The sequence below is a fragment of the Callospermophilus lateralis genome, chromosome 1, assembly GCF_048772815.1.
Source record: "Callospermophilus lateralis isolate mCalLat2 chromosome 1, mCalLat2.hap1, whole genome shotgun sequence".
Lineage (NCBI taxonomy): Eukaryota > Metazoa > Chordata > Mammalia > Rodentia > Sciuridae > Callospermophilus > Callospermophilus lateralis.
Window position 1 is genome coordinate 101,678,586 of NC_135305.1, and position 576,716 is coordinate 102,255,301.

At 42.7% G+C, this 576,716-nt stretch overlaps 1 protein-coding gene and 2 pseudogenes across 1 annotated transcript; 2 read left to right on the forward strand and 1 right to left on the reverse strand.

Moving 5' to 3' along the window:
• The first annotated feature begins 107,810 nt into the window (after positions 1–107,810).
• On the forward strand, positions 107,811–111,204 carry LOC143641940 (thyroid receptor-interacting protein 11 pseudogene; annotated as a pseudogene).
• An 87,704-nt stretch (positions 111,205–198,908) lies between these two features.
• Tns3 (tensin 3) lies at positions 198,909–464,778 on the reverse strand. Its single transcript, XM_076836877.2, has 31 exons — positions 464,726–464,778; positions 410,751–410,862; positions 396,547–396,584; positions 374,119–374,157; positions 342,263–342,315; positions 339,837–340,008; positions 337,460–337,510; positions 335,289–335,411; positions 331,137–331,201; positions 327,623–327,706; positions 323,521–323,633; positions 322,383–322,443; positions 321,545–321,620; positions 305,677–305,806; positions 305,341–305,406; positions 304,282–304,386; positions 276,445–277,701; positions 259,747–259,916; positions 258,595–258,709; positions 258,428–258,511; positions 227,488–227,659; positions 225,541–226,178; positions 224,843–224,929; positions 220,049–220,180; positions 215,339–215,434; positions 214,457–214,534; positions 212,912–212,989; positions 203,112–203,280; positions 201,609–201,677; positions 201,487–201,513; positions 198,909–200,038 (listed from the first exon to the last, which is right to left on the reverse strand). The coding sequence occupies exons 6-31, from the start codon at positions 339,984–339,986 to the stop codon at positions 199,894–199,896; spliced, it is 4,341 nt and encodes a 1,446-aa protein (XP_076692992.2). The 5' UTR covers positions 339,987–340,008; positions 342,263–342,315; positions 374,119–374,157; positions 396,547–396,584; positions 410,751–410,862; positions 464,726–464,778; the 3' UTR covers positions 198,909–199,893.
• A 68,415-nt stretch (positions 464,779–533,193) lies between these two features.
• LOC143641941 (thyroid receptor-interacting protein 11 pseudogene) lies at positions 533,194–537,225 on the forward strand (annotated as a pseudogene).
• Positions 537,226–576,716: the final 39,491 nt, after the last annotated feature.

Below are 576,716 nucleotides of genomic sequence, written 5' to 3' on the forward strand. Positions count from 1 at the left end.
ATAATATATAATATATATTATGTAAAATATATACACTATATACATAATATATAAATTTGTTTTTCCTAGGTCATCTGTAAAACAAGGAGACTCAATTACAAATAATTTTTCTTTTCAGACATGATTGAAATCAGTTCAAACCTCCTGTAAATGCTGGGAAAAAAGAACCATTGGACACCTCACCACTACCACAATGTAAGGGTTTTTATGTGGAAATAAAGCCCTGACAGCACTCATATCAGTCTTTGTTCATGCAGCAATTAACTGAAGTATACAATTGAGTTTACACTCCACATGCAAACTGTATCCAGGACACGAATAACAAAAGAACAAGAAGCAAACCATAAAGCTCCTGCAATGTTTAAGAATTACAGGAACTTCCTCAAAAAGAAACAAAAACATTGTGCTTTGTAAAACATCACCAAAGGTTGCACTAAGAGTTGTTTAGTTTGGTGAGAAAACGTGGTAATTTTTTAATTCTGAAGACATTGGCTCAAATCTCCAGTGTGATGGAGCTGTGAATGTCTAAGGAGGATGTTCTGATGCAGCCCACCTCTCTAAAACCACCAGAACCATGGGGTAAGGAGAACATGTGACACCTTTGTGCTAAAGCTTGCTGTGGGAGATCCATCCAAAAGCAGTCCTTACAAGTGGGCCAGAAGAATGTTGGTCATGCTATCTGCATCAATATCCATATGAACAGGAAGGCAGAAATGAAGGGTCTGAGGAGCAGGCATCCCCCAAAGCACCCTACTCTGTTCTTCCTTCTTCACCAAGGAAACATTTGCACCAAATCAGCTGCAGGTGTCCTTACAACTGATTTTAACAGCACCCCATTAGCAGACTATTCTCATCCATCAACTAGCATTTAGTTAAAGACTACTGGGAGGTATGCAGAGTGCATGTGCCCATAAACTGGTGCTCAAGTACTAATATGGCCTTCGAAAGGTCGCACAGCCCATGAAGCTGATGAGAAAAGGAATCTCAGATGCTATGGACTGAATGTTTGTACATGTTTAAATTCATATGCTCAGAAGGGTAGAGTCCTTATGAATGGGATTAAGGTCTTTGTTAAAGAACCCATAGAGCTCTCTTGGCTTTTTTCTGCCACCTGAGGGCACACCAAGAAGGCATCCTTCAGCAATCATAAAAGAGCCCTCAGCAGAACCCAGACACCCTGGCTTCCTGGTCTTGAACTTCCCACAGCCAGAGCTGTGAGAAATAAACTCTAATTGTTTAGAAGCCACCCAGCCTGCATTACTTTGTTAGAGTAGCCTAAAGCTACTTAGACACAAGATCATCAAATTCAAATCCTGTGTTATTACCAGGACATGCCAAGTATGATAATATCGATTTTAACCAAGTGAAGATATGTTTGAAGTCATTGACTGCGATACTTGGACAAGTTGCAAGAGAGCTGTGAAAGACTAGAATCCCCAGAAATTCATCTTATTTCAGTGTACTGGGGAGCCCTGACATCTGAATTGAATCATGCAGGTGACAGGGTACAAAGACAAGCAACTCTGGGAAGGATCACCCCTGCCAGCATCTCTACTGATCAGCACAGGAAAGCAACACATCCCTTTTTAATGTGCAGCTATGCCCACACACATGCACCCACACAGGCCTTCCTCAAAACCCAGATCCATGGTCAGCAATGATAGGAGTTGAGAAAACAATTCCCTTGCCTCCTTAGGTCCTGGCCACAACCAGTTGGAAGTGTTATGAAAAACTGTTTTAACCACAATGGTTCTCTGTGGCAATTAACAACTAGAACAATGAGAAGTAACACAGAAAAATACGGGGTCAGAACTTCTGACTTTGGGGGTGGAGGTAATGCTGGTGAAAGAGAGTTGCCAACCACATATCTGGGAAATGGGCCACCTGGTTTTGAAGCCTCAGACACAACAACTGCTTGGGAGGATGTAGACCAACCAAACGAAAATGGACCAGACTGTTCACAAGAAGGAGTCAGTGGCCAGGGCCACCAGGAGCTGCACTCATTTACAGCAAAATTAGGAAAACATTCTGCAAAGAGAGAGAAAGCTTGGAAGGAAACCTCATTGCAATCAAGAATGTTCTGTTCTTTGAGCTATTTCCTTATCAACTTGGAAGGAAAAATAATTAACATAAACAGTAGCCACTAGACTTGGCTAGAGGTAGGAGAAACTAGAGCACAGGATTTGCAGTCAAAAGATTTAAGTTCAAGCCCTAGTTTTCCTCCACTATTCTCTGTGAACAGGATAAATCAATGGGAACTCTCTAAGCCTTAGATTCCTCACCCATAACACTATAGAGCAGATAGTTGCATTGCAGGGCTACTAACAGACCCAAGTGCCCTATGGGTATAGAAATAAAGCCAGAGCTTCCTTATTATTCTTCCTAATTGTTTGATATTTGGCAATTAGGTGATTCTCAAAGACTAAGAGGAAAAAACAACCAAAACTGAAATAGTGTTCCAAGAAGAAATTTCTAGGTTCCAACATGATTTTAACCACAAAGAGTTCAAGACACTAAATTCATCTGATCTGCTAAAAAACATAAAAACCTCCCAGATTATTAAAAGATGAAAACACACCACATTTATTTCATCAAACAAATTTAACTCTGATAACAAAATATAATCATTATAGATTAGAAAAGGAAAACTGTAGAAACAGTCTCACAAAATAGTGACTTAGATACTAAATGAATGCCTAAATAAACAGAATTCACAAGTCAAGACTGAGGGAAGATGGCATTTGTCTTTGTTTTAAAGCAGTGGGTTTTATATTGTACACATTAAATTATTCTCACTAATACTAAGATTATGAGAGAGTGAGAAAACCCAGTGCCACATAATAATTCACTATTGTTGAGGAAATTGTCATTACAAAATGACATTAAATATAAATATTGTATGGGGAAAATTAATCTTAATTAATCTGTATACTTGATTATACATTGTGAAATTTGATGATACCAAAATTAAATAATTCTGGTCAGATTTGGCCAGAAAGTTAGGCAAAGGGAGGACTCATGTCTGTGGGTTTGAGATAAGTACTTTTCAAGGACTTCCTAAAGACTGGGAAGGGATTCCTTCTCATTATACATGCCTACATGCCTTGCAAGTCTTGCACATATGCAGACTTCTTAAACAAAATTTATGTTTGACATTCCATGAGATTGCAACAGTTCAGACAGAGGCCCTGAATGGAGCACTTGTCTAGCAACAGTAGGCACCTCCTCCAATGAGGTGACTCCACCAACTCAGGCCTTGAGTGTCCAAGAACCAAAGCTCTGTCTCCAAGTAGGTACATGAAAGTCTCTATTTGCCTGTAATATTTGTTCCTTATTTCAATCTTCCTGAATACAATTACTATAGCTTCTGTATTCCCCTTGCAATGCTATTCTATTCCTAAACGATTATTGTTATTCCTTGGAGAATCTTTATCTGATTGTCATTTAGATTGACAATAAATAAAATTCCAAAGATAAGAAGTAAAAATATTGTGGGACGGATCAGAATCAAGGAGATAGTAGCAAAGTAGGTAGTTTCTGCATCTCCCAGAATCCCCCATAAAACACATCTACAGAGATTAGGCAAAGCTAAAAACCCACAAATTATGTCTTCTTGTCTTCTCCACAATGTTTTAACTTCTTATCTTTAGATACTTATCTGTTAAAATCTAAATTACAATTGGAAAAAATCTCCAATGAACTACATCCCCAGAGCTCTGGTATGGGAACAGGAAAGGATATGTTCACAGCAGCAGAGGTCTGACCAAGAAAGCAGAGGACAGAAAACAACTCCTCTAGGGCCTGAGGAACAGAGACCCTATACAAGAGAACCCTATCGGTGGAGGCTGGAAACAAGCCCTCAAAAGCAATGGAAGGGTTGGGAGTTCCCATGCTCCATAACAAATCTGGGTAGGGCAGTTATGGTCCCTACCCATACGTCTTCCAAACTCACCAGAGATCTTCTTCAGGACAACATCAGGAGCACTAAGGAGACAGCTCAGGGAAGAAACCAAATGGAGCCTAGTAAGGTAAATGCAGGACAAGACAATGTGGATTAAACAGAAAAAGCCTGCCACTATTGATAGTGAAAATGGAAATAAGAGGGTGGCAGTGGCTGTAAGTTCTAGAAAGTCTCACAAAATAGGAACTCATAGGAGAGTACAGAGGGCAACTGGCTCTCTGATGGCCTTGTGGGACTCACTGAGAATAAGAGCAGGATGTTGGAAAGGTATAAGCTCTGACTATTTTTGATATTGTATATAGAAGGCATTATGGTTTGAATCTGGAATGTTCCCCAAAAGCTTTGTGTTGAAAACATGGTCCCAATGGAGCATAGTTCAGAAGTGGGGCTTCTGGACAGTGATTGGATCACGAGGGTTCTGACCTCATCAGTGGATTAATCCACTGATAGATGGATGGACTACTGGGAGATGAAACCTAGTTAGAGGAAGTAAGTCAATGGCATATGCCCTGGAAGGATTTCGATGGTCCCCAGCCCCTTTATTCCATCTCTTTGCTTCCTGGCTACTATATGCTAAACAGCATTCCTCTGCCACCCACTTCCACCATAATGTTCTGCCTCATTCAGACCCAGAGCAATGCAGTTGGCCTACTATGGACTGAATTCTCCTAAACTGTAAGCCAGAATAAATCTTTCCTCGCTACATATTTTGGTCATAGCAATGAAAATTTTAATAGAAAAACCAAATAGTCATCCCTAGATAAAACAATACTGAGGGAGCTCAGAACTAAAATACAAGGAACACTAAGAAAAACCTTCAGGGTGAAAAGAAATGACACCAGGAAAAGGAAGTCCAAATCCGCAGGAAGAGACAAAGAGCACCAGAAAATATACAGAGCCATCCAACAGATGGAGTACATGGGGATGTATTTTTCTTTTCCAAGGTGGCATAAAATAATTACCATAACACAGTATTATTGGGTTAAGGTCAACCATAGGCATTTTATATATTTATGGATTGTAATAGTAGAATATCAGAAGGGAAGAAATGGATGCAGGGAGAATTATCCCACCTCAGCACAGAGCTATCAGATGGGGACTCACCCAAGAGACAGAGGGAAAGCTGGTCCCTGCTATGGTTATCAGCACAACTCTAAGAGCAGCCAAGCCAGAGCAGCAGCAAGAACATAAGCCAAGCCAGAGCCTCTGAGCCGCAGTGACAACCACACTTCCCATGACTGGAAAGGGCAGGACTCAGAGATTCATTCCTCCCCCAACTTAGTTTTCTGTGGGCTCCTTGGTTGGCTCTAGGAACCCAATTAACACAAGAGCTGATTAACAAGAGAAAGACATATTTTTTTATTAAAATGTACCTATATAAGGAGATCATCACAAGAGAATGAAATCCAAAGACACAAGCAAAGCATGATGCATTTATACTTTCCAGACAAAGAATGATAAATGTGTGAATGGATGGCAGTATGTATGGGTCACAGTGGTTGGGGAAGGGGGTTAGAAACTCATGAAAGATAAGGGTAACTTCAGAGGTTGCTTATTCCAGTTACAAGTCTCTAATGATTAAGGCTATTTTTTAGCATTGGTATGTGAAGGACACCCATCCCAAAAGAATCTTCAGGGCTTTCTGCATGTAGGAAAAGACAGGCCAAATGGCCCTTTCCAATGTTACAGTTCTTCAAATGATTTCAGCTTGAAATAATCAACTTATCAATTTGGCATATTGTGAGTCAGCACACCCTTAACCCTTTCTAATGCATTCCCTTGCATCAGTCAGAAATATATGGCAGGTATTAAATAAGCATGGCTTGGAGAGGCTACCACTCTCATATTTATTGATAATCATGCCACATTTGAATTTAGATAGGTCTGCATATTTTAATTTTCTAAAATTTTAAACTACCCTGGATTTTCTCAAATACTAAAATAGATGTAATAGCTCATTATGAGAAGGACATTTTCTGGAGTATACTTTTAGTTTATTTATGATGTCACACATCATAAAGTGCATGAAACATACATATTTTTATTGAAAGAGAGATTTGATAATTTGGGGGTTTATTCTTTTAGTTCTGATTTACATAAAATCTAATAAAAATAATATACTCAAATTCTAGTTTGATAATTTGATGCTTAAACAATTTTTAAAATTTTTTAACCTCGTGGGAAAGGTATTTTTTTAGGGCTGCCCAAGCCATTCCCAGCATTCAGCTGTGGGCAAGGGCTGCTGTGATCCATAGCACACACAGATCAATAAGCACTTATTGTTACCTTGAGGTGTCTACTCTCAGCTACGCACTTATCTCCTCACATTTAAACTGAACATTTGATGAGAGAAGTCACAAGTTTTAAAAATGGGCAGAGACTCATAAACATTTTCTACCCTTTAATTGGAAATTTTAAAATCTGGATTTTCTTTTCTGTTCTAGAATTGTATGAACATGGAGATAAAGCCCATCTACCCTGAGACAGTTAACTCACCTCACTGAGGGGGACCCCTTATTGTGGGTCAGCAACAAAGGAGAAGTTGCCTCCAATCCCATCATGGAACTACCCACTGGAAGCAAATGCTGGATATTGGCCAGAGGTGGTGGGGAGGGGAGCACTGAAACAATGGCCTCCGGCCCAATAGGACCTTGTGACCAGGCTGCTGGGGGCACCTAAATTCTTGATTCCTCATCTATTGGGTGGACCTAGGTGGCTTCTGTGAAATTACTAGAGGACTTGTGCTCTGAAGAATTAGGTATGATTGTGGTTTGGTTTCTCCTGATGAAAAAACAAAACAAAACAAAAAATCCAGAGATGGATCCACCCAGAGGTTGGCTTCTTCAACGAGTCTGCTAGAAGAAAAAAAAATTGACTTTGTGAAAACTAGTCTTTAATTGTAATTTTTTAAAAAAAAACAATTGTCTGGCTTAATGTACTTTAATGGAAACATAAATTTGATTATGTGGGCAGAGCAATAATCAGCATAATAGTGCAAGTGTCATTCAAGTTCATTTTTAAGCATATTAACTCAGTTAATTTTTCAAGGCATAATCCTTGGTCACTCAGAAAAAGACTCAGATTGTAGCTAATGCCTTTTATGGCCATTTTACTTCTATTATAAATGGAGTCTCAGAGGATGGAAGCCAGGTCAGGTGGTGCATGAGCCTGGATGGATGACACACAGCCTAGTGAGGTGGCACACATTTTTAATCCCAGTGGTTATGGAGGCTGAGGCAGGAGGGTCGGAAGTTCCAAGCCAGCCTCAACAAAAGCGAGGCACTAAGGAACTCAGTAAGACTCTGTTCCTAAATAAAATACAAAATAGGGCTGGGGATGTGGCTCAGTGGTAGAGAGCTTCTGAGTTCAATCTCTGGTATCCCCCCAAAAAGAGGATGGAATGATTTCTCTTTTATAGTTTTTGAAACAAGTGTGAGCTTCTGAATAATTAGCTGTGTTCACATGGCTATTTCTGGGCCACTGACCACTGATATAACTGTTTTCTGTCTCATCATCTGCAAATGAGTATGCTATTAAACCTGCATCATAAGGTCATTCTAAGAATTAGTTTGGAAAGCTATTTGAGGAAGGTAAACCCAGGACTTGAACACTATAGGTAGTCACCAATTTTAGTCCTCATTCTTATCATTCTACCATTCCTAAAACTTATAGACACACAGAGATCAGATGTACCCTATTTTTCCCAGCATGGTAGGTAATGGGTTTGCTAATGGCCACCAGAAGACCACACTGTTTCCTAGACTGGATGATCAAGCCTCATGCAAAACACTACTGCCACAACTTTGGAAAAAGTTGAGAAAAGACCAAGGCAAATTTGTGTGACTAATCTTTGTTCAACTTAAAACTCCCAGCTAGTCTCCATGTGTTAAGATAAACTCTCTGAGGAGTCATCTGAAGGAAAAGCAAATATTTTGACCATTAAAAGACCATCCAAATAACAAATGTCAAAGGCCTATTTTGTGTTAGACAACTTCACTTATCTCAGGCTCACAGGCTATTTTTTATTTTCACTTTTATTTTTTTAGTTCTCAAGTTCATTTGCAAATGATTGTATCATAGGAACCTTGACAACAAAATAATGGTCTGCAAAGCGAACAGCCATAAGATGCAAAGTACTTTCCCTTAACTAGTAACAACTGATAGTTTAAAATTAAATGCAATGCCATTTTTTTTTTTTGTATTGGGGATTGAACCCAGGGGCACTTAACCACTAAGTCACATCTCAGGTCTTTTTTATTTTTTAATTTTGAGACAGGGTCTCACTAATTTACTTAGGGCCTCACTAAATTGCTGAGACTGGCTTCAAACCTGTGATATTCTTGCCTCAGCCTCCCAAGTAGCTGGGATCACAGACATGTGCCACCATACCCAGCTAATTGCAATGCTTCAAATGAGTCTTTCCTCAACTAAAGCAGCAGAGTAGGCTGTATGGGGATTGGGACAGTTTGGAATAAAAGAGGCCTAATTTAAGAGAAATATTTTTCAGGTTACTTGAAATAATCTTGAGCATTCATTCTCATTCCTCAGATCTATATTTTCACAGGGGTTTGGTTTCCATGTAAGTGGATTTGGAGATTTAAAACAGATGTTGATAGTATATAGCTTAATTATCTACTTAATCAGTTATTTAATAATGATATTGAGGATTTAATGTGTCAGAAATTACCCACATTAACTCATTCAACTAATAGTCAAGAATGTTTGAACATACTTTAGATATGAGACATTGCACTATTTTATTTCTCAACACACTCTTGTAAAATTAGTATGTGTTGTCCCATATCACAATTGAGGAGACTAAATCACACTGTGTCTGTCTACTGGCCACCATCACCCAGTTCAGGACTGGCATGCGCACTCAGGCTGCCTTGACTGTCAACATGAGAATACAGCATGCCACAGATGAGCATTTCCATCCACATTTCTCGTGTGTCTTACAAAATAGATGCTGATTTACATCACCTCATCTGCCTTGAGAGATTTACATTAAGTCTTCCCTGTATAAGATTTATCACTTCCTGATTGATTATACTACTTAGTTTTGATTTCCATTCTTAAACTAGAATTTTACCTTATTCTCAACTCACAAAAGATTTATTTTCTCTTCTTGTGCCCAGCAGCCATGGAGTCTGGTCCCATTTTTGTGATCCCATTTTTCCATTCAATTATTCTGGCTCTCCTGTCCATCTATCTAGAGCATCTGAGCATTACAGATTCTAATGGAAGTTTACAGTGATGGACAATAAGACAGAATGGAACAGCATAAAAATAAAGACAGAAATAGAGAAGGAGAGAGAGACATCAGAAGGGTAAGACAGAGAGAGAGAAAGAGGTGAATCTCTATTCCATACAGAACTAGATTTCCCACGGGCAACTATGTTGTGCAGATCTCTCCTATCATTTCATCACTGCCTATCTCAAAATTTATACTTATTTCTTTTGCAGGTCAGAATATAGGTAGATGACTTTGTTTGATTTTCTCCTTTAAACCAGATTCCATGGGCTTTGACTTTCATTTTCAAAATGGTTCATCAAAGCATTCTGATGAACATGTGAACATCTATTTTAAAGTAGAAATCTACTAAGGGCAGAAGCACCAATAATAAGTGGTATGTGAAGTATAATTTGAGTTGCTCTCACTCTAGTGATGTCGCTACTAATTACCTGAGAATCCAGTGTCTTGCCCAAGATCAAGAGCCAGGAAGAGGTAAAAGTAGAGGCTGAGCCACATTTTCCTACCCCAGCTCAACCTCCTGATGGTTCCTCCTCTACACTAGGATGGCCTAGCCAGAGTGTGTGATAAACTGAATGAATAGCACAAATCCACTAAATACATGCTAAGTGAAATCAAAAGTCAATGATAATAGCTAAGAACAATAAAACAACTAGGTGTAAATTTAACAAACAGGTACAGAATTTGTAGACTGAAAACCACAAAATGCTGATCAAATAAATTAAAGAAAACCTAAATGAATGGAGATTAGAAGACCAAACATAGTACAGAGGACAATGCTCCCCAAATCAATCTGTAATCTAAATGCAATGTCTATCAAAGTCTCTGCAAGTTTTTATAGACATAGAAATAAGGCTTATTTAAAAGGATGTGTGAAAAGACACAGAATCTATAACTAAAGCAATCTTAGCAAAAATTTATAAGATAGAAGAATCTTTCTTCCAAAGTAGTTACATAATCAAAACAGTATGGTATTTGATGGAAAGTAGACACATAGATCAATAGAACAAGATGTTCAACATCGTTAGCATTTTGGAAAATGAAAATCAACATCATAATGATACACTAGTCTACAACCAGTAGGATGGTTATAATTAAAAATATAGTTACTAATTAGTATTGGTTAGGATGTAGAGAAACTGGAGCTTGCAAACATTGCTGGTAGGAATGCATAATAGTGTAGCCCCTTCAGAAAAGTTTGAAAGTTTCTTAAATGTTAAGTTTAAGTTACCATATAGCCTAGCAATTATCCACACCCAAGAGAAATTAAAATACGTATGCACATAAAATGTGTATGCAAATGATCAGAGGAGCCTTTGTCATAATAGCTAAAAAGTGCAAGCTATCTGAATGTCCATTAACTGGTGAATGGATAAACAAAGTGGTGCATTCAAACAATGAAACATAATAGAATATATTACCATCAGAATGCAGATGAAGCTCAAATAAATTTTACTAGAACTCAGCCATGCAGTGTATGACTGCTTTTCCAAGAAATGACAAAAAGCAAATAGGGATTTATTGCAAATAAGAAAGGGATATTTTTCAGGTATTAGAAGCATTCTGAAACATGAGTGCTCACATTGTGTTTAGGGTTGCACAATTCTATAAATCACGAAAATCATTACATTGTACACTTAAAGTGGATGAATTGCCTTAATAAAGCTATTTCTTAGAAGCCAGTATTCTGCTCAAAAGTAATAAGGTTCCTTGAGGAAGGAGCACTGTTTCTAATGCTCATAAGGGCTAGATGAATCACCAGAGACTGAGGTTGAAAGAGTTGGTTAAGTACCAGATCATAGAAGGCCCTGTGGAACATGTTGAGCCATGGAGATTTGAGATAATCCATAATTTCGAGGCCAGGGATGGGCCTGATCAGAGATCTGAATTTAAAGCCTTATTTGGACATAAACATAAAGAATGAATTCAAATAGATTTTAAAAGCAAGCCCTTTGGAAATTTTTCTTGAATTATCAACAGAGCATCTAATACACACAAGCTCATATGTATACTTTCACTACACTAACATTTTCTTTGGTTTCTGAAAATGCACTAGATTTGAAGGCAAAAGACATACAACTGACTGAGTCTTATTTCTAACATCCCTAGCTATTCTCTAACCTTACTGTACAATGAAGATAAATCATGTATTTATGGAGAGAAGATCCTAAAATGTCGTGGCCTTCTTCAAAGCCTACAGTTTATGCAACTAGACCTCCACTATTACTCCCAGAATAAAATTAACTCTCCTTGGCATGCCAGACAACAGCTAAAATGCCTCCCAGCATGGAAATCATCTCCAAACACACCCAGTGTTCCTTGAATACCCTGTGCTGGACCTTCCCTGCATATGTCCTGTTCTTTCTGTCTTAAGCTCCTGTGCCTTTGAGCAAGTCCCTTCCTCTACTGAACTTGCCTTCTCCTCTTCTCTTGCTTATCTAACTCCTGCTGCTCAAAACTCAGCCCACCTCTCCTATTTGGGAGCCTCCCCAGACACTGGACCACTGGAGATATTTTTCTCTGTGTTGTAAACACATCCATCTCTCTAAAATGTAACATCTGCCCTGTGCACTGTGATAAGTGCTCATCAAGGAGAGAGACACTGAGTCTCCAGCTTGCAGCCTTGTCCAGCAAAGACGTGCTGAACAAGTGAAGCAATCATTCATATGAAAGGACTTTTAAAATTTACATCTTGAATGCATGGAAAAGTGATTATTTATTTAGGTACCAGAGATTGAACCGAGGGGGTGCTTAACCACTGAGCCACATCCTCAATCCTTCATTATATTTTATTTAGAGACAGGATCTCACTAAATTGGTTAGGACTTCGTTAAGTTTCTCAGGCTGGCTTTGAACTCATGATCCTCCTGCCTCAGCCTCCTGAGTTGCTGGGATTACAGGCATGCATCAGGGCACCAAGTAGAAGAGTAATTTTATGATGAGTTTATGTTGCTCACATAAGTAAGAAGTTTTTAGAATGCATTTAATTTTAGTTGCAATATAATTTTTCCTTCTGTTTGAGGACATGATTCAATTTTATTCTGGCATCCAAGTTTTTTTGGTTGTTGTTGTTGTTGGATTCCCCTCCACTGCCCAGAAAATATGCTTTCTTTATAACGAATTACAAATGGTATCTGGTGAGGGCAGACGAAAGAACAGAAAAACCGTGTCCAGCTGAAGCCTCTCTTGGTCCCTCATTGAGCACCGCCAATGCTGTAAAACTAAATAAACACTGCAAGAGTCAGACATTTGTCTGAGGAGGTTTGACCCACCCTGACCTCAGTGGAGCACCCTGCCATCTTGCTTATGTTCATGAAAATCTGTTTGGTCTGGGGCTCAAGCTGGATGGCTCCTGACTCCAGAGGATTGTGAGATTCATGAGACTAGGCGCTTCCAGAGTAGATGGGATGGCTCCCGTGTGGCTCGGCCTGGAGCCAGCTTCCTAGCCATCTTCTTGGAGATTCTACTTGACTCTGAAAACCCAAACTCAAATTAGTCACTGGCAAAGCCCCTGAAAAGGAAAATATTCACAAAGTTCAGCACTAATGTATTGGTTCGTTACAGTGTAAGACCAAGTACCCAACTATGTCTCTGTCTGGAACAGCCTTCCCCAGTGGACAAGTGCCCCATCTGTGGGCAAGAGCAACTCAGATGATACCCCCTAGGAAAATGGCACTTGCTACACTGTCTGGGTGACCAGGTGCTTTGAAATTCTGCTGGCTGGTGAACCAATGGGGCAATTCTATGTAAGAATGCTAGAGCATTCTATGCAAGAGCACTTCACAGACCACAAATAACTCTGTTATGTGTTGTGCATTTCCCTTCAGGGAGGCAGAAAGTATAAAATTTTTAAATATTGTGCAATGTGCATGTTTTAAGTTTAAAAAAAAAAAATGGAGTCAAGAGTGGCACCCAGGTTCAATCCCCAGCACCACACAATTTTTTTTTCAATGAAGCTGAGCTTTAGTTGATCCCATTTGTCTTTAAAAAGCTTGTGCTGATCTTGCTGTTCTCAATTCCTACTCTTCCCTGGGTCTTAGGTCTTTCTCTTCTATACAGGCTTACCACTGAAATAATTGTCTTAAAGATTGAGTTCCTGCAATCACACCAGATGCATTGAGAGCTCTCAGCCCAGGTTAGTATTTCCTATACCATAATGAGCATTGTGTTCTGCAACTCAGATCAATTAATATCAGCACAGACTCATAGTTGGCTCCTCTAGATCCTGAAGACAGTAAAAGCAATTCAATGTCTTCATTTTAAAAATCTGCATTAAGGAGGAGAAAAATCCAGGCTCTTTTTAAAATTTATTTACTCAGAGAAGGAGAAAGAGACTCTCATTTGATACACAGGCTTGGGCTTTGGGACAGGTAGGAAAAGGGATGACCATTTGAGGAAGCAGAGAGAGTGGAAGCTGCAAAGACAGATGACAGAGAGGGAGGAACAGGGAAGCAAAGCTTCCTGGGTTCACCAGGCCAAGGCACTTGCCTTAGGAGGCCATCTTCCCTCATCCAGTGGGTGGCTATAATCTCAAAGATCTATGTTTTCCATCTTCATCCAGCAGAACTGGATCATCACTGAGTTGTGAATTCAAGAAAATTGGTTGGAGCCAGCATTTTGCAATCAGGTGGAATAAACCAAATGGAAGTAATGAAGTGAGAGAAGAGAATATGGAGAGCATTGTAAGGAGAGGAAGTGAAGGGGAAACATCAGAGCACATTTCACGTAACAAAGACAGTCCCCTTCCAGGATGCTTTTATTTTAATTGCATGGGTAGCAACAGGAGTACAGGTTTGTGGGCTAAAATATATTTCTTATAAAAATACACATAGTGTTTTATGATTAAAGATATCCCTGGTTTATCATACATTGCAAACAATAATCTTCTTATGAGATGCAATATGTCCATCTTTTTGTGTGTATATATGGTGTTGTACTAGGGATAGAACCCAGGGGAACTCTACTTCTAAACTACACCCCCAGCCCTCTTTTGGTTTTGAGACATAGGTTCACTTAGTTCTGTCCCAAGAAAATTGATCCTAGGACATTCTGAAAATGTGCAGCCATTGCTGTATTTTGAATGCCTGTGTTCCCTCCCAAACCCCTATTGAAACTGGACCTCCAATGCAACAGTATTGGAAGGTGGTGCTCAGGAGATGTGGTTAGGCAAGATCTGATGAATGGACTAATACTATCATAGTAAGGCCTTGCCAGAATTGGCTAGCTCTCCTCTGCAGTGTGAGGACAAGCATCTGTCCTCTCTAGCAGTTCCCTCTGGTTGAGGTGCCATCTTAGCAGCAGAAACTGTGTCATCTCCAGACAACACACCTAGCACTATCCTGATCTTGTGCATATAGCCTCCAGAACTGCAATAAATTTATTTATCTCCCAAATAAATTACCCAGTCTGGTATACTCTTATTAAAACAAACAACTATTTTACTCCCCACCTAAAATATCATTATGGAAGAAAAGAATTTTTTTAAACTTTTTATTATTACTGGAGAAATTAAAAAATTCTTTGTCCAAACAGAACATTTACACACTCCTGGAAGTCAGTCAACACAGAGATCTACAGAGAAATAAACATAGGACAAACACAGACCAAGAGTCAAACAGGAATTGGTGTTGAGTATTCTACCCACAAAAGATTGAGACACAGATCCTGGGAGTGTGAGGACTATGGAGCAGTTTTAATATTTATGCATTTGGGAGCTTGCATTTAAGGCAGACAGCCCTTGTCACTCAAGTCAAGCACATTTATTCCCACACCACATTAGTGAGCATGGAAGCCAGGTAGGCACAGTGGTGCCCCATATAATTTGCATCCCAAATAGCCACACCCCAGAAGACAGATTATAATAGAAAACATTGACAGGCTTTCAAAAACAGAAATTAAAGTGTCCTTACAATGAAAATATTTCCTGGAAAACATAACAAAGAGGTAAATTCTGGAAAAGTCAGATCATTCATGGAGCCAATAAAGCTTAAGCCCAGGACCACCTAAATTGTGTGTATTCATTCCAAGGTCAGGGTCAAGGGCCTAGAAAAATAGCCACATTCTTATTTAACTTTGCATTATTTTTGTTATATATGATTTCTCAAGTTTTATAAACTTCAGGAACCACAAAACCTAAATTTATCCTAGATTTCCAGACCAAATATAAGCTATAAATCAAAAAGAAAAAATTCAGAGTACAATAGAATAATAAGCAAAGGGTATTAATAAACAATTTATAGAAAAGAAGTGCAAATAGGAAATAAGCACAAAATGTAGGCTCCATCTCATTTATAATTAGGAATAGTCAGATTAAAGTAAAATTATTTTCCTCCCAGATATGCAAAACTTTAAGTGTTCAATAACATTTATCCATGGTGTGAATGCATATCAGTTTACATGTTCAGTTAGGGTAGAAATTAACAATGCCTTTTGGAAAAATGAATTTGCAAGATCTATCAAAATACACATTACCTTCTACTCCATAACTTAGGTTCTAGGAATTTGTTCAACACATACATATTCTTTGTTCAGGTACTTAAAGGATGTTTGTTGTAACATTATGGAAGTCAAATTAGCAGCAACCTAAATGTTCATACATGCTCTCTTTTAAGAGGATTGTAAAGATTTAGACACCTTATTATCAAAAAAACTTCAAGTTAAAAATGTATTTTACATGCAAAATTGAAAAATCAAAAATAAAAATAAAAATAACCAGTTCCTATCTTTCATATTGGATCCCTCTGAAAAGAGTAGAGAGGACAAAATTATGAGAGTTTATAGAAGATTAAAAATTTTAATAGACCTTAGTCTTAATGTCATCCTGCATCGGAATTTCAGTTTCTTATAGGCTTTTGTTCAAAGTTAGCTCTCTGACTTTTATTCAGTCTCGCCATTTGGGTTCACAGCCCCCTTTGGCTGGTATGGTTTTCATTCTCCCCTTCCCTCCTGATACTTCCCCACAACCTGAACACTGGAACTGAGCATGACGGATGGTCCACTATTTAGCATACAATATGATTTACTTTTCAGTGCTTTTCCTCTGGTTGTTTGACTTACAATCTGTTCATATGCAATTCCACGAATTCCTTTATTTTCATGTAGATCTCATTCTCCTTGAGGTGGGTTTGTACCTTCACACGTACATTTCCACATACACACTCCATTTTATGAATATGAAAACTTTTATGAGTATGAAAACATTCCAACTACCCCATGAGACAGAAGCATTGTGAGATTAAACCCCATCTTTCTCACCTACTGAGTCATCTACTTCTCGGAATTACATTAAGTTAATGAATAGAAAGCTGTGAGCACAGACCTTGAAGTGGTTTCTGCACAAAAGCTGTGGTTGTTTCCACTGATATTTTTGTTATAATTTCCTACTTAGTACAGATAACAAGCGGGTGCTGAGAGGTGACATACGCAGTGGGAGTGGGGTAAGACTTGATTTCAAACCCTGACCCCCAATCCTTCCACTCTTTGTTGGGCACTGTCTTCAACAGGTCTGCCCCATCGTCACAGCTCCTATGTATTCTGCTTGCCTGCTGAGATGTCTTTTGGGTTCTATGCAATAATTCTTTGACGCATTCACACAAACTGTACAGAGCACCAGGTGACAGTTATTTTTACTTGGTCTTTAAAAACATATAAATATATTTATAATAAATATAAAGTGGAGGCTGAAAACTGACTATTTAAAGATTTCTCCATCTCAAGGGAGAAGGTAGAATTAAGGGATTAGATACTAGCAGTGCATGCAGAGACCCCAGCACCTGTGCTTGCAAGAGAAGCTGTGTATTTTCATCAAGTGAGAAGAAGGACAATGAGAACCCACTGCCTGAATTTTCTTTAATGAGAAATATTTTTCATTTGTCCTTCTGAATCCATAGATGGATGAGGGGGAAATGAATGCATCTGTATTTCAAATAAGCAAAGAAATGTGGACTATGGTTCCCCCAAAGTCTTGCAATTTCTACTCTTGAAAAAGGAATCAGAGCAATGTGCTGGGATGATCCTCTGGGGATCTCTCAGTGAGCTCATCCATTGGCTGCAGGTGAGACCCAGTGTGTCCTTCTGTCTATCAGAAAGCAATGCCTGTTCTGAGGGTCCAAGCTCTTCTGATATTAGGAGAATCCCACTTTTGGAACAAGAACCTGGGTGTAGCCTCACATTCCATTTGTTAATGCTATAATCCATATGGATTATTTTTCTCCCCAAAATTGATACATTGAAATCCTAACTGCCAAAGTAAGGGTAATTGGGGTTATGGCTTTTGGAAGGTAAACAGGCCATGGGGAATTCAACCTCACAAATGAGATTACTGTCCATATCCAAGAGATTCTGGGGAGCTCTTTCACCCCTCCACCATGAGAGGATGCAGCTGGGAGGCACTATCTGTGAGCCAAGAGTGGACGCTCACCAGCCACTGGATCTGTATGTACCTTGATCTTAGGCTTTCAGCCTCCAGAACTTTAAGAAATAAATTCTGTTATTCATAAGTCACTCAGTCTGTGGTATTTTATAGCATCTTGAATGGACTAAGACAGCTGTGAAGACAAAAATAAGTCAAAACATGACCAAATATTGGCATGACCTTTGCCATTTGAGTCCTGCAAATTTCATCTCATGGCTACACAAAACCATTGGTACATGATCAAAATGGTCAAACCAGAATATAAAGGAATGTGGAGACCCATAACAGCCTCACATCTGCCAGACACCTAACACAGCACTTTACAATGACTGTCCATTTAATCTTGTCATCTAACAATTTAAAAGTTTTAAATTCAAGAGTATAAATGAATACAAATTTTCTTTGAAATCATTTGTTTTACAAAAGAAGAAAGAATCACCTATAAAACTCAACAAAGAAACCTTTCCATTAAGAAAAGGCCATGAACATATTTGATTATAAGATCTTGGCTTCCCAGCTCCAGAAGGAACCTAAAGACTTCTCCAGCTCAAGATTGAACCTTTTTGTCTAACTCAAAGACCTGAAGGTTAGAACCAAAGTAGCTCTGGCTACATGACCCAAATCCACAGCTAGATCTTAGATGACCCAGATGGTAAACTAGAGCTAGATCCTAGTTTACCCATATGAGACCAAGACCAGAAGCTGACATCTGGCTTCTCCCAACTTCTGCCCCTTTGCCATGTTCTGGATGGGGCAGTGCCCCCTCCCTGTGTCACCCCTACTTCACCTAGCAGGTGTATGCAATCCAATACTTATGTTCAGGCTGAAATCATTCTGCAGCTCCCTCTGCCTCACTGATTTGCTTATGGAAGACATGAATCAGACCTTAGTCATGGTATCATGAGCATGTGGTGCATGTCTGGAACTTGGAGCTGCTCAGTGAGTGGGTATTGGAAGCATCAATGGATAAGAGAATGTTGCAATGAACTCTGCTGACCTCAGTGCCTCTGGGTATGCCCCTTGAGTTCTACCCAGAGACCACATGAGCTCAGGGGACATTCCCCAAAGCAGGAAGAGCAGAGAGAAACACAAATGCTGCTCCCCGCTTGGAGAAAAGCATGGAAAAAAAAAAAAGAAAGAAATATGTCTGGTGGTGGTCAGGAAAGGTGAAAACATGGTTAAGGCCAAGCAAAGAATGGATTGGGGTTGGGAGAGGGAAGCCAGGGACTCTGTGTGGTTGGGGTGGCCTGTCCGCATTAAACTTAATGTGGTAGTACCCCCGTATCAGGCCACTGATCTGCTCTACACATACTGCAGGGCACATAAAATGTCAATAAATCAGGGTTGAATCCAAATGTGGGGACACCAGGTAATGTTATTAGCCTCTTAGCAGGAGAGAGTCATTGCTAATTTTTTAAGCAGGAGAGGGGAACCAGCTAGCTCTCTGGCTGGCTAGGTGACTTGCTGAGACCTTCCAGAGCAATCCCAGGAACACTCCTGAATCCCAGTTCTCTCAGTACTCAGCTGGGACTTCACGCTCAGATGTTGCCATCTAGTGGCAAGAGGATACAAATTTCTCCCATTTCCCTAATATGCTTAAAGGATGATAATCTTAAAGAATTAGTTTATTAAGAAAACACATTTTAACAAACATTTTTTCTCTTTTAATAAGACACGATAAAACTGAATTTGCTTTTTGCCTCTTTATCCTACTAAATACATACAAATAGGTAAAATCTGCATCAAGCCCTCATGTTATTTGCCTTGAGATTGCTTATCTCCCCACAAAGCAACTCTCAGCACTCAATTAAACACTTTGATTAACTTAAAGTGGCTTTAGGTAGTAACAAGAGATACTTTTTGGATGAAGAAATGAAATTTAAAATTGTTATGCATCTCAACATTGCATCAAGAGGGAGTCACTTTGGAAGTCCTAGGAGGCTCATATTACTGAGTCTCAAATGGGGATGACATCCCCACCCATTGTGAGAACACAATGAACTGCACCACAGCCTGGGTGCAATTCCTGAATGCTTTGAGACACATTCACCTGGACAACCTGTTTTATGTCACCACCATGGTGTCTTCCCTCCAATATGAGGTCTACAGCCACTTACTTTACCAGGGAGCAAACTCCCCCATCAAGAGTCTGACATTCATGTCCCGTGCAGTGTCTAAGATATTTCACTTACGTGGCAAAAAATGGAATACTCCTGATGAAAATATCCTAAAGTCTTAGGATGTCCTGGTTTACATCCTTGTCTTTTCTCTGTTGAGATGGTCAGAGATCTACACCCTGAGAAATGATGCAGTTTGGGAGATTCAGTTAGGTTCTATGATTACAAAGTGCTAGTTGACAAAGATCCTGGGGCTTCCCAGGCACCTTCCTCTGAGAAGAATCTTTGTTCTTTCTGGATGAATGGTCAGTTCCCCTAAGATCTTTCCGGAGTTTGTATGTAGACTTACATACTACTCCTAATTTGCAGTCTATCCATTCTCTTTCTTCCAGCTGTGTTTAAAGTTCCTCCTAGCCCTTAACCGAATCTGATTTTTGAATGACTTTGAGACCCCTTTGGCCTGCAGTGCTATTTTCAATGGACACATAACAAATACCACTGTCTTCCCCATGGGTATCAGGTGAGGAAGACAGAAGTCAATGGGGCTGAGCCTCACTCACAGAAATACACAGGGATAGGGTGGGTCGTGGAGAAAATTCCCACAGCATAACAGGGTGCAATGTGCTGGTTTCCTCAGGAGAGTTAGGCACTCCTGGGCCCCAGAAAAAGGCAGAGCAGAGCTGTCTTCATTAACATCTTCACAGTTCCTCCCTGGTCTTGGTCCCCTTACCTCCATGGCTCCCACACCTATTTCTACAAGGCCCTCCCTGGGCTCCCCGATATACCATGGTTCTGGATGTTCCCTACACCTCCAGTCACAGGCTGCCCACTTCTATTTGTTCTCTTGACCCAAACCATGGTAGTTCCCCAGGGCTTCATTATCTCCCCTCTCCAACCATCTTTGTCCTCAGATACCGCCTTGCTGGTGTCAGATGTGATCAGATGTGATCCTCACACGTTCATTAAGGGCTGTCCTTGAGTTCTCTTGCTTTGGGTCTCAAGGCTCATGTTGTCTCATTGTTTTCCTTCAGCAGTGAGTCACAGCTCTGGGAGCCTCTCCCTTGGAAATGGCCTTGGAGATCCTCCCAATCACGCTTGCGCTGGGCTCTCCCCATGCTTCCACCCACCACCCGCCTCCTCCTCAGAGAACGTGGAAGGAAGCAATCCCATATCTTCCATGCTTGTCTGAATCTGTAGAGACACCGTTACACAAAGCAATGGCTCATATTAACCAAGTGCATTTGATGAAGGGGAAGAAATGAACCCGTGGCATGGATTAGATCAAAGACATTCACAAAACCCAGGTTTGGGCATTAGCCTCAGGCGTTCTCTGTGTCACCAGATCAAGGAATTAGACCTTCAGGTCTGAGTTTCCTCATCTGTGAAATGGGAAGAACAGTGCCTGCCTCACCAGGGGATGGTGAGGATCACATCTAATCCTAATGTAAAGGTCTGCACATTGTGCCTGGGATGGACCATGCAAAACATTTGCTTCCTATTACTCTAAATGCTTTGCACATCAGAACTCATCTCCCCAGCACTAAAGATTTACTTTAGGCTCTCCTGAGATTCCTAATTTTGTCTTTTGGCACAACACACATTTCAACACCCATTTTTTTCATTCTTTGCCTTCCTCTGCCTGCATGGCCTGGTGCTCACAGGCACAGGAGAGGAGAGACTTCTGCTTGGAGCCTGGTGATGGAAAGTGGCTAGTGAGGGTCTCCTTCTCTAGGGCCTGGGTGAGTGGCAGCCACAGCCCCTCTCTCCTTGACAAACCCAAGAGGAGACTCCAATTCTTTTGCACATGAGGGTTTGCTACTAACGTTTATAGTGAAACAAACTTGACAGCTACTCACTTCTACTTTGGCCTGGAGTTTTAGCTCTGGTCTTCTTAGGGGGCAACTAGAATCTCCTAGGGTTCAGCCACCTTGCCTATTCTGTGTTACTGGGGATGAATGGCAGAGCTTCTGCTGTGCCCACTACTCTGGGCTCACTGTGAACCACCTGGTTGAGTTGCCTGCTTGCTGACCTCTGAACACCTGTACTTATGCAGGAGCACACTGGTGAACTATGCTCATGGGTCATGAGTACCATGGCTGAGTCACAGTACTTGGCATGCCAGGGTGCCACTACTGTCCTGCTTAGCGTCTCTGTGATTGTCAGCAATGACCCTTCCCCAAACACACATATAAGTGGTTTCTGCTACCTGTAAAAAAGAGACCAAAGGCAGGTTCATCTCCCCCTCAGCAAGACCTCAGAAAGGCAATGGCAGGCATGTTTTATACATATGGCACTCAAGAAATGCCCACCAAGATGACTGGGAAAGAACACTCTCCCCATGTCATTACAACTGAGATTACAGGGCACTGAAGTTGGTGCTTTAGTTCCATGAACAGCCGCTCTTGTCCATGAGGTGCCAATTCTTATTTTTCTCCGTCAGTCGTGCAGTGGCAAACAGGGCCACCTGCTCCTTCCTCCGTGACTCACTTCTTGCTGGTGGAGATGTTTCCAGGCTCCTGCACTCTGTCTGAGCACTGTGACTCAAACAGCATGTTCTCTCCAGAACAATAAATGCATGTCCTCACTTCACCTACAGGGAGTCCAATCCACTGGCCTTTGGTCAGCCAAGAGAGGACAGCAGATCCTCCTGGAGAGAGGATCATCCATATCTCATCAGTTCTTATTGCTCTGTGGAGGGGGAGAGTCAAGTAGGGACAGCAGGTCAAGAGTGTGAGCAGACACTCACTGGGGAACTCTGCATTCACATAGTGGGTTCACACGTGGGAGTGGATTCTCGCTGGGGAATTCAGGGTATCTCAGCTTTACAGAGAAGACACCTAAGGCTTCACTGGGAATAATAATAATCATTTGTTTCATTTGAAGCTTTTGAGAGATATAAATTCACTAAATAGATTGATAAAGTAAGTGGTGAGAGACTACACTAGTTTAATGGTAACCACCAAGTGTTGCTCTTGAAATAATAATTCCTGCTGAAGATCTTCTCTCCGTTCACTCTGTGCTGCAGCAGCACCACTGGGGATAGGTCCAGGCACGTGCATTGGGATCCAGGCTCCTATAACATTCCTAAAAGCAATGCTGGAGGTGCTAGGAACATGTGTCCTAAAGGAGTAGTGGGTTCTGTCACTTTCCTCAGCTCATCTCTGCCCACCCCAGGTCAGGGATGTGACAGTACCTTAAACTATGGATCATTTTGAATTTTTCATGCTCTCTTTTTCCCCATGCAATCCCTTTTCTGCCTTATTGTATATACAGGCTAGGAAGTTTCTTGGAAAGATCCATAGTTTAAAATGAAAACATCTGATAAGAACTGTTGTTTGATGATTGCTTCTCAAAATGCTGAGTTGATAGAATGCAAAAAGCACATGTAGTTGAAAAAGACAATGATAGCAATAGAAAACCTAGTCACAGCCTGACATTTGAAAGTGACTGCATGTCGTACGTGCAAGTACGTGAAGTTGTACATTTTTATGATTGTCTGCTGTGTAAGTATATAGGAAGGAGGCTATGTGTTGGGCTGTGCAAATGTGCATAAAAGTATGTGAAGATGTCGTAAGTGTGAGTGTGCATGAATGTATGTGTGTAAGTATTATGAGAGTGCATTATGTGTATTTGTGAGCATGCATGAATGGGTGTGTGTATGTGTGTATATGCCTGAGTTTGATGACAGTGTGTGAGTACATATGTGTGCACATGCGAAAGGGTAAGTACATGTATGTGGTTGACATCTGTACAAATAAGTTCTATGAACAAATTATGAATATGAATACACATATATGAATAGGTGTACATGTGTGAGTGTAGGTGTGGGTAGAAGACAATGTATATATATTTGCATGATTGTCTCTATATTTTTGCTTGAGTTGTTTGTTAGTATGCACACACATTTTCATATCTGAGTAACTCCCAGAAAGTGAGATATAATTGGGGGGTATTTCTGTCATTTGTCAGACATATCAACTACTGTTGCTTGAGCATTTTTCTGAATATTATTTCATGTACCCTCTACCATATAAATCTATAAGACAAGATATGTCATTCAGCCTGAGACACCACAAAGTATCAATCTCTAAAGAAGGTCTAAAATATACTCAGACAGATATAGAAAATTACTTGGGGCAGTTTCATTCCAAAACATCACTAATTAACTAAATAGATAGTGAGCTAATTAGCCAAATTATCAAAAAGTTATTTATCCCTTTATTTCCATAAATGCACAAACATGGTTTGCTAGTCAGATCCTAGACCTAAGTATCCAAAACCACTTCCTAACTTGAATCATCTCAACTCCCCTCTCCTTTGGTTCTGCTTTCTTGGAAGGCAAGTGGGTCCCATTTTTTTTCAGGGAGAAAGTGATTATTTCTTTTTAAACCATCACAGGCCTGCCCCCTTCATTTCAAGACACCCCAAAGGGGCCCGGACACTAGAAGAGGTTTGAGCAAAGGGAACATGTTTATAAGGCACACATGTTAGTGAGGGCATAACAGTAGTTATGAGTGACCAGCCCTCACCATACCCTTCTGCAGACATAAAGGGAAACCACTGACCACAAGGAGAAAGAATTCAGTGGCCAAATTGTTGGGTGTTCCTTAGGACAAACTACTTCTTAGAATATCCGTAACATGGATGACTTCTCGTTTCTTTACCTTCAATTTAAACACAGAGCTCAGTAGTATTATGGAAAGCACCACATTGGGTCAAACCTGCTTGCTAAGAATTTCTATCACCTACTGGAATGTGATTACCCAGATGAGCCACAGTTGCTCTGGACTTTTATCTTTTATCTTCAAAATAAAGAGTCAGGAAGATCTGGCACCTTGTAGGGCTATCCTGTCCAGAATTATATAGATATGAACTCCATGATCTACTTCATAATACATTATGTTAGATAGACAAAACAGTCTACAAAAAAAAAAATTAAAGCAATTGCCAACAGAAGTTGAAATTTCAATGCTTTCAATGCACAATACATGTGCATTGAGATCAGGGCACCCAAGCAATGAAGGGGAGTTCAAACCACTACTCATGACCCCATTTCCATGGCTCAACGTAAAGAGGACAAGATGACGAGGACACCATGCTGGCATGAAACTGGGAGCATTAGGGTTTTGTGGGCATGGGACAAGGGGGACCAATGCAAGAAGCGTCTCAGAAGCTCTGATACTAAAAGGAGCATTTTACTGCTAGAGTCTCTCTGGAATGCAAGACTCATTTTTGGCACTCTGCAAAATGCTGACTTGTACCAGGAATTATTTATGTTCCCCTGGGGCTTTAATAAGAAAGAAAAGCAGATGCTGGAATGGTTGGTTATTGTATAGATCTTGGCAATGATATGGAATTTAATGACTAAATAAAGATGCCAATTGTTTCAAATGAGCATGACCCTCACTGATGCACTCCCATGCTTGCATCTGTGAACACACATAGACACACAGATGCACACACCTGTCAGGACTCCAAATGGAGGATTTCAAAGTAGACACAAATACCACATGTCCCAAGAAGCATTCAGCGTACACAATTTGATTGAATTTCTTTGCTTAAAACCAGCAATGCTTTGTGTTTCTTCATCTGAGCACTCTTGAGAAAAAGTTTATATGTATACCAAAAGTTGAATATAGTAGCTATTCAAATGCAAAATACCTAGAGCTGCAAATTTATTCTTTGTGCTCCAATTGGCCAAGTTGTCCCAGCCATGTTCTACAGCCTGATGATTTTATCTCAGAGTCCTTGGACACCACTTGTTTAAACAATTCTAGCTCCTACATGGGGAAGGAATGTGCAGAGAGCAAATCATAGTGAGTCAGAAACATCTAGTTCTGTCTGTGCTTCAGACATTTTAGGGAGAGGATTAAGAGAACATTTTAAATTTCGATTCTATTTTTCTGAATGTCTGCTCTCCATTTGTCTCCCATCAAAATGGACATTTCAAGGAAGCTATCTGTCACTAAAATCTGTTCGTTTTTTTCTGTGGTTATGAAGGCCAAAGACATTGAGCAAAAGACATTGAAGACAAGAAGATGAGAAATAAGAAGAAAGTGAGGCAATGCAATCCCCACCATCTTCCAAGTTAAGACTACTCTAGGCTCATAGGTTTTGAAAAGCATGCAAAACCCAGATGCTCATGTGAGGGAGCGTATGAGCTTCAGTGGACTGAGAGAACTCAGGGCCTCCTGCTGCACTTTCCCGCAGCAGAGCAGAGCCAGCAATAGCAGGCAGGGATGGACCTTTGCTCTGTCTCTTCCCCATCCAGGCTGAGTCACCTCATCTCTTAACCTCCAACCTCAAGATCTAGGAGATGGACATGCTAGGATTGTTTATGCCAAACCATTCCTTTGGTTCACATTAATGGTTTGCACAATCTGTTGTGAAGTGTGCAAGTATTCCAAAAAACAAGCCCCAGCCCCATTCCTTGCTAGAGTTTCTGAGCTCACTGGTCCCAGGTGGGGCAGGTTCTGACAGTTTCAGCAGCTCAGCAGTGGTCTCCCAGGTTATGCTGCTCCAGGAGGGTTGTACCCATCTCTGCAGACTGCAAGCCCCTGTAATCACCATTCACAGACACTTCCCTCTGGTCCATACCTATCACAGGCGCTCTCCTCTCTTTACCCCTCAGATTATCATGCAACTTCTCCTGCAGCTCTTTTAGACACCTCTTTATTCTCTCTCACTTGATGATACTGATGCTCATCCAGGGATGCAGCCACAGCTAGAATCCACTCCTGCCTCTCTGCTTCCTTCTGCCTTCATAGAATTTCTCACCAACACTGTCGATGGCTCCTTCTTGGTTTCTATCATTTACAACTGATTTCTATGGATGTGTTTTATGCTTCTGGGCCTTCCTCACTTTAGTTTCCATCTTTTTAGATCACCAGGGACCCTGCTAAGATAAACTCTAGAAACATCTAGGAAAATATCAATGGCTCCTTATTATGTGGTATTCGTTCTCCAGCCTCATCTCACATTGAAAATCTAGAAAATTTTTAAAAGTATTAATGTCAGTACCACTCAAAGATTAGGATGGGTGTGGCTAGGAAACTGTGGGCAGCAGTTCTATCTACCTGGGCTATTTCAACATGCAGAAAAGTGTGAGGACCCCCGTCTCCTGGGTTCACAGGGCTCTATAGTTTGCTTGCTACTTAGCCAGTATTCCAGACTTCCAACCAAGTTTCAGTTTTGGCCCAAACCACTCCTTGCTCATAGACATTAATTTAGATATTGACATGGACATAGGAGCAGACAGAGACATAGATGTAGATGTATATGCAGATATTGATACCAATATTCAGCTACTTATGATGTTGTTTTTAATAGGAAAAATCCTCACATAACCATAATGTACAAAAAGAGGACAAGTAAACCTATTGCCCTACCTCCAACTTGGCATTTCTATCCATCCTTCCTGATTAACTTCAGATACAAATCCTTCAGGGGTGGATGCTCTGAAATGCTTCTGGCAGAATTAGATACTTTTCCTCCCAAAATTTCTAGGACATATTTATGCAATTCTTACAGGACTTACCATGTTCTGCCAAAATTATTGGTTTGGCTCCTTCCCACAGAGACCATGAGCTCTCTGGAATAGGAACCAAGTCTTAGAAATTGTGTGCCCACGAGCATGACTAGAGTGTCTTACCGAGAGGAAGCCCAATAAGTGTTTGAGGCATAAATGAACAAATTAAAATTATCCATTTTACATGTGTCCATGAAAATGTATAAACACAGTAAAGAAAGACCAAAGATTTCAGTAAATAAGAGAGTAATTATGGAAAGGCAGAAACATAATGGAGCACTAAAGGTCATTTGATGCAAACCCTAAGCTTCCAAACACAGATTCAGGGAGTCTGAGGGGAATAGTGACTCTCTTGATATCACTGCCATCCTCTGAGCCCTGCCCTGCCCTTCCATCTCTTCCAGATTCCACAATTGCTCTGGGTTCCTCCCATTCACTGGGAGAAATGTTCCACTTAGGACCTGAGAGTTAAGCTCTTTTTATTGCATGGAACATGAGAAGGGATCAATACAGCAGCCATCTTCCAAGCTGCTGGGTGGTAGTTCTAGGTGGATAGAGTGAGAGGTGAGGGTGCTTCTGCTGAAGTCACAGGGCAAAAGGCCACTCCTTGTCCATTGTCATGATCCTCTGGTCACATGTCTCCATCCAAGAGGAGCAGCTCTGTTCAGGGAGGCAAATTATCTGAGAAAGAAAATACCACACTTAAATGGAAGAGAATTGCTCCATTTTCAGAGTCCTGCTAATTCCCCCAAAGAAGGCACAACACTTAGTTCCTACAACAAGAATGTTTTAAATCCAGCATAAAACTGTTGATTGAAATTGGGTCTTAGTAATCCAGATCTCTGTCAAAAGAAGTTCTTAGAGCAAAAATCAATTTTGAGGCCAATATGGTAATGTTTAAGTTGGAGGACTGCTCTAAGAACACGGTTTTTGCACCTTGGTTTCTTTGTTCTAGCATAGCATTTCTGACTTGGATATTTATGTATGTGCTAAAATGTAAGGACTAAACATTTCAAAGAACGATTAAATCAATTCCAGAAAGCCCATGCTGTTGCATTTAAAATGAGATCAAGTTTTCAACCTTGTTTCAAGCTGTTTATGGGATATTCATTGTTCTTCTCACTTCAATGTGCCATGGTCCCATTTATATTTTAAGATTATTTTAAATTGTTTCCTTCCCCCTCCCCAAGGCCTCACAAGCAAATCACCAAATTTTAAAATATGCTTTGTGTAAAATATGCTGACAAGCACAGCATAATTTGATGTAATAATTAAAGGACACAAGATTATTTATAGAACATGTAAGTACATATCAGGTTTCTTTGATAGGTGGCCAATAACTGGACTTTAAAAATTTACTTTATGGGAGTTCTTTTTTATAATTTAATAATCAGAGATTTATACTTAATTCACTTGACTAAATTAACAAAACATTCTAAAACAAGACAACTACAGCTGAGAAGGGTGTGGTAGTGGTACTTGGTACAGTGCTGAGTGGATAGCAGAGTAAATTGGCAGGAACCATCATGAAAACAACATGGCAGTAAGTATGAAGGATGCTGAGAAAGGCAAAATGTAGAAAATGTAAATGCTCAAAGACATTTTTATGGGCAGCATTATGTTTAATGGAGAGAAGCTACAAACTAATTGAAGGGCCATCAGCTAAAGGATTTATGGTAATTTGTCTAATTGTTAGTGATGATGAACATTTTTTCATATATTTGTTGATTGATTATATATCATCTTCTGAGAAGTGTCTCTTCAGGTCCTTGGCCCATTTGTTGATTGGGTTATTTGTGGTTTTTTGGTGCTTAGCTTTTTTGAGTTCTTTGTATACCCTAGAAATTAGTGCTAAATCTGATGTGTGAGGGGTAAAGGATTTACTCCCAAGGTTTTCTATTCACCTTCTTTTGCTGAGAAGAAACTTTTTAGTTTGAGTCCATCCCATTTATTGATTCTTGATTCTAATTCTTACACCACAGAAGTCTTATTAAGGAAGTTGGGGCATAATACCACATGATGGAGATTAGAGCCTACTTTTTCTTCTGTTAGACACAGAGTCTCTGGTTTTATTCCTAAGTCCATGATGTGTATAAAATGCACTTTGCATAATAATAATCATCACATTCCACCATCATTAATAACCACATGCCCCCTCACATCAATAACAATAACCACTAACATAAATTGAGTAAGCCAAGTATGGCCATATTGGATGTTAAGGGCACTTATTTTCTCTGCAGGCTTTCGTAATAGAAGTGGCTGACCCTGACAGACAGCTGCTGACCAAGGCAAGAGCTCATGCACAACCATTCATGTGGCCTCCTGGCAAGTGGACATTGCTGGGACACAGCAGGGATTGCATTGTTTACCTGGTATCACAGGTCAGGTGAGGGAAGATGAGGACTCAGTGCAGGTGGCAGCTTCCAGAGCTTCACCACAGGACCACTTCAGTTCTCAGAGCTCTCAAAGGAAGGATAACCTACTGTTCTGCCTGGTGTGTGTTTGCTTTTTCTTTTGCAGTACTGGAGATTGAACCAGGGATGTTCTCTCACTGAGCTACATCGGTAGCATTTTTCTTTTTCTTTTTTTTTTTTCTTTTTCTTTTTCTTTTTTTGATGTGAGAGGGAGACAGGATCTCAGTAGGTTGTAAAGGATGGCCTTCAAATTGCCATCCTCCAGCCTTGGCTTCACAAGTAGCTGGGAATTACAGATGTGCACCACTGTGCCTAGCTTCTTCCACTTGCCGTCTCTCTGATCTTTGCCCTCTCTCCTTGGGGAAGGGCCTCAGTCAGTAAATCAAATGGTGAGTCCACAGCAACCTCAGTCCATAATCACTGAGGAGAGCCTTATATTTTCCCAGCACCATTTATTGACAAGACTGTCCTTTGTTCACTCTATGTTCTTGGCACCTCTGTCAAGCATTGGCTGGCTAAAAGTGTGTAGATTTATTCCTGGGTTCCCTCTTCTGTCTCATTGGCCTTCATGTCTATTTTTATGTCAGTACCATGTGGTTTTGTTACTATAGCCTTGTAATATATTCTGAGGTCAAGAAATTAAGTTCCTTCCACTAGCTGGCATGTGCTCAGGTCAGGATGGGCTTTTCCCTCTGGTGCATTCTGAGCAGTCTCTGGTTCCTTTGCAGGGCCTCCCATGTGGGTAGACAGAGGGCAGCAAATAAAAACCTCCTCTCTCTTGCATCTACCCATAGCCAAGACCTAATATCCAGGGGGACAGGGGTGAAAGACTCTTGTCCTCCTGGGCTCCCCCTCTCACTCTCAGCTCTAATTGGAGGAAGGAGGGAAGAAGACCCCTGCAAAGCTCACCCCCTAAACACACTCAGAAGATAGGCCAGTTCCCTACCCCAAGCACTCTACAACCAAATACTGCTGCTCCTGTAGCCAAGATGAAGCCACATGGCCTCAGAGGTGAAAAGATACTGAGTAAAGGTCAGGTTCAAACCTGAGGTCCTCTGACACCAATGCCTTTGATACTGGCGTACTCTCTCAAGTAATTAATCTTACCTCCTGACATAACCAGTACAAACAGATTAACCCCCACTCCCAGTAGACAGGCCATTGATAAATTACTCATTTCAAAAGCAAGGAAGTTTTTTGTATGCTTAAAAGTTTTTCTGAAAACTGGATTAGATTAGATTCAACAACAATCTTTGATAAAAATTCATCCTTTCTTTACTGGAATCCACTGGCACCTCAGATCCCTCTATGTTAACTTCACCTTAGAGGTCTCAGAAGCTACTGGTTTTAGCATATACACCTGGAGATCCCTTGGAACACAGCCTCATTCGCAATTAAACTGAGGCTGTAGAGTTCATTCTGGCCCAAGCATTTAAATCTAAGTGCTTAATTCTTATCTGGGTTGCAAAATCCTACAATTATAAATCTCCAAACCAAATTGTGGTGAAATAAAATAAGCCCACATCTTTTTCAGCTTATGCTAACCATTCAATCACTTTTAAATGCTCCACTTAAAATGAACTTTTATTTCTACTTTTCTCAAAAGAAAACAATTGAAAGTGTCAGTTTGAAACATTGAACATAATTCAATGCAAGTGCCTATTTTATGAAGAATTATTTTCAAAGCTTCAAATAAAGAATGTACTATTTCCCACAGTTAATTATTTGAGAAAGTACATTTTGATAAAAAAAATAACTAGTGATTTGGGCAAGAGTTTAAAAATTATACTCTGTCATGTTTCCTTTTCATGAAAAATGACATTACTAACAGTTTATGACAGCAAATTTATGAATCTAACCAGAAAAATGTAATTCTGAATGTACTTCTATTATGCAGTTCTTTTTTCTGGAATATTCTTTCATCAACACAGGCACCAAGCACCTATTAGGTGGAAAGCAAATGAAAATTAACTAGGCATACTTTTAGACACCAGGAACTGAGTAGCTAGTTCATTCTTCTTAATGAAAATATAGGAGCCTCATTTTTCCAGAAGGTGTAGGATCCACTAAAGAGAAAATACTGTGTTTGAAATGGGGAAACATCCCAGACAAATGTGTGGGAAGATGGGTAAGCTGAGGCTGTTCAGGGGCCATTCAGAATATATGTTATTTCTACTAGGCATGGAGGGGCTGATGCCAGGGACAAGGTGTAATAGTGGTGGCTCTCAAGGATCATGGATCTCCTGAAGAGTGTGTGGAACTGAGTAACTACCCCTGCCTCCAGCTCCCCTGTGAGGATGCTGGACATCTCAACATGCCATGGACAGCAGGCAGCAGGCACACAGTTGTTCATTTGATTCCTGTCTAGTTGACCTCCTCTCTGTTCCCTAATTTTTCCCCCTAAGTCCACTTGATGGCCACTATCTGTTCACAGAGCCTACCCTTTCAAGTTTATTCACTCAAACGTGTTCTCATTCCAGGAAGACCCTATGCACTAGTGACCCTGCAGTATAAAACAAATTGCTGAAGATACTATGGCCTGACCTTCCACCTCCATGAGCTGAACAGAGGCTCTGATAGAAATCCTGGGACCCTGTGGTTCTTCCATACCTGTGAGACAGTGAGCTGCTCTGTGTTGAATGAGAACACTTCATGACTCAGTTGTTCAAAGACTGTCCAGATGAATACGAAAATTCTTAGAGAAGCTTCAGGCCACACAGGTTTTGAATCCCATGCTACTCTTAGGACCTGAAATACAGGCTATCTCCTTAGCATGTTAATTTCATAAAAATATTTTGAAAGAAAGTGTTTTTTCTTCTTTATTTAAGATAACATTTAAACAGAAAACAGCAACCATTGTAGACCATCACAGTACCCCAATAGGTCTTGTCCCAAAGACAGCCATCCTCCTGACTTCTAGCCTTCTCATTTTTGAACTTTGCACCAAATGAATTGATAGGCATTCTATTGCATTTGGCTTCCATTTTCAAAACTGAGGCTCAACTATATGAATACAACAGAAGATGAGTAGTAAATGACTTGTTTATAATTTTGGGCTATGATTAACAGCACTGCTACTCACATTCCATCCAAGTATTTTTATAAACATTATATATACATTTTGGTTACTTATACAAGGAGTGGAACTGGTGGCCCATAGGGTATAAAAATACCCTGATTAAGCAAAGATTTCCAAGCACTTTTCCAAACTATTTGCACCAATTTATACTCCTACCAGCCATGTGTGAGAGTTCCAGTTGTCTTTCAACTCTGTTAACACTTGGTGTTTTCATCTTTTCATTTTGATCACTCTGGTGGATGAGTGGAGGTATCAGACTGTGGTTTAATTATGAATCTCCCTGGTAATTTATAAAGGATTAATATCAATGTATATTGAACATTTGGATGTCCTCTTTGGAGAAACGCATACTTTATTATCTAGTTTTCTAAATATTTGTTTATATTCCTTATTCATTTGGATTTTTATATATTCTGGATGCAAATAATTTTTTATTCTTAGAGTAGCTGGCTTTTGGTGTACAGATGTCTTAATTTTAATGTACATATTTTTTCCATCTTTATTATTGGCACTTACTTATATGCCCTTATGGAGAAACCTCTCCTTGCCCAAAGGACATGAAAGTATTGTGCTATATTGTTTTCTAGAAGCCTTTTGGATTTGCTCTTCATATTTTAATCTCAGTCCACAGGGAATTTATTCATGTGTAAGATAGAAACAAAGTTTCATTCCTTATTTTTCATGTGGATATTGAATTAAACTTAATTTTTTAAGGGACTATTCTTTTCTCTGCTTCTGTAGAAGATCACTCTGTTATAAACAAACATATTTATAAAAACACACACACAAAAAGAATGCACCACAAGTGTTCTCCTGTGTATTTCCACACTTTTCATCTTGTTCCTTTGGTCTTTCTTGCAATGCTTTCAGAAGTGCAGCACTACCACAACTTTCACACTATCTTATAATCTTAAAATTACAATGGACTAGTCTTCTTAATGGAATAGTCCTCTTCTACTTACTTGACAATTCTGAATTCTTTGTGTTTATATTTAAAGTATAAAATCAATTTTTCAAATTTTAACCCAAGAAAATCTGCTGGAATATTGGCTTATCAGTTATTAGATAATTGCAAAATATTCCCATATTTTAATCTTCAAAATAAATTAATGAGTATAGAACATTTCTGTATTACTTAGTATATGTTAGTTAATTGCAATCCCATTTTATAGTTTTCTTTATAAAAGTATTTTTATCATTTATTAATGTACCTGGGAAAGTATATTTTTATGGAATTATGTAGATACAATTATGTTAGATATAACCCAAATTTTAATTTTTCTTTTTTGCTAGTGGTATATGGAAATGTAGTTGATGTTCCTGTAGTGATGTTTTACTTGGTATTATAGCATTAACTATATACTGACTATTGGAAAATAAATTAAATACAGAATCTTTAAACATCACAAAAGCTTGTAATACTGCATTAAGCTCTACCTTTTGAGCTGATTGTTTGGGTACTAAAAATGTAAAAGTTTGATCAGGTGTAATTATTGCGGCTGTACCATTATTTGACCCACCAGTGAATATATTTGGAGCATTCATGATAGGTGTTTTTCTTGTCATTTTTGGAAAAATTACAGGATGCAATGACCAAAAAGACAATAAAGGATTAGATGGTAAGTGGTTATCAAATGAAACATTAGATTTGCACATGATTATTGCCCAAGTATTTAACTCATTAGCTAACTCATCAATTTGATTCATAGGATATAGAGTAATAATTTTATTGGGAGAAATTCCAAACACTCCCTTTGCTACTTTTATTCATTTGAGTATTAATTGTCCTACAGCCTCAGGATACCTAGTAAGAATAGTGTTAGGAGAATAAGATAAATGTATACATAATAATGGACCTTCTTGCCAAAATACTCCTTTAGGAATATTTTTTTTTTGCTAGTACAATAAATAATAAAGGCAAACTTATATTAATTCTATCCAAATGCATATTTTCCATATATGTTTCAATGATTTTTAATGCCTTTCTTGCTTCAGGCATTAACATTCGGGATGAATTTGGATCTGATGGACCTTTTAGGATATCAAATAAAGGTCCCAACTCTCCTGTTGGTATACCTAGATAAGGCCTTATCCAATTTATGTCTCCTAATAACTTTTGAAAGTCGGTAAGTGATTTGAGTTGATCTACTCGTATTTGAATTTTTGGTGGATGGACCATGGTTGAGGATAACAGAACTCCTAAATAATTGGAAAATTTAATTGTACTTTATCTATTGCTATCTCTATATTTAATTTTTTAATAAGTTTGCAAGTGCGGCATAACATTCTAACCATGTGTTTTTATCTTTGTGTGCTAATAATACATCATCCATATAGTGAAATATTTGTAGTTCAGGATTTTGATTTCTAAGTGGCTGGATTATTTTGTTAACATAAATTTGACACATAGTTGGGCTGTTAGCCATCCCTTGAGGGAGTACTTTCCATTCATATCTCTAATCAGGACCTTCATGATTCAGTGCAGGGATAGTAAATGCAAAACGTGGACTATCCTCAGGATGAATTGGAATTTAAAAAAAACAATCTTTAATATCTATAACTAAAACATACCGGGTTTTTGGCAAAGTATACAATTGAGGAATCCCCGATTGAGCAGGTCCCATAATAACCATCTCATTATTAATGGCTCTTAAATCTTGCAATAATCTCCATTTACCAGATTTCTTTTTGATGACAAAAATAGGAGTATTATGGGGAGATACAGAAGGTTGTATATGTCCTTCCACTAATTGTTGTTTGACCAGGTCATGGGCTGCTTGTATCTTTTCTTTAGTCAGGGGCCACTGAGGAACCCATACTGGTCTTTCTGACTTCCAAGTAATTTTTATTGTCTCAGGGGCCCTTTCTGAAAATCCAACCCATGTCTGTCTGTTCCTTGATCTATTTGTATTGGTGCTGCTATACCTTGTTCTTGTTTTTATAATATTTTTCCTTTCCTAAAACCTTGTCTAGCCATAATAGTGGGTGCATTTTGATTGATGTTATTTGTTAATGTCAAACCTAATTGATCTAGTACATCTCGTCCCCATAAATTTACAGGGAGATGATCCAATACATATGGTTGTATAGTTCCTTCACATCCTTCAGGATCCTTCCAATCTAATACCATTGTACTTCTATGGGGATTAGTCGCCACTCCTAGGCCTCGAAGCGTTTGAGTGGCTTGTTGTAATGGCCAATGTTTTGGCCATTCTTGACGAGAGATGATGCTAAGGTCTGCACCTGTATCCATTAGCCCATTAAATTCATGTCCTTGAATATTTAGTTTTAGCATGGGGCGAGAATCTAAATTTAAAGAAAGCATAGCCCAATCTACACCTGTGGAGCCTAATCCCTTGGAACCTCTTTCTACAGTATGACTGGAAAATATATCATGTAGGCTGGGTATTATTAGTAACTGTACTATTCTATCTCTTGGTGAAATTACTGATATACCCTTTGGAGAACTGGCTATAATTTTTATTTCACCTTCATAATCAGGATCAATTACCCCAGGAATTATCATAAGTCCTTTTAGAGTAGAAGAACTGCGTCCCAATAATAAGCCTACTATTCCTTTGGGAAAAGGTCCTTTTACCCCTGTGGGAATGATTTGAACTCCCATCTCTGGAGTTAGTACTGCTTTGGCGGAGGCGCTGATGTCCAACCTTGCGCTCCCTCTGGTTTGTCTGATGAGGAATCTAATGGACAATGTGTCCTGGCACTACCCTCATGGGGTTGCTGGGTTCCTCCAGTGCTCCGTATATTTGTGGTTTGGGGCCCCGGAGCATTGGGCCTCCCTGTCCATTTTTTGGCAATGGAGCCCGATGCCTTTCTCCACAATATCGTGGATAAACACCTGGTCCTTGTTCATTTTTTGATAATGGAGTACCCTCTATGGTGGTTTGAGAATGGCATTCATTAGCCCAATGTCTCCCTCTACCGCATTGTGGGCAAATACCCGGTATTCTACTCCTTTGATACCTAGTTTTGTTAAACCCTCCTCCTATGGGGCAATTCCTTTTAAAATGTCCTGTTTGTTCACAATTGTAGCATGTTCTTGGCCTGGCATCTAAAACCTGTTGTACTGCAGCTGCCACAACTTGCCCTTGTTCATTAATGTCTCTACATAATTTAATATATGTGTTTAAATCTTCATGTTTCCATGGACTAATGACTTCTCTGCACCAACGATTCGCTTGCTCATAAGCCAGTTGTTTTATTAATGGCATTGCTTGTTCTGTATTCCCAAAAACTCTGGTAGCTGTTTGAATAAGCCTATCTACAAATTCAGCCTAAGGTTCATTAGCTCCTTGTATTACCTTAGATAATTGAGCTTGTAAACCTCCATGTCCTTGTAAAGTCTTCCATGCCCTAACTGTATCTATAGCAATTTGTATGTATACGCCAGGATCATATGCAATTTGTTGCTGCTGATCCTCATAAGGTCCCTTTCCTAACAACATATCTAGATTTCTCTGAGGATAATCAGTGCTGCATTTCGCCTAGCCGACTCCTTGCAAAATTCCTCATTGGCAACCTTCCATAACAGGTATTGTCCTCCATTTAGCACAGCTTTACACATATTAGCCCAATCTACTGGCATCATGTTCAAATTGGTAATGGATTCGACCATGCTTACAGTGAAGGGTGCTTGAGGACCATAGGTTGTTACAGCCTCTTTTAGCTGCTTCACTTTTTTGAAAGTTAAATCATGGTGAATTTGCTGCCCTCCTGCCTGCTCAAATACAGGGCATGTTAATATTTGAGATCCTGTCTCGGGATCCCAACTATCAACTGCGGGGGTTGGGAGCCTCCCAGCATATGGAGGTGGCACTGTTGGTTGGACACTTATGCCTTCTGGTGATAGAAAGGTGTTAGTAGCAGTCTCCTGTAGAGATGGTGCTGTTGGTTGGACACTTACACCCTCTGGTGATAGAAAGGTATTAGTAGCAGTCTCCTGTTGTAACTTTTCCCCGATTGCTTTTTCTGCTCTAAACTTTCTTCCTCTGTCTGACTAGTTCGAGAGACCTTCTCTTTTACTTGAATCTTTTCCTCTGTCTGACTAACTTGAGAGACCTTCTCTTTTACTTGAATCTTTTCCTCTGACTAACTTGAGAGACCTTCTCTTCTACTTGAATCAATATGTCTTCTCCTTCCTCTACCATTGTCTGAACTGAAGGCTTTGGACTAAGCAAACAAGATACAAACGTCCACAATGGCAATGTGCCAACTGGCAGAGTTCCTGGGCTGTTCTTTTCTATTCTTTTTAAATCTTCACCATGATGGTTCCATTGTGATATATTTAACAACTCCTCCTTAAAAAGCCATGGGCTACATTTTTGCATTGTATCAACGTATGCCCTGACTGTTCTTGATTTTACTGAGATGCCTCCTTCCTCTAACAATTTACTTAACACTCTTTCGGTTTGTTTTTTACTAATTTCTGATCCCGTATTTCTACTATAATACAACCCAACAAGATGACGCCAAACAAAACCGAGACAGAATGAAACAAAAATGGAACAACACAAAATCATTATAGCCTTTCTATCCTTCTGAAATGTCCAATCCGTCCTTTCTCCCTATCTGTTCCTCAGACGCAAATAGTTTTTCCTCAGATGTGAGCGGTTTTTCTTCCGTCTCACTCATCTCCAGGGACAGGCAACTTAAAACAAAAGCGAAACAAAACAAAAGAAGAATCTTAAAATGGCTACCCATCCTCTCGCCCTGCCCTCAGGGGCGAGCAGTTTACCTTATCACTTACCCTCAGTTGTTCCCCAAGCGGCCCACCAAATGCCGCAGTCTGGCTGGGCACAATTCAGGAGCCACTTGTCAAAAGAAACAAACTTTATTTTTAGAACACATACACCACACCACACAGCTCCTCAGGAAAAACCTTCAGAGCCCAACTGCCACCACTGGCTTCCCACAAGCCTCTCAACCTCCTCCACTCCTCCTGCTCTTGAGGCTGATTGGCTGGGTCGTGTGGGCGGAGCCAAAAAAAGTCCCCCAAAACAGCCCAATGAGCATCACCGCAGAGGAGCCAATCAGTTGGCAGCTAGTAGTTTGCTGGGGCCGCTGTGAGCCAATCATCAGCTGGCAGCTGGAAGTTTGCTGGCAGCTGGAAGTTTGCTGGCAGCTGGAAGTTTGCTGGCAGCTGGAAGTTTGCTGGGGCCCCTTCGGCTGTGGCTCTCAACAGATGTTCCTGTAGTGATGTTTTACTTGGTAATACAAAACTAATATTACTAAATGGACTTCATTCTAATAATTAAAGATTCTTCCAGATTTTTTAATATCCATAATGGTGTAATTTGGGAGTATAATTGTTTTCTTTTTTCCTTTTATGTCCATTCATTTATTACTTCTTTTATTTGCATTACTACAGGTTCTGGAATCTCTTATCAATCAGGGTTGGCCTTAGCTGTCAGCTTTGTCTTTCTCCCAATACCAAAGATGGTGGGCATTTCACCAGCAACTGTAATAGTTGCAATGAAAATGTTTCTTTTATCAAGTAAAGAAAGCTTCCTCCTTTTCCTACTTTCTAAGAGTTTTATCATAAATTGATGTTTATTTTTTTAAACTTTTTCCTCCATTGATTAAAAATGATAATAACCAATTCCTCCTATGTTAGCTAATGTGGTGAATCACTCATTGATTTTCCAATACAAAACCATCTTTCATTGTAGTAAATCAAACTGATGTGGGCATAATAACTACATCATCAGTTATCAATGTTCTTTTTTAAAATTTCAAATTACCTAATTTGACTCCATAATCTATTTCCAAATATCCAACCAGAACATAGCATTTTCCATCTTTTTTCTTTTTTAATTATGCTTTAATTAGTGAATTCCACATAATTCTGCACTTCATCAGAACATATTTATAGATGCATGCAATATAATTTGGTCCATTTCATTCCCCAGAATTTTCCCCTTCTCTCCCACCTCCCTTTCCCTGACCCTCTTCTTTTACTCTACTTATCTTTGTTCTACTGTTGCATTATACTTACATAAGAAATGATTGATAGTTAAGTGCTAAAGAGGTTACATAATATTATTGATGACATAAAGCCTGGGTAATTTTTACCATATTCATTAGCTATTACCATGAATATGACAAGTAACCTCTAGGTTACTTGCCTAAGTTTGAAATAATAAATGCGATATTACAGTTATTGCTTTCTGAAAAGAATCTATTCAAGGTTTAGAACATACATATTTAATTTTTTTAAAAAGCTCAATTTTATTATATTCTCAAGTTTGCTCCTTAAGTTTCTAGAGTGATAAACAGAAGATTGTCAAATGATTGGCTCTCACACAGACAGGCCTCGGAAAATCCCTAAAACCCCTTAACAGAAGCACACTGAATTTTTAACCCCAAACCCAAAGGAACAAAACAACTATGCAGTGTTTATACACACACAGTGACCCACTAACCAATTAATCAGTAAATCTGTTGTTCTTTTCTGTTTCATTAGAATAGAATGTAGATTGTGAAATGTCTTTGCTTTCCTACCTGCTTAAAAAAGAAATCTTCTTTGAAGCATAAGCATCTTAGCTCCCCCTCTATCCATCCACACCACATACTGATCCTAACTGCCTTTCTCATATTAAGTGATGCTTGGGATCACCTTCCCAACTCCTACCCACATTTGAGGGACTTCAAGATCCATACCCAGCCATGCTCGGGTTTCCTCATCTACTGTGATCTTCTTTGCCCTCATTATGAAATCAGTAACTTCCACACACACATCCTAGGATAGAAATTACAGTTGAAAATGTCAGGGGACATTCAGGTTGATGCAATCTTTCAGTTGCATGAGGGGGTGTGGTGCAGTTTGAGCTCACCCAGAAGGAGAAGGCTGAGCACTTGGTGGGGTGACAAGGACCCTCATACCAACTGCTGTCCCATACAAGTGAGACCAGCAAGGTTGCCCTTCTCCTTTACTAGGAAAAGAAAAATCCAGATTTATATATGAATCTGTTAGTTAATCAAGTTTGGCTCAATTAAAAGCAAAATAAGTTATAGGTTAGGGCTAGAGCACCTGCCTAGCATATGCAAGGCCCTGGGTTCAATCTCCAGCATTGGAAGAGAGAGAGAGAAAAGTAAAACAACAATAACAAAAACAGAAGAAGAAAACAACAGGAACAGCATGGTGTGGTCAAACTGCTCATGGGCTCTGATTCCCAATTCTCACCCTGGCACACCCTCTTCCCACTCAGGGCAACTCCCATCTATAGAAACTGAGGTCCGTTGTCCTTCTCACCCATCCTTCTTGCTCTTGATCTGTCTAGTCCAAGTCTCATCCAGACCTGAGACTTTCCCTAGGTCCATTCTGCCATACTTTCTGTCACCCAGTCATCATCTGGCCACCGTGGCCTTATGCTTGGTGATGTTCTTTTGGAGATGCCTTCTCTCATCAGTCACCCTGAACTATGCACCTGTCCAGCATACAGCAGCCTTCCAAGGAGTTTTACCCTGTCATATCCCTTAGAAGATGTTCTTTCAAGGAAAGATACATTTGTCTTGGTGTCTCCTGCGCCCAGGACCGTGTCTTGTAGAAGGAATATGCTGTGATCTCAATGTGTGTGTCCCTAGAAATAAACATGCTGAAATCCTAGGAGGTGGCAATTTTGGAGGTGATCAAGTCATGAGGGTAGAATGCTCAGAAATGGGATTAGTGCCTTTATAAGAGACCCCAGAAACCTCCTTTTACTCTTTCTACCATGTGAGGACATTTGAGAAAGTACCATCAATGAAGAAGAAAGCAGCCCTCATCAGGCACCAAATCTTCCAGTACCTTGAGCTTTGCCTTTCAGCTTACAGATTGTAAAAAAAAAAATAAATTTCTTTTATTCATAAAACAGGCCTCTTGAAAGGACCAAGAGAGAATGAGAATAAAGGCTTCTTCCAATCATTTTTAAATCGGGAGCTTTAAAATTAGAACAAGCTATTTTGCTAGAATTTTCTCCAACTCAGTGACTCCCTTTTTATCCTGCAGCAGTCAGTTTAGCCCTGTGGTCATAATCATCTGTACTTTAATATCTGGACATCTCCTAACCTTTTAACTGATGGCAAGTTGCCTAATCTCTAAACCTCAGATTTCTCATCTATAAAATGGGAGCAAAATGATACAATTCGGGGCTACTGTGAAGAACTTATGCTCCACTGGAGACCATAAACACAATACTTAGCACTCAGTCATTTTTCACTATTATTATTATTGTTGCTTTCACCCTATCCTTGAGCAGTTAACAGAATCATGCCCTCCCAGCCCATAGTCCCATACTAACAATTTTCAGCCTAATATTTTTTTCTTTTTCTTTTAGCTTAGGGAATGGACCTTGAATGAGCAGCATCAATGATACCAGCAAGAAATGTGTTCCTTGTGGTTCCGTTGCACAGTCAACCCTAGGGAAAATGCTGAGATAGTACTCTGCCTCTTGTAGGATCACAATCTGCTGGGGACCAATAGGCACACACACAGCCAGCCAGAGGATGCTGAGGGGTTTGCTGGACCATCCTTTCACTGGCTGCAAAGGAGAAATTGGAGAACCACTAGAAGGAGATCAGGATTTGTTCCCTCTGCTTACATCATAGAATGAGAAGAAACTCTTCATTTAGAGAGTATCAAAACCGAAGACAAGAGATTTCTCAGCTGCATGATTGTCTGCCCTTCCATGTTTGAGACATATTGGAGTAAATTCAAGCTGGTTGATCCCAGACTTCATGAGAATGGCCAGGAGTGGGATTCCAAGATGGGAGCAGGCAGAATTGGGGTAAAGCATGTCATCTCTAGAGTCACATGGTTTGAGTTTATAGTATTTTTTCACAGTTTTACTGAGGTGCGATTGATAAATAAAAATGGTATATATCAAAGGTTCACAATATTATGTTTTGATTGATGGACATGCTGTGATCAATCTAATTAGCATGTCCATTACATGGACATAGCGAAGGGTGGTAAAAACACTTAAGATGGACTCTCTTAGCAAATTTCAAGTACACCATACATTATTATTAACTATAGTCAACTTGCTGTATGTTAGATCCCAAGAACTCATTCTTCCTACACCTGAAAGTTTAAACTGTTTGACCAACACTCCCCTATTTCCCCCTATCCTAGTTTTCTAATTCCTGGCACCTCCCTCCTGTTTCTTTAAGTTCTTTTTTTTTTTTTTCACATATAAGTGATATCATTGGCTGCTTTTGTTTACATTTTCACGGGTAAACATCTAGGCATTAATTGCCCCTCTGCAAAATGGTGATAATTAGGATAATGCCCACTTGAAATATTGTTAAAATTAAGTCAAATAATATGAGCAGAATGTTCAGCACTGTGCCTGGCCTATAACAAGTTCTAGATAAGTAATATTTACTTTTTTTAGTAAAGATATATATAAATGCAAAATTATAGTAGTATCCTCTTATCCACAGGGGGTACATTCCAGGACATTCTGCAGATAGTTAAAACTTCAGTATTGAACCTTCTGTATATGCTATATTTTTTTATATATACATATCCATGATAAAGCAATTTATAATGTAGACACAGTAAGAGGTTAATAGCAATAACTAGTCATACATAGATCAATTATAACAAGGTACTGTAATAAATATTATTTAAAACTAAAAGTTTATTTATTGGGGGATTTTCCACTTAATATTTTCAGGCCATGGGTAAGGAGAACATGGAAAGCAAAAGAGCAAATGAGAGGGAATAACTTTAATTGGAGTTCAAGTGATTATGACCACAGGGCTGCACCAAGCCACTGATTTGAAGATGATTCTGGGGATGGTGGTATGTGAGGGTAAAATTTTGCTAAGTGAGAAATAAACAGCATTCCTGTGAGAACAGGTAGCAAGGGCAAAGATGCGGAAGCATGAACGAGCTGTTGTTCCCTCACCCATGAACTCTAACACAGTGAGCAGTTGCCTGCAGCCTTAAAGAGGGAGAGCTGTGGCTGTCTGCCTGGATTCACTGGTAAGTGGCTCCCAAGACTTATAGAGTTCTCTCTACATGCACCAAGACATTTTCCAGTCACACTATAGTGTGGTAAAGTCACTTCAGTTCCCACCAATGGAGCCAATGTCTCCTGCCCAGATTTCAGGTCTTGCTCTTCTCCAGGCTAAGCATGTGCTCAGTTGCCTCCCCAAGGGGCCCCTATCTGGCTCACTATCGTTTTGCTATGGCTTGACTCCAACAGGCCCCCAGCTGGCTCTGTTAGGGCCCATTCAGCTCACTGAAAACTCCTGGACACAGGCCAAAACTCTGAGAAAACATGACTTTATAATGACTTTGTTTTTGTTCTACCTGCTTTCAAACTTAGCACTCTAATCTTATTTTTCTATTTTTTTCTTTCCTTGTCATTATGATTTCATGACCCATACTTATTCAACCAATTTATCAATCTCACATCTGACTGGATGTGTTTTTCCTTTCTCAGAAGTTTTGTAATGAGTTGCTGGAAAGGGTGTATCGTTGGTGACTGGAGACTGTGGGCATGTGTGTTCACAGTCCCTCACTCAGGCCCCTGCTGGGGGAACATGGAGCCCAGGTACCCATTTCCCCAGAAATTCTGAGTACACAAGTTGAAGGTTTCTCTTGTCTAATGAGGCTGCAGCATATCAATATTCAGTCCATGCCCATACAGGGGCTAAGAAGTGGCAGGCTTGAGAACCAGAACACTGGCTTCTTTGGCAATGTCCTCCAAGTTTCTAATTCCTTCCTGCAGGTTTTCATCAAGGATAGAACCATTGTAGTCTACCAGCTATGCCAGACACACAGAAGCTCCTAGCAGCTATATCATTACTGCTCAACCCAAAGCTGCCTGCCTCAAGAGCAGCTTAACACCCTACCCAGGCCACTGGCAGGCATCTCTGACCTCTAACAGGATCCAAATGAGACAGATTATGCCTTGGCATAGGTTTGAATCCAGCATCCACCCATGTTTGGTTGTGAGCCCAAGAAAAATCTCATCTCTCTGCTTCCAATTTCTTCATTTGGCAAGGGAACATTTCTATGCTACAGGGTTTCTATAAAATACATATAAAAACATATACCCTGTAAGTGTTGCATTTCTATTTTTGCAAATTTTATCCAACTACTATATTCAATTAAAGTGTGATTTCTGTGGGAATCTTAGCTGGCTCCACCTGCTATAACAAAATTCTACAGATTGGGTGCTTAACATATAAACTTTCCTTCACTCCAAATCTAGAGGCTGAAAGCATAATCAGGGTTGTGACCCAATCAGTTCCTGATGAAAGTTCCCTTCCTGATTTGCAGATGCCCTCCTTACTGTGTCCTCACATGGTGGAAAAATATCTCCCACATCTCTCATACAGGGAACTAATCCCATCACAAGGGCTCCCAAAAAACATCACCCTGTGAGTAAGATCCAACATATGTACTTTGGGGGAAAAGAACATTTAGGTTATACTAGTTAGGGAGAAGAAAACTCAGAAGAATCCCAACTCCTGCAAATCTATTCTTGAAATTATTTTTTGCCAGTATTATTCAACCTCGTGACTTTTAAATTGTTTCTAAATGTCAAGAATCACAGGTAATGTGGCCTTGGATACTCTGCTGAGTGAGGCCAAGGAGCACAGGCCATCCATATAGCCAGCATGAGTATGACCAGGCCCCCTTACCCAGATGGTGAGTAAGGCCAGAGCAGCAACATGCAGGCAAGATTCTTCAGGGAACAAAAGAATGCATGCACTATGGACCATTGTGACCGAAATAAGGCCTGGGCTTATAAGACTGTGCTAAGCCACTGTCTGGCCAGCAGGTGCAGCCCCAGGAGAAGAGATCTTGTCATAGCCTCTGGTCTGGTGGCTGGCTGTGACTAAAGTCCTTTCAAATACCCTGTGACTGTCTACCTCCAGTGCCACTGACCTTTGTGCATCTATCATGACATGTAAACCAGGCACTTGTGCTCTGCTGTGCCTTGTGATAGCTCTTGGAGGAACAGAAGAGACTATTGAAGATGCCCTGATGGGGGTAAGCACATAGAAAAGAGTCCAGTGATCGCAGGGCCAGGTCAAAAAGGAAGCCAGCAACACACACTCTCCTGTATCCAGGAAGGTAGCATCCCACTCAGAAGCAAGGATGCTGAGGACTCAACTACAACATGGCTGTTCATGAATCCTACTGATGGCTGGGCAAAGCTGTAGACTTAAACCCAGACACCATTACACTCGTGCTTGAATCACCCAAGCCACATGAGGCTCTGTAACAGCATGTGCAAAGCATTCTTCATTTGGATTGTAAAAAACCACTCTGAACCTTAACAGGAAAACAATCATTCTCACACTTGACCCAAACATAATGGCTAACTGAAATCTGCAGTAGTGTTCAAGCTCTTGCATGAATATGTGAAAAGAAAGGCAGGGCAACAAGAAAATCGAATGACTGTGCTCTGCATGAAAAAAAATCACAAGCACATTGAATGGTTTTATATTTTATAAATGATCCTCTAATTGTTGACACTTTAGAAAGTCCCTCCTGATAGCAATGTTATTTGCAAGATGGGCAGGAACTTAACTTTCCCTGCTGTTCATCTCATCTGCAATGAATCACTTTTGTGAATCACATACCCGTATGTTCCTCAATTAATCAGCAGGCATTATTTGGTCTCAGAAGACACCTAGATCTTCTCTCCTGCACCCAGCTAGAATCTACCTATTATTGAAGTCATTGCTAAAGACTTGAATGAATCATATTTTACCTTTGAAAGACTGGTCAGTAGAAGCAAATTAAACAGGATTAGAACTCACTCCATGTAGGTAGCTAACACTTATTTTGTGCTGGGTAATATTGTAGAGCTGACTCTTTATTATTTTATCTTATTTTTAATATTTTATCTTGAAAATCATGAGCATTTTTCAAATTACCCATCAGATTGCTGCATTCATACTGCTACAGTTGAAAGACCAAGAATAATTCTACCAAAACAAATGTCTCTTGTAGATTTTTAGGGATGTAATTAATGCCTGAGAAGGCCTCCTAAAAATGAAATAATTTACTTGTGGCTCTTTCTTGCACTTTCATTTTGATTTTGGCCTGGGTCAATGTCAAAAATTATGGATGAACCAGGTACACAGAAGGTACTTAATAAATACCTGTAAACAAATAAGTAATGTAAAAATCATGGGGTGTAATTGCAGGCCATAGGTTATGGGTCCCATATTTTGACACTAACTAGCTCTGGAATGAACGAAGTAAGTTTAGGGGAAATCACTTCACTGAGTCAATGAGCACAGATGTGTGTCAAGGGCTGTAGACATGGTTAGACCACCCTCGAGTTCAGAGTGCCTCCTATGTGTCTAGCCCCTGCTATTCACTTTAAACATATTTCTAGGGTTATTCTAATACAGCTATAATTCCCAATAGAAATAGATATAGAGATAATGCTACAAGCTGTGCTCAATGAAAAAAAAAATGTGTTTAGAAATAAAATTTGACTACAAGGTACACCTTGTAGCAACCTCACCTGGAGATACAAATGTCAAACTAGAAAGAATTAAGACGTTTTTAGTTTTTAGCTAAGAAGTGGACAAACCAAAGCAATGGAATTGTTTTAATCAATGTTCACACACAGGTGCACACACGTGTGCACACACATACACACATACACACAGTCTTCTGCAGGGGAAGTTTAATTATCTCCATTCTATTCCCATTGCCAGTAGTCTATTAAAACTATTTAAAAAACTGTAAAAAATTTTTTCTAAGCATTCCCTAGCATTTTCTGCAGTAGAGAGTTTTTTCCTTCTCCTTGCCATCTACCAAAGAACAGATTTCTAATGTTCTTAACGGAATGAAAGAAAAAAACAGGTAGATGAAGTGATAGGTATGTTAATTCATTTGATTGAATCTTTCTACTACATAATTTTTAACAATTAAAAATTAAGTTTAAAAACCCCCAACTGATCCTATATACATGTATGATTACATGACTGGTGTGACTCTGCACCATGTACAGCCAGAGGAATGAGAAGTTGTGCTCTGTGTACAGTGTGTCAGAATGCATTTCACTATGATGTATAACAATTAGAACAATTTTTTTTTTAATCCCCCCATCTGGCACAGTGTGTGCCCCTATTGGTCCCCTCCCTTGTACTCTCATAGTACAGTTTCTGGTGCTCTCTATGGGGAATACGCATTGCTTTGTAGGAAGAGCTGAGTGGGCCTCAATGGGAAGATGGCCACTGTTCGGCTTTGTAGTCTTAGAACCCAGCCTGGGCCATGGAAAAAGCTTGTTGAATGCATGCAGTGAACGCAAGATGCTCTGTCCACACTTGCACTTCCCATGCCTGGTGATAGTGTGGGGTGATCAAGACATCAAAGGACTGCCTCTGAGGCCAGGGAAAATCTAATCCATTCATTGGAGCAAAGAAAATATTGACTGCCTGTTCTCCTATCTTCCCCTCTGTAAGGCTTTGTGGGAGAACAATGGTATAAAGGAGACACTTAAATGCATGGCCTTGAACAAGACAGAAAAGGGAGCTTTCTTAAGTCAGAAGCCTGTTAAGTACTGGCTGTTAGTCCTCAGGGGTGAGTTTCAGTTTCACTTAGTGTTCCATTCATGGAGCCCTCAGTAAGATTTACCAAGCACAATATGGGACAGGGGCTATGTCAAAGACTGAAGGGGAAGGATGACAAAAATACAGCTTATGATCAACATACCTACAAAATAATAGAAAAAAAATAGAGTAAAACATCCTGCTTTAGAGATGTGAGGATGACGGATGTGTGATGGGAACAATCGGGGCAGGAAAATGGGCAAGTGGGGGACAAAGGCACGTCTTACACATTGCATTGTTGAACTGAACTAATACATTGTTCTAACATTATCAGGTTTACATTATACTATTACCTAGAATGAAGTAAATTAATCCAAAGCTAAAGAAAAAAAAGGAAGCTCAAATTTATGACAGCCATTGATGTGTCAAACCACACTCAGCATTTCCATTCTACAAGTGACTCCTGCCTCCACTTGAGGCTGAAAGAACCCTGAGGCTTCTAGACCCTTCCCTTGACAATCCTGGATCACTCGTGGTGGCCATCCTGTGTGCTGGCTTAATGTGCTGACCGCCTCAAGCAGGGAAGAACGCACCCAGAACAGAACTGAAATGATACTGCCAGATCCACACCATGCTGGAGGAAGGCTTTCTCCTCATCTGAAACTCTTCTCCTAAAGTGCTTTTCTCAATGTTATGACTACTTTTTAATTTAAATCCTTACTCAGTTACCTCAGATGGTGATCCCAAATCCAACTGATGACACTGGATCATCTCTCCAGGAAGTCTGAGAGGAGAGCTTCCCAGCGTACCTTCTCAGGGAAACAGGCTGCTATGAGTATACCCTCTTCCGGGCTTTGATCCACTGACTCATGATGATTATGTTCAATGCAGAAATTACCTGTGAAGTAAAGAATAGAGAATGTCTCACATGTCATTGACACACAGCAGAAAGGAAGGTGGCAGGCGGGGAAAGATAGGTGTTGACAGACTGCAGGTTGAGGTCCAAAGAGATAGACCACACACTCCAGGGGCAAAGTAAGGGAGTCAGGTATGGATGACACCAAAAAAAGCATGAAGGAGCAACACTCATCCTCATGAGCAACAAACAAGAATCCCCAAGTTCTTCTAAGAGTAGAAGAGTTCACACCTTACATTCAGGACAGGAAGCCTGGGGGAGGCCACTGTGACAAGCACCTCAGGACCACAATGATAGCTCTGAAGACCCAGAAGATCATCTGGGAGCAGGGGTGGAGACTGACTTTCAAGCAGGGGAGGGTGAGTGGCAGCTGATTAGGCTCTGGAAAGCCATTCCCTGCCTCCCCAGCAGCTAACATTGTCATTTTATTTGTGAAGAAGATAGAGGAGTAATCAGAGGAGAATCTCTTGCATTCTGAATCCCCATCCTCTCGTTATTCCTCATGAACCCATCCTCCCTATAAATTTTAGAATCATCTCATCAATGTAAATGCAGAACACTAATACCAGTGATACTGATTCATAAATTTGGGGAGAGATTAACATATTGGTAAATATCTGGAATTTTTCCTTAGTATTTGATAACTATTGTCAAAAGTGACTTCTATTCACTCATTTTTAATCCTTTGTGATCAATATAAAAATGTAACTACTTTTATATTTATCTTCTTTGCAGCCACTTTTCTCAACACATTGATTTGGAACTCTCTCCTTCTTTAGACTCCACTTTGCCTCCTCTTCATCTTTAAACTCCACTAGAGAGGAGTCAATCAGACTGTACTCCTTTCATGCCTCACTGACATTTCTCTCTCCCTAATCATTCCACAAGCCCCAAGGTTATCCTCTTTGTCGAGTTTAGTGGCTTCACGTCAGCTCCTGCCTTCCTCACGATCTCTGATTGATCTGGTACAGTGGCTGGTCTCATCCCATTGTTCTAGGAATCTGTTCTCTGGCATTTGCCCCCTCTCTCTCTAACTGTTCCTCACCAGTCTCCACCATACTCCTGAAATCTGATTTTACTCAGGACCCATCCTCTTTCCTGTTCTTGGGCTCAACTCTACAGTGTACATCTTACTGAAAGACTTGGAGACTGCAATTGCTCTAACTGGTAGCTGTGCTATAACAATATTTTTACATTCAGCCAAAACCGTATATTACAGAGTATAAAGCGGAATTTAAAATTGAAGTCTTCAAGGAGACTTTTCACTTGAGGCAAACATTTAAATCTGTGACACAAACTCACACTTCAGTTCTCTTTTAGATATATTTTGGTAGAAAGTTTTGAGAAGCGGTATCCTAGAGAATCAAATCATCACTTCTCAAAATACAGTAGGAATGTACAGATTCAACACTCCACATCCACAGTCTTATTCCTTCAATTCCATCCTGCAATCAATAAGACCTGAGGCATATCCGACAGAGCCTGACTGTAGTTGTAAACCTCGAGGGGGAACCACAACTTAGCACAAACTGGGCTGCCTAGAATGTGGCATTTTTATGTATGAATGTGTAGATTTCTTTGCCTTCTAGCCAATTTTTGAAATCAAATGAAATACCAAATAGTAGGATCTTGCTATGATCTCCCACTGGACTAAAATAAGAATAAGAGCATCAAATAAATAGAATTGGAGAGGTACATTTCAATCAATTGTTTTAAGCTTATTTTTCCCATGGCTTAGCCATTGTGAATCGAGCTGCTATAAATACTGATGTTGCCACGTCACTACAGTATGCTGATTACAAGTCCTTTGGGACTTATTGAGTGGTGGAAAAACTAGGTCAAATGGTAGTTCCATTCCAAGTTTTCTGAGGAATCTCTGTACTGCTTTTCAGAGTGGTTGCACCAATTTGTAGTCTTTTTTCCCATACTAAATAGAATAAGTTATAAACCAGGTACATACAATACGTCAGACAGAATACATACTATTGTCATGTATACCTAAAAAGAACTAATAGAAGTTTTTAAAAAATAAGTTTATTTTTTTCTATTAGCATTGTAAATAATTTATTTAAACTGAGAATGCTTATAATGACAACCTGCTTTCTAATTAATAGCTCACATTAGAATAATATTCACCCTTGGAATCAATTTTTTTTCCTCCTGGATCACTACCAAAACATAAGTAATTGCAGTCCAAATGACAATTTGTTTATGATTTCTTCCTGAAGAAATAATACAATTCTCAGTAGCATCTCTTCCAGATGCAATATGTCAGCACTTCACCATTTTTTCTGAATGACATTGCTACATGTCCACTCAAATAAAAATCAAATCCCATCTGGGCTGATCGCTTGGTTAAAATAACAAGTTTCCTGATGGGTGTTTGTTTTATAATGGAATTTCATCCCAGAAATCCACAATCAGGAATATTGTATTTTAGGGCTTATATGTAGAGAAAAGCCCATTGACTTTTGATTTTGTTGTTATTTTGTTTATGTATTTGGTGTGGCAGAATTTACTGGACCACTTCTGTCATCCTTAGTATCTGGGCTAGCAATTTCAATTCCATTAGTCATGGATAAAGAGACTGTGAGATACATGGGAACCCATTAATTTAATTGCAATATAATCATATTCTATCAGTATTACCATTTTAACTTAACTTTTCCTCACTCAACAGTTTATTAGTGGTATTATTTTATTCTGAACAGATAGGGGTTTTTTTCCATTCAGTCTATGATAAAATCACAAACATTGACCAGCTCTAACTTCATTGTCTTTTTTTTTAATGTTGGAACTTTTAAACATTTTTTATTACATGTTTCCTTTTCAACATGAATTAAATGACATTTTAACAACTCTGAATCATAAATTATTGAATAAGCCTGAATAATATTTTGAACATTATTAAAATCAAACTTTTAATAAACCAAAAGTTAAACAAAAAGTTTCACTGTGAGTCTCCAAAAACTGAAATCCCACCCAGATTGGTACAAACTTCAGTACTGATAAACCTGAATTCACATAACTGAAAATGACTGGCTCCACTCCAGGACACATCTCCTCTATTTCGTTTTGGGTTTTCTGTTTTAAAAAAGCAAGCATTACATCTGACTTCAGAGTCAATTTTCATTTAGTATTTTAGGTTGAGGTTTGAAAAAATTAAGATTTTTTTTTTGCAAAAGCCCCTCACCACACACACACACACACACACACACACACACCAGAAATTTTGGTTTGATTTCATGTTGACCAGTCTGCAACCAGTCTAGGGACAACCTTCAATAATCTTCAATGATCCTAGTCTTTCCCCCACTCCATTTACATCAAAGAGCTATTCTCTCCCCCAACCCCTCATAAAATGAGATGAGCATTTCAGTTACTTCCAGCATTTCTCTATCAGTGTCAATATTGCTGTGGATTTTCTCATGCATCGTATTGGATACAAGACTTTCTCTTAAGTAGGTGTAGTTTCCTGTATGATGGGATGTGTACATGGCCAGCCCTAGGAAGTAACAAAATCCTGTCTTAGGGAATGCTCCGTAATGTACATATCTAACAGCAGTGCATAATAGCTCTTCCTGGCCCTTGATAAGGGGATGTATCCCAGCTTTTGCCAATCAAATAAATACAAAATGGTGTCATATTATGATTTTGACTTGCATTTCCTCTATCACCATTACTGTTGCTTTTTTCAGACATTAATTAGAAATAGTCACATTATCTTCTCTGGGCTTACTATTCACAGCTTTTCCCATTTTTTAATTGGGTGGCTTGTACTTTCCATAGTGATGTTCAGAAATTTTAAAAATCTCTTCTGAATACTAATTGCTTTCATTAATGTTTTTATTGAGAATATCTTCTCCAGATTTTAACTTGTATTTTCATAGTTAAGTAATATATATTTTCATTTTTAATATAATCATATTTTTAATTATGTATCAGATAGCCTACGTGTGTTTTATTTCAAAAGAATTTTGCTACACTAAGAACAATTTTCTTCTGATTTTTGTTAGCCTCTGTAAACAAGTCAAGATGGCGCCTGGCATTTTGCCAGAGGGAGTGGTTTATGAAGTAAGGCCATCCAGCCATTAAGTGTGGAGATTCCTTATTGGTTGACTGCTGTATCTAGTTTGTGTTAATTAGATAAGCTGTGTGGAATGTATAAATACCCCTCCTGTCCTACAATAAAGGGCTCCCACTCCTGCTGTATCAATGTACAGAAGTTGCTCGTCACTCCCCGGTTATTTTGCCCAGCCAGCCGGACGGTGGCAGATTTTAAGTTTTGCTTTTTTTAACTTTTGTCGGGGGGGGGGGCGGGGTAGCTATAAATTCACATGAAGTTGTCAAGCAGCTCCACATACCCCATACTGAGTTCCCTCCAGTTTAACATAGCTGTAACACAAAATCAAAACCAGGAAATTGACATTGATGAAACGCATGTGTGCAGTTCCATGTCATTGTATGCCACATGTGGATTCAAGTCAACTCAAAGCAAAAACTTTCCTACCACTCCAAGATCTTTCTTGAGTTCCTTTTACTTTCTGCTCTAAGCAGATTTCAAGATTTCTGTTTTCTTATGTTACTTCTTAACTGCCACAGCCATTGCACTTCACCCATCTCTCCCCACTCAGGCATCCATATGGAAAATATGAATTTATTCTCCACATTCGTGTGTTCTCTTACTTTGAGAATGTCACATAAATGAAGTCCTATGTGGCATCTTAAGATGGGCCTTTCCCACTCAGCCTCCTGACTTGGAGAGCCATTCATGCTGTTGTATGTGCCGTGCTTTGGATTGCTGGGTGGTGTGCTATGCTACGGGTGCAGCATGGTTTCTAAATGTTCACCTATTGCAGGATGCAGGGTTGTCTTTCATTTTGAGCAATCCTAATTAAAGCTGTTATGATCATTCATTTACATGTTTTTATATAAACAGAAGTTTTTATTTCTTTAAGACAAGTATGCCACAACATTAGGTTGAATGAAAAATATATGTTTCTGTTTTAAAGAAACCATAAAATGATTTTCCAGAGTGGCCCTAGGATTTTAAATAACATAAGAAATCCAGTTCTGCACATCCCCACTGGTGTTTGGAAATAACATTAGCAGTTTGAGTAAAGTATAGAAAACTTACCACTGTGCTCTTTCACCCTCCTTAAGTGCAATATAGTCATCTTACATATTTTCTCCATATACACTGAGAAAACTGCATCAGTGTTAAAATTTTTGCTTTGACTATCAAAAATAATTAGAAAAACTCTTTCTCTTTCTTGCATTCTTTCTTTCTCTCTAATGTCCCAACATTTCTTCTTTTATCATTTCCTAGTTTTAGCACCTCCTTTAGCCATTATTTTGGGGTCAGACTTTTGGCAACAGAATCTCTTGGTTTTCTTTCATCAGAAAATGTCATGATTTCCTTTTTATTCTCATTGGGTATTAAATGACAAGTCTTTCCTTCAGCAAATGAAAAATACTGTGTCACTTTCTTCTGACTTCCTGTTTTTGATAAGAAATTTGTTGACCTTTGCATGGTTTTTCACTTACAGGTAACCCCTCATTTGTATTTCCCTTGTTTTCAAAATTTTTTCTTTGTCCTTAGTTTTCATACTTTTCATATGATAGGCTGTGGAGAGAATTTCTTTTGAGGTTGTTCTATTTAAGGTTTACTGAAATTCTTAAACCTGTAGGCATACTTGCCAAAAAAAAAAAAACACTCAGGTTTTTTTCTTTTAAGAATTTTTTCTGTCCATTCTTTTTGTCCTTTTTCCAGGACTCTGATGACATGGACAATAGATCCTTTGTTAGGTCCTAAAAATCCCTGAGGCTTCCAAGTTCAATTTTACCATTCTCATATCTCTTTGTTTTGCAGACTGGGTAATTTCTAATTGTGTCTATCTGTCGAGTTTCTTTCTCAGTAACTTATTTCAATTTTAAAGTGCTCAATTGGTTCATCATTACATCTCTATTTCTTGGCTGACACAATTTTTGTTTTTTGAGAATTTTTCTACCTTTTACTTGTTTCAGGAGTATTCATAATAAGATTGTGAAGAATATTTATCATGCTTACTTTAAAATCTTAGTCCCATGATTCTAACCCCCTCATCATCCATTCATGGTCTTAGCATATATTTGGCTACTTACATCTGTCACATGGTACCTTATGCTCTTGTAGATCGTAGATCACATTTTCTTATCTATTTGCATGCCTTATACTTTTTATTGATTTCATACATTTCAAATTTTATATACTTGGAAATATGTTAAATATTTTGAGTTTAATATTTGTTTGCTGTGACCAGAACAGTATCCACACACCAGGGCTCACTATTACCATCTACTGAGACAAGACATTTTTGTGCACTCTGCCTAATTCCTGGTAAATCATGAGTCTTTCCACATTCTCTGATAGAAGAAATATTCTTCTTAGCCAACTGTGTCTACTAGCCATTATTTCTATTTTGAGAAAATTTAATAAAAGATTGTTTGAATTCATACCAATACTCCTCAAATTATTCCATTAATTAGAAAAGGAGAGACTCCTTCCAAACTCATTCTATGAGGCTAGTATCATCTTGATACCAAAACCAGGCAAAGACACATCAAGGAATGAAAACTTAAGAGCAATATCCCTGATGAACATAGGTGCAAAAATTCTCAGTAAAATTTTAGAAAATTGCATACAAAAACATATTTAAAAAATAGTGCACCATGATCAAGTGAGGTTCATTCCGAGAATTCAAGAATACACATAATAGACATAATTCATTTACATCAATAGATTTGAAGATAAGAATCATATGATTATATCAATTGAGGCATAGAAAGCATTTGACAAAATACAGCACCCTTTCATGTTCAAAACACTAGAAAATACTAGGGATAGTAGGAACATACCTCAACATTGTAAAAGCTATCTATGCTAAACACAAGGCCAACATCAACCTAACTATGAAAAATTGAAGCATTTCCCTTAAAACCTGGAACAAGACAGGGATGCCCTCTTTCACCACTTCAACATAATTCTTGAAACTCTAGCCATAGCAATTAAACAGATTAAATAAATTAAAGGGATATGAATAGGAAAAGAAGAACTCAAACTATCATTATTTGCCACCAACATGATTCTATATTTAGAGGATCCAAAACACTCCACCAGAAAACTTCAAGAATTAATAAATTTGGCAAAATAGCAGGATATAAAGTCAATACTCATTAATCAAATTCATTTCTATACATCAGTGATGAATACTCTGAAAGAGAAATTAGGGAAACTATCCCTTCATAATAGCCTCAAAAAATAATAAAACACTCAGGAATCAATTTTTTAAAAAGGTGTGAAAGACCACTACAATGAAAACTACATAACAGTGAAGAAAGAAATAGAAAAATAACTTAAAGATTAAAAGATCTCCCAACCTCTTGGATATGCAGAATTAATATTGTCAAAATGGCCATACTACCCAAAGCTCTATACAGATTCAATGTGATTCAAATTAAAATCCCAATGTTATCCCTTATAGAAATAGAAAAATAAATAATGAAATTCATTTGGAAAAATAAGAGACCCAGAATAGCCAAAGCAATCCATAGCAAGAAGAGTGAAGCAGGAGGCATCACAATACCTTTAATAAATTAAACTGGTGGCATTACTATTCCAGATCTTAGAGCTATAGTAACAAAAACAGCATGGGATTGGCACCAAAATAGACATGCAGACCAATGGTACAAAATAGAGGACACAGAGACAAATTCACATAAATACAGTTATCTTATGTTAGACAAAGGTGCCAAAAATATGCATTGAAGAAAAGTTAGCCTCTTCAAAAAATGTTGCTGGGAAAAGAGAAAAGTCATATGCAGCAAATGAAACTAAACCCCCTATCTCTCGACATGAATAAAACTCAAAGTGGATCAAGGACCTAGAAATTAGACCAGTGCCTAATAGAAGAAAAAGTAGTCCCAAATCTTCATCACATTGGATTAGGCACTGACTTCCTTATTAAGACTCTTAAAATGCAAGAAATAAGATAAGTAATCAATAAATGGAATGTATTCAAATTAAAATGCATCTTCTCTGCAAAAGAAGCAATGAGGTAAACAGAGGGTGTATATTTGGGGAGCAAATTTTTGCTACACACACATCAAATAGAGCATTAATCTCCAGCATATATAAAGAACTTAAAAAACTTAACACCAAAAAAAGAGATATAAATATATGAAAAATGTTCAACCATCTTTAGAAATTAGAGAAATTTAAATCAAAACTACCCTAAGATTTCATCTCACTCCAGTCAGAATGGCAGCTATCAAGAAAAAAAACAAACAACAATAAGTGTTGGTGAGGATGTGGAGGGAAAGGTACTCCCATACATTGCTGGTAGGATGGCAAATTGGTGCAACCAATCTGGAAAGCAATATGGAAATTCCTTAGAAAACTTGGAATGGAAACACATTTGATCCAACTATCCCACTCCTCAGTTTCCAAAGGAGTTAAAAACAGCATACTACAGTGACACAGTCATCTCAATGTTTATAGCAGCTCAATTCACAATAGTTAAACTGTGGAATCAACATACATGTACTTTAGTAGATGAATGGATAAAGAAATTACAGTATATATACACAATGGAATATTATTCAGCATTAAAAGAAGATTAAATTATGGCATTTGCAGGTAAATAGATGGAGTTGGAGAATATCACACTAAGTGAAGTAAGCCGATCCCAAAAAAACAAAGACGAATGTTCATTCTGATAAGTGGATGCTGGTCCATAATGGGGATCTATATGGGGAGAATGGAGGAACTTTTATTAGACCAAGGTGAGGGACAGAAGGGAAGGGCACATCTGGGTAGGAAAGATGGTGAAATAACACGAACACCATTACCCTAGGTACACATGTGGTGCAACTCTACATTGTGTACAACCAGAGAAATGAAAAGTCATGCTCCATTTGTGAACAATGAAATGAAAAGATTTCTGTATCATGTATAACTGATTAAAACTAATCAAAAATTTAAAAAGGAGTATTTATTTAATAGTATGAGGAACAATATCTTATTTTGATAAAAGTAATGACTAACATAGACCTTTCGGTCCAAACATTGTGTTATTGATATGCATAAAATATGCATATATGTGAAGAATTAGGCAAAATATTGTTGTTTTCAGAAATATTAGCATACCATTACCAGTCTTAACTAATGTTTTCATCAAGTGGTAAAAACATTAATTTCCTCCAACGTCACCAACGTGGACTCATTCACACCAAAGACAACCACACACATTGACTCCACACACAGTCTGCCTCCCTTGTCTGGGCACCATAGTTCCTGACCCTGGGTACCACTGCTGCTCCACAAGGTATGACCCTGCTCCACCAACCACAACTGCCCAGGATGCTGCCTGGTATTCTCAAAACACAGGTTTACAACAGGCCCTCGACCAATGCAGTTAGTTTAGATAGACTTTCTCTTTGCCGCGATAATAGAAACACTAGTTACAAAACCTTAAGCAAATGGAGAGGGTTTTTTTTTTTTCCTCAAGAGGGAAGCTAGAGCTGGAATTGATAAATCTGTTCAGTGATGTTAACAGCAATTCAGACACTTCCTATCTTTACACCTAAAATCATATCATCTTGGGTTTCTGTCCTCATACTTGTCAAGATGGCTGCAACACCTCCAAGAATCTTGATCATTTTAGTCAGAAAGAGAAATAAGGCAAGTACCAGCTCAGTCTGTTTCTGTATCAATTAAGATGGTCTAGGCAATGCTGCTTTAGCATACAGCTTTAAATCTTGGTGAGTTAGAACCACTGGGTTTATTTCTTCATCTGTTTTATGTCCATCTGAGTTTTGCAGAACTTCTATTTGGTCAACTGTCCCTCAAGGTCCAAGATGAAGGATCATCTCTCTAAAATCATATGGGTTGTCTCAGAAAACTGGAAGAAGACATGAGACTACTGTTTCAACCTTCAGAAGCTTTCACTTCCAAAATGACTTCCAATCAGCTCATATCACTTCCAGTCATACTGGATGAAGTAAATCATATGGCCACAATGCATTCCTAAGGAGAAAGACTCAAAAGTGAACTGTGTGTCTAGGATGAGAAGGAACTAAAATAACGTTGAGCATATCACTATTGACATATCACTAATGTGGAGCTCTAAAATCAAGAGTCTGTCAAAGATAAACAGTCTGCAATTGGTCATAATCATTCCAAACCCATCATGATTTACTGCCTATTAGCTGGGCACATTTCCATTTCTCAAAAAATCAAAGAGTGGGGGTGTTAGAAAATCAGTGTCTCCAAAATATGGAGACAGAGGGCTTGTTCTACCCTCTCTGAAACACCACCTGTGTTACAAGTGTCCCCAGTCATGCTTCTTGCTTCAAAAGCACTATGGATTTTTAAAAGGGTTTCTATTTTTTTTTTTTTCATATGTCATCCACCATTCCCTCCACATTACTCAGAACTGAGTGTCTATGGCTGATCCAGGGGACAGCTTCATTTGATAGTCTTGAACCCATCATTATCCACGCCTCTGAACATCAACATTCCTGCAAAATTGAGCTCATCTTAAAGGTGTCTTCCTTCCAGAATCTCCTAAGTTTCTTGAACAGTTACTCCTGGATTCAGAAAATAGAGTTCAAGCTTGATGAAGTTTAAAGAGCACCAACCTTAGAATATGAGCTCTGTTTTCACTATCTGCTAGCAGATAAACTGGTACAAATAATCTATCAGATCTTTATCTCTCTTACATAGAATTAAGATAATAATAACTATCATTTAGAAATGGCTGATGCATTACCAAAACAACATATAAACAGTATCTATCATTGTTCAAAAAGGAAAAACATTGACCAACTCAAGTGCCTGAATTTTATCCACAACATGGTCCCTCATTGTGCATCTTCATTTTTTACAGCAATTTGTTTCAGAATATATCAAATTGGATAATCTTTTAAGTATACATATTTTGCCCCTGAATTAGAAGAAATAGGCAAATAAAATTTGAAGTGACATTAACAGGAAAGCTTGTCAAGGAACATTTCAAAAATGGAATTTTAATATCTTTGTAAAAATTCTAGTCAAAATAAGCAATGGTGAGAATTAGTGTTTAAAAGCACCTAATGATTACATGTGGGAATAGAATGTTTTCTTAAGGAAACAATGCAAAGCCAAGTGAAATAAATAAATACAAGTTATCACAATCTCTGAGATTTTTTAAATTCTTCTTTTTTCCAAACCAAGTCTTGTTTATTTCCTTGGGAATGAGTCAAACATACAACATTGTGACTAGTAAAAAGATTTTAAAGTTTTTTTCTCATTGATAATGTGTTGAGTCATTACCTGTGGTAAATACCTCTGCAGTGTGAAGACTCCATAAAAGATCTAGAAAGATTAAGTTCTGACAAGGTTTCCATTGCTTATAATTAAAGCAAGAAATTTTTTCCTATTATTCCATTTCTTCTTAATTAACTCTATCATAGCTGGCTTAATTAGTCTCAATTTTATGACTCCAATATAACAAGGGGTTAGCCTGTACTTCCTAGTGGGGAAGTTAACTGCTATATTACGTATTTTATTTTTAAGGCTTTCCTAAAATTCAGGTTTAAAATTCATGAATGTCTCGTGTTAGGGATATTACTCCTATTTTGCAGATGAACAAACTGAAGGTCTCTTATCTCAACAGCATCACATGGCTCATAACAAGTATTTGGAAAGCTTAAATCTGTATCTAGGTATATGTCATTATTTCAACTCAGGATTCAAAAGATAATGATATCTGGGCTGGGATTGTGGCTCAGTGGTAGAGCACTTGCCTACCATGTGTGAGGCACTGGGTTCTCAACAGTGCATATAAATAAATAAGTAAATAAAATAAAGATTCATCACAACTAATAAAAATATTTTTAAAAAAATAATGATCTCCCTTATTATAAACAAGGTGTAAATCTATTTCATCTTTCACTGGGTGTTAAGTGTTGAATTATGATCCCCACCACAAAATTTACATGCTGAGTTCATAACCACCAATACCTCAGAATGTGACCTTATCTGGAGATAAGGTCTTCAAACAGGTAATCATGTTAAAAGATGTGGTCATTAGGATGTGCCTTTATCTAATATGACTAGATCCTTATAAAAAAAAGTGGGAGTTTAGGCACATACATATAGAAGATGTAAAGAGATGCAGAGAGAAGATGGCCATCTACAAACCAAGGAGAGAGGTCTCAGAAGAAACCAACCCTGCCAACACCTTGACCATGGAATTCGATCCTTCAGAACTCTGAGAGAATAATGGTGTGTTGTATAAGTCATGTAGGCTAAGTTGAATGTTGTATAAATTGAATGGCAGCCATAGAAATAAGACTCTGGATCATCAAGTTTAATGAAACATTTTGATATGCCTTTGTTGAAACCATTGATTAAAAAGTACTTTTTAGTTTGGATCCATCCCATTTATTGATTCTTGATTTTAATTTTTGTGCTATAGGAGTCTTATTAAGGAAGCAGGGCCTAATCCAACATGATGGAGATTTGAGCGTACTTTTTCCTTCTAATACGTGCAGTGTCTCTGGTTTAATTCCTAGGTTCTTGATCCACTTTGAGTTGAGTTTTGTGCATGTTGAGAAATAGGAATTTAGTTTCATTTTGCTGCATATGACTTTTCAGTTTTCCCAGCACCATTTATTGAAGAGGCTATATTTTCTTCAATGTATGTTTTCAGCACCTTTGCCTAATATAAGATAACCATATTTATGTGGGTTTGTCTCTGTGTCCCCTATTCTGTACCATTGGTCTACAAGTCTATTTTGGTGCCAATATCATGCAAAGCTTCTTCTAAACCAAAGAAATAATTAGTGAGGTGAATGGAAAGCCTACATTTGGGTAACAAATTCTTACCACATGCTTATTAGGCAGAGCACTAAACTCTAGAATATATAAAGAACTCAAAAATCTTAACAACAAAAGAAAAAAACCCAATCAATAAATGGGCCAAAGAACTGAAGAGACACTTCTCAGAAGATGCTATACTATCAATCAACAAATATATGAAAAAAATACTCATTATCTTTAGCAATTAGAGAAATGCAAATCAAAACTACTCTAAGATATCATCTCACTCCAGTCAGAATGGCAGCTATTATGAAGACAAACAACAATAAGTGTTGGTGAGGATGTGGGGGGAAAGGCACACTCATACATTACTGGTGGGACTGAAAATTGGTGCAGCCAATATGGAAAGCAGTATGGAGAATTCTTGGAAGACTGGAAATGGAACCACCATTTAACCCAGCTATCCCTCTCCTTGATCTATACCCAAAGGACTTAAAAACAGCAAACTACAGGGACACAGCCACATCAATTGATATTACAGCAGCACAATTCACAATAGCTAAACTGTGGAACCAACCTAGATGCCCTTCAATAGATGAATGGATAAAGAAAATGTGGTATATATACACAATGGAATATTATTCAGTATTAAAAGAGAATAAAATCATGGTATTTGCAGGTAAATGGATGGAGCTGGAGAATAATACTAAGTGAAGTTAGCCAATCCCCCCCCCCAAAAATGCCGAATGTTTCCTCTGATTTAAGGATTCTGATTCATAATGGGGTTGGGGTGTGGGGCATGGGAGGATTAGATGAACTCTAGATAGGGCAAAGGGGAGGGAGAAGATGAGAGGAGACATAGGAAAGATGGTGAAATGAGATGGACATCACTACCCTAAGTACATGAATGAAGACACAAATGGTATGACCCTACTTTGTATGCAACAAGAGATATAAAAAATCGTGCTCTATATGAGTAATATCATATATAACAAATTAAAATTTTAAAAATGTAAAAAAAAAAGTACTGCACACAACAGGACCCACATCCACTAGGCTGATGCAGACCTACAACTAGAAGTCCACATAGAATGGATCATTACTACCATCTAAGCTGGCTCCTGTTCTGGTTCACATATCTGGTATATTGCCACCTGCAGACTACCCTTTATTTGAAGAAAATAGCTTTTATGTACCATGTTCCTTCACTTCAGTGTAATTTCACGAAAGTTAATGGACTCATTTACTTCTAAATCTCAGGCAAATATGAGTTCAGGGTACAATAATTAGTAGAAATGCAACTTCCCTATAAAAGTTAACACTCGTGGTATGTTGTAGTTGAAAATCTTAAAGTATTACCTGATTTTAGACAGCAAAATTGGGAACCAGTGGGATGAAATGACATGTTTCTTTAGCTGATGGCAGAGGTAAGTCTGGCTCTCAAAATACCAAGTCACAGTTTCTTCCTATTTTCTATATGCATCTTTCTCAAAATAAGCATATTACCTTGCAATAAGGTTTAATTGACTTGTTATGAACTTGTTGGGTTTTGTATTTGTTTGGGCATGATAAGCTTCTCCTTTATTCCCATTTGCAAGTTTCTGTGAGTTATTTTTAAATCTGGATTGCAGTAATGGAAATTCCTTAGGAAATAACTCTTAAGAAAAACTGACTCTAATTGTTTCTATTTAGAATTCTATTGACAACACTAATCCCCATGATTGTGCTTAAAAATTCATGGTATAACAAAAGACACTCTATTTCACAGGAATATTAGTTTTGTCATTCTCTGTCATTTCCTTTCAGTGTTCATCTTATTTGGTGGTGTTCCCTGTTCTTCCTCACAAGAACAGCTGAAAAATATCATGAAATAATTTTATTTAAGAAAGTAGTTTTGCAATTCCAAGAATTGCCAAATGTCCTGAATCAGCATATTAAATGGACTTGGACAACAGTTCTTGAGTACCAGTATTTCTTGGTCCCCAGTTGATTGTCTTGAGTCAACAAGGGTGAATTAAATTTAAAAAGCAGGAAAAGGAGGGAAAAGGAATTGGTTTTTCAAGTAGAGGAAACAACAGAGCAATGGAATGGAGGAGGGAAGTTGCCCACAATGTAAATAACATCTAACAGCAGGGTAGATTGGATGCTCTCAGGAAAAGACTAAAAAAGGTCTAGTTCAAGTTTATCCCATATGATACAGGTGGTAAAGAGCCGGTCAAGTGTCTGAGTGGTATGATTAGCATTTTGTTTTTGAAAGATATTGGAACAGTTGAACTACTCAGTCAAGGAGGAAGTAAAGGAAGCCACAAAGATGAAACCAATTGCTTTCATAGTAATTCAATGAAAACAGATAACAGGTAGAAATAGGAAGGTAGTACAGAGGGAAAAAAAAGAAAACAAACAGCCAGAGACAAGTCAGAAGTAACATAAGTCAGAGTTTGTGAAAATATGAGGTTATAAGCGAGAAGGCCACAGGGAGGCGGAAGGATGCCTGCAAAATGTCAAAGAGTGGGGCTGCTATTGACTGAGATCATGGCCATGAAAAAAGCAAGACACTTCTAGGAGAGGTGATGAGCCCATTTTGAACTATTATTTTAAATGCCAGTGGCAATGTGATGGGGGCTGCTGATAGTTTCAACCTGGTACCCATAAGAGAATCGGGGTAACAAACATGTATTTGTCTGCTATGAGAAGACGACGGAAGTTAAAGTCAAGAGAGAGGCTGAAATGACCTAGCAGGGACATACAGTGTGGGAAGGGAGTAACCTAAAGCCAGAAATCTGAGAACAATGCCATTTAAGGGGTGTGTGGAAGAAAGAAAGGAAGAAGAAGGCCATCAGAGTTTCATATACTAAAAGAAGGAAAGTACTGTACACTCGAAGTAGGAAAATAATACAGGGAAGTCATATGGGAAAAAATGAGAATTAGAATAATCAGAAGGTCATTAGTTACCTTTGAGGAAGCATTTTCAGTTGCATGGAGTAGAAAAGTCAGATTCATTTGGCTTGAGGTCTCAGGAGGAAATCAGTTAGCAGTGACAACACATGGTAACTCTTTCTTTTGGGTTTGGTTAAGCATCCCCAAAGGTCCAGGTGTTAAAAGCTTCATCATCAGCCTGTAGTGCTACTGGGATATGGTTGAACCCTTAGGAGGTGTGGTTTAGTGAAAGGAAGTTAGGTCATAAGGGGGATGTACTTAAAGAGAATATTGGATATTGGGACTCTGGCCCTTCCTGTCTCTCTCTTTGCTTTCTTCCACTACAAAGTGAACAGGAATATTTTGCCATATGCTTTTGCCATGAAATACTGTGCTGCCACAAGCAACAGTGTCAAGCTACCATAGACTGAAATCTCAGAAATTGTGATCCAAATAAACCTTTTACCTTATCTAGTTGATTATCTCAGGTATTTTGTCTTAGTAATAGAGAGCTGGCTAACACACTCTTCTAGAAATTTAGTAAAAGTTGAGATAAAAGCAGGTTGAAAAGGAATGTATTCAGTGTAGGTATACCAAAGCAAAGGTAGAGGCCACATATATCAAAGTCAAATTTGGGAAACCTCTCTTATATTCATATAAACACATTCTTTTAAAAAACAATTCTTCAAAGACTTTCCACTACTAAAGGACTATTAAAATCCTCAGTTCTTTGGGTAATCAATGGCATTTTCCTTTCTTTTCTTTGTTTCACCCAGGGATATATCTTATTTGGTCATAGTGTGTGATCTTTTAATGTGAGGATGTTTTAACATTGGTTAGAAAATATTTTATTCTTTTCTTTTTTTCTATTATTTTATTTTCAGATGATAATTATTGTATATATTTATGGTGTACGATGTGATACTTAGATATATGTTTAATTAATGGTATTTTTAATATTCCGGTAATATTTTAGATTTATTATTACTTTACACAAGGTAATATTCTTCATGTCAGGATAATTCATTCTAGTGTCTCTGCTTGTTTCTTTGCCACCCTAAAACCATTCTATGAAAATTCACTTTTTGTTTTCTGGGTACTCCTGATAGAATCAGGAGATTTTTTTCTCCACAAACTGGCTGTATGTATTGAGAATATATAGCCAAGTGTAACCAACTCCAAACACCAGGTGTTTGTAGAAGTGCCTCAGGAGAGGAGTGAGCACCAAGGGCTAACACTGGCCAGCCAACGGGTTTAGCTCTTAGGGCAAATTTCCTCGCATAAATGATGAGGTGTTTTAGAGCTGTGGTCAAACTTTTTATATAAACTAGAGCTGAGACCACAAACTATTAAGTGCAACATGTCAGTTAATAGTTGTTTAATGTCCAATGCCAAGAAAATACTGCTCACAAACAGTGTCCTTGAAAAGAGAACCGTGATATTTACAATGCCAAAAGGACTTTTCTGACTCAGCCATGTGCAAAATAACTATGTATGTGCAGTTAGGTCAGCCAACATTGGCCCCATTTAAAATGCAAGTTTTGTCTTTCTTTACTTTTCCTACATAGAATTACTATTTTATTTAACAGATAAGTAGAGCTGTACAAAATATTAATGCTTTTTTGTTACTTTTCCTGATTAAGTTAAGAATAGCTTTTTGTATTTTACATTAATACATATTTTTCAGTTTTGAAATTACAGAATGCATTTTTATAGTGTAATAGACATTAAAACTACTCAAAATCCTACACTAAATAAATACACTTTGAATATTGTATAACAATATTGATACATAGGAAAAACATGTAAATATGTTAAACATATCCATAAAAATTGTTTAATAAATACATAATATTTTATTTTTGGATGTGCTGTGTATTATTTTAGTAATTTTCTATTGCTGGGTATTTAGGATGAATCCAATTTGTTACGATTTTCTACAATATTTAGGATGAGTTTACATATATAAATACATATATTTTGGTATATTTTGCCTAAATTTTCATAGCACACCTCTTATAAATGAGATTGCTCAAAGGGATTGGCAGTATTTCAAATCAGATAATCAATAGTATTTGTCAGTGCATTACTAATAAGATACAATTCTTGAATAGTATTTTCAATTTCAGAGTAGACACAATTTTCAATTACCTCGAAAACAAAACAGAAAAGAAAGTGAAAAATCATGACAAGATTATATGTATTCCTTTTTCTCATCTTCATCTAATTCGGTCACTGCCCGCTTGTCTTTAGCAATTTGGAGTTTGTTTTTGGAAGACTTTGATTTAAGCTTCTTTCTTTAATGGAATTGTTGTTTTACTTCATAAATTGCTAGGTCTGTGTACAAATCATAATGACAGAGCTAAGGCTTCTCTAAAGGAAGCCACCTGGTCATGCCTTGAGGCTGGCTCTGGTTCTATTTGCTAGTATGAGGATCAGTTATCAAAGAGAACCCATGACAAAGAGTCTCACTTCCATGTTAATACACTCTCAAGGGGTGAAGACAGAAACAAAAACTAAGGATGAATCTGTAAATTATGCACATTTTCCTTCTGCATTGGAAGGACAGAATCTGTGAATATATCATGTTGGCATCCTACTGTGTTCCTGGGACTTGATGTTAACTCAATTGGACCTCACTTCAGCCAGTCATTGCAAGAGCCCTGTCCTTTCAGGAGAGGCATATGCTATCCTTCCCCTTTGACCAACAAGGATGGAAGACACACAGGGCAGGGATGCTGTGAGGCTGATGGCCAAGAAGCAAACACATTTTCCTGTTAGGAAAGAATAGATCATTCTCCCAGGCTGGAAAAGACAAAATAAATAGATCAGAGGCAGCAAAGAGTTGCTTACCAGATACTGAAAACCCAGAAGGTTGAATTCCAGTCAATACTAGGATTGGAGACCAGATTACAAGACAGGGTATTAGGAAGGAAAAGATGTTGAGACTTTTTGCCCTGGCTATTTGTGTGACATATGCATAAAAATTACTTTATGCATGGTACACGTGGTGCCAGTCATCAACATATCAAATACTTTACTCAATAAGAGCCATGGTGAATTACTGTCTCTCTTCAGAATGTGATTTTCAAGTCTAGGTGTAATGAGGCTGAGATGATCTATGGTTTCTGCTTTCACACATCTGGTATTTTGGAGGTGTGGCAGGCAGGGGAGACAGGCCAAATCAGACAAGTTTATGTTTGTTTGTTTGTTTTAGTCAATAGGCCTATATATGGCTCCTCCTCTTCCTCTGCAATATTTTTTTTTGTCTCATCCATTCAGAGAGAGACAACTTAAATGGGCAATAACTTCAAACACATAGGTAGTGACAAATTAATAAATATGGGTGCTGCTGGAGTGGCATTCAAGTTTATCTTACTTCCCCATCATCTGTTAACTAAAATCTCTGACATTAGGGGGTAGATGACAGGCACCTTACAATGTGATACTCTTTCAGCAATATACTCTCCCACAGACACAAAAGACACACATACATACCCACCCAACCCTTCTATGAGAATACCACGAGACCTTTCACCCAGGCCTCTCCCACTGACATGTGCAGTTCAAGGGCAGAAACCACAAGTCAAGAGGCTGACAACTTTCCTAAAGTCATACACAGAATGGTTAATTGTTGCACAAGATTGAAAAGGAACAACCAAACAAATTACCCCAGCAGCATACAACAATAAGCACTTGATTTCACTTGGTTTAGCCAGGCAGCTTGACAGGTATGAGCTAGGCTCAGGGACTCATTCCATGTATCAATCACGGGTTGACTGGAGATCAGCTATGCAGCTTTGCTGCTTTGAGAAAACAGCTCACAAATGTCTGTGGACCTAGTTTGGATAGTCTATAAAGAGAAGCAAGAGAGAATAAAGAGTATTCAACATCCAGAAGAGTATATGGCCTCACTTTCTCACATTCCATTGTCCAAATTTAGGAAATGGAAAAATTGATTTTATCACTTGATGAAAGGGGCTCCACAGTCCCACTGCAAACAATTTGGATACTGGAAAAAATAGGAAACAGAAGACTCTTTCACAGTTAATCACTACTCTATGAAACATCCAGCCTGTGAGAGAAAAGGCATGTATTAGTCAGCTTCACATTTCTACTACAAAATACCTGAGGCAACTAATTAATAAAGAGAAGAGATTTATTTATCTCAAAATTTTGAGTATCCAAATTCATGAAGCCTGAATTGACTCAGTTGTTTATGGGTTGTTTATGGTGACACATCCTAGCAGGAGCATATGTAGAAGGAAAATGGTCATACAAAAAGCCAGAATTCAGAGAGTGAGAGACAGACATCAGGATCCAAAAATCCTCTTTGATGGTATTACCCCAAAGATCTAGGAACCTCCCACTAAGCCCCATCTACTAAAGGTTTTACTAATCCTAATAGCATCACCCTGAGGAACTTGCTTTTAATACTTGAGCCCTTAGGAACATCCAGCATCCAATTTAATAGCAAACCAGTTGTCTGTAATGCGGCCACATTAGATAAGCTAACACCCAGCCAGACTTCAGTCATGCATGAAATCTGCAAGGATAGAGAACCTCCCCGCTGAGCCAGTCTAGATCAGCAGAACTTGCAGATGTTCGAGAACCATGTAGGTCTCTAATACACACAGCAAGTGATTTGACTCAGTCTAGAAATCTAAATCTTTTGATCCCAATCAAATGTTTTGACCCTGAAGTCTGCTACCATTTGTAATATTTGTTGAATGAGTTAAGGAATGAAAGAATACATGAATCAACATGAATAATTTAAGGCCTAATTCTAAAGCTGTGTGTTATTTTAATTTGACATAATTTCTACTAGGATTAAGGCTTTATAGATCAGGGATCTCTTTATTTTCTGCCCTCAAACACTAGAAGAATGACAGTCACTCAGTACATGTTTGTAGTTTTGTTATAGGTTTCCAATTGTTATGAGTAAAATTCCTTCAAAATGCATTTTGTTTAATTCACTCAAGTTAAATTTCTCTCATTCGTAGATTGGAGTGGAGAAGCAAGGCACCAAGGCCTTCCTAACTCCCCAGCCCCACCAGAAACATAGCATTATTAAAGGTTACCCACAAAGGGCACATAATACCAAGTGAAGACAGACAGGAGCCAGACAGGTTGTATGACCTCATCAAAAAAAAAAAAAACTCTTTCAGCAAGAAAAAAAAATTAATTTAGAAGCTCAATCACAAATGACAATGGTGATTGTGAAAAAATATAGAAGTCGTTACTTCTGTAAAATAGATAATGAATTTTTCTTTACTAAGTGTTCCTGAAATTTAATTATTCAGAAGAGAGGAATCCAGAAAGACGGTTGAGGTATTTAGTATTTCTATACTTAGTATTTATTTAAAGCTTGTAAATATTTGATAAATGTCAAAATTCTCCTGGCACATGTATGATCATAAAAATTAACATCACATTACCCTTACAAATCTCTAGAGACTAGTAAGACTCTTCATCAGTCTTACTTATTGGTAAGGCTAAAAAAAAATCTATTTTTAGATGCCAAGAGTTTTATGAGATTCTGGTTTTGTGTATAGAAATAAAAATTGTTTTCAACCCACACCACAAAAATGTCCAATTTTTTATTTCCAAACACACATACATGTATACATATACATGCACACAAATTCTCGCATGAAAAATGGAGACAGAGTTAAAATATGCAAAATATATGGATCCAGTAAATAATGCAATACTTAAAGGAATGCTATCATTCCAACCTCATTTGATCTAGAATTGCAAATGAACATAAGTGTGTTAGTTAGCTTTCCATTATAGTAAGAAGTACCCAAGGTAAATCAGGGGGAAAAGGTTTATTTTGCCTAATAGATTTGGAGGGCTCAGTCCATGGCTAATTGGCTCTATTACTTTAGATCTACAGTGGCATATCATGGTGGGAACATTTGGCAGAGCAAAGCTATTCACCTCAGGGCCAGGAGTGAGAAGAGAGAGAAAGAGGAAGGGGCTAGGGTCCTACTCTTGCCTTGGAGGGCACACCCCCAATGACTAAATAACCAACCACTAAGCCCCACTCCTTAAAATTTCCACCACCTCCAATAATGCAAAGCTAGGAACCAAGCCTTTAACACAAGGGAATTTGTAGGCGATTCAAGATCTAAATTACAATAATAAATTTACAAAGTATAGTTTTATATTCATTAAAGGTCATATCTGATGAAAAGTAATGGTACATCCATAGGTCAATGATATAATTTTACAATTTCAGCATTTAAAGGATGTCCAAAGAGCTCCAAGGCAAAAACCACTGTACTTCACCATTTTATTAATGAACACTGAGACTAGCATTAGACCTAGCCCAAAGTGTTATAGCCCAGAGACAAGAGGCCTGATTCTCAAACTCATGATTCTAGCATGTCCTATTTTCTCCCAATGGATTTCATTCCAGAAAATGATAGGTGTTAAAACTAGAAATCCAATTGCAAATTGTTTAGCTAATAACCTTCATTTTTTAACTGAAATGAGAAATAACATGTCCAAAATGAAGATAGCCTGGTGAGGAATTTTTAGAGTATAAATTCAGGTGCCTTTGTGTTTTCTACTTTACCACATTCTTTTTTTGATTCCATAAATTCAGAGTATAATTTCTTTTGATATATTTTTAATTTATTAAAAATCCCTGATGTTCTGAGAAAAAAAAGAAGGAAAACTTCTTCAAGCTTAATAACAAAGCAATGAAAATGTGAAAATATAAATCTGAAACAATGGCATGACATTGACTTTGTGGTCCCCCAATCCCACCCTTCACATGTGAATTCCTATTAACAAATGCACATCACATTTAGATATAGACACTACATAGCAGCTCTTTAAAACAATTGAGAATATTCCAAATACCACATAACCCCATTCATATCCCAGGCAGCAGTAAAGTCCCTGGAACTCGCCAATTTTTATCTGTCTCCTAACAGCTCATTGGAAACAAAGGGAAATAGAGCAATTAAAAGGCTAATGTCCAATGGAACTTAAAACAGAGATGGAAAGAATTTTCCCTTCAGGAATTTAGAAATCCTCACTCAGATTTTGTAAAATGGTTAATTAACAATAAAACTCACAAGGTCAAAATGTAAAAATAACAGTATCCTCCCAAGAACACATATCATGTGATGTCTTGCTTAGTTGTTACCATCTAGACACAGTTGTACAGTCTGTTACTTGAAAACCCAGACATGCTCTTGAAACCTCAGGTTCAAGCACAGAGGCACTACATGGGTGGTAGCTCAATTCCTGGACATGGGTGCCATATCCATAGTAGCCCCTCTGTGTCTCCATGACAACAGGAGAGCTGCTCCCAAGGGAGTAATGCAGACCAGGGGTCACAAATACCGAGGTGAATCAGCTGTACCAGGCACCTGCTCTGTGATGTTTGGTTATTTATTTAAACCTCTCTCAGGACGAGAAGAACAAATAAACTAACCCCTGGGAAGCCCTTGTCTAAGTTAACATTTGTTAAAGTTTTAGTAAGTGTTATTTTTATCATGGTATGAAGATTCAAGGAAAGCGCCTGGGCCACTCTAGGTCCACAGAAATGGAATCCTTTATTATTTTAGCCGACTTTTTGCCAGTTGCTAGCCGTTTTTCTACCATATTACTTCACAACCCAGATCGAATGATTTCTCCCTGGTCTCCACTTACACTCCATCATTTTAATAGATGTTTAAACATTTCTCAGGACTCTGTGACACTCCATCTGTAACAATAGTTCACATGCACTTACTTCATCTCAGCAATGAAAATAATAAATTATTTTAAACTTTTCAAAAACATCATTACTTTTTCCATGCGTGACTACATAGGACCCTTCAATGTTCTTTGTTCTCATAATTGTAAGGCATGCTGGGCATTTTAATGTCCTAGTCATCTACATATCAAAATATTAGCCACTCTTTTAGAGTTGTAGCAATCCACTTGACAAAGATGAAGAATACTATTTTTTCATGTTAATAGAATTGTATTTTATTCCTGATATTTCCTTAAGAGGTCTTTAAGAACTCTTTTGACATTATAATTAGGTAATATATTTTTGACTCAGGGTGGAGTTTTGATAACCGAACACAGAACACCAAAGAGCCAGTATTTGGTTTTTAAATCTCAAAAGTCACCAAATACAGAAATACAGTCAATCTTCTGTATATGGATAATACATCCACAGATTCAACCAAAAATGGATCAGAAACATGTAGTTTTATAATGTATCTGCAGTGGAACATATGCAGATGTTTCTTCTTGTCATGATTCCCTAAACAATAAAGTAAAACAACTATTTATGTAATATTTTTTTTAAATCTACTCCTTTTTTGGGGGGGATGTCAATGGACCCTTATTTTATTTATTTATATGCAGTGTTGAGAATTGAACCTAGTATCTCACACATGCTAGGCAAGCACTCTAATACTGAGCCACAACCCCAACCCCTCATGTAATATTTTTATTGTATTGGTTATTATAAATAATCTAGAGATGATTTAAAGTATACAAGATGATGTGGGTAGGTTATATGCAAAGACAAATCACTTGACATCAAAGTCTTAATCATATACAGAATTTGATATTCATAGGCTCTCTCAGAACCATTCCCCTGAGGATACCCAGGAGCGACAGTATGTAATGACTCTTCTGTCCTCCATAATAGAAAAAAAAATTCCCAAAATCACTAAAGAAAGAAAAAAATGTGAGGAAGCACAGGAAACTTTTGTGACATTATTGAGCTAGGGGTTGAACCCATGTCCACCCCAAGGCAGGTCTAGGGCAAGAAAAGAACGTTCTGGACAAGCCCGAGGAATTGAGGGCAGAGTGACCTTCACATGCCTCTCTTACTGAAGCTCCAGGAGGAGGCAAAGCCCTGAGGGCTCCCTCTGCTCTAGACTGGCAAGAACCAGCAGGCTAGAACAGTCTGGGATAACTTCAAAGGATTTCTTATAGCCACAGATTGCCGACAAAGCATGACACAGATTTCTGTCTGTCCTAAAATAGCATGAGAATATAAAGAAGATTAGCCAGACACAGAAGTTCAAACTGGGAAAGAGAAAAGGGTCAGAACATGAACAGACATAACTGTGACTCTGTGTGCGAATGACTAAAAGAATAGGAAGAATGAAGGATACCTCCATAACCAGCCGTTTAGATGACAACTGTTTAAACCACTAGTTCTTAGACCTGGAGCATCCCAGGGGCTCAGGGGTTGCAGAAAACCTAAGTTATCAATCAGTAGATGTCAGAAATTAAGCGATACCAAATAGAAATTGTGTTCATGTACAAAAAAAAAAACAGTTACATTTTTTGCACAACTCAATTTATGAATTGTAATGCAAACATGCAATATAAGTAGATATAGTTCTGTAAGTACCAGAATATTAAGTAGCTCTCTTCATACCCAATGATTTCATCATTTGAGTTTATAGGCATGCATCTTTGAAGAGTCAAGGAAAGAAGTTAGGATAGTACATGTGGGGGCAGATTTGGGTTCAGGATTCTGCTCTAACACTCCTCTGAAGTTTTTTCATTTTGTATTTGATATCACCATGCAGAAGTAGTCCTCTCTGTCTTATCCTCTGTTGCCAGGGTTTTGTCAGACTTTAAAATACTAGGGACACGATTTGGCACCTCATCAACAGTGCTCTAGTAGCATAACAGTAGGTTACAACCTATGTACCTCAGTTCCACTTACCTACATAACCTGTTGGGCTTTCAACAACAACAAAACTGCAAATCTTGATAAAGTCAAGACTATAACACATTTGATGCGATATGGCAATCATTAGAACCAGACTCAAATAAGTCACAGATTTGGGAACTATCAGACAGGGAGTATAAAATAACTATGATTAATAGGGTGACAGTTCCCATGGAAAAGGACAATGTGCAATGGATGACTAATGGAAGCAGAGAGATGGAAACTCTATGAAAGGATGAAAAGAAATTATGGAAATAAACAGCATTAGAATAAATAAGGAATGCTTTGATGAGCTCATCAGAGGACTGGACATCATCAAGAATAAGCCTTCTTAAAAACAGCTCAATAGGACTCAGAAGATGGTGGAGGGGATCTAGGTGGCAATCATCGACTCCTCCACAGCCTAAAAAGAAACCAGTGGAAGAACAGCTGACCAGAGAGGTGGGTAACAAAAAAACACTCTAAAATTCAGTGTCAGATGGCTTGAGATTTAGAGGTACTTGGAATGTGGTGACTAGAGGAGAAAATATGGAAAGAATTCCTTGATCCCAAACCCTCCTGACCAGTGTGAGGTCAGGGGAGGGGTGGGTAACAAAGAGACAAAGAGAGAGTGGAAAAGTCTATAGCTTACTTTCCCAACAGTTGGAAGGAAAAGCAGACCAAGTTAAAATGGGACAGAAGCAGCAAAGATAGTTAAGAGGATCACACAGTTTAGCCCAAATGGTAGGCTGAAAGCTGTGTGAGGCAGGGCAGCCACTGTGTAGAGTCCAGAGCTAACCAGTCTCCCTAGAAGAAATTAAATCAATCCAGCTTCTCCCAACCTACATATAGTAACAAAGAAAACCTTGGGAAGACCTCTGGAATGCATTGTTTCAGTAATTCATCTAGAAGGAACTTCTAGAGATTGTTACTAGCTGAAAACCCTTTCCCTTCATCTTGGATAAGAGGAGTGGGGTGGAGCTGATCCAAGAGTAAATTACTCCCAAGGACTGCTAATTCCAACCCGGTGTTCCCCGTAACCTCTGCAGGATCTTAGCTAAAGATGGACCAACTGACATCCTACCCCCAGCACAGAGTCAGGTAAAATCCTGGTGATCTGAACCATCCAGGACAGAGACTTCTGTGCCACAGACCACCCACAGAGAACCTGCACCCGCAGGATCCACAGTTGTAGAAAGCCACCCAGAACTCAGGTAACACTGCTACAAAGAAGCCCCAGCAGAGTGGAGTGGGTGCTCAGTGATTAACAGCCACTGGCCATAGGAGCTCAAATGAAGGCAGGCCAACTGACACACTACCCTAGTCATGGGGATGGTACCCTGGTGATTTTTATCAGCCAGAGTGGAAGTTTCTGTGCCAGACTGCACACAGAAAGCCCATATTCACAGGCCCCATGGTTTCAGACAACCACCAAGTTCTATGCCACTATGAAGAAGTCCTGGAATGCCACAGTATTCAATGACAGCTCTGAGCCCTGCACCCTGTGCCCCTGCACCCAAAATATACAGCAGCAGATTCAGCATACTCCAAGGATGCAAATTCAGGACTCCAGGTTGACCAATAACCAATGACTGGTTAAAAAAAATATAGCAAAACCAGGAAAATAATTCCTGTGCCCTGGCACCTCTAATGGGGTACATAGCTGTGAGTCCCAGAGTTACCAGTTAACTTAAAATCGGGATAATCCCAAGCAGCCAAGCAGAAAACAGAATGGCAGTAGACCCCATAAAGGGATTTACAGAGGACCAGTCCAAACACCAACCACCACATAATTTGCCCACATATGAGCCCACCAACCTGCAACCTGTGCACTTCAGAGGGGGGCAGCATCCCTACAATACCCCCACAGACCACCCAGCACCACATATGTCTACCCTAGAACACCACATCTCACACGCTGGAAAATATAAACAGGGAGAGCCCACACTAGATTTAACAGCACTGCATACACAGAACTTTTCTTCAAGAGGCCACACAAAACTGTATCCCCTAACAGGGAGTACTCTGACCTCTCAGTAACAAATGATTAGGAATCATCTCTTCTGACTCACAAAAAAACTAGGTACCTGGATACCACAAAGATAAGAGGGGGCCTCCTAGAATTGAATTAGATGTGAGCTAGTGTGATCAGTACCTTCATATTCAGAGAAACTTAAGGTAAAGTCAAGGTGTGATGGGCATCTTCTTATACTCCCAAATCCTGAATAAATCCAACAAGAAATCTCCCTTCCTCAGCATGAATTATCACAAAGAGTTCTAATGTCAATTGTGATCAAACAGATATTATTTTCATTTTGAATTGATTGATGTCCCCTTATTGTTTGATATTTCAGCTCTGAACCCAACTGGTTGTATTTTTCTAATGTTTTATAGCATTAACTGGAATCATTCTTTCTGCCATTGCTTTCTTAGGTCAGATTTATACTTGCTTCTTGTAGCCTTTCTTTTCCCTCTTGCAGTACCTGATCCTACCCCCAAGTAGCGCCCATTTTTCCTCTTTTTATCTTACTTTTTTTTTTCTTTTTTCTCTTTGCTCATTTTTTTCTCTTCTTCCTATTTCAAACTCTGTATGGCATCATAGTAATTAATATCTTCAATAACTAATTTTTCATTCTATCAATAACATTACTACAATTTATATTTGGATTAGAGGAACTGTGGAGAATATTTTTGTAAGTATTTTTCTCCTAATCTTTATTACCGCATGGCTTTACTCTGAAGGTTGTTAATAAGGTTTAGTATCTTCTTGATAAGTGGAGATGAATACTAGACATAGCAGAGGACACACAATGAGTGAGAGTATCAATACTTGCATATTCACCCACCCTGGGACATTTAAGATAAAGCAGCTCATTAAATAGTCCCTAGGATAAAGTAAAACAGATAATCAAAAAAACAGAAGCATAGACATAAAAGCAACATTTAAAAGCAACGGAATAAATCACCCCAAACATCACATAATTCTCCAAAAATTAATCCCATTGACACCAAAGTGGAGGAAATGTCAGATAAGTAATTTAGGAATTTTACAGTTAAATGCTCAATGAACTAAAAAAAAAAAAAAAAAAAAAAAAAAAAAAAAAAAAGATGTAAGGAATGGACTAAGAGATAAAACACAGGAACGGAAATATTATGTTAATGGCCAGGCAGAGATTCTGAAAAAAGAACCACATATCCACATATCCTGGAAATAAAAAATTCAATAATCACATTAAAAATTCAGTTGAAATATTCACCAATAGATTAAACTATTTTGAAGACACATTCTCAGGGATAGAACACAAAGTATATAACCTTGAAATTAAAATCAACAATGGCCAGAATAATCAAGACATCTGGGATAATATTACAAGATCAAATATAAGAATCATTGGTATTGAAGACAACACTGAAATACAAACTAAAAGAATGCACAACCTCTTCAATGAAATAAAATCAGAAAAATTTTCCAAACCTTAGGAATGAGCTGAAAATCCAAATACAAAGATGTATTTAGAACCCCAAATAGGCAAGATTAAAAAAAAAAAAGACCTTCTCCAAGACACTTTATAGACACAAGGACAGAATTTTGAAAGACACAAATCAGTAAGTCACATTTAAAGGTAAGCCAATTAAACTTTCTGAAGATTTCTCATCCCAGAATCTAAAACCCATGAGATTTTGGAATAATATCTACCAAAACCTGAATGATAATTGAGGTTGGCCAGATTGTTATATTGAGCAAAACTATCCTTCAGATGAAGTAAAATCTTTCCACAAGAAGCATAAACTAAAATAATTCATAATAACTAAGCCAGCACTATAAAATGTGCTCAATGAATTATTTCATGTGAAAAATAAATAAATATCAGACTCATCATATGAATGAATCCCACCAGCAGAATAACTCATTGAAAGGAGAATCAAGTCTAAATTAAGCATTTGAAATAAATCAAAATGGAATGAAATAATAATCATCTCTCTATAATAACACTGATTGTAAATGAGCTATCTTTTCCAATGAAAAGATATATTTGCAGAATGAATTTAAAAATAAGGCCCAAACAAATATCATTTACAAGAAACCCAACTTACAAGCAAAGGCATCCATAGGTTGAAGATGAAAAGATTGAAAAAATATGTTATGCAAATGGAAATCAAAAGCAAGCAGGGAGTAGCTACTCTCATATCAAGCCAAAATTAATCAGAAGAGACAAAGAAGTTCACTTCATACTGTTTAACAAACTCAAAACAATATAATGAATATAAATATTAGGAACCTAAATGTTTGTGTACCTACATATATAAGACAAGCCCTACTCAGTGTAAAGAATCAAATAGACCCCAATATAATAATACTGGGTGACTTTTCACACCTCTCTCACAAATATATTGGTCATCCAGACATAAACTAACTAAAGACTCTTCAGAACTAGAAAATACTATTAATCAAATGTACTTAACAGTCATCTATAAAATATTTCATTCATCAACAACAGAATTCAATTTTATCTCAATGTATATGGAACCTACTCTAAAACAGACCATATTTAAGACACAAAGCAAGTGTTAGAAAATTACAAAAAAAATAGAGATAATTTCTTGAATCATATCAAATCATAATGGAATAAAATTAGAAATAAATAACAAGATAAAAAAGAAGCCATTTTAAAACCTGGAGTTTAAATAATATACTTTTCAATGAAGAATGGGTAATACAAAAAAATCAGAAGAGAAATAAAAAATTTCCCAGAAACAAATGGAGCAGGATACAACATATCAAAATCTCTGGGACACTATGAAGGTAGTTCTAAGTGGAAAGTTTATACCATTGAGTTCCTGCATAGAAAAAAAAAAAAAACAGAAACCAAATAAATAATAATATTAAATGTCAAGTCCCTAGAAAAGTAATTCCAAAATCAGTAGAAAGTATAAAATAATTAAGATCAGCAAAGTGATTAATGAAATTGAAAAAAAAAACTATATAAAGGATCAATGAAACAAACTTGTGGTTCTTCAAAAGGTAAGCAAGATTGATAAACACTTAGCCAAAAGAGAGAGAAGATCCAAATCAACAAACACTTCTGAAATCCAAAAAAAAATCATTAGAGGTTATATTTTGATACTTTATACTACAAAAACTAGAAAATCTTAGCCAAGCATGGTAGAGCATGCCTGTAATCCCAGCAATTTAGGAGGCTGAGCCAGTAGGATCACAATTTCAAAGCCAGCCTCAGCAAAAGCAAAGTGCTAAGCAACTCAGTGTGAACCTGTCTCTAAATAAAATACAAAATAGGGCTGGGGATGTGGCTCAGTGGTCAAGTGCCTGAGTTCAATCCTCAGAACCCCACCCCCCAAAGAAAAAAACTGAAAAACCTTGAAGTTATTTACAAATTTCTAGACATGTGACCTAACAAAATTGAATAATAAAGGTATTTTTTTAAACCTGAAAAAAAATCAAAGAGACAACTATCAAGCAATGAGATTTAAGCAGCAATTAAAGCCTTCCAACAAAGAAAAGTCAGGACCAGGTGGATTCTTAGCTGCATTTTAGCACACCTGTAAAGAACTAATGTCAATCTTCCTCAAATTATTCCACAAAGTATAAAAAAAGGAAATACTCTCAAATTTATTTTGTGAAGCCATTGGCACCCTGATACCACACCAGATAAGAACACATCAAGGATAGACAACTACAGACCATTATCCTTGATGATCATGAAAGCAAAAATCCTTAATAAAATATTAGCAAACATCATTCAAAAAAGCACATTAGGAAGAGAGTATGCCATGATTAAGTGGGTTTCATTCCAGAGATGCAAGGTTGGCTCAACATGCTAATCACATGATCATTTTGATAGATTCAGAAGAAAGCCCTTTAACAAAATCCAGCACCTCTAATGTTAAAAATGCTAGAGAAATTAAGAGTAGAAGGAATTTAGCTCAACATTATAAAGGTTATGTATGATAAACCCAAAGTTGACACCATACTAAACAAAGAAAAACTGAAAACAATTCCTCTAAAATAAGAAACAAGACGAGTGTCAATTTTAAGCACTTGTATCCAATATAGTTCTTGAAAATAATCATAGCAATGAAACAAGAGAAGAAAATTACCTGTTTCTAAATATAACCCAAATATTTAGAAGACTAGAAGACCCCCCCGGAAAAAAAGACTTTTAAAGCTGATAAGCAAATTCAGCAACAAATCAGGATACAGGAGCAATATGGAAAAATAAATAGCTTTCCTATACTCCAACACTAAATCTTTTAATAAAGAAATCAATAAAACTATCCCATTCACAATAAACTAAAAAAAAATATGATTAAATCTTACCAAAGAGATGAAAGACCTCTACAATAAAAACTATTTAACACTGAAGAAATAAATTGAAAAAGAACTTAGAAGGTGGAAAGTCTTCTCATGTTCTTGGATAACCAGAATTAACATTGTCAAAATAACCATAATATCAAAATTATTATACAGATTCAATGCATCCCCATCAAAATATCAATAATATTATTCACAGAACTAGAAACAATCCTAAAATTCATCTAGAAGAATAAAATACCCAGAATAGCCAAAGCAATCCTGAACAAACTGAGCATTACTGAACAAACTAGATCTCAAAATTGTACTACGAAGCTCAAGTGACAAAAATATGCTATTGTCATTAAAACAAATATGAAGAGCAATAGAATAGAACAGAAGACATAGATACAGTCATCTGATACTCAACAAAGATGCTAAAATCATTTGTAGGTAAAAATATAGCTTTGTAAACAAATGGTGCTGGGAAAACTAAACATCCATATTTAGAAGATTGAGATTATACTCCTATTTTCCACACTGCAAAAGCCAAGTCAATGCAAATCAAAGGCCTACGAATTAGACCAGGAATTTTGCAACTGCTAGAATAAAATATAGGTTTGACACCCAGCATATTGGCCCACCCACTCATTTCCTTAATAAGACTACTTAAACTCTAGAAATAAAACCAAGAATCATTAAGTGAGACATCATTTAACTAAAAGTTTCTGCACAACAAAGGAAACAAAAGCATAAATCAGGTCTAGAGAATGGAAGGAAATCTTTGCCAGCTACTCCTCTGACAGGGGATTAATATCCAGAATAGGTAAAGCACTCAAAAACATCAAAGAAATACAGATAACCCAATCAACAAATGAGAAAAAGAACTAAGCAAACATATCTCAAGAAAAAATACAAATATCCAATCATATGTGAAAAAAAGTTCAATATCCTTAGCAATTAAGGAAATGCAAATCAAAACTACACTAATATTTCATATTGCCTACATAAGAATGGCAATCATCAGGAATATAAATGAAAATAAATGCTGGCGTGGATGTAGGGGACAAGGCACACTTATATATTGTTGGTGGGACTGCAAATTATACAACCACTCTGAAAAGCAGTATGGAGCTTCCTCAAAAGACAAGGAATGAGCCCATCATGTGACCCAGCTCTTCCACTCCTTGGTTTTAATCCAAAAGAACTAAAATCAGCATTCTATAATGATAAGAAGGCATATCAATGTTTATAGCAGCACAATTCACAATAGCCAAATTATGGAACAAGCCCAGGTACCCATCAATAAATGAAATGACTAAGAAAATATTGTATTCATACTCAATGAAAGTTTTATTCACCCATAAAAAAATGAAGTCATGGCATTTGCTGGTAAATTGATGTAACGTGAAGAACATCATGGTAAGTGAGATAACTCAGACTAAAAAACTCTAGGGTTGAATGTTTTCTGTCATACATCAAAGTTGAGCAGAAAATAAAATGAGGGAAGGAATTCCATGAAAACAGAAGGGAGATCAGAGGAGTAGGGGAGGGATTTGAGGGCGAGAGAGGAGGGAGAGGAAAAGGGAAGAACCGAGAAATGAAATCGACCAAATTATACCAAGTATGTATATGAATATAGTTCCATGAATTCCACTTTTATCTATAAAGCACCAACTTAAGGAACAATAAGTAAAAAGAAGGAAGACCACTAGAGTAAAGGAAGGGGAGAGAAAATGCAATGGTTATTGTAATAATGCTATATATGATCATTGTGAAAACATGAAATATTAGATGGAAAAAAGATTGATATGCAAAACAAAATTACAGTAGATGTATAAAGTTGGCTTTATTGTGAATATTGTTTTCTCTATTTTCAATAATGACATACAATATTGTTCTGTTTTGTTGAGAATAAAAATGTTCACTACTTTGTACTAGGATGCTTAAGAAAATATTTTAGCAAACACAATAATTTTATAGATAGTTTCATCAGGAGACAAAGGGATGACTCAGTCCCTACAATTATATTAAAATGTCATGATAAGAGTTCAAAGCAAATTACTAATTTTTCACTTTGGGAACTACTTATGAAGCACATTTTTTTCTTTCACAACAACTTATAGATATTTACATTGTTAAGAGTCCAAGTGTTTTTCAACATGAAGAGGTTTAAAAATAAAAAAAAAAAACAAGTCTGTTCAGTTTTCAAGATAGTCTAAGAAGTGGCAAAGTAAAAAAACCCAAAATTAAGGCAAAGTGTAAAGGATGCTTGCTGGACTTAAAAATGTGGTAGTACCTTGAGGCTGGGGTTGTGGCTCAGTGATAGAGTTCTTGCCTAGCATGTGCAAGGTGCTGGGTTCTATCCTGAATACTACATAAAAATAAATTAAAAAGTGGTGGTACCTATTATGGTCTAGTTATTGTGTTCTTCAAAAGCTCATGTGTGAGACAATGCAAGAAGATTTGGAGGGGAAATGATTAGGTTATAAGAGCCTTAACCCAATCAGTGAATTAGTACCCTGATGAGGACTAACTGATTGGTAACTGATGGCAGGTGGGGTGTAGCCAGAGGAGGTAGGCATTGGGGGCATTACTTTGCAGTATATGTTTTGTGTCTAGCAAGTGGAGTCTGTCTCTCTGCTTCTTGGTGTGATTTCCTGAGCCACTTCGCTCCACACACACCTCTACTGTGATGTTCTACCTCTCCTTGAGCCCTGAGGAATGGAACTGGCCATCTAATGCACTGAAGCCTCTGAAACTGTGAGCCTCAGAATAAACTTTTCCTCCTCTAAAACTTTTCTTATCAGGTCTTTTAGTCACAGAAGCAAAAAAGCTGACTGAAACAGTACCTATGATGGCAATGTGCCAAGCTTTGAAGGCAGCTCTGGGTTCTACTTCCCACACAAATCATTTTTAAAATATTAAATGAGAGAATGCAAATAAATATGTTAATAAAAACACTTATTATTTATAATATTTATAGATGGTGGATATAAGTGTAGATGTAGATACACAAAAATAAATAAATATTATTACACACACAAAAGGAAGTTCAATAGAAACTTTAAAAAAAAACATTCAAGAATGCAGGACAACTACACAAGATACAATATTGCATAATTTAAATACCAGAAGTAAAACAAAACAAAAAGAATCAGAAGGAAATTTGAAGCAACAATGGCTGGGAATTTTCTAAAATCAGTGACTCAGATCAAACCATAGTTCCAGACAACAATGATCAGAATAAATTAAAAAGTCCAAATCTAAGCATATCATATTTAAACTGTAGAAAAACAAAGACAAAAAAAAGTCTTAAAGTCAACCAGAACAGGAGTAGGCAATGTCTTACCTACAGAGGAATAAGAATTTCATCAGACTTCTTTCAGAAACCAGCAAACAAGATGAGCATGAAATGAAATGTTTTAAATATTGAAAGAGAAAACAGCACCAACTTATAGAATTGTAGGTTACAGAAATTGTTCTTCAAAAATAAAGGAGAGATAAAGGCTTTCTTTGACAACAAAAACTGAGGGAATTCATTACAGTAGACCTTCCCAGAAAGAAATGTTCCAAGAGGAAAGGATAAAGAGTGGAGAGTAAAGAGTATATCTCATAGTTACATAAGAAAGAGAGAATGCCCAAAATTATACGGATGTGTGTGTGAGTGCTTTGGGAATTCTTAAATGTCTTCATTATAGATGAATATCCTCATTATCTATGGATGACACATCATTTCATATTATCAGTATTGTAAATTCTCTTTATTAATATAGAAATAAAACAATGACAAATGAGTTAGGAAAAAAGAAATGTTAGTCTTTCATGCAGAAAGATAATGGTACTGGCTAGAAACAAAGAAAGGAAGCACATCATACAAATTAGTGAAAATAAAACAAAATAATTTTCTTAATCTTAATTGATCTAAAAGATAACTAAGGGGCTGGGGCTGTTGCTCATTGGCAGAGAAACAGCCACTTAGTATGGGCGAGGCTTGGGGATCAACCCCAGACAGAACAAACAAACATACATACATACATACATACATAAAAATAATTTTGGAGTAATAGTAGTAACAACTTATCAGGTGATTATATTATATACAAAAACGAAATGGACCACAACAATGATATAAGAGGCAGGAGGGAGGAATTGAGGATTCTGTTATGTGGCACCTATATTCTGTGTGAAAGTCTACAGTGTCAATTGAAGGAGGACTTAGATTCATTGAAGATGAATATTGGTTAAACAAATGCTTCAAATTCTCTTTTAATTTCTTCTTTGACCCATTGATTGTTCCAGAGTATGATATTACTCTCCATGTATTTGAATTTTCCCAAGTTTCTCTGGTTGTTGGTTTCTAGTTTTTTTTTCCCAATGTGGGCAGTAAAGATATTTTATCTCAACATTTTTAATGTGTTCAGGCTTGCATTGTATCCTAATGTATTATCTATCCTCGAGAGTGTTCCATGTGCAGTTGGGAAAAATGTGCATTCTGCAGCTGTTGGATGGAATTTCTATAAATGTCCCTTAGGTCCATTTGGTCTGGCAGGCAGTTCATAGCTGATGCTTCTTTGTTGGTCTTGTGGATAATCTATCCACAGCAGAAAGCAGGGTGTTGAATATGCCTGCTATTATTGTCTTTCAGGCTGTCACCACCTCTACTTGACATAGTACTAGAAGTCCAGGCCAGAACAATTAGGCAAGAGAAAAAAATAAAAGGCATCCAAATTGGAAAAGAATAAGTCAAATTGTCTGTTTGCAAACAACATAATCATATATATAGAAAACTCAAACAATTCTATCAAGAAACCGTAAAAACTAATCAATGAATTCAGCAAAGTTGAAGGATACAAAATCAATACTCATAAATTCTATACATTAATAGAGAACTATCTGAAAAAGAAATGAAAAAAACAATCCCAGTTATAGCAGCTACAAAAATAAAATAAAATACTTGGAAGTAAATTTAACAAGAAGGAAAAAAATCTTTACAAGGAAAACTGTGTAACATTGATAAAAGAAAATGAAGTGGATACAAATAAGTAAAAAGATACACCATGTTCATGGATGAGAAGAATTAATATTGCCAAAGATACCATACCACCCAAAGGGATCTACAAATTCCATGCAATCTCTATCAAAACACCAATGACAGTCTTGAGAGTAGGGGGCGGGCGGTACCAGGGACTGAACTCAGGGGCACCCGGCCACTGAGCCACATCCCCAGATAAAATACAAAATAAAATTTTGTATTTTATTTAGAGACAGGGTCTCCCTGAGTTGCTTAGCAACTTGCTGTTGCTGAGGCTGGCTTTGAAATGGTAATCCTCCTGTCTCAGCCTCCCAAGCCACAGGGATTACAGGCATGCACCACTGTGACTGGTCCAATCACAGTCTTAACTGAGTAGAAAACCATCCCTACATTTTATACCCATGAAGAAGGATTAGCCCACTTAACAGCAGAAGAGAGATTAGAAGGAATGCTTTCTCAGTCTGTGAGCAGCCAGTATAACATGGCTGGAGTCGGGACGGAAGATTCAGTAAGAGATTATGAAGATGGCATGGAGGTGGAGACCACACCAACAGTTGCTGGACAGTTTGAGGATGCAGATGTTGATCACTGAAAATGATTTATGCTGCTTTAAACTTCTGCTTATAATTAGGAGTGAACTTGGTGCCTCTTCCACTTTGGAGTGGGGTTGATGAGTCTTTCCTTCTCCAAAACTCAACATTTGACCAGTTCTTTCTCAAGACAGACTATACTGAGACAGCAAGTTGTCACCAGCAGAAGGAACTATGAACTTTATTAACAAAGGTGAATTAATTCGTCCAAAGGGGTACTTGTAGTTTATCATTTACCCCAAAACTTTGTGTTAGGTACCCTATGAGTAAGCCTATAATTCCTGCCTTTGCTGTATGAATCATCTGTAAGGTAGCAGGTCTCTGGTAAACATGCTCAGGAGCCCGGAGAAGAAAAGGCAAATATCTCAGAGGGATCAGCCTTTGCTTTTCTCCACAGAGTCAAGAGTCTTTTACTGATTTGGGGGGCAAATTAATTAATTCAAGCCTCTGTAGTAGCCTCTGGGGAACTATCCCAGCTACAGATCCTGCCACTGACACGAGTGTTTCTGGCTAGCTTCTGCTCCTTCTGCCCTCTTTTACCAGTCTACCCTGTTATAGCCTCTTAGGTTATATCATTTAACTTCTACCCTCTTAGGTTAGTTTTCTGTAACAGAAAACTGTGAACTGAAATGACAGTCCTCCAAGTACTTCTAATGATAATTATTTTGTCTTTGTAGTGTCATAACAAATAAATCTACATTTGCTATTAAATAAGACTCAGATGAGCTACAATAAACATATAATATCAAATGTGTGACAAAGTTTCCTTGTCTCTGAACCAGAGTTTACAGAAACTGCAATTTCAAGATCTCACTGAGACAGATGAATGGCTAGCTATGACAGTAGGTAGGAGGACTTTCCTGCAGCCAGCTCCCAGAAATGACAGTCAGGATAAAGCAATGTATATGTCTTCTAGGGCTGCCATAATAAAGGATCACAAACTGGATGATTTCATCTATGGATATTAATTGGCTCACAGTTTTGGAGTCTGAAGTATGAAATCAAGGCAGGGTCACAGCTTTCTTAAGAGGCTAAGGAAGAATCCATTCCACATTTCACTCCTTGGCTGGTAGATGACCATCCTCTCTTGGCATCTTCTCCTAGTCTTTCCCTTTGCAAAAGGACAAAACACAGGGAATAGAGCCCACCCAAATGGCTTCATCTTAGTCTGATCATATTTTCAAATAAGGTCACATTCAGAGATACTGGGGAGTGGAATATTAGAATTTCAACATCTTTTGGGGGTAGACACAATTCAACTCAACATACAGTAGATGTCTGAAAGAAAAAAGAAGTCATATAGACCAAAAAGTTAATAGTGAAAAATCAGACAATTAAACATCAAAAAAGAAACTTGAAAAGCTTTACTTAAGTCAGCTCTGCCCTTGTTTTATACTTGTCAGAATCACAAGTCTGATATATTCTTAAGAGCCCATAAAATCCAGAAACCAGTGCTTTTGAATCAACCTATTACTTTGTATTTGACCTAGAAATAGTTAGGATCACTTTTAACTTTGTACAAAAAAATCTACTTGGTCAAGTGCACATACAATTAAGATAAGAAATTTGATATATTTCTTATAATCATAATCACTAAGATCCTGAAATTCTCATAAATTTTAGGCCTCTTTATATAAACCACTGAAAGCTCTTTCTTATTCTTCAGCATCTCTCTGCCATCCTGCTGCTGGGTAACATATCCCATCAGAATGTGCAGCAAAACATCCAGAAGGAAATTGCATGATGTACTGATGCAAGAGTGCCTCTGCATCACTTTAATCCATATACAGCTTCATAAATATGAACAGTTCTATTCATTCTACCTGGGTAGGACCCCCACTTAATCAGGGGAGCATTCTATGTGAGCTCAGGTGACTAGCATAGCTCCATGGGCCACGGTGCAGACATCTAGGTCCTAGAGAAAAGGACTATGGACAGATAGGTCCTGTCAACCAAGGCTTTGTCTCAACTCAACTCACTGTATCAGTTTATCAGTTGGGGTTCTCTGGAGAAGAAGAACCAATTGAATGTATATCTACGTGTGTGTGTGTGTGTGTGTGTGTGTGTGTGTGTGTACATATACGCAGTCATCCCTTGATATCCATGCGAGATTTATTTCAGGACCTTTCTTACACATCAAAATCCAGGATGCTCCAGACCATTATATAAAGTGATATAATGTTGCATATAACCTACACACATCATCCCTACGACTTTAAAACAACTATAGATCACTTATAATACTAATACAATGTAAATGTTATGTATTGCTGTATTCTTTAGGAAATAATGACAAATTAAAAAAGAAAAAGTGTGTTGGATGCAGTGAGGCACAGTTACTTGGGAAGCTGAGACAGAAAGATCACAGGTGCAAGGCCAACCTCAGCAATTTAGGAAGACCTTGTCTTTAAAGTAAAATTAAAGGACTGGAGATGTAGCTCAGCGACTGAGCCCTCACCTAGCATGTGCAAGACCTTGGGCTCAATCAACAGTATTGGATATAGGAAAAATTAGTCTGTAAATATTCAGTGCTGGCACAAATTATTCATTTTTCCAATACTTTTGATTTGCAGTTGGTTGAATCTGCATATACAGAACCTGAAGATACGCAGTGCCCACTGTAAATATATGTACACATAAATAAATTTATTATGAAAATTTGGCTCACATCATTACGGAGGCTTACAAGACCTGTGACCTTCAGTCTACAAAATAGAGACCCAAGAAAACCTCCAATGTAACCTGACCCAAATCCAAAAGCCTGAGTGCCAGATAAGCTGAGGGTGTGAATCTGTCTAAGGGCAGGAGAAAAAGAGGTAAGGGATATCAGCTCAGCAGTGAGGCAAGAAAATGGAGCAAATTTCTTTTTCTTCTGCCGTGTGTTCTACTTGGACCCTCAAGGGACTGGGTGAAGCCAGCAATATTGGGAATGGCATAACTTTATCGAGGCCACCAATTCAAATGCCAATCCCATCAAAAAACACCCTAAAAAAACACTTAGAGATAATGTGTAATCTAGGACACCCACGGCCATCTAAGGTGACACACGGAATTCACCATGACTCTTATCCAGAGCTCATTCCAGGCCCCTGAGGAAGCAGACGCCAATGAACAGACAGGGGGAGTCATTTCACTCTCACAGAGTTTTGACCAAGCAAATGAAGTCTTCTTTCTCATTTTCTTGTTCTTAGTTTTATCTTTCCTTGTAGGGCTTTTGGGGGAAGAAAAGAACCAAAGTCTTCATTCTTTGCTAGTATAGACTCAGCAGTCAACTAAGAGAGACAACCCATGAGGATGAGGACTAGCTGGTGGCCATGAAGGTCCTCTCGCTACAGGGTATCCAGAAAGGTGAGGGCCAAGGCACACTCTAAGCCATGGCTTCCTGAGTCCCTGTGCCCTGCCTCTGGGCTTGGAGATCATAGGATTATAGCTGTTCGTGTGCTAATAATTTGGTGTAGGTAAGGAAGCCATTTCAACAGCACACGAGAAAACCCAAACATGTGAAGACAAAGACAAAGTCATAAGGAGAGTGGCTGGAAGGCAGGTGAGCATGAAGATTCATCACAGAGAAAGATCATAGTAGGAAAGGCAGATACAGCCCTCTGCAGCTGCATCCTTGCAGGAGAAGCAAGAGCCCTGGAAGGAAAATCTGATGCTTTGAAGATGAACCATACTGGCTTGGGGACCTGTAGATTGGAGACCACCTCTATTGCTTTTTCTATTTCCTGCCTGAGAAACAGTGAATGGACAATTTAATGAGGAATGAATGCTAAGAGTGAGAGCATTGCTTGAATTTAGATCACTTTAGAGACCAGGAGTGATGTGAATGGCTGGGACACATGATGGAAGAAAGGCGTTCTACTGTGCGGGGAAGACAGCTGGTATTTCTTATGTGTATGTTGGAGTTGGGAACTGTGGGGCTTCTGCAGTTCCCTCTGGGATTTGGTCTGATCCCAATCTCAACCACCCCCCCACTCCCCACCACACATACACGTTGATAAGAGACAGAGTCTATTTCCCATTGTGAAAGCTGGACCAGCCAATGCAGCTCAGATGACATGGCAGGCCATGCACATTTCAGGTGATAGATAGCACGGGCAGGCAATTCTCTGGTCGGGGGCCCCTTGCTCTGCAGAGAACACAGGATGGGTAAACCCCAAGTATGAAGGAAACATGATGTGAACAGAACATGTTCCTCAGGTGAAATTCCCCTTATAAACTCCACCACACTGGGAGATCCATTTATCTGGCTACCACTGCACCAAGATAAGAAGAGTGATGGATAGTAAATGAGTGGGTAGAGAAAGAGAGGAGGGTGGGGACAAAGGGGTGGAAGAAGAGAAGGGAGAAGAGGGGAGAAGGGCAGCTCTAAGACATGTAGTTCTATCCATCCAGAAAGGAGCCCTATTCCCTGGGCTTCTCCTTTCTTCCAGCTATGTGAGCCAGCAAACATCTCCCCAAAGCCCCCTCCCCATTCCCAGATTTTTCATGGCAGCTAAGTGCAGATTTGGCATGTCAGCGCCAGATGTTCTCTGTTTTCTCTCTGGAAAGTGACCCAACCCCTTCCCCACCTGGTGAACCTAACACAGCTGTCACCATAACCAAAGACTGTTCTTCCTCAGAAAATGACAAGATAACAATCAGGATGAACAAAAGAAAGACACGTCTTAAAGAACCTTAGGTAAAATCTCCCTCTAGGTGACTTTCTGCAGACGCGGGTGTATGCTCTGAAACTTGGCAATGCAACAGAAAAACCAGAGGAGTTTGACCTCAATGAGTGTCACAGATATTTTGCAAAAACCAGGGAGAAGTCCCCAAATCTCAGTTGCCTGAGAGAAAGTGCTTGTGACACACATTCTACACAAAGAATAATATACAACTTTTTTTGTTAAATGAATTTTCTTGGACAAATCTCTTTACAAGACAGCAGTTTCCAAGCAGCAGGCAGGGATTCCTGGTCCGAGATGGCCATCTGCTGGAAGGAAATAGATGGAGGCTTCTGATTTTATTTTGTTTTGTTTTGAATTCTAAGGAGCAGATCTTGGGACAAGTAGGTTCTGATTACTGCCAAAGGATATAGTCTTGAAATTGATTGACAAGGTAATTGGCATTGCTAGCACAAACATAACGGATCAATCCGTGGGTGACTGCTTTCCCCTACCTTAGTCTTTGGAAGGATAAGTCCGCCTTACTTGACAGACTAGACAATTTAAGGCTCAGAGAAGACAAACCACAATCCAAAGTTCCCCAGCTAAGAAGTAGCTAACCTAGGAGTGAGTCTGTGAATTGTTGAATTCCCAATCACAATCTATCAATTGCCCCATACTAGATCAAAGGCAGTTCAAAGGTGTGGGGAGCTCAAAGGATCTTTCTTACCAAGGGAAAAAGTGAGCTCCCTGAAGTCTGGCTGTAAGAAAGAGAGGAGAAGGCAGGGAAAGGCAAAGGCTTGTGGGGAAACCTTCCCATCATTAACAGAGTGACTCAAGATGAATTCATAGCCCTCATGAGTACTCATAACAGCCAGGGCAGAGGAAAGATAGGGAAGACCACAGGTGGGGATATAGCACAAGAAAGAGGATACCTTGGTGCTGTGAAATAGAGCAGCCAGAGCACTGAAGCCCAGGATTAGCCATACAGTTTACCACATCTGTGATACAAATACTAACTTGTCTAAGAAGAAACCCAGAAAGTTAAACATGGAAGTCAGAGAGGTTCTTTCCCTGGTCTTTATGCTGAGATCACAGAATGACATAATCAGACAGGCTACCCAATGCCATGACGAGGACCATAATGCATACAACTGATTTGTCTTCTAGAATGTCTGCAATGTCTACCTGCATGTTAGGAGCATTCAAAGATGGAACTACAGGAAAAGAAAGCATATGTCCCTCCAGAGCTCTTTGATGATAGGATTTAATCTCAGCACAAAATGAACACTATGAACCTAACCAAAAGCAGGAAGCCTGCCATCTTCAGGAACTTTCTTTCTGGTATTTCTGTTAAGAGTGGAGCAGCTCCGAGTTGAACCTCTCACCTTTGCAAAGAAGCTAGGGGGCAACTGGTGCAGACATTCTATGTTTCCATATTAAGATGCCTTGGAGAATGCACGCATCCCTGTGGCCAGGCTACTTCCCCTTCTACTTAAAGCTGGAAGAATCTCAGTGAACAGTATTTCAGAAGTGTACTGTGTGAGAGGTTCCTGTAGTGTAGGAAAAAGAATGAAGAACCAAACCTCACTCTCTCCTTCATCAAATTAAAAGGATTGCCTACATCAGTGACTTCTAATTCTACCCTCCGTCCAGCTCCCACCTATGTCTCCACCCAGTTGATAATTCCCACTAAGAAGAAGAGCTGCTTTCCAAATGCAGTACATAGCTAAATGCATGGAGAGATTTTCTCTACAAATTACTGCCACATCTGGCCTGACAGTGTGTCCTCTTGTGCTCTCCTATCTGCACTCTTCCAAGGCCCTCTCCTTTGTACAGAAGATAAGGGAAGGGTCACCTGCCCTAAGAATAGCACACTGTGCCCCCACTCACTCCCTGAACTGCTTCCCAAATTTGGCATTTGCACTGATTCATGTGAGTCATTCCCAAATAACCCTATTTATAACTTTCAAACATTGGCACATGAGCTTCTTCCAGCTTGCCAGGTACTTTCTGAGAAAGAACATAGTAAGTATAGTTCTTGCTTGCTTGCTTCTCTTCCCCTCTCGCTTTTCTTCCCCCTCCCTCTTATGTTTCTCCCTCTTGCCCCACCTCTCTCTCTCTCTCTCCTTCAATATGTATATACATCAGCCCTTTTGCTGGAGACAAGGAACACAAAGACCAATGCAAATACCATCTTCAACTAAAGCCATTTCAAATCGGAAGAGAGACACTGTGCAGGTAGAGTTTGAGATGGTTTGGGGAAAGTATTTCATTATTGCTTTGTTCTAGTTCAACATCTTTAAGAACCTTACATTAATGAAATTGCCCTTACTGAATATACAGTCAGCAATAATATTCCAGTGCCCACCATACAGGTATCAGGATGCAATCCAAATAACTTTTTTTAATGTAAACAAGCCCTTAATTTAATTTCCATTGAGGCACACAAGCACACATGAGTATCACACTGTGGAAAGTGTCCAGGTGTAAACATGTCTCGTGGGACATCCTTCCCTTAGGTGGAGACCATAACCAGAGGACCATTAGAGAGGCAGAGAGGTAGGTGATAGCCCTAGAGTGACAGGCACAGCATCCTGGGGTCCTCAGAGTGGTGTGGGGTCCCTCTGTTGGGATGCATCAGGGACTGGGGATGGTAGCTGGGTGCTCCATGGCAGGTGTGGTGAGTTGACTTCCTGCTCAAGGTGAGGGAGGAAGTTTCTCCTCTTCTCCGGCATCTACTTTCAGGTGGATGTGGTGTGGGGAGCACTTACAGAGCTTAATTTTGATTCCAATCACAGAAGGTTGATATAGGGTGAGAGCAGAGAGCTCTCTCCATCATGCTGGTAGCTAAGGACACATGGGAGCTGGAGCATCTCGTGACTACCATCCTCCATCCGCACAGTAGCCATGGGCTTCTCTGGCTGCCTGAACACATGGAGCTTATGCCCAGGGGCACTTGCCCTGAATGTTCTCTGCCTTCCCTTTTGATCTTCAGCTGCCTTTCTCCCTGCTGGTGTCCTACTTCCTGGCTTTATCCTTCTTGTCAATCACTATCATAAATCATGTATTTACAATGGGTCATTGTCCCCACCAGAAAACTTCAGGATGCAAGAAACTTTCTATCCATCACTGTGTGCCCAGTCCTTAGAATGTTAATAAGCCATAAATATTTGTTGAAAACTTGGCTTTGATTTACAGTAGCTTTAGCCAGGCCTTCTTATAGGTCAGTTCTGTATCCTCAGATTCAACCAGTTGCAGACAAAGAATTTGGGGATTGCATCTGTAGCGAACATGTATAGATGTTTTCTTGTCATTATTCCCTAAACAATACTGTGTAACAACTATGTACATAACTTTTATGTTATATTAGGTAGTTTGAGACATTTAGAGATGATTTAAAGAATATGGGTGAGGGATAGCAGGAGGGAGGGACACAGAAAGGGTGGACAATGATTACTAAGTTGCAGCTAGGTAGGAACAGAAGTTCTAGTTTGCTGTTGCACAGTAGGGTGATTATAGATGGCAACTGTGTATGATATATCTCAAAAAGATACAAGAAAGAATTTTGAGTGTTTTTGCCATAAATGAGAATTATCAAGAAGATAGAAATGTTTAACTATTGACAGAAGGTCTACATATATCAAAACATCACTCCATTAGTAGATGCCATTTCTGAGTTTTTGCGTATCAGTTAAAAATAAATTTACTTCTAAAAAATAAAGTATAGGGGAGGAGGTACATATATTATATGCAAGTACTCCACCATTTTACAAGCAGATTTGAGCCTCTTCAGAGGGTACTGGAACATATCCTCTGTGGATACTGAGGAACAACTGTCCTGTCTTTCAAGTACCTATCACAGTGTCAGAGTTCACATACCTTAGCAGAAGCTCTCAGTACAATTTTGTAAAATAAGACCCTTCCCACCAACTCCTACCAAGCTGGAATATCAGCATTAAATGTTTGCAAATTCAGTAGAGATAACTTGATAAGAAAATAAGGTGCCCAGTCAGAGTGATCCCATGGCCCATCAGGTCAGCGAAGCAGGGAGGGTGGAGAAATGAATGAGCTTCAGGCATCAGGTAAGAAGGCTGCAGATGTTCATAGCTCAGTTCCTTTCCTGTTCAAAGGTCTGTGTTGCTAGGAATTCCCCCCACACCCTCACACACATACATACACTGCTTGTGCTTCAAGTTCATGCAATCTTAGTGCCCCATAGACCTCTCGCACCACTATTCACTGTTGGGAGGATTTTCTATGCAGAAATAAAAACTCATTTTCTTCCTAAAGAAAAATCACAACTCCTGAGGTTCCAGATTTCTCATAGACAGTTACTGGAAAACAGAAATCCCTAGAACAAGTCAGAATGGAGGTCATTCTTCAGAGACTAAACTTGAGCCAATACAAACAGTATGAAAAAACAGAAAGAACATGCACTGGGTCAGTCCATGTTCCCACCCCACCTCCCACTCCTACCCCTCCTCCTTTTTTACAGAATTGGACACAGACAATGGCAGCCACTCTGTCTCTCTCTTCAGTAATCCTCAAGGGGATCATTAGCAAGGGGAGAAATGTGAACGAGAACCACAGCCTAGTGCCACTTTGAACTATCAAGCTAGCAAAATAATAAAAAAATCTGATTGATGAAGATGTGGAGCAGTGGAGACCTCAATTAACTTCTGACTAGGGGGTAATTTGGTTCAGCCCCTTTGGGAATCAATTCAACAAAATCTAGTAACATTGATCATGTACAGATTCTACAACATGGTTATTCTACTTGATAAACACTCATACTGAGGGGGCTGCAGAGTGCGGGGAATAGAATTCTGCCCAATCAGAGTGAGATAAGGAAGGAAACAGTCCAACAGGGCTTCAGAATAAAACTAATAAACAGACAGTGGCATATGTGAAGTGTTACAGAGCAAGTGAACGCCACATATTAAGGAAGAAAACTAAGAAGAGAGCATCAATAACTCAAAAAATAAATGAATTACAGTTACATTCATAAAGATAAATCTCAAAAACATTATTGAGTGCAAAAAAAACAGAATGCACATAGTGTAATTTCACATAAAATTTAACTTATTAGGCTACATTAAGCAATATACTGTTTTTTGAAAGGTATACATATGAAATTCAAATATAAAGCAAAGAACTATAGTTACATGAAATCCAGCCCAGTGTAGGGTTGGAGTTGGGGAGGCAGGGACAACAAGAATGCCCTGGTGAGGCCCACACAGGATTATTAAGGATATTGCATAGGAAATTCTGTGGGGGCTATTATTGTTCATTATTAATATTATCAATGTTCTTTACAAAATATCTACATGTTTATATACTCTATTTAAAAGATATTTCACAATAAATTATAAATGAGTTAACTTATAAGTAGGTCAAAACCACAAACATAATAGGAGTCACTCATGTTGGGATGTGTCTGATGTAAGCATAACACATGTAGTATCTGCAAAACTCACCAATTAATTTTACTCTTGCACAAGAATAATATTAAGAACAAAGACTTGGGGCAGGGATAAAAGCATATCCACATCTAGACTCTAATCCCAATCTTGCCCTGTAATGCAAACACACACAGATTATTCCACATAGTAGCCTACTTCCCCTTTCTAATATGTGGTGTTGCATCAGCTTTCATCCTGTCTACACTCAGGTTTTCTGGCCTAAAACTTGGGGAAAGTTGGGTGACTGGTATGTGACCCTGGACTAAATGATAGGACTTTTAAATGGTTTTCTGTCGCTCATGTAAGTTGATTATAGCCACCACTAGCCTTTTTCATTTCATTGCAACAACTGGCTCCTCTGGGCCAGGTTCTGGGCAGAGACCTGCACAAAAAGAGGAAGAAGTCATGGGCAAAGCCCCCAGACAGGAAACCAGTGTTCCAGGTCTGGCTGGGAAGAGCATGGGGCACTGTGGTGGTCGGGGGGGGGGGGTCTCAGGGACAGGACCACAGGCACCTGGGTGGGGGATGGTCTCAGGAAAGCTGCCATTCAGGTGGGCTGTGGAACACTCCAGACTCACCCAGTGAAAGAAGACCCCTCATGACATGTTTACATCCATTTCTAAATGACATCCACTTAATACTTTTACTCGTGCTTGCTTTTTTTTTTTTTTCCATGAAGGAAAGAGCCCTTCTCAGGGATGGGAGGATCATGATCAGAACCCTGTGCTGTCACTGGTCTCTCTGTTACTGTTGGCTCTTTGCTCCAGATCCAGTTCTCACATGGGTCTGGGGCATGGGTCCTCAGAAGTCATGGATTACCTCCTCTAGGGCAATCACCTGCCTCATGTCTGAGATTGCTGCTAAATTTGTATGTACTGGGCCTTGATTGCAGATTTGTATTTCTGGAAGCTTCTCTTTGAGTGCAGACATCACTTGTGAAATGAGCAAGCCCTCAGAGTACATGTCACAGAAACAGACTCTCAAAGAAATCCAACAGAGGACAACGGGCATAGTCACTGCATCAGAGGTGATAGAAACCTAGAGTCAATTATGGGTGAGCTCAACTTTGTCTTCCCTTCTTTCCTGAGATCATTGTTCCTCACCCTGTGGTTTCTCACCTGAACCACACACAGAGACATGTCTCTCAGACCCTGCTTGCTGAAGGACTTGAGGCCCATTTTCAGAGACATGGTCTCTTGACAGCCTCCCCTGCAGGCACCCCCACCCCCAAACATAGATGTCATGAGCACACTTCCTGAGTAGATGCCAGACAAATGGGAGCACAAGGTCTGATCCCTCCCACTCCTGGAGCACTTCTCCAACACACAATGGGGCTGAGGTGGGCCAGCAGAGACCATGGAGTCCCCAGTGCTACCTCATAGTACTTCCTCTCCTTTTCCAATTATGAAGGTCCCTTTCCAGTAAACCATCTGTGTCTGATTCCTGAGGAACCACCTGCAATACATCCTTCAGCTTTACTCAACTTTGAATCTATCATATCCTGCCTCAAAGTAGAATCTGATGGACGTATTATCCCTGAGGTGTAAATTGTTGACATGTGTGCAGCAAGTCCTTGCTGTATTCTAATAGAGGAAACAGCCTCAAACCAAAGACTGCAAAATGTAACTGCAGATCTTCAAGCATTACAGTATCTATGAACATTTCCTGCATCATCCTCTGACAGCCCCCTGACCTTCTTCCCTTATTCCAGCTCCCAATGAGTCACTTCCTACCCTACACACCATCTCTAGAAGTGTTAGCTCTCTCCTCTCCACAGCTTTCCCATCTAGCAAATCTCAAGACCTTTTGCAAATATCACCTCCAAGCCTTCCCCTTTCCATAAAACCTTAGGATTTCCTCTACCTCTAAGTTTTCACTGGCCACTCACATCTCTACCTGTTCTATTAGACCCAGAACCCTTCTTAAGAAAGGGCACCACTAGAGGGTTTGGAACAGAGCTCAGTTAGCAGAGTGCTTGCCTAATATGTACAAGGCCCTGGGTTCAATCCCAGCAGCTCAAAAAAAAAAAAAAAAGAAAAGAAAAAAAGGGCACCCCAACCCATTTATCTCTGCATGCCCTGTATCTGGCACACAGAAGATGCTAAGAAAGGGTATGTTGAGTATGAGTAAATAAACACGTGAACGACATGACACAGCAACACTTTCAGCATCCTTCATAATTACTAAGTCCTCCTAATTATGATCTCCACTCTGGGTTTTAGAAACCCAACAAGATAATTGCAGAGGGAAATCTATGGACCCAATTTAGGGCACAGATGCCTATACTAAGTGTGTGACTTTCGGGGAACAAAGTCTGGCTTTAATCTGCAGTTATCCTCATCAGATAATAAGCTGGCCACATCCCAGGGCACCTCCCTACACTGTCTCCTGTGCCCCTGCAAAGACTTTCTGCCATTCTGCATAGTCCTGCTTTCTTCTTTATTTCACTCTCCTCAGGGGAATCAGACTCAGTAGGAAGAGCTTCAGCGGGTACTGCATTTGAGGTGGATGAGTTTCTTTCTTGAGAATATATCTTTTTATTTTATTTATTTATGTATATCTCAGCTCACTCCAAAAAAGAAAAGTAATCATTAAAAGCTCATAAAGAAATTGGCAGAACAAGCACAAAATTTAAACCAAAACATCTGCAAACTTATTATAAAATCCAGTCCTTTAAAATCCCTCAATCCTTCTTTGTCAAAAGCAAAAAACAACTGCTTACTCTAAGACTAGAGAATCATACATAAAAATTTCATGATCCCATAAAAATATCCATAAACTAGAGAGTGAGAGATGGGGAGAAGAAGGGGTATGACATTAGGGAGATGAAGGAAAGTAAAGAGAGAGAGAGAGAGAGAGAGAGAGAGAGAGAGAGAGAGAGACCTAGGGTCGATGGCATGGGGCTAGGCAAGGCAGAGAGATCATGTTATAAAATGAAAATCTGTCCAAACTCATTTTTTCACTCCATCAAAAACTGAATCTACGGGACTGGGGCCGTAGCTCAGTGGTAGAGCACCTGCCTTGCATGTGTGAGACCCTGGGTTCAATCCTTAACACCGCATAAAAATAAATAAATGTGTCCATCTACAACTAAAAAAATTTTAAAAAAACCAGAAAACTGAATCTAAGATGCAGAGCCTGGACACACAAAAAGGGGATACCAACAGGATAAATTGTATAAATTGTCCACTGGGTATAGCCCCACCAGAACTGTTTAGTCCCCATACACCTATCACTATGAATCCCACTCAGCCCAACAATTAAGTTTAAAGGGTTAGCAAGGATCTTAGCTCATTCCTAACCCCCAGAGCTTCTGTTCCTCCCTCCCTCCTAGTATCTGTTCCAAGATCTCAGCTCCATCTCTGAATCTCTTAGAGAAACTGGGTTCAAGCCCAGTCCTCAGGGAATACCCCATGTCCCAGTGGCTGGAACCTGGGCTACAACCATAAATGCTTACAGGGAGCACTTTTCATTTCTACTGGGAAATCTACCAATTCTTTGCCTTCAGCAGTGAGGTGTCTCTTATAAATTTTAGGATCCTGTGTCTAAATATATGATTTTTGTTATATTGGAAAGAACATTTGCTCTCATATTCTTTCCTGGTGTTTTATAGCTGTACATAATAGTGGGATTCATTGTTGCATATTCATACATGCACAAAATCTAACAATCTAGCTTGGCCAATATCATCCCCCAGTATTTCCCCTTTCCATTCCCTACTCCCCTTCCTCTACTCTGCTGATCTACCTTTGATTTTCATGAGATTCCCCTATCACTTTTCTTGTTTTTCTCTTTAGCTCCCACAAAAGACTTTCTGAGTTTGGCTTACTAAATTATGCCTTCTAAGTTATATCTGGCACTCAGAAGCAGCACAAAGGTTATTCTTCATATCATATGTTCCCATTTTCAGCCCAGAGTACAATTCCACTGTAGATGTAAGGACAAAGAAATTTAGTGCTACTAAAACAAAAATTCCTTAAATCACATCAGAACCAACTGCTATTCATTTTGGAAGGAAGGTTTCTCATTGACCTCACACAAAGTCATTTTTTGGAATTTGGTGCATGGCATGATGCTGCAGTGTGGACTCCACTGTCACCCAGGGAAATCGTACCCTCATGTGCTCAACCAAATAGCTCTTCTCCCTAAGTACTAGTCAGGGTTATTGTTGGTTGTACTGTCATTGTTATATTATCTTACCATTATCAAAAAGGATTAAATTGAATTGTGGAATCTTTGCATAGAATTCATTAGCAGGATTCTAAGTGGTTCTCCTTTACCTGCATTTGTATCCCCTCAATTTCTCTCAGAATTTGCTTTCTTTACAGAGATCCTTGAAGGGAATCCGGTGACTTACCAGGTTTGAAACAGAATCCCCTCACACTGACCCACCCTTTCAGCTTGTCTTGGCCTCCAGAACTATGAGCCACCTGCAGCTGTTCCACAGGGTTCCAGCTTGAGCAGGTAGACAACACCTGTTCCTGGGCCCTGGGTCACTCACACTTACCCCAGAATAACTGAAAATGCAGGATTACATTAGCCCTAAAAACCATGGGCTGAAGGGATTGTACTATGACAGGTGTAAGGTGCTGACCCCAGCACTACACAACCCCTGCAAACTTCTTCTCTCCTCGTAGTGGGGTCAGATAGTATAGGATAGAGAAGAGGGGAGGGGAGAGGAGAATATGAAGGAGAGGAGAGGAAAGGAGAGGACAGGGAAAGAAAGGGAGGACTAGAGGTCTCAGTTGGGTGGGTACAGGAGACGCATCCCCGGGCACCACCCCACTAGGTACATTGTATGCTCTGCCCACCAACTCCAGTGATGAAGCACAATGCCTCCTTCCAATATCTGACACATTTTCTCAAATGTATCCTTTATCATACAGAGAATCTACTAATCCCATCACTCTGGGCCCCACAGTGCTGCCCTCTGGTCCCAGATTCTAGGTGGGGTTTGTTTCTGACATCAGACACCTAGGATTCTCTCCTTCCTTCCTCACGGTCTGATCTAGTCTCCATCCCTCTCCATTCCCCTTCTTCTACTCAGTGAATTCTCACTCCCCCCCCCCACTGAATCTGACATTAGCATCCATAGTTTGCCTTTCCCCAATAGGGTAATCTGGCTGCATGAGCATCAGTGTAGGCAGCACAGAGAATGTGAGCCACATGCTGGTCACAAGGACACTCAAAGGGGAGGCACTGCTTAAAAGCCTCTCAGTGAGCAAATGGAGAGGAGGTGACCAAATGTAATCCTAATTCTGCAGCTCCTTGTGACCAAGGAAAGAACTGGACAGAAAGTACAGCACCCAGAGGTCTGCAGCAGACAGGGTGGCACGGATCAAAGTCCCAATCTTCATCCTTTCCCACATAAAGGGAGGTTGACCAGAAGGTCAGGGTACGAAGAAGTTCCCCAATCAGAGGCCAGGTGAATCCACAAGATGCCAAAGCACTCAGCATTCAGGATATTGCCTGAGGTCCATCCTAAGCCTGTGATGTGGGAGGGTCGTGAAGCAGGTCAGAGGTGAGAAGCTACTTGGTCCTTGGCTTTATCCTGCCTTATCTCAGAACCCATGCAGAGAATTAAATTATTTACCCCAAATTGCAACATGGTAGAGTGGGAAAAACAAAACAGAACACCAAAGTGTGAGTAAGTCAGTGGATTAGCCATGTCATTTCAGACAAGGCTAGGCCTTGAGGTCCTCATCAGGGAAACAGGTTGAGGAGAGCTCCTTTTCTTGGACTGCCACCCAGGCTAAATAACACACATATGCCAGATTCATAACATATGGCTTTGACTAGACAAATGATTCTAAATTACTTAAACTATTAAAATCCCACATCCTGAATGCACAAGAGACTATTAAGTTGTTCATTTTAAAGCAATTGGTTTTATGTTTTTTGAATTTCAGCCCAAGACATTTTTAAAATTCTAAAAAGCATCAAATCAAGACAATCATGTTATGTTCTTCATCCCTTTTCATTTATGGAGCACTCCAGTACACAGGGAACTCATCCAGAGGAACCACTGAAGAAGACCAGGATTGGAGAAAAGAGAGTGCAGGGGCTAGAGATCCAGCTGGCAGAGCCTCTGGTCACTTACTAGGGTTCTCTTTGTCATAGCTGGGCTTTCTGTAAGTCCTATGTTATTAATCCATTTTGCTCCAAGCTGTTCCATGGGAAGGGAAGGGAAGTACCATGTTTCAACACCCACCCAAAAAACTTAAAATAGCAGCAAACAGGCAGATAACGCCTAAGATTGCCACTGGACTTACTATGATTTGAATATCTCTTGCAAAAGTCCATGTATTGAAAACTTAATCCCAAACTCTTATGATAATGATATTTGGAATTGGGTATTTGAGAGGTCATTAGGGTTAGATGAGGTCATGAAAGAGTTCCTCATGATGGCATTGGTGGCTTTATCAGAAGAGAAAGAGGGAACTGAGCTAGCATACTTGCTCTGGCTTATCTAACAATGCCCGCTGCTATTTATAATGCAACAAGTAGCCCCATATGTACTGAACAGATGCCAACACCATGTCATTGGATCTCCCAGATTCCAAAATCAAAACACCTCTATTGTTGAAAAAGTAGGCCCAAATTTTCATCACTTTGAATTAGGCCCCGACTTCTTTAACACGAAGTCTATCTAAATTGCAAGAAATAATAAAATAAGTAAATAAATAAATAAATAAAATCAAGAATCAATAAATGGTATGATTCAACACAAAAAGCTTCTTCTCAGCAAAATAACCAATCCATGCAGTGAACAATGAGCCTACATTTGAGGAGCAAATTTTTGCCGCACGCCCATCAGATAGAGCACTAACCGCCATTGTATGTAAAGAACTCAAAAAACATCAAAAAAACAAACAACCCAATCAGTAAGTGGACTAAGGAGCTGAACAGACACTTCTCAGAAAAAGATTTATATTAAATCAACAAAATATATTAAAATGTTCAAAATTTTTAGTAATTAGAGAAATGCAAATCAAAACTACTCTAAGATTTCCTCTCACTACAGTCAGAATGATAGCTATTAAGAATTCAACTTAAATGTTCAACAATAAGAAAATGGTTGAATAAAGCACAGTTCATCCATGTACAGCAATGTATTTAGGTAAAAAGTTCCAATTCTATACAGAAAATTAAATTGATACATAACAAAATGTTTAAAAAAATGAGTTTAGTCAAATAACTCAATAAATGAGCAAAGGAGCTGAATAGACACTTCATAGAAGAAGAAATATGAATGGTCAACAAATACATGAAAAAAATATTCAATGACACAGCAATTAGAGAAATGCAAATAAAAACTATGCTAAGATTTCATCTCGCACCAGTCTGAATGGCAGTTTGTAGGGGGAAAGGTGCACTCATACATTGCTGGTGGGACTGCAAATTGGTGCAGCCAATCTGAAAAGCAATATGAAACTTCCTTAGAAAACTTGGACTGGAACCACCATTTGACCCAGCTATCCCACTCCTCAGTCTATACCCAAAGGACTTAAAGTCAGCATATATGGTAACGCAACCACATTAAGGTTTACAGCAACTCAATTCACAATTACTAAACTGTAGAACCAATCTAGATACTTTTCAATAGATGAATGGATAAAGAAACTGAGGTATATATATACAATTAAATATCACTGAGCATAAAAAGAGAATAAAATTATGGCAATTGCAGGTAAATGGATGGAATTGGAGAATATCATGCTAAGCAAAGTAAGCCAATCTGAAAAACCAAAGGCCAAATGTTCTCTCTGGTAAGTGGATGCTGATACATAATGGGGGGAGGGGGTAAGAATGGAGGAACTTTCACTGAGCCAAGGGGAGGGGAGAGGAGGGAAGGAAAGATGATGGAATGAGAGTAACACCATTACCCTAGGTACATGTGTGACTGCACATGTAATGCGACTCTACCTAATGTACAACCAGAAAAACAAATTTGTGCTCCATTTGTATACAATGAATCGAAAAGTTTTCAGCTCTCATGTATAACTGATTAGAACTAATAAAAAATAAAATGAAACAAACCTACCTCTCTTCTTTATAAATTGCCCAGTCTGTGGTCTTCAATCCTAGCAATAAAAACCAGAAAGACAGGGCTCCTGAGGGAAGCAGAGATCAGGAGCTCAGGGTTGAGCACCAGAGCCAGACACACTATCTCCCGTGGAGAGCTTGCTTCCCTCCAGACCCACGGAGAGAACAAGCCAAGGCAATTCCTCCTGATGGCTGTTGGAAAGCAGGTCACTGGGAGAGACTTCTGCTGGTACACTGTCCTCTGGCTAACAGGTTCTTCCCATCTTGTTCTTCCTCCCATCTTGTTCCTTTCATTCCTTTGTTATTAATAATCATATCTTACTTTTAAAACCCCACAGAATGTTATTCCAACAGATGCTGTCATGAAGCTGCAGTATGAAGAAATCCATGGCCTGACTCACTTGAGCACCTGAATAGGATCCAGGCTCCCCTGTCCAGGCTTCACCTACTTCCCCAGGGGACCCAGGAAAGGCCCTGTCCCAACAAGAAAGGGTATGTTTGGAGAACAACAACAGCAACAACTTGCTGCCCCTAGGTTTCAGCTCTGGATGGACCAGCTCTATATGCCAGGGCAGTGCCATGCCACTCCATGCCAGAGCACACACTACATGCTGCCTGTAACCACAGGATGCACAGGACAGAGCAGAGAGCATCAGTGTTCCACAGGCTTTCCCAAGTTAGCAGGTAAAGCAGACAGCCTGATATTTCAGAGAAAAGAGGAGGAAACCAACCTTTCCTGTATACATCTGCTTTTAAAATTATAGCTTAAAAGCTATGTTTAAAGTGAGTAAATAAATAAATAAGATTAGGACTTATTTATAAGAAAAAAGTTAGAAGTCCCAGTCTCATAAATAAGTCTAGGTCATATAAGTCCTAGTCTTATAAATAAGTCAAGTCTAGTCTTGTAGCAAGAACATCTCATTATACAAATCACAAAAGTACATTGGATTAACAAGGCATACATGTGGAAAAAGAGTCTGATCTTCAATATCATTCTCCCCAGCCTAGTAGTAATGAGCCCTTTCCCTGTTAATTGGTGATGTTTTGATTTGGGCATCTGCATTCACATTCTTGCCTTCAGTGTGGTTAAGATGAATAGTATCCAATACATTTCATAATTTATTTATAATCTATATATAATGATTGATACTATCTTTATGGAATAATTCTTTCTTAAAAAAGATCTTCTATTGATTGGGCTATTTGTTTTTTTAGTGCTTACCTTTTTGAGTTCTTTGTAAACCCTAGAGATTAGTGCTCTATCTGATGTGTGAGGGGTAAAAAATTGCTCCCAAGATGTAGGCTCTCTATTCACCTCACAGATTGTTTCTTTTGCTGAGAAGAAACTTTTTAGTTTAATTCCATCCCATTTATTCAATCTTGGTTTTAATTCTTGTGCTTTAGGGCTCTTATTCAGGAAGTTGGGGCCTAATCCCACATGATGAAGATTACAGCCTACTTTTTCTTCTATTAGACGCAGAGTCTCTGGTTTAAGTCCTAGGTCCTTGATCCACTTTGAGTTGAGTTTAGTGAATGGTGAGAGACAGGGGTTTAATTTCATTTTGTTGCGTATAGATTTCCAGTTTTCCTAGCACCATTTGTGGAATATTACTCAGCAATAAAAGACAATAAAATCATGGCATTTGCAGGTAAATGGATGGTGCTGGACAAAATAATGCTAAGTGAAGTTAGCCAATCCCAAAAAACAAATGCTGAATATTTCTCTAATATAAGGTGACTGATCATAATGAGGTAAGGATAGGGTGCATGGGAGAGTAGAGGAACTCTAGATAGGCCAGTATGGTGGGAGAGAAAGGGGAGGAAGCAGGGGGTTAGCAATGATGGTGAAATGTGATACACATCCTTATCCAAAGTACATGTATGAAGACATGAATTGGTGTGACCATACAAACAGAGATATAAAAAATTGTGCTCTATATGTGTAATAAGAATTGATTCTTATTACACTTGATTCCACTGTCATGTATTAAAAAAATAAAATCAATAATAAAAATCATCATTCTTAGTGTTGGGAAATAAACTCAGGACTGCATACCTAGTAGACAAGTGCTCTACCACTGAGATATACTCCCAACCCATTAAAAAAATCAGTTTTCGGGTTGGGGCTGGGGCTCAGTTGTACAGTGCTCACCAGGTAGACATGAGGCACTGCGTTTGATCTTCAGCAATGAATAAAAAAATAAAGGTATTATTTCCATCTAAATTATATATATATATGTGTGTGTGTGTGTGTGTGTGTGTGTGTGTGTATCAATTTTGACACCTTCCTCACATATCAAGTTATGGGAGCTCAACGTGTTAGGAAGGGGTGAAAACTGATTTGACAGCTGAAGAAGTTGAATATAACCTTCCTTTTGCTGTAAAGATATTAATTACCAACATAGAATAAAGTAAAAATTATAAGATGGTCCCTTCGTAGAAGACACCTTACTAGCATGTTTATCTTTCTTCCCATTCCTGTATGACGTTAATTTCATTTTCTTGACTTATGACATTAGCTAGGAACTCAGCAAGATGTTAAAAAGAAATAGTAGGAGAGGATACCCTTGACTGTTCGTGATCTTAGTGGGAAAGTTTCAAGTTTACTATGATTAAGAATGGGTAGGGGTGATATGGCCTCCAGTGCCCAGGTGCCAGCTGGAGAAAGTTGCTAACACTGGGCTAGAAGTCACCCAAGCCCAAGGGTGGAAAGTGGAGAGAAGGAGCCCAGGCACCGTGGAGGTGACTGGGCCACTGGTGGCTAGTCACTAGCACAAGCCCAGGCCAGGCCTCTGCATTTCTAGACAGAAAGCAACAGTTGCTATGAGCCCCACCTTGTGTGGAATTCTGAGTGTTTGGGTCATAATTGACCCCCCAGCATTCCAGGAGTTTCAGAACAGAGGTGGATAGAGACAGAGGTGGTTTTCAGAGGTGGATAGAGACAGAGGTGGTTTTCAGAGGTGGATAGAGACAGAGGTGGTTTTCAGAGGTGGATAGAGACAGAGGTGGTTTTCAGAGTGGGTCTGATGGCTCACTGAAATTGCAGAGATGTCATCCTGGTTTAGAGGCCTAGGTTCCAGCTTGGGCCACTCCTTGGGTCAGGTGGGGGACAGCTTGGCTTCCCTCACCGGCCATGTGTCCAATGTCACCGAGGACAAGATTCTCGATGATTTCGAGGATGTAGAAGCAGGTTTACCTAATTATTGGAGAAAGAACATTGAAGATAGCAAATGGATGATCAGATATGACAATGAAAGACTTAAAAACTATTGTACTGAGCTGGAAGAAAGGTATGCAGCATCCAAGCTACGGATCCAACATCAATCTGCAAATTACCGAAATGAACTGGCACAGAAAGAAGTCAAAATCAGGCAACTGAAAGCAAGACAGTTTGTACTAGAGGATGAGTTGCTGCAACTGAAGTCAGCTGCCCAACCACTGCATTCAGGAGCTGGTGGTGTACCATCAACCACTGCCCCGTCTTCATTTGGTCATGACATTAGTCATTGTTCATCTTTTCCCAATGATGACATGGACTTCAGTGACATCATTTCAGCACAACAAGAAATCAACAGACTGTCAATTGAAGTTTCAAGACTTGAATCCCAAGTTGGCCGTTGGAGCTCTATAGCTCAGGCACAGGCAACACATAATTCGGATCAAAGTGAAATCTGCCAACTACAAAGTACTATTAAGGTACTTGAACAAAACCGAAATCAAGAACTTGATAATCATCAAGTTGAAATTGCAGTTTTGCAGAATGTACACCAACAGAAACTGGCAGAGATGAGTCGCCGGTATCGAGAGGAACTAAATGACTCTGAAGAAAAAATTAAAACACTTGAAAATCAGTTACAGCAAGGTGATTTGGGAGTAAGAGTAACTGATGAGTCTAAAATCTGTGACTTGCAAAAAACGATTCAGGTTCTACAAACTGAAAAACTAGAGTCTTCAAGGAAGATCAAAGAACTTGAGGATCAACTAAAAGACATAAACAAACAATTATCTTTGGCACAAAATGACACAGAGGTCTTGAAGAGAGAAAAAGAGCAGCTCAGTGTGGAAAAGCAACAAATAATGGAACAGTGTGAAACCTTGAAGCTGGAATGTAGTGAATTGCAGCCTTCTGTGATGGAGCAGAAAGATGAGGAAATTGGGAATTTGCAGAAAATCAGTGAACAAATAAAAGCCCAGTTGCAGGAAGACACACACAACACTCCAGCAGACAATTCTCATACTTTTTAAAAAACAAAAGTTAAAAGTTCATATAGAAAACAGAAGTGAAAAACACGACCTGTATCACTGTGAAACTGAAAAAGGAGTGAAATCAATCCAAGAACGGGAACTTGAAATTCAACTTGTAAATGAAAAGAGTAGATCTTTAACCAACCAGACTGATCAGCTATCTGATGATGAAGTTGGTAAACTCACTCAAGCTATCCCACAACAAGCTCTTCAGGCTAAAACTTATTCAAGAAAACTTGATATGATTCCACCCCAGCTCTTGGCTGCGTCATCACATACCTCCCAGTCAGCAGAGGTCCAAGAGCTGAGACAGTCACTGCAAGAAAAAGAGGCCACCATTAGGATGCTCCAGGAAAATAACTACAGGTTGTCTGATGCAATTGCTGCTGCCACAGACAGAGAAAACAAAGAACATGAAGAAATGGATTCCGAAATTAAACAGCTCAAGGAAGAACAAGATGTGTTAAACACTTTACTGAACGAGAAAGACCTCTTCATCCAAGCCAAAAGTGAACAGTTTCTTTCTTCCAATGAAAAGCTCACTGACAAAGTGAATGAAAACGAGTTGTTGAGGCAAGCAATAACCAACCTAAAAGAGAGGATATTAAATTTAGAAATGGTCATTTCTGAACTCAAAGGGGAAAATGAAAAAATGATAGAAACATCCCAAGAAAAGGAAATGGAGTATCAAGCATTACAAGAGACCAACTTGAAGTTCTCTGTGATCCTGCTAGAACAAGAGTACGAGTGCCAGTCCATGAAGGAGCAAGCTCTTGCCTTTGAGCAGCTGTTACTAGAGAAAGAAGATGGCAAGGCTGGGGACTTCAGTCAGCTTTTAAAAGCACTTGAATCCATGCAGGAGAAGACCATCCTATTTCAGCAGGAGAGAGACCAAGTCACCTTGTCTCTAAAGCACCAACAGATGGCAAACCGGACCTTAGAGCAAGAGGTTCAACACTTACGTGACAAAGAATTACACTTAAAGCAGGAGGTACAAAGCCTGAGGAGCCATCTTCTAGAATCAGAAGATTCTTATACCCGGGAAATTTGGGCTGCGGAGAAGACAGAGAAAAACCTGAGAGAGAAAGTCACTCTATTGGAAGAAAAGCTGCTCTCCTCTTCTAATGCAAGTCATCAAGCCAGTGTGCAGGTAGAGTCCCTGCAGAAACAGGTGCGTTTCCTCTCCCAAGAGAGGGATGAGAACGCACTGCAGCTTTCGCTCTACCAGGAACAAGGAAAGCAGTATGCCATGTCACTCACTAACCTGCAAAAGGTTCTAGAGCGTTCCCAACAAGAAGAAAAAGCTATGTATTCCGCTGAATTAGAAAAGGAAAGACAACGTACCACCGAATGGAAGGAAAAGGCAGAAAATCTAGAAAGAGAGGCATTGTTATTACAGGAACGCTTGGATGAAGCCGAACGTGTGTTGGATTCAGCAACCAGACTTACACAACAGTTCCATCGAAAGGAAGAACAGATTGAACAAAGTGAGCTCCCACGAGAAATATTGGACGATGCCCAAAAGGAATGGATGAACTCGGAAAATGGCACAGAAGGAAAAGTGGACAAAGTCCTAATGAGAAACCTGTTCATTGGGCATTTCCAGACACCGAAAAATCAGCGTCCCAAAGTGTTAAGGTTAATGGGAAGCATCCTGGGCATTCAAAAGGAGGAAATGGAGCAGCTGTTGATTGAAGATGATGCTGGTGTTACTAAGTGGATGATGGGTTGGCTTGCAGGAGGATCCCAATGTATCCCCAACACATCTTTGTCACTAAAAGAGCAACCTGGGCTGAAGAGTTCTTTTTCAGAACTTTTTGTCCAATTTCTGAAAACAGAATCTCATTCATCCATTCCATCACCAAAACTTTCTGCTCGTGCCATGAAGTGTCTAGACTCCAGAGGAAGGAGAAAGGAATGTGCCAATGTACCAAGAAGTGTGACAGACGCAGCAGAATTCAGAGCTGGTAAAAGAGAGGCTGTGAATCCATTCTTGGCACCGCGTTCTGCGGCTGTGCCACTGATTAGCCTAGATGGACTTGGACCTGGTGGACCTGGGAATCTCCTTTTGAATCCCATCTCAGACTTCATGCCCACTTTTACACCATTGCCAGTGTCGCCATACAATAGCACCAGGGTTGTACTAAAGGACCTTTGAAAGCAATTCAAAGCGATTATCAAGCCAGAGATGAGTTAGCACTTTAAGGAATAAACACTTTGTTCTTTTAATAAAGTGGCCTTTTGGAAAAGAAGTTGTGTATTTGTAGGGACAAAGAAAAAAGTTCATACATAGAAGTACCAGGTATTTTGTCTCCCCCTCCCCATTTTTGGTGTGTGTGTTTGCTGTAGCACTGTTTTATTTTTCTTTGTTTACCTTAGTCCTCTTTTTCAAGTGATATTTTGTTCTGATGCTATCAGGTAATCAACAGCAATAATAACCATAGCTCCAACCCCTTTTTTAGGATTATATTTGTTACATTTAATTATATTAAGATAAAAATGATACATTTATATAACAGAACAGAAGAAAAATCCAACCCATTTGAAACTCATATGAAAAAGATACATACCTCAGAATTTGGGTTATCTGAAAACAAAATATGATGTAGAAAAGTTGTGAATTCTTTAGTTTATAAAAGAAAACACTGAATAACTACTAAAAGAAAATTACAGTGGGAGGGCCTGAACATGAAGTTTAGTGGATAAATTCTAAGATTCTTTTAATCCAAATACTATGACACCTATCCATTTTACTTCCTTCTATAAAAAAGTCACTTGACGTTCATTTTGTTTTCTAGATGTTAAATATGTCCAGAAGGAAGAGGACTTTTGTCAGTCAGACCCAAAGTATAATCACATGCATCCTTTTTAATTTGTAAGAATGTATCATTAAATATCTGGACTATTTACATAAATATCTGGGCCCTTCAGTAATGCTTATAAACACACTTTTTTAAAAGAGAGAGAGATGAGAGAGAGAGAATTTTTAAATATTTATTTATTTTAGTTCTCGGCGGAGACAACATCTTTGTTTGTATGTGGTGCTGAGGATCAAAACCGGGCCGCACGCATGCCAGGCAAGCACACTACCGCTTGAGCCACATCCACAGCCCCGTATAAACACATTTTTAAAAACATTTGATCAAGGAAAAAAAGTGGAGTATAGAAATAATGCACAGTTTTGAAAGATAAAAAAGTTAACAAAAGAGAAGTTAAATCCTTTCTTATTTTGGTAAATTAAGGTAAAAGATAAATCAAAAGTTTCTAGCTTAAGTCAGGTGATATGAGAGAAGTGAGAAAGCAGATTATGTAGCAAATGCTTCTCTGACACCTGTAATTTCTAAAACCATTAAGAACATTTTTATTAAAATTGATTCCAATAAAATTTAATATAAATTAAATTATTTAAAATAAATCACATTATAGTTTATTATGAATTAATTTCACTAATTTATTTTTTATTTAAATTATGAATTTAATTTATTTCATTAATTTAATTCATTTTATTAATTGATTTTATTTATTAAAATTAATGATTTATATTTAAAATTTTATTGAATTTTTTAAGATTAGTTTAAAAAATTAATTTAAATAAATTTTAATAGAAATCAAAGTATTTAATGTTTATATATAATTTAATATGAATTTTAATAAAATTAAATTAATTTTGATAAAATATTCTCAATTGTTTTAGAAATTGCAGGTGTTAGAGAACTATTTGCTATATAATCTACTCTTTTCTCTTCTTCGATTTCACCTAACTTAAGCTGGAAACTTTTGATTCATCTTTTATCTTAATTTACAAAAATAAAAGTGAAGACAAAATACCTAGTGGCTATATAGATCAGACAAGAAAGTGGGAAGACAGTAGAGTATATAAAACAAACACACATATATATCAAGAAAAATAAAAATGTTAAAATAGCAGAAATTGGTGGAAGAGAAAGAAAAAATAAAAAAAAAAATAAAATGTACAACACAACTCAAATATACTATTCAGACATCCCCGTCCTCAAAATCCTAATTCAGGCAATGCACTTGGCTTCACACATGTTGGGGATGTGAGGCAGGAGACAGGAGAGGGAGAAGGGGAAAAAAAGGGAAAAAAATCTTGAATGAGGACACAGGGCTTGTTTTGCTTGGCGATTGGTATCTTTCCTGCTTCTCTTCTCATCCGAAAGGTGGTGTCCTCTGTTGTTAGCTGGTATCTCCACCCTCAGGGTGGTGAAGGTAATTAGAGTGTGACTGTGCCGGGTTAGTGGCTGCTGGAGAGAAGGGGGAGTTAGAAACTGGGTACCTGGAAGATGATAATGAAGGTGACCCAAGATGGAGGCTCCTGGATTCAGCAGTGGGGTGTCGGGTTGGGTGGGGGGAGCCAGGAGATGATGTTGGAAGATGAGTTCAGTGACCAACTCTGTGGCTTGCAGTGTCTGCTGACTTTCTGTGAAGTACCTGGTTGCAGGCAGGCTACTGCACATAGGGGACTGTGTCCACTGCTGCAGAGGCCCAAAGGACTTAAAATCAGCATACTGTAGTAACACAGCCACATCAATGTTTACAGCAGCTCAATTCACAATAACTAAACTGTGGAGCCAACCTAGATGCCTTTCATTAGATAAATGGATAAAGAAAATGTGGTAAATGTACACCAGGGAATATTGCTCAGCATTAAAAGAGAATAAAATTATGGCAGTTGGACTAAATGAATGGAGTTGGAGAATATCATGTTCAGAAAAGTAAGCCAATCTGAAAAACCAAAGGCTGAGTGTTCCCTCTGATAAGTGGATGCTGATGAATAATGGGGAAGGGGTTGAAAATGGAGGAATTTTCATTGGGCCAAGGTGGGGGAGAGAAGGCAGGGGAAATGGGGCTAGGAAAGATGGTGAATGAGATGGGCATCATTACCTTATGTACAAGTATTACTGCACATGTGGCGTGACTCTACATCATGTACAACCAGAGAAACAAAGAGTTGTGCTCCATTTGTGTACAATGAATTGAAAAGCTTTCTGCTGTCTTGTATAACTGATTAGAACTAATAAAAAATAAACTAAAAAGAACACCTCTCTTCTTTATAAATTTCCCAGTCTGTGGTCTTCTATTGTAGCAATAAAAAACAGACAGTGCTCCTGGGGGAAGCAGAGATCAGGAACTCAGGGTGGAGCACCAGAGCCAGACACACTATCTCCCGTGGAGAGCTTACTTCCCTCCAGACCCACAGAGAGAACAAACCAAGGCAATTCCTCCTGATGGCTGTTGGAAAGCAGGTCACTGGGAGGAACTACTGCTAGTACACTGTCCTCTGGCTAACAAGTTCTTTACCTCCCATCTTGTTCCTTTCATTCCTTTGTTATTAATAATCAGATCTTGCTTTTCAAACCCCAAACCTAGCTCAGAATGTTATTCCAATAGAAGCTGCCATGAAGCTGCAGTATGAAGAAATGCATGACCTGACTCACTAGAGCAGTTGGGTAGAATCCAGGCTCCCCAGTCCAGGCTTCAGGTACTCCCCAGCAGGGGTCCAGGAAAGGCCCTAGCCTCAGCAAGGAAGGGTATGTTTGGAAAAATAAAAAATAAAAAATAACTTGCTGCCACTAGGTTTCAGTTCTGGATGGACCAGCTCTATATGCCAGGCCAGTGCCATGCCACCTCACACCAGAGCACACACTACATGCTGCCTGTAACCTCAGGATGCACAGGACAGAGCAGAGAGCATCAGCACTCCACAGGCTTTCCCAAGTTAGCAGGTAAAGCAGACAGCCTAATATTTCAGAGAAAAGAGGAGAAAAGCAACATTTCCTGTATACATCTGCTTTTAAAATTATAGCTTAAAAGCTATGCTTCAAGTGAGTAAGTAAATAAATAAGATTGGAACTTACTTAAAAAAATTAGAAATTCCAGTCTCATAAATAAGTCTAGGTCATATAAGTCCTAGTCTTATAAATAAGTCAAGTCTAGTCTTGTAGTAAGAATATCTCATTATACAAATCACAAAAGTACATTAGGTTAACAAGGCATACATGTGGATAAGGAGTCTCTGATCTTCAATATCATCCTTCCCAGCCCAGTAGTAATGAGCCCTGGAAATTAGTGATGGAAAAAAAAAAAAAAGAAGAAATTAGGGATGGCTTGATGCATTCACATTCTTGCCTTCAGTGTGGTTTAGATTAATAGTATCCAATACATTTCATAATTTATTTATAATCTATATATAATGGTTGATACTATCTTTATGAAATCATTCTTTCTTTAAAAAATATCTTGTTTGGTGTTGGGGATTAAACCCAGAATTGCATACCTGGTAGGCAAGTACTCTACACTGAGATACACTCCCAACCCATTAAAAAATTCAGTTTTGGGGTTGGGGCTGGGGCTCAGTGGTAGAGCGCTCACCTGGCACACATGAGGCACTGGGTTTGATCCTCAGCACCACATAAAAATAAAATAAAGGTATTGTGTGTGTATACACACACACACATCAACACACACATCAGTTTTGACATTTTCCTAATGCATCAAGTTATGTGAGATCAACATGTTAGGAAGGGGTCAAAACTGATTTCACATATTTGATTTAAAATAAATCATAATATAATATGAATTAATTTCATTAATTTAAATTATTTTATTAATCAATTTTGTTGATGAATTTTATTAATTTTATTTATAAATTTAATAAATAAATTTATACAAAATTTTTATTTATATTTAAAATTTTATTGAAAATAAAAAAATTAGTTAAAAAATTAGTTTAGTAAAATTAATTTTAAAAAATTTTAATATAAATCAAATTATTTAATACAATTATATAGTTCAATATGAATTTTAATAAAATTTAATTTTGATAAAATGTTCTCAATGGTTTTAGAAATTGCAGGTGTCAGAGAAGTATTTGCTATATAATCTATTTTTTTCTCTGATTTCACCCAAGTTGAGCTGGAAACTTTTGATTTATCCTTTATCTTAATTTACAAAAATAAAAAATGAAGACAAAATACCTAGTGGCTATTTAGATCAGCCTTGTCTTTCAATTTTAAATTTTCTCTGTTTCAACTTCTCATTTCTTTATTTGATTTTCAAGCTCCTTTAGGATAGGAACATGTGGTTTATCTTTTAAACCTCAAGCAATTTACAAATAGAAAAGAAAGTACTACTCATGGATTCTTTAAGTAGTGCACAAAGTAGACCTGAAGCAAATATGAATCATCTTTAGAAGAATTTGTATCAAAAGGCTGAAAACAAGAGTTCACACACCAGTCCCCTACAGCTCTGCCTATGTGGTTCTCTGTGATTTCATCATGAATACAGGTTGATGTGACGACCACCACAACAGCCACCAGACACACTTGCATCCTAAGGATCAGTGAAATCACTTCCTTGCACCAGCACCAGATGTTTAGAACTTAGAATTTTTTACCAGCCCTTTATTTAAAAAAATCCTGACTTGAAGCTTAAGTGTATGAGGATGTTCGTATTTATACTTTTAGGTTGTACATTGAAGAGCATTTTCCTGCAGATTTTGTCAATGTAGCTATGCCTTAGAAAGAGAAACCTTTTTTCATTTTATGCTATGCCATATTTCTTGAATGTTCTGCTCATGGTTTCATACACTTTATACTGTGTATAATTTTTCAAAATTATATATGTTGTTCATTGTCTGAGGTCCTGCCTTCCAAGTGGTCTAATCTGTTGGTGATGTTTTCAATTGAACTCTTAATTTGGTTTATTGTTTCTTTCATTTCAAGGATTTCTGTTTGTTTGTTCTATCTCCCTACTGAAGTAATCTTTTGCTTCTTATATTTGTTTATGTAGCTCTTTGTCAAAATGATCTTTTGCTGCTTGTATTTGGTCTTTTATATCATTCTTTAATTTGCAGAACATTTTAATTATGTACATCCTGAACTCTTTCTATCATATCTTCTGCTGTGCTGGCCATGTGTTGAGAGCCACAGCCGAAGGGGCCCCAGCAAACTTCCAGCTGCCAGCAAACTTCCAGACTGCCAGCTGATGATTGGCTCACAGCGGCCCCAGCAACATCTAGCTGATTGGCTCCTCTGCGGTGATGCTCATTGGAGATGCTCATTGAGCTGTTTCCCTGCCCTTTCAGACTACCAGCTGGTGATTGGCTCACAGCGGCCCCAGCAACATCTAGCAACATCTAGCTGATTGGCTCCTCTGCGGTGATGCTCATTGGGCTGTTTCCCTGCCATTTCAGACCACGGAGCTGCTCATTGGGGGACTTTTTGGCTCCGCTCATGCGACCCAGCCAGTCGGCCTCAAGAGCAGGAGGATTGTGGGAGGTGGAGAGGCTGGTGGGTGAGAGTGTGGCTTGTGGGAAGCCGGTGGTGGCAGTTGGGCTCTGAGGGTTTTTTCCTGAGGAGCTGTTTTGTTTGGCATGTGTGGTTCTAAAAATAAAGTTAGTTTCTTTTGACAAGTGGCTCCTGAATTGTGCCCAGCTAGACTGCGGCAGCCATGGATTCTAATAATATGGTGTCTTGATTTGTTTGGGGCACTTTCTTCCCTTGTCTTTCCATATTGCTGTTGTGTATTCCCTTCCAGCACTGTGGATCCTAGGTGTTATCATTTTTACCCTACAGGCTTACAGTGCCCCTGTAGGGATCACCTCTTTTGAGGTGAAGGGCAATGTTATCATATCCCAATATAAATCATATACACCCTAAAAACAAATTTTTGCTAATAAGATGTTTACATTTGGTCACAATTTACAGATATTGTGAATTCAATTATTATCTACAATATACCCACTAAGTTGGTAAAAGGGTTTACAGTTTCTGATGATAGACAAAGAAGTGGGGATGAGGAGTAAGATGATATGCTGAGGAGGTAGGAGGTGAGGCTATGGAGTTATTATATCTTAGGAAGTGTGAAAGAAAAATCTAAAGAGGAAGATTAGTAGCAGGGGAAAGGAGAGGATGTAAATTTGGGTAGACAAGTAAGTGGAAAGACAGTAGAGTACATAAAACAAACACACACATATATAGAAAAATAAAAAAAAATGTTAAAGTAGCAGAAATTGGTAAGAAAAAAGAAAAAGGAAAAAAATAAGAATAAAAAGGATGTACAACACAACTGTAATATACTATTCAGATGTCCCAGGCCTCAAAATTCTAATTCATGCAAAGTACTGGTTTTACATATGTTGGGGATGTGAGGGTAGGAGAGAGGAGAGGGAGAGGGGAAAAAAAATCTTGAAGGAAGACACAGGGCTTGTTTTGGTTTGAGATCAGTATCTTTCCTGCTTCCCTTCTCATCCAATAGGTGGAGTCATCTGTTGTTAGCTGGTATCTGTGCCCTCAGGATGGTGAAGGAAACCAGGGTGCCACTGTGCCAAGTTAGCAGCTGCTGGGGAGAAGGGGGAGTTAGAAACTGGGTACCTGGAAGATGGTGATGAAAGTGACCCAAGATGGATGCTCCTGCTTTCAGAGGTGAGGTTTTGGGTCAGGTGGGGGGAGCCAGGTGATGGTGTTGGATGATGAGTTTAGTAATGAGCTCTGTGGCTTGCAGTGTGGGCTGACTTCAGAGCCTGTGTGAAATTCCCGGGTGCAGGCAGGCTACTGCACATAGAGAGCTGTGTCCACTGCTGCTGAGTCCCAAGACAGCAGCAACAAGGGGAGCCCCACTTTGGTAGATGGGGGTACACAAGGAGGTAGTGGTCTGAGTTCCTACTCATGGGAAGCAGCTGGGTGTCCTCCATGGGAGCAACATCAATGTTTTCTGCTTGAGTGGATGGCAGAAATTTCTTCATGGGTGCTGCTGCCACCTCTGATGGTCTCCCTGTGGTACCCAGTAGTCCTGTGTGGGCAAGTAGTTGGGAGACCTACTCTGATGCTGAGGCCTGGACCCCTGGACAGGTGCAGGGGGCAGGAAGATTGCTTGTAGAGAAGCAGTACTCTCACTACTAGCATCCCTGGTCACAAAGCAACACAGAATGCTCCTTCCCTCTGGCCTGCCATCCTGGATCCAGAATTTGAAACATTTGTATAGCAAGAAAAGGTAAAAACAAGACTAGTCCAAATATATAAAGAGGTCTCGCACCAACTAGAGCATAATATGCCAATTTTGCTGTGATTAACTTTATATTTCTAATGTATTTGGGAGACTAGAAGTTTTGATTATGTATTGATGGTTAAAACTTGTTTTTCCAAAAAATTAACAGGTCAAACAGGGTCATCTCTCTTCTTAACTGACTTATTTATATTGTCATTCTTTGGTAGATTGTAAAGGAAGTTCCCATAGCACTTCATATGAGAAATGTTCAACTTCATTTTCATGAAATATAAAAAGAGGGAACACTTCCGAGGACAATATTACTGACTCCAAAACCAGACAAAGACACAGCAACAAAAGAAAACTTCAGACCAATATCTCTAATGTATATAGATGCAAAAATTCTCGATAAAATTATGACAAATCAAATACAAAATATATCAAAAAGATAGTACACCATTATAAAGCAGGGTTTATCTCAGGGATGAAAGCTTGTTTCAACATACAGAAATCAATAAATGTAATTCATTACATCAATAGACTTAAAGATAATAATCACAGGATCATCTCAATAGACACAGAGAAAGCATTTGTAAAAATGCACCCCTTCATGTTCAAAAAGCTAGAAAAACTATGGATATCAGGAACATACTTCAACATTGTAAAGACTATCTATGCTAAGCCCCAGGCCAACATCATTCTAAATGGAGAAAAATTGAAAGCATTCCTTCTAATAACTGGAACAAGACAGGGATTCCCTCTTTCACTACCTTTATTTAACATAGTTCTTGAAACTAACCATAGCAATTAGACAGATGAAAGAAATTAAAGGGATAAAGATAGGAAAAGAAGAACTCAAATTATCATTTTTTTTGCAGATGATATGATTATAAATAAACCTAGAAGACCTAAAACATTCCACCATAAATTTTCTGCAACTAATAAATGAATTCAGAAAAGTAGCTGGATATAAAATCAACACCATAAATAAAAGGCATTTCTGTACATCAGTGACAAATCCTCAGAAAGTGAAACTAGGAAAACCACCCCCTTTACAATAGCCTTAAAAAAAATACCTTGGGAATCAACTGAATGAAAGAGGTGAAAGACCTCTACAGTGAAAATTACAGTATGCCAAAGATTGAAAGAAGAGACTACCTTGGGAGGTCAAGCTAGGTAGCCCAGATACACCCACACAGGCCTGCATAAAACCCAGGCTCACAGTAGGCCCAGCTCCACCCCTCCATTGGCAAGCACCCACTGGAGCCCAGCCAGCCTCTGTCACAGGACCACCTCTTTAGACCAGCAGACTACTGCAGGAGCCCAGGCCTGGCCTATATCCACCCATGCCAGATCCAGAATAGGTCCAAGTTTGCCCCACCACACACCTGGGAGCCTAAACCTAACCAACTTCCATCTTGGGACACTGCAGTCATTTCTATAGCCTTCCCCATGCAGTAGCCCCTAGCTTTTTGACAAGAGACAGGGCCTAGAGTCAGCTGCATCTCAGAGCAGGCATCCCAAAGAGAATGTGGGGCCCACCCCTTCAGCCCCATTTCTGTAATACATTGCTTCCATCTTGGGGCACCTCAAGTTACCTTGGCTACTGCCACCACCACTTTTAAATGCAGTAGCATACACTGAGGGTCACCAGCAGGGTCTGGAAGCCCAACATCAAGATGAGGTACAGACAGTCTGCATGGGTACTACAAGAATATAGGGTAGAAACTGTAATATCTCAGATCCATGATGCAAGAAAGGAAGACACATAGACAACATAAAAAAATAAGGGAGGAAAGTGCCCCCAAACAAACCAGGATACTACTATAACAGAACCCATGGACAGCAAATTTGATGAAGTGTCAGAGAAGGAGTTCAGAGGGTTAATAATTAAAATTATCTGTAAATTGAAGAATGACCTAAGTGAGCAAATACAGGCAAAATTTGTTCACTCCAACCAAGAGTTAAGAGAGCAAATACAGGTAGCAAAAGATTACTTCAAGAAAGAGATAGAGACTCTGAAGAAAAAATCAGTCAGAAATCCTTGAAATGGAGGATACAATAATCCAAATAAAAAACTCAATATAAAGCATAACCAACAGACTAGATCACTTAGAAGAAAGAGCATCAGATAATGAAGTCAAAGTATATAATCTGGAAAATAAAGTTGATCACACAGTGAAGATAGTAAGAAACCATGAACAGAATATCCAAGAATTATGGGACAGCATCAAAAGACCAAATCTAAGAGTTATTGGGATAGAGGAAGACACAGAGTTTCAAACTAAAGGAATGCATAATCTCTCCTATGAGATAATATCAGAAAATTTCCCAAGCATGAAGAATGAATTGGAAAACCAAATACAAGAGGCTTACAGGACACCAAATGTACAAAATTACAACAGATCTACACCAAGGCACATTCTAATGAAAATGCCTAACATACAAAATAAGAATAGAATCTTAAAAGCCACAAGAGAGAGGAATCAGATCACTTATAGAGGGAGACCAATTTGCATCTCAGCAGATTTTTCAACCCAGACCGTCAAAGCCAGGAAATCATGGAACAACATATACCAAGCTCTGAAAGAAAATGGATGCCAACCAAGAATCTTATATCCAGCAAAACCAAGCTTTAGATTTGATGATGAAATAAAAACCTTCTATGATTAAAAAAAAAAGCTAAAAGAATTTACAACTAGAAAGCCTGCACTAAAGAACATCCTCAGCAAAATATTCCAAGAAGAAAAAATAAAAAACAAGGATAAAAATCAGTAGAGGGAGGTATAACACTAAAGGAAAATATAATCAGAGGAGAAACCAAGTCATGTTAAATACCAAAAATAAACAAAAATGGCTGGGAATACAAATCATGTCTCAATAATAACCCTGAATATTAATGGCCTAAAATCACCAATCAAAAAACACATAATATCAATTAAATTTAAAAAGCAAAAATATACTGCCTCCATGAGACTCATCTCAGAGGAAAAGACATCCACAGACTGAAGGTGAAGGTTTGGGAAAAATTATATCACTCACATGGACTGCGAAAGCCAGCAGGGAATTCCATCCTCATATCAAATAAAGTAGACTTCAAGCTAATGTCAATCAAAAAGGATAAAGAAGGATATGACAAACTTCTCAAGGGAACCATACACCAACAAGACTTAAATATTATAAATATATATGTCCCAAACACTGGAGCATCTACATTCATCAAACAAACTTCTTAAGTTGAAGTATCAAACACAACACAATAATTTTGAGTGATTTTAACACATCTCTTTCATCACAAGATCTTCCAAACAAAAAGCTAAGGTATGTTCCTGATATCCCTAGTTTTATAGAATTTAACAATACAAACAATAACATAGACTTAACTCACATATGTAGAATATTTCATACTTCATGAAACAATACACTTTCTTCTCACAGCGCATGGATCCTTCTCTACAATAGATTGTATATTACGCCACAAAGCAACTCTTAGCAAATATAAAAAAAAGAGTACTACCCTGTATTCTATCATATCATAATGGAATAAAATTAGAAATCCATGATAAAATAAGAAATTAAATCTACTCCAACACCTGGAGACTAAATAATATGCTACTGAATGAACAATGAGTTGCAGAAGACATCAAAGGGCAGATTTTAAAAATTTAGAGGTGAATGAGAACACAGATACAACATATTAAAATCTCTGGGACACTATGAAAGAAGTTCTAAGAGGAAAGTTCATTGCAGGGCATTTATTCCTTCAAAGAAGAAAAAGTCATAAATAAATGACTTAACATTACATCTCAAAGCCCTAAAAAAAGAAGAACAAATCAACACCAAAAGCAATAGAAGACAAGAATAATTAAAATCAGAGCTGAGATAAATTAAATTGAAACAAAAGAAACAATTTAAAAAATTGACAACAAAAAGTTGGTTCTTTGAAAAGAAATAAAATTGATAAACTGAAGGAGAGAGAAAACTCAAATTACTAACATCCATGATAAAAAAGGAAATATATAACAACAGACACTACAGAAATTCAGAAGATAATTAGAAATTATTTTGAAAATTTGTACTTCAATAAAATAGAAAATATTAAGGCCTTCACAAATTTCTAGAGGCATATGATATGACCAATCTAAATCAGGATGATAAACACAATTTAAACAGGTCTATTTCAAGCAAGGAAATAGAGGACGCCATCAGAAGCCTTCTAAACAAGAAAAGCCCAAGACCAGATGGATACACAGCTAAGTTCTACAAGACCTTTAAAGAAGAACTAACACCAATACCCCTCAAACTATTTCATGAAATAGGAAAAGAGGGAACACTTCCTGACACATTCAGTGAGGCCAATATCACCCTGATTCCAAAACCAGACAAAGACACATCAAAGAAAGAAAACTTCAGATCAATATCTCTAATGAATATAGATGCAAAAATTCTCAATAAAATTCTGGAAAATCAAATACAAATACAATAAAAAATACAGTGCACCAGGATCAAGTAGGATTCATTCTACTTGATCCAAGGGATGCAAGTTTGGTTCAACATATGGAAATCAATAAATGTAATTCATCACATCAATAGACTTAAAATTAAAAATCATATGATCATCTCAATGGATGCAGAGAAAGCACTTGACAAAATGTGCCCCCTCATGTTCAAAACGCTAGAAAATTAGGGATATCAGGAACATACCTCAACATTGCAAAGGCTATCTATGCTAAGCGCCAGACCAATATCATTCTAAACAGGGAAAAAATTGAAAGGATACCCTCTAATAACTGGAACAAGACAGGGATGCCCTCTTTCACCACTTCTATTTAACATAGTTCTTGAAGTTAGCCAGAGCAATTAGACGAATAAAATTAAAAGGATGCAGATAGGAAAAGAAGAACTCAAATTATCACTATTTGCAGATGATATGATTCTATATCTAGAAGACCCCAAACATTCCACCAGAAATCTTCTAGAACTAATAAATTAATTCAGAAAAGTAGCTGGATATAAAATCAACACCCTTAAATCAAAGGCACTTCTGTACATCAGTGACAAATCCTCAGAAAAAGAAACTAAGAAAATCACCCCCATTTACAATAGCCTAAAAAAAAAAAAAAACCTTGGGAATCAACTGAATGAAAGAGGAGAAAGACCTCTATAATGAAAACTACAGTAGGCTAAAGAAAATAAGAAGACCTTAGAAGATAGAAAGATCTATCTTGTTCTTGGATGGGAAGAATTAATAGTCAAAATGACCATACTACCAAAAGCACTATACAGATTCAATGCAATCCCAATCAAAATCCCAATGACATTCCTCATAGAAATAGAAAATACAGTCATGAAATTAATCTGGAAAAGAGACCCAGAATAGCCAAAGCAATCCTTAGCAACAAGAGTGAAGCTGGTGGCATTACTATTCCAGACCTTAAAATATACTACAGAGCAATAGTAACAAAAACAGCATGGTATTGGCACCAAACTAGACCTATAGACCAATGGTACAGTATAGATGACTCGGAGACTAACCCACATAATTGCAGTTATCTTATATTAGACAAAGGCACCAAAAATGTACATTGAAGAAAAGATAGCCTCTTCAACAAATGATGTTATGAAAACTAGAAATCCATATGTAATAAAATGAATTTAAACCTCTATCTCTAACCATGACAAAACTCAACTCAAAGTAGATCAAGGACCTAGGAATTAAACTAGAGACCTTGCGCCTAATGGAAGAAAAAGTAGGCCCAAATCTCTATCATGTAGGATTAGGTCCCAACTTCCTTAATAAGAGTCCTAAAGTGCAAGAATTAAAACCAAGAATCAACAAATGGGATGGATTCAAACTAAAAATCTTCTTCTCAGCAAAAGAAACAATAAATAAGGTGAATAGATATCCTCCAGAATGGAACCAAATCTTTTTATCACAAGCACATCAGATAGACTACTATCTGCAGGATACATAAAGCACTGAAAAACCTTAACACCAAAGAAACAAATAACCCAATCAATAAATGGGCCAAGGAACTGAACAGAAACTTCTCAAAAGAGAATATACAATCAATCAACAAATATATGGAAAAAGTGTTCAACATCTCTAGCAATTAGAAAAATGCAAATCAAAACTATTCTATGATACCATCTCACTCCATCAGAATGGCAGCTATCAAGAATACAAACAGCAATGAGTGTTGACATTGATATGGGGGGGAAAGGCACACTCATACACTGCTGGTGGGACTGCAAATTGGTACAGCCAATCTGGAAAGCAGTATAAAGATTCATTGAAAAACTTGGAATGGAGCCATCTATCCCACTCCTCAGTTTATACTCAAAGGACTTATAAACAGCATACTACAAGGATATCAATATTTTTAGTGGCACAATTCACAATAAATTGTGGAAATAACACAGATGCCTTCAGTAGATAAATGGATAGGGAAACTTTGTATACACACACACACACACACACACACACACACATAAAAACATACATACATGCACAATGAAACATTACTCAGCATTAAAAGAGAATAAAATCATAACATTTGCAGGTAAATGGACTAAGTTGGAGAATATAATGCTAAGTTAAGTAAGCCAATCCCCAAAAACCAAAGGCCGAATGTTTTCTTTGATATGAGAATAATGACTCATAATGGCGATGGCGGGAAGCATGGGAGGAGTGGAGGAACTTTAGATAGGGCAAAGGGAAAGGAGGGGAAGAGAGGGCAAGGGGGTAGGAATGATGGTGAAATGAATTAGACATTAGATATTAGAATTAGACATTATTACCCTAAGTACATGTATGAGACACAAATAATGCAAAAATAATTTGTGTACAATCAGTGACTTGAAAAATTGTGCTCTATATGTGTAATAAGAAATGAATTACATTCTGCCTTTATGTATAACAAATTACAATAAATAAATAATTTAATAAAGAAAAATAAATAAATAAATTTTTGAAAAAGAATGATGTAGGATTTTCGTAGATGTGCTTTCCAGGTTGAGAAAGTTACCTCTGTTCCTCATTTACTAATAAATTTTGGCAAATGTTTTTTCTGCATCTATTGATGTGATTGTACTGATGTTCATCTTTACCCTGTGGATGTGGTGGATTACACAGGTTGATTTTCAAAGGTTGAAACAGGCCTTATATACCTGGGATAAATCCCACTTGGCCTTGGTGTATTAGTCTGTTTATACATTGTTGGATTCAAATCACTCATATTTTCTTCAGGACTTTCACTGGTTCTTTTTAGTTATAAATAAAATTTGTTTTGATAAAATTATAAAAGCATGGAATGTATGTTGTTCTAATTCAGTCCCTCATACCTTCCCTTCACCTCCCATTGTCCCACCCACTGCTCCCTTTTCTCTGCTGATTTTTTCTGCTATTTTACATTTATTTTCATAAAAGATATTGGTCTATGTTTCTTGGCGTGTCTTCCCTTTGCTTCTGTCTTCTGAAAGAGATTATAGGGTATTAAGCATAATTTCTTAAATTTTGGGTAGTATTCACTAGTGTTGCCATCTCAGCTGGTACTTTCTCTTTTGGAATGTTATTAATTCAGTTTTTAATATTTTAACCTATTTGATTGACTATTTCCTTTTGTAGGAGTTTTCACAAATTTTATCTTTAAAGGAATTGGTCCATTTCATAAAGAGTATCAAGTTTGTGGGTAAAGATTTGTTCATAGTATTTCTTTTTATCTTTTTACTGTTCATGATATTTTTAGTGATGCCGCCTCCTTTATTCTGACTTTAGCAATGTCTATCCCCTCTATTTTTTCTTAGCATGACTAGAATCTTGTAAATTTTATGGATCATTTCAAAGAACCAGTTTTTGGTTTTGTTGATTTTTTCAATGTATTTTCTGTCTTCAATTTCTCTGATTTCTGTTCTAGTTTTTATTATTTCTTTTTGGAGGGAGGTTTAGTTTGGTCTTCTTTTTCTAGTCTTTTAGGAAGGAAGGTTAGATCTTTCTTCTTTTCTAATGCATGCATTCAATGTTATAAATTTCTATTTAAACACTGCTTTATGGCATCCCACAAATTAAATAAGTTGAGTTTTCATTTTCATTTAGCTCAAAATATCTTTTCACCTTTGAACTTCTTCTTTCTTGTAACTTGTGGTATTTAGAAATGCATTATTTAGTCTGCAAGAATCTTAAATGGTATTGTGTTTTAATTTCCAATTCTACTTGTTTATTGTTACATGTAGGAAATTGATGAACTTCTATATACTGACCTTGTATCTTGCCACCTTGCTGCAATTGTTTATTAATTCTAGGGATTTCTTTTTATCAATTATTTCAGATTTTATACAAATATGATCATATCATTGTCACCCAAAACCAATTTACTTCTTAGAAGCTCCTAAAACTATTCACACTGTATTGTGGTCAGATGTCATCAAGAGTCTCTTCCTCACTTATAAAGATAGGCATCACCCTAACCCTAACACAGCTAACCCCCAGTGGTTACTTAACGTAGAGCAAGTCAAGGATGAACACTGTGCAGCCTGCATGCCACCACAATCCTCTCTGCCCCTGCCACCAAATTAGATATCCCAAGTCAATCTCAGAACTTCAATCACCAAGAACAATAGGATCCTCAAGTCCTTCTCAGCACAGGGTTCCAGGCAGCACTATCATGATATTAAACAAATATTTTACCCTATGTTAAGATCCTATTCTCACCCAAATGGTTCTTTGGGGAAAAAAATTAAATGAGCTGTATCTTAGGAAGAGGTAACTTGGTTTTGAGTTATCAAGATGGAGAAACAGAGAACATTTTCATTGAATTTCAAGTTTTAGTGCAGAATGAATAAGGATAGAATGTGGACATTAATTACAATTAAGAGAAAAGCAAGAAAACACATAATAGGGAAAATGGTTAGAAAAAGGTAAGCTCAGAGGAGATATGGAAGTTATAGTTTGAATTGTATTCCCCCAAAAGATGTTGAAGTCTAATCTTCAGTATCTGCAAATATGACCCTTTTGGGAAATATGATCTTGTAGATAATTAAGTTAAAATAAGATCATTAAAGTGGACTGTGATCCAATATGGCAGGCATCCTATTTCAAAAGGGGAAATTTGGACACAGAGACATTCACAGAGGGAAGATGATGTAAAGACACAGGTGGGGAATGGGTAGAATCATAGCAACCTTTAAGCCAAGGAAGGTCTGAAGCTACCAGAAGCTGGAAGACTCTTCTCCTATTGATGTCAAAGGTGGCAGTACTGTCAAACCTTACTTTCAGATTTCTAGTTTTTAGAACTGTAAGATAATAACAAATTTTTGTTTTTCCAAATTACCCAGTTTTGTGGTATGTTGTTGCTGCAGCCCTAGGAAACTAATACAGAAGTTGATTTATAAGCCAGAGAATGCAAACTCACAGGTCAGCAGGATTCTGGCTGATTAAAATATAAATGATGAGAGTGTATTGAGAGGTGAATGGCCACAGAACTTCAGTCTCAGTCCTGAAGTAACAGAAGAGAGACAAAGAGTTCCTGTAGGGATGTGCATGGGCTAAAGAAAAGGTCACTATTCAGAGTCAGCCAGTGGTTGATACATGAGAAGCTCAAAAATTAATATTTATTTGTGATTTTTTTTTGCTAGAATATAGTATAAATTTAAAAATTGGAAACACCAGAACAACATGGCCCAAGCCAATAAAAGAACTACGTATGAGCTTGACAAAACTTATGGACTAGATTTTGTCTTATGGACAAAAGTGCTTTGTTTGGTTAGACCACTCAATTCAGGTCTCTTAGATGCAGCCAAACTTAATCCTAGCTGATATCATCTCTTTGTTGAAGTTCAGTCTTTAAAGTTAGAAACCATTATCCTACTGGCTGATTCATGTGGGAAAGAGATGGTGGGTTTTTTTGTTTTGTTTTGTTTTGTTTTTGTTTTTGCTTTAAATTAATTTTTATTGTAGGTTGTTCAAAACATTACATAGTTCTTGATATATCATATTTCACACTTTGATTCAAGTGGGATATGCACTCCCATTTTTACCCCATATACAGATTGCAGGATCACTTCACTTGCACAACCATTGATTTACATATTGCCATTTTGGTGTCTGTTGTATTCTGCTGCCTTTCCTATCCTCTACTATCCCCCCCTCCCCCCTCCCCTCCCCTCTTCTCTCTCTACCCCCTCTACTGTAATTCATTTCTCCCCCTTATATTTTTCCTCCTTTCCCCTCACTTCCTCTTGTATGTAATTTTGTATACCCCTGAGGGTCTCCTTCCATTTACATGCAATTTCCCTTCTCTCTCCCTTTCCCTCCCACCTCTCATCCCTGTTTAATGTTAATCTTCTTCTCATGCTCTTTGTCCCTACTCTGTTCTTAGCTACTCTCCTTATATCAAAGAAGACATTTGGCATTTGTTTTTAAAGGATTGGCTAGCTTCACTTAGCATAATCGGCTCTAATGCCATCCATTTCCCTCCAAATTCTATGATTTTGTCATTTCTTAATGCAGAGTAATACTCCATTGTGTATAAATGCCACATTTTTTTTATCCATTCGTCTATTGAAGGGCATCTAGGTTGGTTCCACAGTCTTGCTATTGTGAATTGTGCTGCTATGAACATGGATGTAGCAGTGTCCCTGTAGTGTGCTCTTTTTAGGTCTTTAGGGAATAGACCGAGTAGGGGAATAGCTGGATCAAATGGTGGTTCCATTCCGAGCTTTCCAAGAAATCTCCATAGTGCTTTCCAAATTGGCCGCACCAATTTGCAGTCCCACCAGCAATGTACAAGAGTACCCTCTTCCCCACATCCTCGCCAGCACTTGTTGCTGTTTGACTTCCTAATGGCTGCCAATCTTACTGGAGTGAGATGGTATCTTAGGGTGGTTTTGATTTGCATTTCTCTGACTGCTAGAGATGGTGAGCATTTTTTCATATACTTGTTGATTGATTGTATGTCCTCCTCTGAGAAATTTCTGTTCAGGTCCTTGGCCCATTTGTTGATTGGGTTATTCGTTATCTCATTGTCTAATTTTTTTAGTTCTTTGTGTATTCTGGATATTAGGGCTCTGTCTGAAGTGTGAGGAGTAAAGATTTGTTCCCAGGATGTAGGCTCCCTATTTACCTCTCTTATTGTTTCTTTTGCTGAGAAAAAACTTTTTAGTTTGAGTAAGTCCCATTTGTTGATTCTAGTTATTAACTGTTGTGCTATGGGTGTCCTATTGAGGAATTTGGAGCCCGACCCCACAGTATGTAGATCATAGCCAACTTTTTCTTCTATCAGATGCCATGTCTCTGATTTGATATCAAGTTCCTTGATCCACTTTGAGTTAACTTTTGTGCATGGCGAGAGAAAGGGATTCAGTTTCATTTTGTTGCAAATGGATTTCCAGTTTTCCCAACACCATTTATTGAAGATGCTATCCTTCTTCCATTGCATGCTTTTAGCCCCTTTATCGAATATAAGATAGTTGTAGTTTTGTGGATTGGTTTCTGTGTCCTCTATTCTGTACCATTGGTCCACCCGCCTGTTTTGGTACCAGTACCATGCTGTTTTTGTTACTATTGCTCTGTAGTATAGTTTGAAGTCTGGTATAGCTATACCGCCTGATTCACACTTCCTGCTTAGCATTGTTTTTGCTATTCTGGGTCTTTTATTTTTCCATATAAATTTCATGATTGCTTTCTCTATTTCTACAAGAAATGCCGTTGGGATTTTGATTGGCATTGCATTAAACCTATAGAGAACTTTTGGTAATATCGCCATTTTGATGATGTTAGTTCTACCTATCCATGAACAGGGTATATTTTTCCATCTTCTAAGATCTTCTTCTATTTCTCTCTTTAGGGTTCTGTGAGATCGGGCAATATTTTTAAGGAAAAGAGGTTGATCTTGTCTCATTTATGGAAGGTGAAGTGCAAAGGGGCTAATCTGATGATGTCGTCTGTTGGCAGAGTCCCAGAGAAGTGCAGGGCATCATGTAGCAAGAGAAAAGGAGTACATGTGTATATGTGTGTCTTCTGGGGTTCCTCTCTCTCTCTCTCTCTCTCTCTCTCTCTCTCTCTCTCTCTCTCCCTGCCTCCCTCCCTCCCTCCCTCTTTCTTTGTTTTCTTGGGTTTGCCTTTCTTTCAAAGACATGGAGTTAAAATATAGAGTCCTATTGTCAGGCAGGAGCCTGGGCAGATTGTAGCTCAGAGTTTGATTTCAACCACAAAGGCTACAGATTTTCCCTCAATGCTGCAGGAAGTTACCCATAGCTCCAGTGGTTTGTGGAGCTAAAACCAGAGGAAAACATTAGGAATTGGGGCCAAGACCTAGTGAAGTACATATGTGCCTGATCTTGTCCATGTGGCAAATATCAGCACTGAGAAAAGCCAAGAGACAGTAGGTGGGAATTTAAAACACCAATAAAAATGTGGATGACTTTGGCTTTAAGGATGGTAAATCAGCAAAATCAACAACCCATCTTCTGGTGGGGCTCTGGATGACATTCCAGTTGTAGTTGCCAGGTACCTGGAGATGGTCCATGACAGAGCAGCACTCAGAGGCCAGCAGCTGTCACTACCTCGTCAGCCTCAGCTCTACCAACCTGTGCTGTGAGGAGGACTCTCAAGAGTCTCCACTACTGGGTGCCACTGAGGGCATTTATATATTTATTTGCCCTTTTTCTGGACCTAACTATCCCCAGCTTCCAAAGAAAGGCTGTCCTTTCCATTATGTCCACTAGACTTTTTATTGGGTAGGGGCTGGGGCTTGACAAATTTCGCATTTCATTCAACCAAATAAAAAAAAAAAGTGAGAGAGAATCAAAACTGAAATGCTGCACCTACTTTGAAAGCTTTATTAAATCATGTTCACTAAGATTTGTCCCAGGCAGATAGAAGTTCATCTGCATGAGACCTGGCAAGGCAACAGCTCATGGCTGGTGTCTAAGGACAGGTACAGGTCAGTGTTGCTACACCAAAACCACTTTAGTACCATCAATGATCATGTCCATGCAGACTGAAGGTCTTAATTGGTAACACCTGCAACAGAGAGGAAGTCAATATACAGAAGAGGGAAGAGTGGAAAATGAGGGTTCTGAGATCATTTCTTCAGGGTCCATGTGGAAATACAGAATAAACACTTCATGGAGTACAGTGTAAAGAGATTAGCATCACCTAATATTTCCACACCACTCAGTCCTTCCAAATATGAACTTGCCAAGTCCTCATGTCCCCTGGCGTTTGCCCCAGAAATGAGACAATTTGTCTACTTTCTTTCACTTAGCATTTTTAGTATAGAATAAATAGAACTGAAAAGATAATAACAATGCAAAGGAAAAAACATTATTTTTACCCCATTCCTCTCCTCCTCTACTTCCTCCACCTTTTCCTCTTCTTCTCTTCCTCCTTTTCTCCCCATTCCTTCCTTCTCTCTCTGCCCCTCTCTTGTTTTAATTTTTATAGAGCTTTAATGCAGTGAACAAACTAATCTTAATGTAACTCAATAAATTTTCATATATAAAAATTTGTGTATAAATCCACCCAGTTTAAAATCTAGAACAGCACCCTTGAAAGTTTCCACAAGACTCTTCCAAGTTAATAGCCAAACTCCTCCTCCCTAAAGGTAACTATTTTTCTAACATCTAGCATCATTAATTAGTTTTTGTCTTTTGTGGACTTCATATCAATGGAATTATACAATTTGTACATTTTCTTCTGTTTTTTTAATCAACATAAAGACAATAAGATTCATCCTTACTTTGACTTTTATCTGTAACATATACCTCAGTGATGCTACCATTACTGATTCATTTGATAACAACTAGCATTATTTATAAATAATTTTTAGTAATTTTTCTTGTATATATACATAAGCATGAAATTCCCAGTTCCATCCAAGATAGCAACAAATTGGAAATAATACAAGAATCAGTTTCACTTCTCTGGGGGAATTGCAGAAATTAATGTTACTCTAAAATACTTGAAAGACAGAAAGACCAAAATATGTATCAGAACCTCATTTACTTCACCAATTAGACCTTCACAGAAATCATGGAGTTCTTGCAGAATGACTGCAAATTATTAAAAACTTAATCAAATGGTGACTCCGGTCAAAGCCACTATATAAGAAGTATTACAGCTCTCTGCTGGAACATGGTCTGTAAGATCTTGACCCTCTTTATTTTCCACTAAACAACACACAGTTCACTTTCAAAATGAGATGCAATACTGTGCACCATATTTCCAATCCTGAAAGGAAAGGCACCTAACTTTGAAGGGATTTGGGATTTCAGAGACCTTGTATCTTGCATTATAATATGAGGCATTGACCTATCAATTGACTCGACTAAATGGCCTTCAGTCTTGATCAGAAACCAGAAAGATAGAAGCATCTGTCACAAACTCAGTCTGCAGTGGAAAGTGTTCTCATGAGCCCTATGATCCAAAGATACCTGAAGTACTTATGGTTAAAAGAGACTAAGACCACCACCAATCAGCCCGACTTCATAAACAACTGCCAATCAGCCTGAGTTCATTGACACAGCAGGCTCCATGCAGCAATAGCAGAATAAACCTTCTCCTCGTGTTCAGACAAAACATTCACCCTTATTGACCTCAGCTTGTGCCATAAAATAGGTCTCAGCTCTTTTGAGTGGATTGAAACTTCATAGAATATTTTCCTTTGACTGCCAAGAAATTAAAATACAAATGAAAAACAAAGATTTTAAGAATCTTTATGCTGAAAATATTTGGAAATTGAAAGACAGACTTTTAAATAATCAAGGGTCACAGAAGCATCCATACAGTTAGTTTAAAAACATTTTCAATGAAGAGTTAATGAAAACATGATATCTAAAAATATCAGGAGTAGAACTAAAGCAGTGCTTGGTTTGAAATTTATAGCATTAAATTTATTGTGATAAGGAAAAAGATGGCTTCAAATTATTGATCTAAACTTCCAACTTAAGCAATTCAAAAAAGAACAAATTGAGTCCAAAGTTAACAGAGAAAGGAATTAATAAAGAGAATATCAATAATAAGTTACATAGAAAATAAACATGCATAAGAAGAAATCAATGAAACCAGAACTAGTTGCTAGAAAAAGATCAGTAAAATCAATAAGTCTCTAGCCATATAGATCACAAAGAAAATAAAGGACAGAATACACAAATTACCAACATAAGAAATGAAAAGTTGGACATTACCATAGATCCTAGAGTCATCAAAATGATAAGAAAATGTTACAAATGACTTTATAAAAATATATTTAACAACTTAGATGAAATTTAAACATTTCTTTGAAAGATAGATACAACAACCAAATATTAACCTAGAAAAACACATAAATTTAATAGCCCTAAATCTTTAAAAGAAATTAATGCTGCAATTTGAAGCTTTCCTAGGTAGAGAACTCTACGTCCATGTGGCTTCAGTGGTATGTTCTGCCAAATATTTAATGAAAGAATAATACTAATTTAACATACATTCTTCCATATCAGAGAAGGGAAGGAGCATTTCATCATTCATTTTTGAAACCAGCATTATTCTAATACCAATCTAATACCAATTGTGAAAATCAATCACTAGAAGCTAATTATACAGAGTAATAAAAGAAATTGTGAATCATCTCACTGGATGCACTGAAATCATTTGAAGACATTCAATACTCAAGCAATAGAGAAACTCCAAGTGATCTGGGAATAAAGGGAATTTTGATAAATTGAGAAATCTAACCTACTAAAAGCCTAGAAGTAAAATCATATTAAGTGAGAAGAACTATATTTGGGCCTTCACATCTGTGGATTCCACATTCATGGTTTGCCAACCAGGATTGGAAAATATTGAGGAAAAATTGCATCAGGAGAATCACAGCCTTTGGGATAGGAGTCCCCTGTTTCTCCTTTGCTAGCAAAGCAATAAACCTTCTTTTTCCTTTTTCTCAAAACCATGTCCTCATTATTGGATTGGCATCAGGAATAAAGACTGAGTTTTTTGCAACAAATTTGGTACCCTAGATGGGACCTGAGAGTAGCCACTGCTCCAGATTTCTTGGACAGGCCTGTCTCTCCAAAGAACCCCAAGTCTACCTTGCTAAGGATGCAAGGTGGCTGGTGAACTTGTTAAGAGCCAACTGCAGGAGAGTTGGGCAATAAATTAGTTTTCCTCCAATTCAACTGGAGGAGTTATTCTTGTGAGTAAAGGGAGAGACTGAGGGACCATCCCAGCAGCTGCTGAAGGTCCTTTTGCTTCAGGGGATTCCTGCCTTTTCTCCCTGAATGGTATAGGTTGCTCCATCATAGTCCACTTTGAGAAAAAGAAAATCAATCACTGAACTCCATAAAGTCGCAACCCCCTTGGCCATTTGGTAAGTCCCTCAGTGTGCATGCCGAGACCCATAATTCTACACAGCTGGTCCCTCTGAAGAGGGACAGATGTGATGCCACAGGTCTAGGAGTCATAGTTAAGTAGGACTCAAGAACCTAGGGATCCTTCTGATATGTTCTAGGTTCCCATCTGTTTGTGGGCTTGGGTTTGGAAATTCCCTCTGGTTGCCTGTGTTTTTGTTTGTATCTGTTATTGCCCCTTTAAAGATACAGTGAATATTGCATGGGTAGTCTCTTGGGGAAAATCTTGACGGGTCAATTTAAAGGTTTCCATCTGATAGCCATGATTTTGGGGCTCCTCTATGGTTTTCTCTCTCTCTCTCTGTGTTTCCTTTTTGTACAATCTTGCAATTGAAGTTTGTCTGTCAGAGGTAAAGCGAATTGAAGAGCCACTTATAGGTATAACACTGTCTAAGATAATATTTTACTGTAATGATCTGGCTTTTGAATAGTTTTGTGGATTATTATACAATCTTGCATTTGGAGTTGGTCTGCAAAGGTAAAATAAGTGGAAGAAATTTGTATATATAGGTCTGTTTTAAAGGTTCCCATCTGTTAGCCTTGGTTTTGGTGATCCTCTCTCATCTATGTGTTTTTTTGTTTGTTTGTTTTTGTTTGTTTCTTTGTTTTGTATCTGTTATTGGCCCTTTAAAACATGGGCCTTGTTCTTACTAATAGTCTCTTGAGCAGAGAGATCTTGGCTGAATGGGCCACCTATAGATATAAGCCTGTCTAAGAGAAAGATGGTTTACTGTAACACAATCTGCCCTTTGAATGTCTTTTTTTCTGAATTATTATACAATCTTGACATTGATATTGGTCTGTCAGGGGTAAAGTACATGAAAGAGATTCTGTATGTACAGACATTTATGCAATTGCATGATAAACAGTCTGAATTTTCAGGAACCTGACAAAAGGCACTCCCAGAACTCTTTCTCAGCCTGGCCCCAGGCAGCTGCAGATCAAGATCAAGTGGTCAAAAGCACTAGCCCAAAACTGGGAAGAAAAAAAAAGAAAGAAAGAAATTAAATCCCAGAAAAGCTATCTGGGCTGTAGGAAAATGGGAAAATGGCTAAAGAGAACCTGGCCTCTGCCCTGTCTTCTAGTCCCTTTTGAGTTTGGAGGATGCTGGCCATAAAGGATGTGGCAATAGATTCCACAATTGTCAGTCTATGGCCTACAGACAGGAATAGTCTCTCCTTTAAAGATCTTACAAGACACCCATTTGGCCAGGGGATATTCTTCACTGAGGCAGAGCAATTCTTGCTATAATAGTATCCCATCAAACTAAATGCCTGGGGAGACTGGTAGAATAAATAACTGAACCCAGAAAAGAAAAAAGACAGAAGCCAACACATGTTTTGTAGGAAGCCTCTGAAAAAGGATTTTCAGGGAAGCGGGCCCTCCCCATTGCATATCAATATGCCTAGTATAATAAAAAGTACAATGACAGTAGGGAACTCACTTAAAGTTGATGGCATCATGGTAATGATTAGGCACACAGGTCAGGCTCAAAAATATCCTGTTCTCCAACATCTTGGTTGCCTCCTGGGAGAGAAAAAAGTTAAGACACAGGGGTTTGTGTTTGTTGTAGTTGGACACAATACCTTTATTTTATCTATTGTTAAGCGGTTCTGAGTATCAAATCCAGGGCCTTGCATGTGCTAGGTGAGTGCTTTACCACTGAGCCACAGCCACAGCCCAAGACAAAGTTTTTGTATGTCCCAGATTGTCTAATCCCTCTCCTGGGATGAAATTTTTTGTGTAACTTAAATGCACAGGTGACATTCATAAGGATTATTTCAGAATATGAATTTAAGAAAGGGTTCAAAACTAGAACAAATAAAAGAAAGTTATAGGTATAGAAATATATTTCAGTACAGAAAATTAGAAAGTAAAAGAAATGTGTCTGAATGAGAAAGTATTTTGTCTGGTAATTTTCTTGGAAAAAAGTCCACAATAAAAGAGGACAAAATAAGGAGGTAAAATTATGAATGTTTAAATAAGTCACAATAGGCTTGCAGAAGGTAAATCTCAAAAAGTTTGTGTTTGTGATTAAATGGCTTTAAATAGCACAATCAAAATTATTTTAACTTTAATGTACTGGTATGAAGCAAGTCTGCTCTTATCTATCAAGATAACTTTCTTGTATTTGTTAGGTTTTATTACTTGGGAAAACTAAGCCTTAAAGGAATTAGAGTTTGTACCTGTTTTAAAGTCTTAAATCATTACTATGTAACTGGTTAAACATACAACTCTTACTTAGGTTACAACCTAATTAAAACAATATCGTTGACACCCTAAATATATGTGACTAGGTGTATGTACGCATCTGAGAACAATATCTAAGTTACCTAAGTGTTATGAAAAGGTTGTAAAAATGAAAGTTTATGTAAGTTACTGTAAGTAAAATAAGTGGCCTATTTTATACTTTATATCTGATGTAAAAGGGCCACACTGTCATTTGAAGCCCTGTATTTTATCTGTTTGCTTTGACTAAGTCAGTTTCTAATCATAAACACAGTTTCCTAAATGTATAAGAGGTTTAGACTATCCTTTGATTTTTCTTAACCCATGCAGACTTGTGATTATTGTAACTGTACACTCTGGATTCTAAATTGTACTTTAAAAGTTAAAACATAGTTAAATAGGGCTGGGGATGTGGCTCAAGCGGTAGTGCGCTCGCCTGGCATGCGTGCGGCCCGGGTTCGACCCTAAGCACCACAAACAAAGATGTTGTGCCCACCGATAACTAAAAAATAAATATTAAAAAATTCTCTCTCTCTCTCTCTCTCTCTCTCTCTCTCTCTCTCTCTCTCTCTCTCTCTCTCTTTAAAAAAAAAAAAAGTTAAATGTAAAGCTTAGGAGAGCACTTTGCCAAACTAAGATTACCTGTAGCAAACGTCTCAGATTTGTATAGCAATAACCAATTAGGTAGAATTTTTTTATGTCATTTGATGTTTTATAGTTGGACAAAGTAACCTATTATAAGTTATATATAAAATTTAGTGTTACTCTTTACATAGAAATTGGAATTTAAATGCATTTTTGAAAGCTTATAAGAGGATCCTGATCTATTTAAAGGTTAATTGTAAAACATGGAAGCATTTTGCCACTTTTTCCACAGAAAGAAAGGTAAAAACTCTCTTAGCCTTCCTTTGATTCATGTTTCAGATGGACTGTTGTATTGTGTTATTTGTAAAGAGCCTCAGCTTAACTGAGATAAGGCTCTGTCTCCCACCTCACTCCATATTAAAATGGCTTGAAAATAAGTTAGACTTCAGCTCATTTAAAGTTGTGTTCAAAAGATTGATTTTTGTTGTAAAGATTACTGTGATCTCAAACAGGGGATATAATACATATCTAAGTAAAGGTTCAAGATTACAAAAGGCATTTTTCTTAGTTTATAGCTATTACACAAACTGAACATGGTTTTGCTCTGTTCACTTCATTTTGTACTATCTTTGTAAACTTTATAACTGTTGCCTGTTATTGTTTTGCAGAGGTAATGCTTCAAAAACAAACAAACAAACAAACACCTGGTTTAATTTGGGATAATAATTCATTATCTACAGGACAGATAGTATATAATGCTTATTTCCAGTACTAAAACTAACCTTAATTAAATAAAAGGGGTAACTGTAAAATTATAGCTATTGAAGTTATAACCTGTTACTCTCTCTTTAAGACTAGTAAAACTGGCCTGCTGGGTTTAAAACCAAAAACTCAAGAGACCAAAGTTAAGGAAGTAAAAGGTCCAACCAAGGAGAAAGCAACCAACATTTTGGCCCTTGCCCTCTAAGATCAGCCAGGACCCAGAGAATGACAGGACCCTTCTCTGGACCCTGCAACTCTGGTAAGTCACCCAATCAGCTGATCAGGAAGATTGAGAGAACCCTGGAGAACAGAAAGCCAGCCAGTGCACATTCTGCAAAGAGAAGGGTCATTGTAAAGGGGAATGTCCCTGATGCTTCCAAGAGAAGCCATGTATGGCCAGCAGGACCCTGACCCATCCTGGCAGATGGCACCACTGGTAAAGAAGCTAAAGGAGCCAAGAGGAGCCAAGAGGATATGCACATGTCCCCAAGAGTGATCTCTGAGGAATCTCAGCTGCTTCTTAAGAGTAGATAGGAACAAAGTTAGTTTTGACCTACCTGGTTTTAAACACCTGGGAAGGAAGTATTGCCTGAGCAGAGTCCCATATGGACATTTAAAAGGAAGAACAATGTTTTGTTGTTGTTGTTGTTTAAATGTTAAGATGTACACTTGTGTCAGCCCTACCAAAAGTAAGTAAAGTCGGAGGCTATAAAAGAAGGATCCTTGTGTGGAAGTGCCTAATAATAATGATCACAAAGGACTCTAGAGCTGCAAGTATGTCCTGAATTAATTTGAGCCTGACCTACAAATAGACCTACAAATCTTCCTAACCTCCTACATTCATAAACTTGATCTGTTTTTCATTTATATGTTTATGAGTTCATGATTTTCTGAGACTGGTTGAAATACTAATTGCTTTTGTGCTAATTGCTTTCAAAAAAAAGTAATGCTTTGCTGTCCTGTTTATTGTTGGCTTAGCATGATCCCTGTCCTATGTGTGCCTTGTCCAGTCCCCTGACATCTGCCACTGTGGACCTCTGAACTGCTCTGTTGATGAAACCCTTAACTGTCCATGGCCCACCTGAAGGGAATAAGAACTTTGGGTCACTTCCCCCCAACTTTGCCCTCTTTAAGCAGGAAGCAGCTTGGAGATGTCATCACCTATTTTTCCATAGAAATGAAATGTAGAAATTGACAGTGGGTAAATGTAACTGTGGTCCACTTTATGCTTTGAATATAACCTTTGCTGCTCTGCCACTGCAAGTTACTTTTTAAATGGACATGTATCTTTCTCTTCCTCTCTCCCTGCTCCTCCCTAATCTCTCTAATTTCAGAGGAAACAGGATTACCTTTCTTCCCCATTTTAGTCAGATTTATCTGTCCTTGAGTACACAGCCACCATAGGATGGAAGTAATACAGATTTTGAGGATGGTACCAGAAGATCTCAGAATTGACTATCTCCCAAATTAACAAGTGAATTACAACTACAACAAAGAACACAGGGAATGTATCCTTTAAATCACCTCTTTAAAAGCCCCCTATCCTGCTGATGGGCAGAAACACAGGAGTCCCCTGTGTTTCTCCTTTGCTAGTAAAGTAATAAACTTTCTTTTTTCCTTTTTCTCAGAAAGAAAAAAAAAATGCATCCATAATGAACACACAAAGACATTTTTTCTTGTCAATATTTCCTGACAATACAGTATAGTAACTATTAACATAGCATTTGTATTGTATTACATATTCTAACTAATCTAGAGATAAATTAAAGCATACAGGATTATCCAATAGACTTAAAATCAGTTACTATAATGAATATCATGCATACCAATGCATGCATACCAATGTTTATAATAGCACAAATAGCAAAGCCATGGAACCAGCCTAGATAACCAAAATCAGATGAATTGATAAAGAAAATGTGTTATATATACACAGTGAAGTATTATTCAGCCATTAAAAAATAAAATTATTATTTTTTGCTAAATAGATAGAACTTCAGAACAACAGCTAAGTGAAATAATTCAGACTCAGAAAGTCAAGTGTCAATTTTTTTTATCATGCAGAAGTTAGAGGAAAACAAGGAAATTGTTTTAAAAAGGGGGGAAATTTCACAAAAAATGGCAGGGAAACAATAGAGTAGAGGAAGGGGCTCAAGAGGGAGAGAGAACAGGAGGGTATGGGGAAGCACTGAGGAACAAAATCTAGCAAATATTGTTTATTCATGTATGAATATACCACAATGAATCCCCTTTATATATAAACTTATAATACAATTATTAAAATAATAATAATGATAAAAAGGCCAGGAATGGTGACACAGGCCTATAATTTCAGAGGCTCAAGAGAGTGAGGCAGGAGAATCACAAGCTCAAATCCAGTCACAGCAACTTAGCAAGGCCCTAAACAACTTAGCGAGACCCTGTCTCAAAATTTAAAAAATTAAAAGAGCTAGGGATGTAACTCAGTGATTAAACAACCTGGGTTCAAGTCCTGGTCCTAAATAAATATAAATAAATAAATAAATAATAAAAGGGAGATGAGTAAAATACAGTAAGCAAATCTGGGGTTGAGAGGAAGGAAAAGAAAGGCAAGTTCTCAGGGAATAAGTTTGATCAAATTTATGTTATATGCATGTATGAGCATGGCATAATGAATCCCACCATTATGTACAATTATAAGGCACTAATAAAAAATAATATAAAATACAGCATACAGGAGTATGTGCAAAAGTTTTATGCAAATACTGTACCTTTTTTTATAAATGACTTGAGCATCTGCAGACTTTGATATCCTTGGTAGTCCTAGAACCAATCCCCAAAAACACTGAGGAAAGATTGTATTTCCCCCTTAAGATAGGGTACAAGCCACAGGCTTCCACTCTCAGCACTTTTATTCACATTATACAAAAAGACCAACTCATAACAAAGGAAAGAATAAGAGAAAGAGAGAACCTTGTGTGGTGGTGTACTACTGTAAGGAGTACAGGAGGATTGCAGGTTCAAAGCCAGACTCTGCAACTTAGCAAGGCCCTAAGCAACTTAGTCTAAAAAATAAATAAATAAATAAATAAAAGGGCAGGAATGTGGCTCAGTGATTAAGCACCCCTGGGTTCAATCTCCAACCTACCCCTCACCAAAAAAAAAAAAAAAAAAAGAGTGGGGGGAGACAGAGAAAGAGAGAATGACAGGTAAGGAAGGGAGAAAAAAAGAGAAAATAAGAAAAGGAATGAAATATGACATATAATGAAGTGAAAGAATTCTGGGAAAGTTTTAAATCATGACTACACAAAAACCCTAAAATACCTACAAAAATGCTGCTAGAACAGAAAATTATCAGGGTTAGTCAAATACTACAAGGTCAATATGCAAAAAACAAATGTATTTCTATAAGCCACTGGAAATTAAATTTATAAAGCAATATCATTAACAGTAGCACTAGAGAAGTATTCAACGATAAAGGTAAATTGCAAAAAATATGTGAAGGACCTGTATTCTGATAGCTACAAACATTGATGAAATTTTAAATAAATAAGCCTAGAATTTGTAAGACTATATTGTTAATGTCAGTTCTTCCAACTGGATCTATAAATTCAACACAAATCCAAGGACTGTCACAGAAGGCACATCTTTTAGAGATTACCAAGATGATTCTAAAATATGATAGGAAATGCTAAGAACTAGAGACTCAAAACAATATTTTTTTAAAAAAGCATAATTGGAGTAATTTTACTCTTTGACTATAAAATTAGATTAATCAAGAAAGTATGGCATTGGTCTAGGGCTAGATATTTAGCTCAATGAAACAGAGAAGAGCTCAGGAATGAACCCACACATATACAAAGTATTCATTTCAACAAAAGGACCAGGGCAATCCAATTGGGGAAGTTTTATGTTTTCAACAAAGAAAACCAGATCTACTGGATATCAATTTGGAGCAACAAACAAACCTAATTTCATATCATAAATAACAACACCATCCTAAAAAAAAATGCCTCCAAATAGATGAGAGACTATATATAACCCCTAAAAGAAAATACAGGGAAATCTTTACAATCTGCTTTGGGCAGTAATTTCTTAGATATAAACACAAAGCATAATCTATTAATGAACAAATTGATCACTTGAAGTCTATCAAAACTAAAACTTTATGCTTATCAAAAGACCATATTAATAAGCTAAAATCAAGTCATAAGGTACAAAATATTTCTGATAAAGAATTTTTCTTCCAAATAGAAAAAAAATATTTATTTATTAAGCATGGTTTAAAAGGGCAGGAGATCTGAATAGAAATTTCATGAAACAAAACATGCAAATGGCATTTAAGCACATAAATAGATGCCCAGTGTCATTACTCTTTAAGGAAATGCAAATTAAAAGAGAAAAAAATACACACCCACAGCACATCTAAAATTAATTTAAAAGACTGACAGGATAGATAAGAAGGGCTGGTGAGGATATGGGACCATTGAAATCTCAGCCATTTCTTTTAAGGATGCAGAACAGTAGAATTGCCATAGGAAATAGTTCTGTCTTTTTAAATAAAGTTAAACATTTGACCAGCACTTCAATTCTAGGCATTGTATCGGACAGAAATTTAAATATAATACAAAGATTTTTAGCTTAGCTCCTCTTAGGAGCTTTATCACAAAAGTCCAAATTTGGACCAACATGAACATCTAAAATTAGCCATTCCTCTTCACAGTGCTGATGAAGGCAAATTTTACAGCTCAATTGGAGCTTAAGAACATTTATGGAGAATGGCAAGAATAAAAGAGCAGTGGCGCTGGTCCAGGATTGTAATCAGCTGTAATACCCGGTGGTACCCTGTATTTGATGAGCCTTTAATGACTAAGAGAAGCCTTTAGGGTGAGAGACAAGTTTGACAAAGTGCTCCAGCCCAGGTGGTCCACCTTGAGAGCCAGAAGCAGCAGCATTGCCTCATACCAACAATTACCTGCATCTGTACGTCTGAGAAGGGTGCTGACCTGCAGCATCCTCAGGAGAAGAGAACAGCACTAATAAAATAGCCATGAAATTTCCAGATTCTCTGATCCCCAGGCATGCATTAGGCATTTTCTTAATTATTTGGTTGGATTTCATGACTATCTTGCAAAATAGTTGCTATTAAACTCACTGTGCAATCAAGGAAAACTGAGGCCAAGAAGAGGTTAAGATCACAGGGCTAGTAAATGACTGAAGTTATTAACTAGTCCCAATCAATGTCAGTCTCCAGGTGGAAGGCAGTAAGCCCTTCTGGTTCCCCCAAGAGATCTTCCAGAAACAAAGGGCTCTGAGGGATAGAGGTGCCATTTGCCGGGCAACAGCTTCTTCAGGATGACAAACCTCACATTTCTCTCCACAGGGAAATAATCAGAGAAGAGAATGAGTCTCTACACTGACATTCATAGTGGACTGGTGTCTAACCATGTTCTAGAAGGTCAGAGGAAAGGATCGTACCCTCCCTCAGCCACCTCCACCCACTGCCTGCAGAAACATGGCAACACAGGTTGGAAAGAGAGTGGTGCCTGCACCTCCCAGAGCTGTGTGTGGCTAGAGGAAAGACATCCAGGAGGTAGCTCTAGTTTCTGATCCCTGAACATGGTTAAAGGAACAGACTGGCAGTCAGGCCAGGATTTCAGCAACACTCAGCAGATAAGTCTCCCAGGTGCAGACATCTGGTAGGTAGGGAACTCCAAGAGGTTATGCCCAATCAGGCCCAGACAGAGTGCCTTCACTCCCTTCACTTCTTACTCTCTTCACCTGAGCAAGATGTATACCTGACTGACACTCACCAGTTTAAGAGCAATCAGAACCAGCAATCCATGACTCAGACAACCCGTATTTAACATCCCAATCAAATAAATTTATCATATCAACCACTTAATAAGCATATTACCAGGCATCCTATTAGGGCATTTAATCTTTAAAATCTTGAATCTTGAATCAAAGTTGGGTATTATTATTTTCCCCACTTTGTGGTTAAAACACTAAAGTTCATAGTAGTTAACTTGCTGAAGACCATATGAAACTTTATATCCCTTGACTAACCCTTAACTCCAAGATCTGATTTAAAACCTTTGAAGACAGAAAGCATGTCTAAAATGAAAGATAACAACCATGACTATCATTTTCATACAGCTTGCCAAAAATTTAAGAAAAGGAAATCTTCAAACCTAGACATCCTTGAATGCCACATGTTTCAGGAACCAGGCTACGCTTATCTGCATTCCTATTTTACTTGTCAAAGTCATTATGGAATAGAAAAGAGAAATAGACTATTAAACAACTACATGACTTGTGATCAATCCCAGAATGGAATATAACTCAATAGCTTGGAGAAAATAGAGTTAAGGAATCAATCTCTGAGAATAGCAAAGTACTTCAACTTTGGAGGTAAAATGCTCATTCAGCAAGCACAGTGAAAAATGCATTATGTATAGACAGAATTCTAAGACCAGATTACAGCATGAGAAAAGGTGTTGGTAGGAGGAGAAAGACAGAGATGATGATCAAAAAGGACAAGTAGAATGTGTCAGTAAAGGAGACAGTGTGTGGAAGAGTTGGGTTAGGGATCATTAGTGTTGGGAGTGATGAAAGAAAAAATAGACTGGGGGAAAGAAAGTACAAAACACCCTGAATGTCTTGCTAAGGAGTTTTTTCAACAAAGAAAAGGTGGAAAAGAGAAAAGGCAAGTAGAATTCTCAATTAGTAGTTAGTGGTATTGATTGCACACACCTCTCACATTACATCAAACTTGATTAGTCAGAAAAGGCTAGTTTGTGCTTAATAACAAATAAGCTGTAATATCTCTGTGGCTCAACAGAATAAAAAATTACTTATCCCTCCCATAAAATTGCAGAAGTGTCCTGGTGGCACTGTTGTGCAGCTGCTTCCAAGTTGTGACTCCAAAATCTAGGTGGCTTCCAAAAAATGGATATGGTATCGTAGCACAGCACCTCCATACCCATCATAGCACGTGAGGATGCTTCCCTGTGGCAGATAGTGCACACTGTCAAAGGATCACTCCATTCACCACCTGTGGCTGGAAGTAATCACACACTGTGGCTGGGGGAAACCACAATATTCTACACGCGTGCAAGGGGGTTGAACAGGAGAGAACACACACCAGCATGAAGCACAGAAGGGAGAATAAGTGTGCTTCAGGGATCTTTACCACAAACACAAAGGAGTTAAATTTCTATTTGGCTAAGTCACTAGTGACATAAGTATGCCATGGTGTCAAACATTTCCCTAACACTTCTTTCCTTATAATTCTAATTTGTGGTTTTGGTTTCCAAACAAATCCTGCTTTTTGCATATTTTGCAACTTAATTATTTGAATTACAGAGGGGCCTTTGTTGAGTGTTTACTTGGAAGAAAAGAGATATTTTAAAATAGTAATTATATTGATTTAGTACCCACACTGTTAAATTAAAAAACATATAATAAGTCCTAAAAAAATCTCGCCATGTGGCTGAGGACTGCAGAGTTCAGCCTTCTGGATTCTGGTTTCCATTGCCCAGAGAAACTCTATAATACAGATTATCTGACTCCTGGGTGTCTGCAGCCTCCACCTTTAACTCAGTCTGACATCACCCTGAGCAATGCTCACCTGGCACCACAGGTGGCTTGCAAATGTCCCTGTGGTCCTCTCTTCTTTGGTTTGTCTTTGTTCTCCCCCATCCAGTCCTCCTGAGAGCATTTGCTTGCTGCCTTGGAGTCTTGCCAGCAACCAAGGCTGCCCCTCCAGGTCTCCAGCTTAGGCTCACTTTCCCAAATTTTGAAAGGATATGCCGGTCCCCCAGGGCTATGCCTGATTTGGTCTCTTGATCCCAGAGTAAATACACCTGGAAGTCAGTTGTCCTACATCCCTCAACAGGCATGAGGTCAGGGTGAGGAATTTACCTTGACAATCAACACTACTGGGCAGTGGGAGAACAACAAGTTCATGTCTAGTAGCAAGGGCCTGTGCACACCTATTGTTATGATTCTAAGATCCTGTTCTGAGCTAGTTTTTGATTTGACATCCACCTAGGAGGTCTGGCAGGCAAGAAACCTAGGCAGGGTTATTGTCTCGAAGTCTAGAGGAAGAATTGCTTCTTCTCCAGGAAACTGCAGTCTGACTCCTGAGCATCTACAGTCTGCAGATGTAGTCACAAAATGGCATTGAAAGTGCTTTCTGCTTTGTGTGTCTTCCCCTGACAGTGGCTGCAACTACCTGAAATATCATCTCAGTCTTCACATGCCCAGGGGAAGCCTCAGAGTTAAGGGCTGAGCCCATGACCAGCTCTGACAGGCCATCCCAACTCAGGGACCCAGCCTAGGACACCATCCAGCTGCTGGCTTTCAATTTGGGGTTTTTTCTTTCAATTTGTTTGTTTTTGTTTCCTGATCTTTGGGGCTATATTTATTCTATCTTCAGAACACTCAAATCTTTGTAACTCTGCCATGTTTTATATATTCTGTGGTTCTGATTTGTGTTCTTTTTAATTGCTTTCCCTTTGCATTTTCTTTTAACACCGTCTTGCTGATCTTCAGGTTTATCATTTTTACTTTTGCCATTTTTTTTTACTATCACTTCATATTTATTAGCCTGCATTTGTCATGTTTTATGTTCATTTAGCTCCTTTTCAGTCCCAAGTATTTTTTTTTCTTCAGACCCCAAATTCTATTTCTTTCATGATCTGTTTCTTGGCCAATTTTTTATCTCACTAGATTTACTCATCTTTCCCTGCTTTGGGGGAGATGTTTATTTAGCTAATTCTTTCTAATTTGTTATTTTAACTCATCCTCCTTTTATTATTTATTTTAGTATTTCCATTTTGCTATTGTTTGGATCTTAAATAACCCCCAAAGGCACATGTGTTAAAAGCTTAGTCCCCAGTTTGGTGCTACTGGAAGAGGGTGGGAACTTTGAAGAGGTGGGCCCTTATAGGACATTTTAGGTCACTGGGGATGTTTTAGTCAGCTTTTTCAATGCTGTGACTAAAAGGACCCAACCAGAATAACTGTAGAGGAGGAAAAGTTTATCTAAGAGCTCATGATTTTGGAGATCTCAGGCGACAGAAGGCAGGCTCCATTCCCAAGGTGGGCTCAAGGTAAAGCTGAACATCATGGTGGAAGAGCGTGGTGGAGGGAAGCAGCTCACGTAAAGAAGCAGAGAGACTCCACTCTCCAGATAACAAAATATTTATATCCCAAGCCATGCCCCTAATTCCACCTCCTCCAGCCACACCCTATCACTTCGGTTACCATTCAGTTAATCCCTATCAGGGGATTAATTCACTATCCAGTTAAGACTTTCACAACCCAATCATTTCTCCTCCGAACCTTCTTGCATTGTCTCACACGTGAGCTTTTGGAGGACACCTCACATCCAAACCATAACAAGGGACATGTCCTTAAAGGGAAGTGTAGGATGCTAGTCTTCTCCTCTTTCTCTCCTGCACTTTCTGGCCACCAGGAGGTGAGCAGATTTGAGGGACCACGCATTTATGCCATGATGTGCTGTCTTGCCACAGGCTCTAAAGCAGTGGGTCTGTCTAATCCTGGACTGAAACTTCCCAAACCATAGCCAAAATAAACCTTTTCTCTTTTTAAGTTAATTAGCTCAAATATTTTGTTACATAATGGAAAGCTAACACACATTTTTTTCTATTCAATTTTAAAATTATTTTTGCTTTAATGATTTTTTTCACCATTTTTATTATTTTGTTGACTTTTTTTTTTTTTTGGCTATTTTTTCTATATGCCTGTCTGTCTCCTTCATGTAAAAGCTATGACTTGAGTTTGTAGATTATGTAGGCTAAGAACTTTGGCATATGAGATAAAATAAACTGTATTCTTTTTCTTCTATACTTTTTGACTTAGATTCTGGGTTTATTCTGTATATCACTCCTTAAATCATTGAGATACCGTTCTTTGGCCCTAGGCAAAGAACGGTTATGATGATTCCACCTAGAGAATAAAACATAACCCAAGAAGACTTGCTAAGGCAATGCTCCTCCTAGAGAGTCACTCAGGGAGACTTCACCACTATTCCAACACCTGCCCAGCCTCCTGCACTGAATTCTTCTTTGAAATTTCTCCAAACAATTCATGTGTGCAAAAGTTTGAGGACCACCAGTCTGAGGCATGCTAATCAAAGTCCTTTCTTTCTCCCAGCCCGCCTCTTTTCCTCCAGTCTATCCTTGTAAAAGACCCCCACCCTACATAGTACTGGATCCCTTAGGAGCTCTTCCAGAGGGGGTGCTTCTTTCTCCACATCATTCCATTTCTTGGCCAAGTGGAAAACAATGCGGAACAGGTATCTCGAGTCACGTCTGCCTATACCAGAAGGAGCAGGGCACCTGAGTACCCACCACCATTTCTCACACGCCAGGGTGGTCAGGCAGGAGCACTGCAGCTCCCACCATGGCAGGCATGAAGCCTGAGACTAGTCCTCTTTGGCCTCCAGTTATTCACTGTGAGCAACACCATGTGACTATATCCAGAGTGGGCAGCACCATGTGACCACATCCAGAGTGGGCAGCCTGGGCAAGCCAAGAAGGTCCCAGAACACACCTCAGTCCCTGAGTAGTTAGGGCCTGAAGAATGCCTGGAACTTCTGAGCAGATCCTGTCAAAGTGGCCAGTAACATGGCACATTTCTACAGCTGTCATGCACTTCCTGAGACTGGATCTAGATTGAGTACCTCACAGGGAGCTGAACAATACTTTAAAGTGAACCAAAATTTAACTATTTTATTAAAGGAAAGAGAAGATCAGACAATCTACCCAGGAGGAGACTTCTTTGACTCAACTTCTGAGTTGCATAAAGAAACATAAGGTGAGGATTAATGCCCAAATGCTGTCTCTCCCCATTCTCCGTCACAGTTGATCTCTCTCAATGATAACTGACAGCCCTATGTCACTGTGTTAATTTATAGGGTCTGCTGTAACAAATTACCACAGACTGTGTGGTTCAAACAACAGAAACTTATTCTTTCAATGACCCTGAAAGCTAGAGTTCAAGGTCAAGGTGTCTACAGAGCTGATTCCTCCTGAGGCCTCTCCCTGACTTGATAATGGGGTCTTCTCCCTGTGTTCCTCACATGGTCATCCCTCTGTATGTGTGTGTCTTATGTCTTAATCTCTTCTTATAAGGATATTTATATGGAATTAGGTCTCACCCAAATTAATTCAATTTTCTCTTTAAAGGCTCCATTTGCAAATACACTCTTTTTGAGGTCCTAGAGATTAGGACTGCAACATATGAATTCTGGGAGGGACATGATTCAGCCATAACAAATACCAAAGTCGTAAGATTCATTCTGTACCAACTCAATCTGGTTTTGATTCCTTAAGCACATTGAGCACCTTGCTGGGCGGGCACCATGCTAGGTCTGGGAGGCCCTTTAAGAGAAGCTCTAAAACCTCAGCTTTCTCCTCTGGTTTGTTTGTCCTAGTTCTTTGCCTCCTTCTTTGGCTCTGTTTTCTTAGCCAATTCCAAGCTGTTCAACTTTCTTGCAATACTGGCCTCATCCCTCCTTATTTCCTTTGGGATTATCTTTTAGAAATGTTTGTTTTCTGTTTTCATGTTTTCTCTTGTCTTCTGTTATAAAACTCCAAGTTGAGAACCGGAAGAGAAAAATGACCTCTAACCACAAACCCTAGCAGAAAAGCATCCATTAAACAGTTACCATATGACAGAGTGATCATTGCATGAAAAAACAGGCCATCAAAGCTTTTCAATTCACATTTCTCACCAGTGGACATGCATGAAAATAAAACAAAAATGACAAGCTCCCTTCTGCCAGATGAACAAATCACTCCTGCCTCAGGAAAATGCTGAGGAAAACCTTTGAGTGCATTAACTAAAATCCACATTTTTTTGTTTATTATTTTTAGAAATATGTGACAGTAGAGTTAATTTTGACCTATTATACATACATGGAGTGTAACTTATTCTAACTAGGATCCCATTCTTATGGTTGTACATGATGTGGAGTTTCACTGGTCATGTATTCATGTATGAACATAGGAAAGTCATGTCTGATTCATTCTACTGTCTCTCCAATTCCATACCCACTCACTTCTTTTCATTCCCCTTTGTCTAATATACTGAACTTCTATTCTTTCCTCCCCACACCTATTGTGTGCTATTGTGTGTCAGCATCCACAGCAGTCTTAAAGAGTAACACGGGTTAGCATAAGTTGTAGCCAGAAGTAGCACCTCAAACCCATTATCTTGTGACATTTTTGCATATGGTGTGTGGAAATTTATTTCCTCCAGCTTTTCCCTAAAGAAAGCAAGAGGCTAGAGTACTGCTGTCACATCAGGACCTCAGCATTGGAGCTTCTTTTTAAAAGTATCATATGACTGGACCTTAAGGGAAATGTCTTCCATTCTTGTCCCTTTGTCAACTCATCCCACTGTGGTTCTGCAGAACCACTGTGATTGCTATTCTTTTCAGTGCCTGTGCTGACCTGTGGATGTGGCCACAGGCTGCTCTGAAGGGTCTATAGCCCATGACAGAGGAGAAGGCTTGATCCAAGCAAGAGGTCAAGGGGTAAGAGAAGCAAATTCCCACATTCCAGAGGAAGGGCTCAATACACAGGGTCCATTCTGATGTATTTGTGGTCTATAGACTATCAAGAGTCCTAGCAATGGTGATTGCTCAATATTTCCCTGTTATTACCACCAGTTTCAAAAGAGACAGAAATGGCTGTGTGCCTCCAAGCTCTGGATTGGCCACCCCTTGAGCTTGCTCTTTAGGTCAGCCTCCTTCCTCCTTCCAGTTCTGTTCCTTGTTCCTTCAGGGTTGCCAATGCCCTGGCATGCCTGGTATCATGCCTAACAGCATGCCTGACCCAGTTAGGCATACAAGAGTGCTAGCCACTTAGGGAATCCTTAGGAGGTATCAATATATGTGTAAAGTCTTTCGGTCAATCATTTCATCCTCACAATCGACCTTTAAGATGTTGAGGTGTCTGTGACAAACAGAAGTGCACCTTGCTACAGTCAAAGAGTGAAAGTAGGGGCTGGGGATATAGCTAGATATAGATAGGTAGAGTGTCCGCCTTGCATGCACAAGGCCCTGGGTTCAATTCCCAGTACTGAAAAGAGAGAGAGAGAGAGAGAGAGAGAGAGAGAGAGAGAGAGAGAGAGAGAGAGAGAAGTAAGCTTCTGTGGGAAGTAGAGAAAGGCCAGAACCAGGCCTGTTGAGGCCTCCTGCTGGAGGCAGCAGGATCCACAGATAAGATCCTCTCCAGTCCTGGTTATAAAGCCAGGCAGGAGCAGCCTACCCATCCCTTCTTCCTGGGAGGCCTGGTTTGTTCACCTCTCCGAGCCTCGGTTTCCTGAACCATGTGTTCATAATGACCCATGCCTAGTGATGTCTCAGGGGAGACAGAGGCAAGAGATCAAAGTGAATGGGCAGTGTCCAGCATAGAGTCCTAGCAATGGTGATTGCTCAATATTTCCCTGTTATTACCACCAGTTTCAAAAGAGACAGAAATGGCTGTGTGCCTCCAAGCTCTGGATTGGCCATCCCTTGAGCTTGCTCTTTAGGTCAGCCTCCTTCCTCCTTCCAGTTCTGTTCCTTGTTCCTTCAGGGTTGCCAATGTCCTGGCATGCCTGGTATCATGCCTAACAGCACGCCTGACCCAGTTAGGCACACAGTTGCTAGGGTGTGTTTGAAAACTCCCATAGTTTTCAAACAGCCTGCCTGCATCTCACAGCTTACATCCAAGCTTGGCACCAGCTCTCCAACTCCTTCCATGACAGTGTGATGCTCTGATAAGGCTGCTCCTCTGTTCTCCTTGCCACAAACCCACCTCTCCACCCTGACACCCATGCAGCAATTTGACCATAGGCAGCTGCAACCTATCACATTATTTGAAGCAAGAAAGAAGCCTGCCCCAAACCACTGATTTCTAGGAACCGCAGTCTTGATTCCAGGAATCATATTTGTGGTGAACCATGACAATACCCTATCGCAGAAGCTGCACGCCTTTGCAAAGGCTCCAGCTGGGAGGGCAGTGCCAAGGCTTCTACATGCTGTCCCTAATCAGTTCCAGCCCCTTCCAGCATTTTAGCAAATTATTTTTAGGGTGAGTCTCAAACTAGCTGTCTCTGGAAGAAATACTCCATCTCTAAATTTGGCTCTGCCTGCAGCACAAGCCTGGAATTGGGGACAAGAACTGAATTGAGATGCCCCAGCCTCAGCTTCTTCTAGGAACCACCTTAAGATTGTCCAGAATGACGAAGTGGGTCTACATCTGTCCATGTTGTGATTATTTTTATAGGAAAGAGGGTGCTGCCAGCTCTCATAGATGGGGTTTTCTTAGAATCACAATGCAAAGCAATTGACTGAGTCTTTGTGAAAGCAATTTAAATGTGTACAATATCATGCAAATTAAAAAAAATTAAGTTAATGAGAGAGGGGACTCAGACTCTTCTTTTGTTCTACTAGAATTTAATAGAATAATGGGTAGAATAAAATATATGTGCATATGTATATGAATCATCATATATATGAACTTACATATATTCTATTATCATAGTATTGCCTATATTGTGACATATCCTATGTGACAAAGAATCCATTAGAAGAGAAATAGGGCACCAAACAAAGCATGTTAAGAAAGTGACTTGGGATTTGAAACACAAAGAATAGCTTCTTACATCATTACTTCCAAAATAAATTTAATAAGTTCAAGAACTCAATCTAGAATTTTCTATAGAAATTACTATTTTATGATGGGTGAAGGGGATGCTAGTTATAAAAGAATAAAATATTTTAAAATGGGAACAAAATGATAAATTGGATGTCCCAAGAATTTTAAACAGTTTATATATTGTATATAAAATACCAAAAACAAATTTTAAAAATTACTACTTATGTATCAAAAAAGGCACTAATTAATCTCAAACAAAATTCATTGCACCCTAATACCCAAAAGAAACAGATGTCTGCATCCACACTTGGATTAGACATGAACAGTCAACAAAGAAAGAAAACAAAGGACAATAAAAAAAATGAGGAAATTCTACCACGGCTGTTTCCTCTATATACACCCTCCTTGCTCTATCGAATTTCTGCTCAATTTCAAGGACTTTATGATAGTTCTCTTCTCCATGAAGATCTAGACCCACAGTTTCATATACACAACCACCATTTAGTCTTAGGCAATTTTAAATACAGATTTACCACCAATGTATTAGCTGATGCTCTGTAGGCACAGGGTTTCAACAGCCAATCAGAGAGCTGTGAATCCTGCTTCATGGAGCATGCCTGTGATTAAAATGAATGCATGGGTCTGTAGGCTGAATCCTTCAAGGACCTGAGTTAAATAACATTCATATTCATATGCCTAGCACCTAAAACGTACCTGAGATGTCATTGATAGTAATTTTATGAGGAATTAATTCTCAGCTAGACCACTGAAAGAACAATCAAGCCTTGCTGTCGGAGAAAAATGCCCATCTATTGAGGAACAGCTCTGCATATTTATAGAGCCGGGGGTGGTTTGATAGTTGGCATGGGGTGCTTTCTGATTGGTGGGTAAGGATCAGGTGAGCCAGCAGGGCTAGTCTGATTGGTAGGTAAGGATCATGTGAGCCAGCAGGGCTCACCATTGGATGGCAGGAGCATGTGAGCCAGCAGGGCTCACCATTGGACGGCAGGATCATGTGAGCCAGCAGGGCTCACATTGGATGGCAGGATCATGTGAGCCAGCAGGGCTCACCATTGGATACCAGGATCATGTGAGCCATCATTGGATGACTCTTCTTGGGGGAAGGGAAGTTAGTCTTTGGAGCCAGGGTGACTCCCAACAACCACTCTCCTCAAAATGTGTTTCTAAACAGAAAAATTAACTGAGACTTACATGAAAGTTTGTTATAGCCTATTAATAACAGCAAAATAATGACAATAAACTAAAGTTACATAGTAGTTGACAAAGATAGGCCAGCAATGATCCATATCCCATTGCATTTATCTTTGTATAATAAAAAGTATGTTGAATAAGTTGACCAGTCCCGTGTAACCAGGAGAGTGAGGCTGAAGTGATCTATGTGACTTCTGAGGCTAAGTCAGGAGGGAAATGGACCCTCGGGCTCAGTGGTCAACATCTGATTATCCTGAGACCTCTATTTTGGGAGGTATTCTGAACAGACATATTAAAGGTTAAAAAGTGAGTGCATGGTTTGGATGGGATTTGTCCCCAAGAGTTCATATGATGGGAGTGTGGACTCCAGTGTGGCGGTACTGAGAGGTGAGTTTAGTGGGAGGTTGTTTGGTCATTGGGGGCACTGTCCTTGGAAGTGAGGAGGTTAGTTCTCATGGGACCCTGAATTAGTTTTCATGAAAGCAAATTATTAAAACTGACTCCCTCCCCTCACTCTTATCTTCCTAAAGTTCTCAGCCACAGGTATTATTATAGTAACAGAAAATGGACTAATTCAGATAAGAAATGATGCCTGTTTCTTGGCTACTCAAGCCACTTCCACTGAGATGCTAAACCTGAGAGTAGATATCCTTGAGCTAGATATATCCTTGAGATATCCTTGAGCACCAAGTAGAGATATCCTTGAGCACCAAGACCAGGTGAACTTTTGGATGGTGCCAGTCTCACCTATCACCTGAGTGACCACCTGAGACACCACATGTGAGAACCAATCTAGAGGATGCAATCATCCACAAAATTCTGTCATAATATTTTTTTCTGTTAAGTCACTACACTTTGGGTAGTTCACTATGTGGCAATAGATAATCAGAACCACATCCATCCATGAAGTTGCAGAGCATGGCATCCCTTAAGTAATAGTGCAAGTTTTCAAATGCATAGAAAATGCTTATGGTATATTATTAAGCTAAGTGTGCAGAATATGACTTTCCAATTCAATATGGTCTCAACATATAAAGAAACTAGCAAAAAATTGAAGGATATTTGCTATTAACAATAATTTGTCTTAAATTAATTAAATTTGAATTATGCTCTTCTTCATTTTATATTTTGTGTCTTTTATCTTTCCACAACTAGTGTACAAGAAATAAAACAAGCAAACAAAAGCTCTGTCTCCAATATGGAACCAGCAATGCAAAGAAATGCTCCTGTCTATGTATTTCTGTCCTAAATGATAAAGAAATGCATTGCTATCTTTCTAAAAATTGTATGGGAGACAAGTCTTCCCTTTGTCTATTTTAATGAGCAACATGTTGTGTTGATACAAATTTTTTATTGTTTTAAATATTTATGTTCGGTTTCTTCTTTTTTATTCTATGCGAATCAGATTAGAGATTTTTTCCCCATACAAATCAGAGAAGAACTTGGCCCAATCTTAACTTCTGAGTCTTTCCTTAAAACACATCCATCTTCTTTCCCTTGACACTCTTTTTTTCCACAGGCAATATCATTCATATATCATAAGATCCAACCTTTTAAGTCTACAACCTGGTGATTTTTGTGTATTCACAAAATTGTACAACAAGCATTACCATCTAGTTCTGAAAGATTTTATCCGTCCCAAACAAAACTAGCCCTGAGCAGGCACTTTAAATTATCTAGCTCTTCCCTGAGAACCAGTCTAACTGTTCTCTGTATGGATTTGCCTAATCCAAATGTTTCATATAAGCGGAATCAGGCAACATGCAGCCTTTTCTGTCTGGTTTCTTTCACTCAACATAGTGTTTTCAGGGTCCATCTCTGTTGGAGCATGTGTCAGTATTCCATCTCTTTCCATGGTTCAGCAATATTCCATTTTAAGGATATACCACTTTTTAATCCATTCGTCCTTGTTTTAACTTTGGGCTGCTATCAATAATGCTGCTAAAAACATTCATGAATAAGATTTGGTGTGAATATTTTTCTTCAATTCTCTTTCATCCATACCTAGGCTTAGAATTGCTGGATCATATAGTTACAGTACACTTAGCTGTTTGAGGAACTGGACAGACAATTTTCAAAAGCAACTGCACCATTTCCCACTCCACTAGCTCTAGGGTCCGATGAGAGTCTTCTGCCATAGTCATTCTAAGGGGTGTGAAGTGGTATCTCCTTGTGGTTTAGACTGGCATCTCTTTAATGATGTTCAGTAGTTGTTCATGTGTTAATTAGCATGAGTCTTTTCAAATCCTTTGCCCATTGTTAAATTGAGCAATTTGTCTTTTTGCTACTTTTGTTGAGTTGTAAAAAAATCTGTAAATATTCTGGATACTTCACTCTAAGATGCATGATTACAAATATTTTCTCTCATTTTATGTGCTATCTTTTTACCTTCTTGTCAGTATCCTTTAACATGCAAATGTTTTTAATCCAGATGAAACCCAGTGATTTATTTGGGGTGGAGGTGGGGGGGAGTTGCTGTTTGTGCTTCAACATCATAAATAGGAAACCATTCCCTAATCCAAGGTCACTAAGACTCATTCCTCTGTTTTCGTGTAAGAGTTTAAGAATTTTACAGCTTTACTTTTTTGTTATTATTGTTCCAGGGATTTAACGGGGGGGGGAGGGTGCGGGGGCATTTAACCACAAAGCCACATCCCCAAAGAGGGCTGGGGATGTGGCTTTGTGGTTAAGTGCCCCCCAGTTAAATCCCTGGAACAACAATAACAAAAAAGTAAAATAAATTTATTTATTTATTTATTATAATTTGGGGGGGCAGGGTGTCTTAGAGCCTTGCTAAGTTGCTGAGGCTGGCTTTGAATTTGTGATCCTCCTGACTCAGCCTCCCTCCCGTGCCACTGGGATTATAGGCATGCACCACCATGCCCAGCCAGCTTTACTCTTATAGTTAGGTCTGTGGTTCATTTTTTTTTTAGTTAGTTATTATGAGAGGTTAAAGACCAATTAATATTTTGCATGTGGTATCAAGTTGTTCCAGCAGCATTTGTTAAAAATACTATTTTTTTCTCTATTGTTAAAAATCCTTGTTAAAAATCCATTGCATAGGTTTTTGTTGTTGTTGTTGTTGTTGGTTGGTTGGTTGGTTTTGTTTTTGATTTTTAACTCTACTTTCTTTCTGGGTCCACACATTTTCTCTAATGACAATAAATGATATTGATCCCTATACATTTATAGGAAGTTTTGAAATTGGGAAGTGGGAGTCCTCCAAATTAGTTCTTCCTTTTCAAAATTATTTTTGACTGTTTTGAGTTCCTTTAGATTTCTATATAAATTTTAGAATCATCTTATCCATTTCTGCTGGAAATAAAAAAGATACCTGGGATTTTAACAAGAATTTTGTTAAATCTATAGATCAATTTGGAAAATTTCACCATTTCAAAACTATTAAAATTTCTAGTCCATGAACACAGCTATCTTTCCATCATTAAAACTTTTTTAATGTTTTGTGGTGTTCAGTGGACAAGATTTGCAATTATTTGTTAGATTTACTAATAACTAGTCTATTTCTTTTTTACTCTTCAAAATGAAATATTCTTCTTTTTGACTCTGGATCATGCATTGATGATGTATTTTTGTATATTTATTCCTTATCCCACAACCTTGCTGAACTCACTTACTAGCTCTCATAACTGTTTTGTGCCTGTCTTCAGATTTTCTATGTACAAGATCATGTCTTCTGAAAACAGATATCATTTTTCTTCTTTGTTTCCAAGCTGGATGCCTTCAGTTTCTTCATATTTTATGAGCTGAGTTTCATTTGATTGAAGCCAGAAGAGCATTTTCCAACTTCCAAGATTTGGAATAAAGGCCATATTCCCCTTGTAGAAACTAGAATAAGCCAGTAACCTTGTATGTCCAGTTTGTCTCTGAGGAAAATAAAGCTAGTTCTTAAGTCATGGTGCCTCCCACCCCCATCCCACCAAGACTGCTGCCCAGTTGACCTCAAGTGGACAATTGGGCCTCTAAGTCAGTCATTGACCCTATAAACTAGCTTTACTCTTCACATTTCATATTTAAAGTGGAGTCTCTGTCCTGCACCTCAGCAGTTGCCTTGCATTAGCCCCTGAAGCAGGTGGTTACAGAATGAAACATTGGCCCTGTATAGGGTGGTCTTTTACTGTGTTCAGGTTTCCCAGAGTCACAGATACTTTGGATCACATCAGAACTCAGACTTGAACATAAACTCCTCCACTCTGCTGCTTTCTCTTCACTGGGCCTTCTTCTGGGGACAGAAAACTCAGCCTTGTCAGGAGCATCCCAGGAATAGAGAGCAGACAGGAAGAGTCAAAAGACAAACTCCAAAGTTTAAGAAATGTTTCAAGATGATACACAATCAATCAACAAATATATGAAAAAGTGCTCAACATCTCTAGCAATTAGAGAAATGCAAATCAAAACTACTCTAAGATTTTATCTCACTCCAGTCAGAATAGCAGCTATTAAGAATACAAACAATAATAAGTGTTGGCAAGGATGTGGGGAAAAGGCACACTCATACACTGCTGGTGGGACTGCAAATTGGTGCAGCCAATCTGGAAAGCAGTCTGAAGATTCCTTGGAAAACTGGGAATGGAATCACCATTTGACTCAGCTATCCCATTCCTCAGCCTATACCCAAAAGACGTAAAAACAGCATACTACAGCGACACAGCCACATGGATGTTTATAGCAGCACGATTCTTATGAGCTAAACTGTGGAGACAACCTAGATGCCCTTCAGTAGATGAATGGATAAAGAAACTGATATATATATATACACACACACACACAAAATGGAATATTATTCAGCATTAAAAGGCAATAAAATCATGGCATTTGCAAGTAAATGGATGGAGATGGAAAATATAATGCTAAGTGAAGTTAGCCAATCCAAAAAAAAAAAAATGATTTAAGGTTGCTGATTCACAATGTTGTTGGGGGAGGCATTGGAGGATTAGATGAACTCTAGATAGGGCAAGAAGGGAGAGAGGGCATGGGGGTAGAAAAGATGGTGGAATGAGATGGACATCATTACTCTAAGTACATGTATGAAAACATGAATGGTTCGACTCTACTTTGTGTACAACCAGAGATATGAAAAATTGTGCTCTATATATGTAATATGAATTGTAATGCATTCTGCTGTCATATGTAACAAAGCTTTTTTTAAATGAATAAAAAAAAGAAATGTTTCAATGAGAAGAGTATAGAGGAAAGGACTGGGGAGGATCCAAATATTGCGGATTATCTATTTAGAGCAAGATAATTTTTTTTCACTTTATCTCACTTAATTACTACACAGGAGATATCCTTCACATGCAAAGCAACTGATATTGATGATTTTAAAATAACTGTCTCAAAATCATAGATAGAGATTTAAAATAAATACATTCCCATATCCACCAGACTTGAGGGTCCCAGCTTCTGTTTATTGTGCCACAAGTAGCAACTTTCCCAAGATAATGATAACCAATGCATTTCAAGGCATTAATTAGCAAATGTCATGAAACATAGAGCCTGGTAAATTTTTATTGTTTTGTTCATTGAAATGTCCCTATTAGGGGTCACCCCTAATCAAATCAAGATACCCAGGTAACTGAGAACTGAGCCACCCCTTTCAGCAGCCTGCCTACAAGCCTGCTCTGTGTGAACTCAGAACAAACCACTGTAAGGACAAATCCTAGCTCTGCCTCTGATCAGCTGTGCAAATCTGAGCAAATCACTTCCCCACACTCTGCCTTCCCCTTTGCAAAATGAGCCTAGTAAGACCTACTTGGTTTGCTGGGAGAATAACCCACATCTCCAAGAGCTCCTCTCTGGGAAAATTAAACAAGACTCCATCAGCAGTATGATCTATACGTCCCTAACTACTCACAAAATGTCCCACCTCCTCCAGGTACACAATGTACAACCTTCCTAGCAGAGGAGATCCCAGAATTCATCCTTACAGACTCATCAGCCACTAAGCACCATGTGCATTTCTTCCTCCCTCTGTAAGAACCTTTGAATGGAATTCACTGCAGTCCCCAAAACGTAGAATCCTCCCAGCACATCACAGACTGAATCTGGGCTCTCTCCTGCCCTGTTACCCTGTTCTACTGGGCACCCCTGCATCCCTGGGGCATCTCCATGGGTTGCAGGGCCTAGCCGCAGCTCTCTCCATGCACCTTCCCCCACACCAGGCTACCTGTGGGCATGTGGTCACATGAGCCCAGCACTCTTTCTCCTCAGTCTTTGCATCCCCAGCATCCTAACATGGCCCTCAAGACCTGAGATGGGGAACAAATTCTAATGACTGACACCGAGTTCTGCTTAGGCAGCACACTGATCCCCAGGCCAATTCAAGCTGCAGACAGCCATCTCTTTCCATTGATACTGTTCCCATGCTGAGATAGAGAGAGGTGGAAGGAGATAAGATTGTGCCCTTATTCTGAAAACCCCTTCGTGGCAGTCCCATGGCCACCCTGAGCCCAGGATAAATGGGGCAGAGAATTAGCATGGCCACAGGGCCCAGAGTCCTCCCCAACAGTACATAGCCATTGCTCAACAGTCATGGCAATAAATAACCCAACCACTACCATCCCCCACTGGCACCCTTCTTCCTGGTGACAGAGGCTTACATTCCAGGCAGGGACACAAGGCGCCACAGGGAGAGTATCTCCAGAGAGACTGCTAGAGAGGGTGTTTCCAGGGTCCTGAGGCCGGGGGTGACTCATCGCCTACTGGCCACACTGCAGAAAGATAAAACAGGCCCTCAGAGGCCAGCTGTCACCAGCTGGAACTGAGTCTCCAGAAAGCCAGAGTTGGGCAGGACAGCCTCCTAGGGTTACAGCATCTACTGGCCTGCATTAGAACAGAGAGACCAAGGGGCATTTGATGAACCAAAGCGTGATATGTGTTTTTATTCTTTTCTCTTCCACCCTTCTCTTTACCTTGCATCGGGTTTATAACCAAAGTCATGGGCGGGGGGGGGGGGGGGGGAGAAGTTGGTTTAAAGTTAACAAAGGTATAACTACTAATAGGAAGCACATGGTTATAAACGTGTAATAAATAATAAATAAAGCAAACAAATTATAAACAGAACATTCCTGCATTTTTGTAAAGCATATAAGACCTATGGAATATTATTCACCCTTAAAAAGAAAGGGAAATATGACCCATGCTACAACATGGATGAACTTACACGAGTAGTGATCGTTCTCCTCTCCTCTGGAGTGTGTGAGAGTGCCCTCTCCCGACTAGAGTCAAAGTGCAGAGAATCCTGTGCCCTGCTGCTGCTCTCTCTCTGCTGAGGGAACACTTTTGGACACCCACACTCTCACAGCAAAACTTATGTGAAACTTTGGTTTAAACATTTTTGTAAACATTTTCCTCCTCCCCCTCCTCCTCCCCCTCTTATTGGGCTGGGGCAAATAATAAAGTACTCATATTCTATCATAGATGACAAGTGTTTGCCCCGTGCCATATCTCCTCCTTTTCACCTGCAGCAGACTTTGCTAATCAATCACAGACTGATTCCTGTAGGCCCACTGAGGACACTAGCCTGATCTTGTTTATGTTCTGTGGTTCGGGGAACCTGCCAAGAGGTAAAATTCCTACTTGGGTTTGCAGTTCAAACCTTCTAGGCTCTAAGGGCAGAGTTCCCTGAGGCATAGCCACGACCGCAATCTTCTATTCAACTCTTAACGTTTAAGTGAAATAGAACTCTCTTCAACCAATACATACAGTAGCTATAATCCTACAAAAATGGTGTCTTCTTTAGTTTATCATTTTGATGATAAGTCTCCCACTTGTCTATGTCACCATAATCATTATTCCAAATTGCTACTTCTTAGTATGGATAGCAGGAGGTAATTAAGACAGAAATAGCATCAAGATTGCCCAATGTTAAAGTACAAAATACCTAAAAATTTGAATAAAATTGTTAGAAAACCAGACTGATCTTGACTCATCTATAAACAACCTTTGTAAATTTCTACAAAATATTTCACCTTTCAATCTAGTTCCAATATCTTGTTCTTCTGTTAATTTACTCTGATGGGTCAAAATAACACATTTATTCTCTGGATAAAGCTCCAAGTAGGGGCACAATGAACAAGTGGTACAAAGAACAAAACCATAAAGAAAATAAGAAATTACTAAAAAGCCATACTCTTGAGTGATGATGGAATTGCAGTAATGAAAAAAATCACAGGTCAACTAATAAAATCAGAGGACATCTGGGAAGGTGGGGAGAGAAGGAAAGAAAAAGGAGAAATAGTGGAGAATGATATTGGCCAAGTTGGCACTGTAACAACAACAAATATCCTAGTATGTACAACTATAATGCACCAATAAAAAATATAGAAAAATAAATAAAAATCAGAGGTCAGCTGCACCAAGGAGAAGTCAAGAAAGGATCAGTATGGATATTTGATGGATAAGCTTGTCTCTGAGTCCAAAGAACAAAGCAAGAGCTATCAGGGGAGTTGGTGAGTTTATTTTTCCACAAACCAAGTGATTACTGTAGCCTGAGGTGTTGAAATTCCATGAGAAGATTTGCTAGTAGTATTTCCCTCCAAAATAACAAGTGCCAGAACTCTTGAGAAAGAGAGAAATCTGAACAGATTCCCAGCCTATTCTAAACATTTGTATTACCTTAGGTTAATTAGATCAATTTCTAGGTACAACATTCTTCCATGACCATTCAGATATCATGCCACATAAAATGAATAAATAAAATAAAGGTATTTTCTGCCATAATGTGATAGACAAAAATTCCCCTGTGAAGCTTTCTATCATACCTTTAGTCATAATTATGTCCAGAAGTCAATGACCCAAAGACAAGAACTCAGTGTACTATTACAACAGTGGGTCTGCTCACAAGAAATAAACAAGGCTAGCAGGTGCCTTGAAGAAATGGAACTAGATATGTATTTTTACTCCCATACAATAGGCCAAGGAAATGGTGCTTGCTGCTTCACACACATTAATATAATGTTCATGGTAGCCAAACTACCATGATATGGTATGGCAAGAAGCAGAGGCTCAGAAGACAGCCTGTTGGTGTTCTCCTGGTCGGATGCCAGTTTTGACACCTGACCTTGCTGAACATGTGCCTTTGGCTTCCAGGAGACCTGGACATACTTAGGAAAAATCAGCTCTACGAAATCAATCTCCCTCTCTCTCTCTCTCTCTCTCTCTCTCTCTCTCTCTCTTTGTTTTGTTTTGTTTTTAGTTGTAGATGGAGACAATACCTTTATTTTATTTATTCATTTTATGTGGTGCTAAGGATTGAACCCAGTGCCTCACACGTTTGAGGTGAGCGCTCTACCACTGAGCCATAACATAAACCCAGCCCTCTACAGCATCTCTTACCTTTTCCAAGTAATGATGGTGACACTAATTTTCATTCCCACTATCTGTGTAAAAGGTGTTAGAAAACAAAAGTAAGCACATTGCAATTTTAAAGATTGTATTTTAGCAGAGATTCATGAATTCGACAGCCCCAGCCCACATGAAGTTCAGGGTGTGAGGCCCCATTGAGGGGGTATGGTGGAGAGGAGGAGGTGGTTATTTTAAGGTCAACACAGAAACAAAACAAAGAAAATATTTGGTGAAGGTGGAACAGTAGCCTTATTGGATCATTCCAGTGGAATTTCCCAACATGGAAGTTAGTTGGCAGTTTCTGATTGGGTAAGCTTGAGTTTTGTTTTACAAAACTATTTACATGGATTTAGGTTTTGGTTTCCTTACTTAAGAATCTAGTACAATGGCCTCTCGATTATTTTACTAAGGGATCCAACTCTTCACATTCTTTCCAACATTTGTCTTCTTGAAGAAAAATAGCCATTTTAGCAAGTGTGAGGTAATATCTCGTTGTATTTTTGCCTATAGTTAACAATATGTTATTTTATGTTTTAAAATATGTTAAGAGGATAGATCCTATGGTAAGTGCTCTTAACAACAAAAAACAAAACAAAAAAAAAACTACACATCCATCCATAAAAGAACACAAGTAAATTTTTAAAAGTAATAAACATATGTAGTGACTTGATTGTGAAAATGGTGTTATGGTGTGTATACACACACACACACACACACAAACACACACACAAAGTCTAGACTTAACAAGGTGTGTACATTAAATGTGTACAACTGTGTTTGTGTGTGTGTTATTTCTCAATAAGGCAATAAAAGAAAGAGAAAAAACTATTACTTTTAAAAAGAGAAGGTTAGCTATCTTCATCATTTATTTGTCATTTTGACTTAATTTGTTAAATGAGAGCATTGACAAAAATTAGTGATTTGGAATCAAAAATTTAGGAAGGATATATGTAATAATAATAGAATAGTCAATGATATTACACCAATATTTTCTCTGTGATGATGAAAACTTCACCTACAAATGATGTTAGTTGTCTGAAGCAGCAATTAGAGGGAGAAAATGAGGGAGAGTCAGGATTTTGCATCCTGCACTAAGGAACTGAGATTTTACCTTGATGTGGGGAGACACAGTTAAAGGTTTGCAACTGTGAGGTAATACCTCATTGTATTTTTGCCTATAGTTAACAATATGTTATTTTATGTTTTAAAATATGTTAATAGGATAGCTCTTATGTTAAGTATAATGTAGTCTGTCCAGAAATGGAAAATACATATGAAAATGAACCAAAGAGTAAATTTTCTTACGGTTATAAGCATTATCAACTAGCCTCTTCTTGATGACTCTACTAAAACCATATCATATGCTTTTTTTGGGGGGTGGGGGGTGGTACTGGGGATCTAACTCCAGGGCATTTTACCACTGAACTACATCTCCATCACCCCCCCACCTTTTAAAATTTGTTCTAATTAGTTATACATGACAGTAGAATACATTTTGACACATGGTACACAAATGGAGCACAACTCCTCATCCTCTGGCTGTACATGGTGCAGAGTCACACCAGTAGTGTAGTCATACATGTATATAGGGTAATAATGTCTGCCTCATTCCATCATCCTTCCCATACCCATAGCCCCTCCCCTCCCCTCACTTCCCTCTGCACAATCCAAAGTTCCTTCATTCTTCCCTACCCCACCCCCCATTATGGATCGGCATCCGCTTATCAGAGAAAACATTCAGCCCTTGGTTTTTTGGAATTGGCTTACTTCACTTAGCATGATATTCTCTAGTTTCAACAATTCACCTACAAATGCCATAATTTCATTCTTCTTTAAGGCTGAGTCATATTCCATTGTGTATAATTGTGTATATATACCACATTTTCTTTATCAATTCATCTGTGGGAGGGCATCTAGGTTGGTTCCATAGTTTAACTATTGTGAGTTGAGCTACTAGAAACACTGATGTGGCTGCATCAAGGTAGTATGCTGATTTTAAGTCCTTTGGGTATAGACGAGGAGGACTGGGATAGCTAGGTCAAAATGGTAGTTCCATTCCAAGTTTTCCGAGGAACCTCCATACTGCTTTCCAGAGTGGTTGCACCAAGTTGCAGTGCCACCAGCAATGTATGAGTGTGCCTTTCCCCCCACGTCCTAGTCAACATTTATTATTACTTGTACTCTTGATAACTGCCATTCTGACTGGAGTGAGATAAAATCTTAGATTAGTTTTCATTTGCATTTCTTTAATTAGTAGAGAAGATGAACATTTTTTAATAAGTTTGTTGATTGATTGTATTTTTTTTCTTCTATGAAGTATCTGTTCAGTTTCTTAGCCCATTTATTGATTGGGTTATTTGAGTTTTGGGTGTTAAATTTTTTGAGTTCTTTATATATCCTGGAGATTAGTAGTCTATCTGAGGTGTGTATGGTGAAGATTTTCTCCCATTCTATAGGCTCTCTCTTCAAGTAATTGTTTCCTTTGCTGAGAAGAAACTTTAGTTTGATTCCATCCCATTTATTGATTCTTAATTTTACTTCTGCACTTTAGGAGCCTTCTTAAGGAAGTCAGGACCTAAGCAGACATGATGAAAACATGGGCACAGCCTTTTTTTATTTTTTATTTTGAGATGGGGTCTCACTAAGTTGTTGAGGGGCTCATTAAGTGGCTGAGGCTGACTTTGAATTCACGATCCTCCCGTCTCAGCTGAGATTATAGGGGTATGCCACCATGCCTGGCACATCATATGCTTTTATAACATAGTTTGCATATCTTTTTAATATGACAAAAAGGCATGTGTACTGTTCAGACAAAAGAGGCAGAACATTAGTACAGACCATATTGAGAAGCAGCAGAATTGGAGGTTTTGGTTTCTGGCTCCAAAAAGAGACACAAAGTACATTTGAGGCTATCTCTTCACTGATTATAGTGAAAATTCTGGGCAAAATACAGAAAGCAACTCCCTGAAGGATCTATAAAGTAAATAACAGCAGATTGATTCCAAATGTGAGTCAAAACCCCAAGTTGACCAGTACAGCAATGATTTTCCTCCTAGATTGTTTTCCTCCTTCACCTCTTATCCTTGACTGAAGGGTAGACACAACAAAATTCTGGGTAACGAATGCAATTCATAAAAACTCCAGAAGAAGATCATTCGTATGACTAAAAAATATGATGAGAAGCTCCAACAAGTGAAGAGCATGGGAACTATCCTTTCCTTCCTTTCTTTTTTTTTTTTTTCTTTTTCTCTCTGTTCTGGGTCTTGCTCTGTGTCTGTCTCTCCGTCTCTGTCTCCCTCTTTGTCTTTCTCTGTTCCAAGGACAGTCAAGTTGTGGATCTGCTTTGTCTTAGTGGCAGAAATACCAAAATCACCAAAAACTCTGATAAAAATTCCATCTCTCTAGATAGAGGAACCGAGAAAAGTTTCCTAGTGTTCAAAAAGTTATGTAGGATCCTCATTTCTACACTCCTTTATTTCTCCATTAGAGATTGAGTCTAGTTGGACAGAACTTGAGAAGCAAAGTTGTATTGAACATTTAGTTCACAATAGCAGAATACTCTTTCCAGGAGGTCTCAGAATATTCACCATCACAGAACTTATCCAGCCCCACAAGACAGGCGTCAACAAATGTGGTACACTTGAATCACTGGAACTGGGTTTCTTAATAAAAATGGAATTAAGCTAGAAATCAAAAACAAAAGAACTCTGGGAAAATCCCCAAATCTGTAGAAATTAAATGACACACTTCTAAATAATGCAGTGGTCAAAACAAAAGTCTCCAGGGAAATTAGAAAAGATTTTGAATTGAATGAAAATGAAAATACTACATATAAATATCTGCTCTATACAACTAAAGAATTGCTTAGAGGGAGATTTATAGTAATAGATGCTTATATTAAAAAATAAGAATGGGGGCCAGGGTTGTGGCTCAGTGGTTCATTGCTTGCCTAGCATGTGTGAGGCACTAAGTTTAATCCCTGGCACTACATTTAAAAAAATAATGATAATGAAATAAAGGTATTGTAAAAAAAATTTATTAATTTTTAAAAAATAAACTCACAGCAATAATTTGAACTTCTTCCAAAAGAATCTAGTAAAGGAAAACCAAAATAATCTCAAATCAAGGAAGGAAACAACAAAATAAGAGCAGTAATCAATGAAATTAGAAGCAGCCGGTTGATACAGAAAACTGTATAGGACAAAAACTGGTTCTTTCAAAGATCAATAAAATGTACAAAGAGCAATAAGAAAAATCAGCTCTTTGCCTATGCATCTAGCAAATCTATCTAGATGATATGAAAGAGCAACTTTTTGAAAAACACAAACTACCAAAACCTACTCAAGACGAAATAACCTAAGCAACCCTTTGTTAATTGAAGTAATTAATTTTTTAAAGAAATTCCCATTCAAAAATTCTAAGGACTCCATAAAATTAAATACTATTAGATAAACTGGCTTACAAAAATTTCAGGACACAAGATCAATATGTAAGTCAACTTTATTTACATACTAGTAATGAATAATCTAAAAATGAAATTAAGAAAATAATTTGATTTGTACTAGCACCCAAAAGAATAATAAACTTAGGAACAAAACCTACCACTATACATTGAAAACAACAAAACACTGAGAGAAATTAAAATCTAAATAAGTTACTCTATGTTTATGATAAGACCCAATATTAGGTCTAAAGGTAACAGTTCTCCCTAACATGATCTACAAATTGAATACAATTTCTGTCAAATTCTCAGAAGGTTCTTCTGTAGCAATTGGCAAATTGAGTCCAAAGGAGTACAAAACACAAAGATTCTAGAAAAGTGAGACATTCCTGAATGCCTGAGAGGTCATTCCCAATCATACCTGCATTAAATATATGCATGACAGTCAGATAACACTATCTCCTTCTTAAGATGCTCACTTAAAACTAACAGAATGTGTCTAGTTACATTCAGCTTATTTTTGTCAGTTTTTGACACAATAAGGAATTCAAGAGCAAACATACAGAAGCTCCTACCACGTGCCACCTCAGCGTTTGGAAACCCAGGCTTTAACATGCTGTGCATCTGCTACTCGTGACAATCCTACCCACAAAACAAAGCAAAGCAAAGTAAAGTTAGAAAGATTTTGAGAACTGGGTCCCTCTTGGATTAGAAACAGAAAAGACCAAGGACAAAAAAAAAAAAAAAAAATCAGAGCCAGCACAGGAGGCTCAAGACTTAACCTCAAAGGCCAAGGTGGTGTCAAAACCAGAGCTTCAGGTTACAATGGAATGGAAACAGTATCTAGAACTGGGGACCCAAGCAACCTCACCACTGGGTGTAACCCACCCTCCAGAGAACACTAAGACCCGAAATCTTACTATTTTGTGTCCAGTGCATGGTACAAAAGTGGAAGCTTAAATGGATGGTCCTAGAGGAGTCACCATCCATATTGACCTGCACTGGTCATTCACTAAGGTTCTAAGACAAATGCACAGAAAAGATTTATTTTCTTTTAAACTAGGCAAAGAAGCATGTCTACACACACACACCAAGCACACATACAAGATACACACACACATCATACACACCACATACACCAAGCACACACATAAACATGTAAACATGTGTACGTGGTAAGATTTAGAGAGTTTGGCCTCAGGGTGAACCAGGTATTGAAGGCCCACCCACCACTTGCTTTCAGAGCTGCAGCTGGAGTGTGTTGGAGCCAGGCTTGTGTATTTTTCTCTGTGCCTCCCCAAAAAACATGTCCTGGAGAGGAATGGAGTTGGTTCTTCCTAAGCTGATTTATGCACATGGTAGATAAGATTTCAGTTTTTCTTTCTTACTTATGAAACCCGGCCATCAATTGACTATTTCTCCAGATCCCCACCCCATGGGGTCACTGCCCTTGGCACTGAAGTGAAAAGGGCTCCATGCCCTGTATCCATGTATCCAAGCAGGGACATGCTTGGAGATGCTCTGAGGACACACATTTCCTCCAGCGACCTCTGCTGTCTTCCCTGCCAGCCCATATCCCCACCCAGCTCTTTGTTCTTGGATGCCCACAACAGCTACCAACCACCACTTCTTGAGGGTGGAGGAGGTCTCCTTCCTTAGGTCCCGTAGGAAGACAACTTCAAGCTGAAATCATATGGGCTGTGACAGTCCTCCAGGCCGCCTTTTCTGCAGGTCCACCCACTCAGCCCCTGCATCTCTTTCTCTTGTCATCATTGCATTTCCACAAAACCCTTCACAGCCCCCGTCACCCCTGCTCATTGTCTTCTGCAGAACAAAATGGTTCTCCAGCCTCACCAAGGCTCATGCTAGGCTTCATCCTACTGTCAACTTTTGGGCAAATCCCTCAAACTTCCTAAGCCTCATTTTCTAACACATAATCCAACACATAATCCATGCTCACCTTTGCCCACTAAATTCCATTTACTTATATTAGAAAAAAGGAGTGTCTTAATTCTTCTAAAGGTTAAGAACTCAAAAAGAGATCTCATATACGTGCCTTGCATTGCATATTGTGTGAACTGGGGATAAAGTAGACAACTCAAAGGAGGTGAGAGTCTTAGAGAAGAAAAAAAAAGTAGAAATTATGGTGCAAAAGAGAGGACTGCCTGCATGGAGGTATGGGAATCATAACACAGTGCTGGAGGACTGCTAGGAATTCAGTAGGATGCTATTGCCCTAGGATGATGTGCAAGGGACAAACCCTGAGACACCTATGTCCTAAGCTGAGTGGGGATCCTCTAACATGATGAAGGCCCTGGTGGGCTGTGAGCAGGATACCATCTGCATTCTGACTGCAGATATGTCTCACCCCAACCACTCTGACCTCTGCTGCCTTCTGCCCTTGGCTCAGGCTATTCCCATGAGCAGATCCCTGACATGCCTCCCATGGCCAGGGACAGTCTTTCAATGTTCAGGGAATTGGCAGGTGCCCGATGCCTCCCACCTAGGTTACCCCCAGATGGAGTCATACCCCACAGCAAGGCTACGTAGACCTCAGAAGGCTTTTTGTCCATGGCAAGTGCTAACTTGCCCAGAATCCTTTAGTGATGCCATAGACCCCTATCCCATCGCCCACCCCCGCTTTCTCTCTTTATGATGAATTATTTCTCTGGGACTCTTTTTATTCTTTCTTTCTAAATTCATTCCTGTGTCACTCAGGAGTTTTACTATGCAGTAAATAGCAGAAAATCTAAGCTATGGAAGCTCAAGCAAGTGAGGGGTCAAGCAAGTCTGGAAGTCAATGGCAAAAAGGAGAGTACTTCCCCTCCTGCCATAGCGTCCTCAGTGTGCACAGGAATCCTTATGTGTGCCAGATGGTCAGGGTACCTCCAGGCCTCTGGCCCTCCTTCCAGGAAGGAAGAGAGGTAGACAGGCGAAGGCCAAGGGGGAGCTAGCCCCGTGAGCCCACCATTAAGTTCCCCTGGATCCACCTGCCAGCCTTGTTCTTGCATCCTAAGGGCCAGAACTAAGTCCTGCCTCCGAAAGCTGGGACACAGGACTGCAGCCCTCCAACCTTTGAAGATGGAGGAAAGGCAGGAGGGGGTGGGATAGTTCTAGGTAGGCCATCTGGGTTGACAGTGTGCTTCTGTCACAACCCAGGTCAAAGTTTCCCATTTCCCATGTCACCTGGAGTCTAAAATACCTGTCAGATGTGTTGCTGGCTCCCCTCCCCAACAGCATGCAGTTGCCCCAGGTAGAATAGACCAGAATGGGGAGTCAGAATGCGTCACAGCCAAGAGACAGATTCCAAAGCCAGATGCAGACCCAGCCGCCCTGTGATCTGTGACTGCTGACCACAGCCACCTTGACAGCAAAAATAGGGTACAGCTTCCCCTGGATTGTCACAGAACTTAATGAGTGGTCTTGGGCATAACACCTAGCAACCAATATTCCTCTCTCTATAAAACTCTATTATAGAAATTCTCTAATTTGAATTCAATAATTTGACCAAAATGACTATAGGGTTAGCTGTGTGGTTGTATTTTTTGTATTTATCCATCAGTCCCTTTTAAAAATGATACAGAGTATCATATCCTCTTATCTATCCTCTCCAGATGTTTTCCTTTGTTTGGTTTCTGTTATTCTGAAATTGTTACTACCATTGACCTTTTTTCTTTTTTGTTGTTGTTGGTTTTTGGAAAATACTTATTTAAAAAAATAAAGTAAGGAAAGTCTAGGAAAATTACATGTGTCCCAAGCTAAGATGCTCTGTTATTTCCAAATTTGTTATTTGTAAATGCGTTTTTTTTTTCCTTCCCTAAGATTTTCTCAAGGGGTTATAGTGTTCCAGATCTTTCCAGCATTTGGAATAGAAGTGAGTTGCACACTTAACATTCTTCTTTAATTATGAAGTTGAAATAAACACTAGTAGATGCCAGATACAATTGTTGACAGGGACAAAAGTGCACAGCCAATGAGGAAAGGAGTGTCCATCTTTCTGTGACTGCTGACCACATGAAATAAAAATGATGGATCATCGGTGTTATCACCCTTTGAAAGAAGGACAAGAGAGAGAGTTTCCATTTTGGCCATTTCTTTGTTTACAGAAAGAAGGAAAGGTGGGAGAGGCCCGGTTCCCGCAGGCACAGGCACACTCAGGATTTTGCAACCTCTTTGCAAAGCTGTGTGAGACCAGGGCCTCTGCTCTCAACTGACGGGCCCTGAGGAGTAGGGTCATGGCACGGCCCAAAGGGCCAGGGCTGAGCTTCTGTGGCTGAGCTCTGGAATGACTCTGGGCTGGCTTTCAGGCACTGCCTGGCATAAGCACAACAGAGGGTCAGGCTTCAGAAGGCTCCCACATGCCTGCTTCACCCCGCCAGGAGCTGCTTGTTCTGCTTGTTCTCAGCCATCAGTCGGCTGTGTCTCCCATCACAGTGCTTGGGGCTAAGCTCCACAGATAGCATTCCTGGTCTTTCTCCTTTCCCAACTACTCTGCTTCTTACCTCAGCACTCAGGGCTGCTCTGCTGATGTGGTTTCCTCTTCCTTCTCAGTGGAGGATGCTGGTCTCCCTTTCATCTGCCCCTAAGGTCAGCTGGAACCCTGCCCCCTCCTCCATCCCAGCCAGTGCCATATTGCTTAGTGTTATCTACACAATTGTAACACGAGAATTAATTAGTGGGAAGCTTAAATCCTGTTGTGACTGTGTCTGGAGATGGGCCTTTTAAAAAGTAGATGAAGTTAAATGCTATCCCAAGAATGGGGCCTAATCAGATAGGATTGGTGGCCCTATAAGAAGAGACACTGGGTGTGTAAGAAGAGATGCTAGGGTGCACCTCCACAAAAAAGACCTTGTGAGGACACAGGAAGAAAACACTGTTTATAAACCAAGGAGCAAGGCCTCAAGAGAAATCTAACCTGCGGACACCTTCATGTTGGACTTCCAGACTCCAGAACTGTGAGACAGTAAGTGGTTTGTTTAAGGCACCCAGGCTGTGGTGTTCTGTTATACAGACACAGCAGACTTTACAACTGCCTGCCTCTGCCTTCCAATGCGGCAGCTTCTCACATCACAAAGAGTCATCATCTCACATCATCAGTACAGCATCTCAGCAAACTTATGACTGGTAGCAATAGTCACAATAAAACAGCAGCAACAGCTTCCTTGTTTTCTTTATTTTTATCCAGCATAAAAAAAAAAAAGAAAAAAAACCCAGAATCATCCTGATCTGTAATAATCATCCTGATCTCTAATAATTCCCGCCCAATTCCCCTGGACTCATCTAGAAGTCTTTGTTCCATGTAGCATAAGACAAAATACAGATTTTGTATTTTACAACCAATGGGTTGTGGGTTATTACAAAGGTTCTAAAACACTAATGATGTGAATAGCACACTGCCTGCCATCCAGTAAGTGCTCAGAAAATCCCACTGCTTGCCCTGTAAGAAAGCACAGCCCACCACCCCATTCCAGAGATGTCTCCAGCAAGATGAGACACACCTCAGCTTGGTCCTTTGGTCAACAAATATCAGTGAGGACCCAGTATGAACAAGCCCTGTGCGAGCTTAAGGAAACCCAGCAAGGGACAATACCAGCTCTCAAGAGTTGACATTCCTGTGGTGAAAACAGACAAGAACCCCATAAACAAATGGGTATGATTAGGATACTAGGAAAATAAACACCAGGAAAAAAGATGAAGCAGGGTTCAGGATGGAGTGCTGTTAGACACATTTATTCCAACAGCCCCATAATACCTGCCACATGCCAGGGAATCATGGGGGGAAAGGCAGGGGTTGGCATACATGTGGTCAAACTAATCAGCCTCTCTCACAGGAGGGTCATGGGAACAGATGGGGAATTCCTGTTTGCTGGCCAGGGTCCTGAGACTCACCTTGGTATTCATAAACTTTGATTAGACAGACTACATTATTTAGTTTGACTTTATTTACCTTTCTTCTTTCTTCTTCCAAATTAAATCTTTGTACTCTAGTGTCCCTGAAACTCTGCTCTGACAATATTCAGGATGGAATGTTCTAGAGAAACAGAGACATGGAAGAAACACTGGTTTCCTCATGAGTTGCTCAAAAGCAGAGGAACTCAGTCTCCAATAAAAAGTTCTTCACATCCCAGCAAACACTTCCCTTTTACCTCTTATTTGTTTGTTTGTTTATTTAGGGTATGGAACTAACTTAAAAGAGAATGTCTCTTGCTATTGCCAGGAGAAAGAAAAACTAGAAGCATTTCAAATATACTATTACTTCATTTAATTTCAAAGCCATGTGACTCTTTATGGGGACGCACCCAGGTTCCAGTCTTCACTCAGATATTGAGCAGGCAGTCCTCAAGAAGTAATCAGATGCATTCTTTCTGAATATCGTTTTCTTTTTCCAAATGTATGTGCATAAATGGCTGTCACTGTGAGTGAGGGATTGTGATATTTCCTAGTAAATCTCCTTGTTCCTAAACATCACTCATCCTTTGTCTTCTCAGGGCCACAGGATTTATGCTCTTAATGGGATTTCACAACAGGCCTCTCCTTCCCTCTCCCTCCCTCCCTCCCTCTCTCTCTCTCTCTCTCCCTCCTTCCCTTCTTCCCTCCCTCTATTTTCATTAAAGCTTTTCACTTCCAATTAATACAGGGAAATACATACAGAGAAATTGGCCACCATCTGGAACCTTCAAGTTTTCATGATGCTTTCTCCTGGTTCGACTCCTGAGCATTGCCTGAAGTACTCTACATATTTATTTTCAGACAGCAAAAGTCCTCAAAAGACATACCCTAAATAGATAACAATGGTGACCACTAGAAAAACAAATGTGAATGGGCAGTGGACTGCACAGGTGTTTTATGATGAGAAGATACTGAAAACAGGAGGAAAGCTGTTGGTTCTGAGCTTTCTAGAGGCCAATACAAAATACTTTGAATCAGTTATATGGACATCAGGAGTGACTGCCCTGGTCTTTATGGGTCAACTGATCTAGGGGACTTAGAAGATTACTCATGGGTTTTTGTCTTGACACATGAGGCCATTTACCCATGTTCTCACATTCCCCTTGAGACCACTGGCCCCGCCTTCAATTCAGGACTTCGTGAAGACTTGAAGCTGATCAATCCAATAATTTCCTCTGACCACAGATTGGTCAAAACTATTGGAATCAGCAAGAAGTAGAAGATTTTGTGTTCCTGGGGGTAGGTTTCATTCTGGGGGAGCTGGAAGCTTACAGAATGCTGGGCCTACTCGGCTGCAGCCATCTTACTTCAGGTAAAGGCCACAGGGACAGGCCAGTGCAGAGAACTGAGAGGGTAGCAGTGATCAGTTCCAGATCAAACCATGCAAAAAGCAAAAAGGACTTTTTTTGATGATCCTCTAGTTTTTCTTTCTTACTTACTTTTCTCTCCCCCCCACACACACACTTTCTTTTATTTTGTATCAAACCCATTCAAGTTGGGGTATCTGCCAGTAAGCCTTTGCAAGAGGGCGGGGGAACTTGTAGTATTGCCCAAACTAATCCACCACCCACTCTGTGCAAGCACAGTCTAACCCTTTGCCCACTGCCACACGGACAGAGCAGGCTCTCAGCCCTGGGTGGAAGCTCTCACCCTGTGACCTGCTGTAGCCAATGGAATGTGAGAAGATGGCAAAACACACAGGGTCACTGTCAGAGGTATTTACCAAGATACTCTGGTGCTTTTTTATCTTTCTGCTCAGAGAACAAGTGTCCCAGAACAGAAAGGCCCTATTCCCCCAACCTACAAATGAAGAAGTGTGGAGACACCATCCCTGCTGCCCTGCAGTGGGCGGGCCACCCTTGGTAGGAAATGCACCTCTGCTGAGCAGCAGTACAAGCTGACTGGCTTCTGTCACATCGACTAATGACAGCTGACAATACAGAGCCCACCTGGCCGAGGGATTGGGCCCTTGTCCTTCATAGAATAAGTCCACATGGGTGTCTCTCACAGTGCATAGAAAGCAAGTCTGCCTGAGCTTTTTCTTGGAGACTTCCCCTGTCTTGGCAGGAACACTTTCAGAACTGAGTTCACTGGCTACATTAGTAATCGACACTTTCCAGAAACAGGTCATAAAATACAAATAGTCAAAACTGGTCAAACATTTTCCCTCATTCTTTCCAACTCAACATTTTCATCTGCCATCTTAAAATGTGGACTGACTCAAGAAAATATCCCAGACTGGTAGCTTTTGAGAAATGTCTGCTTTCTGAGGAAGAGAAGAGAGGCCAAGAAACAAGAAAAAGCCTGCTCCTAAAGCTTGAGGATAGGAAAGATAGAAGACATCTCTTTTGATGGCTCTTGTCCTAATGACAAGTCTTCAGAGAATTGTCAAGTAATAAAAGCCCACTACGCTGAACAGAATTGGTTCACTAGCATAAATATGGTGTATGGATAAAAACAGAGAAGCAATTTGTCCTAAAAGGGGATTGAATACCCCTCAGAACCCTGGGAAGAGCTGTAGGTGATCTGCTCAGAGACTTGGGGTCCTTGCATGACATGCAGTGCCCACCCCATCAGAGGCCTGGAGTTGCCACACACATCTTCACTCAGAGCACCCCTATGCATAGCCAACCAAGCAGGAGCACTTCTCCAATTAATTACCCCAAACTTCTCCTTCGATAGAGGAGAAAAGACTAGGGGAGGGGAGTAGGAGAGGTTGTCTGTGTCATAGTCAAAGTGGAGCTGAACCTCAAGAGCCCTGCCTCTCAATGTGGCAGCTTCTGGCAACTTTCTTTTAAGATTGTCATTAACATCATCCCCACCCACCCCATGCCCCAGAAACTAATGGTTCACTCACAGTGAGGCACTGCTCTTGTCCCCACCATGCAGGTAGGAATGCCATGGTAGGAGCAGGTCAACCACCTGCCTCTGCCCCTCCTCATAACTGCCTGTCACTCCATGTCAATTTAACTATTCCAATTAAAATTCCTTCAGTGTAAGCTCAGCTCTTGAAATAGCCTCTTGGCAACCTCTGGGTCTTTCACCATAGCAACCCAGAGCCCACCCTGGGGCAGCCTGTGGTCTTGAGAGCTTCCTGGGAGGCAAGAGGCTGAGTGCCTCCTGGTTTTTCTGAGAAGAAAAGGAAGGACAACCACCTTAGTCACCAAAGGGATGGCAGGCTTGACAGGCATCAGTTGGGCAGAGCCCACTGCACATGTGATCATTCTAAGACAAAGGGTAGAGGAGGCAGAGACCAGGGTTGGACCTGCTCTGACAGAGCTGCCCTTACTCCTCCTCTTCTCTCTGGGACTCAGCTTCAAGGAGCCAGGGACTCAGGTCCTTTCTCTCTCACACAAATCCCTTCCTCTCTTGATAATCCAGGATTTCTAGAATTTGCCCTCACTCCTGGGTTGGTGCCCCAGTTCTCAAAGTCCCTGCACCCATTCCCAGTGTCCCCAACACTCCTTGAACACTTTTCCCAACAATTCTGATCACAATGGCAGGCGGCCAGCTTCTTGCCATGATCACATGTGAAGTGGGCTCTGCCCAACAGCTGCCTGTCATTACAACAGCTCCCTGGGGTCTTGCAGGTTTCCTGAGTACTGCCCTCTCCAGACTGGGGCCACTGGCACCATTTCTTTGATACTATAAATATTACCTTATTTCAGAAACAAGAACGGTCCCCATGTGTATAAGAGAAAAGAAGAGAAAACACTGGCGTAGGTAGAACCAGAGCCTCCCTGCCCTTGGGGAGGGCGGATGCCCCAGCATTGCCCCTCTGGGTCAGTTAGTTTTCATAGCTGTGACCAAAATACTCAACAACAACAAATCAGAGGTGTACAAGTTTATTTTGGTTCATGGTTTCAGAGGTTTAGTCCATGGTCAGCCAACTCCATTACTCTGGCCAGAGGTGAAGCAGAGCATCATGGTGGAAAGGCATGGCAGAAGAGCACTGCTGTATGCATGGTGGCCAGGAAGCAGAGAGAGAAGCAGGAGGACAAAATATTATCCACAAGGCCACCGCCAGTGACCTGCCTCCTCCAGCCATGCCCCACCTACCTGCAGTTTCAAAACTGTTGTCCTTTCAAATGATAATCCATCAAATGAATTAATCCACTGATTAGTTACAGCTCTCATCATCTAATCATTTCATTTCTGAACATTCCTTCATTAAAACAAGAGCTTTTAGGGGACATTTCATATCCAAACCATATCATCTTTCAAGGCCAGGGAAAAAAAAGCCTCTCTCCTCAGAACCAATCTCTAGCCAGCCAGGAAGGTATTATCAAGGTTGTTAGTAGTAAAGTGAGTTTCGATTATGATTACTGTTATCAGTTGACATTAGCAGATTCTCCTTCCCCTCTATGTAAGGGGTTTGAGGAAGGGCAGGATCTTGCCTACCACTACATGGTCAGCCAGGTGCCAAGTAATTCCCTGGTACCTGTCTTCCAAGACAGTCTCTAGTTTTAGTAACACTCAATACAATTTCATTGGAAGGTGACAATAATAACTGCCCTTATTCTGATCTTACTCTCCAGACCAGTTCTCCTTAGAGCATCAAAGGGTGTTGGAACAGGTAGGTGCCCATACCTGATCCATGGCCATTTCACCCAAGGTTCTTCCAAAGAGCTCTATGATTCTCAACAAGAATATAACACAAAAATGTTTTTAAATGATATAAATCATTTGGAAAATCAAAGTGCTCATCATTACAGAAGCCATCATCATTTTTATGTACACATTCCCTTCCCTTCTTCATTATCAAAGATAAGACCAGGGATCAACAAGGATTTATTTAATAATGCTAACACTTTGTGGGTAGATCTTTTATCATAGCAATCTTGGACTTAATACCAAGGAAAAAGAAAGTAAGAAACTTGCCCAGAGTAATATAGATGGGGATGTGGTGATGGAGCAAGCGGGCAACCAGAGTCAAGGTGACCATTGAGTCCCATGATGACTGTTATGGTTTGCATGTGAGGTGTCTCCCAAAAGCTCACATGTGAGATGGTGCAAGAAGGTTCAGAGGAGAAATGATTGGGTTGTAAGAGTCTCAACCCAGTCAGTGATTTAATCCCCTAATAGGGATTAACTGAGTGGTAACTGAAGGGGTGGGGTGTGGCTGCATGAGGTGGGAATTGGGGCATGGCTTTGGGCATAGTGAGAGGAGTCTCTCTCTGCTTCCTGATAATGATATGAGCTGCTTCCCTCTGCCACACTCTTCCACCATGATGTTTAGCCTCTCCTTGAGCCCCAAGGAACGGAGCCAGCCTTCTGTAGACTAAGACCTCAGAAACCATGAGCTCTTAAATAAACTTTTTCTCCTCTCCACTCGTTCTGGTTGGGCCCTTTTAATCACAGTAATGTAAAAGCTTGACTAAAACAATCATGTTGACATTAGCGGATTCTCCACTCACGTCTTGTCTGTCTTTATGCCACATGTGCTGTGTTCACTGTGCCCTGGTTTACCCCCAGAACTCATCCCAATCTGGTGAGGCAGGGCACCCACACACAAGTTACATGAAGCCAATTTGTTATAGAAGCCTGGGATTCCATAGGAGCTCATCTGCCAGGGCTCAGGAAAGTTGCCTGGGGTGAAAGGGGTCTCTTCTGTGTGTTTTTTATTTGCACCAGTGCTGAGGATCCTGGAAGCAGCCCACCCTAGGTTTTACACCCCAGGGGCAATATGACATGCTGAGCTACAGCACTGAAGGGCATCCTGTTCCTAGGGGACTAGAACTAGACTGGGGGCTCTTCCTTCCCATTCCCCTCTTATCTTAGGATGTTACACTCACAAGAAGGACTTACTAGTTATTCTTGAGAACTACCAGTGAGAAAGGGGGAGACACAGGGTTGGTCCAAGGCCACCTAGAAACCTGTCCTACATGTATGTCCCTGTTTTCCTCCTCCAGCAATTCAGCCTCTTCAGGTGGGCTAAGTACCTGTGCAAATTAAAACTACAGTGAAACACGGCCACGAACTAATTAAAACAGCTAACTTCCAGATGCTAGTAAAGAATAAGGAGAAACAGGAATCCTCACACATTGCTGGGAGGAATAAAATGCCACAGCCAGTTTGGAACAGAGCTGGGCAACTTCTTAAAAAGCTAAATACCACAAGACAGAGTGATGCAGGCCTATAATCCCAGTAGCCCAGGAGGCTGAGGCAGGAGTATCACAAGTTCAAAGCCAGCCTCAGTAATCTAGCAAGGTCCTAAGCATCTTAGCAAAACTCTGTCTCAAAGTAAAAAATAAAAGGGGCTGGGGAAGTTGCTCAGTGGTTAAGTGCACCTGGGTTCAATCTTGGTACCAAAACAAAATAAAAGTTAAATAACCACTTCTCACACCCTGAAAGTCCACTGCTAGAAAGGTACCCAAGAAGAATGAAAACATAAGTCCACAGAAAGACTTGTATGTGAATGTTCATAGTCACATTATTCATAAGAACTGAAAACTGGAAAAAAATCCAAGTGCCCATTGACTTATGAGAACATAAAACAAAAGAATGCATATACATACAATGGAATACTACTCAGCAATAAGAATGAAGGCAAAGCCAGGTGGCTCATGCCTGTAAGCCCAATGGCTCAGGAGGCTGACGCAACAGGATCACAAGTTCAAAGCCAACCTCAGTAACTCAGGGAGGCCCTAAGCAACTTAGAGAGACACTGTCTCAAACTTTAAAAACAAAATAAAAAGAACACTGAAGAGGACAAAAATGTGGCCACTTTGTGACCCCCTAAGTTGCTGTTTTGATAGGTCTTTACTTGTCACAGGGGAATAGTCTCAGGTGTCCTGAGAAATGGTGGAGCAATACCGGGGATCACTGGGCCAGGTGTCTCAGCACAGCGGGCTCTGGGGAGCTCAGCAGGATGACTCAAGACAAGCTATTCCTCTTAGTAAAAGTCCCTGTGGGAAAGTGTCAGACCAACTGTGAACACATGCAGTAGCTGTCCACTTGGATAAACAGGGTCCCCTCTCCAGTTGAGCCATCCTGAGTTTTGCTCACCTCCTGAGGAAGGAAGAGATCTCTAGGAAGGACCAGAGCCAGGTCAAAAGGTCGGGTCAGAAAGGATCATGTGTCTTCTGGGCAGTGTGGTCTCCTGTCATGAAAGGGTGAGTCCTCCTAGGAGAGAGCAGGCTGGCCAGCAGTCCTTGCTCCCGCCCTGCTACTTGCTTTCATGCACAACAACACTCTACATTCAGCAGATGGGCACACAGCACACACCCGTGAAGCCACCTGACCAGGACTGGCGGAGAGAAAGAATTACATCTCCTGATTCTCTGCTACAAAGCGAGTCCTCTCCAATGTTCCAATAACTTAATTGCTTACTACTTTTACCCTTTCGTATGTATTTTAAAGTCACCCCACTCTCTGGAATCGGTTTTCTTACTCCTCTTCAAAAGGGGTGGCGATCAGAGCGCCGCCAAAAGCCAAAAAATGTGAACCGGTTCACTAGCCCCTTTCTGGGGAAAAGGGCCCAGCGCCACAGCCTCGCCCCCCTCCCGCGCTGCTATCGTTCTTGGGATTGCAAGGTGGAGACAAGTCGTGCATATAAGTGAGTTCAAAAGAAGCCCTAGAGCTTGCACCCGCACTGAGGTTGTGCTGTGGAGATGCCCATGCTGTCCCGCCACGTGGGGAGCATGTGAGCATGGTGCTCCAGCGATGACCCGGTGATCTGGTGGCGTGGGCACAAGGTGGGCCTTTTGCCTATTCTTCCTCCCCGGATCCGGGTCCTTTCCAGGATCCCCCATCCCCACTCCGCGACTCCCCAGCAGACTTGCTGCCAAAGTCGCCCACGCTAGGGGTACATACCTGGCCAGGACGCCAAGCTGCAGACCACTTGTTGGAGCAGGGCCCTAGCGAACGGATGCAACGACTCTTGCTCAACGGTTGGGAGCTCAGTCCAGCGAAAGGAAAGGACGCGCGCGCCCCCTGCCGGTCATGCCGGGGAGCTACGGTCGCTGCCGTGGCGCACGCCAGGCGAGGCTGCGGGAATTCTTCCTACAGACCTCTGCCTAAGTGCAGGCGTGTTTTCTTTGAACTCGTTTTAGCATAATGACCGATCTCCAAAGTATAAGGGGGAAAAAAAGCAAAAATCATCCTAACACGACGACCATTTTTTTTTTAATTTCCCCAGCAGACCTTCTGTCAGTTGTATTTGTTTTTCCAGATAAGGACAATAAAAACAAGTCAGTAGTCCAAGGTTCTCTCCAATTTTTTTTGGAAAAGGCCAGATAGGAAAGTGATCAGAGGCACTGTGATGGGCTAAAGCAGTGCCAACCCCAGTAGCTGCCAAGAATTAGGAGCTTCCAGTTCCGTTCTCAAGGGCATTGCTCACTTTATTTTCTTTGAATCAAGGTTAAGTGTGACTTCAGATTCCCCACTTTCTGGCTTTGGTAGGTACAGGCTCTCTTAACAGCTTCTGCCACCTCCCCACCCCAGCCCTGCAGAGCTCCTTGGGGTCTGCCAGTGTCCCTCCATCCCAGGCTCTGCTTGAGCCCTGCTGTGTTGCTTGAGGATCCAGGAAGCCCCTGAAGATCAGCAGTCCCCAGTGCTCTGGGCCCACAGCTTGTCACTAATCTATTGGAGTTCAAAGGTGATAAGGAAGATCCCAGACACACCTACGGGCACACTGCTCTTGTGCTGCAGATCCACCAGCCCAGAATCACCAGGTCCAAGTGAAGTAAGGAGTGGAGAAACGCCCCAAGATGCAGCTTGTAGGAAATTCTCCTAATTTTTATATGGCCTTGGCATCCATTTTGAATGGAGGTTTGAGTCTTTCATACCAGAAGGAAGGCTCCGTCACCCTGGACACAGCTACCTATTCTCTGCTTCCCCCTACTTCCTCAACGTGTTTGCTCCAGATATCTGCTTTATTCAGCCACCTCCTTGTGATCACCTTTCTATGGGACAACTACAAAGACTACCTGACTCATCCCAATCACCCCACAGACCTGATGGACTGTGCAGATAGACTACAGTGACATCATTAATCCCGCCTGCTTACTCTAATATCTCTCTCTCTCTCTCTCTCTCTCTCTCTCTCTCTCTCTCTCTCTTGCTCCTCTCTTGCTGGTTGAGTACCTGTGTCCTGGACTGCTGCTCCCTCTTCCTATTGGCCCTTCCAAGCATGCTGCCCTCTTCTGTCTGGATCACACTGATTCTGTTATGTCATGTATTTGTTGTGCTGTCTCCTCTGTGTACCATCCGAACAGTGTGGTGCGCCAGACCTAACCTGTTCCTGGACAGGGCTCTGCTAGGAAGTGGCCACCTTGATAAGAGTAAGACAAACACAGTTTAGAGAAGGGCCCCAAGGGCATCTGCCAGTATGCACAAGGTTCCTTAGGCCTTAAAAGTTCTGCAAGAGAAAAGAAATACCCCCATGAAAGGTGCTCTATAAACATCCACAAACAATCGCTGGAGTCCCATCAGGGCAGGGCTGGCATTTATAGCCTCTCTCTTTTGCAAGAGACATCCAGACCAAACCAGAGAAAATCACACCTCAGGGCAGCCATGCTCCCGGCTCCAGGACCAGGGCTTCCACAAAGCCAGCAGGTGGGCCTGCAGACAGCTGTGCTCTCAGCCCCATAGGATGGGAAGCACAGAAGTCCTCTCCCAGAGACAGAGAACAAAGCACAAGTAACCTCCTGTTGCCTTCCACATTCTTATCCTGATAAATGATGGTATTTGTGCAAAAAGCATACTCCATCTTGTCCCCTGCCTGGGACATATGTCTCTTTCTCTTCCCTGGGTGAGGATGCACCATAAGTATGATGCCCGGATGGTGTTTTCCTGGGTCCCCAAGGTAGATGTCTGAGCTGGGGATCTGTGAGTGTGCTGCCTTCCCCCTTTCTAAAGTTCCGTCCCCCGGCTGTATGTCCTTTAATCTCAAAGGATCCGGTGTCAACCTCATATAAGTAATCTGCTTTCTGGAGGCACCAGCCAACAGGAATGGTGAGGCAAAGGAAGGGCTGAGAAGTTCACAGCTAGAAGTGGGATGATGGGGAAGGTAGGAGGAAACGAAAGGAACAGTAGATTCTTCCCAGGTTGTGGATAGAGGAGATTAGACAAGACAGCAGGACACGATGGAATATTTCTCAGCCATAAGGAACTATCAGATGGTGGCATTTGCCAGTAAATGATGAAACTGGAGACTATCATGCTAAGTGAAATAAGCCAGTCCCCCCAAAACCAAAGGCCGAATGTTCTCTCTGATATGTAGATGCTAACCCACAACAGGGGAGGGGAAGAATAGAAGTTCATTGCCTTAGATGAAGGAGAATGAAAGGAGGGGAGGGGAGATGGGAATCGGAAAGCCAGTAGAATGAGTCGGATGTAACTTTCCTGTCCTTATGTATGAATAAATGACCAGTGTAACTCCACGTCGTGTACAACCACAATAATGAGATCTTAATTGGAACAAGTTTTACTGGTTCTGTGTATGTATAATATGTCAAAATACACTCTACTGTCAAATATGTCTAGAAAGAACAAACAAATTTTTATAAAAGAAATTATTTTTTAAAAAAGACAGCTGGAAACGAAGGAAGGATTGGCAGGTGGGCTGGGAGACCTCAGGTGGGCTAGAAGGGGAGGGAAGACCAGGTGGTGTGAGGGCAGAAGGGCTGCAGCCTTGCAGGCTTTCTGGAAAAAGGAATGCCTTTTCTCTGAGCCCCTGGGGGTCCTTGGAATGACATTGTTGAGCTGCAGATTGATGAAGTGTTCAGGAACAGGAATATTTTCATGCCATTAACAGAGTCATCCTACTTGGAGGAATTTATATCAAAGTACAGCAAGAGAGAAGAGCTTCTCTGGTTAAGACCCTGGTGGGAGGTGTGTTCAAGTGGGAGAGGCCTCAAGAGGAAAAGAAAATGTAGGGGGGCAAGGAGGGCCCCTGCAGCCCTGGGGAACAGCACACAGGGTCCACAGCCCCCTCATTCTCCATTCGGGACTGAGTTTCAGCTCTGCCGACAGTTGCCTGTCGGAGTTTCCTATATTTTCTCAACTCTGCAGGTGAGCTCTACCTTGTCATATCCATCTCTATGGGGACTTTTGAGGACTTTATCAAATGACATCTGGCACAGAGTAAATGCACAATCGGGGTTACATATAAATATTACTTGATAACTTATTTGGTCTCTATTCGGAAAACAACCCTACTATTATATACTTATTTTTTAACTTACTAGGCTTCTCCCTGCCTGGCTTGGAGCTTACGTCCACCTATGAGCTCACATTCCTGTCTGTCAAGTTGGATTTCTTAATATGACTGAAATTCAAAGGTGACACTCAGGTCTTTTGCGAACTGACTGCCTAACTCAGAGCCATCCCCTGATATGTCTGAGTATCTTCATTTCTAAAGTCTTCTCCTGCCTCTCAGTTCTCCTTTTCCCCTCATTCTTAGTTATCTTCAAGCACACTTTGCCTCTGAGGCTGCCCAGGTGATCCCACATCACAGATGAAGGGATGGAGACATTGGTCATATTCTTTTATTTTCTTCTTGTCATCCATTGCATATTCTTTTATTTTCTTCTTGTCTTCTTCTTCCTTCTTCCTTCTTCTTCAAATTAACAGCAGCTAGAAGAATGTTTGATGGATGAAGTTCATTTCCAGGTTGATGCACAAACTTAAGTCTCTGAAATGGCATGCCTTGTTTTAGAAATACCAAGGTGCTGCCAGGAATCAAATGTGCTGGAAAGTGGGTGGGCAAGGCCAATCTTTACTCCCGCCGTAAGAGTGAGCTACAGAACCTGGTGTTTTAGTCAACTTTTTTGCTGCTGTGACTAAAAGATCTGAACAGAACAATTTTGAGGGAGGAAATACTTCTTTGAGGGCTCACAGTTTCAGAAGTCTCAGTCCATAGAAGGCCATTCCTCAGAGCTCCAAGTGAGGCAGAACATCATGGCAAAGTGTATGGCAGAGGAAAGCAGCTCACATGATGATCATAAAGCAAAGAGAGAGGTCTCCACTTGCCTGATACAAATATGCCCCCAAAGTCACACCCCCAATACCTCCTCCAGCCACCTCCTCCCTACCATTTAGTTACTCAATTAATTCCTATCAGGGGATTAATTCACTGATTGAGTTAAGACTCTCACAACCCAATCATTTCTCCTCTGAACCATCTTGCATTGTCTCAGATGTGAGCTTTTGGGGGACACCTCACATCCAAACCATAACACCTGGCTAGGTAGTTGGGCAGTCTGCCTGCTTGTATTCCTAACACAGTGCTGCCCTTCTCCTCCAGAGTGGAGCTTGGGTTACGATCTACACAATTGGCTAATTTTAAAATTGTGGCAGGCAAAGGGAACGGCTATAATTAAAATGGCTACAATTGGATGCAGTTAAGGCTATATTCTGAAAACGGACCATCAGACTTTCTATTTCTCACACTTGGGACCACAGTCCCTTCTGTGCTGTCACCCAGATGCCCAGGCAATCGCCAAAATGCTGATAGGCTATCTCCATCGCCAAGATGTCTTGCACTCATTTTTAGTCTTGAGATTCTCTTTTCACTTACCTAAGAACTTTATTAAGCTATGGGGCATATAACCCACAAGTCATCATCTGAAATGCAAGATTCTAGGGTTTTAACATACCTGCCCCAATTCACCATTACTTCAATTTTAGACATTTTCATCATCCCATAAGGGAAGTATATTTTGTTTTATTTCCTAGCAGCTCCTGTGTGTGCTGTCAGGGAGATCACAGAGGCCCGGGCCACTTAGGGGTGGGAGCTGTCTCAGCCCCAGCAGTGAGGGCTTCATCTTGACACTCTCCACCAAAGCCAGCACAGCAAACCTACCCTTGCTGGGGGAGGTTTGCAGCACCATGTCCAAGGTGAATATTATTACAGAGGATAACTAGTCAATTTGGGAAATGGGTCTCAATTTTTCAGAGTATGAAATGCTGGACATTTACAAATACCATGTTTCTATAATAAGGATTGAAAATTCCTATCTCTTACTATTTTTTTAAATTTTTTTTTTTTTTTAGTTGTAGATGTGTCCATATACATGTGGTGCTGAGGACTGAACCCAGTGCTTCACACGTGTGAGGCAAGTGCTCTACCACTGAGTTGCGACCCCATCCCCCCCATCTCTTAGTATTTTTAAAAAGATAATTAGACCTAGATATTATTAAGGAATGATTCCTTGTCAGACACTATTCTAATGATGATCTTGGAGTGTTATGCTTTCTGATAAATGGGAAAACTGAGGCCTGGAGAAGTTGTCAGAGTCCTAGAGTTAATTCAGGGTACAGCCTGGTCTGGAAGTCAAGAAAAGTGGTTCCAGAATGCACCCTCCTAACCACTGAGACAACTTCATCTATTTGCCCTTTCACAAATTGTCGGTTCAAGGTAGCAATTCATGTGCACAGTGCTTGTCTTTGGTGTAATGAAAGTTGGTGAAGCAGCCCTGCTGTAGGGAGCCAGGATGACCACCAGGGGGCAGGACCGCCTCACAGTGTTTTCACTCACCACCTCCATTTAGTACAACTCCGGCCACGCTGAGGACACAAATCCAACCTCACTGCCAAAATGGAAGGCAACAGGCAAAAGGAGGGAACCTCTTTGCCTAAAAGGCTCATGGGTGTCTCTGTGTGTTGGGGGAGAGTGCATGAAGACATGTCCATGCCACAGTGAGGACACAGATTCTGCAAACACGCAGGCTGAGTTCTCACAGAGTTCCCTGCTGGTTGACCCAGTGCCCTGAGACAGAAAGAGATTAAACCAAAAATTAAAAAATAAAAAGCAGTGTATGTGTGAGTTGGGGATTGGTGACAGTCATTAAACCATTAAACAAATTTTTGATTGCTTTCCATGTCTGTCTCTCGACTGTGGCCAAGGGACTAAACTTTTTTGATGCTGAGGTTCATGATCTGTAAGTAGGGGTGGTCCAACTGTCAAGTGAGCCTGTTGGCAGGCTTTACCCTCCCTTCAGAGAAACCCTCAGCTGCTCCCAACTGTTCACGTTCGGGCAGTTCAGGTCACCTGAACTTCTCAAGCCCTTAAATGTAGGAGTAGCTATTGTGACTCCTAAAAGTTAATCATAAGCCAGTTTCTGTGTGCCAGAGCGAGGTTGTTTGCAGACTTATCTACCTCTGGTACATAGAGTAACTCGTGTCAACTTATACAACATGTAATTTCATTTATCCAGGCCCAAATATTTCAACCTATGCCTACTCAGGTTTGTGCCCAGGCTGGAGGTTCCTGGGGTTCACCTTAGTAGAGGACAGCTTGGACATAAGCCATAGCTAATGTGATAGGGCATGCATTGCATTTGGCAAACAGTAGGCAGTCAACTAATGTTTGCTCAAGGTGGTATCAGAATGCAGAAGACTAAGTATGGTCTGTGAAACCATGAAGTGTCTCTCTGGGGAGGAGACACTTTTCCAGTGTCCACCCTACAGTGACTCAGGTATGCAACAGTATTCTCTCTGTTCTTTGCCAACAAAGTCAGCTTTGATTGACACTCCTTCCCTTCCTGTCTTCTTTGTTGTCAACACAAATTGGACAAATAGCTGCACTGCAGTGCAGAACCAGTCCCTGCAAAGAGAGAGCCCAAGGCTGCCCTTGTAGTATAACTGACAGGCAAGGGCAGGTGTTAACTGTCCAGTTTCCCTAAACCAGAACCTGGTCTCCTGATATGTCACTCTCAAGAACAATTCCACTGAAAAGTGGTTGGCTGGAAGTCTACTAGCCTTTGAGGACATAATGATGGAACGTTAACTTTCTTTTTTCTTTAAATAAGCTTGGAAATTAGACAGGCATAGGAAAAAAATGCACAAATTGTATGCGAAAAACTCAGTTAATTTTCACAGATTGAACACATACAAAAGAAGAAATGGGAAAACATCAGTGCTTCCCAAGTATCTCTCCTTTTTCCTCCCCAAAGACCACCACTCTTCCCTCCACAGCTGTAGGTTAGTTTTGCCTGGTTGTGATATTTATGTAAATAAAATTATATAGCAAGTAGTCTTTTTGTTTGACTTTTTTGGCCTATGGTTTTGATTTAGTTTCATGTGTTGTTTCTTGCCCAACACATGATAGTGCCTAAGTCACCAGTTCTCAGCAACTCCTTGTAAAGTAGCACTCAGTGTTTCTGAGACTCATTAAAAGGTGCTTGCATGTGCTTACAGATATTAAGGCCATTTGAGACACTAGACAGCATCAAAGGACTACAGTTGTATATTGTGAACTGGGTAAATTGATGCACAGGGTAGGGGAAGACAAGGAACCTCACTGCTCCCCAACCCTAACCAAGCCACATCTTGTTATTGATTTGAGACCTTTTCTCAATCTAGTATAAACATTTTAGTGCTATCAGTTTCCCTCTCATTGCTGCTTTAGCTGTAACCCATGGATGTTGATTTGTGTCATTTCCTATAGAATTCATTATCTATATGTATTTTTAAAATAGTCCTTGAAACTTCTCTTTTAGACCATGGATTATTTTGAAGAATATTGTTTCATTTCCATGTGTTTAGAAATTTTCTTGACATTCTTGTTGTTGATTTCAAGTTTGATTCCATTATAATCAAAGAACATGCTCTGTATGATATGAACTATTTTTAAATTGTGGAGATTTGTTCTATGGCTCAAAGTATAATCTATTTGGATGAATTTTCCACAGATGCTTGAAAAAGATGCATGATTCTGCTTTTATGTATCAATTAAAATCTGTTGGTTGCCGGGAGTGATGGTACATGCCTGTAATCCCAGAGGCTTGGAAGTCTGAGGCAGGAGAATTGCAAATTCTAGATAGCCTTAGCAATTTAGCAAGGACCTCAGCAACTTAGTGAGACCTTGTCTCAAAATAAAAAATACAAAAGGGTTGGGGATATGGCTCAGTGATTAAGCACTTGGGGTTTAATCCCCAGTACCAAAATCATTACCACCACCACCACCACCACCACCACCACCATCATCATCATCATCACTATCTGTTGGTTGTTTTTGTTTTTGTTATATCCTTTCTGACTTTCCCCTTAGTAGTTTGTCTTATTCTGCTTGGGATGCTACAGCAAAAATATCAGAGACTAAGTGGCTTATAAAAAACAAAACAAAACCATTTTTCCCTACAGTTCTTGATTCCAGAAAATCCAATATCAAGGTGACAGCTTATTTGGTGTCTGAAAAAGGCCCATTCTTCAGAGACTTCAGCTTCTAGCTGCACCCTCACATTGTGGAAGGAGCAAACGGGTTTCTTGTAAGGGCACTAATCCCTGTCTTGAGGATCTCACTTTCATGACCTAATGACTTTCCAAAGACCCAGCCTCTTAATATCATCGCATTAGTTTTAGGTTTTAACATCTTAATTTTAGAGGGACACAAACATTCAAACCAGGACATTCTATCCTTGGCTCCCCCAAATCATGTGCTTCTCACCTGCAAAAATACATTCATTTCATCCCAATAGCTCAGAGTTAATTCCCTGTAACACTAACTCGAAAGTCTAGAGTCTCATCTGAATCAGAAATGGATGAGACTCAAATGGGCTTTATATCCTTGGGCCAACTGCTTCCCAACTGTGAACCTGTGAAATCAAACAAACGACATGCTTTCAAAACACAGCAGTGGGATAGACACAGGATAGACACTCCCTTTCTCAAGGAGAGAAACAGGAAAGGAGAAAGGGCTAACAAATCCCAAGTCCAAAACCTAACAGGGAAAGCAATATTGCACTTTATTTCTTGAGAATAACCTTCTTTGACTTGATATCCCCACTTATGGACACAGAGGGCAAAGATTGAGCACCCAGGGCCTTGGGCAGCCCTGGCCCTGTGGCTTTGCTGAGTACAGCCATGTGGTATCTTTCATGGGTTGGAGTCTGACTACTGAGGCTCTCCCCAGCTGGAGTTCCAGCCTAGAATCACTAGGGTCACCACCCTCACAGCTCCACAAAGCATCAACCAAGTGGAGGCCCCATGGTGGCTCCATCCCTGTGGCAAGTCTCTGCCTAGGTGCCTCAGCTGAGAAGCACAGCAACAGGAGGTGAAGAGCAGAGACTGGAGGCTGGGCTATGAGGGTGATATCCCCTTGGAACCCAAGACCTCTCTTTTGACATGGTTCTGTTCTCAGGCATGGAAACCCAGCTTATGATGGGAAGGGGCAGCACTGATATCTCCAGAATGCCTTCAGGTTATTCATCCACTGCCTTGGTGAGCAACACCTGGCGCTTCTGCTGATCCATAATAACCTTATGAAATGATCACTTGACCACACCATTGGTGCTCACTCCTAAACACCATCTCTCATTTTTCTGCATATAGTTCTGCTTCCCTTTGATTTAAAGATTCCATCTTTAAATTATTTCTCTTTTTTTTCTTTAATTTTACTATAAGCAATCATGAGAAGCCATGCTACTCCTTCAACATTTGCTTAAATATTTCCTCAGCCTAAGATCCAATTTCATCCCTCTCAAGTTCCAGCTGCCACAAAGTACCAGGACATAAGCCCAATTCAGGCTAGCTCTTTGCTGTCTTGTAAAAAGGGTTGCCATTCCTCCAATTTGAATACGTTTCTCATTTCCATCTGGGACCTCATCAGAATGGCCTTGCGTCTCTTTTCCCAATCACTTCGGTATTGTCTAAGACTAAGGCTTCTTCTAGGGTCATCCTCTCCTCTGTGCCTTCCTCAGAATCATCTAAACTAGTCTGTGAACAGAAATAGGCTTTTGCTTACGGACGCTTCAAATTTTTGAAGCCTCTGTACCTTATCCAGTTCCGAAGCCACTTCCACTTTTTAAATCATTTTATATTAAATACTCCCAATGTGTCATGGAATGGATGGCTTATGTAAAAAGGAAAACATAATGGCAACATCTTTCTCACAGTTCTGGAGACTGAGATGTCTAAGATCAAGGCACCAGGAGATTATCTGCTGAGGTCCCATTACTCATACTGGTGCCTTCTAGCTATTTCCTCACATTGTGAAAAGCGAAAAGATGCTTGTTTGGGCTTCTTTTCTAAGGGCACTAATCCCAGTCATTAGGGCTCCATCCTTATGACCTAACGGCTTCCCAAATCCCTCACCTCTTAACACCATCAGATTGTAGAGTATGTTCAACACATGAATTTTGGGGGAGCACAAACATTCAAGCCATAGCATCCTTCTGTCAGTTGGGGAGAGAAGAATCTGAACTCCCCAACTATAATGTGGATTTGTCTATTTCTCCTTTTAACTCTATCAGATTTTAATTTATTTGTTAAGGCTCTGTTGTTGGGTGAGCACACATTCAGGACCTTTATGTCTTTCTGGTGGATTGAGCTTTATTTCATTGTATAATATCACACATTGACTCTGACTCTAGTAATTCCTTGCTCTAACGTCTAGTTATCTAGTATAAATAACTTCTGCTTTTTTGATTAATGGTCACATATGTGTTGTTGCTTTTATTTTCAGCCTACCTGTTTCAATGAATTTAAATTTTCTTGAAAAATGCATATAAGTGGGTCACTTATACCCACTCTGCCAGTCTTAATTCATTGATGTAGTTTGACCATTTAGGGTAATTATTGATATCTTAGTGCTAAAGTCTGTCATTTTTAAATTTTTGTTTCATTCTTATTTTTCTGTTTCTAATCTTTCATATTACTGGAGTAGACAAGAACATTTAGAATTTTTGAGGACCCCATCTTGATTTATATAGTGCAATGAATATATCTTTTGTTACGTGATTTGTCACTGTCTATTGGTGTCAACATTTTATTACTTGGGTTGACATGTGGAAATTTCAATTCCATTTAGGTTCCTTTATCCTTCCCACTAGCAAATATCATTGTCTTGAGTATCAGATGATGTCGTTTCCTCTTTCAGTCATCAAATATAGATCTCAAAACCTGTGAGGAAAGGAGAAGTCCATTGTTGTATTATTCAGCTTTTCTTCACTGTGGCCAAAATACCTGAGAAGAACAATTTAGAGGAGGAAAAGTTTATTTTGAGCTCATGGTTTCAAAGGTTCAGTCCTTAGTTGGTCAACTCCATGGATCTGGGCTTGAGGTGAGGAAGAACATCATGGAGGAAGTGTAGGGTGGAGGGAAGTTATTCAGCTTCTGAAAACCAGGGGGAAAAGAACAAGGAACCAGAGATAACATATAATCCCCAAGGGCAAACCCCCATGACCTTCCTCCTCCAGTTATTCCCCATCTTCCTACAGTGACCACCCAGTAATCCATTCAAATGGATTAGTCCACTCATCAGGTTACAGGTCTCATAATCTAATCACTTCACTTCTGAACACCCCTTCATTGTCTATCACATGGGCTTTCTGAGGGGCACCTCTTATCCAAGCCACAGTGATTGTATTCCCATCAGCTCAGCATTGTTCTTTCTTCTGTCCTGATGCTTCAGGGTCCTCTCTCTCTCTCTCTCTCTCTCTCTCTCTCTAAACCATATAATTTGTCTTAAGAACATTATTGTCAATCTAAATGTAGGTTTGATAGCAATTCCTTCTTTTTATTTCTTCATCTGAGAATGTATTTTCACATTTTTAAAAAAAAACATTTATTTTTTAGTTGTAATTGGACACAATACCTTTTTTAAAAAAAAATTATTTTTATGTGGATCTGAGATTTGAACCCAGGGCCTCGCACATGCTAGGCAAATGCTCTACTGCTGAGCCACAACCCCAGCCCATATTTCCCCATTATTGATAGTTTCAGTAAGTACAGAATTCACAGTTAATGTTTCTTTTCTTTCAGTCTTTTAAAAACTTCAGGCCAGCTGCATGCAGCGACACATGCCTGTAATCCCAGGAATTTAGGAGGTTGAGGCAGAAAGAGTGCAAGTTCAAGATCAGCCTCAGCAACTTAGCAAGACCCTGTTTTGATATAAAACAAAAGAGCTGTAGATGTAGCTCAGTGGTAAGTGCCTCCGAGTTTAATCTCCAGTAGAGAAAAAAAGGAAAAGATAAAAAGAAAGGCCTTTCTGCAGTGTGACAGGAGAAACCCATTGCCATTCAAGATGGTGTGCTCCAATATGTGATCCATCATTTCTCTCTGGCTGCTTTCAAGACTTATTCTTTGTACTCTGTTTTCAGAAGTTCAATTTTAGTTCTTGTGGTGGATTTTTGTTTGTTTGTTTGTTTGTTGTTGATCTTGTTTGGCATTTACTTGACCTCTTGAGTCTATAGATGTGTCTTTGCCAAATTTAGAATATGTTTAGCTATTATTTCCTCAAATGCTTTTTAGCAGCTTTCTTTTCTTTTCTCCTCTGGCACTCCAAAAATATGAATGTTGGCTCTTTTGTTACCATCCTACAGGTCCCTGTGGCTACTCATTTTTTGAAAGTCAATTTTTTCTGTTGTACAAATTGAGTGGACTCTATTCAGTTCACTGATCCTATACTCTGTTACTGAACACATCCAGTTAGATTTTTAATTTCTATTATTATATTTATTAGTTCTGTAATTTCCATTCTGTTCTTCATAGCTTCTACATTTTCCTTGTGATTTTCTTTTTTTTTTTAATTTCAAGAGAATTTGTATCTATTTGTTGACACATTTTTATGATAACTATTTTAAAGTCCTTGCCAGTTAATTTCAGAATCAGATTTGTCTTGATCTTGGTATCAATTGTCTATAATTCATGCTGTAGATTTCTTCTTTTTTTTTTTTTTTTTTGATAATGGGTAATTTTCAATGGCATCCTAGACATTTTACCTATTTCATAAGGAGACGCTCAGTCGTACTTAAATCTTTTAGTTTTAGAAAGTGGTTGTCCTAGTTATGTTTAGCCTGCTTTGTATGATATGGTCCCAGTGACAGTTCAATCATGGGAGCTTCTCAGAGCTGTGGATGTACTCAGTTAATCTGGTATCCTTTGGGCTCTCAGCTGGGGCTGCCTGCAGGACAGGAAGGGTGTCAGTGGGGTAGGGGAGTTTCAGATACACAGCTTGGAAGAGGTTTCCGTGGCACAGAATTTGTTGTGGGGAGTCTCCTGCCTGTCCTCTCCTGGTGGGGTCAAGTGCTTGCTGTGATAGGCTCTCCCTCGGCTTCCCTCAGCTACCTTGGAGTCTGTGGAATGGAATTGGAGCCTTAGATCTATGAGTAAGATCAGTTGTTCTGGTGGGATCCCATTTGCTGCCCTCTCCCCATTTCAGTCAACTTGGTTGGTGACAGACTTTTGGTGACGACATTTTTCCCTGTCTATTGCCCCTGTTTATGTGTCACACTATAGCCTCTGGTTTCTCAGAAATTTTAATGTCATTTGTGATTCATCCATTTTTCTTGTCAGACCAATTTCTGTGTCATGAAATGTCCCTTTCTAGTACTTGCCCAGACCCCTGCTCTGGTTAATGTGATTCCCCCAAGGCCACTGGGCATCTCATCCTACATCCTCAGAGGCCACACAAACCTCTAGGATGGGGCACAGAAGCCATGACCAAGGTGCAGATCCAACATTCCCTAGCAGGAGGATCCATAGTAAGCATTATGCAACAGAACGATGATGAGGCTTGGGTCCAGGTACCCATCACATAACAGGTGGTCAGAGACGAACCCATTACTCCCCCTGCATGTGGCAGTGCCCTGTCCTGCTGAGGCCTCATAACTGCTGGGTCCGATAGTCCCCTGTGTGGACTTAGGGATTTGTGTGTGCCCTATGAGTCTGGCCTTTGTGATGAATATTGACTGTTTTTAGAAATCACATTCTGTAGATTCCCAAATCCATGCCCTACCCACCTCATGCCTTGCAAGGACGCTGCTCCAAATCTAGGCAGTTACTGGCTTTAGGGACCCATCAGGAGCCTCCTGTTGGGCAAAATTTAACCTGCCACTGTTTTCTGTCCCTTCTGCTCTGGGACCATTTCAAGCCCACCTTCCTGATCCAAGTGCAGTGACAATGAAATGATCTCCTGTGTCTCATCACAATGAAGAGTCAAATTCTTCTGAGCTAAAAATGAAGATAGGGAATATGGAGCTGGAAAGAGTGGCAGCCAATTGAAATCATTACCTGTCCATGACCAAACTGAGCCCAACACATCTGCTACTGGGCAGAGCTGCGTGGCTGTCCCGTGGCACAGAGAGAAAGGGTAGCCACAGAGGGCAGAGAGCTAGCAGGACTGATAATGACCCTCTCTCCCCAGAGAGGGAGAAGCCTCCATAGGATTGGAGAGGGGAGAACCCTGCAGGAAGTCTTGAGGTCTGGGCTGTATCTACCTCTTTCAACTTTCAGTATTCAGACACTAAGTAAGCACTGTCAGGGGACTGTCCACTCCAAGGCATACTCCTGCAACACACACAAGTGTGTGTGAGGAACTTATAGCAACATCAGCACATATCAGTACCTATCATCAACACTGCATGTTGTAATTAATTTCTTTGATCTTTAAAAATAATATTTGAAGGTATTTGGGCAGTGATCTTAAAATATATTTTTGAAAACAAAACATAAGTGCACTTATAATTAAATCCATCAATCCACAAAGACACAGGCACACACATGCCGAGACAGACCGCCCCCACATATATCATATATACACACACTCATGTACATACGCATGCACACACATACACACAACACACACTGTGGGGCACACAAAATGCCTGTCTCACAAAGGCTTACCAAGTTCATAATTTTTATTATACTCTGAATAGAGATGATATTTAAAGAGCAGAGAAAATGACTATACAAAGGATTTATAGAACATTTTTACATACTGGATATATATTTTTTTACAATATCAGAAAAGTAAAAATACGCGCTAACAGGTAAGGTGGATAGGAGACGTTACAAGGTCTTTGACACTGAGGATAAATGCAGTGTGACTTTTAACACGGTTATAGCTTAACACTGGAGGAATACAATACCATGTTTAATGAGTAGGTTAAAGATCCTGGTTATCCTAAGTATTGGGCATCGCTATTGTGAACCCACCGCACTTACTCCCAAGACCGTATGCCTGTGCCCAACTGCAGCCCCAGGAACAAAATGACCGGAGAATACTCCTTGTCTAGTGTTTCTGGGTGCACGGTACAGCCTATGAGAACGGGGACTCGTTTCATTGTTTAACACATATGAGGAAGAAAGAAACCTGTTGCACCATCTCATAGGAGACTGGAAACTGGCTTCGTGTGGTTCCTCCAAGGGAGCTCTTTGCTTGAAGCAAATTCCTTGATGCCCTTGAGCACATTTACCTTGAGTGAAAAGCACACCTGGTCAGGCAGTTCAAAAAGAAAATTTGCAAGGTTTCTTAAATGTGCTCCAGGAGGACCTTCGCAGGAGGCCCCAGTATCTTTGTAATTCACCCACAAGTTATGCTTCTGAATAGCGCACAATGTCCTGCTCTGATTTCTGATCGCCCTCTGTCCTTTTTGGTCACACTTGGGAATAAACCACCACAGGATATGGAACTTCTTTGGGACAGCACAAACCTTAGCTCCCCGGATTCCTGCAGTGGATGCAAAGCCGAAACATTGGAACTCTCCACTGAAGACACTGGAGCCTCCAGGTAACATTGGCACATCATCTCTAATAGCCACGTTAGTGTGCATCTGGAAAGGAGGTCTCTGAAGACCAAGGCAAACATTTGGCACAGAAAAGAGGCACTTGTGTGTGGTGCATCGATAGGAGCTAAAAGTGGAGGGGTCTACTTGTGCTCGCTCTCTCTCTCTCTCTCTCTCTCTCACACACACACACACACACACACACACACACACACACAATGATGCCCATCATGATTCAGGTGGTTCCAACTCTGCGTGTAGCTACGTCATCCTCTACCCATCGCTTTAAAACAGAGAATCCACCATTCACATTTCCAAACCCCAGTTTAACAACTGTAGCCTGTGGTATCTGTGTGGCCTACCAGCTAGGACTGAACTTTTAAAAGCAAAAGAACGGGAATTTCAGAATGTGACACAATGCAAACGACTGGAGTGTCCGCAGGACACACCGGATTCTGAGGAAGGCAGATGGAGGCTCTGTCTCCAAGTGGCCTAGCTCCTCTCTTGCTTTGGGGAAGTGCCAGGGTCATCGGCATTCTCCAAACCTCTGGTTGCTGACTGCCCTGGAATACACATCTAAGCATGGATTAGGTGGCTAAGAGGATGCAGCTAAGTGGCATCCAAAACAGCCTCTAGGCACTAGCATTCATGCTTTCCCTCCTTTCTGTCCCCACATGCCATGGCACATAGGAATCCACCAAGAATCCAAAGGTGCTGCCAGGAGCAGTATCCTAAGAGTTGACAACAGTGAAGCCCAGGCCTGAAGGTGACCCCCTATCAAGCCCACATAGGGAATGTTGAGATTGACCCCAATGTTTCCCACCACCCACCCCACCCCCACCCTGGACTTTCCCCATCAAAAAGGAGCTCATCCTCCATCAGAAGACACATCCCCCAGGAAGCACAGGTGAAGGCTGCGTGAGGCAAAACAACCTTTTGGCAGCACCACATGTGGGGGACTTCAGGGCATCACCCTAAGTCCACAGCTCACCTACTTCAGGGGCCAGGGGCCTGTGGTGTGTGTCTTACAGGAGGATGAGTCTCTTAAAAGTCACAGCTTGGCCGGCTGCAGCATTTGACACTGGTACAGTATAGCAATGGCAAACTGATATATAAATAATTTGGCATAAGTAAAATATAAATTACATAGAAATGGCATTTTCGTTTCTGTTTTCTCATTTCTCCCTTCAGGGTCCTCCCCGGCCTGCTCGCCATATGTAAGCGAGAGTGTAGAGTCGTCACCACGACATGGGTGGGGTCTGACATCCCCTGCTTCTCCACAATGCCAAAAGGTCCTCACCGCCCCATCCTCACAGCCCGCACCTCCTTCACGTCCCCGCCGTTTCCGGAAGGGTCTGACCTACGCGAACCTTCGTCAAACATTCATCCCCTCCTGGATTTTGTCAACATCTCTGTGGTGGGAAGACCAAGGTGAGGGAGACCACTGGCCTTGGGCATTCATGGGCAGGGGTGCTTCTGCCGATGGCGAGGTGCTGTGATCACTCAGCTTCCTGCCAAGAGAGCTGGGTGTTTCTCATTCTCACAGATGCTGGTGTGCTGGGAACCTTCTGGACCCTCAGTAGGCACGCCCTGTGCCCATTTCTTTCCACCCAAAAAGTACCCGGCTACAGAGATGTGTAGGACGAGAAGTTACTCTCAGAGAAGGCCAATGCGTGGCGACGTTGTTTGTTCTTGTTTGGTAAAGTTGGCAGATCTCTTTCCCCTCCTGGGCCTAAAATGCCACGATTATCAGTTTGGTATAAATTGGGAGTCCCACCTGACCCCACTGCTGTCTTGAAGGTTGTGAGAGGCATCCAGTGGGTCTGGGTTAGGAGGGACTCTCAGATCTTCTTTGGGGAGCCAATCATGACCTTTGACACAAAGTTGACGATGGCGCTGGCGGGTTGCTCAGGGTCGTGCTCGGCAAACAGGTGGCATACATTGTCTGTGGCACTGCCCTGCTTCCGGGCCACAAAGCCAAAGACTCTGCAAAAGGAAAGTCCAAGTGAGAACAGCCCTCTGGCCTCCTGCAGAGGACAAGCAAGCTGATAAGCCTCCACTTTCTCTGGCTACTAGTGGCAACGTAAGGAAAAGCTACCATATGTTTGGCACTGGCCAGGTGCCTGTCCACACACTTTCACCTGTAAAACTTATGGACCTGCAGGTAAAATGAAGGAGTTCTGCTCTAAAAGGAGGAGCTGGAGTTGACCAAAGGGGAGTGACAGCCCCTTGCCCTAAATCAAAGATGAGTCTCAACTTATTCCACAGTGACTTCCCCATTCAAGGCTGGAATCCTCCAGGCAATGTCCAGGCAGATTCCTGAGCTTCAGTTGAACATGCAGGACTGGAGACCCCAAGAGGAGGAGCAGGGCCTCAGGGACTCCTGAGATGATGCCAGCTGCCCCCAGGCCTTTCCCTGACTTGGACTCCCCCACCCCGGCCCTGGCTCAGGTCAGAGGGGAAATATTCCAAGAACTCTTCTGAGGCCTCACAAGCCCGCAAAACCGGGTTGCAAACTATGCCCAGTTCGGGAAGCTGTTTAAAAAGAACACACATCTAATTATTTTTCTAAGAATTGAAGCCATTATCTTAATAGGCTTTTAGGAGTCCTAAACTTAACACAATAACAACCATTCTCCAAATCTAAATCTCTGGCAAAGATCTTTCTTCTCTTTCTTGGAAAAATGAAGGACTTTTTGTTTCCACTTAGCAGTTTCCATACCGCAGAAGGGACTGGCCAAGGACACTCAAGTAACCCCGATGGAGTCAAAAATTCCAAGCAGATGAAAGCCCCATGCTAACCTGCCAGTCCGAGGGCAGAGTTTGCCCAGAATACACTCCCTCTAGGGGGTTGGAAAAGGCCCAAATCACTGATCAGCTCCCTAGACTAATGAGGAACCTGAAATAGGAATCTGAGGGAAGGAGGACCATGATCAGACAATTGTGGTCATTCAATTTAGACTACACAGAGGAAGCCAACCTGGGAGTTGCTGTTACATCTCTGAGTGGGAGGTTAGGATGTGGTCCCTCTGAGGTAATGCTGGGCTTGGAATAAGCCCCTGCCCAACAATAGGGAGATGAAGACTCCTCCCTTGCCTTTGGTATGCTGAGCATAAAGCTCTGCCTTCTAGCTCAGAGGACCTCAGCTCTACTCTGCAACACTCCTGCCCTCAAATGGCTGAAGAGCCTGAGCAATGCATATGGCTGCACATATCCCAGGACAGTCAGCCGGTGGCGCAGGGCAGTGAACAGCACCCAGCCTTTCCTCCATAAGGACCACACTTTTCCTTTCTTCCTGTTTCTTTTCTTTTTAAAGCAAATGATCCCATTGACACGACTCTGTTATTTTCTCATAAGGAATCCTCTTTGGAAAGTGGAACAGAATTCAACAACTACAAAAACAGAAAGAATGGAAGAAAATGCTGGCAACTTACTTGGAAGAAGGGCCATCTTTGATCCACCTTATGCATTAAAGAGAAAAGAATTGCATTAATTTTTAAAATTAAATGGTGAAATGAAGTACACATCTTGCTTAATAAAAATGCAAATATCTTACTTCCTGTCTTGTGGGTCCAAGGCACAGAAAATCACCGTGTTCACGGGGTAATGCCTCCGGAAGAAGAGCCTGTGGACATGTGGGAGAGAGAGAACCGATCCCATTACTGGGGTTTAGGGTGATGGGTGTTGTGCTGGGTAGACTTTCCCATTTGCCCATATGTGAACACCACAGAGAGGTAAACCTACTGATAGACTTGTTATTTGGAAAGAGGAATGAAGTACATGCACATTAGCAATCAACAGAGGATATTAAGTTGAGCAGAATGATTTCCAGAAGTAGCCAACAGCAGTACCATGTAAGGTGAAACTGTCAGCTGATGGAAATGGGGATCTAATCAAGGAGTCTTAAGGAACTAGAGGGGTGTGAGATAGACACAGGAAATCACCTTGGGTCTCACCAGCCTCTTCTGATTGTGGGCAGACCATAACTATCTCAAAGCATCGGTCTCCTCATTGGTAAAGAGGGAAGGCATGGTGAGAGCAGTCCACACCCAATATGGTAAGAGATCTTAGAGCACTGGCTCATCCCTCAAGGGCTGAGTCCTGCAGGGTACCTGCCCAGTGCTATTTTTTATTTGAGTGGCTCAATTCTGAGGTAGGTTCTTTGATATGGGAAGAAATTTTTCCATCTTCAATTTCCCAAGAAGTTTGGGCAGCTGAAGAAATCATCCAGCTTGAGGGATAGGTCCTGGAGCAGGCACTACAGGGGGTGGGGGCCTGCCAGGACAGCATCATAGGCAGAGGGCTTGAGCTGGTCTACACGGTGTCCTGTGGGTACATGTGTCTGTTGAAAGGGGCCCTGCCACCTCATTGTGTTCTTGGTTGATAACCTGCCTTCCTATTCGGTCACACAATGCTGATTTCTTAACTAACACCTTGTTAATTGTATCTGAAATATTGTTGATCCTGAGGTCAAAGGCTCCTTGGGTAAGAGACCTCAAGGAGGGTCAGTGGGAGGACCAGCCTGTGACTACTCCCTGCTGGTCCTGGAGAAGTAAACATGTGCTCCAGTGTTAACTAGCAACAGCAACAACCTGGACCAGAGTCCTTTCAACTCCACCAAAGCAAACAATATGTATCAAGACCATACTCTCATCTGAAACCAGATGACCACCAGAATCAGGGGATTCTCATCATAGCCTCAGAGTATCTTTAAAGCAATGCAGTAAAAAAAAAAAAAAAATTGTTGTATTTGCAAATGTTTCATAGGTAATATTCATAGCACCAAATATCTTTCTTCTTTAATTTTACTAAGTTTACGCAACTTTCAGGTACTAATGATTTATGTGAGGTTCCTGAGACTTATTTAATGACCTATTTAAAGATAGGCAATAGCCTGGGGAGAGGTTGGATTACCAATAACCTCAAGGAACACTAGGTTTTATCTGGATGACCATTCACACCAGAAAAGAGCAAGGGGGGAGGTGGGGGAGGTTACATTCCCAGCTGGGATCAGCAGCCCTGTCCCTAGACATTCCCATTCTCCCCCAGCAGTACTCACTTCCTCTGATTGTCCGTCAGGGTGATGCCCTGGGCAGACACTTTGAAGTGCACTACCGTGGACACTGGGGGTGGCTCCTGAACCAGGGTCATGCTCAGGGCCTTCTGGACTGCCTGATGGCCAGTGAGGGACTCCATCTCCACGGAGTTCAAGTACCACACGTTGCAGGCTGCAAGACACCAAAGGCACGCAGGTTAGTGGTGACTATAGGGTGATATATCTACTTACACACTGGTGGTTGCTGACATGTAGAGGTTGAATTTATGATCAACTTGCACATGTGATCTGTGCTGGGTCCATTTAAAAGCAAATGTCCTTTACTCCAATTCTGAAGGAGTAGACAGTGAACCACACAAAGATGCACTTACCTCAGTGCCAACATGGAGATTGAACAAGTTACCAGAGCACAGCCCAGCTTTGCCACCCTCCGTCAGAGGGAGGAATGCTCCATTCACCCTGTTGCAGATTTAAACTTGGTGTCTAGGGGGCCTTGAAGTACCTTCTCTGGCCTCAGTGGGGATTTGGATAGCAGATTGGACACCAAAGCCCAGCACAGTCAGAGAAAAGGGAGCCCAGAGGTCCTCCAGGTAGCATAGTGAGGAGACCATGTATTATGGAATCCAAATAACTGTTCTGCCCCAGATTGTTGAAAGGGTATTCAAAAGGGGCTGCTGAGAGAATGGATGATTTGCCACGCGCTTAGAGTACAGCTTCACCTGTGTCCCAACATTCTACACTGCTAGGGAAGGGCTTGGGGTCTTCTCTGTGGCCATCTCCCCTCAGGCGAAGAAAAATGACTAGATATAAATACGCCTTTGACAACTCTGGCACTCCCTGTTGGCTTATATCCCTGTGGCTGGAGCAAAAGCTAACAAGGGACTTTGGAATGTGGATGAAATCAGAGTCAAAGGGGCAATGTTCAGACTTTGTCTGAAGCTCTCTTACCTCAGGAAAAACCAGGGACTCCTGTGGCCAAAGATGATTGGCCTGTTAAGTTATCATCACCGTGAAGAGGGGGGTGCTAAAGAATTGACGTCCGCTTCCTCAGCTTTCTCTTGCTTTCCCTTCTGCATATGCCCAATTACACTTCTGCCTTCCACCATGAGTTGAAATAGCACGAGGCCCTCACCAGAGGTTCAGGAAATGCTGCCTCCATGATCTTAGACTTTCAGCCTCCAGAACCATGAGCCAAACTAAATCTCTTTCCTTTGTAAACTACCCAGTTTCAACATTCCTGAATATCTTCTATTACTGCAATAGAAAACGGACGGAGATAGAGCAGAACTGCCCTGGCTCATCTTCCTCCTTGCTGTATGCTAGCTTCTGATTGGAGAACAGGGGTGAGTAAGTTCCAGTTCAAAGGCCTCCACAGAATTTCATTGTACAGAAAAAATAAAATGCTCCTCCCTGATCCAAACCAATGCATCGGCTGACATGAATGGTCAGCATTCAGTTGAGCTGCTGCCTCTTGGCCAGGTATTCAGTGAGCAGCTCTGCCCTCTTTCTGCCTTGGAATGAATGAGCAGGGGCCATGCCTGTTGGCAGGTGCACTGATACACAGGACCACAAGGGAGCCAGGGAGAGTGGCAGTCACTGAAGATGCCCTGGGGGTCAAAGCACAGGCCACATGTCAGCTGCTCACCTGTCCCTTCTCTCTAAGGCACCAGCCATAAGTCATAGCTCATTTGTAAAGTTTTAGACATACAGAGAATTTGGAAAACTGTACTTCAGTGAGCACACATAGTTACCACGACAGGGAAGGAAAACAGGGACTGGGATTTACATCAACAAGCTAATCTGAAAAATGAAGCCCCTTCCTTTATCCAAGAGTGGTGAGAGTTTGAAGTGGGTCCAGAAAGAAGCCTCAGACCCTTGAAAGGCCTTGTCTTGAGGAAGGCAGCAGATACCAGAGGACCACCCTCAACCCCAGGAAGCAAACTGTCTCAAAGACTGAGACAAGTGACTCTTACTGTTTTTAAACAAGACTAGGGCTGGGGGTGTAGCTCAGTGGTAGGGGGCTTGGCCAACATGCATGAAGCCCTATGTTTATTCCTAGCATCTCAAACAAAACAAAAACAATAGGACTTCCTGAATTTATACTTAATATGGGGGTTTTGACTGGGATATTAATTTTCTTCTATAAAAAGTTAACTTTGCTTTTACTCTTAATCACCCCTGTAATTATTGAAATGGCACTGTCCCAATAGCAAAATTTTAAAAAGATGTTTCAATTGTTTTCACTCTTTTGAGCTCAACCTAACACCTAATGTTAACAGGAACCCGCACACAGCCCTAAGAGGAAGAGTCTATCCTTATCTCCAATTCATAGATAAGGAAATTGAGGAACAGAGACAGTAAGAAGCATGGGCAGTCTCCCAGGCCCTATGAGCAGGTCACTGTGATCGTGCTGTGACACAATCTTCATGGCGGACCCCAGTGTTTACTGAGAACCTGTTAGGTACCAGGCATTGGATAGGGACCTGCACTAAGGAATTTCATATAATACTCCTGAGGATTACTGGGCATTTACGCTGTGAGGCCCCTGGTGGTGCAGAATTCTTGGATCAGGCCCCAGGATAATCCTTGTCTTTATCATGATGACAGATGCATTCTTTCGGGAGGCCATTGTCACATCTGTACAGAGATGCTGAGAGGCAGGTAGAAATTCGTCATTCCCCTGTCTGGCTGAATTCAGCTCAAAGATTTCCATGGCAAACAGTGCTCTTTTCCATGATTTCTACCCCATCCAGCTGGCCAGCACTGCCACTTGTTGCAATGGATTAAAAATCTATGTCTCTAAAAATTCCACATTTTGAATGCTAACTCTCAAGATGATTTGGGGAAGTAGGACCTTTGGGGGGTGATTAGGTCCTGAGGGTACAGCTTATGAAAGAGACCTCAGAGAGGTTTCTGGTTCTCTTTCCATCATCTGAGGACACAGTGAGGCTTTTGGTAAGCCAGGAAAAGCATTCACCAGCACCCACATGCTGGCCCTCTGATCCTGGATGTCCACATTCTAGAACCATGAGAAACACATTTCCACTGCGTATAAGCCACCCAGTCTGTGGTACTTTGATAAAGCAGCCTGAGCTGACCAGTACACTCATCTTACAGTATCTAGGCAAGAAGACATTCTAGGGGAACTACAAGCCTCAGTGGTTTGCCTCAGTCCTCTTGAGAAAGACAGCACATTGGCAAAAGTCCTTAAAATTATAATTGCCTCTGCTTTGTGCTTACAAAGTTCTGATGAATCAGGTGCATTTGTGAAGTGCTGGTGCACCCTGGACACAGGCTATATTTCACAGCTCATTTGTAAAGTATGAGACATATAGAGAATTTGGAAACCTCTACTTCATACTGTAGATGACAATTTGACAATATTATCAGGAGAATCCACAAAGCGACAAGGAACCTAGAGGTCCTACTTCTGAAAAGATTCAGAAAGGAAATATCCATTACCCACATGAAACAACTAACCTATAGGGGAAGAGGTTTGTGCCACACATTCATTGCAGAGAGAGAAACTGTAAACAGATTACATACAAAAATAAGAGGAGGTTTAAATTAGTCTCCTCAATGAAATACTAAGCAACCAGCAAATGGTAATCATGAAAATTATATAGCAACTTGGAAAAACAGTTAGCAGGTAATTGGAAAAACAGAATAAAAACTATCTTTACTATGATTAGAAAAATAAAATGAAAAGCATATGTGCTATGAACAGAAGCTGGAAAGAAGCCTGGGAAATTGAGAACAGATTTTTAGGAGAGTGAATATTCTACCTTTAATTGTTATCATGCTGATCACGCAGCTATAAAAGAGAAAAGAAAGGGTCTAGAGAGCAAGAGAAAGAATTTTAAATCTAACTATTATGAAAATTCCAGAGTTGGCACAACCAGAATTAAGTTCACATGGAATCACGGGCTACCACTACTGAGATCTGTGCTCTCCTGTAGGCACCACAGAGAGCTTTTGAGTAGGTGTGGTCCAACAGACTGAAGTCTAGTGGGAATGTGGCATTTGGGGAATATGGCTTCTGAAGGAAGGAAGGAGCCACATAGTCATTCCTCAAAGCAGAGAAAGAAACATTGCCACTTTTCAATGTTCATTTAGGGAGGCAGTTCTACTAAGGACATGCCAGGGTGCCAATACCAGCTCTCCCAAAGCCCTGACTCTCTCTAGCAGATAATAGATGGCTTGCAGGGTCAGAGCTGCGCTCCTCCTACCATGCTTACACCAGAACCATCCAAGTCCACTTGACAAGTACTCTTGGTGAGGGGGTCAAGATTTGGCATGACTGTGCCTCATTGTGTTTCAAGATATGTTAAATAGGAAAGTGTCCTACAGACCCACAGCGGGGAGCTATGCAAATTGCTAGATTATTCTGGGAAAGCAACTTTATAACATGGAAAAACATCTCAGGTCCACAAATTATAACCCCATAGTATCATTTCTGGGAATTTTCTTAAGGCAACAAACCAGAATTCAGAAAAGGGGAAAAAAAAAAAAAGAAAAGAAAAGAAAAAGAAAGCAGAATTAAAGTCTTCTTAGTGTTGTTATTTATAATATTGAAAAATTAGTCTAAATGGACAACCATAAAGAGTTGAATCACATGATGGACCATTACATAGCCATTAAAAAATGAGTCTAGTGCTATGTTTGTAAAAACCATGAGTAAGTTCATTATGCAAAGAGTTGGAAGGATTATAAAAGAATTGTACATGTGGCACAATCCCAAGTAGGAGGGGAGATAATATGGACAAATTTGGTTAGCGTTAAGAATGGTCTCTGGTTGGGAGAATACTAACCAGATCTATTTTCCCAATGTTCAGCAGCCGTATGGGGTCACAGGTCTATGAGAAATTCACGTTACCCTTCACATTTATGTATATACCTCTTTTTAACTTCAAGAACACACAGAACACATAGGACTTTTACAAAGAAATTATACTTACACGATGCAAAGTTAAAAAACATAACCACGATATTTACAGGAAATCTATCAGAAGTCTGGTAAAAGCTCCTTTCTTTTCAGGATAATCCTAGATTCCTCTCCTCAACAAGAAACAATTAAGAGCTGAGGCTTAAAACACAATCAGACATTGTTTTGAGATTGGAACAAAGTCATGATGGCCTTGTATCAAATAAAAAGGGATTAAACTGAATGAGACTAAAAGTTTATTCCCATTATTGTGACTCTGCCAATATGTTTGAGTCTTGGTTTGCTCAATCAATGAAGAACGCAGACACGAGAGTCTTAAAGGACTTTTTAGGTCCAGGAGACAGGATCCTGAGTGAATTGAATGACAAATGAAATTCAGAAGCAAAACCCACTTGCAGTGATCAGAGATTGAAATGGTTCCACAATCTTTTTTTTTTTTTGTACCAGGGATTGAACCCAGGGGTGCTTAACCACTGAACCACTTCCATAGCCCTTTTTGAGACAAGGTCTTGCTGAATTGCTCAGAGCCTTGCTAAATTGCTGAGGCTGGCTTTGAACTTGTGATACTCCTGCCTCAACCTCTGAAGCCACTAGGATTATATGCCTGAGACACCAATCACTGGCCTAGTTCCACAATCTGGACACAATGGCTGTTTTGGACTTTTTCTAAACAACCACAGCTACTCCTCCAGGCAAAGATGGAACCTCCCAGAGGTTCAATGTGCAATCTTGATTCTTTGTCACAGCAGCTGCATGGAAATTCAGAGCTATCCAAGTGCTAGAGAAATCAGAGATTTTTAAAGGGACTCAAAGCAGTCATTAATTTAAGCCTCATATATAATGCTTAATTCAGATTATTAGGTCAGACAAGAAAATTCCAAATGAAGTCTTAACTCTAAGAACACCCACCCTTTAAATAAAATAACAAGATCAAAGTTATTGGTATGTATTACATGTTATTTAAAAAAAAATGAGAACGTGTATTTAAAAATGGTATGAGAGAAAGTTTTGATCTCTAAAAATAAGTTACTATAGTAATTTATTATTATTAGTTAATTGACCCATCCAGATAACAAGGAACTCAAGGAGAAAACTGAAATGCTGTTCGTGATGAGAAAATATTAAACAAAAAGAGCTGAATGCAGAGATAAAGCTGCTTTGGTGCTAACTAGGTGGGACCAAAAGACCAGAGCTGCGTCCCTCAAGATATAGAGGAGCTTGGAGACAGAAGCAAGATGCCCAGGCTGACTCCACTTCTCAGGAGCTCAGGCCACTACTTTAGGTGCTCTGTCAGTGATATGGGATGAGATGGCTCCAGCCACACAGGCCCCGTGAGGGAGGCACTTAACTAGCTGGGCCAGAGCAAATGCTCTGGGACTGTGGCCATGGCCTTTCTTCGATATTTTTCTTGGTATATGAATTGCAGTAATTACATATTTGTAAATATATTTTAAAAAGATGGATCTGAGTGAACAAATCAATCAGAATGGATCTGATTCCACAGGCCTATCTTCTAGGTGAGGTGTGTGGGTGAACCTGTATTGGGGAGGCCGTCAGCAAATTCCCATATCATGGTCACCAGAGATATGAGACTGTGCTCACACTCTAACAGAAGGAAGTTATAAGCCTTGGAGGGCTCCAGGAATCACCTAAAACAAACTTGGGGGCTCTGAGCTCCTTTTCAGTGCCTTCCACAGCCTCCCAGCTGAGCCATGCTACAAGGGGTATCCACTCTCACAAAGGAGAGGATCAGGCTGGTGGCCTAGGCCAGAAGAATAGCTTCCAAGGCATTCCTCAACTTCTATTCATTTGTTCTTTGCAATCCCCTTGTGGGCACAGATTACTGTTACCACTTAACAGACGTAAACCTCGGTTCTACACAGCTAAGTGATTTATCAGAGATCAATACTTGAGCTCAGGAAATAGCACAGTTAACACTCTTCATTTTGGAAATTCAAGTTATAGCACACTTACTAGCTCCTGTCACATTTGTTTAAGTTACGGATAAGTTATCCTTTCAGGAGACAGTATGAACTTACCTTTCTTTTAAGGACACTAAGAACATTCCACTTAAAGCCAAAGTAATTTCACTTTGGCTGGGCAATATGCACAATAATATAAAATTTTCTAGGAAAAAACTAGATAGAATGGTACAACATGTACAGAGAAAAGAACAAGAAAAATACCCTCATATTTCATATATCTTCATTGTGGAGTTATAATAGCTATAAATTATTATATAGGAATGTGTCACAAAATTGAAATATTTCTAGTCCAAACTTTCACCAGAATCACAAATTTCTTCTCCAACATTTCTGACAGTAAAATGAAAGACAGTATGAAACACTTCCAATGGGGAGCAAGCAGTTTTGAAGTGAGCAGGACCCAACGTCCTCCTCTAGCTGTGTTCATCCTTCACTTCTGTGGAATTATGATTGCCAAACGTTGTCTGGTTTGTTCAAAGATATCAAAGAACGAAATCATGGAGATATAATGTAATTTTAAGCATAGGCACTCACAACACTGTCAAGATGCCAGTTCTTCCAAATTTTGTGTAGATACAATGCAATCCTTATCTAAATCCCAAGCAAGTTATTTTGTGAATATTAACAAACTGGTTCTAAAGATTGTATGGAAAGACAAAAGATCCAGAATAACAAACACAATATTGACGGAAAGTTGGAGGACTGATACAACCTAACTTCAAAACTTCTAATAAAACTGTAGTAATCAAGATAGTAAGGTATTGTGGGAAAAAAGACAAAAAATCAATGGAACAAGGGCTGGGATTGTGGCTCAAGTGGCAGCGCACTCGCCTGGCATGCGTGCGGCCTGGGTTCGATCCTCAGTACCACATACAAACAAAGATGTTGTGTCTGCCGAAAACTAAAAATAAATAAATATTTTTAAAAAATTCTCTCTCTCTCTCTCTCTCTTAAAAAAAAATCAATGGAACAAAATATAAAGCCCAGAAATAGATCCATATAAAGATAATCAACTAATCTTTGACAAAGAGCAGAGACAACACAATGAAAATAGCCTTTTCAACAAATAGTGTGAGAACAATTGAAGATCCAATTCCAAACCCCGCTACCCCCCAAAAACTGTACCTAGATGTAGACTTTTCACAAAAATTAACTGAAAATAGATCAGAGACCCAAATAAAAAATATAAAATTATAAAAGTCCTAGAAGATAACAGAAAAAAAATCTAGATGAACTTGATTAACTTGGGTTTGATGATGACATTTTAGATATGACATTAAAAACTAAATTTTATTAAGATTAAGACTTTTTTGCTCTGCAAGAGATGCTGTCTAAAGAATTTTTTAAAAAAGCCACAGATTGAGAGGAAATATGTGGATAACACAAATCTGATTAAGGATTGTTATCTAAAACATACAATGAACTCAAAATTCAATAATAATTAAAAAAAAAAACAATTAAAAAATGAACCAAAAGAAAACTAAGAGATACTACACCAAAGAAAATATGTAGATTACAAAAGAGCAAGTGAAAAAATGCTCTACAACATCTGGGAAGTATAGGTTTAAATGAGATATAATAACCATGATCCTGAACACTGACACCACCAAGGGTGGTGAGGACGTGGAATGAGAACCCTCATTCTTTGCTGGTGTGAATACAATATATGCTGAAAGACAGTTTTGCAGTTTCTTGCAAAATTGAACATATTCTTGTCATATGATCCAGCAATCATACTCCTTGGTATTTACTCAAAGAAGATGGAAACTTATATTTACATAAAACCCCGAATGTAGATGATTATTAAAGATTTATTCATAATTGGCAAAACTTGGAAGCAACCCAGATGTTCTTCAGTAGGAAAACAGAGACATAAACTGTGGTACATCCAAACAACGAAACATTACTCCATGCTAAAAATAAATAAGCTATCAAACCATGAAAAAATATGGAAGAAACTTAAATGCATATTACTAAGTGAAAGAAGCCAATTTGAAAAGGCTACATACTATATGATTCCAATTATAAGACATTCTGGAAGAGGCAAAATTATGGAGACAGGATAATAATTAATGGTTGCTGGGGATGAGAGGGAAGGGAGGGATAAAGAGGTAGAGCAGAGTGGAATTTTAGGGAGGTGATAATATGTATGTATGTAATCTGTACATATGATGGATACATGCCATACCCATGTTCCCAAATCCATATAAGGCAGAACATCAAGGAGGAACTCTAATGTAAACTGTAGTTTAGTTACTAATGTATTGATATTCATCAATTTTAACAACTGCACTACTCTGTTGGGGAGGCTGGTAACGTGGGAGGATGTGCATCTACATGAGATAGTTCTGTACTCTCCATGCAATTTTGCTGTGAATCTGTAACTGCCCTAAAAAGTAAAACTATTAATAAAAAATGCTTTAACAAAGTGGCCTGGTCTGTGGAGGGCTGGCTCTGGGTGGTGTCTCCCACCAGACACATGGAAGCCTGGGTCCAACTGTTGACTCACGTCGAGTAATTGTTGAGTCACATCTCTGGAACATTTTTATATTTGCAGCTGGCAAAGCAGGTTACCCACATCCTGTCTTACTACATTTTCCCTTAAACTAAAATACAGGACTTGACATTTATTCTACTGAATTTGGTCTTGTTTAGAGGCAGAACAATATTTCTAGCCTGTGATGCCTGGCCCTGTCTCTGACAGCCGTTCCCCACCCAGCTCTGTGCAACGATCTATAAAAGGAAACTTCCCTCACAGCCCACAGAGAAGAAGGAAACCTGAATAATGAGAGGGAAAGGGAAGTTCTGCAACTAAACTCCTTTTCCGCCCAACAACCAGACGACACATGGAAATTGAAGCTACATTCACTAACCTGCTCCCTGCTTCAACAGCTCAGCGGCTGAGTTGGCTGCTGTCTGGGGAGAATTTTCTGCTATTTCCTCCAAAGGATCTGCAGGAAAGGGTGAGAAAACATAGAAATGAGTGCCGCTCCCCCAACAAAGAGTCCTCAGGACCAAGTCAGACAATTTGGTGACAGAATTCCCGACAGTGACACGCAATGGTCTCCCAGAGCCAGAGCTGAGCGTTTCTGTTGAGGACCATGATCCAGCCCACAGAAGTAATATCACATTCCAAACAAAGTCAGGGAAGACATGGCCCAACAAAACTTGCTTCTAATCTCTGACACAATTTATATGAAAAATTAAATTTCAAAAGCTAAGTCACATCTTTATGTGAAAGTTTATGAGACTGCTTAAGAAAGCTGGGAAATACAATCAAATCAGCTTGTTATTCTATGGGTGTTATTTGTCAAAAAATTTTTATTATGGATATTTTCAAATATCCATAATAATGTTTGATGATAATGTTTGATGATAAAGGTGATGAATGTTTCATTCATCACCTGGATTCAACAATATCAACATTTTGCCTATTCTTTTTTTTTTGTTAGCAGAGATTGAATTCAGGGGCACCTAACCACTGAGCCACACCCCTAGCCCTATTTTGTATTTTATTTAGAGACAGGGTCTCAGTGAGTTGCTTAGCTCCTTGCAGTTGCTAAGGCTGGCTTTGAACTCGTCTCCCCAAGTTGCTGGGATTCCAGGCATGCACTACCTAGCCCAGCCACATTTTGCCCATTCTGTAGCTTCTTTAAAATTAAATGTAAATGGCCTTGAAGGTCCCTTAATCTGAGGTTTTTGTTTGTTTGTTTTTGTTTTAGCTTCAGCCTTTACTGCATGGAAATCTTTAATGAAATCCATGATGTACAGATATCTGTGTGTTTCCAGCTGCAGTGGGGCCTCCTCTTTTCTCCCTGATTTGAACCCTTAGTTCCTCTACTGGATTTATACACAGAACCCATGTCAGAAAAAGAAGTGTAACTCAGCATTAAAAGAGAATAACATCAGGGCATTTGCAGGTAAATGGATGGAGTTGGAGAATATAATGCTAAGTGAGGTAAGCCAATCCCTAAAAGCCAAAGGCCGAATGTTTTCTCTGATATGCAGACACTGATTCATAATGGGAGTTACAGGGGATCATGGGAGAAATGGAGAAACTTAAATAGGGCAAAGGGGAGGGAGCGGGAGGGAGAGGGAATGTGGATAGGAAAGATGGTAGAAAGAGATGGACACCATTACCCTAAGTACATGAAGACATGAATGGAGTGACTCTACTTTGTGTACAATCAGTGACTTGAAAAATTGTGCTCTATATATGTACTATGAATTGCAATGCATTCTGCTGTCATGTATAACAAATTAAAATAAATACATTTAAAATAAAAAAAAAAAAATTAAAAAAAAAAAGTAGTCAAAATTTTCTCAATGGATCTCCTCAGATCTCTGGAAGTGGTGTGCCTTGACCATTGCAGTTGAACCTACTCAGAGCCAGTCCAGCAGTGAGGCCCCAACCATACCTCTCTCTGGAATGAGCAACTTGCAGGGCAAGGCCAAAGGCGTGATGGAATGCTGACACACCAAAGCAGTCAGACTCCCTGTGGAAAGGACAGAAGCAAACCATGGTCAACAACCTCTCAGCCCATTGTGTGCTCAGCCATCCTACTAGATGAAATAAAATTGCTGCAAAGCCTGAGCCTTGCGGTCTTCACAACTAACACATTCCATTATATTGGGAAACTTCGAAGAAGCAAAAAGTTCAACAAGTCAGCTAAGAGGTAAGTAAAGGGAATTGCAGTGGATTCCTAGAACAGACACATCATTGCCAAAGCATAAATAATACATCATACAGTAGGCTGGATCTGAAATGAGATCAAGGTAAATGCAACTTGTACCACATACACCATCCCTACACAGTGCCCCTAAAAGGGCCAGGATAATGTCAAGGCCTTAATTCTTCTCTGTGCCTCCTACAGCTGGCTTCTGCAGCCTTTCCAGCAATACTGTGAGGTTGCAGAGGCCTATTAAGATATAGGTAAGAAAGGATGCTCTGCCGAAACCCCATGTGCTTCTTAGTGCTCCTGGGATGGGATCACACTGGGGTCCAACCCATCAGGACTTATCTTTGTGCAGAACAGGACTATACTTTGTTGACATCTATAACTTCTAGTATTAGCCCAGTGTTTTTTGTTTACTTGCTTTTGGCAAAGTGTTTAAGAATGCATTGTACATTCAGATTATCTTAAAGACAGTATTTCAGATCAGAGGATTCTCAGAAACTGGGGAGTGAAATATGAATGAACCACCACAAAAACGACTGTCTGAAATCTCAGGTTAGCCAGCAGAGGAGAATCAGGCCCCCAGTATTCAGAACATAGAGAGCAATCTCTCAAGGGACTCACCAAAATATGGTTCATTGGAACATCCTTTCAACCGCACTCCCTTTGGGGTACACTCGATCAAAAAATGCCGAACAAGTTCATTGGACAAATCTCCACCTGTGGCAAGAAATTTTGAAAAATGAATCGACTCAAGTGGTACATGCATCCCAATGTTTATAGCAGCACAATCCACAATAGCCAAATTATGGAAGCAACTAGGTACCTATCACAGACAAATGGATAAAGAACATGTGGTCTACATATACAATGGAGTTTAACTCAGCCATAAAGAAGAATGACATCACATCATTTGGTGGTAAATGGGATAGAAACAAAGAACGTGATGCAAAAGTGAATAAGCCAGATTCAAAATCAAGGGTTGAATGTTTTCTCTCATATATGGAAGCTAGAGAGCAATAAGGAATTAAAACAGGGAATTGCTGAATGTGGTGGTGCATGCTTGTAATCCCAGTGACTCAGGAGGCTTAGGCAGGAGGATTGCAAAGCCACTTTCAGCAACTTAGCCAGGTCCTAAGCAACTTAGTGAGATCCTATCTCCAAATAAAAATGAAAAGAACTGGGCTCAGTAGTTAAGCACCCCTGAGTTCAACCACCTAAATAAATGAATAAATAAAATGGTGAATCTCACAAAAATAGAAAGGAGAACAATAGAATAGAAGAAGTGGAGAGAATGGGAGGGAAAAGGGATAGGAAAGGGGAGAAACTGCAGAATGAAATAGACCAAATTTTGTTATGTACATGTACATATGAATATATCACAATAAATTCTATTTTTACGTACAACTGTAATCCACCAATTAAAAAAGCAATAAATAAATGAAAGGAAGGCAGGTAGAGAAAGGGGGTCAGGGAAGAGAGGTAGGGAGACAAAGGAGAAGTACTAACAAGGAAATGGGGCAAATTTCACTATAAGCATCTATGAATATATCAAAATAAACCCCACTGTATGTATAGCCATAATGTACTGATAAAAACAAAAACTGAAGAATTTTAAAAACTGGGAGCATGGTAAGATTTGAAACATAATTTGAAATTTGAGACATAAATGCAAGAAACTGTACCTGAGAAGGCCCCTTCTAAATAGAAGTCTAGCTACTACACTGGGGGTTCACCAAGAATCCTTTAAGAATGGTAGCTGGGTGGTGGGATGAGCCAGGCAGATGGAGAGAACCCCCACAGTGATGATATAATGGGCAGAGGGGCTTTGGGAGGCCCCTCAAACACACTCCAAGAATTCCCAGCTACCCCCACCCTCCCCACCAAAAAAATCAGAAATCTCAAACACTAGTGAATCTAAGCATTTCAGATGACGGATACTTGACCTGTAGTAGGCTTCTAAATGACGCCTACTAAGTGACAAATATTAATTACAGTGTCAGCATTTTGCACAGGCAGTAAAGCTTTACAGTAAAGGAAATGATGAGATTTCATGAAAAGCTGCATTGAATAAAATGAGGAAAAAGGACATGTGGCCATTGTGGGAGGAGAATGCCTCATGACGCTGACTACCATGAATTTGAGTGGGTCTGGATGCCACTTGTGGGAATGAGCCCAGTGGAAATCCTCCTGGCCAGGCACTCTGCACAGCAGGGCCCTGAATGGCTGCAGCTGTCCCATCTCAGGGTGGTCAGAGGAGGTGGTGACTCACTGTGGCTCTTTATGAGTCTGGTAAACCCTGGCCTGTGAAACTCAAATGTCAAATCCAGGGTCTGAGTGAAAATACAGCAGCCGGATAAAATTTCAGTGACAAATTCTGGTGTTCCTGATGTCTGCTATTCTCATATCCTCTATTTCATTGCCTATATTTTCAGACTGAGTCCAGAGTCTGCCTGAGACTGGACGTATGCCTGGAGGTCAGAAAAGTTATATACCACCATCTGTATTTCCAAAAACGATAATGTAAATATAGATTTGCTTTAAAATGTTCAACAGGAACCAAGGAGCCAGGCAGAATCCCAGAGCTGCTGTCCATTAGTGCCTGTTCCATCATATTGACCTCCCCTCTCTACCCACTCACCAGATGTTCTTATCCTGAGACTTATTCCTGCCATAATCATCACCCACCAAATTTCCAAATATGGCCTGCCAATACTCAACCATCAGGGCTAATTCACCTCTTCAGCTACAAAAATCTGCATTTCCACTCCATAGTAGCATTGTTTGAACTTCTTGTGCTGGAATTCTGGATGCTCTATGATTTGATTTTCCAAGGCTTAGCTGTTCTCCCCATCCTGTGCAGGTCACCTCCTTGACTTCAAGATCCCATCAGTACCTACAGTTTGAGGTCTATGCTCTGACTGAGCCCCATGTGCCCTCCAACCTGATTCCCCACCCTTTCATTCACATGCCACCTTCCTTTGCCAAGAGGAATCCATCTTGGCTTCCTGGAAACATCTCTACCATGCCAGAGGTTGGCCCTTCCACAACCAAATCTTCATGTCTTTCAAGGTGTAACTCCAAGGCCATTTTCTCCAGGGATCTTTAAGCAGATGTTTTATCCAAGGATCTGGATAAATATTCTCAGGTACAGTCATAGAGCATGAGGAACCCAGGCAACTGTCTCATTTTCCTTAAACACAAGGAGTTACAACATCTGTGCTTTTCCACTTCTGCTATAGTTTAGATCTAGAACATTCTCCAAAGGTCCATGTATTAAAGGCTTGTTCCCCAGATTGGGAGGTGGTGGGGCCAAATGGTAGTTAGGTCATGGATATAGCCCTTGCAGGGGACAGTGAGGGCCTGGTTCCTTCTTCTTTTTTTTTTTTTTAAATCATGTCCCAGCCATTAAGTGGACTAAAACCTCTGGAACCATAAGTCAAAATAAATCTTCTCTCTTTGTAAGTCAGTTATCTCTGTTATTTGGTTACAGAAAAGGAATAACACACCTTCTAATGACTTGATGATGTTCCCCTAGTTCACAAATCCCAGGGAGGATAAAAGAATCTATTTCCTTTCCTTGGAATTGGTGACAGGGTAGTAAAGAAAGACGAATACAGATAGGAGTAAAAAAGATAGGATGAGGAAAAGAAAACAAAGAATAAACCAATAACCAATAATCCACCAATAATGGAATGAACAGATTATAATATATTCATAAGAGGGGGAAAAGATACAAACAGCGAAAGAGAACAACAGTTGTAAGCTATCTTTAAAATATGACAAGGGAATCCTATGCTGAATCAAAACAAGAACAAAAGAATTGATATTGTATTATGTTTTTCACTTTATAATAAAAATAGGCAATCCTATAATGTTTAGAAATTCTTATTTTGGCAGTTAATGTAAACACATTTTAACATTACATTTTACTTAGTAGTTTACTGTCTGCAGTGGTATTGACATAGTAATTAGAATAGTGTTAGTGTGTATGGGGTATAGAGCCGGAGAGTGAGTGTACTCATAACTATTAGCAGCTAAGGCTCTGGATGTGGAGGGCCATACAAATGTAGAATGGAGGAGGTGAGAAACAGCTTTGTGAAACTATACTTGAATCAGCAGCATCTGGATGAGCTCATGAAGCCTTCAAAAGAGCATACTCCACAGCTCCATTCATTGGAAAAAGGCAATGATACGCTGATCTTGAAGAGGATATATCATGATCAGATCCTGGTTCCTAGGTACCATACCCGAGTACATAGCATCAGGGATGCAGAGAAATGGCTGAGGCAGGGGACGTCCAAAGCAAACCAAAACCATCATTACTGTTTCAGAAGCTGGGACTGCTCCCAGACATAGCAAAAGGTTACAGAGGCAGCCTGAAGGGCATCATGGAGTTAAGTCTGGGATCACAGAATTCCTAAAAACAGTGGGGGTGGTAGATTCTAACAGAGGACAAAGAGGGACACAGGGAGCTTCCTGGCAGGTTCTTGATCTTGGGCTGTGGTTAAATGCATATTTACTTTAGAATCATGTTTGACTATACATGTAGACATTATAAACTTATCTAGGTTGGTTGTATTTCAAGACAAAAAGCAGGAAAAAAAAAAAGGACATCAATGAAAAGCAAACAAGTAGAATGTTACCTTATCCTTAAACATAACTCAGATCCTACTGTGGCCTTACAGAATGTGTTGGAACAACAGCAGTAGAAAGGCATAGTCCTTTCCTTAAGAAGGGATAATCAAAGGACCCTAGATAGGTACCAGTATAACTATTAATCTAAATTAAATTAATCTAAAAATACTCTACCGGGTATAGATATAAGAACAGTGCATCAGGCTGGAGATGTGGCTCAGTGGTACAGCAATTGCCTAGCATATGTGAGACCTGAGGTTTGATTCCTACCACCACACATACACTAAAAGAAGAGACCATATAATATACTACTTTTAATATAAGAAAAGAAAACACAAATTTGCCTGCATTTGGATATACAAATCAGTAAGAAGACACATAAGGATATATTACCAAGGGAGGAGAGGGATGGTGAAGTGGACAGGGTTGAAATGGAAACCTTAGTAGATGCCTTGTTCTATTTTTCTGATTTCTAAATAGTGGAATGGATTACCTATTCAAAACATTAAAAAGTGAACATATAAATAATGTTCCTTCTCAAACAAGGTTAAGTACTTAGGAAAACGTCCCTGAAAAAATATATACTAAGCAAACCTGTGAGTAGTGTTGCAAGTCATCTACCATCTTATTTGCATCAAAAGGAACCAACAGACATTCTGCATCTTAGTTGAAGAAATCAACTCCAGGGGAACTCACCTTTCTTGTTCATCTGCAAGACTGAAGGAGGCGGTGTGGCAACCTTCATGGCCAGGCCATAGGCCCCTCGAAATGAGTGACTGTCTCTAACAATGAATGATCCTGGCTCTTTGTCCTTTAACATGGTAATAGCTAGAGGAAGAGGAAGAGAAAGTCATGAACAACTGAAGAGCGGACAAATATTGATGCCCACTAATGACCTTGGGGATGACCCCTGATGTGTCTGAATAGTTTTTTCACTCCAAAACTCACATTGAAGTTTGATTCCCACTGTAATAAACAGAAGAATGCTCTCTCAGGAAGTGGGTTAATTCTCAGATATTGGAGCATATAACTCATACTAATGTCATAGCCTTGGACTTTGCAGCCTGCAGAACCATGAGTCAAAATAAACCTTTACTCTTCAGAAACTGCCCACTTTTGTTATAGCAGCAGAAAGTGGACTGAGGCAGTCCTTTTCTCTCATCTCCTTTTACAAACTGGATTAGGGAGAACCCAGCCAGGGTCCATCAGTGTGGATAGAGGAAAACCACAGATGCAACAAATTTCCATCCTGTTGTCCATGCTGCTGATCAGGGAAAAGACGGAGAGGAGAACACGGGTTGTCTCACAGCACATGCCTGCCACTGCTGTCAGAGCCAGCCCAGCACAGCCACCTGATACAAGTGTGGCCCTTGAGGGCATGGAACCTGGGGGTGGGAAAGGAAAAGCCTCCAGTCTCCATGTCCCAGTGCATTTTTTCTCATAATATAGTTCATCCATTTGAGGATTGAATATGTATTTTTTTTTCAAAACAGGGAGAATAACCATTTACAAAAACTTTTTTTTTTCCTGTTTCCATTTTGATATGCCTCTCCAGAACTTGTTTTTGTTACTAAAGCAATGATTTTACTGCCTGGTGGTAAGTGGTCATTACAACCTGTGGACTTTAGATTTCCCACTAAATCCCCAGAAGCCAGGGACACATATACACAAAGGGCCCTGTCGTCATGCACCAGGGAAGGGGAGCTAAAGCATAATTTTGCACTCATTAATTTTGAGACAAAAATAGGCTATGGGGCTGCCTATTAGACAAATGCTCAACTGTACAGGGTCAAGTGAGCATGGACTGAAACTTTGGAAATTGTGAAATAAAACAAACCTTTCCTCCTTGTAGGTTGATTATCTCAGGTATTTTGTCACAGTAATAGAAAGCTGATTTATAAAAGGGCTCAGCATGCTAAAGTTGGGAAAACAAGCGCATCCATATAGAACATAGCAAACAAGTGCTCTGCTCTCCACTGGCATCACATCCCCCATGTGGAGGCAAGGAGGTAAGTCACTTCCTACCTTCTCATACCCTCTCCCTGCAACAACTAATTTCACAGACAAGAGAAACAATGGTCTGAGAAAGTACAACTGGAACAATTATACTTCTTTAGATTTTACTTTATGATCCCTTTTTCCTCCTGAGGCATTTTTATGTTCAACTTAGAAAACCCCAAGACAGTTTCTTATAATAGTAACTTTTGACAAATTCCACCCCACAGAGGCTGCTTGTTTTGATTTTTTCTTCTGCATCTCCCTGAAATATCATTGTCACTTTCTTAGAAAAGGTACATTCCCACAGATAATACTTCAGAATTGAGTTGGAAAAATCACCATCTAGTGCATATATTAGCTGTTTTGAGATGCGGTTTACCCAAAAGTTTTTTTTTTTTTTTTTGGCTGATTGGTGATTGAATCCAAGGATACTCCGTCATTAAGCTATATCCCCCAACCCTTTCAATTTTTATTTTGAGAGAGGGCCTCATAAGTTAGCCAACATGTGATCCTCTAGCCTTAGCCTCTGGAGTCACTGAGATTACAGGTGTGCACCACTGCACTCAGCCCACCCAAAGATTCTTCTTTTCGTTTTTTTTTTTTTTTTTCCTGGTACCAGGGGCACTCAACCAATGAGCCATGTCCCCAGCCCTTTTTTACACATTATTAGAGACAGGGTCTCACTGAGTTGCTAAGTGCCTCACTGTTGCTGAGGCTGGCTTTGAACTCATGATCCTCCTTCCTCAGCCTCCCAAGCTGCTGGGATTACAGGCGTGCTCCACTGTGCCCAGCTCAAAGCTTCTTAAATGTGTGCCAAAGGTCAGGCAAATGATAATGTGCTTGTTTCAATGTTGAATGTCCTCCAGAGGTCCCTGTGGTGAAGGCTTGGTCCTCAGGATGGTGATACTGAGAAGTGATAGAAACTCTGGGAGGTGGAGCGCAGTGGGAGATCATTGAGGGCATGTCCACAAAGGGGATTGTGGACCTCCTTGTTTTTGCTTTCTGGCTCGTGATGCAAGCAATTTTGCTCCACTGTGTGCTCCCATCCTGTGTGATGTGCTGTCCTTGCCAGAGACCCAAGGCAATGGGACAACCTAATGTTGGACAAGAGTCTCCAGAACCAAGAGACAAAACAAATCTTTTTTCTTACAAATTAACTGCCTCAGGATTTTGTTATAGTGATTGATAGAAATCTGATCATGCAGATGATAATACCCCTATCATTTACTGTGAATCCATTGGGTGTCAGCCCCAGTGGTTCCTTCCCCTCAGCACCTCTCTCAGCAACCCTAGGAGCAGGACCTGTCATTTCCACCTTCCCAAGGAACCAGATGGTATGTTCTAGCCCTAGTCTCTCTTTTCCTGAATCCTGTTGCTTCAGTGACATAGCACATTGTGGGGGTGGGGGCGCGTCTAGCCGGCGCTCCATCATGTCTAGAGGACTGTGCCAATGGGGGATGATCTATGCAGAATCCTCTAGGACAGTGGACTCACAGACACCTCTCAGTCTGTTCAGCTGGATGAGGTGTGGATACATCAGAGGCCACAATCATCAAAGAGGAGTGGTGGCAATAAGAACACAGATCTGGCCACCAGAGCCCTAAGACTCTGGTGGGCAGCTTCTCACAAAACAAAAAGTTGAAGGAAATAAAAGTATTCCCAGATCATGGGCTCCCCCCTCCCATTTCCATTTAAAATAACAATAGCTTCATTGAACTCATGAGAAAAAAAATCACATTCTTAGAATTTCTATCATCTACATAATCAAAGAGCAGAATTTCAATGGGAGAATTGGACAGTGCTATTTTTCAGTCACTTCAGTTTTTTTTTTTAAGACATAATTATCAAGAGGGAGCATGATGATTTTCTTCTGAATTTGAAAAAAAAAGGGCATAGAGTAGCCAAATGGGCTTTGTGCCAACTATGGGAACCTCTCTACTTCTCACTGCTTTAAGTCACCCATTCTCTTTTGCAGTTCAGCATTCACCAGGCAGTCCCTGAGATCCATTCTGCTTTCTAGGGATCCTGACCCATCTCCTAGCTGCATGAGGCATGGCTCTGCCTTGTGCACAACAACCCCTCTGAAGAATGCTCCAGGCTCCATGGGCTTCACCTGCTGACAAAATGATTTCCAGGAATGAGGGCAGCAGCTCTCCATGGGCAGAGAGCAGTGGTGCTGAGGGGACTTGTGAAATCTGCTGAAAGAATGGACACTCATCACCCAAGGGGCTTCCAAGATGAGATATGGATTAGATTTTAAATGCTTCCCAAAAGCTTGTTGGAGGCTTAGTCCCCAGATGAAGGTGCTACTGGGAGGTGGTGGAACCTTTAGCATGTGGATCCTGGTTGGAGAAGTAGGTCATTGGGGACATGCCCTTGAAGGGGATCTTGAGACCCTGGCCCCTTCCTCTCTCTCTTTCTGCTTCCTGGCCCCATGAGGTGAGCAGCTTTACTCCACCATATGCTCCTCACCATGATGTTCTGTTTCATCACAGGTATAAAAGCAATGGAGCCAGCTGACCATGGCTTGAAACCTCTGAAAGGGCCAAAATAAATCTTTTCTCCTTTTAAGTTGTTTATCTCTGGTATTTTTTGTCTCAGCAATTCAAAGCTGACTAACACATGCTTCCAGGAGGGACAGTCACAGGAATGGCTTGCTAGCCTCCTGTTGGAAAATCTACTCATATTCTGGTAAACAGGAACACGTTCTGAGCATGGTCTTACACCTATAAACCAAGTGACTCTTGAGGCTGAAGCAGGAGGATCACCAGTTCAAGGGCAGCTTTGGCAACTTAGTGAGACCTTGTCCCAAATAAAAATTAAGGAGGGCTGGTGATATAGCTCAGTGGTAGAATGTTCCTGGATTCAATTCTCCAGTACAAATAAACAAACAAATAAATAAATAAAATTACAGAAACTCAGTTGAAATTATTAAATATCTTAATAATTTCATGATAAGTATTTTGAAAGCTATCTTAATGCAGAACCAAGCAGATGCATGCTCTATCTGGTTAGCATGTGAGGCATCTGGCCAAGTCTATGACATCCTGACTTGGACCAACACAGGTGTTCAGGAATACACAGGGCTCCTGACGACACAGAGCAAGGCAGTTAAACAGGTACACCTTTCCCTCCATCCCGACCCTTGTCTTCTGTAACTCAGGACCTCACTCTTCAGTAGAGACATGGGCTGGCAGCATTGGAAAGCTGCTAATTGGTAGAAGCAGCCAGAAATTATACTCTGCATGTTGGAATGCTGAGAGCTGGTGCCCATCCTTCCCCAACTCCCTCATTAGAACCAAATTTTTCCTATAAAACTTAAAGGTCATGGGATTTCCCCAGAGGCATGTAATAAAGTGTGGCCTTGCTCTGACTCTATCCATGCCTCAGCCCTGGTACTTAGACATTGCTATGATATGATCCTCCCTCGCACAAGTAACCTGGGCACTAAGGAGGAATGATGTCCCAGGAAGCCCCCCTCTCCCCACATACCTTGTTCTCTTGAAATATCTGCCTTGTACCAGAATTTGGAAGTGTCTTGAACAAACTTCACGATCACAAGTTTATCCCCTGGACTATCTATAAAGCAAAATTTTAGAAAAAATGACTACAAAGAACATTTTTTTATTGTACCTTCTTGTCTACGATGTTTCTACAAATCTGAATCCTATGCCTAGGGAAGAAGGAGGATGGGAATGTTCTAAGGGGGAGGAACTACATTTGAAATTAGTAAGTTGCAGGAGATAGCTACTGTTTTATAAGATAGAACATCACAACATGATACTTTGGGATTTTGAAATGCATGTTTAAAATACATAGAAAAGTAGGTTGCAAACAGCAAGGTCAGTGTTATTTATAATTATGCACCTGAAAAATTTCATAGTTAAATTATGAATCAATTTAATTTAAAAAAGAGAAAGTAATCTTCAAAGAGTAATGTCTGTGAGTAACAGGGAAAATAGAACTGCTATAATAGTCTGTCCTTTCTACTTCTGGGATGAACCTAAGGTGGATAAATGCAGAAGCCTAGAAAAATTAATGAGAAGCACCATGTCTCTGTCTGGCTTTGGGTCAGGAAGATGGATGGGATCCTTAACAGCTCTGGGCTTTTCCTGCAGGACACTGACATTAGAGATGCACATAAATTCCAGGCCCTTCCTTAGTGCACATACAGAGATGAAAATGCATACCTGGCAAAGGTGAGGCCCCTTCTGAAGGCTTGGAAAAGTCCGGAAGGACATTTGGGAAGGGGATGCTGATAGTGCTCCCACTATGTGGGCTGGAAAAACCACTGGAGGAAGGGGAAACGGAGCCCAAAGAACGATCCCCTTCTGAGGCCCGTTTCTTCTCAGGGAGGGGTGGCTGCCCAGGCAGGGTCACTCCTGAGCCCTGCAGGCCTGGACTATGGTGGTTGTTGTGTCCAGGTGCCACTGTAAGAAAATTGTGGGACAGGAAGCCATTGTCGGCAGCCCCTGCTGTTGTCAGCGGGGGGCCAGGGGCCGGAGATGCTCCATGGGAATTGGCCAGCAAAGCTCCTGGGTCCTCTTCAGGTGGAAGGCCACTTCCTACTGGATTGGTGCTGAAACCCAGGAAGGCCTGGCTGCTTGTGGGGACCAGAGAGTCCTGTGGCTCCACCATGGACAGCTCATGGCCATGGAAAGAGGCCTGGAGCTCGGACGATGGGAAGCAGGACAGGCCTGCGGAGTCCTTTCCGGGGCTGGTGAACTCGTTGGTGCCGAGGGGACTTCCAGAGGGCCGGCTGCTCCCCAGGAGAGAGAGTGTGGATTTGGGGCTGCTCTCCACCCACGGGCGTTCTGCACAAGGCTGGCTGTTCAAAAGATAAATCAGCCACAAGGGAATATTAGGAATATTGAAGCATCTCAAAATCAGTAGAAAAACGGTCAGTAGATGTGAGGAGGGCAGGGCTGGGGAAACAAATGTCAAGGCTCAGGATACAAAGTAGCACCCCTTATACTTGTTTCAGTTACCCAGGGTCAGCCTTTGTCTAAAAATGTTAAAAGGAAAATTCTAAAAGTTAACAATTGTGTTTAAAAATAAAGTTTTAAACTCTGAGTGCCATTCAGAGCAGCATGTTCCCATTATGTAGGCTCAACCTTGGCTTGAAAATATTAAATAAAAGATTCCAGAAATAAATAATGGATAAGTTTTAAATTCTGAGTGCCATCTGGAGAAATGTGAGGAAATCTTGCATAGTCTTCCATCCTATCTAGGAAATGAATCATCCCTTTTGTTTCATGTATTTGTACTGTATATGCTACCTTCCCGTTAGTCACTTAGTAGCTAACTTGGTTGTACAATTGACTGATACTGTATCATGGTTTCTTAGGTTCAAGAAACTCTTATTTTACTTAATAATGTCCCCAAAGGGCAAGGGTAGTAATACTGGAAATTCAGATATGCCAAGAAGAAGCTGTAAAATGCTTCCTTCATTTGAAAAGGTTAAAGTTTATCAATGATATATAAGTGTACAAAAAAAAAAAATAGTACATATAGAATTTGGTCCTATCCATGGTTTCAGGCATCCCCACTGAGGATCCTAGAACATATTCCCTACAGATAAGAAGGGTCAATTGTATCAGACATTATGATATATTTAGGAATACATAAAAGCAACTAAAAACATAACCCACATAATTTACACATATTTAAATTAGCAAACGCTGGGTATAGGATCTGCCTGCACTAGAAAATTCTTAGAGAGGAACCTCTTCAGTTTAATGAGAAAGGAGGTTGAACAAAGGAAGATAAATAGGGAGCTATGCTCATACAATAAACACAATTGAATATACTTCTACCGTGGGCAACAGGAGCAGTCCCACTTATAGATTTCCTCAAGGCCACTGGCTTTATAAAGCAGAAAGAGGACATTTTTTTTTATTTGTCTGTAGCCCTTTCGTTTCTTTCTGTTCTTGCAATACCCCTGTGACTGAGTTTCCCATACTTCCTAAGTGTACCTTCCCACATACCAGTATACAGACCATGTCCACAACATCCCCTGGGTAGGGGCACCCTCTGGGGCCCCAGGTCCAGCCTCCACAACCCCCTCTCCACCCTCAGGTCAGTACTCCGGGCTGCATAGGGTGTTTGTGCCAAGTTTTATAGGTTCGTTTTCCTACCTGTCTCTCCTCTGGCCAGGACCGTTGCTTGAAATGGTGCAGGAAGATGCAAAGGCCTGCTGAAAGCTGGGCGTCGCAGGCACATCGGCCCGCAGCATCGTGGGTTTGGGTCCAATGGGGCTCTCTGACATCCCCACGGTGTGGCCGAGAATCTCAGGACAGCCTCGTGGTTCTGCGGAGAGAAAACGGAAAGTGAAAGGGGTTGTAATCTCATCCCATTTGTGTGTTCTCTAAGGTGTTAATTTCTGAATCTTTCTGTTGCTCATAGTCCTGTTGAGCCATAATGTCACACACAGGCTGAAGAAGTTGGTTCCGTGTCACTCCGTGCAGGTTTGCCATTACCTATCGCTGTTTCCAAAAGAGAAGATGGCTAACTCAGCCCCACATACACTGTCCACCTCCCTACCTGAGCTGGTGTCAGCATCCTTGCAGTCACATGGTAGGAACACAGGGCCAATGGGCTGGTTTCCAGGACCCAGCACCATATGACCACTAATGGGCTGTACTCTTAACATTCAGTCTAGGATGCCTAGGGTCCAGCTTTTCTCTGCAAATCAACAGGACCCTTCTCTACAGCAAGACCCATTCTCCATAAGCCCAAGCCCTAAAACACCAAGACAGTCAGGCATCCTTAAACTTCCTTTGCTCCCTGACCCCCAAGTTGGTGACTCAGTTGCAGTGACAATCCACTATGAGAAAACAAACTTGAGCTGCAATCACACTATTCTGGGGAGATTAAAATGAAGGTTCAGAGCTATTGAGGCAGCCGGGACTGGGAGGGCCAACGCCTAGTAACCAAGATAAAAAAAATGGCTACTGAGAAACTAAACCAATAAGCAAGGATTTGAGTAGTCAAGTCACAGAATTAGTAGTGTGAGGTATATCTATGGAGGGGGACACTTGCAAATACAGTGAGATTTTGAGGTGAGATTGGTGAAGGGCTATGACCCAGGAACAAGAGTACCAGGGACAGAGCAGCCTTAATTGGATCTGGTCAGACTGATTGAAAAGTCACATCCTCTCTGGGGCACACAACCCCCTCCAGCCTGCCCTTCCTCCCTCTTGCTGTGATTTTTTTTTTTTTTTTTTACATGCTGTGAAATATTTAAATACAAATTTAGCCATGCCACTAAATGAAACAAGGAAAAAGAACAACAACCAGAAAAAACCCACCACTGACACAAAAATTGGAGTTTAGTTAGACTAGCACAGACTGTAGGATAGCTAAGTGTTCAAGAAAACAGAAGACAGAGCAATTTGCGTTTTACAAAAAGAACAAATCCATAAAAACAATCAAATGGAAACCCTAGAACTTAACAGGGGGAATGAAATGAGCATGCAGACAGAGCTTTGATCAGCCGACTAGCCACTGCAGAGGAAGTGATGGGTGGACTTGGCTAGGGGAGAAAATTATGTGTAGCAAGAAGCCCTGAGAGGGAGGAGGATGAGGAATACAGAGAAGAGCGTAAAAACACGGGAAAACAATGGAAACTTCTAACCTACGTGAAACCGGTGTCCAAGAAGGGATGGAAACATTGGATGAAAACAAGCGACACTGGAAAAGATATTTAAAGAGAATTTCCCAAGATAAACTAAATATATGGAACCATAAGGGGGAAAAAAACGATGACACTCAAGCAGAAGTGAACACTTAAAAGTACAACTTCTGAAAATTACAGACAAAACCTTAAACACAGTGATTTGTCCACTTTGGAGGAAAAGACAGGACACCAATTTTAGTGTTAATTTTTTTTTTTTTTTAAGCACTGAAGTTTTCCATTACAGGAAACTGTAGTGCTAATGTCCTATTTGTTTAAACTCCTCAATAAGACACTCCAGGGATGCACCATCTCCCGCCTCAAATGTAAATATCTCATGATCACACCAGGGCCAGGCCTAGCAAATGCTGTTCATGCAATCAGCTTATGACCATGTCTCCTGCTGGGATTTATCTGCAAATTCCTGGAGCAGACAGAGCCAGTTTACAACTGTGTGACTGCCCCTGCCCTAGGATGACCCATAGTAAATACTTAAATGTAAATGTTCAGTAAATTAATTAATTAACTGGATGGCCTTCCAAACTCTTTCCTTATTTCCTTAGATTGAAAAACAAAGATGTATATGGTTTTAAACCATCCCTTTGCACCCTTCGCTTCTCTTCCTGGTAATAAAATAACTTCATTTAAGTTTGACTTTTTATTTCCCATATAAGACATTTGCTGAGTATTCATTATCTACCAACATGGTCTAGGTTGCAGGAAACAGAAAAGAGAAACCAGAGCAAGATAGTAAGCACCCGTAGGTCCTGCCCTTGAGATGTGTGTGAGGAAGAGACCTCTATGGGAGGAGCAACCTGTGGGGTTCAGAGAGACCTTCTAGGAACACTTGCTGGGGGAGCCTGCAAAGCTTCCTGGAGGAAGCAGTATTTGATAGAAGCCAGGAAGGATGGGTGGGATTATGATGAACCAAAGTGGTAACACAAGCTTGATGAGCACTATCATTAGCTCCTGGGGCAGGAGCCACACCCCCGCCCCTGTATTCCCAGCACTACACTGGCACCCATGGATGCTCTGAATGAATGGATTAGTCGGCAAAGCCTTAGAGGTCAGAGGAAAAAATTCAGAGGATAATGTGGAAATCCTGCCCCACGGCCTGCCTCAGAGGAGTGGATGGATAGAGGGATGGATCCCACTCCAAACAGCAGCATAAAACTTTAGAATCAGAAAAACTCCTTATCAAGTCGAATGCACCTGCCTTGGATCTTCCATGAGCAAGTGTGGAAGGGAACAGCATGAAGCACCTTTGGCCATAATTGATGTTGCTCTTAGGGGTCCACATGCAGCACAGGGGCAACCCCTGGTGCTGTAATGTCCCTGTTTGCTGAGTCCCAGTGGCATGAGGATCTGGGGAATGTATGCCAAGATTCAGAAGTCCCAAACACCCTCACATGGCGCCAGAGACTTTCACCAAATGAGGGAAGGCCAGAGGAAAATAAACACCCACTGTGTTCCTGTTATCCCAGTGCTTGTCCCAGAAAACAGCAAGCACAGCACTTCCCATGAAAGTGGCTTTGTTTATAGTTCTATTAGCACCAACTCTGGGGGCACTGTGGCTGTGTGGTTCCCTCTTGTTATATGGTCTCCTGCTCAAGGACAGGACTTAAACCTTCATGTGAAAAAAGGAGCTGTCCAAGCACCAGGTCCCATGTTTATGTCAAGCCCTCACCTTGGCAATTAGTCTAAATAAATAGTCTATTTACTAGCTGGATCTCCGCATTCACAGCTAAGTGGGATGTGGCTACTTTTTCAGATCAACAGAGCTACTACCTAGTTTAATAACTCAGACTGCAGACAGCAAAGGGGACATTAGTGGCAGTTCTACTTTACTCGGCACCTGCATCGTGCATGCACATTGCTGGCATGAGGTCTCCACTTGCCTTTTGCTTGCAGGATCCCACCTCTGCTCCACAGGTGAGGAGAGTGAGGCACAGAATTGGAATTCAGAGAACATGAAAGAGTTAGTACCCTAAAAATCTCACCCCAAGAATCGATAAAGGCCTCAATTAAGTGAGCAGACACAGACTGCAAACCCTTTCTGCAGATGCTAACCTTACTCCCTAGAAATTCACAAACTTTAAGAGCAGGCATTATTGTCACTGTTATGTGTCTGTGTTTATGTTTGTAGGGCTGAGGCTGGAACCCAGTTTCTTGTGCATGACAGACAGGAGCTCTGCCACTGAGCTACACTGCAGCCATGTTGCTGCTATTGTTTGTTTAACCTGTACATGTGAGGTTCACGGTTAAACTGCAGGTGAAATGTCAAAAATGGGAATGGTGAGTGGACTGAGCTCCTTATTCTGAGGGTATCAGGCCTCCCCAGCTTTGCCCTAAAGGAGCCTGGGAATGACCCAGGACAGGAATGGAAGTGATAAAGAACAGACGTGACCTCCACCATCTGGGATGGGACATTTATGGAGGCATTAACTCTATGCCACCTTTGGAGTGGGAAGGACAGCTAGGGCTCTCCTCTACCATGAGCCATCTGCAGCCCATGTCTCTGCTTCAGAGAAGGGGACATAAGGATACCACAGTGAGTACAATGATTCCATAAAGCAATGACTCAGAGGGTCCGTGGGGCAGGCAAACTCCTTCCTTCCAAATGCCCTTTCCTTTTGTCTTGCCGTCCTCCCTGCTGAGTTTCCACAGGATGGGAAGGACCCGTGTCAATACAGAAAACCATTCAGACTCATTCCTGTGCAGCCAGGGCCCTGCTCTACCAATAAGATCGTGGGCCCTGAACAGATGCCCCTTTTAGTTCCCGAGTTCTCTCTGGCATGGAATCATTTCCGTTCTTAAGTCTCCTAATATTCTCATATTTTCCCTCTGCTGCTCAAAGCAATAGGAGGAGGCATTACATTGTCAGTGTTTGGAAACCGAGCCTCTTATCACTTTTTGGTTTTGCCCCAAACCAGCTACCCAGCTGGTGGAGTGGGATGGGGTGCCTGGCAGAGGCTACTGCTGCCTGGCAGCCCTTTGAGTCCTGCCGGAACTTAGCGGGGGCACGTGCCTGGCCTCCTGGGACCTCAGGAATGTCTGCACTCTGTCTCCTCTCTGCTCCCACTTCCTCTACCCAGAACAAGGGTGAGAGAGGGTCACTGGCTTTTTTCCAAATGGTCTATTTTTATGCTTTCTTTCAAGATGCTGCTGGAGGATCTGTGGGAAGTTGGACCCCACTCATTCTCCACTGGCTGCTACTGACATGATCCATAAGTTAACAGGAAGTGTAGAGACCCAGAAGCTTGCAAGCAGGGCTGCTGGCTCACTCTCCTGCAAGCCTGGAGCCTGGAGAGGGAACTGCCAGATATTAAAAATCCACGAGAGATCCAAACATCAAAGGTCATCCCTGGGCTCTGACTCTTGCCTTGGAAACTATAAATTTCCAAACAAAAATCAGGACACAGGATGTCAGAGAAAAACTAACATTTTTCCTGCCTTCTTGATTTTATAAGAATGCTTCACAAACATATGAAAGTTATTCACTCATACCTTAACTATTTAATGTCAACCAATTGACCCATGATCAACCAATATCAACCAACTGACCGTACAGCATCTTTAACGAAAAACAAAATAAATATAGATCATATTATAATCTCTTATTCTGAGGAAGAAAATTCAGCTTAGTTGTTTAACTACCTAAAATGTCAGTCTCAATCCCTGGTCCATATATACACAGGCATGTTCCAATCAATTTTAATCAGTGAGCAAGAGTGGGGCGCACACCTATAATTCCAGTGGCTCAGAAGACTGAGGCAGGAGAATTGTGAGTTCAATGCCAACCTCAGCAAAAACAAGGCACTAAGCAACTCAGTGAGACCCTGTCTCTAAAAAATAAAAATAAAAATACAAAATAGGGCTGGGGATGTGACTCAGTGTTCGAGTATCCCTGAGTTCAATCCCTGGTACAAAAAAAAAAAAAAAAAAAAAAAAGTGAGTGAGAATATCTCCTGTCAGCTATCTATCTATATCTATCTACCTCTTTTCCTCCTGGTCATGCATGAGGATTATTATGCAGTGAAACAAGAAGCGCCCTTTTGAGAATGAAACATTAACCAATTTCTTGTCTCCTTTTCATCATATTTCTAGGAGTAGAATTTGGACTACTGGGAGGAAAGCTATAGTCTCCAAGTCCTAATTCAGGCTCCCCTACCCGAGTCAGAGTGTGATGAGCACATTCTCAACCTCTAGATCTTCATCTAAGATTCCCATCTGTGGGACACCATGTCCTACTGAAATCAAATCAAATTATTCATAGGGTCAACTTAGCTCAGAATTTTAAAATTTAATTAAAAAAAATAAAAACTTTGTATGAGAGATTTGGCAATAACAGTGTTTCTAAAAAGGGTGTCCTTAGCTTATAATTCTTTGTTATTTGTCTACAAATAGCAAGCCATTTAACCTTCTTGAAAGCAAAAGAGAAATGGGCAGGCAGCCAGATATAATGAGAATTAATTAGAGAAAATGCTGAGAACCTGAAAAAACAGTGCACATGTTTTTTGATGTGAAAAAGTTTTACATTTTAAACTCTATTGATGCTCTACAGAGAGGGGTAGCCTCCAAACAGATGAACACATACTTTCTTGGTATTAAACTATTTCTTTTGTCACTCCTGAGGTCAAAATCACATAAATTGGCTCTGTCCTCTTGAAGCAAGCAAGGTTCTCAATACCCCAGCAGGGCCAGGGGCCCCAGCGTCATTAGAGTTGGAATTCCCATCTGCCAACAGCCAGGTCACCCTTCTGTAAGTTCTCATCCCCAGTGAAATTATTCTCTTCAAAAAAAAAAAAAAAAAAAAAAAAAAAAATTCACGACACTGTCTTCTTTTAACTAGTAACATAAAAGCAACCAAAAAACGCAGATTAAAATAGTTTTTCACAAACAGGGCCCTGTTTTCTCTTATTCTTTGAAGATGTCCTATATTCAGAGGTTTTGATTGTAACAAACTGGAAAGAAAAAACATTCCCCATTTACTTGGTGCTGTGTAGAGAATTCTAATGTTGAAACAGTGTTGAAAACAGGTTTTTTTTTTTTCCCTTCTTCTTCTCCTTCTCTTCACAGTGAGTGTTTCTAAAACAGTTTTTGCACTTAGGATGCACAGAGGACAGTTTTTCCAAGTGACTAATGAATCCCCTTCCTTAGCAACTTAACAAGACATGAGCATCATAAAAACCGTGCTTCGATTTTTATTCTCAGGAAAACAAAGACTTCCTTCCTGCTACACTCTAAGGAAAGCTAACATTGCAGTGGAGAAACTGAGGCTACCTAGAGACCACACAGAGCCCAAGGATGGAGCCAACACTGAGAAATCAGGGGTGAGGATGTGGGGAAAAAAGAAGAACCACCTGCCTGATAACAGAGCTCTAATAAAAACAAACTTGAGGCCAGAGACATCCACAATGCTAAGCTTTACTTCCACTATATATTTTTTTTAAATCACAATAAAACATATATAACACAAAATTTACCACCTTAATCATTTTTAAGTACACCATTCAGTGGCATTAAGTGCACTCACTGGTTGTTCAACCATCGCCACCATCAATCTCCAGAATGCTTTCATTTTGCAAAACTTTATCTTCATTAGACAACTTCCATTCCCATCTCCTCCCAGCCCCTGGCAACCTCCACTCTATTTTTCTGTCTTCACAAATTCTACTGCACTAGGGATCTCATATAAGTGAAATCATACAGGGTTTGTCCTTTGGTGACTGGATTATTTCACTTAGCAAAATGTCCCCAGGATTTGACTATGTGATAGCCTATTGTTAAAATACCCTTCCATTCAAAGGCTGAATAACATTCCACTGTGTGACTATTTCATATTCTGCTGTCAATCAATTAAGTGTCCATGGACACCTGGGTAGCTTCCACTTTTAACTATTGTATTTAGTTTTTCACTTTCATATTCTTTTAGTCATTTTGAGTTGAGACTGGTGACTTGCAACAGAAAGCGGTTTCAGTGATGCAAGAGGCTGTCCCTGTGTTGCTTCCATCTAGAAGGAATGGGGGTAGACTAGCATAAATCAGCAGAGGGCGGTCAGGCTCTTGGTGAGGTTGGCAGAGTGGCACCAGGGGTATGAAAGGAAGCCTCAGAACTCCTTGGGGAAGCCTTCCTTATGCGAGGAAAAACAACAACAAAAAGCAAAACAAATAGGGGGTGGGGGGCTACTTCAAAACCACAGGGAAAATTTGCCTGAGTCCCTATGGGAACCCTGGCTGAGTGGAGGCTGGCATAAGGAGCACAGCAGCATCTATGTAGGAATGAATATTAGGCTACCAGCTGGAGCCTGTGCTGGTGGACAGGCTGTACCCACAATATCCTAGTTCAAGTATCCCATCCCCAGCAAAATTCCAGTCACATAACCGAATATGCCCCAAGGGCTGGAAGTTTCAGTGCTTTTTGTCTTCAAGCAGAATTCCCAAAGAACCCAGCTTTCTTTTAGAAGCAGTACATGTATCACATGCTGAACTCCGCCAGAGTTCTTCTAAGGAAAGATCATTTCAGTGTGGTGCCAGATCACTTTATGCATGAAATCTCAAGAAATCTGGATCTAGCTTTTTCCCCTATAATGCCTCTACCAGGAGGTCTGAATCATGTCCAAACTGACCGTGCAGGGAAATAGCTCACCTGTAACCTCAGAAGTCTCTGACCATGACTAGGGAATCTTAACTGCTGTGGAAGACTTCAATGGACACGGGTCTAAGGAAGACAACCTTAAAGGACCCGCCTTCTCCCAGAATCTAGAGCACTTGGGGGATCTGCATCCATTACACTCCCAGCTCATAAAGTACCTGGGCCGAAGGTGACTAACAGATATCTTATAGCATTTCAGATACAGAAGACAGCAGCTTTCATAAGCCAGGTCCCTACCAGGCAATGATAACGTTGCCCAGTGCTTCTGAAGCTCGGTGAGCAATATGGATGCATATCATGACTCTTTTGTTAGGTAAATACTCCAAAACTCTGCTTCAGCTAAATCTAGTTAGGCATATTCTCATGGTGGTACACAGAATTGCTGATGAGTTTCATCTGGGTTTTCTTTTCTTTTTCCTTTAAATTTTTTTTTTTTTTAAATATGCAGTGCTGAGAATCAAACCCAGTGCCTCACCCATGCTAGGCAAGCAATCTACCCCTGAGCTACAACCCCAAACCTCAGCAGGGTTTTCCCACATGAGGAGAGACTCAGAATGTTTTATCTTTTTTCCAAAAAAATTCTTAAGTTATCAATATATTACTAACAGTCACTATCTGTATGGTACTTAAAGGGCTTATAAAGATGGACTTTTAAAGATGCATACCATCATCCATTTGCACTGACGAAGCTGATGTTCAGTGCCTCTCCTCATCTACCCCTCTGACCCTGGAGCAGAATTTGAACACAATTCTTGAGTTTCCCAATTTTGACTCTAGCAAGACCTGGCTCCTTGTCACTATGTACAGAGTGCCAAGGTTTAGAGAGCTGGCAGTCCAGGTATAGGTGTTTTAGTCTACTCAGGCTGCCATAGCAAACACAGCAGACTGGGTGCTTAAACAACACACATTTATTTCTCACAGTCTTGGAGGGTGGAAGTCCAGGATCAAGGGGTAGGCAGGGTTGGTTTCTCCCAAGGTCTCTCTGCTTCATACTCTCTCTGAGTCTTTATGTATTCGTCTTTCTGTGTATCTCCTAATCTCTTCATATGAAGACACCAGTCATACTGGATTGGAGCTCACCCCAAGTGACTTGATTAAACTTAGTTAACTCTATAAACACCCCATCTCCAAATATGGCTAGGGCCTTAACATCTGAATTGGGGAGAAGGTGTGTGGCCACAATTTACCCCCTATCATGAGTATGATTTGAGGAATTATACCTTCTGTCAATGGCAGGGTAATGACAATGGCCTATTCTAGGGTCATAGGAGGATTAATGAAGTTAGAATGAAGCATGCTTACAGTGTAACCAGACCCCAGTGACTTCCCCAATGTCAATCATCAGCAATAAGAAGGAGGGCTGGCATGATGTGTGAGTTGAAACTTGGCTCCTGAGAAGACCACCCAGGGCTTCTAAAAGTGTCCCTTACAACATTTGGCTTGAGAATGGCAATCCTAACCAGAAGAATGAGTCCTGCCAGAAGCCCACAGGACCCCAAGCCGACCAGAGGAGTGAAGAAGCCTGAGCCCATGAGGCCATTCTTCTCACCCGACTTTTCACTTCCAGCCCTGTGGCTTGGGGACCAAGCTGGAGAGGTCCCAAGCAGGTGAATTTTAACTTTCCAAATCACGGATGCTTTTTTTTTTTTTTTTTTTTTCCATCAAGGTTTTTAATTCCTCCTGTATCTACCACTACCAGGCAGGCTACCCATGCCGACTGATGCAAGGGTGTCAACTTCAACTCCTTGATTTTTTGTGGTGCTGTTTCTCTTTCGGCTGGCTTGATTTTTCTCGTGGGTAGCGCCTGGTCAACGCTATGCAGGCACACCCAGCTTCCCCAACAAGCAGTATGCCACTGGCTTTGTGGTGGAGGACATGCAGCGCCAGCCTGTTCAGTCCAGTCCAAACCTCATGAATAGCAAGGCCACCAGGACTGCTGGAATGCTACAAGGCTGCTCAGCATTTGGCCTTTCAGAAAAGCTTCCAGCATATTAAAATTGCTCCAAATGTAACAAATGATGTTCTGATAAATAAGATAATTGACAGCAATCAACAGTTTCTGCCATAGCATTTCTGCAACAACTAAAGCTCTCAGCACTCCCACCCCCCAGAAGGACTCCTGTCCCCTGGGAATGGGGTTTAAGAGATGACTACTGTGCTCTGAGGAGAAGAAGAAAACAATCTTAGGTGCCAAAACACCTTCTCTTCAAATAGACCAAACTGAACTGCTTTTACTGAGCACTGTCCTCTTTCCAAAAGGGCCAGTTCAGTTAAAGTTTGCGGCAGAGCATAAATCACCCTAAGACACCCCAAGCACTGTCTATCCAGCAGTTCAGGGTATGTGACCCCCAACGAAGCTCCCTGCTACAACCTCCACCCGCATTCACCCAGCGCTTTCTGAACCTCTCAGGTCTCCTGGGAAGAGGCATATCACTGCATTTTACAGACCAGATTACAGCATAAGGATGTATTCTGGATCATCCAACAACCCTCAGAACTGGTTCCTCTAGCCCAAGACCAGAGTGTGCATATATTATGCAGCCTCAATGCACAGAATGTAACAGAGGAAACAGCAAAAACACAAACACACTGGGGAAGCATGTGAGATTGGGAAAAAACAGACAAAAATCAGATATGAAATGGAAATTAAATCCACCCCTCTCCAGGAATGGAATACTATGCAGAAGAGGGGGGAAAGGAGGGGAGGGGGGGCGCGGTTTGTTAAAGTCCAGTGGTGACAAACATAAAACTGAGGATTGTGGCTAAATATTCTAAATAAGTTGGTGAAAATATTTACTGTTGAGTCAAGTGTCCAAGCCAGAAGCACTGAAGAGCCCACATCATCAATAAAGCCCTCCCCAAGGCGGGCATGGGTCTGAGCCTTCTGCTCCCTTATGCCACCAATGCAGCTACAGACCCAGCACTGCCTAGCACATGGCCAGCCACTGGGATGTGTGGATGCCCCAGAGCTGAGGCTGTCTTTGTTCAATCATATTACCAGGCCTCTAGGGCTCGCCACCCTGTCCCCAGCTTGCCCAAGTGCTACTCAGTCCCCACTAGATGTACAGCCTGTCTAGGCACAGCCTCTAGGGTCTCTCTCAGCCTTCTCTCCCCAGATCTGAGTTGACCTATTGTCACAGAGTCACACCTCTGAAATCTGTGCATACCTTCTCAACAAAGGTACATCATGGTTTGCCTGGTGGCACTGTTATCAGTAGCTCAGTGACCCAAAACCAGGTAGGCCAGAAAGAGGAGGCACAGCATTATTCAATTACTCAAAGAAGAAACTTCTATAGTGAGCAAAAATACTCTTCATGGAGGAAGGTAAGTAAAGATATTTGGAGATGAAGGAAAACTATGAGAGTTCGTTGTCTGCAAACCTATCCTATATAGCTAAAGGGAATTTTCTAAACAGAAAGAAAATCATAAGGTTTGAAACTTCCAAAGGGCAAGAAGAACCTCAGACTGGGTAAAAATGAACATAAAAAGTACAATAATCAATCCCTCTTTCTCATGTGTTTCCTAAATCACATCTGATGGTTAGAACAAAAAAAAGTAGGCCACCACTGCATGTGGTACTTGATGTAAATATACAAAATACTTGAAAAGAACTGTATTTTAAAAGTGGGGAGGGATTGAAATAAGATTTCTATACTTTAAGTGGTAAAATGTTGGTACCAGTAGACAATGATAAGTTATCTCTGTTCGAAAGTAGCCACTAAAAAAACTTCTAAGAAGAGACAGATTCAAAACCATTATTTGCAAATCGATACAGAGTCCCCCGAGTTTTCAGAAACCCACAGCAAGACAAGAAAAGAGAAACAGGAGAGGAACTGAAAACAAACAGAAAAACATGTGTGTCCATATTTTCCACTAAAAATTGTACTTGACATTTAAGTCCTTGATCCATCTGGAATAGATGTTTTGTGTGTAGTATAAAGAGAATCCATTTTACTTTTCTGAGAGAGGAACTTTACAATTCTATTTATGGGGTGTTCCCGCTTTCCCCTGCTGATTATCACTGAGGTTCCTATCACATGCAGATCTGTTTTATATTTTTATCTGCTTTGTCAGTTGCTATAATCTGAATCCTAAGTGTCCCCCAAATGTCCAGTGTTACAGGCTTTGCGCTCTGTGTGAAGTTATTGAGAGGTGGTGGAATGTTTAAGGGGTAGGCCCTAGTGGGAGGTCTTGAGGTCATGGGGAACATGTCTTTGAAGAGAACTGTGGGATTCTAGCTCTTTTTTCTTTCTTTCTTTTTTTTTTTTTTAAAGAGAGAGAGAGAGAGAGAGGACAGAGAATTTTAATACTTATTTTTTAGTTTTCGGCGGACACAACATCTTTGTTTGTATGTGGTGCTGAGGATTGAACCCAGGCCGCACGCATGCCAGGCAAGCGCGCTACTGCTTGAGCCACATCCCCAGCCCCCTCTAGCTCTTTTTCCTTTGTCTCTGTTGCTCTCCTCATTCCCTCACATACTCCTGCTATGATGTGAGGCCTTGCATAGGTCCAAAAGCAATGGATTCGTCAGTTATGAAGTGGAAACCCCAAAACTGTGAGCCAAAAGGAACCTTTGGTAAGTTTTCTATCTCAGGTGTTATAGTGATGGAAAGGTGACCTGACACATTGGTCAATTCATCTATTTTGCACCAGGCCATACTTCCTGAATTCTCTAGCTTCTGGCATCTGGCAATTGTATCTTGGCTACTCAGGACCTTCACTATATACATTTTGAATACATTTGTCAAGTTCCACTCACATTCACATAGCTATTGATGTTTTTATTGAATTAAATGTGTAGATAAAATTGAGAATGTCAGTATCTTAAAGACAGTCTTTCATTCCCCAACATGGCCTTTCTTTTCATAACTTTTTAAATGTGCTTCATGAATAAGCTCTGAAATTTTTCTCTGCTAAGAAGAAGAAAAAAAAAAAAAACAATGCTTAAATAATCTGTGAGTAACTTCATTGCTTTAATTTTCCTTTAACTGACACTAGGGTATTCCTCCTGACTTATTTCCTTCAGCCTAAGGGTAGCATTAGTTATACTCTGAGACCTTGGTAATGAGAAAAAGTTGATCAGGCAGCAGAACTGATGAGGCCCCTGGGAAAACAGTACATCTTCCTTTAACAGTCTACTCGGAGGAAGTGGTCAGCAAGCTGAGTGACTTTGATCTGCTCCCACTGAGTGACACACAGGAGCAGATCCATGACCCACATTTCCCACGACCAGATTTAGTCTTTGGTGGAGATCCTTCTTCCTCTTACTCTCTCACTGCACCTGGTCACCTAAAGAAGTTGATGACCCTGATCCTCAGGTCAGCTAGGCACTCATTCCTCTCTCCCACTCCAGATTTATAAAATCCCGTTTTAAGTTTAGTTTACCTAAGATGGAGCAGGTATCCATCTTTTCCATCCAGCTAGCTGTCCACTACACCTGAGGCTAATCAAGAATCATATATTTACCCTACAAACATCATCACTCAAAGCCACAAGTCATGCTGCTCCTTAGGGCAAACTGGAGGCTGACTTGGTTTTCTCAGTTATATCCTGGCAAAATAACAGTGGGCCATGGAACAGGAAGACACAGAAAGGGTGTGGTCTGTGATGGGGACCTTTTGGTCCCTCAATTCTCACTTTAAACAACCTTGAAATCACAAGTCAATCTCGGGGCGGGGGTTCTGATGCAAAGCAAGTGGGTGTGATGGATGTTCTCATCTGACCATAGGACAAAGATCTGGCCCCAACTTGACATCTGACAGCTGTATGACCATCTTCCACAGGACCCTCCCTCCGCACTCACCACCCCCTGTCATGATTCCAACTCAGCTGGGCAGCTTTATGCCTTTGGACGTTTATGTTTAACTATTATTATTATTATTATCATTTTAAATACTGGGAGGGGAAATTAAGGGGCATGATAATGAAGAGACCAAGATGTCCTCACTGTGTCAATTGCTGACCTAGAATCAAGATCAATCATTGATCCCAAATTCCACTGGTCTCACTTTTACGTTTTAGGACAAAGCTGTAGTGGCTACCAGTGAAGTCAGAATTAGACAGGCAGTCAGCATAGATAGGTAAATCGAGTCAGGTAGGATCAAGGAGGGCAATTTTGATTGAGCCAGGGAAGTTGGAGATAGTCCACCTGAAAGAGCCCTTCCTCACACTTCAGAGCCCTTCCTCCACACTTATCAAGAACCTGCCCCAGCTCCAACCTGTTGCTAAGGTAAACTGTCCCAGGAATTGTTCCTCCCTACAGGGAGCTATAAAGTTGTTAATTAATGTGTCCTAGGCCCCACCATCCTGCCCTTCCCCCTTCAGACCACCTGTTTCCCACCTTTTGGCCATCCCCGCCCCCCCCCCCGCCCCGCCCAAGCATTTCTTAGGCCCAGTCAGGTACACAGGAAAAAGAAAGATTAGGGGAAGAGGGCAGGAGAACAAAGGAAGCCTAAGACTTATAAAAAGGGCAGAACACCTCACTTCTTGGGATACCAGCTATGGCCCCTTCTCCCTCCTGGGAAAAGTCTGTTACCCCTTTTTAAATAAGCCCTGCTTTATATGCTTGCCTTGGCGGCGTGTTTCTCTAATGTTCAAACTTCAGCATTTGAGGGAGCAGAACTTATCACCAGTAACCATTGGTGTCACCAGCACAGCTCCGAATGCTGCCAGCTTTCAAATAACACATTTCTCAGAATGACCGAGAAATCCTGGATATATCACACATGTCAATATTTCTAAGGGTTGCCTTTTGCTGAGTGCAGCTTAGCCATCTGCAGTCATTATCTCATTTAACCCTCCTAAATACATTTCACATGCAAATTATTGATCCTATCTCATGGATGAGGAAACAGATTCTGAAAGGTGAGGTTAAGAAAGCTGATCAAAGGAAGCCAACAAGACAACCCTGCCTCCCATCAGCAAGGTCTCAAATTCAGCAGCCTTAATTTAATAAAATTACTCCTCCCCTACTTATCGCCACCCCCAGCACAGGAGTTACCTCTTTTCCTGGAAATGCAATATGATACTTAGAGAGGACAAGGAACCTGTTGCACAGGTTTGCCCTGAGTATGTGATTTACAGCCCTGTCACTGTGGTTCCCACTTAAATGCCCCAACATAACACAGAAGAGGGCTTGCAGGATCCTCACCCACCACCCTAGTCACAGGCAGTAGAACAGAGAGCATAAATTCTCTGTCGACACAGATGCACCAAGATTCTTTCCATCTCACCTGGAGACTCAGAAAAGTATTTCCCTCCTAAACAGACACGTTTTAATATACTGACATACTATGGAATTCATGGAAAATTACAACTGTACATAAATTGCATTAAAAGGGCAGGAAGCCTTTGAAAAGACATACATCCTCTTCCATTTGATTTCAGGAGTTTCTCACCCCTGGAAGGGACAACACAAAGACTTCCAGCCAGGAAGAACGGGTGGACCCTGACCCGCCAGGGCTTGTCTCAGACCTACTGCTGAGTTTTTCTCACAGGGCAGAGTTCTGGGTTTTTCTCTCTTAATTTTCTCCATCCTGCTGGCTGAAATATACACACAGGCTGAAATACACACACAGCGCTGTGTCAGCCCACAGGACCAGCTGAATCCACAAACCAGCCACGCAAGAAGACAGAACAGATGCCCAGGAGGCTACACAGGTCCCACCCACCCTGTCCCTGCCACTCAGAGAGCCTGGAGACTTCTGGACCTCAGTCCCTGGAGGGAAGAGAGCAGTGAAGGAAACAGAAGACCTTCAGGCAGGAGGTTCTGTTAACAAGATCTGAACTGGTTCCTTCAATGAATGCACGTTTTGTTTCAAAGGCATAGATTTGTTTAGAAATATTGGTTTTGATCGCGCCAACCATAGTAAGGACAACAGTAAATCTCATTTTAAACCCCAGCATCTGTTCCTAATGCTGTAGCAGAAACAACTGCTTCTCTGAAGAAGCTGTGCTCCAATCTCTGATCTTCCAGGAGCCAGCCTCCTGGGTCTCTGACGGTGCCTGCCAGGGGCAGCCCCAATTGAATCCCTCAGGCGCTGGGGGGTGGACAGTGACAGCCCTGGAATGAGGCAGGCTCACTTATCTGCTTCCGCAGAAGAATGTGCCTTGCTGGGAAGCAGTCCCGCTCCGGAAAAGCTGCACATCTGTAAACCAGGCTTTTGTTCACTGAAGTGAATCTCAGCAAAGACAAAAGCACCCTTTCCCCTAGAAGGAAAAACCCTACCGGCTGAAGGGCTGGGGCATTTTGTCCCAAAGCCCTGAGGACTTGAGAGCTGTCATCAAGTGTTTCGGGGACCACAGGAACAGATAGTTCTCTTCCCAAGCCCTATCCAGGCTTCCTGACCTCTTGCTTTCGGCATCCTACCTTATCCTCCTCCCCACCCCTCCCCCATACCCCAGGTCAGGTTTCAGCAACTGGAGGTGGCCAGAGGTGCAGGAGCACTGGAGAGGACCCAGGCGCAGGGGCTGAACAGGAACTAGCCACCCAAAAGTTCCACTGTCGGGCTTACCTGGGCACCTGGGGGCCAGGTCAGTCCATGGAAGGGCCTGAAGACATGGGCTTTATTGCAGGCACTCTGTAGAATCTGTCCCCAGCGGCCCTATGTGGTGAGTGTCTTCCACAGTCCCAGCCCCAGCAGCGTCCTCCACCCACCCAGGCAGGGCGCTGTGTTCCGGCCTGTCCCGGGGGAGTCAGGGAGGGAGGCGGGGCAGCCACCTCCAAAGAGGCCCATTCAGAGGGCGGCAGGAGAGCTGGTCCGAGGAAAGAATCCCGGGATTGTTGGGCTGCCGCGGGCTGTAGCGGGCGGCCTGCCCAGTCAGTGCCTCCAGACGTGGCCCCGCCTCGCTCCATGGCTGCAGTTTGCTTCCTTTCCACTTCTTTTCCCTCTCTTTCCTCCTCCCCTCTTTAAACTCCTGCGATTTCCCATCACAGCTTCATGGCTGGCTCAGACCCCGCTGTCATCCAAGGGACAAGCAACAGAACTCACCAGCCACACCCCAATACCTGCCCCTCCTGGGTCAGCTGGACTCCACAGCAGCCCCGGAGCCAAGAGGGCATGGACGCCTTGGAATCTTAGGCAGAAAGGACCACGCTGATCCCACTCCCCTGGATGGGGCGATCTGCCCCTCACCATGCCCTTCACTTCATCCCTGCCCAAGAAAGCCCAGTGACAGCCCACCCGTCACTGTCACTGCCTGCTCAGGTTTTCCTCCTGGCCACACCCGAGTCCCCTTCACCTGGCTGGTGGCCTATCCCACCAATAGGTTGTTGGCAATATCTATATCCTATAACCTTTTCTTCTTCCTCCTCTGCTCATGTGCTGTCCTCTAATCTAAAAGGATAAGGCAATTGATGACCCCTAAACCAATTGATGACCTCCTACACATTCTTCAAAACCCATTACAAATGATCCTATAACAGTGGTCCAGTTCAGTTTTTGAATATAGCTCTGGGCCTTATTTTTTAAAGGGATCTGTTTTCCTCTTCTCCCTCTCCCCCTCCCTAAACTGGGGGCGGGGGAACAAGATTACCTTGAGTTATCAGTGCTCCACTGCAAGGATTTGTCTGCCAGAGGAAGTGGGACAAATTAACAAGTGAATCCTAACACACCATCAGGGGGCCCTGGGAACCCCTGTCAGCTCACACCTGGAAGGTAAAGGCCTCAGGGACTGAAGTCCCCTGTGCTTCTCCTTTGCTAGCAAAGCAATGGAACTTCTTTTTCCTTGTTCTCAAAACCTTGTCCTCATTATTGAATTGGCATTGAGGACAGGACTGAGCTTTCGGTTAAGATTCCACATTTTTACAGAGTTTGGGACACTTTCTGTCAGTCAAGTGGAAGTGAGTGCTCTGTTCCATGAGACCTGAAATTTGACTGTAACTAGACCACCTAGCCCAACACAGGGGCCCTTGGAAACATGGCAGGTTATACAGAGTTGGACCATGAGGCCAGCCCAGAGTGGCTTCTTGTATTTTGTGGGTCTGGCAAAGTCCCACTCACTCCTCCAATGCTAGAACAGATATCAGTTCTGCTAGAAGGCTCTCCCTGGGAGAGAAGGTCCTGTGTCCCTCCTGGGATGCCTCCTTTCCTGCGCACTGGTAGGCGCTGCCCTCAGACTATCATCCTGGAGTTTCACACACAAGCAAACACACATTCACACACACAGCATGCTTCCAGAGTAGTCTGCAGAATGGGCCCAGCTTGTGTAGGCACACTCACCAACCTGGTGGATGTGAACTGGTAAACGTCTCCCACTAGAAGATATGGCTCACCCAGGGCCTTTGGGCACATGTCCTAGAGTATGGGCAGGACCCTCCTTCCAAAGGTCTGAGTAGGCACTTCCTCCAAGTTGTTTATGTATCAGAAGGGCAGCTACTCCTGCAAAGGAGGCTGTTGGAAATGCCTGACCACAGAAGGAGCAGGATCAGTTCAGGCAGAAGAACCAGTTTTTTCCGTGGCCCCTCTCTCCAGCACAAAGGAAGGTGGCTCAGGGACAAGGCCATGGTGTTCCAGGTCCAGGAAGAGTGGCTATAATGGGGATGGCACTCCCAAGGGCAGGTCCTGTTCCTTCTGTGGATGCCACAAGCTGGATGGATCCTATCCAACCCACTGGGATGGGTAGAAAAGGAGGCTGGGCACATTGTGTCTGCCTGTGCCAAAGTGATGATCTGGACAATTCCAAGTAGACTTCGACAGACATTTAAAAACTTCCTGGGGATCTGCTGAACACTCCCCACCACCTCCCCCTGCCTTCTTTCTCTCCTTGGCTATAGCACCAGGGACTAGGGTTATTTCAAGGTTCATTTCCAGGAGGCAGCCATTCTGTTGGTGACTGACACTGGGGGTGGGGTGCGGGTAACCCAGAAACTCTGCTACCAACCTCAAGAGATCTATATGTTCCACACCTCTGCTTTGCACCAGCCAGAAAGCTCATGGAAAGGTAGCAAAATCCTGAGATCCAGTACAAATCAGCCTACTAGGGAAAGATAGCAGTCTCACAATTGGCAAGTGCAGCTGCACCCTTACAAACAAGGGTGCCAGTATAAGGCCACCCAACCATCTGGGTCCCTTCTTTCACAAGCTTCAGGCTCAGGCCTCTTGCAGGGCTGATGAACTCAGCTCCCTAGAATGGAAAGGTCATCTTCCTCATTCCATTCAGTCTTTAGAAAAATTAACTCACTAGCCCATTGCAGTGGCTCATGCCTATAACCCCAGTGGTTCAGGAGGCTGAGATAGGAGGCTTGCAAGTTCACAGCAACTTAGCAAGACTCTTCCTCAAAATAAAATATAAAACTGGCTGGGGATACAGCTCAGTCGTTAAGCACCTCTGGTTTCAATTCATAGTATCCTGCCCTCAACAAAATAGAAAGGAAAATATTACTAATTTTATCCAGGACATTCTCTGTGCTAGATGCTGGGATGCAATCACGATTCTGCATAGAAATGTTTTTTCCAAACAAAGAAATTCTCATTTGCATTTGCCTGCCTTTGGATTTTTGCAAACTTACTCATTTTTCCCTTTCTTACATATGCATATACGTACAAGTGCATGGTTCTTCAGAAGTGTTTATAAAGTGACAATGCCTAACTCTAGGTATAATTATGAGCACATGTATATGTGACCATCCATGTGCTGTGTAACATGCTATATATGTATGTACTTGACTCCTCCAAATCCTCAGGTTCCAAGCCAAACAAGTATGTATGGATAAAAAATATTTTTTAATTGCATCTATGATGAACTTACAGAGACTTTTTTCTAGTCATTATTCCTAAGCAATATAGTATAAATATTTACATAATACTTACATTGTATTAGATATTAGAAGACTAGGGATGATTTAAAATATATGGTAGGGACGTGGCGCTTTCATAATCTCAGGGACTCAGGAGGCAAAGGAAAGAAGATCAAAAGTTTGAAGCCAGCCTGGGCAACTAAGCAAGATATTGTCTAAAAAAAAAAAAAAAAAAAAACAGGGCTGGGGATATAGCCAGTGGTAGAGCATCCTTGGGATCAATCCCTAGAACAATCCCTTTCAAAAGAAAGAAAAGAAAAAAGATATGGGAGGGTATATATAGGTTCTATGCAGATGCCACACCATTTTATAGAAGAGACCAGAGTATCCACAGATGTTGATCCACAGGGGGTCCTGGGAACTAATCCCCATAAATACAGAAGGACAACTGCAAACTAAAAGATGACAGGAGTTAAAAAGTGCTTCTTTACCTAATTGGAATGGTCAGGCCAATGTGTCCCTCTTTTGAGAAGGAATCCTAATCTGGGGACACTAGGTATTTCTATTAATACCTGGAGGGCTCTAACCCAGTAGGTCCTGCCCAGTAATAAATAGTGAGGGACAAACTAAAATGTTAAAATCTGCAGATCTCTCAACAACTCCAGTCACACACCCCTTCTTCGTCCCCACTCCTCCAAGTGTGTCGGGTCCAGTGGGGCGTTTTGAGAGGATGATGGTAACAGGTTTCAGAGAAAACTCCAGGGCATTTTACTGGCAGCTGGCCAACAATGTCACAGGGGACAGAGTTGGGAGAGGTGCATGTGAGAGCAGGGCCTGGGGACGGGGTCATGAGACATGCAAGTGGCACACAAACAGGTCCTATGCCCGGGCCAGCTTCACACCCATTTGTATCCAAGCCACCCCTGTGTTATCCTATCTGGAGCACTGCCCTGTAGAGCTCAGAGCTGGGGGAGACAGGCACAGGCCCCAGATTTGGCTGGGTGTTCAATGGATTCTGAGTTCTACACTGGCCACAGGCTATCTCAGAAGGGGCATGCCCTGTATATGATGTGCCCCAGGCTCAGGATATAAACCCACTCATCCAGTCCAGGGACAGAACATAATGTTGATACACAATGGGGCTCTGGAAATGCTTCAACAAAGAAACGCATTTTGACTTAAAAAACAAATTCCCAAGACATATTTCTGGTGCACTATCATACTGAGGCTGAAATTTTCTCACTTCTGAGAGTGTTCCCCCAATACCATGCATAGTACACACATTCTTATTTTGCTTAAGTTTAAAAGATGTTTGAAGAAGATATGCAACTAATGCAAGATCACAGACACAGAGCCAGCTGTAGCCCAGGAGCATTCGGTAGGGCTGGGAAATATGATAAGTGCAAAAATTCGGTTGGCAGTATATCATAATAACTTTTATAGGCTGATGTTCAAGAATAGTCCACTGGAATTGGGTAATGAAGTGAGATGAGAAATAAAATTAGAAAAACAAAGATTCCTCTAAGCCAAAAGCAAGCAAATAAATACACAATTGGCATGGTCAAAAAGTCTTGCATCTCATGTGGGGATCTTCCAAACTGGACTGCTCTATGATGGGTGTTAGCGAAGGATGCCAACTCCTTGGGTTTTTCTGAACATGTTTTCTTTTCAACAGACTCCTAAAGGCACATTCACAGGCTGCCACTTTATTCTGACTCCATGAACCCGTCCCTGATGTTTGCTTTTAAATATATTTAGAAGCAGTCTGCTTTTCTTTTTTCATGTTCTTCATCTGGGCTGGGGAGTGGTGCAACATTTGCTAATTCACATGCCTGTTACTTGAGGGTCATCACTCAACAGGATGCATGCTTTAGCACCAAAGGGAAAGCAGACTCTATCACAGGCATGTAAACAGACACTGCATTCCTCTGCTTATTTACAAATCGTATATGTAAATAATCATGTGCATTCAAAACAATCAAGGGTCTCCATAAAAAATACATGGGGTCCACGTTCAGTACATGCTTTATCCCCATTATAAACATTCTTATTAAAAGTTCATAAAGATTCAAAAGAAAAGAGAGACGGGAACAGAAAGAAAAGGGAAAGATTAGTGGAAGCATTCTGTCATCTGTCAATCTTTAAAAGATGATAACCCTTTTTTAAACAAAGTAAAGAATTGCTTGGAAATACTCTATCTTCCTCTATCTTTTCTCCTTCCATTTCACTCACTGTGTCTCTGTCTCTATCCCTATCTCTCAAGATATTCTTGGATCCTCTTTTTCTTCCTCTTTCTGGCAAACATTGTCCATTTTTTGCCCTTTGAAACCTACTGAAAGCCAAGGAGTTCAAACAGCACTAACGGAAACCATGTCCCCTCTCTTGAGCCAGTTCTGAAATCCTTCCATGTTCTCTGTCAACCCAAGAACATGCAAACGAACTGAAGCACCTCCTCCAAGCCCTCTCAAAGCCTCTGATCCACAGTTGAGAAGAGACAACATGATTAGAAACCAGATCCCAAAATGACCCAACTCTACTCTCCAGAACACAAAATAAAATTAACAAAACATAAAAGGTACTATCTTGACGTAGTCAAACATTAACTGTTAATCACTTTCGCGGAAGGCAAGTCCTCAAAAGCATTTAAAATAGCACTTGTAAAACTGTTATGTGACAAGAATGTTCCAGAATTATACAGGAGTAACAGTGTACAACATTATGAGTGTACTAAATGCCAATTAGTTGTTCACTTTAAAGTGGCTAATTTTATCTCATCTTAAAAACAAAACAAAACTACAACAACAACAACAAAAACCCACAAACTATTTTTGGAATAGTTTGGAAGCTGAGATATATCAAAAACTAACATGTCTTTCATGAAATATTTTATTATGGTTTTGTTTCTTTTCATTTATTTGAAAATATAATAGCTAATTTTCAGATAAGAAACAATAATAATTTACATCTTATAGTTCAAAATTTCCTCAATTTTACCTATGCAAAGACAGATTAAATGAGTCCTTTACTCAAATTCTTACAAATGTTTTCATTTTCAAGAAAAACATTTGCTTTGGGGGCTCTCATCTGCAACTTCAAGGAATTTAGGGATATTGTCCCCCAGCACACGTTTCTGGAGTACACTGGCTGGGCTGGTAATGTGTTCAAAAGACAGGTACACTGAAGGCTCATGCTGGAGGGTCCCAGGTGGAAGACCTGGTAGATCCCTGCCCTTGAGAAGCCCAAACTGTCCCTCACAGGACCCTGGACATACAGCCCCAGATACCTTCCCACTGCCACCCCCAGTACCTGTCCCCCAACTTTTTAAATCACAACACACTCCCAGAAGAATTAAGTCCCATCTGAATTCCCATTGAAATATTAATTACGTGAGTCAGTACTTAAATACCCATCACTTTCCTGGAGTGGGTGCAGTCATTTAAAGATGAGCACTTGAGGCAGAGCCAGTGTATAAGGGCCCTGTGCCTGGAAAGAGCAGGTTTCCCTGGCTCTCACCCACCGAGGGAGGGGGCTCGAGAGTGCTTCTCTGTCACCAACTCATGTTCTCTTCTATGGTCTGAATGTGCCCCTCAAAGTTTGTGTGTTGGAAATAATCCTGATACAATAGTGTTGAGGAGTAGGTCCTTTAAGATGTGTTTAGGCCATGGGGCTCTGACCTCATGAATGGATGAGCACTGTTTTCTCAGGAGTGAGTTCCTGATAAAAGGTAGAACTCAACATCTTCCATCTCCCCTCTCTTTTTCTCTGTCTCTCTCTCCCTCCCTCCATTTGATGCCTTCTGTCATATCATGACCCAATGAGCAGTTCCTCACCAGAAGTGGCTCCTCCATCTAGGACTTCCCAGATTCTAGAACTGCAAGCCAAATAAATTTCTGTTTATAATTACCCAGTCTGTAATATTATTATAGCAGCAGAACATAGACTTAAACATACACTGTGCTACTGTCTACACTATGACCATCAATGGTTTTCCACAGCTTATGACATCACCTTTCCTTTTGCTGCTTATGTTATTATGATTGTATGCAAAATGTTTCCTGAACCTCCGTCAGGTCTGAACAGGTACCTGGGCTGCATGTTCTGGTCAGCTCTCCACAGGAACCAGGTTTAGTAGGAATTGCTTACTCTTTTATACAGAAAATGATACCAAACCTCAGAGAGGGCCCGAGACCTGACTGAAATCATTCTGTTAAGAAGTATCAGAGCCAAGATGTGCATGTATCTGGAATTTGACCAGGAAGAGATGACCATCAGGACAGGAATCACCAGACACCATCTTGTCTGCACTTCCCTGGCTTCCCTGTCTGCTGGGGGGCAGTGTGGCGTGTTGTGATGACAGGGCCTAGAGATGGGACTCAAATTCTGATGAGGACAATCTGTCAAAGTGCAATGTCATTTAGATCTTCAACACCAGTTATAACCTAACAGGAAAAAAAAAAAATGGTGGTACAATTAATTTCTACTGTTCTGGGTAACAGAGAAGCTTGAGGCAATGAGAAAGTTAATTTGCAGCACTTGCCAAATACTGTGGTGAAAATACACCTGCACTGGCAGACCTCAAGCCGCTCAGGAGATGTCGACTGGCTCACAAAGTCCCTAGCATTCTAAAATTGGCTCTCTGCCCAGCAGGTGCTGGCAGGCCCTGGCTTGGGCACTCTTCCCCCTTACTTACTCTTTTTCATATTATTCAATAAAGCTTCTTTAATTCACCTAGCTATTAATAAATCTAGAGGATGCTTCAGTTGCTTTCTGTTCACTTACTAAGATGCAGGAGGGAATTTTATGTAGACAGCATTATGGTAACTGCATATGAACTAACAAGGAGTCAGAACATAATTCACACCATAACGATAATAGCAACCAAATCAACCACCATGCCTAAATCCATTTCATTAAGGCAGTTGGTTGCACCAAATAAATATTCAATACTCAGACTTCTTCTCATCTATTATGAAACCACTTTGGTCTACCCTCTGTAACTTGACTGCCCATTCACACCACCATTCTGCCTCCTGGAGGCTTGGTGCTGACCTCACATTTATGGCCACCCCACCACTGCCTTCTGGGGCCTGCAAAAAAGCACCGATCTGGCCAAACTTCCTCAGGTTTGGGTCCCACCACCACTCCCCTGCAGGTCCCTCCAGATCACCAGCATATCCTGGGCTGTACCTGCCATAGAGCTGCACCAGCATGTCCTGGGCTCTGCACCCGCTACCTCACCATCCCAAACACTCTCTCCACCTGCCTTGAATTCCTACTTAACCTCCTAATAAGCAGACAGTGAAGATCCACTGACCTAGTCTTCCAGTTTCCTCCCTGGAGCCCGGGCCCTGTGCGGGCATCCTGGGATCCCTCTGCGGCTGCTCTGCTGGCTACACTTCTACAGGGCAGGGCTGGGCCTCTCCGGGCTCCTGCTGGCCCAGCGGAGCACCAGGGAATGAGAGTGCTCAGTATACAGGTGTGGACAATTGTGAGGTGTATCTAACACAAAGTATTTTTTTTTTCACATTTTAACTTTTTAATTATAGAAAATTCCAAATAAAACTGAAGTAGGCAAAATGGCCCAGCCTCCTGGTGGCCTTGACCCAGCTTTCACTATTGGCAGCTCACTGCCAGTTCTGTCAACGACACTCACCCGACATGTTTTAATTAAACTTTTTAAATTTTGAAATCACTGTGGATTCACAGGCAGCTGTAAGCCATTACACAGGGATACTCTGTACCCTTAATCCAGACCCCCCCCCCCCACAACACTAGCAACCTGTAAAATTACACTTGGATGATAATGTTGAGCTAGTGGAGTCACAGAATGTTCCAGCACCACAAGGATACCTCCTGCCACCCTTTCAGTTACTCCCATTTTCCCTCCTCCCCTGCCCTGCTTAACCCTTACTAAAAGAATTAATCTGTTCTCCATTTCTATAATTTGGCTATGGGAAAAAAATGCAATATAAATGAGATCATTCAGTGCATCAGCTTTTGGTATGGGATCTTCTCAATCAGCCTTGTTCTCTGGAGAGCCATCCAGGTAGATGTGTGTATCAGTAATTCCTTTTGTCTGCTGAGCAGTATTCCATAGTAGTGATGTACTACCATCTGTTTAATCACTCACTTATTGAAGAACTTCTAGATTGTTTCCCCACTTGGGCTTTTTAAATAAAGCTACTATAAATATTTGTGAACAGGTTTTTTAAAACATTATTTTAGTTGTAGATGGACACAATCCGTTTATTTTATTTTTATGTGGTGCTGAGGATCGAACCCAGTGACCTCTAAATGTGAGGCAAGCACTCTACCACTGAGCCACAACTCCAAACTTCCTCAGGTGAACAGGCTTTTATGTGAACATAAATCTATTTCTCTGGGATAAATGTCCAGGAATGCAATCACTTGGGTCATATGATAGGTGCCTATTTAGTTTTTGTTTTTTATTAAGAAACTGCCCAACTGTTCTCCAAATTGATTGCATGGTTTAGCATTCCCACCAGCAGTATCTGAAGGATTGTTTCTCTACATCCTCATGAGCAATTGCTGTTGTCACTATTTTTATTTTAGCTGTTTAGAGAGGCGTGTAGAGAGGACTCATTGTGGCTTTAATTTTCATTCCTCACCCAGTGTGGTTGTGGTGATACATGCCTATAATCCCAGCTGATCAGGAGGCTGAGGCAGGAAGATCGAAAGTTTAAGGCCAGCCTCAACAATTTAGTGAGGACCTAAGCAACTCAACAAGATCCTGTCTCAAAACATAAAAAGGGCTGGTGATGTGCCTCAGTGATTAAGCACCCCTCGATTCAATCCCCAGTGCAAAAAAAAAAAAAAAAAAAGAAAAAAAATTGTATTCCTCTAATTGATAAAGACACAGAGCATCTTTTCATGTGCTCAATTGCCGCCTATGCATCTTCTTTGGTGATGTGTCTTTTTATGTCTCTTGTCCACTTGTTTTTTTTTTTTTTTAATTCCGCCCCCCTCCCCGAGACCCCCCCTTTTTTTTCTCTTGTCCACTTGTATTGTTTATTTTTTTTTTCCTTTTGAGTGGTGAGAGCTCTTTATGTATTTTAGATGTTATTCCTTTCTTAGATGATTTTAAAATATTTCCTCCCAGTCTATACTTTGTCTTTTTATGCTCTTCAAAGCCTCTTACCATAGCACAAGTTTTCAATTCTGATGAAGTCTAGTTTATCAGTTCTTCTTTTTATGGCTCATGCTTTTGATGTCAAGTCTCTCTCTCTCTCTCTCTCTCTCTCTCTCTCTCTCTCTCTCTAATCTAACCCTGGATCCCAAAGGTTTTCTCTTACTTTTTTCTAAAAATGTTATAGTTTTACTTTTTTGGATTTAAGTCAAAGATCCTTTTCAAGTTAATTTCAGCATAAACTGACATCCACTTGAGGTTCAATACTTCATCTGAGGGTGTTCAATTGCCCTGGCACCTTTGTTGGAAGGTCGCCTCTGCTCTAACAACTTGCCTTTGCTCCTCTGTCGAAATCAGGTGGGCATACTTGGTGTAGATCTATCTGTGGGTTCTCCATCCTGTTCCACTGATCTATGTGTCTGTGCCTTCACCAACACGAGTCTTGACCACAATAGCATCTAAGCCTTCAAATTAGGAAAGTCCGTTAATTCTTCAAAATTGTTTTGGCTACTCTAGTTCCTATCAATTTTTTTCTTTCTCTCACTTATTTTCTCTATTGTTTCTCCTTTCAGTGTTATTCATTTCTGCTTGCTTTGAATATCTCCTTCCTTGAGTTTACTCTGCTCTGCTTTTTCTAGGCATTGGAAATAAGAGTTTCAGCTATTCATTTCAGATTCTCTTTTGCAATGTATATAGGTACTACTATAAATTTTCCTCCCTGCACTGCTTTGGCTATATCCCATAAATTTTGATGTTTTACTTTTGTTTTTTTATTCAATTCAACATGTTTTTGTATATTCCCTTGAGACTTCCTTCCTCTTTGACCCATGGAATATTCATAAGGATATTACTTCACTTCTACATATTTTTTAAAAATGTGTTTGAATTGCTCTAATGTATGCCCCATCTCAAAATATTTATTTTTTTCACAAATGTTAATCAAACCAATAACTTAAAATGTATATTTTAGGATTCAGTCAGGTAACTAATCAATATATATTTTCCCTTTTTATATTGGGTTGTGTCTGTAATATTTGCAGCACTTTTATCATTTTAAATATTCTCTTTCCTAATTTTGGATTTATAATTTTTGTTCATTTTTATAAAAACAAAAATTATTTAAAAAATATTAAAATGTTAAAAAAAAGATTTTCATATTACTTCCTTTCCTGATTTCTGGTTTAATTCCATTATGGTTAAAGAATATGCTCTGCATGATTTTAATCCAGTCTATAGTCTACTCTGGGTCACTTACCCAACATTCCTGGCTTACCTTTCAGGTTTTTTTTCTTTTTAATATTTGGTTTATATGTTGGCTGGGATTTTCAGCTGTACTTAATAGAAAGAATAGGAAAAAGTAAGTCTAATTTGCCCTGCCAGGAAGCACAGCCTCTCATCAATGATATTTTTAAAACAAAATCACATGCTGCCTAGTAACATTTCAGTTAATAGTGAACTGCAAATACAATGGTGACTCTAGGATTATATTGACTAGCAATGTCATAGCCATCTTGGTTTGTGTGATACACTCTATGATGTTCACACAACAACTAAATTTCCTAAGACACATTCCTCAGAAGATTTCCTCACCATTAATTAAGACTGGAACTTCGTTTATACGCACATCACTGTTTAGCTGTAAATGATACATGACCAGGCGGTACTATAGACATAGAGAGGATATTACATGAGGACCACACAGTGGTTAGAATGGTAGGGATTAGAACAGAGGAGGAGGTTCATAGCGTTCACCAAGTATTTGAGTCATAGTCATCCATGACTAAGATCTGCCATGTGCTCTTTCAGTCATGACATCTGTCAGTGGCTGACTCACTGGTCAAGCTGACTGGTCTGGATTCAGGCTTTACCACTACCTAGTTACATGGCTCAGACAATTTCCTCAACTCCTTTGGTCAGTTTCCTTATCTGTAAAGTGGGGATAACATGAAGAGTAACCTTATACCATTTACAAATTAAAGCAAACCATCCTATAAAAAACAGAGGGTAAGTCCTGTACTTAATCCTTTTCAGTGGAGTCCAATGACTCTGTCTGACTTTGCAGAGTAGGTGATATTCTCAGGCAAGCTCAGGGGCTCAAGGACCAAAGCATCCATTAAGCCAAAGTTATGGGTCTCTGTACTTCTTGGGAACTAATATGAAGTCAACCTTTCCTGGAAACTTTTGAGTAAAAAATTCAGAAGATTCATTACTCTTATGGTGTCTGCTTCTATATTTAAAAAGCAAAGCCCACTTCTTCCCAGTGAATATTTGCATAGATGCATGGGCTGCGCTGAAATCCACACATGGTGTGCAGGGCCCCATCCTGCTCACATGAGGAGAAACGCTGCCCATCTTTAGGCAGACACAATCAAGTTGGCATATATCTGTCAGCTCCGAGGCACTTTCCTGTTTCCTAGGCCTTTCTTGAGTTTAGTGGAGACTCAAAATTCTCTTAATGCTCAAAGAATGATTCCGGAAGATCATGAGCTGCTAGTGAAATTGAAAGTTTTTTCTAATATCTTCTTTCCTCAAGTTCATGACTCACTTTCCACTGCTAGTCATCTGTGCATTTTGAATGAATCTGGTCTTGATGCTGCAGGAAATAATTCAAGCCAGAGAGCTGTGGGTTCTAGTTCAAATTCACTATATAAGTTCAATTTAGGAATCAAGTGTGGTTGACTCAATGAGAAGGAAGGGACTATGTAGGGTGGAAGAGAATGCTCCTCTCTTCACATCTACCTAAATTATAAACATAAAAAAGGATACATGTGTGGTCTTATATGTGTAAGTCCAATGCGCGAATGCATATTTAAATACCTACCCCCACTCATCTGGGTATAATGCACATATAAAGAAGCAGAAATGTAGCAATGCTGTGAACACTTTTTCTTAAATTAAATTTCAGTCATGCCTGCTGAGATAGTTTAATTGCTATATACTGTGGATAACAGAAGCATTGCCCTTTCATTAAATTAAGCAGAGACTTGGTTTCTTCTGGACAAAGAGGGAAAGGAGAACCAGCTATCATTGCTGCAGCTGCTCCTGGTTATGGGGCTAGAATTAAATTTAATTTAATTGTCCTCATTCCCAAACAATATGTCCAATAACCATGAAAAAGGCCCCTGGATTACCCTCACCAAGGTAGAAAAGCAGCTGCATAAACAATCTAAAGTCACAGAGAGAGGGGCAACTTTTAAATGTTCATGAAACTCCAGGTAACATCCTCTCTCTTCCTGCCCGACTTTGCCCCATCCTGGGCTCCCAAAGTACCTGGTTAACATCCGCCTAAGAGGAGTGCTGAGTAGGCACCCTTAATGCCTGTCCCACAGATGGTCCCTCCATGGGCCAGCAGTGCAGATGAACACAACACAGAATACTGAAGGTCAACCAGGGAGACCCTGGAGAAAGGACCAAAAGCAGCCATGAAAGGTGTGCATAGACAGGAAGCAGGGGCAACAGCATCTAGAGATTTCCATGCAGGAGAATGCAGGCAGAGACCTTCCTCTTTGCTAGGACCAACTTTCTCAAGAAAGGAGGACGGGCATTCTGGCTTCTTCTTTCCAAATCCATGCTGGCCAGTAAAGCTAGTACTCATTAAGATTAAAGCACCCATGCTAAACTGCCAATAGACCCACCTGACCGTGCTTCATTGGAGGATGGGAGTATTGAACAGGAGCACTCCTGCAGGATGCCAGGAAGCAATCTGATGTCGTATTGTTGCCATACCCAAGAGCGCATTTTTTTTTGATTTGACCTCAATGGCAATAGCTCTACCTAAGAGTTGTCTTTCGAGAAATGGCACTTGTGAACGTGGTACTATAGCTGCCTCATTCTCCAATAGCCAAAGCAGGGAGAATTCTTACCACGTCCTCCTTTGTGCAGACTGGCCGGGCTGCTCGTCTGAGGCTCAGGCGGGCTGAATGGAGGGTAGCGTGGAGGTGTTTTCACTGGAAAAGAGAGCGCAGCAGGGGCATGTCACTCTCCTCCTTGTGGTGACAAGTTGTACACAGCTAATGTGCTTCTTTCTTACCATATGGTGTTTCTGGAGACACAGGAAATGCTGGGGTCGAACATACGGACTCCTTGGTATTTAAAATCCTACCGTCGATCATGTCGAGGTCTGGGGGATATGCAGTGATCATCGTCTGAAATTGGCATGGGAAGGAGAATATAAGAATGGGGAGTCAGGGGAAAGTCCTCTGCACACAGGTGCAGCCCTCCAGGATGGTTGGTGGATCCAAGTCCTCATCTGAGAGAGGGGACAGGAGAAGGAAACCAGCATCCCCCCTGCAGCCATAGAAATGGGGAAAAGCATTCATGTTTAATAGAACAGTCAAGTATCCTAGGGTCCATTGTATTAATACAGTATTATACAGCCTATTGAAGAAGTTGATAGAGTCTGCAACAGCAAGGGGAAATGTGCATTGTGGCACTGACTGAAAGTTAATCCTTAACTAGGGTACATCCATAGATAAGTAAAACTACACAACAAGCTAAACACACAGCACAGAAAAACGGCTGGGAAGAAATATTCCAACTATCAAAATGGGTTTTGTTTGTGAATTAAGACTACAAATGACCTTTTCTTCCTGAATATTCTGTGGGTTTCAACTTTTTCCAATTTGAGAAGAAATAAAGAGGGTCATCATTTGGGTTGGCTGACCTGACCTACTCTGATTCTGATCAGAAGCCTTAACTATACCTTCCAGAAGAGATAGGAGATGCTCCTGTTGGTGGACTCTCTTGGAGACATAATCCTAAAGGTTCTAGATGGAACATTCGGGGCCCTGTGTGGCCGCCCAGAAGTCTGCTGTGCTGTCCACCCATGGAGTCCAGCCAAGGCCATGACTGTCCTATCTCCAGCTCTCTCAACCCATCTACGGGCTTCATACCTGGGGCCACTCTACACATCAGAATGCAGAGGCTCAGGTGACCTGTGTGAGGCAGCCTGCACGTAGTCATCTCTGGGTGTATAAGGATCCCCACCCAAGCTGTCACACCTGTGCACTCAATCAAACCACCTGCCTTGAAGCTGAGGAATGGTGACTGTGAAACAGGAGAGACAGTGGGTACAAGAGGTTTATGTAGCTGTGTTCAGGGGCTAAGCACAGCTGTTGTCCTGAGCCCTAGGACAGAAAGTCAGTAGGAAGAAACTGAGTAGGAAAGGGGGCCCAACACACACCTCTTTGATATCTGCTGGAGAGGGAAACGGCTCCAGGCTTGAGGCTGAGTCCATGCCGGCCTTTCCCCATCCACACTTGGAGAAGGACAGCTGGCTTCCAGCATCATTATCATACTGTCCAAGGCTCAGTTTCCGGAGTCTTCCGCCCAGGGGATCATCACTAGAGGGGCCTGTAAGGAGAGAGCAAGTGGGCTGTAGGGGACTTCTGTCATATTGAAGCACAGAGACCCTTGATTAAAACCTGATCTTAAAATTTTCTTTGCTGTTTAGCAGTGCTAGGCGCAGACACCAGGGCTGATGCAGACAGATTGAAAACCCAGGGGCACCCTAAGACTCTCAGGGTGAGCCAGGCAGCAGCCCCTGAAGCACATAGCTCACAGAAGCCAGTATACTCTTTCCAGAAGAGCTTGCGAGGCGGGAAACACTAAGGCTAACCCTGCAGTGCCGGGATAGACACAGCTGAGCTCAGAGGGAGCCTGCCAGATGTCTCCCTGGGTGCCCCAGACCAAGAGCTCTGATGACCACACATCTGTGGTGACTCCAGGCAGAGGATGGCCCTACCATGGTCGTTTGAATCATCACAATGAGAAATTCTGGAGGGGAGTATACCCTAACCATAGCACCAACAATAAATGTTCTAATGCTTTCTAAATGTTCAGACCAGAAGTACTACAGACATTTATTCCACAGATGCCCATGGTCCTTGCTCTTGATTAAATCTGATTCTGCTTATGTTGGGGGGAAAATAGGATGGGGCTAGAATTTGTTGCTTTAAAAAAATATCTCTTCCTGGGGATTCTTTTAATTGGGCAGCTGGGGAAACCTTCTGCAAGCTGTGAAAATAGTAATGTTTCACATTATCATAGGGTCTCAAAATTCACAGCCAACTAAGAATCCTCTAGAGTTCAGATTTGAGCTAAGAATACAAAGTGCATTTTTAAGTTAGCTGTAGGACCCCCTTTCCTATGGGTAAAAGGAGCAGTGCATGCTCTTTTTTCCTCCCTCAAACTGCATGAGGATGAAAAAAAGTGAAATGCTGTACCTGTAAATCCTATTCCCATGACAGTCCCTGGATTGGGAGCATGGTAGCCCTGGTCCTCATTTTCTGGCCCTCCACAGGACACAAAATTACAGGCCAGGAAGGATAGTACACTTGACTATGGATTTGACCCTCAACATGCATCTGTGGCAGTTCAAAGAGGGCTATGGGGAAAGGCCGGCATAAGGGAGGCTGGCCCCGGGACCTGACATGGCACTCAGTTCAGTCACAGGAGGGTACCCCTAAAGCAATCAAGGGATTGATGGTAGCCATGGGCATTAGTGATAGAAAGGAAGTGCTAGGGCCACAGACAAGTGACTGATCCTGATCCTCTCCCAGGGAAAGGAAGCCACGTCACTGACCCAAAGCTTCTATGCAGATGACACAGAGTAGTAATGGGAAACAGTTCCATCCAACACATCCTACCTGCAGCCTGCGCTGGGGACTCAGACACACTTTTCTGGCATCTACAGTCTACTCACAGCCTAGAAACTCAGAGTTCACAAGGCTCTGAGCCTCCCAGAGCAGCAATGCTTCTGTTTAACTTGCAAGATAAGCTCGGTATTCTATCACACACGGACGGCAATGTACGTCACTGCATAAAGCTCATGGGAAGTTGTGCCAGGTGAGGCCAGTTGTTCCCTTTCACCTGGGGAAGGCAGCCTGGGAGCTTAATGGCCCTGACCTCCACCCTTCTGGCCTGACATCTGAAGACAATCTGCCCTAGAAACCAAGGCCCCATTTGAGCAGTTCAAAACCAGCCAGCATGGCCTCTAGGTGCATTCCAAAGGCCCTCCTCTGTCAGGTACGTCCAGGTGGAAACAGTGCTCAAGAAGGAATGGGCAGCTCTAAACCATGAACCTCAAGGTGGGAGGCTAGGACTTTTTTTTTTTTTTTTTTGTAAAGAACTATCTTAAAGTTTCCTTTGACAATTTTGCTTCTGAGCAGCTGGGGACTTGGGTCTGTGTATCAGCCAAGATGGAACTGAAAGTGGCTTCTGTACTGGGCTATTCCACCTCCCTTAGACAAGTCTCTGAAATAAGCTTTCATGAGCTGACCCAGGAATGGCCCTGCTCAACACAGATTTGCAATCGCTTCTCTTATTTCCTCTCTCTAGGCACAGATTAAGATAACAAATAGAATTGTCTTCATTCAAAAATATCTCCAGGACAAAGTTCTTACTCTAAAACTCCAATTCCAGTGCCTATGCTAAAATGTGGGAGATGGACTCTGGTTAAAAACTGAGTTACACATTGCTTCCCTCAGGTATTTCTCAATATCTTGCTGCTATGACATTCAAAAAGGGGGAAGATAGTCCACATTTGTGGGAAGGTCGCAACAGGACAACTCCACGTCTGCTGCCAGAAAGGGGTTTCACAAATGCAAAAGGAAGAAAGGGATCGGGCTGGGGATATAGCTCAGTTGGTAGAGTGCTTGCCTTGCATGCACAAGGCTCTGGGTTCAAAAGGCTCTGGGTTCAATCCCCAGCACCATAAGGAAAAAAAAAAAAAAAGAAAGTAAAAGGAGGAAGAGATCAAGGACCCTCTAGAGTACCAGCACAGGGTTTGTGTGCAAGGACTGCAGTGAGCAGGTCTCCAGGCTGTAGGCACACAAGACCCTCAAGCCCCAGTCTCTGGGGTAACTCACATCTCACCTTCCACCTGGACTAGAATCTCCTGAAATGGGATGGTGGAAAGGCCAGGAAGAATGAGGCACTGTGAGACAGAGTTTATGATACAGTAACAAGGCCTCTGCCCCAGGGGTTCCAATGGAAAGAAACCCAAAGGGAAGGTGAAGTGTATCCAGCAACACCTCACTCACACACTTCTACTCATGGACCCTCACACTCTCTCACACACCTGCTCCATCCACTGACACAGACCTGGGCTATGTGGGCTGTGCACACTTGTGGTCCCAGACATTTGAGGGTCAGGTTCTCAGTTCTCAACATGAGAAGGAGAGGATTGCAAACCCCCCACCCTGACTTCTGCAGACCTGCACTTCTGGCACTACAAGTTCTTCCCAGCTGAGGGCTGCCTGTCTACAAGGTGCCAGGTTCCCTACTGGACCAGGAGCTTCATTTTACAGGAGCGGGTTCCTGGCTAGCTCCAGGGACTAGCAAGACAGATGTGGCCCAGGGCTTCCTGTTTACACTGAAAGATGCCTTCATTCCTTAAGTCTTCTGGGCTGACTGTACCCTCACTAGGATCTGAGTGACCCCACAGCAGTGGGCATGGACTAGACCCTGGGTGTGTACAGGGGCCCACATGTGACATCAATAGAAGGGTGGGAGGAGAGCCCTCCCACAGCAGGTGCACATGTCTGATTTCAGGGCACTGCTGATTGAACCTGAGCCAAGCTCTCTCTCTCACATAGCCACAGCATAGCCTTCCATTCCCAGGTAGGGCAGAGGTGAGAACAATCAGAGTGTTACCACCTCATGCTCTGGTACCTAGGGGGCTCTGTGGAGGGCTCTGCTACCTCTGATAACCTGCCTAGCAGGTTCACCTGTCGACAAAAGGTCTATGTAAATAGCAAGTGTTTTATCTCTGGACTGTTGCCTCCTTTGAAGGGTTCTCAGTTTCACCACTTCTTTCTTTCTTTTCTTTTTTTTTCCTGTAATGGGAATTGAACCCAGGGACTCTTTACCACTGAACTACATCCCCCAATCCCCCAACTCCCCCTGCCTTGCCTTTTCATTTTTTTAAAGACAGGCTACGTTAAAAGTTGCCAAGGCAGGCCTTGAACTTGCAATCCTTCTAACTCAGCCTCCTGAGTCAGTGGGATCAAAGTGTGGGACACCATGCCTGGATTCTCAGTTTCATTTTTGAGGACAGATAAAGGAGTAAAACACCTGTTCCAGGTAGGTGTAAACAAGGATCTAATCATACTCAGCTCCAAAATTCATTTATGCTGAGATGCCCTGAGGCCTTGATGTGTTTGTTAAATTGTGAATCTAGAGAGGAATGAGGAGGTGGAAGTTGAACTGGTGACCCTGTGTCCCAGCTTAAGAGCCTGGGCTGAGAGGTGCTTAGTCCTCAGCTGTACCTAGAAGAGCCCACGGTGGTTGGCCAAACACACTCTTCCTGCCCTACCCTCTCTTGCATAGTGGCTGTGTGTGTGTGTGTGTGTGTGTGTGTGTGGTGCTGGGGATTGAACCCAGGGCCTCGTGCATGATAGGCAAGCACTCTACAAACTGAGCTATAACCCCAGCCCCCGTAATGACTTCTTTATAGGTTTAAATACTACCTTCTTTCTGATTGTAAAATTAATGTACGTCATTGCAGACAATTTGGAAAATACATAAAAATACTTGGAAGCAGATCAAGCTCCTTGGAACCGCGGAGTCTGGCGGAACAGTCCTGCATCTCCAGAAGACACACAACTTGTTCATTTCTTTTTCTACTCTGAGGCTCGGCTCATGAGTGTTCCCAGAGAAAGTCATTCAATCGTTTCAGTCTATAAATCACACCTTCTCATTAACATGAAATCACTCACATGTGAAGTGGACAACATCTTCCTGTCCCCACCTCAGCCTCACTTTTACTACTACCCACTGCCCCTCTGCTCGCCTGCCCTCTTAAGGGCTGCCCTAAGTCTGGAGGGACCACCAGAGGCTACTCCACCACATCTTCTCTGGCCTTGAGCTCCTAGCAAGTAACTTTCCCTTCATTGCTAACTGTATATTACATGCTCCAAAAATGAGCTCAGGGCTTCTGATAGAACTGACTGTGACCTTGGAAGACTGGCATTTGAGCAATGAGATACTTAATGAGTTGATGATAGAATAATTGAAAACTACTCTCTGAACTATGCCAGAACATCCACGCCATGACTGGTCACAACTAATTTCTCCTTTTCGGTTAAGAAATCAAATCTAGGGAAAGAAAAGTTTTAATGAGAGTAGGGAGTGCTGGATGCTCTATAGTGTGGCTGTCACCTCCAGGAACTGGGTAGACAAGGGGTTGAACAGAGCTGAACCTGCTCAAGGGAGCCTCTGCAAGGTTTCCCCTCTCTGAAAGTTCCCCTTTGAAGAACAACCAAGAAAAATAGGGGCAAAACCCAAGCTCCAGAACAGAGACCTTTACAGGCCAAGGACCTCCTCCAGAACCCTGGGCCTCCTCCAGAACCCTGGGTTGGCAAACCTGCACCTGCCGGGCCCACCTGGCTCCCTTCCACCTTGCCTGCCTGGGACCCAGGTGCTGCAGAGAACTGCACCTGCCTTCCTGCTGGTTCTCAGCCAGGGAAAATGAAACCTAACCCTTCTCTGGTGGTTACAAAGGTCTTAAGTGCTTGCTATAGATACTAGAGGCCATTTTGGACCCCACTGAACACAGACCATGGTGACCAGTAACTTCATCCACAGGGGTTATTCCAGCGACTCTCCATGTTCCTGGGGTCCACAGAGAGGGAGGGGCAGGCAGCAGCTCTGTGCGTACGGAAAGGTTTGTCCTCCCTTGTCTCACTTGCATGCTCTATTATCAGCTATGGTTGTATGACTGAATGCCACCCACCGCCCTGGCCAGTCCCTCTCTGAGCATTCAGCAGTCCTCATACAGGACTCATTTCCTCCAGACACCAGACACTACACACTCAGGATCCACCCAACCACAAGCTATTCAACAGGACACATGTCCCCAGGAGTGCCCCTTCATTGCCACTCCCAAAGACAAGTATACTTCCTCACGTGAGTGGTTTCATTGTAATTTATGGGTGGGGCAGGGGTCAAGGCAGAGCATGGCCCAGCCAGGAGCCATGCAGGTGTCACTGCAGACCCTGCCAAGCCATGAGCTGAGACTATGATGGGGCACAGAAAGACCAGGAGCCTTGGAGATAAGGCAAGGCTGTGACTTAGGTCACGTGTGGGGGGAAAGCAGTATAGATAGTGCAGGAGCAAGACAAAGACAGCTTTGGCCCCAGACCTGTCCAAACTATGGGGCACCTCAACCAGGGCCACTATGACAGTTTTCCCAATAAGGAGATAAAGCCTCAGGTTCCCTGTCTGGGAACATTGGCAGGCCTGGTAGGAAGGAGCTGCATCACCTTCAGAGCCCTAGAGTTGGAGATTCAGGTCAGGATGGTCAGGTACTATGCTAATCACTTATATGCAGGACTGAATTCAGCTTAATCTGGGAGCCTGCACTGTCACTGATTTCTCACTAATTGTGATAAATATGGGAAACATGGGAGGGGGCATTCTCAGATCTTAGCTAGAAAATTACATTTTAAGAAGAAACACCCCACAAAGCTCCAGAAAATTCTACAACTAAATGCAGTGAGCTTCCCAAATGTGTGAGCTCATCAAGTGTACAACACCCACCTCAGAGATCACTCAGGAGCACCTGTTTTCTTTGAACTCTACTATGCACGTGTTCCTGTGGACATATGACCTTTCTGAGCACACAGCAGATCCTGGGCCCTCAGACTCTACACTGGGAGGTGGCAAGGGGGAAGGACAGGAGGGAGGAGGGCTAAGTGCCTAGGAGCTGACACCCCCCCGTGGCCCTTTCTGACACTTCACATCACCGATTCCCCTACACTGCCCAGTCACCTTGTCCCCTCAATGTTGAGGAAAGAGAGCCACCATGCACAGTGGGAGGCAGTTCATGGGGGATATTGACCACTCACTGTCCTCTACATTCTACAACAGGGGTCACAAATTCTGGTCCTATCAGACCATTGGAGGGGATTGCACTGGCCTCCACAAGACACGGGTCGGATCCCCAGGTGACTGGGACACATGCCTGAGTTGAAAACCACAGATATAACACTGGGGTTCTCAGAGGCAGCTGTTCATGATTGTCACAGTAAGATCCCGCAGCTCAGGCCTCACCCCTTCCCTAGGAAGTCAGGGCCTCCAGAGTTAGGATGTCATGGTCAGCATTTTATAAAATTCCCCGGGTGTTTCCAACTGGTAACCAAACCACAGAAGGTCTCCGTGGATTCACACTAGAGTTATTAGGGAGCCTTTAAAATAGTTCTGACACCCAGGCGATCTGCCTGGCCAATTCACTCTGCCTCTCTCTGGAGGCAGAGGCAGGCTTCCTCTGACATTTTTGGCATCTGCATTCTTCAAGCTCCCTGGTTGATTCTGGCTTCTTGCTTGCAGCCAGGGAAGCAAATCCCTGCTCTAAAGAATGAATGGAATCTACTGTTTTAGCAAAGCTTCAGTATATAAAACACCATTAAAACACTAGAGGTTAAATGTCCTTATCATGGGCAGGCACACGCAAGCACACACAAAGAAGTATTTAAGGAGATGGATATGTTAATTTGCTCCACCTCAGTGATCATTTCATCATGTGTGGTTATGTGTATCAAAACATCATGTTGAAGATGTTATATATATACAATAACAAATTAATTCACAAATAAGGGGAAAAAAGATGGAAACTTATGGCATCCTAAAACATGGCCTGTTTTAAAATATGACCTTTGTTTTCTCTCTGGGCCACTGAAAGGTAAAGTTTGGTAAGCTGTTGATTGATCTTTATAGGATCAAATAAGAACCAAGTCTGGCATCACACAGGCATACACAGTGGATTTCGGAAACTTCCATGCATTTCTAGAAGTGAAAACCAAGAAAGACCAAAGGCTACTTTCTGGCTAGTTGGAGGCCTCCTGATTTCAGCTCCTTCAAAGAAACATATGCATCTTTTAGAAAGTGAAGGAGAAAGGACTGGTATAACAAGGAAAGTTCAAACACTGTTCTTAAATGCTCCCAGAAGTGGCTCCAAGAATTCTGTTCTTGCAAATCAAAACAGGAATTGGTCATCAGCCCCCTTCACTTTACAGGGCGTATTCTTTAAGAGTAGGGTGGCATGCAGTTCTTCACAGTGTAACCAGCTAGAAAATTACTGGCCTGAGTGATAAATGAGGTATTAAGACAGTGAAAAGAGCTTTCCCCATGCAGGGCTACCTCCCTCTGCCAAGATCCTTCTGGATTTCTAACCCTGGTGGGGGGTGGGGGGGGGGCTCCCACAAAGGTACAACAAGGTGGGGAGGAAGGCAATTCTATTTTTTTTTTTTTTTTAAGATTTTGAAATTGAAGATGCTTTCCATTGGGAAACACGGACATGCTTGGTTGGATAGCATCATTTTTTTCTAAAAATAAATATTTAAAAAGGAAATTATATCTCCAAACCCAGGAAGCATACCCAAATCCCACCAGCAATGCTCCCATGTTTAATAAGACACATGTAACTCAGAGTACAGGTGTAAAGAGCTGCACCCCTAACCTGAAGACCCTACCAACAGGGTTTTAGTACTGGGCTTCAATTACTTTCTGTTCAATTGAATCTGTTCGCTTTTTAAATTACCTTCCCTACTACCTACCTGAATTTCATGGTCTGTCTCTATGACTCTCCTTAGGAGGGGACCCAAGGGCTGGTTTCAGGGCACAGGAGTGGGGTTGGGGGCTGCACTGGAGGTAGAGGACGCCATAGGTCCCAGCGGTTCACTGAGTGAGGATCAGCGGCTCATGTGACTTCTGGGAGGCCATGGGAGAAATGGTTCCCAGTTCTCTACCCACATGAGCAGCTGGGAATGCAAGGAGAGGGAGGGCACACCCTTCAGCCAAGGCCTTGGTGTGAGGCGATATATCAAGCCATGATGCAGAGAACATGTGGCATGATCAGAAATGAGACCGTGCTACCCTGTCACCAAGCCTATGGAGTTGGCACAATCTCTTCATCGTGATGGAGAGAGGATTTCATCACCGATATCATGGGATTCAATAAACTGGCAGGTCTCCCTGAGTGAAGGAGGCAATCCTAGGGCAAGGGCCCCATACAGGATCAAACAGACCAGCACGTTTCTACTACACAGAAACGTGGAGCTTTTGGAGACCAGCTGTCCACAGGGGAGGCCTGGCATGTTCCAAAGGGACTTGTAAACATCTGAGAAGCAGCTCCTCAACAAGTTCATCACCAGTTGCACCATGTGCCAGCAACTTCATTCCCAGAAATATGAACCAAAGAACTACAAACAGGTGTTCAAAAAAGTAGTGGTGTGCCTGTGTTCACAGCACCACTGTTCCCAATAGCCAAAAGGAGCATATAACCCAAATGCCATTAACAGATGAAGGGGTAAACTGTGGTCTATCTGTTATCATGGAAATTTTTTCAGCCATGAACAAGAATGAATCTCTGATAGACACAGATGAGCCTTGAAAACATCATACCACATAAAAGAAGCCACAAAGCAGGGTCACACAGCCTTCAACTGAATTTATATGAGAAGTCCAGAACTGGTCAGTCCAGAGACAGAAAATGGATTAGTGGTGGCCAGGGTTTGTGGGTGAGGTGGTGCAGATAGGGCAGGTTTGCTACTGGCTAAAAGGTCTCCATTAGGGCTGGGGATTTAGCTCAGTTGGTAGAGTGCCTGCCTCAAATGTACAAGGCCCTGGGTTCAATCCCCAGTACCACACACAAAAAAAGAAGAAGTCTTAAGGGCTGGGGATGTGGCTCAAATGGTAGCGTGCTCGCCTGGCATGTGTTTGGCCCGGGTTCGATCCTCAGCACCACATACAAAAAACAAAGATGTTGTGTCCACCGAAAACTAAAAAATAAATTTAAAAATTCTCTCTCTCTCTCTCAAAAAAAAATTCTTTTTTTTTTTTTTTAAACAAGGTCTCCATTTTGGGGGACGGATATGTTCTGGAACTCTATAGTGGTGATGGTCATACAATAATGTGGATGTGCTTAATGGGTATTTTGGCATAATAAAAAATACAAAATAAAATAAATCTGAGGAGTGATTTTCAGTTTAAAAAGCATATTATTTTATTTAAATTACATTTTTTTTTTTGCAGTTTTAGATGGACAGCATGCCTTTATTTTACTTATTTTTGTATGTGGTGCTAAGGATCAAATCCAGTTCCTCACACATACCAGGCAAATGCTCTGCCACTGAGCCGCAGCCCTAGCCCTACGCCTATTTAAATTACTTTTTCATTTTTCCTTTAACAATAGTGTTGGGGTGTCAGATTTATTTTTTAATGTGAGTCAAAGTAGTTTATATTAACTATGATTTTCATTTCAGAAGAGTAAAGATGACTTTATAAAATATTTGATATAGAAACAGAATTTGGGGTCTGACAGGTTAAGAGGCCACTGCTGTTGCCAACCTGGAAGCCATGTCCTGTAAGCTCCATATGCCTCTCCTATACTTCGATGCCTTGGCCCTGCCCATTCAGGGATTTCCTCACAGTACTTGTCTAGGTAACAGCATACAGCACCCAAATCTGCCTGCTTTGCAGGAGGTCTCCTTAGGGTAAAGAGAAATAATTAACTCTCAATATCATACTTGTTTATGCAAGAAAAAAAAAAGTACTGTCATTCCTGCACATATATGGGTTTCACCATGGACTCAATCAACTTCTGTTGGAAATATCTGAAAATGTAGACTTTTTTTTATCATCATTCCTTCAGCAATACAGAATGACAACAATGCACACAATATGAGACATTAAAAACAATCTCAAGGTCATTAAAAGTATAAAGGAAGACTGAGTAGGTTCCATGCAAATACTACATCATGTTACAAGGGACTGAGCCTCTCTGCAGGGGTCCTGGAAGCCATCCCCTGTGGATACTTAGATATGACTGCCATTGCAACACTGGTTTCTCAGCACCAGGGGTGTATTTCTCATTCTAAAACATTTTTCAGATTGGCAATGCGCAGAGCTCTCTGTAGTGCAGTCAAATTACTCCATTATTGAATATGCACTCACACATGTATAGCCTATCAATATTCACAGTTCTAAAATGCTAAGTTCAAAGATCAGGGAGGACAGTGGCCAGTCCTAACCTCCGGGCAGGGAACTCTTAATATTTTCAGGCACATAAACATGCCATTCTCAAAGCTCATTAGTAAAAAAAACAAAAGAAGGAGGGAAAAAAAAAAAAAAAAAGCCTCTTTTACCATGCTAACAAATACTGAGCAAGGGTCCTTCATAGAAATAGGCCAATGACCTTGGCTGTGGCTTATTCAACCAGATGAATGTACCCAGTGACACTCATCAGAAGATGAGCAGGCAAGATCCTAGGATGTTGAGAGCCACAGCCAAAGGGGCCCCAGCAAACTTCCAGCTGCCAGCAAACTTCCAGACTGCCGGCTGATGATTGGCTCACAGCGGCCCCAGCAACATCTAGCTGATTGGCTCCTCTTCGGTGATGCTCATTGGGCTGTTTCCCTGCCCTTTCAGACCACGGAGCTGTTCATTGGGGGACTTTTTTGGCTCCGCCCATGCGACCCAGCCAATTGGCCTTAAGAGCAGGAGGATTGTGGGAGGAAGAGGCTGGGTTGGGGTGTGTGGCTTGTGGGACGCTGGTGGTGGCAGTTGGGCTCTGAGGGTTTTTTCCTGAGGAGCTGTTTTGTTTGGCGTGTGTAGTTCTAAAAATAAAGTTAGTTTCTTTTGACAAGTGGCTCCTGAATTGTGCCCAGCCAGTCTGCGGCACTAGTCCTACCCTGTTCAGGACCCTGTGGCTTGCCCTCTAGGAAGAGCCACACTCTTGGACACCAAGCTGGGTTTTGTGGCAGGGTCTGTCTGTCTCTCCGACCTCATTCCCTGCCATTGTCACCTGGTAATGGAGGTTCAGCAATGAGCGTCCCCAACCCACTACACCGTCCATTCTACACTGCATTGCCTCTGCCTCTCCTCCAGCATCTGCCTGGCCTGGATCCCCTTCACTCAGCTAGGCTTGTAAGAGTCCCTTGGTGTGCCCCCACACCTTCCCTGACTTGCTCAGTAGAGGCAGTGATATCCCAGTGTTAGTGCTGCAGGACTGTGTGTCTGTGTCCTCTTCCACGTGTCTGTTGGCCTCTCATTCCTGCCATCAAAGCTTGCAAGGTAGGCACGTGGCACCACTTGCTGAGCTCTGAGAGCTCCTCCAGGGCTCACATGTGGTGCCTTTGGTTGGACTTTAATCATAACCAAATCAGTAATTAGAACCTGGCACCTTTCGTTACTCTAAACTGTCTTCCATATAAATAGGGCATCTGATTTGTGCTGATGCTAATGAAGCAGACGCCCTTGTCTGAGGAATGTTGAAAACACCAACAGGAAGGCCCAGGCGTATCTGCAAGAACAAATGCCTGCCAGGTTCCTGTCAGCGGAGGGCTGAGGTTGATGTAAGATGAATAAAATATTTTGACAACATGAAGCCAGAAGCCCCTAAGGTATGGGGGGAAAAAAAAAAACAGCTGGCTTTTGCCATCCGTGGAATCGTAAATTTCACAGGCTGAGTCACAGCTCTTGCTACTCAGGTATCATCAATTGAAATCTCCCCACTTGAAGGATGTGATCCAAGAAACCCACCCACGTGCAAGCTGGAGTGAGGCTGGGAGCCTGGTGGGCTGGGTGGGAGGATGGGCATGACAGCAGCATCCAGGGGGCTTCTCACTGAAGCACAGCCAGGGTGAGGGAGTCGCCCTGGCTGGCAGTTGGTCACCTAGAGACAGTAAAATGCTGCCAAATCCAACTCCCTGCACTTTTCAAATATTGCACTCAGTAGCGGACAGTGCCAGGCCTGTCACCAAGGTTGACACCCCACCTCTGCATGGCCCGTCTTTTGTCCTGTGGGCAGAGATGGGTACCCTACATGGTCCCAAGATAAATTTCATATCAATGCCTACATAGCAGAACAACTTGGGTCCCAGGGCAGGGGGTGGGGGTGAACTGCCACCTGCTCCATGGCATTCTATTTACAAACATTTATCAAACTCTTACTACATGCCAGGAAGCAATGATTTAAGTCATGGGCACTGCCCCTGAGATGATACCTGGCTGGTGAAAAAAATGTGAGTGTAGCAGAATAAGGGCACCACCACAGGATACAGAGCCAGGCATACGGGAGCTCTGTTACAAGACCTGGTGGGTGAGAAGGTGCCTGGAACAGAAAGGCACTCAGGGTGGAAGCCCTTACTACCATCACCACCACCATCATTGTGTTAGTCAGCTTTGGGTCACTATAACAAATACCAGGCATGTCAACTTATAAAGACAAAAGGGTTATTTTGGCCCACAGTTTTAGCTCATGAGCAGTGGCCCTCGTTTTAGTCTTGTGGCAAGGCAGTACCTCATAGTAGGAAAGTGTAGCAGAGCAAAACCAGCACCTCGAGGCTGGACAGGGAAAAAAAGAGGAAGAAGAAGAGACAAGGACCCACTCTACCCTTCAAGGGCACAACCCCAAGGACCTACAGACTTCCCGCTAGGCTCCCTCCTTAAAGATTTCACTACCTCCCAGTAGCATCTTTCTGGGAGCAAGTTCTTATTACAAGAACCTTTGGGGACTCTTAAGATCCAAATTATTGCAATCATCCTTACCATATTCAAAATCATTACCTGCCCCCATCATCACCACATTAGCAGCGATCATCACCATCACTATAATCACCATCCCTATCACCATATCACCACCACTACAACCAGGAACAGTAGCCATAGCAGTACATCATTGCAGTGCCAGTATGAAAGAGACATATTCAGTTTTCACATCTTATTTCATCTCAGAAATAACCAGACCCCTGGTGGGACTGCTACTTCCTGCGGAGCTGGTGTAATGTCAAGTTGCATGGTTCTGCAGGACGTGCAATAGTCCATAGGAGCACTGGGCAATGCTGTTCTCAACTCCTGACCACAACTAGAGGTCTTTCTTGTTTTCAGGACACTATCTGAGAGAGTGAAGGATTTTACTCACTTCAGGATGCTGAGTCTCTGTGTCAAGCCTTTATCTATGGCCAGAATTAAGACAGCTGTATGGTAGCTGGCATCCAGAGCTAAGAGAGAAGGCCTGCCATTGAGGAGGGGCACATGGAAAAGATGGAGAATTTTGCAGTTTTCACTGTGTGCATGAGCCTCAATGGCTGTGGTCAGGAGCTGCTGCACTGTCAATGGGACTTGGTCTCATAGCCAATGATGTGGGAATGACGGATTGTACCATCCTGGGCACATTATGATTCCTTTTACTATTGCTGGGCCCTTCCGATTCAACATACTGGAACTGAGAGACATGTATTGGGACCCCAGCAAGGCAGTCTTTGCTTTCCTCCTGACAGAGGAAAATGGCCCCTGGACACTTTCAAAGTGCAGGTTTTTCAGCATCCCAACCTTCTGAAGAAGTTCCAGGGTCTCAGAATCTGCTGGTTAACCACCATACTTTAATGAGTTTCCCTGATAGTATCTAGGGATTTTTGCTTTCTGTTGGTCATCAATCTAGCCTTTTGCAATTTAAGAAATGCAAGTGAAGGTACTGAAATTTCAACATCAAGAGGGTTCAAGTGTTCTCCCTACCTGCCAGGGAGGAAAGGAACATTCCCTTCCCCACCCATTTGGGCTGGAAACAGATATATAAACATTCTATCAAGAAGAGATGTATTTAACTGAGATCCAAAAGCCAGTAGCACAGGTTGTTTGGAGGTCACCTGTACCTTCCAGGCCTCTTTATATAAGTCACAGGCTTGCTCCATCTCCCAGCTAAGTGCTTACCTAAAAGAGGAAGCTTGTGCTGGAAGAGGGAGCTGGCTGGAGGAAAAGCATGGTGGCTCTGCCCAGGTCCTAGTGCTGAGTAGCACTTCAGTGCCCATGATCCCTGCTTAGGAACAAGCAGCACATTTGCAACGAGTTTCCTACAAGAAGGTCATTTTCAAATTTCAAGAAGATCTCAATGATTTGTATCCAGTTTGCATATATCTGATCTTCTGAAATCTCTACAATTCTAAAGATCAAAAAAAAAAAAAAAAAAAATCGGGCAATGGCCCAAGATGCCTGTTGAACATGAATAAATTAACAGATATTTTAAATCTTCATGATCACTCACCCAAGCACTGAATTTTACTGGTCAATTGAAATATCAGTCCTTTAATTTCAAAATTGAAATTATTTTTAAAATAAAATAAAAATCCTCAGTTACCAAGGATTTGAAATTAAAATTATAATGCCAGGTATTAAAGTATCAAGTGCATCAAGAAATTTAAAAACAGCCAATGTAAGGGAGCAAGATAGGACTTGGCCTTCTCAATCCCAGGCTTTATACCTGTTTCATTACAACAGGAACAGGAATCTCAAAGGACTGAATTCAGTCCAATGGAAAATAGTAACCTGAAGATACTATTGTATGGGTCCCTGGGCATAAATGACTCTTCCTCACACATACTCAGATGCCTGCAGCCTCTTCCAAATTTCAGGAGAAATTTTAATTCCAGAGAAAAGACTCATAATTTTAATTTTTCCAAGTAGTTTTTAAAGAAGGCCTATTGAGATAAATAACATGCCATTGTGCAGGTTTTGTTCCCACTAAAACCTTTTTTCAAACCCAGAACTTCTTGAATGCATTGGATTAAGTGAGCCAGTACATCTAAGTGTTTAGATCTGGACAGAATCCTTGGTCACTGCTACTACTGCTGTTGTGGTGGCTGTGGTTGTTATATGGATGTATTGTAGAGTCTGACAACCTAATTGAGGGAGGCTCTTCCAGCTCAGTGAGGTGATGTACATGGTATGAGTTACTCAGATCAGCCCACTCTTTGCTCACTGGTGATCCCAGTACACCAGAGGTGATGTGAATTGGCATTCTTCCCACCTTCCATCACCAAACACTGGGGTAGGACCTCCTTTTCATAGACAGTGTAACACCCTCCATCCCTTACCACGGAAGTCACAGGGTCAGCTGGCAGCCCTACTCATCACGGAGGCTGGAGTCTTGTCTGCAAAGCATGCATTCCTGCCTTGAGTGACCCAGACCTGAGTCAGGCTGCAATCCTCACTTGTCTGCTTCCAAAGAAGGAACAGACTCTGGGTCCATCCCACCTGTGCACACCTGAGAGGACCATGAAGCCAACTGACACTGTAGCCAATGTGAAAGTAACTCAGGGGTGGATCCCTCTAACCAGGGTCTGTGGGAAGATGAAAAGGGCCACTACACCAAGATGCCAGACTAAGGCTCAACCTCCAGACACACCTCTCCATCACTTCATTCCCCAACCTTCAGATTCACTGATGTGCCTGGCACTCTTCCAGAACAATCCAGGTTACTATCAAATGTTCCCCATGTTAGAGAGGGACTTGAAGGCCAAACGGGCCCATGGAGTTGGCTACACTCACCTTAGCCTTGGAGGAGGCTCAACAGAAAGAGAAGCCCAGGGATGGACCTGTAATTCATGGATGGGATAAGTATCCTTCCTCCATTAACCTACTGACATTCTTGGAGTGACAAAGGCTTTACTATTAAGCACATAGTACAGACATGGAAACCAAGGCTTGGAGAAGGCATATACTGGCACACAGCCGAGTAGGAGGCAGAGGGGAATCTGCTTCAGGCGGCCTGGCTGCCAACATTCTCCCCACTAGCTGGCTGCAGCTCTAGCAGACATAACCAGAGTGAAACGAAGGCCCAGACAGCCCTCTTCAGCCAGCTGGGCCCGATTCCCGCCCTGCACTAGCTCTAATGGCAGGTTTTGTGCCCTGTTCTTCCCACCCTTCAAATGTGTGACCAAGGGCCTATGGTGGCACAGTACTATTTTGATCTGAGGTCACCATCCTATACGACAATAGAATCTGTGAGAGGCATATTCCCCACTGTGAGAGTTTCGATCAAAGCTAACCACCCAGTCGGCTCCTTTCTCATCAAGTGTCAATATGCCATGGAGTGCTGGCTTACCTTGTCGCCCGGGGTTCCTGCTGGGGCCCTCGGCTGAGTCAGACAGCCTGCTGCTCACCCGGAGCCCACCTCCCATGCCATCTGGACACACGGGGCCATTGGCCAGGCTGTTGAGGGTGTTAATGTGAGTTGGATAAGGCTCAAAGGTGGGATCCAGCTCCAAGATCAGCCTGTTGAGTTGTTCAATGGACTGGTCTATGTCCAGGGTGGGAGAGCCTGGGGAGGGGCCCACGTTCAGGTCCTGGCTGGTTCCGTTCATGACCTTATCTTCTGGAAACCTGGGCTGGAACACTTTGCTGGGACAGGGTTGCTGTGTGTCAGGGGGATTCGGTCCATTGCCAATGCCTCTCTGGACAGCCACTCTGCTACTGGTTCCACGAGTTGGGGTGATAGGAAGCCGTGGCTGTGTCTGGGTGAGGCCAGAACTGTCTGCTGTGCCCTGACTGCCTAGCCTGGCCTCCCCATCGGGGGAAAAGCTGTACTGATGAGCGGCCACCATCTGTTGCTGACGAACCCAGGTCTGGGTGGAGTAGCTGCTCGGCCCAAAAGCCTGCGTAGGGGTGGGCACAGAGGGTTTCCTCAGCGGAGGCTGTGGCTGCTTAGGCTCTCGGCTTCCAAACGTCCGTTCCCGCTCATAGAGGGCATCCACACCAAGGCCCAGGTCAGGAGCAAGGGTGCCGTGCGGATCTTCACCAACATTGCTACCAAAGCCATCAGACAGGAGGGAGTTCTGGCTGCTCTTGTGGCAGGTGAAGGGACCCAGGTGGGCCGACTGCGGCCCTTCAGAGGAGGAGAGGGTGCCCAGGCTGTCTACACTGTGCAGGTCATGGTGGGGCATCTCATCATCCAGAATATCTGTTTCCCGGTCCTTCAGGGTAGCATCTCCATTCACATGGACTTGAGCAGGCACCACATGGCGTGTCCCGCTGTATTTGCTGCGAGCATCAGTCATGTCCTTAAGGGAGCCCCGGGAATCTTCCAAGCCAAAACCGCTGAGCAGTTGGTCCAACTCAGCCTTCTCCTGGGGACTCAGTCCCCTCCGAACTCCCGGGGCTGAGCGCTCCTCGGTCTTATCGGTCCTGGCCGAGGCAGTGGAATGGCCTGAGTCACTGCTGACTGACAAGGTGTGGTCACTGTGGTCTGGGCTGCTGGCAGTTGGCACAGTCTGGGGGCTGCCAGGGATGCCAGGATCTGAGGAGCTCTTCTTCCTTACCTTGGCATAGAGGCTGCCATCAACGGGGCCCTGAGTGTGCAGAACTGCAGAGGAAAGCAAGAGATAGGCTGTAAGTCGGGGAGGAGGGAAGCGCAGCCACTCACAGTGGGTCCAGGCGCTTGTCTAGACAGATAAATGAATTCACAATACACAACAGGCACAATAACCAGGGACCAACACTCAGCTGTGGTCCCCAAATCCACATATCCTCCAAAGAGTGAATGCTAATGGACCTTCAGATGCTAGAATCACTTTCACCTTTCTATGCAAAAAGAACTGTCCTTCCTTGAAGCTAAGGGAAACCTCATCCTCTGAATCATTTTGCCTAAAGGGCTCATGGTTAATGTCTTTGTAATTTGGAAAGTGAAGTCCACTCAGCTCATAAGTCCCCAAGAACTGACTGTGCATCTAAGACAGGAGAACTTCTATCCATAATCTACTAGCTAAGTGGTAAGTAACAAACTCATTAAATCGATAAATGGAATACGTCGTCAACAAACCTGCTGTCCTCCCAACATATCAGAATCTGCTAAAATCTAAACATACAACCCAATGGAAAGGGAAAGTCCAGGAAAGGATCCTGAGCCTTCATTTTTAGCGAAACATCTTTGGGCCACATAGGTGCCTGATGACTGTGTCATAGATGTCATTCCACACACTGACCCCCATCCATGGAATGTCAGGAAAACAGAAATCAGGCCTGCGGTTCATGCTGGAAGAGCTGAACCCGCTGCTGCTGTTATTAATCAGAGAATTGGCAGCGGCATTCAGAGATTCCCAAGCCACAGTCTGCTGACTGGCAGCCATTCATCGCCTTAGCCACACATGGTGTGTCACAGCAAGAGCCTCCTAAAATAAGCTGGAGTTTGTAGTCAGCACATCTCACCCCGCAGGGCCTCCCCCACCCTCCTTCAGTTTCTCAACTGTGAAATTGCAGGCATTCCACAACAGGGGAGCTACAGATGGCTGGAAACCCAAGCTGCCTGGGCACCTAGAATTTGAGACTTGAACCACCACTGCCTGGCAGCAACTGAGTATGACCCTTCAGCCACTCTGAGGGACTGCCTTGAGCATGTGCCTCACAGCCCTCAGGTTCCAGGTTGGAAACATGGCCAAGGTCAGTGATGGCTGGCTGGAAAGACATGGCAGGGTCTGGAGAGGTATTGGGATACCATGCCGAGAGCTCACAAAACCCCAAGATCACACAGCCCCTGAGAACACACACAGCCCTGGGCTTCCTTCTTCTGGCACCCAAGGGACAATGTGCAGAGATGAAGGTTATAACATGGAAACACCGGGGTATAGTCTAGTTTGGAAGACCCAATCCTCATCTTAGAGTAGAGCTTGGGGGAGGGAGAATCTGGGGTCAAAAATGATACACAAAATGCTGTAAATGAGCAAAGATTTGAAGATAGAGCAATTGTTGACATGAGCACATCCTGGATTGGGCCATGGGATTAATTCAATATAGGGCGTTAATGGCAGATGCTGTTGACTGAGCCCTGTTACGTACTTTCTATCGTGCACTTTCTCCAAGTCTCACAGTATGACCCAACATAATAAAGTATGAACTTTATTTCATAATAAAGTATGAACTTTATTTCTTATTTTTCTAGAATGAACATGAACTAAGGCTTGAAGATAATAAATAACTTTCCCAAGATCAAGCAGCTGTCAGGAGGCAGAGGGGGACCTAGAACCCAGGCTCTGAAGCCTGAGGGCCCCTGCAGTCCCTACCTGTGGGCCTACCTGTAGGAAGAGTACCAGAAGGGCACACACCTGAGACTCTGGGTGGCCCTACCCATGAGGAGTCACATGGCCCTGCCCAGGGACCAGCAAGTGACCTTGGCAGAGCCTGAAACACCTGCTGCACCCAGCTCTATGCAAACCAGACAAAGAGACGCCTGGAAAGAGGCCCAAAATAGAAGGCATGTGCAAATGTCACCTCCACAGGTTCAAATGTGCATAGTTAATCTATTTATTGAATCATAAGATTGTGTAGTGAATGGCCCCTGAAGAAAGGCCTGGCCCCAGACAGACCTAGGTTCAAGCCCTGGCTCCCCCAAGACGGCCCCTCAGGGTTTTACCAACCAGGGTGTTCACCTGACCTTCAACTTCCCAGCAGTAAATGGGGGGAGGGGTAGATGTTCCCTGAAGGCTGACCTGGGAAGAAAATGACAGTGCACACCACTGAGCATCTTTATAGCTCAGAGTAAACACCAGCTTAATTTGGTTTCAGTCCAGGGTGCTCTGTTGCTAGGAAAACTCAACAACAGACGACCTGGTAAATGGGTTCTTCCTCCCAGTCCAGTATGAGGTGGAAAAGAGGAGAGAACATTGAGAAGTGATTTCTGGTCTATAAGAACCTCAGAGACTCCACACTGGATGCTTGTTGGACTAGTCAGTTCCCTGGACCAGAAAGGCAACCAGAGCACAGACCCACTGGGCCACACAGCCGTAGGAACCAGTCTGCTCACTACAGGAACAGATTTCATGCTGCTGAGATTTTGCGTTTATGACTTCCATAAATTCATAAATATGACTTCTCCCTAACACCGAATTAACTAGCACGATGTTTTGTTGATTTTTTCTTAAAGGAACTCAAGAATAAGTTGTAAAAATTTCTTCTAATTTAAAATGGGATGCAGCCAAAAAATGCCTGTTAATCATTCTGAGGTAGGATCAGTTGGCTAATCACTTACTAAGAATAGTGCATAAATAAGGACCTATAAAATGTAAAAAGCAGGATATTCTCTTGGCTGGGAGGTCATGAATAATCCTATGTATTTTCTAGCAGTAGAAACCTTAAAATGATAATAGTAAAATGACCATTTCCATCCACTGGCTACGTATTAGATCCATGCCAAACACAGTTGAGCCTTTAGGAAAAACTGGGTTTCATCCATCTGACAGCCCAGGCGGAATATTGGAGTCTTCCCAGAGGCAGGCAGCCATTGGACAGAGTGGAGCCATGGAGCCCCATGCAGGGACAAAGACCACACTGGGCTTTCATAAACTTCTTACTCCACACATAGATAACTTTCAACATCAGAAAATGGCCAACAAATGTTAAATCTTCAGGACAAGAAAATGAAGCAAAGTGATTCAATCCCAAGACTGGACCTGCCCATGCCTCTGAATCACTTTGTAGGAGCACAGATCTTCCTAAAGGGAGGGACTTCCAAGAGGCCATCCCAGAGCTTCACAGACACAGACCTGCACCCTAAAGTCTCAGGGGGAAGGACAAAGAAGGGGCCCAAGCATTTATTATTCCCGTCCCATTCTCTGTAAAGGGCTACTGCTTTGCAAAGGAAGGACCTGAACTTCTCTTTTGGACAAAGGAAACACTTAAGTTCATACTTCGAGATAGAGTCCCAATTCGTCATTACTCTGTGTATGTTGCTGACATGACATTTAGAATGTCTGAGCCTCTGGTTCTTCACTGATAAAAATGGAATAATTATTTCTATCTTTCAGTGATGTTGTAAGAACTAAAGAATATGTATCTACAAAGTTTCCAGCTCATAGGACCCTAAGAAGGGTACCCCTAATTACAACTGGACATTCTTCCCACAGTGGACAAGGCTCTGTCCTTTCCCGGGACTCATGCCCTCACAGCCAGCCCTGCTGCTCCCAGACCACTGAGGCACAAACCTGCCTCAGAGCCTGTGCTCTCCCCACTTGCCACTCTCTGCCTCCAGGGCTCCTCCACATGCTCAGCATGCCCTTCCCTGCCATCCTCTCTTCCTGGGATTTTACCTGCGACACAAATCTTCACCCACTCTTAACGCACGTATCCTGCATATTGTGTGCTGTCCTTCTCACTCACAGGTTTGAACAGAGGCTCCCTTAGGCAGGGTTTCCTTTGTTTTGCTCCCTCTGGGATTCAGCATGAGAGAACAGCCCTGGCGCCCAGTGGACATTGAGTAATTGAGAAACTAAATGTTCCGGCTTGTTCTCACATGACAAAACCTAGGAAGGTGTTTTGGAAATGAACTCAGCTGCCTTTGCAGGCAAATAATAATAATAATAATAATAATAACAACAACAACAACAACAACAACAACAACAAAACCCTCCAAACATACAATAGTAAGAGTCTGAAGGTAGAGGTTCCCTCAGCCCTTGGTCACCTGCAGCCCCAGGTCCTGCTCTCTCTGGGCCTCCAAACACCCACTTCTAGGCAGCAAAGCCAGTCTGGCCGTCCTTGGGAGTCTGGATGGGGACTGGCCGTGGTTCCTCACTCACCTGGCTGGTCTTCAAATGACCCAGAACAAAAGTGGAAAAGTACAAAGTTCCAAAATTTTAAAGAAAACAAAAAAGTTGTGCGCCGGTGGAGTAGGAAGCAGGATGCAGAGATCCCAGGGATGCGTGAATGCTATCTGACCAGTGTGCTCACAACCGAGGCATGAAGGTAAACAAGCTGGAGTCCTGGCAAACAGCAGGTACACAACCGAAGGTCACACACAGTTTGCCATTTCCAGCCCCCTGCCACCTCTGAGGTGGCCATTCCTTGTACAGACCTACACATGTCCAAGAGCCAGGACCGGGGACATGTTTCTCATCTCATCTACAAATGTCCATCTTCCTGCTTGAGTTTAGGGCTGCCATGCTGTGGGCCCCTCATCTAAATATTCTGGCTGTTGTTTTGCTTTCTAAGACCAGATGCAAAAACTACAGATAAGGGCAATACAAAGAGAACAGAAAGGAAATGTAACTGGGGGAGTGAGGGCAGGGTCCTCGCATGGCTGACTACATCCCTCCACGAAAATCTAACAGGAGTCCAGACCCCACTGCTAGAAGCCTCTTGACATCCTGGTTAATCACAGAAGGACACCTGTCTTTCCCCCATGGCAGAGGGCTCCTCAAAACATAGCTCTAGTATGGAAAAGTGACACAGAAAGTCATTTGCTATATCAAGACCAAAAAAATGAAGCGGTCAATCAAATATACCCACCTGTGTCCCTGGGCTGGGGTTCCTACCTCATGGCTTTAAGAGACAGGGACAGTGAGCCCTACCCTTCCCCACTGTACCCCTTGGGTGAGGGTAGTGCTTTGAGGTTCCCCTCTGCCTCTGCACACTAGAGTGCCACCTAAGCTGTCAGGGCTAGGTGGGAAGTTCCAGGGTATAAAGTCACTCATCTGAGCCTTGTGTCTTTTCCTATCAGTCATCCCTCAGTATTGGTGAGGAGTGGTGCCCAGATCCTTAGACACTCAAGTACCTTATGCACATGGCTTAGTATTTATATACAGTCTACGCATATCTCCCCATTGCTGGTAAATCATTTCTACAATGCTTATAGTACCTAATACAATATAAACACTAAGAAAATGCTTGTTAAACTCTACTGTTAATGGGCACGGTACAGCACACCTGTAATCCCAGTGGCTTGGGAGGCTGAGGCAGGAAGTTCAAAGCCAGACTCAGCAAAAGCAAGGCACTAAGCAATTCACTGAGAAAAAAAGGGGGGGGGGGGCTCCGGATGTGGCTCAATGGTCAAGTGCCCCTGAATTCAATCCCCAGTATACTCCCCACCAAAAAAAAATCTACTTTTTAAGGAGTAATGACAAGAAAACGGGTCTGTATATATTCAATTCAGATGTAATTTAGTTTTAGAATACTTTTGTTTTTTTCAGTGCTGGAGATTGAACCCAGGGCCTTGTGCATTCAAGGTAAGCACTCTACCAACGGAGCTAAAACCGTATCCCCCTATTTTTAGAATATTTTGATCCTCAGGTGGTTGAACCTGAGGACAGGGGAGCCAGCCATATTTAAAGTCAGGTTGTAAATTGTTGCTGTGGCTCAAGGGGAATATGGGCCAGTCAGAGCCCACTCTCGTGCAGGAGATGGAGAACCTGCTCCGAGAGCCAGGGAAGGGGCTTGTCTAAGAACCTACAGACAGAAGCAGATAAGAACCCTAACATGCCCCTGTTCTGGGTAAACCCTCCCATTCAGTGCCCCCTCTCCCTGTGTGCTGCTGCCACTCTAAACCAACCAGGACAAGGGCCTCCATCTCAAAGGTGGCTCATATACTGCCTGATAATAATTCCCCTGCAGCTAGGATCTTGTTAAAAATCAAACAAACATACATTTGGCACTGAAAGACCTTCATGGCACACCAGTGAGATTTAAACTGTGGAAAAGAACCAGGAGGAAGGAAAAGCAGCAAGGACATCTTGTCTTATTAGAGAACAACTCTTGAAGCCACAGAGGTTCCCACCAGCTCTGCCTGTGGGACACCACTCCCCACCCACCCTCCCTGAAAAAAGTGGCTTTCTGTAAGGGTAGGTGGTACTCACACAATATTTCAAAAGTAACCAAAAAATAGCAAAAGATGAAAACATCTCTTCCTCTCCTGGCTGGAGACAGACTCATTGGCATCCATTCACAGGTGTGTTGAGAATCAGCTATCCAAAGAGAGGGCTGCACCCACACCCCATGGGAACAGACTATTTCTCTAGAAGTGGCTATCGACGGTCCCGTCTCCAGGTTGCCTTCAAATGACTCATTCAGGGCCACCTAGCTGAGTCAACTCAACACAGTCAAACAGTGTGATAAGCAGAGGCAGCCACAGGTTCCCACAGCAAGACCCTAACAGCCACAGCCTTCCTAGGAAGAGCACTGAGGAGGAAGGGGCGACTTCACTCTTAAGAACCATCAGCAGCCGGTGGGGGCTGTGGCTCAGCAGTAGTGCACTTGCCTGGCATGGGTGAGGCACTGGGTTCATTTTTCAGCATCGCATATAAATAAATAAAATAAAGGTTTACCAACAACTGAAAAAATAAAAAAGGACCATCAGCAGACAGCCTCATGGATGGTCTCCAAAGACTCCACCTAGTGAGGGCAGCCAAGCTCAAAGGCTCCAACTGTGGGACACGTGAGGGTGACATTCTGGGGAGGAAGGGTTGGGTTGCGGATAGGCACGATCAAAGAAGGCTGCAGTGGGGTACAGGCAGGGATGGCTTGAGCCACGCAAGGCGCCTGTCTTGATTGAGGTGAGAGCAACAATGCAGAATGGCTGTCAAATTTAGGCAACTGTCACAAAAGAGAATGAACACACAACATACCTCAATGATAACAATCATCATGAGATCAAGACAGACACCAGGTTCCTAATGAGATGCCCCCCAACCCCCACCCCATGGCTCCCTCAGTACTCTCCCCCGCCCTTTTGCCCTTCCTCCTCCCTGTTTTCTCCTTCCTCCTTCTCCCATCTTCTTCTTCTTCCTACATTCCTGAGATGATAGAAACACTCTTCTTCTTGGGTTTGCTGACCTGGTCCCTGGTGCCTCTCTTATGGCAGAGTGTGTTACACATTTGCACTGGAGTGATTTTTGTGCACATCTTCATTTTCTTCTAGACTTTCTGGCATACTCTATCTAGACTTGAATTCCGGCTTGATCATAGCTGTGTGAACTAGGGTGTAATGCTCAACCTTTCTGTGCCTCATTCTCCTTGTCTGAAGACAAGTAACCTGGAGATAGCTCCTGGGACCACTGTGGGTTCAAGGAGACCGATGCCGAGGGCAGGGCATGCTTCAGCACTGCACTGAGCCCTTTCTCCCTGGTATGTTGGAGTGGAGAATTCCCAGAACTCATTTACGATTTATGTTGGTGTCTACTCTGGGCCCAGCGCTGGGGGAAGCAGAGTGCTCCATGCATGTACAAGTCATGAGTCCAAGTAGCTCAGTGGAAGAATTCCTTCCAAACATAAATCTATGTTCAGTTTGTTAGTAGAAGATGCATCTTTTTTCTCATTTATCAAAAAGCTCCATAAGTCATCATTTTACATGATGCAAATTGTCCCAGGCATCCATTTTTCTAACTGTCTACACACAGCATGGTTTTGTGGCTGAGCTGTTGGGCTCAAGCCCTTACCGCTGTAAACTATGTCCAAATTGTACACGTTTCTGAGACTTTCCTCAGCGACTGATAACACCATAGATAAAAGCACAGTTATAGGCTGGCAAGGCAGTCACTGAGTTCATAGTGCTTTCTGCCTACAGACCCATCTGTGGCTCACAGCAAGCCTAGAGAGGCTCTTCTGCTGACCCTGAGAAGCCATGGGGCTGGGAGGCAGAGAGACTGGCCCTGCTCCCTAGGGGGAGGCACAGGAGGCTCAGCAGATCCCATAGTGGACACCCTGGGATCCCATTGCTGTCATCTGACCTCATCTGAGTAGTTAGGGACTGTTTCTTCTGGACTTGCTGGATCAACTGACAGCTGAGCTGCAATACCTGCAAGGGACCTGCTAACTATATGACCTGTGGGTGTGAAACCGCAGGCTGTGGCAGATCCACAGGCAATGTCAGTGCTGGTGATACAGGTCCAGGTTTCAGTCCCTGGACATGGAAAAGTCCTTAACCAAGCCAAGATGGCTGAAAACTAAGCTAGGGCCCAGACTACAAACAGGGTTAAATTAGAAGGGAGTTACTTCTGGAGGTTAACGAGGCTTCTGGAATCCATGGCCGAGTGGGGAAATGTGAGTACCTCAGGTCATATCCCAAAGGTATCCACTCCCTCCAAGCCTGAGGGGGGCTGCAGGTACCAAAGACTTGCCCTTTACCATCAGAAGATGTTTGTGCCAAGTTGGTTCCCTTTTCACGGGTGTTTGGTGTTGCCTAGCTGATTTCACATGCATAAATTGCTCACACATGTAAAAAACTGCTCTTTTTCCACGTGAACATTTATAATTAGAGCATTTACAAACTCACACTGAAACAAGATTAGCTTTTCTTTTATTGTAATAGGATTCCGCCCCCCTGTGTTAACTAAAGATTTTCTGAGTTTGTACTGAATTATCTTTCACTCCAGATAAAGTCAAGAGCTAAGAAAGGATGCCCATGCTTGGGCCTTCAAGAATATTACCTTTAATCTACACAGTAAGAGACTCTATGGCTTCGATATATTATAGGGTGGGGTGAAATGTGTCCCTTTCCTCTAATCCTTTTTTAGTCATTAAGATGGTAATAAACTTCTGCTCTGTAGAAGGCAACCTCTATTTCTCTCCCTACCTTTTTTCTCTTCAGAAGTAATTCCCCTTTCAGACATCATCTTCTTGGTGCAGCAGCCCGACTGTCCTGAGCCCCTGTGAACTTCAAGGCAGGGAGGCCAGGACAGGGAGGATGCCTGCCGCTGAGGGCAGCAGCATACCAGGCCGAGATATCCAGAAGGGCACTAGAGACTCCCTCACTGGCCAGCACTTCTGGCCAGCACTTCTGAGCTCAGCGCTCATGCTTGCTAAAAGCCAGGCAGTCTGTAAATTCTTGAGAAATGTAGAGCAGCGGGGAAAAATAATGAAAGGAAAAATTGGAACAGGGCCCTCCACGCAGACACGCCCGTCCAGCCACAAGCAGCCTCCCAGGGAGGGAACGCGCCCCATGCCCCACTTCAGCCAGGAGTGGCTCAGGAGCCTGTGGATTCCAGGCACTCTGGTCTCCTGGGTGAGGCTTTGGAATGTGGCGATAAAGGAGGACTAGGGCTCTCGATGGGGCTATGACAGGCAGGTTCCAAAGAAGGCCCAGATGCCCCCAGCGGCACACACATCAGGGAGGGCCCAAGGAGGCTGTACAGGGCAGATCTCTCATATCCAACACCAGACAAGGGCTGACCATGGAGCTGGCACCTGTCCTGGCAGCTTCTGACTCCTCAGCCCAGCTCCCTGTGCACACTTTTAAATGGGAAACACTTTCTGACCTACCTGAGAGAAAAACAGGAGGTCCATTCAACCTTATGAAGGATTACCTGAGCCAGCCAGTTAGGGAGTCAACCAGAAAATCAAACATGCCACATCAGGCCACCACTGAACTCTCCCCAAAAAGAAGCAGGTAAGTTACACTATTCTAGATTGCAAATAAAGACATTCCTAGACTAGTCCTGAAGGGCATGCAGGGTTAATGCTTCTGTTCTGCTTATTATTACACTCCAGGATGCACCCCCATCTTCTCCGGTCAGCACCATCTCTTGGCAAACTGGCAAGTCTCAGAGAGCACGCGGCTCAGTTTCAGGCATCTAGAGCCTTGCAGAAGGCACACACACATGTGGGCGTGAGCACACACGTGCATACACACACACATACACACACACACACACACACACACACACACACACACAGAGGCTGCTTACCTTCCTCTAAACACCCTATGGCTCTGTCAGTCTGTGACTGTCAGCTGCAGTTTTCCTCCAGGAAAGCTCTGCAGCAGCATCCCGGAGTGGGGGTGCCCCGCCTCCCTCCCAGGGCCCCCCTGGCCTCCCACTTCAGCCAGTGTAGAAGGTAAAAAAATCTAGTTGGCTATGCAGGGACTTGGATTCTGCCAAAAAGACCAGTGCAATGTAAACACAAGGGTGGGGTTGGTGCAATCAGGTTTAGTGAAATTTGAACTGTGGAGGCGGAGGAGGCGGGGAAAAGGACTCCTCCAAAGAGTCCCTCAGACTTCTGCAATCACTCCAGAAACTTCTGAAGGGACATCCAGAGCCAGCACTAACCACTGTTTCAGCCTCTATTTAATTTCTCCAAAACGCCCAGTAGGAAAATATTTGCAAACATCCTCCATCTCCTGGGAGATGTTTCCATCTTTCACGCTCGATGTGGTGGAGACTGTGTTGTCAGTGTTAATTGCACACAGTGTATTTTTTGTGGTGTCTGTAGCAGATCCTTTTCATCTCAGGTCTCATGACGTTCAACTTAGGTGAGCCTCAGTCGATGGCTCACTCCTCATCTGGCTGAACTTCGGTCACAGCACCACCACACGCTCTTACTCTTTAAGTGAACACACTACTACACAAGCAAAGGCCACCCGGGATGCCTTCAGATTTCCACAGCACAATGAGAAACCCTATAAAAGTCACCACTCAATCAGCCCACAGGGGAGACAGGACACGCCTGGGCCGTAAGTGCAGGCAGAAGGTAACACTCACCTTCCATAAATCACGTGGTTAAACCGCCACAGAGGCACACATTTCTGACAAGACAAACTTGGCTCACCCTTGGGAGAAAGGATCTCTTTTATTATACGACATAATGCACTTCTTGTGCAAGAAGTTCTTTTAAATTTGGCATTCTGTAAAAGGTATTGACTAACCCACCTTCCTATCAAAGGAAGCAATTTATTGTCCCGTATCTACAAACATCACAGTCACCGCAATAAAGGCAGCGACCAACTTATCAGATCATATTTTCCCTTCAAAGAATACACATCAAAAGAAAAGAGATCAGGAACAGATATTTAAATAACCTGATGGTTAAGGACTGAAATGAATGTCTACACCTCTCCTGAGCATCTGAGGTCTTGCCAAGTTGGACCCGACTCTATGTCCAGCTATGACTGGGGAACCTAGCCTTCTACAGTCCACACATCTCCAATGCTGACCTTGCATCAAAAAAGTGTGCAATAAAAACAACTAAGGTATTAATAATGAGTAAAAGAACAAAAATAGCTTTACATTGACAAGTGACTTTTTTTTTTCATTTCTAACAGAAAGAAATTCCAGAATTAGTTATGTTTTCAGAAGGAATATTTCCTTTAATGTTGCTCTGGGTTGCATTTATTTAGGGTTTGAGGTTTGTCTTTGTGTGTGTGTGGGGGGGGGGGGGCCCGCGGGTAAATTTTCTTCATGTTGATAATAGCTTTATAAATGAGCTGCTATAAGTCTTCATGAATTATATGGCAGCTAGCACCACTTAGGCTTCAGATCTTGCTGTTTATGTTGCTGGTGGCCACTGAGCTGGCATGTCAAAATGCTCTCCTTTTCCATATGTTCCCCACCAGTGGGTTTTTGATTACATGGGGCCTGCTCAGACTGTTAGCATTAACTTCTCATGAAACAACACAGTCTTTGAGACCTTGTTAAAATTTGGCCAGAAGGCAGTTCTGTGGCTCAGAGAAGTTTTGAGAGACCCTAAACTTTTTAACCCTGAAAAGTTCCAATTTCTTATGCATGGGATAATATTTCTAATGAAGATATACTGAATTGAGTTTCCTAATAAGCTCCCAAATAAGCTGCCCACGTGGGGCTTGAAGAACATGTGGTATTATTTTGGATGGTAAAAGATGTGGAAATTTCAAAAAGTAGTAGAATTGGGCACTGTCATCTCAGTGACTCAGGAGACTGAGGCAAGAAGATCACAAATTCAAGGCTAGCTCAGCAACTCAGTGAGACCCTGTCTCAAAATTAAAAATCAAAAGGAGTAGAGACGTAGCTCGGTGGTAAAGAAAAAAAAAAAATTAAACAAAGTAGGAAAGCTCAAAGGTTTGAGAATAGCCTAAGGTCAACACACGTAAAACAATGTTTGAAGCAATATTAGTCATATTAACCCAAAAGTAGCAATAACCGAAATGCCCATCAGCAATAGATACATGAATAATCACAATTTGTTCCAACCACAAAAAGGAAGGAAGTACAACCTCTGTGAACCTTGAAATCTTAAACCAAGTTCAAGAAACGCATCACAAACCACCAGGCACTGCATTGATTCCATTTATAAGAAATGTCCAGAATAGGAAAACCCTTAGGCAAAGAAAGTAGATTAATGGTTGCCAGGGTCTGGGCAAGGGAGGAATAGGAAGTGACTGCTAATGGCACAGGGCTTCGTTCTGGGGTGATGGAAATGATCAGAAACTAGATACTGGTGACTTTGCACAACCTTGTAAATGTGCAAAATATCACTAAAATAATTTAAATGGTGAATTTATGTTACATGGATTTGATCTTAATAAAAAAGTAAATCACAAGGAAGATTATCCTAAGGCTAAGAGCCACATGGTAGCAAGGGCACATTTAGAAAACAATGATAATCAGTCTCAGGGGAGACATAGCCACAGCTCTAACTCTGAAGTAGACAGGGGATTTCTGCACAGAACCTAGGGCACACAACATCCAAAGAGGGAGAAGGCACTCTCAGTTGAGCACTGGCAACAGAACTGAGCTGGTGCTCAGATGTTGCAGGGGTGACCGATGTTGCAGTCAGATCACCTTTGTATGCAGGGTTCCAAGTGAAAAGAAAACTGCCCACTGTAAAGATCATTGTGTAGCTTCCTTAGACTGCATGCAGAGGGGTTGTGCAAGGACTCCTGGAAAGTCCTTCTTCAAGAGAATGGGGAAAAAAAAATAGAAGTGGTTTCTAAATTATTATATCTTCTGGGAGACAGTTCTGATTTTAACACACATTACTACTCACTTTGAAAACACTGAGGTCCTTCTGGTCTCCTGACTCTCCAATTTCCTCACTGTCCCTCTGCACGCTCCTCTCTGAACTTTTTCTCTACTGGCTCATCCTCCCAAGTTGACAACCCTCCTGACTGAGCCCCAGGATCCTGCTCTAATGTCAGGCCCACTCCCACCTACTTGGCCATACCCAGGTCTCCCAGGGGCCTTGGCACCCCCACAGCTGCCCTGCATTGGAATACATCTACCCAGAACTCAGTTCTCCCTGGAAACTTGTGTCTTCCCTCAGCCCTGGTGGTCAGCATTCCCCATTCCCACCTGTCCCCAGATCTACCAACAGCTTTGACCCAGGCTCACCATTATAAGCATTTCTATGGCTTCTCCAGAGAAAACCAACATCTGATTGGATTCCTGGCCTTAATCCTTCAGACTGCAGAGGACTTTCTTCAGTTTGACTTTAACATTTCTTATGACATATTCTTGACTTGCTACCGTACTTCAAAAGCCTTGAGCTCTTCTGACATGATAGCTGGCCTCTACCATCCCACAGGGCCACTAGAGCTCTGAGTGTTTCCAGCTTTTCTCCGTGTACACCTCAGCAAAGATAAGATCAGAACTGATGCATGTTTTACTTCAGCATCAAGTTCACACCAAGTGCAACACGGATCCACTGTGCTTCCTTCCATGACCCATCTATACCCATGGGGCATGGCTGCCTTCCTCTTCCAATGTGGCCACCATTAAAATCATAAGAAGCCCTAACTTGTCAGGTCTGAAGCATCCCTGGACATACCACACTATCTACCCAGCAATCCCAACTGTCATCAGAGAGATCATGGCCTGTAATTCCTTCCAGTTCTCCCTCCCCTTCTGTATCCACACTCCTGCACCAGACACCAAGTCCATCTGCCCTGATGCATCCATCTGACCAATCCCTGCCCATGCTAACCTGCATGTACTAGGGGGAGAAGCACAGTTGGTTGGCCAGGCCCATTCTAAGGATGTACCAAGTCATTTTTCTCCCTAGGGTGTGGTCAGGATTAACTATTAACACAAATCATGCTCAAAACTGAGGCTCATCACCAGCACCCAACAATTGTGAGCTCTGATGACAGCAGCCAGTAGCTACTGTCCTGTTCTGGCTTTGGCACAGAGCTATGAGCATCTATCCCATCCAGCGCTGTATCTATAGCACCCAGCATTCTCAATGCTCAGTGAGAAGGAAGGAGGGAGGAGGACCGTGCCCCAGGGGCCTGGAGAGACCACCCCCAAACAACCTCTGGTTTTCTCTCATGCATTCCCCAGAAGGTGGCCACTCTGACTTTGCTCCCCAAGGTGACCTGCCCAAGTCCTCTGACTTGTGATTAAAGAGAGAATGAGCAGGGCGTGGTGGTGCATGCCTGTAATCCCAGCAGCTAGGGAGGTTGAGACAGGAGGATCCTGAGTTGAAAGCCAGCCTCAGCAACAGCAAGGCACTAAGCAACTCAGTAAGACGCTGTCTCCAAATAAAATACAAGAGGGCTGTGGATGTGGCTCAGTGGTTAAGTGCCCCTGAGTTCAATTCTTGGTACCCCCCCCCAAAAAAAAATAGAGAAAGAGAGAGAGAGAAAGAGAGAGAGAGAGAGAGAGAGAGAATGACATTACACATGTACAACAATGAAGAATGGACCCCAATATTGAGAAAAGAAGATTTTCTCATAGCCTCTGGCCCCCCACTTAGTAAAGAAAATGACCTACATTGGCCATAACCTTTGCACATAACTCTTGGTGCTAACTCATTTTGCCTCATCTCAGTCAAGATCCCAACAGTATCTCACACTCAGTGTCCATTACTAGTCCAGTGGCTAAGGATGGATATTGAAATCTAAGCAAAGTCCCCATAGTCAACCCCAAATATTAATATTGCCCAAACCATTGGTTAACTGCATTGAAAATAAATCCCAGGTAATAATTAATTCACTGCTCATTGAATTTTTTTTAAAAAAAACTGTATTGAGTTTCAACAGTGTGATTTTCCACAAAATGTTACCTCCATGAATCCTGAATTTCAGTTTTCCATAAGGAAGTTCCCAAAACCAAGTATCACAGGGGACACCGTCTCTATGAAAATCTTGGTTATAGAAAGCTTCTTTCCACATACCAGGAGCCCCTGTCCCCTGGCTCCTGGTATGTGGCAGAAGCTTCCTACAAACAAGTGTCCACTCTATCTGGAGTCCAGCAAACAAGCAGGACATGCATGGGGTTTCTCAGGGGTTTCCCAGGATACCCTTCTCTATACTTGAGACCTACTTTCCCATCCCTCGCAACCAACAGCTTTTCCTATGCTTCTCGTCCATCACTGGGGTTCTCATCATTTAAATCTCAGCTCCCAAATCCAGCCAGAGCAACTGCTTGTCTCCATCACCAGGTGCTCACCCTCTTCTGTCCCTGACATCAGCATCCTCTCCCTGATAAGGCCTAATCACACCCCTCACCCCTGGAGTCCTAATTGGCTCATGAACACTCATGCCAGGCCTCATCCACCAAGAACAATATTCTAGAATACTGCATGACAGAGTAGCACACCAGAAGAGTCTGTAACTTTTCTCTGCCCAACATGCATCTTCCACCCAGTACAGTAGCCACAGGGAAAAAGGCCCACAGTGGACAGATATAGCTTTTATCCACACGGGGAACCAAAGTTGTTCCCCTTCATACAATAAACTAAGTAGGTCTAAAGATCCTTTGAAGTTCACTTCTCTTACATGATGCCACACACTGCCATTAAAATGACCCTGATCTTCAAGAAATAGCTGACTGCTTTACAAAAAGTGCTCTATAATCTGTGCTGAATAAATTAAATAATTCAAGTGAGGAACACACTCACTGTCTGCCTTACCCTGGGCCTTCTGCTCTCATGCCCTATTCTTCATGACATCTCAGAGAACATTAATGGAATGAAACTATCCTTGGACCTATGGGGAGTATGTAAGACTATATGGACCTGTGTATGTTTAACATCAGAGGTTTTGTGAAAACTTAAACACAATTTTTAACTTCCCATGGTTCCAGGAACAACCACATGGGGCAGTGGTTTCTAATTTTCAGCTAAACTTGATCTTCAAACAAGGCTTTATGTGCAGTCTGATGTGAAGATGGGGATAGTGGCTGGCTGGGGAGGGTTTCAGATGGGGAGAGAATAGGGCTGTTCCTTGAGCACCTACAGAAATAAGAGTTTGAAAGCTACTGACCCTCCAAAATATCATGAAGCCAAGAAAGTACCACCATAAATATCAGGAGAACCATTTCCTTAAAGGAACATGCATGTAGATGGCGTCTCCTTGGTCTAGACAGCCTGCATGGGCTGGAGTGGCAGGGCTGAGTGTGCGCCTCTGGGTATGGGATGCCTGTCCCTGAAGAGACAAAGGGTGCAAGTCAAAGAGATTATCCCACTGATCCTTTTTAATACAAACACTTCCCTTTGCCCTTAATGCAACTTCCCCTCCACTTAGGGGCCCTGACTCCTCTCTACTTTGCAGCACTTTCTAAAAAGAGGAGTATATGATACAGTTACATATGCATGATTTGAAAGGCCTGGTGGCTCACACCTGTAATCCCAGCATCTCCAGAGACAGAGGCAGATGGATCACAAGTTAAAAGCCAGCCTCAATAACTTGGGGAGGCCCTAAGCAATTTGGTAAGAACCTGTCTCAAAATAAAAAGGGCTGGGGATATGGATAAGCACTCCTGGATTCAATCCCCAATACCTAAATAAATAAATAGCCTTCACAGGCATTTTTTTAAGCCTGAAAAAGATAGTACTCGCCTGGCACGTGTGAGGCACTGGGTTCGATCCTCAGCACCACATAAAGATAAAATAAAGATATTGTGTCCACCTAAAAGCTAAAAAATAATAAAATATTTTTTAAAAAAGAAAAGACAGAAATAGCAAGCATGGAGTCTTCCATGCTTCCAGCCAAAGGTGGATATGAGGCTGCTCCAGGGTGTTGGGGGACACACCAGCTTATTAGGCACATGAGGAAAACAGGCCCCAATTTTCTATAATCCCAGCCCCTTCCTTTGTCATGCTTTAGGTTCCTTTTATCAAATATTTAGAGTTGGACTTGGCAAAATGAGAAATGTACTTGCAGACTCTGCAAAGGGGAAATGAAATTGCAACCTTGCCTCTTTCTGGAAATGAAGAGAGAGGCTCTCCCCACAGAAGACACAGACAGAATCTCAGCAGGTGCGGCATAGTGTCCTCATGTAGCCATCTCCTATCAATCCATGCCAGAACAGAGAGCGAGCACACTCAGAAGAGGGCCTTGGCTAACGGGCATCAGATAAAGCTTTAAAGAAGAGGGCAAACACAAACCCTCACACTACTAGGATTGTCACATGCAGTCTGCAGTTCAAATGGAATGTGATCAGGGACCCAGAGGCACAGAGCGGTGGGATCCACTTCCAAGTTCATATTTCAGCAAACCCACCAGCAGAAAAACTAAGCTGCTAGTTCCCCAGGGTGTATATTAGAGTCCAAAGATCTGCAGCTCTGGGGGAAGGAACGTAGGGCAGAAGTGTGAGTCACCGAGCATTGTTGGTTAAGTGGGTGCAGTCATCAAAGAGCGCTAGAGATACTGATCATAAATCCACAGAAGAAAGTGAGAGAAGAATAAAGATGCATGGCTTACTGGACTCAAAGACACAGACACCACAGTGATATAGACAAAGCACATACCTGCCAGTCCCTGCTACACACACAGGAAACACTATGCAGGGATCCTAGTTGGGGCACCTGAGAGGGTCCTGGGATGATGGGGTTTGTGCATGGGCTGGGGGCCAAGTGTCAAAGTAGCACCTCATTCACACAGGTGAAACTACATGACTCCAGGAGTCATCACTGGGGAATGCAACTAACTGAATGCAACCGGTACAGGATGACATATTTTTTCAGGATATTTTTCTTCCACTTAGGTTGGAAAAGTAACAGACCCTTAATAAAATGCCAGCTCAGAGCCTGGCACCACTCCTTTGTCCCAATATCAGATTCACTCCCTGACTGGTCCCGTCCATTTTAAAAAGTAACACTCCCAGGACTAGATTATGGTTCTCGATGTAAAGGCTGTATGGCACAGAAGGAGCCACAACCCTCACTCCTACCTGCCTGACCACATGATGCCTCATATCCCCGATCAGGTGATATTCAGCAGGACTCAGTGCTTGAGTCACTGGATAACTGCTAAAGGATCTTTCGTACTAAGAGGCCAGAGGCTTACATCCTTGATTTACCGTCAAAAGAGGAGAAGAAAGGAAGGGAGTTTTCTGAGACCCAGAGCTCCCATCTGGTCCTTCATCACTGGTCCTAGCCAAAGGTCCCTCATGAGGGCTGCTTTTCCTCTCATGCCTAAGCAAATAACACTTAGAAAAGGTTGGCTGGGGGTGTAAAAATTGTCAGAATCCAAATGGAATCACTTTTGAAAATCCTAACAAAAATAAATAAAGCTGGGAGGTTATGAACTCATGCATGATTCTGATAGCAAAGATGACAAAATAAATAAAAACTGCCAGCTACAACCTTATACAGAGGTCAGTACTATTTTCTACAAAAAGTCCTTTTTGTAAGAACATCTGCCCAGCAACTGTCAGTTATCAATCATTACAGCCAAGTATTTTGGCCTCAAAATATTTCACGTGATCCACCTCATTTTTAGTTTCCAAAATTTTCCCTTCCTCTCTGAATATACTCATTGTTTACTACGGCACACTTATTCTTGTTGCAATTCTATATTCTTTGGACAGTCTCTCTGATTGTTATTTAGGTCAACAGGGGAAAGATCCAAAGAAATTTTCCTCTGTGTGATACAGTCAAACATTCACAAGTGGCCAAATACCACATAAAGAAGACATATACTCTGCTCATGCAGGTAGCAGTATCTCATCTTACCAGTGAGGACCAAGGTATGGACGAGAGGAACTGTGTGATCCCAAGCAGGTTAAGAGAGTCAGAGTGTGAGGTGCATCTGTCACAGATTCCAGCAGCCCCTTCCTCCCAGTGAGTTGTCAATACTTGTTTTGCTTTTGAAAAGTCTAAAAACAATTTCTGGGAACAACAGCTTTCAAATCCACTTTCAAAATGGCAACTTGGTTGCAACTTGACAGGACACGTCCATGGCCAACTCTGCACACACTGTGGCCAGTGCTTCTTGATCTAACTTGTTCTAATCAGCCATTATTGAGAGTTTGGCAGAGAGTCCTAGGGGAAGGTGCAGTTCAGGACTTTACCTTATTGTGAAGGGTGTGGGGAAACCTGAATCCCCGTAGACTGTCTGCTCCAGCAGCTGCTGTGGGATCTCTGAAACAATTGTGGTTGTCTGGGAAGCCAAGTCTGATCCCTAGGAATGTTCATAAAGGTATCCACTTAAAGTGGCAGAGCCCAAACCTTGGGCTGCTTGGGACCCTCACTTTGCTCACCTTGCACTGGCAAGAGGTTTAGCTAGAAAGTCCTGCATCAAGGCAAGAAACCAAGGGCAAGGAAGCAGCCCAGAAAACCTCATGTCCAACCCTCAGCCATTCCTGAAGTTTCCTTGACCTTTGCCCTTCCTCTGGATCTGTGCAAAGCTTTAATCATCCAACTCCCAAGTATCTGAAGCTGTCACTTCACCCCAGAGCTGCTCCAAGTTCAGATCTGGCTTGGTTCTCAGCTGGAGCATTCCAGAAATCCTTTCACTACCTTCCCTGCTCTTCAGACTCTTGATGCCTGCAGGACATCCTCTGGTTCTGTGATAGCCTCTGGATCATCCAGCCCTATGGCTGCTGGGCACCTCACTGCCAGGAGACGGGCTCAACACCATGACACTTCCTGATCAACCATGAATCCTGCATTCCATTACACAAGCACTGCAGCTTCCTTGAACACATGTCTAGCTCCAGTTAGATCTGAAGCACTCCTTCTGGGTAAAGATGCCTGCTTACTCCTGTCCTGCCCTTGGCTAGGCATGCCCCCTTTTGCATTCTGTCTATGCTTCCTGTCTGCCAAGATCATCTTTGTGAATTTTACCAAATTGTATAGGTAGAGTAGATGTTCTTCCACTCTTAATTCATGACATTTGCTAATAACAGCTTTGATGCATCCTATGGGGAATGCTGATGGATATACAATGTACAGTCAGCCTTCCATATCTCCGTTTCTTCATCCATAAATTCAACCAGTTATGGATCAAAATGCTTTTCTAAAAATATTCTATATTGAACATTTAGACATTTTTCTTGACATTATTTCTAGACAATACTGCACAATAATTACATACTTAATATTTATATTGCATTAGGTATCATAAGAAATCTAGAGATGATTTAAAGTATATGGGAGTACAAGAATAGGGTATATGCAAACACTGCCATTTGATAATAAGGGACTTAAGCATTTGCACAGTTTGATATCCTGGGGTCTTCTAAAAGGAATTCCTAAGGGAAACTGAAGAAAGGCTATATATAACATGTTTTCATGTTGATACATAAAAAAGACAAAATGCACATACGATAATAAAAATCTCAGAGTTGGAGGAGATGTCTTTAGGATCACCTAATTAAAGAAGGTTATTTTCCATTTTGCAGATGTGGAAACTGAATGAGCACATGGCTATTCTTTTTTCCTTTTTGGTACTGGGGGTTGAATCCAGAGGTGTTTTACCACTGAGTTACATCCCTAGCCATTTTATTTTTTGAGACAGGGTCTCACTAAGTTGTTTAGGGCTTCACTAAGTTGCTGAGGCTGTCTTTGAACTTGTGGTCCTTCTGGCTCAGCTTCCCGAATGGCTGGTATCACACTATGTACCACCACACCCAGGTGAGCATGTGGCTCTTCTGAACAAGCAGAGAAGTTCCATATGGAAGTGTGGACAGTGGCACCAATGCCAAAGATATGCCTCATGAGAGATGAGACATTCTACAGGGGTCTATCAACAAAAGGTGCTGAGAACTTTGCAGAGAGCCAGGCTGAACCCAGTGTTAAGGTGTGAAAAAGAAAAAGAAAGAAAAGACCAGACCACATAAGAAGAGAGACAGAAACATGTGGACAGTGACCCCAAACAGCATGTCCCACATATAGGGACAGAGTGGGGCATGGGGCTTCATCACTCTGCGCCATAGAGGTGGGGGACACACGAGGGGGGCGGGGAGATCAGGATTCATCTTGTCCACTGTTTGCCTGTTGGCAACATTCCAAGTTCAGTGAGATGAGCAGCTGTGTGGCATTTCCTCAGCCTGTGACAGCAAATCTGACTCTAACACAGTAGCCATATCCTGCCAAGATAGGAAACCCCATTCTCTGTGTGACAAGGTGTGACATCTAGTGACACCCAGCACACTCACAGTTCCAAATGAGGAAAGGCACTATCAGAGCTCTGCTGCGTGTGATCTCACACACAAGACAATCCACTATGCGATGGCACCTGTCATCACCAACAGCAGGGAACCTGGAGGCTGCAAACCCCTCTCCCCCCCCATAGCTCCTCGCTTTCCATTTCTCTTGGGATAGCTCCCTTCATATCCAAAGTGGGCTCACAGGTTCCTCTTGAGGATCAAATAAGACAACAGTGCTGGGCTGCCACACTGTGAGCCCTGAGATGTTCTCCCCGCATTTACGGGAGGCGAGAGCCCTGGGAAATGCTGACTTGGCACCATGACTTACAAAAAGAGCAGGCCACTGCCCACCAAGACTACAGACTCGCGAAGACAGGAGTGACCACGACCACGTGTGCTCTCCATAGTGAAGACAGAACGTCTGTGATCACTTGCCCACACTGAAACAGATCCGAGGCTCGCTCCTTTCTTAGTGTAAAGGGCAGAGCATTCGGCTGACATAAAAGGCAGTGCTTTCCTAACAAGGGCCTCCTTCGAAGGCATCTGCAGAGGGCCCCATTCCAAGGCGGCAAGGCTTTCTGGAGATAAATGCTGCTTAAATCAACATTTTCTATTTTTTTTTTAAACCAGCAGGGGCTAGAGGAAGGGGTGTGGGTAGAAAAGAGTGCTATAATACATCATTTTACAGCTAAACGAAAACGTTTTAGAGGCTGCCAAACCTTCTTTTACTCTTCAAAGCTCCAGACAGCTCTGAGAACTAATGCTGCACAGGTTTTAGGCTCTGGCAAGCAATGCAGTTGACTCTGTTTTCTGCCTGCCAGGGCTGGAGCTTTGTCCAGGTGCCCCAATCTGGGACCTCACCTGTGAAATGAGACCGAGAAGGCCACCTCCATACATGAGAGGTGCTGTGGCAGGCTGGAGAGCTGGGGATAAGGAGGACAACTCAAATCTTCCATCTTTCCAGAGAAAGCTTTCTGGAGGACAACTTTGCAGGAAGACCCAAAGCTGGAAACCCCACACCTCGGAGTTCTGCAGAGCTTTGGTGGCAGGGCTATTGTGGTAGCCTAGGCTTTGAGTTAACAATGAAAGCACAAACCCCACAGCAATAAGATCAGATGCCCTGTGCCAACCCCTCTAATAAAACACAATACAGTCCATGAGTAGGGCAGAGGGAAAATGTTAAAAGATGCCCATACATGCTCAGGAAACTGGGTTAAGAAAAAATTCAGGTTAGTCAGGTGTTGTGGTGCATATCTATAATCCCAGAGACTCCAGAGGCTAAGGCAGGAGGATGGCAAGTTCAAAGCCAATCTAGGCAAGTTAGCAAGACCTTATCTCAAAATTAAAAACAGAAAAAGGTCTGGCAATGTAGCTCAGTGGTAGAGTCCCCCTGGATTCAATCCCCAGTATCTAAAAAATAAAATAAAATAAATTCAGGTTATGAAACACCCTGGGGTTGGTCTGTTGGTGAAACATTTGCAGAACATTTAGAAATCATGCTTCAAGTACACTGGACAAATGCTGCATCTGTCCTTCTTTCTTTTCAATTGTCTGAATTTTCAAAAAATACTAATAACAAGCACAAATTGATTTAAGAAAAGCTTATAACTCACTCCATCCAATTCCTCCCCACTCCTGATTTCCTGAAGCATAGCCAAAAAAACTGACACCTCAGTTCCAAGGGTTCAGAGTCCCAGGACAATAATTGGGAACCCTGAGAATGAGCAGTAGAAGTACCAAGAGAGACAGGATGGGTGAGCAAGGCTAGCACTGACCCAGGAGAACCCACAAGACTGAGAGGCTTAGCAATCTCATATAACATGTTCGTCAGCAGCCCTCTGGACCACAGTCATGTGCCACATAACACTGTCCTGGTCACTAGTGGACCACATATGTCAGTGGTTCCATAAGATTATGTCACTTAGTCATACTGTAGCCATCTGGGTTTGTATAAGTACACTCTATGACATTTTATATATATATATATATGTATGTATATATGGAGGACAACACAAGTCTTCCGTCTTGGAAACTGCCTAAGGACGCATTTCTCAGAACACCTTAAGTGATGCGACAGGGTATGCTCACACCTCAAAGTTAGTTCACAGACTGAAACAGGATCCAGGCAAGAGGTGGTTCCCTTGGAAGAGACGGGAAGATGTTTCCTCTGGTCCTGAGTGTCTAGTATGGAACTCTGCTCTCTCAGCTTCTCTGAATCCTTTAGTTAGTTATAACAGGAAGTCCTTTGTAATTGACATATCTGCTATCATTTCCATCTGGAATGTCTCCCAAAGGCCCATGTGGTGAAGAGAGTACAACTATTGGGAGGTGGTGAAACTCTGGGAGGTGGGGCCTAGTGGAAGGAAGTTAGGTCACTGGGTGTTTCCTTCAAGGGGATGTTGGTACCGTAGCCCCTTCCTCTCTCCCTCTTTGCTTCCTGGCTACCTCTTATTAAGTGAGCAGTCTCCTCCACCATATGCTCCCTGATGTGATGAGATTCTGCCTCCCCACAAGCTAGGAGACAATAGGTCCAAGCAACTATGGACTGAAACTTTGGAAACAGTGAACTACAATAAACCTTTGCTCATTATAAACTGTTAAAAAGCCGAACACCAATCTTCAACCAAAAAAAAAAGAAAAAAGAAGAAAAAAAAAAAAAAGCCGAACACCACAGGATTTATGCACACATGTGTGTGTGCACATGTGCATTTCTGTACATTTTCTGTAGACTCTCACATAACCCCTGAGGGGCGATGAACACACAGCTGTTTTCTTTATCCACATAATACCAGTGTGGATCCTTCACTACTTCTGCATTATGTGGCCCTGGGGCCCCGTTAGTTCCAAGGTGGCTAAAGGGACAGGGGCTGGGTGCCTGTGGAGTAGCAAACCTGGAGCTCTCCTGAGCAGCAGACCCGGCTCATGCTGGGCCCAGGTGGGCCACAGCACACACTGGACTTCTCACCACTCTCCTCTTAGAACATGAGCACAGAGATCATCTACCCGGGACCTACAACGTCAGAAGCCCCCATCTCATGGTCACTGCCCCTCCACGCTCAAACAGCCCTCAGCAACAAGGGAACTCTCATGTTGAGAGTCCCACATGCACAACTCCTGCAGGAAGATCCTGGCCATGTCCTGCATTTTGGTGGACTTCCCACACCACAGATTCATAGCCTCATCGTGTGGCCTGCTGGCCAGTTGTGATGCAGTACTCAGACCCACCCTTCTGGGCCCGGTTTAGGATTCAGCTAAACTCAGTGTCACTGACTAGTTCTCCAAATTGTCCCTTCCTCTTCTTATCTTGGGCTATTTACTCACTTCTTCAGTAGCCACCTTATGTTCTCCCCTCCAATACAAGAGAGCACAGTGCAATCGACAGACAGGAGTTATGCTTCATGTTAACAGAGACCACTGGAAAAGAGCTCCGCTGTCAAAAATTTGATAATCCAAGTCAGGCGCGGCGGGGACCTCCTGTAATCCCAGAGGCTGGGGAGGCAGAGGCAGGAGGATCACAAGTTCAAAACTAGCCTCAGCAATTTAGCAAGGCCTGAAGCAACTTAGTAAGATCCTGTCTCAAAATAAAATGTAAAAAGGGCTGGGGATGTGGCTCAGGGATTAAGCACCTCTGGATTCAATCCCTGACACCAAAAAAAAAAAAAAAAAAAATTGATAATCCAGTTTGGGAAAAGGTGATAGAGATCTGCCTAATAGCCTTTATGATTCCTGAATACACTATGGATCTTTTTTCCAAAAGTTTTTAGGTGTAATTGTTTTAATATGTTTGTATCTTAAAGAACTGGGTTTTGAATCATTTGCACCAGTAAAGAACTTTCTATATACTTTATATTGAAAGGGTGGCCTCTTCTACAACATCTGCCTGCTGAACCTTCAAACTTCACCTGAGTTTTAATGCCCTCAGAATTTGCACTCCATCTCTGGTTACCTCCTTCGGCCCAGGGGTATTTGGCATTGTAATAATTACTTTTGTTGAAATGTCACTCAACACAGTACAGGAAGGGCACACATTTGCCCAGCACAAGCAAAGTAGAGTCCTGTGATGCCCAGGGACACATGATAGGTGCCCCAGGTACTGGGCAGAGATCCCACCTTCCTGAGTCACTGGAAGTTAAGTGATGCAGAAGGGTACAACATTGGTGCTATTGCCAACACTGGCTTTTAAATACTGTACATCTGGATACAACTAATTTGACCAAAAGAAAAAAAAAAGAAAAGAAGAAGAAGAAGTAATGTCCTCCCCCAAAACAGGACTGATTCTCAGTCAGTGGCTGAGACAGATGAAAGACCAGAATGACCAAAGGAGCCCTGAGTCTTCTCCTTTGAAATCCACCCCCACTTGCTTCTTTCGGTCACCCCAGCAGGCAGCTGTCCTTTCATTCCTATCCTGCTTCATGGGTTAGTTGTGACTCACATTATATGTTCCATGGATGAATAGAGAACAATGTAGGTGAGACAGACTTATAACAATTGACATTACAATGATACAGCCATGGACACCTGTATAACAAGCAAACAGAAATAAACTCCAAAGGTCTGTCACCCGCAGGGCCACACGACAGGAGGACAACTGTTTGTGACCATTGCTTGGCATTCCCCGCACTCAGGAAGGGAGAGAAGACAGAAACAAACACACACACACACACACACACACACACACACACAAACATCAGGCAAGGAGGCGCACAGTGACCACCATTACCTAATTTCACCAAACCTGATCCTCATGAACACTGAACACAGTGGCGCACACCTGTAATCCCAGCCACTCAGGAGTCTGAGGCAGGGGCATCATGAGTTCAAGCCCAGCCTCAGACACTTAGCGAGGTGCTAAGCAACTCAGGAGACCCTGTTTCTAAATAAAATACAAAATAAAAGAACTGGGGATGTGGCTCCATAGTTAAGCACAGCTGGGTTCAATCCCTGATACTGGGGGAGTCGGGGGAACTGCATCACACACAAGGCAGGGCTTCTGGGTTTCTGGAAATATGGGGAGATTTTCATCTTCTGAGCAGACAGCAAAGTTTTTCTGAGTTAACTGTAGGGAGGCTGTCTTCTCTGAGCCTCCCTCTCAGCCATACAGGGGCGCTAACAGCACGCACCTTCTCCATCTGCACTCAGGTTCTCGTAGGAGTCCCAGCGGATCAATGGGTCTGCCGTGTTGTAGTCCACAATCACCCCATGGTCATTGTGCAGATGCTCACAGCCTGTAGGGGCACAGCAGGACGTTAGTCCCAACAAAGCCCAGTACTTCTGTCATCCGCCTGACCCTGAGGGATGAGGGTAGCTGAGCTGCTGGATTTGAGCATGAAAGTGAAGCTCTGTGTTCACTGTCCCTCTCCACCATGCATGGCACTAATCAGAGATGCAGGCACAATTGTTGACAAACTGAATAACAGCTAAAACCTCTCAGTGGAAAGGCAAGGTGAACATCGGTCATTCGTATACTGTGCCAGACTCTGGGCTCTGAGGACCACTTTGCAAAAAGAAAGCCCCTGGTGGGGACACAGGGGTGCCTTTGGGTGGTATTCAGTCTCAGAAAGGATGACTTTGAGGCTTTTGGCTCCTAAGTCCGTATTCCTGCCTTTAATCATTCTAAGAATGCCAAGAGGAATTTTAACACACAAGCCTTGCATTTAAAGCTCCTGTCTAAATCTGTGACAGTGAGCCTAGAAAAAGGTGACTGTTTTCCAAGTTGTTAAAAGGGAATTAAAACTTTTATGCAAGTGGAATTTTCAATTATCACTTGATGATAGAAGGACTGCTTTTTAAAAATGTTTTTATGAAATAGGAGAAATTGTTTTGCACTTAGATATTTGCAGTCTACCATACTTAATACTTAAAATTCTCTTCTAAAATGTTCATTGTTTGTTGAAGACAAAAGTAAATATTTAGCATAATTTCCCAGGAAATGGAGGGTGGATCCTCAGGAACACCAGTGAGCTCTAGAGAGTTCCTGCCCTCCTTGGTGAAGGAGTTTTGGGCAAGTCATGTCACTTCTGACCGAAGTAGGCTTTAGCTCTCTGAACTGCCTCCTCCCCACTGTCCAGTATCCTACTTTTTTGCAGAGGTGGGAGGCCAAGACAGTCACCCCAGGGTACCAACAACCACCCCAGTCAGCGTCAACCTCCAGCTGCCCAAGCATCTTGCCAGCTACCCACCTTGGATCTTCTCAGGTGTGGCCGAGAAGACTAACTCAATCTTCCCATAGTCTGGAAAACGGTCATCTGAAAAAACACATTTGGAGCTGATGAGCTACAAAAGCAGAGGATGGTAATCTTCTTGTATTCCAACCAGAGCTGCAATGGAAACACCTCACGGTACACAGCATCCCAGTTTCCCTGAATTCTTTTCTACCGCAGATCAATAACAATTAAATTTCGCCGGCAGGCTGAATTTGGGGAGAGGATTAGGAGGACGCATGCCCACATGAGCAGGGCAAGCTGCTCCATTCCCTGTGACCTCCATATGCTCTGAGGTCACCAGCTCCATCTCACCTTTGCAGGCACTGTCCAGATCCTCTTTTCCAAACACCAGTCCGTAGCCCTGCACAGCCCCAGTGTGAAATTGCAGGCGGAAAATGACATCCCGGGTGGCCGAACGATACTTCTTGTGGTAGCATTTCACCTGGTTACAGAGGGGAAGAAATAACAGGTGACTACTGAGCATAAGAGCATGGAATTAGCTTGCATTGGCGTGCATGGTATGGGCCCCTCTGAACTGTTGTGGCAGAGAGTCCACATCCACATGGGCTGGAACTCTGACCCTGGACAAGAGTGTTGGAAGATGCCATGGTAGCATCTTTCCTTGCTGCTGCTACAATGATAAATCCTCAGGACGCCTCCCAGGATCCTTGTGCTGTTTCAAAGGAATCAAAATTCTGAAACACCAGGGTCTTCAGTCCTCAGGTGGGCCACGCCCAAATAGTTGCAGAGCACAAGAATGTGTCATCTGAAGAATAAAATTTGATGGCCTCTTTCTCCTCAATTTTAACAATTGATTGTGATAAAGTTTTTCTTTCATCTAAACTCTCTCTATGTTTTGAATTAAGGCTTTTTTTGTTTTCACCAAGGGGAAGCGGCTGGTCATTACAGAGCAGGGAGGAGCGATAGGGAGAGAGAAAGAGAAATCAAGAGAAAGAGGAGAGATGGCAGAGATGGACAGAGAAATAGATATATACAGAAAACAATAGAGAGAAAGAGAAAACATGTGGCATTTAGTTTCCTGTGCCTGAATGTCTGGATGGCCTATAAGTAATCATTTTAGGAGAAACCTTCACAATTACCCTGTTATGATCCGAACTCAGGATGTAATGCCCAGCCATAGATTTTGTGATTTACTAGGTCCCTTGGGTGCTAATTAAGCCCCCTGGGTGGCATGCCAATAAACAGAGTGGAGGCATTATTGGGAGATGGTGAAGACAGCCCTCAGCAACATGAACCATCTTTATACCAGGGGCCTTGCCACATTAGGCCACATGCTGTGGGGAGATGGCAGGGATGCTTCACTCAAAATGACAGGGGCAAGACTACCTTGCCAGGGTCCCCAGGGCATTCAGGGTGGACCAGGCTCTCAAATCACAGAGTGCTCAGAGAAGGCACATCATCCCAAGGGAAGTTGAGAGTGGGAGAGGGTTGGCCACCAGGGCAGCCACTTTTCCTAAAAGAGACTTTTTCTGGGAAACAATGGCTTTAAAATAGGACATGCTTCACAAACACAAATGACAAGCAATACAGAAATGTGATTATGAACAGTGACACAGGAGAATGTGCAGGTAACATTCCATCATCCTGTCACCAGGGAAACCATCCCAGAAAAGCTAAAGGAAAGGAAGCCCAAGGAGTGCCCAGGGTGCTGGGAAGCATGACCCCTTGGACAGACACAGAAGTTGTTTACCATTCTACTATCTACAAGGAAACAGTACGATAAATAAATGGGGGAAAAAATGTAAATAAGACCTTGGGGGATGTTCCCTGTTGACAAATACAAGCTGAGCATTTTTTGCATGGTGAGGTGCCGCCAGGGATGTTGTAAATCTGGGTGATGCAGACAGAGACCTGGCTGGAGGAGTTTGCAGCCAGCAAACAAGAATTGGGAAGGAATGTGAAGACTTTAACTGGCTTTTCAGCCAAGGCATGCTGGCCTCGAATCTTCCTCCTGGTCTGGGAATCTCTGACTCCTCAACAAGGCTCAATCAAAGACCATTTTGTAGTAATCCTTCCAGAATATTCTGGGAGCATCTTCACCCTTCCTCTGAGCACTCACACCCCACACTCACCACAATGATTTCCCACCAAATGATTTAGGCCTGGAGTAAGAGAGAGCTTCTCCCAGCCAGACCGGGTCCTATCCACAACCAACTGGTCTCTAAGGATGACAGCTTCTCTCTCTCTTTATGTCCATTTATTGCCTTGGAAGTAGGGAGTGATCAGGGGATACCACGGCAGAAAAAGGAAAAAGAGCCCCAATTCAAGCAGGTCTTGCTCTCAAATTTTATAAATAATTAGAAGAAGAAAGATTTGAGAAACAACAAGATCCAAGGAAGCAAACAGTGAGTAAGGGGAGGACACCCAGTCCATTCAGGCATGGAGTCACCTAGAATAGGTGGCCTGTGGGTGAAGCCAGGTGACTATAGGCCCAGGGTGGTCTCCAGGCATAGCTGTGTATGGGGACTATCCATGTGACCCAGCTTGTTTCTCAGGAGGTATTGTCTACTCTTCCACCTGCTCGGAATTACAGGCAAACTCATTCTATAGCCACCACCTGAGTCTGCATAACCTGTCCCAACCCTGAGCCTCCTGGGAGCCCACCTCTTGGTCCTGCCCACCCTCTCCAGAGCCTAGGATGCCTGCAGTTCCCACTCCTGCTCATCACAGGCAGCTACACACAAACACTGTGACTCATCAAACAGGAATCCCAGATCCCTCCACATGCCAGGAAGGGAGGAAATGCCAGGCACAGGTTTCACCCCAGCATTCTGAGTCTCCTATTTGAAGATTCTAAATTACCACAGTACACTGTCTCAAATACTCGTGGGCAAAACAAGGAGAACATGATCTATCCCTAGGCACAAATGCTGCCCAGGACTCCCGGGAGTCCCACCTAAAGGGTTCTATAGGTATTTGGGGCAATGCCCCCCATCTTACATAATCCCTGCTTCACACTAAACTTCTTCTCATCCATCAGGGGAGGCAACAGCACCCCCTCCTGTCCTCCTGACCAACTCAGGAACTTGGGAAAGACAGAAACTGCATTATTTTCCCTATCCAGGGAAAATTTCCCCAGATACTGGTTCCTAGTGGCCATCACCAGCAAAACAGGTCAGACCCGGGAATGAAACATCCCAAAAGCTAAGACACCACCTCAATGGTCTCTCCAAGATTACCTCCAGAGGGACCAGTACTTATGCATTACTAATGTCAATAAATAATTGTAGCATCCGTGGCCAGAGATCAGAACTGTATTCATAACACTTAACAGAAAGAACAACACTGCGTTTGACATAGGTCCCAAAGACCTCCCTTTAAGATATAAGGTAGTGCAAGCACTTTATAAAAGACTGGAATGTGGGGCTGAGGTCTGAAATTTCCCCCTTCAGCCCTCTGGCTTTAGTAGTTTTATCAACCTGGATCTCTCCAGAATGTTTCTAGAATATGTTCATACTCTGCCTTTGTATTTTAGAATACCTACGTTTAGAACAACAATTACAGTCATGATTTCATGGTATGGGAAAATAAAATAAGAAACAGCCAACAATGTATCAAGTGACATGCAGCATCTGTCAACATGCTGTCACAGACAGACCCACATGAGCAGCATGTGGGTGCTAATACTGACAGGACAACTTGCTGGGGAGCCCTTCAAAACTTGGGCATGTTGCAGGCTTTGTGGACTTTATATTATCTGGCTGTCAAATGGATATTGTAACATTGGCTTATTTTGTTATACAGATTAAGTGGGCACTACACAAATATAATCTATAATTCCAAGTATCTGTGACATCAATTACATTTATATGTACAGTCAGCCAGGTCTCTATCTGTGAGTTCCACACTTGCAGATTCAACCAACCACAGACAGAAAATATTTGAGGAAAAATATACATCTGTATTGAAAATATTAAGGTTATCCCTTGTCATTAAATATTATCCCTTGTCATTAATCCCTAAATGACCCAATAGAACAACTATTTACATACAATTTACCTTGTATTGGGTATTATAAGTAATCTAGAGATGCTTTAAAGTATACTCAAGTACTGAATCATTTTGTATGGGACTTGAGCATCCTCAGAGTTTGGTATTCACATGAGTCCTGGAACGGGTCCTCTGTAGATACAAAAGTGGTGCTATATGTATAACTTAAAGGGAATAAGTTTCTGAAAAGAGGTTCTTGGTACTCAAAAATGCCATATGAGTAGTTATCTACAAGAGAATTTCTCCTTGCAAATTACCCTCCTATTGCCTGACAATGCAATTTGGAAATCTTAGCCTAATCTCATTTTCTAACAGGTAAAAGATATGCCTGTGCCCAGCCAGGTGCGATGGTGCACACCTGTAATCCCAGTAGCTCAGGAGGCTGAGGCAGGAGGATCACAAGTTCAAAGCCAGCCTCAGCAATTTAGTGAGGCCCTAAGCAACTCAGTGAGACCCTGTCTTAAAATTAAAAAAAAAAAAAAATAGGACTGGGGATGTGACTCAGTGGTTAAATGTCCCTGGGTTCAATCCCTGGCACAGCATGCACACACACACATAAAAAGCCTATCCCCTAACTGAAGGTTACCACAATGATAATTAGGCACCAAGCCCTGCTTTGACCTGTCTGCCCTGAGAGTATAGCAAATCTAAAGGCAGCATGTGGAATTCTCATGCAGGGAAGGAATCAATCAGTCAAGTGTTGTTCACAGACAGCCAATAGGTTTGCTTCCTCTTAAGCTTCTACCTCCCCCCCCCCCTTAGCCACTGTGGAGGGGCAGTGCCTATTCAGATCCAACTTCCCTTATATCTTCTAAGTAAAAAAAAGCAGGACCCTGAAAGCATTCCCACCAGAAATGAAAGTCACACTCTTGTCCAACTCTGCTGGTGGAATTGCCTTAGGGAGATTTGAGGAGTCTGTATCCTCAGGGAATACGCTATAACTACAGATTTGAATGTCAAAGATAGATAAACCATCAATCAATCACCTACACCAGGAAGGCCAACAGGAACTGTGGTCTCCCTTGGAGCTGAAAATGCTTTTAAATGGCTACAATATTCTAATTCTTGACCTCCACACAATGAAAGGTGAGTGGATACTGGCTGTGAATGAAAACCCAGCTGAGTCATGGTGTTGAACTGACAGCATAGATAAAGAGCTGGCCCAGGGCTAGAAGAGTCCTGGTGTAATGAAGTAGAAAGAATATCACAAAATACAACAGCTATGAACACAACAACCGAGTTCTCCCCTGGGTAAGTCTCAGAGAGATGCTTCCAACTTCCCTGCTGTAAGAAACACAAACAGAGGTGCTATGTGTTTCTGCAGCCTCTTGAGGAGGCCTCACCTGTGTTTACAAGCCTGGTCACTGGAGCAAGGTCATGAGGTCAGCAACCATGACGACAAAATACAAGTGGCCTTCGGTTTGCCTAGTCAGGGGCAGCAAGATGGAGCATGACGGACAGAAAAGTGCTTACAAGCCCTGGACCTGCACATTGAAGCCCGGAGGGGGCAAGCTGAATCAGGCCCATGGCTCCCTGCCAGGTTCCTGCTTGGCTTCTGCCTGTGTGAATTCCTGAACAGGTTACATAATGATGGAGCTGCCCTCACCAACGCGCTGCCTCCTACCTGACAACAGCGTATTTACTGAGCCTCTTGAGGTCCTGCCTTTTTGGAGTAGTGCACTGGAAAATCTGACCTTGAAAGAAAAGTACGCTGCAGAAAGAGAGGGATCAGGGGTGCAGCTGAGAAGGGCCATGGGGATAGCAGGCCATGTGGAAGCCAAGGCGGATGAGAGATCAGTGTCAATTCACTATCACCAAGAATGGCACCATCCACTGATTACTGAAGTCAAAGGAGTAACTCACTTTTCGAACAAGTCTCAATGCAGAATTCTTCATGAAGAAAGATAAACCATCAATCAATCACCTACACCAGGAAGATAAATTTATCTGAACACAATTTGATTTGACAAATTTGATTCACTGAAAGAGAATAAGATGGCTTTTGGAAGGAGGAGGGCAAAGGATGGTGAGCCAGCCTAGCAAGAGACTTTCCATCTTCTACTGCACAGAGGCCACTTAAGAAAATACCCAGAAAGAGAGAGATGGTGCCTTCAGCTGGTAAATCTATCTAGACAGGCATTTTCTGCTCCTCAGGGCCCTTTCTAAGTCATATTATTGCCAAATTCTTCTAGAGAAATGAAACCACCTGTGCACTTGAACCTTACATAGAAAAGGCCCTGAAAATCATCTCCCCACTCAAAACTCAGAGGGATGACCATGCAGAGATAGGAGAAGTGCAACCTTAAGGTGTGACTTCAGGTTTTGACTGCAGGTGAACACAGCCATAGGAGGACAAAGTGAAGGATAGGGAAAGCGAAAGCAGGAGGGCTGCTGTGTTTTATGTGGCCATTTGGGTTCACTTAAAGATGGGGAAAGGCTGGGGAGGAGGAATTGGGGACTGCATTTAAAAACCTCAGAACACCAGACCCGATTCAGCAATGGGAAAGGGGAGACTCCTGACACTCTCCAGGGAGCCCTGCCAACAAGGGACACGACACAGCACCGTTTCTTCGCTGTGTTGGCCCCGCAGATGGTTTTTACATGAAACAAAAAGCACTGGGATTTTTAAGCTTCAGCACAACACAGACTCCGTAGACTATGATCTGAGTATGGCTGTGACACTCAGGCTTCTCCCCTCGAGCCAACTGCCACTGCCTGATCTGCCTTGAAGTCATGCCCCATAGGACTCTAAAGAGTCTTTTCCACCCCAATTTGACTTCAGCTCTTAGGTCTCTGCAAAAACCATTTCTAATTGTGCTAGTTATCTTTATGTCTTCTTAATGAACACTAGAATCTAACTCTTGGGAGTAAGTTCTGTGTGTGGCTTACTTCCACATCTACCTTATCACGTTATGTAGGCCACAAGCTATGGGTACTTGGTCACCAGTGAATGCTGGTGACAAACTATAGCCAAAGATGCAGGGTGACCAATTGCACTTGATTCTACTACTTATCTTACTAAGCATTCTAGAATAGGCTTAGTGAACGAAAAGAGGCATTGTGGGCTGAGCTGTATCCTTCCAAATTCACAGGTTGAAGGTCTCAGGACCTCAGAGTGTGACCGTATTTGGAGACAGTGTTCTGCTAAAGGTAAGTGTTCTGCTTAAGGTGGGCCCTAATGAATTACAACTGGTGTCCTTAAAGGAAGAAATTAGGACTCAAACACAGAGTTATGACCATTCAGAAATAGTGAGAAGACAGCATTTGCAAGCCAAGCAGAGAGGTCTGAGAAGAAACCAAACCAGCCCAGTCTTTGACCTTGGATATCCAGGTTCCAGAAGTGTGACAAAATTAATTCCTGTCGCCTAAACCATTCAGTCTGTGGCCCTTTGTTAGTGCAACGCCAGAAAAATACAATAAATATACAATTTGCTTCTTAGAGATAGACAACTTACAAACCTCTCAGCTAACCACTTCTGTGGATGGTGTAAGGAAAAATTACTCTCTGTGATGGAAAATTACCCTTCTTAACTGTCACCCATATCTTTCACCTCCCATCTGATAACACAGCAGAAACAAGTGCAGAGTGTACAAAAAGGAACCATAAACACAGGAAGCATAAATCAAATCATAAAACAAGCCTAAAAATATTCCATGTGAGGAATGAAAAGAGATGCAGGAAGGAAATTATCTTATCAAAAGTTATCTCCTGTGAAAAGCCCAAGAACCTCCTGTTTTGCCAGCATTTCTTCTGGCAACAAATCACGCATGGACGAAGTGCCCCCATGGCATGAAACATTCACTTCTAGAGAGCTCCCAGCTGAACTTTGCACCTGAACTCCAGCCTTCCTCTCCCCAGGTCTCCAGGCTCCTCTGACTTCTGTTTCAACAGATACATTGGAGAGGCTGCTCCTCTGCCAATCATACCCATGTCGACCCTGGAGTGGCCATATCCAATCACAGGGAAGGCCAGCAGCTTCCAGGGAACGAGGCTTACTAGCTTAATGGTTTTCAGAGAACCTGGCTCAGCTGACTTGCTGGGGGTATGACCCTACCCAGTGAGCCTCTGCTCCAGCCAAAGGTTCCTAGTATATACATGAGAACTGGGGTATAAGGTGGGAATGACAATGGGCAGGGCATAGCCCTGGCTTCTGACCACGCTTAGTAATCGCAAGCTGCTACCCTTTTGCTTGTACTTCTCAGACATCACCTGAGTGTCCATTTGTCCTCTGAGGGGCACAATGACGGAATAGAGAGTTCAAAAGTGAGAAGTGAATTGGAGTTTAGAGTCCTCTGTAGAGCCATCATAGAGGTGATGGGGAGGCAGGCTCACTGAGTCATCAAATCTGCATAGCAGATAAGATATGGGGCCATGAGGTTGTGGGAGGGGAAAACAAAAGATGTCAAAGATGAAGCTCAAGTTTATTTTATTTCCCCCCTTTTTTTATTGGTTGTTCAAAACATTACAAAGCTCTTGACATATCATATTTCATACATTAGATTCAAGTGGGTTATGAAGCTCAAGTTTAGAGTGCAGAGGTGGGGGTGGGTGGGGAGTCCCAGCAGAGCTTAGAGTTGGAAAGATGGAGTTGGCAAAGGGCATCCTGGGCAGCTGGTGGATCCTAGTAGGCTAGAACCACAATAATCTGACTTGCAAGTAAGTAAGGGCAGGTGAGAGACAACAAGGGATAAGGAGAGCAGGAGGGGCAGCAGCATGGAGAACACCAGGTCAGGGGCAGCTGTGCAGAAGCTGGGGAAGGCTCCTCAAGGCCTCAGGCTAAAAGACAGGGAAAGAGAACAGGCTCCCAGGGAGAACAGGGCTCACGGGAGGAGCACCACAAACCAGGCAGAGGATGATGCCACCATGGCCACCACCAGTGGACAGAGAGACAGGGCACTACCACTGAGCAGAGCAACAGATAAAGAACAGGATGTCTGGGCACTGTTTTTTCCTGAGACCTGGTAGGAAAGAAAGGAAAACCAGGACAAAGTAGGAGGTAAAGGCACCAATGAAAGGCCAGCAGAGGAAGCCATAGTGAGGCATAGAAGAGAATCAGGAAAGTCTGAGACAAGGCAGGAAAGGGGGTGGAGAGGTGATAGCCTCTGTGCAGATTCAGTGTTTGTGTCCCCCTAAAACCTACTCAAAGTGGATTAAAGACCTCAGAATGAGATCAGGAACACTGAAACTACTAGGAGAAAACCTAAGGCAACACTCCCACACATTGGTATAGGGCAGCAACTTCCAAAAAGACTCGTAGAGCTCAAGAAGTCCAACCAAGAATCAATAAGTGGGACGAGATCAAATTAAAACACCTCTGCACAGCAAAGGAAACAAGAGTGGGAAGAAAGACTTCTATAGAATGGGAGAGAAATTTTGCCAGCTACTATTCCAACAAGGAATTGATATCCAGGATATATTTTCAAAAGTTTAAAAAAAAAAAACCAAAAACTTAACACCAAAAAAGTAAACCAATCAATAAATGGACAAAAGATCTACATGAATACTTTTCAAAATAAAAAGTGCAGATGGACAGCATATATATAAAAACAACGCCCAACATCATTAGCAATCAGGGAAATGCAAAACAAAACTTACACAAAGATTTCATCTCATTCCAGGTAGAAAGAACCCAAATAACAATAGTTGCTGGTGAGGATGGGCAGAGAAAAGATACATTTATGTCTTATGGATAGCACTTTTTACAAAACTTTAGAAAACAGTATGGAGATTTCTCAAAAGACTAGAAATGGATTCACCATATGACCCAGCTATTTATTCCACTTCTTAGAATTTACCCTAAAGATTTAAAAACAGCATACCATAGTGTTACATTCATAACAGTATTTATTTATAATAGTGCAATTCACAATAGCCAAGTTATAGTACCAGGTAGATGTCCCTCAACAGACAAATGGATAAAGGAAATGTGATATATATTCACAATGGAGTTCTACATAGCCATAAAGAATAATTAAATTAGCCTGGCACAGTGAGACACGCCTGTGATCCCAGAGCTTGGGGGGCTAGGAGGATCACAAGTACAAAGCTAGCCTCAGCAACTTAGTGAGACCCTATCTTTAAATTTAAAAATATAAAATAAATAAATAAATAAATAGATGGTTGGGAGTGTGGCTCAGTGGTTAAATGTCCCTGGGTTCAATCCCTGGCACCAAAAAAGAAAGAAAGAAAAAAGAAATTAAGTCATTTACTATAAGAGGTTGTGAGGGGGGATGTGGCTCAAGCGGTAGGGCGCTCGCCTGGCATGCGTGCGGCCCGGGTTTGATCCTCAGCACCACATACAAACAAAGATGTTGTGTCCGCCGAGAACTAAAAAAATAAATAAATATTGACATTCTCTCTCTCTCTCTCTCTGTCTTTCTCACTCTCTCTTAAAAAAAAAAAAGAGAGGTTGTGAGGGAAATGGGAAAATAAACAAGGAGAGAAATGAATTACAGTAGATGGGGTAGAGAGAGAAGATGGGAGGGGAGGGGAGGGGGGATAGTAGAGGATAGGAAAGGCAGCAGAATACAACAGTTACTAATAGGGCATTATGTAAAATTGTGGATGTGTAACCGATGTGATTCTGCAATCTGTATTTGGGGTAAAAAATGGGAGTTCATAACCCACTTGAATCTAATGTATGAAATATGATATATCAAGAGCTTTGTAAGGTTTTGAACAACCAATAAAAAAAAAAAGTCTTTTACTGGTAAATGGATAGAAACTGGAGAATGCTATGGTAAGTTAATTAAGCTAGACTCAAAGTTTTCTTTCATGTGCAGAAGTTAGAGAGAGGGAGGAAAAGGGGAAAAAAAGGTAAGGAATAATCAAAAAAGGCAAGGAGATTTCATGAAAATAGAACAATAGAGTAGAGGAAGGAGACTGAGAAGATGGGAGGAGGGAAGGGCATAGAGAAGTACTGGGGCATGAACTCTACCAAATAATGCTATATCCATGTACATTACGTACCATAATGAAATATATATATATATATGTATGTATGTATATATATATATATATATATATATATATATAGAGAGAGAGAGAGAGAGAGAGAGATACATATAGATATATATAAAATTACGTATATAATAATCCACTTACATCATTACAACACTAATTAAAATAATGGTAATAGAAGGGAGATCAGTAGAGCAAGCAGATCAGGGGAGGGAGAAGAGGAGGAAAAGGGAAGGTGCTGGGAAATGAGACTGATCAAATTGGTGTGTGCATAAATGAAAATGATATAATGAATCCTTCTTTTGTGTATATTATAAGGCACTAATAAAAAATTTAAATCTACGTGATGACATCTTCACACCCAAAGTGATAGTATTGGGAGGTGGGGGTTTGGGGAGGTGATTAGTGAAGAGATTGGGTCCCTCAGGAATGGCATTAGTAGCCCTAGAGAAGGGACCTCACAGAGCTACTTCACTCCTTTCACCACATGAGGCACAGGGAAAGGAGTTATCTATGAATCAGAAAAGGGGTCCTCACGGGACATTGAGTCTGCAGCACCTTAACCTTGGATTTCCCATTACTACAGGTCACCCAGTCTGTGGTGATCTAAAAAAAGTAACCCAAGCAGAACAAGCTGGCCTGGAGGACCACCAAGAAGAGAGGGTGGGCCCCTTACTCAGAAACACCCAACACCAGCAAGGATCTTTTGTCCTGATAAAATGTCCATCCAAGATTCACGTTCAAGTTCAAGTATGAGGTTGTTCCAGAAGATGCCCAGGCTAGATGGTGGGTCTGGTTCTCACCTTCACAACTACTCTAACCTGGGCTCAGGGGAGGCTTACACCTGGCCCTCTCCCCACCAAGGCTGTCCCTCTGAGTGCCTCACAGTCAGTGGAACTCCCCAGAACAGGCCCAACTCACTCCTAGGATTACCTGGGAACACTCTACCACCACCACCATTACCCGCCTTCTGCTCCCTGAAATGCACCACATTTGACTATTCCAGTTCCCAAACGTCAACGTTGTTCTCAGTAGTGCCACGTCCTCATGGGGGCCTAGGGCTGTCCCACTACCCTGCACCTTGGCATGAAGTCTGCACCTCTCCCTTCTGAGAACCCACTTGTGGGACATGGCACACAGAGCTTTGGGGACTCCTCACCCCAGGCCAGGACCACACAAGCCCCAAGTGTTATGAAGAGTGGAAATGACCTTTCCATGATGCTCCAGCCATGCTCACATCTGACTGACATTTCCTGCTGACTCAGCGCCTTGCTCACTGCAGGCCTCAGCCTCTCTCTGCTGACCAAGAACTTCTCTAGAGGCTGATTAACGAATGCTAGCTGGCCTGGCCCTCCTGACCACAGCCTGAGCTTCAGAGGGTCTCTGCTACACACCCAGTGGACTCACAAATTTTACTCTAATTTTTGCAACAATTTCAAATAATCACTGCTTTCAAAGTAGTGGCAGACTGACTCTTTAGTTGTTGGATAACAAACCACTTAGGAACAAATAGCTATGAGCCACTGACACAAGAACAGAGCTGCCTTTCTCTGACTTCTGGGTGCCCAGCAGGCATCATTTTTCATCCAAAGGTCACCCAGCAACACCAACACACAGGACGGAACTTTCCTGAGCTAGAGCAACACCTAGCTCCCTCAGCTCCCTGGGCACCCAGGAGCTCTACCAGGATGGGGCACATCTACCAAGCCCTGGCACATCCACCAGAGAACGCCTCCCACCCACCCAGGTTCCTCCCCTCCTCTGCCCCGCCCACTTTGTTCCTGGATCCGCCTCACTAATCAAGTGCCAAAGGCTGCCTCCACCCATAGCCTCCACCTCCCTAGACAGGCTCCTTGTAGCCTGCTCAAAGCCACGTTCCAGTGGCCACAGCCAGGCACACGTGACATTTACTGAGACCTCATGCTTGGGTTGCAGTGCCCACTACAGGGAGGGACAGGGCTGGAATGCAGTTCCGTGGGAAGAGGTTCATGGTGAAGAAGCAGAGGGAAAAGTCAGTGCCCATCCACTCATAAAGTCAAGCCATGGTCTCTCTGGTTGTGACAATGGCTTGTGATGTTTCAGCCTCATGTGGCACGGTCTTCACCCTCTGTCATACGCTGTCCTGGAAGACTTATGTGGGTTCACACATTTCATCCGCACAAACCTAAGTGTGCTCCTCCACTGAGCAGAGGTCCATGTTTCCCAAAAGAGAACTATGCAAGAATTCCTGTCCAAGATGTTTAATTTCCTCACAAACACAGATGTCCTAGCAAAGGCATGAGACTCCTCCGGACACCTTGAGGCCAAGATGTTGTGTCCTCTGTTGGTAACACCCTTCCAGCCCAGCACAGGTCATATCCAGCTGAGTCCTCACCCAAACTGCTCTGCCTCAACCTACAGTGGCCCCCGACCTGGGCTACAGAGCAGCTGCAGGTCCTCTTCAAGGAAAAACAAACAAACCAACCCATGTCTTCACCAGGATCCTCCAGGACAAAGTCACTGTGCTCCTCCCTTCCTTCCTGTGCCTAGGGTTAAGCCCATAGACTCGGAAAGAGGACAAAATGTTCCAAAAAAGACTATTGGGTAAAAAAAAAAAAAAAAAAAAAAAACAGAGAGCAAAAGAGAAAATGCAAGTGAAGAAAGTCAAGAGAATGAGAGTAAAGAAAAGGAAGAGAAGAGAGAGCGGAAGGAGGATGGGGAAGAAGGGAAGGACAGGGAAAGGGGATTGGCAGTTGGCATGGCAATTAGACTAGTCTGCCCACAGGTCTCAGAAGACTTGCAGCCACCAGCTCAGAAGCATCTGAAGAGAAGCCTTGCCCTTGTTCTAGGGAGTGGGAAGGGGCGGAGAGCCATACATCCCCTAGCCTGAGGGTCACCCTCCATATCATAGCTTTTGGTCACCTCCCCTGGGTCACCCTAAAGGGACATGGCTTTAACAACGAATCCCTGCAGACAGGGAGCTGCCCCCTGGAAAAGCCAACTCCAGTCCCCCCACAAACCTGTATGGCAGACAGGATATGATGACAGGCAGATGCCAATCCTACCCCACCAGCCTCTCCTGTCCTCTCCTTTAAAGCTAAAATACTGGACCCAATTCCAGAGCTAGAGACAGGTTAGAGCCACAGCTGGGTAAAGCCTGATTAGTGCTGACACAAAGCTGTCCTCCATTAAGGCTCATACTCCTATAATCCCAGCTACGTGGGAGGCTGAGGGAGGAGGATCAGAACTTTAAGTCTAGTTGGAGTAACTCAGATGGTCTCAAATAGAAAGGGCTATGGTTGTAGTTCAGCGGTGGAGTTCCCCTAGGTCCAATCCCAAATACTGAAATAAGTAAATAAATAAATAGCTCGGCCCTTTATTTATATAATATATACATATATATATATATATATAAGTTTTCGGCGGACACAACAACTTTGTTTGTATGTGGTGCTGAGGATTGAACCCGGGCCGCACGCATGTCAGGCGAGCGCGCTACCACTTGAACCACATCCCCAGCCCCAATAGCTCGGCCCTTTTGCCCAACGATCGCAGGTGTCCTAAAGCCAGGGCCAGCATTGCACGCCTGGACAGAAGACATGAAGCAGCACATGGTGGGGAGAATCTCTCTCCCCTCCTTGCCCTGCCCCTCTCTACTAACCCCAGGGAAGCAGGGAGGCTGCACTGCACTCCAACTACAGGCTTTGCAAGCCCAGGGCCCTTCTCCTTGGGGCAGCAGAAGAGAGTGGCTGAAAAATGAGCTTGTGAAAACAGAGTAATCACCTACACCCTCAGCTTTCCCCCCTGTGAAATGGGAAGTGCAGTTCTTTCATGAGATTGTCATGGGGATGGAAGGTGATTTTGTGCAGTGCTCAGCACAATGCTGAGCAAAGTTAGGGCTCGGCCACATGGCCGCACTCCTTACTGACCCTTATACCCTCTCAGGTACCTTCTCCATCTGTAGAATTCCACCCTCTGAAGCAGCACAGACTGAAGCTGTGGGACTCAGAGGGCATGCGAAAGGTGTGACTATATCCCCAGGGTCTCTACCCTCATTATCCTTATGGATTTTTTCCCCCAGAGCTGAGGATCAAGCTAGGGTCTTGAGCATGCTAGGCACATGCTCCACTACTGAACTATACCTCCTGTCCTTCTTTTTGTGAAAATCTGGGGTGGGCAAGGTGGGGACTTTCCCCCATCCATTAAGAAAGAGTTTTAAAATACAAACTTCTGGAGGAAATTAATGAGGATCTTCAAAGACTTTGGTTGAGCCTTTTATATATACTGCAAAGTGAACACCTGAGTCACCTAACCTTTATCAAAGCAGGTCTGCCAAGGCCATGTAAAGATCGTATCTAAATTATTCTCTGCATCCTGGCAGCTATACATATGCCTTAAAGGTTGTCTCTATTCTAGACAAAATCTTTACTAAAATTATCTCACCTGTATAAATGCCTTTGTATTCAAGATAGATAAAAGACAGCGGAGTAGAGTGGCACACATTTAAATTCCAGAGTTTGGGGAGAATGAGGCACCAAAATGGCAAGTTTCAGGGAAGCCTCAGTAACTTAGTGAGGCTTTAAGCAACTTAGTGAGGCCCTAAACAACTTAGCAAGACCCTGTCTCAAAACAAAAACTAAAAAATTTCTGGGGATGTGACTCAGAGGTTAAGTACCCCTGGATTCAAAAAAAAAAAAGAGAGAGAGAGAGAGAGAAAATACACACACACACACACACACACACACACACACAATAACAATTAGTCTCCTCCCAAAATGAACACACCCAAGAAACAAAATTATCTGAAGAAATCAGTGTTTTGATCCTTAACCAAGCTATAATAACACCAGTACTCTGGCTCTTAATGCTAAACACATATTTTATTTCTGTCGCTACACCCTAGGAGGGCTATGATCATGTTAAGATTACAAATTATGGTCAGGAAAAGGGGATGTCCCGAGTTCAGTCACCGTATCACACTTCATTTTCAAGTTTATATATACAAAATGGCTCTACAATCAAGGACACTAAAGAACAAAAATTCGTTCTCTCCCTTTAATTAAAATACTTTTACTCAAAAAACTAACCAAATGCATTAAGATAAAGGCTACTTTTCTACCTTCCTACAGATTTTTTGGAGGGAGGGTTTCAAAACAGGGTCTGTTACTGTTTTACGATGAAATCTTTTCTGCCTTTCGGGTCATTATTACGGAAACAGCGGGCACTCACCATGATGTCCCCTTTCAGCAGCTGGGCGGGCTCTATGACAATGCAGATTCTGCTGGGGTTTTCTGAACCAACATTGCTTTGGGATAAACAAGAAGGTACATCATTATGCAATCTCATGATTTTGTGGACATAATACATGTTGAGAAAAGAACGTGTACATAAAATGTTCCCATTAACACAGAATCTAATTTCTGAGCATCCACTCTATAAAAATGTGTCCAAAAGGCTTAAGAAAATCCCTAGGCCTTGGAGAGCCCTTACAGCAACATCAGGGTCAGTGACTTACCCAAAGGCACTGAGACCCTACCCCAGGGGCCCAATTATAGAGAAGACCAAGGAGTCCCGGAGAGGTGCAGTTGGATGCAGCTTCAACAAGCTACAGGTGAAATTTTCAAAGTGCCATCAATGTGCGTAGCATCCAGTGTGAACCCAGAAATGGGACTAAATAAATAAATAAGGTGCTGTGTCCAACTACAACTAAAAATTAAATATTAAAAAAGAAAAACTGGTGCATATAAAAAATGCAAAGGAGAGAGAAAGAAAAATCATAAGGGAACCTTGTCCTGGGAATCTTTCCAATATGTCCACTTCCAAACAGCAATGGCCCTCTCTCCACTGGAGACTCCAGTGTTCACCCCCTTGATGGAGCCAACTTAAGTGGCAGAAACAGGACACCTGTGTATGTCGGGCCACAGGCTGTCCCAGGGCTTTCCCTTCTGCATGCTCCTTGGGCTCCTTGGAATTTCTCACCTCATTGCCTACACCCTCTTCCCATGAGAAAGGTAGCCAGGCTCTACCACGATCCCCAGGATGCCACAGGACAAGCTCCAGCACTTACTAGATCCCTGATGTATACACAGGCTGCATGGCTTGGTAGAGCTTCAGAAAGGGCCGGCACACTGAAAGAAAGACACACCCCAGGTAAAAATGGGATCAGAGTCTAGCCAAAAAAGAGAGGCAGGTGCAGAGAGATCAGAGACTGCATAGACTGCCAGAGAGACTAGGGAAACAGCTCCCAGAGTTGCCCACATTCAGTGAGCATAAGAAGTCTCCCGCCCCTGCAGGAAATAGCAGGCCTCACCTGAAGCCCAAACTTGGTCCTATGAGCCGCAGAAAGAGAGCTTGACCTTTATCCAGACGCCTACTAGGGCTCAAAATCCACTTTCTGCTCAGTAGGTCCACTCTGGTCCTGATGACCAGGGGGACAGGAAAGCATAGATATACTTTAAAATGGAAGAAACGAAGTCAGGTGCAGTGGCACACACCTATAATCCCAGCTACTCAGAGGCTGAGACAGGAGGAGTACAGGTTTGAGACCACCCTGAACAACTTAATGAGATCCAATCTCAAAAGAAAATTCAAAAGGGCTGGGCATGTAACTCAGTGGTAGAACCATCGCCTAGATGCCCTAGATTTATCCTGAGCACTGCAAAAGGATGAAACTGCAACTATCTAAATCACATAAGGGAGAAGCAGACCGGATTCTGACACCAGCCATGTGCTGTGAGCACTTACATGGGACTGGGGAGGGGACAAGGTCTTGACCACCCACAGGCTATGGGTACCTGCATGGGACTAGGGACCAGGGCAAAAGGTCCTGATGCCAACCCTGTGCTAGGTGCTCTCTCTTGAAATCACTTTAAAGAGGAGGGAAAAGATGGGATCCTGAAGCAGCTGGGAAATCTCTTTCATGCTGATTTCCCTCACCGCTGTGTGAGCCTGAGACCAAGTGTACAGTGACCCACAGGACTGCTGGCCTAGGATGACACAGCATTCCAGATTCCTTGTACACAGGCACAGGAGTATTAGTTCCCTGTCCCTCTCCTAACCAACTGTTTCAAACAGTCTCCCAACAGAGTCCACACAACAGAGCTGCTTCTACAACTAGGAAGCTGAGGGAGAGATTCAGGATGTCGCAGAATCAGGGAGGGGGCTTGTTACCAAATCACGGGCTCCATGCCATGGCAATCTCTCACCTCCTCCAGTGTCGAAGTTAGGGGTGCCGTGCAGGATGACGAAATGCAGGAACAAGGGTGAGGCATTCATCTTCACTGATCCTGAGAGTAGCCCGCTGAGAAACTGCACGTACCTGCAAAGAAAAGCGGCTGAGACCCCACAGCAGCACTCTCAGCACTGCACAAGTCTCAGCAGGGCCAGGAGAGAGGAGGAAACTGTCTCCTGAGACAATCAGGAGGTCCTGTCCTGCTGCACAACTCAAAGTGGTCATCTGCTGAAGCCTCAGAGGGTCACAGCCCTGGCGGCGGCTCCATTCACCATGCTAAGAACTGCCCACATGGCCTCTCACTAAATAGCGAGGACAAAGAGGCACAAGCATCTCCCATGCCTGGACACCCACACCTGGGAAGCCCCCTCAACCATTCCCCAAACCCCGTCCGAGGTCAGGCCAGCATCTGGGGCCACATGATGCAGGCCCAGCAACTCATTTCCCCCAGGACTTTCTGCTCCCACTCAGGAGGCCTGAGGAAGAGTCAAGGTTCACTCTCACTTGTACACGGCACCTCCCACACCAACAGTAAGAGGTTCTTTGACCTCAGAAGTCCCTGAGCTACTCTTCCCCAAGAGTCTCCTCTTAGGTCCTCTCTTAGTGGCCCGGCTCCAAGGTAAAGACCACTTGGGACAATCATGGGCCTGGAAGATGTGACTTTTCCTGTCTAAATTCTAGGCTCAGCCCTGTGCACTCAGAGGGAAGTTTCTATACTAGGCGCGTGTGATCCACAGGGTCTTCATGAGACACGACAAGGCAGCAATGACCAGGACATGTGTTGGACCCTCCTCCAGCTCTGAGGTTCCCTCGGCCTTGGGCCTCCCTCCCTGTGCCCTGCCTGACACTCCCTGGTTCCCTGTGTACCTGGTAGCCCAGAGCTGCCCCTGCCCAGAGTTCCCCAACAGCAGTTCTAATGATGCACCTCATGCTATTTGAGGGTGGATAAATGAGGCACATTTGGCATCCAACAAACTGTCAGTTAAGGTGGGAGTCTTTCAGTGGCTGTCGGACTATAAGATCAGTAGTACATCTATCATTTGTCCCCTACTTTCTCTGTTCATCTAGTTTTAATCACCTAAATTTTATATCCTGAGTCACCCTCTAGCACTGGGTGGCCCTGAGCACAAGGGACAGCTCTTCCCCAGGCCCTTCTGTGAGAGCCCCAGCCCAATGTATACAGTCCATGGGCTCCTGGCTATGGGTGTGGGCAGTTCTGCAATAACCACTCAGGTAAGCTGGTCCTTTACAGGCTGGACCTGCTTGGGCCTATTGTGCACCCAGACCTCAGAATAAAATCGGTACTTGTTTCACAATTTCATGGAAATGTGGAACATTCTGCAGCACCCAAGGGCTCCTGTTACCAACAGTGTGAGAAGCTGACTTTAGCTGAAGTCAGAGATGTCACCACTTTCTGCAGGGGACAAACAGCTGTCCTCCAGGAAGCTGAGATCGCTCCTTGCTCAGAAGCCATTAGCTCCTGTCCCACACTATGGGCAACGCCTCCATTTCTACCCAACTGGGGTTATCGCTCATGTGCAAAAGAGCACAAAAAGTTTCTTCCTTCAGATGAGTAAGGTCAAGGTACAGCAGCAGAATACTGCTTCTCCACAAGCTCCCAAAGAAGGACACAGAGTCCAAGACCACAGGCCCACTGTTGACCATGGGGGAAAAGAAAGAAAACCACTTGCATCTGCCCCAGGACTCTGTCTCTGAAGCAGAGAGCCTGCCCTGCCTGAAATTGGCTCTCAACAGTCACCAGCTCTCCATCTCTATCTATGAAGGGTCACTCAGCTCACAGCTTCACCAATCCAAAAAGTAATCACAGTCAGCCTTCTATAAGTTCTATAGAAGTTCTATATCCACGAGTTCCACCAAACTTAAATCAAAAACATTGGTAGGGAAAGAAATGCATCTGTATTGAACTTGGACAGGTTTTTGTTTTGTTTTGTTTTTTCATTATTCCCTAAAATATACAGGGTCAACCACCATTTACATAAACTCATTTACATTTATAAGTCATCTAGATGTGATTTCAAGTAGACAGGAAGATGCATGTAAGTTTCATGTAAATACAAGATCTTTCTGTATAAGGAACTTGAGTATCTGCAAATTTTAGAATCCATGAAGTTTCTGGAACCAATTCCCTGACGATACCAAGGGATAACTATACTAATAATTTGAAGATTCTGAGGGGTTCCTTATCTCTCTGCCAATGACTTCTTTAGAAGTTGCTGTTGAGATTTTGGAGCTTGTCGGCCACAAATCCTAAGCTTATTATTCAATCTCAGAAGTGGTTATTCTGAACTTGAATTTGAATTGATTTCTTGGCCTTGGTCCTAAAATAGCCCACAAGGAACCCCTGTCCACAGGGTGTCTGTAGGACAACGAAGTCTCCCTGCTCCCATAAAGGCTGTCATTGCACATTCTTTGGTCTCAAACATCCCTCCAGATTTCTCTTACACATGCATTCAGTTGTTCACCAACTCAATAATTATTTGGTGAGCATCTTCTAATGCAGGCACTGAGCAAGATACCAGAGAAAGATGGAAAATTAGGGGCAGTCCCCTGATCTTGGGTGCAAGGCATTAGGCTTGGAATGCAAAGTTGAACATCACATTTCATCAATTACAGATGCACAGCAGGCAGATGCACCAAAGCTGTGGGCATGTTAAAGCAAGAAGTATTCCCCTTCGCCACACTCTTTTAATGTTATTAAAAAGTTGCTGGTTCAGTAAGTAATAAGAACAAAAAGGAGACAATAAGGCGGCCATGCCTCCCTGGTGTGTGCTAGACATCTTTTTGCATGGCTCACATCTTGTTAACACCCTATCTTCTGCGCAAGAGGTCATATAGATTCCCATTTTGGGAACTGCTCAGTGGAAAAATAATGCTTCATGGTTCAAAATAGAACAAGGGCTACTTAACTATAATACTAATAATATACCAGGTTTTATACCACAATTTGCATTCCTTGAGGGGCCTGTTGTTCAGACACAGCCAGGTTCCAACCCATAGTCCCACATGTAGCCCACATTCCTCCAACATGCCCCAGTCTGAGCAGAGACAGACCCAGGCCTTTGGAGACACCCACAACAAAAGGAGAAGGCGCCTCTGGCAGTCCCTGAAATTGCTCTCCATATCTCCTGACACAGCCCTTGGCTTCACCAGAGAAAACAGATGTGGAGGATCACGACTGACTTACAAAAGGTCGAGATACAACGATCCTGTCTCCAAGATAGAAAACAATTTTCAACTGCCTTGCTAATTCTTGGACAAATTGCCTACTATTTGCCTTAAAGTAAAACTGTAATGGAGATATGTGCTGGGCTCCACGGGTTGCCATCTGCCAAGGAAGTACATCTGGAAGAGGAAGATGGTGCTTCTCACTGCACACCCCACCCTGCTCAAGTTCCTGTTGACCTTAGCCAGGAGGCAAGCATCAAAGGAGAAAGTCCTGCTCCACCATGGCCATTCCCCAGCATTTCCAGGAGCCATGCTGAGAAGGACAGATGGGGGTGGTGGGCAATGTCAAAGAGAAATCCTCCCTGGCTTCAGGGAGCTGGTGAACAGGAGTTGGCACATGGTTGCTCAACCTTTGGCCTTTTTCCTATCAGTAAAATTCCACTAACATTCAATTATGTTCACTTACTTCCCTTTGTCTATGGTTGCATTTGTCTTAGAACAATGATGATAGAGACCACGCAGCCTGGAAAGCATGAAGCATCTACCCTTTAGCCTGTTCACTGATCTCCCGTCTAGCAGGCAGAAACAAGTTCCAACATGATCATGGAAATTAGAACTCACTGGCTGCAGAACAGGAAGACCCCTACTGTGAGTGAGGAGAAGGGGGTACTGAGTCTACCTCTCTCAAAGTGAACTGCAGGGTAGGGGCTCTCACCAGACCCAGAGGGTAGCTCATTTCCTCATGTCTGCCAGATCAAGCCCTTTCCTCATGTTCTTCTGCACAATTCAAGGGCACTGTTGAGGGGCAGATTAGAAGTCCTCTGCTTGCATTTGTCTAAAGGTAAAATCCTATTCATCTTTTCCCTCTGGGCTCCAGGATGGATACGTACCGTTTCTGGGAAGGCTGCATTAAAGCCGAAACTTTATCATCATAAAACTTCTTCATTGCAAATCTGTCGAGGGCCTGGTCAGCACTGGGGAAGAAGAGAGGGAGACAGAATTAACTAGGTGGAACTGCCAGTCACCATGAGGCTGAGTGGCCTGAGACAGACATCCTGTGCCTGTTCAGGGCAACCACCTCCCACCGGGGGCTTTGTGCTTTTACTCCACCTGTGCACACTCGTGCCAAGCTTTTCTTCTTAGACTTCATTTCCCTGCAGGAATATATTCAGCTCAAAGTGGGAACCACACCTGCAAGGTTTGAACTCCTACCTGAAATACAGGTACCTTATCTAAGGGTGTGAGGCCTAGACGTGCCGTACACTCAGCTCAGCAGGAGAAGAACTGGCTAAGGCTCCTCAGCAAGCAGGTGGCTGACCCAGCCTCAGGACCACAAAGATACAAGGAGCAGGCCCAGAACATGTCAGAGCATACCCCTGTGAAGTTCCAAGAGGCAAGTGTGGGACACTCAGTTCAAAGTCACTTCTCAGAACAGGCTTGAGGAGGGTTGGGGACGAGGCAGCCCAGGATGGGCTGGGAAGGAGTCTGAGGCCTCAGGGTTGCTTAAGGACATTTCTGAAGTGACTGCTGCAGGAGGGAAACTGCTTTCCAGCAACATGTCTGACATTCAACTCCAGCTCCAAAATGCCCACAAGGAGTATTCACAGAACCTTCTGGAAACCTCACAGCAGGGCACTCCTGGGTTTTCTGAAGAGACTTCATGATAAATCACGGAATATGATTGATTGAGACTTAACAGGTGAGCTAAAGGCTTCCTTGAAAATCTGACAAAAGTAAGGGCCTTCTCCTGAGAAAAATGTATATGTATCCCTCCAGGAAAAAAAAAAAAATGATATATTCAGAAATTGTGGACAACTTAAAAACCCAGAAAATATACGCAGTGAGATAGGCAGAAGTACAAAGGAAAAATATTCAAAGTCAATGTTAATGTGATTGACTCCCATTGAACGTTGTAGAATGAAGGGCTTGCGGCTTGTATTCATCTGAACAAGGGGCTTGGCTGGTGGGGTTTTCCCAAAACAGAAGGGCCTAATTAAGCATTGAATATTTTACACAGAGTAAATTTATCATTTAAGTTGAAACATGGAATTATATACCCACTTACTGACTATTGAGCACATTTTTGTTTAATTAAATGTTGAGAATACATTTTGGTCAGTGTGTATGTGGGGAGGAGGGTTGTTTTTTGTTTTTTGGTTTTTGTTTGGTACTAGGGTTTGAACCAGGGGGACTTAACCACCAAGCCACATCTCCAGCCCTTTTTTATATTTTATTAGAGACAGGACCTCGCTGAATTGCTTAAGGCCTTGCTAAGTTGCTGAGGGTGGCTTTGAACTCACAATCCTCCCGCCTCAGTCTCCCAAGTCACTGGGATTATAAGCGTGCACCACCACCGCCGGCGTGGCTGGTGTTTCTGTTCAATATTAATCGTATTATTACTTTTAATAATATCATTTCTGGCTTTCTTTTGAACTCATATTTTTATAGTGCTAATATGAGTGTTCTTTGTGTCTTAAAGTTTCTTTCTTTTATTATGTTTCTGTTTTGTGCTATTTGCAGTTTGTGATAAAGCCTTAAACTGGTATGCTCCTCTGATTAGTTCTAATACATTACCTAAGGGAGAACACTGCAGGAATGATACAAAATGTATAACATGAGGGTTTTCATGGCAAGCCCTTGAGGAGAGAATAAGTGGAAGCAACTTAAATTCTAAAGTAAAACATCATATAACTGGGACAGGCAAAACCAGCAAACACTTAAACACAGAAAATTATCTACAGAACAGAGTACTAGACAGCTGCTCAAACAATACTGGGGCAGGTATTCAGGAAACAGTGTAATATAGAAAAACAGTGACAGAAAGTGCTGTGGTGTCACACCACTTAAATGGAAAGCACTTAATCCTGTTACTCCTCCTAAAAACAGCAGCATGAATGATAGCTCACACCTGAGTGTCGGTGCTGTTCCAAGCACCTTGCAAGCAGTGACACATGGAATCCTCACAACACTCGGGAGATTCAGCTGTAACTCCCTGTCCCCGTGAAAATACTGAGGCTCAGAAAGGCTCCCATGGACTCTCTGGAGAAGGCAGGGTTTTTAAGCAGAGACCCAGGAATGTGCTTTAAACAAGGAAAGCTTCCTCTCCATGCTTCCCCCAAGGGCAAGCACCCTCCACAGCATGCAGAACTTCAGTTCAGACAGAACTGCACTGTGGGGCAGAAAGGCTCAGGGTGGTCTCTGTCTAGAACCAGCAGGCTAAATTTGGTCTCTGACCAAATACCTCTGGCTTAACTGAGGGGTCGATACGACACAGGAATCTCAATGTGTCTGGCACACGCACAAATGCTTATTCTCACCCAGAGGGGCTCTTATTTTCACTCAGGGGTTGGGTTTCCTCCCTGGCAGGCACCAGCTCCCCAATTTGTTTCCAGAGAAAACATTCTGAAAGTCAAATTTCACTCCTTCTCACTAGCAAGGAAAAGGTTCATTGGCTTCTATGAGTAGTCTTGTATTTCCTCAGCCTGGAGTAGCTCAGGCTTCACAAGGTAGCCATTGAGAAGCAGGGTTGGTACAAACACAAAACCCACAAGGAATGATATTTTCTTTTTCTTCTTCTTCTTTTTTTTTTTTTTTGCAGTGCTGGGGATCAAAACCCAGGGGCTTGCACATGCATATGCTCTACCAGTGAACTACACCCCCAACCCAAGAATGATACTGTCCAAACTGAATTTTAGAATACAAGGAGATCCTGGCATTTGAAAGCCCATCAGGGTACATAAACCACGGATGACCAATGCCTGAGACTAGATCAAAGCTGAGATCCTTGTGACCATATAGTGTCTATTACTTCTAGCAGAGGGGACCCTGGTGGCTCCTTTAAAGTACCCACAATTACTATCTCACCTGCTGGCCCAAACCAGCTTCCCACTCAGTTTGGACAAGTTGCCCCATGTCTCTGAGCCTCCGTTTCTTCATCTGTGCAATGAGAATAGCAATAACTGCCTCACGGGTTAGTTGGGAGGAGTCAGGAAGAATAGTAAAACATTCAGTGTCCTTCCCAGAGGCCAAGTGCATGTAAAAAAAAAAATGGTGGTTGTCACCATCACTATTTATAAGGTATGACCTAATCTAGCAAGAATTCTGCTCTTACTTTTAATTGCAATAATATTACCTCTTGTTTTTATTAGTAAATGACTAGGCTCATTCAGTTTTCATGCCTCCATGAAAGTCCTTGGCATCCCTCATACACACCCTCAAATAGGAAAACGTCTTTTTCATTTTGTAGTGTGAATCCTTCTCTGGAAGCTGGGTTTTACACACAGATCACTATGGTACTGCGGACAGGAAATATGTCCAGGGTAACTCCATTAAAAGATCACCATCCACCCTTCATAGTCTCAGTGTCCAACACCCCATGATGATGAGCCCTTGTCTCCATCCTACCTGGCCGAGACGTTGGTGAAGTGCATGTAGGATGATATGACCACTCCGATGCGCCCTTTCCCGCCCTGCAGGAAACAAAAGATGAACAAATGTTCTCTGGAAACCCACAGCTTTCAGAAATGCAATTTGACAGAACGCTCGCTCACCAGAGTTCTCTGTCAGAACAGAATGACAGAGAGCTTGCTTTAGAGGGTAGGCCAGCTTTGTTCCCTCTGCCTCCCTGTTAGGAGTAAGCCGCACTCAAGCACAGCCTCCAGAGTAGGGTACCTGCAGGCAGGGGGCCCACAGCCAGAGCAGGTGTCAATCAAGGTGTCTGCAGAAGCCCTGCAGGGCAAGACTTAGCCAGCAACAGACATTTCACCACCTCCCAATTAGCCTGGACAAAACTGTGCCAGGAACTGCAGAAATTAGCATGACTTAATTATCCTGGTGAAACAGGAGTAAATGCCCGCTCACAGGCTGACAGCAACCAGGGCTGCACACAGGGCAAGACTGCAGATTCACCACCCTGGTGCCTGATACCACCCAAGCTCCCGGGCACCCCTACTTGGCCTTCCTCGTTACAGACAGAGGGACCCCTGTGCCAAGAAGTTGCTGTGATGGGAAAGGGACCCCTCAAATCATAACCACAGACAGACGCAGCCCAGTGCACAAGTCAGCATGACCAACAGCAGCAGAAGGGGAAGCCATGAGACAAGACAAACTCACCCACACACTGCACCTTCAAAAACACACCACCATAACCTACTTGCTAACAGCAGTTGGCAAATCACAGCTGGCCAGCTCTGCCCAGCATCTCTTTCCCTACAAGCTATGAGCTAAGCGTCCTTACATTTTTACACCAATGAAGAAAAAGTAAAAAAAAAAAAAAAAAAAAAAAGAGATTCTGAGGCATGCGAAAATTATATGATGTTAGAACATCAGTGTCTACCACTGAGTCTGAGGGGGACACAGCATGCATATTCTTTAAAGAACCCTCCACCTACACTGCAGCATCAGGATTGAGGAATTGCAGGAAGACCAGGCAGCCTACAAAGCCTAAAATACATACTACCTGGATCTTTTAAGAAGTTTGCAGAGCCATTTGGTATGCAGCTCCCTAACTCTGTCCTCAAAAAGGAAAGAAAAATCCAAGTCAAACTTGCGATCAAGCAACAATCACATGCAAATGTCACCAGGATGATTCTTCTCTCTGTTCTGTGAAAGTTAAGGGCATTTCTGATAGATACTCAAAGCAGGAATTTAACAAATTCTTTGTTATTGAATCCTAGCATATAGAGTCATTAACTGTAAAGCTACTAACATGTTTCTTACATAAAATTACGTTTGAGGGCAGAAATTCATCTACAAGAAACAACATCTCAGCCAAAAGCAGGCACACAAGTTGTGACCATTACTGCTGATATCTTCTATCAGTCATTTTTGTGGGACTAATTATGGACACATAAAGTATATACTAAGAGATCTCAGGGAAGAGAGACAGCAACATATTAACTGTGAGGACTTCAATATCCCCACTTTCAATAATGGACAGATCATCCAGATGGAAAACCAATAACCAAATCAACCTGTGAAACATATAGAACAACAAACATGCAGATTGCACCATCTTCTCAAGAGAATGCAAAATATTTTCCAAGATAGAAGGCATGTTAGTTCACAAAACAAGTCTTAACAGATTTACAAAGACCGAAATCATATCAAATATCTGTTCTGACCACCATGGTATGAAACTTTAAATAAGTAACAGGAGGAATCTTGGAAAATTCACAAATATGTAGAAGTTAAACAACATACTCCTGAAAAACTATTGGGTCAAAGAAGAAGTTAAAATATCTTGAGTCAAACAAAAATGGAAGAAGCACACATACTAAAATTTATGGGACACAGCAAAAGCAGTTTCAAGAGGAAGTTTAGAGCAATAAACTACCTCAAAACAAAAAAAGGTTTCAAACAGCCTAACATTATATGTCAGGAAATTAGGAAAATAAGAACTTAGCCCAAAGTTGATAGAAGGAAGGAACTAACAAAAATCTAAGCAGAACAAAAGAAGACTCAGAAAGCAATAGAAAACAGCAGCAAAACTAAGAGTTGGATATTTGAAATGACAAACAAAATTAGCAAACATTTAGATTAACTAAGATTAATAAAGACCTAAATAAATAGAAATGAAGGAAAGAGGAACATATCACAACCAACAGCACAGAAATATAAAGGATCACAAGAGACTACAATGGATGATCCTATACTTACAATGAGATGGATAAACTAGAAGAAAAGCCTAGAAGCATACAACCTCTAAGACCAACTCATGAACTAACAAAAATTCTGAACAAAACTATAATAAACAGGGAGATTAAGACAAAAATAAAAAGCCTCCCATCAAAGATAAGCTCAGGGCCAGATGGTTTCATGGAAGAATTCTATTGAACATTTAAAGAAATAATCCCAACCCTAAAAATCGTCCAAAAAACTGAACATTTCCAAATTCATTTTCCTGGGCCAGGATTACTCTGATATGAAACCTTTCCTTGAAAAAGCCATATAACAAATATTTTAGGCTTCATGGACTTCATGGTCTTGGTGAAGATCCTCAAATCTCAACCACCATGTGGGTGGAAATAGCTATGATAAGCGTAAAGAAACGGGGGTTGGGCTGGGGATGTGGCTCAAGCGGTAGCGCTCTCGCCTGGCATGCGTGCGGCCCGGGTTCAATCCTCAGCACCACATACAAACAAAGATGTTGTGTCCGCTGAAAACTAAAAAAAAAAAATCAAATAAATATTTAAAAATTCTCTCTCTCTCTCTCTCTTAAAAAAAAGAAAGAAAGAAAGAAAGAAAGAAAGATAGAAAGAAAGAAACGGGGGTAGCCAAACTCCACAAATGAAATCTGAACTTCATACAACTGTCACCTAAAAACACCTCTTAACTCACAGGTGGTAGAAAAACCAGGTGGCAGTCAGAATCAGCTCATGGCGTTGGTTTTGTTTTATTTTCTGGCCATGCTGGGGATCAAATCCGGGGCTGCATGCACGCCTTGCAAGCACTCTATCACCAGGCTACATTCCCAACCTCCAGCTTTTAGTGTAGGCAACAATCTCTTGGATTTGAACAAATTTGGCCCGATCGCAATAAAAGTCACAGAATTCTTGACTGCAGGAATTTGCTGTGGGTATTCTTCATCACGGACGCCAAACCTGAGGGTGTGATGTGAATAAAATCTCCCCAAAGAAGCCCGGCCTACCTGCTCAATCCACAATCAGGGGGCAGCTGAGAGGGGGATGTGGCAGCCTGACCCCTCACTCAGCTCCTACCCAGGCTGAGACAGGCCCAGCTATGTGAGCCATTCCTGGCATGTGTGGAAGGACACAGATTCTGCAAAGCCGGCGGATTCCAGCCAATGTCAGCAATTCCACCCCCGCAGCTACGATGATGATGAACTTTGGTTAACGTGGACATCAGCAATTTCAAATTAAAAGAGGGCTTATCTCTCATGGCCCATTTTTGGAGTGATTCAGAAATGGTTTATATGACAACAGAGTAGTGCAAAGCAACAGTGCATCACTGTGGAAAATCTTCAGTGTGTGCCTGATAAAGACCACTAACAGAACTTTGAATTGCTTATGAAGAGGACACACTTTGGAGATGTCTTGTGGTAATTTCTTCCCTGAGGATCCATGTGTTTTAACTACAAACTTATTTCAAATTCATTAAAAAAACTGAAGTCATCAACTGAAATGAAATGGAGGGCTAAGGGTACTGTATTTTTTAAACCCAGCAACACCAAAGACCCCAATCCTATGAAATCCAAAGCCAAACTCTGCAGGTTTAGTAATTCTTTCTTTCTTCCTTCCTTCTTCTTTCTTCCGCCTTCCTCTTCTTCCTCCCTTCCTTCTTTCCTCCTCTTCCTCTTCCTCTTCCTCTTCCTCTTCCCTTCCCCTCCCCCTCCCCCTTCCTTCCCCCTCCCCCTCCCCCTGGACAAGTAAGAAGACCTAATGGCAAAGTCATGCAGAGCCTGTCCTACCAGCTGGAAGTTAGTTATGGAAACATGGCTCAGCTACTTCTTGTGATCAGCACTGATCTCCTTAGGGTTTCTCCAACCACTGAAGCCCAGCTGGCCCCCAAAAGTATGTGGGAGATGGGGACACTCACCCTGCAGTGGATGACAACCACATGCTGGGGGTCACTGTTCAGCCAGGACTCCTGTGCCTTGCATATGGTACATATCTTGTCGAGGGGTGGTGCATGCAGCTCTGGCCAGCCCACATCCATGATCTGCAAAGAGAAAAAGTTGCCTTAGTTTCCAACTCCTGAAGCCTTCTGAGGTCATCTCATAATCACTTCTTTCATCTATTAACATAATTCATTCGAGAATGAATAACAATGCTGCACAGTCCTTTTTAAAAAAGCAATGAGCATCATGGCCAGGTTCCTTTCCTGGAAAGAAGACAATGCATTGTCACCCACAGGCTTCTGCCAGGGGTTGATCTGCTCTTTTGCACCAAGGTGACAATTCTAGAAAGGCCTTTTGGAGGCACTAATGGTGCAGGGTTCTGTAGGGAGAGACTAAGGATCTCCAAGATCTAAAAGCAGGAGTCCCTGGTCCAAGCCACTGCTAAAATTCTTCCCTCAGATTAAAAACCAGAGTCAGGGGTGCACGGAGCATCACGGGGACAAAGGCCTATCCTATAGTCTTGGGACACAACAAACTCCCCCAAAGGCAGGAATGTGCCCATGAAAGAAAAATAAAGTCACCAATCCAGTAACTGTGCACAAGAGTTGAAGCTCTGAGCAAAGGACACACACTCCAAACCTAAAGCTCAAGGTGGCCACATGGTGGTGTTGCATTTCCTTGTATTTCCTTTTTTAAGAAGGAAGAAAGGCAGGGCTCCTAGGCTAAAAGTAAGTAGAATAGTTTGCAATGAATTGGATACTTCAGAAAACTGCCAAAGCAGGAAAGTCACACACCCCAGCCAACCGTTCAGACATGACCACTATGACATTTTGATGAATTCCTTGGTCTCTACTATGTATACTTAGCACATTTAAGATACTATCCTACATAGATCTATATTTCACTTTTTGTTAACTTTTATTTAAATAAGTATGTATCATGTTACTTTCAGCTAAGGATCCCTCTGAAAATGCTTAGGGCCTAAATGTTTCAGATTTCAGAGTTTTCCAAATTTTAGATTACTTGAATACACATTAGCAGTTGAGTATCCCTAATCCCAAACCCAAAATCTGAAATGCTCTGAAACCTGAAACTCTGGGGCACTAAGACAATGCTCAAAAAGTGTTAGATTTTGGAATATTCAGATATGGGGTTTGGGAATTAGAGAATGCTTTGGCTGTATTTTTTTTTTTTTATTCTAGTAACTGTAAAATATTCCAATATATAATGTATATGCTTATACCTGTATGTATGTATATATAATACACTTGAACTTATACTTATATAGTCTTAATTTTTTTCCCTGAATCCTTGCTATTGAAAGAAATCGTTCATGGCTGTGACTTTAAAGAGGTGGAAAGGGGGCAGGGGGAAGATAGCAGAGAAACACCTTTGTGGTGATGGAAATATTCTGCATCCTGACTGTGGTAATTACACAAACCTACACACATGTGAAGGTGGCAGAAAAGTGTGTGTGCACATGGACACACACACACAAGTATGTGAAAAACTAATGAAATGTGTTAGCGGTCTGGGCACTAAACCAATGTCACTTTCCTGGCACTGATACTTTCCTTCAGGTTGATAATCTTTGTCCAAAATGCATAGAGCTAGTTGTGTTTTAGATTTGTTTATTTTTTCAGATTTTAGGAAGCCTGAATGTGTAAAATAAGATACATTTATGTTTCATAGACACCTTAGCAATATAGTCCAAATACAATTTTATACCATTATTTTAACAATTACAATTATTTTCAATAATTTTGCATGTGGAAAAAAAAAAAAAAGCTTCCTGAGGTTTCCACAGACAGCATCAGGCCAGAGCTCAGAAAGTTAGACCGTGAAGCTCTTTGGATATCAGATTTTCAGAGTGAGGATGCTCAATCTGTATTAGTTTCGCAAGATGCCATCACTGGGTGAGGGGTACACAGGACCTCTCTGTATTGTTGTTACTACTTCCTAATAACCTATAATTATTTCAAACTAAAACTAACAATTTCAATTAAAAACTAACCAACAGGTGTGAATAAGACCCAATACCTCTCATCAAGTCCCATTCCATGAAAAGCAACAAATTACTTTTGCACCAGCAGAACAAGCATTACTTGGCATTTTACAAAACTCAGAATAGAAAGTATAAAGTTCATACCTTTGGGTTAAGCTTTGTAAGGTCATATCTCTTTTCTGAAAGGTTTAATACCTGCAAAGGAAAAGCTTTTAGATGAATCATCAATTCCAGAGACAAAAGCAGAAAACACAAGTGCACTTTACACAGTGCCTTTGAAGTATCAAAGATTGTCAAAAATTGAAAAGTACAGATGTGTATGTTGTCACGAACAAAACACAAAATAAGCAAGATAAGCACAGCATACCTGAATCCTTCTAAATCCCTACCTAAATCCTTTGGTTTACTTAAACTAGCACTAAAACAGGCAATTTACCATGTTATTTTTTTAAAAAATTCTAATAGCCACAAAATACTTTAATAAATAGAACATATACCAATATCTACATATAGACAGATATATAGCACAGCTCTCCTGCTCTTGCTCTGGACTGCAGCCTTGCTCAGGAGACAGGAGGCACTGTGGGGAGGGCAGTCTCTCCTCTGCATTATGGGGCTGACCCAGGCATGAGAAGCACTGAGCTCTGGACCGGCCATGAGACTCCACGAAAAGTGCACTGAAAAATCAGAGCTATTTGTGGAATCTTGCTAAATACTCAAGTAAAGCAAAATGGTAAAAAAGAATATTCCAGCAGAGAGGGGCCTCAATAGTAACTAAACACTCCTTTCACTTTGGAGATGAGGTCTGAGGGAAGCAGAGAGGAGGGGCCTGTCCAGGTCAACCCTCCCATATGGTAGGGGTCATCTTTGCAGTGATGTAGTGTGCATGGTTCATTCTTAACCCCCTCTTCAGGTAACTCCTGGTTCTACTCAGTATTGGTTCCATCTCAGTCCTGTGAGAATCATCAGGGACATAGCTTCCCCTCCTTGGGAGGCCCATAACGTTACAGCATGATGAGACATATCACTATGGACGCCCTTCATAAATGATTTGTTGAGTTCAGGAACTATTTTGTTTTAAAATCTAATCATCAGGTGAATATGGATAACGAGATGAACCCTGCCCTCTGGACCTTAACTTAGCGTCTGCAAAATACCTAATACCTGTGATACACACATGTGAATCTTCAAGTTCTTCAAAAAGGTATTTATCTCATTGCAAGTAAGAGACACCCCCCGCCCCCGGCCAGTCTCCTTGGGGAGCTCTGCCCTGAAAAGTCTCACACAGTGACAAGGGAAGAATGGATCCCAAACTCAGCCAACAGCCATCCAGGGCCTGGGCTTTTACATCTTCTATTTGGGGAGGGGAGGACTTTCTATGCTGGGGAGGAAGGAGAAACCACGGAAGAAAGGGCTTGAGCTAGCATGATCAATCTGGGTTGCAGCTTACCAAGGAGGAAGCCAAGGCGCTACAGAGACCACCTCTGTGATAACAGAAGCAGCCTGGAAAGGAGGAAGTCCTGACATGAGGTGCAGCCACCTTGGGGACTTGGATGCCCCTTCCTTGCCCCTTCCCTGTCCCTGTCTGAGCAGGTCATAGCTAGGACAGAATTCAGGGGAGAAAGGCTGGGGTGGGGAGGTGGGTATTAGAGAATCAAGTAGCTAGAAGAGATCCAGCCCATTCCTAGAGAGGAGATAGTTCTAGAAGCCGTGGGAAGGTGAGCCAGGCTGCTCTGAGTGGACAGAAGCAACGTCCTCTCTGTAGCATAGATTCACCTCTTTAGCCCAAGCCTAGTCACAGAGGAGAAAACTGATAAGGGTGATCATAACCCGTTGCTGGCTACAGTAAGATTAGCTTTACAGTAAGTAGATAAGGCGGCAAGTTAAGAGAAGGTGCTCGCGGGCTGTAATTTAATCCCAATAGCGATTCCAACAGCAGAAGGAAGAGAGAGTCCACGTGGGCTAGCAACCCTGGGAACAGATAACAAGGGGCCATCAGAAGGAAGAAGATGGCTGAGAAGCTGTTCTTCCCAAATCTGGGCTCCCTCCACCAATATCAGGCATGGGTTTTGAAATCAAGTCATCTGTTAGCCCCAGGAAAGATCTTTTGTGAACACCTGCCCTAACGCCTTCCTAGTACACTGGAGGAGAGCCACAAACAGCATTGCTTTTTGATATCAGGGATTGCTCATGGAACTAGCCGGAGAGGGCTGGCTGAGGGATGTCCTGTGGCACTGGGGAGCCGAATCACTAATGAGACAGCACCCTCAGTGTGGGACAGAGGTGGCGGCTGTCTGTTTAAGAGCCCATGACTGCTGCCTGTGTGGGAGATAACACTTCCCCAAAGCAAGCCACAGATGGGCAAAGTACAGGACCACGCTGCTGCACTGGCTGTGTGAGTCGGGCCCTGAGCCTGGTCCTCTGTCAAAAATGGGGGCACCTGTGAGCACCCGCTCCTCACATAGTGCCCACTCCTTCCTCCAACAACACACCATGGACACAGAAAACCCTGCCTGCTTACCAGGTAGTTGTCCCCATGCTTGGACTTGAGCATACGCGTGACCTCCTGCAGGTTGAGCAGATAAGACTCTTCGGAGCAGCCAGCAGGGAAGGACACGGCAATGATGCGCTCTGTGATGTAGGTAAGGTCCAGCTCATGACCATCCTCCATGGTGGGGCTTAGGGCTGCAAGCCTGTTGGGAGAGAAGAAGGAATAGTAAGCAAATGGAAAAAGGGAAAGAGGACCAACTCTCACCCTCTCGCGTTTCTGCACGAGAACTGGAATAGCAGGCTATCCTGGGAATCTGACTATGTTACATCTCTGACACGTTTCTCCACTCACAGGAGCATACGGGTTCTAAAATTCCCTTCAGGGCATGACTGAGTTGATAATTCCCTGCAGGGCATGACTGGGTTGATGCAAGGTATTATCAGGAAATAAGCAGAGAAGTTCAGAGCAATAGCACAGGGGCTTGTGGAGAAAGCAAACTGGGCAATAGTTGTGGGGACAGGCACCCGTGGAGCTTGGACAGACTGGGTCCTTGGAGAGAGAGAGCCTCAAACCTCCTGTGAGACATCAGGGCCAGCACAAGGCAGCTAGAGGAAGAGCATTTCAGACAGCAAGGATGGTATAGGCAGCAGCCGGGGCTGTCAACAGCAGTAAGCAGCCCCTATCTGCCTGTAGCCTCCCAGAAGACATATGGCCAGAGAAGAGGCTAGTGAGGTGGATGGGCTAGATCATGGAGGTTGTGATGAGCCAGGGAGGGGAGGGACCAGGCCGGATCATCGTGAGAGAAGATCCAAGGAGGAGTTTTAGTAGTCACATAATCAAAGTGTTTTCCTCTATTACATAGAAGTTCCTTGGCTTCTATTAGACAGGTTATCTGTTCTATTTAGGCTCTGCTAGGACCCAGGGGGTTACCTGTGTGCAGAGTACAGGTGGCTAAGACAGGTGTCCAGGTATGATGAAAACAAGTGGAGGAAAGAGGTGCACAGAAATAGCAAAGTAATGTCCAGCAAGCTGGACTTGAGGATATGGGCAGGGTTGGCTGTGTAAGGACCCAGGAGCCCAAGATGACTCTAGAGACAAGGACTTCCTGATGCACAGCTTCACCATAATCCCACAGGTCCCCAGGGAGGCCCTGAGTCCCTCACTCATGAAGGGCCCCTAATGACATTAGGACTAAGGGTGGTGCCCAGGAGAGGTGGCACTGGGTCAAACCCAAGAAGTGACCCTAGGATATGAAACCAGAGTAGGGTCACAGTGTGTCATGGGAAATGTGTTCTGTTCATGGAGAGGTTCCCACCAGTATCACATTGTTACTGCTGCTGTTATTTCTTTCCCACTCCTGCTACATGTCTCTGTTTCTCCCCTCCCCTCTTCTTTCTGAAAAATTCAAAAACAAAAAACTTGTTTGGCAAGCCTTCACAGATCACCCAACTTTATAATTATCAACACAGGGCAGGCCTGGCAAGGGCCAGCCACTGCCTGACAATACCCCAGGGGCGTCTTCCACCACTTATTGTCCTGTAGCAGTCTCAGATATTAATTTCCCTTAAAAATCCTGTAGTAACAATTGCTAAGAGACAAGAGCACTCCTTCATTAAAATGAAATGCCATTATCACACCTAAAAAAAGATAGCATAACATCAAATATCCAAAATCATGAATTTGTTCTTTATAACTGATGTGTGCAAATTGGTACCCAAACACTTCTCAAGAGCTTTTTAGTTTTCTCTACCTTATTCATCAGATATAGATGCTAAATGTCTGGATTATTTTTAAGAATCAAATCTGATTTTCTTGAACTCTGATTTTTGAAACAAACAAACAAACAAACAAACAAAAATGATGTGCTCCTGGGGCCATCAGGATTTACAGAGAGGGATTTTTCCTAAGGCTTTGTGGATCACTGGCCAGTGGTAGCCTTGGGGCACCTACTTGAAAAGAGCTGTCCTTCATGAAGTGCATTCTAATCAACTCTGGAACCCTCCATAGGAGTTAAACTATGTGCAGTCAGGTTACAGCAATCACATTCTCTAATGGAAAACAATCATAGTCCAAGAGTAAGCCTGAGACCCCAAGCTACTAGGGAGGCTAAAGCAGGAGGATGGCGAGTTCAAGGCTACCCTGGGCCAGCCTGTCTCAAAATAAAAAAAATAAAAGGACTGAAAATGTTGCTGAGTGGTAGAGCACTTCTGAGTGAACCCTTAATACTGGAAAGGAAAAGAAAGACGATCTTGATATTTCCACAATCCAGGCTCCTCAGACCAGAGATCACATTCAGAAAACAGGCATAAAACCTGATGTGTATCACCTTGATTATTATTTTTTAAAAAACTGAAAAAGAAATTAAGACTACTACAGAATAACATCAAGTCCAAGTCTCCCCTCTGAAGATAAATCCACCCCCAGAGACACAGGAAGGTTACCCAGGGGTCACTCACCGCAAAGGCTTATCACAGCACAGAGAAGACGACGGAGTGGAGCTCCCCGGAGCCTGCAAATAACAAGACATGAATCATTTTGATGTTTCCTTCCCCACCAGCCCACATGGCACTTACACCACTGAGAAGGGACAATGACAGCTGTCCCACAGTTTAATCATCAATGGTAAGTCAAACATTGACACTATTGCCTTAGCACCTGCAGGAAAAGGTCACCATCCTATTAGAGTTTTTCAGGCCACACAGTGACGTGATTCCATGAACTGGCAGCGGCACAGGGGTTGCACAGGGGGACAGAGACTACCCTCCAGCCAGGGCAGGTCAGGCAGAAACCGGTTTTGCTCTCCTGGGCAGGAGGTGACCAATCAACTGCAGCCATTTCTACTATTAGCAATGTTGTTTACTTCAAAGAATCAATTAATGAAGGACTTTTGGGAGCTCTGGATTACATTTACTCTTTTTTAATGCGCCCATCCTACAGAGAGAAAAGCTGCAGGTTATGGTCACTGTACAATTTCCAGCATGCATGAGCAAGGGGTATGTTATACACTGAGGTCAGGAGTGATTGCCAGCAACTTAATGAGTAAATCCAGCATTTTAGAAGTCAGGAGACTGGGGCTCAGAGAAGTAGAGGTCACATCAAAGATTATACAAGTAGATGAAGAAGAGCAGACACTGCGCATAGCTCTGGAATACCCTTCCTGTCACAAGCCAGGTGACAATTCAGTAAGGGAGCACAGGGCCTGTCTCACAGGAACAGGCTTTTAATCACCTCTCTGTATCCCACTGACACTGGTCAAGAGATACCTCAGACACCCCTAACTTACACCCGGTACTCCTCAGTCAGTGTAGTGAGCAGACAGAAAGTGAATCCTCCTGGAATCATCCAACCCAAAGTTAAACCAGCTCCAAAACCAGAGATGATCACTTCAGCCTCCCAGACAGAAGCAAGAACCAGCACACATTCTGCTGTACACCAAGACACAGGGGAGCCTTCCTATATCCTCATCACCGGAGCTCCTTCTCCCTGGGTGAGCCCAGGCCACACCTCTCCTTGTTCCCTCCCTTTTGAAGTAAGGACAGTATTAGGACCAGCCTCACAGGGCTGTCCCAGAGATTACTGAGATCATTCGCATCAAGGCTTGGAATTCTGCTTGCCACCAGATGACCCCACGGGTCAAACCTGGCCCAGCAGGTTCTTGAGCCTACATGCCCTGCCACCCTGACGTCAGAGTCCACCCTCCCCTGTGCCCAAAAAGCCATGGGAAGCTCAAGGCAGGTTCTGCTGATCCTACTGAATCCCTGACCTAAAACCTCTCAGGGCTCAGCCTAAACAAAGTCAAACAAGATTTTTTTTTTTTCCTATGAGAACAGCAAAAACAGAAATTTTGAAAAAGGTTTTTATAAGCACTGGTGAAATGCAAACTGACTAATTTTGTAAGTCACTGACAGTGTGTATAAAAGGCATTTAGAATATAAAAAGCATTTGGAAGCATGTGATCCATTAATGCAAGAAACAGATCATAAGGAAAGGACTGGTACTGACAAGGGTGTCCACTGCACCAGCATTCATATGGCTGCAAAAGGCAGAGAGTCAGCTAAGAGTTGAGCATTATGTCTAGATTAAATGAGTAAAAGAGGCCCAAGAGGAAACTGCAGCTCTGTAGAAGATGATGGATGTGCTGACATGTCTGAGAAACATGACAGCAAAAGGGGCTGCCGAAGCTGAGGATGGCCCATCAGCAAAGAAAGAAGAGCACAGATGGGGTCACTATTGATAAATCCATCATGCAAATGGAAAATGTCTAGGTTGAAAATGCATTGAATCCACCTAGCCCTGCATACATCCTGGTTTAGCGACACAGCAAAATCAGATTTGATTCTTAAAAATAATCCAGACATTTAGCATCTATATCAGATAATGTCAGTCATATCCCCCTCATGACCACATGTCTGACTGGGAGCCCGTGTGGCTGCCAATGTCCAGCATTCTCGAGAGATGGTCAGACAACCTATAGCTAGCCCAGAAGATCCAAATTAAAAATGCAAATTAGAAAGTGCTGGGCCTGGTGGCGCACACCTGTAATCCCACGAGCTCAGGAGGCTAAGGCAGGAGGATCATAAGTTCAAAGCCAGCCTCAGTAAAAATAAGGCACTAAGCAACTCAGTGAGACCCTGTTTCTAAATAAAATACAAAATAGGGTTGGGGATGTGGTTCAGTAGTCAAATACCCCTGAGTTCGATCCCAGGTATCCCCCCCTAAAAAAATGTGAAGTAAGGTTACTGATAAATGTATTTCACTTCAACAAAAAAAAAAAAAAAAAAAAAAAAGCATAAAGTCCAACCAGTACAGCCATTACTAAGTCCAACCATCGTAAGTCGGGACTGTGGGCATATGATTCACACACATATACACTCACACTTACAGGCACATGTGGACACATGGCCAGAATGCAGACTAATTCTGAAATGTACCATGACATCACTTCCTTCTTATTTTTCTTCTACATGCATTCTTCCTTTTCTACTAGGAGCACAGATTATGAGTCAAATGGAGAGAGAAAGCCACCATGCCTATAGCCAGCCTTGTGGCAGTCCCAGCTCGCAGCAAGGCATCCAGTCCTCTAGCTCACCATCAAGGTGCTGCTTCATGCCCTCTGTCCCAAATTAGATGACTCCTGGGCAAGGAAGTTAATAAAGGGTACTGTCGAAATGTCTTGGAACTGGAAAGTTCTCACCCACATTCAAACTCTGTGCTGGCTGAGAGGATACAGGGGCTTGAAGAGGGCCCTTGCCTGAAGCTGTAGTCCAGCCACACCACCTGGATGTGCCACCCCAGAGCAGCTTGCCCTCACTGCCCCAACCCCTTCCTCTCAGCTCCACCCACAAGACAGTTTCCCAAGGTGATATCACCTCCCTTGGACTCAGCACTAATCCTAGTCAATCACCCAAATCACTGGCACAGTCAGGGATTTTGTCATTTTGCAACCAAGGGACTACAATCATTGCCCTGTTGGAGAATGGGTGACCTCCAGACTCTACAGTTACTACACAACAAAATGAATGAGTTAATGAAGGAATGACAGAAAGGATGAATAAATACCTGGGACCCTGGCTCTGGAGCTGCACTGTATCTGGGCTGGAGCCACCACCCTAACCATCAGTTTCCTCATCTGTAAAATGGGCAGATGTGAGAGCTCAGGTAATACACATATAACTGATGATGAGAGCTCAGCAATTAGTAAGAAGACACTGAATTTTAGCTAAAACAAACTGGGTTTTAGCACAGGGCCCCTACTGAGTGTAGTGAAATGTATTCAGTTCCCAAGAAGGCAAGATAATGACATACCAGGAGTCTGTCTAATTTAATGTATAGTAAGACTAAATTTAAAACTCCTAAGATGCAATCATAATATAACCAATCCCCCCACACACAAAAATTCTTAACCAAAGGGTTCTGCTTACATCAAAATAAAGTTCCATATGTCAAAGTTTCTAAAGGCCTCAAGCAGAAAATGGCCTGGGTTTGAACTACCAAGGTCCTAGATCACAGATGAGCTTGTCGCAATGTGACCATAGGCTCTACGCCTGCTCAGGCACACACCCAAAATACAGTCACTAATCTAGCAAGGCCATATCAAAACCCAATGTTATGTTTCAAATACGGTTTGTCCCCACCAACTTTCACATTAAAATTCAGTCCTCATTGTGGGGTATAAAGAGGTGGGACCAAGCAGGACCTTCAGGAGATGATTAAAGCTCAGCCTTCATGAATGGATTACTTCACTCATGGATTAATGAATCAAGTGGCTATCTGGAAAGCGGATCTGCTCTTACAGGCAATTTGGCAGTGTCCTGGATGTGACGCCTCCTCTCACCATGTGACACTCTGAACTGTCTCAGGACTCTGCAGAGAGTTCCTGATAGCAAGAGGACCCTTTCAAGAGGCAGCCCCTTGACCTTGGACCTCCAGAAGCTTCAGCTGAACAAACCTATGACCCTTTATAAATTACCTAGTCTGTGGTATTCAGTTCTAGGACAGAAAACAAACGAAGACACCCACTATCTCTTCAAGTATTTTTTAGTTTCAGAGCTTAATTTTGAATAATACTGTTGTGTAACATCAACAGACATTACAATAACTCATTGGCCAAATTGCTTAATATACAGAGAAGATTTGTGACTATTAAATACTGGCACCAGCATGACAGCGTATGGAGGTTGCCATCCTCCCTTACACAGAGCCCTGGAGGTGGATCAAAGGGCGAAGGGTCTGAGGATGTCCCTGAGGGAACCTAAGGCTAGTTCCTCAGTTGCAGAATGAGAGGAGCCATCAGACAGGGGCAAAGACTGTTCTGTTCCAATATCCTCTGAGAGCCAGGCACAGTGGTGCACACCTCTAATCCCAGTGACCCTGGAGGCTGAGGCAGGAGGACAACAAGTTCAAAGCCAGATTCAACAACTTAGCAAGGCACTTAGCAACTCAGTGAGACCCTCTCTCTAAATAAAATACAAATAAAAGGGGGCTGGGATGTGACTCAGTAGTTAAGCACCCCCTGAGTTCAATCTCTGGTACCAAAAAAAAAAAAAAAACAATCCAATATCCACTGAGAATGACTATGCTCAAAACCTGAAAACATGCACATTGCAACCACTGCCATATATATATATAAAATCAAGAATTATATAATAGCAAAGGTTGAGGCCAACAGGAGGAAACTTAACTGTGTGCCACCACTGGAGACCCTATATCTTGAGTCAGCACAAAGTCAGGAAGAGCATCAAATTACACAAGGGTCACCTAAGCAAAGCGTTTCACAATAAAAGCTCCACACAAGGTGCATATACCCACCTCCTGCCCAGGACAACACCTAGAGGAACACCTTTCCCAACTTCTACAGGGGGGACGGGGGAGGAGCAGGAACTCAGCCTACCCCCTATACAGCCTACTTCTGAAGCGAGCCCCTGTGCTCCTGAGGACCATCCCTCCAAGGTCACAGAGAACTGGATACTAACACACACCCCAGCCCCAGACTGCTATGTGCCAGCCACATGTCTTCCACCTAGAAGGAACAGGAACAAGCCCAGGCCTGGCCACTGGCAAGACCAGTGTGTATTCAGCAACTACCAGATCCCAGCCCAAGCCCTGTGACACCCTCACCCCAGAGGGTCTACTACCTGCCCTACCTTGTCTGCCCCATGTCAGATAAGCATCAGTGAGGGAAAGAGGCCGTTCCTAGGGGGATCTAGTCTAGTGCTGTGCCAAAGAATAGAAGAAATGGTGCTAATCCAGCATCTGAGATCTGATTTGCTGGAATCCGTCTGAATCACCCACAGGTTATGGTGGGAACTGAGTGCAGGCTGATCCTACAGCAGGCCTCCCATAACACCTTGGGCTAGAACCCCCCTCAGATGCTCAGGAGGCTCTGACTTCAACTAAGATGAGAAGAGACAAACCCAATGGGAAGGGTGGCCAGCAGTTTATCAAACACCCTGCTAGTCAGTGACACAGGGTGACACAAGGCTATGCTGTCACGGAGCATTACCTACACTTGAACCCCATTTTGGTTTGGATATGAGGTGTTTCCCAAAAGCTCCTGTTAATGTAGGAGTGTTCAGAGATGAAATAATCGTATTATGAGGACCATAACCCAAACTGAACTAATCTACTTGATGGATTAATAATTTGAATGGACTCACTGGGTACTGACTATAAGTAGGTGGGTGAGGCCATAGGAAGTCACTGGGGCATGCCGTTGACATTTATATTTTGTCCCTGGTGCTTTGCCTTCTCTCTCTGATACCCATCTGCCCTAAGCTGAGCTGTTTCCCTCCACCACACACTTCCGCCATGATGTTCTGCCTTACCTCATTCCCAGATCAATGCAGTTAGCAACCATGAACCAAAACCATGAGCCCAAATAAACATTTTCCCCTCTAAGTTGCTCATGTCAGGCACTTTGGTTATAGCAACAAAAAGCTAACTAACACACCCACTGTTCATCCACCACAGTACATTTAATGCCTTTAGGATGAAAGGGACACTAACCTGCAGAAAATTTACTAAAGAAACATCTTGGCTCCTAAGAAACTTCTACAAGATGTTTAGAAAAATCTCTACTAGTGGACACCAGTCCTGCAAGTTTGTGTGGCCAACCCATTTTCTATTGATGTTTAGCAAAGACTGTTGCCCGCTTCCATCCTTGGAAGGCTTCCTGAGATGCTGTTCTTTAGGAACCTACCAGCACTGACAGCAACGACGGCCAAGCCCTTCCTCAGCAGAGTTCCCATGAGGCAGAGGCACAGGTGTCCCCCATGTGAGGGTAAAAAACTCAGGAAGCAAAGCCTCCTGCCAGTGGCGGCCAGCCTACACCTGTGTCCCGGCTGGCTTGTGCTTATCAGGCCTTCAATTTCTACAGGTGCTGGAAGAAAAGAAGGGAGGAGGAATGGGGAGAGCCAGAATCCCTGGCTAAGGTGAACTTGAGAACAGCAACCTGGCCAAGACCGCCCAGTTCCAGGCTTCACTGCCCTTCACAGGAGCCTCCCCAGCAGGGCCTAGGCACCCATCCCAGTCACATGACCAAGCAGCCCAGCGGGTGCAGGAAGTCACCAACCTCCCTGCTCATCACTCTCTCCTCCTGATAAAATGACAGCTTTGGATCAAGCATGGGGGGGCCATTCTAGCCCGGGAACCCACAAGTCCATTAGGTGCAAAGAGGAGGGAGAATTAGGTGATTAACTCAAAGGGACTCTCTGTAATTATTAATTTAAACATAAATTTTGAAGTTAATAATTTCTTCACTAAGGATATTATTGTTTGTTACTTGAAACAAATGAAGCAATAGCAATTTGCATCTAGAAACCTAGGAGGCCATCTCTATCTAAAAGGAGGATAATGAGCCCCATCAGCATGAGATTCTGTGTCAACACACATCATGACAGTAAGAGGGACAGAATCCTGTGCACACTTTGCACATTATAACACAGGGTGGGGGACACAGGCTGAACAGCATGAAAGCAAAGACCCCCTTTGTTGGGAGAAACCAGACTGACCTCATGGCCAAGGACAAGGGCACCATATCAGACGGTCAGGCCCAATTTCAGGCTCCATCTCTGCCATAATGGGACATTATCATCATTTTCCTTCCAGAGCTTAGCTCATGTCCCTACCTCACCTTGGGTTAGGAATCCACGCAGGGCTTGGTGTAAAGCCTGCTATTCACAGTGATCCCCTGTCCTGTGGTGGGATGTCCCATGGAGCACCACTCCTGTGTTGTCCTTCAGTACATCATCCTGAAGTCCCCCATCCAGCAGCACACCATTGCCAAGACCAGCAGGTGGGCTCTCAGTGAGCCTGAGTGCAGTATCTCTATGAGAACCATGCTTCCCATCACAAACCGTGTCTTCCGTCTCAGGAGGGCAGACCCCATGAGAAGGAATGCCTGGCGTTCAGATGTCTCTGCACCTTTGGGTGCAGACCTTTGGCTACTTGGAGAACCAAGAACATCCATGGCAAGGAGGAAGGAGATGGTAAGGGCCCAGGGGTCTGGTGGGGGAGCACTACTAGGAGTGAGAAAGGCATCATAAATTCTCAGAAGACTATTGCCAACGAATGTTTTCAGAACACAGCTTCTCTCTTGGCCAGAGACCATCAACACCATGCTGGTCATCAGCTAGCCATGAGCAAGCACATACACTCTCAGAAATATCCAGCAGCGTCCACTGCACACACAGACATGGGGGGATGTAAAGGGAAGGTCACCACTCACTCTGCAACAAAACCACCCATAAAGTCACAAGATCCCACAGAGACTTCCCAATCCTCCATGGTGGATGGGGCTCCAGCTCATTCCATGAACCTTCCTAGAAGCAAGATCTGGAAGCCTCCTGCACATCCCTACTCCTGAGAGGCAGGTTAGTTCTGAAACAAACTTGCCATCCAGGACAGCCTGCCCAACTCTGGCAGGCACAGGGTTTTGTTTTCACCCACATCATTTTTGACTATTTTGACAAAGTTTCTAAAAGCTCACAGGACAGAAGCAGAATCCAGCATGCGGCTCATTGGAGTATGATCATGCATCCTAACATCTGTCAGCTGTGGAATCTTGGACCAGGGCACTTAGGAGCCTCAATGAGTCTATCTGTGGAATGGGGCAATGATGTCTCCATTGTGAGGACATTCATGGAATGAAGACAAAATGTCCAGAACCACCTGATGCTAATGAAGGCACTTGTCGCTTTCCTCTAGCTCTGCGCTGTATGTTACTGTGATGCGCCCACACTGAAATGTGCAGTCTCCCTTTCCCAGGAAGGTCACCGCTCAGTGTTAAGCAGATGCAAGCGAAGAATGAAGAGCTGAGCATCTCCGCCATGTGGCCTAGAAACCACAAGCTTAAAGAGAGGAGTTCCAGGATACGGGGGCTGGAGGAATCCACAACCATACCATCGGGAAGCATAAAGCACTCCCTTATCACACAGCACAAAGTGCCCAATGTAACACAGTATGGGCCATGTCCCCAGAACCCTGACTCATTCAAACATCCTACATTGAATCTAGACCTAGACCCGTTCCTGTAACAGGATACCCAGTATCATTAGCATACACTTTCACTTTTTAAGGGACAAGGTATAGTAAACACGTCACAAGAGACCATCACCATCAAATTTTACTGTAAAGCACAAAAAATAATATAGGCTAACAACTACCAACATTTCATGGAAAAGGTACCTCTCCGGGGGGGGGGGGGGCCTTTTATCCATGGTTTCTTTTCTGTTATTTCCATTACCTGTAGACAACCATGGTCTGAAAATATTAGATGGAAATTCCAGATACAAACAATTAGTTTTAAACTGCATTGAGTACTATGCTAAAATTTCATGCTGTCATGGCTAGGTCATGAATCATCCTTTGTCCAGCATATCCACATAGTGTGTGCTACACACTCACTAGCCATTTCAATTACGAGATCACCTACAAAGTTATCATGGAGTTCATATACAAGTAATCTGTACATAATACCCCAGTGCTATGTTAACAAAGCCTGTGTCAATCCCCTCACCTCATCTCACTGTGTAGACATTGCACAAAGAAGGGTGAGCACAGTACGGAAAGTGATTTTGAAAGAGAGGCCACATCACATAATTTTTATTACAGTATGTTATTATAACTGTTCTGTTTTACTATCATTGCTAATTCTTACTATGTCTACTTTAGTCTTTATTATAGGTATACACATAGAGTAAAACACATATGTGGGACTTGGTACTACCTGAAATTTCAAGTACCCACTAGAGGTCTAGGGACATATCCCCTGAGGATACAGGGGAAGTTGCTATATGACCTTGAGATCAAGATGCTGTTATCACACCTAAGGCTACCAGTGCCCAGATCAACAAGAGTTGTCAGTCTTGTCTCCCTGGATGTTCAGGGTTTCCAATAATCATCTCTGAGCACCATATTCCTTGTTTCTTATAGGCTTCTGTGAAAAGTAATGCTTAAAAAAACCTCTTTAACACAAGAATGATACAGTAGTAAGTCCTGATGACTGCAAATATCAAGTAGAGCCTAGAGAAGTCTGATACAGGTACTGAGAGCAGGCCTGAACCCACAACAGGTGAATGCTGGGCTGGGCTCCCACCTGCGTTGCTCATCCATGCCCACCCTCTGACACCTCACTAAACCCTGGAAGACTGTCCAACCCTGGAGGTTGTCAGTGCACGACTACCCAGGGATGGCCCAGAACACATAGCCATGATTAGTCTTCCAGCTCCCGATGACTCAGATCATCACAGTTTCCGCCCCCCCCCCCCCCCAGAGACCAAACATGACATAGATCCGGAGTCCTAGGGACCAGGACCACCTGGCAGAACAAGTGATAAAAATCCTATTACATGAAGCTGCAGGGCCAGGGTTTGTATCTGTGCCCCACCACAAATGAGCTGTGTGAGTTTGGGCAGGTTCCTCACCTTCCCTGACTCAGAGGCACCCTGCTATGAGGGGGGAAAGGTCAGGCCTCAGGGGAGGCCATGGGCTGCTTGCTCCTGCAGATGGGACAGCAGGTGCACATAGACTCAGGGACCTGGATGGGTGCAACACTGCAGGTGGAAGGCAGACTGGGGGGCAGCAAGCAAAACCCTGTGTGGTACAGATACCACAGCACAGCGTTCCAAATGGTGCATCCTTCACAGGCGCCCCACTGCCACAGGATGAAGGGTGGCCTGGCCCAGGAGACCCTTAGTGATCTGACGTCCTATCACAGTGTGCCTCAGTTATTCCCTGTCCTGCCTCGTCACTCTGCTCCCTTATGTGAAATCTCTTGCACCCACAGCACAAAGCACAGGTTGTTCTGGGTCCACATATCCAAGTTCCACTGGTAACTGCAATGACTCCTTGAGGATACGCAATAAATAAAACTGACAGTTTACGTAGGAAGACATGGCCCAGCGAAGATGATAAAGTTCAGTATCTGTTTGAGCAGAGCAGAAGCACAAGGGTAGGGTATAGCCATGCAGGGCTGCAAACTGGGGGGTTTCTCCATGGACTGAGCTAAGCTCCGCATCCTGTGCCTATATGGACCCTGGCTATCAAAACCTATTCTTGCTCATACTTACTCTCGTCATCCCCAAGACGATTAGTGGTCCTCTTAGCATCCCACCTCTCTAGGAGAAGCATGGAACAGAGGTCTCAATCCCTCATCCAGGAGGCTGCCCACAGGGTGTCACTCACCCAGGGCCACTGAGGCTTCAGAGGAGCCAACACCCATGAAGCAGGGCAGACAAAACATAGCACCCAGCTGCTGGCCTCCCCTCATCCCTGCAAGCTTTTAGGGAAGAGCAGGGAAAGAAAGCCCTTTTGTGCTTGCCATGCTAGGAGCCTGGGCAAGGCCTGAACATGGGAGGAATGCCAGCTCCCCCAGCGTCGCCAGGCCTGTGTGCTGCCCCAGCAGCCTGATCAGCACTGACAGCCTGCACTGTACACAGCTCCATGAAAAGGAATCATAGCAGTGGCCAAAACCACAAGGAAGCAGAACTTCACGGCTCGGTGATGAGACACACAGATCCCAGCACTGGGGGTGGGGACAACGACACAGACCTGGCTGAGACACCTCTGCACATTCTGCTTTATTTCCCAAAGCAAATGGAGAAAAAATAAAATAGAAGCGATCAGCCACACTTGGATGAAAAACAACAGCATCATGTGTCTGTCTGTCTACTTATTCCTTCACTCCTCAGCACACAGGTCACAGGGGACATGCACACATGCTTTGCGATCTTAATGCCCTGGATGGAAGCCAATTCCACTCCTTGACTAGCTATCTAACCTTGGGCATGTATGCACCCTCTCTGTAACTCAGTTTCCTCATTTGGGAAAGGAGAGAACAACAATATTACTGGAAGGATTCAATAAGTTAACACATATAAAAGGCTTCAAAGATAAGCGCTAAATAAATATTAGCCACTAATCCAAACATTTTATTTGTGTGCTAGGCAGGATTGGGCTCCTGAAATGAATTTCCCCCACAAACTATTATGAGGTCTAGTGTAGACTCAATAGTCACCACGGTGTAGCTGTGACTCCAGCCCTGCTTTTAACAGAGGGAGGAATAAAGCTCAGAGAGGGTAAGTGATTTTTCAGAAGTCACACAGTCAGTAAGGCCCTTTATCCCCTTTCCAAAATGAGAAAAGTGAGAGAGAGAGAGAGAGAGAGAGAGAGAGAGAGAGAGAATTATCAGAATTACCAGATTTGATTTTTTTTTTCTTAAACTCAAGCACTGATTACAGAAATTGTGAAATTAAAATATCCCCAACTCAAGTTGGAAAATTAAAATAACATCATTTCACCACTGAGCTCAACTATGAGAAACAACATCTAGCCCAGAAGAGATGATGTCTATGAGTATTTGTAACCCGAGATTTGCAGAATCCTGCCACCCCGTTGAGGAGGTCTAACTGGTTTAGAACCATATGGAATGAGGGAGCCAAGGCCGATAGACAAGGAGAGGGAGAGACAAGCTCTGGACTCGGAGGTGACAGAGAAGTGAGCCTTTACAATCAAATCTGAAGTTCCCCTTTGCTATTCTCACAAAATAAACTTCCCAGTCAGGGCGGCAAGGGCAGTCCTCAAAGGCGCAGCAGACCACCCTTACCTCTTGGCAGGCAGGAACTCACTGTGCCCAGCAGGGGCTATGTGGCCAGGGCTGCTGCTCCTTCCAGAAGCAGCTCTTCCTATTGCATGGCTCCTTCTGCTGCGTTCAGTCAAAGTCTAAGCCTCCTCTTCCAGCTAATGTCCCAGCTCTGGGCACAAGGGAGGCAGCTGGAGAGGCCTGGCAAGTGGGAGAGCCCTCCAAGTGTGGAGGTTCCGAGACGGCAGCCAGGAGCAGCAGACAGGTGCGCCCAGCCCCAAGGTGAGTACGCATGCTTGCTCACAGGCAAGGACGATGGCAGCCGGAGGCTGTAGGCCAAACTGCCAAGGGCTGGTGGAACAAGGGCAGTGCTATCCAAGCAGAGCTGTCTGACCAGGAAGCTGAGCAGGCTGCATCCTTTTGGGGACCAGCCCAGACCCAGGCTCCAGGTAGCCCACCTTCCACAGGTGCAGATACACAGGCATGGCAGGGATTTTTTAGCCCCAGGAATTAAAAACCCCACAAGTTCTTGGGAAAGCAGGTGCTCACCCCTAAAACTCAGAGCCCAACTGGTGCTTGGCATCTACCTGCCTCCCTCCCCCTCTCCTTCCTTCCCTCCTGTTCTCTGCTTCTTTTTTAGTTCATTTTTGTTCCACTCATTCCAAGCAGAATTTGATGTGACTTATCAAGGAATTCAATATAATCAATAGAAAAAAACAAACCGACAAATGAATGCACAAAACCAGGGTCAAAGACAACGATGGGGCGGGGGGAGGAGAAAGGGCTATGTCATAAAAGCTCTTTGGCTAAGGGAACTAGGCGCTCAACCGGTTCTGTGTTTCCTGGAGGCCAAAACAAAAAGGGAGATTGTGGCTGGACTACACTCTGCACGGATCTTGATGACAGCGGGGACTTTAAAGGGCACCCAACCTCCCTGGGGCTGGGTTTAATCTATCACTTAGCACTCCGGGCTGAGAGGAAGGGCAGCAAACGGGTGGCAGCCAGCCCAGAACACCAGCCTGTCTCGGTCCTCGGCTGTCAGAAGTGCCCATTGCAGCTGTTTAAACCCGACTTGATCATGACACGGTCAGTCTTGTCCCTGAAACTGACAGGGAGACGCGAGTGTGTTCATTTTATAACCACGCCTTATATGCACCTGTGTTCTTTTATTTTTCTTAATCATTTCATGACATAGAAAGAGGACAGAGAGAGATGGGAAGGCCACCATTCAGTTCCCCTGTGCCCCCTTACTGGGCACCACAGTCAGTGCCTGCTCCACAGGAAGTCACATGTGGTCTCCTTCTAGGCCAGATGCAAAGGGACCCCACCCAGAGATAAGGACTAATGGAGTGCCCCATCTGCCCACCTTGAGGCGGGAAGCACAGAGGGCAGTGGGGGTTGGGAGCCTAAATAGGACCATCTGTCCCGATTTAAATGACCATCCACACTCATCAGACTGGGGGACACCAAGAAGACTTTCAATTCTTCCAAGCATCAGTTTTCACTTCTTTGAAATGAGCTGATTCTGTTGCCTTCACAGGAACCCAGCAGAGATGAGATGATGCCAGCCAAGTACCAAGACCTAGGCTCCACAGTTGTCACCAGCCCCACCCACTGTCACCAGCCCAGCTCATGGAATAAGGTGGTTATCTTTGGTCTGAGCCTAACTCCTGCAGTTTATAGATGAGGCACAATGATGTGGCTGTATTCCACAGGGTGGCAGCCAGAGTGGCCGTGTGGCCCTGAGGACTTCATGATGAGAGAGAACACACAGGTCTTGGAGACCTGGAACTCTCACAAACACCATCAAGAACCTGGTACAGAATTATAATAGGATAGGAGGAATAAGTTTCAGCATTCCATAGCACAAGAAGGTGATTATAGTCATTAATAATGTATCTTTCAAAATAACTGGATTATAGAACTTTGAATGTTTTTACCCCAAAGAAATGATAATGTATGAGGTGACACATGTGCTAATTACCTTGATTTCGTCTTTATACATAATATATATGTATGGAAACATCCATGCTGAATCCCCTAAATATGCAAAATTATTATGTGTCAATTAGAAAAGAAAGAGCCCAAAGGAGAGTCCCCCACTGCAGGTGGTGACCAGCCAGGGGTAGCCAGCCAGGAGGTTAGTCACCCACACTGAAGAATACAGCGGGGCAGGAGAGGAACCACTTTCTTTAGAAGGCAGAGAACACTTGTAATGGGGCGGAGATCTGAATGCTCTCCCCTGTGGGAGGGAGTCAGCAGCCTGTGCTAAGCCCATTCTCAAGTGTCCTCTCATCCCAGTAGAGGCCCTGCAAAGAGCCTGGAGGCCAATCCTACAGGCACAGCACAGGCAGGCCTCAGGGGAACTGCCCCTCCCCCCTATCCAGGGTAGGCAAACACAGGATCTTATCTGTATAAAGTTGGGGGCCAATGGGAGCTGTGAAGCCACCAAGAAGGTTGGAGACCCACAGATGTCAGCAAACCTGGCCAGAAAGGTTGACCCCCCAGCTGCAGCTGGCCTGTCCCTAAGCGCAGCAGTCACAGGACCTTGGGAGGTCTAATGAACCCCTGAATGGCCCGCCCAACCGGACAAAGGGGGCTGCCCAGGGAATACTGAGACCATTACACATCTCAGGCCAGGCCCACACCTTCCCCTGTCCCAAGAAGGGTAAAGTTGGTCCTTTACTTTAGAACCAAAAGTGAATGAATTCCACTGCTGCAGACAGCGCAGCCTTTACTTAGACCAGCCTAGAATAATCCGACTCAGAGAGGTGACCCAGAAAAGGTAAAGGAGAGAGGTCTTGGAGTACCATGCACACCTAAACACAGCAAAATAGCGTCAGCATACCCCATATGTAACATAGAGACTTAAACAAAAATCACAAGGATAATTTTACTCAATTCCCTACTGAAACATTCAGGTCAAGGTCACTTAGTTAGTCAGCAGAAACCTCATCCATCCAGGATAGGTCCCTGGGCCCAAGGCCAGCTGTCCCTCCCCACTGTGCCCATACCTGTGGACAGAAAGTCACCTTCAGTGCTGCCAAAGGGCAACTTCACCATCTAAGTATCAAACATGTTCAAAACAGTGTGGTTTAAAACAATGACAACCGTGTCCTCCACTCAGGGGCTTCAGCGTGGGTGTGAATGAGGGGTGGCAGGCCCAGGCTTAGAACAGTGGAACCTCTTGAAATTGACGACATTTCCCCCCCCCCACCCCTTTTTCTACGTTCAGAGAGGCCAGCTGCTGAGTACAAACTGGATCTGAGAACAGTAAGAAAAAAATCAGCCTGCATTGTGGGGAGTAATGGAAGGGGAGGGGGGGCAACTGGAGTTGTCTGCAGGTGAGCAGGAGACAATCACAGACACAGCCTTCTGCAGGGGGAACACGCGGCCAAACTGTCCCTTCCCGTGGGTGCCTGCTCACTGCTTGAGAGTCAGGAACCCTCTCTAATCCCCCCACCTGCCACAGCTGCAGTCTAGGATCCCATCTGGTACTGGGTGGTCCATCTTTAAGAAACTACAGGAGCTTTTAAAAATAAATGCTCCTTTTTTTCTTTCTTATGATAAGTCATAAAAAATTTCAGAAAATTTTTATTTAGTTATTTTTTGGTACTGGGGAGTATTGAACCTAGGGGTGCTCAGCTACATCCCCAGTCTTTTAAAAAAAAAAAAAAAAACAGGGTCTCTGTATGTTGCTGAGGCTGGCCTCGAACTTATTATCCTTCTGCCTCATGCTCCTGAATTGCTGGGACTACAGGTGGGCACCATCACATTCAGAAAACAGACACCTACAAAAAGACTCAGATGAGTCCAGTCTTACGCTCTCTCTCACAACCCAACATAATCCACATTAGACACACAGGATGGATCCCCCTTACTTTATTCCATGTTCATATAATTTTATTTTCTTCTACAATGTAATTAAAAAAAAATTAGTTGTAGATGGACACAATACCTTTATTTATTTATATATGGTGCTGAGGATCGAACCCAGTGCCTCACATGTGCAAGGAAAGCACTCTACCACTGAGCCATAACCGCAGCCCTTCTACAATGTAATTTTTAACAGTGTGTTGTGTCCAATTAACCAATTGGGGACCCCCCCCCATTTCTAAACCTGACCTTGTCTCCAATTTCTCACTTTTATGAATGTTGCTATGAGGAGTATTTTAAAATTTTCCAATATCTTTGTAGTTGTCCCAGGGAAACACTTGGAGGTGCAATTTGCTTTGAGCTCACATCACCAGGAGCTCCTGCAGAAAGTCTTGTGACTTCCATAACCAGATACATCACCTCGAGGCACAGGAAATATCCAAAAGGTGGAGGGCTCATGATCCCCTTTTCTACGTGAGCATATTTGACACCCTTTCCCCAAAAGAAACTGTCTGGCCAAAGTTAAAGGGACATGGAAGTGTCTGGGAGGTTCGAAATCAACATCCCAAAAAATGAGGTGGCAAGAAGAAGGCAGCGACCAACCCTCTCTGCACACGACATTCCCATCTTCTCCCTGGGTCAGTGCTCAGAAACAAGGTGGACTCGGCCACCAGAATGCACTAAAGTGCACTTTCCATCACTCTGCACCTCTGTGTTCCCAGCACATAGCGGACATGGCACCAGAGGCAAATACTTATAACATGAATGGATTAATGAGAGAGGGACAGGTCAGTGGGGGAAACTAACCATCTATTCCATTAGTTAGTATTTTCCATGATCAAGACCACAATTCCAAGATTATAACTTATTATTCTCCAAATCACAGACCAGCAGCACACATACCTGGAGGCCATGACCACTTGCCACCACCTGTTAAGAGCTGAAATGCATTCTTTAGACCTCCAAAACTTGAAGCCCTCATCTCCAGAATCTCAGACTGAGACTGTATTTGGAGATGGGGTTCTTTAACAAGGTGATTAGTGTTTAAATGGGGTAGTTGGGGTGAACCCTGATCTAATATAACAGATGTCAATATAAAGATGAAATTAGAACACAGACACACACAGAAGGATGACTGTGTGAAGACAAGGCAGGGACCATGCCATCTACAAGCAAAGGAGAGATGGCCTCGAAAGACACCAACCCCATCCACACCTTGATCTTGGATGTCCAGCCATCGGGACTATAAGAAATAAATGTCATTTGTTTCAGTCACCTCCTCATGGTACTATTATGGTTTCCTCACTCTGACGCCATCTTTAAGGTCCGAGATGTGTGGTGATCATTTGGAGAGCAATTAAACAACAAGAAGCATCTCCAGCTTCCCTAAATAACCAGAGGGGGCCTGGACACAGCACCACCATCCCTGTCCATTCCCTTGCCCTACTCTCTTCTTGCAGGAAGCAGGGCTGAGACTATGTGCAGCTGAACCTGAGCAAGGAGGTGGCAGAAATGTCCTCTAATCTCACCTCAAAGGTCACCTTCTCCTTTTGGAATGTACATTATTAAAAAAAAAAAAGGCCTGGCAAAAAGCAACCTTGCAAGTGAAACTGATTGATATAATTAGAAAAAACTGATAAAATATTGAAGAGGGAAGAGAAATAGCAATGAAAATAAGGCATCCAGCTGCTTTGAACTCTTCTAGTAAATTCCAATCACTTGGATGGGGATCTACTCTGATCTAGAGGCGTAACACCCAGTTTTATGAAAAAATTCAGGTGTCAGAGAATCTACAGATGCCTGTAGGGGGTAAATACAAGACTGTGAGTGTAGAATTAAACATAAGACACCTTCAAAGGCAGACATGTAAAATGGGGAAATAGAAGGTGAGAGTCCAGGCTGCAGAATTCATGAAAGCCACATCTCTACCCAAGACTTTTTGGCTTAGTAAGTGGAATAAAACTCTAAATTGCCCTCCATGTTACCAAATAATTGAGGTCACACCCCAGTGGCCTTTCTAGGCCTCCCATCAATCACTAGCAAGCTAACCACCCCATTCATTCTGTGATACAATACACTAAAGTCCAAACTCTGTTTCCTGTTAGCTTAGTGCTCATTAAAGTCAGGAGTGAAAACAGAGAATCTGTGAGTTCCCAGGTTTTCTGCTGATGCTGCTGGGACTGGACTACATCTAAGATCCACTGACTCAAAAAGGTCTGTGCCTTGCTGTGGTTTGTACTAAAGACCTTGTTACCACATGACTCTGACTCTTTCTCCCTTATAGCATCCCTGGCCATCATCCTCCTCAGTATCCCAGTCATCCCGGGGATGACCATTGCGGTAACACTGCCAGCTTCTATTTGAAGAGCACCAATGTCCATTTTTAAAATGTCTTAATTTTCCAAAATTCTTCATTCTATACAGTCAAAATCAGCTCTCCCTGAATAACTACACCTTGGCCTCATTCCTTTCCATGAGAAAGTCATCTCAAGGTGAATCCCTCTGTTCAACCAGGTGTAGAATTTTCCCAAGGAAAACAGTTAAGACTTAACCTGGCTCCTGTGAAACAACCCTTTATTCAGAATGATTTTTTTAAAGGCTCTATGAGGTAAATGTTGCCACTTTAGAAAATAGAAAAATTTGAATCCCATAGTAGGAGATCCCAGCAGGTTTTTAGAGCCAGACTTCATCACAAAGATATATTGTTAACAGTGCTACTGAGATGTGTGTATTTTCAGAGGTCAACAGTCAAATGGTACACTGGCTTAAGTGTTGAGCTGTCAGGAAATGAAAGAGAATTGTGCAAGAGAGGGAAAGGGCAGTGTTCAGGAAGCACTGGTGTGCATTTATGGAACAACAGAGCAAGTGTTCCCTGGTACCCTGCAGGCTGGTCACCAGTCCACCTAAAACTCTGGGCCTGTGCACATCATTTTCATCCTGTACTATAGCCTTGGAAAGCAGATACCAGGACCAGGAGCCCAGGCACCATCCACAGGGACCCCACTACCCCAATGAACCACATCTGTCAACCTCCCTGGGACATCCTAAAGCTAATACCACACATCACATCACTCAATTCACAAATATCTCAGTATATACATAGGCAAGATATATAGAGATAAGTATATATACATAAGGACCCTAAAAAATACCTGTATTGTGACAATAATTCCTTAATATCATGAAAGATTTTTCAGGGTCCAAATTTCTCCATCATATATTTTTTGGTTTTACTTTCAGTGCCTTTAAAAAAAAAATGAATCCAAATAAAGCCTTACAATGTTTATCTAATTTGTCTCTTCAGTTCCTTTACAATATAGATTCTTTCTCCTCTTTTTGCAAATTCATTCGTAAAACAGCAGGCTCATTTATTCTCATTACAATTTCCCCTGCTCCGGATTCTGCTGACCCCTCTGGTATTTCAATATCACAGACTGCTCTGGCCCCTGATTTCTTGTCAGTTGCATATGGCTCTGAGGTTTGCTCTGATTCTGGATTGATTTGGGGCAAGGTTTGGACAGCGGGCATCATGCTCTTCCCTGGAGGAGGCATATGCCCTCCCTACTGTGACAGTGGAATATATCAGGATCAGGGCTGAGACCCCAGTGGCTCAGTTATGAGGGCTTTGAAAAGGTCAATTTTTTAACTCTATCACTTTTTCAACATATATATAGCTAGAATTCCTCTTTCAGTAAAACTTTCCCTCTTCCTTCATTTGAAAACACTGAGGTAAAGTTTGTGAAAGAAAGAAAGGTTAGCCGGGATGTGGCCTCACAGAAGGGCACTTGCTGGCATGACAGGGCACTTGTCTAGCACGACAAAAACTGTGGGGATGGGAACACAAATGCTTGGCTCTTTCTCTTTATTCACCAGTTTTTAGAATGAGTTGTTTCCCCAGCATCCCCCCAAAGTAGCTCAGGAATGTTGTTATTATTTTACATAGTACTTTTGCAAGCGTGCTATATAGATCAAAATTTCACCCCAGACCAGAATCACAAAGCTGACAGTAGATACGACCAGAACCCAGGCCCTCCCTGTCTATTGGAAGCTGATCCTGCTACCATAAACCTGCTCTCCAGGCCCAGTTCATTCTGGAATGACAGGCCACAGCTGACCCTCATGCCCAAGGCCCAGGGGAAAACCAAGATAAGGAGTGTCATGGTCACCACGTTGATAAACAGAGTTAACCAAGTGCAGAAAATACTTCAGTAAACTGGAAAGTACCCATGTAGTTAAACATGAAACTCCTTATTCCCTCTGTGTAATTGAGCCACCAAACATGGCATGATTTCCAGTAAATGAAACCTCTTTTCTTTTTTTACAAAAAGCATTACCTAATACTGGAGGGGAAGTACATATTCTAAACAAATCTGCCACAAGTGCACTAGGAGAATTCCACTGTGACAGCGGCTGGCCGTGAAGACAGAGAGCCCACAGCTCCTGACTTCCAGCATGGAGGGTGCCCTGCGGCTGGCAGGGAAACACCCAACTCAGGATAGCGGTGGCAATGCCAACACAGATGGAGTGACCTCCTAGACAGCTCAAAGGTACTCTCAGCAACTCCAGGAAGCTGCCACAGGCACCTGCTTCTCTTAACAGAGGCTTTTTTGAATATGGGAGACCATGGATCAGTCACCCACACCCACATGTGGTGCCAATAAATGCCTCCCCCTACCCAGGGTTTGTAATGCTATACTGTCACATGCTACCGTCTCTCCAAACAATAGCTTCAGCACCTTAAAACGAATAATAGTAAAAATTAAAAAGCATTTGATTTTCCCCTTCAGTAGTTGCCTGCTATCTCCCCAAAGATCACAGGAGACCACTGCCTTCAAGAGCCCCTACTAAATTAAAATGTGTGATTGCTACAATCTGTGCAAAAAAAAAAAAAAAAAAAAACACTCATCAGGTTGCCCCAGTGCATTCACCCAGTTGGTGGGTCCCTCAGAAAAAGGCTACTTGCAGTGATCAGAGAAAGGCTACCTGCAGTGATCTGCAGAAGGCCATCAATATTTAAGTAGAAGTGACTTTGAACTGACCTCCAGTCACACAAAGGGAGTAGGTAAATGTGGGCCTAGGGGTCAAGGGCTGGCAGCACCAACTCTCACTGTAGAATTAGAGTCTCAGGGCCCAAAGAAGGGCTCCAACCCTAAACCCACAGGCATACTTAGTAACCAGGGCAGTAGGAATCCAGCACCAAGTGAGCACCACACACCTGGTGGCACAGACAAGTCACCGCAGGTGTGACGGGGCCTGCAGCCCAGGACAGGTTTTTAATCATTAGCTAAGGCTTTGTGCTCCTTAAATGTAAGCCGACACCACCCCAGGGTTAACACACAGGCTGGTGTAGATGTCTCACAATTCCCCCACCTGCAGAGGTGGGACAATAGCTTCAGGGCAGAATCCTACCCCTCAGGCTTTCAAATACCAGTTACAAAGGCAGCGGGCCCACCACCCACGTGTGGGAGGCTCAGCACTGTTGAGTGTGCTTTCTCTAATTTGTTGAGGGTTTCCCCTTGTTTCTTGGCGTGTCAATGAACTGAGACCTAAAGGCGTCCAGCAGGCCATGGATGACAGGCTTCTGAAGGAAATGCACAGGCTTATGGGAAACCTCACCGGCCTGCCTTTCCCAGAAATCCAGGCAGCTCCCACCCTCCAAGTTGGAAACAGCCAAAGACGGGATGTTGTTTTAGGTGTGGGAAGGGATGGTGAAATCAAAGAAAAGTATGGATCAAAGTTTAGCCTGTGGTTAAAAGGGGCGGGGATGGAGAGCCATGGACATTCCCAAAGATCTGGGCCTGCTGGGCCAAGATAGCCTGGGGGTGGTGAGATGCTTCAGGGAATAGCTGAAAACAGGGGCTGGTGGGGAAAGGTCTGGGCACCTTCCTGGAACTGTCTGTGAAAATGGGCCTGGCTCTGAGCAGCAGGTTGTCCTGGGTCCAGCTCATTCATGGAGTCCTGGAAGGAACAAGCTTCCCTTTCCATCCTTGGGCTCACGCTGACTTAGACCCTGGGACCCTCAGGCTAGGAAGGCTCTGTTTTCCTGCAAAAGTCCTGGGGCAATGGACTTCATAGCCCTGCCCAATAACCAAAGGCTCCTCTTTCAAACCATTTCTACAGACACCCTTTGCTATTTTCTCTGCTCGTTCTGAAGATGTGTTCCATGCAAATAATTGGGACAGTTCACAGAAGGGCCACCCAGACCTTTCTCTGACTCCGCGGTGGCCATTGCTGGTTCCTATTCAGGCCACCTCACTGCCCTGCAGTTGGAGCAGCTTCCTCTTTACTCCATGGGCCAAGAAGAAGTTCTAGAAATGAATGGGGAACGATGAAGCAGCAAGACAGAAGTGAAGGGGGCTATCAACCCTGCAGACTTCCTAGGGCCGCTGTACCGCACACTGGGCAGCTTCAAGGCATTTATTCTCTCACAGATCTGAGGCCTGGAAATCTGAAATCAAGGTGTGGGCGGGGCTGTGCTCCCTCTGAGGGCTGCAGGGAGAATCCTTCCTACCTTTTCCACCCTCTCATGGCTGTTGCAATCCTTGGAGTTCTCTGGCTTAGAGATACACAGCTCTGACCTCTGCCTCTCTCATCATATGGCCTTGTCCCCATGCATCTCCATGCATCCTCTCCTCTTTTTATAAGGACATGAATCATTGGCTTTTGGCCCATCCTATTTCAGAATGACCTCACCTCCATAATTATTGCAAATAAGGTCATATTCTGAGGTTTTACTGTGTTGTTGTTGTTGTTGCTGCTGCTGCTATTGCTGCTATTGTTGTTTTAAATTTCTGGGTGTCACTTGACTTTTGCCAAAGCCATAGATGTGGAATCTGGTTCTCCTGAAATAATGGAATGGGGTGAGTTTCAGGGCAACATGACTGTACCTCCCACATCACAAAGGATGTGTCCTCTGGGGCCAAGAAGGAGAGGCTCTGGCTATTTGTTTCCAAACCTGCCTTTTGCTGCACATAGTTTCTTTACCTGAAAAACCAGGTGTGAGTTTAACTGAAAAATGCACCTATGGGCTTGCCCCTCTTCACCAATGCACACTTTGCATCATCCACCAGATGAGTCACATGTGCCATGAAATAAAGAAGAAAAACCTTCGAGGGGGTGACATGCAGAATTAAGAAGATAAGAATCTGATTATGGCTTTAAACTCCCACCCCTCAAGCTCTCCATGCAATACCTTAATGTTGACTCAGTCAAAGGACTCTGGGACCCGAGTGGGAGATAGGAAATAGGGAATTGGGAAATAAACTGACGATGTGTCTACATCAGACCAGTCCCAGGAGTGGGGCCTGTTCCAGGCCATCCTCAAGGGGCTGCTGGTGGTGTCCAAACTAATGGCTGCAAGTGATCTTGGGAACAGAGATCCCTGCCCACCTCTCAGGTCATATGCACCTCATTCTTCTTCTCCCCATTCCTCTCCCACAGTGAATCCTGCCCACCCTGTCAGCCTGCACTTGCTCTTAGGAGAAAGAACCAACTGGCACCAGCATCCACACCTTCCCTGGGATGAGGCTGGGAGATGAGACAGAGACCCAAGGCTGCATAGGACACAACAGCCAGGACTGAGGGCCTGAGGCTCACGCCCAAGCAAGGATGGGTGCTCCCCAGGGTCTTGAGTTAGACCAGTGACTGGCCTCCCCTCTGCCCACCTCATGTGTGTCACCACCTCCTAGATCTAATCTGGCTTCCCTTGTCAATGCCAGCCTGCTTGGTGTCCCTGGATCCTCCCTTCCCTCTTGTCCCCTTTGAACAAGGATCTTCTGTGGTGCCTTTCAACACCTCAGTACTGTGTGTGCAGACTATCTGCAACAGCACTCTGGAATAACTGAGTGTCAAGGTGTAATCACTGTGGGTTTTTTGTTTTTGTTTTTCTGTTGTTGTTTTTCACATTTCTGGGACTCACTTGACTTTTGCCAAAGGCACAGATATGAAATCTGGCTATCCTTACAAAAATGGAATGGCTGGACTTTGACCCAATGGAACTCTGAGCCTTCCCTCTCTGCTTCCTGAAGATCATGAAGGTTAAAGAACAAGGCCTGTTGTTGGGCTGATACAATGCGACTTCAAAATGCTTGCATGAAGACTCCTAATGAGACATACAGAATCTGACATGGGCAGTGGTGAACCCTGATACACAGGTGGGCATATGTGGGTGATTTTCAAAAAACAGTGATAACTGCATAGCTACGATTTTGCTGTGGTATGTACCTCAGTGGCTTTGTGTTTCTGAAATTTACCACTGGAAATGTTGTGGAAAGGTACTACAGGTAGAAAATAATCACTGCCCAATCCATTGCCTGGATTTATAGGCTATGAAGACCAGAAATTCAAGCATGAGACTTCCATGAAGTCTTTTGTGATAAAAATCTAAGAGACCACTACAGACAGAGACCATCAGAAGACACCTATATAGCCCATGAACTCAAGGTTACCTGAATGACAGTCCTGGATTACTGGACTCTCAGCACCTATTCATAAAGCATCCAACCCCATATTTGACAAATGAAAAGCTTGAAATTTGCTGCTGCTTAATTTGCAATGAAATAAAAAGGGTACCATTAAAGTAAGTTCTTTTCATTCACCAGAAGTTTCTATTTATCCACTTGGTAGGCATTCCTTCTGAAAATAACTTAGATGCTTTGTGAGACTCTGTCGTGGACCATCAGTGGAAGAAGCAAGAATGAAACGTGTCATAGATTTCCTAAACAGTCACAATTTGTCTTTGTGTTGATCTCATTACTCAGGACAGCTTGCTCTGGGTGGTTTTAAGAGTTAAACAAACTTATTGAAAAAGGTGCCAATGTACATCCACATAACACACACACTGCATGCACACACATGCAACACAGACACAAACACACACACACACATGCATACACACAACAGTATCAGGGGACGGTTGGCAAAAGCCAGTTTGAAAACTCTAGGCTTAGACAATGTAACCTGACTCCTGATGTCACCTTTGATGGAAACAGTCCATTGGCTTCACTTTAATTAAACAAAGGGAACCAAAGCTGTTATGACTCAGAAGCTATTCTGATATGACCTCTCCACCAGCATGAGAAACCAGCAAAAGCACTCAACGTGTGTGCCAGCAGCTGGATGGGGTTCTCTGCACCTGTTCTTGAGCTGTTGCAGCTGGCACTGTCCTGCCCACCTCCCACACATAGCCACTAGAAGGCCACCGGAAGGCTGGAACACGAACCAGGCCTTCTTCAAGGACAGTGGCCACTCTATAAACAGTGCAGACATCCTCAGGGCTGGCTGTGCCAAGGCCACTCCCTGGATACTGGGGGTAGCCTAGGAGTCTGGCATGAAACCAGATCAGACACATGGACTCCATGGTCTCCTAACAAAAGCCATGCCTACACCTCAAGAGTGTCAGGATTCCTGTATGGATAGGAACCAGCTCCCTTGGGTGACGTGTGGAAAGGTAAAGGTAAGATGGACAGAAGCAAAATAGTCTGCCATTGGAACTTCAACAAAAAGCTATTACCACTGTTTATACAATAGTTAGGTAGCTGTCAGAGGAAACCACTCTGGAAAACAGCACCTACCAAGCAGAGAAGCACATATGCCATATACTCTTGTTCCAACCCCAGGCCTTGAGTTCCTTGTCCTCAGTCTCCAATCAAGGGATCACAGGATCCAAGGCATCGAGAGTATCTTTCCTCATGTCCTTACCCTCAGGAAGCAGAGGACGTCCCCTGCAGCTCATCAGACTGGTTCTGCCCCATCAGATGGCAAGAGTACAAGATCAAAACACAAAACAAACAGCCAGGCCTGCAGAACTAAAAGGACTTCATTGTCCTCTCAAATCCAAGAAACAGCAAGTCAGGCTTTCCCCATTCATCACGTATTTCCTGAGCAGTGCTGAGAATTTTAATACTTCATTTCATTCCAATCTCACAGTGATCCCAGAGGAAGGTGGTGGGAATCCCATTTTACAGAAGGGGAACATGGAGCCCACAAAACAAAAGGAGTCAGATCAAGGTCATGGAGCTCTCTGGTATTCACAGCCTGGATGGTTCCAGACTTGACTTCAGTTCCATGCTCATTCCTAAGAACTAGTACACTCTGTGCTTGCGTGTACATGTGAGCAAGTAGTGTACATGCACATGGAGATCTACAGAACAGCTGGAGCACAGGACTTGACTCAGTCCTAAAGAGCAGGACCACCTCTCCCATCACTGAGGATCTTATTACAACACATGGTTACACTGTAACAGCTTGTCTGAAACAACTGTCTCTACAACAATCATTGCACTGTGTCCGTGAACAGACAGGAACATTTGCCCTATGTCTTAGCTCAAGACACGTCCATCAACTTAGTCAACACCCTCCATAATTTCCCACATATTTTCTCTGCAGTTTCTGCTTTTTCCCCCTCCTTTCAGATAAGATACCTGTCACTAATTGTGGCTTTCTTTTCACATTGGCTCCCAGGAAACTCAGCCTGTCTGCATGTTTCATCAGCTATGTTAACATTTACAAAGGGAGATTGCCCCCAGCCTCTAGTCTTAACCGCAATGACTGACCTTTTTTTAGCACATGCATTACTCTAACCTCACGTCCCATTATTATAAACCACAGCAATAAACAGAAGAAGATTCCGCTTTGGAGAAGTAATAGGAAAACCAACATCACAGGCAAACAGCCGCTGGATCAATACACGATGGCTATAGGAAAGGTCTCTTCCCTCCTCGTGTCGGAAACACCACCAGGTGGTCATAAAGGCCCCACAGACAAATACGACTCACTCACAGGCATAACGTCATCAAGGTGACAGATGCTCCTACAGTTGATCATGGGTTGTCACGGGCAGTCATTAAGTCTGGCTGGCATGGGCCATCACCACCTTCTCTCTGCTGAGACCAGTGAATTATGCCAGAGAGTTTCAAAACAATCATGCCCCAACTCCACGCTACCACAGGAATTCTGGCAGACCTACCAGCTTGCAATGTTAAAACGTGCTGGGATGAAGCTATGCTGCAACCTCCTGGGAGGGCTCCCGGCCCCCAGGTTACATCTGCAGAGCAGAGGCGGGTGGCAAAGGAGCCAAGTGGAGGAAGTGCCACTGGTATGGGACAGAGTGGGGCAGCCAGGTCTAGGGCAGGATATAAGCAAATGCAGGGACATTCGCACCCCAGGGAACAGAGGGTGACCTCAGAGCTGACTACTGACAGCCACAGCTACATATGGAGCATCCAAAAATCAAGCAGATCATCTGTTCCCAAAGCCGGAAGGCTGCCTGAGTCATGAAGTCCAAGGACAGGAGTCACCATGATTCCCGACAGCATGTGAGGTAAGAGGAGGAGGCAGAGAACCAGAGAGACCCTGTAGGAACCCCCCTATGCATCAGTTCAAGCAGCGCCAAGACCCAGGACAATGTGACAAGGCTCAAAGGGCACACCAAAACCTCCATCTGTCATGTTCATCCATGTGCAATGCAGCCTGCCCCAAATCCTGAGCCCAAAACAGTGGTATTAAATAACTACTAATTTCCTCTCAAGTTCTACTAACAACATGTGCGGGGTTTTTTTGTGTGTGTGTTTTTTTTTCCCTACCACAATTTATCCTTGATTTAACAAATGTGGCATATCAAAAAATTAGAAGCACTAGTAATGAATGTATCCCTTCTCTGGAAAGGTAGAAAGTCCACAGACACAAGCAGACGAAGAAGCCAAGGTCAGGCCTGCAAGGGCCTCTCAGCACCTGGGTGACCTTGGAGAGTTTCTTCACATTTTTTGAGCCCCAGGGGGTAGCCTAACCACTCAGCAGGTGTTTGATGAATGGTTAACAAAGAGAAAATAAAAACTGCTCTCATGTAACCTGGTCAGGACCAAATGGTCCAGGGGATTCCCAAGGCCTGCCCGAATGTGGGTGTTATCTGAAGGTCTGTCATTGTGCCAGTCCAAAGCACTGGGAACCCCTGTGCCAGAAGGTTCCTGGCCCAAGCAGGGGCAGGAGAGAAAAAAGGATTGGATGCTTTTTGCCCTGAGAAATATACAGGTCCAAATCCTCCCCACAAGTTCCACTGGACAGAGGAGGATCAATTTATACCACTTCACCTAGCACAAGGAGACCGAAGGGATGAGAGCTGGGCTGCTGCGGCCATATCCACCCTTCCATTTATCCCTCCACAGGCATGAGGAAGACAGCACAACCCTGCTTACAGGGAAAAGTTCCACACTGGATAAAGATAAGGGTCTCTGAGCTCAGACTGCCATGCATAGAGGCAGCTGAGGAGGGGCAGTACACAGCCAAGGCCACACCTGACCAGCACACCCACATAAGAGCCCTGCACCAGCTCCAGCTCACAGCTGTGATTCTCACAGTTGAGCTGCACTGACCTTCCCAAGGGTTTGTTTAAACACAGATCACTGGGCTCCAGCCCATGGTTCCTGATTCAGCAGGACTGGCTGGCCTGGGAATATGCATTTCTAACAGGTTCTAGGCAATGCTGAGGCTGCTGGCCCAGGGCCACACTTAGAGAACTGCTGGTCAAAGCAGTTTAGAAAAGGTCACAGAGAGCTAGGAGCACAGACTGGACTCATGCATGGTCCTCTCAGGGAAACACACACACACACACACACACACACACACACACAACGTCACATGCACAAAATGACAATTTGCAGCAATATTCCTATAAGATGATAACAGAGCTGGAAAATTCCTGTCACTTGCTGACACTGCAGCTGTTCTAATGCAGTGGCGCAACACATTGCCCACATGTTTGTGGTGATGCTGGTGTAAAAAACCTACTGTGCTGCCAGTTGTACAAGAGTAGAGCAATATACAATTTAATAGTACAAAATATTTGATAATGATAAGACATGATTATATTACTGGTTTATGTGGTTACTATACTGTATCTTTTATCCTTATTTTAGAGTGCACTCCTACTTATAAAAAGATTAACTGTAAAATAGCCTCAGGCAGATCCTCCAGGAGGGATTCCAGAAGGCAGCATTGCTGTCATAGGAGATGACAGCTTCAGGAGTGTTCCTGCCTCAGAAGATCTTCCAACGGAAGATCTGTGATGATCCTGACCCCGAGCAGTCTCAGGCTTATGTGTGTGTTGTGTCTTAGTTTTTAACCAAAAAAGTTGGAAGCATTAAAAACAATGAACAATAGGCTCCACCATATAGCTTAGGTGTGTAGTAGGCTATACCACCCAGGTTTATTTAGGTTCATTTTATGATGTTAGACAAAAATCACCTAATAATGAAAGCACTTCTTAGAACCTGTCTCCATCATGATGATGTAATATACATACATTTATGTACACATAAAAATCATATGCATAATGAGCACACATGTAACACTGAATACACATATAACAAGTACATACACAATACACTTATATTTGTATTCTTGACAATGACACACATACACACATATACATAATAATGACAAGTATAACAAATTCATGCAAAATGCAAATTTATGCATTCACATACATGCAGAAATGACATGTACCATACACACTCTCACATGCATACAACTACATGCATAATACGCATGCCTATATATCATGTGTATAACAATTACTACATAATACACATTTATATATCTATTACAAACACATCACCAATAAAAATGTGGAAAAAACACAAATAAAATACACATTTTGCATTCATATACATGTAACAATTACATTCACAGTACACACATATCTATGCAGTCATATAAGAAGTGCATATATAATACCCATTCATATATAAATGACAATTACACAAACATACACACCTATACCTATAACAACTACATGTCAAATGTACTTCTATCTACACATTCATGTACATAATTAGATGCATGATACACACAACTGCACAATCATATACCTACATTACACAAAAACCTTATACATACCTATATACCCACAACAAATGCATATTTAATACACACATTCACATACATGTAACAAGTACCTATATAATTCCCATTTATATATATATGTACATATGTGTATAACACAAGTACATGAATAACACACATCTTCATATTCAAACACATATAACAATGCATACCTAATACACACACAATCACACACAGAGCTGTACAGGAGTGGGCCAGGCTGGAAAACGAGCCAGCTGTCTTAGTGACCACACTCATTGAAAGCAAATCACATCCTATTGTAGTGCGAAGCTGTGTCCAGAAGATTGAGAGGATCCTCTCCAAACACTGGGGACTCCGAGGAACCCAGTGACAGTCCCCCAGCGCCAAGTTGGACACCCTCGCAGAGACCCTTTGGACCTGGTGCACAGATGTGACATTCCAGCAGGACAGGTGTCTACGACTGACCAATAAATCTGATGACAGGAAAGCCTCTGTGCACAGGGCAGAACCACAGAGGACAGGACGCTGGGGAAAATGGGCTTCAGCAAGGTCTCGGAGTGGCACACAGCCCCTCACCCCCCTCAATCACAGAGACAAATTGCAGCCTATCAAAGCCAAGAGTACACAAAGACACACCCCAGGACCTGGCTATGAGCGCCACAAAATAGTGAAGGGGAGGAAGTGGCTGGTCAGCTCGGGGCAGCACCAAGGCCAGCAGGGCAAACTGGACAGAAGTCCGTGCCGTCCCTGAGGGCCTCAGCTCTTGATGTTTCCACCGAGGTGTCTGGCATAGTTTGTAGGTTTTTAGATTTTCGGGAGACCTGTGTTGTTTTTATCTTCCTTTGACCTTTAATGCACATTTTGCTCCCCCACAAGTACAGAGACCCACAGCATGTGAGAGTATTAAAGGGAGCACAATAACAACATGTGGCATGCCTGACCACCATGAATCCCTTTTCCCTGCCCTTTGGCATCAGCTAGGTTAGGGAGCACCCTAACCTCTCTAGGTAAAGAAAGAGACAGGCTCAGTGGTGGTGCCAGGCTCTGAATTCAAAGGCTCTGATTCACCAGGCTGTGGCACCACCCTCCCTTCAGCCAAACCCTCAGAGAACAGTTTACAACCAGCCTCCTGTCTGGAGGCCTCTGAACTCAGCCCACAGAGACAGTAAGGCAGAAGGGCAGGCAAAATCCCCAGAGGAACCCAATGGATGCTGAATGTGGCAAAATCGGGGCTAAGGACAAGATGCCCATCCAGTTTGGGAGCTAAATGCAGCACACCTGACAGGTACCTGGAGGAGGTGGCAAGTGCAGGTATCTCCTTTCCTCCTGGTGAGGCAGGGCAGGGCAGGGCAGGGCGGTACACTCTCCCCAGCAGCAAAAGGCTGCTTACATTGGCCTCCCCAGAATCATTTCCGATTTGTAATAAGAGGTAGTCTGTGTTCTACCTTCCTGAGACCCACAGGTGTCCAAGAAGCTAATAAGTCACTAGAAACAAGTTTTAACCCCTTCATCTCCAATGGGTGGAGGCAAAGAAAACACCCAAGGAAATATGAAATTCTAAGGAGTTTCATTTAAAGAACAAGTGGAAATTCATGTTTACCAAACAACAAGCCGAAGAGAAAGTGTTATCCTGTGTTTACCTTGAACCTGATAAAATCATGGCAGGTGTCAGACCTGAATGTCCACAAATGCTTGCATCACGGTTTCCACATAGACACCCTGTGAGACAGCTACTGTCACTGTCCCCATTTTTATCACCAAGACAGCCAAGGAAACTCAGATTCAGGGAAATCAAGACCTGAAGATACCTATTATTGATCTTAAGAGAAGTTCCCACAAAAAAGCACATGGATTCTCTCCTCTTAAGGAAAACAAATGGGAAGAATAAGAAGGTCAAATGTCCCTATAGAGATCCTGGCAGAAAAACTCCCCCAAGGGGCACAGTTTCAACAGTCTACCTGAGGACAAAATGTCCTCAACACAATGCAAAAGACTTACCTGTTCCAGGTGAACTTGCACACAGCAGGGAATCACCACCTTAAAGGGAGAAGAAACAAATAAGCAAATGGATTTTCAGAAAATACTTGGCCTAATGGCCACAGGAGGTGCCCAAAGGCTTACACTATCTCTAACTGCTTTCCTAGTCACCAAGTTGTAGCATTTTAAGACACTGAGGGCCTAAACTTAACAGAATCCAGTGTTTTGCTAACTTTGGGAAAGTTCACGTCCTTTCTGAGAATTTGGAAAAGATTATAGAGCCTTCCTCCAAGAAAAATACATATTGCTTACACAGACAGAATTTCACCTACAATTTATATATATATTAGTTAGTTGTAGTTGGACACAATACCTTTATTTTTTAATTTATTTTTTGTGGTGCTGAGGATCGAACCCAAGACTTCGCATGTGCTAGGCAAGCACTCTACCACTGAGCCACAACCCCAGCCCTCACCTTCAATTTCAAAGAACTGGTGGACTCTCAGAACAGAAACTTCTGAGCCATCCAAGCCCTTCCTCACTGGGAATCATGGAAAGCTAACCCCCAAAAAGGTGGAGGGCTCTGCAGGGTGGTCTGCAAGCTGCCCACACTCCTCACACCCACACAGGGGCATGCTTTCTCTATAAAATGGACCGACTCTTCTAGAGCTGCTTCTAGAACTCAAAATAGAGTCTAAATGTGACAAAGTTAGTGTGGATACTCCAGTCAGTACATGAGACGGTGGAAAGGAATTTCCTTTCACTACCACAGTTCTCCAAAGAAGAGACAGCTTATAAAGAAAGACACATATGTAGCCGGGCATGGTGGCGCACACCTGTAATCCCAGCATCTCAGAAGGCTAAGACAGGAGGATTGCAAGTTCAAAGCCAGCCTCAGTAAAAAGTGAGGCGCTAAGCAACTCAGTGAGACCCTGTCTCTAAATAAAATACAAAATAGGGCTGGGGATGTGGCTCAGTGGCCGAGTGCCCCTGAGTTCAATCTCTGGTACCCTGATCCCCAAAAAGACACATACAAGGCAAAGTAATACAATCAAAGCTAAAACCCAAGCAGGAGAGATAAAAACATCAGAAACAACTGACCCTGTGGAGATAAAGAGCTCATTTTTAGGGTTTGCCTTCAGTAGCCTCTCCGTTCTGACACTTACTAGCTATGGGACATTGACCTGAAACCCCTCTGAGCCTCAGTTCTTTTATCTGAAAACTATAGGTAGTAACAGTTCCTTCTTTATGGGGTAGTTGTGAAGATTAAAAGATATAGTGTTTGAGATGCTCAGAACAACAGCTGGCACAGAGCAGGGTCTCTGCTTACAGGAAAGTAAGAGTACAAAGAGTCATGTGTAGGCTAGGGTTCAAACTTGCTTTTTGCTTCTCTGAGAGGCTGACCAGGATCCTAGTACCTGCAAACAGCATTTCACTCCCCATGAGCTGCCTCTCTCCTCAGCACTCTCCCGGCACTCCCACCTCCAGACCCCTGGCATGCTTCCATTCTCAAAAGAATTTTCTGGAAATGTGGGAAGGAAGGAGAAACCCAGGCATCTGACTAATTGTCCTTGCAGTTTGGAGTGGGTGGCAGTGTGACCTTGGTTCTTACTGTGGTAACTATTTATAGCTTTTTTGCTTATCTTACTCAGTAAGTTCCTCAAGGAATATGTGACACACGGTCATTCATTTGTCTGGGGCCTCTCATTACTCCACCAAGATTCTGACTCATTCCTGCTGGGGCCAGGGGTATTCTCTCATGGCACCCATCCTTCCCTTTTAACTGGCAGTTCCTTCTGTACACACACACAGCAGCTGGCAAACAGGGACATATCCTTTTCATTTGTTTGATATATATAAAAGCTTGAGAAAATTTACAGGGTGATGGTGGCACTGAACAAGGAGATCCCATGGTTAACAGAGCACTGGGATTCATGTCACCCCAAGCAGAGTACATTCTCAATGCACACATGCATCCTTGTGCCTCACTACATGTGTGACACGCTGACAAGAAATGTGCAATCGGAGCCCCTGCCTTTAAGAAGTCATTGTCTATATTCCACTCTAGGCAAGATTAATCAGCGATCAAAAGAAAGGAGCTATCAAGGCATGAAAAGAACAGAAAGGCATTAGGTGGTATTACTGTGTTTAAGAAGTCAATCTGAAAAGTTCATATGTTATACGATTCCAACTACATGACATTCTGGGAAAGACTAAACCATGGAGACAGTAAAAGAATCAGTGAATGTCACAAGTTGGGAAAAGGAGGAATGAATACGTGGAACACAAATTTTTAGGCGGTGAAACTATTCTGCATGGTACTGTGATGGGGGATGCATGCCATTAACTTTCATGCGGACCCACAGAATGAAGAGTACCCAAAGTGAACCCCAGCATAAACTATGGACTTAGGTTAATAAATAACATTTCAATATTGGCCCATCAAGTGTAATACGTGTATCACAGGATGTAATATGTTTATATGAGGGAGATGAGGACCTGTGTTCAATTTTTCTAAAAGTCTAAAACTGTCCTAAAAAGTAGAGTCTATTAACTTTTAAATTAATTGTTTGGAAGCATGTTTGTTGCAAGAAAAAAAGAAAAGCTCCAAACAATATCAGAAACTTGAATTTAAAAAAAAAAAAAAAAACAGCCACTCAAGAATTCAGTCCAGAAATCAAGTGCGTTTGTGCATCCCCCTAGGGCAAGATGGAATGCAGTAACACTGCCCACCTGGCCTGGCCCCAAGTGCCCTCCAGCAACTGAGAGATAAGCTCTGTGAGCAAGGGCTGCTCAAGTTCCACCTTGCCTGGGACCATGTGTGATCAAGTAAAAACTTCAGGATTCATTCCTTCAGAATGGCTAAAACCAGATTCCAGGACAGGAAATATAGATACAGATGCTGGATATAGATGCTATTTCCATATATTATTTCTCTTGCCTTAGAATAAGGAGGGCAGCTGACCACAATGAGAACCATATATCAAGGCTACCAAGTCCAAGGTGTTCACATCTTACTTTAGATCAGCCTGCACAGTCTGAACATTAAAAAACACATTGAACAGCTCTGAAGCATTTGCAAGGTGGACCTTGGATGCCACCTCAGTACTTCAACCTGCCTAGAAAAGAAGAAGCACACATCTTCTCTGGATAAGGCTGCATAGCAACCACTGGAACCCACAAAACTCTGGGGCTCATCACCAACCATTGCACTTGGCTCTCTGACCTTCAGACCTCCAGTCCACTTCTGCACCAGGGAGAAGGAGCTTCCAATGATGGAGAGTCAGGTGACTGAGGAGGGCGATCACCCAGAGTCAGATCAGGATAGCACAGCACGTCATTGCCTGCTCTTCCATCTTCCATTCTAGCTCTGACCAAATGCCCTGGTTCTCTCACTCTTTTGCTTTGACAGAGGAAGCACTGTAAGCCTGGATCATCTCTAGGTTGGCTGACCTTGCTCAGCATGAAGCTGATATGTCTTTAGCAGGTAAGTTCTTAGAAAGCCCAGCCTGGCCAATGGACGGTCCTGACAACTGAGCAGCACGGGCCAGCACTACAGGACTCGGCAAAAGACTGACACTATCATGTTCACAGCAACCATTCTGTAAAGCTTGCACCCGGGCAGGGTCCACTGAGCTGCACCTGACGCATGGCTCGATCCCCATGTGCAGGCTCAAATCAGTCCCATAAACATGTGACCAGAGGGCCAAGTGCTGTGTCTTCAGGTCATTCTCCTGAGTCCTCACGACAGCCCAGAAATCTTATCCTATGTGTGAGAAGCTCAGTCACAGAGAAAGCTGCTGTGTGCAGGTCCTCACAGAGGAGATGCTGGCTGGTCCCAAGCACCTCATGCTGCTGACAGGAACTAAAACCCTCACTACAGGATTGACAAGAGGTGACAAGATTGGGATGGGGCTGGGACTATAGCAGCTCCCATGGAAGCTAGAGGAAATCCCAGGAGAGGGCCATGGGCTTTGGAGCATGAGCCGTGAGCCACTGGTTGCAGGCTGCAGCACCCCAGGACTTATCCCTCCCTTGATAGCGGTCCCTCTGAGAGGCCGGTGTGACAGCCACTTTATGGCCTTCTCTCAGTTCTGTTTGAAGCCTAATCTACTGTTACCAGGGACGACCACAAACAAACAAGGTGTGCCCTGCCCACACCTGGCTACGTGGGCGCCTGAGCTGGCTGGTGTTGATAACCTCGTCTCAAAGCCAGCAGTTCAACAGGATGGAAGCAGGGGGTGGCAAGGGCTTCCACCCAGTCTTGACCGTGTCACTGGGACCATGTGGTTGAGTGTAAGTGTGCATACATGGGCATGTGAATGAGTTTGAATGTGACCATGTATATTTAAAAATATGGGGCCTGTGGGTGTTCCTCAGAGGTATAATGCTTGCCAAGCATGAGTGAGGGCCTGGGCTTGATCCCAGCACCACAATAAAAACAACAACAAAAAAAAACTTTTAAATAGCAGGGTGTGGTGGCACATGCCTACAATTCCAGCTACTCAGGAGACTGAGGCAGGAGGATCAGTAGGTTGGAGATCAGCCTCAACAACTTAGCAAGATCTTGTTTCAAAATAAAACATAGAAATGTCTAGGGATGTCGCTCAATGGTACAGCATCCCAGGTTCAATCCCCAGTACCACAAAAAAATAGGGGAGGAAAAAAAGGACAAGAGCCTGTGTGACAGTTTATTTCTGAGTTTTGACAGTGCTGGAAGTTTCTAAGTGTGTGTACATATCCGAGTTTGTGTGTGGGAATATGTGTGCACACCCTGTGGGAATGTGTGTGTACATTTGAAATTGTTCATGTTTGTGTGTGTGTGTGTGTCTGTCTGAGTCTCTATGTGTATCTATCTGTGAGTGTCCATGTGTATCTCTAAGGGTGTGTGTACACATACCCAACCAAAGTTCAGTCTCGCTGAATTCAATCACGGAGGTTAATTACTGCTTTGGCTAACAGGTGCTTCTCACCAGAGAAGGCACTTTCACCCAGGCCGCTGCCTCTCTCACTTAAGGCACCAGGCAGAAGCCCAGGCTTCAGTGCAGATCCAACTCAGAGAGACTGGGATCCACTGCAACTACCTGTCCCACTGCCCCCTGCTACCCCTTGGAGATCAAGGCCCTGAGTGAGAGAAAGAAGACTTCAGTTCAACACACGCTTTGCCATGTTCTCCCTCTGATTCATACAACGAAGCTTATGAACTCAGTTTTGGGGGTTGCTTCCTATTATATTTTCTTTTGGACAGAGTCAAATAGAGAGTGATAATTTTCTGCCAGTTTCTCTAAAAACACGTAGCCTTACCTATTATTTTATAAATAGAATAAAGGTAAATGTGAGTTTAACCTTTTGTGAATCACCAAAAATTCTGATCGTGTGAGGTCACATGAATGAGCTCCGAGAGCCCCAGGAAACGGAGCGAGAACTGAGAGGCCACTCTCACTGCCAGCACACCTTCACTGGGTCACCCAATACCATGGGGAGCCTGGGCAGTTTTGCTCTCTTTACTATCCATTTTTCCTTCCTGTTCTCCAGGTAATTCTGTCCTAGGAGAATTCTCCTCACACTGGAGTCAAGCAGGCCTGGGTGAATCTTGTTCATGCCAGGATTCTGGAACTGTGAAAGAGTTCAGCAGCACCAACCAAGTCATGAAAGTGCTTTGGGTCAGTGCACCCACATACAGAAAGCCACCATTCAGGTACAAAACAAGTGCAAAAGGGGTATAGAAAGCAGGGTAGAGCCACCAGCCAGCCTCAGCCTCGAAAATGGGGAGAACAATTTGCTAAGTCAAGCAAAGAGGCACCACTTCAGCACAAGTTCTATCATTATATAAATGACTTTAATTATAATAATGGAACTATAAACAAGCTGCATGGGGCTGCGGTTGTAGCTCAGTGGTAAAGCACTTGCCTAGCATGTGTGAGGCCCTGGGTTCAATCCTCAGCACCACATAAAAATAAATAAATAAAACAAAGGTGTTGTGTCCATTTATAACTAAAAAATATAAATAAAAATATTTTAAAAAATAATCAAGCTGCATAAAATTGGAAGCGAAGTTTATTTCTTCTTTATCTTTATGAAGAAACTTCACCCTAAAGCCAGGACGGCACACTTTCTTTCCCAAACCATAAAGAGGTCAGAGGTCACCTGTTTCCCTGACCTGAAAGACACCCCTATAGACACCGAGGGTTGGCTGGCCACTGGAACCTCCATGTAATTCAGGCTGGGTCACCTCTCATGGCTCTATAAAGGGCAGCACTCTGGGTGGAGGGAGGGCAGAGGCCTTTTTGAAGGAATGTTTATTATTTTACATATTTCACTTCATTTGTTATATATGATCAATAAAACAGCAAGATGTTTTTATACTCCCATCACATAGAAGATTGAGAAAAAATAAACAGCTCAATCTTTTTTTTTTATTTTAAAGAGAGAGAGAGAGAGAGAGAGAGAATTTTTTAATATTTATTTTTTAGTTTTTCAGTGGACACAACATCATTGTTTGTACGTGGTGCTGAGGATCGAACCCGGGCCACACGCATGCCAGGCGAGCGTGCTACCGCTTGAGCCACATCCCCAGCCCAATCATATTTTTTGTTTGTTTGTTTTTAAATATTTATTTATTTTTTTTAGTTATGGTAGACACAATATTTTATTTTTATGTGGTGCTGAGGATCCAACCCAGTGCCTCACACATGCTAGGTGAGTGCTCTACCTCTGAGCCACAACCCCAGCCCTGGCTCAGTTGTTTTTATTACCATTATTATTATTGGTTATGAATGATGTAGAATAATAAGAAGAAAATTGTCCCCTCCCCTAATGGTGACAACTCTAAGAGAGGGGGACATTTGCCCCACTGTGGACGTAACAGCAGCAAAACACCCAACTAGCCGCTTAAACAACAGGAATTTATTTCCTCACAGGATTAGAGGCTGAAAGTGGGAGATCAGGTATTGACAGGGTTGGTCTCTTTCCTTGGCTTGTAGAATACATCTTCTCCCTGTGTCCTCATAGGGTCATTCTTCGATTCGCGTCTGTGTCCTAAACTCTTCTTATAAGGATACCGGTCATATGGGATTAAAACCTACCCTAATGACTTCCTCCTAACTGATACGGTCACATCCTGAAGGGCTAGGACTCTAACCTGAATTTGAGGGGACACAATTCAGCCCCCAACAACAAAGGTCTAAGGGATCAGTGGCAACCTAAAAGGTTGGTTCACATGGAATATTTGCAGAACACTATGGGCCCACCAGGGCTGCCGACAACATGCAATGGCTTCCTCATCCCATGCCTCCTCAGTCAAAGCTGCTGAAATGTGCCTAGGCTGGGAAGAGATTTGGGGAGTGCCCCAGGTCAGGCTTTCACCAGGAGCCTGCAGATAACAAGGGATCTATACAAAGGATAGGCACACAATGTAGGCATTAGGGACTTTATTAACTCTATTTGCTTCCTTCAAGGGCTCTTCCTAACTTGGTGTTTTGTGTCCTCTTTGTCCTCTTGACCCTGGAAGCCCTAATTAGGTTCACATTCCTCAGGAAGCTCTGTTACCCTGTGTGTAAGTGTTAAAGCCCAACTGAGCCTGCTCTAATCCCTGGGAGAAAACAGGAGCCTAAAAAAGCAATTCACCCTCTTCCGCCTACCTGCCTGTCAGGAAGCAAGGAACATGGATGAGAAAGAGGGAAAATTGTTGGAATCATGTCTTAATGTTTTTCCTTAAAGGTAACAAACAGCCATCAAGCCTTTGGCACAGTATAAGAAAGACTATCCCCAGCATTCAGTTCCCAGATTCCCTCTTGGGGCCTCAATTTCCCCTTCCAATCCAGCTGTACAATTCCAATAATTTGGGGAGGGGGAAAGAAAGGAGTTGTGCACCTATCCTACACACAGGGCAAGCTGCATCTGTCAGAACCCTCTGCTTCTCTCACTTACTCAGGCTGTGGTTACCCTTAGCCAACTGAGGGAGGCTGCCCACGAGGGAACCCTGGGCCTGCCTTGCTCCAAGCCCATAGCACATGGCTCATAGGGAATATAATAGAATGAGAACATAAAATGAGTGCTCTGTGTCCATTATGTTATCAATATTCATCCCAGATCAGAAATAGAATATGAGTCCATTGTTGGAGACAGGTCCTGGGAACTCTCTAAGGAGCTGGCAAGTATACCCTGGGACCCGCTACTGTACATACTCTACTCAAGCTTGGGCCAGGATTGCATGACAGGATCTTTTGCTCAGTAACCAGCATGTGATCTTGTGGCCAAGTCTGTCTCAAAGATCAGGGCCCGGCAGGGAAGCCAGACACACTCTCAGCACACAGCTCAGGAAGCCTAGGCCCACAGAGCAGGGAGTTAAGACCTTTAGTCATTAGGCAAGACCATAGCCAGGGTCTATAACGGCTCAAGCCAACCCTTATCAGATTCCTGCATTTTAAAAGAGAAACAAAGATTACATATGATGACGGATAAAATGCGAATGGCTTGCTACATAATCAGAAGAAAACATCATAAATCCAACTTACTTGCAGAAAGATTAAGAAGTGATACTTAGCTTTAGTCTTTTAAGTCTTCTTTGCTGGGAGCAGTGGAGCACATCTATAATCCCAGCTATTCCAGAGGCTGAGGCAGGAAGATCACAAGTTTTTGAGGCCAGCCTGGGCAATTTATCAAGACTCTGTCTCAAAAAAAAATTTAAAGGGCTACAGATTTGGCTCAGGCATAGACAACTTGCCTAACGTGCAAAACTCTTGGTATGTTCAATCCCCAATACCACAAAAAAAAAAAATAAAGTGGTAGGGTTTTTCTGTTTTCTTTTGGTTTTTAGCTCATTTAAAATGTCAAGATTTTCAGGCATGGTAGTATATACCCGTAATCCCAACAACTCTGGAGGATGAGGCAGGAGGATTGTAAATTCAAAGCCAACTTCAGCAACTTAGTGAGGTCCTAAGCAACTTAGCAAGACCCTACCCTATCTCAAAATAAAAAATAAAAAGGGCAGAGGAAGTGGCTCAGTGGTTAAGCACTCCTGGGTTCAATTCCTGGTACTAAAAATAAAATAAAATAAATGCCAAGGATCAAATATAACTGGATTAAAACGACTAGATCCATTTTCACAAGGAAAAGGCAATGTCAAAACTCACTGTCCCTCCTTATCAGCTATATCCTAATAGACCTAAAATATGTCACATGCAATTTGCAATTACTTATAAAATACATCATGACATTGGTAAGTAACTTACATTTCAACTAATTTGAAAAGATTGATGATTAACTCTACACCTTATTAACTCTGAATCCTATTTCCAACCTTCCTAAGATTTCAGTAGATTGTGTTTTCAATAATGGTGGCACCATACAGGGTCTCTGCATAGTAATTGCCAGTTCCTATCAAGAGGTAGAGTCCACCCCATTCTCTTGATTCTGGGCTTGTCCTAGATTTGTCTTGTGACCTGTTAGAATCAATGGAATAAGGCAGAACTTCTGAAGCTGGGCCTCACAGGGCTGTGGCTGCCACCTTTGCCTCAAGAATCCACTCTTGGACCCAATTACCATGCTGAAAGGAAACCAGGGTGGCCACATGGAAAGGAATACAAGGGGAGCAAAGACATCCACCAATCCAGTGCCAACCAATAGAAACAGGCATGAGCACATTTGTGACCTTACCTAGAGGTCAACCTTGAGCCTCCCTCCACTCTCCCTCTGCCAGGGCCCCTCTCTGTCACTCACAGCAGGATGATGCATGCACATGCCTCAGCTCTTTTAGCACCTTTCAATAAGGTAATTTTTGAAACCTCCCTGGTTGTAGCACACACGCTCACATCCTACATGATAGCAAGTGTTGGCAGGACATCTCTGCAGATAGGAGACAGGGATGTGGACGTTCTCCCTTGGGCCTTTCGCAGGCCCAGATGTGACCCCTCCTGCAGAGAAGGACTAAATAAACAATCATGGTGCTCAGGGTGAGCCAATCAAGAGGAAGACAAGAATGGGCTGCCTTCCAGTTCCAGGACAAAGGAAGCATGTGCAGTTGTTCTTCCTTAAAGAGAAGTGCACAGAAATGCCATGACCCCCACCCTGTGACTTTTCTAATACCGTCATTCTTCTCACAAAGAAAAGGTCCAGTGAGACAGCAACTTTAAAATACAGCCTTGTTTTCAGAGGCCTTGAAAGTGAATGGTTTGCATGACATCTACTGCCATGTACACTTCCAGCTTCATGTCAAAAAGGTCATGCAGCTCCCAAGCAGGACAGAGTGGCCCCCCAGTCCACAGGTGGTTCAATAAGCTGATGCTGCCATCTCCTGCTTCCCCAGAGGCCATGCAGGATCTGAGATTCCACCTGAATCCAGTAATAGCCTCCTCTGATCAGCCCTAATTTCCACTGGCCTTTTGCTAATGATAGTACAGAGAAAATGCACATCCCCAGGGAGGGGACTGCAGGATCTCATAAATAAAATGGTGCTTTCAGAGGGAAGGTGACCTTCTTACCATCAATGCTCAGTGGTTACTAGCAAAGGAACAGCAAAATGAATGAGCTAGAGACTGGCGTGGTAGTAGTGCATGCCTGCAATTCCAGCTATTCTGGAGGCTGAAGCAGGAGGATCAAGAGTTTGAGGCTAGCTTAGGCAACACAGTGAGATCTGTTTCAAAATAAAATTTTTAAAAAGGGCCTGGGATGTGGCTCCGTGGTAGAGCACTTGTCTAGCAGGCGTGAGGCCCTGGATTTGATCCCAGGATTGCCAAAAAATAAAAAATAAAAAGAGTAAGCTGCTCCTTCTCCAAACTCTTTTCAGGTCAGTGGTCACAACCTCCTAGTTATTCATTCATTCGTGAACTCATTCGCTCACAATGACTAATGGAACACCACACCTCAAGGCACAGGAAGATGAAGAAGAAGAAATAGTTGTCTTTAAGAATTCAGTTTAATGAAGAAGAAGAAAAGATACCAAAATACAGGTTATTCAAGAAGAAAATGGAAAATTCTGTATAAGGAACTAATGAAAGAAATTTCCCTCAGAGACACTTGATCAGAAGTATCTAAGAATAATAAGATGAATAATTTTGTCTCTACCAACTGTCCTTTGCTCCAGGGAAGGTCAATCAGAAAGGAAAAAAATTAGAAAACTTAATAGATCACAATTTTTCATCAACTTTCAAAAAATATTTTGATTTAAGCATTAGGCTACCTATTGCTAACTAGCTAATTCTGAATGTCCTTATGAACATATTCCATAAGACTCACCATCTGAAGCTAAACCTCCACTCAGATTCACACCACCCTTCTAATGGCACCACCCACTCTCTATTCAGGATCCCAAACTATTTACCTAAGGATTACCCACAAGCCCTGCCTCTGCCCATTCTGATTGGCAGGCCAGTCCTAACAGGTCCACTTTTTAAACACCCATGAAGCTACTTCTTCCACCCATCCAAGGAAATATCACTTAGCTCAGTCCATCCTTGACTCTCCCTGAGCAGAGCTAAGATTTCTAAGGAGCATCTTAAGGACCAGTCAAAGCCTCTTCCCCCACCAATTGCTTTTTAAATGTAAAAGAAATCTCCCAAAAGACAAAAGGTTTTAGATCAAGATTCTGAAATCAGAATTTCTAAGGGCACAATGTTTTATTCATTCAGACCTTCTATTACGGCCTCCTTCCCCCTCCCCCCCAAAAAAAGACTGCTATGTGTTTATTTTTCTACAGACCCTCCTGAGCAGGAGAAAGTTTCCAGTATTGGAGGGCTAACAGCCCAGACCCTCCCCCCACAGGACTCCATCCAGAAGGGTTCCATCAAGAACAGAGAGAAAAGCCTGCCCATTTCGGAAAGTTCTGGGGAAATCAGCAGTTGCGTTATACACAGATATGCAGTGCACGAAAGGGCAAGATTCAAAATGCCAGAAAACACACAAAAGTGAATTCTGCCAGCTGCTCCTGGGAGGCGGCTATTTCTCCTGAGCTATTTCTGTGCTCAGCAGAAAATGGGGGTGGACACTTCCTGAATCCCTGCCTAAAATTAACAGCTTTACAGAAAGTGGGATGGAGGGTGGTAAGGCTTGGTGAAATACAAATTGTATTTCATTAGTTAAAACTGGAAAGTGAGTACTTGGATGCTTAGTTATGTGTTTTGGCCCTGCTGCTCAAAAGATGGCTCAAGAAGGAAGAAACGGGTCTCTGAGAGGAGAGCTAGCCTCCAGACACTACCAGGCAAGGATAAAGCCATCAGCTTGATCAGAAACACTCTTCTCTGCACTGAACATGAACTGGTTTCAAGAGACTGAGATGAGATGCAGACACAGACACAAGACACAGACAAACAACCCCAGGCACACACAAGGACACCAGAGACCACAATGTAGAACATCCGCAGTCAGGAATTCAATGCTCACCCCATGGACCCAGCGAGCATGGCTGTCCAGAAATTCACCTGTTAACAACACAGGAGGCAGTGCATGGGGAAGAGCTGCCACAGGTAAAGTGAGTGTCTGGAAGTCTGGGAGCCCTGAGGTCAAGACCAGCAGAGGCCTCCTCCTATCCATGAGAATGTCCTACCCAGACAGGGACGATGAAGGATCAGCATTAGATTCTCGGAGCATCTCTTCCTGCATGAACTCAGTGCTCTGAAGACACAGAGGGAAGGGAAGTGGAAGGTGACGTTGGGGGCAAGATCCCATGGGGAGTCTCTGCTTAGACACAGAATGCAGCCTTATCCCCAGGATGGCCAAGGACATGCCTAAGATGTGCTTCCATGAAGATCACACTGCTGGACACCAGAACAGACGATATCAACACTGGAAAGCAGAGGATGAAATCTAACTGGTTGTTTAAAGCTGCAGCACTCCCCACAATGTCCAAAACATCGAAGCAGAATGAGCATCTCCGTGGCCTCCTGACTGCACGTATCCCAGCTGAGCCAGGACTGGGAGCTGGGGGAAGCAGGAAGGACAGAATCCTCAACTGGAGACAAGGCAAATGCAGCTGAGCGTAGCATGACAAATGAACTTGTAACTTGCAGAGAGAACAGAGGGGTCGGGGAAGAGAAGGAGCATGAGGCGCCTTGGGAGTGAGGACAAGGCTCTGGGATTCAGGGACAGGAAAGACACTTGTGAATCTGGAGAAGTAGGTGCCAGCAGAACTATGGGGAAGGCACTGATTGATAGATTCTAAAATTCAAAACGTGAATAGTGGTCCAAAAAAAAGAGGCAGTAAGGAAACAAAGTATGTCCCAGAAAAAGAGGTGACCAGAGCATTAGCTCAAAAGGGGGAATGCAGAGTGAGGGCTTTTCCAAAAAGAAGACAGGGGCTCCCACAGATGGCCATCAACAGCAGAAGAAAGAGAGACTAGGGCCAAGCATGTGGAAGGAGAGATACTGCTCTGTGACCAGAGGTGATGGGAAAGGATGTGGAGCCGAATGTGACATTTCCAAACTGATAACATCACATTCATAGCATGGAAGGAGCCACAGGGGTTTATTTTCACCAGGGAAACCAGCCACAATACACATCAGGCTGCTGCAACCCTGGCAAGTATAATTCACCTGCACACCACTGGCCAGGATGTGCTTGAGAAAGAAGCAGGTACTATCACTGCAACACTCCCAGTAAAAGAGGAGCGAGGAGGGGTGGAGAAGTCCATGCACACATAGCACCCATGGCACAGAACATAACACACAATCCTCTGTAGAGAGGCAGGGGGATCTGCAGGAAATCACAGCAGGAACCACAGACCACGCAAGTGGAGGCACGCAAAGTACTGCTACTCACTGGGCACAGTCACCCTAGCTGCAGCATCAGTGGATCAGGACCTAGGAGGTCCTCCTGAGCAAGCTAGGGCTGAGTAGAGTGGGTATAAAGGCAGGATGCTGGGGGAAGGCAAGGAGAAGGTCAGAGGCCATAGAGGTGGCCAGATAAAGGACGTAGAGCCAGCCAATTAGGCAGTCACAGAGCGACTAGGAGGGATTTCACAAAGCAGCCAGGTACAAGGTCTTGGAGCCACCCTGGTGGGAGGCCCAAGTTGCCAAAGCCAAGGTGGCATTGACACCTCTGGTGCCACTGTAAAGATACCATGAACCCTTTGTTCTGCCAGGAGCCAGAGGAACCCCTTTCAGGTTGGGCTAGGCTGAGTCAGAGGCACGGACACAGTTGGATTAGATGAGATTTGCTTGAAAGACCCCATTCTCTCAAAAAGAATTGAGCATTACACCATCCTTTCCTGTCCTTTAACAGTTAATAAATAAAATGCATACTGACTAATGCCAGTGATTGGCAACATTTTATGAAACAGTCTCTCAGAATTCCCTAGAACTACAAAAATAATGGTCCCTAGAAACTGAAACTGTGACTCAAGATCAATGAAGCAAAGTAAAGTCCTCAAAAAGAGACAGAGTTCCTTGCAAAACCCCCCAGGTCCTGTGCTTCCAGAGCAGCTGAATTCTGGCTTTCTTCAGAAGTCCCCCAGGTAGGGGCTTCATCCAGAGGAAGACACCAAGCCTCAGGTCACAAGGCTAAAAAAACAAGGCAGTCAGAATTCAGACCCATGTCTGTTATCTACTCCCCCTCTTTTACAGTTCCTCAAAATTTTAGGGGCTGCTTCTGATAACTACACCTCCCAACTGCTCTATCTGATCCCACCAAAGCAAACACTCACACATCTGTTATTCTCATTGTCAGGATGGCATTTGTTTCGATTTTTCAAGGCCTCGAATCTCCAGTGTCCTTACTCTCTCATCACAACCTAGCTGCGAAGGTCAGAATACATCTACTCCCCTTACTGAGCCCCTGCAGGCTGACATCCCATCAACGCGTTATGGCGGGGGCAAAGGTAGAAGACTTCAGCCAACAAATACACTTGCTGGAATTATTGTTCAAGCAATGTGAGTCTGCAAGGAATCTTCTTCCCCAGGTGAGAATTTGTCTGCAGTCACAGGGATCAAGGGCAAAAGTAAGTCCCCAAGTAATTCAAGCTCAAACAAAACACACTTGCAGCTACATCCTGTGCTCACTGATGGCTTCCCATCCTCCTATGTGACCCATCACAGTGCCATAACAAGGCACCCTCACTTTACAAACAGAGTCTTTGAGGCACATGCGTCTGGCCTGAGACACATGCAAACACTGGGGCCCACCTTCACCACCTGCCACAACTTCTGGACTCCTGCCTATTAAACAGATCATTGCTGACAAATAGGTTACTGCCATACCACCCAATGAAGTGGCAAATAGGTGTGGATTCATTTCAGGGATGTGTGGAGGCCTCCTTTATTTGCTGTAACCCAATACAGAAGGACAACTGACAATTTAGAGAAAACAAGCAGACAGATTTTTAAACTACAGTATTTATTTAAGACAAATGCGTTATCTCAAAAGAATATTTGCATTATACAGTCATGCATCGCTTCACCACCGGGATATGTATCATCAAGTGGTTTCATCATTGTGTGAAAACCAAAGAGTGTGCTCACACAACTGAGGCGGCTACAACCTCACTTGGTGGCATAATCTCAAGGGACCACCATCATGGAAGTGGTCCTTTATTGACCAAAATGACGTTATGTGGTGCATGACTGTAATTCCCTTTTGTTGGGGCAGGGCTGGTAAATCCTGCACAAATACAGCTTAAACTTAAGCCACACTAAAGAGCAAATCTGTCATCATCAGGTGAAACTGATACTCTTAACCAGTCAAGTCAACATGGTCCTGCCAGTCTGGCCACATGTCACAACTGGCTTCAAAACCTTCGGTCTCTCCCATGATGATGAATGCAGTGGCTTCTGCAGTACCAGCTTCTGCAGTACCACCAAAGATCCCACACCAAGACTGTGCAAGAAGCAGTCCCTGATGGAGCAAGGCCCAGAGCAGCCGGTGGCTGGTGTCACTGGGTGCCTGTGCTTCTTTAGCTAACAGGGGTGCAGTCCTGCTGGTCACCTCATAGTCCAAGGAAACTCCCAATGTCCACAGTCAATGCTGCTCTAGGAGACTCAGATGACTTTGCACTTAAAAACATTAATTCTTAGTCAAAGGATAATTGCTTATGTGTATATAAAAAGCAACACTCCTGAGTGAACCCAGAGCACAGGAGAAGGCTTCCTGTGGTGGGAATTCCCACATGGAAGAATAGTCCCCATTAGGAACTCAGCCAGAGGTATAAACATACCTTTAATGAAGTAAAATGGGTAGAATGAAGAAAAACCAAAGCTCAGTCAGGCAGCCTACCCAGAAAGGAATCTTATGGGAAGAGGAACAAAAGTGCCTCCCAAAAGAACATTTAAAGGTGCTTAATGGTTCTTCTGACACCAGCAAAAACTTCCAAAGATTTGGAATAAGAGCAATGTCTATCAATAAGTAAATGGATAAACAAGCAGTGGTTCCTTCAGAAAACTGAATATTATTAAGTGCTAAAAAAATAAGCTATTTAAAAAAGAAATGAGATCATTTAAGGAAAGTTAAATGCATATTACTAAGTGAAAGAATCCAATCTGAAAAGATTCCATGCTGTTGTATGATTTCACCTACATTCTGGAAAAGGCCAAATAATGGAAACACTAAAAAGATCAGTGATTGCCAGAGGCTGGGGTCAAGAAGGAGTGATTAGGCAGAGCACAGAGGGTTTTTAGCTCAAACTGTTCTATATGATACACTAAGGTGGATACATTTTATTGTGCATTTGTCCAAACTCACAGGAAAACAACACCCAGAGTAACTCTTAAGTAAACTCCCAGCTTTGGATAATAATGTGTCAATATAGGTTCATCAATTGTAACAAATGGGGATGTTGGGACTTGGGAGAGGCTATGCACAGAGAAGAACACAAGAGCTCTCTGTACTTTCCCCTGAAGTTGGCTCTTAACCTGCAATTGCTCTAACATAACCTCAATTAATTTTAAAAACAATCTTAAAAGTCAGCTGCCAAACATTAAAACATATAAGCACACAAACACACACTTTTGGCAAAGGTGGAGGTCACCATCGTCTGGCAGAACTAGATTCGCACTTGGTCCTAAGGGCTGCAACCAGAAGCTCCCATGGACAGTGAGCTGCCTCTGGCCCAGCTCAGTGTCCTGCTTAGAGCAGGAAATGTTTGTTGAATTGATAGCTTAAAAATTAACCACCTCCACCTGTGCCACACAGTGGGGAGCCAGGAGGGTGTGGAGGCCAGGTAAACATTTGCTGAGGTGGCAGCATGGTCTGTCCTAGGGCCACGTGCTCTGGCAGGGCCCTCCCTGCCCCTCAGGGGGAAGAACAACTCTTCAGTCCTGGCTGTCACCTTCAAGATGGTCCAGAAAAGGACCTTTCAGAAGACTATGTGTGAGAAGATGACAAACACATCTCTAATGCTCAGCACACAGCTGCCACCTCTCAGCTGGCCTCGATGACTTATGTCTCCAAGCACACATTACAAGCCAATCACAGGACGAACATCGGGCGCAAACCTCCTGTTCCCCTAAAGCATCATGCTGAATTGATTGCCCATCCCACCTTCAGATGAACAGGCTGAGCCTCAGGGAGATTATGACACCCAAAGTCACAAAAGGCATAATGGGGGCTGGGAAAGTGATAAATACAAACAACACAAGAGCTCTGTGCTCATGGAAAAATAGCCTTGCTATATTTATGAAAAATGTTCTCAGTCCCTCCTTTTTCATTATCAAGTCAGTAAAACTGGATCTTTTGTTCCTAGGGAAAGATTCGGGAGCCCTATAAACAAAGCCTACCACTTAACTCCCTTTGGGGATGGCAAGATGCACATGTTGATCTGAAATGGCGCATCCCTGAGTGCCCAGTTGGCTGCTTCACAATTGCATGTGGCTCTCCAGCCTGATGCAGTGGGCTAAGAGATGGCAGCCCCAAACAAGGCCTACCTCCAGATCCTCAGTACGTAGCACTGAGCAAAACAGAGCCTGGCAAGTGGCATTCTATAGACTGAAGCTCTGGGACCTAGGGATGGTGGATCTAGACACATATAACCAGGTAGAGAAGAGCCAGAAGTTCAACACTCAGCAAAGCAACAGCTCACCCCAGCCTCCTTCTTGTACATACCTCAGAACTCCCAGGTGAAAGGAACATGAGACTCAGAAACACACAGCACAGAACAAGGAACACTTGATAAAGAGCTAAGGAAGAGGAGTGAGATGTCTTTGCCCAGGGTCTCTGGAGAAGGCTGAGCATCTCAGAAATGGCGTCACCAATATAAAATGCACAAAGTCAGGCAGCAAAAGCTGAGGCTGGGCCAGGTAGCCGAGGCCCCTTTGAGCCCAGATGGCTGGAGGCTGGGCCTAATTCCTGAACTAAAGCAGGTGCTGGGTTCAAGGACCTCACACTGTTCTGTGTACACTCTCCAGCTCTGTGAACTCTTGTGTACAGCCTCCTGTGAGGGTCCTAAATTGACAAAGCAGTGATCTAAAGGTCTGTATAAGCTCTGATGATTTAGGATTACACTTAATCCCCGAAACCAAGTGCACCTCTAAGGAGCAGAAGAGTCACGGTGTGGGAGATAGAAGCCAATGCCCCAGACATTCATAGGGTGCAAAGATGGGATCTCCATGTCATGTCCACAGAAAACCATCCTCTTCACATCATGGGGACAGCCCCCAGCACCTCTTCCGCCTTCTCTCTTACCAACATCTGCCTTCCTAAAATTGCTGTATCTCTCCTACTTCCTTTATTACTCGTGCAAATGAGTCAACTGACAGCAAGAAAAAAATAAAGTCATGAGACTCAAATAATTCAAGTGGCTCAAATGAACAAGTACTGCATCTCAGGAAGAAAAACCTTTGAGATTCAAATGATCAAGTGATTTTACGTAGATGAGTTGACGTCTCTAGAATTTATATAGCTAATGTTATCATGATCAACAACTAACTATTTTGTGTGTATTATAGGGAAGTATTATTCACCTATTTTACACCTAAAGAAACTGAGGATCAGGGCCTATTCTAGTGCACTGGGGTTGCTTTCACAAGATACCATAGACTGGGCACTTGAACAACAGGAATTTACTGCTTACTGTTGCAGACTCTGGGACATCCATGATCAAGAAGTCTGCAGATTTGGTGTCAGGTGAGGACCTGCTTTCAAGTTCATAGATGGCACATTCTCAATGTGTGTCACGTGGGAGAAAGGGCAAGAACTCTGCAGCCTCTTTTATAAGGGAACTAATTCCATTCATGAGGGCTCCACCCACCTAATCACCTCCAGAGGCCCCACCTCTTCATACCACCACTTTGGGGATTGGGTTTCAGCATAAGAATGGGAGGGACATAGACATTCGGAAACTGATTTCAGCCAAAAGTTCTGTAAGGGATGTAAGTTCCCGTCTCTGCCTCCACCTGCTCACTGAACCTTATGTCCTGACCTGAGGGACACACTTTCCCTTGGCTCAGGAAGTGAGGAACCTCAACCGTTCTAAGAGTTCCAGCTAGGGCTCAAGTCTCCCTGCTGAGCCTCCCACTCATGACTTGGTCACCACCTCTGCAGGACAATCTATGTCCTCAGTGCTAGTGGGGCACCAAAGGCCTGTACTAGAGCCGGTGACAGTGGCAATGATGGCACATATCAATGACCATGACAGTCAGTTCCACCACACACCAACCACACATTCCAGGGAATATGCTAACCCTGAGCCTCAGGACCACTCAAGGCAGGCAGAAGTATAGAGCACACACCCTCACCCCATCAGTAAGAGGTCAGACCCAAGCCCACATTCTCATCCAAAACTTCACAATCTCCCAAAATATCTGAGGACAATCTGAGTTCAAGAAGCCTGCACCACAATACATGTACCCACAGAAATGACAAGCCCAAAACCCAAACATGATTTATATACACCCAGAAATCAAGGACCCAAAACCCAAATGCAATTTATATACACACAGTAATCAAGGACCCAGAAAACACTAATATGATGTGTATACATACAGTAATCAAAGATCCAAAAACTAAGTGTAATAAGGTGGGGAAGACCACATTCTAGTTCCTGGAAGACCAAGCTGCTTCCCCAGACGCTGAATTCTGCAGGAGCCACTGAGAAATTTACAGCCCTCGTATCCCCAACAACGATGGCATTATATTTTTGGAATGAGAAAGTGCTTTGTTATCTCTGGTGGCATTCTCTCCTGCTGTTCAAAGCTGTATTATCAAAAAAAAAAAAAAAAAAAAGATATGGATACATTTCCCCCCTACCAGAATTTGATAGGAATAAAGGTTTATCCATCCCTCAGCAAGCTGCCAATTGCTGTGGTTAGAAATGTCATAATCGGTGATATTTAAGGCTGTTGGAATATTCTTTGAACCCACGAATTCAACCTATTAAACAGCCAGAAATGGAAGAAAAAGTTGTAAGTTCATTTCTGCAGCCCCAGTCAGGGTAGCCAGCCAGTAAGAAAGTCAGATGAAGATGGTGGTGACAGAACAAATAGCTCACCCCTTCTCCCTTGGTGACAAGACATAAGTTACAAGGACAGATGTCACCACAAAGGAAACCCCAGAGGTGAGGAGCAAGTTTAAGTCCAAGTCTGAGATATGCCCCATGGGTGGGATGCCCCCCACTTACCACTGCTTTCAAAAGCACTGCTGCGACACGATTCCTTAGACTGAAGGGGTGCAGTACCCCCGAATGAAGCCTGTCTGTAGGCAAAAAGACCTACAATAAACCATGGTCAGAAATCGACCAGCCTAGCAGTGTGTGTGAACGTGAAATGCTCACCCTGGCTGGAAAGGGGAAGCCTTCTCCAGACCAGGGCGGAAAGAGAGAGCAGAACTGCTCCCTGTGCCCCCATGAGGCGGGGAAAGCACCCATGTGACCTCTGGGAAGAAGAATCTAAGGGAAGGACAGAGGAGCTGCTGGTCTGTGGCTGGGTAAGAAGTGTACCATAGCACTCAGCCACCCTCTCTTCTTCTGCAAGTGGCCAAAACTCTGCATAAAGAAACATTTTAAAAGAAGTCATTTTGGGGCTGGGGATGTGGCTCAAGCGGTAGGGCACTCGCCTGGCATGCGTGCGGTCCGGATTCGATCCTCAGCACCACATACAAACAAAAGATGTTGTGTCCGCTGAAAAAACTAAAAAATAAATATTAAAAAAATTTCTCTCTCTCTAAGTCATTTATCTTTCGAAATCGTACTAGACCAGTCTAGTTCTTCCAATTTGTGTGGATGGATGAACATGCCGATATGCATAGTTTAGTGTGCATGTGTGTGTTTGTGCATGTGACCACAAACATGTTTGTGCATGTGTGAGTGTATAAATGTGCATGTTTGTACATGTGGCTGTTTGTGTGTGAGTGTGGTAGACAGGGTAGAGGAAACTAGCCCTCTGGTCCTCACATGGAGAGAATGCACGTAAGAACTAGTTCACGGTATCCTGAAGTCAGCTTCATTCATAGCCTTCAGGATGGGACACTGGGACAGGGTAGGAATTCTCTAGAACAGCTGACCCATGAGGTCCACAAGAGCAGCAAAATCCCAAGACCTTAAAATCCTATTTCACCAAGCACAGTGGCACATACCTGTAGTCCCAATGACTGGGATACTGAGGCAGGAGGATTTCAAGTAAAAAACCAGCCTCAGCAACTTAGTGAGGTCTTAAGCAACTTAGCAAGATACTGTCTCAAAATAAAAAATAAAAATAGGGCTGGGGAGGTGGCCCAGTGGTTAAGAGCCCCTGGGTTCAACCCCTGGTACCAAAAACAAAAAATAAAATAAAACCCTATTTCCCTTGATCTGTAGCCATGAAGCAGCCTTCCAGGACCCCCAACACCCCCAAAGGTGGGGCTTGACAGTCTGAACAGAGACCACGTTTGAGATGTACAGCACATCTAGGAAATCTGGAGGTGCCAGCTCATGACACAGGATAAAACCACAAGCTCCTTCCTCAGTGTCCCCCATTTTCATTCACTTCTCATCACAGAACCAATTGTGACCAGGCACAGCCAGGTTTCCTGCAGTCACTTGGCAATTAAATCTCTACAGAGACATGAAAGCTCAGTGTAAGTACCTCCTACTCCATGGTTACCACGTTTTCATGGAGACTGAAAAACAAAACCAACCTGTGCACAACCACCCTCAAAAACAGCCAGAAAAGTCTTTAAGGCTACGTGTAGACTCTGAGCCCTGTCTATTCCCACCCGCTCACTGCCCCAGGAAGCCTCCTGCCAACATAGGGATCATTTGTCACTGAAAAGGAGCTGGTGGCACGGCAGGAGAAAAATCACCGAATTCTTATCTGAAATCAAATTCTTAAGAATTATTTTCTAGGACTCAAAACGTGGATTTCAAAGCTCTTCAGTTTATTCTGGAGATGAAATGCATACACCCCATAGAGAAGTATTCACAAGCCATCTCTCTTTGCCCGTGAGTTTCCTTTCTATGGCCATGGTCCAAAGAGGCGCCCCCCTTCTCTGCCTATCATTCAGTGAAGGCCAGCTCTACCACCAAAAGTCCCATGGGAAAGTCATGGAATGCTTACCTGGGCTTCACATTTCTTGTGGCAGGAATACTTGCAGGCTGGAGAAAAAAATAAAAAAGAATGTGAGTGTGTTAAGCAGTTGGAGCAGTGATAACTTTCTATATCTCCAAATTCTTTCACTCCTGGAAACAGTCCAGCACAAAAGACTTCTGAGCAGCCTCTCCCAGGGAGCTTGTGCACGTAGGACCCATGGCAGAATTTAGACAGAAACTGGTGAGGAAGTGGCATGTAAAAACTGAGTGATGAGCATGGTGGTATGGCTCAGTGGCAGACTGCATGCTTAGCATTCACAAGGTCCTGAATGCAGTCCCCAGCACCAAAATCAAACAGAAAGAACCAGGTTACAATGCCTGTCTGCTAGCAACAGCTAGATGGCCCAAGCAGAAACTTCTTAGCAGAGTTACAAGCATATGGTATTTTCAAGGGGTGTGTTCAGCCAAGTTAGATCCCTCCAGAAGAAAGGCAGAGAATTTGAGCAATAAAAAGCATTCACGCATGCCTAGAAATGATTGCTGATCTCTGAATAAAAGAAAAGAAACTCGAAAACGCCCCCCCAAGCCTTCAGATTGGAGCCTTTACATGAGTGAGAAAGTCACGCATTTGGATTCCACACTGCTTCCACTTCCGGACAACCTAAGAAGGACTGTCAGAATAAATTCATGTCTAAATTCCTACAGGGGAATCCTTCAACAGGGGCCATTGTGTGAAGGGAGTGAGGCCTGTGTCATGGGAGGCCCTAACAATGCAGATGTAGGGCTGGAACCAATGCGGATTTCACAGGCCCTCCCGCCCAGAGGCTGCAGCTGGGCTGCTGAGGCATAAAAGCCCGAGGAGCAGCTCCACAGGGGCTAGGAGCAGGCTGCCCTGGCAGAGGCAGCAGGACAGGGAGACACTAGGAAGTGAAGTGGATGTGTGAGCAATCCCAGCACAGCTGCCCCCATCTTATCCGTCTTATCCGGACTCTGTCCCCATCAGCTGGGTTGACCTGAGCAGGTCCCAGGACCTCTCTGAGCCTCTGCTTCCTCTCGCAGAGCTATCACAGTGTCAAATGGAATCCTTCACAGGACCCTGCTTTGAAACTGCAAAGTTCATACATGGAAGTAAATGGAGCCTAAACAACAAGTCTTCAGAGGCCAGGAAGACAAGCCCCAAAATCCCAGTTTGGAGCTTTGAAGTACCTGGGAGCTTAGGAAATTCTTGACTCTCTATCTTGTCACTCTGCCAACTATAAAATACTGAAATCATAAAGGTTCATGTAGGGTTGAAGAAGGAGAAGACAGAGAAGTTGCTTGCCCAGGGCTGGCAGTGAGTGAACTCCATTAGTCATTAGTCAGGTTGTTATCTTTGCAAGATCTATTTTTGGAACTGTCATTCTATGCCTCCAAGGTTTGTGAAAGTATTAACCAAAACAAATATTTATTTTTCATCTCCTAATGGACACAACAAACAAAGGGGACTAGATATTTTCTAACTTAGACAGATTTCCATTACAAACAAGGGTCCTTTCATGTAAAATTAAAAGTGCAAACAGAAACCAGCCAGAAGAAGGCAGGGAGGACTGAGGTAAGGAGAAGGCAGGTGAGACCTCAGGACTCTGGGTAAGTGAGAATCAGCAGAGATGCAGGTAAAGAAATTTCCTGCATGTGCACGTGTGTGCGCGTGTGCGCGCGCGCGCACACACACACACACACGCGCACACACTGGCCCAGCAGCACATGACTGGACCACAACACGTAGCGGTCAGCCTTTGAGACAGCCTCAATAACCCAGGTGCCCCTGGCACAATGAATCATTGCTGGTCTGTGTGACAATGCAGATGGCACAGGAGGAAGTTGTGACTTCTCAGGCCAAAAGGCATCACAGCCTCTGCCCTGGCAGAGCCAGACACCATGTAGTGAGGACACTCAAGAAGCCCTAAGAAGAGGCCCACATGGAGAGGAACTGATACCTCTCACCAACAGCCAGCACGTAGCCAGCCCCAGCCTACCAGCCATAGGAGTGCTCAGTGCAGAAGCATGGAGACTCCAGCCCTGGTCAAGGGGCAGATGAAACACCTCTCAAGAGAACCAGAGCCAGAACTGCCCAGCCACGTGAGTCCCAAATTCCTGAAAAGGGGGTGCCCATTACTCATTCCCTTTTGCTCTCTCGGAGTCTTAATCAACTTTTTTCTGTTGAAATCATCAAATCTTCTCCCAAGTTTAAGGACAGAGTTCCTCACACTCTGGGGTTCAGCTTCATCTGTAAGATGGTCATGGAGAGGACCAGCTAAAGTCAGTACATGTAAAATGTGTAGAAGAGTATTGGCAGGGTGCCTTGTCAGTACTATTATTAGCCATTCAGAGTCCTGCAGATTCCATTTAAATAGCTTAATTCCCTTCTATAACTCCTCCTCCTCCTCCTTGTGGCAGTCTCTCCGTTAATAATCTCCCTGGCTTCTAGATGCTGAGCATCTGAAAATCCATAACCTTCTGCCCAGTGCCAAGCTCAAGGGTCTCCTGGACGTTATTTCAGCCGCCACAGACCTCACTCTTCATGCAACCCTCAAGAGACCTTGTAATCATGGTACCTGGAGCTCTCGTTCCATGAGAGCCCTAGCTGCCTCCATAACAACCTGGCACCTTCTCTTCCATTGTTCACTGGTCCCATGCTGAGTGAGCCACCTTTCCCAGTGGGCCCAGAACCCTCTGCCCCTCCCTACCCATCCAGAGAGATGATATGTTCAAAGAAACACCCAGCATCTCTTGAAAACCATTATGCATTTGCTATGTAACCGAAGATTTTAGAGTTTTTTTACTTCTTTGATGTGTGATATACTGGCCACTGTGCACTCACTGCCCCATTCCTCCTCACTCACAGAGTTTTATTTAGTCTAGCCTTTGTCCACCAACCCTGTGTGAGTCACAGAAAGATCATCCTAGATGAAGGGTTACAACCTGCCAGATCTAGGCCAGTGGTTCTCATAGGAGCTCTGAGGACTCTGAGGTGCCCAAGACCTGTCAGGGGCCGATGAGGTAAAAAACTATTTTCACAGTTATATACTAAGATGTTTCTGCCTTTTCTCTCTGGGTAACAGGGCAAATAAAATTGCTAGTACCTTCACAGACACAAAGGCAAGAGCAAGGTGTACTACTGGCCATTCTACTCTCCACTGCTATGCACTCATCATGTAAAAGACACATCATTTTCACTTTAAGAGTATCCTTAAAATTTCTAATTTCACTAAATCTGGACACCTGAATTTGATGAAATCTGAGCCTTTTCAGTACTCTGCCAGATCAATGAGGAAGTCTCCAGAGAGCACTTCTCAGCATCCAGGAAGAGGATTTAGACAGCAACTGAGTTGTCAGCTAAACTAGCCACTTTCTCAGAAAATGCCATTTTTTTATTTGCAAGAATTCCTGGCAGACAAAAAACATGATTATTCAGAAGTGAGTGCTTGTCAAATGAAAAATGTGAGCCAGTCACAATACACCAGTGGCCAAATTTTGAGATTTCAAGTGGAAACTCAGTTTTGGAAGATCTGTATACCAAACCAGGAAGCTTGAAAATTCCTAGAATTTTTATGATAAAATCCCCAGTGATATTAATAAATGTGGATGCTTTCTTGAAATTATATAACAAATGTCTCAACATTTGGAAGTCTGCATAAGTCAGAGGGCTAGTAATTTCCAAGTGATCGATGCAAGATCATCCCTGCTAGTTATCATCAATGTGCACCAGAGGCCAGTGGATTCTAATTAAACAGTAAGAAAAAAAAATTAAACTTCAAGAAACTTTCAGCTAAGTTTTGATGTACAATCAAAACAGAACATACACAACAATCAGCAAAAGCTATTAAAATGCTTCCTTTCCCAACTACCTATCTGTACAGGGCTCAACTTTTTCCAAAACTTAGAGCCAAACAATATGTTGAAAGACTGAATGTAGAAGCAGGCAAATGGGCTCAACCTTTTTATTAATACTGTATAACAAAATCACACACACACACACACACACACACACACATCCACAATGCCCTTTGCTCATTCTGTTGTTTTGAAAAATAGTCATTTTTCATTAAAAATATAATTTATATTAAGATAAAATATTCATTACTGTTTCTTTTACATGATTTAAGTATTTTAACTGTTCATCAGTTTCCATTTCCATTAAACCAAGCTCTTTGGAGTTTTCTAAGAGTTTAGCTGAGGGCTGAGACCCTAGCGTGAGGAAAGCTACTTCACATCAGCGATGACAACCCCATTCATTCTCTTTACCTGTGTCTCTTGGAATAGTGGGAAAGACCCTAATCTGACTCCCAGAACGGTAAGTAACTTCTCCCAGAGGCTTCTCGAGAAGATCTCCCCAACTCCTGCGAGAGATGCAGGAGAAGAAAAGTGTCTCTGCCTCTGGATGCTGAATGTGCAGCTCTAATGTAGAGCTGGACCCGTCAATGGGGAACCTGCAGAAATCATGTTGCAGAGCTGGAGCCCAGGCTACTGCCCAGGGCCCGCAGCTTCTGTACCTCCCTGTACAGGGAAACCTGCTGGTTGAGGGGCTTCTAATCCATGCAGCTCCATGAGTTTGGTTGCCACAGAGCCATTTAAGCCATTCCATGGTCTTTACATATCTTGTGCTACCTGTTCCCACAGTGACCAGAAAGAAAAGCACATTCTAACCCATTGTACAAACAGCAAACGGAAGTACAGTGTGGCAGTCACCTGCCATGGAAGGCAGACCTGAGGGTGTATGATTTAAGAAGCAGGAATCAGCCACCAGATCAGGGTTTCCAGGGGCAGCACACACTTCACAGTGCTGAATTTAAACATCTCATTATCCTGTAGGCAAAGGCTGTTTTGTGTCCGGAGTGATGACCAAGTTCCACATTTCCTAAACCCATGAAGCACACATCTGCCAAGAGCTACGCCAAGATGAAGAGTTGCCATCCGGGGACCCAAGGACCTGAAAGGCTGAAGTCCACTCCTGAGGATCAAGGTCCCATACTATCAGCGCCATATCTCTTTCTATATTTAACAATAGATCTGAGTGATAGCAAAGGTTCCTTTCTGCCATGAAGAAATATATATTACCTATACTATAAAAAGAAAATAAAGAATCTACAAATAAAATAATTGGTTGCAATTAAAAAAATCACAATCTTTAAAGACTTAATATGTGAAAATACTTTCAATAGTCAAGGTTAAATGATACAAACTTCTGTTACAGTAGGAAACAAACTTTGTAAAACACACAACAAACAAAATGAGACCAAAAAAAAAAAAAAAAAAAAAAAAAAACCTGAGTGGAATGTTTGCAATACATATGATGAAAAGATAAGAAATGATAATTTTTTTGGATCTCAGAAATCCTCAGAAATTGGCAAAGGTTTTTGCCTAATTTAATATTTTTAAAAGATTTACTATTCCTAATATAATGAAGTCTTAGAAACCAAGAAGAAGAAAATAATCTAATTTTTAAACAAGCAAAGATTTGAAAGGCTAGTTTTCTCAACAAACAGAAATGTCATAGACATTAGCCTAATTTAATAACCAGATGGATGAAAAAATATAATAAAAAGGAGACACCATTCTTCATCCAATGACTTACAAAAGTGAAAAGCTGAGACATTTCAAGTGCAAGAGCCGATGATGTTCAAGGCCCCACTACCAACATTTCCACAGGTTCCTCATCCAGCCCAGCTTATACTCCAGAACCTGGGCGGGGTGCTGTGGTCATTTTTCATGGGTTTTCCTGGACTTGACAGCTTGCAGATCCTGTCTGCTTGCACGTTCCCTCCACTGCTGAGGGTCTGCAGACTGCTCGTCAGCTCTCTTCTCACGGGGGTTTCCAAAGTCATGTTTAAGAATCCTGGCTCCCACCGTAGCAGTTGCCATTAGATCTGTCTGGCTTCAGAGGCCTGACATTGTTATATGTTGTCTTGGAACTGCTATTCTTCAAAATGTCTCCACAGGCCTTGGGAATCCGGGCTGTGGTCTGATGAGGTTGTCAGAATCTTTTATACAAGGCTCTACACATATTTACCAAGTTATAAATGAGCCCGTGAGTCACCCTCTGCTTCTCAAGCATCTGTGTCCCAGGAACCCCAGCAGGACAGTCCACGGTCACCTCCTCCAAGCTCTGCTACTTCCCAAAATAAGCCAGAGAGAGAAGGGGCACTTCTACTAAAACCTCTCACATCCCTCTTCTCAGGACTTCCTACATCACCTATGTAAAGGACATACCTATTGACTCCAGGTAGCATGTTCACACAGAGACCAAATATGCAAATGACATACGTAAATAATAATAAGTAAAGAACACTAAGAAATCGTCTCTGATTTTTCATGATTTTCTTTACAGTATATTGAGAAAAGGAGAAGATCCTAGAGATTATCTGCTCAACCTACAAATTATAATGATACAACACTGAGGAACAGAAATAGGATGCATCCATACAGAGCCTCAACTTCTTCTGGAGGGACCAATCCCCACTGCTATGCTCCTGTCTGTGCCTACAGTGACTCCTACATGCAGCTCCCCACCCACTGGCCCTGCACCTCTAACCCATAGTGACTCCGATCAACTTCAAGTCAAAAAGCAGCACCCCACAGTCTGCCGGTGCCCTTCTAACGTAAGTCAGGGTAGAAGGGTTTTCCTTAGCATGCAGTCAAAGCAGGACAGCTAGAATGATTTCCTGTTAAGATCTGAAGTGACCAGGAGAGAGAAGGTTCCATATGCCAGGCCATGCAGATCCAGGTGGTTCTGCCATGGGATGAGCTATTAGGGGGCATTAACCAAAATCGATCAACCAACCAACCAACTAATGTGGTCACTACTCACGACTTCTCTGTTCACCAACACCTTTGTGGAACATCAGTTTGGAATCAGTTTCTACAGGAAACCCTAACGCTCTTGGCTGAGTCAAGATGATGGCACCTCACAGCACCATTTCCTGGAATGGGGGACAGGGATCAGGGTGTTTCTATTTCAGCCAAACCCCGACAAGTCACGTGTGTCACTCTCTCCCCTGGCACAGGATGCATGAGACAGTCACCCTCACCAATGATGTCATAGGGACCACCCCTAGAACAGAATTGATTTGCCATTATCACTCATGCCAGACCTTCCCAAGAACACTGAGATGTCCTTTATGACAGTGTTCCCCAGAACACTGGAAGTTTTATTTCTAGAAATTCAGTCTTGCCCTTTCTTTTTGATTGATTCCACATGTTGATGATTTTCTTTTCCCCAAATCACTGTGAACCCATCAAGGGATTCTAACCATGTGCCACAGTTCTAAATTCTTACACACAAAGGCAACGCTGCCAACAAGCCCTTGACAGGCTTCAGTTTCTGCACTTGTGCGGTGGATGAGAAAACCAAGGCGTGGAGAGCCTGGAGCAGAGCCGAGAGGTGAACTCATGTCTCTCTGACTCAGGGGATCTCGGGCTCAACTTCTGAACCTCTCAAAAATAAATAAGCAAATAAATAAACAGATAAAGGTAGCTTTAATCTTCATTAACAGGTCACTGAGACAGTTGTACACTGACTAATGTTTACAAGGCATTACCGAGTTGACACAGCACTTTTATGCCCCTTGATTCACATCCTACTTCTAACAGCCAGGGAGTGGGACCAGCCATGCCTCACTGTCCATGTCACAGTCTGGAGGATGAACTCAGAGACAGGGTGGCCCACAAGGGTCCCCTCAACCGTCTGTGGCTTTGCCTCTTGGGGCCACATCTCTAAATTCATGGACTGCCTGTTCAAAGGGTCCCCATCCCAAAGCAGCAAAAGAAAATGCTGTGTCCATTTTAGACAAACAAGAAGCACATCAAAAAGAAAGGAAAGAAAGCAAGTACCATTCCTTCAAAGAACCTAAGTCAACTTAGTAGGAAACTATTAGCTCATGTCTACTTCAAACACATGTTTGCAGAACAGTCTCCCCTCCCCCACACCACCTTGCGTGGGCAGATCAGCCTGGATGGACGTCAGATCAGCATCAGGCAGTGCTCATCACTACATAAACACCACACACCAGGCAGGGTCAAGGGGTGTCCACTCAAGGGGTTCAGCTGCCACCCTCCCATGTGGCTTGGACCATCCACAACTCCTCTGTCTCTTGCTGCCTCAGTACCTTGGTGGCAGGGATCCATCTGTGTGCAGGTGCCCAAAATGGAGCACCTCAGCAGCTGCCACATGCTGGCCACAAGAAGCCACCTGTGGGGATGATCAAGGGCAAGGGGGACCTGCCCACACACTCTCAACCCAGCCAGAGGACACCTGACTGGTCCCAGAGAGCAAACCTCAGACCCATCCTCTGGAACAAGGTCCTTAACGTTTGTTAGCAGGGCTTCCCAGGGCTGATGGGGCCCATGTGAGCCCAGTGAGGTGAGCACTGTCCACTCCTGGCTGCCAAGTTGTGCATTCAGAAGCTGCACTCAGTCTTTCCCCAGGTAGTGGCCCAGGCAACCCGTGAGCAGACAGCAACATCACACTACCCTGAGTAACTAGGGAAAGTAACAGCCCCATGACTCCAGAAGAATCCAACTTACAGCACTGCAGAACAAAAACTTGGCTTTATCAGCTTGGCTACACTACTCAGTAAGTTTTAAAAATCAAAATTGCCTGTAAAATCAATTAACATGACCTAGACGTCCCTGGCACATGGACTCTCAAACCCGAACAACCCGGACCTCTGAGAAACAGCTGGGAGGGGTCCAGAACTTCTTTATAGCCGCAGATTTAGAAAACAGGAAGGATTTCGGTCAAAATCCAGGATTAAAGAATGTGTGGAGGCGGCTGAGAGGGCGGCATGCTGGGTATAGCGAGCAAAATTCAGAAAGAGGAACACTTTTCTTTGCAGTGGATAACCACCAACAGGCCAGGAGTTATCAGATGGAATTTGGCCTGGGTGCCTTCTCTCCCTACTTGTGCTTCTGGAAGGTTCTGTCATATGTCCTTTTGGGACTGGACAAATCTGATAAGGAGGGCTGAGGTGGGCAGAATCAACAATGCAAGCCTTTTCAGGGAAATCAGAGGGAGTTCTGGTGGGGGTCGGGCTGGAGTTGGCCTCAGGGTGAGGCTGACCATGCTAATTGCTGTGGGAAGATGTTTAGAAATAACATCCGCAGCCATCTCACATGGATTTGCCAGAGAAGAGGGGTTCCATGAGCCAGGCGTTTATCTGCCCAAATTCGTCATACAATGTACAATCCCTGTGCACTTGCTAAGCTGTGCTGAGATGGGCAACACCCTTGAAACTAGACCGTATCACAGGTGCCATCAGCCCAAGAGCAGAGAGACCTGTAAACAACCAAAGAAAGGCCCATTCTATGTTTGCTCACCCTGCTTGGCTCATCACCCTAGAACCAACCACCCCCTTCGGTGCCACAGGGGCTTGCAAATACCTCTGTCAATGCACTTCCCATGTGGGACCACACCCTGCCCACTATACGCTGAGCCCTTCTGGGCCTTGGTCATCATGTTAGTCTATTTTCTGTTTCTATTCACACAATACCACAGACTAGATAAGCGAAAAAGAAATTTATTTCCACTGATAGCTCTGGTCCAAGGTGGAGAGGTCACATCTGGAGATGGCTGTCTTGAGAGTAAATTCCCAAGACAGTGCAGGGCATCACAAGGAGTATGTGTGTGTGTGTGTGTGGGGGGGGGGGGTATGAGTATGTGCATGTGTGTCCTCTGGCCTCTCTCTCTCTTCTTAAAACGTCACCAGAATTCATACCATCACAGAGTTCTACCCTGATGACCTTTTTAATCCTAATACTCTAGAATTCCAAAGGCCCTACCTCTAAACACTACCATTGGATTAAGTTTCAATCCTCTCAGTAGCTCACAATGGGGGTTTAACTCCACCATGAGTCTGAGGGGGCAAACCCTGTTCAAACCATAGCAGTCACCCTAAGTATCATCATAAACCAGGATCACACTTGCTCAATAGAAGTACCCTGGGGGCTAAAAGTCAAGTACAGATCACAGTCTTGGATGGCACACTGCCCTGTGCCCATGTGGCTTGGACCATGCACAACTCCTCTTCCTCTTGCTGCCCCAGTACCTTGGTGGCAGGGACTGGGACCCCTGATCCATGAAGCAGAGCTGTCCACTCAGGCCTCCTGGGCTTCCTGCTGAGGCAGGGACCACTGCCAATCCAACAAAGTCCCCACCACTACTAACTGATGGTTTGCAGTTATGGAGGGAAAAGGGCAAGGGCTGGGAGGAAAAACCATGGGGCAGTGAGGCACCTTCCTGAAGAACTGAGATTCTGTTTGCAGCCTGTTAAGAGTGGCAGATCCGAGTTACAGGTACTATGAGGGATGGACGCCTACACCTCTGAGCCGAGACAGTGATGTTGGATCCCCTGCTTTCTCAGAGGTAAGCAGGACCTCAGCTTTACTGCTTGCATTACCTCAGAGGACTCCAGCCCTTATACCCTGGCACCATGTAAAAGCCCAAAGTCTCTATCAGCACAAGGCTCCCTTCATGTGTAGGCATAGTCAAAACCCAGGGTGTCCCCTAACTCATCTGGGGGCAGCTGCCTCTGAGCCACACCTCTCTGCATAGGTAAGAAGTCCTACCTGGCCTCCCACACCCACCTAACTGGCATCACTTTCTCCATGGAACTTCCTGAGCTATTCCCACAGCTCTGACCATGGGTGCTCGGACAACTCAGCCTGCATGACTTTTTCTGTCCACCTAGAACAAAGGATGGCATCTCTGTGAGGCAGGTCCATGATCACCCCTGAACAATTCACAGCAGCTGGCGCACACGGTAACTGAATTTAATGAGAAAGATCATGTCCATGTCCAAAAGATTCCTAGAACACAGAATCCTGAAGCTTTCCAAAAAAGAGAAGCTATTATTTGTTAACATACTTATTAGAGTTATATTCTGAGGTAATGCAAGCAGTAAAGCTGCTACAGTAATAATAATAATAATAATAATAATAATAATGATAATAATAATAATGATAATAATAGCCTGAGTGGCTTAGAAATGGTAGCAATCTAGTTCTGGAGTTCCAGAAGTTAAAGGTTCGAGGTCAAGGCAGATTCTGTACCTGGTGAGGGCCCACCTCTGGTCCATAGATGGTGCTTCTGGCTTTGTCCTCACATGGGGAAGGGGAGAGGCAGCTCTCTGTGGTCTCTTTGCTAAAAGGGCACTAATCCCATATGTGAAGGCTCCACTCTCATGACCTAATCACTTCCCAAAGGACCCACCTTCAAATACTGTCACAACAACTGGGGTCAATAAAAGGAACACAATATTCAATATTCTTTTTTTTTTTTTTTTTTTTTTTAGTTGACGGACACAGTATCTTTATTTTATTTTTATGTGGTGCTGAGGATCGAACCCAGGGCCTCACATGGGCTAGGCGAGCAATCTACCACTGAGCCACAACCCCAGCCCAAGGAACACAAATATTCTGATCTTTCCTTATGAGAATCCATTGAGTATTCTCATAACATAATTTTAAGGTCCATAATAAGGGAAAGGCCTAAAAAACTATCCCAAGGAGAGAAGATGGCAGACATTTCTAGAACACAAGATAGTTCCAAGCCCCCTCAGTGCATGTGAACCCTGGGCCACAACACACACTGCACTGTAAACTAGTCTTGCTGTGGCATCTCTTTTCCCCAGATATCAGAATGTGTTTGCTCCCAACAGCTCCCACCACTGCAGATTCCTCCCTAGTGCCATCTGCCTCCCCCTTGCATTGGAATTTCCTTCAGGCCGGGAGTCTGGAGGCAGGGAAGAGATCCTCTTATCTTCCAGAATATGGGCCTCTTCCTTCTTAAGGATCTGTGGGTATCAGACATATGGAACCACCCATGGATTTTCACTGTGGACAGTCACTGATTGCCCCAAAGCTGCCTGCAGGCCTTCTGACCATCTCATATAGCCCTTAAAATAACCTCAGGGTAAAACTGATATACTGGACCCAACACCTTAGCCTCTGAGTAGGAGCAGACTTTGCCCCTGTGGGGGTTAGAAGAAGTGCACAGTTCGGCTGTCTGAACTCAGTCTTTGCTCCTCAATCATACCTGTCCCCACACTGCACAGAGCATGCAAATTCTGATTCAGGGGACCCCTTGAATGTGAGCCTCTGCCACAGCATCATGGTTCAATCAACCATGATGCTCCTTGACCTTATTCTCATACCAAAGAGTCATATTTGGGGATCCAAATTTTAAAATAAGACTATTTCTATGAGAATGAGATTCCCAATATAGAAAGACTTCAAGGGTCCCCAACCCCGCTGTATTTCTGGAGGGGTGCAGGGCCCCTACCGACCCCAGAGGGCAGACACAGAGGAACTGCTGTCTTCACTCACAGTCACCCTGGGGCAAGCCTGATGGAGAGGGATGCTACTCTGAGGGCAATGGTGCCATTTCTCATCACCATACATGTATGCACAGAAAGGGCCACTGTGCTATGGCTGATGTGACCCTCCTGCACTGAACAAGCTGTGCACAGGAATTGCCAGTGACAGGCCACAGTTGTCAGAGCAACCAGGATATCATGGAGTGCAGCACTCCATGCAGACACAGGCCAGAAAGTCATGGATCACCCCCATGTCGCACCAGCTGGCCTGGAGTAGACTGTAAACCCTGTTCTCTGCCCAGAGGCAGAAAATTCCTCAGATGCCTCCCTGGCCTCTGACTTCTGATTGGATTCAACCCCCAGGGTGCTCCAGAGGGAGGTCACAGTCACAAAGGACAGTGAGGTTGCCCTCCACACAAGGTCACCTCTGTCACGTCCTTCTCAAGGCTACCCACTCCTTGGCTCATTCTTTCCTCTAGGCCTGGGGGCAGGACAGCCAGTCAGCACTGCACGGGCATGCTCTGTGGCTGCCCATAACCACTGTTCTGCAATCAGTCCCTAGAGGAGGCCCCTGCCCATGTAGGGAAGGTTTGTCCACCCCTGGGTGGGCTTCGTCAGTGCCACAGATGAGGAAAGTCAATCTCAGAGTCAGCCTCTCCTGCAGGTTGGGGACATGTCTGGCCAAGTGCCTTGCAGGATCTCAAGAGCTGCATCAGAGTAGAAGGGGGTCGGGGGGTGAGTGCTCCATACCTGAAGGACTCAAGTAGGAAGGTAGCACCTGACAGGCCTAAGGGATGGGAGCCACCGGGAAGCAGTGTAGGGAGAGAGAGGAGGCAGTGGTGCCGGAGCCCACTGAGCCCACTCTTCCACACTGATTGACACAGCAGAGTTCAGACAGGAGCACCAACCACGCCTTTTAACTTGGAAAGAATCCCAAGAACCCTTTTATGTCCCTAGTTACATCCTCAGCCTCTTGAAGTCTGACTGGTGTAGGGACCCTCAACTTGGTGGCCGCAGGGAGGAAAGAATCAAGGAGGTCCAACACCACAGAAGCCCACTAGCCGACACTCAACAAATTTTCCAGAAAAGAAATCCCCCAAACCCACAGAAAATGTAATACCTAAGAGTAGACGGTACATACTCTTCAAAGGCCAAGTCTCCACTGTTTGATGCACCCCCACTAACCCACCCAGCCACACATCCATTACGCAGATTAATTAAAGAATTAGTCAATTCCATTAACTGCATGATGTTCAGGGATCAAGTAGCCAAGCTGGTGGCTATTTAGAGACAGGACCAATGACTTGTAAAAGAGCCTGCAAGGGACCACACCACAATAAACCCAAACTCTAAAGAACGGATAAACTTCATTTGCAAACTTTGGTAAGAAATCTGAAAGTCACTGGGAATGGTGGCACGCACCTGTAATCCCAGCAACTTGGAAGACTGAGGCAGGAGAATTGCAAGTTTGAGGCCAGCCTCAGCAACTTAGCAAGACCCAATTTCAAAATAAAAACTAAAAAGGGCTGGGGATGTGGCTCAGTAGCTAATACCCCTGGGTTCAATCCCTAGTACAAAAAAAAAATGGGAGGTTTGAAAGTCAAATTGAATAGAGAGAGCTACAGACACTACAGAAGAGACCAGAGAGTAGATCGTGAGTTATCAATGTCTCCTATCCCATGGGAGTAAATTCTCTTTCTGGGAAAATCTCCTCATGAGCACATATCTGCGTAAATATGATAGGTCTCTACCAACTACAGGTGGAGGGTGAACATAGGCCACAAAGGGAGAGTCCATGGTTTAATTTTGGAAACTCCAGTAAGAATGTTTTTATTTCGCTATGTCCGTTTGCTCAGTGAGTGAATCATCAGCATGTACTTACCTCGGCATGAAAGCCCTTGACCATCAATGATTTGCTTGCAAACTCCACAGGCTTTGGGTTTTTTAAAAGCCTTTTTCTTAAAACTGTGCAGACTCGTGCTAAATTCTTCTGGCTGAAAAAGTAAAGGAAGAAACTGTCAGCACTTCAACTCATAGTTTGTTTCTTCTTTCCTTTTCCTTCTCAGGAGATAATAAATCTAGCTGAGTTTTTAAAGAGCTAAAACAGGGTCTTTACCAAGCAAACACAGAACAAGAAAGCATCTCAGCAATGCTAAAATTCCCAAGGCAAGGACACGGGGTGGGTCAGTGTTCTGGATCCCAGAGTCACAGACAGCAATTCTCCCATCCAGCGTGCACATCCCAGCGTGGGGGGTGGCCGGAGCATGACATGAACCAACGTTTATCAATCTGTTCCCTTCCAGACTGGAGGCTGATGTCATCTACTTCTGTGACAAAGTAATTCATACACACTCCCAGAGTCTCTTTCTTCTGAAAGAAATGATTAGCAAATAGTACAAAGATGTGAAGGGGAAAAATGACCGTTTTCCCCTCAAAGGCATTCAAAGGTGCCACAAAATCACCACCAGTGAAGGGTCTGAGCCTCTCTGGGCCAATGTGCTTGCTCTTCTGCAGAAGAGACCATTGTAAGACCAGCTTGTGACATGTATTTGCTTCCTCCTTAACATGGTTACAAGAAATAGTACTAGGAAGAAATTAGCTATTCACCCACCAAATTATATTTGTGTCAAGGCTCATAGCTGATGAACTTAGAAGAATTTAGTTTACTGTAGTAACCAAATGTCATCCTACACCTAGTTGCTGATGTGTGATAGTGCATTCTGTCAGTATTAATATATCTAAGGCTATTAGACAATACATACCCATTGAGGCCATTACTCCCAACAGAATAATTAAAATTTGCTATGAAAATAAAATATTACTGAGAACATGAAACAAATGATACAATAACTTTGGAAAACAGTTTGACAATGTCTTATAACCAAACATATACCTGCCCTATGATCCACTCTTATGTACACTATAAGTGCCTATGTTCAAAAAAGATCTGTACAAGAATGGTCATGACAGCCTTATTTATAAGCACCACAAATAGGAAATAAACCAAATGTACACCATAAGGTGAACAGGGGGCAGGAGGGAACTATAGCATATTCATGTGGCAGAATACTATTCAGGAATACTTAAGCACTAACTATTTATACATATAACAACACAGCTGAACATCAAAAGCATTATGCTAACTCAAACATGCAGGAACCCACGAAGAGCAGTTTACTTATAGAATGTTCATGAACAGGCCAACTTGTCTATGTTAACAGAAGTAATAACAGTCAGCTGGTGGGGGCGGGGGTGTGGACTACAGAGGGCACGAGAAAACTTTCTGGGTGGAAGAGGTACTGCCTCATGCTCTGGATGGTGGTCACACAGGGAACCCACAATGACAGTCCTTAACCTGTGTGCTTGAAAGTTTGGCATTTTACTGTGTAAAGATCTCTACGAAGGGTTATATTTAAAAAAGACATCCTAGAAAGAGGCTGGCAATATGGTTTGGAAGATGAGGTTAAAACATAATAGCGGGTACTGGGATTGTAACTCAGTGCAGGAGGCACTGGGTTCAATCCTCAGCACCACATAAAAAAATATATAAATAAAAAGAAACTGTTTAAAAAAAAACCCACATATAATCACATTTTTTTATTGTTTTTAAATCTATAGAACCTTCAACTTCTGATTCAGATATAGTACCAGGAACTAGATTTATCCTCACATCTGAAATAGTAAAAAAAAAAAACAACCAAACATCCAAAACAATTGCTTTTAGACACTGTGTCAGAAAAATGGAAGAGTGATAAGAAGGCCTTGGTCAATACACACCTCACATATGACACTGGTCCCATAAGACTATAATGAACTTGGGAAATTCCCATTATCCAGTAATACTGTCACCATCTTAGTTTATGTAACTATACTCTATGATTTTGGCACGATCATGACATGGACTAATGATGTGGTGTATTTTCCAAAGAATGTATCTTCATTGTAGGGCATTATAGGACTGCAGCTCCAGGAGAAGAGAAAATAAGATAAATTCCAAGGTTGCCCCCAGATACCTGCCTTCAAAAGATTTTCCGGGCTGTAGAGAAGAAAAGGAGGAAATAGACTGAGCCCAGTGAACTACCTGGGTTGAGCAAGGCAGCAAGAATTTGCGAGAGAGAATACCATGGAACAGAGAGCTGCTCAGAACTCCTAAGCCCTGCATAAGGTCTCCCTCAAACATTCACCTGGGTACTGACAATTGTGTGTGTGAGTGTGTCTCTGTGTGTGTGTAAGCTATCCAAAGCTGGGGAAAGAACTACTAAATAGGATTAGAGGAAATAGTATCCAATGCTCACACAGAAATGGGAATTGTACCTGCTTCCATAGCCCAACTGGGAAACCTCAAAATTCATAGTGATAGAAAACAGAAGGATTTTACCTTACTCATGGGGAAGAGTTCACTCTAGACTCAACACTGCTTCTTGACTTATCCACCCTCTCTGAAAAAAAAAAGCACTACCCAGAAAGAAACCGTTTCCAAGTAACTTAATTACATTCCAGGACAAAGCTCAAGAATACTTATAGGAATACAAAATTTTCCAGCATCTAAAGTAACAGTGACAATCTCTGGTAGCCAGTCAAAAGTTATAGGCCTTTTGGGCTGGGTGTTAGCTCAATGATAGAGCCTAGCATGTGAGAGGCACTTGGCTCCATCCTCAGCACCACACAAAAATAAAATAAAGGTATTGTATCCAAGTACAACTAAAAAAACAAAATATATATTTTTTAAAAAATAACCAAATAAAATAAAGACATTGTATTCACCTACAACTAAAAACTTGGGAAAAAAAAGTTATCAGACTTTTGAGATGAGGTGAGAAAATATAACTTATAATGAGAATAATTAATCAAAACTAACCTAGAAGGGATGTTAAAAATAGCAAACAAGAATCTTAAGAGAGTTATTATAACTGCACTGTAAGTGTTCAAAAAGTAGAGACTTAGAAAATATAAAAAGACCCAAGTCAAACATCCACAGAAGAAACACAGAAAACTCTGAGGTGAAAAATATACTGGATGTGATTAGTGGCCAAATAGGCACTGCAAAAACCAGATGGGTGGAAGACATCACAGTAAAAACCTCCCAAAATAAAGCAAAGAGATATAGTCAACCTAAATAAACAAAAAAGTGAGCATTCGAAGCTGTGGGAGAGTTTTGTTGTTATTGTTTTTTAGCTTAAATACATGCAAATTTTTATTTGCTAATTACGTCTATGGGAGAGTTTTAATAGCAGAATACACCCAGAATTGAAATCTCTGAAGGAAAGGAAGAGCAGAAAAGACTATTTGAATAAATAATGGCTGAAATTTTTCCAAACTAAGATGAAAAGTATAAACCCAGACGGTCAAGAAACAACAAATCCCTAATACAAAAAAGGTGACAGAAATTACCCCCAACACACCTGATAATCAAATTGCTCAAACCCAACAATTAGGAGAGCAACGTGAGGGAAGCTAGGCATGGTGGTGCACACATGCAATCCTACCTACTTGGGAGGCTGAGGCAGGAGGAGGGCAAGTTCAAGGCCAGCCTGGACAACTTAGCAAGACCTGTCTCAAAACTAAAATTTAAAAAAAGGGGATCTAGAGATGTAGCTCAATGACAGAGTACTTGCCTAGATTGTGTGAGGTCTTTCTTTTTTCTTTTTTCTTGTTTTTTCTCCTACCTCTGAGCTATACCCACAGACTTTTTTTTTTTTTTTTTTTTTTGATACAGGGTCTCACTAAGTTATAGAGACTGGCCTTGAATTTGCAATCTTCCTGCCTCTGACTTCCGAGTTGCTGGGATCACAGGCATGTGCCACTGCACCCAGCTAGAATGTGTGCAATTCTGGGTTCAACCTATATATAGTACAGAGGGAAAATGGTAACAAGAGGAAAGAAGAAGACACAAAGATACATGACATGCAGGGGACCAACCATTAGAATAACTGGTGACTTCTCATTTTAAAAAGTAAGCAATACAAGTGAGAAGTCAGCCAGGCATGGTGGTGCATTCCTATAATCCCAGCAATTTGGGAGTCTGAGACAGGAGGGCTGCAAGTTTGAGGCCAGCCTTAGCAACTTAGCAAAGCCTAAGCAACTTAGTGAAACTCTCTATTAAAAACAAAACAAAAAATAAAAAGGGCTAGGGATATAGCTCAGTGATAAAGTACCCTTGGTTTAAATCCCCATTACAAAAAAAAAAAAAAAAAAGCAAGATGGTGGGCCAATATAAAAAAAAAATAAAGAAGTCTTGAAAATCTAGAACTTTGTGCCCAGCAAAAATGTCTTCTAAAAATGAAAGAGAATAAAATAAACTTATTAAGATATTCAAAAACTGAAAAGTTGAAAGAATTTATCATTAGCTGACATATAAGACACGTTAAAGATAATCCTTTGGCGAAAAGAAAATGATAGATGGAAATACAACTTTACTTAAAAGAATAAAGAGAGCGGGAAAGAGTAAGCACATGGGTAAATATGTAAGATTTATTTCTTATTATTGAAGGATCACTAAAACATTGACAAAAGTTTAAATAAAAATAGAATGCAATGTGATATTTAACTTATGCAAAAGTAAAATATGCGAGGAAGTGGCACAAAGCTCAGGAATGGAGAAAATAAAATATACTATTGCAAGGCTCTCATAGCACAGATGAAGTGATACAATATCACTTGAAAGCAGACTATGATAAGTTAGAGAAGTATACTATAAACCCAAAGGCATACTCCAAAATAGTGAATTGCTGGTAAGAAGCCAACAAAGGAAATAAAATGAAATCTTAAGATAATTGAAGTCATCTAAAAAATGTCCCCCCACTACCACTACCAAAGAAGAGGAAAACAACAAAGAAAATGTAGGAGAAATAGAAAACAAGAAATCAACCAGAGGGAAGCCAGGTATCGTGTACACATGTGATTATTAATAGGCTTAAATATGTCCTTGCAATATTATATATGATGACATATTTAAACCTCATCATATTGATAATCATATGTGTATAAACAGCGTAAGTATCTCAGTTATAAGTGAGGTACTGGGGCTGGAGCTGGAGCTCTTGCCTCACATGTGTGAGGCACTGGGTTCGATCCTCAGCAACACATAAAAATAAATAAAGATACGGTGTGTTCATCTAGAACTAGATAATTTTTTTTAAAAAATTAAATAAGGATTAATTTTTTAAAAAAAACAAATATAACAAAAAATATACACTTCTAATATTAATCAAAGAAAATTTGGGGTGGCCATATTAATATACAAAGATACCAAAGACAAAGTCATTTTTTAATGATTAAACAATCCTTTTTACATGTAACTACCTAATAACAAAACTTCAGAAAAATGATTAAAAAAAGAAAAACTGAGAGGACTGCAAAGAGAAATAGACAAATGTCTAAATACAGTCAAAATTTCACAACTCCTTGTTTTGAACTGAACTGTGCCCTCCCCAAAATTTAGAAGTCAAAATCCTGATCTTCAGCATGACTTTATTTGCAAATAAAGAGGCACTTTCAAACAAGGCAGTGGCACTGCCTATAATCCCAGCAATTTAGGAGTCTGAAGCAGGAGATGGCAAGTTCAAGGCCAGCCTCAGCAACTTAGTGAGACCCTCAGCAACTCAGTGAAGCCCTATCTCAAAATAAAAACAAGCTAAGGATGTATTTCAGTGGTAGAGTGACCCTGGATTCAATCCCCAGTACTGGAAAAAAATTAACATTTATGATAGTATAAAAAATATTTAATATAGGAATAAATCTTACAAAAGATATGAAAGACCTATAAACTAAAAACTACAAAACACTGTTAAATAATTTGAGATTTATATCATGTTTGTAGATTGTTAAAATTCAATAATTAAGATGCAATTCTTCCCCAACAATCTATAGATTCCACACAATCTCAACAAAAATCCCAGCAGCTTTAAAAACAACAACAAAAAAGGCAAACTATAAAATACATGTATAAATGCAAAACACTTAGAATTTTCAAAACAGCTATAAAGACTGCAGAGGAGCCAGGCATGGTGGCACAGGCCTGTAATCCCAGAAGCTCTGGAGGGTGAGGCAGGAGGATCACAGGTTCAAAGACAGCTTCAGCAATTTGAGGAGACCCTAAGCAATTTAATGAGATCCTGTCTTTAAATAAAACATAAAAAAGTGCTGGGGATGCGGTTCAGTGGTTAAGCATCCTTGGGCTCACTCCCTAGTACCAAAAAAAAAAAAAAAAAATGCACCCATTTAAGTGTACAATTTGATATATTTTCAAAATTTATCTTCAGTTTTAAAATGCTAATTTTAATTTCAATTAAAATGTGCTCTTGGGGTCCTACAAAACTAGCAAACCCAATGAATACCTTAGATTTTGATTTTCAACAGAACAAAGTCTCCCCTGAGAACCAATTACTCTCTCAAAGAGAAAGCACATACTCACCACACAGACCACAACTCCTTAGGCCTTCACCTATGGCAGGCATAACTAATCAATCAGAGTTACAATCCCCAGATGGCTCCAGAATCCTTCTCCACAGAGAACTCCATAAGCCCACACCAAAGGAGTGGGTTTGTCAAAAGATGGATTTCAAGGTGGCATCTGACTTCAAAGCATGCCCTGGGATCATCCCTGTCTTTCCCTGCAATTCAAGCTGTCTAGTAACTCGTTCTTTTCTATGGTATCCATTTCTAGACCCAGCCTCCTCCAAGTCATTGCTGACCACTTCAGTTTCCTCAGCAGTCTTGTCACTTAATCACGCTTCTCCTTATGTTTATGTCCATCCAGTCAAGACTCAAAAAAAAAAAAAAAAGGAAAGTGCCCTGAACCAAGCAGAAGCCTTTGCATTGACTCTGCCACCTGCAATACAAGTGGCCCTGGGCAAGCCATTACCTCCTTTAAATGGAAAGAATCACTTCTCCCTCCTCTTTCCTGACAGAGCTACTGTAAATGACCAAATGTTACACCATATCAGTGCACAGGAATAACTTGGGCAGGGTTTTTGAAACAGTTTGCCCTAGGCTTTACCCCAGACCAATTAAATCAGGTTACCGGGTTGGGGGACCAGAACACTGGAATGTTTTTCAAAGTTCACCAGGCAATCAAATCTGTAGGCGAGACAGAGAACCATCACTCTATCTAATAGACTGTACTCTAAGAATTTATATCCATTTAAGGCACTGTTGTTATGTATTCCTTCCTATGTTTGTGTCTGACTATTTCAAAAGAGACTGTCTTACTGAGTTTTTGATAGCAGGTGCCTTGTACCTAGTGCCCTACAAAAGGTTAATAGTGTTTCTGATGAGGAAGTTCATGATACTAGCAGAGCACTTCCATCATTACCATTCTACAAAGGAGGATGGTGTGATGCAAGACCCTGACCCCACAGCCAGTGGGTGAGGGACAGGGTACTTGGACCAGTTTCACCTTCAGACAGGAGCTTGCATTCAAGTACATAATAAACACGTCCCTCTTAGTACTGCCCCAGTTGGCACATACATTCTCTCCCTCGTCTTATAGTTATTTGTTTATATGACTTCTCTCCTGTTGTAGATTGCAATTTCCTGGGATCTTTCCCATTTATTCTCGGCAGGCTCTTCCCAGCTGGCAGACAGTGAAACATGGACCCTTAGTTAATATTTGTGGGCCAAATGAATTGGCCATAGTCTGTGGGCCAAGGAGGGATACTGTGACCTTTTATTCCTTACAAATACCTTTATTCCAAGCAGGGAGAAAGAGGCACTGTTTGCCTGCGGCTTTCTCACCCACTGGTCCACAGCAAGAAACCTCAAAGAAGCAAACAGCAGAGGCACTGTGGTACTATTTCAATTGCTGGATCCCCGGAGGAGTTCATTTAAGATAGTGTAATAACATCTGCTCACGAGCATCTGTACATAACATCTCTCTTGTGAAAAGAGACTAGACGGGATTAGACTGCCCTTGTCTTCACCTGATACTGTGCTTTCACTTCTCCCACAGAGGGGGGAGAAGCCACAGCAATGCTGAAGCAGTTAGCAGGCTCAGTTCAGGAATCTAAATTGCATTTAATTGTTAGGAGCCAAACTTTGGATGACTAGCAACAGGGCTGCTGGTTCCACAAGGACTCCCTGAGGGGGGACACGGTAATTAGTGCTGGTCTTGATGGTGAAGTCTCTTTTGAGAAGGAAAAATCTGCAAAATTGGGCAGGGAGGAGCTCCACACGCATGCTCCACTCTGCCAAAATGCGAAATCATGCAAAGACCTCTCTGCTATGTTCTCTTAGCTAAAGGTTGCCCTGGCAAAACAGTTACACAAGCAATAGCATAGGGTTACAGCCCCCCACAGTTCCAGCCATGCTTTCCTTTCAGCCCCACATTGAAAGAAGATTTAGGTGGGCATTTGGCTATCTGAGAAACCTTCATAAAGTCTAGGGAGGTAGAGATGGATCAAAAGCACATTCCCAGCTCAAGTTTACTCTGAAATTAAACAGACATAAACACTCCCCCACATCCGCAGAGCTGACCTCAGAGACTTTTCTCATCCCACAGGGGGCCAGTACCTAGGGCAGGAGGGACCCTCTCCATGCACACGACACACATTGTTCCCACACTTCAGAGCAGCCACGTTTGGCTGCTAAACTGAAAATCTCCAAACGCTGCGCAACTACGATGAAGTAAACTTTAGCTGGCACGTTGACAACTTTTCACTCCTCAGAACCTTACAAAGTTTCCAGGAAAACAAACGTAGTAAAAGCCTGATTGTTAGACTTTGAGAAGGGGCTGCAGAACCTAGTGGAGAACCACCGGGCCCCCTCCATGTAATTCAAAGGCCATCAAAAACGTTTCTATGGACACAGAGCACCGGTGGTACCCACCGGACCTGGAAACTTGTATTACTCCTGCGTCCCCGTGCACACCACACATCAGCGCAAAGCTTAAGGCTTCCTTTACCTTTGCAAGAAACAGGCGCGGAGCAGCGAGTCTGCGCAAAGGCCAGTGTCCCAGTTCCATTCCGGAGAAAAGAATCCAGGGAAACGTTTCCAAGAGGCAGCCCAAACTGGATCCCACCCTGATACGAACTCTTCAGGGTGGCCCCCCACCAGGCAAATCCCCATTGGCCCTCCCTCCTCGTCCACCGCAAACTTCCCACGGGCATGGTTGCATGGATAAGCCATGCTAGACAAGCACAGCAAGATCAATGCGCACTGACAAGGACACAAGTATATACACCCACACACACACACACACACACACACGCACACACACACACGCACGCACGAACACACACACGCACGCGCGCACAGCCTCATGGCCCACATGTGTGCCGGCCGAAAGGTGGCTGCCCCAGGTCTGCATCACACTTACCTGGCCCCGGCGCCGACGCGCCCCAAGCTCGCGCGCTAATCTAGCTGGCGGCCCGGGGGTCAGGGCGCGCAGCCGCATGGCCGCCCCTACGGTCCGCGGAGAGCCCGCCGGGTTCGGACCCTTGCCAGCCGATGTCCGGGGAAGAAGATGCCTCCGAGGCACCCTGCGTTCGGGAGTCCCAGAAAATGCCCAACCCCGCGAGACCCGAAAGGGCTCTGGGTGGCCGCCAGCCAGTGGGTGCCGTGCACCGCCTCCTCGGCCGCTTCTGCCCGTCAGAAGTCAGACGCCGGGAACAAAAGCCAGGAGAGAGCGCTGGGCCCCGCGCGGCGTCCCTCCATCTGACACGAATTAGCCCTCCCTCCCCCGCCCCAGACCGCAGCTTTGAGAGCCCAGGCGAAGGCTGCTCGGCCAGACACGGGAAAAGTGGGTGAAGAAACGCCTTCCAGGGAGGGGAGGGGGGCGCCTGCCAGCCGCCATCTGACTGGAATTACCGACGCTTGGCTCGGGGTTTGGCTTTACTAGGATTTCAAACCTCTCTAAACACGCTGACCAAGAGGCTTAAAAGAATCAGAAACCGGCAGGCTCTTAGGCTTTGGGAATTTTAAAATCTTGACTATTATCCAGTAAACCCCGCATCTGTAATGGGTACTATCTACCGGTAATCTACACTGACCGGCAAGCAGTACTCCTGGAAGGAAAAGAAGGAAAACGCTAAGGCAGGGTGATATTTGGGGTCCTCCCCAACAATTTGCTTCTTCAACTAAGAAAAACAAGAAGGCTGACCTTGCTTGAGGAGGACGATGACCAACAGGGATTTCAAACAACACTCAAAAGTAAATGACTGCCCAAGCTTTGCACCCTGGGTGTCATACTGCTCCTAGGTGCCATCCTAGTGTCATTCCTGTCCTAGAAAATCAGGACAAAACACAGCTTAACCCAAGGCCTGTGTTCCCATTCTAGGTCTGGGATTAGGGAAGGATATTAGAAACCTAGAGTTGAAAGACTAAGGTAGGGGGAAAGCAGGCCAGGAAACTCAAAAGTGCAAGGGTCACTTAGAAAAGGCAAGAGAAGAGGACCCGCCCTCCAGACAAAACAACACCTCTCCAATATTTGAGGGACTCCCACAGGACTGTGTCCTCCTGTGCATTTTCACAGAGCAGTAGATTTCGCTTTCCACAAGATGAAGTTCTATGGTAAGTCTAACATAACAAATGTAAAAGATTGCTTTGAAGATGGATGTGCTCAAGCGGAAGCCACTCCCTGAGATCTGTGGAGTGCAGTAGAAAAGACCCCAGCATCAGAGCCTCAGGCCAGTTTAGTGTATAGCCCTAACAATGTGGCCCAACTGGCCTTGGCTCTTGGCCCAGCCCTTAAGCAGTTCTAATGACCCGCTGTGTCCCAAAGCTCAGCCTCTGGGGATCTAACACTAACCTCAGATCTGCAAGTTCAAATGCCTTATATTGGGAGAGCAGTCTGGGTGGGCTGGGCAGGGCCTTTATGGCTACCACATGTGCAAATTCCAGTCATCAATTCAATCTCTCAGGTTCTGGCACTAAATATCCATCTTTCCGTTTCTGCAGTGGAATGGAACGGCTGCTTTTCAACTTTCAACTACAAATAAGCGAAACCAAAGATACCTCCTTGCCCAGAATGCACCTTTCTGGATTTCAGTTTCTCATGCAATCATTACAGGGCAGATGAACATATATTCTTATCCCCCCACCCCATCAAATGAGATCATTATTTATCTTTCCCTATATTTATCCCTTCATTCAGTTTTCTGTATTCATTCATTACTAATTTTTTTTTTTCTACAGCTTCTTCAAACTATAGTTCTCTCAGTCATATTTTGGAAGGAAAGAAGGAAAATGCTAAGGCAGGGTGTTTGTTGTTGTTTGACAGAGAACTTTAGTTCTCTCAGTCATATTCCTACATACACATCTGTCCCCCAGGTAATTTAAGGATCCCTGAGAATACATCTGTACTGCATTTATTTTGGATTCCCAGCATCTAACCCCAAGGCAGTGTGCACAGCAGTATCTACTAGCTGCCCTAAAGGAATGTAATTCTACTGCCTATCAGGGGGCATAAGCAATGCAAACACTTCTTTGAGGAGTCAGCTGACTCTGCCACCACCCTTACTATACAGTGCCCATGGGAACAAGCAGAAAGAATCTGAATTTAGCAATAAACAGCCCCAAACATGATAAACCTCCTTGAACAAGAGTACCAGGCTCTGTATTCTCTGGGTCCACTTGGTAAGACAGACACTGTGCTGCCCATGCCCACTCTATTGGAAGGCAAACAATGAAGGAGACTTTTTATTCTAGGGATGCCTGAGCCTATTTGTACTTATTTAAAAGAGTATGTCATTCAGAAAATCCCTGTTCTTTATTACTGGTAATAAATTAGATGCATGTGATACATCTCACAGTTGACAACAAACTGGTTGATCTCAACACTGCTCAATCCCAGGAAGAATCAGCAGTCACAGTCAAGGTCTCTTGGCCAAAGTTCAGAACAATAAAGCCCAAATGGACTTCCCCACCATCCCTTCACCATCTGGAGCCTTCCAGCCCCTTCTCCCTGTCCCCAAAGCCAACGCTCCACACCAGCCTCACAGTCTTACTAGACTCCAGATTTCTTCTGCTCTGTGCCCTAGAACTCATTCAAGTTTTTCCATTCTCCTTTCCAGCTGAAAAAATGCCACTCTTCGGGGCACAGCTGAAGAGTCACCTCCTGCCTGCCTGCCACCCAAACCAGACTAGTTAATCATCCCCCATTCCTGAGCAGACCTCGTACATGGTGCTATAACCCTTCTGTGTGGTCATCTGACTCGTGCCTCCAGTCTGTAATTCCTAACCTTCGTCTGGGATTTTCCACATACAACACTGCGCAGGAGCAATAAGTGCTGCTACAGGAATGAAAATGTCCTTTGCTTTGCTCTACTTCCCCACCATAAATGTTGGTTACTCACCTCCCATGTCAGGCCACACCTTCTGGCACCCTGGGAAGTAGTGGGGGGGTGGTCTGGAAGCAGCACCAACTGGGGGGAATGCAGGAAAAGCCATCCAGGGGGTAGGCATGCAGCACTCAACTCCTACAGAGACTGACAAGATTCCCACCCAAAACCTGAACTGTAGACTCACCTCAGTCCTTCTCTGGGCAACAGGGAGCACCAAATTTCTGGCCAACCTTTGGTTTTCTTGGTGCTTTGCCACAATCCACAGTGCTAAGGTCTCACCTTAGCCTCTGACTGCACCTGGTCCCCAGCAACAAAATAAAGTTCTTTTCACAGAGCATGGAGCCTGCAGAGCTTAAGACAGACACCAGCTAACCAGGCATCAGGCCCAGAGGTTGCATCACCAGGCTGAGGGTGAAAACCCAGAAGAAATTGGTAGCACAAAGACTTTTTTTTTTTTTTTTAATGTGGTGCTGAGGATCGAACCCAGTGCCTGACATGTGCTAGGCAAGCACTCTACCACTGAACTAGAACTCCAGCCCGATGAGATAGACTTTAACATCAACTATGAGTTTCCCTCAGAAAGGGCTGAGGGACCTCTCATGACCCTGGGTTGTCACTGGAAACTGGAAGGTGCTCCCAGACATCCATTGCCTCACATTTTCACTCATCTACCCACAAAATCATTTTCTGAGCAGTGTATGAGCTCAGGTTTGGAGGGAAGGAGTGAAGATTGACTTATCCTCCATCTGTACAAAGCATTGAGGTGGGCTGGGGGGGTGGGCAACAGTGTGCACAGGTAAAACTCATGTGAGAACACAGGAACATCCATAAGAACTCAACCAGTCAGCTGTGGTGGAGGGGCAGGAAAGGGCCAAGAAGCCAAGGCCAAGGTGGGTTGAGCACCCTATTTGGTGAGCTCATGAAACATGGAAGGCTAACACACAGGGAGTATTAGGGACATTTAAGGCAGACAGTCTAAAGAACAAGGTCCAGGGAGGTGAGCAGGCAACAGGAAGTAGAAGGGGCGGAGAAGGACTCCAAAACAGAGCCAGACTGGACCCCAGGTCAACAGGAGGTAATAAGAGAGGAGCATCTTCAATGAATCTATTACATTAAGTTATAATGCACCAATGAAGGAGGAAGAGAGGAGGAAGAGTGAGCCACCAACAACACATATCCAACCTGGAGGACAGGTTGTCTACCTGACAGTCTCAGAGGACAGTCTAGAGTATGGGCAGAGGTAGAGATAAACACTAGGTGAAATCCACTATGGGGGTCTTGCCCTCAGACAGCTGGCTTGGAATTGCTGTGACACCTGAAGGAGTTTGAGGGTCCATGGGATGGAAGAGGAAATAGGAAATTGGTTACATACAGAGGGGTTGATCAATCAGGAATCTTACATAAAGAAAACCAGGAGGCACCTTTCTTACACTGGAGAAGGGGATGTCTAACAGGAGAGAGGAGAGCCTTCTAATCAACCCTATGTTATGGCTGCAGGAATTGGTGATACTGTTGCAATTTGTGGTTTCTCATCTAGACAAGAGGTACATTTAGAAAAGAAAGGAGAGCCAGCTCCAGCAGCGCAGACCTGCAATTCCATCTTCTCAGGAGGCTGAGGCAGAAAGGTTGCTGCAAGTTCAAGACCAACCTGTGCAACTCAGTAAGACCCTGTCTCAAAAAGGGCTGGGGATGTAGCTCAGTGGTAGAGTGCCCCTGGGGTCAACTTGAACATCAAAAATGAGATAACATTAGATTGCAGCTAATGATTACAATAAGAATTCTTCAGTCCTTCAGTCCTTACTGATAAAAATAAATAAATAGGAACACAGTGAAAGTCTACACAGTGTCAGAGTTCCCCCCCACCTGATGGGGGATGGAAAAGGAGAAGAGCAGGAGATGGGCTCAGAGAGGATTAGGGGAGGGCTGTGCATGGTTCCCATAGGCAAGTGAAAGCCACCTTCCACTTCTTGGGGTAGGGTACTCAGGCATCACAAGCAGAGAGAACTCATACTCTGATATCTGTCTCTTTGGAGACAGTATCTATGTAACCTCACAGCACTGCATAAAAGGAGGAAAGAGTAAGTCAAGGGGATGAGACAAGCCATGATCCATGCTACTTTCAGTTCAAAGGTGAAAAAATGATACCCACACAGGGTATTCCTGCAGAGAGGTATAACCTAAAACAGGTCATGAGTCCAGGTTGACCAAGGCCACATGAGGGGTATCGAGCACAAATCCTTAGTCCCTCCAACCTGAGTTCAGAGAGCACCTCCCCTGGATAGCTCTATCCCTCACTCCTGGCTAGGCACTAGGGGTCATCAAACACTCTAGGCAAAGGTGACCTTCTCTTCCCCAACCCTCTGCATACACATCAACATAATACCTGGTGGCTGAGTGATGCTCAAGAGGGAGTTTTCCACCTGCCTCTAAAGCACATGTCAAAGTATTTTGCATCTGGTATCAAAAGAGACTGTCTTTAGTGTTAAGAGTTTTTGACATTAATGAAAGATGGCCAGTTCTCATCTGCAGTATTTTCCGCTTGGCCCTCTCTCCTTTTCCAAAGGCAAGGAGCTGGCCTGCTGGGCAGTGGAGAATGCAGGTACCATCTCTGCTGCTGGCCTTACAGCTGGACCTTGTTTAAGCACAGACTTGGGGGCACATCCCTTCTCTCAGGGCCTTCCCCCTCCTCCTAGTCCCTGCACAGCCAGCTGGTGCTCCATCCCACATCCAGAAGGCAGAGTGCCTTCCGGACAGTGACCATATGTCCATATGCCCTGACTCCCTAAGCCCTTGAAAAGTGTTACAGAAGTATCTTCATTCACCTAAAATGATGTATCCTGTCCAGAAGACATCTGCCTCCTATTACACAGGCAATACCAAGAGGGAAACAATGCATACTTAGGGGCAGAGGACATGTGGAGGCATGAGAACCCAGGAGTTCAAGGATTAATGGGGATCCACAAAACTGGACAACTAGGAAGCTGCTTTGCAATCCCCAAGAGGCAACACAGGCACATTCCATCACCCAGGGACATCCTAGGGACAATGAGTCCAGCAGTATTAAGGAGTAAAGTTGTTCTGTGTGATGTGACTGACCCTGAGGGGTGGACTGAAAGCAGGAGTTATCCATTCAGGGCGGTTGCAGGACAGCTGCTCAAATCCCCCACCACACACACACACAAACACAAACACCGCTTTGTCCCTTACACAATTCCATTTATCGTAAAAATCACCACAGGGGTTCACTGGGTCTGTGATGAATCAAAGTGCCCACCGGCCTCAAGCAAGGGCACCTCTTTCACCAATTTCACCAAAATGTCTTCACTGCCTTCAAAGTTCAGGATGTCCCCAAGGGCAATGGGCTCATGCCAATTGGCATTCTGTGACAGTCACATCTTGGGGATTCTTTTAAGGAACAGATGGTGACCGCTGACATCCTCAGCACGATGTTCTTGCCAGCCCTGGAGGAGGAAAGGCGTTTGTTCTCCACTTCCCCTCTGTCCTTGCCCTTGGTGTATTTCCTTCCCCCTGATTTTGAGAAGTGAAGAAAAACTGCTTTCCCTACGAAACCCACCTCCACTATGTGCTTCTCCCGCCGCCCCCCGCCACCCTCGGCTTCCCTAATCACGACAGCAACTGCTCCATTAAAAACATGCAGAAAGAACATTAAGTGTCCCTTCACCCGGCCACCAGGCAGCTGTGTTCCTCCTCCCTGGCCAGCCCCATAGATAGAGCACCTTCGCTCTTGTCAAAGGAAGAGGACGAGGAGGGACTGGTAGAGACAGAGGCATCTTGGCTTCTCTGTCCCCACCTCGGGTGGGAGTCTGGGTGCTCGGTCAATGAGATGAGGGAGGGAGGCAGGAGTTTCAGAGTTTCTGCAACTTCAGCTCCTGTCCAAGGGGACAGGAAGGTCACAACCTGAAACCCAAAGCCTAAAAGAAAGCAAATCCACTCACTGCCTCTCACACTCCTGCTCCTACCTCCACCCCACAAATGCACAGAGCGCCCCTTTTCAAGGTAAAATGGACCCCACTACTATTGTCAAAATATCTGTGTCCCTTCCAAAATCATATGTTGAAATCCCAACCCCAAGGTGATGTATGAGGAAGTGGGACCTTTAGGGATGATTAGGTCATGAGCAGGGGCCTCATAAGTGGGATAAGTGCCCTTATAAAGGAAGCCCAGTGAGAGGTCCATGGAGCTTTCCATCCCAGAGGGACACAGCAAGAAGGTGACATCTATAAGCCAGGAATTCCGCTGGTCCTCTCCCGACACCAAATCTTCAGGGGCTTCGATCTCAGACTTCCCAACAAAATGTGCATTGTTTATACACCACTCAGGGTATGGTGTCCAGTTACAGCAGCCCAAGTAGACTGCGGCACCCACCCAAATATAGTCTCCCCCTCCCCTGTAAATATCAAATTACAAAATATGGTAAATATAAATGAAAAGTTCACTCTGCACATTGAAATGACCAAAGGGAAGGGAATTTGAAGCTTCAAAGGCCCTTAGTAACCTGCCTGAGGTGACAGGATTAAATAACCCCAGAGCGCACAGCCCTCAAGTCCCCACCTATGAGCCCTGAGCAACCACTCAGGGATGTGCTGAACCAAGTGGGATACCCCTGAACCTCCAAAAAATCAGTGTCCTCATGTAGGATGAGCTGCCTGATCCAATCCTAACCAGAAATGAGGAACAGGACGGTGTCCAGGAACGAGGAAAGACCTGGGCTCAGGAGTTTCACAGTCCTTTCCCACCCCTGGCCTTGCATTTCTTTGCCATCAGTGGACCTCAAACATGACACACCTGCATTTAGCTTATGAACAAAACCACAAAATCTGTGACTTCGGGCTTATTCTGAGACTTGTCAGCAGAAAATGGTGAGAGGACATTCACTTCCTCTAGAAGGTAGCGAAAGCAGACATTTTTTGCTGCTGATACTCCAATAATACTATATCAAGATGCTTAAGTGTGCATTTTCTAGAACACTAAAGAAAAACTAGACCATGGTTCAAGCCTAGCTGTGGGCTGTTGATCCCTGGGAGCCCATAAGTATTAGGCAGTGTGCAACCCTCTGTATTCCTCCCCCATAAAAATCTGGGTAACTCAAGAGACTGTGGAAGGCTCCAGGAAAATTAATAACCAGCTCAGTCTCAAAATCCTGTGCCATTAGCCAAGGATTGGAATCCACCTAAGTGCCCATTAATGGCTGAATGGATGAAATGTGGTACATATGGTCAATAGAGTACTATTCAGCCATAAAAACAGACAAGATCCTGTCATTTGCCACAACATGGATGGAACTGGAGGTCATTATGTTAAGTGAAATAGCCAGTTATAGCATGATTTCACTCATTTGTGAAATCTAAAAAAGTTCATCTCATGGACATATAGAGTGGAATGGCTGGGGGTAGGAAAGGATAGGGAAGGTACAAAGTTACAATTAGATAGGAACAGAAGTTCTGGTGTCCTATCATGCTACAGACTATAGTCAAGAATAATGCATTGCATATTTCAAAATAGGTAGAAGAGAAGTTTTTGAATGTTTCTGACCACAAAGGAATGACAAATGTTTAAGGTGATGAATACCTTGATTAGATCCTTACACAATGCATACATGGAAAATCAAAATATCATGTTGGACCTGGGGTATAGCTCAGCGGTATTGTGTTTGCCTAGCACTCACAATGCCCTCGGTCCAATCCCCAGTAACACACACACACACACACACACACACACACACACAGAGTTATATTGGGCTCCATAAACATGTATGATTATTATATGGATTCATTTTTGCAAATCAGAATGAAAACTCAAACTCACTTTAAAAAAGAAGAAAGGAGGAGGAGGTGGAGGAGGAGGAGGAGGAGGAGGAAGAGGAGGAGGAGAAGAAGAAGGAGAAGGAGAAGCAGCAGCAGCAGCAGCTGGGCACAGTGCCCACGACTGTCATCCCAGAGGCTTGGGAGGCTGAGACAGGAGGACTAGGATTCAAAGCCAGCCTCAGCAACAGCGAGACACTAAGCAACTCAGTGAGATCCTGTCTCTAAATAAAATACAAAAAAGAAAAAAATAGGGCTGGGGATGGGGCTCAGTGGTTGAGTATCCCTGAGTTCAATCCCCAGTACAAAGAAGGAGGGGGGGGGAGGAGGAGGAAGAGGAAGGAAGGAAGGAAGGAAGAAAAAGAAGAAGAAGGGAAGCCTGTACTATTTCCTCATGCAAGAGGCTAAGCACAGGAGGAACCAGCCTGATCTCTGATACCACAATCAGCACCACAGTGATGCTGGCCCAGCTGGAAGCAGGTCCCTTGACAGAGTCACACAGTCCATTACTGGCATCCTCAGTAAGCCCTGTAATTAGCCCCAGTCCTTTCATACCTCCCCAATTCTCCTCCAGACAAAAAATACCCAAAATATTCACCTGCAAAGGCCAGCAAGTGATGACAGCTGGGCCACATCTGGAACCTCACACAGGCTCTTCTGCTGGTAAGACAGCACTGGGAGGTCCCAGCCGAGGGTCAGGCTAGGCAGTACTCGCCCACACTGCCCCTCAAAACTCCTGGAAAGGCTGGTGAGAAACATCCTGACGTTGCACCAACTGCACCCCTAATGCCCAAAACACAAGCTTGGCAGGCTCTGTACTTCAACAGTCCTTCAAAATCTCCCCATGGGTCTCTCATCTGCAGCTGGGTTTAGAAATCTAAAGTAAAGGGACTTGGGGACAGGGAAACATTGCCTGGGGCATTCCTGGGTGGCCCAGAGGGAGGTGGGACAGACAGATGGCAAAAGCAAGAGTGCCTTCATAGAGGCTCTTGCTGTTCTGTTTGCTGTGTGTCTGCAGGTTTATCATTAATCTCTCTGGGCCAGTTTCTTTCCCTGTTAATGGGGATGATAAAATCCTAACGACTCTTGAAAGGCTTAGGCTAGATGTGGCATGGAGGGGACTCTGGCACAATTCCCACTAACCTTCCTTCCTTCTCCTACAGAAAGGGGATAGTGAAGAGAATTATGGGGGGTTGTGTGGGAGGGAACCAGTGTCTGCTTTCTGATCAAATTGGGCTGTTTTCATCAACAGTAACAAGTTCTAGCTAATTAGTGGAGGGTTTTTTTGTTTGTTTGTTTGTTTTTAAAGCAAATGTTTTTTGTTGTTTTTATGACCACTGTGAATTGGAGGATGAATTTCCAGGATGGACTGAGGTAGATAGGGCTGGGATATCAGGCACAGATCTGGAGAAGCCACGGAGTGAGCAGAGCCTTTGGGGTTCCTACCACTGGTACAGGGCCACCTTCCAAACTCGCTCTTCCTGCACAGAGGCAAGCTGCAAATGCTGTTGGCAAAGCTCCACGCTGGCCCTGTCCCATCAAAGCTGGTGTTCAAGAGAGCCACAGGCTGAACTTCAATAAAAGGCAACCTTGTGCTGCCACTTCAAGGGGTTGCATTGGTCCCTGAGCATGACGCTCTTGCCTTAAAGCAATCCCTTCTTTACCCAACTCTACCCCCAAGACATTTCTAATACCTGAAAAGCTTGTCTCTATATAAAACATGGCATGATCTAATTCAGAAATAAAAGAAAAATCAAAATCTCTATCCACACTTGAAAAGCAGTAGGGGAGTAGTCCCCAAGGTGTCTGTCCTGGCCAATAGACACAGAACAGCAGGGATACATCCTCCCTGAGCCTCAAGGGAGGACCCCACCTGGCGGCATTGTCAGAATGAAATAGGAAGCAGCATGCAGAGGAGCAGGCAGGCACCCTGCTCCCGAGGATTCTCAAGGCAAGTCGGGCTGCCATTGACTACCTGGCACACTGCCCTGGCTACATCCAGAGGCTACATGAGGCACAGACAGCAAGAATACCAGTGGTCAAGATAATGACCAGGTGAAGAGGTCAATGCTGGTCCCTCCACCCACGTCATTGGGCCTCTAATGTAGTTAAATGGCACATTCACATCCATGGCACAGAGAACCCCAGAACTGACCCACAAGCAGGGCATTTCGCTGCCACTTCTGTGGCCAAAGGAGCTGAGGTGCAGATTTGAAGCGTCCTCCCTGGCACTGTCCGAGGTAGAATTCACATCATGTGCACCCTTGGCACACACGGCCACCTCCCACGAGTCTCTACTATCCACCACTGGACTGAGTTCCCAGGACTGAAAACACAGTGGAGGAAAATCACTTTATCACATTCTTCCCAGAGCCTTGCCCTGCGCACATCCGCTCAGCGGAGTCTGGAAAGCCTTCCGCAAACAGCCCTGCATGGTGAGGCCAGGGGACTGTGGATGATGTCCGTGAGTCTGTTCGCAGCTTCCTGAAAAGTGTGTCATGTTGTGCTTATAATTTAAAAATAACACTGAATTATATCTATAGCACAGAACTGGCAATCCTCTTAATTATCCTCTATTAAATTTTTTTAAAAAGTTACTCAAGCAAAGAAAAAGGCAATTCAAGTTGCCAGGCCCGATGGTGCAGGCCTGTCATCACAGAGACTAGAAAGGCCGAGGCAGGAAGATCTCAAGTTTGAGGCCAGCCTGGGCAACATGGGAGACCCTCAAAAAATTTTTACGAGGACTGGGATCAGAGGTAGAGCATCACTGGTTTCAATCCCCAGCACCACAAAGAAAGAAAAAAAAAAAAAAAAAAAGGCAGTTCAAATCCCATCTCCAGCCATCACTGTCCCCCAGGAGGGCAAGGAAAGGGATGCTGGTGTGGGGCACGTCCCCAGTGTGCCAGGACCAGGGTTGTTCTTTTCATGAGCCTCTCAGTTGCTAGACAAACACTGTTTATGAAATGAACAAGTGTATAACTCTACAGAGACAGCCACCGGGGTTTAAGGTGACTGTCACTAGGACACACCCAGGGCTGGGCCTTTGGAATGCAGGGCCTGCTATCTGCTGCCCTTTGAATTTCTGATTAACTGGTTACCCCCATCATCTCTCTATTCATGCATTCCAGAGTTTATGGAGAGGGAGGGTGCAGAGACAAGATAAGCCTACCACCGGAAAGGGGGCTGTGTGGTCCCTTCCGGATGAGGGAAAGGAAGGAGGTATGCACAAGCCCTAGCAGAACAGGGGTCAGAGGTTTGTGAACAAATGCGGGATTGGGGGGAGGGGTACGTTGAGGGAGGAACTGAGGGTGATGACTTGATCCCAAGACACACAGGATGACTGCTACCTGGGGATGACTTCCCTTTCTTCAGCTGACCTGGGAATTTAAAAAGCAAGGGTACTGTTGGGGGCCTCCAGGGGTAGTAGCGAGAGCAATCCTTGGAGCACTGAGTATCCAGACATAGGATGTGCTGGCCCACTTCTGCTGAAATTGGTGGTGGACTGGGCAGGTGGTGGACTGGGCAGGTGGAAGAAAGGAACAGGAAGTAAGGACACCTGTGACCATGGGAACAGAGCGCTGCTCCTCCTCGTTCCAGGATGTCCTTTGTTATGAGCACAAGGCCCCTGGGGATCACTCTAGTATCCATCAGCTGGCAGGCTGCTCTGCACCTGCTGTGTGAGGTCAGAAAGGTGAAGGTCAGAGGGACAGCAAGCCAAGGTTGCTGCCCACAAGGGGTTCTCAGCATGGCCAAGTCTACTCTGCCTCCACAGCCCACCCCTCCACAGTCCTTACCTATTGGTGAGTTCACTACTCTGAGCACCAACACACGGGAACTAAAACCTCCCAAGAAAACAAAGTCCAGAAGAACAGAAGGACCCCTGCAGGTCGCCCAGCAGCACCATCAGGTTCCAGTCCAAGGTGCACACTGACTGCCCAAGCTGTGACCTCGAGTGGCCCCAGCTCTCCCCTCCTGACAGCAGCCTCTTACTCCCTGCATCATCCTTCCCAGCAGTAGACAATCTGCCGTGATGCATCCATCTTTAAAAACCAACCCCCCTGGGACTCCTTCCCCATTCCTGGTTCATTGCTCTGTTCCCCTCTGGGCATCCTCAAGGAGCTGCCTAGAGCCACTGCCCCACTACCCTATGTGCTCCAAAATCCAGGACACCAGGTGTTTCCCCCATGCCAAAGAAACACCCATCAGCCACCAACTTGCCTTAGTTTGTCAGATCCAGTAAGGGGCACTTGCCCCTCTCAGTATTCCAATTCCAGTGGCCTGTGACCAATCCTCTCTGGATAGAATTTCTTTACCTGATCTCCAAGACCCCATGTCTCATCTCACTGGCCCCACTGTTGTCTCTTTTGGGGAGGGCCCTTGTCCCCTTACACACCTCCAAGTTTCTGGGGATCCAGGCTTTGTTCTGAACACTCCTTTAGGTACATGTCCCTCTGAGCTGTTATCCTCCAGTCACCTGTCCATCAGCTGATGGCCTCCCATGCCACCCCAGACCCTCCTCCTCTGAATACCTGAGTCCTATATATCACCTGCTCCCACCTAACCTGGCTGTACCTGGGTCATCATTAAAGTCAACCCTGCAAATGAGAACTCCTGACTTTTGGCTTGAGGGCTCCTCCCCTGTACCCTGGGCAGCATGAGTAGCACCAGTTCCTTCCAGACTCGGGGCTACATGTGGGGGCTCCTTCTCTCCTTATGGGACAAAGTCCATCAAAAAGACCCATAGAGTCAACTCCAAACAAGACCACTTCCCTCATCTCCTCCCCCATATCCTAGCCCATCAGCAAAACTGACCATCTCTCCATGTCCACAAGCCAGTCAGATGGAACTTCTTAAGACAGGATTCAGGAAGGGACAACATCCCAGCACAAATCCTCCTACCTCCAATCTATAGCCTTTAAAAGAAAGCCACAGTTCTTCTCATGATTGCACAGACCAACTTAATCTAGCCCCTACCTCCCTCTGGTCTGTTCGCCAACCTGCTGAACTGGTTGCTGCAGGACATTTGCACATACTACTCTTTATGCACATAATTCACTTCTAGATCCTTGCCTTGTTTGCACCTCTCTTTCTTCATATAACTGCCAAAATGCTACCTCCTCAAGAAAGACCTGTGGGATGCCGTGTAAGTTCAGCCACCTCTGCCAGTACTCACCTCCCCTCTTTCCTGGCCTTGAGTTGCTTTGGTGTCCTTATCACAAACTAACATGATATCTTGAAGTCACTGCATTAGGGAAAGTCACCTCCAAGAGGGTTGGGACCCCATTCATCTAGTTCAAACATGCCTAAATCAAGGCTAAGGATTTATTGGATGATAAATGAATGAATGACCCTCCTGGTGGGCCCGGGCAGGCAGACCCCCCTTACTGACCTACTCAGGACTCCTCACATATTGATCAGAACATCTGTAGTCTCAACTCCACCCCCATTGCTGCCATCCCCATCCACCCCCATGCTCCAGTTTAAGGACTGACAATGAGGACCCCAGGGCTATTTGCCAAATGGATAGTTGAAGGAAGGAGAGAAATGGGTGGGAACAGAGACACCCACCATGTTTAGATGGCCAGCCAACGGCCACGGTAAGTCTGATGGATAGAAAGAGCTGGGTGAACCACAGAGCCCTTGCCACAGTTAAACATGCAGACAAATGAGAGGATTGTCAGACCATTAGAGATCCACGTCCCACAACAGACACAAATTGACGGCAGGGTCTCCATGGACCTGTGGAGTCATTCAATCTAAAACTATGCAACCATTAAAAATAATACTCAGGTTCATATCATATTCAGTGGCATGGAAAATGCCCAAAGTATAGCAAGAAAATGACAAAAGAAAACCGCATCATTCTCAGTCTTACCCTGTCCCAGCACACCCCAAAGACTTTGCTGTGGTGAGACTGAGTTGGGCCAGCTGGGGAGCGTGAACCCACCCAGCAAGGGGACAAGGAAGGGTTCAGTCTGAGAGCCTGAGTGAAAACCACTCACCGGATCAGCTCCAAGCAGCAGGAAAATCTCCACCCACCAAGTGGTGCTTCTTCAGAGTTCCTACCCACCCACCCCCCGCCACGTGTCTGTTTTTCATAGGAGGCTCTGAGGTTCCTGCCCCACAGCAGATAGACAAGTCACATCATCCGAAGCCCCAGGCACACCATGGGTCCCAGCGTCCACATCCTGCTGCTGGACACCAAAAACGGACCTGAACAAAAAAATCCAAGTGCCTGTCCTCGGGAAGCTTCTGTTCTAGTGGGGAAACAGACAATAAATGCATAGACGGTATACAAGATGTGCCAAACACCTACAGCAAAAACTAAAACAAAGCCAAAAGGACAGAGGACCGTGCCCAGCCTGTGGGGGATGCGCTGTTCCTCTATCAAGGGTGATTTCATATTTTATTTAGGTGGACAGAGAAGTGACATCAGAAGCATAAAGAACCCCAAGGTCATGGAGGGGGACAAGACCCACAGGCAGCCCACAACAGCCTTGTGACCAATAGATGATTTAGCCTATGACTCAGCCAGAGGTGGAAAGTTATGAAAGAGTTGAGCAAGGAAGTGCCCTGATGCTACAATGTGATTTAAAATCAAAGCCCCGCACCCCCGCTGCCTGGGACCAAGAAACTAGAGGCAGGAGGGAATGGGGGAAGTGCAACAAAAAAAACCTTCTGGTGAGGGTGGCCCAGGCAAGGGACAAGGTGGGTGGTGGCTGGGACCAGGTGGTGGCTGGACCCTAGGCAAAATCTAGAAGTGGAGGTCTGGCAAGGCTCAGTGACGGACTGCATGATTCTGTCTTGTTAAATGTGTTTCCGATGCAGATGGGAGACCATGAAGGAGAAGGGTGTACACAGGAAGCACCACGTGGTAGGAGCCCCAGGTGTGGCTGCCTCAGATGCAAGGTCAGAGGGCAAAGGTCCTGGAACTCCAGCAGAGCCACCTGGGGCAAAGCAGCTTCGGGCCAGGCCAGTGTCCAAGCAACAGTAAAGGATATGCATGAGTAGTTGAGGGATGATGTATAAATGAAAAGTCACTGGACAATGCAGAGTGAAAACATGCCACAGGCTCTGCTCACTCCACACCTGCAACTCTGAACAAAGACACGTCCACAGACAGGCGGATGCCCACACAGTAAAAAGGCCGAAGGGAAAAAACACCCAGTAACTGAAAGATGAAGATGGTAGATTAGATAGCACTACACACATGCATGCACACACGCACTCATTACATACACCAAGGAACAAACTACGATATAACCATTAATCCTCACATTTGCAGAGACCATGAAATAACAAGGGACAATTTCTGCTAAGGCATGTTAGCAGGAGGGAAAAAAAAAAAAATACAGAATGATATGTCCACAATGGAGCAAAGAAATTCAACAGTGTGTCTTTGTGAATAAAGAATTAGGGCCTCCAAGGACAGGGAAGCAGCCTCTCTGGGGACTGGGAGCAGGCCCCCTGCCTCCTGCAAACACGCACTCACGTGTCAGCCTGTTTTTATAAGGAAAAAGGAAACATTTGAACAGGCATTGAGAAGGGGTGGCATTGTTACCCATGCATATTTACCTGCACATTCCCCCCAACCTGTCACATTCTTCTGACATACCTAATTCATTTCTTCTTTCATTATTTTTCTCCTGAGGCTATTTTGGCTGCGAGATAGACTCTAACAAAATAACAGGGATTTGACAAATAAAAGGAATGTTTAAGGATGCGTTAACAGCAATCTTGCCAAGACAGGAAGCCGGCTAGAGTTCAGTGCATGAGTGAAGGTGAGGAACAATTTGCCTGAAAACAGGAAAAAATAATAATAATAATAATAATAATAATAACAAAAAATTCTGTCTCCCTTTCAGAAATCCACAAGATGCATATATACACAGGTTCATGTGTATACACACATATGTACAGATGCACACTTGTCCCCCCCTCAAATGTACATACCTATGTGTGCATCTATATAACATGCATGCACGTACACACACACACACACACACACACACACATGGTAAAGGCCAGCAGGTATAGTTCCAGGTGTAGGCTGCCTGTTCAGATTCTCCTTGAATCCTGGGACACTCTTATAAACCCCACAGTCAATTGGATAGAAAGAGATTCTAGTGAAAAATAATGCCACCTGAAGGCTATCCTAGGGACACTTTTACATCAAAATGCAATTTTTTAAATGAATCTTTTATCTATCTATTTATTTATTTATTTATATGTGGTGCTGAGGATCGAACCCAGGGCCTCACACATGCCAGGCAAGCACTCTACCACTGAGCCATGACTCCAGTCCAAAAATGCGATTTTTTTGAAAAATCCTCTTTACTTAATAAATTAAAAGTTGGCTGTTCCAAAGAGATCCCCAGATTGATTTTAGTGCCCCCATCCCAAGATTTGAGAGACCCAAGAACCCATTAACAGTGCCTTGCGGCCACGAAGCTGCTGGGGGCAGTGGAGCTTCTCCACTCTGCCCCGTGGCTGGATGGGCAGAGCCTCCCAAGGTCAGGGACATACCACAGCATACCATTCCCAAGCCACTTCCAGGCCCGGCCAGGGGTGGGAGGATGAGGTTTCCAAGGGCTGCAGAGGAGACTCCCCTACTTCCTGCCAGGCCTACGGTGAAACCACGGCCCTTAGACCCAAATGGCAAAACTCCACAGCTGATTTGGTGCAGTGGCTCGGCTTCCTAGGCAGGATGTTGCCTGGCATTTCACAGTGCAGGGATCTGTCCCCATTTGGCAAAGAGAAGGTCCCAGCTGAGACCTGTTACCTGCCCTCAATCCTCCTGTCAAGCAGTGTGATGCCTCCACAGAGGATAACCAGGAGCAGAGCAAGCTGTGGGTAGCAACAGAGGCCACAATGAGGGCCCAGTTCCCATCTCTGTTGGCCAGTGATACAGCCCTGACCCCAGAACACGCCAGAGACTCAGGCCCACCTTGGCCATATCCTGCAAATGAGCACAGTCAGCATGACCCTGGAGACAAACAGCATGTTTGGGAAAGTTCAGAAGCGTCTCATTTAAGGGATGGATTCACTTCATCTTCTTTATAGAGTGACAGAGGACATGCATAGCCGTACTGGGAGCTGGACCCTTGGGACTGACAGGTCATCTCCACCTCACCTTTCTCTTTTGCCTGTGCCCCGCTCATGAAAGAACCTCTTCACCCAAACACTCATTGTTTAACTATACACTTCAACCCTCTCTATCTATTTTAATCTATCAAACACAAGAAAAGGATGTTCACAGTATCTGATAAAAATGACTCTCCATTTCTGCAATGTCTTCCACATTGTGTGTATGTGTATAAAAACACACATACATACAAAAACGTACATACACACACACACACACACACACACATACACACTTTACCTAGCGATCCAGTAAAGCACATACATATACCAATAAGTGAAGGTTTTACAGAAAACATTTGTTAGAAATTGACTGAATGGGAGGATTTTTCTAGTTCATTTTTTTTTTTTTTAAGTGCTGATTGATTTTTCAACCTACTAATAATTAGACTTGCTCCGGGGCGTTTGGAAAGGTGAGGAATCTTTAATTATTAACAGGACTGGAGTGGCCAACTAGAGGAGGTAGAAATACTGCCCAATTCCTGGAACAAACCCTTGGACAAGAACTATTCCACCCCAAGTGCCATGAAGCATGCATGCACTAAGGAAGGGATCACACGCACGCTTCAAGAGAATGTTGTCCAGAAGTCTACCAACTGGAAAGATGCTCTACTGGGGGCAGTCTGAGAGGGAGGTGGGCAGAGAGATGAGCAGGTCCTAAGACATCCCCCCACCCACCCATCTCCACCCAACCAGAGCCTCTGGACCACTGTCACTGAGACCCTCTGCTATCCCCACTGGCTGGTGGGCATAATGGCCCTGCACACTGCGACCCTGCTTCCTGCAGATGAGGAAGAGGAAACTGCATCCAGTGTCAGAGCCCCGTGTGGGTTCCCAACATAAAAGGAAACAGGGAATTTGCTGTACTGATAGGAGCAGGCTGCAGCAAGCCCAGTCCCCCGGAGGATCAAAGCGGCTGCACCACCTCCCAGGTAATCCCTGCCAGGAAGGCTTCCTCTGCAGCATTGTTTTCTTTACTTTTCTTACCCACCGGCAAGAGGCCAGGCACCCAGTCTGACACTCCCTGGTCCTGGTGGGCGTGGGCGCCCCCACCTTCCTCCTGTCTGTCCATCAGTCTGACTTCAAAGGGGCCGACCCAGCACCCCCCACCCTGCATCAAAGCAGGAGTAGAGGACAAGGAAGGGCACGGGGTTTTCATTCTAAAGACTGGGGTTGAGGCCTACCTCTCTATCATCTATTTGCACATTCCAACTGGTTCTTAGTTTCTCACTAACAAAACTAGGACAAAAATGACAGCCTCCTTAGACCTGGGGTGAGGACAGGAAGAATCAACACAGAAGTGCCCACAGATGTCCGCCCCCACCATCTTCTCCTTGGCACCCATCGCCTCCTCCCTCTTGGGTAAGCCCAGCTCTTCCTCCCCAGTGTCCACCCTACCCACATGGCCACCCTGTATACCCCTGCAGGAGAGCCCAGGTCTAGGCACCAAAACAAGCTCTTGAGACTTGAGGTACCATCCAAGACAGTGAGCAGGAAGGAGGTTTCCATGACTTCCATGACCTTGCATGACTTCCCTTTCACATCCTGTGCAGGAGAAAACAAGCCTACAGCAAATCTCCCCAGGAGGAGTCCAAGAGAAAGCCTTGGGAGGAGAAAGGATTCCGGAAACTTCCATGCCCTGGACTTTCCACGTCTGTCATCGAGTCCCATGTTAAACTTAACAGACTTAACAGATAGACTGACACTGAGACACACGTTTGGGTTTTTAATCATAGCATGGGAGACAAGGGACTTTATTGCATTGTTTGTCTTGGGAGCATCTACCTCGATGTACTACAAGGACCTTCCAGTGCTGAGCAGTACCTGGCTGCTGCACACCACCCTCACCCGTCCCAGGGCAGGGAGTACAGGGAAAGGCAGGGTCAAGGAGAAGAGGCCAGCCACCCCACCCCCAGCCCTCTCTGCCCTAAAGATCCCCATCAAAGTCAAGGGGTCCCACATAACCAGGTGCCAAGGGGCTGTCCTCAGGGTCCCTGCACCATCCTGCCCTGGGCTACTCCCGCTGCCCCACCCCCGCCTCAGCCCATCCCAGGCCCTCCCTGCATTGGCCGCCTGGGCGGGGTCAAGGGCAGAGCTTGCTGCAGAACAGAAGGCCCACAGGGACTTGAGGTGCCTTGTGAGCCTTGTCAAGATCCTGATTGTGACCAATCAAGTCCAGTCTACACTTGTGATCCACAACACGGCAAGTGGGTAATGACACTAAAGAATCACCGTCTCTGTTCAGGTGCCTGAAGGCCAGAAAGTGCATAAGCCTGAGCAGGAAGGTGAGACAGGCTGGTGAGACTGAATTTATCACAGGAAGAAGAGTCTGGGGTGGGGGCTGGGAGGGGAGGAAGGAAAGAAGGAAAGATGCAAGTAGAATGGGAGAGGGGAGGGCGAGAGTGACACTAAGCCCAGGTGGCAAACTCCTGCAGGGTGGATTTCACTGTCACCCTGCATCTCCACTGGGGCCTGTGGCAGAGTTGGGAGGTGGGGCCAGTCAGACAATTAAGTCATCAAGAAGGATCAATGCCTTCCCTTCCTGGCTAGATCAGTTACACGGTGGGGATGTGCTGTTTTGAAGTGAGCTCCTCTAGTGTGTTGTCTCCTCTGCACACATCCACTTGCCTTCCACTTTCCACCACCCGATCTTGGACTTCCTAGCCTCTAGAACTGTGAGTCAGAACAAACCCCTTTTCTTTTTAAATTACCCAGACTTGAGGATTCTATGATAGCAACATGAACACTAAAATAAAAAATGCTTGACAATTTTCATAATGGAAGATGCTGGAAGGAGGAAGCACACACACACACAGCCACCCCCAGCCCTAACGTGTGTACCACACAAGCTCCCCCGCCTCAACCTGCAGGTGTGCTTACAGCTATAAACAGCAGCAGTCACAGGAACAGCACCATGCTGCTTTTTCTCAACAGTGGTCAATATAAGAGCAACATCAGAAAACAGACCCAGACCCTCCTTGCAAATCCAGCTGTGTACATCACATTGTCTGAGGGACCCAAGGTCTCTGGGCCTCATGTCCACAGTGAGGAACCCAAGGCCAGCCAGACCTTTCCCAGGTAAGGCGTGGAGATGGGCAACATATGACCCTGTGCAGCACCTGGTAACCCTATGTGACACCACCTGACATCGCATGATACAGTGTAACATCCAGGTGAGCCTCAAGTTATGAGGCTGGATGTTACACTGTATCATGACACCCGCCCCCGTCCCTGACTCCTGACCCCCTAGGACAGGTCAGAGTCATCTAGGCCTTCCTGGCGTGACTTCTCATAAATATCACCGTGACACCATGAAGAAACTTAGGCAAGAGATCAGCTCCTTGCCCAGAGCGAGATGTGACATGAGACCCAAGTGGGCAGGCACCAGGGGACCAGGACAGTCATGTGCACCAGGGGACCAGGACAGTCATGCATACCATGAAACCTGAGTTTATCCTTCTGTAGGTCAAGGTCATTGTAAGCTTTTCTTCCCCTTGTTCTAAGAGTTGGGTGTGAAACAGAATGCTCAGGAACTTTGTTCTTAGTGATCTGTATTTTGCCCAGTGACCTTGGCATCACTGACCTCATTACAGAGACAGCTGGGCCTCACTTCTCTACTGTGGTGGTGCCAGCTATGGCTTAGCACCCTGCAGGGGCCTAAGAACATCTGCTCAGGATTCAGCCTCAGAAACAGCTCTACTCTTTGAAAAAATTTTTCCATGTATTTTGGGGAGTGTTTTGTTGTTGTAGTTGTGGTTGTGATCTGGTTTTCATGACTCATTTGTTTTTATCTCATGGACCCCATGAAAGAATTCAGTAGTTGCCTTCATCACACTGGCTGCCAGGAAACTCACAGCCAAATCTTGTAGCTACCAGGACTTTCTGCCATATCCGTTAGATGCTGACGTTCCATGGGCTTCAATCTTTCCAAGTCTTTATTTTCCCTTTGTAATGAGTTCTATTTCAATATCTGCATGTTTTTATATCATTTTGAGAAATTGGAAGGGTATTAAATTAGGAAAATAAGTTAAGAGTCTGTGAGCATGGATTTGGGGGTGGCAAAGAGGAACATAAGAAGCACCTTTATAATTGCTGGAAGACATCTATCTATGTCCTGGGCTCCAGCAGGCTGCTCCACCTGGTCCCGAGCAAGCACAGAAGCACAGAGAACTCCACATACCTCCACAAATGCTGACAGACTTTGGACTCCGGCTCTGAGGGCCGGCCCTCTGCTAACCTTTGCCAGTTCCAGATTTACATCTCTTACTTCTAGGTCACCACAAACCACAACTTTCACAAACCTCAGAGACCATCATTCAAGTTGACAGATGAGGAAACATGTCCAGAGAGGTAAGTCCACCAATCCAAAGCCACACAGTAGATCCTCCACATCCTCAGACCACACACACTCACTGTGGATGAAGGTGGCCCCTGAGCATCTTTCAGCCTCAAGAAAAAGTCCTTGCAGCCACAGCCACTCAAGAAGCATCAGCTAAGTGCCAGTGTTGGGGATCATAGGTCACAGGACTTCAGTCTCTCTTCAACATGCTTTGGAGACCCCTTCTGGCAACAGAAAGGGTCATGGATCAAGTCATGTCCGCTAACAGCTAATCCAGTCGGCAACCAGCAAACCTGACCAGGCACCTCTTGGCCAGACCCTCTCCCTGAGCACACAAGGCTCCCAGGAAGTATAGCTGCAGCCAAACAAGCCAGCAGCAAAGGTGCCATCAGGAACACAGAGCACCCTGTGCTTGGGGCTCCTTCTCAAACCCAAGCCAGTGACCAAGCTTCCAGGCCCACAGTCACACCAGCTGGACAGTGAGTCAAAGATTTAAGAACAGCTCCGAGCCAGGCACGCTGTCGCACGCGTGTAATCCCCAGCAGCTGGGGAGGCTGAGGCAGGAGGATTGTGAGTTCAATGCCAGCCTCAGCAACTGCGAGGTGCTAAGCAACTCAGTGAGACCCTGCCTCTAAATAAAATACAAAACAGGGCTGAGGATGTGGCTCAGGGGTTTAATGTCCCCGAGTTCAATCCCAGGTAACAGAAAGAGAATAGCTCTGATGCTGAGCACACTAATGCTTCCACTGAAGCCTCATTCAACGCTTGCTTAAGGCCTTCTGACAGGTTTCTCAGGGGAAAAGCATTAAGAAATGGGGGAATGAGCCATGAGCTCCTGGATCACGGGCTGTCCAGCCATGCAACAAGACTCACCGGCAAGACCAAGTGCTTGGCCCCTGCTGCCAGGAAGCCCCTTCTTTCTAGAAGACATTAACCCCATCGCTGCAACAAAACACCTGAAAAAAATCAGCTTAGAGAATGAAAGATTTATTTGGGGTCATGGTTTCAGAGGCTGCTTTCCCTGGTCCACTGGCTCCATTGCTCTGGGCAGGTGGTGGGGCAGAACATCATGGCAGAAGGGCCTGGTGCAACAGAGCTGCTCAGCTAACGACAGCTAGGAAGCAGAGAAGAGCTGAGGACAAGATACAGCCTTCAAAGACATGCTCCCAGTCACCTGTGTCCTCCCCCGGGTCCCACCTCCTGGAGCTCCCACCACCTCCCAGGGACACCGCCATCTGGGGACCAGGCCTTCAACACAGATCTGTTAGAAAACCTTTAAGATCCAAATCATAACATGAGGAAATCCCACCTCCCCACCAGGATCTGCTCAAAGCCAACCTACAAGGCCCTGCGCTGCTTCTCCAGAAATGATCCCCTTGGTTTGGCCCTGGTCACGTGTGAGGCACTGTACCAACTCATGACGGCTGTAGGTGGAGGCCACCCAGCAAGTGGATCCCGTTGGGCACTTTTAGTACCCCTGTTTGCCAAATGGCGTCTATTCCCCGATCCTCTGCCAGTCACTGATTCTCTAGGAAAACCAGTGACTTGCGCCTGAGGTTGTCAGCACTAAGCATCCGTGGACACAAAACTGTAGAATGCCATAGAAAAGCAACATTCTTTCTCACAAAGTGGCACCAATGAGTAGTTGGCAGACATCTTTTAGTCATGAGGAGGCCCACCTGAGAGTAGAGGCAACAACTCAAAACACAGGAAAGGGAGATGTCCATGGGCAGCTTGATGGAAGTGGCTTAATCAAACCAAGTCTGATGTCCATACTATTTCTGTTTATTCTAGTTACATAAACCAGTAAATACTCACTGGGCCTAAAGAACCTTTAACATCACTAAAAGGAAATCAGCTGTCTAGTGAACCCATGATAATGAGTGGAAATGCCACAAGGTCTAGTGCAGATTCCTTGCTATGATGGTTAACTTTATGTATCCTCTTGGCTAGGCCATGGTGCCCAGATGCTCAAACATCAGGGTCAATGTTGTTATGAAAGTTTTTAAGAAACAATTAAGAGCTATGTCAAGTAAACTTTGAATAAAGCAAATGGCACTCCATAATGTGAGTGGGCCTCATCCAATCAGGTGAAGACCTGGCCAGATAAGGCTGAGGTTCCCAGGAGAAAAAGAAAGTCTTCCCCATGTAACCTTTAGACTCAAGCCTACAACTTCAAAATCTTCTAATCTTAAACAGAAATTCAAACTGGGGTCGTAAAGAGCTAAAAGGAGTTTTCTTAAGTCTGAGCCATAAATGCAGCTCTTTCTGCACAGGGACTAAGAGGCTTTGAGAACGCAATTGACCAGTCTGACAGGATATGTTTAGAGCATGGAAAGGCTTCCTTGCAGATTTCAGACTTGCCAGGCCTCAAAATCATGTGAAGCAATTCATTCCCGCATATATACAGATGGTTCCCAAATAGGGTGGTCCCTCTTATGATTTATTTGACTTATGATGAAACAAAAGCAATACACACTAGGTAGAAACCACACTTAGAATCATGGATTTTGATCTGCTCCTGGTCTATGAGATCCAATACTGTGGATGCTGGGCAACAGCAGGCAGCCAGAGCTCCCAGTCAGCAGTGAGATCAAAGGGGAAGCCACCTATAATCTACGGTTCCCTGTGTCACTGTGTTGTGATGTTCAGTAGGTTGGGTGTGTTAGGCACATTTTCAGCCTATAATATTTTAAGTTTACAATGGGTTTACTGGGAAGCAGCCCCCATATTAAGTGGAGGAGTGTGTGTGTGTGTGTGTGTGTGTGTGTGTGTGTATGAATATCTCCAAACGGTTCCATTTCTTAAGAGAACACAACTAACAGGCCGGCTATGAACCAAGCTCTCGGCCATTCACCACCTCCATCCATCCTCATAGCACATGCACACCTGTGGACACAGCCCCTGCCCACGGCATGACAGGTGTCCCCACATGTGCACCAGGCTACCTAGCACACCTGAGATCTAAGCAACTTGACTCCTCTTTAATTAAAAAAAAAAGAAGCAGCTTAGTCTACCTCTGCTAGGTGAAGAATAGAAACGAAGCCTCAACCAGTTGAGCTTCCTGTAAGGACACTGACCTCCAGAAATGTTGATCTTTTTTTTTCACTCCTGAAGGTAATAAGCCAGTCCTTGGAGGACAAGGTCAAATAGGAACAAATGCTAAAAATATGCACAAAATTATGCTGGTGAGCACCAACCTCCCTCTCTAATGCCGTGCACTCTTCTGGGTGTCCTAATCTTAGACAGAAATTCAAATTGGGGGTGTAAAGAGCTAAAAGGAGTTTTCTTAAGTCTGAGCCATAAATGCAGCTCTGTCTGCACAGGAACTGAGAGACTTTGAGAACGCAATGACCTGTCTGACAGGACATGTTTAGAGCACAGAAAAGCCTAATGGAACTTTAAAGCTACCTGGTGTAACTGCTTCTCTGGTGTCTCAGACTACATCACACACAGGAAGAAGGAGTAGTCTGGAGGAGTGGTTCTAAGCCTTGTCAAGCCAACCTGAAGCGTCTGGTTCAAGAGGTCTGGGATGGAGCTGAGAGTTGACATTTCCAAGGGTCCCAACTTTGATGCTGGTCTGGACTGCACTTTGAGAACCACTCAGTTAAACAAATATGCCAAAACATAGGCTCCCTCTCAGCAGAACTACCCAGACAGTCGCCACACCTGGCAGGTGAACTCTGCTCAGGCATCCTCATGTTGTTCTATGTGAGAGCAGCTACATTAAGAGGTCCATGGAGGTTACACATGGTGCCACCTGAAACTCTTCACTACCTGAGCAACTGTGTAAAAATGGCAGGCAGCTGGGCAAGATGGCACACACCTGTAATCCAGCTACTCTGGAGGCTGAGGCAAGAGGAATGCACACTTGAGGTCAGTGTGGGCAATTCAGCAAGACCCAGCTTCACAATAATAATTTCAAAAGGGCTGAGTATATACTTCAGTGGAAGTATAGGTGCTTAGCATGGGCAAGCTTCTGGGGTAGATCTTCAGAACTGAAAAAGAGAGGGAGGGAAGGAAGGAAGGAAGGAAGGAAGGAAGGAAGGAAGGAAGGAAGGAAGGAAGGAAGGAAGGAAGGAAAGAAGGGAGGCAAACTGAAGGCATTTTTCTTTCACCAGATTTACAAACTATCTAAGGAATAAACACAACAAATAAAATTGTCTCCTGGTCAAGACTATCTTTTAGACTAAAGAGCTTCCCACCCAGGTCAAAGGAATTATTAAGCAACAATCTACATGCAAAACAGTGTTTCTAAAATGCTTAAAAACAGTTAAAGTCTACCATTTCATAACCTCCAATAGATTCAGGTGGAGATCATGCTTATATGTTAAAAACATTGAGTAAAAGTTGTTAGGAAGCTGGACACTCAGGGTATCAAAAGTATAAAATGGCGGGGTGTGTAAAATGGAAAATGTACTTTGACATTGAGGAATTTAGGAGTCTTAACCAGGTGATCAAACTTCTTTGGCCAATAATGTGAGAGACAGATAATCCATCTCTCAATGTGAAGCAAACAGAGGTACCGTACTCACACAAAGAAATCATTTCACAGAACCTACTTACTATGAATCAGAAAAATTCAGACCATATAATACTACTGGAAAACTGACTCAGGATCTTCAAAAAGTCAATGTCAAGGAAAAAATAAGATTGTCCTTCTGTTCACATAACATGCTTCTCTCTTTTCAAGATACTGCCTTTAGAATTAAATGGGTAGAAGGCACATGGAAAAATCACAGAAAATCTACAAAACAAAATCCCTAGACCTAATAGGAAAACTAAGCAAGATTACAAGAAACAAGAAAATGTACAAAGGTCAATTGTATTTTTACATACTAACAATGAACGCAAAGAAATAAAATTTAAAACACAACACCACTTGCTATCACTCCAAAAAAATGAAACACTTGGGTGTCAATCTTACTAAAATATGCATAGAATTCATACGCTAAAAACGACACATTTTCCCCTCACATAAATAGCTGGAGAGGCATACCATATTCATGAATTAGAAGACTCAACATGGAACAGATATCCTTCAACAGGTGAGTGGTAAAACAATTTGTGGTATCTCCATGCTAAGGATCACTACTCACCAATAAAGAGGAGCAAATTGATACACAATCTGGGTGAACCTCAACAACATAATGTTGAGTGAAAAACACCAATCCTAAACTTTAGGATTCCATATATACACCATTCTTAAAGTGAAAAGCCACAGAAATGAACAGATTAGTGGTGGCCAGGATTAAAGAGAGGTGGGTATGGGTGGGCAGTGGGCATAGCTATAAAGATGCACATGAGGCCTCTGTGGTAATGGGTGTTCTGTGTCTCAGCTGTCAACATCAACATCTTGATTGTGACACTGTGAAAAACTTGACTTTTTTAAGATACTGCCTTTAGAATAAAATGGATAGAAAGCACATGAAATTTCTCTGTATTATTCCTTACAACTTCTGCAAACTGTCTCAAAACAAAAAACTTTAAAGTGAATATAATGAAAAAAATAATAATGGTATTAAAATAAAGAAAGTAGGGACACAGTTTCAGATTTCAGAACAAATACATAATCAGTGCAACATGTAAACAATGGTGAGGCCAGGTATGGTGGTGCACATGACTCAAGAGAATGAGGCAGGAGGATCACAAGTTCAAATTCAGCCTCAGCAACAGGAAAGCCCTAAGCAACTCAGTAAGACCCTGTCTCTAAATAACATCCAAAAAAAAAGGGGGCTAGGGATGTAGCTCATTGGTTGAACGCCGCTGGGTTCATTCCCCAGTACCAAAAACAAAACTAAAATAGTGGGAGGGATTCTGAGTGGATAAAATCACAGTGATAAACCACTCTAGGTACAATTGGGATATCTGGGGTAATATGCCATCCAGCCAACACTAAATTTCTCTGTGCTCATCAGGTGTGGTGGTGCACACCTGTAATCCCAGCTGCTCAGAAGTCTGAGGCGGGAGATTGCAAGTTCAAAGCCAGCCTCAGCAACTTCACGAGATCCTAAGCAATTTTACAGGAGCTTCTCTCAATATAAAAAAAACTAAAAGGGCTAGGGATGTTGCTCAGTAGTTAAGCACCCCTGAGTTAACTCCCTGGTACCAAAAAAAAAAAAAAAAATTTTTTTTTTTTCCTCTGTGCTCATGGTCCTGAGGTTGAGCAATATGGGAAAATGTCCTTGTCCCTAGGAAATGAAGCTGAAGTATTTATGGGTACAGCTCATGATTTGTACAACTCATTTCCACAGAAGATAAAAGTCGATGTGGCCAAAGGACAAAAAAGAACAAAAACCCAGAACAAACAGAAATGAAGGTTATATGAGAGCTCATTATCCTCTTCCTTCAACATTTCTAAAAATGTGAACAATTTCCAAAAAAAAAAAGTCAGGAGGGAAAAGTTTATTTTAAGTTCTATAATGCACTAAGCTGATCTGTACTTCATCTGCAACTTCCTCTTCACTTTATGTGAAAATACAGATCCAGTGAATGCTATATTCAGCCACAACGGAGCCAAACTCTAGCCTGGGTCATGGATCACAAAGTGGCCAGAGAGATTTAGCACCCAGGAACAGGAAGGAAGTGGGAACTGTGACGGAGGGACCCCAGGTTTCTGGGGCTCAGGTCAGACCCTGACCCATTGGGTGGAGACACTCTGACCCCCAGCCTTAGGATGCCTGGACCCTTCCATGATAGAGGGATTCTCCAGAACCCTGGGTAATGGAGGTATGTCCACAACCCCTCAGTCCTCACCACCCTGGCTGTCACCGACTTCAGGAAAGCCAGGCTCCACACCTGGCAATGTAATAGATAGAGGTGTGACCTAGGCAGCCAGCCTGACCCTGAGCCTGCTGGTCCAAGGTCATGCTGCCTTTCTCATTCAAGTAATGGAGATCAGAGGCTTGAGCAACACAGGATGGGGCTGCACACAGTCAATCTGACCTGCATCCGTCAAGAACACCGTGCCCGGCCTCCAGTCCCAGCAGAGATCTCAACCCCCTCTAATGCTGGGCATTTCCACAGGGGCAGGATCCTCTGAGGAGAGGAGCCAAGGTCAGGAATCTCTGGATGCCGGGTTCAGGACACTTCATTTTCTGGTTTCCTAGTGGACCTGACAAGAATGCACCTAGAGGCTGCCCCAAAGAACAGTACAGGAAGCTCAGAGCATCCACTACTTCCACAGCCCGCATGCTGGCAGCAACCCACATCTAGGCTTCCTCCTAATATTCCCTGCAGCTATTGGTACCCACAAGCCCCTCAGCAAAGCCCCACCCTCAGTGGCACCCCCAGGACCTTCCACCAGTGGCTCTGACTCAAACCCAAGACAGATTGCTGCAGGCAGCTGATCTCAATCAGAGGGCCTGAAGGAATGATGGGAGCCTCAGGAGAGTAAGTGGCAGGCAGCAGTGAGACCTGATTGGGACAAGTGCCCTTGCCCTGAGGTACAGGGCCAGAGGCTCACAGGAAACGTGGTCAGGAGGGTGAGACCCAGGATGTCCCTGCCTTCATGTCCACGCTGAGAGGACAGGCAAGCTGCCTAGCCCGCTGAGCCTCGGCTTTGTGAGGGCTCAATGTATCTGCGACACAGCTGCATGGAAGAAGGCATGAGGAGGGAATGAATGAACAAAGGAAGAAACAAATGAACCTCCCCTTGCTCCGGGCCTCCCACACAGTCAATAATTCATGCCAGCCACGTTCCTGCCCACTGCCTCCACCCTGGGGTGCGTACCTTCTATTCACGGCAACCAGCCCGAGGTTTACAAGCTGCCACTGTTCCACATTCGTTCACGCAGCTGGAAACAGAACAGTGCGTTATGGAAACCCTGGCAGATGTGGGGGAGTCAGGAGCTGCCACCCCAGGACACGGTGCCATGTGTTCTACCAGGGCCAAGGCCAACCACCAACTGACAGATACCATGGCCCCTGAGTGGGCTGCAGCCTCTCTGGGGATGGGCTCATGGATCAGCTGACAGAGAGATAACCTGTGCCTGGACATGCTGTCTCCCCACCAGAGCTGGCAAACAATGCCCACGCTATTGGCAAAGCTGCCCACCATCACCTCACCCGTTCCCCATCCCGGCAGCTAGCTGGTGCACTTGAAAGTGCCAAATGACGGTGCTCTCGCAAAATTCGACAGGTTTCTTCAGTGCATTCAGTCCCAAGTACGGAATTTGCAAACGTGTTCTGGGTAGCTTCAGCAGAGAACAGATAAGTGTAAGAGGAGCATCTCTTCCTAAGAGGGGTCTGCTGGACACCCAGCATTCTTTTATGAGAACCAAACCTTCCCTTAAATGTTAGACAAGAGATTAATGCCTTGCTGAGGGGTCTGTATCAAGACTGGAATCCATTTGGAGAGAAAAGCAGAGAAAATAATTCTTGCCATTTTACTATATGGATTTCAAGGAAACTCCATCACATGCTCTGTCCAAAAAGAATATTCTTTTGTGCTACAAGCATGGTAAAGTAACAGCTTTATGTTGGCAACTCTCATCAGGGAGGCTTCAGGGGCTCCACGTAGGCATTTGCCATCAACTTTCAATAAGACGGTAACTGGAAACATGGCTAATTTCCAAGAACATAACACTAGGCTAGATTTTCAAATCTCTAAGAGGAGGCACAAATGGCTCGGTCCTGAAAGTTAAAGGAGTATATTGCAAAGCAAAACCCCAAGAATGAAACCCTGCGAAAATTTGGAAGCCAGGCTTCCAAAATTTGGAAGGCATTGCCTTCCCCGCAACATGAAACATGTTGTACATCAGCCAGGAAGGCACCTCTTCTGCCATCTGGAGCACAGAATGGAGGCTCTGAATGAGGAAACACCTTGCCCAAGGACACACAGCAATCTATCTCTAAGCTCCTTCCAAATGCAGGGGGAAAAAAAGAAGAAGAAGAAGAAGAAGAAGCCACAGCCTTGGTTCTCATCTTTGAAGGGGAGAGAGACCAACTAACAGTATACAACCCCACCCCAGGGTTTATTCGCAGGGAAAGGACAGGGCTAACTACTGGGAATGTGGGTCTGTGATGGTCAGCATGCCACTCAGACCACCTGGAAGGTCGGCCAGCCTTCAAGCCATCCTAGTCAGTCTGTGGGGGACTGACCTGGAGGCACGGGGGCCTTTTTGCTCTTCTTTGGGTCAAATCCAAGTGGATCAAAGACCTAGGAATTAGACCAGAAACTTTACAACTGCTAGAAGAAAACATAGAGTCAACATTCCGACATATTGGGTTGCAGGCACCAACTTTCTTAACAAGACCTCTGAAACTAAATAAATAAAACCAAGAGTCAATAAGTGGAATGGCTTCAAATGAAGAAAGAGTCTATAGAATGGATGAAAATTTTTGTCAGCTACTCCTCTGACAGGGGATTAATATTCAGAATATATAAAGAACTCAAAAAGCTTAACATCAAAAAAAAAAAAATGACCCAATCAATTAATGGGCAAAAGAACTAAACAGACATCTTTCAAAAGAAGAAAAGCAAACAGCCAACAAAGAAATGAAAACAACATTCACCATCTCTAGCATTCAGGGAAATGTGGATCAAAACTACACTAAGATTTCCTCTCACCCCAGTCAGAATAGTAACCTATCAAGACTGCAAATAATAATAAATGCTGGTAAGACATGAGGAAAAAAAGAACATTCGTTCATGGTTGGTGAGACTGCAGACTCCACACTCTGGAAAACGGTGTGGAGATTCTTCAAAAACTAGGAATAGAACCACCTCATGACTCAGCTATCCCACTCCTCAGTATATTTATTCAAAAGAACTAAAATCAGGATACTATAGTGATACAGTCAAATCAATGTTTACAGAAGCACAATTCACAATAGCCCAAAGTTATGGAACCAGCCGAGATGCCCATCAATAGATGAATCAATTAAGAAAATGTGATACATACACACACACAATGGAGTTACTCAGCCACAAAGAAGAATAAAATTATGGCATTTGCTAATAAATGGATAGAAACAGAGAACATTATGCTAAGTGAAATAAACCAAACTCAAAAAGTCAAGGGTCAAAGGTTTTCTCCCAAAAGTGGAAGCTAAAGTGAAATAAGGTAAAAGGGATGGGATATCATAAAGATAGAGGGAAGATCAGTCAAATAGAAGGAGGAGATGCGGAAGGAGGGAAGATGTACGGGAAAGGGGAGAAAATGTGGAATGAATTTAACAAAATTACCCTATGTGCATGTATAAACATACCACAGTGAATTCCACCTTTACGTATATTGATGAAGTACCAACAAAAAATAAACACACAAATGAGCAAAAAGAAGATGAAGAAGAGAGGACAAGAGGAAGGAGATTCGCAGATGGAGAAGGGGAGGGGACAGCAGGTTCTGAAATGGAGTAAATGAAATTCCATGCACATAAGATTATGTCAAATGAACCTACTGTTATATATAAATATAATGCACTAATAAAAGAAAAAAAAAGTCTTCTTTTGAGTTCAATGCTCCTCCAAGGGGTGAATAACTGCAAATAAAATTAAAGCAACAGCATTGACCCTTAGTTTTTATGCAGGAGGAATCCTCACATGCACAATGTTACAGGTACAGTGAGGCTCACTGAGGTCCTTCCTATTGACCCTCATCGTATGACTTCAGAGGAGTAGGGGACTTTCCTAGGGTCACCTGGAGAACACACGGCAGAGGCAGGTGTAAGTGTCATCTTGTTGCTGCAAAGCCTGCTCCCCTAGGGGAAACAGGCCGGACCAGCAGTGCCCAAGCCCAGGCCCTCCTCTTATTTGCACAAAACCATCTGACACCATAGGAGATGGAAGATCTCATGTCCCCAGAGCACACGGGTCTGACGACAGGCAAAATACAGCGGAAACAACCTGTGTGAATAAATGAAAGGACAGGCAATAATTCCAGGGGTCACAGGGACGCAGGACAATAGAGATGACTCTCAGCCAAAAGTCTGTCAGCTCCACTCATTTGTCCAGCTCATCTTGGCACCAAAAACTGAAGCCCTAGTCTGTCTGGACCTCAGCTGGGCCGGTACTGAATTCAACACTGACAGGCCCCAGCTGGACACACACCAAGAGTCCTGGCCACAAACACCCACCCATCAGCACTAAGTGGCTTCGGAGCACATCCAGCCCCATCAGCATGCAGCTGGCCCTAGGTTGCTGGGTTTATTCGTGTGCATGGGCCCAGGGAGCCACAGCAGACAGAAGGGCTAAACCAGAATGTGAAGACCAGATTTAGGGGAACCATTCGTACCTCCCACCTGGCCTGCCTCTGACCAGCAGGGACAGGAATGCAGCCCCTTGGGGACTGACTACAGGCCCAGGAGAGGGGCCACCTCACTGTTAGGTGAGGCTTCACAGACCACCTCACAGACTTCCTGAAAAATCAAACAGGTTCCCAGATACCTGACCAACCAGAGCCAATGTGGGCTTGGTATATTCTAAAAGAGACACTAACAAGAATCATCTGCTCAAAAACTAGCCCCAAGCTAGGGATGCAGCTCAATGGCAGAGCCCTTGCTCAGCTTGCACTAGACCCTGAGTTCAATCCTCAGCAGTGCATTAAAAAACAAAACACTAAAATCACAACCCTAAGTTGAGGGATCATGCAGAGGAGTTTAGCTTTCACCCCAAGGGTTACAGGAAGTCATTACAGTCATTCATATGAAGACAGCACAGAAACACAGGAGTCACTCAGGATAGGGCAAAGGATTCAGGAAATCATCCACATGAAAATTACATACACACTACGCTACCAACACAGAACCACTGCAAACACCTAGACAAGAAGAGAAAAGTGATCCTGTGCTTTGGTACAATGAGAAGGGTGAGCCTTTTAAAAATGTAGAGCTTTACATTATTGGTAGGGCTGTATATTAGTAAAACCACCATGGAAATCAGTATGGAAGAGCCTCAAAAGAGTAGGCAGGGATTCACCATATGACCCAGCTACACCACTTCTCAGTATTTACTCTGAAGAATTAAAGTCATCTTACTGCAATGATACAAATGGCCAAACTATGGAACTAGCCCAGGTGCCCATCAACAGATGAATGGATGAAGAAAATGTGATATATCTACACAATGGAGTTTTATTCAGCCATGAAGACAAATGAAATTGTGGCCTTTGCAGGAAAATGAATGGAACTAGAGACCATCATATTAAACGAAATAAGTGAAACACAGAAGGTCAAGAGTCATCTGTTTTTTCTCATATGTGGAATCAAGAGAGAAAAAAGAAGGCGGGTGGATCTCCTAAAAAATCAAAGGGAGATCAGCAGAGGAAAGGGACCATAGAGAAGGATCAGAGAAGAGCTGAAGAGTGATAATGGTCAAATTATATTGCTATATTGTGCACATGTATGAATAAGTAACAACAAATTCCATCAATATGTACAACTATAGTGCACCAATTAAAAATGTGGAAAAAGTCTTGGCGCCATGGTGCACACCTGTAATCCCAGCGGCTTGGGAGCCTGAGACAGGAGGATCGCAAGTTCAAATCCACTCTCAGCAGCAGCAAGGCACTAAGCAACTCAGTGAGACCCTATCTCTAAATAAAATACAAAAAAAAAAAAAAAGTTCAAAATTAGAACTGGGGATGTGGCTCAGTGGTCAAGTGCCCCTGAGTTCAATTCCCAGTACTCAAAAAAAAGTGGAAAAAAGTTAAAAATAAATAAAAATGTAGAATCTTCATTCTTGTGGTTTTATTATCTCCATAACAAACAAAAGACCTTAAAAACATGGTGCACTCCCATTAATGACCTGTACTTTGGATTATTCTTTTTCAAATGGAGTGGGAGTTAAAAGAACAAGATCAATCAATTCTGTGTTGTCAGTTACTTATCTCAGTTAAATTTTTCATCAGCACAATCTGGCTAAAATCACAATCTGGCTTTCCAGTGGGAAATGAGAAAGGTCTCCAAAGGGTGCTCAAGGAATCCGAAGTGCACTGGCCAAACTTTGAGGAAATGAGGCTCGTGGTCTATCCCAATGCAGGCAGGACCTCCAGAGATGAGGCTACACAGTTTGAGTATATTCCAAAAAAGTTCACATGCTGGAATCTCATTCCTCTGTGTGACGGTGCAAAGAGCTGGTGGCCCCTTTAAGAAGTGAGGCCACAGGGAAGTGGTTAGGTCTTGGGGCAGCTGCCCTAGGAAGAGGCCATAGCTGTCATGGGAGTTCAACTCCTAAACTGCAACCTGGCTTCCAGTTTTAAGACGTGATCTCCTCTTTCCTGACCTGGTACCATCATTGTGATGGGACCTCCATTAGGGCCTCACCAAAGGCTGAACCAGTGGGACCGTTCCACCATGGCCATTTAGTCTCCAAAAGTGTAAATTAAATAAACCTCTTTTCTTTAAGCCAGTCATGGTGCCACATACCTATAATCCCATCTACTCAGGAGACTGAGGCAGGAGAATGGCAAATTTGAGGCCAGCCTCAGTAACTTAGGGAGGACGTGTCTCAAAATTAAAAAAAAAAAAAAAAAGATTAAAAAGTCTGGGGATATAATTCAGTGGTAAAGTGCTCCTAGGTTCAATCCTCAGTATCAAAATATAAAATTAAATTGAAAAATGAATCCTCTTTTCTTTAGAAAACTAGTCTGCCTCATGTATTTTGTTACAGTGACATAAAACCAACTAATAGGACCACCCATCTCCCCTTCCTTAGGAAAAGGGGTCAGGGCCCCAAGTACAGGAGCCCACTTTCCCAAACCCCATTCATTATTAAGCTAATAACTAACTGCCCTTTGTTGAGAACTAAGGGCAAGAGATAGCCGCCTTGCCTCTCCACAAGCCAGTGGATGACACTTACTAGCTTCACAGTTCTACAACAATCTCATAAAGTAACATTGTTCTTCTTTTATAGTCTGCACTCTTGGAAATTTTGGTGCAAACTGTCTAGACCTCTCACCCTAGGGATCCCTCACCTCCCCCTACCCTGGATCAGTGGGCATTGTTTTAGATCTTGCAGCATAATTGTTCCAAACTGCTCGGAAGGTTGTCCCAGGATCTATCTCAGTTTCCCTAACTAAAAGGGTAGAACACTCCATCTTGTATCTTTCTATTCCCCCTTTGCCTAGAGTAACAATCCCCTTTGTTACTCTAGGAACACACCAGGTAGTTGCTTTCCTGGGACCTGGGCCCTCATGGTCCCTCCCCCAGATGTCTCACCCATCCCACATCCCCCCAGGATTTACTCCCTCACTCTCTTCACCCCACCAGCCCCTTGGAAAGAAGGCCAAACCGCCCACCCATACAAAGCGGCCCTCTGCCCCCTCCTCAAGGGCCCCCACCAGTCCTGCCTGACTTAGAGCTGCGAATCATCCCGAGTGAATATAAGGATGCTTCTGCCTCCCTCCTCATTCCTCCAAATCTGACCAATTCTGCAAATGCCCCTGATGGAAAAGATGCCAGTAACTCTGGTCCAACATGTTCCAAGGGAGGAAAAAAAAGGAGAGCCTGTTTGTTGACATTCCTGACTTGGAATTGTGAATACATTCTTAGAGGCTAAAAATTAACCAGCATCAGCCACCAAGGGCGTTATGGCCATGCTCACCGCTGGTCCCAGCAAGCTTCTTGTACTGATCAGAAAAGCCGCCACACTCCAACTGCTCAGGGGCCGCCAGCGCCATTAACAGAGCCAAACCAGAGCAAGGCCAGGTTCTGTGTTGTTCCCTCCAAAAAGCAGCAGAGGAAACCCAGCGTAATTGCACTCATAGATCATAGGCTCTGGCATGTGGTTCCCAGACTGAACCATTTATCCAAATTAAAACCATTCTCCAGCAACAAAATCAGACCCTTTTAATTGAAAATAAAACCAAGCAGCCCCGAAGGCTTTTTTTTTTTTTTTAAATGAAAGACATTCTTCCTGCTTTCTCATTCCATTAATCACTGAGTTTACACAATCTGTCAAAATAGCTCGGTTAAGAAATCTCCCTCTCCCTTTTCCGCCAGGCCTGGTTTTTACCCTCTGGACACCAACCCAGCGGTGCTAGCAGAGACAGTAGGCAGACACCATGAAAATGTGAGAATCCAGTGAGCCCACTGTCTCAACAGTAATTTGAATATGTCGGGGAACCCCAAAGAGTTTGTGGTCACATCTGGATATCTGCCCAGAAGCAGGGACTTGCACACCGTGTTCACCAGAGCCAAAGGTGGAGGCTGCCCAGGTGTCCATCAACTGATGAACAGAGTAACAAAATGCAGCATATCCATAGGATGAAATATTATTCAGCTTTAAAAAGGAAGGAGATTCTGGCACATGCTACATGGGTGAACCTCAAGATATTAAGCCAAGTGAAATAAGCCAGTCACCAAAGGACAAACACTATATTGACTCCACTTTTATGAGGTCCATGGAGGTGTCAAAGTCATTAACACAGGAAGTTGAATGAGGGTTTACCAGAGGCTAGGATGAGATGGGAATGAGGACTTAAATGTTCAGTGAGTACAGTTATAGTTCTGCAATATGAAGAGAGTTCTGGAGATGCAGGGAGGAGATGGTGGTATAGCAATGTGAATATGCTTAAAGCAAACTGACCTATACAACCTAATTTGATTCAGATGTTAAATTTTACATTACTTGTAGCTTTCCACAATTAAAAAAAAAAAAATGTGTTCTTTGATACCAAACAACCTGCTAGAAATCTAAGAACATAACTAGATAGTATCTGCCCAAAGATCTATGTGTAGTGATAGACACATAACACAGATGATTGTGGACAAATACTTAAGCACAAGAACGTAAGTACCTCCACATTCTGTTCACCAGCAGTCCTGTTTATGCAGAGTTATTTGCAGATTGGGAAAGAGTCCTATTGCCACAGTGATTTTTAAGATGCAAGATACAAAATAATACAAACAGTATGATCTCAGCTTGGTAAATTCAAAAGCATAGAAAGCTAAACTTGTCGCCTCGGGTGTATCATGGTTTACATCTTAAATGCCTTCATCCCAAAGCTCTTGTATTGAAGGCTTGGATCCCAACTCATGGTACTATTGGGAGATGGTAGAAACTTTAAGGGATAGGGCTTAGGGAATTATGTCACTGGGGTGTGCCTTCTAGGGAATGCTGGGACCCAGATCCTTCCTCTTTCTCTTCCTGGTCACCATGAGGTGAGCAGCAGCCCTACCACCCTCTCCTGCTATTATGTTCTGTCCCACCACAGACCCAAAAGCTGTGGAGCCAACTGACCATGGAACCAAACAACTGAGACCATGATCCAAAACAAACTTCCTCTTCTTAGAAGTTGATTATCTCAGGTATTTTATCACATTGACAGAAAGCTGACTAACATGGAGGTGGAGGGTGAGATTTGAAAGACGTTATTCCTGCTTCCTTAGAATTTTTTTTTTTTTTGACCTTTTGCAAGCCTAAAATGAGCACCTATTACTATTTTGTAGAAAAAATAGTCAAAAAGCAAGTTCGCAAGCAAAGACACATTTGCTTCTTGAGAGCATCTGCTACTCCCTGAGTAAACAGATGACAACCCTGGCCTACCTCCTCCCACAGGACAAGAGGGAAACACATTCTTAACCAGCCTGGGGCCCCACCTGCCTCCCTGAGCACACAGCCCAGCCACCACATGTTTACAAAGTCTCTTTCCTCTGCCCCTGGCCACTGGACTCTGCAGGCCTTTCCAGAGGAGACAAACTGGAAACACCTGTCCCATCATTGGGACAAACTCATCTATCACTCTGGCCTCCCCTGTGTCATCTAGTCATCATCCCAGGCACTCCCCACCCCTCAGCTGTGAATCAGATAACACCTCCAAGAAGGGGGAAGTCTTCCTGGCAGCAGGCAAGGTGCTCTTCAGACCCCAGGGGTCAGGGGAATTCATCAGGACCAAAGCAGTACTGGGGCCGGAGCCAGCAAGCAGGGAGGGCTGCAGTCACACAAAGTAGCAGCACCCTGCTATAGTTCCCACCCCAAGCTCAGGATCCCCTGCAAGTGCATCCCAGGCTGTAGGTGAGGAATGACCAAAATCTCCCTGAACAAAGGTTAGATTTGCCCCAGGTTTGTGAGATGCCAGAGCCTGGACTATTTCATTGCCTCTCAGCCTGAACACACCTTTGATCTACCTCCAAAATGGCCAGTGGGGAGAGGGGTGAGCGCCCAGGGAAATCTCTAGGAAAGGTGAGGATTACAAAGTAGAGAGGAACGCCAGGACCAGGCCAAGGGAGGCCTTTGTTCTGGAAGGAATGTGCACAGACTCAGACACCCTGGCTAATGGCCCAGCATGGCCCCAGGGCCGTCAGGCTGGCCAGATGTGGGCCTGCGCAGTTTATTGTGCGGCCCTCAAGTGAGTGAAATGCTGCAAACTGCAGCTGTGCTCTAAGGTAATGGGGAGAACGTGGATTCCTGAACCCTCTGGTGGGAAATAACCAACTCCCAGGAGCCTGGAGTGGGCTGGGCTGTCCTGTAAAAAGAGAATCAACTGCAGACGGCCTTGAACGGCCCTGCCCACCAATTCCTCAGCAGTTTCTTTCTTTCACTCTTGCAACTTGTGCATGGGTGTATAAAAACCAACTAGTTATCATAGACATTTCATAAAATCTATACACAAGTGGCACCATGTCACACTATTGCTGCCAAGAAACCATGAAAGACGACACCCTTTGGTCCACCTGGAAAGGTCTCCTGGTGCTATGGGGTGTGACCTGGAAAGGGGGAGTGCTCATAATCATTAGCAGACGCCCTTGTTAAAACTTCCTGGGTGCCAGGCTTGGTGGTGCCTTTGTGTAATTCCAGAGACTTGCAAGCCTGAAGCAGGAGGATCACAATTTCAAGACCAGCCTCAGCAACTTAGCAAGACCCTGTCTCAAAATAAAAACTAAAAAGGACTGGGGATGTAGTTCAGTGGTAAAGCACACCTGGGTTCAAAATATCCAAAACCAAAAAGAAAGAAAGAAAAGAAAAAAACTTCCCGGGTGCTACTTGGGCAGTCAGAGTCAGGATTTCTGAGAGTATTCTAGCTCATTCCTCAGGACCACCAGAAAAGAAATATATATATATATATATATGAAGATAGAAGCCAGTCCTGGAAAGGGTGTATAAATGTGATTATCTCTCCAAAAAGAGAAGAGGAAGAGGAAGGGACGGCAACTTAACACACCATAATTAGAGCTGAGAGAGGAAGGAAGAGAAGAAAGACTGGTCTCAGTGTCCGAGGAAGCAGCTGGGGCTGGAGCCTGGCTGCAGAGGCTGGCGGATGCCCTGAGCTGGAGCCTGGGACTGCCCACTCAAGTAGGGGCAAGGTGGTTCTTTGAGAGGCTGGGCCATGAGTCAGTGACTAGGAAAATCCCTCCTCTCCCGCAAGGGCTCTAAGCACTGCAGGCCTGAATTCCAATTCAAGACTTGCTGTCCCAGGACATGGGCAGGTTGCTCAAGCTTGGCTCTTACAGAAAATGGAGACAATCAGGACAACTTTCATGGATGAGCAACAATCAGATCATGGATAGAAAACATCTCAAGCTGGCATGGCTACTCAAGCATTTTCGGAGGGCTTCTGGGGGCTTCCTGCCCAGTCCAGGGGGTGGAGACAAATACAGAGAGAACCTCTCCTTGGGTGGTCTCTCCAAGAAGCACACCTTGGCTTGATCAGGGAATGCTCTGAAGGAAAAAATTTTCTAGATCACCCATCTTTCATTCATTTTGCCAACTTAGAACAAAACTTATTATTTTAAAAAAATCAACAAAATTCTTTTTAAGAGTCTAGGGATAAACCAATTAAAACAAATTTTAAAAAAAAAAAGAGTATAGGGGTGGTTCTGATGAATATCAATTATCATCTCCTTCCCTGACACAATGGGGTATTCCAAGGGCTCCTAATTTGCACTGACCTTCACCCTTAAGCAAGATGTCTCTGATCATTGTTCACCTGTCTTTAGTGGTCTCCTCTCCAGAAAAAGTCCCCAGTGGAGACTTGGAGGTTTTCTAAGAGAACAGGAGCTGGACAGCAGGATGTACCTCAAGAAGAACACATCACATGGATATGTGGGATACCCCTGCACAAAAGACATTCCTGATATAGAGTTCAAACAGAAAGTTAAAGAAACTTGGAGATGCTGTTTTTTCACTTTTACAAGAAACGGGCATGGTGAAAATCAATATTCCTGCTCTTCAGCTGCACCCAAAGAACTGTGCATGGGACATGGACCTGGATAAGGAAAAAACCTGCTCCAGGATCCAAAATGCTTGCTGAATCTAAGAATGAACACATGTTCAATGGTATTTCCATGAGAGTGATTTTTATTGGTATTTTTTAAAATTTTTATTTATTTTTTGCAGCACTGGGGATCTAGCCCAGGGCCTTACACATGCTAGGCAAGTAAGTGCTCTACCACTGAGCTCCATTCCCAATCCATGGTGTTTTAAATATAGTGTACAACCTTTACAGCAAGACAGTAGGGTGTTTAAATACCAGTTCTACATGAAGATTCCTATGAAGATGAGGATGATGTCTGCTCTTGGCTTCACTATGAGGATTAAAAGAAATAATTGTGCTCTGATTTTTTTGAGCACTCTCACTAACTGTGATAAATAAAGTAGCTCTAAGTTAATCAAATGCTTACTTAACCAATTAACCAGATCTCCTTATTCTAGATCAACAGGGATAGCAGCAAAGGACTCTGGATTGTGTGGGCTCACCATCTGGACGGTACAGGTAAGCTGATGACCTCCCATCCAAGTGCTGCTTATCAGAGACCTACAGGAAGGAGCCAGGGGTTCCCAGGTCAGTGCACCTCCTGGAAAGCTTCAATCCAGACCCTATTAGTCCTCCTACCCAGTTTCTGCCTTGTAGAGCAGACCCATCAGTCTCCCCTGCAAAACAGGAGCCCCTTCCCTGAAAAGTCTACAGGAGAAGTCCAAAGGAACTCTTGAAGCACTCAGCTAGCAAATATCTCTGACCACTAAGTTCAGAAACCAGGTCACTGAGAGGGAACAGAGGCCTCCCCTGATTGTATGTAGGGAGTTTCCTCCAGGCTGATCCTAGAAAGGACCACAGCACACAAGAGTCAGAGGGCTGGGCTCATCCAGACCCCCTAATGATTCCAGGGCTTTAGAAATATGCTTGTTAATTTTCCTCATCTGTAAAATGGGTCCTGAAAAAAGAATCCTGCAGAGATAATGTTTTGTGATTGCCAGATAGAGGATCAGAAATCTTCCCCTTTGGCTTCTTCCACTCACTCTTCTGGCCTCATTGCCTTCTTCCCAGGTCATTGTTATCTCATGGGCAACACCTCCTGTAGCCCAGGAACATATTTTGACCCTGTGCCCTTTAGCTCTGGGGTCACACTCCCAAGTAACTCAATTTCAAAACATTAGGTGCCAGAGCAACACTTTGTAAAAAGCCAATCAATTTGCATTCAGGAGCATGCAGTTCCCTGAAGCTACTACTTTTTTCTACCTTCTTGGTGATATTTAAGGAAATAATTCAACTGCTGCTGCTGATAGTTTTGGCTGCCTCAGCTGAGCAAGGGCTGTCCAGACATGCATTAGAATCCAATTGTCAGACGTGCAGCAGCAGCCAGGAGAAGAGCCCCCAAACCCCACCGTCCTGTCCAGGAATTCTAGGCTACACCCCCACACTTCAACCTCTTCTGTTTGCATATCTCTAAAGTGGTATAATAACCCCAACTCCTTCCAGGGGTTGTCAATTCGGTAAAATGAAATAAGAGCATGCAAAGCATTTGGTAAATGCAAATAATCTTGCACCCTTTATTGCGCTCCTATTACTTTAGGAGGTCACCATTATTTTGCCTGAAGGTTGGCCTTTTCCTCCATAAGCTCTGGAGCACCCAGCTCTGCTGCAGCCCCCTCCCCCGCTCTGCGCAGGTCCGGCTCCGGCTGGGTACTGGCCTTGCCTCTTCCACCCTCCAGCTGCAGCCACTCCCCACCCCCTTCCTGGCCCTCAAGGCCTCAGCACAGAAAGGCCTTTCTTAATACATGTTGACTGATTTGCAAATATAACCTCACAGGCCCCAAATAGGTCGGAATCAAAATCGTACAGACAGGCAAATCTCATTCAAAAGGGAAAGAACTAAAGCACTTTAAAAAAGATTAAAAGGCACAGACCAAAAGCCACATGGAAACAGACCAAAATGTCAAAAGGGTTAGTTCTAAAGGGCTACTTGTTATTAACACAAGAGCTGATCTTCGTTCCTATTTTTCAGTATATTTTAAGAGCCCTCTATCACCATACATTCAAGAAGTTTAAAAAAATGAGAAAATAATCTCAGGAAATCAATGTGTGTGACCAGGCTGCGACAGACCCTGGGGATCTTCCCAAGCGGTTGGGACCACCATCGTTAATGGTCTCGGCTGGCCCCACACCCTGGAGAGCGCTTTTTGTTTTCCAATCACTTTGGAGAGTCCGGGTCACCTGCTGGCACTGTCTGAAGAATGCTAGAGAGCTACTGGTTCTCTTCCCGCCACACAAATTCTCAAATCGCATCAAGCAAACAACCCAAGGGCTCGCTGGTTAGAAAGCGGCACTGCATCTCAGAGATCCCAACGACCTGGGGACCCTCCTCCTCCCAGCTTGTCAGAGGTAGCGCCGCCGTGCCAGAAGGCGCATGTCACAGGTGGCCCCCGGACCCGGACACCACCCTCCTAGTTCTCGCTCCTTCAGAAGGAAGGAAAGGTGCAGAGGGACGCCCTGCCTCTTAAACACCAAAGGGAAAGGGAAAGAGACGCTTCGGGACACTTGCCTGCAAAGAGCGGGAGAAGGGTCCCGAGCTTCCCCATTGCAGCCCCAAGAAGCCGCTCTTCGCCGCGGAGTTCCAAGCGTGTCCCAGGGAGCGAAGTCCGCCCGGCGGCGACCGCGACAGTGCGGATCAGTCCCCGCCCGCGGTGCAGGGCGCCCAGGCGCCGCGGGCCCTGACCCAGCCGGCCGGCTTCCTACAACCCCAGCTTAGCCGGTCCGAACTCCCGACACCGGCCGAGCTGGCCTTCGCCACAGCTCTGTCCTTAGACGAAATCGTCTAAGCCCGGTCTTCTAACCGCCTCAAACCCCGTGACTGTGCGCCCCTAGTCTAGGACCCCATACGCCCTAGTCACGGTTCCTCTTGTCTCTGTCCCCGCGCCCCAAGTTGTCTCTGCGCCCAGCTCCTGATGCCTGCACGTCCCTGACTTGGCCCCAGCACCCTAGCGCCCCAGCTCCGGAACCCCGCGCGCCCAGAGCCGAGTCCCGGTGCCCAGGGCGCAGGAACCCGCCAGGGTCCGAAAACAAAGGGCGCGGTGGCGCGTGGCCGCGTCTCCCCTGCCTCCCGGCCCCAGTACCTGGGCGAGCCCGCGGCGCGGTCCGGCCAGGCGATGGCCGCAGCGAGGCTGGGAGCCGATCAGAGCGCGGGCGGGCCCGTCCTCCTGGCTGGCGGCCCGCGCCCGAGGCAGGGCCCCCTCGAGGCGGCGCGGGCAATCGCCACAGCCGACTCCCGGGGCCCGGCTGGTCACCTGGCCTCATCACCCTAACAATGTGGCGCGTTTCCATGATCTAGCCGCCTAGCTCACAGTTCCTAATGATGTGGACCCCTGGACCTTTCTTCCCTAGCAGGAGTGGGCAATGGGAATTATTAGATCCTCTGAACAGCCCAGGCTCTTATTATTCAGGAGGCTGGAAGGTTCTGGGTCGGTGGAAGCGCACCTGGGAAGGTGGGTTCTAGTCCTGGTACCCACAAAATCTGTTCATTCTTTCGTTGAGGGCTTGTAATCATTGTGCACACTCCGCACCCAGAGCAAGACCAACCTGGCCCTGCCGTCCTGTAGTTTACGGTCTAGTATGGTTGTGCATATGTAAAGCAGCACAGTCTTGACAAGAAAGCCCATGAAGATTTAGAAGTCCCCACAAGGTCCAGCTCATGGATTGAAGGGGTCAAGAAAGACTTTAAAAGCCACATGACTTTTTATAATGAACCAGGACAAAAGAGCAGGATTTAAGCAGGCCAGGGGCATACAAGAAAGAATTCCCAGGAGAGAGATTCTCAGAAGAGCAAAGGCCTACAGATTATCCATCCTCAAGATTCACATGGCCAGGTACTCAGCCTCTTAGTCTTAGTTTCCCCTTTGTGAAATATGGGAAATAGACACCTTGCCATTTAACAAAGATCTCTATAAAATTCATGCTCTTTTGCAGAAATTAGAAGTGCTGTTCCTGGAAGTCTCATTAACTTTTCCTGTACACAGTTCTTACACCTGGAAGTTCCAGGAAAACACCCCCCACCTTACTTCCTGTAAAAGAGGGGGTAGAGATTGCATCTGTCCAGTGAAGCAAAGGTCTTGGAATCTCACAGGAGCGTGGCGAGGGCTAGGTGTGAAGCAAAGATACCAAGAACTATTCCAGATTCACTAACAGAATGCTCTAGCCCATCCTAGGCTTCAGGTCATCCCTTACCCTTAGGGAAGCAGGAAAAAAAAAAAAAAAAAAAAAAAGTTTGTTGGGGATAGCGGAGAAGGGGTAAAAAACATCATCCTTAATAAGTGTGTTTTAAAAGTAGCCATCAGAAACACTGAGAACTTGGATCCAAAGTCTGTCCATCGCAGGATATAACAGGCAGCCAGCCCCACATTTCCTCTAGCACTGATTCTACTCCAAAGCCATGGAGGTAAAAGAGCAGCTTTGGGGGAAGACTTACCCCCTCAAGCTCTGGAAAGTAGTAGCACTGTTTCTCTTCCCCAAAGGAGCTGGCATTCATTTCTTGAAGTGCAGGCTTCTTGAGCTCTGGGCCCTGGACTTTAGGAAAGGAGGCAGACTTTTTCCCTATGGGGTAACCCCAGCCTGCCTTAAGGGCAGGCAGGGAAGAGGTCACAATCAACTGACCTAAAAACAGAGGCAAGGCCGGAACTATTAGGATCCCCTTAGTATAGATAAGAAAATGTGGTCTCAAATCCTAGGTAATTTGCCCAAGGTCACCCTGCTGGTTGGAGGTGGAGCCTGATAAGGATCCAAAACCATCCAGCCTTTAAGCTGTTCTCTCAGTTTCTGCCCAGGTGCCTGCTTGCGCCATCCTTCCTATCATCTTATTGAATCATTGCTTAAACATCTCTTCCACTGGGAGCCAACAGTGTGCTACCTAGCTTGCAGGATGTCTCAGTCCATGTTGGTCACTGAACCACTACAGGAATTTTAACTTCATAAGGTGTTAGGATGCCCATTTGCAGGAGCTAATACTGGTAAGTTTGCTCAGAACTAGGAAGACCATGCACTGGACAGTGGTGCATGCTTGTTATCCCAGTAACATAGAAAACTGAGGCAGTAGGATTGAAAGTTCAAGGCCAGCCTTGGCGACTTTAGCAAAACCCTGTCTTAAAATAAAAAAGAAAAATGGAATGTAGCTCACTGGTAGAGCTCTCCTGGATTCAGTCCGTAGTACCTGCACCCTGCCCCACAAAAAATAACTAGGAAGACCCTGTAGGACCACATACTGGGGTTCCCCCACCCTTCTGTCAGGCAGCCTCCCCTAAAATAGTCCTTCCTACCTCATTCCCTCATGCTGAGTTAACTAGGTGGGGCTGGGTACCCTGACTCTGTACCCTTATTTCTGAAACATCTGTGACTTGAATGACAGTTCATGCAATGTCTAACCTTTAAATTCCCCATTAATGTCCCTCCCCCCACCCCCAACCCTCCAAAAAAAAAAAAAAAAAAAAAAAACCTGTAACTGTTAATCCTGTGCACTCAGCAGCAGCTGTATAGCTGGTCCCTCAATTCCCTACACCTTGTCCAGAGGTAAGAGCAAGGAAGCCCTGGACCCATGGCCTGATCCTGACCCTTCTAGAACTACCCTGCACAGAGCCTTCTTAGGTTCAGGGCCTTCCCACTTCACAGCCTGCAATTCTGAGTTTCCAAGAACTTAAACAAAAACAGGGCATGAGCAATTATCTGAAAAAGAGATCATGCATTTTTTCCATCCTTAGCCCTCCAAAAATATCTCAAAGTTGAAAACAAAAGTGTTGAACCAATTTAGCTGAAGAAAGTTACCATCTGCCAAGAATGTTTCCTTGCTGCCAATACTCCCATTAGGGTAGGGGGTCTGGTCTGAGTAGGAGACACTGGCCAAGTCCTTCTTTCCTGAGCCTCTCTCTTCAGCTCATTCTTACTCCTCCCTAGTAGGAGTTCTAGAAGAGTTTTTGGAAGCTCATCACTGCTCTGAGGATTGTCTTTGCCATGACAAAATTCTGATAATTTTGTATTCCTGAATGATGACTTGGATATTTTTCTTAATGCTTTCCTCCTTCACCAAAAAAATAGTGTTTTCCAGCCTGGCACAGTGGTGCACAGCTATAATCCCAGTGGCCCTCGGGGCTGAGGTAGGAGGATCATGAGTTCAAAGCCAACTTCAGCAACTTAGCGAGGCTCTGAACAACTGAGCAAGATGCTCTCTAAATAATATGTGTGTGTGTGTGTGTGTGTATGTGTGTGTGTGTATATATATATTTTTTTTAAAGGCTAGGGATGTGGCTCAGTGGTTAAGTGCCCCTGGGATCAATCCCTGGTATTAAAAAAGAGAGAGAGAGAGAGAGAGTGTGTGTGTGTTTTCCAAAGACCTACTGAAAGGCAGAAAAAAATATACAAAACGCAATTACATTTGTCTGCCGTTCTATAAGGCAATTGGGATTTGGGTGTGAGCTCAGGCCTATGCTTTGCCTTAAGATTCAGAGTCCCCTGAGACTCTTATTAGACATTTTACATTGTCCTCTCTTCTTTCTCTTTTCCCAAACACAACTCAGTTTGGATTTTACAGTTGCCAGGTCCAGCTAGCACCTTTATTATATCCAGAACCTCTTGTCAATTTATGAAACTATGATGCCTGTCAAGGCTGATTGTGTCAACTTGACCTGCTAAGGGATGTCCAGGTTGCAAGTAATCATTATCTCTGGGCGGTGGCGAGGGTCTTTCTGGAAGAGATTGGCACTTGGATAGGTAGACTGAGCAAAGAGGATCACCCTCCCCAGTGTGAATGGACATCCTAAAATTCTGTGATGGCCTAGAGAGAACAAAAAATACAAAAGTAGAGCAAAGTCTCTCTCTTCTTGAGCTGGGTCATCACCCCCCATCCCACCCCTGGTGCTTAGACATCATGTGCTGGCTTCTCAGGTCTTCAGGCTTAAACTGAATTCCACCACTAGCTTTTCTGGGTCTCCAGGATGCAGATAGCAGATGGTGGGACTTCTCAGCCTCCATAATCACTTGGGCCGATTTCATAATAAACCTCAGAGATTTCCAGATTAGTTCTATTTCTCTGGAAAACCCTCCCTAATATGGTACTTTGTTTCCCCCCACAGAATGCACTCACACACCAACTTCTACAGATGTGAGTCCTAGGAACCCCCTGAACAGATGCAATTTCAGGATCTTACTGTCACAGCTATTTCCCGGGGAAGTGGGCTCTGAGATGCAAAGGACCAGGCCCTGTGCATGACATACACCTTCATAGAGCCCTCACTCTGGGAATCCCAAGGCCCCCTGCTTCTGGAATCACTGAACTGAGAAAGCAGAGCCTAAATGAAATTAGTCATGCTGAGTAGATCTGAGATCCCAGTATCTTCCTGTTGGAGGAGACCTCAACCTCCACCCTCAAGGCTAGATGTCTCTTGTCATTATCGTGATGGATGCTCACTGGACCTTGGCTTGACCACTTCCAATTATGAGGATCACCTGGCTCTATGAAAGTCAGCCCATTGGCAGGCTGGATGGAGGGGTGGCTCTGCTGGGTAGGAAGGACTTTCTGAGAGAGTTATGATACTGTGATGAGGTCACCACCCTTCTCCCCAAGATCTCTGGAGCAGCTGCCTGAAAATAGAGTTGGCAAGGCAGGCAGTCCTAGAGAGAATGTGGTGGAGAAGGGGCTGATTGCAAGTGCCAAACAAGGACCCCTGCAGAGCATGGTGTGTGCACAAGGGGCAGTTCCTGAGCCCATGCAAGCAGGGTGAGGAAGCAGTCAGAAGGAATAGGACAGGAGAAAAGAACCAGGAGGAGGGGCTGGGAATGTAGGTCAGTGGTAGAGTGCTTGCCTAGCATGCATGAGCTCCTGGTTCAGTCTGCAGTCCAGTAAGAAAAGAATAGCAGGAGGTAAGCACCCATGGGAAGCTGCTTGAAGTCCAGGCTGAACATTTAGAAGCCTGGGACAGAATAAATGTGAAGGAAGGGGCCAGATAGTAAATGATTAAGCTTGGCCTTTTGAATTCAGGTAGATTGGAGCCACACCACAATGACCTCTGATTTTTTTTTTTTAATTTCTATTATTTATTGATTGATTTTGGTGCTAGGGATTAAACCCAGGATCTTATGCATTCTTCACTGCCAAGAACACACTCTTTCAGTGAGCCATAGCACTAGCCAGGCCTCAATTTTCTTTCTTTCTTTCTTTCTTTTTTTTTTTAATTTTTTTTATTTTTTAGTTGTCAATGGATCTTTTACTTATTTCTATGCAGTGCTGAGGATTGAACCCAGGGCCTCACACATGCCAGGCAAGTGATCTACCACTGAGCCACGACTCCAGCCCCTCAGTTTTCTAATCTGTAAAATGAGGTTGTTAAAACTCAAGGCACAGCCAGGGACAGTGGCACACACCTGTAATCCCAGCAATCTGGGAGGTTGAGGCAGGAGGATCACAAGTTCAAGGCCAGTCTCAGCAACTTAGTGAGACCCTATATCAAAAATAAAAAATAAAAAAATCCCAGCTAGTGGGAATGTAGCTCGGTGGAAAAGTGTTCCTGGGTTCAATCCCAAGTACCAGGAAAAGAAAAAACAAACAAACAAAAAATCCTAAGTCACATGATTTTGATGGGAACTGGATAAGTTGAGACCCTGAAGCCCTTCGCACTATGCCTAATGTAGAAAGGGAACCCAGCCAACCTTGGACTATGGCCCTGTTTAGGAGGTGCTGTTGGTCCCTGTGGGCCTTGGAGATGGGTCAGAAGTGGGAATGTTACCAAAAAATTCTTGGACCCTGCTTGGTAAGGGAGAGAACCCTTAAAAGATTTTTTTTTTTTCCTTCCAGTGTGATTAAACCAAAGTTGAACATCAATAGCACAAACAGTGGCCAAACATCAACAGCACAATTCAGTGGCCAAACAATAAAGAAGCTGGAACCCATCCCTCCAATCAACTTTCCAACTCAGTGTTGAGAAGTCACAGATAGAGTAGTGGAAATGAGGGGAGTGAATAGGCTGTCGAAGGAGGAATATTTCCGTCTTTTCCTGGAATAGGCAGAGACTTCTCGGAACATGGTGACATCTGTTCTTCTTCTTTATGAGGTCTGGTGTTTCTGATGGTCATGGTGGCCAGTGTGTGTGCCGTTTAGTATGGCAACGTGACACTTGATCACTCTGGCAGCCATCTCAGATCCAATCAGTTTTGGCCAGCCCACCTGAAGAGGGACTTCTGGCCTTCAAGCATCTTGTCCTCAAAGAAAAGCAAGATGAGGGTGGGGTAGAAACACAGCTGGGTCAGGTAGGCAGTACTCTGGGTAACTTTGGTTGTGGTCTGAAATGACCATGGGCCTTACAGGACCATTTGCTATTGAAAAATGAATTCTGGTGTCCGGGATCCCAGAAGCTGCATCTTCCCCACCCCCATCACTGACCCTGTGCCCAAGCACTTGCAATGCCCTCCCACCCAGAGTTGGCAGGGGATTCTGGTTCTGTTCTGACAGGAATGCAGTCAGTGTGCTGACTATACTTCCCTTCATTCTGTGGCTAAGTTTTCCTCACACACACCCAGACCTAAAAATATTCCTTCAATCAAACATTATCGCTTAGCTTCATCCAGATCATATCTTCCCACTTCATTCAAAGAAAATTACAAGGACTCAACTCCTGGGTTTTCCTGGGTGGAATCCCAAAACTTTTTCTACCATGGCCAGACTTAGTCGGAGATGTGCTGAGTCCAAACCTCCAGCCTGGTACCCAGCTGGGAAAGGCTGGGTAGAGGCAATGAGCAATTGGGATGGCCTGTAGGCCCTTCCCTGACCTCAGGCACTGGACCTCTTGTTATTCTGGGTCTTGAGGCTCTACAGCCTTCCTGTGCTGAGAAATTGTGTGGACCCACCACAAAGGCAGCCTGCCTCACCCTTTCTTTGTGCTGCCAGTAGGGCTCTCCGTCCACATGTCCACAGCTTTGTCTTCTTCACCTAAGTGTGAGCCCCCGGGATGCACAACCTGGGGTCAGGCAGCTTACCTGGGTGTGAAATGTCACAGCAGCCTATTTATTTGCTGTGTGGCTTTGGCACATGTTGATTAACCTCCGTGCTAATTAAGCTCAGTTTATTTTAATAAAAAAAAAAAAAATGAGGGGGCCAATAGAACCAATCCTAATCAGGCTTTTGTGAATAAAATGTCCATCATTGCAAATGACTTCCTATCTAAAACAGTGCTCAGCCCTGTGCAAATGCTATGGCCAGTGACTCTGTCCCACCTCATTGCCTTACCCCTGAGCACAACAGCCTGTCAACTAAGGGCTGTGGAAGAAAAAAGAACCGCAAAGTTGTCTCCTCAACAAAAAAGAAGTTTCACTTGACTTGACACTGAGGAAACCTTTCTCACCTCCCCAGCTCCTCAAGAAAAACCTCCTGCCTCAGGTGCAGAATTCCAAACCTAAAATAAATTTGGGGGAGGGGACTCAATGTTTAGATTTTGGAGCTCAGATCCTTTAAATTCCAGGGCTGGGTCCAGGAATGTGCTCTAAGAAGAGGTTCTCCATGTTTTTGTAATTACCACCTGAGAAAAGAAATATGTCTATACTTAAGAAGAGTGCTTTGTTATCCTGAAGCTCTCATTATTAACCTGAGCCTCTCTACTATTTAAAGACTGTCTTTCATTGGGGAAAAATAAATTTGTGGATTTTAAACTAGTTCAAGAATTTAGTTGAGCATATTCCTGGCAGTTCTAAGGGAAGTATTCCGATCTGCTGCTGAATACCTTGACTGGGCCAAGTTCTGTGAGGTCCCAGCTCAGGCTTCACTAAGGGGCCAGTTCCCCTGCTCTGCAGGACCCCTCCATACACATAGGGTGGGGGGTGTTGGGCACAAACCTTTGGAGACTGAACAGATTTTTACAATCTGAGAGGCAATTGAAAGTACTAAACACAAGACAGGGTGTTGTGTTTCAAAGAGATTTTAAAGGAAGGTCACTTTCTACATACTGGGCATGAGCGTTTTTCCCATGCATGATCCAGCGGAACTGCCGCTGCTCCAGCCTGACCACACTAACTCATGTGACCCGCATTTCTCCTCTCTAGTATCTGCCTCAGTATATCTTCAAGTTAAAAGCCAGAATGAGTGCAGTTGTCCTGCTCAGAGACTGCCAAATATTACCCAAGAAACCCCAGCTCCCTGGAACAGATTACTTAAGAATTGTATTTTTACCATCTTGTTAAACATAGCTTCACTCCAACATGACCATTGCCAGCTTTTATACTCTGAAAACCCCAAATTAAAGCCCCCTCACCATGTCTGTATAGACCCTCAAGCTCCTGGGAGGAATGTCATTGATTGGGAGACTGGAGGTCGGTAAGTTGCTGCTGTTGGAATTGCTGTTTTTTTTTAGCAGCATTCATTTTTATTTTTAAATAAGTCAATAAATAATCCAGCCCCATTACTATTTTCTGTCCACTTTTGAATTCTTCAGAGTCCAGTGTGAAGAAATATAGCAGTTAATGGTGCCCTCATTTTAAACACACTTTCCCTTCCCCAAACCAAAGCCCCAGTTAAAAAAAAAAAAAAAAAAACAGTAAATATTTCCTAAGAGCCAGGTACCTGCCAAGTACACATCACAATTCACAGCAGATGAAGCCTGACCTTGCCATTGGTTACCAGAGCAAGCAGAGCCAACACAAAGGAATCCAAATCCAACAGGTCCCAGCAACACAGCTCTGGAGCACCTGAGCTCCCCATGGATGATTAAATTGCTGCTATGGGATTCCTACAAGTCCTGTTCAAGCCATTGTATGGTCTCAAAGTTTAAAATAAGTCTTCCTTCCTGTTCTTGCAGGCTTCATGTTTCATTTTAAGTAGAGAATTCCCATGGAAAGACCCAGAAAGTGATAATGACAATCTCAAACTTGCTATGGTTTGCCTGTTCAGCAAAACTTTCTTTCCTTCCTTCCTTCCTTCCTTCCTTCCTTCCTTCCTTCCTTCCTTCCTTTCTTTCTTTCTTTCTTGGTACCAGGGATTAAACCCAGGGTCACTTTGCCACTAAGCCACATCCCCAACCCAAGACTGTCTTAATATTGCTAGGGATGTAGCTCAGTGGTAGAGCACTTGCCTAGCAAGTGCAAGGCCCTGGTTCCATTCTCAGCATGGAAGCGGGGAAAAGAGTCTTTTTTAAATCTTACCCACCAGAACCAAACCGACAGATGAATTAGCCACCACAGTTGCCCACAGCTTTTCCCCTCCCTGACTCCCCAGAAAACTCTCAACTACTCTCAGTGTGAGAAGAAGAGTTCTGAATTGAATAAACATTTATATATAAGGAAGGGCAATTTGTCTTTCCAATAGTGGAGTTCTTGTATGTATTAGTTTGGTTGATTGAAATATTTCATTTTTAAAAAGTCTGCAAACCACGAATTTACAGGTGAAATAAGTGGGGGGTCATAGGACAGGTGACTTGTCAGAGGCGGGCTCTGAATTCTTTTTCCAGGTCCTTCCTCTATGCCAGGCTCTTTCCTGAGGAGATTTCTCTACTTGGGCTTAGTCCTGTGAATTTACCATGCATGCCACTGTTGTGCATTAACAGCAGCTAGATAGTATGAAATCTTAGAGTCACTTTTGAGTGTCCCACTCTGAAGGATGTAGTGTCAACTCCTACAGGTATTCATCTAAGGAAAACTGCTCTTGAGCCTTTTGGTGGCTGCCTAAAAGCATTGACTGAAATAAAAAAGAGAAAGTAGTCTTAATATGGTACTGAATGGTCTCAATTTTAACTTCCACCCTCCGGGTGAAGGGCAAGAGGTGAAGATGAGTTCCCTCTGAAATTTTACCTTGGTTTAACAACTAATTTATTGAGCACTAAAATCAATGCCAATCTCGTTGCCCAACCCTAGGATTATGATTTACATGGAATAGTGTGTGGGTGCTGCCTTCCCCTCCCTGGGACAGTGGGGCCGCCAGCCCTGCCTGAAGATACCTGCGTAAGCATGTTTGTTGTGTATGTAAAGATGATTCACACCAATGCCTGCCCGAGAGACCATCTGTCAGTGGTCTCATAAGGGAGGAGTCTTAGGGAGATATGAAGGGAGGCACAGAGTGTCCCAAAGGAGAAGGTGGCCAACACTGAAAGAGGTTTTAGGTAGGTCCCTGTGGAGATGGTGATGAATGAGCTGCCTTTTGAGACCTCTGCCAAAATAAGTTTTGCTCACAGTCTGTGATTTGGCACCAGCTGGTTCAAAACCCCAGGAAGCTTCCCACCACCAAGAAGCCATTTGGGGACGAACTCAGGCCGGTCCTAGGTCAGATTCTGTGCAGTATGCAATGGAAAAACAAAGCTGGATTTCCAGGAGCACTGGCAACCATCTCCTTTGGTCCTGAAGTCTGCTTTCTTAAACCCTGTTTGGGGCATAGGCTCGGTGATTGATAAGCAAAGCCACCAGGACAGAGTCAAACAGAGAACTGGGCAATGCCAGGCAGAGACTCGGGGACTCACAGGCACAGAGAGTGGGAATCAAGCAGACAGAGCCTCACTTAAGACAGGAGTTGCCAATTGCCCCAGAAACAAGGCAGGAATAGAGATTGAAAAGTGAGGCCCAGAGCCAGGTGGGATTGTTGGGAAGTGGGCTAGACACCTGGGCAGCCACATAGACTTCCTAAGTAGACTCCTTCAGCACACCAGACTGCCTGTGACCTCCAGGAGTACACAGGTCTGTCCTCTGATACCTTCGCTTCTGAACTGAACCACCTCCCCTGGTTTCCATCTGGCTCTCCAAAGAATGAGAGGATTTCCTGCTGTGGACCTTATATGGATCTTTGATGAAACAAAGGCTAGTATTCAATCCCAAGAAGGTTATTAGAGGGACCACCTGAGATTCAGGAGCAAAGATGTTCATGGTTTCTAATTATGAAGAATGTAACAATCGGTAAACATTTCCCGAGGACATAAAACCGGTGGGGAGCAGTCTGTACTTTTTCAAGGTATTAACTCATTTATCTTCTTAATAACCTACTGCGGTTTCTATAATGGTGTTCCCTCCAAAATGCATGTTGAAACTTAACCTCCAAGCCGAAATATTGGGAGGTGATTGAGTCACGTGAGAGCTCCTCCCTTGTGAATGGGATTAGGTGCCCTTGTAAGAAGGCTTGACAGGAGTTCATCCTCCTTTTTCACCTTCTGCTTGTGAAGACACAGCATTCGTTCTTTCTGGAGGATGCAGCAACAAGGTACCATCTTGGAAGCAAAGATCAGCCCATCACTAGACAGTGAACCTACTGGTACTTTGTCTTAGATGCTGAGCGCTCTGGAACCATGAGAGAACAGAGGTCTATTCTTGTCTGTCTCAGGTATTTTTCTTTAGCAGCACTAATGGGCTAAGACATAGCCCTTTGAGATAGCTACTGCTGTTCTCTATGTCTCACCGTGGGAGTCGGGGGACTGAACTCAGTCTTCATGTAATTGAAATGGTAAGCACCCTTCAAAGAATCTTCTTATTGCAAGATTTTGCTCAGACTATTGAAATTTATGCAGAAACAACACACTTACATAAAAACATGCTTAGAAACAGGAAAGGTGCTAGCAGTGATAACCAGGATTTTCCCTGAGAGGTGAGATTATAATTAATTTTTTTTGTGTGTGCTAGGAATGAAACCCAGGAGTGCCTAACCATTGTGTCACATCCCCAGCCCTTTTTTATATTTTATTTTGAGACAGTTGCTCAGGGCCTCACTAAGTTGCTGAAGCTGGCTTTGAACTCATGATCCTCCTGCCTCAGCCTCCCCAGCTGCTGGGATTATAGGTGTGCACTTTCTCTGTGTCTGGCCTAGTTGTTCATTTTATGTTAGGCTTTTCTTTGTTTCCTAGTATTACAATATGGGCTTATATTAGTTTCATAATATGAAAAAAAATTTTGACTTTTTTTTTGGTACCAGGGATTGAACTCAGGGACACTTGACCACTGAGTCACATCCCCAGCCCTATTTTGTATTTCATTTAGAGACAGGGTCTCAGTGAGTTGCTTAGCGCCTCACAGTTAATGAGGCTGGCTTTGAACTTGTGATTCTCCAGTCTCAGCCTCCCAAGCCACTGGGATTATAGGCATGTGCCACTGTGCCTGGCTTGAGAATGTTCTTATGTGATATATTTTTGTAGCATTGGACCCCTTAGCTTCTGAGCCCTGTACCATGAGGGTCACAGAAGAGCTGCTCTGAATTTTGCAACTTTGCATCCCTGTGAAACCTTCTCCAACTCCTACTTGTCTTAACTATGGGTCATGTTTTCAAGCAAAACAGATTTCATTTCTCCAAACAAGTGACATGAAGCAGCTTTTTCACCCTGGTCAACTCTTGCCACATAGTTGGGATGCCAAATTTCTTTCAAATACCGTGGAAAGTCCCAAAGACCAGCCTAGATGTCAACCTCTAAGTAAATAATTTCTCTTGCCAACATTCCTTTCTGGGGTGAGCCTTCCAGCTTCTTCATGGTAATTAGTCTGTACCTCTGCACAGTGTCAGGCCCTGTGGTAAACAATGCTCCTCCATATGTGTTTTAAAAGACCCAGACTCTGAGCCCCCCGATAGCATCCTCACCATGTGTTTGAGAAGTGCCATTTATTATAAATAATAAACTACTGAAGTAATGGAGTAGCAAAGTCAAAGTGATTTCAGCAATGCGGTTCTTATTCCCTTGGTGCTTTGGTGCATGTGCTTGGACAGTGCACACGTGAATCAGCGGATTCACCCTGAAGCATGGGAGCCCTCTACCATGGTTGTTATAGTGGATAGAAAGATGGAGAATTTCAACTATTAAATGTAACATTGAAGATGCAGCCTATTCTGTCCAGCATTTTAACTGCAAGAACATGGCATTAGATGATTCGATTGACCAGATGACTCAGTGTCGCTTTGCTTGCATAGACTGGCTGGTTCAGTGAATTCAAGGTACTTTAATAAAACAAAGGAGAGCCCATTCTTTCAGGGGTCTGTGAACTGTGGGTAGGGCTGGTCAAAGTTTTGAAAATGAAGAGGACTCTGTGAGGATAGAGGAAGACCCAGAAGGTAAGAGGAGAAGCACCTAGAACAGCACAGTGAGTAGGCTGGTCAGCATGCTTTCTGCTGGATTTTCGTCCCCTGGCTGAATGACCAGGGATTGGTCTGTGCCACAGTCTCCATTGATCATAGTTGTGGTGGTCTGATTGTCACTACCTGTGGGTAAATTGTGTCTCTGATTAAGGCAGGGACAACCAGGCTAGAATTTCTCCTTATGTTTCAATTGCTTATTAACTTTTAAAATTTATAAATAGTATTTTTTTTTCTTTTTGTGGTCCTAAGGATTAAACCCAGGGATATTCTACCACAAAATAAAATCACCAACAATTTTTATCTTATTTATTTTTGATACTAATGATTGAACCTAGGGGCACTTTACCACTAAGCCACATCCCAAGCCCTATGTATTTTTTGAGAGAAGGTCTCACAAGTTGCTTAGGGCCTTGCTAAATTGCTGAGTCTGGCCTCAAACTTCAGATCCCCCTGCCTCAGCCTCCCTAGTCACTGGGATTATAGGCATGAGACAACACGTCCAGCAACCCTTTTTATTTATTTTTTGGGGGTATTGGGGATTGAATTTAGAGGCACTCCGTCACTGAGCCATGTCTCCAGCCCTATTTTGTATTTTCTTTATAGATAGGGTCTCTCCGAGTTGCTTAGTGCCTCGCTTTTGCTGAGGCTGGCTTTGAACTTGACATCCTTCTGTCCCAGTCTTCTGAGTTGCTGGGACTAGAGGTGTGCACCACTGTGCCCATCAAACCTTTCTATTTTTAATTAATTAATTTTTGGTGCTGGAATTGAGTCCATGGGGGCTTAACCACTGAGCTATATCCCCAGCCCCCACCCCCACCCTATTTTGCTTTCTGCTGTTTTTCTTTTTACTTGAGGGGGGAGGTTGCTAAGTTGCTTTAGGGCTTCACTAAGTTGCTGAGGTGGGCCTTGAACTTACAATCCTCCTGCCTCAGTTTCCTGAGTTGCTGGGATTATAGATATGTGCCACACACCCAGCCTTTATTTTAATTTTGAGACAGGATCTTGCCAGATTGCCCAGGAAAGCCACAAACTTTTAATCCTCCTGCTGCAGCCTCCTTGGTAACTACAAGTCTGTGCCATCCCAAATGGCTATGAGTAGTATCATTCTTATTATTGTTATTTATTTTTGCAGTGCTGGGATGGAACCCAGGGCCTCGAACATGGTAGGAAAGAACTTACCAATGAGCCACATTACCAGCCCAATCGTATTTATGAAGAAAAAGAAATTTGGACTGTTGCAGTGGGCTGAGCTCACTACTAGCACTTCATGTTTGTAGTTTGCAAGGATGCATAATAAAGTACCCCTTACTGGATGGCTACAATAACAGACATTTATTCTCCCAGAGTTCTGCAAGCTCAGGATCAAGGTGCAGGCAGGGCTGGTAGCTCTGGAGGCCTCTTTCCTTGGCTTATGCTTAAGTAGCCATCTCCTCCCTGTGTGCTCACATAGTCTTTATGTTATAATCTCCTCTTGTTTTACTGGACACCAGTCAGATTGAGTTAAGGCCCACCCTAATGGCCTAATTTAACCTCAATTACCTCTTTAAAGATCTTATCTCAAATTTAGTCACGTACTGAACTACTAGAGTTTGAGTTTTAACCTTCAAATTTGGGGGACAAAGCTCAGAAATTACTTGTCTTTGAGGTCCTGGAACCAAGAGGATCTAACCTGAATCTGGTCCATAGAGTGACTCCCTCTGAGGGATGTGTTTCCTGATTCTGTGATCTTGAGTGATGTCATTGATATCTTGACCCTAAGCACAGGGTCCTTGAGGAAGGTCCTCAGCTTTCCAGATTATCTACAGACGATCTGCCCTGAATAGGAAAACCAGATCCACTGAGTCTGTGCAAAGTGTTTTCCTGGCTGCCTAGTAGGCGATGGGCGCGGGGTATGTGTGTGTGTGGGGGGGCGTGGGATATCATCCTTAGGATAGTTACATGCAGAGAGCAATGGATCTGTCTCTGCCAGGGCAAAGGTGCGTCCAGTTTGCACTCTCCCACAGAGGTCAGGAAGTAGCTCTATGGCAGGTGAGCAGGTCTGAAGATGGAATCATGTTCTGATATCTAGGGGGGCATGTGTTACAGTTCAAATATGTCCCCTAGAGTTCACATGTTAGAATTGTAAACCCCCAGTTCATGTGTTACTGGTTTGGAGATGAGATCTTTGGGAGGTAATTAGGATTAGATGAGGTCAGGGGTGGGACCCCCATGATGGCTTGAGTAGCTTCATGAATAGAGAGTAGACTGGAGCTATAGCTCAGTGCTCAGTCTATCCTGTGCTGGGTCTCGGTTCAATTTCCAGTACAAAGAAAGAGACCTGAGCACATTTGCTCTGTTGCTGTCTCACCATGTTATACCCTCTGCCATGTTCTGATACAACACAAAGGCACTCACCAGATGCTGGCACTGATGTTCTTAGAATTCCTAGGCTTCAGAGTGATGAACCAAATAAACCTCTCTTCCTTGTTTGTACTTTGGGGTACTGAGGATTGAACAATTTGTATTTTTGTGGTACTGGGTACACTAGCACAGAATTACATCCTCAGACCCTTTTATTTTTTATTTTGGGAAGGTCTTGAACAGTTGCTAAGGCTGGCCTCAAACTTTTGATCCTGCTGCCTCAAGCTCCCAAGTCATTGGAATTATAAGCATGTACCACTGTGTCTGACTAATAAACCTCTATTAAAAAAAAAAAAAAGGATCGAGACAACATGTCAACCCCAAATCATTAGGTTTCTCTTAATTCAAACAGTTACAAATCTCTGCTTGGGCCCATGTTCATGCAAAAACATTATCAATCAGAAGAGGGGCTTCTGTAGGAGTTTCAGTTGAAGTTTTGCACCAGACATCTTTCAAGTTTATAGAATGTTGAAATTCAGATAGTAAAAATATTCATGATCATAGAGACTTGTGTGTCCCCCTGTTTGAGATAGTAAATTACAAAATTAAAGTCAGAAAATCAACATATAAAGAGTAAAATGGTCCATTCATAATGTTGCAGAAACTTGTACTATTCAGAAATTTGGAATATATATTTATATTTTTTCATTCTCTGTGAACTAAAATAGGATTTTCAGTCTATTCTCTCCTTATTCATTCTCTCTCTCTTTTTGTCTCAGTATTGGGGATTGAACCCAGGGTGGCTCTACCACTGGGCTACATCCACAGCCCTATTTATTTATTTATTTATTTAATAAGACAAGATCTCACAAAGTTGCCCAAACTTAAGTTGGCCTTGAACTTAAGATCCTCCTTCCTCCACCTCACAAGTAACTGAGATTTCCACCAGGCCCAGCCACAACTCTTTTTAATAGGAACAAACCACGTGTGGAGAGAAATAACAAATAATGACCCTCAGTTATTTGAATGCTCATGATCTACCACACTTGATACGAGATTTACTTCAACAAATTCTGACCCTGACTTATGCGATGACCAAACAAATTCCCCAAGAAAGGATTACTACTGAGTATGAACATTTTTAACAATTGCCACGTGGCAGGCTTTGGCAGGCACGAGCTCCCCTGATCCTCAGGACTACCCTGTGAAGAAGGACCTCTTATTGTGGCACCATGTCACAGACAGAGAAACCAAAGTCTGAGGACCAGGTACCAGACCATAGAATTTGCAGGCAACAGAAGCAGAAATGGGTTAGAACCTAGAGCTTGGCATGGAAGGCCAGGCCACTGTAAGCCCAAGCTACCTGCCCTTGGTAAATTAGCTAACTTTCCCTAACACAATCGGTCACCAGTATCTACAGTCTGACTGTTCACATTTGAGACCACCCAAAGAGTGAGCGTCACAATCCTCTGTGGGCTTGTGGGCATGCTAAGGAGGCTATGGCCATCAGCCATGGCCTGCTACAGAGACAGCTCAATTGCTCCAGGGAAACAACATGCACAAGGTGCTCACTGAGCAGATTTACAGGCTGGCTGGTGATGGGCAAAGACTGGTGGACTGGGCAAAGGCACCAGATGCCCTGGGCGAACCTCCAGAAGAAGGCTGAGAGCTCAGCTCCCTCCATGTCCACACGTCCAGAGGTTGGAGATATATCCAGATGTTGGAGATGGAAGCAAGAAGTGTTATCCTTTCACAAGTGATCCGAATCTTCCAAAGCCCCAAGATTGGAAAGAGACGCCCCCACCACCCTCAACCTCCTTGTTCACTTTTGACTGACAAGTGGGCTGACCTCAGGTGGTTCTCAAAGCAAAGGGGTTGGGGTGGGGTGAGAGGTGACAGTGGGGAGAGCAATGGGGGAGGGGTAGCAGGGGTGTGGGCTGATGGGGGTGGGCAGCCACCCTCTCCCTCTGCAAGGGGCCTGTTCCTTGTCTTCTCATTTATACTGCTAGGAGCTGTGGTAGCTGATGCGTTTATATTTATACAACCGGAAAAGCAATGTGTGGTCTCTCCCAAACATTTGGGTGATCTTTGTAATTGCCCAACAGTAGAAAAGGGCAGCTCCGGTTGGGAAGCAGGGTTATGCTCTCCTAGCTGGGGGTTGTTTTTTGAGAGGAGTTTCATTGCAGGCTCCATTTCCTCAGGCGCCTCCTTTCTCTGCCAGGACCCATCGGCCTCTTCCCTGCCCACAAGGGCTGGCCTGCACGGTCTTTCTGGACATAAGCCAGTTCCAGCTAGTGCTGCACAAGCCCTGGTGTTGCAGTTCTGAGGGGCAGTTTGCAGTCCATGGTCTCCAGGGGTGCTCCCAGGACCTATGTTCTGCCCTGCAGATGTGGAGCTGTGTGGCCAGTCTCACACAGGCGCTCTTGCAGTCCCTGGATACTCACAGTGGTCATTCCCCAGGTTAAAGGTTGCCAGCCCTGTCCTCATGGTGTTTCTGATGTCTTATGGTGTCACAATCAGAATAATTCCTAGCAAACAGTGAGCTGCAAAAAAGGACAGGACATCAACTGAAAAACAGCAGCTGAGTCCAGAAAGCAGGGCATGTCTGCAGAGGAGCCTGGATATTTGAGGCTTGAAAGTTTGTTCTCTAAAAGCTGTTATGGTTTAGATAAGAGGCATTCCCCAAAGCCCAAGTGTGAGACAACCCAAGACCAATCAGAGATGATGTGATTAGATTATGAAAGCTGTAACCCGATCAGAGGATTAATCCTCTGATAGGGATTAATTGGGTAGTAACTCTATAAGCAGGTAGGCTGTGGTTGGAGGAGGTGAGTCCCTGGGGTGGGGGACGTGCCTTTGGGGTTTATATTTGGTTTCTGGTGAGCAGAGCTCTCTCTCTCTTCCTCGTTGCCACATCCTAAGCTGATCTCCTCCTCCACTGAGACATTCTGCATCACTTTGGGCTCATAGCACTGGAGTTGATGTGGATTAAGATCTCTGAAACGGTGAGTACCAAATAAACTTTTTCTTCCCTAAAGTTGTTCTTATCAGGTCTTTTGGTCACTGTGGTGGAAAAGGTGACAAAACAAAAGACAAATGATCAATCCACCAGGTGCCTGGCACATACCTGTATTCCCAGGGATTCAGGAAGCTGAAGCAAGGGCATTTGCAAGTTCAAGGCCAGCCTCAGCAATTTAAAGACCCTCAGCAACTTTGTGAAACCCTGTCTCAAAATAAAAAAAGGATTGGGGATATGGCTCAGTGATAAAGTGCCCTTAGGTTTAATCCACAGTATCAAAATAAAAAATGAATAGGCAAATGATTTAGATATTAATTTAGTATTTGGTGGGTGTGTTGAAGGATGGTCAATTAGCAGTTAAAGCGTAACAAGTGTTCCTAGAGGAAAAGAAAAATCACTGAAGGATTTGGATAGAGAAGAAAGGGGAAATGGGGGTAGTGAGCCCTGAAAAGCACAGATGTGGAAGCTGGGAGAGGAGCCCCCAGTGAGGTGGGATACTAGCCTAGGTGCATCTCTAAATAGGGAGCCCACCTGATAGCGTGGGGCTCCTTGACTCATTCCTAAGACTCCACAGAATTCTCTGCTGCAGTATCTGAGAATCATGGAGAATATGGCATGTGCAGAAATCACAGCCACTGCTTCCCTTCCCACCACACGGAGATAAAAGCCCAGTGAGCAACAGGGTTTAGTTCCTGGGTCGGAGCTGAGTTTAGTGTACTTTCATTTCTGTTTTTGTTTGTTTTTGGAGCACCAGGGATCAAAACCAGGACCTCACACATGTTAGGTAAACGCTCTACAACGGAGACATACCCCCAGACCATTGATTTTTGAGTCTTCCTTTCTTTATTTTTTGGGGGTGGTACCCCATGGGGATTCAATCAGGGGCACTCAACTCCTGAGCCACATCCCCAGCCTTATTTTGTATTTTATTTAGAGACAGGGTCTCACTGAGTTGCTTAGCTTCTCGCAGTTGCTGAGGCTGGCTTTGAACCTGCGATCCTCCTGTCTCAGTCTCCTGAGCCGCAGGGACTACAGGCATGCTCAGCTGAGTCTTTCTTTTTTACCTTAAATTACATAAATAGGCTCTCTGTAAACTTCCTTTTAAAGGAGGTGTCGTACTCCCCAAGGGAGCATGCTGTCATCTCCTTCTCTTTTGGTGGGCATTTGTGTATTTCTTCTTTTTATGATTGTACATAAGGTGCAGTGAGCACCTTACTGCAAAATGACTTCCCACATCCTCCCACATGGGGACTCTTTTTTTAAAGATACTTTTTGTCCAAGTGGAGGATTACTGGAAAAAGCATGTGGAAAATCTGGAAAAAGACTTTAAAAAGATAAAGTCTGGTTCTTTTCAGGCTCAAGGAGGCTATACTCACCTCAGCCTTCTTGGTTTTACTGTTGAGTATGAATGTCTCCAGTGTCCCAACCTCCCTTCCTCAGGCCACCTCCACAATTGTGCCCACTTTCAAAGGTGGAAATCTTATCGTAGAAAGTGGAAAAAGTAATTTGGGTGTGTTGGTGCACACCTGTCATTCCCTTGATTGGGGAGGCTGAGGCAGGAGGATCATAAGTTTAAGGCCAGCCTCAGCAACTTAGTAAGACAATGTCTCAAAAAAAAAAAAAAAAAAAGAAAGAAAAAGAAAAGAAAAAGAAAAAAAAGAAAAGAAACCCTTACTTGATTAATTAATTAATTAAAGAAAAATGAAATTTATCATTTGCAGGAAAATGAAAGAATCTTGAAACCATTATGTTAAGCAAAATAAGCCAAACTCAGAAGGTCAGTGGCCATGTATTTCCTCTCATATGTGGAAGTTAGAGAGGAAAAAGGAAACGAAAGGTGGTGATGGTGATGGTGATGGTGGTGGTAAATCTCATGAAAATTAAAGGGAGATAGTAAAGGAAAGGGGCCAGGGGTGTGAAGAGAGAAGGAAGGGCAGGGGAAGTACTGTGAAGTGATACTGGCTAAATTATATTGCTGTATGTGAGAGGTACAAATATGTAAAAACAAATCCCATCATTATGTGTAACTATATTGCACCAATAAAAATGTGGAAGACAGAGGCTGGGGTTATGGCTCAGCAGTAGAGTACTCATCTAGCACGTGCAAGGTCCTGGGTTCAATCTTTAGCACCACATAAAAATAAATAAATCAAATAAAGGTATTATGTCCAACTACAACTAAAAAATAAATATTCTTTAAAAAATGTGGAAGACAAAAACATGTTATGAAAATGGAGGAAAAAAAGGAAAGCAGTAGAAATTGTGAAGATCAAGGTCCTTTCTCTACCTCCTTTCTCCCCTCCCTTCCTTTCAAGGACTGGAGGAGTCCTTTTTTCTCCTTTGGAGGTTGCATTGACTGGAGTTTCCTAAGGAGTGAGAGTTTGGAGTTGCAATGACTGGAGTTTCCTAAGGAGCGCAGCTGCTGCAGGACCTGGCCTCTCCCTAGTTCCACTGGAACATCGGGCTTGCTTCTCAGGGTGGTGTAGTAGTAGCTCTGGTCTTCACACCTTCAACAGTGGCCATGAGTCACAGAAGCTGTGTTCCATTCTTTGACACACAGCAAGGGCAAGGAGAACACCCCCCAAACTCCCCACAGCTGCCTTTACTCAGGTCCTATCAACCAGATCTGCCACTTGGTCATCCCCACTCCTTGGAGGCACAGGAAGGACCCCAGCTTCCTGAACAAAACTGGACTCTCTTAGCAAGGAGGAGATGACCATTGGGCAGGCTGCAATGGTGACCACTCCATTGAGATGATGGAGCCAGCCAGGTCTGTGAGTTTGAACAGTCATGATGGGAAGCTTGGGCCTCAGGATGGGCCAGTTATACAAATGGGGGCAAAAGGGAATCAGCAAGAAACAGGGCTTGGAGGGGAATGCCAGAGGTGGGACCAGGGCTCCTTAAATCCAGATGAGGATGATTTATTTCCTATGGGCTGACCAAGTAGGGGTCAAGAGGATTCAGAGCTGAGCAGAAAAATGTATTATTGGAGTAGAGGGCTGGATGGGCCAAGCCTTGCCTCTCAAACAGGATACTTAAGGAGTTCTCCGTAATCAAATGGAAATGTGCTTTTCTCTTCCTGTTGTCTTCTTCCTCCTACCTTCCCTCTTTCTCTTTCCACCCTCCATCCCAACCTTCTTTCCTTTTTTCTTTCTCTTTTTCCAGCCCTCTGTCCCTTTCTTTCTCTTCCTTGCTTTCTTTTTTTCTCTTCCCTTTCTTCCTCCCTCCTTCCTGTCCTCTTTGTCTCTCTTTCTTTTTCTCTTCTTGTCTTCTCCTCCCTTTCTCCCCTCAGTTTCTCTTTATCTCTTTTTCTTCCAGATCAAACGTTGCACAAGTTACCAATTATTGACATGGAAGGAAGGTTACTTTTTTTTTTTTTTTTTAGTGTCAGGGATTCATTAGACCCTTTTAGATTTCTCTCTCAACATTAGCAGGTTTTGAAAAACATCTTGTTTTTGTTTTCCACAAATGAGGTCAGGAAGTGCCTGAGAAATAATTCATGGAGGATGAATATTTAGTGCTTGATTTCTGTAGGAAACAGGGAGCAAAGGGACAGAAAACTGACCTGCCTCCAGCATGCTCCCAGCAGTTTGAAAAGCTCTGGCTCCACTACAGCTTCAAAAATAGCTCTGTTCACTCTGGGACCTGGTTGGGGGATTTTCCACAATCAAAAGCAGCTGCTTCATCTCATTTACCCATTAGGCTGACCTCGGCGGGGCTCGGGCTCACTGCAGGCATCTCAGAGGCTGGAAAGATCTGCTCAGAGCAGCCTCATTTGCCAGTGTAAAGCAAGTCAAGCTCCTTTGCAGCAACTGTTTACATTTGTTTTTTGAAATACTCCTGACTCCTCGGGGCAGCGATGAAGTCACTATTTGGAGCTTTCTAAGAACACAGTCCGGTCTCCATATCTCTCCACATGTTACCAAGTTACTATGGACAGTGGATCTCAGGGGACATCCCTCTCTTCCTTCCCATTTTAGTTCAGAGCTGTGGCTTATTTTATTTTTATTCTATGGTTGTGAAAGTAGAGCAGCACACAATTAAAATCCAGATGTTGCAGAAAGGATATCAAGTAAAAATAGAAGTTCCTCTCTTGTGTACCCAAATTCCCACTAAGTCTTTTCTGGGGTGGCAGCCTTTGGTGGTACCCAATGTCATTCTAGAATTTTCTGAGCATTTACAAGTGAGAGTGTATGATATATATTTAATATGTATGCATGTGCATGTATGTATATTATATATACATATATGCACATATAGACATATGGTATACATTCAGTAGTGTGTGTGTAAAATACAGCATAGCTTTGGGCAAATTGACCTCTGAAGTTCTTGTGATTGAGAGGCCTTGGAGCTGTTCCAGGCTGTCTCTTTCTCTTTGAACATTTTGACTAATTGGAGCCGGGTCTGTCCTGCATAAATAAGGGAGCAAATAGTTATGTATGTTGGCTCTGGAGGCTGGTAATCTGGGTTCAGATTCTTCCTTCCTGTAAGTGACTCCCGGTGTGATTTTTAAACTCAGTAAACCTTGCTTTTCTCATCTGTAAAACGGAGGCACAGCCTCCTAACTCAGAGGATTAAATGAGGTGATGTACATGAGCTGTTAGCATTGCCTTAGCTCAGTGGGTGCGGGTCATCGCTATTATGAGACCAAAGTATTACCAAGCGTTTTCATCAACTCACCCACTTCCACTGGCACATCCGTTTATTCTCTTCCCCCAAAAGTTGAGATAGCCCTGACTGTCTCCTGGTCCTTACCTATGGGACCTGCTTGCTCAGTTCACAGAACATGAGATTCCTGTGGCCTGGCTCTTGCTTTGGGTTCTTTGTGAGCCCTCTACCTCATGACGCTTCCTCTCTGCTTTTAGACATCTGCAGATCACATTTTGAGTTTGTGCGTGGCAGGGGCTCCTCCTAGAGTGATCCCTTTCATTTTATGTTGCGATTCTCATGGGGAGCTGGTGTACAATACTTGCTGACAAACTAATACGTTGTTTTCAATCCAAGCCTTTCCACCTTGCCCTACCCAACCTTTGCTGTTACTGATAAAGCACATCAATATTGAAGAAATGTGACCTAGAGGTTTCCTTTCTTTCAGGGGAGGTGGGGTTTGCTGGGGATGGAGCCCCTGACCTTGTAAAATGCTGGGTATCAGCACTCTGCCATCGAGATAAATCTCCAGCTCTTTTTATTTTCTTTTGAGACTGGGTCTTCTCACTAAGTTTCTTAGGTTGGCCTTGAACCTATGAATATTGTGCCTCAGCTTCTCAAGTCTCTGGAAATACAAGAGTGCACCACTGTGCCTGAATAGCAGAGGTGCCCTTCGAGGGAACATTAAAGACAGAAAGACAAGCCCTTAGGGACTATCCAACATAGTAAGTAGAAAAAGGAATGTCTTGGGATAAAGATGGCAATTGAACAACACGGACTGGTATTTAGAAAACAAGGTGTGTTCCTTTGCAGCACATTAAAAAAAAAGGTCTGTGACACAGGCTGAGCACTTCTTAGTGGTGCATGTGCCCCTGCCAAGCGCCTCAAGATTTTGGGGGCTTCACTGGACTGGCTCCACAGTGAGATTCCATGAAGCCCCATGGGCAGGGGAGTGTGTAGTATCCATAGACAGTAGAGTTCCTTATTAGACTATGACTGTCTGACTGCTGTGGCTCCTTGTCACCCCACATTAGTTTCTTCCGGTGGCTCAGGGTAAGTTGCCTGGAATGCCCCATAAAATGTATCCCATTGGCCTTTGGAATGTGCAGTATCCACCCTCACAAGCAAGCCAGTGGAGGGGTTTACAGACTGAGAAAGCAGGCCTGGGGCTGGAGGCAACAGGGAACAGAAGCAGAGAAGTTGCAATGCAAACTGAGAACCCAAGTTCTGGTGATAAAACTGTAAAATTGCCTACAAATGGTGCAGGGATTTTTTTTTCTTGCACTCATTTTCAATAAGTTGCTGGGGTTTTCTTTCTCCCAATTTAAAAACAAACCGAGCTTATCAGAGAACATTTGGAACCCAACAAAAAGAAGAAAAGGATTCTCCTCTGATCTCATCACAAAGAGATTAAGCTGTGGTTTTGGGGAGACTGATTTGTTCAGGTGTTGAATTATACTGCTTACATATTTTCAAGGTCCATCTTGCACAAATACTTACAGGAACCTGTGCAAAATGAGAAGATTCTTTCTTTGGTATTAGCAATTATCTTTTTTTTTTTTTTTTTCAATGCTGGGGATCAAATCCAGGGTCTCACATAAGCCAGGCAAGTGCTCAGCCGCTGAGCCCAATCCCTAGTGCTGCCATCAACATGCTCACAGGATAGTTTGGGCTAACTCCTACGTGCCTGAGGTGTCTCACTAATGTTTATGCAAAGTTGAGTCCTCAAGGACTACATTTGAAAGTGGGCCACAGAGTAAATATTAAATCACGGCATTTACTTCTCTGAGGAACCCTCAGCCTGGCAGCCTTTATAGTCTTCTAGGCTGAGCCATGAGGCCTGGGCAGGAGAAAGGAGCTTGGTAAAGAGGGAGGGCTCCCTGAGATCCTTTTCCTGGAGGTGGTGGTCCTCCTTCCTGTCCCAACATTCTGAGGTCTCTTTTCTGGTCTCTGGTGCTCTGGTCAGAGTAGGATATGATCCAAAGGAATGAGGAAAAGCCACCCCTTCTAGTCCCTGGGAGCAGAAGAGGACAAAAGCGAGGCACAGGTGGGAGAGAGAAGCATGTGTCAAAGGACACTGGCTCCCTCCCCTCTGGGATCTTGAAGTCACTGGTTATCAGGGTACTGCCATTGTGGTGGGTGACCCCATTGGGATGGGAGGGTACAGAAAGTGGCTGGGCATGCTCAGACATAAGAGGGCCACTCCCCTGTTGTCTAGCACTTGAGTGCCGTGTTGAAGGGGTCAGGGTGACATAGCCCTGCTGCAGGCCTATACCTGCAGGGCTGGGGCAGGCGCACAGATGGGCATGTCTCCTTGATTTGAGGCTCCCATCCTGGCAAGAGGAGGGTTAGGGTAGGCTAATGGTGGGTTCCAGGCTGGGGACAGAGGGAAGGTAGGGCTAGGTTCAGAGAGGTCTGTGAGAGCTGAGCCAGCTGCCAGAGGAGTTGTGGTTACCCAGCTGCAGTCACCCTCACCAGATGTGGCTGCCTGATCTTGAACTTCCCACCTTTCAGAACCATGGGCTGAATAAACCCTCTTTTCCTTTATAAATTATTCTGTGGCATTTAACTATAGTAACAGAAAATAGACTAAGTCTGCTACTTACAACCCGAAATTCCTGACCCAGCCACCACTCAGGTGCTCAGCTTGGAGCCAGGCTCTTGTAGCCACAGCCCTCGATGTGGGTTAGAAAGGAGGCCTGCCTAGGGCAGCCCAGCCTGGTAGGTTCATGACCTGGTGGGTTTGAGTGCCCTTCATGCCCTTGGGCACCCTTGTCCAGTAGACACCATGCCTACATGAATGGTAAATTGGAATAAGAAGTGGCTCCATCGACCCAGCCTTAAACCCAGAGGACAAACGTTAACCCCTCTTCTATTTCTGAGGACATATAAGCAGAAGAAGCCCTTTGTCCCCTGCCCTTCCAGTCTACAAGAAAGGCTATAGAGGGGAGGAAGAGACAGAACATTTGGGAAACCACATTGTTGGAATGCTTCTGGTCCCCTTCCACAAGACTCTTCCAAGGTGCTGGGGTTGGGGGTGGGGTAAGCACAGAGGGGAGAAGGTGGGCAGCAAGAAGGGATGTACCAGTACATCCTGAGCACATTGGACATGTGTTTAGGCAGGGATCTGGGGACTGGGGCTGGGACTGTATCTGTGGTGTGTAAGGGTCCTGAATTATCTGTGGCACATAAGGTGGGCAGCACAGAAGTGAGCTGGCTTTCTGCCTTGCCAATGAGTCTCCCTCCTCCAATCAGGGAGCCCTCAACCGGCAGCTGTGGGGAAGCCAGTCAGCCAGAAGAGGTGCAACTCTGGAGCATTGGCCCTTGGGGGAGCCTGGCAGGAGAGACCCCAGTATTTAGACTTCTTTGAACTGGGAAATCATTGCCAAGGGTGTGAACGAGAGATGCAATTTTTGAGAACAGAGAGAGAAAGATGTCTAAGACCCAGGTATTTGAAGAGCTTGCAATCACTTCCTTCCATGATTCTTAGAAGAGCTGAACCCAGAGCACAGGTGGAGAGGAGCTATTTCAGAACCACAGCTTGCCCTGCCCACTCTTCTTGGGGTGGTGGGGGCGGGGCATGAAGCAAAAGTCCAGCCCCCTTACCTTGTCCTCTTAGCCTCTGTATTAGTCAGGTTCTCCAGAGGGACAGAAGAAACAAAATATGAAACACACACACACACACACACACACACACACACACACACACATTTACTATAGATATTTACTATAGAGGATTTATTAGATTGGCTCACATGATCAGAGTCTGAATAGTCCCACATGGCATCTGCAGGCTGGAGAATTAGAGGAACTAATAGCTGTTTGGTTCAAGAAGCCGGAAGACTCAGAACAAGAGGAACCAATGACGATGCAGTTCCAGTTCGAGGCTGTAGAGTTGCTGATGCAAATCTGCCTTCAAAGGCTGAAGAATCTTGCATCTCATGTCCATGGGATATGGCAGCAGCAAAGGCGCACCTGCTCCAGGAGAGTCTGGTGTGCATGTGTGTGAGCTTCCCTCTTCTGTTTCTTCTTTCCATCCATACCCCAGCTTACCGGATGGCACCACTCCAATTCAGGGCAGGTCTTCATGCTGTTTCCTTATCCACATACCAATCTTCTGTAGAAACATCCTCACAAATGCACCCTGAAGTGTGCTTTACCAATTTTCTAGGTGTTATTCAATCCAATTTAAAAGCTGCTAAAAAAGCTAATGGGACATGCCCAAATGTTGAAGAGGTACAAAAAAGAGGTTGGAATAGTAGGATGGAAATAAGTGATTGAAATGAAGCCTTCTAAATACTTTTTAAAAATTACTGCAATAACAATACTGTGTTAAGATGGAGGACCATGGATGTCAGGCCTCTGAGGTCACATTTGTGGCTCTATCCTGGTTCAGATATTAGAATAGACAAGTTACCCAATGTCTCAAACAAACACGCAGGGGTTCCCATTCAACACAGCCCTCTTCAAACCCTCCCTTTAGGGTTAACATAAGGGTTAAATGCACCAATGCTGAGCATGGAGCCCCCCACCCCCATACCATATCTCACTGAAACTAGGCTTGTTATTTGAAAGGTGGCTCTTGATTGCAGAGGTGTATATATATATATATATATATATATATATATATATATATATATATATAAAAGCTTGCATTTGAAATCTATAAAATACTGCAAGAGCTCAATATATTTAATGCATTACACCATTATTTCATTCAACACACATTTTCTTTTTCTGGGAAAACTAGTTGTGCATTTAAAATGTTGGCTCATGTTATTCCTTCCTTAAAATCTAATTTATCTCTTTTGTGGTTTGGATATTAGGTGTTCCCCGAAAAGTTTTTTTTTTGTGTGTGTTTGAGACAATACAAGAAAGTTTAGAGGTAAATGATTGGATCATGAGAGCCTCAACCTAATCACTGTATTAGGCCCCTGATAGGGATTAACTGGATGGTAACTGCAGGCAGGTAAGGTGTGACTGGAGGAGATAGGTTTGTGGGACATGCGTTTTGAATATACATTTTGTCCATGGTGAGGGGAGTCTCTCTCTGCTTCCTGCTGGCCATGTCCTGAGCTGCCATGATGTTCTGCCTCACTTTGGACCTAGAGCATTGGAGCCAGCCACCTATGGACGGAGACTTCTGAAACTGAGCCCAGTAAGCTTTGTCTCCTCTAAAAGTTGTTCTTGTCAGATATTTTTGTCACAGCAGTGAAAAAGCCAACTAAAACAACCTTCCCTCCAAGTTGGGGATGGATTCTGTGACTCACTTGTGAAGAACTGTACATGGCAGAGGTCTTAGTGTATGACTTGTATATTAAGGCTTAAGATGGCCTTGTGACTTTTATGTGGGTCACGCTTTCTCTTGGATTGTCACTCTGGGGCAAGCTGGCTGTATACATCACAAGCAACTCCATGGTGAGTGTGATTCCCAAGTGATGAAGCAGGTAATTGGCCCCCAGCAAGCCTTCATATGTGCAGCCCCAGCTAGCTGTTGAAGGAAAGAGAATGTGAGCCAGAACCACCAGCTGGGCCTCTCTGAGTCCCCCACCCACAGAAACTATGTGATGGTGCATTTTGTTTAAGCCATCAAGTGACTGGGTAGTCTGTCATGAGGCAAGAGTGTACTAGTCTCCATGATAAATCCCCTCAATATACACACAAGGCCAAATATACACCCACTATACTTACGTAAACTGCTGCCCGCTTATGCTAATACATGAAGAGACTCAGAACTTTGGAATGATCCTTAGCAAAGAGGAAAGTGTTGTGAAGGACACTAGTATGGGCAGGGGACAATAACCCAGGCTCTAGCCAGTAGGCACAGGTTCGGGGCACTGAGAGAACTCCTCACTATTCTCTCTCTACACAGATATTGCATACCCACCAAGTGTCAGCTATGGTGTGAAGTCACAGTCTTTTTTTTTTTTTTTTTTAGAATTTTAATATTTATTTTTTAGTTTTTGGTGGACACAACATCTTTGTTTGTACGTGGTGCTGAGGATCGAACTCGGGCCGCACGCATGCCAGGTGAGCGCGCTACCGCTTGAGCTACATCCCCAGCCCCAAGTCACAGTCTTTGACCTTGGGGGAGTTCTTAGCTCACTGGGGAAACAGATGAATGAATAGCTAGCACAGAGAGATTAATGCCCTAAGCAGGGATGTACAACGTGGAATGGGAGCATGAGGAGGAAAAGGCATCAGGCATTCTCCTGGGGTAGGATCCAGGTAGTCTCACCTCTGTAGGCTCTTTGGGTCCGGAAGAGAATGAGTTTGAGAGACCTTCCTGGAGGTGGGCTGTGTAAGTTGTGACAGGGGGAGACCAGGAGGTCTGCCTGACTTCACTGAGGGTGCCAGGTTAGGGGAGGCTGTGACCTTCATGAGGAGGGCCGTAGGCAGCCCTGGGAAGGATTTGAAGAAAGGGTGGGAGGAGCGACCCACTCCCTGCATGTTTTAGCAAGAACAGAAGGGACCAGGGCAAGGGCGGGCATGGGGTGAGAGGCTTCTGCAGGCAAGATGGGGGGTGCAGGAGGGAACTGAAACAATGTTCAATGTCATGAAAAGTGATAGTGAAACTGAGCAGGTTTCAACTTTGAGTTCACATAGAAATCCCCTGTTTTCTGTGCCAAAGGACTATCCTAAACACACATATCTCCTCACTCCTCTGGCCTTTCCACACAATTCTAGGTGTCTCCATCTTATCAGATGGAGAAGGAGAGAAATATTTACTGCAGGATCATTGTTCCTTGATTTTACTTGGCTTTAAAGAAACATTTAAGGCATGGCCTATTGGCCCCCTTCATGGATGAGAACACCAAGGTGCAGTTACTGAGGCCTGGGGCAGAGCAGCAGTGTGATAATTTAAGCCTGCTCTGTGTGGCTGCAATGTGAGGGTGGCCAGGGGTCCCCAGGGCCTCCAAGCTCAGCAGTATCTTTTTTTCTAGGACAAATGCACTATATGTGTGAGTGATAGGGGGATGTGGATGAAAGCTGCTGGTACCAATAGTTGCAGCGGCCTCTGACAGCAGAGCATTCAGCTGACAATATTTGAAAATCAGGTTTTTAAATATGAGGCAGCCCTCAATACTATGTGGGCAGAAGCAAGGCAGGTCGAAGGTAGTTGGTATCCACAGCAGGGAGGAGACATCATTGTGGTCTCTGCACAGCCTCAGCTTCAAGTCATTGTCCCCAGGCTTGGTACCCCTGAGCTAGTAAACTGAGGTTTTCTGATTTTGTTTTTTTTTTGGTACCGGATATTGAACTCAGGGGCACTCGACCACATCCTCAGCCCTTTTATGTATTTTATTTAGAGTCAGGGTCTTACTGAGTTACTTAGCACCTCACCATTGCTGAGGCTGGCTTTGAACTGGCCATCCTCCTGCCTCACTTCCCGAGCCGTTGGGATTACAGGCGTGTGCCACCATGCTGGCTTCTTTGTTTTTAATATTAGTCTTTGCCTCCTTCTTTATTTAAAAAGTAACATCAAAAAGATAACATATCAGCACCCAAGAAAAGAAGGAAGGAAAAAAAGATTGAAACCTCAATCAACAATTTTTTCCCTCTAATTTTTATTCACTGCATTTAGCTTGATGTCAGAGGCATGAGGGTCTAAAGCCTGGACCATCTGGCACTGGTTATGGGAACTTGGACAAAGTTCCTAGTATCCTAGTTTCCTCTTCTGCAAAACAGAGATAATACTGCTTCTTCATAGGGTCACGACAGGGATTCAAAGATAGTAAATGCTGGTTGTGGTGGTGCATGCCTGTAATCCCAGCAATTTGGGAGGTTGGGGCATGAGGACTGCAAGTATGAGACCAGCCTGGGAAACTTAGCAAGACCCTGTCTCAAAATCAAGTAAAAAAGGGCTGAGGATATACCTCAGTGCTTGCCTATCATGTGTGAGATCCTAGATTTAATTCCCAGGACCACTGCAAAAAAGAAAGAAAATGAATGTAAAATGCTTATACTCTAGGCCATCATAGCTGTACCATATCGAGTCGACATCATTATTATTATAACTATTAACTTTGACACTGACCCCATTTGTTTTCCTTAGGGAAGCCCTCTTAGGATTACCTGGACTGGGTATTGGGCTAAGGGAAGAAACCATAGTATGTTTAGTTCAGGCTGACAGTCATGGGTGAAATTCTTTGCTGGGATGCACAGGTAGTTTAGCTAAGTGTACAATCATCTCTTCTTGGCAAATGAGACGTGCCAGCTGCTGCCTAAGAGGTGTGTGTTGAAGGATGGTCTGAGTCAGCTTGAGCTGCTATAACAAAATACTACAGACTGGTTGACTTGAACAGAAGGTATTTATTGCTCATAATTCTGGAGGCCAGAAGTCCAATACCAAGGTGTTAGCATGGTTGGTTTCTGATGGGGGCATCTTTCCCACTTGTACAGAGCCACCTTCTTGTTGCATCCTAATGTGGAAGGAGAATGGTCACTAAGGACCTCTTTCTTCTCTTCTTCTAAGGACACTGATTCCATCATGAAGGCACCACCTTCATGACCTCTTCTAACTCCAATCACCTTCCACAGGCCCCAACTCTTAGCACTGGCACTTAGGAGGTTGAAGCTTCAACATATGGATTTTTTTGTTTGTTCGTTTGTGGTGCTGGGGATTGAACCCAGGGCTTTGTGCATGCAAGGCAAGTACTCTACCAACTGAGCTATATCCCTAGCCCAACATATGGATTTTGAGGAACACAAACATTCAGTCCACAACAGGTACCCATTTTCCAAGAGCTAGTGAAGTCTGCAGGAAAGCGAATGCTCAGGTAGAATGATTTTTCACCTGGGGCTTTTTCTCTGCTTTCTTGGTGTGCCGCATAGGCTGCCCATGGGGACAGCATTGATGTGTCTTCTCTGCACATCTGCTTCATGTGGGTGACATAAGTTTATCCCTCTCCATATTCTCTGGTGATAGCACTGTCATGACCCTACTTCTGCCAAGAGAAGACAGAGCTTCATGAGCCTTCCCTACGGCGGACTGTGGTGTGAGTGCTTCTGGACACTGAACTTCACATGCTGGCCTCCAGGGGTCCCTGAGAAGGAAGATGAAGGAGCTGTCTCTGTATCATGTTGGAGTCTGGTGACTTGTTCCATCATGGCCTATCTGGAATCTCACTAATTATAAAAATATGGCAGTAAGCTCATCAGGCCTGGTCGTCTGGGAAAAGCCAGGTGAGGGATGGATCCACCAGAGCAGCACTGGGTGGAGGGTATTTATTTTTGACACAGAGGAGCTGCAGTGAGAGCCAATCATGAGCTGTCTTGGAAAAGCTGATGGCCTCCGAGAAGGTTACTGAGAGCTGGGGCAGCTGCCTGGGTGGAAGGTAGTTTGTGGGTTTGCGATGGGTTGTCCCATCCCATGGACAGGATTCAGGGAGACTGGACAGAACAATAGAGCCCAGGGAAAGGGCTCAGGGCCAAGACAAGGAAGGTCAGAAGGAAAGATGGAAGGAAGTGAAGCTGGAGGAGTGAGGAGGGAGGCAGGGACATTCCCAATTCTGACCAGGGACCTCTAGAGTTATCCCAGTCCCCTGGGGCCCCCTCCAGGGGTGAATAATTGGGTTGTAAAGTGGCAGGAACGGGACTGGAGCCTGGACAGGGTGGGTCGCAGCAGAAAGAGCCAGTGCGTTCAGCTTGCACAGGGTTTGGCCCCTTCAGTGTTCCTGTGTTTGACTGAGCTTACTGCCAACCTTTAGCAATCAGGAGACTTACAGAACCCAGAAGTGTTGCTTCTTTTTCACCAAAAGCCATTCTGGTGCCCGTAGCCCACCTTCCCAAGGTGACAGCTGCCTGTCCTTTGAGAAGATAGCAAATCCCCAGCGCAGGCAGTGAGAGCTAGATTAGACCAGCGTCCTGTCCTGCAGGCCAGTGCCTTTATCACAGAGGCCCCAAGTTCTAGGGATCTTCCTCATTTCAGGGTGGAAACTCCCCCTGGCCAGGTGCCTGCTTCACTGTGGGGATGCCTTTCTGCTCCTCCCTTCCCAGCCTGGGGACCAGGAGCGAGTTCCAACTGCCTGAGTCTCCCTGGCTGTCACCAATGGACTGTGTCTGAGGGGAAATGGGGCTTTTTAACAAAGCCAGTCATCCAAGAAAAGCAACGCCAAAAGATTCTGAAGTTGAAGCAGCTCTGGGCTCCATTCCCGCTTGGTTCTTCACAGGCCAAGACGTTCCCGTTATTTTATTTCAAGGCTGTGTCAAGCAGAAACACTTTCCAAGTCCCCGGCAGCCGGTGGCATGGAATGCGTCTTCCTCCTGCCTTGGCATTAACTATGGCTGTCACCGAGAGGGAAACGAACCACCCTGATGCCTGATCGCCTCGGGGCTCTGCCTGAGTTTGCTTTGGAAGACTTGAGGCCTGGGCAGACTCATCTGATGTGGAAGAGCTGATTTAAAAACAACTTTTTTATGTTCAAATTTTCATACATAGCAAAAGCCAAGTTTAGAGATGGAGACTCCATGGTACGTGGTATGAGTTCTAGATGTGGTAGCCTCCAGGCCTCACTGCTCAGCACCTGCCCAGCCACCTCCTTCCTTGACAGGTCAGCATTCTCTGACTTTAATATTCAAAAGCCAAAAGGACTTTTTAAATGACTCGTGAAAGAAACTAGTAACAAAAAAACTTTGAAGACCCACACCCAGTGCAAGAAAGCAATCAGACAGTATCTATTGAACTTTATGTCTTTATCCATATAATATGGTATTTGTCAGTCATCTTTCATATATATATACTGCTTATATATGCATATATATAGGCTGCTTCAACTTCAGCATTTTTTATATATATATATATATATATATATATATATATATATATATATATACACACACACACACACACACACACATATCCCATAAATATATATATGGTTCTGGGGATCCAGGGCATTTAACCACTGAGCCATGTTTCCAGACTTTTTTATTTTTTATTTTGACAGGGTCTTGCTAAGTTGCTGAGTTTGGCTTTTTTTTTTTTTTTTTAAGTTGTTGATAGACCTTTGTATTATTTATTTATATGCGATGCTGAGAATTGAACCAGTGCCTCACACATGCCAGTGAACTACCACTGAGCCCCAGCCCCAGCTGAGGCTGGCAATCCTCCTGTCTCAGTCTCCCGTGCTGCTGGAATTATAGGTATGCACCAACATTGCATCCAACTTTCTCCATATTTTAAAATATGAAAGTCTTCCAATATAGGAAACCAGGACAATACCACAAACTTCACCATCATACTTCCTACCCTCCTACTGAGATCCTGTAATTGGTAACATTTTGCCATATTTGTTTTTCTCAATTTTTCTTCTTTCTTTTCCTTTCTTCTCCTTCTCCTTCTTCCTTATCCCCCTCCTCCCACCTCTTTCCCCTCTTCCCCCTTCCTCCTTCCCCCTCCCTCCTTCTTTTCTAAAATACCTGAAATTAAACTACATAGTTCATGACATTATAGACCTAAATGTGTGATAGTTGAGGTCAACTGTGTGTGAAGGTGGAGATCAAGTGTGTGAAGGTAGAGATCAGATGTATATGTGGAGGCAGAGGTCAGCTGTGTATGATAGTGGAGGTCAAGTTCATGGCATGGTGGAGAGCATGTGTGATGGTAGAGGTCCAATACCCAGGACTAGCAGTACAAACTATCCAGAAAAAAAAAAGTTTTGATTTAAGTTTTTTAATAGTACGTTTGATTTTTTTTCCATAGATAAAACATGACTCACTCTGTCTAAAATCAGGGCAGGCCAGAGGAAGTAGCTTTTTTGTTTGTTTGTTTTGTTGGTGCTAGGGGTTGAATCCACAGGCATCTTACCACTGAGCCTCCCTAGCTCTTTTTTATTTTTTATTTTAAGACATGGTCTTGCTAAATTGCTTAGGGACTTGCTAAGTTGTTGATCCTGGCTTTGAGCTTGAAATCCTCCTGAGTCTCCTGAGTTGCTGGGATTATAGGCATGTGCCACTGTACCCAACTGAAGTAGATTTTTGAATCCCAGAGAGTGGTCAGTCAGAGGGAGAGGCCACCTCCCACAGGAGCATGAGAGCCCACGAACACCTGCTGTGATGGGGGGTTAACTCAAAAGGCCTTGAAGGATCTGTAGACATTGAAAAAAGTCCTCTCTCTGTCTCTCCCCCCACTTCTCATCCAGTCATGCAGACAAAAAAATAGAAACAAAGATGAGGAGGTTAGAATTGCACAAAATACAAGGAATACCTCTGCTCAGCTGGACAGGAGGGACAGGTATGGGGGAATAGCAAACACTGTGGTTGACAAAGCAGGCTGTGATGGCCATGCAGGGGGCTATGCGCTGCCACAGGAAGCCAAGCCCTCCCAGCTGGTGTCCTGTGTGCATCTCATCTAGCAGCAGGCCCAAGATCCCCAAGAGGGATGTAGCAATGCCCTCACTCTGCCCTTTGCTCAGTGGGAGAAGCCTGTTTCTGAGTTAAGATGATTGTTCTACATAAATTACAAAAGTAGTCTTTTGCTGGAAGTATGGCGAGTGTTCATAATTTCAGGGACTCAGGAGGATGAGGCAGGAGGATCACAAATTTGAAGCCAGCCTCAGCAACTCAGCAAGACCCTCAGCAACTTAGTGAGAACATCTCTCAGAAAACAAAAAGGACTGGAGATGTCGTTCAGAGGTAAAGTGCCCTCAGGTTCAATCCCCAGTGTTGTAAAATAAAATAAAAATAAATAAATAAGATAAATGAATAAAATATTTTTTTTGAATGAGCTGGTTGGTGTTGACTCCAGCTTAATAATCTTTTTTTTTTAAAATTATTTATTTTAGTTGTAGCTGGACACAATATCTCCATTTCACTTGTTTATTTTTATGTGGTGCTGAGGATCGAACCCAGGGCCTCATGCGTGCTAGGCTAGCGCTCTACCACTGAGCCACAACCCCAACCCCCAGCTTAATGATCTTTATGTTAAGAAACCACTCTATAAAGTGGGCAGTTCACATCTGAATAAATGGCAGAGAGCCTCCAGATATTGGCCAAATGTATACTTCATAAAGCACAGAACTTGGGAGTTGGCTGATAAAGCAAGAGAGAGCTAGGTGAGAGAGATCAAAAAGGCTGAGGGCTGTCACTCCCCAGCTTGGGGACTTGCTGCAGCTTCTACTTCTGCATAAAATATGTGCTAATAACATGGATCTTGAGGACTGCCAGGAAATTGAAGTGATGTGTATGTGAGGCATGAAATAAGAGTCTGGCACAGTCTAGAGACCCTTCTTTCCCCTGATGTGTCTGTGTGTCTGTGTGTATGTTCAACTATGAGTATGCATATGTGTGTATGTGTATATGTGTAAGTGTGGGAACGTGTAGGTGTGGGTGGTTTGTGGGTGAGTGCAAGTGTGAATGTGTATGAGTGTGCATTTGTAAGTAAGCATATGTATGATATCGTGTGTGTGTGTGTGTGTGTGTGTGTGTGCGCGTGCGCGCGGCGCATTCCCCCTGTTCTTCTTGAATCCTGCCATGTCTGGTTCCTGGCCTGGTTTGGCATCCCCCTTCCACGGCTTCCAGATGGGCAGTTCATTTGCTCAGTTTGGCCCAGAAAGAAGCCCCACCTCCAGCTGTAACCTGAGAGTGTTGTGGAATGCAAGACCTTACTCCAGGGCCATGTGAATAGAACTAATTCTCTTTCCTTTGGCAGCATCTCTATGGGGGAAAAAAATAGTGGGGCTAGGATGGGGGAAATCTGGAGACCACTTCTGCTCTCCCACGACAGATTGTTCATGAAGCCAATAGGGCCTTGGGATTCTTGCAAAGACATTCTCCTGTAGATTTCGCAGGGCAGAAAGTGACACAGTCTCCTTGTGATTATGTTTGAAGAGCTCTCAGCACCTGAAGCCAGGCAGGCGGGCTCAGAGAACAGTCATCTTGTTGGTTGGCCATGTGTTTGTGAGACTGTATTGTGAGTCATGTCCGTGTCAGGCTCCAGGGTTGCAGGAGTGAAATCAGCAGCTGTGGACAGGCCAGAGTTCCACAGTGGACATCACAGCTGTCGTGGCAGAGGCTACCAAGAGAACTGCCTCAGAGCACAAATGGCTCCACCATTTAAAATACAATTAGGTTTGAACACAGACCGTTGCACACCACTTCTTTAGAAAATCTCTGCTCAGGCTGAATCAGATACATATAGTGGGGCAGCCAACTGAATGATTTTATTTTGTATCCTCTGGGCCTGGGTTGAATCCTGGGTCAGTCATGTTCCTCCTAAAGGCTCCTAATATGCCACTGCCCCCTGGGTCTGTACTCTTGAGGGAAAGGTTTTATCACAAGCCATGCTGGGTTTGAGTCTCAGGCTAATGCTTGCACTTACTGTTTATCTACTTCCTCTTTGTCTCTGTCTTCTTGTTACAAGGTGACAGGACAGGGACAGTTTCTGATGCACTCTAGTGCAAAAGCGCTACACATCTTGCTAAGTATCTGATGATATAGGTGTATTTCTAAGTCAGTATCATACTCAATGGGATAAAACTGAAACTGTTAGCTCCTGAGATCAATGTCTAGTTTCACTACTATTATTTAATGGAGTATTTGAAGTCTCAGGCAGAGCTTTGGGCAAGAGAAGGAAATATGCAAATATTTGCACATTTGCCTTTTGTAGAAGTTGCTGATTTTGCCTGTCCTCCCTTTTGTTTTTACATTTGGGGATCTGTCCCTTTTCCAATGCATATGGTAATCATAGGGTCCCACTGTTTAAAACTCCTTCTTTTAGAACCATATCTTATACAAGAAAAATCCTCTGTTCTCCAGACACTATATAATTAGGAACCATCATGTGGCCGTGATGCAGAGAGAAGTTCAGTTAGTATTTGGGGCATGGGGTATAGGAGAAATAGGAGGGTGAAGGGGAAAGCAAGACAGGGATATATTATAGACATCATCTGGTTCCCCAAGACCCTGAGACCAGTCTCATAGCATCCTTCCCCTCTGAGACATGGGACCAATCCCTTTTGTCCTTATGCTTGGTATTTTGGTTTTGCTTTGGTATTGGGGATTAAATCCAGGGGCACTCTACTGCTGAGCTATATCCCCAGAATACATTTTAAATTCTTACCACTCAACAAGGAAACAAGCCATCTGGTTTAAAAATTGGCAAAGTTCTTGAACAGACCTTCCCCCAAGAAAACATATAGATATCCAAGAAGCTCACAAAAGATGCTCAATATTACTAATCACCAGGGAAATACAAATCAAAAGCACAGTAAGATACCTCTTCACACTCATTAGGATGGCTATTATTTAAAAAATAGAAAATAACAAGTATTGGCAAGGATGTGGAGAAATGGTAATTCTTGTGTGTTGCTGATGAGAATGTAAAACGGTGCAGCTGCTGTGTAAAACAGCAAACTTAACTTTGGACTCACCATGAAATCCATCAATTCCGTTTATTGGGATATATGCAAAATGATATTTATATTCTTAGCAACATTATTCACAGTAGCCAAAAATGGAAACTTCTCAAGGGTCCTTCAACAGATGAATAAGTAAACAAAATGCAGTGTCTAGGTGATGTGAAACATCATTCCTTCTTACAAAGGAAGGAAATTCTTGCACTTGCTACAATAGGGAGGAACTTTTTAAAAAATATATTTATTTTTTAGTTTTAGATGGACACAATATCTTTATTTTATCTTTATGTGGTTCTGAGGATTGAACTCAGTGCCTCATGCATGCTAGCAGAGCACTTTACCACTGAGACACAACCCCAGCTCCCAACATGGATGAACTTTGAAGCTATTGAGCTAAGTGAAATAAGCCGTATGTAAAAGGATGGATACTACCAGATTATGATTATATGAGGTCCATAAAGGACTCGAGTTTATAGAAACAGAAAGTAGAATAGTGGTTTCTAGGGTTGTAGGGAGGGAAGAATAGGGAATTACTGTTAATGTGTAAAGTTTCAGTGTTGCAAAATTTAAAATGTTCTAGAAATGATGGTGGTGATGGTTGTACAATAATGTGGGCGTACTTCATGCTACTAAACTGTACAATTTTTGCAAGTGTTTCTACAATCTGTGGCTTGGCTTTTCACTTTATCAATGGTGTCCTTTGGGGTACTAAAGTTTAAAATGATGGAGCCCAATTTATTATTTTTCTTTTTGTTGCCTGGGCTCTTGGTGTTATAGCAAAGAAATCATTACCAAGTCCAATATCATGAAGTGTTTCTTTCATGGTCTTTTCTGAGTTTACTAGTTTTAGTTCTTATGTTTAAAGTCTTTGATCTGTTTGGGTTACTTTTTATATGTGGTGTACGGTCCAACTTCATTGTTTTTCTTGTGGATATTCAGCTTTCCCAGCACCAGTTTTTGAAAAGAATGTCCTTTCCCTATCCAGTTGTCTTGGGACACTTGTCAAAAAATCATTTGACTGTAACATGAGAGTTTACTTCTGGGTCCTCAATTTCATTGGTGTTTACTTATTTATTTATTTGTGTGTGTGTGTGTGTGTGTGTGTGTGTGTGTGTGATGCTGGGGATTGAACCCACAGCCTTGTGCATGCGAGGCAAGCCCTCTACCAACGGAGCTATACCCCCAGGCCTTCATTGCTGATTTAATCCTTTTTATTTCTGTAAAATAAAAAGTTGTAATGTCTCTTCTTTTATTTATAATATTATTTAAGTCTTCTCTTTTTTTCTTATTTAATTTAGTGGTAGGTTTCTCATTTTTTGTCAACCTTTTCAAAGAACCAATTCTTAGTTTTGTTAATTTTCCTTTTCGTTTTTTTCTATCTTACTTACCTCTTCTATAAACTCTATGTTTTCTTTCCTTCTGTTAACTTTGGGTTTGGTTATTATTATTTTTTCTAATCCCTTAAGTTAAAAATTTAGGTTATTGCTTTGAGCTACTTCTTTCCCTTCTCTCTCTCCTTCTCTCTGGCACTAGGGATTAAACCTAGGGCCCCACACATGCCAGGCAGATGCTCTACAACTGAGCTACACCCTGCCACCAGCCCTTTTTATTTTACTTTTGAGATCGAGTCTTGCAAAATTGCCCAGGCTGGCCTTGGATTAGACATGCTACTGCCTCAGCCTCCCAAGTAGCTGGGATTACAGGTATGTACCGTCATGCCCAACATTTTTTTTTTTTTTTTTAAGGACTCCATGTCTCCCAGTTTTTGCAGACTGGGAAGACATTTGACTAATTAAGAGGGCAAGTTTCTGAGCATTGAATTTAGCCCAAGGTAAAGACATAAACTCTTCTAAGGTCTTTTTGGGGCACAATACTACTCTGGGTCTCTGTGTGTGCCGTTTGCTCCCTATTCCTCCCATATACACAGCAGTTTTTATATATCTTAATTTCCTTAATTTATATATCTTAATTTCCTGTTTTATATATCTTAATTTCCTGAGAAGTCCCACCCCAGCTTTTTCTGGGGGCTTAGCTGTTCTATTCTGTTCCTCTATCCACATCTCCATTCCCCTATGCATCTGCAGGTGTGTAGTCTCCCTTGTAGCTGTTGTGAGCAGTGGTCTGTCACCTGCTGTGCCTTTTCCAGCCTGAGACCCAAACTTTAGCACTTTCCTTTATCTGAGCTCTGAGTGAGGTGGTATAGAGACCTCTCAGCAGGCATTCCCAAACTTGTTGTGACATTTGCCAACCAAGTCTTTTTTGCTCCCTCCAGTTTGCAAGATAGAATTGGCATCCTGGCTGTGGCTTTCCTCAGCTACACCATGCCAAGGAAAGGTTGTAACAAGGGCAAGTTAAAATGCCATCCAATTCCTTATTGTTTTGAATGTGGTTTTTTTCTTGACTGGGAATGTGCTTGATTGCAGAAGACATTTGAATGTTTCCCAGTGCTTCTCTAAAGTTCTTTTAGCCAGTCTCTTTTTGTTCTTATAATGTTTCTGTGTGGGAACAGGGCTGGGAGCACGTTAGTCTGCAATCCTGCTAACTTTACTCCTTGCTTATGTCTGTTTGACTTTTGTTTCTCTTGTTGTTACCTTAAAAGATTCTGCTGAAGCCGGGCTCAGTGGTGCAAACCTGTAATCCCAGCGACTCAGGAGGTTGAGGTAGAAGACCACAAGTTCAAAACCAGCTTTAGCAACTTAGTGGGACCCTGTCTCATAAAATAAATAAATAAATAAGCAAACAAATAAATAAATAGGGCTGGGGATGTGGCTCAGGGTTAAGCACTCCTGAGTTCAATCCCTGGTGTGTGTGTGGGGGGTGGAGGGGTGGGGGTGGGGAAGGTTCTAATGAATACTTTCATTATTTATTTATTTATTTATTTAAATTAATTTTTATTGTAGGTTGTTCAAAACATTACATAGTTCTTGATATATCATATTTCACACTTTGATTCAAGTGGGATATGAACTCCCATTTTTACCCCATATACAGACTGCAGAATCACATCAGTTGCACAACCATAGATTTACATATTGCCATTCTGGTGTCTGTTGTATTCTGCTGCCTTTCCTATCCTCTACTATCCCCCCTCCCCCATCCCCTCCCCTCTTCTCTCTCTACCCCCTCTACTGTAATTCATTTCTCCCCCCTTATATTTTTCCTCCTTTCCCCTCACTTCCTCTTGTATGTAATTTTGTATAACCCTGAGGGTCTCCTTCCATTTACATGCAATTTCCCTTCTCTCTCCCTTTCCCTCCCACCTCTCATCCCTGTTTAATGTTAATCTTCTTCTCATGCTCTTCGTCCCTACTCTGTTCTTAGTTACTCTCCTTATATCAAAGAAGACATTTGGCATTTGTTTTTGAGGGATTGGCTAGCTTCACTTAGCATAATCTGCTCTAATGCCATCCATTTCCCTCCAAATTCTATGATTTTGTCATTTCTTAATGCAGAGTAATACTCCATTGTGTATAAATGTCACATTTTTTTTTATCCATTCGTCTATTGAAGGGCATCTAGGTTGGTTCCACAGTCTTGCTATTGTGAATTGTGCTGCTATGAACATCGATGTAGCAGTGTCCCTATAGTGTGCTCTTTTTAGGTCTTTAGGGAATAGACCGAGTAGGGGAATAGCTGGATCAAATGGTGGTTCCATTCCAAGCTTTCCAAGAAATCTCCATACTGCTTTCCAAATTGGCCGCACCAATTTGCAGTCCCACCAGCAATGTACAAGAGTACCCTTTTCCCCACATCCTCGCCAGCACTTGTTGTTTGACTTCCTAATGGCTGCCAATCTTACTGGAGTGAGATGGTATCTTAGGGTGGTTTTGATTTGCATTTCTCTGACTGCTAGAGATGGTGAGCATTTTTTCATATACTTGTTGATTGATTGTATGTCCTCCTCTGAGAAATTTCTGTTCAGGTCCTTGGCCCATTTGTTGATTGGGTTATTTGTTATCTCATTGTCTAATTTTTTGAGTTCTTTGTATATTCTGGATATTAGGGCTCTGTCTGAAGTGTGAGGAGTAAAGATTTGTTCCCAGGACGTAGGCTCCCTATTTACCTCTCTTATTGTTTCTTTTGCTGAGAAAAAACTTTTTAGTTTGAGTAAGTCCCATTTGTTGATTCTAGTTATTAACACTTGTGCTATGGGTGTCCTATTGAGGAATTTGGAGCCCGACCCCACAGTATGTAGATCATAGCCAACTTTTTCTTCTATCAGACGCCATGTCTCTGATTTGATATCCAGTTCCTTGATCCACTTTGAATTAACTTTTGTGCATGGCGAGAGAAAGGGATTCAGTTTCATTTTGTTGCATATGGATTTCCAGTTTTCCCAGCACCATTTGTTGAAGATGCTATCCTTCTTCCATTGCATGCTTTTAGCCCCTTTATCGAATATAAGATAGTTGTAGTTTTGTGGATTGGTTTCTGTGTCCTCTATTCTGTACCATTGGTCCACCCACCTGTTTTGGTACCAGTACCATGCTGTTTTTGTTACTATTGCTCTGTAGTATAGTTTGAAGTCTGGTATAGCTATACCGCCTGATTCACACTTCCTGCTTAGCATTGTTTTTGCTATTCTGGGTCTTTTATTTTTCCATATGAATTTCATGATTGCTTTCTCTATTTCTACAAGAAATGCCGTTGGGATTTTGATTGGCATTGCATTAAACCTATAGAGAACTTTTGGTAATATCGCCATTTTGATGATGTTAGTTCTACCTATCCATGAACAGGGTATATTTTTCCATCTTCTAAGATCTTCTTCTATTTCTCTCTTTAGGGTTCTGTAGTTTTCATTGTATAAGTCTTTCACCTCTTTTGTTAGGTTGATTCCCAAGTATTTTATTTTTTTTGAGGATATTGTGAATGGGGTGGTTGTCCTCATTTCCATTTCAGAGGATTTGTCGCTGATATGCAGGAATGCCTTTGATTTATGCGTGTTGATTTTAAATCCTGCCACTTTGCTGAATTCATTACTTTCATTATTTAAATCATTATTTAAATGATAAGACTCAAACTCAAAGAGGTCATAATGTTCAACATGCATAGGTAAAAAATGGATGACCCATGACTCAAGCCCAGGGTGTCCTTATCTAATTTTCTGTGTCTTCTGATGCATTTCCCTGGGGATCTTGCTAAAAATGAAAATATTGATTCAGGAAATCTGAGGTGGGACCTGATAGGCTAAATTCTCATAAGCATCAAAATGACTGACTCTCTAGCCCAGGGACAACCCGGCGAATGATGGTGTTGGCCTGCAGACTCTAAGTTGAGCATCTACCATAGAGACAACAAGAGCTTGGCGAGGAGCACAGGACCAACTCAAAATGATCTCTAGGTAACGTCTTCTGGATGTGAGGTTGTTTGCTGGTTTTCCTGTATTATAAGGCTCAGGTGGAGAAGAAATACTTTAATTACAGTGAAAAATAAAAGACCCAAAGCACAGCCTTTCTGGACTCCTCTTCTCATGTAATGAAGGTGTCCTGAGTTCAAGTGCATTTCCTAAACTTTCCCAAGGCATTTCAAAGTCTCAGGCCAAGCCTTGGAAGCTCAGAACAAACCCTCTCAAGGAGGATTTTTTTCCTTTCCCTTTCTGATTCTGGGTATTAAACATAGGACTTGCAAGTGCTCTACCATGGACCTACATCTCCAGTCATTTCTTTTTTTCTTTCTTCCTTCTTTTTTTAAGTGTCTTGTGCCCTGAATAAAAGCCTCTATTCCATATTGTCCTGCACAGGAACCTGACATCACCTAATTTGAAGTGACTATGAGGAAGGATCTCACCCATGCAACCTAAGAGGACTCCAAAAGGAACCTATGTTCACCTGTAAGTCTACCAATCAAGTGAGACTGAAGAAGAACACAGGGTGAAGGCCACCATAGTGAGTATCAGGAGAGGCCACAGGGAACCTTTTGTTCCTCCTGAGACTACTGTTGTCCTGTTTCCACAAGTCGGGCACCTGAGGCTCTGGAGGACAGAGCAGGGCCCATCTGAGTCTGGGAATAGAGGGTCTTCCAGTGCCCACTAAGCCAAACGTTGCCTTTCTGCTCCTTGGCCACAGGTCTGTCCACTGGATAGAATGGGCCCATGGTTCAGGGAGCCACCAGACACCATTCACTGGGTTGTCCCTGGGCTAGAGAGTCAGCCCATGTGGTTTTGTCTTGGAAAAATGCTATAATAGTCTTCCTCTCGATAAGCTAATCTCATGGGATGTGCAGAAGGAAAAGACCACCAGTATAAGTTAGTGGAAGAGAGGGTCGAACAGCAGTTGTCATGCTTTCTTCTCTTGCCTGAACAGAATCTGGGAACAACTGCAAGTAGTTCATGGTTCCATGACAGAAGAGTGAGCCCTTCTGCTTCCAAGGGGCCTGCCTGGGCCGGGTCCTCTAACTCAGCTTGATGTCTTCATCTGACAATGCTGCCTCATTGGTGCCCTAGCAAAATCATGTCTTTGCCAAGCCTGGTGGCACATGCCTACAATCCCTATAATCCCCATGGCTTGGGAGGCTGAGACAGGAGGATCATGAGTTCAAAGATGGCCTCAGCAATTTAGCCAGGGCCTAAGCGATGAAGAGTTATGGAAAATAAGTCCAAGGGCATTGTCTTAGGCTTTTGTCATTTAAAATCGCAGGCCTCAGCCAGAGCAAGGAACACAAAAGAAACTCCACCCGACTGGTACCTGACCCCCTACCCTAATGGGTCAATTAATGCCAATACAATAAGCCCCAGGGAATTCCCTATTTATATTCCTGTCCCACCCTAAAGGAAGCCTATATAATCCAGACCTTGCTTCATCTGGCCACCATTTTTTGCCCCCAAAATGAGCCTCACCAGGGTTCCACCAATTGACTCATTGCTAAATACTGAATGAAAAAGTCTGCTGATCCGAGGTTTGTTTCCCATTTCCTGCCTTCCATCATGGGTGCATCGTTTGTCCTAACCAGCAACTCATGAGACCCTATCTCTAAATGAAATATATATTAAAAAGGCTGAGGATGTGGCTCAGTGGTTAAGTGCCCCTGGGTTCAATTCCTGGTACCTGATGTTTTTAAAACATTTTGTCTTCTGTGTTTTATGATCAGGAAACCCTGAAGAATTGTCCTTTTCTTATTATCAAAAGAGAAGCTGCCACCCAGCACTTAGCATTACCCTCTCCCTGAACTTGGGACATACCTGGTTATCAGGTCCCTGGGAAAGTTTTAGGGAAGGAGAGAAAGTAGGGGGAAGAGGAAAGTCTTGTTCAGTTACTGTTCATTGGATAGCCCATTTTAGTCTTGAAAACCGTTTATTCCACTGAAGTTTTATGATGCGAGGGTTTCAACTGTCTCCTCATCCTCTGGGTTATACCACACTGACGGGAGAGAATCTGGTATGTTTCTGGATTATGAAATAGCAAAAAGCAGAACAACACACACTGGCAACAGAAATGACTACAAATTCTAATTTCCCAGGCAGATCCATAGAGACCAGAGTTATGGGAAAGTCTCTGAAACACTTGGAAGAGACTCAGTCCTGTGTTCCTCCCTAACCCAGACTGATGTGTGGGTTTCATGTTTCAGTGAGAGTTCATCAAACCAAACCACAAAAGACAAAAGACACATGAGTTTTATGCCAAGATTCCTCTTTTTTTTTTTTTTTTCTGAGAAGATTGAACTGAGGTTTAAGTCATATATCTGAAGCAATCTTAACTGAAGATTGTCAGTTAATTCAGAAATAGATTTGAGATGATGAGAAAATTGGGTTTTGAAAGAAATCAGTAAAGTATTCACCTTCCTCATCACTTAATGAAAATTTAAACAGAAAATTATCTAAGGCAGCGGGAACGGATTTCCTGAAATTCTGAGTCAAGGGTACAGCCTAAAATATCATAGGTAGCGACTATTGGCAATTGGTGTTTTTGCTCCTCCCAGACCCATCTCCTTGCTACCTCATCAATGGCCTTAAATCATTCCCGAGGGTTCTTTCTGCTGGAGATAATTGTTCTTGGTAGTCTCATGAGGATTATTGAGGATTATGTTCAAAACAGATTCTGGGCATTGACCCCGGACCCTCTGAATTAGAGTTTTTGAAAGTGGAGCACTGTAATGTACATTTTCAAGTAGTTCTCCCATTGTAACTCTCTGGCCCGAAAACTTGGAGAATCGCAGGTGTCAATCATCCCAACATGGATTTATATGATTTTCTGTCCTAGTCCATTTCTGTTGCTATAACAAAATACATGAGACTGGGTAACTTATGGAGAAGAGAGGTTTATTTGGTACATGATTTTAAGTCTGAAAATTCCAAGCTTGGGCAGCCACATCTGGTAAGGGCCCCATGCTGAATCATAATGTGGTAGATGACATCACATGGCAGGAGTGTGCATGGGAGTAATGAGCAGAGCATACAGAGGAGCAGGTCTGTGAGAGAGTCCTAGTGGGAAGAGTCAGCCTTGCTTTATAACAATTTACTCTCAAAGTAACTAATCCAGTCCCAGGAGATCTAACCTATTCCCTCCAGACAGGCATAGATCTCTTCCAAGGGTAGTCTCCATGACCTTATTAGGTCCCAGGGGGCCCCACCTCTTAAAAGTTTCTGCTACTTTTCAATACTGTTAAAGTGGGGATGAAGCTTCTAGAACATGAACCTTTGAGGGAAAAACCATAGCCAAGCCACACCAGTTTCCAAATGGTGAGTGCTTGGGCCCAGCCAGTCTGTGCTCTCCAACCTCCAATTACCATTTCCCATGAACATCACACCTTAGAGAACTTCTGATTCCTGTCTTCAGTTGAACCTGGAACATTTTATCTCATCAGTAAAAGAAGGACATTCTCTCAGACAACGAGGTGCTTGCCAAAATATTCAGAGCCCAACTAGGAGAGGCTTCCCATGGCCAAAAATGGAACAATTTGAGCATCAAAAGAGAAAAAAAGGCCACTCTAGACCAGGATACGTCACTTTTTACTTTAAAATTCATGAGTTCATAGTGACAATAAGACATGAAACACGTGGGTCACCTTGAGGGATGCAGAGGAATCAGCCTATTCTATGCGGTCCTGCCTTCCCCTTAGGTGACCACTTCTTCAAGGAGGGGACCATATTCCGCCTTGTCTTTGCAGTCCCCACGGTGACCTCTCCCTGCCTTGCAAGTGCTTGGTGAGTGTTAGATCACAAACTGAGTGGTTTCTCTACCAGCAAAGAAGACTTTCTCCACATCTATAATTATGTCAGTGCATTAAGGGAAGGAAGGGTGCACTCTAAATTCTTACTACAGAGACCCAAATGTTGTGCATCCTTATAAATTATTGGGATTGCTGCATTGCCCTTATTCTGAAGCTAGAGCTTCTCACCTCCCATCACAGATGGCAGGGGGATGTCAGCTTCTTCCTAATGTCACCATCAACCTCCGCCCCCTGTTGCAATCTTAGACCTACTGCCGCCTTACCCTGTGTGGTACTCTGCAGGCCCCTCCTTGGTTTTGCCAAACTGGTTTCGTCCCAAGAAAGTCTCTGGTTACACACAGATACTGGAGAAAGAGTCCTGTCCAAGCCTAAAATGACCTTGGAAATGGGGTTGGGGACCAAGTTCATCTTCCAGGTACCATTCCCTAGGGGCAGACAGCCTCCTATGGATGCGTGCCCCTGGGTAGCAGGAAGAACTTCTCCTCACTTCATGTTTCATCACTGAAGTTAGACGTGGGCTCTGTCAGGGGAAACACATTTTTATAAACAACTGAAGAGGAATCCGAGTCCTACACAAATCAGTCATGTGGCAGCTTGTGGCCATGAGCAAGTAATGGCTACTCTACATCTCTGTGTCCTGAGCTTTAACAATGGCAAAAGTGCCCTTCTCAGGAGTCTTGTGACAATTAGAAAAGTGTAGACTAGGCATTCAGCAGGCACTGTCTTCAGCCTGGGCAACCCATCCCTGTCCTTCCTTCCACCAGGGATTAGCTCAGCTGTTCTTTTGTCCCGCTGACTTCTATCCTTCATTTCTGCATGGGGACTCTGATCGGGGGCAACAGTGTGAGGAAGTGGCACCAGCCTCCCTACCTGAGCCTAGGGCCAACTCTGAACAGCCCTGGGGCCAAGCTGTCCTGAGGCTCTGTGGGCAATGCCTGGAGTCAACGTCACAGCAAGACAGATGCCTGTCTCTTGCCTTGAGTAACACTCCACTGGGTTATACCAAAGAATTAAAAAAAATAAAAAATCATCTTCATGAACACTTTTATGTGCACCAATCTCATTTTGACCTCTCAAGAAAACTCATCAGATGAGCAGGGCAGGGACTAGTAATTAACTCATTTAATAGACCAGAAATTGAGGTTCAGAAAGCCAACCATCCATATTCATACAAGTGGCTAGACTGGAACACACAACACAGTACCACCGGACTTCTCTCCCTGCAGCTAGGATTCTTGCCCAGGGGGGCTATGACTGAGCAATCTCATTGTAACTCAGGGGAACACTAGGTCTTAAGATGACCCTGTTATTTTAACTAGTGCTGTCCCCTGCCTCAAAAAAAAAAAAAAAAAAAAAATCCCCAAAGACAGCAGGCTCCAGTATGGCACTTCTAAATGTTTGCTCCTTTTCCCAGGAGAACTCCAGTTATTATACAGTCATTTCAACACAAAACCTCAAAATAAACCCATGTGAATTATGGCCTAGATGCCCAATTCACAAGAATTTTATAAAGTAAACTATGACTCATCTGAAATATTTTGTGCCTGTGTTGGACAAATCTGAATTGCATGTCCAGTTCCATTCCCAGAGCCTCACTAACTAGAGGTTCTCTGGGGAAAAGGTTTGAGAAGCAAACTTAAACTTAAGAATGATGGGACTGGGGGTGTAGCTCAGCTCAGTGGGAAAGTGCTTGCCTGGCACATATGAGACTCTGGGTTTGGTCCCCAGCAATGCATATAAAAAGAAAGAGGAAGATGGGATGGGAGTTGAGGCCAAAACCATGGGATTTGATTTCAGGTTGCTTAAATAGAAATACCAGCTCAATCATGCCTTTCCATTCTCAAGAAGCCATTTAGAATCACTGAGGCTCAATTTTCTCATCTATAAAATGGGGTAATAAGATATTCTCCCAAGGGTACTTGCGAGGTTTCATTTCTTTCTATGTATTTAGCTTTCCACAAATATTGCTTCTTCTCTCCCTTTTTAAAAAAGTAGGCAACTGCACTTTTTTTTTTCTTGTTCTTTGCCTTTTACCAATTTTGAAGATGATGAAATTGGGATTTAAAATAAAACACATGATCACTTTTTCCATAAATGATTTTCAGGGAATCCAAAAGGATTTACAGAGGCCTTTGTGGGAATTCCAAGTCTTTTGAAGTTGATTGTGTTTGCTGTTTCATCAAAAGATGAGCCAGATCCAAGCTAGGTGAGACTAAAAAGAATAAACAGGCAGAGTCTGGTTAATAATTTTTCTCTTTTTACATAATTTAAAATTTTTATTTTCAACTTCATGTATCTCAGGCCCACGGACAATCTTTACCACATACTCTTGATTCTGGATTTGAGCCAGAGAGGGCTCACCTCAGCTCCTCCACAAACCTCCTCAGGTCCCCAGGATCCTGGAGGCTCTCCTTTCTGGCCTCACCTGCATGATCATCCACCTCATGCAGGGGGAGGATCTGAGACCCATCAGCTAAGAGCTGCCACTGTGGGGCTTGGCTCAGAGGCCAGGGGTCTCTGGAAGATGAACCAAGAATATGAAGCCTTACTAACCTCATCCATATTCCTGGCTTCTCCATCTCTCCCTGAGCTAGCGTACAGCATGGTGATCAGCCTTCTTCAGAAAGCTCTGGGAAGAAGCAGGGAATCAGCCCTCTCCACCTCTAGTACCTGCTAGCTGCTTGGCCCTTTGTAGCTGCTTCAGATGAGTTTGGTGATCAAGTGAATTAGACCTAAAACATGTTGGCTTACAATATGCATTAGAGCACTATTTAAATGATAGCTGTGCCCTTTGAAACAAAATCATTGTGCTGAATGGCTTATTTAAAAGGGAGCATAATCATATATGATAAGATCCCAATTGCGGGGAGGGACTAGTCATTCCTTTAAGATAGCACCCGCCTTCCCATCCACCTCGCCTTCTCTAACACCTAACATTCTTTGAACATTTTGTGAACATTGACTATCACAATAATCTCTCCTCTCTTTTTCTTTTCTTTTTTTTTTTTAATTAATTTTTATTGTAGGTTGTTCAAAACATTACATAGTTCTTGATATATCATATTTCACACTTTGATTCAAGTGGGATATGAACTCCCATTTTTACCCCATATACAGATTGCAGAATCACTTCAGTTGCACAACCATTGATTTACATATTGCCATTCTGGAGTCTGTTGTATTCTGCTGCCTTTCCTATCCTCTACTATCCCCCCTCCCCCCTCCCCTCCCCTCTTCTCTCTCTACCCCCTCTACTGTAATTCATTTCTCCCCCTTATATTTTCCCTCCTTTCCCCTCACTTCCTCTTGTATGTAATTTTGTATACCCCTGAGGGTCTCCTTCCATTTACATGCAATTTCCCTTCTCTCTCCCTTTCCCTCCCACCTCTCATCCCTGTTTAATGTTAATCTTCTTCTCATGCTCTTCTTCCCTACTCTGTTCTTAGTTACTCTCCTTATATCAAAGAAGACATTTGGCATTTGTTTTTAAGGGATTGGCTAGCTTCACTTAGCATAATCTGCTCTAATGCCATCCATTTCCCTCCAAATTCTATGATTTTGTCATTTCTTAATGCAGAGTAATACTCCATTGTGTATAAATGCCACATTTTTTTTATCCATTCGTCTATTGAAGGGCATCTAGGTTGGTTCCACAGTCTTGCTATTGTGAATTGTGCTGCTATGAACATGGATGTAGCAGTGTCCCTATAGTGTGCTCTTTTTAGGTCTTTAGGGAATAGACCGAGTAGTGGAATAGCTGGATCAAATGGTGGTTCCATTCCGAGCTTTCCAAGAAATCTCCATACTGCTTTCCAAATTGGCTGCACCAATTTGCAGTCCCACCAGCAATGTACAAGAGTACCCTTTTCCCCACATCCTCGCCAGCACTTGTTGCTGTTTGACTTCCTAATGGCTGCCAATCTTACTGGAGTGAGATGGTATCTTAGGGTGGTTTTGATTTGCATTTCTCTGACTGCTAGAGATGGTGAGCATTTTTTCATATACTTGTTGATTGATTGTATGTCCTCCTCTGAGAAATTTCTGTTCAGGTCCTTGGCCCATTTGTTGATTGGGTTATTTGTTATCTCATTGTCTAATTTTTTGAGTTCTTTGTATAGTCTGGATATTAGGGCTCTGTCTGAAGTGTGAGGAGTAAAGATTTGTTCCCAGGACGTAGGCTCCCTATTTACCTCTCTTATTGTTTCTTTTGCTGAGAAAAAACTTTTTAGTTTGAGTAAGTCCCATTTGTTGATTCTAGTTATTAACTGTTGTGCTATGGGTGTCCTATTGAGGAATTTGGAGCCCGACCCCACAGTATGTAGATCATAGCCAACTTTTTCTTCTATCAGACGTCATGTCTCTGATTTGATATCCAGTTCCTTGATCCACTTTGAGTTAACTTTTGTGCATGGCGAGAGAAAGGGATTCAGTTTCATTTTGTTGCATATGGATTTCCAGTTTTCCCAACACCATTTGTTGAAGATGCTATCCTTCTTCCATTTCATGCTTTTAGCCCCTTTATCAAATATAAGATAGTTGTAGTTTTGTGGATTGGTTTCTGTGTCCTCTATTCTGTACCCTTGGTCCACCTGCCTGTTTTGGTACCAGTACCATGCTGTTTTTGTTACTATTGCTCTGTAGTATAGTTTGAAGTCTGGTATAGCTATACCGCCTGATTCACATTTCCTGCTTAGAATTGTTTTTGCTATTCTGGGTCTTTTATTTTTCCATATGAATTTCATGATTGCTTTCTCTATTTCTACAAGAAATGCCGTTGGGATTTTGATTGGCATTGCATTAAACCTATAGAGAACTTTTGGTAATATCGCCATTTTGATGATGTTACTTCTACCTATCCATGAACAGGGTATATTTTTCCATCTTCTAAGATCTTCTTCTATTTCTCTCTTTAGGGTTCTGTAGTTTTCATTGTATAAGTCTTTCACCTCTTTTGTTAGGTTGATTCCCAAGTATTTTATTTTCTTTGAGGATATTGTGAATGGGGTGGTTGTCCTCATTTCCATTTCAGAGGATTTGTTGCTGATATACAGGAATGCCTTTGATTTATGCATGTTGATTTTATAGCCTGCCACTTTGCTGAATTCATTTATTAGCTCTAATAGTTTCTTTGTAGACCCTTTTGGGTCTGCTAGGTATAGAATCATGTCATCTGCAAATAGTGATAATTTGAGTTCTTCTTTTCCTATTTTTATGCCTTTAATTTCTTTCGTCTGTCTAATTGCTCTGGCCAGTGATTCGAGAACTATGTTGAACAGAAGTGGTGAGAGAGGGCATCCCTGTCTTGTTCCAGATTTTAGAGGGAATGCCTTCAGTTTTTCTCCATTCAGAATGATGCTAGCCTGAGGCTTAGCATAGATTGCTTTTACAATGTTGAGGTATGTTCCTGTTATCCCTAGTTTTTCTAGAGTTTTGAACATAAAGGGATGCTGTACTTTGTCGAATGCTTTTTCCGCATCTATCGAGATGACCATATGGTTCTTATTTTTAAGCCTGTTGATGTGGTGAATAACATTTATTGATTTCCGTATATTGAACCAACCTTGCATCCCAGGGATAAATCCTACCTGATCATGGTGCACAATTTTTTTGATATGTTTTTGTATCCGGTTCGCCAGAAGTTTATTGAGGATTTTTGCATCTAGGTTCATTAGAGATATTGGTCTGTAGTTTTCTTTCTTTGAAGTGTCTTTGTCTGGTTTAGGAATCAGGGTGATGTTGGCCTCATAGAATGAATTTGGAAGTTCTCCCTCTTTTTCTATTTCCTGAAATAGCTTGAAAAGTATTGGTGTTAATTCCTCTTTAAAGGTTTTGAAAAACTCTGCTGTATACCCATCCGGTCCTGGGCTTTTCTTAGTTGGTAGTCTTTTGATGGTATCTTCTATTTTCTCAATTGATATTGGTCTGTTTAGTTGTCAATATCCTCCTGACTCAATCTGGGCAAATCATATGACTTAAGAAATTTATCGATGCCTTCACTATCTTCTATTTTATTGGAGTATAAGGATTCAAAATAATTTCTGATAATCTTCTGTATTTCTGAAGTGTCTGTTGTGATATTGCCTTTTTCATCCCGTATGCTGGTAATTTGAGTTCTCTCTCTTCTTCTCTTTGTTAGCGTGGCTAAGGGTCTGTGGATTTTATTTATTTTTTCAAAGAACCAACTTTTAGTTTTGTCAATTTTTTCAATTGTTTCTTTCGTTTCGATTTCATTAATTTCAGCTCTGATTTTAATTATTTCTTGTCTTCTACTTCTTTTGCTGTTGTTTTGCTCTTCTTTTTCTAGGATTTTGAGTTGAAGTATTAGATCATTTATTTGTTGGTTTTTTCTTTTTTTAAGGAATGAACTCCAAGCAATAAATTTTCCTCTTAGAACTGCTTTCAATGTGTCCCATAGATTCCGATATGTTGTGTCTGTGTTTTCATTTATCTCTAAGAATTTTTTAATTTCCTCCTTGATGTCTTCTATAACCCATTGATCATTCAGTAACCTATTGTTCATTCTCCAAGTGATGCATGATTTTTCCTTACTTCTTTTATCGTTGATTTTCAATTTCATTCCATTATGATCAGATAATATGCATGGTATTATCTCTACTCCTTTATATTGTCTAATAGTTGCCCTGTGACATAATATATGATCTATTTTTGAGAAGGATCCATGTGCTGCTGAGAAAAAAGTGTAACTGCTTGATGTTGGGTGGTATATTCTATATATGTCAATTAAGTCTAGGTTATTAATTGTGTTATTGAGCTCTATAGTTTCCTTATTCAACTTTTGTTTGGAAGATCTGTCCAGTGGTGAGAGAGGTGTGTTGAAGTCTCCCATGATTATTGTATGGTGGTCTATTAGACTCTTGAACTTGAGAAGAGTTTGTTTGATGAACATAGCTGCACCATTGTTTGGGGCATATATATTTATGATTGTTATGTCTTGTTGGTGTATGGTTCCCTTGAGAAGTATGTAGTGTCCCTCTTCATCCCTTTTGATTAACTTTGGCTTGAAATCTATTTTATTTGAAATGAGTATGGACACTCCTGCTTGTTTCCGAAGTCCATATGAGTGATATGATTTTTCCCAACCTTTCACCTTCAGTCTATGTATGTCTTTTCCTATCAAATGCGTCTCCTGAAGGCAGCATATTGTTGGGTCTTGTTTAGTGATCCATTCTGCTAGCCTGTGTCTCTTAATTGGTGAGTTTAAGCCATTAACATTTAGAGTTATTATTGAGATATGGGTTGTTCTTCCAGCCATATTTGTTTATTTATGTTACTAAACATGGTTTGTTTTCCTCTTTGATTATTCCCCCCCACCTTTACTGTACTACCTCCCGCTGTTGGTTTTCATTGATATTTTCCATTTCCTCTTCCTGTAATATTTTGCCGAGGATGTTTTGAAGAGCTGGTTTTCTAGCTGCAAATTCTTTTAACTTTTGTTTATCATGGAAGGTTTTAATTTCATCTTCCATCCTGAAGCTTAATTTCGCGGGATACACAATTCTTGGTTGGAACCCCTTTTCTTTCAGTGTTTGAAATATGTTATTCCAGGATCTTCTAGCTTTCAGAGTCTGTGTTGAAAGATCAGCTGTTATCCTGATTGGTTTACCCCTAAATGTAATCTGTTTCCTTTCTCTTGTAGCTTTTAAAATTCTCTCCTTATTCTGTATGTTGGGCATCTTCATTATAATGTGTCTAGGTGTGGATCTCTTATGATTTTGCACATTCGGCGTCCTGTAGGCTTCTAGGATTTGGGATTCTGTCTCATTCTTCAAGTCTGGGAAGTTTTCTCGTATTATTTCGTTGAATAGATTGCTCATTCCTTTGGTTTGGACCTCAATACCTTCCTGTATCCCCATGACCCTTAAGTTGGGTCTCTTTATGTTATCCCATATTTCTTGAATGTTCTGCTCATGGTTTCTTAACAGCTTTACTGAGCTGTCTATGTTCTTCTCCAGTTGAAATACTTTGTCTTCATTGTCTGATGTTCTATCTTCTAAGTGTTCTACTCTGCTGGTAGTATTCTCAATTGAGTTTTTAAGTTGGTTTATTGTTTCCTGCATTTCCAGGATTTCTGTTTGTTTGTTTTTTATAACCTCTATCTCCCTGTATAATTGATCTTTTGCTTCTTGGATTTGTTTATGTAATTTATTGTCGAAGTGGTCGAAGTGGTCTTTCATTGTCTGATTTTGCTGTCTAATGTCTTCCTTGAGACTCCAGATCATCTGAAGCATGTATATCCTGAATTCTTTATCTGACATTCCATCTGCTGCAGATATTACCTCTTCTAAAGTTGAGTTGACCTGCATTGCTTGTGGTCCTTTCTTTCCTTGTCTTTTCATACTGATCGCGTTTCTTTCTGCTTGGTGAAACTGTTGTGTTATTGATTTTTCCCCCTATATATTTATATTGCTCTTGTATAGCTGCAAAGTCTCCCTCACAGGCTTTGGCGGTGGCTCTGCCCCTCCTCCAATTGAGGCAATGTGCCTTCCACGCCAGGAGGCCGCTGTACCTGTACTTTCGATGGGCCTGTTCTTTCGGTGGTCACAGGTCCGCCTACCTTGCAGGCGTGAGCAGCGGCTTTGCCCCTCCGCTGGCCACTAGGCCTGTTCTGTCTGTCGGTTGCAGATCTGTCTACCTAAAAGGCGCTGGTGGCGGCTCTGCCCCTCCCCTGACCGGGGCGATGTATCTGGCGGGCCACTGGGCCTGTTTTGTCGGTGGTCACGGTTCCGCCTACCTTGCACACGCGTGGAGCAGCTGTTTCATTAGTGCCTGGGCACACTCTCCTTGTTTGCCTCCCTCAGGCCCTAAGTTTGTAGAGCTTGGGGCTGAGAACCCCCAGCAAATTTGCTTACCTTCTGGTAGCCACGCCCCCGTATCTGGTGCAAGAGACCTCAGTTGTCAGCACTGGTGGGAGCTGTAGCTGGGAGACCCGCGCCGCGCGGCTCCCGCCGGCTCCTGCGTCAGCGCCGCCTCAGCTCCCGCCGGTTCCCGTGCCGCTGCCGCGGTTCCCGCCAGCTCCGGCCGGCTCCCTCGCCGCTCCTGCTAATTTAGAATCCGCTGGGAAGGAATCTCTTTGGCCGATCTTTGGTGACTTCCCCTCTCTGCTATGGCGGGCCCCTGGCTCCTTGCAGGAGTGACCGAAGGGAGAGGTGGAACTGGCTTGTCTCTGGTCTGACACAATCTCTGGTTTTAGATCCCAGTTCGCTAATTCATAGAGGCTTGGTTAGATTTCCTTCCCATCCTCTCAAGGGGGGGAGCCCTTTCCCGGGTGGGCAGGGCCGTTAGCAGAGCCGGAAGGGCACGTGCCTTCTGTCGGGCCAGGCGGGGACCCTTCTGGCTGCGCTGGGTCGCCGGGGTCACCCACAGAGCCAGGCAGATGGCGTCCGCGTGGCTAAGAGCCGGGCGGGGTGACCCTTCGCAGAGCGGGCGGGCCGCCAGGAGTGCCGGGATGGTGGGAGCTGTCTGCCGGCCAGGCAGGGACCCTTCTCGACGAGCAGGGCCGCTGGGGGCGCTTGTAAAGCCGGGCGGCTGCAGCCTCGTGGCTAAGAACCAGGCGGGCGGGGTGGCTGTTTGCAGAACAAGAGCGGAATGGCGGGAGCTGTCTGCCGGCAGGGCGGGGACCCTTCTCGCAGAGCAGGGCCGCCGGGGGCGCTTGTAAAGCTGGGTGGTTGCAGCCGCGTGGCTAAGACCCAGGCGGGCGGGGTGGCTGTTTGCAGGGCAAGAGCGGGACCACCAGGGTAGCCGGGATGGCGGAAACTGTCTGTTGGCCGGGCAGGGACCCTTCTCACTGAGCAGGGCCGCCGGGGGCGCTTGTAAAGCCGGGCGGCTGCAGCCACATGGCTAAGACCCAGGCGGGCGGGGTGGCTGTTTGCAGGGCGAGAGCGGGGCCGCCAAGGTAGCCGGGATGGTGGAAACTGTCTGTCGGCCAGGCAGGGACCCTTCTCGACGAGCAGGGCCGCCGGGGGCTCTTGTAAAGCCGGGCGGCTGCAGCCTCGTGGCTAAGAACCAGGCGGGCGGGGTGGCTGTTTGCAGAGCAAGAGCGGGATGGCTGGAGCTGTCTGCCGGCCTGGCGGGGACCCTTCTCGCCGAGCAGGGCCGCCGGGGGCGCTTGTAAAGCCGGGTGGCTGCAGCCGCGTGGCTAAGACCCAGGCGGGCGGGGTGGCTGTTTGCAGGGCAAGAGCGGGACCGCCAGGGTAGCTGGGATGGCGGAAGCTGTCTGTTGGCCGGGCAGGGACCCTTCTCGCGGAGCAGGGTCGCCGGGGGCGCTTGTAAAGCCGGGCGGCTGCAGCCTCGTGGCTAAGAACCAGGCGGGCGGGGTGGCTGTTTGCAGAACAAGAGCGGAATGGCGGGAGCTGTCTGCCGGCAGGGCGGGGACCCTTCTCTCCGAGCAGGGCCGCCGGGGGCCGCTTGTAAAGCCGGGTGACTGCAGCCGCGTGGCTAAGAACCAGCCGGGTGGGGTGGCTGTTCACCGAGCGAAAGCAGGGCCGCCAGGGTAGCCGGGATGGCGGGAGCTGTCTGCTGGCTGGGCGGGGACCCTTCTGCCGCGCTGCTCTGGGCCGCCTGCCGCTTGCAGAAGCGGCGGGTGGCCGTGGGATTGGACTCTGAGCCCGCGCTGCCGGTCAAGTTTCACTTGTCTGGGGCAAACTGTCACGTCTAATAAACTTACTAATCCTCGGCAGGTCTCCTTTCAACGGAATTTTGCTAGAAGATCCTCAGTAGGTAGAATGTAGCTGTTTTAATTGGTGTTTCTGATCCCGTTAATGTGGAGATATTGAAAGTGCAGCTTCCTCGCCGGCCGCCATGTTGGATCCCCCCTTTTTCTTTTCTTTTTAATGTTTATTTAGTTGTAGATGAACACACAGTATCTTTATTTATTTTTATGTGGTGCTAAGGATTGAACCCAGTGCCTCACGTATGTAATGCAAGCGCTTTACCACTGAGATACAGCCACAGCCCTGATCTCTCTTTTCTTCTCATTCCAGCTACAAATGCTAGAGTATTTTTACTTTTTTTTTTTTTTTTTTTGGTACCAGGTATTGAACCTAGGGGTGCTTAACCACCGAGTGACACCCCAGCCATTCTTTTTTTTTTTTAAATTTTATTTTTTATTCTAATTTTTTATATATGACAATGTGCTGTATTTATAATTCATATTATAAATACAGCACATTTTTTCATATCTCTGGTTGTATTCAAAGTGTATTCACACCATTCATGTCTTCATAAATGTACTTAGGGTAATGATGTCCATCTCATTCCACGATCTTATTTACACTCTTTGCCTCCTCCCTTTCCCTCCTCCCTTTCCCTCCCTACCCTTTTCCCTATCTAAAGTTCATGTAATCTTCCCATGCTGCCCCTCCCAACGCCACTATGAATCAGCCTCCTTATATCAGAGAAAACATTCAGCATTTGTTTTTTCAGGATTGGCTTACTTTGCTTAGTATGATATTCTCCAACTCCATCCATTTACCTGCAATTGCCATAATTTTATTCTCTCAATGCTGAATAATATTCGGTTGTGTATATATACCATTGTTATTTTTATCCATTCATCTATTCAAGGATATCTAGGTGGGTTTCACAGTTTAGTTATTGTGAATTGAGCTGCTATAAACATTAATGTGGCTGTGTTACTATAGTATGCTGATTTTAAGTCCTTTGGATATAGACCAAGAAATGGGATAGCTGGGTCTAATGTGGTTCCATCCCACGTTTTCTAAGGAATCTCCATACTGCTTTCCAGATTGGCTTCACCAATTTGCAGTCCCACCAGCAGTGTATGAGTGTGCCTTTCCCTCACATCCTTGCCAACACTTATTGTTGTTTGTGTTCTTGATATCTGCCATTCTAACTGCAGTGAGATGAAATCTTAGAGTAGTTTTGATTTGCATTTCTCTAATTGCTAGAGCTGTTGAATATTTTTCCATATATTTGTTGATTGATTTTATATCCTCTTTTGAGAAGTGTCTGTTTGGTTCCTTGACCCATTTATTGATTGGGTTATTTGTTTTTTTGGTGTTAAGGTTTTTGAGTGCTTTATATAACCTAGAGATCAATGCTCTATCTGAGGTGCTTGTGCTTGTGGTAAAGATTTGCTCCCATTTTGTAGGCTCTCTGTTCACCTCACTAATTTTCTTTTGCTGAGAAGAAGCTTTTTAGTTTGAATCTATCCCACTTATTGATTCGTGGTTTTAATTCTTGTGCTATAAGAGTCTTATTAAGGAAGTTGGGGTCTAATCCACACAATGGAGATTTGGGCCTACTTTTTCTTCCATTAGGAACAAGGTTTCTGGTTTAATTCCTAGGTCCCATGATCCACTTTGAGTTGAGTTTTTTGCATGGTGAGCTATAGGGCTTTAATTTCATTTTGTTGCATATGGATTTCCAGTTTTCCCAGCAGCACTTGTTGAAGAGGCTATCTTTTCTCCAATGTATGTTTTTGGCGCCTTTGTCTAATATAAGATAACTATAATTATGTGCGTTTGTTTCTGTGTCCTCTATTCTGTACCATTGGTCTACCAGTCTGGTTTGGTGCCAATACCTTGCTGTTTTTTTTTTTTTTTTTTTTACTATTCTCTGTAGTATAGTTTAAGGTCTGGTATAGTGATGCCACCTGCTTCACTCTTCTTGCTAAGGATTGCTTTGGCTATTCTGGATCTCTTATTTTTCCAGATAAATTTCATGATTGCCTTTTCTATTTCTATGAGGAATATCATTGGTATTTTGATTGGAATTGCATTAAATCTGTATAGTGTTTTTGGTAGTATGGTCACTTTGGCAATATTAATTCTCTCTATCCAAGAACTAGGGAGATCTATCCATTTTCTAAGGTCTTCTTTTATTTCTTTCTTTAGTGTTCTGTAGTTTTCATTGTAGAGGTATTTCACCTCTTTTGTTAGGTTGATTCCCAAGTATTTTATTTATTTATTTTAGGTTATTATAAATGGGGTGGTTTTCCTTGTTTCCCTTTTAGAGGATCTATCACTGATATTCAGAAATACCTTTGACTTGTGGGTATTGATTTTTTTATCTTGCTACTTTGCTGAATTCATTTTTTAATTCTAGAAGTTTTCTGGTGGAATTTTTTCAGGGTCCTTCTAGAGATAGAATCATATTATCAGCAAATAGTGCTAATTTGAGTTCTTCTTTTCCTATGTGTATCCCTTTAATTTCTTTCTTCTGTCTAATTACTCTGGCCAGTGTTTCAAGAACTATGTTAAATAGAAGTGGTGAAACAGGGCATCCCTGTGTTGCTCCAGTTTTTAGAGGGAATGCTTTCAATTTTTCTCCATTTAGAATAATGCTGGCCTGGGACTTAGGTAGCCTTTATGATGTTGAGATATGTTCCTGTTATCCCTACTTTTTTCTAGTATTTTGAACATGAAGGGGTGCTGTATTTTGTCAAATGCTTTTTCTGCATCTATTGAGATGATCATATAGTTCTTATCTTTTAGTCTATTGATGTGATGAATTACATTTATTGATTTCTGTATGTTGAACCAACCTTGCATCCCTGGGATGAATCCCATTTGATCATGGTGCACAATCTTTTTGATATGTTTTTGTATTCGATTTGCCAGAATTTTATTGAGAATTTTTGCATCTATGTTCATTAGAGATATGGATCTGAAATTTTCTTTCTTTGATGTGTCTTTGCCTGATTTTGGAATCAGGGTGACATTGGCCTAATAGAATGAGTTTGGAAGAGCTCCATCTTTTATTAGTTCCTGAAATAAATTGAAGAGTATTGGTATTAGTTCTTTTTTAAAGGTTCTGTAGAACTTGGCTGTGTATCCACCTGGTCCTGGGCTTTTCTTGGTTGGCAGGCTTCTAATGGCATCTTCTATTTCATCATTTGAAATTGATCTGTTTAAATTGTGTATATCATTCTGATTCAATTTGGGCAAATCATATGACTCTAGAAGTTTGTCAATGCCTTTGTTATTTTCTATTTTGTTGGAGTACAAATATTCCAAATAATTTCTAATTATCTTCCATATTTCTGTAGTGTATTTTGTGATATTTTCTTTATCATCACGTATGTTAGTATTTTGACTTTTCTCTCTCCTTCTCTTTGTTAGCATGGCTAAGGGTCTGTCAATTCTTTTATTTTTTCAAAGAACCAACTTTTTGTTTTGTCAGTTTTTTAAATTGTTTCTTTTGTTTCAATTTCCTTGATTTCAGATCTGATTTTAATTATTTCCTGTCTTCTACTGATTTGGGTGTTGATTTGTTCTTCTTTTTCTAGGGCTTTGAGATGTAATGTTAAGCCATTTATTTGTTGACTTTTTCTTCTTTAGAGTTATGAACTCCATGCAATTAACTTTCTCCTTAGAACTGCCTTCATAGTGTCCTAGAGATTTCAATACATTGTATCTGTGTTCTCATTTACTTCTAAGAATCTTTTAATCTCTTTCTTGATCTCTTTTGCATACCATTGTTCATTCAGTAGCATATTATTAAGTCCCCAGGTGTTGAGTAGCTTTTATTTTTTTATTTTATCATTGATTTCTAATTTCATTTCATTATGCTGTGATAGAATACAGGGTAGTATCTCTACTTTTTTATATTTGCTTAGAGTTGCTTTGTGGCATATTATATGGTCTATTTTAGAGAAGGATCTATGTGATACTGAGAAGAAAGTGTACTCATTCATTGAAGGATGAAAAATTCTATATATGTCAGTTAAGTCTAAGTAATTGATTATATTATTGAGTTCTATAGTTTCTTTGTTCAGCTTTTATTTGGACAATCTATTCAGTAGTGAAAGAGGTATGTCAAAGTCACCCAGAATTATTGTGTTGGGTCTATTTGACGCTTGAACCTGAGAAGAGTATGTTTGATGAATGCAGATGCTCCATTGTTTGGGGCATATAAATTTATTATTGTTTATTTCTTATTAATGAATTGTTCCCTTAAGCAGTTCTCTTATTAATTAAGGAAATTAATTAATAATTTATTTTATTAATTTATCCCTTAATTTATCCCTTTTGATTAACTTTGGCTTGAAGTCTACTTTATTTATATGAGGATGGAAACCCCTGCTTGCTTCCGCATCCATGTGAGTAGTATGTTTTTTCCCAACCTTTCACCTTAAATCTATAGATGTCTTTTCCTATGAGATGAGTCTCTTGGAGGAAGCATATTATTGGATCTTTGTGTTTTAAAAAATCCAATCTGCTAGTCTATGTCTTTTGTTTGGTGAATTTAGGCTATTAACATTCAGGGCTATAATTGAGATATGATTTGTATTTCCAGTCATTTTTGTTTATTTTTGGTATTTAACTAGACTTGGTTTCTCCTTTGACTAGTTTTTCCTTTAGTGAATACCAACCTTTGCTGATTTTTATTGTTGTTTTTTTAATTCCTCTTCATGGAATATTTTACCGAGGATGTTCTGTATGCGGACTTTCAATTTGTAAAATCTTTTAACTTCTGTTTATCATGGAAGGGTTTAATTTCATCATCAAATTTAAAGCTTAATTTTGCTGGATATAAGATTCTTGGTTGGCATCCATTTTATTTCAGAGGTTGGTATATGTTGTTTCAGTATCTTCTAGTTTTCAGATTATGGGTTGAAAAATCTGCACATATTCTAATTGGTTTCACCCTATATGCAATCTGATTTTTTTCTCTCATGGGTTTTAATATTCCCTCATTATTCTGTATGTTAAGCATTTTTATTATAATGTGTCTTGATGTGGATCTGATGTGATTTTGTGTACTGTAAGCCTCTTCATTTTGGTTTTCCAAATAATTCTTCATGTTTGGAAAATTTTCTGATAAAATTTCATTGAATAGATTGCTCATTCCTTTGGTTTGGAACTCTATTCATTCATCTACCCCAATAACTCTTAAATTTGGTCTTTTTATGCTATGCAATATTTCTTGAATGTTCTGCTCATAGTTTCTTACCATTTTCACTGTGTGGACTATGTTCTTTTTAGGGTTATATATTTTGTCTTCATTGTCTGAGGTCCTGTCTTCTAAGTGGTCTAAACTGTTGGTGATTCTTTCAATTGAACTTTTAGTTTGGTTTATTGTTTCTTTTATATTAAGAATTTCTGGGCTTTTTTTAGAACCTCTATCTCCATATTGAAGTAATCATTTGCTTCCTGTATTTGTTTATGTAGCTCTTTGTCAAAATGATCGTTTGCTTCCTGTATTTGCTCTCTTATATCATCCTTTAATTCACAGAAGATTTTAATTATGTACATCCTGAACTCTTTCTGTCATATCTTCTGCTGTGCTGGCCATGGATTCTAATAATGTGGTATTTGATTTGTTTGGGGCACTTTCTTCCCTTGTCTTTTTCATATAGCTTGTGTGTCTTCCCTTCTAGCACTGTGGATCCAAGGCATTATTGTTTTTACCCAACAGGCTTACAGTACCCCTATAGGGATCCAATCCTTCTCTTTGAGGTGAAGGATAATGTTATCAGATCTCAATATAAGCAATATACACCCTAAAAACAAATGCTTGCTAATAAGACATTTACATTTGGTCACAATGTACAAATATTGTGAATTCAATTACTATCTACAACATACTCAGTAGATTTGTCAAAGTGTTCTGATGGTAGACAAAGAACCAGGGGTGAGGAGTAGAATGATATGCTGAGGAGGTAGGAGGTGAGAATATAGAATTGTTATATCTTAGGAAGTGTGAAAGAGAAATCTAAAGAGGAAGATTAGTAGCAGGAGAAAGGAGAGGAAGAACCTTTGTGTAGACAAGTGAGAAAGCAGAAGAATACATAAAGAAACACACATATATATCAAGAAAAATAAAAATGTTAAAATAGCAGAAGTTGGTGAAGAAAAAAGAAAAAGAAAAAAATTAAGAAATGAGAAAGAAGAAAAATAATGTACAATACAACTGTAATACACTATTCAGACATCCCAGTCCTAAAAATCCTAATTCATGCAAAGTACTTGGTTTCCCATATGTTGGGAATGTGAGGGTGGGAGAGAGGAGAGGGAGAGGGGGAAAAAAAACTTGAATGAAGACACAGAGTTTGTTTTGGTTGGCGATCAGTATCTTTCCTGCTTCTCTTCTCATCCAATACATGGAGTTGTCTGTTGTTAGCTGGTATCTTTGCCCTCACGATGTTGAAGGTAACCAGGGTGTCTCTGTGCCAGGTTAGTGGCTGCCTGGGTGAGTGGGTAGTTAGAAACTGGGTACCTGGCAGATGGTGATGAAGGTGACCCAAGATGGAGGCTTCTGCTTTCAGCAGTGGATTGTTGGGTACGGTGGGGGGAGCCAGGAGATGGTGTTGGACATTGGGTTCAGAGAAGAGCTCTGTGGCTTGCAGTGTGGGCTGAGTTCAGAGTCTGTGTGAGGTTCCCAGGTGCAAGCACTCTACTGTGAGTAGGGAACTGTGTCCATTGCTGCAGAGTCCCAAGATGGTGGAGACCAGGGGAGCCCCACATTGGGAGATGGGGTCCACATGGGGGTGGTGGCCAGAGTTTGTACTCATGGGAAGCTGCTGGATGTCCTCTGTAGGAAGGGCCTGCATGCTTTCTGCTCAGGTAGGTGGCCGAAAGTTCTCTGAGGGTGCTGCTGCCACCATGGCCTCACTGGGGTACCGGGTAGTCCTGTGTGGGTGAGTAGTTGGGAGACCTACTCTGATGCTGAGGCCTGGATCCCTGGACAGGGTTGCAGGGGTCTGGAATATTAATCACAGAGAAGCAGTATTCTCACTACTTGCATCCCATGTCATGGAAAAATGCAGAATGCTGCCTCCCTCTGGCCCACCTTCTTGGATCCAGAAAAAGAAACATTTGTATAATAAGGTGAAAATAAGACTAGTGCAAATATGTGAAGAGGTCTAGTTCCAACTAGAGTGAATTTGATTGTCATTTTTGCTGTTATTACTGCATATTTCTAATGAATATGGGAGACTGAAAGTTTTGATTATGTGTTAATGGTTAAAACTTGTTTTCCAAAAAATTAACAGGTGACACTGCTTCACACAGTATCACCTCTCTTCTTAACTTATTTATATTGCATTCTCTGTACATTGTAAAGGACGTTCCCATAGCACTTCATATGAAAAATGTTAAATTGCCTCTTGCACTCTGCTCAGTTGGCATCATAAATGCTCCTCTACTTAACCTCACCATATACAATTTAAGCAGATCAATTTCATGCAAAAAAAATAGAGGACACCATCAGTAGCCTACTAACCGAGAAAAGCACAGGGTCGGAGGGATACACAGTTGAATTCTACAAGAACTTTAAGGAAGAACTAACACCAATAGTTCTAAAAATATTTCATGAAATAGAAAAAGTGGGATCACTTCCAAACACATTCTATGAGGCCAATATCACTCTGAATCCAAAAGCAGACAAAGACACATCAAAGAAAGAAAAGTTCAGACCAATTTCTCTTTTGAATATAGATGCAAAAGTTCTCAATAAATTTCTGTCAAATTAAATATAAAAACATATCAAGAAGATAGTGCACCATGATCAAGTAGGATTCATCCCAGGAATGCAAAGTTGGTTCAACATACGGAAATCAATAAATGTAATTTATCACATCAATAGACTTAAAGATAAGAACCATATGATCATCTCAATAGATGCAGAGAAAGCATTTGACAAAATGCAGTCCTTCATGTTCAAAACACTAGAAAAACTAGGGATATCAAGAATATACCTTAACACTGGAAAGGCTGTCTATGCTAATCCACAGGCCAACATCATTCTAAATGGAGAAAAATTAAAAACATTTCTTCTAAAAACTGGAACAAGACGTGGATGCCCTCTTTTGCCACTTCTATTTAATATAGTTCTGAAATTCTAGCCACAGCAATCAGACAGACAAAAGAAATTAAAAGGATCTGGATAGGAAAAGAAGAACTCAAATGATCACTATTTGCTGATGATATGATTCTATACCTAGAAGACCCCAAAATTCTGCCAAAAATCTCTTAGAACTAATAAATGAATTCAGCAAAGTAGCTAGATATAAAATCAATATCCATAAATCAAAGGCATTTCTGTACATCAGTGACAAATCCTCAGAAAGAGAAACTAGCAGAACCACCCCATTTACAATAGCCTAAAAAAAAAACTCAGGAATCAATTGAACAAAAGAGGTGAAAGACCTTACAATGAAAACTACAGCATGCTAAAGAAAGAAAGAGAAGGGGAATTGCACGGAAGATGGAAGGAGACCCTCATCATTATACAGAATACATGTATGATGTTGTGAGGAGAAAAAAAAAAGTGTGTCACATTAGATTGGGTAGAGAGAAGTGATGGGAGGGAAGGGGAGGGGAAGCGGGGATAGGAAGGGCAACAGAATAAAACAGACATTATTATTGCTATATGTATATAGGTGACTGTATGACCAATGTGATTCTATACAATCAGAAAAATGAAAAATTATACCCCTAGATTTCAACTCTGGAGGGACCAGCTCTATATGCCAGGGCAGTGCCATGCCACTCCATGCCAGAGCATACACTACATGCTGCCTGTAACCACAGGATGTACAGGTCAGAGCAGAGAGCATCAGCGCTCCACAGGCTTTCCCAAGTTAGCAGGTAAAGCAGACAGCCTGATATTTCAGAGAAAAGAGGAGAAAAGCAACATTTCCTGTATACATCTGCTTTTAAAATTATAGCTTGAAAGCTATGCTTCAAGTGAGTAAGTAAATAAATAAGATTAGGACCTATTTATAAGAAAAAAGTTAGAAGTCCCAGTCTCATAAATAAGTCTAGGTCATATAAGTCCTAGTCTTATAAATAAGTCAAGTCTAGTCTTGCAGCAAGAACATCTCATAATATAAATCAAAAAAATACAATAGGTTTACAAGGCATACATATGGAAAAGGAGTTTCCTAGCTTCAATATCATCCTCCCCAACCCAGTAGTAATGAGTCCTTTCCCTGGTAATTGGTGATGACTTGATTTGAGGACCCACATTCACATTCTTGCCTTCAGTGTGGTTTAGATTAATAATATCCAATATATTTCATAATTTATTTATAATCAAAAATAATGGTGGATACTATATGGAATCATTCTTTCTAAAACAACAAAAAACAATCATCTTGTTTGGTGTTGAGGATTGAACCCAGGGACTGCATACCTGGTAGGCAAGTGCTTTACTCCCAACCCATCAAAAAAAAAAAATCATTTTGGGGGTTGGGGCTGGGGCTCAGTGGCAGAGCGCTTGCCCGGCAGGCAGGAGGCCCTGAGCTATATCCTCATCACCACCTAAAAATAAAATAAAGGTATTATGTCCATCTACAACCAAAAATATATATATTTAAAAAATCAGTTTTGACACCTTCCTAATGTGATATATGAGCTTAACATGGTAGGTCATGATTTGACACCTGAAGAAGTTGGATGTAACCTGACTTTTGCTGTAAAGATATTAATTACCAACATAGAGTAAGGTAAAGATTATAAGATGGTCCCTAAGCAGAAGAGAGCATACCCGCAAGGTCATCTTTCTTCCCATTCCTCTATGTCTTTAATTTCATTTTCTTGACTTATTACATTAGCTAGATGTTAAAAAAGAGTAGTAGGAGAGGAGACCTTGATTGTTCCTGATCTTAGTGGGAAATTTTCAAGTTTATTATCTTTAAGAATGAGGTAGGTGTGACATGGCTGCGGGTGCCCAGGTGCCAGGAGCAGCCCACAAGCTGGGGCAGGTCGCCAACGCTGGAGGAGAAGTCACCCATGCCCGAGGGCAGAAAGATGAGGGAAGGAGCCAAGGCCCTGTGGGGGTGACTGGGCCACTGGCAGCGAGTCCCTGGAGTAAACCCAGGCCAGGCCTCTGCATTTCCAGGCAGAATGCAACGTTGGGCACAAGCCCCGCCCTGAGCGGAATTCTGAGTGCTTGGGTCATAATTGATACCTCAGCAGTTGAGGAGGTTCAGAGGTTCAGAGCAGAGGTGGATAGAGACAGAGGTGGTATTCACAGCAGGTCTGGTGGCTCACGGAAATTGCAGAGATGTGGTCCTGTTTTAGAGGCCTAGGCTCTGGCTTGGGCCACTCCTTGGGTCAGGTGAGGGGCAGCTTGGCTTCCCTCACTGGCCGTATGTCCAATGTCACCGAGGACGAGGTTCTTGACGATTTCGAGGATGTAGAAGCGGGTTTACCTAATTATTGAAGAAAGAACATTGAAGATACCAAATGGATGATCAGATATGACAATGAAAGACTTAAAAACTATTGTACTGACCTGGAAGAAAGGTATGCAGCGTCCGAGCTACTGATCCAACATCAATCTGCAAATTACCGAAATGAACTGGCACAGAAAGAAGTCAAAATCAGGCAACTGAAAGCAAGACAGTTTGTACTAGAGGATGATTTGTTACACCACCAGCTCCTGAATGTCCACTACATTCAGGAGCTGGTGGTGTACCATCAACCACTGCCCTGTCTTCATTCAGTCATGGCATCAGTCATGGTTCAGCTTTTCCCGATGATGACATGGACTTCAGTGACATCATTTCAGCACAACAAGAAATCAACAGACTATCAATTGAAGTTTCAAGACTCGAATTCAAAGCTGGCTGTTGGAGCGCTATTGCTCAGGCACAGGCAACACATAATTCTGATTCTGATCAAAGTGAAATCTGCAAACTACAAAATACTGTTAAGGTACTTGAACAAAACTGAAGTCAAGACCTTGATAATAATCAAGAGGAAATATCAGTTTTGCAGAATGTACATCAACAGAAACTGGCAGAGATAAGACGCTGGTATCGAGAGGAATTAAATGAATATCAAGAAAGAATTGAAAAACTGTTACAACAAGGTGACTCAGGAGTTACAGTAACTGATGAGTCTAAAATCTGTGAGATGGAAAAAACTATTTAGGTTCTACAAACTGAAAAAGTAGAGTCGCAACAAAGATGGGAGAAATTGAGGATCAAATAAAAGACATAAATAAAAAAATTATCTTTGGCAGAAAATGACAGACACACCTTGAAGAGAGAAAAAGAGCAGCTCAGTGTGGAAAAGCGACAAATAATGGAACAGTGTGAAACCTTGAAGTTGGAATGGAGTCAATTGCAGTCTTCTGTGATGGAGCAGAAAGATGAGGAAATTGGGAATCTGCAGAAAACCAGTGAACAAATAAAAGCCCAGTTGCAGGAAGACACACACAACACTCCAGCAGACAATTATGATAGTTCAAGTTAAAAAACCTTCCTATAGGAAATGGAAGTGAAAAACACGACCTGTATAAGTATGAAACTGAAAAATTAGTGAAAGGAATCCAAGAACGAGAACTTGAGATTCAACTTCTAAATGAAAAGAATATATCTTTAACCAAACAGGATGATCAGCTGTCCAAAGATGAAGTTGGTAAACTCAAGTTATCCAGCAGAAAGACGTGGAGATACAAGCTCTTCAGGCTAAAATTTACCCAGGATGTTGTTTCCCTTCAGCAGCAACTGCAGACCTTCACTATGGAAAGAGAACAAATATTAGCTGTTTTGAATGAGAAGACAAAAGAAAATACCCAACTGCAAACAGAACATCAGAAAATGAAGGCTATAGTTGCTGCCAGAGAAGCAGCCCTCATCCAACTTCAAGAAGAAAATAAATTATCCACCAAATTTGAAAATAGTGATCAAGATGTTTAGAGAAACTCTGCAGAATTTATCTCATATCATTAGAGAAAAAGACATTGAAATAGATGCACTAAGTCAGAAATGTCAGACTTTTTTGGAAGTTTTACGAACCTCTGGCACTGGTCATGTGGTTGGTGGTGTTAATAGTCATCAGTTCCATGAGCTCCCACAAGAACGGGATGAATTAAAACAGCAAGTGAAAAAAATGGAGGAATGGAAACAACAGGTAATGACAACCATCCAAAATCTGCATCATGAGTCAGCCCAACACGAGGAAGACCTTCTTCAACTTTTAGCCACCTTTTGGTTGACTGTGATAAAAGTTCTAAATTAGGAGCAGACTACACTGGCCTCATCCACTGTTATAAGCTGAATGAAACCAAACTCAAACATTTTGGACACAAATTAGGCCAGTTGCAGCAGTGCCTAGGGCAACTTTGAAGCAGCAAAGATCTCTTTTTAGGAAAACTTGATATGATTACACCCCAGCTCTCGTCTACCTCATCATTTACCTCCCAGTCAGCAGAGGTCGAAGAGCTGAGAAAAATCACTGAAAGAAAAAGAGGCCACCATTAAGGAGCTCCAGGAGAATAACCACAGGTTGTCAGATGTAACTGCTGCCGCCTCCAAGAGAGAAAAGAAAGAACATGAACAAACTGATTCCAAAATTAAAGAGCTCAAGGAAAAACAAGATCTGGTACACAATTTACTGAAAGAAAAAGACCTCTTAATCCAAGCCAAAAGTGATCAGTTACTTTCTTCAAATGAAAAGCTCACTGACAAGGTGAATGAAAATGAGTTGTTGAGGCAAGCAATAACAAACCTCAAGGAGAGAATATTAATTTTAGAAATGGACATTTCTCAACTCAAAGGGGAAAATGAAAAAATGATAGAAACATCCCAAGAAAAGGAAATGGAGTATCAAGCATTACAAGAGACGAACATGAAGTTCTCTGTGATGCTGCGAGAACAAGAGTTGGAGTACCAGTTGATGAAGGAGAAAGCTCTTGCCTTTGAGCAACTGTTAGGAGAAAAAGAACAGGGCAAGGCTAGGGAATTAAATAAGCTTTTTTAAATGCAGTTGAATCCATGCAGGAGAAGACCATTCTATGTCAGCAGTAGACAGACCAACTCACCTTGTCCCTAAAGAACAAACAGATGGAAAAGAGTACCCTCCAGCAAGATGTTGAACACTTACATGACAAAGAATTACACTTAAATCAGGAGGTACAAAGACTGAGGAGCCATCTTTTAGAATCAGAAGATTCTTACACCTGGGAAATTTGGGCTTCAAAGAAGAGAGAGAGGAACCTGAGAGAGAAAGTCACACTATTGGAGGAAAAGCTACTTTCCTCTTCTAATGCAAGTCATCAAGCCAGTGTGCAGGTAGAGTCCCTGAAGAAACAGGTGTGTTTACTCTCCCAAGAGAGGGATGAGAATGCACTGCAGCTTTCGCTCTACCAGGAACAAGGAAAGCAGTATGCCATGTCACTCACTAACCTGCAAAAGGTTCTAGAGCATTCCCAACAAGAAGAAAAAGCTATGCATTCTGCTGAATTAGAAAAGGAAAGACAACATATAACCGAATGGAAGGAAAAGTCAGAAAATCTAGAAAGAGAGGTATTATTATTACAGGAATGTTTAGATGAAGCCAATGGTGTGTTGGATTCAGCAACCAGACCTACACAACAGTTACATCTAAAGGAAGAACAGATTGAAGGACTTAAAAAAACAATAAATGTTGAATGATGCACAAAAGAAATTGATGAACTCGGGAAATGGCACAGAAGAAAAAGTGGACAAAGCCCTAATGAGAAACCTGCTCATTGGGCATTTCCATACACTGAAAAGTAAGCATCATGAAGTGTTACAGTTAATGGGAAGCATCCTGGGCATTCAAAAGGAGGAAATGGAGCAGTTGTTGAATGGAGATGATGGTGGTGTTACTAAGTGGATGACAGGTTGGCTTGGAGGAGGATCAAAAAAATGTTCCCAGCACATCTTTGAGACCAAATAAGCAATCTCTGCTTAATAGTTCTTTTTCAGAACTTTTTGTTAAATTTATGGAGACAGAATCTCCTTTATGTGTTCCACCACCAAAATTTTCTGCTCGTGCCATGAAGTGTCTAGACTCCAGAGGAAGGAGAAAGGAAAGTGAGAATGTACCAAGAAGTTTGAAAGATGCAGCAGAATTCAGAGCAGGTAAAAGAGAGGCTGGGAATCCATTCTTGGCACTGCGTTATGCGGCTATGCCACTGATTAGCCTAGATGGACTTGGACCTGGTGGACCTGGGAATCTCCTTTTGAATCCCTTCGCAGACTTCATGCCCACCTTTACACCATTGCCAATGTCGCCGGACAATAACACCAGGGTTGTACTAAAGGACCTTTTAAAGCAATAGGTGATTCTCAAGCCAGACATGATTTAGCACTTTGAAGAAGTCGTAAACACTTTGTACTTTTTATAAAGTGGCTTTTTGGAAAAGAAGTTGTGTATTTGTAGGGAGAAAGAAAAAGTTGATACACAGAGCTACCAGGTATTTTGTCTTCCCCTCCCCATTTTTAGTCTGTGTGTGTGTTTGCTGTAGCACTGTTTTAAAATAAATTTTACTTTGTTTACCAGTCCTTTTTTTTAAAAAGAGAGAGAGAGAGAGAGAGAGAGAGAGAGAGAGAGAGAGAGAATATTTTTTTAATATTTATTTTTTAGTTTTCGGCTGACACAACATCTTTGTTTGTATGTGGTGCTGAGGATTGAACCTGGGCCGCACGCATGCCAGGCGAGCGCACTACCGCTTGAGCCACATCTCCAGCCCCTAGTCCTTTTTTTATATGATATTTTGTTGTGATTTCTATCAGATAATCAATAGCAATAATAACTATAGCTCCAATCTCTATTTTATGATTATATTTGTTAGATTTAATTATAGTAAGATAAAAATGATGCATTTATATAACAGACATAATAGAAGAAAAGTCCTACCATATGAAACACATATGAAAAAGATACATACCTCAGAATTTGGCTAGCTGAAAACAAAATATGATGTAGCAAAAAAGTTGTAAATTCTGTAATTTATAAAAGAAAACACTGTATAACTACTAAAAGAAATCTATAGTGGAGGGCCTGAACATGAAGTTTAGTGGATAAATTCTAAGATTCTTTTAATCCAAATACTATGACACCTATCCCTTTTACTTATCTTCATACTATAAAAAAAGTCACTTGACGTTCATTTTCTAGTTGTTAAATATGTCCAGAAGGAAGATGACATTTGTCAGTGAAACCAAAAGTATAATCACACGCATTCTTTTTAATTTATAAGAATGTATCATTAAATATCTGGACTGTTTACATACTTTTCTGGGCCTACAGTAATGCTTATGAACACATTTTAAAAAACATATGATCAAAAACAGAAAATGGGGAAGAGAAAATAATAGAGTTTTTTTTTTAATATTTTTATTTTTCATTTATGTGGTGCTGAGGATCGAACCCAGTGCCACATGCATGCCAGGTGAGCGCGCTACCACTGAGTCACAACCCCAGCCCCAATAATAGAGTTTTGAAAGATGAAAAAGTTAACAAAGGAGTAGTTAAAGCCTTTTTCATTTTTGTAAATTAAGATAAAAGATAAACCAAAAGTTTCTAGCTTAAGTCAGGAGATATCAGAAAAAGCAGATTATTAGCAAATGTGTCTCAGATACTTGTAATTTGTAAATACATTGAGAATATCTAATGTACAATATTAGAGGCATTCCCACTGAGGTTAAGGAAAAGGAAAGATGTCAATTCAAAAGTCCCACAAGATAATCTTTTTCTCCTTTTTTGTAGCCTTCGGAGTTGAATCCAAGGCCTCATGCATATTAGGCAAGTGCCCTAACTCTGAGCCATACCCTCAAGGCCCACACAAGTATTTTTAAGGGATATGCTTCCTCTCACACATGTAAACATGTTTTTGTATTTCATAATGCTTGAAGTTCGTAGGAATTTTAAATACATAATCTGGTTGAGTATCTTTTATGTATACAATGCACACTATTGTGAGTCCTCATATACTAACAGTACAAAGGAATCTATCCTAATTTCCTAAGGTTTAGAAACTAGTTTCACTCCAATGACTGTAGAGGCTTATACTTATGTCTTTGCCCTAAGGACACATTGCTTTTGCCTATGATGAACAAAGTTCTCAGCACTTCCACCAGAAAACTTTTTTTTTTTTTTTTTTGACAATCCCTTTTTGAAGCATTTATCGTTTCACTAAAGCCAGTGTGGTCAGGGATGGGTATCTCATGTGACTCTCAGGTGTGTCTGTGCCTCTAGCACCTAGTTTCCTCAGCATGAGTTAGCTGGCCCTCCTGGAAGTACATGGACGTCAATGGTACTGGAACAGGCTATGCCAGCTGGATTTTGCGGAACAGACCTCCTTTTGTGTGATGGGAGCCAAAGGAACAACCCATTGAATTTCCTATCTTCAGGGCAGTTGTTTTTCATCTTAACCATTAATAATTAAGATTTGTATCTTTATATACTGGGAGGATTGAATGCCTGGAGCAATCAATAACCACCTGCAAATATCATTGTTCTTTGTGTTTTTAAGTGACGCATGGCAGCAGAATGCTGCTGGCTGCCAGCCCCCACCTTCTCTCCTCCCTCTCTAGCTCCCTTGGCATTGCCTGGCTCAGTTTTGCCTCATAGCTACCTCTTTCTGTGCAGGAGAAAAATTCTCAGTCTCACCAGTTGCTGTGGCCCAGTCAATTTTGTGACTCCGCTCTGCAGGAGCTAGCCAAGGAGCTGGCCAAGAGTCTAAGTCTGTGATGTAGAGATGCCAGAAGGTTTTTTTTCCCCCTACAAAATGTTATCTTGATTTGCTTTTGTGAATGCATTTGAGTAAGGCAAGAATAGTCAGAGAGGGGTGTGCCTAAGTTCAAGGCACTGGCAGATCTGCCCAAGGAATTTGGGGGCCTTTGGCTAGGGGTATAGCTCAGGGGTAGAGCACTTACCTAGCCTGTGAAAAATATAACAATGTAATGCCTTAGCACTGAACTGCTGGGAGGGAAGTTTTGTCTAAGGTGGAAATCCACTCTCTGCACTCACTTTCCAAATTTGGGGTCTACAACATAGGCCATTTGGGTTCCAAGAGGAGACTATGTGTTATGTCCAAAGCCTCTATTTTCAGCCAGGGTTTGTGCTGTGAACTTGAATTCCATGGGTCATTATTATTTAGGTCACAGGAAGCAGTCAAGAGGCACATTTTTTTTTTCTTCTTTCCTGTACTTTGCTAGTTTGTGGGATGGTTTGAAGATGATTTAGAATACTTGGCTTTCTCTAACATGGTCAGGTAGCAGAAGTCACAGAAACCTGACTGTCAAAGGAATTTGTGGCTTCTTCCTCCTACCTAGCAGTTTTGTAATGATAGTTGAGTTCTATAAACTTAATGAATCTTCAGTGACCCTGAGTGTTTTCTGATGGTGCAAGACCTCTGAACATAAGATGGAATACTTGTAGGGAAAACAGGTTCAAGGAAATCTCCCCTAGCCTGCACATATAGAAAGAACAGGGCCCTGTCCTGCTGATAGACAGGAGGTCTGTGGGTCCCATCATTGAGCAACGGCTGACAATGACTCATGGAACCACTGGCCAGGGACTATGGGAAAGCAGTTCATCTTCCTCATGTCATTGTGTCCTCCTCTGTAAAATGAGGACTCAAGTCAGCATCCTGTAGCTGCTCTCTATAGACTAAATCTAGATTACTAAATCTGAGTTTTAAGAGTCATTTATTTATTCATCCAGAATTTTTGTCCCAGGCATGATTCCTGAGGCTGGGGATTCAACAATCAGTATTGACTTGAAAGTGAACTGTATCCACCAAAAAGGCCTAATATCCCTGGAAGTTAAGAAAACAGGAATCTCAGAATGGTGGGCAGAAATCTGGGAAATATTTGTGCTCACTTAGATGGAGGTTATGATGTGTTTTTTTGGGTGAAACTTGGGCCATTCGTGATGCATTTGTGAAGTTGAAATGAGGAATTACCCGGGAAGAATGCACCCCATCATTCCCAAGGTTTGCCCAGAATGTTAAGGGCCACTGTGCTCCTGGATGTGACTAATGTGATCATTCAAGCTTGACCTCCCTCTTGGTTCTGCCCTTGCAACTGAGTTATGTCTCATCAACCTTCTCTCCACCACTGGGTCTCCCACAGAACCCAGCACTCATTAAATGGTTAGCAAATTATCACTGAGCAAAAAGAAGCAATGTGAATGAACAAAAACGAAGGCAAATAGTAAACCAAATGGGCAAAATGTTAACGGGTGACTTTGAGTAAAATGATCCGTGTTTTTGAGTTATTCTTGTTACAGTTTCTGTAAGTTTGCAGTTATTTCCAAATGAAAAGCTTTTGCAAAGGAGCTATTATATTACTCAAATAAAGAGATGACAAAATGATAGGGTCGTAGTTGTGAGAAATGGTGAGTTTTGATGGTTTTTGTCGCGGTTTTTAAAAAGCTTTTCTACATTTCTAAGTATATCTTGGAATTTTTCCATGGATAAACATCACAAGAAAAGTTAATTAAGTTTAAAAGAACTATTTAGATATGATTTACAAATATTAGAAGTAGAAATAACTTCAAACCCAGACAGCCTTCTGAGATGAACTTTCTCTGCTTCCATGGATTAAACTCAAGCCACCCGAGATGACATTCTTGAAGCTACTGATTCATTCCCTCCTGGCAGACATAACTGCTATAAAGTTGAAATATTATTGTCAACCTCTCAGTTTCTTTGGCTGTGTGCTAGAATAGGGCTTGTGACACTGTGGATATAAACCAGGGCTTCTGTGTTACTTCGAAGATGTAATGTATTTACTAGAGCCAGATTATCTTCTAGTGGCGGTCAAGGAAATTGAATTCTCAAGGACTAAAATGCACAATCAGCTGGCTTCTATTTGAAGAAGTTGGAGCATTACAAACTCCACCAATTATTTCCTAAAATAAAAGATAAAATACTGTATTCGTTTGCCAGGGCTGCAGTAACAAAGTACTACAAACAGAAATGCCTTGTCTCGCAGACTAGGGGCTTGAAGCCCAAGGTCAAGTCGTCGGCAGGATCATGTCTCCTCGTCAGGCTCTGGGGTCGGATCTGTTCATATCCACCTCCCAGGTTCTCATAGTTCCTTGGCTTGTTGCAGCATGCTGTTAATCATTAGGTGGCATTCGCTCTGTGTGAGTTTGTCTGTGTCCAAACTTCCTCTCTTTGTAAGGACATAGTCATGTTGGATTAGATCCCACTGTACTGACCTCATCTTAATTTCATTATCTGAAAAACAAAGCCACATTCACAGGCTCTGGGGGTTAGCACTTCTACATCTTTTCTCTTGGGGGAGGATGCAGTTCAACCAATAACAAATCTATTTATGAAACTGTTGATATCAGAAGACAAGAGTTACATAGTTTTTCATGAATTCCAATGTTTTAAGAAATTCCACTAACCTGACCAAAGTAAAAAAATAAAAATTTTGCACATTTTTTTTTTTGCTCTATTTAGATCTTCATTTAGGAGTTTTTTTTTATAAGAAAGATATTTGTGTGTAAGTGCATGTTGATTATGATAAAAATTATACAAGTGGATCATCTGAGATTTTTGATGCTGAAAGAGATCAGGTAATACTCAGATTTTTCCCCCCTCCGTTTCAAGGAAACAAATTTAAATGGGAATACAATTAGATCTTCCCTAAATATCCTTAGTTGTCTGGGCATACATGGGGCCTTCCTGAGTTATAGGACACAAGGATATGAGAGCCTTTTGAGGTCAGGGCTCCTGATTACCTCCTCCTCAGGTGAGCAACTCATTCACAAAAGAAGAAATCACATAGGAATCCCACAGACACACCTCATCTATGTCACCAGCACAGCACCTTGAAGAAAACACTGAATCCCTTTCCCCAGCCATCTGGAAGCAATGGTCCATCTTGAATAAATTCTAGTGTGGCAGATCTCACAATGGTATTGCCACTGACAGTTCTGTCCTAGGTGATTAAGTACTCAAGACCAAGTTGAAGGGCTTATCAATTAAAGAGTTTTAAGTAGGAACAAAGATGGGAAAGTTAGAGCAGATGCAATGGTTTCCCCAATACCAGCTCATGCTCTCCAGACCAGTGTCTCACTGGATTTTTCTTGAGTAGAAGAGAAAGTCTCCAAGTCAGATCTGTCACACCTGGGCGTGTCCACCCAAGTACATCACACTCACTGTACCAATATGGGGATTTATTTTATCTGCTGTTCAGAATTCAAATGAATTCCGAATGAATTTCAGAATGAAGTAGAATGTAGTTGTGCAAATCCCTGGGATTGGGGGAAAGAACCTTATTCCAGTTGACCATCTCCTTAGCTTCTTTCACTCTATGGATCTTCTAGGTTAATGTTACTTATGTATTAGCCATTGGCTTGGAAAAACTAGAGACCTTAGAAAATCTTTCTTTGCAGTTGACCTGAATTGAATGATTTTCCAGAGATTTGTGTTTATCAGGGTTTCCTTGTTTCAGTCTCTGCTTTTGTAAGTTACTGGGGTTCTTTTGGCCAACATCCCTGGTCCTGTTGCCAGGCAGGAGCCAGGAAACTTGATCATCAAAGTTCAGGGATGTGTGCTGACCTCTAAAGGCTGTATCAGCACTCGCTGCCCAGCAGGGGCTGAGCTCTTGATTTTCAAAAGCTACCCATGACACAATTTGTAATTTTCATAGGGCAGCAGGGTTATTGGATGCCAAGTCAGAGTGGAGAGGGGAAAACTCAATGCCTTGCACAGAACGAAGGTCTACCATATGCATAGCCAGAGCAATCAAGACTGGGTTGCATGGGCAGGGGGAAGACACATACATCCCCAGAACGGAACAGAGATCCCAGACATAAACACGTAAATGTCTCCAACTCATTTTTTGACAAAGGTTGAAACACAATTCCATGCAGAAAAGATAACTTTGGGGGCAATGCTGTGGTTACAACTGGACATCAGAAGCAAAAGAAAACAAAATTCTGATCTATAATTTTCACCTTATATAAAAATAACTTAAGAAGGATTCCTATTAAAATGAAACAACAATCTATAGGCTGAAAGAAGATATTTTCAAACCACATGTTCTTCAAAGGATTAGTATCTAGGATATATAAAGAGCTTTCAGAACTCAACAGTGAAAAAAAAAAAAAACTCCAATTAGAATATGGACCCCCAAATTGAATAGATATTTCAGAATAGAAGAGGATGTACAGTTGGCAAATAAACAGAAATATAAATATCATCAGCCATTATGGAAACACAGATTAAGACTGCAATGATGGCTGGGCATGCCTATAATCCCAGAGGCTTGGGAGGCTGAGGCAGGAGGATCACAACTTCAAAGCCAGCCTCAGCAAAGGAGAGGCACTAAGCAACTCAGTGAAACCCTGTCTCTAAATAAAATACAAAATAGGGCTGAGGATGTGGCTTGCTGATTGAGTACCCCTGAGTTCAATCCTAGGTACCTGTCCTCCCCCCCCCCCCGCCCCCCCCCAAAAAAAAACCCTGCGATGATGCACCACTACATTAGGACGACCAAATATAAAATTGTGACACCATCAAATGCTAGAGAGGAAGCAAAGTGCATGATTCAGACCTTGCTGGGGAGACATGTAAGGTAGTGCAACCACTATGGAAAATAGTTTGACAGCTTCTTATAAAATGAAACAAGAACATTTGTGAGCCAGAAGTCATACCCTTGGTCATTTTCCCCACAGAAATAAAGACAGGTTCACATAAAAACCTGTGCACATATGTCCATGGTTGGTGCCTCTGAACTGGGACCTTACAGATGTTGTCCACTGACTGAGTGCTTAAGAAAACTGGGATTTCCTTCGTGCTGAGGATTTTTTAACTCAGCAATAAAGGGAAAAGTATTGTTGATATACACAATCACCTGGGGAAATCTGTGGAGAATTATGCTGAGATCACAAAGCCCATCTGAAAGGTTACATACTACAGGTAAAACAGCCCTAAACTAAAATCCAAAATCTGAAACTTCTGTTTAAAAAATTTTTTCTCTTTTTTTTATTTTTTAGATATTCATGACTGTAGAGTATATTTTGACGTATTATAAATACATGGAGTATAATTTATTCGAATTACGATCCCATTCTTGTGGTTATACATGATGTGGAGTTTCACTGGTCATGTGTTCATATGTGAACACAGGGAAGTTAAATCCAATTCATTTCACTGTCTTTCAAAATCTGAAACTTCTTGAGTGAGAATACCATAAGTGGAAATTCTGCAGTATGAAACATGTTGCATGTGCAAAATTATTAAGATGATTACACAAATCATCCTCAGCTTATGTGTATAAAGTACATATGAAGTATAAATGAATTTTGTGTTTAGACTTGGATCCCATTCCCAATGTATTTCATTGTGTATGTGTAAACATTCCTACATCTCCCCAAAATCTGAAATCTAAGACATTTCTGGGCCTAAGCATTTCAAATACCGGGATATTTAACCTGCATAGGATTATACTTGCACAATATTCTTGAAATGCAAAATTATGGAAGTTTGAGAGTAGACTGTGTTTGTTTAAGGTCAAGGAAAGGAGCTGGGTGAGAAAAGGAGGTAATTGTGACTAGAAAATAAAGCTGGAGAGATGGAGTGTTCTCTATCTTGCCTATGTCAGTATCAATATCCTGGTGAGATATTGTCCTATAGTTTTGAAAGATATTATCAATTGAGGGAAACAGAGTAAAAAGTACATAAGATTTTTCTATATTATTTCTTATAACTTCATGTTTAAAAAATTTCTTATAACTTCATGTTTAAACTTCAAAGTTTAAAAAATGGATTAAAAATAAGTTAAGTTTGTATAGCATTCAAGACTAGCATACAGTGAAATAATATTAGCTTAAAAATTCATAAAAAGTATTAACGATTTTCTAGTAGATAAGTCAACGACTCCAACCAGAAACGTGCATTACAATAAGACCTATTTCTGGACACCTCGTTTCTCTGGTCCAGTCCATGGTTTATCTTTCCCCAATTACCTTTTATGGATGAAATGTCCACAGCAGGAAGGCATCTCAGCTCTTGAAGTAGCCATCCTGCCTTGCTCTGGTTTTCACCTAATGAGACTCCAGCCTTGTTGGTGGGTCTGGAGACATCTGTTTCCACTTTGCACCACACCACGGCCAGATGGGGAGCAGGGAGGAGCCTGTGCCATTCTAGGTTCTGTGAAGGTCATGTCATGCTTGGCAACTCAGAAATTCTGACTTCTCTAAGATCCCAGGAATATGTCTGTATCAGTCACCAGATACCTCTGTGGAGCAGGCGGGGAGAATGACAGGAAAAGCCAACCAAGCCTAGAGACTGGGAAGCTCTGCTTGAATTACAAACCACTCGCACCAATGTTGTGGTTGAGCGAACTGACACCTTGATCCTTAAAAAAAACAACACATTTCAGCATATTCTAGCCATGAGAGCCTCATCCGCGGTTTGAACAGCATCATATCCCACTCCTTGGTGATGGAGACTGCTGGACAGAAAGTATATCCCATCTGACTTATTGGCAAAACATCTGCTGTCAACAGGGTCTGATCCTTCCTACTTCTGGACCCACACTTGCTGATGGAGCCTAAAAAAATAAATAGAGACTTCTACAGGGCTGAGAAGGGGACAATGGGGTAGTTTTGGCATTTGTTACACCAGATAAGTTACTTAGTTGAGTTAAGACTAAATGGGAGTATGTTTTCAAAGACTTGAGATTCTCTCCACAGGACAAAAAGCCCTAATTTCATTACTAATGTAACAATTTCTTAGCTCAGCACCATTTTTTTTTTAAAGGATGTGGTCATCAGTGTTTGTTCTTTGGGCAAAATTCTTTCCAAAATAAAATATCTTGTATTCAAAGCAGATCTGGTTCAAGATGACAATGATCTTCAAAGTTAGCAGGAGGGTCATGTCCCGTCTGCTCCACAGATGCTAGATCAGAGGGGACCTCATAAGGTAAAGGCCAATTCTGAAAATCAAATTCCTTATGAGACTTAAACATCCTGTTTATCAGTGACACAGAATCACATTGCAGTTGCCCTTGTCTCTGTTCCATTCTTGAACACACTGGAAGTTAGTAAGCACTAGGCTGAGGACCTTCCCGGAAGATCCCAACAAAAGCCGCTTTCGTATTTGTAGGAGAAAATGTTTTCTTCATCTTCAACAGACTCTGGACTGTGGAACTTTTCTTATGAACCTCCAGGTCTGTGTTATCTCCTCCACATGTCCCAATAGTGCTTTTTTATTCCAATCTTGAGCGAGTTCAGTTGTCCTTTCCTCCTGATGTTGAGCTGTGTGTGTGTGTTCCATAAATTGCATGGAACAGAAGGTCTGGGCCCCAGAGTCCTAATCAATGAATTTTATCTCTGTTCCATGAGGTCATTTCCCACACACTTAAGGATGCATTTGTATTTTCTCCTCGTATCTTCTTTCTCCAGCCCAAGCACACACAGCCCCTGCCCTCTTCCAGTGCATGGTGACCTTGAGTCACCTTGCCTGCCCGGTAGCTTTCCTCAGCTCTGTTTGTCCTTTTAGTGTCTCCTCTGAATGATAATTAATAGCTGAGGAGGGATGATTAGGGAAAACACACTCTGTGCTGAAGGCCAGTGGTTCCATAGCACCCTCCTTTGTTTCTGCCTCTCTGATGCTGCTGGAACTGTGGTCAGACACCAGCTGTCAGTCAGAGATTGTCTCCCAGCTCCTTTGAGTTCCCCCCATGGCTTCCAGGAGAAAGGGTCCTGCCTCTGCAGGCTCCCAAGGACATTGGGCACATCCTTCTTCATGCTGTTATCCCCTGAGTGATAGTGAGGCCTGGAACAAGTTCAGGGGCCTTGTGCTGAAATTGCAGAGCTGGCTTTCTAAGCACTTCCAGAGCATTCTTTTTTTTTTAATTTTTAATTTTTAAAATTTTTTATTTTTTATTAGTTGCTCAAGACAATACAATGATCTTGACATGTCATACATTTGATTCATATAGGGTATGAATTCTCAATTTTCCATGTGTACAGATTGCAGGATCACATTAGTTATACATCTATGTGTATACATACACAATCCTAGTGTCAGTTGTATTCTGCTGCCCTCCTTATCCCCCCCACCCCTCCGCTCCCCTCCCATCACTATTCTCTACCCATTCTACTGTGGCACTTATCTCTCTCTCTCTTTTTTTCTTCCCTTCCCCCTCACACCATCGTACATGTATTTTGTGAACCCATGAGGGTCTCCTTCCGTCTTCCATGCAATTCCCTTTCTCCCTCCCTTTCCCTCCCACCTCTTTTTCTTGTTTCGTGGTAATCTTATTCTCATGCTCTTCCTTCCTACTCAGTTTTGAGTCACCTCCCTTATATCAGAGAAGACATTCGGCATTTGTTTTTTAGGAATTGGCTGACTTTGCTTAGCATAATCTGCTTTAGTGCCATCCATTTCCCTGCAAATGCCATGATTTTGTTATTTTTTAGTGCTGAGTAATATTCTATTGTGTATAAATGCCACTTTTTTTTTTATCCATTCATCTGTTGAAGGGCACCTAGGTTGGTTCTACAGTCTAGCTATTGTGAATTGTGCTGCTATGAACATTGATGTAGCTGTGTCCCTGTAGTATGCTTTTTTAAGGTCTTTTGGGTATAGTCTGAGAAGGGGAATAGCTGGGTCAAATGGTGGTTCCATTCCCAGCTTTCCAAGGAATCTCCATACTGCCCTCCAAATTGGTTGCACCAATTTGCAGTCCCACTAGCAATGTATGAGAGTACCTTTTTCCCCACATTCTCTGCCATTCTTACTGGAGTGAGATGGTATCTTAGAGTGGTTTTAATGGCTGCCATTCTTACTGGAGTGAGATGGTATCTTAGAGTGGTTTTAATGGCTGCCATTCTTACTGCAGTGAGATGGTATCTTCGAGTGGTTTTAATTTGCATTTCTCTGATTGCTAGAGATGGTGAGCATTTTTTCCGTGTACTTGTTGATTGATTGTATATCCTCCTACTTCCAGAGTATTCTAAGTCACTGTGTTAACTTCTCTATACTTACACCAGAAGTAAACTCTGTTCCATGTTCCTCTGGAGGACATGAGAGCTCTTTGTTACAGCAGCACAGCCTTTACCTGACATGAGATCTTTCACTCTCCACATGCACTTGAGAATGATACATTAGTGAAGCCCCAAATTATGTTATTACATATGGCCTTTACAATGACTTTGACTCTAAGGAACATATAAACTTTTGAGAAGCCCACAAGATTTCTCCTCATATTCTTTCCTAAAATGATCATGGAGAAATGGATTAAAGAAGTAATTTAGATGGATCATTTTGGATAGTCAGAATTTAAGTATCAGCCACCATGACTAAGTAATATTATCATGGCCTCCATGGCCACCCCTTAAATTCCATTGCTGTGCAATGTCTTTGCTCCTTCCTTCCTCTCATGGTGGCACTTTCATTTTGCAGTTATAAACACAGTGCTTGGTATTTATTACTGATGTTAGATTTTTGTACTGCATATTTAATTCATCACATCATTCCAGGTTGAATGATATTTTATTAGTACTTACGTTTCAATACTGAATCCAAGAATGTTTAGCAAACACCTATTATGTTCTAAACACTGGGAAGAAAAGAATTCCTGGAAGATCTCATAGTTCAGTGAAAAGCAATGAACAGACATGTGTGGAGAGAATCTAAACCTAAGGCAATGCTATGTAAATCAGTACCCCCAGAACCAGGCTGAGGACTTCTGGAGGAGTGTCCACCCCAAGGAGAGGCAGCTAAAACCAGTGATGGACATTCATTTGTGTTTTTTTCCCTTTTTCTTAAAATATCCTATCAGGATAAAGCTGTCCTCCTGGAATAAATTTGGAAATATTCCCTGCTTAAGTTTTCTGGATAAGGTTGTATAGAAATTGATGCTCTTTCTTCCTTTCTTCTGGTACTAGAGATTGAACACAGGGACACTTTACCATTGAGCTATTTTACCAGAGCTTTTTATTTTTTATTCTGAGACAGGGTCTCACTAAGTTGCTTAGGTTTTTGCTAAATTGCTAGGGCTGGCCTCAAACTTGCAATCCTCCTGCCTTGGCCTCCTGAGTCTCTGGGGATGATAGACAGGTGTGCACCACTGCATCCAATAAAACTATGTCTTTCCTAAGTTGTTGACATAATTCACCAGTGAATAACACAGGCCTGAAATTTTCCTTGTTAGAAAAATTTTAGCTGTGAATTCATCTTGTTTAGTTTGTTTTGGTGCTGGGGATTGAACCCAGGGTCTTGCACGTGATAGGCAAGTGCTCTACTACTGGGCTATACCCCAAGCCCTGTGCATTCAATTTTTAAATAAATATAATACATATTCAACATATCTGTTTCTTCTTAAGTAAACTTTGGTAATGTGTATCTTTGGAGAATTTTGCCATTTCATCTAAGTTGTAAAATATAAGACATAAATTTATTCATATTTGTTTTTATCCTTCCAATATCTACAAAATATGTAGTGATATCATCTTCCCCTTTCTTGATATTGTGATTTGGATCTCCTGCCTCTACCCTAATCATTCTGAGTAGAAGTTATCAATTTTATTGATGATCTCAAGGAACCAACTTTTGGTTTCATTGGTTTTCACTATTTTGACTGTTGTCTAGTACACTGATTTATGCTTTGATCTTTAGTATTTACTTCCTTCTGCTTAAGTTGGGTTTAATTTATTCTTTGTTTTTAAGTTCTTCACATAAAAGCTGAAGCCATTAAAGACTATTCTTCTTTTGCAATCTATGCATTTAGTACTATAAATTTCTCTCAAAGTAACTCTTAAGGGCTTGAGCTGTAGCTCAGTGGCAGAATGCTTGCCTGGAGGGCATTGGGTTCAATCCTTAGCACCACATGAAAATGAACAAATAAAATAAAAGTATGCTATCCCTACACAACTACTTAAAAAAGAATAAAAGGGGTTTCAACCAGGGGTTTCAAGAGGGTATATTTTCATTTTCATACAGGTCGAAATACTTTCTAATTTCCCTCTTGATGTCTTTGGTGATTCATGGGATATTTAAAAGCAGGTTATTTAATTTGTATGTATTTGACGATTTTCCAGATGTCCTTATGTAACTGATTTCTAATTTTATTCTGCTGTGGTTAAACAGCATACTTTCTATGGCTTGAACCCTTTGAAAATTATTGAGGCTTGTTTTAATGGCCCCAAATATCATATAACTTGGTAAATGTTTTGTTTGCACTTGAAAAGAATATGTGTTCCACTGTTGTTGAGGGAGGCAATCTACAATGTCATCTTGGTCAAGCTGGTCGACAGCATTGTTCAAGTCTGTGAGACACTGCAGAGTTTCTATATATCAATCATGGATAGAGGGGTATTCAAATCACCTACTGTAAAAGGAGGTGTCTGATTTTCTTGCACTGTGTGGGTTTTCACTTCACATCAGTTTTATTTTCATTCTCTGTATGTAAAGTATCTTTTCTTACTGTTCTTAATATTTTCTCTGTATCCCTGGTTTCAGGCAATTTGATTACAACGTGCCTCTGTGTGGTTGTCTTCAAGTTTATGATGCTTGGCTCTAGCTGAGCTTCTTGGAAATGGATTTTACAGTTTTTGTCAGGACTGGATATGTCTTGGCCATTTTTATTTTAAGTATTTTCTGGAAACCCCTTCCCCCCACACACTTTTCTTGACCTCAACTATAAGAGACCTCTTGAGGTTTTTCTGCAGCTTACTGATATTCCTTTCATTTAAAACAATCTTTTTCCTCTTTTTTTTGTTTCATTTTAAATATTTTAAGTTGCTACATCCTCAAGTTCACTGGGCTTCTTCTGCAATGTCTAATCTTCACTGAATCCTAAGCAGCATATAGAATCTCAAACATTATAGTTTTCTTCTCTAAAACTTCAATTTGTTATTTTAGATTTTTTAAAAAATACATCTTCCATATCACTGCTTAACTTTTTTTTCACTACTTGGAGTTTTTGGATAAAGACACTATAGTCGTAACTCCTTTATGTCTACGCCTCCTCAGGGCCTAACATTGGTGCCAATGCTGAGATGGTTTTGATTGACTGATTTTTCTCTTTATGATGGACCATCTTTGTCTGCTTCTTTAAGCGTGTATTGGATCCCAGACTTGTGGATTTTACCTTGTGGACTCTTGGATGCTTTTGCATTCCAGTAAACATTCATGACCTTTGTTCTGGAATGCAGCTAAGTCACTTGGAAACAGTTTGAGCCATTTGACTTTTGCTCTGCCCATGTGTTGGCAGGTCTTGGGCAGCTTTACCAGAAGGTTAATTATCCATGATACAGAGGAGAGACCTTTCTGAAGCTTTCACCTGGTGCATCCTAGGTTTGGGTGTTTTCCTTTTGGCCTGTTTAAGCTCTAGGGTCCGTTCTCATCCTCTTGGTTTGTTCTTCCAGCCTTGGGCACTTTCCTCCCCAGTGTTTGCCAATCCACTCTGATGAGTGCTCCTGCAGGAACCCTCCACAGGTCTATGGAGCTTCCTCTCTGTCACTGTCTCTGTAATCCCACTGTCTTGGACTATCCAGCTCTTATTTCCATGGTCTACAGTCCAAGGGTCTTCTGAATTTGGCCTTGGCTTCCCACTCTATGCTACATCCTGGAAACTCTCACAAACAGTATGCCAGGGCCAATATACAGCTCATCTTGTCTGCTGACTCTCAGGGATTACTCTCCTTTATACTAATATTTCATATATTTTCCTGTTCTTTTTTGTTGTTGTTTCAGTTGATTCAAGAAGGAAGGTAAATCTGATCTCATGTCTATCTTGTCTGGAAGCAGTTTATTAAAGAGTAAGGATCTGATTGTTCCACTCCTAGAGAATTAGTAAGATAAATTACAGTGTATGACAATGCAAAGGTTTGTACATGAATGCACCTTTATTTGTAATAGCCCCAAACCAAAAACAACACAATTGTCCTTCAATAGGTGAACAGGTCAATAAATAGGTACATTGTCCACACAATGAAATTCTGTTTGGCAGCAATAAGAAATGACCTCTTGAAATGCAGCTATATGGAAGAACCTGACAATACTTAGTGCTGAGTGAAGGAAGACATACCAAAGGAGATACCTAGGAAACAGGGCCATTCACAGAAAATTCTAGGAAGAGCAAACTGATATAAATGGACTGAAAACAGATCCACAGCTTTGGAGGGATCACAAAGAGGCACAAGGACATATTTGGGCTGGTGGAGATGAACTCTTCTGGATGTGGAGATGGTTTCACATGTGGGTAGATATTGAATTGTGCACCTGAAGTATCAAATATATCTCAATCAAGTTGTTGAAAAAGTGATCCTGACACCTTGGCGGATATCACCCCTATTCCTTTGTTTGGTACCAAGGACTGAACACAAGGGCACTTAACCACTAAGCTCCATCCCCGGCTCTTTCTATTCTTTATTTAGAGACAGGGTCTCATTAGGTTGCTTTCAGCCTCGATAAGTTGCTGACTGGCTTTGAACTTGTGATCCCCTGCCTCAGCCTCCCAGCTACTGGGATTACAGGCATGCACCACCATGCCCGGCCACCCCTATTTCTTTCTTACTTTTTTTTTTTGGTCAATGAATGTTTATAGTAACTTTATTTGTAATAGCAAAAAACTGGAAACAAGTCATATTCCAAGTAATAGGTGAACAGATACAAAAATATGCTAAATACTATTCAGCAATTAAAAAGAAATTAAAAGAAGATAAAGAAAATAAAAAGGAATCTCAAAATTTGCTGAATACAAAAATCCACATGCATATAAAGTACACATCACATTATTTCATTTATAAAAATTCTAGGAAGTAAAAATATTTTATTTCTGGGCTGGAGTATGTAGGTCATGAGTAGGAATAGTGAAAATAAGGGGTGATAATAAATCCTTCAGGTGGATGAGCATGTTCATTATCTTGAATGGGACAATAGTTTCATAAGCATATTTATAAATTTATAAAATTATGTACCTTTTTATCTTAAATACATATGGAATTTTTAAAATTATTTACTTTTATTTATATATGACAGTGGAATGCATTACAACTCATATTATGCATATAGAGCACAATTTTTCATGTCTCTGGTTGTGTACAGAGTAGAGTCACACCAATTCATATCTTCATACATGTACTTTGGATAATAATGATCATCACGTTCCACCATTATTTCTAATCCCATGCCCCCTCCCTTTCCCTCCCATCCCTCTGCCCTATCTAGAGTTTGTCTATTTTTCTCATGTTTCCCCTCCCTACCCCACTATGAATCAGCCTCCTTATATCAGAGAAAACATTTGGCATTTGGTTTTTTGGGATTGGCTAACTTCACTTAGTATTATTCTCCAACTCCACCCATTTACCTGCAAATTCCATGATTTTATTCTTTTTTTAATGCTGAATAATATTCCATTGTGTATATATGCCACATTTTTAAAAATTCATTCATCTGTTAAAGAGCATCTAGGTTGGTTTCACAGTTTAGTTATTGTAAATTGTGCTGCTATAAACATTGATGAGTCTGTGTCCCTGTAGTATACTGTTTTTACATCCTTTGGTTATAGACTGAGGAGTGAGATAGCTGGGTCAAATGGTGGTTCCATTCTCAGTTTTCCAAGGAATCACCATACTGTTTTCCATGTTGGCTGTACCAATTTGCAGCTCCATCAGCAATGTATGAGTGTACCTTTTTCCTCACATTCTTGCCAACACTTATTATTGTTTGTATTCTTGATAGCTGCCATTCTAACTGGAGTGAGATGAAATCTTAGAGTAGTTTTGATTTGCATTTCTCTAATTGCAGAGATGATGAACATTTTTTCATATATTTGTTGATTAATTGTATATCATCTTCTGACAAGTGTCTGTTCAGATCTTTGGCCCATTTATTGATTGGGTTATTTGTTTTTTTTTTTGTTTGTTTGTTTTGTTTTTGGTGTTTAGCTTTTTTAGTTCTTTAAATACCCTAGAGATTAGTGCTCTATCTGATGTGTGAGGAGTAATGATTTGCTTCCATTCTGTAGGCTCTCTATTCACCTCACCTTGTTTCTTTTGCTGAGAAGAAATTTTTAGTTTGAGTCCATCCTATTTATTGATTCTTGATTTTAATCCTTGCACCAAAGGAGTCTTATTAAGGAATTTGGGGCCTAATCCCACATGATGGAGATTAGGGCCTACTTTTTCTTCTATTAGACGCAGGGTCTCTGATTTTATTCCTAGGTCCTTGATCCACTTTGAGTTGAGTTTTTTGCATGGTGAGCTATAGGGCTTTAATTTCATTTTGTTGCATATGGATTTCCAGTTTTACCAGCATCATTTGTTGAAGAGGCTATCTTTTCTGCAATGTATATTTTTGGCAGCTTTGACTGATATAAGGTAATTATAATTTTGTGGGTTAGTCTCTATTCTGTACCACTGGTCTACCAGTCTGTTTTGGTGCCAAAACCATGCTGTTTTTGTTACTATTGATCTTCAGTATAATTTAAGGTCTGGTATAGTGATGTTACCTGCTTCACTCTTCCTGCTTTAGCTATTCTGGGTCTCTTATTTTTCCAGATGAATTTCATGACTGCCTTTTCTATTTCTATGAGGAATGTCATTGGGATTTTGATTGGGATTTCACTGAATCTGTATAGTGCTTTTGATAGTAGGATCATTTTGATAATATTAATTCTTTTTTAAAATTTTTTATTTGTTTTAATTAGTTACACATGACAGTTAATTCTGCCTATCCAAAAGTAAGGTAGATCTTTCCGTCTTCTAAGGTCTCCTTTGATTTCTTTCTTTAGGGTGCTGTAATTTTCATTATATATATATATATCTTTTTAAAAAAATATATTTTTATTAGTTGTTGATGAATCTTTATTTTATTTACTTATTATTTATATGTGGTGCTGAGATTGAACCCAGTGCCTCACACATGCTAGGCAAGAGCTTTACCACTTAGCCACAACCCCAGCCCTATATAGATCTTTTGTCTCTTGTTAAGTTGATTCCCAAGAGTTTTATTTATTTATTGAGACTATTGTAAATGGGGGTAGTTTTCCTCATTTTCCTTCCTGAGGATTTATTACTGATATACAGAAATGCATTTGATTTATGGGTGTTGATTTTAAATTATGCTACTTTGCTGAATTCATTAACTAGTTCTAGAAGTTTTCTGGTGGAATTTTTTTAGGGTCCTTCTAGGTATAGAATCATATTGTCAGCAAATAGTGCTAATTTGAGTTCTTCTTTTCCTATGTGTATCTCTTTAATATTTTTGACTGTTTAATTGCTCCGGCCAGTGTTTCAAGAATTATGTTAAATAAAAGTGGTAAAAGAGGGCATCCCAGTCTTGTTCCAGTTTTTAAGCGGGAATGCCTTCAATTTTTCTCCATTTAAAATGATGTTGGCCTGGGGCTTAGCATAGAGAGCCTTTATGATGTTGAGATATGTTCCTGCTATCCCTACTTTTTCTAGTGTTTTGAACATGCTGTATTTTGTCAAATGCTTTTTCTACGCCTATTGAGATGATCATATGATTTTTATCTTTAAGTCTATTGATATGATGAATTACAATTATTGATTTCCATATGTTGAACCAACCTTGCATCCCTGGGATAAATCCCACTTGATCATGGTGCACAATCTTTTTGATATGTTTTTGTATTTGATTTGACAGAATTTTATTGAGAATTTTTGCATCTATGTACATTAGAGATATTGGTCTGAAGTTTTCTTTTCTTTTTTTTTTTTTTTGATGTGTCTTTGTCTGGTTTTGTAATCAGGATTATATTCCAGCCACCCCTATTTCTAATCCAGAGACTTATGTCTGTATCTGAGGGAAAAAGAGGGCTGTAAGGCAAAGTTAGAAGAGCAATTGTGACACCACAGAGGTATCCACTACTCTGCTCCAGGTCCTAGCCACCTTCTCTCCATCACATGTGGCTCGTGAGCTATGGAAAGACAGGGTAAGCAGAGGCATCTCCAGGAGTGGTCCAACATCTCACTCATCTGTTCAGTTATTGTCTGGGGGGAAAGTAAAGAAGAAACTGTGAGATCAGGCAGAATGCCCTCTTGAGTGATTTCTATAGTTTCCTGTCCCAACAGCCAGGAGAGCGGTCTCTCTGTACAGTGGCTCATCCTGCTTTTACATCTTGGTCAACGTCTGATAAATTGCTATTTATCTCACTGTTGATTCACATTTCTTCTGTATCTAGTATACTTGAACATTTCTATATGTTTGCTGATGTACTTTTTTTTTTTTTTAAAAATTGCCTCTTCATATATTTGCTCTATTTTTTTCAGTTGGAATATTAATTTTTCTGTCTAATTTTTAAGAAACATTTTTAAAAAATAAGAGTCTAAGCCTAATAAGCAGTTAATATAGTCTATTTTTTTTTTTGCTTTTTAAATTGTTTTATGTTGATAGCTAACACTAACAAGTTATATAGGTTGTGTATACAAATTTATTTATTTAAAATAGCTTACCAAAAGCCACTCAGTTTTCCAAGTTCATGACAGATATGAATTAGTTTAATCATCACAACAACCCTATAGACTAAATTTTTTTATTAGCTTTCCTTAAGGTTGAGTAAAGTGAGTCACAGAGAGGTGGAATAATTTGTCTTCCATCACACAGCTATGAGGTAGCGAAGCCCGTACTGAGCTTAGCACACAAATACCAGTGATCAGTTCTTCACCATTGGGCTTTTCTTCCTCTTGGGGGGCGGGAGGCTTTAGTTTTAATTTTAGAGCTCTCCCACACTTAATGTGTTTGTATGTATCCTGCCCTGGCTTTACCACTTCTACAACCAGGGTTGCACTTCTTTGAGGTTTTTCCATCCTGGTGCAATATAAATATTTATTTCTTTTTCCTTTTGCTTCTTATAACAGGTTGATCTGGAATTTGTTTCAGCTGGAGACCTCTCATTTTTCCTTTCAGCCATCAGAGTGTGTGATGAGCTTGGGGTCCTGCTGAGATGTCAGAGACCCATCTGCCTCAGTCCCCATGAACACCAACTTGAGCAGACATCCTGCTTTGTAGGAAAGAAAGGCTATGGTGCAAAGGAGCTGTTGTTCAGTGTTCAGTTCTTACAACAAGCAATTAAACGGGGATGGAAACCAAGCCGCACCTGCCAACAGGCGCAGTCCTACCCACAGTGCACATGTGAGGCAGGTTCTACCCAGGGCTTCGGTGCCTGCTGCCCTAGGCTTATGTATGGTGCCATTCATTTGTTTGTTGTTTTACTGAATCTGCCTGGGTATTACAAGATTTGAATCTTATTTTACAGACTTTCTGTCCTCCCTGTTGAGTCCATTTCTTCAAGTTATCATATAAATCTAATAAATGCAATGAAAGAGACCAGAATAGAATTCTGACATTTAAATAAGTTTTTTGAAATAAAGTCCTTGCTTTGTAAAGTGCATAACTGAATCTTGTTAGGTTAATAACACTCATTTTTTCTGACTTCACCATTTCACTGTAAAATGGTTATTCGAACTAAACTTTGAAGCCAACGGGGGTGCTGTGTCTGAATCCATTTAAAAACCTGCATGCTTAGATCAGAATTTACTAAGGAGATTATTGAATGTGGAGTGAGTGAGTGCTCATATTTTGGGATACAAAATACTTTTAAAAGGCCTGGTTCAGTGTGCATGTTGGTGAAAGCAGATGGACAGCGTGATGATATGCAAAGCCCATTCTCTGGCCACAGTGTAACCAGTTAGATATAGCAAAAAAACACAAAGGGGTCTGGGGTTGTGGCTCAACGGTAGAGTGCTTGCCTAGCATGGGCGAGGCCCAGGGTTCAATCCTCAGCACCACATAAAAATCAATAAATAAACTAAGGATATTGTATCCAACTACAATAACCACTTCCCCAAAGCCCTACAATTTAGACATTGATGTTCTGGGAACCAAGTCTTCAACCTATGAGACTTTGAGGAACACTTCCTATTCAAGCCATAACCGAAGCTTTATCAAACATTCAAGAAACATAGAAATTTCTAAGAAATTGTTCCATAGAAATTGTTCCAGAGAGTCAAAAATAGAAGGAAACCTAAGAAACCTATTCTATGAAACTTCAATAATCTTGATTAAAAAAAAAAAAATGACTAAAAGTAATATGGGAAATGAAACTTATAGACTGATTTTTCTAATGAATCTCATGTCAAAAATATTAAATAAAATACTAACAAACGCAATTCAAAAGTGTATAAAAATAACATGACAAGTAGGGTTTATCCTGAAGACAAAAAGACCATTTAACAATGAGAAAATAGATTGATGTGATCCTCCTCATTACAGATTAAAGGAAGAAAAATTAACCCATAAGATTTAATAATATTTCATAATAAAATGTGTTAAAGCTGACAATCAGGGAACAGGGGTGGCTATTCCAAGCCAATAGCAAACATCATAACTAATAGTACAATCTTAGAAACATTCCTATTATAATGGATATTTTCTGTGACTGCTTCTATCCCCTGGGTAGAAACCAAAGCCACGGGATAATGCAATAAATCAGTAAGATAAAACCAATGGAGCTGAGTGCAGAAAGAGGAGGAGACAAAGAAACCAATGTCCTCACTTGCAGATGGCTTGCTTGTTTACTCGCCTCCCAAATCAAATGACACTCACTACAGAGGAACAACAAGTGACTGTCAGTGTACCTAATAAAGCTAAGATATATGTGCATGTGCTTTATTTTAAAAATTACTAATCACTGTTTAAATCATTGAAATAAAACCTAAATGAGTGGAGACAGAGTTCTAACTTACAGAATGTATTCATTGATGTGAATTGATGTATAAAATCAATGCATTTCCAACAAAAATTCCAATGAGAATCTATGTGAAACTTGATACCTTCCATGAAATTCAAATGAAAAAAACGAAAGGTAGAGAATAGAAAAATTACAGAACTTAAGTATCAACCCAGTCAGTGAGACAATTACCAAAAATATTTAAAATTTTTCTCAATTGAAATGACTTTTTCATTCATTTACCCATCTACTCATGTTTTTGAGACTCTGTGTGCCAATTTCTGTTCTTTTTTGTTGTTGTTGTTTGTTTTCCTTTTTTTTTTTTTTTTTGAGACAGGATCTCACTAAGCTGCTTAGGGCTTTGCTAAGTTGCTGAGTCTGGCTTTGAACCTCTGATTCTTCTGCCTAAGTCTCCTGAGTTCCTGGGATTAAAGGTATATGCACCACACTGTGCTAAGATCTCTTCTTGACTTAGAGAATATGTCAATGAACAAAACCAACAAAATGCCTGCCTTCAGGGTACTTATATTTTAACAGGTGTGGCATGCAATAAGTAAATTAAGTAACCAAAATAGTGGGTAGTAATCAATATTAGGAAGAAAAATTAAGTAAGTAAACAAAGAAAGTTCTATTTTGGGAGAAGGTCAATAAGGAAGGACTCTTTTGATAAAGTGATGTTTGCACAAAAACCTTGAATGACATTCAAGAAAGCTAGACAGCTCTCTGGGGGAGGAGAATCAACAGGAAGAAATGGAAAGTGCAAAGACCCTGGGGTGGGAACACCATCGGTATGGGAGGAATAGCAAGTGTTCTGGGGCACAATGAGCACGAGGGAGAGCCGGAGAAGGAAATGAGGTGTGCATAGCAGCAAGCAATCAAGTCATGTGGATATAGCACAATTGCAAATTTCATTTTGACTGAATAGGGAAGGACTTGATCAAATGTATGTTTAAAGACATACTTCTGTATCGTGTAGACAAGAGGGGGTAAGAGATGTGAACGGAGTAAGAGATGAAGAAGGGGGACTCATTAGAGAGCCCTATAGTCTCCCAGGCAGAAGTAGTGGCTTGGCCCTGAGTGGTGGAGATGAACAGGGAGGGCTAGCTGCATAACAAGGTCTATGTTAGGGTCAGGCTGCCAGGATTTGCTCCTGGATCAGAGTCAGAAAAGCTCCAAGATTTGTAGTCTTAGCAACTGACAACATAATACATGCACAGTCTAATAAATATTTTATGCATCCTTGGGAAAGAAGGGGCTTCCACTAAATGGTGAGACGATCAGTTGTCCACATGTAAAAATAATTCAGATACATACCTCACATTACCCAAGAGATTAAGCTCCCTAAATTTTTTAGAAAGTAAAACTTTGATATTTTTCAAAGAAAAATAGGAAAAAGTATAATGGCCTTATTTATAAATAGTATAGTGTATCTTAAATGAAACACAAGAACTACATCCAAGAAAAGTTAAAATACATAAATATATTATTTAAAATGTTAAAACTGTTCTCTGAAACAAATACCCATAAACAAATTGAGAAAACAAGCCCCAAAGTGAGAAGAGATACTGTTAACATCTACAACTGACAAAGAATCAGTATACTGACTTACAAAGAACATCTACAAATTGATTTGAAAAAGACAAGGCAGGCCCAGCACGGTAGTGCACATCTGTAATCCCAGCAGCTCAGGAGGCTGAGGCAGATCACCAGTACAAGGCCAGTCTGGGCAACTTAGCCAGACCCTGTTTCAAAACAAAAATAAGAAAGGTCTGGGGATGTGACTCAGTGGTAAAGCACCCTTGGATTCAATCGTGAGCATGGAAAAATAAAATAAAAAGATAAAGAAAAGAAAGAAGAAAAAGACTAATCTGTAAAAACAAGAAAATGATGTGAAAGGGCAAAGGATAGAAGAGGAAAACAAATTGTCAGTCCAACACAAGACAAGATCACTCAAGCTCAGCTGCCATCAAGGAGACACATCCCCAAATGACAGCGTCTCCATTCAATGCCCTCTAGCTTAGCACAAACTAAGGTGTCCAACAGTATAAGAGTCAGCCGGAAATTGAAGAGGCAAGAAAATACCTATCTGCTCCTGGAGAATTATAGATTCCTATAATCACTAATCAATTTAGCAAGATTCAACTCTACTTCTTGTCTACACCATGTGAGGAGACAATAGGGGCATAGAGTGGTGAGAGTCTATAATAGAGTGGTGAGAGCTGACTCTTGCAAGAAAGATGGTCCTCCTTGGGTTTCTTGTCCTCTCATCCATCTTACTGGACGTGCTAAGACTGTAAGCCTTGGATAACTCTTTTTTAAAATATTTATTTTTTTTTTAGTTATAGGTGGACACACATCTTTATTTTATTTGTATGTGGTGCTGAGGATGGAACCCAGGGCCTCATGCATGCTAGGCAAGCACTCTACTACTGAGCCACAACCCCAGCCCTTGGATAACTCTTTACCACCACAGTTTTCAGAGTTTCAGGTATAGGGAAGAACCTAAAGGATGAGGTAACATCTCCCTCCAGCACAAAAGGTCCTCTCCTGTAACTGGACCCACTGCATGTTTGGGAATTCTATGGGCCTTTACCATACCCTGTGTGCATGAGGGCTCAGAAACTGGCATGAATATGCTGGCACAAGCTGCAGCTTTAGCTGTGAATTACAAGATCTTCCATCTCTGATACAGAAATCCTGTGTCTTCTGGCAGTATCCATGAAACTGGGGCATCCTGACTTGTGAGTTTGTACACAGGGTGACATCTGAGACACTTCACAGATCTTGACAGAACCCACCTAAATATCCACCATCATCATCATGATTAAGTTGTATAACAGAGGAAATGAAATACTACATATGCTAATTCAGTTCAATGGATGCAGTGGCAAGTGTCAATACTACTAACTTACACCAACATAGTGTTCAGTGAAAAATAGCTTGTTATAGAATTGTGGGTTCACTGAGAAGTTGCTGCAGATTCCTTATGGACACACCTGTCTGTAGTAAGAGTACAGGACCCTTCTGAAATGAGAAGCATCAGTACAAACACAGGGAGAGGACACGAAGGGTGTTTTCGTGGTCTCTATGTGTTTATTTCTTAACCAAAAAAAAAAAAAATTGACAAAATATAGCCAAATGTTAGAATTTCATAAGTGGGTACATAAGTGTTATTCTGCATAATCTTGTATGAAATGTTCTTTAATTTCAAAATGCCAATGTAATGGTTGTATTTGGTACCCTCCATCTGTCTTGGACCCATAGTATGACCTCATGTTTTCTTCAAATATAACTTTTGTTTCCTACAGTTGGAACATTAATATTTTCAAACATAATAATATGTGTTTTTGTAGGTGGAAGCTTCTCTCAAATTAAAATGTCCCTCCTTACCCCCATCCCCAAGACACACACACACACACACACACACACACACAGACAGACACACACACACACACACACACACATGCCAGAAGACACACACACACACACACACACACACACACACACAGACAGACACACACACACACACACACACACACACACACATGCCAGAAGCCTGGGAAATTATCACTAATTAGCTTGACAATGAGGAAATCAGAAACATTTTACTCAAAAAAAAATCCATTGAAGTCCTAATGTGAAGGGGGAGAAAGGACTCCTGCTGCTCCCGTCCTTGGCCTAATTATGGCTTCCCTCTTCCTCCCGGGCTTTGTCTTCAGTCTCCTTTCCTGACCCAGCTGAATGCACAAAATGAACTAATATGTACACAGACTGTGTACACACGGCTTTGATTTGGGAGAAAAGATGAATCACCCTGAACTGGTAATCTGATCTTTGCCCTTCTACTGGTAAACAGTAGAAAGATACTCAATACATTCTCTGCCTTTTAAAAATCAGAGTAGCAAATAAAAGAGCCCAGGAGGGGACTGGCTTGAATGAGGGAAGCCATTTATCACCTTCAGGGAAAAGGAATGTAAATAGGCTCAGATTTAGTCTCTGGTCTTCTCTGGACCAGGATGGCCTCAGAAATGCTCACCTTGTTTTGGTGAAAGGGCCAAGGAGCAGAGGTCAATGGGGTTGCTCCAGTTAGCTCTGTGTGGTACCCTCCATGGGCCACACAATGAGATGCTGTTTAAAAGCAGAATTCCTTTCATCCTAACTAAGTTTTCAAAGCAAAGGGGTCAACTGGTGAGTGTTGATGGAGTCTTTCACGTTTGTTCTCCCTCTTGCCACAGACGGCTTCTGGCAAATTCAGAACAGAAAAGAAAGGATGGTGTCCCCAGGGTTGCCTGTTCCAAGGGGCAGCACATCACATGCCATTTTTACTAGGAGAACCTCTCTACATTTCAGTAGTCCAGGGGTGGGCAGAGGGCTAGGCTGTGGAATGGGAACAGGAGGGTTTGTGAGAATGAGAATACTCACAGAGTGGCAGGAATCTAGGCTGGACCTACTGTGGTTTGGATACGAAGTGATCTCTGAAGACATGTGTTGTCGACATGGTCCCCAGTGCATCCATGTTTAGAGGTGGGGCTTTTAGGAAATGACTGAATCATGAGGGCTCTGACCTCATTAGTGGATTAATCCATCTGACAAATTGACAATCTGAATGGATGGTTGGGAAGTAGTGGAAACTGTTGGAGGAAGCAGGTCATGGGGAGTGTGGCTTGGAAGGATTTATGTTCAACTCTTTCTCTTTTGCCTTTCTGTTTCCTTTTTCTCTCTATTCCTCCCTCCCTCTCTTTTCTCTCCCTCCCTGTCTCTCCCCTTCCCAGCTGTCATGAGGTGATCAGCTTTTTCTCTGCCACACCCTTCCACCATGATGTTCTACCAAAGCAATGGAGCCAGTCAAGCATGAACTGAAGCCACACTGAGACTGGACATGTTTGGTCAACTGGGGGCTCCAGGGCTGGGGCTTGGTGATTCTTGTCAGGCAGAACATAGGGGAGCAGGGCACACGGGTTGAGGTCTAGTTCCAAAGGCTGGCCTGTGAGAGGTAATGTCCTACATGGTTGTGACATGGCTTCTGCCACCACCTGCTGCCCAAGCTTCAGCAGCAGCAGAACCATAGGCTCAAGTCTGGGCCTCAGAGTCCAGAGTGTCAGGGCTGGGAGGATGGTGGTGCCCAGGGATGGTAATGTCCAATAGAATGAAGTGTCACTCTTAATACCAGAAGGAGGGCCAGACGCTGGCACCAGCTTTGGCAACTGACTTGGAAACAGGGGCTAAAAGGAGAGGAGAAATGACAGGATGCTTCTCTGTGACTGATGCACAAGCTCCCATAGAACATGTGGAGCCTAGAAAGATGTTTGAATTGTCTCATTGCAATGACTGTTGGAGGAAAAAAATCAGTTAAAGATACTTTTGTGTATAACTCTGCAACATGCATCATTTCTCAAGCAACAAAGGAAAGAAATAGTATTATCGATTTCAAGCTTTCATATGCTTTTCATTTTGGTTTTCTAGGGTTGCCCTCTCAAACTATCACCACTGGGTCACTTACACAATAGGCAGTTACTCTTTTTTATTTTTTTTTTCTGGAAATTGAACTCAGGGGCACTTGACCACTGAGCCACATACCCAGCCCTATTTTGTATTTTATTTAGAGACAGGGTCTCACTGAGTTGCTTAGCACCTCGCTGTTGCTGAGGCTGGCTTTGAACTAAAAATCCTCCTACCTCAGTCTCCTGACTGCTGGGATTACAGGCATGTGCCACTGTGCCCAGCTGGCATTTATTCTTTCACAGTTCAGGAGGCCAAAGGTCCAATATCAAGGTGTCAGCAAGATTGGGTCCTTCTGAGGAAGAATCTGTTCTGTGCCTTTCTTCCTGACTGATAGACAGTTGTTTTTTCTCTGTGTCTCTTCATACCATCATCCCTCTGTGTATATCTGTCCAAATTTCCCCCTCTAAAAAAGATAGCAGTCATACTGGAGAGGGCTCATCCTACTCATTTTAACTTGATTGCATCTGCAAAACCTCACTTTCTAAACAAGGTCACAGGCTGAGGTACTAGGGGTTAGGACTTCAGTTTACACATTGTGAGGGAGACACAATTCAACCCACAATATGCTAAATCACTTTTATTTTTTAATTTATTCTTTTTAGGTATACATGACAATAGAGTGTATTTTGACATATTATAAATACATGTAGTGTAACTAATGGCTGAGTAATATTTCATTGTGTATATACTAAATCACTTTCAAAACTATGAAGAGTCACCCTCTTGGTAACTCTTTATCAGGGCAGCTATTTTCATTGCAAATTTTCTTAACTTTGAGTGCCATTGGAGTTCACTGTTCTTATTCTTGTTACTTGCTTATGAGTGGATTAACAAAACAAAACAAAACAAAACTGGTGATTTGTTCTAAGTAATTTGGCCATTTATGAATCAACTGTTCAAGTCCTTTCACTAAATGTGAAGTGTTTTCCCCCTTATTTTAGCTGGACTTGAGCAAGTCATCAAGAACTAAGACACCATTTTTGGAAGGTCAGCAAACAGATGCACTGAGTCCATCAAGATCACAGGGCCCATTTCCACCTCAATGTGAACCTCCTAGAAGTAACTGGTAGAGATAACATGCATTTAGAATCAGAAATACAGGGTTTACGTTTCAGCACTAGCACTTTCTAAATGTATTATTTTTTCATCCTCTGAAAACCTTCATCATCTCAAAGGGAAAATGGATAAAGTCTTGTCTTCTTCACTCAGTCCTGTGAGGATTAAATGGAATATTAGTGCATCACACTGTGGCGTGCTGTAGACTCTCCACAACATCCACGGACCGTCCAGCTGCTCCACAGGGAGCAGGCCACACATAAGGGAACCAGATGCTCACGGACTTGTAGGCTATCTGCATGGATTAGTGGGCTTCTGCATAGAAGAAGAGGACGTGATCATCTCATTACTTGTTCCATGTGTCAGAATTGAATCACACGGGAGCAATCACGAGTCTGAAATTTAATTACTTGTCATATTTTTTTCATTCAATCGTTTCCTTCTTTCCTTGGTAAATTTAATTTATCTGTCATTCTAATGAAGCTCCTTGGAAAAAAATCAAATCACTGCTTTAGTTTAATCAGAGTAATTAACCAGTGATGGATGAGAGATGGGTAGAATGTGAATTTAGTGGACACACCTGAAGTGAACATGGTTCTGTGTTCATACATGGTGAACAGGAGAGATTATGCCCACACCCCCAGGCGTGTGGATCAGCTGGGAAGACTAATGAGCCAAGAGAAAAGCCTATGAAAGAATATACTTCATCATACCCTTCTCCCCAAATCAAATGGCAACTCTAACTCAATCACGGACTTCTAGGTCTTGATTCTCTTAGAAGTTAAGGAACAAACTATGTAAAGAGTAATATATTCTGTAATCAATTTATCCCCATGACATACCTCATTTTAGATTAGGTTCATTTCAGTTTTGAAGTGGAGTCTCTTCCCTTTCAAGGTAGCCTTCATTCATCATTCACATCTACTGCTTTGCACATGGAGCTTTGCGGATCATGGGATGTACTAGGCCCAGGTGGTAAGTGCTTCTGGGACTCTGCAGAAGCCATTTCCCTGGGCCCTGAGTACCAGTGGAGCTCAGAACTGGTGCCATGTGATCTGTACTCCTTTTTCCAGCCATCTGTACCACGAGGCGTAGTGCAGTGGTAGGCCTTGACTCTGGCAGCTACCAAGAATCTGGCCACAGAAGGGGACTCCTTTTGTTGATGTCATTATTGGTCAGTTAGTTGCATGCTGAGGTTTCTGGGGTCTCACCAATTTCCTAGAAGGCCAGGGTCTCAGAAGCACTCTCTCTCTCTCTCTCTCTCTCTCTCTCTCATACACATATATACATCCATATCCATCACTTCTGTCTCTTTCTTCCATAACCCAGGGAGAAGTAATTATAAAGAGACAGAGTCCTGTTTCCTGCATCATCTTCCCCAAAGGTTGTAAGTTGTGAGTATGTTTCTATTTTCTCCTTATATTCTTAATTCCTGGAATGATTTGTTTTGGAAAAAATCCATGGATAGTCAGTCTTAGAAATTTGTTATTGTTGTTTTCTTGCTGTCTTTGCTTTCCAAGGATCACATCCTTTCTCAGCTGCAATAAAGTTCTGGCTATTTGTTTGTATGAAGAAAAGGGAAAGAGAAAGGAAATGTGAGCGGGCAAGAAGAATTTTATTAATTTTTAAAATTTTTAATAATATTATCTTCCCATGTCAGGAATTGCCTGCATTCCAACTGCACCTTTGTTTGAAATGAGCATGATGATGGTTTAGCTCATTAACCAATATGGTAGCCTGTTAAGGCCTATACCAGCCTGAATGGATTAAATGCTCGGATAACATGTGGGCCAGATGCTTGACTGGGAGAAAAAGGCCTTGGTTCCTGCCTCTGGACCTGGAGGAGCAGGGCTGGGAGGGGAAGCAAGACAATAGAAAGGAGCATTTATGAATCAGTAGATATAGTCTAGGCACTTTCAATACTTTTTAAAGCTTTCCAATTTTTAAAAATTCTTTTTAGTTTTAGGTGGACACAATATCTTTATTTTATTTTATTTTTTACGTGGTGCTGAAGATCGAACCTAGTGCCACATGCATGCTAGGTGAACACTCTACCACTGAGCCACAACCCCAGCCCCTAAAGCTTTCCAATTTTTATAACTGTAAAGCACAATCATGTGCCACATAATAATATTTTGGTTAATGACAGACCACATATACAATGGTGGTCCTATAAGATTATGTTGGACCTGAAAAAGTCCTATGATCTAGTGTCACAGCCATTGTAGCATCATAGTACAACAAATAACCCATATGTTTGCAGTGATATTGCTGTAATAAATTTACTGTGCTACCAAGCATGTGAAAGTAAAGCACATACAATTATGTATGGTAGCTTATACTTGGTAATAAATGACTATATTATTGGTTAATGCATTTGCTAAAGTACTATTTTTATCCTCTTTTTAGAGTGTATGGCTATATATATATATATATATATATATATTTTTTTTTTTTAAAGCTTATTACAAAACAGTTATGCTATAGCAGCCTTACACATCTCGTGTTTTCCACACCTCTTGCTGATGTCACATGGAGTGATTGGTCTACACCACTAGGCTTGTGTGAGTGCTCTCTGTAATGTTCACCCAAAGATGAAGATGCCTGACATCATAGGTTTTGGAAAGTACTCCCAATCAGGAAACAATATGTGACTATATGTATGATATTTCCTTCATTTTACAGCAGAAAAAAAACTAAGGTTTTGAAAGCCTAAGTAATTTTCCCCAAAGTGTTCCTTGTTTTTGAACTTTTTCGTAGAGTTACTGGTATAGACATACAACCAATAGTTGAAGGCAGAAACCTAGGATCATCCTTGATTTCCACATCTGTTGGCCCACTTTCTCCATTATTCATTCAATCAATGAATGTCCTCCCTTACTGCTTTCCTTCCATTTGCCGCAATTTGGCTCCCACCATCTTGCTTTTCTTTTGTTTTTTTGTTTCTTATTTTACAGTTTCTTACAGTGGCATCCAGTTTGTTCCACTGCCTCTCAGTTCTCCAACTAGCTTTAATATTGTTGAGTTTCCCCATTTAACTATTTGTGACACTCTCTATGTATTTCACTTTTCAGAAATGTCCTGTTCACCAACATTCTTAGTAAGAACTGCAAAAGTTTCATTCCTGAAATGTTTCATAGAGTATTAGACATGGGTCTGAAATTCCCAGTTTCTCACCAGTAAAGACAGACATGTTTTCTGGACATCTAAAATAATTTAAAGTTTATGAATCTAGAAATGTTTGAATCTAGATATAAATTCTTAGGAACGAATAACATTTAAAAAATAATCTTTCATTTTGCCTGAAACTTGGGAGACTCACATAACAATCTAGTCACAAGAATGGAAGTAAGTCCATCGGTCTCTTGTAAGTTTCCACCTGGTGACTCCAAAACTATGCCAAAAATGTTTTTTGTTACTCATTTTCTGAGTCACAACTTGGGTTAGAGGCTGAAAACAGCTGCTCCGGAGGACATGAGTTACATGTCCAGCTCTCAGTCACATCTGGTTTCCATTCCATTTGCTCTGAATAGTGCTTGCTGAGGTCTCCAGACGCTGCACCCTGAAACTAGCAATCACTAGGAAGAAGCAAAGGTCAATGTTTTCCTCCTTGGCTGGAGTTCTCAATCCATATTGGGAGGCAGTGCATTTACCTTTGCATTTTGAAAATATGCAAAAAGTATGGGATTTCATTAAGTAGAAAAGGCTGTTTCCTATTTTGATTTTTTTTTTTTTTTTGTCTAATTCTTCCCTGTGCTGTCCTCTGCTTCCATATTTCATGACTGCTCCATCTTCTTTGTGGAACATTTGGCCATATACCAGGTATCATTCTGGTTGTTTTGCATCATCTTCTCCTTCAGCCCCAGAAGGTACATATTGGTACCTTATTTCCTATGTGGGGCCACAGACGGCGGGTGCTGGAACCAGACTGGGAAGCCAAGGTCTGAACATGTCTTGGCTTTATGGACCTAAGCCCACTAAAGCTCCTGAATGTTTGGACTTTCAGCATGTCAAGAGCTGGGATGGATTTACAAGATGAGATAGTTTAATCCCTTAATCTCCTTATAGAGAAACTAAAGTTCTGAGAGGATGAGCAAACTCCCAAGATGAATAGATTTACACTTGAAATCAGACGTCATGATTCCAATCTCCATCTTGCCAGTTTTCAGCAACTTGAACACTGCTATAGACCCTGCACTTCCACTTTCAGCCAGACATTGGATATTAATTGAGCATTCGTAGGAATTAGGTGAAATAATTCATTCAACAAGCAGGTCTTTGCCATCTACCTTCTGGTAAGTGCCAAGGGAGGGACTAAGTAAATGTGGTCAACTATCTGGAAAAACTCTTACCTTGATGGATTTAATGTGTAATGAAGGAGTTCACTGGACAACAATTTTAAAATATACCATTAAAATTGTGCTGAGATGTGTAAAATTGCTGGAAGATAACCTAGTTGACCTAACTGGTTTAAGATATGACTACATTAAAACAAAATCATGAAAAACAAAAATGTAGAGGGGATTGTTCTAGACTAAAGAGACATGACATTGAAATAATATAATGTGAGATCCTTGACTGGATCTTAGATTTTATTTAAAAAATTATTTAAGAGAAAAAAATATAAAGAACATTTTGTAGCCAAGTGTGATAGGGCACACCTGGAATCCCAGTGGCTCCAGAGGCTGAGGCAGGAGGATCACGAGTTCAAAGCCAGCCTCAGCAACTTAGTGAGGTGTTAAGCAACTCAGTGAGACTCTGTTTCTAAATAAAATACAAAATAGGGATGGGAATGTGACTCAGTGGCCGAGTGCCCCTGAGTTCAATCCCCAGTTACCCCCACCCCCCAAAAAAAAAGACATTTTGTAAAAAAAAAGGAGAACATTTGAATCAAAATTAAATATTTTAGGCATAAGGATGGCCCTCTCTATATGGATGAAGGTCCTTGGTGACACATTTACCAGTGAAGTCTCCTGATGCTGCCCACTGATTTAAATGATTGCAAATATATATGTATATAACTGAATAGGAGGGAGAGGGAGAGGCAGAGAGAAAGAGAATGTAGAGAAACATTAACAATGGGTGAATCAAGGTGGTGGGTTACCTAAGTGTTCAACATGTTAATTGTTCATTTCTTTATAGACTTTAAGATGAAAAAAATGAGGAAAAAATAAACATTAAATCAGATTCCTCCAAGAAAGGAAACAGAGTCCTGCAGTTCCCATCGACACATTCGTTTTGGTGATTACCACTGAGTATGGCTCAGAGTGGTTCCTTATCTCACACAGAGACTGTGGAGGAGGCAACTGGTTGGCTGGGACCAGTGGGTTCCTTTTCCCTCCAGTGGGGAAGGGCTGGGCTGGGCTTCCATTGCCCACCAAGATTCCAGGTTATTTCTACTTTACTCAGCCTGTCGTGGATGTGCCTGGAGAAGACAGCATCTAATTTTTTTCCCTGCCACTCTGTTTATAAATTTCTTGGTGTCTGTAGCAAGACAGGCTGGGCCCAGCAGCCACACAGCCTCACAGGCAAAGCCTTTTCCAGAGAACATTCTTTCTTTCTGTCACCCAGAGGTCTCTAGAGATCCTTGGTAGACATGAGAGGACTGACCCTTTTCTCATTATGATTTTTCTGAGGATCGTGTGTATGTTCTTAGTTTTCTATTAGTTTGCTCTTCTCTGGCTCCGTCTGGCTCTTTAGAACATTATAAAACATGCGGAACAACACTGCTGAAGGTCTTCTAACGCTTCTCAGATTTGTCTTTCAATCTGATGAACCTGCATCTCCAAAAAATGAGGTTGCTGCAATGAAGTTGTGAAATACATTTGTAAAACACCAACTGTGTTGTTTACTATGCAGCCCTAAGTTGAAGTCCCTGAATTCCAAGAATGAGAGCTCAGAACACATGGTTTCAAAAAGGAAACTGAAATTCAACAGAGCACACAGACCTACCTGATAGGACACTTGCACATTATGATTACCATCATTTTATCTCAAAAGCTTAAAATACTAGTCACTATAATCATCTCCAACAGTGAGGGCGTAAGGATATTTTCCCAGGAAACTCTAAAATGACACGTACACCATGACAAAGCCTTGGGCAAACTTAAAATGGACATTCCTTTTGATTTCATTACCTGATGAAATAGAGCCTAAAGAAATGATCCTAGATCCGGTGTGACTTCTTTGCCATTGGATAGAGTTATGCAGACAATGATCAGGTACTCTAATATCTTCCAGGAGAGGAGAGCACCCTCCCAGAAATTTATCCCCTCTCCAGAATCCAATGTTGAAGGGACGTACAAAGAGACTGAAAATGATTGGCGCTTCATTTCAGGAATAAATCCTGTGCTCCTAGGTCCCCGGAATTTTCTCTTATCTCTTACCTAAAATATCCTGTGGATTTGTTTTCCTTGTTATTTCTTGACTCTGCTTCTCATCTTTATTTCTAATATCACAGTTCAAACATCACAATCTTTCCTTGGAACTTTTAAAACTTCCTCCTAACTTGCTGAGATCTTGTCGTTCTCCAATCACATCCAGAGTTAGTTTTCAAGAATGAAATGCTGATTTTCCCACTCTGTGATAAGCCCATCACACCTGGACCTGGATTTATCATCTTCCTTATTACGCCAGCACCTGGTTACACTGATCTCATGTAACTCACCAGCATCACAATCTCCAACCCCAACCCCATGCATATTAAGGTAACATGCATAGTCTGAGAGATGTCTATGCACCTGTATGTTCAGTACTGTGTTAGCCACTGGGAAAGCAGCAGGAACAAAGCAGAGTCTCTGTTTCCCAGAAGGAAACTTCCAGAAAAGAGAAACAAGCAATAGACACATAAACAAGCCAACAGGCAGAGATAGTTTCAGGAACGGATAGATGTTACAAAGAAGATAAAATGGATAGTGGGATAGAAATTTCATGAAGGAGAATCGTAATTGTAAAATGAATAAATATTTTAGTGAAAACTTCATAATAAGGAAGCTAAAGATCTGGGGAAGCAGAGAAGGAAACTAGGAGGGAGAGAGGAGACCTAGATAGGCCTGATTAAGTCGGTCCTCATGGATGGAGGTAAGCATCAGACTGGTGGGAAGACATGGGAATAATGTGATGTCCTGAGATGAGATTTGTGTTGCTCTGGCTCTTGCTTGACTGGAGAGTAGACCAGGAGAGGAGCAGGAAGATTCATCAGGAAACTCTTTCCAAGCAAGATATGGATTAGGATTAGGGCCAGACTGTGGCTTAATCCAAGATATACTGGGAGAAGAATTCACAGAATAGAACAGACCTGGGTGTGAAAAGAAAACAGCAGTCAATATAATCCTAAGACTGATATATATTGGGGAAGAATTGCAGGAGAAAGTGGAGCTCTCCTTGCCAAGGCAGCCCAGTGTATTTGACATCCAAGCAGAGCTTCAGAGTTTGTAGTTGGGTAATTGTGTCAGGAACCAAACAAGAGGTCCAAACCTATCACAAATCTGATATTCAAAAACATGATTCTTATCCAGTTGACCTATAGAAGGAAGAAAAAAAATAGAGAACAGGACCAGAGACAGGAATCTGTGGTCATTTCAGTCTTTGGAGTCCTTCTGAGAAGGTTACTTCCTTCTATGGGGGATATTGAGAAAGAGCAGCCAGGGAGGTGAAGGGAACGCGCAGGAATGTGCAGGTGAGGAAGGTTAGGAAAGAATGTGCCTGAAGGCAGGGAAGTCAGGCCTCAGAGTGTTGCTGGAATTCCAACCAGGTGAGGGCTGAACAGTGACCATTGCTTCTGCGAGACATGAATCATGGTTGATGGGATTGGCAAGTATGGGGACCCAACTGGGAAATCATAAGAGATGAATGGGACATGAAGGGGTAGAACACAGACAACTAGGTGGGAAGTTACCATAAACCTTCGCTCAAAAATACCTCATCTTTAAAGGCTGGAATGGACATGTCCCAAGGGCTGCCAAAGCCCTCCTCCCAGTCCTCAATGTGGAGCCTCAGCCCAGCCTGAAGGCTCCCAGGCAGCTCTTACCTGGGCTACAGGCCTTGCACCACCCGTGGCCCTGGCCTGTCTCCCATGGACCATCAATCAGTTTTGTCTTGCGAATCAGACAAAACACTCCAGAATATATAAAGAACTCTCAAAACTCAGCAGTAGTTAAACCTAATTAAAAAATAGTCAAGCTGGGCACCATGGTCCACACCTTTAATGATCACAAGTTTGAGGTGAGCTTCGGCAATTGAGCAAGCTCCTTTCCCAAAGTGAAAAAAATATATATATTTTTAAAAGGGGGTTGGGGATGAAGATCCATGATAAAGCACTCTGGGTTCAATCTCTACTACTGAAAAAAAAAAAAAAACAGTTTAAAAAAACCTGAACATTTCACCATAAGTGGTGTATTAGTCAGGGGTCTCTAGAGGAACATAAGCAATAGAATATATATGTGTACACACATATGTATTCTGCAATAAGTGGTATATATATATATGTGTGTGTGTGTATGTATATATACACATCATTATTGTAAAAAGTCTAGTTATTAGATTGTTTACAAAACCAGAAGGTGGATAGTCCCACAGTGGCCATTTGCAGACTGGAGAGCTGGAGGAACCCATACCTACTTAATCCAAAAAGCTGGAGTCTCAAAAGAAGAGGGACCAATGGTGCAGCCTCAGTCCAGGACTGAAGACCTGGAAACTCCCTGAAGAATCACAGGTCAGAGTGAAGGAGCTGGAGTCCAGTGTCCTAAAGCAATCTCAGCAAAAATAGCACCTGCATGAGCATTGCCACCTCCACCCCCCACATCTTACCATCCCCCCATTTTACCATCACCCCATTTTACCATCCCAGAGCCCTAGCCCATTGGACTAAACCACCAGCATTCAGTGCAGGTCTCCCCACTTGATTCGCTGTTGCACATGATAATCATCTTTAGAAACACCTTCATCAACGTACCCAGAAGTCTCTTAATCCAACCAAGTTGGGAATCCAGATTAACCATCACGGTGGCAAAAAATGGTCAACATCATTAGTTAATAAGGAATTAGGACCACATAGAAGGGACAACATCATTTGCCATTAAGGGAATTAAAACCACAATGGGATGCCACTCTAAATCTACTGGAATGGCTAGAATAAACACTGATATTATCACTTGGCAATATCAGGTTCTGATGAGGGTAGAACCACAGCCACTGTGGGAATGCAAATTCTGGTGGGAATGCAAAACAGTAGAGCTCTTCTGGAAAACAACTTAGCATTTTCTTATAAAGTTAAATATACACTTACCCTATGACTCAGCAACTCTACTGCTGGGTATTTATCCCAAAGAAATTTCCTAATTAAGGCTATTTATTCTAAAGCCTCTACACAAATGTTTATAGAAGCTTTATTCATAATCATCCAAAACTAGAAATAACCCAGAAGTCCGATGGAATGCTATCATTGATAAAAAGGAATGGACCATTAATATAGGCAATAGGATGAATCTCAAAGACCTTTTACTAAAATAATGAACCCAGTCTCAATAGGTATGATTCCATATATAAGACAAAATTCTGTTAGCACAAAACTCTCAGATGCTGAGGGTTGGGAGGGGTGATGAGTAAAAAGAATAGTAAAGGGAATTTGGGATAGTGATAAACTGGTTCTGTATCCTGTCACAGTGTCACATAAATCTATACATGTGTTAAAAATTGACAGCAATAAACACAAAAATTCAATATGATGTATATTGGCTTAAGATATATCCTGTAAAAATCATGTTTTGCTGAATGGATGAATAAATGAAGTTGATGTTCAGTAAGACCAGTTTCCACTTTTCTTGGTTATTCACTTCACTTTGGACTAGATAGGAGAAATTTCTCCCCCAGCACTTTAGGGCTTGACTGGCTACAGCAGTGTCTTTCTTGATGTTCAACCACAGGACACAAGTGGGCAGGTCGAGGGGGACTCAGAATGGCAGAATCTTCTCAGGTATATTTGATGGATGTACCTTTCCCTCTTCTGCCCATCTAAGAGGTCAGAGCTTGGGTCAAATCCTTATCCAGGCCTCTCTGATTGGGAGACAAAGGTAAAGCACTCCATCCTACTTGGCTTCCCTACCTACAACACGGACCAGATGGTTCCTAATTGATGGGGTGGTTGGAAGAACTATGTGGGAGCATTTTCCTTAGTGCAGGATGACTAATGAGGTGGGCATTTAGCACCCAGTAACCACTGTCTTCCCTGGCCTTGAATCCATCAGCAACTCCTGCAAGACAAGGGCAGGCCGCCCTTCCACCGGGTGTGCCTGTGCCGTGTCCTGGCCAGACTGCGCCCAGTCACTGCAACATGACTCCAACTGTGCCAAAACATTGGGGCTGGGCCCTGCAGCACTCCATTTGGATTTGATTAACGAGGCTGTGGAGGGTCTTCAGGGCACAGTCTGCTCCCAAGCAAGCTTCTTTCCGGAGACAGAAATGCCAATTATCAGTGTTTTCCTTGGGGGAGGAGGCAGGAAGTGGGCTGTTAGTAAAAACAGAAACTCTCTTATTTTAATAA

Excerpts from the sequence above, each read along its gene's own strand:
- Tns3 (XM_076836877.2), bottom strand. The coding sequence starts at position 339,986 with ATGGAGGATGGTCATGAGCTGGACCTTACCTACATCACAGAGCGCATC. Across the intron at positions 322,444-323,520 it reads TAACTTCGACACTGGAGGAG|TGTGCCGGCCCTTTCTGAAG; the intron begins GTGAGAGATTGC and ends TCTTTCTTTCAG. Across the intron at positions 304,387-305,340 it reads CACACCTGAGAAGATCCAAG|GCTGTGAGCATCTGCACAAT; the intron begins GTGGGTAGCTGG and ends GTGCCCCTACAG.